This window comes from Heptranchias perlo, chromosome 3 (genome assembly GCF_035084215.1).
Source record: "Heptranchias perlo isolate sHepPer1 chromosome 3, sHepPer1.hap1, whole genome shotgun sequence".
NCBI classification, from domain to species: domain Eukaryota; kingdom Metazoa; phylum Chordata; class Chondrichthyes; order Hexanchiformes; family Hexanchidae; genus Heptranchias; species Heptranchias perlo.
The window spans coordinates 67,665,052-68,241,767 of record NC_090327.1 but is presented as its reverse complement, the minus strand read 5'-3'; the positions used below and the strand labels follow the sequence as shown (position 1 = coordinate 68,241,767).

Below are 576,716 nucleotides of genomic sequence, written 5' to 3'. Positions count from 1 at the left end.
AAAGTTTTTCCTCAGGTCACCTTTGGTTCTTTTGCCAATCATCTTAAATCTATGTCCTCTGGTCTTTGACCCTTCCTTCAATGGGAACAGTTTCTCTCTATCTACTCTGTCTAGACCCTTCATGATTTTGAATACATCTATCAAATCTCCTCGCAACCATCTCTGTTCCAAGGAGAATAACCCAGCTTCTCCAATCTATCCACATAACTAAAGTCCCTCATCCCTGGAACCATTCTAGTAAATCTCTTCTGCACCCTTTCTAAGGCCTTCACATCTTTCCTGAAGTGTGGTGCCAGAACTGGACACAATACTTCAGTTGTGGCCGAACCAGTATTTTATAAAGGTTCATCATGACTTCAATACTTTTGTACTCTATGCCTCTGTTTATAAAGCCCAGGATCCCGTATGCTTTTTTAACCACTTTCTCAACCTGCCCTGCCACCTTCAACGACTTGTGCACATATACCCCCAGATCTTTCTGTTCCTGTACCGCTTTTAGAGTTGTGACCTCTAGTTTATATTGCCTCTCCTCGTTCTTCCTACCAAAATGTATCACTTCACATTTTTCTGCGTTAAATTTCATCTGCCACGTGTCCGCCCATTCCACCAGCCTGTCTATATCCTCTTGAAGTCTATCATTATCTTCCTTACTGTTTACTGCCCTTCCAAGTTTTGTGTCATCTGCAAAATTTGATATTGTGCCCTGTACACCCAAGTCCAAGTCATTAATATATATCAAGAAAAGCAGTGGTGCCAGCACTGACCCCTGGGGAACACCACTGTACACCTTCCTCCAGTCCGAAAAACAGCCGTTCACCACTGTTCTCTGTCCCTTAGCCAATTCTGTATCCATATTGCTACTGCCCCTTTATTCCATGGGCCGCAATCTTGATGATAAGCCTAAGGTGCGGCACTTTATCAAATACCTTTTGAAATATCTGGTTCAGGTCGCAAAGGAGTACTATTGTTACACCCCCATGTTATTCTATCATACAAATAGATATAGGCAGGGTGAGTTAACTGCCATAAAAGTATGGTGTTCAGACCACTTCTAGGAGTGACTGATACCACTGAACCCAAGAAGGTATTTACAGCAGACCTGAATTTGTAACATTGGTTTAACATATTATCTGAAAGACAGTGCGGCACTCCCTTAGTACTGGACTGAAGTATTAGCCTAAATTACTTATGCAACTCCTGGACTACTCCTTAAACCACAACCTTCTGACTGAAAGATGAGAATACTATCAGTGAACCGAGCTGAGACTATTTGTCAAGATTGTCACTAAATAGTATTCCCCTGATTTGCTTTTAGAAATAGGGCTATAGACTTGATGATCAATGGATCGCCCTCCCTTTCTATTCCTGCTATGATACGAGCATTGGTCTTCCTCTCATCTTGGCATGCATTACAAAGCTTTCAGTAATGCCTGTGCAACTGGGTATATCTGGGATATTTTTCTGGTCATTGTTCACGATACTACCCAAGTTCCTGATACTACTATACTGGTAACTGTTGTTGCCACACACTAGCTTCTTAGACGACCTCATATTGGCATGTTCTAGACATTAACTGCAACTCCGTTCTCTATAACTCCAATGAGTTGTTTTGCAGACTTGCAGATATTTTGCTAAATCTAATTCTGTTTTGCCCAGGGATCTGTCCCTTAAATGTGAGCCTCTGATTTTATATTTGATCCTATTTTTGTTCAACGAGTCATACAATTTTCTGAAATTGCAGGTAGCTAACAAAATGTTCAGTTCAGTGACTTTGTTCTCCTGTTGCTTTCCTACTTCTTTTTTGGAAGTAACACATTTGCAGCACTCAACTATATCAATTTGGTTGGGGTTACAGAGCTTAGTGTATTATTTCTGCTGGGTTTAACTGCATAATTCTTTACTACAGTATTATGTAACCCTCTATCTTTGCTTATTATCTACAAAAAATAACTTTTCTATTCTCATCTGTGTCGGGATACTCCAAAGTAACTTGCTTATTTGGTATTGGCCCCCTATTATTTAATTTATTTTCTTCTTTTTGCTATATCCCCACAGCTCTAACACCTCGTTTTACCTCTGGGGTTGATTTAACCATTCAGAGGAGATGTTAGGCTGTATTTTTAACAAACTCTTTATTGACATCACTGTATACTGACTTAGTCACTGCTACCCAGCTTTCACAATGATTGGTGCGATGTGCACACCCATACACAGTACAGGTATTTACTTAGCCTGTACATTAGATGGCTGTGTAGTTAGTCAATGGGGGTTAAATTGGGCTGTGGAGCACCCTTTTTTGAAGCACTACGCGGACACCTAAGACTCGAAAATGGCGTCTGAAATGCGTACGCACGCTTCCAGTGTGATGTGCACAGGACACCATCTTGGTAAAGGCATTTGCGCGCGTGCACCTAACGACCACCGGCAGCATGCAGAGTAGGGAGGTTATGACGGGAATTAGTGTGCAACACTGATTTGAAGCCACCGCTGCCATTTTGGAACTCCATACTCCTGTCTTAACCTCGTGCAGCTGAACACGACATTAAACGGCATGAAGAACCCACCACCAGTGCTATTTAAAGGGATCATGAAGTACTCACAGATTAGTTGCTGGATTATTTCTTCTGGCTGCTGGCGAAATTGTTCGTGTTTTTGGAGGTTTCCTATACTTGGCTGAAGTTTCAGTACCCTACGGGGAGTGTGGTCTGGCTGATCTTGCAGTACTTATTGCATCTTTTAAAATATGGTGGTTAAAAAAGTTGCTTCCAGACATGGGTGGCTTCCTCTGGGAATTGAACATGACTGGGTGACTGAAGAGAGGCCACACAGAGCAGGACAAGCTGCTAGAAGAGGAAGGAGGAGGAGGAGGAGGAGCAGAGCACACAGCAGGAGGACATATCCACGGAGGGTCTTCAGGGAGCAATTCACTTGCCTCAACTTCAGTGACGACCAGTGCATCAGACATCTTCGGTTCACAAAACAGGTCCACAACTGCAGTCTCAAAGCAGGGCAGGACAGCATTGCCTGTGGCTGTCAAGGTGACTGTGGCTCTTAATTTTTATGCCTCTGATTCCTTTCAGGCTGCTGCTGGAGATATAAGCAACATCTCACAGTTTGCAGTGCACTGCTATATAACAGAAGTGACCAAGGCTCTCTTATACAATGAGAAACACATTTATTTCATTCCCTCTCGGCAGAGACAAGCAGGAGGAGCGAGCACGAGGTTTTGATCGGATTGCAGGCTTCCCCATGGTGTCGGGTGCCATTTACTGCAAGCACATTGCGTTGCGTGCTCCTCATCTGAACTGGACCATATTCATGCTAAGTGCCTTGCTCCTCCTTCCTCTTCTAGCAGTTCATCCTGCTCTGCGTGGCCTCTCTTCATTCTCCCAGAAAGGAATTCCACTCCCTCAAAGTGCAGCTGGTGTGCGACTACACGCAGCGCATCATGCAGGTCAGTGCCCGCTACCCTGGCAGCAGTCATGATTCATTCATTCTGCACCAGTCCTCTGTTCCATCTGTATTTGAACCAACATGACAAGTCAAAGGCTGGCTATTGGGCGACAAGGGTTATCCCCTCATGACATGGCTCATGACTCCAGTCAGGAACCTACACACACGTACAAAGCAGGCCTCTAATGAGAGCTATGCTGTCACACAGAACATCATAGAGCACACCAAAGGCATCCTTAAGCAATGCTTCCACTGCCTGGACTGCTCTGGAGGAGCCCTGCAGTACTCAGCTGAGCAGATATCGAGATTTGTGCTGGTACGCTGCATGCTGCACAACCTGGCCATTATGAAGGAACAGCCCTTGCCACTACCTTTCAGGCGAGATCCTGAGGAGCAGGAGCAAGAGGAGGAGGCGGTGGAGGAGGAAGAAGTGGAGGGAGAGGAAGTGGAGGAAGAGGAAGAGGAAGGGAGGCTACAAGGTAGACAGGCTTTGTCTGTCAGGGCTCTGTGTGATCGGATTATTAATGAGCGATACCAGTAACCTCAACGACACCTCCCCATTCACCAACAGTCCCACATTCCTTACCTTTCCTCCCTCATTGACAATCACTTCGTCCTCCTTGTGATTACACATTGCTTCCTCTCTCAGCTCTCCGCAGACATTAAAACCACCACCAAATGCCAATTCAAATTCAAATTTATAAATTCACTCATTAAATAATGCATACGAAATAAGACTAATCACCCTTGTGCTTCCCTTAGTGCCTGTCTTTCATATGTATTTACCTTTCCTAGTGCTTCTACGAGGTGCTTCCCTCACCCAGCGTTCCACCACCCATGGAGCACCATCCAAGGCTGCCGATATTCAATTGAGGAGACTACAGGTGGCCTTGGAGGGCGACCTCAAGCATTTCTGGGCCGAGAGGGCCCGGCTTCAGACTGCACCATCTCAGCCTGGGTTGCAGCAGTCTGGGCCGACTGGCTGACAGGCAACAGCAAAGGTAGTGGTGGAGTGGCAGGGATGGGAGCAGAAACGTTGTCATCATTTCATTTCGTTCACCTGAGGAAGGAGGAAGCCTCCGAAAGCTTGTGAATTTAAAATAAAATTGCTGGACTATAACTTGGTGTTGTAAAATTGTTTACAATTGTCAACCCCAGTCCATCACCGGCATCTCCACATCCTGAGAGAGGACAGCAGGTTCCCCTTCCATGGAGCCACTGCCACTCTCCTGGGACGGCACCTCAGCAATCCTGGTGATCTGCTGGAGAACAAAAAAGGGTGTAAGGATAAACCCAGCAGCTACAGGCTAGTCAGTTTAACCTCGGTGGTGGGGAAACTTTTAGAAATGATAATCTGGGACAGAATTAACAGTCACTTGGACAGGTGTGAATTGATTAGTGAAAGCCAGCAAGGCAAATCGTGTTTAACTAACTTGATAGAGTTTTTTGATGAGGTAACAGAGAGGGTAGATGAGGGCAATGCAGTTGATGAGGTGTAAATGGACTTTCAAAAGGTGTTTGATAAAGTGCCGCACAATAGGCTTGTCATCAAGGTTGACGCCCATGGAATAAAAGGGGCAGTAGCAGCATGGCTACAGAATTGGCTAAGTAACAGGAAACAGAGAGTCGTGGTGAATGGTTGTTTTTTGGACTGGAGGGAGGTGTACAGTGGTGTTCCCCAAGGGTCGGTACTAGGACCACTGCTTTTCTTGATATATATTAATGACTTGGATTTGGTGTACAGGGCACAATTTCAAAATTTGCAGATGACACAAAACTTGGAAGGGTAGTAAACAGTGAGGAAGATAGTGATAGACTTCAAGTGAATATAGACAGGCTGATAGCATGGACAGACACATGGTAGATGAAATTTAATGTAGAAAAATGCGAGGTGATACATTTTGGTAGGAAGAATGAGGCAAGGCAATATAAAATAAATGGTACAATTCTAAAAGGGGTACAGGACACCTGGGGGTATATGTGCATAAATCGTTGAAGATGTCTGGGCAGGTTGAGAAAGCGGTTAAAAAAGCATATGGGATCCTGGGCTTTATAAATAGAGGCATAGAATACAAAAGCAAGAAAGTCACAATGAACCTTTATAAAACACTAGTTCGGCCACAACTGGAGTATTGTGTCCAGTTCTGGGCACTGCATTTAGGAAAGATGTGAAGGCCTTAGACGGAGTGCAGTAGAGATTTACTTGAATGATTCCAGGGATGAGGGACTTCAGTTACATGGATAGACTGGAAAAGCTAGGGTTGTTCTCCTTGAAACAGAGAAGGCTGAGAGGAGATTTGATAGGGATATTCAAAATCATGAAGGTTCTAGACAGAGTAGATAGAGAGAAACTGTTCCCATTGGCAGAAGGGTCAAGAACCAGAGAACATAGATTTAAGGTGATTGGCAAAAGAACCAAAGGTGACATGAAGAAAAACTTTTTTTTAACACAACGAGTGGGTATGATCTGGAATGCACTGCCCGAGGGGATGGCGGAGGCAGATTCAATCACGGCTTTCGAAAGGGAACTGGATAAGTACTTGAAGGGAAAACATTTTCAGGGCTACGGGGATAGGCAAGGGAGTGGGACCAGCTGGTTACTCTTGCATAGAGCCAGCACAGACTCGATGGGCTGAATGGCTTCCTTCTGTGTGTAACCTTTCTGTGATTCTAAATTGCTGGACTGCTGTGGTATCCAGAGCCACGATGGCAGCAGGCTGAGCTTCCAAGGCAGCAGTCAGACCATTAATGAAAGCTATTTGTGCTGCAATGGAAACTGTGACATTGGTCATCAGACACTGCATCATGGTGAGTTCTGCAGGGGTGCTGATGGAGGTGATCACCCATTCCACATTGGAAAGGATGGGCTCCAAACTCAATGCAAAGCCCTGTGCCAATTTGGAGCTGAATTCCTCCATGCTCCTTGACATTGTGCGCAGGCTTTCTGGCAGGCTTTCCAGTGCACCAAGCATTTGGTTGTGTAGACCCATCAGGCTTCTTCTGTAGCCTGGCCTACCGAAGTCATCATCTGAATCCTCTGCAGCAGAACTAGTGTGTGACCTCGCCCTCCGGTGAGCTGGCACCTGTGCTATTTTTTCCCCCCGCCCTGGCTCCTGCACACTTGTGCCCGGTGTCTAACCATGTGCAGATCCCTCCTCTATCCTATCATCTAAAGAACGCGCAGTGTCAGTCTCTGAGTTGGTGGCTGCGAGTGTAAGATCGAGCGACAGTATCTTTTCATCATCACAGTTGTCTTCCTCTGCCTCCTCTGATGGGGAAGGTTCCAGTTCTTGTGTACCTGAAATGAAAAAGGGACAAGGGTTGGATTGTGGTGAGGGGAGAGGAGAAAGTAAGAAGTGTGTGCTTACACCATCTGCAACACGTGAGTCAGAAAGATTGTGGGATGAGGGAGAAGTGGGAAGAGAGAAGGAGGATTTGGTATGCGGAGACCCTCATCATCGATCCCTCCAGCACCGCCAGTGACCACAGCTTCAGTGATGCCCCTTCCCATGATGGCCAGCACTGTCTCCTCCATGGGGGTTAAAACGTGTAGGCGCTTGTCCTCCTCCAGTTGTTCATTGCTGCCTCCTGTTATGCGCCACCTTCTCCTGCAAGAAAGAGGGAAGTGTGTCAGTGAGTGTCCTGCAAGATGTTTGGGTGATGTGGCTATCATTGTTGAATAGCTTCCAGTGTGTGTGTCAGCTCTGAATTGTGGGTGTGAGGCTTGTAACAGTGCCAGATGTGTGAGAGTGAGGTAAATCATATGAATTGATGGGTTGAATATTGATTGATAGAGGTTGTTGGTAGGTGGGTGATGGGGGTATAGTGAATTGAGCAGTGGATGAGGCTAGTGGTGCAGTGAGTAGGATATGCCATTTGAAGATTTAACTCACTCACCTTGACAACTCGTGTCAGATCTTTGAATTTCTTCCTGCACTGCATCCATGTTCTTGAAGCTATATTCCTGGCATTGATCTTTTCCAGTACTTCCTCCCACTGCCTCCTGAACATACGTCTCGAGGGCCTCCTGCCCCTCTGCGGATACAGGATGTCCCTCCTCTCTACCTCTTGCACCAAGGTCTATAGTGAATTATCAGAGAACCTTGGCACGCATTCTCTCGGATGTTGAGCCATTCTTCAATATATATTACAGCACAGATTGACTTCTACCACTTCTTCCAGCCACAATGGACCCCCCCCCCCCTTTAAGAGGTGCAGGCTGCCTTTAAATAGCGATAGCCACTCGCGATATCAGGACCCCTGCTGATGCATGCAGCCATTGAACAGCGCAGGTAAAGCTGGCTGCACATGGCAATCATTTACATCATCAGGCAGCACAAATTTAATGTGCTGCCTGAATCGCTATGAACGAGCGTGGGTTAATCACATGCTGCGTTTCCTGTGCCCATTTTCAGGGTTTTTCCAATTTAACCCCCACTATGTAAGTTAGCTGTAGCTGCTACAAAGCTTTACATTGAGAAACAGTGTGTGCCTAACTTTGTAATGTAGTTAGTCTGAAACTACTAGCCCAGAATTTCCCGGAAAGTTTCGATGTAACTGCGGTGTAAGAGCACAGATGCGTCAATTCTTTCCTGGGAAATCTGCGCGTAACTGATTTACGCTGGTCTTATGCTGATACATCATTACGTGCAAATTTTCTCAATCGTTTACATCTTTTACGAGATACGTCACCCGATAACCTCTGCCGCTCATTTATACAGCTCTAGCCCTATGCAAAACAAAACACAATTCAGTTGAATTTCCTGGATTTTTGCAAATAATGCTCTAAGACAAAATTTTAGATGCAGCATGACCCGAAGGCACCTGATATCGGCGTAACTGAGACTTCTGGCGTTTGATAGCAATTTTCCTCATGATAGTTTTTTGAATTTTTCTTTCTTAGACCTAGCACTATACTTAACCAATGTGCTGTTTGTCTCAGTGCACCCAAAATTTCTCAAATCCCCTTGTTCCCCTTCCTCATGTATTTAGAAGGACTAACCAGCAAGAATGGCCCCTTCCCAATGGACCTGGCTCTGTTCTGCATAATAATAGAAGAGGAAGAGGTGCAGCAGAGGCAAGAGGCTCTGAGACTGAAGTATCATGGCAGTAGACAGCAGGACACTGTCCCATTTGCACTTGTTCAATTTCGGTTTTTACATTCTGGCATAAGCAAATGAGCTCCACAGGAAATTTCAGTGTAAGTTCAGTGTAAGTTCAGTGCAAGATCGGTGTGGAAACTGGAATAAATTTCAGTGTAATTGTGATCCAGAAAATTCTGGGACTCTGTAGTATTTAAATGGTCTTGTTAATTCACTCTCAATAGGCCACTCTACAAGATAGGATCTTTTGGTAATGTGGTGAATTAAGAAATGGCTGAATGCCCGTAGGCAGAAAGTTGTTGTACCAGTGATGTCCCACGGGGATTGGTGTTAGGATCTTTGCTCTTTACTATCTTCATTAACGACCAAGGTGTAGGTGTTGGGGGAATGATTCACAAGTTTGCAGACAATACAAAGCTATGTGCGAGTGTTAGGACTGTAGAGGATGCAGGCAGATCTCGATGTGTTGGGGGAATGGACCAATGTTTGGCAAATGATGTTTAGCTTAGGAAGATGTAGTGTTATGCACATGGCCAGGTCCGATGCTAAATATACATCCACCCGACAGAGAGTAGAATAGAAACCAGTGGTGAAAGAGAAAAGATCTGGGTGTTATGGTGCACCACTCTCTAGAGATTCACGAACAATGCCGTGAAGCTATAACTAAAGCAATTATAATTAAACAGAGAGTTAAAAGCGAGCCGAAGTTTCATCAGGATTCTAAGTTGTATTCACGGGACAATTCCTGGAAATAAAAATCGAGAGATATGTAAAGCGGACTCGCTATCACCCATTTTACACTATCACACAAAGTCATGATCTACCCCAGTGAGTTTAATTGCAAATTGAATCATGTATGGATTTTCCTCTGACTGACCGTAGTGGAAATCTCTCACTTTGGAGTCTCAGTCGGAGAGAAACTCATCTCTTTAACATTGAGTCTCAAACCTGTGAGTCAGTGCAAGACAGAAGTGACCCTAAAGTGCTTTTAGTCTGTACTGCTTGCCTCCAGGCAACAAGAGATGTCAGTGCATATGACAACAACACACTGCTGTCAGTCCTGTGCTCCTGCATGAGTAAATTCAAAAAGATCCAAAGGCTGGAGTAGTGTAAACATTCACAAGTATAAAACCACAATGTCAAAATCTTTCCTAGCTATTACTGGAACTCACAGAAAGGTCTCATAATATCTGACAGACTGAGTCTCAATAGGGAAAAGAAAATTCAGACAACATTCAGAAAAAATATAGTTCCACGATTGTTAGGTTTGAAACATATGGGCCTAGAAATTCTACGGCACTGCGATCGGTTCTCGGGTGCTAAACGGGCACCTAAGCCTCCACTATGGCGGGCAGGAAGCGCACGCTCATTACGGTCTGGAAGTGCGGCGCCCGACACATTGGTATAGGCAAAAAATAAGGTGCCGAGGTCTCCACATCTAAAACAGGTGGTAAGCCCTTTGCATATGCGAATAAAGGGCCTAATGCCTGCTTGAGGCGCCCTCTGCAATATTGGTTTCCCGAGGCAGCAGGCGCCAGCTCCATTCAGGGAAAACAGGTCTACATGCAGCCTAACAGGCGGTCCTTAAAGGGGCCACTACAGGCTGTCACCAAAAAGGTAAATTTGTTAAAAATACTTACCTGAATGTGTAACCAGGAGGAACAGGAGTGCTCCTCCCGATCCCACATTAAAACCGTGGGCTGCTGTTGGCCACCACTCTCCCATCTACCTCCAATTGTGACCTCGATCACCGCTGTGACCACCCCCCCAACCTGATCCCAGCCACTGCTACCCTCCCGATCACCTCCCTCTCCTGATCGTCCTCTCTGCTGGTTGCCCTCCTCTCCTGATCGCCACCTCTCCTGGTCATCCCCCTCTCCCGATCTCCTTTAAGGACTTACATGAGGGCTACTGGTGGTGGCTCAGTGGCCAAATCTTCGTTTTTGGGCGCAAATTAATTTTTACCCCATCATCCTGCAGTCAGCATCAGTATGAAGATTATTGGGGCATTTGATAGAGAAATTAAATGTGGGCTCTGTATCATTTTTTTTTCATTTGAGGCCATGTTGCCATCTTTTTTCCCACACTAGTTTTCTCCCCCAACTCACCCACCCTTGGTCTCAAAGCACATGTAGTCAGGAGGTCAGACAGTTTGTTTTCTCCAAAGTTGTTTTAGGTAACGAGCTGACAGAAGATTTGTAAGAGCTGCTGGAGACCCCCTATCTACTTCCTCCCTCTCTGAGAGATACCTGGCCTTCACTCACCACCTCTCTAAGGTAGCATGGCTTAGATCAGGAACTTAGCCACGTGGACGATTGAACCTCAATCACATTATTCCATATCACCACACACTGGTGCTCCAGGCCATTGCACCATTGTACCACGAGAGGTGTAGCAGTACATCTGTACATGTAGATGAAACTAGTATAATTAATAGGCACCCGGGGAGACCTGTTAACCTTTGTAACCTGTACTGTAAATACCAGCAACTTAGCTGAGGAAAATCCAGCTAATTATGTCACAAGCAGCTTTTTCTCCCTGTTCTTATCTTCTACCACTATAGATGGATACAAGTTGGTTTTCTCACTCCACTGTCTCCGATTACTTATCAAACTGCTATGTGTAATCACTGTAGTGGAAATAACTGTGGAATTCCACTTTTTCATTTTCTTGATGCTACAGATTTATTAGAGGCATTTGAATAAAACAAAAGCTATAATCTTCACAGTCTGTACAGTAGTGTTCAGATCCTCTCCCAGCTTCTGGGGTCTAAGCAGTTTGTTTTTCTCAGACTTATTAATCATGCAGCTCAATCTGCTTAACACACAAAAAGCAATATATATTGATTTTTTTCCCAATTATATTCAAATAATGATAGTAGATTCTCTGTGGCATCGCTGAAGGGTAGTTTGGGGTATGGAGCACAGTGTTCCAGATATGTTACTTGTGCTGAGCTGATGCTGCCACATTCTTTCTCAGTGAGTTGTTGCAGTTGTCCCCTGGGGGCTTTCTTCCAGCATACGTAGAAGGTGGCAGCACTTTGGAGTGGGCTTCAAATCTGTGAGGCTGTAGCTGGTCTGGATCCACTGGTGCTGCCTTGTGCTTTCTACACCTTGAATACTGAAGCCTTTACTGCTGCCATGGCTTATAACGGCAATTGATGCTAGCTCAATTGCTAAATTTAAATCTGAGATAGATAGCTTTTTGGCAACCAAAGGTATTAAGGGATATGGGCCAAAGGCAGGTATATGGAGTTAGAGCACAGATCAGCCATGATCTTATCAAATGGCAGAGCAGGCTCGAGGGGCTGAATGGCCTACTCCTGTTCCTATATTCCTATATCTTGGAGGGGCTCAGTCCACAGAATCTAATCAAGTGTTTGGCATTCCTTTAGAAGAGGTAGTCTGTGCTCCCCTTTCTTTCTCTCTGTTACTTTTGGCATTTCTCTCCATGCTTCCCTGCTCTTCTGATTTTGTATCTGTTACTCTGTCTTTTTCTATCCCTTCACTACTCTTTTCTTGTTCCTTTTTCCATGCGTTACTTTGTCTCCATGTCTCAGTGATTATCACTCTGTGTTCCTGCCTATGTTGCTCTCAGTATTTCTGTTTTCCTCTCTCCTGTACACCAGAGGAATGAGAGGAAATGAGCAGAAGAGTGGAGGGCAGCTGGAGAAGGCACTGAGCAAGAGCAAATGGGAAATCACAGAGCAGCTGGAGGGATGGAGTCATCTGTATGAATATACGTTTGGCCTGGTATATATGCATTTTTTAAAAAATATGACCTTAGGAGCCAAGTAGGGCCGGGCATGGATTACAGGGGTGTGGACAAATATGGTGGTGTCTACTTACAGGAGAGAGTGCACTCAGGGTTGAGGCTGTTGATTTTACACGAAGGAGGAAGGAGGAGATAGGGAGAATCTAGAATAGGATGGGGAAGTTTATAATTTTTCTCTGAGTTACTGAATTTTGTGTGTTAATTATGTGATCTAATTTTTTATGGGTAGATGAGGAAGTGTCATTGCGGCTGTACGCCACAGAATTCTTTTTGATAGAATGCAATTGGTTCAGTCACAAAAATTACCGATCGGAAATGACACTACAAAACCTTTAGATGTATTAAGGCACTATATAAATGCAAGTCTTTTGTTCAGATGGTCTGGGATCTGATTGAGTCAACAGGGTGAAGAAACTGTAATCTTTAAGATCTGATTGGTTAAATTCTGGAATGTGATTGAAGGGACAATTTGTAGTTCTACAATCTGACTAGACCATAAGACCATAAGAGATAGGAGCAGGAGTAGGCCATTCGGCCCCTCGAGCCTGCTCCGCCATTCAATGAGATCATGATTGATCTGATTTTTACCTCAACTCCACTTTCCCGCCCTTTCCCCATATCCTTTGACTCCCTTGCTGATCAAAAATTTGTCTAACTCAGCCTTGAATGTATTCAATGACTCAGCCTTCACAGCTTTTTGGGGTAAAGAATTCCAAAGATTCACGATCCTCTGGGAGAAAAAATTCCTCCTCATTTCCGTCTTAAACGGGCGACCCCTTATTCTGAGACTATGCCCCCTAGTTTTAGATTCCCCCATGAGGGGTAACATCCTCTCAGCATCTACCCTATCGAGTCCCCTCAGAATCTTGTGTGTTTCAATAAGATCTCCTCTCATTCTTCTAAACTCCAATGAGTATAGACCCAACCTGTTCAATCATTGTGTGGAATACTACAACACACCAATTGAAGTAATTATTCTGGGTTTATCCTATATAAAAGTAATATTTTGTATACCTCAGTGACACTCCATCTTTAAGCATCTTCTCTCCAGGTGGTGAAGATTGAGTTTCTCTCATTTTCTTTATAGTTGAGATTATTATTGCTATTCTTCTCTGTACCTTTCCAATTCATGTACATCATTTATGCAGCATAGTGACCAGAACTGAATTCATTACTCCAAGTGCATTGTAAAGCTTTAGCATAATTTTAATTGACTTGAATTCCACTATTGCAACTATATATCCCAGTATTTTATTTGCTTTTTTAAATGGCTCACCATATTTTTACAATGGCATGCCTATTAATACTCGAAGGTCCCTATCAAAGTCTCCTTATACTCATTTTATTTCATTTACTTTTACATTTATATCGCACACTTTTTCATCCAAAGTGCAATACTTTACATTCCTTAGTATTAAATTTCATATCATTTTTCAGACTATGGGCTTCATTTTCGCACCCCCAATCGGGTGCGTTCGTGGCGGGGGGGGGCTGCGAAAATCGGGGATTCCCGGGGCGGGTCCGGAGCCCGGTTCCAACCCGCCCACTTCCAGGTTCCCCAGCAACGCGCTGACATGCGCGCGCAGCCCCCTCATATGGGACTCCCGCCGGCAATTAAAGCCGGCGGGGTGCCACTTAAAGTAATTAACCAGTTACTTCAGGTCATTTACAGACCTGATTGACCTGATATTTTAGGAAGGGTGGGATTTTCAGATCAACTGGGACTGTTTCCCGTACTGGGGGAAACACTCCCAGTTGAAATGGACGTGTTGCAGCCATCAGCCTGTGGCAGCTGCAAAGGTCCATTTGACAGGTGGAGGGGGGGGGGGGGGGGTGGGGAGACCCTCACTCATTGCAGGAGGCCACTCTGTCACTTTGGACAAAGTTTGGCCTCCACCACCCTCCTCCTAACAATAAAATTCACAAACTTGCACACTTACCCCGGTGTCCAGACACATTTACCTACCTTGCGGACCCCCTCAAATGTACATCTTCTGGATGGGGGCCGTCGTAGCTGCAGTCATGACCTCCTCGGAGGACGAACAGCATCACCAGCCTCGTTGGCCACGCCGTCCACCTCTGACACGTGGAGCTCCACAACACAGTGCTGTGACACATCCACCTGCACAGCAGGAGGGAGGGCAATGGCAGAGAGAGATGCGTCGCAGAAGGCACTACCCTCGCCACAGGGTCCACAGACCGAGGCTCAGCTTCCTGGACCTCTCTGAGCAGCAGTGCACACGGAGGCTCAGAGTCACTCGACACGTAGTCATGGATATCTGCAGCCTCCTTCATGCCGAGCTGCTCCCGGCTGGCCTGAGCACCATCTTCTTACCTGTCGTTGTCAAAGTCACCACTGCCCTCAACAACTTCTCCTCCGCATCCTTCCAGGGTGCCACCGGGGACATCGCCGACGTCTCTCAGCTGTCTGCACAAAAGAGCCCTGCAAATACACCTACACCCACTCTGCAGTGACACAATGGGTGGCATCAGTTGTGGGTCTTCATAGTGATCCTCAGGAAAGGGCATTATTGCACAAACCAGACAAGATTTGCAAAGACGTGGCAGTAGTGGTGACAATATAATATGTAATGTGAGTTGATCAGAAATTAAATATAAGTAAAAACCATGACAAGCCTTCAAACACCCTTGTGCATCCCCTTCATGCTCACGACACGTTTGCCTTACGCTTCCTACTACACATATGTGATGCATGCCCTGTGGCTGCAGCACAGGTAGTGGCAGGTTGAGTGAGGCTGGCCGTGAGAGAGATGCACGAGAGGGTGAGAATGAGATAGAGCCATGAGATTGTATGAGGATTGGGTTGAGTGGTAGTGGCGGGATGAGTACTGGCGAGGTGAGTAAGTGCAGGTAAGATGAGGATGAGCTTTGAGTGGGTGTGAGGAGTGATGTGACAGAGTAGTGCTGGCAGTGCAGAAGGAGATGTGGGGTGGGGTCGGTGATGTGGCAGACGAAGTGTAGGGGAATGAGTAAGTGTACTCACTTCGGCTGACCTCCTTAGGTCATTGCAGCGCCTCCTGCACTGAATGCAGGTGGGCGATATGTTGGTGGTGCAGATGACCTCCTCTGCCACCTCGAGCCAGGCCTTCTTGGTGGCAGAGACAGGCCACTTCCTCCTGCCCGACGGGGGGAAGATCTCTGTCCTCCCCCTCCTCCTCACCCCATCCAATAATACCTGGAGTGAGGCATCATTAAACCTGGGAGCAGCCTTCCCCCTGGGCTGCTCCATGCTGTAATTTTTCCTATTTCCTGCAGCATGAGTCACTGGAGGACTGCCCCTTTAAATAGGGCTCCTCCAGCTGACAGCCTATGCTGCGCTACGCAGTCCGCCCACTGCGCAGCTTTCCAGCACGAAACTCGGAAGCCAAGGTAAGTACCTTCAATTGAGCTTCAATCACGTGCGGAGCACCCCGATTTCACTGGGCGCGTTACCCACGCGCCCAGTCGACCCCCCGCTGCCAACCTGCCGCCCTCCTAATATCGGGCCCTATGTATCTAAATCCTCCTGTAAATCATTTGTTGCACCATCTGAATCAAATGTTGTCTCTCTATTTTCATACTCTCTATTTGCTTTCATTATCTAGTTCATTGAACAAATAAGAAATGACACAAATTCAAGGACTGTTCCTTGCAGGACTTCATTCAACACCCTCTCCCAGCACGACTTTACATCTCTCACCAGTGCCTTCTGTTTTCTATTTTTAACCAATTTCTTATACAGTCCCATGATCTATACTGGACTCCCCTGATTTTTAGCTTAATTAGAAATGTTTCATGAGGTACTTTGTCAAAAGCTTTCTGAATGTCCAAAAGATTTATATCATTGGCAGTTCCTTTATCTGCCTTATCCCATGCCATCTTGTAAAAAGTCAAGGATGTTTGTCGGGCATAATCTTCTCCTTCCAAAACTATGCTGACTGTTCCTTATTATATTGTTGCTACAACTAAATAAAAACTATAAAAATGGGAAAACAGAAGATTGGATGAAAAGTAATGAAAGAATAATGGTAATAATATGAAAATATTGAATAGCAACAAAGCATAAACAGCATTGTAGATGTTTTGATCAACAACAACTAGTAGATGTTTTGATCATCATTCCCTTATATCAGGACCTTTTCTACACTGAAGTATGTTGAAATTTAATTTTGAAATAAAAAAGGCCTTAGTAGATATTATTAAACTGAGTGCTAGTTAAAGTAGTTGCCAAGATGTTGAAACAGAGAGACCTTTTATGAGTTGTCACTTTTAATTTTCCAGAGACAAATACGATCCAGTGCTGGAAGATTTTTTCCCCCCGATATTCAGTTTAGTATCAGTGTGATTTAAGTGCTGATGAAATGTAAAAATGATTCTAGAGTCTCCTGTCAATTTGTCTTCATAAAACAGGGGATCTCACTGTCACTGCAGTGCTATCTATCCTTTGGGTCTAAGATCTTTCAAAACACTGTGACATGGAATTGTTGGATGTTAGCTTGAACCTGAGATTCCCTAGTGAGGCAGATTTCCAATGTTGTCACTGAAGAAATGCTCTCATGGGGAAGGAAAATTTTAGAACAAATCACCCTTACCCTTTTTTGCACTTCTTAGCAGCTGATTCATGTGTGTTTGAGAAAACCTGCAATGTAGTAGAGAGATCTAGAAGAGATAAGAATATACTGACATTTAATTAAAGCACAACTGCACTGTTCAGATTTGGTGTTCAGGAGATTTTCTGCTTCGGCAGAATCCCAGTGCATCTTGGTTGGGGTGGGAGTTTTAACACAAAGATGTGCCTGGACGATTTCATAGAGTCAGGTTCTTTAGCACAATTCAGGCTGACCTCTGCAGGGTTCAGAGGCCAGCCACAGCGTAGCCTAGCCAGTATCCTATGCACTGCCTGAAGAATTATTTTAAAAAAAAAATCCCTTAGCTTATGCAATCACTCTGCAATCAATTGAACAGGCTAAGGCAACTCTCTAATTTTTTTAATCCCCCTTGCTGCCCTTAGCAACACTTTATGCAAGAAATGCACTGGTGGTCCTTGCTGATGTGAGGGCACAAATGATGGAAATTAAGTTATAGGATGTTTTTGCGTCATTTGCATAGTATTTGAATACACCCACCCATTTTTGTAATGTAATCTATGAGATCCTATCCATCACTTCTGATGGGAAATGCCTGAAGTGACAGGGTCAAGCGGGAATCCAGTGGGGTGCCTCCCAAAGAATTTCCCACTAAATTCCACAACAGCTAAATCAGGGAGGTGGTCTAACACAAGTAGAAAATCTAGTTGGGTGTGTGCAAATGTTAAGAAAATTCTTACAAATATGATTAGGATTGATTTAGTTTTGGCAATGGTATCAATCGTTGCTCAGGTGGCAGCACTCTTGCCTCTGAGTCAGAGCAAGAGTGGGTTCAAGCCCCACTCCAGGACCTGAACACATATTCAGGCAGACACTCCAGTGCAGTATTGAGATGGTGCTGCACTGTCGGAGGTGCCATCTTTTGGATGAGATTAAACTGGTGAAAGGTCATCGACCTGAAAGGTCAACTCTGTTTCTCTCGCCACAGCTGCTGCCTGATCTGTTGAGTATTTCCAGCATTTTCTGTTCTTATTTCAGATTTACAGCGTCTGCAATATTTTGCTTTTGTTATGGTGATGGAGAAGTTTGGGATGTTGACTGAGATATTATTCTGTTACTTGAATAGTTTGGGATTGGCTGAACCTTGTCCTGGTATTTTTTTTATTCGTTCGTGGGATGTGGGCGTCGCTGGTGAGGCCGGCATTTATTGCCCATCCCTAATTGCCCTTGAGAAGGTGGTGGTGAGCCGCCTTCTTGAACCTGTAGTGTTCTTGATGTTCTGTAGTGGCTGTTTTCCAACAGAATGGCTTGCTAGGGCACTTGAGTGATCACTACAGGTCAACCTCATATTGTCAGACTAGAGTCAGGTTTGGGCTACAGATTAGCTAAGACATTGGTGAACAATTGTTTTTTCACAACAATCTGGAAGATTCTCATGGTGCTAGCTCACAATTCACCAGATTTATTCAATTTAATTTCACAACTTGCAAAGGTGGCATTTGAGTTCATGACCTTTGGGTTGCTAGTCTGGTATTATAGAATCATAGAATGGTTACAGCACAGAAGGAGGCCATTCGGCCCATTGAGTCCGTGCCGGCTTTTTGAAAGAGCAATCCAGTTAGTCCCATTCCCCCGCACTTTCCCCATAGCCCTGCAAATTTTTTCCCTTCAGGTATTTATCCAATTCCTTTTTGAAAGCCACAATTCAATCTGCTTCCACCACCCTATCAGGCAGTGCATTCCAGATCACAACTACTCGCTGCATGGAAAAACTTTTCCTCATGTCACCTTTGGTTCTTTTGCCAATCACCTTATCATAACCGCTAGGCTACTGTAGCATACATATACAGATTCTATTCAACAAAGATATACATCAGATATCACAGTGCCTACCTTAGATAGTTTTTCTATAGCCTGTCAAGGCTAGAGGTTCATGCTTCAATTGTTAAGGGTTCTCTGGAATGTACACTTGATCCATTAAAGCCTGGTGAGAAACCGAGAGAAAATGTGCAACACTGTGGAAAGCAAAATAATAGGTATCAAACCTCATCCTTAATTAACTTGTAATATCAGACATAAAGATCAATTGAAGAGAGCAGCTTAGTTTGCAGAAGAATAAGAGCTTTTTCACAAATCAATGCATTTATACCAGTTTTCCTCAGAAAGCTGTCATGGAGATTGCTGATCAAATGGGCAGTGTAGTCCCTCCAAAGATGATTCTCTTGCCCCCAGAGCAATTTAAAAATGTCTACCATGTGGCGATGGGAGGTAAGAGGACAGGAAGAAAAGGAAATTGTAATAACTCTTCGGTACAGAGACCAATGGACTTTTTTTTTCCTCAGACTGTGGCCTGCAAAATATTTTTGCTTGGTCTGCATCATCTGACAAATGGACTTTAAAGTATTATCTTTGGGAAGGCAAATGAGGAGATTTAATCAATCACTTTATACATCACCACCACTCCTACCATCCCCCACCCCCATTCCTTTTAAGTCATTATATGAGGATTCCAAGGGCCTTCTTGCTGGCATCCCATCTGCCATCCACAAACTCCAACTTGTTCAAAACACAGCTGCCCATAATGTTGTCACACACTAAATCCCACTCACCCATCAGTCCTGTCCTCATTGACCTATATTGGTTTTCTATCCTCAAAAGCATTAAATTTAAACACATCATAAAAACCTTCCACAACCTAACCCCACTTTATCTTTGCAACCTCCTCCAGCCTTAAAGCCCTTCCCACACCCTTTGGTCCTTTAACTTTTGCCTTAAGTGTAACTCCCTTCCTTGCTCCCATCATTGGTAACAATTTTACAACACCAAGTTATAGTCCAGCAATTTTATTTTAAATTCACAAGCTTTCGGAGGCTACCTCCTTCCTCAGGTGAACGATGTGAAAATGAAATCCTCGAAATGAAATCGCATTTATAATTCACAGAACAATGCTTGGTGATTACAGACAGTTTTTTCAACTGCCCGTTGCCAAGGCAATCAGTGTGCAGACAGACAGGTGTTACCTGCAAGGTCTCAGAATATACAAATCACCAAAAAAAAAAAAAAAAACAGAGATAGAGAGGTAGAAACATAGAAAAGACAGCAACTGACCCGTTATATTAAAAACAGATAACATTTGTTCGCTAGTGGGGTAACGTGTAGCGTGACATGAACCCAAGATCCCGGTTGAGGCCGTCCTCATGGGTGCGGAACTTGGCTATCAATTTCTGCTCGACGATTTTGCGTTGTCGTGTGTCTCGAAGGCCGCCTTGGAGTACGCTTACCCGAAGGTCGGTGGATGAATGTCCATGACTGATGAATGTCCATGACTGCTCAATGAGGACAAACACCTCGCTATGGCCATCCCCACACCTCCACTACTCGCCTTTAAACAGCCACCCAACCTCAAACAGACCATCGTTCGCAGCAAATTACCTAGCTTTCAAGAGAACAGCGTCCACGACACCACACAACCCTGCCACGGTAACCTCTGCAAGACATGCCAGATCATCGACACAGATACCACCATCACACGAGAGGACACCACCCACCAGGTGCATGGTTCATACTCCTGTGACTCGGCCAACGTTGTCTACCTCATACGTTGCAGGAAAGGATGCCCCAGAGCATGGTACATTGGCGAGACCATGCAGACGCTGCGACAACGGATGAACGGACACCGCGCAACAATCGCCAAACAGGAGGGTTCCCTCCCAGTCGGGGAACACTTCAGCAGTCATGGACATTCATCCACCGACCTTCGGGTAAGCGTACTCCAAGGCGGCCTTCGAGACACACGACAACGCAAAATCGTCGAGCAGAAATTGATAGCCAAGTTCCGCACCCATGAGGACGGCCTCAACCGGGATCTTGGGTTCATGTCACGCTACACGTTACCCCACCAGCGAACAAATGTTATCTGTTTTTAATATAACGGGTCAGTTGCTGTCTTTTCTATGTTTCTACCTCTCTATCTCTGTTTTTTTTTGTTTGTTGTTTTTTTTGGTGATATGTATATTCTGAGACCTGGCAGGTAACACCTGTCTGTCTGCACACTGATTGCCTTGGCAACGGGCAGTTGAAAAAACTGTCTGTAATCACCAAGCATTGTTCTGTGAATTATAAATGCGATTTCATTTCGAGGATTTCATTTTCACATCGTTCACCTGAGGAAGGAGGAAGCCTCCGAAAGCTTGTGAATTTAAAATAAAATTGCTGGACTATAACTTGGTGTTGTAAAATTGTTTACAATTGTCAACCCCAGTCCATCACCGGCATCTCCACATCATGCCCATCATTGGTGGCAAAGCCTTCAGCCATCTCAGCCCCACTCTCTGACATTCCCTCACAAACCCCTTTATCTCTTCACTTCTTTCTCCTTCTTTAGGAACCTTCTCAAAACCCATATTTTCATCCAACCTTTTGATCCACTCTCCTAATCCCTCCCTCCACTGCTTGACGCCCGTTCCTCTAGCTATTTCCAGATAGGGATTATTTTGACATTAAAAGTGCTATATAAATGCAGGTTGTTGTTTATTCAGGAAAACATCTGATATCAGATTAAGTCAAATCAATTTACAGTGGAGCTAATGTTCAACAGCAGTTAAAAATTTTATCCAACAACAAATTTAAAAAAAATTTGCCCTCTTTTGATGTACTTTGGTTTAGTATACTAAAGGTGAAGCTGTTACAAGTGTAAATCCACAGATGTGGTGTGAATTAGAGGACTGCCAGAGTGTCTTTTCTACCAGTATTTTGATAATGAAGTATCAAATAATCCCAACATCAAAAAGATCCAAAAATCGGCACCACAAAGGCACTCAAACACACATATCAGGGACAATGCCTTAAAGCCAGCATGAACTTTATTCTTTGGCAGCTACGTGGAGGCTATTTAGCTCTGAACAACCTTCATTTTGAAATTGTGTTTTAAAGAACAAATGCAAAGATCTGTTGGTTGCAATTTCTCAAGTAAAATATTTAACCAATGACTTGTTAAACTGCCACTGCTCTTTCCCAGATATTGGTCTGATAATCTGGCACCAATTAGAAGCAAAGCACTACATGGACCAGAAAGAAAAGGATAAATGTTCAACTTAAGGTTACATTTCTGTATCCCTTACCTGTGGGCCATAGAGAGACAATTGACAGAAACCAAGGAGATTACCTCAGTTCTGATGAAGGGTTACAGCTGAAATGTTAACTTATCTTTCTCTTTCAGATGCTGTCAACTTGCTGTATATTCGCAGAATTTTGTTTTTATTTTAAAAATGATAAATCAGTCACAAGTGGAGTTTCTGTGGCCAAGAATGCTACAAAGGTGGCGGGGGGAGGAGAAATACATAAATCTGATTCTAAATCACAATGTTCCCTTGCTGACCCCTGTCTTAGGTGTGGTTTCTATTCCATTAATTAGGATAATAAGGCTAAATTTAATTGCAAACATACCAGGCCAAATTTTGCTGTAAAAATAACATTGAGGCTAACGGCACTCACTGTTATTTATGTGCAAGTCAGACAGCAACTTCCGGCGACCGCACATGCGCAGTTAAACATGGAAATCCAGATGTTGCTGTCTGAGATGCCCTACTACTTCAACAGCTGCGTCAAATCAGCATCTCACCATTTGACTCACCCCATTCAAACGGATTGAACGACATGAAGTTCCTGTATTTACCTCATAGCTACGGACTAAACTCGCCAGAGAGAGTTAGGGCTTGTCCATTCCAGTGTAAGTACACTTTTAACGGTGTGGTAAGTCTTAATTACTGCCAAACAACCTCTCTGGTGTTAAAAATTAACTTTTGCAAGTGTGGAGTCTCATTCCTTCAGCTTTTAATTATTGTTGGGCATTTAAAATTTTATTTTAAATAAAACAATTTTTAAAAAAAACTTTGTCTTTGTCTCTTTTATCTCTGACTTTTAATCCAACCTTTCTTTCCCTCTCTTTATTTCACTTACTGTATTTAACATTGAATTCACTATTCTAAGTTACACTTCCTGGTTCAGACTGCGCTGTTCATTAATGATTCTTCAATCTGATTGGTTAAGGAGATACACAGCTGCTTGCCCTGTTCACACAGGTCGCAGATGCCCTGTAGAGGACGCCGTGCTGTTTGGATCTCCCGTTGACCGCAACTTGCCGTGCAAAACCCCATAGAAAGTATATGGGCAAGTGCAAATCTAGCCGTTCGTTCGCCGCTCGCATCAAAATCTGGCCCATTAGCCCAGAATTTGCTGGGGAATAATGGTGAGATTAATACGCTGGCCATTGGTAGTGTGTAAATCATCCAGCAATTTGTGGCGAGGAAGTGGTACCCCGTAAATTGCGAATCGGCACAAATTGCTGGAAGATCTGCACCACTCCATTGTTAACCTCACTACAACGGCAGCTCTCCCTCAACCTTCCCGTGAATTTCAAGAAATTGCTGCATTTGCACAGTAACTAGAAATTAAACTCACCATAGGATGCTAGGGCTGGTACTTAACAGCATAAGGACCCTTTTAATGTGAGATTTATGTTCCTGCAATGCCACTCAATCTCTCCAGCCCAGAAAGGGAACAATTGAAACTGTGGAGTCTAATCCCTGCAGGCAGTAAATTGTTTTGAGATTTAAAAGATGTTAAATTTTAAATTATTTTCTTACTTTTCCTTTCCGTCTGTTTTTTGTCTCTCTCTTAATCCAATCTTTCTGTATCTGATTTGATTCTAATTCACCCTCCTTCTCCATCGTTCCTCTGTTTCGTTCTCTATCCTTACATCTCATTGGTTAAGGAGATAGAGTTTTGGACCCATCATTCACCAAGATCCCAGATGCCCTGTCGCCCTCACCTGTCATCAACTCGCACTTCCAGCAATTTGAGGCGCAAAACATTTTCGAGCTGAAGGGTGAGGGAAAAAGATTAACTAATGGGGCAGGCCATGAGATAGAGTCTTTCTTAAGAAAGACTGTCACAAAAATCGTTTTACTACTTGTAGTTAGTGTGGGGTTATGTTGATAAAACACTAGTGGAAGAGAATCAACAAGTATTCTATAGCAATATGTAATCAAAAAGGCACAAAATTCCTTAATTCATCTAAATGGATCAATCAACTCTGTTATTCAGTGAAACCCAGAGTCTAGAGTAACTTTCATAGCTTTTAGCTCTCCTACTGTACATGTGATGCAAAGGCCTTTGGAAATACAGCTTCATATGTTCCATATAAGAACATAAGAACATAAGAAATTGGAGCAGGAGTAGGCCAATCGGCCCCTCGAGCCTGCTCCGCCATTCATTAAGATCATGGCTGATCTGATCCCAACCACAAATCTAAAGAACACAAGAAGTCGGAGCAGGACCCGGCCACATAGCCCCTGGGCCCTCTCCGCCACCCACAGGGCATTGACCGATCCGAACTCAGCTTCATGTCCAATTTCCTGCCCGCTCCCCATAACCCCTAATTCCCTTTACTTCTAGGAAACTGTCTATTTCTGTTTTAAATTTATCTAATGATGTAGCTTCCACAGCTTCCTGGGGCAGCAAATTCCACAGACCTACCACCCTCTGAGTGAAGAAGTTTCTCCTCATCTCAGTTTTGAAAGAGCAGCCCCTTATTCTAAGATTATGCCCCCTAGTTCTAGTTTCACCCATCTTTGGGAACATCCTTACTGCATCCACCCGATCAAGACCCTTCACAATCTTATATGTTTCAATAAGATCGCCTCTCATTCTTCTGAACTCCAATGAGTAGAGTCCCAATCTACTCAACCTCTCCTCATATGTCCGCCCCCTCATCCCCGGGATTAACCGAGTGAACCTTCTTTGTACTGCCTCGAGAGCAAGTATGTCTTTTCTTAAGTATGGAGACCAAAACTGTATGCAGTATTCCAGGTGCGGTCTCACCAATACCTTATATAACTGCAGCAATACCTCCTTGTTTTTATATTCTATCCCCCGAGCAATAAAAGCCAACATTCCGTTGGCTTTCTTGATCACCTGCTGCACCTGCATACCAACTTTTTGATTTTCTTGCACGAGGACCCCCAGATCTCTTTGTACTGAAGTACTTTCCAGTCTCTCGCCATTAAGAAAATAACTTGCTCTCTGATTTTTCCTGCCAAAGTGCATAACCTCACATTTTCCAATATTATATTGCATCTGCCAAATCTCCGCCCACTCACCCAGCCTGTCTATATCCCCTTGCAGGTTTTTTATGTCCTCCTCACTCTCTACTTTCCCTCCCATCTTTGTATCATCTGCAAATTTTGATATGTTGCACTCGGTCCCCTCCTCCAAATCGTTAATATAGATTGTAAAGAGTTGGGGACCCAGCACCGACCCCTGTGGAACACCACTGGTTACTGGTTGCCAGTCCGAAAATGAACCATTTATCCCAACTCTCTGCTTCCTGTTTGATAACCAATCCTCCACCCATGCCAGAATATTACCCCCAATCCCGTGATTTTTTATCTTAAGTAATAATCTTTTATGTGGCACCTTGTCGAATGCCTTCTGGAAGTCTAAATACACTACGTCCACTGGTTCCCCTTTATCCACCCTATACGTTATATCCTCGAAGAACTCAAGCAAATTTGTCAGACATGACTTCCCCTTCATAAAGCCATGCTGACTTTGTCCTATTAAATTATGCTTATCTAAATGTTCCGTTACTGTCTCCTTAATAATAGACTCCAAAATTTTACCCACCACAGATGTTAAGCTAACTGGCCTATAATTTCCAGCCTTCTGCCTACTACCCTTTTTAAATAACGGTGTTACATTAGCAGTTTTCCAATCTGCCGGGACCTCTCCTGAGTCCAGGGAATTTTGGAAAACTATTACCAAAGCATCCACAATCCCTACTGCCACTTCCCTCAAGACCCTAGGATGGAAGCCATCAGGTCCAAGTATAGACAAGTGTATAAACATTGTGGAAAGTGTACTGACAGAGTGCACTAAAAGTAGCCCTGGCATCATAAACTTTTAACTTGTAAGTAAGTTACTTCAGGTGGAAACTGCTTGCTTAGCAGGATCTACTTATGGCTGTGGGCTATAATCTTTCAAATGTGTATGAAGCTTAAACTGTAATTTTCATATAAAGTCTTTACGATGGTGTCACTGTAATTCATGGGAAAAAGAATTGCAGGCTCTCAGGCTTCCACAATCTTCTCCCAACTTTATTCAACGCCTCCGTTTCAAAGGATAGGGAGCAAAGGCAGTTAAATGGATTTGAGATACAGAACAGCTGTGATCCAACTGAATGGTGGAACAGGCTTGAGGGGCTGATTGGCCTACTCCTGTTCCTAACTTCTTGACACTTCACTGGGAGGGAGCAGTTGAGCTATCTGTACATTTAGAGCAACATAAACAATCAACAGGGATGCATTAATTAGCAACATTAAAGATTGTGGAAGCCCTAGAGACTGCAGTTCTTTTTTTCCCCCATGAATGATGGTGACATCGCCACAGAGACTTTATGCAAAAAATTATAGTTCAAGCTTCAAAAACATTGAAAAGATTACAGCGAACAGCCACAAGTAGATCCTGCTAAGCAGGCAGTTTTTGTTTGAAGTAATTGGCTTGCAAGCTAAAAATTTATGATGCCAGGGCTACTTTTAGTGCACTCTGTCATTACACTTTCCACAATGTATATAAACTTGCCTATATTAAGGTATATGCAACAAATGATAAGCAAAGACCTTTGAAAATACAGATTTATATCTACAGCAGGGTAGCTAAAAACTATGAAAGTTATTCCAGACTCTGGGTGTTAATGAATAACAATGTTGACTGACCTATTTAGGTGAATTAAAGAAGTTTGTGTCTTTTTCATTACATATTACTATACAATACTTAATTTTCTTCCACTAGTGTTCTATCAACATGACACCACACTAACTATAAATAGTAAAAAGTTTCTTGAACACGAGAGAACAGGATGTAATGTGAATAAACCAATATGAGCAATAAAATATGTACAAAAAAGGAATGAAAGAGATAATATAAGGATCAAAAAAACGAGGTCTGAAATACTTTATGCACCACAAAGACATAAGAACATAGGAAATAGGAGCAGGAGTAGGCCATATGGCCCCTCAAGCCTGCGCCGCCATTCAATAAGATCACGGCTGATCTCCTTCTTCAACTCCACTTTCCCACCTCATCCCTATATCCCTTGATTCCCGTAGAGTGCAAAAATCTATCGATCTCAGTTTTGAACATACTCAACGACTGAGCATCCGCAGTCCTCTGGGGTACAGAATTCCAAAGATTCACAACCCACAGAGTAAAGAAAGTTTTCCTAATCTCAGTCCTAAATGGCCAACCCTTATCCTGAGACTATGGGGCCAATTGGATGGCCAAGCCGGGGCGGGGGAGCTCCTAAAATGGCGGAATCCCGGAGCGGGTTCGGAGCCCGGCTCCAACCCGCTGACTTCCGGGTTCCCCAATAACGTGTTCGGGTGCGTGCGCAGCTCCCGCATGCGGGACTCCCACCGGCAATTAAAGCAGTCAGGATGATAATTTACATTATTATTTAGGTAGTTGAGGTACTTGACAGACCTCATTGACTGGAGATTTTGGCAGGGGTGCAATTTTGAAGGATCCTCAGCGTGTTTCCCGTGCTGTGGGAAACACTCCCTGTTGGAGCAGACGTGTTTCAGCCAGCAGCCAGTGGGAGATGCAAAGGATTTTTTGACAGTCCGAGGAATACCTCATTTATTGCAGCAGGGCACTCTGTCACTTCAGACAAAGTTTCGGCTGCAACACCTTTGTCTTTCCACTCAAAATTATTAATTTATACCTCATGAAAGGGACTTATTACACAAGTCAGTCAAGAATAGCCAAGACGTGGCAGTAGTGGTGACAATAATAATATTTAATGTGCCATTAACAAAAATCAAATATAAATAAAAAACATGACAAACCGTCAAACACCCTTGTGCATCCACTTTGTGCTCACAAAACCTTCTCCTTACACTTAAGAGTACTTCTACGTGGTGCTTCCCCTGTGGCTGCAGCAGAGGTAGTGTCAGGTTGCTCTTGTTCATGCCTTGACCGATTAGATGCTTTGGGCCGATGCCCTCTGGGTTTCGGTGCCCGTGAGGGCTCCTCCAAAGACTGCTCCACCTGCACCTGTGCAGGGGCAGATTCAACCACCTGGAGAGGAGGCAGCATTGCGGGTACTGGTTGAGAGGGGGGCAATGGGTGAGATGTGGGAGCGCTTTGAGTGGCGTCCCCACTTCCATGTTCCCTTTCGCCACCATCCCTCTCCTGGGCCAGGCCCACATCACTCCTACCACTCTGCTGGACAACAGTTTGGAGGACATGTGTGAAGCCTTGTAAGGCCAGTGCTAGTGTTTCTGCCTGCCTGTTTAAGGCGGTAGAAAGTTGCTCACCGAGTCCGAAGGGCCGTTGTTAAGGCCTCAGTGGACTCATTGATGAGCCATGCTTGAAGCTCGATGGAGGCTAGCCTTCCCTCCATCGCAGACATTCCCACACTTATCCGCGACACTATCTCAGAGATGCCCTCACGTCCCTGTGACAGTATCTCAGAGAAGCCCTCCTGGTACCTATGCCACCATTCCACTCATGCAGGAGTTGGACTCCTCCATCCTCTGCGCGATTGTTGAGAGTGCGTGTGGCACTTATTCCAGCACTGCGCAAATGTGCTGCTGCCCCTTGATCATTCTCCTTTTGGCCCCCAGAGTTCAGTATCTGTGTCCAGCTAAGCAGAGCCTGGAGAACAGTGCTCCCACCGACGCGGACTCTCCACAGCTGACCCTGCCACCAGTGTCTGCTTGTGCTCACGTATGTGGTGACTCACCATGTGCAACCGAAAATAACTGAGGACGGGGACCCACCGAGGTGTGTGTATCTGCGCTGGTGGATGGCTTGCTCAGATGTGACGGTGTCCCCTCAGAGGCCGGCAGGTCATCACGGTGGTCGCTGAAGGCCCTATAAGAGAACAGAAGGCAATATTAAGCATGGTGACAGACGTCGAGGTGCTGAAGATGGCAAGGCATGTTAACATAATTTGCTATAGTGAGTGCTGAATGTTGAAGTTCTGTCACCAGCCATTTGTCAGGTGGCAGTCTTGGCGTCCCCGACGGACAGGCACTCGAGGGTGCGGCTCAGTTCAAGAGCCTCCTGCTCCATGTCCATGAGGACGATTGTGAAAGAGATGCATCAGATGATGAGTATGAGACAGAGCCATGACATTGTACGAGGATTGGGTTGAGTGGTAGTGGTGGGATGAGTACTGGAGAGGTGAGTAAGTGCAGGTAAGTTGAGGATGACGTTTGAGTAGGTGTGAGGAGTGATGTAATAGAGTAGTGTTGGCAGTGCAGAAGGAGTTGTGGGGTGGGGGCGGTGATGTGGAAGACGGAGTGTAGGAGAATGAGTAAGTGTACTCACTTTGGTTGACCTAGTTAGGTCATTGAAGTGCTTCCTGCACTGGATCCATGTGCGGGAGATGTTGCTGCTGCTGCTGACCTCCTGTATCACCTCGAGCCAGGCCTTCTTGGTGGCAGAGACAGGCCACTTACTCCCGTCCCCTGGGTAGAAATCTCCCTCCTCCTCCTTACCCCATCCAGTTGGACCTGGAGTGAGGCATCGTTAAATCTGGGAGCAGCCTTTCCCCTGGTCTGCTCCATGCTGTACTTTGGTTGTTTGCTGCAGGAGCAACATTGGAGGACTGCCCCTTTAAATAAAGCACCTCCAGCTGACAGCCTGTGATGCGGGTGCGCAGTCCGCCCGCTGCGCAGGTTGACGATGGGAAACTCAGAAGCCACGGTAAGTAGCTTCAATTTACCCGGGATCACATGGGGAATGGACCAATTTTACTGGGCGGGTTACCCATGTGCCCAGTCGCCCCCCCCCCCCCTCCCCATCCCGCCTCCCTGGTAATATTGGAGCCTATGACCTTTAGTTCTACACTCTCCCTCAAAGGGAAACAGTCTCTCAGCATCTACCATGTCAAGCCCTCAATGAATTTTATACATTTCAATGAGATCACCTCTCATTCTTCTAAACCACAAAAAATATAGTACATTCTACTCAATCTTTCCTCATAGAAAAACCCTCTCATCCCAGGAATCAATCTAGTGAACCTTCATTGCATCCCCTCTAAGGCAAGTATATTCTTCCTTAGGCAAGTAGACCAAAACTGTAGACAGTACTCCAGGTGTGGTCTCGCCAAAGCCCTATATAATTGCAGCAAGACTTCTTTACTCTAAACTCCAAACACCTTGCAATAAAGGCTAACATACCATTTGTCTTCCTAATTGCTTGCTGCATCTGCATGTTAACTTTCTGTGATTCGTGTACAAGGACACCCAAATCCCTCTGAATACCAAACTTTCTTAGTCTCTCATCTTTTAAAAAAATTCTGCTTTTCTATTTTTTCTACTAAAGTGGATAATTTCACATTTCCCCACATTATACTCTATCTGCCACCTTCTTGCCCAATCACTTAACCTGTCTATATCCCTTTGTAGCCTCTTTGCGTCCTCCTCACAACATACTTTTGTGATGTATTTTGGCAGGAAGAATGAGAAGAGGCAATATAAAATAAATGGTACAATTCCAACGGGGGCGCAGGAAGAGAGAGACCTGCGGGTATATGTGCAAAAATCTTTGAAGATGGCAAGGCAGGTTGAGAAAGAGGTTAAAAAAGCATATGGGATCCTGGGCTTTATTATAGAGACAGAGCACAAAAGCAAGGAAGTTAAGTTGAATCTTTATAAAACACTTGTTCGGCCACAACTGGAGTATTGTGTCCAATTCAGGGGCACCGCACTTCAGGAAAGATGTGAAGGCCTTGGAGAGGGTGCAGAGAAGATTTACAAGAATAGTTCCAGGGATGGAGAAGCTGGGGTTGTTCTCCTTAGAGCGGAGAAGGTTAAGAGGAGATTTGATCGAAGTGTTCAAAATCATAAAGGGTTTAGATAAAGTAAATAAAGAGAAACTGTTCCCATTGGCGGAAGGGTCGAGAACCAGAGGACACAGATTTAAGGAGATTGCCAAAAAAAACAAAGGCGACCCGAGGAAAAACTTTTTTATGCAGCGAGTAGTTATGATCTGGAATACATTGCCTCGAAGGGTGGTGGATGCAGATTCAATAGTGGCTTTCAAAAAGGAATTGGATAAATATTTGAAGGGAAAAGATTTGCAGGGCTATGGGGAATGGGACTAAATGGATTGCTCTTACATCGGCACAGGCTCGATGGGCTGAATGGCCTCCTTCTGTGCTGTAACGATTCTATGATTCTACTTTTCCACCTAGTTTTGTATCGTTAGCAAACTTGGATACATTACACTCGGCATAACAGTCATTGATATAGATTGTAAATAGCTGAGGCTCAAGCAGGTCTTGTATAAACAAAAATACAAGTAAAATATTTTACCAAATTCTCTGTACAAGCTGAATTAAATGCCAGAAAGAGGTTGGACAAAGTGTAGATCGATGCTTGGTTGAACACAAACATGCAGTCTGTGCTCCTCCTCAAAGGCAGATTTCATTCTGCAGACATCTCCACAAACTCTGTCAAAGCCATTTGTTGTTTAACTTTCCAGTGGGCATGCCGTTGTGGTATGGGAAAGATTCCTTCCAAAGCAAGACTGGGAATTCAATTCAGTCTCTTTCAATCAAGCAACTCATAGTTACCAAGCCCTGGTGAAATAGTTTCCCCTTGAGTCTTTAATCATTCAGCTTTATAGGTTGTGAAATAAGTTATTTAAGTCTCAGCCTTATTTCCTTCCAATGATGAACTATTTTCTCATTTTCTTTGATTCTTCTTGTTGCATCTGTCTATAGTATTACTTTTCATTCAATATTAAGTGGATTTACTTTTGTTTGGTGGTGATAAGTAGTTAGAAAGAACTTGCATTTATATAGCGCCTTTCATGACCTCAGGACGTCCCAAAGGCTTTACAGCCAACAAAGTACTTTTGAAAAGTAGGAAATGCAGCAGCCAATTTACGCACAGCAAGGTCCCACAAATAGCATTGAGAAAATGATCAAATAATCTGTTTTAGTGATTTTGAATGAGGCATAAATATTGACCAGGACACCAGGGAAAACTCCCTGGCTCTTCTTCAAATAGCACCATGGGAGCTTTGACATCCACTTGAGAGGGCAGACGGGGCTTTGTTTTAACGTCTCACCCAAAAGTCAGCATTCTCCCAGTGCTGCACTGAAGTGTCAGCCTAGACTTTGTGCTCAAGTCCCTAGACTGGGACTTGAATCCACAACCTTCTGGCTCAAAGGCGAGAGTGCTACCTCTGACTCATGGCTGACACCTGGTTGGCTTCAAAATTCAACTTTATTTTTGAAAATTGAACAGTAAATGTAGAAAATGCGCTCTCTCACTCCTTCTGACTCCTCTCTCTCACTGTTTACTATACGTTTTAAAAGTTCATAGAACGCTAAAGATCCAGCACTTATTTTTTCTCTCTCTCTCATACACATGCATTCGCACTTTTTAAAAAAAAAAATCAAATTTTACCTCAGCAAAGCACTTGAAATTTATCTTGTGTTTTTCAAAATTATTTGAACAATAGCTACTGGGCAGAAACTGCTAGGAGGCAAAGAAAAATATCCCATCATTACAGCTGACTAAATGGTGCAAATATATCCTGGAAAATTAGGTACACTGCGCATGCTCAGATGCACAATGCAAATTCAGCTTAGAGTCACAGCTCTGGGCAAACATTTTAGTTCCAAGTCCAGGCTTTTGGAAGGGGCTGAGACCTTCAAGTAAAAACTTTAATGAAGACATTAATAGACAGAGTGGACAATTCAATGGATAAATTTGATCATGTTATTGTGAAATATAAAAGTTCTGGAACTGTTTTTTATTTTGTTTAAACCTTTACTTTTGACAGTAGAAATTTCAGTTACCAAAAGAAAAAAATAGCAGATCAAAAAAAAATCAGAAAGCATTTTAATTGATTTGTGGGAACCCAGTGCAATGTCAGGGTAATATAATATCTGCTATTTAATAGTGATAGTGTGTATCATACAGTGTGACACTTTGAACAATGAAAATACCTATCACAGCAGCACTTATAGGAGCAACAGGTACTGTAGGTACGTTTAATGGTTTTCAATGAAATACTTGTCTGAATGTAATACATAACTAGTTTATCTCCATTGGAATTGTACAAGGGGGAGGGGGACAAGACTAAATGCTGTATTTAGGACAAGCAAGGTTAGATGGCAGGGGAGAATTGGACTCAGGCAGGAATGGGGGGAAGGGGGCAAAGGAAGGGAGAGGGTAAGGAGGAAGAGCTTGAGAGGAGGGGAGGGTTAGTGGAAAAAAGGGAGGGGAAGGGGAGGAGAGGAATGTGAAAGGGTGAGGGTGATGGAAAGTGGAAAGGGTAGAAGACAGAGGAAGGGATAAGAGGAGGGAGAAGGAACAGTGGAAAGGAGGAGGATGCAAAACAGAAAGGGAGCAGAAGCATGGAGGGAGGAAGAAGAGGAGGGGAAGAGGAGAAGGGGAAAGACGAAATGGAGTAGGGGATAGAAGGGAAAAAGTTACAGGATTGGGAAGGGGATGGGATCTGGATCAGAAAGGGAGAACAGGGGGAGAAAAGGCAGGGAAATCTCAGCATGGAGGGGCAGTTCAGATTTTCATTTGGGCAGTTTGAGGTGAGTTAAACTTTGGAGAACTTTGGGGGAGGCTGGAAAGGAAAGGGAAGTCTTCCCTCCTATCAAGTTGAGAAATTCTTCTCCGTGTTTGCTGATGCAGATGAATGAACTAAGATTATTTAACTATTTTACCATAGATTTTCATTGTAGAGAATGAAGTACTGTTTTAAACCCGAACAGTAAAATTACAACTGCTTTGTACGATGCCAGGGTAGGCAAGTGTGTGACTGGCAAGGTGTGACACCCTTGATGCATAACTGTTAATGGTACTACAGAAATTTTAATGGCTTTGCCCATGGAGCAAGATTACCCTGAAAACTTTCAATGAAACACTTACTCCACTTACCAAGGTTAATATATGATAGAGAGAGATAGATAGATACAGAGAGAGATAGATAGATAGATACTTAGAGAGAGAGATGGAGAGAGATAGAGATAGTGGGAGAGCTAGATATAGATAGATCACACATTGTCTTGCAATTATTCTGACAGTATTTTCTATAACCAGCACAATTTGACAGATATTTGATTAGTTAATACAATTTCAATGCTGCCCAATGATTGAAAGACTCAACAGAAAATTTCTGCTGATTTATGCATTACTTAAAACATTAACAAAATAATTTAAAACAGATGTGTAACTGGTTTCAGATTTTGATTACAATCCAAACCACTTTAGTGAAAATTATTTCAACAAAATGAGACCATTTCATGTGATAGACATAAAGAGCAGCCCAAGTCAGATGCAGAGAAGTGTGAAGTGATACATTTTGGCAGGAAGAATGTGGAAAGACAATATAAACAAAAGAGTACAATTCTAAAGGGGGTGCAGGAACAGAGACCCGAGGGTAAACGTGCACAAATCTTTGAAGGTGGCAGGACAGGTTGAGAAAGCGTTTAAAAAAGCATTTGGGATCCTGGGCTTTATAAGTAGAAGCATGGAGTACAAAAGCAAGGAAGTTATGTTGAACCTTTATAAAACACTGGTTCAGCCACAAATGGAGTATTGTGTCCAATACTAGGCACCGCACTTTAGGAAGGATGTGAAGGCCTTAGAGAGGGTGCAGAAAAGATTTACTAGAATGGTTCCAGGGATGAATGACTTCAGTTACATGGATAGACTGAAGAAGCTGGGGTTGATAGAAGAGTTCAAAATCATAAAGGGTTTAGTTAAAGTAAATAAAGAGAAACATTCCCATTGGCGGAAGGAATGAAAACCAGAGGACACAGATTTAAAGTGATTGGCAAAAGAACCAAAGGCGACATGAGGAAAAGCTTTTTTACGCAGTGAGTAGTTATGATCTGGAATGCACAGCCTGAAAGGGTGGTGGAAGCAGATTCAATCATGGCATTCAAAAAAGAATTGGATAACTACTTGAAGGGAAAAAATCTGCAGGGCTACGTGGAAAGAGCAGGGCAATGGGACTAACTGGATTACTCTTATAAAGAGCAGGCACAGGCTCGATGGGCCGAATGGTTACAGCACGGAAGGAGACCATTCAATGATTCTATGATTTGTTTCTTTTCAAAATGCATCAGATTCCAGTCATTTTAAAAGGCATGTGTAGGAAACCTAATACATAAGAACATAAGAAATAGGAGCAGGAGTAGGCCATCCGGCCCCTCGAGCCTGCTCTGCCATCCAACAAGATCATGGCTGATCTTCTACCTAAAAGCCATTTTCCTGCATCATCCCCATATCCCTTGATGCCTTTAATAACTAGAAATCTATCGATCTGTTTTGAATGTACTCAATGACTGAGCCTTCTCAGCCCTCTGGGATAGAGAATTCCAAAGATTCATCACGCTCTGCGTGAAGACATTTCTCCTCATCTCAGTCCTAAATGGCCTATCCTTTATTCGAGATTCCCCAGCCACGGGAAACATCCTCCTTGCATCCACCCTGTCGAGCCCTGTAAGAATTTTGTATGTTTCAATGAGATCACCTCTCATTCTTCTAAACTCTAGAGAATACAGCCTACTCAATCTCTCCTTATATGACAATCCCGCCATCCCAGGAATCAGTATGGTGAACCTTCGATGCACTCCTTCTATGGCAAGTACATCCTTTATTAGGTAAGCAGACCAAAATTATACACAATACTCCAGGTGTCACCTCACCAAGGCCCTATATGCAGTAAGACATCTTTATCCTGTACTCAAATCCTCATGTAATAAAGGCCAACATACCATTTGCCTTCCTAATTGCTTGCTGCACCTGCATGTTAGCTTTCAGTGACTCATGTACATGGACACCCAGGCCCCTTTGAACATCAACATTTCCCAATATCTTACCATTTTAAAAAAATACTCTGCATTTCTGTTTTTCCTACCAAAGTGGATAACTTCACATTTTTCCACATTATGTTCCATCGGTCATGTTCTTGCCCACTTACATAGCCTGTCTATATCCCCTTGAAGCCTCTTTGCATCCTCCTCACATTCCCACCTAGTTTTGTGTCATTTCAAAGTCAAGCACATCAATTTTGAAGTAAGTTCTGTAATAGCCACAAAGGATCAGTTTCTTTGCCAGTTGTTCATCACAGTGACACTCTGGACAGATGAAAAATGGTGAATCGCAAGGTGGTTCACCCAAAATTATTGATGAAACCATGTTTTTATTTCACTCATCCATCAAATACAAGAAAACTTACAAGTTTCTTTAAGTCAAGATGAAGCAAAGAAACAAATCCTTATTTGGCTGCAGTTGTTTGTTTATATATCCATTGAAGGATTTCACCTAAAATTGCAAATGTCTCACCGACAAGAAAATTAATTAAAAGGTTTTTCTAGACCCTCCCACAGCTTATTGGATAAATGCACTCATGGTTCTAGATTTGATTCCCAGTCTGAATCTACTTTTACATTGCTCAGAACCTGCACCAGCATCATTGGGACCTGAAGCAGGGATCTCAAGCAGTGTATAAAGCCTGCTGCCCGGAAGCCCTGCTTTTTAGTGAGTCCAAGCAGTTTAATATTCAGCTTGCAATCAGCTGCATGATACCTGCATTTGCTGGTGACAATAGCTTGAGATAAGGCAGTAGTGGAGCATAATTGGTGTCAGTATCCCCAGGTTAGAGAAGTGAAAAATTAGTGAGTCCCAATTGCTGTTTAATAACTAATGGTAAAAATGTATGTGTGCATGTTGGGTAAGAACACCATCAGTTTCAACTGTGATGTCTCCAGTCAAAACACCTATGGAAATTCACAATCCTGGTTTACATACAAGGAATAGTCATGAGTGAGGTACTGCCCATGGAACCTTGTGGGTATAATTTCCAACCTGAACAGTTCCTGTGCAAATGCTTAAACTGCTCGTACTTAAACCCCTTTTTGTGCTTTAACACAGGCAGTACCTCTTAAAAATAAATTAATACTTGTGTAAAAAGAACAGAGGATTTTGTATGAGCGTGTTCAACTAGAAACTATGGGAACATTGCCAGGCAGAAAATATATGCAAGGGGTCATTTGAGTGCGAATGAAAGGCCAGAAGAATGTGGAGTTCATCCTTGAGGAGCCATTGCACAGGAATTTATTTTTCCCTTAGTAATACTTATGGAAAGTGAGTACAATGAGTTTCATTTTGGCAAGAGTTTGTGCTAGTGGGATTTCAGTTTAACACTGGTTACATTTTTCATGTTAGACCAAAGAGATGACAGTGTGGGGAACCTTTGTGATGTGTGTGGAATGTTTTCTGTGGACCATCATGGATCGTCAGTGTATCCAAGGGCAGCACACTTGCACTAAGTGTTGGAAAATTGAGTCTCTGGAACAGAGGATCTATGTGCTGAAGAGTAACTGACCACAGGGTGAGGGGTTTTCTGGATCATACATTCCAGAAAGTGGTTACCCAAGAGGCAATAGTAGACAGTTCAAGACACAGGCATTATGTAAAAAGAGAAGTGGGTGACCACCTGCAGAGGCAGCAGATGGAGGCTCAACTCACAAGTGCAGGGAACCCGACTTACTGGAACTGTCCAATAGATACATAGTATTGGAGAAGTATGAGGTAGACAGTGACCGCAACTCAGAAGAGGCTGGTTCTGGGCAACAGTGGAGCACCGTGGAGTTAGGGACCCAAGGAGGTGAGAGGCAGTTGGACTGGAATCAAAGATTGGCCAGGAAAACAGTAAATGAGTAATGCAGGCCTTCAAGGTGGAGATAGTTCAGGTACAAACCAAACACAGTCCCATGAGGAAAGATGGGGCATCCAATGCTAGAGCTCCCTGGATGACAAAGGAAATAGAGGTTAAAATAAAACAGAAAAAGGAGATTTATGACAAATGTCAGGTACAGAATACAGTAGAAAACTAGACAGAATACAGAGAGTGCAGGGGGAAATAGAAAAAGTACATAAGAGCAAAGAGAGAGTATGAGAAAAGATTAGTGGGTAAAAGGGAACACAAAAATCTTTCCTAAACATAAAAAGTAAAAGGATAATTAAAGGAATGGTGGGGCTGATTAGGGACAAAAAAGTAAATCATCTTGTGGAAGCAGAGGGCATGATTGAGGTACTAAATGAATACTTTGTATCTGTCTTCACAAAAAAAGGGATGAAGTTAATGTCACAGTAGAGGAGGGGGAGTAGAGATATTGGATAGGATAAAAATGGATAGAAAGGAGGTTCTAAATAGGTTGTCATCACTCAAAGTTAACAAGTCACCCAGTCCAGATGGGATGTATCCTAAGTTGCTGATAGAACCAAGGGTGGAGAGAGCAGAAGCTCTGACCACAATCTTTCAATCCTCCTTGAATATAGGAGTGGTGCCAGAGGACTGGGGGATTGCAAATGTTACACCCCTGTTCAAAAACAGAGACGGGATAAATCTGGTAACTACAGGCCAGTCAGTCTAATGTCAGTAGTGAGAAAACTACAAGAGACCATTGTCAAGGACAAAATTCATTCTCACTTGGAGAAGCATGGGTTCATAAAGGTCAGCCAGCACGGATTTGTTAAAGGCAAATCATGTTTGACTACCCTGATTGAGTTCTTTGATGAAGTAACAGAGAGGGTTGAAGAAGGTAGTACAGTAGATTTTGTATATATGGACTTTCAAAAGGCATTTGATAAAGTACCACATAACTCATTCGGAAAATGGAAGCACATGGGATTAAAGGGTTGGTGGTTACTTGGCTATGAAATTGGCTAAGGGATAGGAGGCAGAGAGTACTAGTGAATGGATGTTTTTCTGACTGGAGAGAAGTTTGCAGTGGGATCCCCCAGGGGTCAGTATTAGGACCAGTCTTTCTTGTTATATATAAATGACCTGAACAATTTTGAAGTTCGCGGATGATACAAAACTTGGCAATGTAGTAAAGAGCGAGCAGGATAGTAGCAAACTTCAGGAGAATATAGACTGGTGAAATGGGCAGACACATAGCAGATGCAATTTAATGCAGATAAGTGTGATGTGCTTTGGGAGGAACAACATGGAGAAGCAGTAAAGTCTAAATGATCCTATTTTGAGTGGGATGCAAGAGCAGAGGGACCTGGGGGTGCATATTCACAAATCTTTGAAGGTGGCAGGGCAAGTTGATAAGGCAGTTAAGGAAGCCTATGGGATTCTTGGCTTTGTAAATAGGGGCATTAAATACAAAAACAAGGAAGTCATGCTAAATCTTCACAAATCACTGGTTAGGCCTCAGCTAGAGTACTGTGTAAAATTCTGGGCACCACACTTCAGGAAGGATGTCAAGGCCTTGGAGAGAGTTCAGAGGAGGTTTACCAGGATGATACCAGGGATGAGGCACTTCAGTTATGTGTAGAGATTGGAGAAGCTGGGATTGTTCTCTTTAAATCAGAGAAGGTTAAGAGGGGAGTTTTGATAGTTTCTGCCTACTTGCTCTGTTTCCTCTGGCAAGTGGATTGGTAACCAGAGGTCAAAGATTTAAAATATTGGCAAAAGCACTAGAAGGGAAATTAGGAGAAATTATTTCACAGTGAGTTGTTAAGATCTGGAATGGACCACCTGAAATAGTAGCGGAAGCAGATTCCATAGGAACTTTCAAAAGGCAATTGGACATGTACTCAGAGGACTAATTTGCAGGGTTATGGGGAAAAAGCTGGGGTGTGGGACTAAATTGGACCGTTCTTTCAAAGAGCTGGCACAAGGTACGATGGGCCAAATGGCCTTCTTCTGTGCTGTAAGATTCTATGATTCTTGTGTCTTCTACTGTGAAGACAGATACAAAATATGTGTAACGTACCTGCCTTTCCTTATTCCCCATTATAATTTCTCCTGTCTCAACCTTTTTACATACTTGTAGAAGCTCATACAATCTGTTTTTATATTTCTTGCTCGTTTACCCTCATATTCTATTTTCCCCTTTAACAATTTTTTGGTCATCCTTTGCTGGTTTCTAAAACCCTCCTAATCCTCAGGCTTTCTACTCTTCTTGGCAACATTATAAGCCTTTTCTTTTAATCTAATACTATCCTTAACTTATTTAGCCACTAACTTCTTCAGAAAGTGGTGGGTGGCAGTGTTCGTGAAAGATTCTATCCCAGAATGTAAGGATGGCCTAGGGGGTTGTTCCAAGACAGATCCATATGGATAGAATTAAGAAATAGGAAAAGAAATGGTACAATTATCAGTGTGAATTACAGGCCACTAAACAGTGGAAATGAGATCGAGGGGGAGATCGGCAGACAGTTCAGAGATGCAAGAACAACAGGGCAACAATATTGGGTGATTTTGATTATCTCAAGATGGACTGGAATAAAGGTAATGCATGTGGTCAAAGAAGGGGTGGCTTTTTAGAATGCATCTAGGACTGCTTGCTAAATCAGTCTCTAGTTCAAAATGGGAGGAAAAAAGCATTTCTTGATTTAGTTTAGTGGGACAAATAACTGATGTGAGTAGAACAACTGGAAATAGCAACCACAGCATAGTTAGGTACAATGTAAGAATAGAAAAGGATAACGAAGAGTCAAGTAAGTGTACTGGACTGCAAAAAGGAAAAATTCAGCAATATAAAAACAGATGTGACTGAAACTAACTGGACAAAAAATGTTAGCAAACAGGTCAACAGATCAGCAGGAAGAAATCTTCAAATATGAGATGCATAAACTACAAAATAAATATATTCCTACAAGGCAAAAATGGGGTGCATCAAAATGTAGAGTTTCATGGATAAATAGATTGAAGTTAAATTGAAACTTAAAAGGGAGGCACATGATAAAGTTAGGGCTAACAATACTAATCGTGAGGAATATATAAAGTGTAGTAGGGAGGTGAAACGGGAGATTAGAAGTGCTAAAAAGGAATATGAAAATAAGACCAGGAGATAATATGAGGAAATAGTAAGGGTTTTTATAAGCATACTAAAAAGTATTAAAAATAGGACCACAGGAATGAAAGGGAGTCTAAACTGTGGAGGACGTAGGCATGGCAGAGGTATTAAACAAATATTTTGTATTGTTTTTACAAATATGGTGGAAGTGAGAATGTTTGTGTACTAGAGGAAGATTATGGAACAGTTGATAAAGCTCACTGTAGAAAAGGGATTGGTTCTGAAAAAAATGACCAGATCTCAAAGCGAGTAAGTTGCCAGGCCTTGATGTCATGTACCCTACTGTGTTCACAGAAGAGTGGAGATAACAGAGGCTCAGGGCACAATTTTTCAATCCTTCATAAATATGGAAATTGTGTTGTGGGATTGGAGAGTAGCCAATGTAATGCAGGTAGATAGACATAAGAAATGCCAATAGAATTTTGGGATTCATAAATAGGGCATGGAGTGCAAGAGTAAAGAAAAAATAATGAATTTATAAAAAATCAGTTAGGTCACAGTTAGAATATTGCATGCAGTTTTGGGTGTCTAATATAGAAAGAGCATTAAAGCCATAGAGTGTACTAGGATAATGCCATGTATGAGAATAATTAGATATTGAAACTTTTTCCACTAAAGCAGAGAAAGCTGAAGAAGAGATTTAATTGTGATTTTTAAAGTTATGAAGAGTATTGACAGAGTGAATAGAGAAAGATTATTTCCTCTGGTGGGGAGTCAGCAATGAGAGCTCATTCAACTTGAAATGATCACTAAGAGGGTGAAGAAAGAAATTAGGAGAATTTTCTGTGTTGTTGGAGCATGGAGGCAGAGAGATTGCATCTTTTAAGGTAAAACTGATAAATATTTAAACAGAGGAGGATACAAGACAACAGAGAGCGCTCAGGGCAATGGGATTAGATTTGAATGGCTCTAGCAAATAGCTGGCATAGATACAATGGATCAAATGGCCTCCGTTTGTGCTGTAAGAATCTATGGTATGCATGCGTTAAGCATTCATATGGGAATAGTGCCAGTTAAAAATATATCCTCATATTCCAGTACGAGTGGCCACGTTCAAAGATCAAGAAACTATCTGTAGTGTTGTTAATAGGTTATATTCACTGCAGTACCACTATTATGCAAAGCAAACAAGGGGAAAGGTGAATGGATTTAGTCCTGTGGGTGGGATGGAATTGCTGAAAAGGAAGAGAGTTCAATTACTTACAAATATTATTAAAAGTGAACATAAAATTCAGGATCTTTTTAATGCAACATACCTTGCCTACTATAATTTAGTTAAAATACTAATACTATCCGATACCATTTCCATTTCTGCTATACAGCCATAGTAGATGACCTTCCTCCTTTTCAAATCTCCAAGGCATGTATGGCCTACGTTATACGTGGCAGTGCTTTTTCAGTGATTTATCATTAACTCTCGTGTCTTCCTCCAGCGTGCTTGTTAGCACAAATGTTTTTATAAGTTTGTTTGAGTGCATGAAATTATTTGCTCTTCTGAACATATTCAAAGAGCAGCATCTGAGCAGGCATTCTCAGTTTAATATTGGGATATTCCTCTGGGACTTCCAATACCACCTTTACCTAAAATATGAAAACTGGACAATAAATTCACATCAATTTTGAGTCATTTCTTAACATGTTTATCCACCAAAAGTTTGTTCAAACACCAAATACAATTGCTGCTTAAATCAATTGCTTTAACTGCTCTTTCATCTTCACACAATTTCATTTTCTGTTTTTCCTTCAGTTTAGGTGATGAAAAATTTAAGGTCAGTTATGAAGAGCAGCTGTATTATATCAATGAATTGATAAAGAATAAATAGTAACTTAAGCTAAAGAGTAAGCCATAAAATAAAGAATCTCTATGATGTCAAGGTTACATTTGTCTGAATTATTACATGTACTCAGGATTTCAATACCTTCCAGCCAAAGATGTCCATTATTTATACATCAGAAACAAAATAATGAGTCTCCCAAGTATAACTGGAGGCTAACTGTAAATTACTGCATGACTTGCATTCAATCTTAGTACATATTACTTTTCCCAAACAAGGGGTATTTAGCCACTTTAGTCATAATGTATTAACAAAATACTGCTGCTGTTTTAATAGATCTTGGTACTAAATTGCAGGGTCTACTTATTTTCAGGTCCATTTCTTTATAAACTGCTATTTGCAACCCATTTTATTTCCCCCCTTGTGCTTGTAGCCAATCCAAATGGCAAAGGAAAGGCAATGCAGAAGTTCGACTTGTTTCTGCAAATGTAATTTAAAAGAATGAGTCACTTTACAAGTCAAAACCTAAAAGGAAACAATCTCACCCCATGGGCATTATACTTGCTCAAAGAAAAAAATATACAAATGTGACTGAATGAACACGGACATCTCATTTGAACTACATGCAGCCAAAGGGGAAAATATTGCACTTTGCCAGCAATCAAACACATTAGTGCCAGAATCACGGTCACAGTTAGCTGCTACTTCAGTAGAAAACGAAGGTAAATTCTGTGCTACTAGACATACAAGTAAATGTGGCAGCACAAAATGAAAAGGTGAAACTTTGCTCTGGGTTGTTATCACTTGGTATTATTATTACTGTTAGCTGTACTGAAATCAGAGCTACTTTCAGCCTAGAGTGCAAAGACACATTCATTTTTTTTATTATTAAAAACTAGTAACAAGAAAGCACCAAGAAGAGCTTACAATTGTTAGTCATCAATTTGTTTTTCCATAGTTCTTTAGAGATGTGGTCAGTAGCATCAGTCCCAAATTCCACAAACTTAATTGTGCTTATAGAACAAGACAATACATGAAGATGATACAATACAAATACAGAAAAATAGTGCACAGGTAAATGTCCGTTAACTTTTGCTTCACAACAGGGTTCAAATATGAAGTGAAAAGTGTTTGAATATTATATCTTATGACAAATACAGAAGCCAAAAAGTTACAAGGACTACCAAACAAAAAAACATTGGTAATCTAAATCATACACACTTATTTTGAACAAAAGCACAACGAAAACACTACAATAAAAACAGAAAATACACAACGGGTGGTCAGTCAGCAGTTGAAAGAGGAAGTTGGGTTAATGTTTTTGAAGAACTGTCAAAGGTTCTCACTTGAAAAATTAATGTCTGAAAGAAAAATATAATTAATTCTTCACATGAGGCCATTTATCAATTTTCCAGAAATGCCCACTGCTTTTCTCCTTCAGCTGCTGCCTAACGACCTCCTGTGCATTTCCTGCAATTTTGGTTTTTACTTCAGATTTCCACCATTCACTTGTTTAATTTTTACATCTACAAGACAGATGTTGCTCCCTTCAGTCTCATTATGCTTCATGTATTACTGCTTTGTAATTTACTGCAGCTCCAATGAAACAGATATGGAATTTAAAATAGCTTATCAGACTTTTGTTGATTGCAAGTGCAGCAATGTGCACGAGATAACCCACCCCATGCATTCAGGCAGAGGATTTGTGAAGCCTTCTTACTTTTTTAAAAAAAGTGTAAAGTACACGGTCATACCGTAAAGATGTCATTTTCAAAAATACAACTACTAATGTGTGAAACAATGTGCCTGTAACCTGAACAATGAGAGTACAGCTGCAAATTAGCATCATGTTTTCGCAGCTAAATAGGATTATGCTGCATGTTTAAAGTATTACAATGCAACATTCTTTGAATCTCACTATAGCCTATAAAGAGATATTGTACTACAGTAGTGAGTATGATAATTAAGAGGTCAACATGTTTCAAGGGTTTGAATACCATGCAATTAGTGTGACATTTTTCTAAAACAGTGCTAAGGCCATCGTTGCATGTTTGCTTGTAGTGTATTAAATCACACCATGAAGCCACAATAAGGGTAAAAAAATGTCACAATATTGTAAACTTTTTTTTGAAATGTCCACTTTAAAACTAAAACAACACTGGCATTATGAATGAAAAAAGGTAAAATCAAGAAAGGTGACGAATGAACTGGAAACTATTTATTAGTATAACAGACTCTTCTTTACAGATCTGATAACACCTTTAAAGTATTTACAAACCCTTACAGCATTTATATAATACAAAAAAAATCTGGTTTCCGCATCAGTTGAGGCACCAGTCTTTTTATGAATTGAAGTGCAGAGGATATTAAAAAGCAACAATGAACTATTTAATGAGGTCACCCGCTGTACTTTTCACTTCTCACCACCACATTACAGCAGACAGTTAGAATGGCAGTTGAAGCAGCTTTGGAAGACATGGATTGTCAGAGCTGTACCGTACTGATGCATAAAACTGGGTAGCTTCATGAGAAATGTTAGACGACTCACTAATATTAGAGGTTACATGGGCTGTAACATGCGTTTCCAGCCCGAGGTGAGCTACACATAACTGCCATGGCAAAGTTTCAGATAGATGAAATGAATTTTTTTTGCCCTGATTACATTTATTTATGAATAGAGGATCTCCAACGATAAAGGCCATTTGTCCTCATATATAATTGTTTGAAATGTATGATAAAATGTGTACATAGTACCTCGTGCTCTTGTTGGTTGATACATATGTATATAGGTATATATCTAATACAGTTGAAGCATCCATGTCCTCATATGTTCTAAAGTAGAGGCCAATTCTGAGCTCAAGTCGATAAGCATGCAATGAGGGAACATACAGCTAGCAACACAGTGGAATTGAGATCTGCAAGAAATATCCCAGTAGACTTCACAACTCTTCACAACTAAAAGGTTCACAGACAAAATAAAAATACAAAAAATATTTGAATCAACCAGACTTTGTGTCCTTTAAACATGAGATATTTTCTGGGATTCCTTAGCTTGTTTGCAACTATACAGCCATTTAATCACCCTAGCATTCCTTTCCACAGCTGAAATACCATATGGGACACGATCATTTGTTTCCTCGTCATCTGTCAGGTCATCATTGCTCCGTCGTGACTGCTCACAGTCTGAACTGATCATGCTCGCACTGCGAAAGTTCAGGGAGATTATGTCCGAATTCGCCCTTGTGAAATTCTCCATTCCAATGTTTTCAAGTTCTTCAGGATCTAGTCCGCAGTAGTTAAAGAATCGCTCCACGTCTGCATTGGCACGAGCATACCGATCACTGAGATCAGACTTGGAGCGGTGGAGCGAGGGTCGCCTGCTTGGATTGGTGGCCAATTCTGGAGTGGTTTGTGTTGGTGACTTAGGTGTATTACAGGTTGAAATATTAGGTTTGGGTAGAACAGGAGGAGCAGAACTACTGCTGGGTATTGGTTTTAGAGGCTTTCCTTCTACAACTCTCCTCACATCTGCTGTACTGTGAGAAATGTGCAGGACTGAATCACTGACTTGGTCTTCAAACAATCTTTTGGTTACGTTCAGGTTGCCTCCCTGTGGACTACTATGGCCTTGATTACTGTACACCTGAATAGATTCTGCGAACGTGCGGCGGTTGATTTCTGTGGAGGCAGGTCTGTGCTGGGGCCAGTTCCGTGTGCTGTGTTTGTGTACTGACCCCGAGGTGGAACTTTCTGAGCTATTGATTATATTCTTCAGAATTTCCAGATTTAAGTTTTCTCTTTTTGCAGTGCTGTCTGCCTTGTGATTATTAGACAGCTTCTGCGATGGGGTACCTGCTGCCCGCCTGACTGCTGGGCAGACTGGCGGCTTTGCCAGCACAGCTGGCTTCACTGGCTCTTGCTTGGCATTAATGACTTCTTGACTCTTCACATATTTCGCTTTATCAGCTTCAAGCCGCTCCACAGCACTGAGTCTTTTAGGGTTAGGCTCTGTCTGCCTTCGAAAATAGTCCGGCCCTTTGTTCAGTATGCGAAGAGGAACAGCTGAAGTAAAGGTGGTCGTCGAACCAACAGGTTTGACCATGCTATCTGCTTGTAGCATTTCTGTAGGCATGCTCGATGGCCTGTCCCCAGCAGCCGTCTTGGAATCTGTGTTGAGCTACTCCAAATACACTGTGTTGAATCATGTATATCAAGCAGGCTGAAGAGAGGAAGAGTCTTGTGCTGCAAGTATTACCAGCAGGGCCTCATCTCATAGCTCATTAAATGTCACTATGTTCTCTTTAAAGCCAGCCTTTGTATAAAGGGCCACTAGATACAAGTCTGTATTAATCTGCTCTGCTGATTCTTTTTTTTAGCTGACTAAGAGACGTGGGAGACTTGTCTGTTCTTTTATGCAGAACTCCAGGCAGTGATCTGAAACACAGAATAACCAACCATGTGTTAGTATGACTGGGTGACATCACAGCTAGTCTACAGCAACGGAACAAAAACAGAAAAAGTGCATAGTATGCAGTATATGGTATGCATTCAGGCACAATACAGCAAATAAATCAGAGGCATGCATATTAAAAATTGCATCACTAATTCTGTGCTATCTATAATCAAATGAGTTAACTGAGATTTAAAAATAATCTCATCATACATGCCAGCGTAGCATCAAAATTTGATACCAATTCATAATTAATAGCTCTTTCTGCTAGGAACTTAGGCCCATCTCAGCCAATGTAACAGTACGCCATTATGATGGGCTGCAGTGACCCTAGGATAGAGAGAAAAAAGAAACAAGATTCCCACTTCCAGTCACAAACCATTCAGTGACCCTTGCTGAAAGTGTGTACATTTGGACTTGGGATAAGGGAAATGTCAACTTGGTTTAGTTGAGTTTGTAGATTTGAGCCCTACATGTCAGACGTAGACTACATTAGCACATTCACTCTCTGGAATACTGAACCCTTTGTCAGTTACACAGGTTAAGTGGCTACTTGGTGCATGAGAAGTATGAAAGCAGCATTATTACATCTGTGATACACTAAGCCAATAGAACAAAGTTGTTTTATAAAATTACCCACAGGAAAATCGTGCTCAGGTATCATTAATATCTGCCAATAAAAATAGCACAATTAACCCTTTTCTCCCCACAAAAGCAGAAAATATATGCTTCTTAATTTTTGTTAGATATTTTAATTTGGTGCTGCAATGCGCCTTTAACAGGTAAAACTTCTACTCAGAATTTTACATCAGTTCTCCTTGATATCACCTTCCATTTTAGCATCTTCTGTGCCCACAAGGCTGTGTAACAGCGCACACATCAAGAGCTCAGTTTGCCTCTGCATTTCCTACATTGCCTGTTTGTGAGCTCGGTACATACTACAAAGGCTTTACCTACCATATATTAAAAGGCTATAGTTCAGGGAGGGAGGGACAGAGGAGAAATAAATGCAAAACAGTCTGCTCCTCCACCTCAACCTGAATATAACCTCCTACCTGTGAGGACAAATGATCATTTGAGTCCTGCATAACACTCCCATAGAGGCACTGAGTGATGCTCAGCTGATGTCACTGAACAGCTGGTCTAAGCAGCAAGGTGCAAGAATGCCAATCTCTGTAAAGAGCAGCCATGTGCTGCTGTCAGCTGAGGGGAATTGGTGCTCATATGGTGCAAATGTTAGTTCTTCAGGCGGCTAGGTTCAAACATTTTTCTTTGGAAGGTTTTTCAAAATCTCATTTTCAGAAATTTTACAATGCAACACACAAATATATTGTAAAGCTATACAAAAAAGCAACATAACTAAACTATATCAATATGATAAATCAATACTCTTAGTTGAGTGTCTGCCACGTATTAAACAAAATGAACAGAAAAAATGGAAACCTAGTAAGTACCGTAACAAACCCTACATCTCAGATATGGATAAAACAAGATTCATGCATGCCAACTGTCAATGTTTGTCACTGACAGTCAGTGTTCTCACAGTTGTGTCAACTTTTTCTGACAGAAATCTATGATCACCCCAGAATGTCCTGTAATTCTGTTCTGCGCATGTGCAATGATGTGTGCCTCATGCTTCTTGGCTCTTCTAACGTTGCCCAGAATGCCCGGCACTTCTTTCCTGTGCATGTGCATGCCAAAGCACATACAAAGGTTGTAGGCAAGGGAGAAAAAACTGTCACAAAGCATGAAATTTGCTGGGCAGTAAAGATATGAATATTTACATTCAGAACTTGAGGGGAAAATGTTGAATTTGGTAGATGCTCTGATAATACCCTCAACAGTAAACCTGCTACTTGACCCCAAGAAGTATCATGCTATGTGGGTCCCACAATGGCTTTTCAAGCAAGGACTCAGAAATGATCAAAGCACTAGGAGCTGTTGGCAGGTACTCTGTTTTAAGGTGTTACTTTCTATTGTTTCAAATATCCAAATTAAAAAGAAATGCCTCTCACATCTTCAGTATGTCAGAGTTCTTCCCTTACTATAACCCGATATTGATTTGAATTTGTCCTGTTGGCCAATGTTGAAAGGTAAAATACTGCTACTCCATCTTTTCTAAGGCAATTGCACATTTCTTTATTTTACAGGCATGGACATAAATCAAAAAGAAGCTTGAGTGGAGAATAATAGAGGTATTGGCAAAAATAGAAATACTGGCAATACATGTCAGAAGTCCTTGTTTCACACAGACAGTCAGCTTTTCTTACATTGTGTCAATGTTTGCTAAATAAAACCAGTGTGTGCTGTGCTGTCTGGCTGCTACGCTGAGTTCGTCCCAGAGTTCTGCAAAACTATCATCTGTGCATGTACAGAACTTGTACACATACAGCAGCCCAATCAGTTGGTTTCCATGCTGGATTGTGATCAAATGACACCCAACGATGCCCAACTACTTCAAGCCTTTGGGGAGAAGTTTGATTGATCACATCAATTGTATTTGAGAGTCCAAGTGATGTAAAAATGCATCAAGGAGGGATATATAGCAGGGACTAATGTAAGGTGTACAGAGAGGTGACACATACCAACAATCAGCGATTGACTGCTGTTCTAAGTGGGTTGGGGAGGGAATGGCAATGTCTCGGAGAACATCTTTGTAGCTGTCTTTGAATAGGAGTTTCTGTTTGAGGTACACATACCCTCAGTGTTCTAGAGTGCAAATGTGGTTTCTATCCACAAGAAGGGAGATCCTATTCAGCCCAAATAATACCATGACTCAGGTTGTCACAGCATGCACATCAGATGCTATGGAGGCCCACAGAGTAATCAGAAAGGGAAAGGCTGGATTCTACTCTCGAGAAACCTATAGAACAGGCTGTGGCATTATACAAGATTACAGAGTATTCGAAGGCTCAGGGGAAAACTACTTCCATTGCTTTTCATTAATCTTTCATTCTAGTGCCTCTTGCAGCCTTCAAAAAGAAGCTGGAAGCCATGGGAATACAAGGCCAAATTTTGGATTTTATCCAGGCTGCGTACTCCAGATCCAAGCTCCATTTATGGGAAACACACTGTGTGCTTTTATCCCCCCTATAATTTGACTGATGGAAAACTGGGTACATGTGCAACTTAAATTACAATCTCCATTCTCAGTGTAACTACTTTTTTTTTTCCACGTAGTATAAGTAAAGCCACTGGGTTTCACAGAAACATGAACTGAATTTCAGAATGCGATGCCATGTAACTAAACTTATTTAGTCACCTTAAAAAAAGTGGCCTTAGTCATATGGGACTACATTCAGAGTTGTTTCAATTGTGGATTGTTTTTTGAGTAGTCAGCTTTTTGAAACTATTTGACTGCTTTTGCGTGTTTGCTAGGTTGGCATGTATGAGGATGTTGGTAAAATAGCACCGTCTCAAGTACAAACTATAGGGCATGCCACCCAAGATGTATCCCATATAAAAATGGATAAAGAGGGTACAAGCAGTTAACATAATCACCCAATTAAGATGGACCAAACATATTATCTGCTCTCATTTTGAGATGGTTCAGGAGAACCTTCTCAATAATCCCAAAATACATAGGCTGTGATTCCATTCCAGTGTAACATTAGGCAATAGCCCCTTTTAAATCTCTACTCCTTCTCTAAAGGTGTTAATTCCTTGCTGATGTCATCTACTGATACGACAGTTCTCATGTAAGCCTAGACAATGCGTGTTGACAAGCTATTCCACCTCAGGGGAGGGAGTCATTACAGCAAAGTCTGATCTTATTGTCACCTAACGCCCACACAGATTTCCTTCTCCCTAATCCAGTAGCGCCAAAGTAATGGTACAGACTTTACTGTCACTCCAGTTGGAAAGTGCTAACATAGCACAGACCATGGATCAAACATATTGGGCCATAATTTGCTGTAGCAGGGCATCTAATGGCGTTTGTCGTTAGTTAGACTTGCCCTTGCACATTTAGGTTTTAAAAATTTTTTCGTGGCAAGTTGCTGAAAGTGTGAGCTGATAACAGCGCAGCGAGGGAAATAGGGTACCCGGGACCTGAGTGAACAGGGCAAGCAACAGGGTATCTCCTTAGTTAGATTGAAGGATTGTGAAATGAGCAGCGCAAGGACTGAGAAGGAAGTGTTATTTAGAGTGGTGAATTCAATGTCAAATCAGGTACAGAAAGAGAAATAAAGAGAGGGAAAGAAAGATTGTATTAAGAGAGAAAAAGAGACAAAGGAAAAGTACAAATTTTTAAAAAAATTACATTTTTAAAATCTCCAACAATTAATACTTGAAGGAATGTGCCTCCACACTAGTTGTTAATTTTCAGTGCCAGAGAGGCTGATTGGCAGTATTTAACACTCATCACATCGTTAAAAGAGTACTTAGAATTGAAATCATAGAATCATAGAAGTTACAACATGGAAACAGGCCCTTCGGCCCAACATGTCCATGTCGCCCAGTTTATACCACTAAGCTAGTCCCAATTTCCTGCACTTGGCCCATATCCCTCTATACCCATCTTACCCATGTGACTGTCCAAATGCTTTTTAAAAGACAAAATTGTACCCGCCTCTACTACTGCCTCTGGCAGCTCGTTCCAGACGAAACTTAACTTTCTGTGGCGAGTATGGTTCATATCTACTGCGCAAATACAGCAACTTCACGACATTCAATGCATTTCAACGGTGAGGCTGGCAGCGAGATGCTGTTTTCGTGAAACTAATGGCGGAGGGATGCACCTCATACAGCAACTTTTGGATATCAGTGTTTAACCGTGCATCTGCCCCTAGCCTGACGTTGCTGTACCATTTGCACATAAATAACGGCAAGCGCCATTAGTCTCACCACTATTTTGACAGCAAATTCTGACCCATGATCTTTTTGGTCTCTGACTCAGCCACTCACTGGAAAAACTCAGTAAACCATCATAATCTAGCACATCAGCTGGCAGATATATCTGGAAGATGTTTGCAATTTCATCGGCGAAGACATGTTAGTTATAAATGATCTTTTACTGGTCCTCGTGGTTCAAAGGAAGCCTTTAAACTGCCACACAAATGTCTTTTCATCCTTTGGATTACAAGAATGTTGCTGCTCCATGTCAATGGAGAAACCTTGGAGCTCACTGGGTCCATAGGTAAAAGAATAACACAGGAGGTGGAAATCACCAAAAGCCCTAGATGGGAAGCATTGCATGCATTCTCTTAACCTCCTTCTAACAGCATCAGCTTAACCTACATTGTAGCTGCCTTGGTCCTCAGTCCTGTCCAGCTACAGCTTTGCCATGATTTCCTGAGAAAAGAAAATCTTAGAGCAAAATTCACCATCTGTGTCAACTTCACATTATCTTTACTTTAAGAGATGATTGGGGGCAATTTTAACCCCAAGAACGGGTGGGAAGTTAAAGTACCAGCTTTTTGGGGCGGGACCGCATTCCGAGTTTAACCCAGGCGTGTTAGGATGCCCGTGCACAACATACACCCGGAAGTCCCGCTGACACTTAAAGCTGGCGTGCCGATATTTAAAGGGCCAAATCAGGTACTTGAAAGACTGAAGGTAATTAACTTTTTGTGGATTCTGAAATAGAATCGAATTTAACTTCTCCTGAACATGTCTCCCGTGGCTTCTGAAACACGCCACAGAAACGGAGGCGAGTTGCACCCGCAGCTCATTTGGCCCTTTAAACCAATGATCGGCACTTCTCAATAAAAGGTGTGGTATTCCAGCAGGGCAATCAGTTCTCTCAGACAAGCCTTTGGCTGGGAGTTCTTTGTGTTTAGACTGAAATTCCTTTGTTGAGACTGATATTTCTTGTGTTCACACAAACTTACCTACATTTTGGAGCCCTTCATACTGACAAGTTCTGGATGGGGGGGGGGCGCAATGGGTGTATTCCACAGTACATCTGAGATGGAGGCACATTACCATCTGTGGCAGTCACAACGTGCAGTTCTGGGGGTTGCAGGTGCACAAGACAGAGGTGCACCACAAGGACCTGGAAAAGAACATTGAGGGGACCAGAGGGGCCCAGGTTGCAGGAGGCACTACCCAATGAGAGGGTCTACAGGCATCTGCAGACTCCTTCATGCAGAGCTGCTCCCAGCTGGGTCTGGTGGACACTCATTGCCTGTTGCAGTTAAAGTCACCACTGCCCTTAATTTTTTTGCCTCCAGATCCTTCCAGGGCACCACCGGTGACATCTCCAGGGTGTCTCAGTCGTCTGCACATAAGTGTATATGGTGACGGATGGCTTGTTTACCAGGGCATCCAACTACGTCCACTTCCCCTGCGACGATATCAGCCAGACTGAGAGGGCAGTAGGTTTCCACTCTCTGGCTTCCAATAGGGCACAATTCATTGCACACACGTAGCAATCCGAGGACCTCCACTTGAGTCAGGACTGTTCATAAACCGAAAGGGATATCACTCCATCAATGCATGGCTGGTGTGCAACCACCGGGGAAGATTTCTGCAGGTGTGTGCCAGATTCCCTGGCAGTTATCATGACTCCTTCACTTTGCGCAAGTCCAACATTCCGGACCTCTTCCACACACAAGACAGGTTTAAGGGCTGGCTGCTTGGAGACAAGGGACACCCCCTGCAGAAGTGGCTCATGACATCTCTGAGAAACCCCACCAACAAAGCACACTAGCAGTACAACCAGAACCACCAGGTTTGTCATTGAACAAGCCATAGGAATGCTAAAGATGCGCTTCAGGTGCCTGGATAGATCTGGGGGAGCCCTTTAGTTCTCACCAGCAAGGATGTGCAGAATAATCGTTGTGCTATGTCCTGCACAACATTGCTCAGCAGAGAGGGTTACAGGCGGAGGAGCTCAAATGCATCCTCATCTGCCGGCAACATTGAAGATGACTATGAGGAGGAGGAAAATGAAGATGGGGAACGCATTGCTAGAGCAGCGGTGCACATAGCTGCCAGGGATTCCCTCATCTCTAACAGGTTCTCATAATGAGATCTGCAAATTGAAGATAGTGAACTACTCAGACCGCCTGAAACAACCACCATCAGCAACCACCCCACCCCCGCTTGTATAAAACAGTCCTTCAACCACACAAGCCACCCATTGCACACGCGCCCAATGAGTGGCATCAAGTCTTGGGTTCACGATGAAGCACATGAAAGGGTGAATTCACAAAAAGGACGCAATAATGGGCAAGGCGTGGCAGTGGTGCATAGAATTATTACATTTAATGTGACATAAACAAAAAAGAAAAAAATTAACATGTCATTTCGTCAAACACCCTTGTGCATACCCTTGGTGAGTTACAATTGCTTAGCCTTTCTCTTTCTAACGCTTCTATGTGATGCATCCCCTGTGGCTTCAGCAGAGGTGGAGGCAGGTTGCTCAGATCCCTGTCCTGACTACTGAGATGCTCTCGGCCTACAACCTCTGGGTTTTGGAACCTGTGAGGGCCTCGCCAAAGACTGCTCCACCTGGACCTGTGCAGGGGCAGACTCGGCCACAGGGAGAGGAGGCATCATTGCGGGTACTGGTTCAGGAGGGGGGCAGCGGATGAGATGTGGGAGCGCTTTGAGTGGCATCCCACTTCCATGTTCCCGTTCACCATCATCCCTCTCCCAGGCCGACACAACATCACTCCCACCACTCTGCTGGCCCAGAGGCTGGTGAACAGATGTGCCACGTTCTAAGACCACGGCTAAAGTTTCTGTCTGCCTATTTGAGGCGGCAGACATGTTGGCATCCAGAGTCTGCACAGCTGTTGTCATGGCCTGCATGGACTTATTAGAGTCCATGCAGGCCATGGACTCTAATGAGTCCATGCTCAATGGAGGATAGTATTCTCTCCATCGTAGATATTCCCGCACTTACCTGCGCCACCACTCCACCAGCAATGGAGCTGGACTCCTCCACCCTCTCTGCTATTGTGGAGAGTGTGCGTGACACGTTCTCCATTACTTCACAAAGGTGCAACTGTACCTCTATCATTCTCAATCTCAACGATGGCCCCCGGGGTTCAGCATCTGCATCCAGCTGAGCACAGCTTGGAGAGGAGTATGCCCCCGACACGGACTCTCCTCAGCAGTCCCTGCCACCAGTGTCTGCCCATGCACACTTGTGAGTGGTGAATCACCAACTATCTGGCTAACAGGACCCACCGAAGTGCCAGTATCTGCGCTGGTGCATGGCTGTTATGTCATGTGACAGTGCATCCTCAGAAGGATTAAGCTCCTCTGAGGAATCGCCTTTTTCCATTGCAGCTGAATGTTGCTAAATCCGTGAAGGCCCTGGAAAATAACAGAAACCGATGCTAATTATTCATCGGAAAAGTGACAATCTTTCCAATGACCATGCTGAGGTCTGGAATAGTTCAATCATTGATAAAATCAATTCATCATGCGTGTGGAAGATGTTAAAGTTCTGTCACCAGCCATCTGCGGGTTGCCAGTCTCTCCATCTCCGATGGACAGGATTTGGGTGAATCAGCAAATGAACTCTCTTTTCCCAACCTGGTTAGGTCATTAAACTGCTTCCTCCTGCTGCTCAGCTCTTCTGCCACCTCCAGCCACACCTTCTTGGTGGCAGAAGCAGATCTCTTCCTCCTGTCAGCTGGGTACAGGATGTCTCTCCTGCTTCTCACACCAGCCAGTAACACCTCAAGGGAAGCATCGCTGAACCTGGGTGTTGCCTTTGCTCTGTGTTGCTCCAATAGCCTCCGCTGTTTACAATATATATCAATAGCTTGGATGAAGGGACCAAGTGTAATGTATCCAAGTTTGCTGATGTTATAAAGCTAGGTTGGAAAGTAAGCTGTGAGGACGACGCAAAGGGATGTAAACAGGTTAAGTGAGTGGGTGAGAAGGTGGCAGATGGAATATAATGTGGAATTATCCACTTTGGTAGGAAGAATAGAAAAGCAGAATTTTTTTTTTAAAAAGGTGAGAGACTAAGAAATGTTGGTATTCAGAGGGATTTGGGTGTCCTTGTACATGAATCACGGAAAGTTAACATGCAGATACAGCCAGCAATTAGGAAGGCAAATGGTATTTTAGCCTTTATTGCAAGGGGGTTGGAGTATGAGTAAGGTGGTCTTACTGCAATTATATAGAACTCTGGTGAAATCATACCTGGAGTACTGTGTACAGTTTTGGTCTCCTTACCTAGGAAGGATATACTTGCCTTAGAGGGGGCGAGACGAAGGTTCACTACATTGATTCCTGGGATGAGAGAGTTGTCCTATGAGGAGAGATTGAGTAGAATGGACTTATATTTTTTAGAGTTTAGAAGAATGAGAAGTGATCTCATTGAAACGGATAAATTTTTTAGAGGGCTCGACAGGGTAGATGCTGAGAGGCTGTTTCCCCTAGCTGGAGAGTCTAGAACTAGGGGTCATAGTCTCAAGATAAGGGGTCAGCCATTTAGGACTGAGATGAGGAAAAGTTTCTTCACTCGGAGGGTTGTGAATCTTCGACATCCACAGCCCTCTGGGGTAGAGAATTCCAGTCATTGAGTATATTCAAAAGACTGAGATCGATAGATTTTGGGACACTAAGGGAATCAAAGGATATGGGGATCGGGCAGATTAGTGGAGTTGAGGTTGAAGGTCAGCCATGATCTTACTGAATGGCGGAGCAGGCTCGAGGGGCCGTGTGGCCTTCTCCTGCTCCTATTTCTTATGTTCTTTTTTCTCTTGTTCCTCCTTTCTCCTTCAAAATCCATCTTGCCATTGGCCCTTTAAATACTCCAGTCCACAGCACATCATGCCGCAGTACACCCACAGCGCAGCTCGGAGACACGAAACCCGGAAGTAAAATTAAGGGCCTTCAATTGAGTGATCGCTCAAACAGACACACTAAAAATATTTCCGTGTTTCCCATGCGACTATTTACCCAACCGCTGAGTTCCTGCCGCCACACTAAAATCATGCCCGATGACTTTTCAACAAACAGGCCACTAATCTCAAGCGATTGAGTAGATGATTGAGGGCCTCCTGAGAGGGGCCAAGCTAATGCTGCTCCCTACACTGCATTTATTCTCTTAACCTTCTTTAAACAGCATCAACTCAATCTAGATCGTAGCGGTCCTGGTCCTCAGTTCTACATCATCTTTCACCTCTTCCATTGTTTTAATAAAAAAAATTGTTCTTCCTTTCCTTTTTTTGGTTTATTTTGAGTTGGGCCCTCATAGGAGGACCAGGAGGCTGCAACATGAAAAGATATTGATTTATACCGGAATAAAATTGTTCCCAGGAAAAAGTTGCAAAAATGTAGAATTTACTCTCATGCAATAATCACTATTAAAGCAGTAAACAACTGTTTACAAATCAGAATGGAATATCGAAGAAAAAGCAAACATGCTTGATGGAGACAACAGTATAAAATTCCTGCTGCTAACAGGAGAAAATAAAAAATTAAGGCAACTCTCCAAGGGAGAATGTAAGGAAAGGTTGGGGGGGGGGGGGGGGAAGATAGGGGCTCAGCTGGCTTCTAAATGGGGCTCACACGTTAATAGTTAGTGTTTACGCTGATATTCAGCATTTCTTCAGCCCTTCCATGTTTTTAGTGGCAGCACTCTAAAATCAATGTTTTGCAACTTTTGCCTCAGAATGCCATTAAATGTTATTGCAAGCGTGAATCTGCCAAGTTCCGTGCATGTGCAAACAGTGACAATTTGTGCACAGGCATGGAGTTCAGTGGATTGGCACAGATGCAAATCAGAATAGTTGTGCAATCAAGGTGAGGGAACACATAGGTCCTGTGCAGGCTGGGTATCTCTGCAGACCAGTAGGGAATTGGACCTTGTTTGTGAAAGGGGTTGAAAATATTAAACTTGCAGTCAGTTACAGAGAACTTTTATATTTTGCTTAAATTTGAGCCATTGTGCATCTCGCTGTTAAAAAAAAGAATGGGTGAAAAGATTTGCGCTAAAGCCTCATCCCCCAAAGACAGCAGGATTTTATATGTGTAATTTCCTCCCCTACCCTGACCCCTACAAGGGTGAGACACCCTCTTTTCAAGACATTTTCTCCCTTTTCTGTTCGGCAAATAAACCAGCATAATTCTTGAAAGGGCTTTTTACTGCTTTCATATTTTCTATTTTCTCCCCTCCCACCTGAAACAATTGACTCTTTGCAGGGATACAATCTGAACTTCCCTCCAGAAAGACACCATCAATTCTGTGTTGTCAACGTTTGGATTTACTCGAGCCTTTCACTTATTTATGGATTTCTCCTCCTGATGTAAGTGAGGAACGCTGCGCTTGAAATCCTGGGGACCAGGGGAAGGAAAAGTGCCAATATCCGGGTAGGTGGGTAGAATTTAGGACAAGGAGCCAGTTATGCTGTGTCCATACCTCTTTTTTCACCCATCAGAAATTCTGAAAGAAGTGGATGCAAAAGCATTTGGACAGCCTTATTATGATGTCACGACCTATTTCCCATCATTTAACCCAAGCAAGGCTTGTCATATGCGGCCCTGGTTTTCAGCATTGCTAAGGATCTTGGAGGGGGAGGAACTAAAATTTAAAATGCTATTTTCCTGACAACAATCCATTGCAGAGCATTCGATTAGAATTGGGGAATTTGGTCTAATGGGAAAGCAGTAGCACTTAAAATTAAAAAAAAAATATGTTGGGCCAGAACTGTGGATCCAATTATCACACGACAAGGTACAATCCCTCCCCTGCCCACCAGTACCGTAAATGATGTGGACTATCACATGCGATATGTAAAGCCCGATCCTGCGATCGGGGTCAGAGGCTCAGCTATGGGCGGAGAAAAGTTTGGTTCACCAAAGATCCACTCCCAAAAGGCCGCTCCGGAATTTCTGGGCTGCTGTGTTTCCCTACAGCTTAATTTACAAAGCCTGGACAATTACTTAGTTTTCAAATGTCAGGGCAGTTCTTGGGTTGTCAGCTTTTTAGGGTCTGTGTCAGCTTTTTTTTTTGAAGCTATTGATTAGCTTTTGCTGGTTTTCTAGCTTAGCATATATAAGGAGGGAACTACTTAAAGGAAGTGTTCCTGGTGCATGACAGGCAATATTCTGCTGCATGTGCAGACTGAATTTTAAACAGATTACAAAGAAAAACGATTGTTATGTAGTAAGTTGAAGTTACATTAATTAACAGGCTAGGTTTTAAAGATTTAACCATTAAATTAATATGGCTTTTGGATCACAAGCTTATAAAGTAAATATAACTGATGGAAGTGCCCTACCTGAGAGTGATTCTACTTTTGGCAAGCGCTCAGAGGAAGTACTTTCACATCACTTGGGCTACACACCAGTTACACTGCAACTACAATGGATGTGGGTTCATCTTTTTAACCTTTACTTAATGACTAGCACTTTTAATGATAAACGACCCTTCATCTCATACACATTTCATGTTACCTGTTCAGATATGTATAATCTTACATTTACTGTATCCAGATTAAAGTGCTTCGCCAGTTTAACAAACAACGGTGCTGTTAAACCAGACATAAATCTACGATAAATACAAAGAGATAAGCAGCATCACTCAATACCTCCACACAGCTTGCCTGACCAGTTTCCCAGGAATTAAATATCTGATTTACTGACACTGCACAGTGTTAGAATGTGCAGCTCCATACATTAGTCAATGATTCTTCTGTAGGCAAACAGGGCAGCCATTCCACACACAGCAAGACCCCACAAACAGCACTGACATGAACAGTTATATATAGAAATACATAGAAGTTACAATACGGAAACAGGTCATTCAGCCCAACTAGTCAGTGTTGCTGTTTACAATCCATGTGAGCAAATAGTCTTAATCATGTTTACTACCCTGTTCCCATATCCCTTCATCTTCATTTACCTATTCAATCTAATATTGAATGTTTACAGTTTCTGCCTAAACCAATAACCCAGGGAGTCAATTCCACAACCTCAAGTGTGTGTGAAGAAGTTTCTCTTGCTATAAATGTTTTACATTTAATCTTTTATCTATGGCCCCTTGTTCTGGTCCCCTCAACTACTGGAAACTGTCTGCTTCTATCTACCTTGTTCCATTTTTCATAATTTTAAACACCATATCACCTTGTAATCTGCATTGCTTCAATGGAAAAAAAAACACCAAATTTTTCAAATCTTTCTATGTATTTGTATTTCTTCAAAACAGGCAGAATCCTAGTGAATCTACATTGTACCCACTCTAAAACCTCAATACCCTTACTATTGTGTGCAGCCCAATATTGCACACAGTGCTCTAACAGGGGTCTCAAGGTTTTATATAGGTTCATCATTACCTCTTGACTTTTATATTGTATACCTCACAATATCATCTAAAATTTTATCAGCTTCCTTTAAGGCCTTATCAACCTGAAGGGCTGCCTTTACTGTTCTATGTACCTGTACCACCCAATCTCTCTGCTCTTCCACAGCACCGAGCCTACTTCTGTTCAGAGTATAATTACTGTTTTTTTAAAACCAAAATGTATCACCTCACACTCACTGACATTGAATTCCACCTGCCACTTTTTAGCCCAATCCCACATCTTATCAAACAGAAACCACAATACTGCAGATGCTGTAAATCTGAAACAAAAACAGAAAATTCGAGGAACACTCAGCAAGTCAGGCACAGCATTTGTGGAGAGAGACAAGTAAACATTTCAGGCATTACCCTCCATCAGAGCCAGAAAATGTTAGAGGAATAGCTTATAAGAAGGAAGCTGTTCATCTGTAATATTTTCTGGTTTTGAAGAAGGGAAATGCCTGAAACATTAACTTTTCACTTCTCTAAACTGAACTTTCTCACTTCAGATGCAATGCCTAACTTGCTGATTGCCCCCATCTTATCAATATCCTTTGCAGCTTTCTTTGGTCTTCTAACGATACTTCCTATTTTAGTATCATCTGCAAATTCAGATACCACTCCCTCCAGACCTATATCCAAATCACTAATGTACACAGTGAGCAGAAGTGGTCCTGGAACTGAACCCTGTGGACCACTACCCACTTCGAACCACTATGAAAACTGCTCCTACAATCTGTGTTCCCCCTTCTAACCAATTTTTAATCCAGTTTGCTATCCTCCTCTGAATTCCATACCCATTAATCTTCTCAGTTAATCTGTTTTGGCCCAGACAGTTGCTCCAAATACTAGGAAGACTCTCTGCGTTTTTCAAATAGCCGCCTTCTTGAATCGCTGCAGTCCGTGTGGTGAAGGCTCTCCCACAGTGCTGTTAGGGAGTTCCAGGATTTTGACCCAGCGACGATGAAGGAACGGCGATATATTTCCAAGTCGGGATGATGTGTGGCTTGGAGAGGAACGTGCAGGTGGTGTTGTTCCCATGTGCCTGCTGCTCTTGTCCTTCTAGGTGGTAGAGGTCGCGGGTTTGGGAGGTGCTGTCAAAGAAGCCTTGGCGAGTTGCTGCAGTGCATCCTGTAGACGGTACACACTGCAGCCACAGTGCGCCGGTGGTGAAGGGAGTGAATGTTTAGGGTGGTGGATGGGGTGCCAATCAAGCGGGCTGCTTTATCTTGGATGGTGTCGAGCTTCTTGAGTGTTGTTGGAGCTGCACTCATCCAGGCAAGTGGAGAGTATTCCATCACACTCCTGACTTGTGCCTTGTAGATGGTGGAAAGGCTTTGGGGAGTCAGGAGGTGAGTCACTCGCCGCAGAATACCCAGCCTCTGACCTGCTCTTGTAGCCACAGTATTTATATGGCTGGTCCAGTTAAGTTTCTGGTCAATGGTGACCCCCAGGATGTTGATGGTGGGGGACTCGGCGATGGTAATGCCATTGAATGTCAAGGGGAGGTGGTTAGACACTCTCTTGTTGGAGATGGTCATTGCCTGGCACTTGTCTGGCACGAATATTACTTGCCACTTATCAGCCCAAGCCTGGATGTTGTCCAGCTCTTGCTGCATGCGGGCACGGACTGCTTCATTATCTGAGGGGTTGCGAATGGAACTGAACACTGTGCAATCATCAGCGAACATCCCCATTTCTGACCTTATGATGGAGGGAAGGTCATTGATGAAGCAGCTGAAGATGGTTGGTCCGAGGATACTGCCCTGAGGAACTCCTGCAGCAATGTCCTGGGGCTGAGATGATTGGCCTCCAACAACCATTACCATCTTCCTTTGTGCTAGGTATGACTCCAGCCACTGGACAGTTTTCCCCGATTCCCATTGACTTCAATTTTACTAGGGCTCCTTGGTGCCACACTCGGTCAAATGCTGCCTTGATGTCAAGGGCAGTCACTCTCACCTCACCTCTGGAATTCAGCTCTTTTGTCCATGTTTGGACCAAGGCTGGAATGAGGTCTGGAGCTGAGTGGTCCTGCGGAACCCAAACTGAGCATCGGTGAGCTGGTTATTGGTGATAGCACTGTTGACGACACCTTCCATCACTTTGCTGATGATTGAGAGTAGACTGATGGGGCGGTAATTGGCCGGATTGGATTTGTTCTGCTTTTTGTGGACATGACATACCTGGGCAATTTTCCACATTGTTGGGTAGATGGCAGTGTTGTTGCTATACTGGAACAGTTTGGGTAGAGGCGCAGCTAGTTCTGGAGCACAAGACTTCAGCACTACAGCCGGGATGTTGTCGGGGCCCATAGCCTTTGCTGTATCCAGTGCACTCAGCCGTTCCTTGATATCAAGTGGAGTGAATCGAATTGCCTGGAGACTGGCATCTGTGATGGTGGCGATATTGGGAGGAGGCCGAGATGGATCATCCACTCGGCCCTTCTGGCTGAAGATGGTTGCAAACGCTTCAGCCTTGTCTTTTGCACTCACGTGCTGGACTCCGCCATCATTGAGGATGAGGATGTTTAGAGCCTCCTCCTCCCATTAGTTGTTTAATTGTCCACCACCATTCATGACTGGATGTGGCAGGGCTGCAGAGCTTTGATCTCATCTGTTGGTTGTGGATTCGCATAGCTCTGTCTATAGCATGTTGCTTCCACTGTTTAGCAGTCCTGAGTTGCAGCTTCACCAGTTTGGCACCTCATTTTTAGGTACGCCTGGTGCTGCTCCTGGCATGCTCATCTACACTCCTCATTGAACCAGGATTGATCCCCTGGCTTGTTGGTAATGGTAGAGTGAGGAATATGCCGGGCCATGAGGTTACAGATTGTGCTGGAATACAATTCTGCTGCTGCTGATGGCTCACAGTGCCTCATGGATGCCTACTTTTGAGCTGCTAGATCTGTCCTGAATCTGTCCCATTTAGCATGGTGATAGTGCCACACAACACGTTGGATGGTGTCCTCAGTGCAAAGACGGGACTTCGTCTCCATGAGGTCTGTGCGGTGGTCACTCCTACCAATACGGTCATAGACAGATGCATTTGCGACAGGTAGATTGGTGAGGACGAGGTCCCTCGTGTTGGTTCGCTCACCACCTGCTGCAGGCCCAGTCTGGCAGCTATGTTTTTCAGGACTCGGCCAGCTTGGTCAGTAGTGGTGTTACCGAGCCACTCATGGTGATGGACATTGAAGTCCCCCACCCAGAGTACATTCTGCTACCCTCAGTGCTTCATCCAAGTGGTGTTCAACATGGAGGAGGACTGATTCATCAGCTGAGGGAGGGCGGTAGGTGGTAATCAGCAGGAGGTTTCCTTGCCCATGTTTGACCTGACGCCACGAGAGTTCATGGGGTCCAGAGTCAAAGTTGAGGACTCCCAGGGTTACTCCCTCTTGACTTTATATCACTGTACCGCCACCTCTGGTGGGTCTATCCTGCCGGTGGCACAGGGCATACCCAGGGATGGTGGTGGAAGATTCTGGGATGTTGGCTGAAAGGTATGATTCTGTGAGTATGGCTATGTCAGGCTGTTGCTTGACTAGTCTGTGGGACAGCTCTCCCAATTTTGGCACAAGTCCCCATATGTTAGTGAGGAGGACTTTGCAGGGTCAACTGGGCTTGATTTGCCTTTGTCGTGTCCGGTGCCTAGTGGTCAGATGCTGGGTGGTCCGTCCGGTTTCATTCTTATTATGACTTTTCGTAGCGAGATTTTACAACTGAGTGGCTTGCTAGGCCATTTCAGAGGGCGATTAAGAATCAATAACATTGCTGTGGGTCTGGAGTCACATATAGGCCAGACCAGGTAAGGACGGTAGGTTTCCTTCCCTAAAGGACATTAGTGAACCAGATGGGTTTTTACAACAATCTGTTAGTTTTATGGCCATCATTACTGATACTAGCATTTTAATTCCAGATTTTATTTAATTAATTGAATTTAAATTCCCCAACTGCCGTGGCAGGATTTGAACTCATGACTCTGGATTATTAGTCCAGGCCTCTGGATTACTAGTCCAATAACACAACCACTATGCTACCGTACCCATTGGTAGATTAAGTAAATCAAAAGTAACATTAGATCATTAAACTAAGACAAATAACTTTACACCAAAATTACTTTTAAGTGGTGCATGTCTTCATAAGAACTAATCGGAGAAGAACCATAAGGCGGCTATTCAGGGCTGATGTTGGCAATGATAGTTTGGATTAGGTCATTGGCATGTATATTTATGAGGGTTCAGAAGGATCAATCCTCCAAAAAGGACAAAATATTTGAGGAAACGGGTGGACATCACATCGAAGGTGGGATAACAAAAGGCTGATGAAGATGACGAAACAAGAACACGAGGAGCATAACCTTTCATGAACTCATGTTGGCTTCCAATATTGCCTTCACTCTAATTAAATGTGGTTTTGCTGGTTCCTTTATAATAGATTTCAGTATTTTTCCTATTACAGATGTTAAGCTAAATGCCTCTGATTTCTAGGATCATGCTTCTGACTTTTAAAAAAATACACAACTGTAACAGGACAATCTTTTATTTAATGATATGAAAAGTTTAAGCCATAACTATCCATGCTTCTACCTCAATTCTGTTGCAGTTTTGGATGGCTGAATAAGTTTCCACCAAAATGAAAATAACAGCTGATTAAATATTGGAGATACTGTAAGCCCCAAAAATTATTTTATTTCATCGGGGCACTGATTGGTGATGCACCTAGTCTTCAATAGGAGCTCAGGTAAGACTGAGGTAAGACTCTAAATTAGTTTTGTTTACAAAATATCATTTTGAAAAATGCAGTAATATGTGAACCTCAGTCATTTGTGATTTTGTTGATTTGTTCTGAGCGACTGACTGCACCACATATAATGTGCATGATATCCCATGGCTGTTCAAAAAGATCTTTGGTTGGATGGGGAACACTTCAATTGCTGGTGGTATGACACATCTCTTTCAAAAAGGTATTACATATTTTTTTCCAAAATAAAATATCTTATTTATACTGTATAACAGTGTAAAGAATGCTATATTAGGAATTGCTAAATCTACCTAGAGGTGCACCTTTCCACCTGGCGTTGCGATAATCATCAAGAAAAACCTTAGAAAACATTGTTGGTTTGGTACCTGCATCAACAATGTAATTGGATTTTCTAGGCTTCAAACCATCAAAAATAAGTCTAATTTCAATTTCAGAACATTAAATACTGTTCCATCACAGACCATCTTCATTGTAACCCAATGGATTTTCAGTAACTGCAAGATGAAAAAATATCAATATTTGGAAAATAATAAATGTTATTTAAGTTTTTAAAAAAAGATTAAAACAGTGCAATATCCAGATGTTTTACTATCCTTGGAATGAAACGGTTGGGGGGGGGGTGGCGGGTAGTGAAAACTCTCCGCTAGTTTCCCACTACTGATCATTACTTTTAAATGTTATTGTGCATATGTACATATACTGAAAGGCGATTAACAAGTGTGAGCTGACCGGTTTCAAAATATAAACTTATAACTTGTTGATCTCAAGAACAGTTCCCATCCACAGCATTCCTTTTCCACCAGCCCTCCTCTCCTCAAGACAGTGATTCATGCTGGGACAGTTCCACAGGAAATAGCAGTTCTCCCAATATCTTGCCTAAATAGCCATTCTTCACGTAAAAGCCCCAACATGAATATGTTAACCGAGACAACTAGGTCCTGAGACATGCCATTAATATATATTTGATTAAACATGCCTGTTCTAGCTTTTGATGTTTTGAAAAGGAATTTTAGTCATGAAGTCACTGAGCTGGTATTTCATTTGTGTTTAAAGAAAGAAATGTATGATGCAGGAACATGTCAATTTATGATGGTTTTAATTAATATTAATAAAAACTTAACAAGAACATGTGTACAAAAGATAGATTATGGAAGCTGGAACAAGGCTAATACCTGCCCAGAAGAGATGGCAAATTCTTGCAATCAAACCAATGTTGAAGAACTGTCAAGTATTACTGCAACAATTAGCTTAATCGTAGCTTGCATTCATATTATAATTTCTTGGCTTCTCTGATCCTGATGCTTCCCCTGAAATGGTTGTTCTGATAAATCCTGTAAATAAAGGAAAAGCTGCCCTACCTACTGTAATCTTTTCCTACTTCCCACTACTTAGATAACCAACTGATTTTGACACACAGGTACACCAGTGTTATCACTAGGTTCTCAGTAATCATAATATATACACACACACACACGTTCACTCAGCAATGTGACCTGACCACATGGCTCTGGGTGACAGTACCACCTGGATTCACAGATAATAGATTAGGCCAGTCTGAAATATTTATATACTCCCTGCATCTTCAAATTCTTTCAAACTTGGGTTTCTTTCTTAGAATACGGGAGCGAGCAGGCACATACTGGTCCCTCCTAAGGCTAGTCAGACTTCCCAAACACTCTTGGGGGCATTTGGATTGGGAGAGAGATGTATACTTTTGCTTCTGGCTGAAGAAAGTTGCAAATCATCTGTGTATGTCCCCAATATTGGCACAATTTGCATATTTTTCATAGAGCACAGTAGGCCACAACTCTTGTGAGCTTAATCTGTAAGTCACTTTGGCCTCTTCAGGTCACTAGCTATATGTGGTTGGTTGACCTTTAGCATCCAACACATGCATTTTCAAACAGATTCCAATCTTTTGTGTTTCTATCCTGTTACAACCTTGTTACTTTCATTGCTAATTTCACTTGATTCATTCCCCTCTATAAACAAAAACAAAAAGTTTGGAAAAAGGACACGGAAAGTCCCATTTAAATTACAGTTGCATTGCAACATAAGAACCTCATACGTTCTGAGAAAAGTTGAACTGGAGATGGTGCAGCTTTCTGCAATACTGCCGTGTCTCTGCAGAAAAGTGTACAATTTTCCCCCAGTTTACGAAGAGGCTGTAGGAAAAACTCAGTTAAACTAATATGCTTTGATGTTTTGAGTCATGCTTCTTGTATGATATTGTGAATTTAACCCCTCAAACTTTTTCCATCATTGTAAACAATTTTACAACACCAAGTTATAGTCCAACGATTTTATTTTTAATCCCACAAGCTTTCGGGGGCTTTCCCCTTCCTCAGGCAGTGTGGAAAAGACAATTTCGAATCCTTTGCATTTTAAGATCACAGAACAAAGCCTGGTGATTACTGCCCGTTGCCAAGGCAATCACAGTGAGCAGACAGAAAGGTGTCACCTAAAAAGGCCACCGAATATACAAACCCCCCCAAAAAAAGAGAGAGAGATAAGGAAGACAGTCAATGACCCGTTATATTAAAAACAGATAACATTTGTTCGCTGGTGGGGTTATGTGTAGTGTGACATGAACCCAAGATCCCGGTTGAGGCCGTCCTCATGGGTGCGGAACTTGGCTATTAATTTCTGCTCGACGATTTTGCGTTGTCGTGTGTCTCGAAGGCCGCCTTGGAGTACGCTTACCCGTCCATCATAACCACTGCTAGAGACAGACATGTTGTGTGCCAGTTTATGGACAGATAAAATATCTTGAAGTTATACAGTGCCTTTAAAATACAAAAAGTTACTAAGGTGCTTTAAATGGGGGGGGGGGGGGGGGGGGGGCGGGGGGAAAGAGAGAAGAAAAAAAGATAAAAGGAATAAAGGAGCAGACAGCGAGCCGTGGTGAGAGATTTAGCAGAGCTGACCAAAAGCTTGGTCTAAAGAACTGATTTTCAGAAGATTTTTTTTTTAAAAAAGGTGCAGAAATGTGTGGAGAAGTTTAGGCAGGCAATATCAAAGAGTAGGGTCAAGATGGCTGAAGGCGCTCCCTCCATTCATCCCAAAGTTGGAGGCAGAGATGGACAAAAGGCCAGAATTGGAGACTGAAAGGGTGCGGCAGCGGATATATGGCTGGAGGAGGCTGCAGATAGGTTGGGGCGAGGCCATGGACAAAACAGAATATAAGTGCAGATAGGGCAGAGATGGGCAATATTATGGAGGTCGAAGTAGGTGGTCTTTATGATTGAGAGGATATGGGGTCGGAAGCTCAGCTCCGGGTCAAATAGGACACCAAGGTTGTACAAGATTAAGGCACTATATAAACAAAATAATATAATGGTCAAGTACCATTATATTTCATAAATCTGATTTTAATGATTTCCTACACAAAGTGGAAACAATTAAGATATACTGTTCGTGATGAGATCAGTTTTATATCCACAATAAAATTGGTGTGTGCTGGGATTCCACATGGAATGCTTTATGAGGTGGAAATTAGTATGGCTGTTAACAATTCATCATTCTGAAAATTGAAGAGTAACATTGGTAAAAGCTACAATTTTCTGTATTCATGCACAGATCTATCAGTATAACAATTTATCAGCAGGGGTTCCTTCATCACAATAGTGGGCAAAGCAGAAGAGAAAAATCCAAAGTTTTTTTTATTTCTGCTTGATTTATTTGAATCATTAAAAAGCTTAGTCCATCTTCTCTCGCATTAACAAAAATTAAAGTGTCATAGTACCTCACTTTGATGAAACACCTGCAGACATCTCTAGCCCCAGCATTAATTTGCCATAATTTTATTATAGAATCAGCAAATGTTTTTAAAACCTGCCTCAGTAACTACCCCAATAAGCAATTGCTTCCTTCTTTCCCCACCCCAAGCAAACAGAAATCTGGCTGCAGAGATGTAGCTGACATACCAGACACGTTACAGACCACAGATGTCCAGCAGAATTAAACTCAGTGAATGAACCAACAACCCACTGCACAGGGCACCAAACTGCTCATCCTCCCATATATTACCAGGTTTTAATTTCTCCAGCTCCTACCTCTCACAGAATGCTTTCTTGCTGTACGGCATCATCTTCAGCAAATTTTCTTCAAGAACAGCTCTTTTCTTCAAGTGTCAGCCTTGGCTCAGTGGTAGCATTTTCGCCTCGGAAGCAGAAGGTTGTGGCTTCAAGTCCCACTCCAAAGATTTGAGCACATAATCTAGGATGACACTCCTAGTGCAGTACTGAGGGAGTGCTGCACTGTCAAAGGTGCCATCTTTCAGATGAACCGTTAAACGGAGGCCCCATCTACACTCTCAGATGGATGTAAAAGATCCTATTCGAAGACGAGCAGGGGAGTCCTGGCCAATATTTATCCCTCAACCAACCCCACCAAAAATAGATTATCTGATCATTTATCTCATTGCTTTTTGTGGGACCTTGCTGTGTGCAAATTGGCTGCTGCGTTTCCTACATTAGAACAGTGACTACACTTCTAAAAGTACTTCATTGGCTGTAAAGCACTTTAGGACATCCTGAGGTGTTTATATAGCACCTTCAACGACAAGTTCTTTCTTTCTTCTTTGATCCAGCTTAAACCAGAAGAAACAAACATTTCCTTTAACATGTGGTGGTAGATTCTCACTAATGAATCCATAAAAGAACTTCACCTCATCTTTTGAGGAGTTATTACACAAATTGACAAGCGCCAACAAGGCATAATTCCAAAGATTTTTGTGCGAGCAGCCTCAATTCCCTAAATCAAGGGTAATCAATATATAAACCATGGTCAACTATGGCCCTTAGTCTGGAAACAAACCAATCCTGCAACTCCTGCCCCACCAACTGTTAAAGAAGTGCAACTGGGCCCTGGCATAAGTGCAATTTCACATTGGTGACGTTTAAGGATTAAAATATAAGGTTTAAGTTAAAAGGGTTCTTCACCTAATTAGCTTGATTGGCATTTTAAGTTCAGGAACAGTAAAAATTTACTGATGTGTTAAACCATTACCAAAAAGCAGGGTGTCGCAGTAATATCACCAAATATGGCATTTCCTCTTGGCAATAGATAGGCAGTAAAATTACTAACACTTTGTCCCTTATTCTTTAAGGTGTTGTGCCTTTCAGGAATGAACTGTAAAATAAAACTTAACACATCAAAATAGTAAGTTTGAAAAAGAAATTTGTTAAGGCTGAAACTCCTCACATTGTCACAATTTTCCATCTTTCTGAGAACAGGAGTCATTAGCAATTTGACAGCTAGAATACATTAATTAACTTTTTGTCTAATTAAATAGACAAAAAAAAATCAAAAACAAGGAAAAAGCCAGTAATCTCGCTATACTTCTGAACTATGAACAATTCTATGTTGCATTAGGAAATAGAGAAAAAAATGCTTGTTCTGGTTAATGCAATGGAAGAAGGAGGAGTCTTGATCAAAGTTTTTTTTAAATCGTAGATACAATAAGTGTTAATCCAGAGCATTTGCAACAATAAACATTTGTAAATTATGTTCCAAGAAACATCAATACACAATGGATGGAATCCCACATAAGAACATAAGAACATAAGAAATTGGAGCAGGAGTAGGCCAATCGGCCCCTCGAGCCTGCTCCGCCATTCAATAAGATCATGGCTGATCTGATCCCAACCACAAATCTAAAGAACACAAGAAGTAGGAGCAGGACCCAGCCACACAGCCCCTGGGCCCGCTCCGCCACCCACAGGGCCTTGACCGATCCGAACTCAGCTTCATGTCCAATTTCCTGCCCGCTCCCCATAACCCCTAATTCCCTTTACTTCTAGAAAACTGTCTATTTCTGTTTTAAATTTATCTAATGATGTAGCTTCCACAGCTTCCTGGGGCAGCAAATTCCACAGACCTACCACCCTCTGAGTGAAGAAGTTTCTCCTCATCTCAGTTTTGAAAGAGCAGCCCCTTATTCTAAGATTATGCCCCCTAGTTCTAGTTTCACCCATCTTTGGGAACATCCTTACTGCATCCACCCGATCAAGACCCTTCACAATCTTATATGTTTCAATAAGATCGCCTCTCATTCTTCTGAACTCCAATGAGTAGAGTCCCAATCTACTCAACCTCTCCTCATATGTCCGCCCCCTCATCCCCGGGATTAACCGAGTGAACCTTCTTTGTACTGCCTCGAGAGCAAGTATGTCTTTTCTTAAGTATGGAGACCAAAACTGTATGCAGTATTCCAGGTGCGGTCTCACCAATACCTTATATAACTGCAGCAATACCTCCCTGTTTTTATATTCTATCCCCCGAGCAATAAAAGCCAACATTCAGTTGGCTTTCTTGATCACCTGCTGCACCTGCATACCAACTTTTTGATTTTCTTGCACTAGGACCCCCAGATCCCTTTGTACTGCAGTACTTTCCAGTCTCTCGCCATTAAGAAAATAACTTGCTCTCTGATTTTTCCTGCCAAAGTGCATAACCTCACATTTTCCAATATTATATTGCATCTGCCAAATCTCCACCCACTCACCCAGCCTGTCTATATCCCCCTGCAGGTTTTTTATGTCCTCCTCACTCTCTACTTTCCCTCCCATCTTTGTATCATCTGCAAATTTTGATATGTTGCACTCGGTCCCCTCCTCCAAATCGTTAATATAGATTGTAAAGAGTTGGGGACCCAGCACCGACCCCTGTGGAACACCACTGGTTACTGGTTGCCAGTCCGAAAATGAACCATTTATCCCAACTCTCTGCTTCCTGTTCGATAACCAATCCTCCACCCATGCCAGAATGTTACCCCCAATCCCGTGATTTTTCATCTTAAGTAATAATCTTTTATGTGGCACCTTGTCGAATGCCTTCTGGAAGTCTAAATACACTATGTCCACTGGTTCCCCTTTATCCACCCTGTACGTTATATCCTCAAAGAACTCAAGCAAATTTGTCAGACATGACTTCCCCTTCATAAAGCCATGCTGACTTTGTCCTATTAAATTATGCTTATCTAAATGTTCCGTTACTGTCTCCTTAATAATAGACTCCAAAATTTTACCCACCACAGATGTTAAGCTAACTGGCCTATAATTTCCAGCCTTCTGCCTACTACCCTTTTTAATTAACGGTGTTACATTAGCAGTTTTCCAATCTGCCGGGACCTCTCCTGAGTCCAGGGAATTTTGGAAAACTATCACCAAAGCATCCACAATCCCTACTGCCACTTCCCTCAAGACCCTAGGATGGAAGCCATCAGGTCCAGGGGATTTATCCGCTTTGAGTCCCATTATTTTACTGAGTACCATCTCCTGAGTGATTTTAATCGTATTTAGCTCCTCCCCCCCCCTAGAGCCCCCTGTTTGTCCAGTGTTGGGATATTCTTAGTGTCCTCTACTGTAAAGACTGAAACAAAATATTTGTTCAGCATTTTTGCCATCTCCATGTTTCCCACCATTAATTTCCCGGTCTCATCCTCTAAGGGACCTACGTTTGCCTTAGCCACCCTTTTTCTTTTTATATAACTATAGAAACTCTTGCTATCTGTTTTTATATTTTTTGCTAATTTCTTTTCATAATCTAACTTCCCTTTCTTAATCAATCCTTTAGTTACTTTTTGCTGTCTTTTGAAGAATTCCCAATCTTCTATCCTCCCACTAAGTTTGGCTACCTTATATGTCCTTGTTTTTAGTCGGATACTATCCTTGATTTCTTTACTTAGCCACGGATGGCTGTCATTTCTTTTACACCCTTTTTTCCTCAGTGGAATATATTTATTTTGAAAGTTGTAAAATAACTCCCTAAATGAACACCACTGCTCATGTACCGTCTTACCCTTTAATCTATTTTCCCAGTCCACTTTAATCAATTCCGCTCTCATACCATCATAGTCTCCTTTATTCAAGCTCAGTACGCTTGTTTGAGAATCAACCTTCTCACCCTCTAATTGGATATGGAATTCAACCATGTTGTGGTCGCTCGTTCCAAGGGGATCCTTAACTAGGACATTATTAATTAATCCTGACTCATTACACAGGACCAGGTCCAAGGTTGCCTGCCCCCTTGTAGGATCAGTTACATACTGCTCAAGAAATCCATCCCTGATGCACTCAATGAACTCGTCCTCAAGGCTGCTCTGCCCAATTTGATTTGTCCAGTTAATATGATAATTAAAATCCCCCATAATTATAGCTGTCCCCTTATTACATGCCCCGACTATTTCCTGATTAATACTTCTTCCAGCAGAGTTGCAACTATTAGGAGGCCTATATACTACGCCCACTAATGTTTTTTTCCCCTTATTATTCCTTATCTCCACCCAAACTGTTTCATTATCTTGATGCTTTGTCCCAATATCATTTATCTGTATTACAGTGATTCCTTCCTTTATTAACATAGCCACCCCACCTCCCCTTCCTTCCTGCCTGTCCTTCCTGATTGTTAAATACCCTGGCATATTTAATTCCCAGTCGTTGTCACCCTGCAGCCATGTTTCTGTAATGGCCACAAGATCATACCCATACGTAGTTATTTGTGCCGTTAACTCGTCCATTTTGCTACGAATGCTACGTGCATTCAGATAAAGAACTTTCAAATCTGTTTTGTGACGCTTAGTTCCTGCTTTTTCCTTTTTTAACACTTTACCTATTACTCCATACCTTCTGTCCCTTCCTGTTACGCTTTCCTCTCTCTCCCTGCTCAGGTTCCCAACCCCCTGCCACTTTAGTTTAAACCCTCCCCAACAGCACTGGCAAACACTCCTCCTAGGACAGCGGTCCCGGCCCTGCCCAGGTGCAGACCGTCCGGTTTGTACTGGTCCCACCTCCCTCAGAACCGTTTCCAGTGTCCCAGGAATTTGAATCCCTCCCCCTTGCACCATTCCTCTAGCCACGTATTCATTTGAAATATCCTCCTATTTCTACTCTGACTAGCACGTGGCACTGGCAGCAATCCTGAGATTACTACCTCCTAACTCCCTATATTCTGCTTTTAGGACCTCATCCCCTTTTTTACCTATATCGTTGGTGCCTATGTGCACCACGACAGCTGGCTGTTCGCCCTCCCCCTCCAAAATGTTCTGTAGCCGCTCCGAGACGTCCTTGATCCTTGCACCAGGGAGGCAACACACCATCCTGGAGTCTCGGTTGCGGCCGCAGAAACGCCTGTCTATTCCCCTTACAATTGAGTCCCCTATCACTATAGCTCTTTCACTCTTTTTCCTCCCAGCCTGTGCAGCAGAGCTACCCGTGGTGCCAGGAAGTTGGCTGCTGCTGCCTTCCCCTGATAAGTCATCCCCCACAACAGCATCCAAAGTGGCATATCTGTTTGAGAGGGGGATGGCCACAGGGGACCCCTGCACTACCTGCCTGCACCTCTTACTCTTCCTGGTGGTCACCCATTCACTTCCTGCCTGTATACCCTTTACCTGCGGTGTGACCAACTCGCTAAACGTGCTATCCACGAGTTTCTCTGCATCGCGGATGCTCCACAGTGAGTCCACCTGCAGCTCCAGCTCCGAGATACGATCGGTCAGTAGCTGCAGGTGGACACACTTCCCGCACACATGGTCGGCAGGGACACTGGTAGTGTCCATGACTTCCCACATCTTTCCTTCTTTGTGCTAAATGTCAAACAAAGATAATGATAATGCCTTTAATATCTGAACACCAAGTTCTTTTGAAAGGGGTAGGATGTACTTTGAGGAAGTACTTTCCTTTTTAAGTCAGCCACATGTAGTTTATTAATCACGCCATGCAGAAGAGATCATTTACAGCACTGGGCTGCACCCATAGGACAGGTAGAAAGAAGCCTTGATTCATGTGTAGCTGATGTCAACTCTGGGTGCAGTCAATGAACATCTGCACTGACTAATGGTGAATAATATCCTTCTCATTTCTGGTTGCCATTCTGAAGCTGGCAATCAACCAACTCGTATTTGACTTCAAACGTTTCAAATCAATGATATCCTGAGCATTTTTCGATCCTTTTTTTTCAAAAATGTCAGATATCAATATCTTACAATGCAGCATAGTAATTTGATTCTGGAATATTGTGAAGGCCACTGAGCATACCCCTGTAAGATTACATGGGCTGGTTACAGTTATTTAGGAAGCAAAAATTTGCATTTATATAGTACCTTATCGCATCCTCAATTTGTCCCAAAGTGCTTTACAACCAATGAATTACTTCGAAAGTGTAGTCACTGTTATGTATGCAAATACAGCAGCCAATTTGGGTACAGTAAGGTCCTAAAAATGGCAAATGAATGCATGACCAGTTAATCTCTCTGAAGGCGGGATGTTGGCCAGCACACTGGGAGAACTTTGCTCTTCTTTGAATAGTACCATGACCTTTTACACCCATCTGTTACAGGCAGACAGGGCTTTGGTATAACGTCTCATTTGAAAGACAGTTCCTCAAACAATACAGCAGTGCCTCAGTGCTGCACTGAAGCTAGCCTTCAGAAAATGGAAACATATAAGTGGTTTGTGATACAAAGGGGACTATTACAAATTTGAGGTGGGAAGGGCGAGTTGCTAAATACCGAGTAGGTAGCTGTGATGCCCATAGCCTAGCAAATTCTGTTCTAACGCAGGAGCTTCTCAACAATGTAATAGCAATAACTTACATCCTCTAGCACCATTAAGAAAACATCCCAAGGTACTTAACATAACTCTAAACCAGGATATTAATACCATAAGTGGAAAAAAAGAACTGTGGAGAGTATAACCAAAGGAAACAAATTTCTTCAGCGTGCTTTCCTGCCTGCTGGTCACGATGTCTAAAATAATATGAATTGACTATTTTACCATTTGAAAACAAATCCACTGTCATCTGCATTGCATTTTCAAGTATATTAAAAGACATTCACAGACTTATAGTTTTGGATATGGGCCCTAATTTATTTTTTCCCCACAACTTGAAACACATTCTTACTATCTAGATCATTCAAGTATTCCTTGAGACTCTACTGTTGGAGAAATGGGGAATAACACAGAACTGCTAGAGTACGACCTTCTACCAGAAACCGCAACACAAATGGAACTTAACCTATGTGGACATTGAGAACAGAATTCAATAGACTTGTCACCTAGTGAGATTGAGTTACATTGGTGCAGAGGAATCATTACAAAAGGTAACTGCAGAAAACACAAAGCTAACTGACACAGCTTACTGCACTTACCTGCTCAACTCTACACTACAGAATAATTGTGTAACAAGTGTAGAGGATATTAAAAATTCATATTATTTTGATAATGAAGGCAGGATTTAAGTGGTGCTGTGAAGAAATAAGGGTCTTGAAATTAAATATTAGTGGCTGATTGTTTAATTTGCTTTTATAAAGTTCTTTGGTATTTCAATGGAAGCGTTACCCTTTTAAAATAAATTAATTTCAGTTGTTACAGTTATGAATTTCTGCTATTTTAAAATCTACGTCTGCTGTAAAAGTTATTCTTGCAGCAATTCAACCAAACAAAAATCGTAATTAAAGCTACCAATGATTCTTTTTGGTGCAAAATGCCAGTAGTGCCATTTTGCCAGATAATATCAACCGTTATCCAAGTCAAATGACTGACTGACTGGGGGAAATTAAATAAAATACATATGCTTTATGATGGTTCACTCAGAGAAAGACTTTCAAACTAGTGACTGATTTCTAGTGAGAAGGCTTTAATGAACGTGTAAAGAGTTGGAGACACAGCGAGAATCCAGCTAACAATTCTAATGAATTCATAGAAAATCTATAGATCGCCTGTGGCACTGCTCACAGGTGATCCAGGAGCTGGAGTGCAGTTTCTGATGTTTATCCTGCTCCTGCTGCAAAGCAAACAAGTGATTCAACCATTGGAATTCAGCAAATTTTTTGCAGCAATATACCACATGGTTGACACAAAGTTAACAATTTGACACAATTCAGTGCTACTGAAAGATACAAGCCTCACAGATGTATGGATGGACCCACCAGTTTACAAAATTTGCTTAAGGTGGAAGTCAATTTCTTTGTTATTCCTTCCCCTATTTGGTTACTTACTTATAATATATTAAAATTTGAGTTTTCCTGTCACAATTTAGTATTTTAATATTCTGTCACAACTGGAGGTAACACCAAGTATAATAGTAATGATTACTTCCATTACGTTTAATAGGTAACACAAACAGCTGATATTCACTCCTCCCAGCACTGTGGTGACTCGCCCAATACCTGCCACCATTTCCTTTCTCTGCTGCCTACCTAAGCACACTTCTGTTCACCACCTCTGCTTACCGCCCCACGACTGATCCCACCGTCTACCTTACCACCCATTTCCACTGACCTCTCCTGCCCACCCCACTACTGCCTCCCTATTGTCCTTTCAAGCCAGCTGCCTGATTCTCTTCGCCTCCCCTGCTGGCCTCCCCACGTTTCCCCAACTGTTCTCTACCTTCTCTGCTGCATCTCAAATATCTTGATGACTGCCTGCCTCTATTTGCCACCTCTTGCAGCTTCTCACCCATCCCCTCATTTATTCGCAGTTAGCCAACTTCTGCTCACCACTGTTCACCACCTCCCTCCATATGCTCCCCTCTCGCAGCCTCTTCCCACGTCCCCAGCCTACCTATACAATGCAACAAGGTGAAGCACTTTCTTTTAAGACTCCTTCTCACTCACCAGAATCAATGTCCAAAAGTAAGCAAAAAAAGGCAATCAATTTTAATAATAGAAAAAGCAGAAAAGCAAAATAAAAGACCCAATGGGCAAAAACAGCATTTTACAGGTATTTAATATGAAAGTAAATTAAAAATAAATTTAGACATAATTAAACAGAAAAATAAAATAGAATCTATGAAACAAATGAAAGGAAAAATTTAAAACATTAGAAAAATTCCAAAGGCAAAAAACCCTTCTCCAATTCAACTCCTCCTGCATAATTACCACACCATGAACAATCCCATGGGGCATTCACTAGTATTATATAAAGCAAATTGTTGCAACGCCCATGGTGGCTTTGCAGTACATTCTTTATTTGTTTGTTCTTTCTTTCTCCCTCTCCAAAACATTTATTCTTTTTCTCAGTTATTTAGATGATGATAGATTTTTTTTCTCCCTAGATCCATTGTGAAAATTAGGGTGTTCTGCATGAAAGCACCTCAAACATCCTTGGTGCACACATTGGATCCCTCAGCAAACCAAAAAAACTCATCTCAAACAACATTTTAACTCAGATTTTTTATTTAATGGCTTAAACTATATGATGCAGCGGAAAGAATAACATCTTTTTATTTCTGATTTGCAAACATCCCATGGCATTGCTCAGTGAGTCAGAGGACACACAGGGGGAAAGAATTTTCAAAATACTATTTTAGTTTCTTTCTGGTTAGCCCCTGCTGTAATCTGCCCAGTTATATCTTAATTTTCAGCCTTGCCCTATGCTGCCTTTATTGGGAACTGACTCTAAAAATGTGTCTCTATTCTTTGAGGCCTTCCAGGGCAGGAAGTTTAGTTGTTTTATTCCTGACTCTTTCTTTGACCAAGGGCTGGTCAGTAGAGCTATCAATTAAGCCTGCTCCTCTCATCACCCCAAACAAAATGTGGGAACCTTGACACCTCTCTCTTGCTATTTTCAGAATAAATGTTCAGAGTTCTCCTGGTGCCCCTGGCCAACATTTATCCCTGAACCAACAACAGAGTCTGGACATTTATCTCATTGCTGTTTGTGGGACCTTACTTTCTGAAAATTTGTTTCCACATTTGCCTACAGTGACTACACTTCAAAAGTACTAAATTGGCTGAGAATCTCTTTGGGACACTCTGAGGTTATGAAAGGTGCTATATAAATGCAAGTTCTTACTTTAGTTTAAAAACAAATCATAATTTAAACACTGTCTGTATGTTGATGCCCACAAAATTCTTCAAGCTGTGTAATAAATTAAGAGAATCTAACAGAATAAAATACCTTTGCTTTTATCAGTTTGGGCAGGAAACACAATAAGTACACAAAATCCCAAATTAAACAAACTCATAAAATAAATACACAATCTCTCTGAGCAAATACTTGCGTCGTTTCCCATTGTACACAAACAGAACACACTTTAGGAAGCTATATTTGGCACTGATCTTACAAAGTCCCTGCATACCAGATCAAAATCAATGCATTAAGCATGGGCTATCAAGTTTCAGCCAGAGCAAAGATTAATAATGCATGTCAGCACTTCCCGGTGTGAAATCTGCTCATGTCACATGTATACATTATGGAAGATTTCAAAAAATAAGCATTTAATATTCAGTATTGTTTGGTTTTGTGCAGACATGCTTATGTAAAGGGCAGATAAAGTGTCCCTGTAAATCTGGCGCTGAAATGAAGAAGCTGATTGAAAATCAGGTACAAGCGAAATAGTAACACCCTGGAGGTCAAATCCCAATTCTCTGATAACATGCATGGTGCAAAGACTGACCTGGACAGACTTCAACATGAAAACAAATACCATCTATATCTTGCAATGTTACTTTCACACTCAAATATCCCATTGGCATGAAGCCTGTTAGTTTAAGAAAAGAATTGCATCTGATTCATATTGTATCAGACAGCACCATAAATGTTACATAGCTTCTTATTATAAATGGGATCTAAATAAAGAATACACCTCTTTCTAGCTTCTGGTTTGTACTGTAGCCTAGATTACACCAACAGTAGCAGCATTATACATGTCTTACTAGAGGCTGATCATCAGTGTCATGACTCGCAGTAAACCACGCATTTGCAACGATCTTTTGCAAACAGTCTATATTAAATGCATTTTTCACGTATGTGGAACAGGTGTTCAGTGGAGCATCTATTTACACTCGTGATATCTGCTTTGATTATTGCTCTGCCTGACAAGGGTGGATAAGAATTTGACTGCTCAGAATGTATCGTCAAAGATTAGTGAAACAAGAATACTTGAGACCAACAAACATTTTAGTGGCACTAGTACAAGTATCAGCAGCTTGAAGCATCCATTTTACAATCTGACACAGTCATACAATTGTTACTCAACCGCCAACCCAGTAAATTGTTAGTTAAATTAGATGCAATCTAACTTCAAATGAAACACTTCTCTGATTGAAGTTACTGGCACTCCAGCAAAGGTCTTTGTACTTCTACACTTTCTGCAGAATGTGACATGGATCTCTTGGAGGGGCAGGACAAAAAATTAAATTTAACACAGCCAGAGTGTTAAGCTCCTTTCTGCAAGAAAGGAAACACTGGTATTAATGAATTGTGAATACAATAAAGAAATCTATTCCAAGTAGATACTGAACTATCTGGGAACCACACTATGTTGTGCGTGTACACCTTTTTAACGCTGATAGAACTCAAGATTAGTACATTAAGTATTTAGTTAGTTAATTAGGTATTAGTGGCTGAACGTTCCTCTGTACATATTAAAAGAACTGTAAATTTACAGGTCAATGGAAGTGCTACGGAAAGTGAAAAATGGTGTGAATGAAGATTGAACTATTCATTTGCTATTGAAAATTAAGTTACACAGCAATAGCGAAAAGCAATTTAAAGATTTACAAGGATGATACCAGAACTGAGAGGGTACAACTATCTGGAAAGACTGAGCAGGCTGGGGCTCTTTTCCCTAGAAAAGAGAAGACGGAGAGGTGACCTGATAGAGGTCTTTAAAATTATGAAGAGGATAGATAGGGCAGGCATTGAGAAGATGTTTCCACTTGTGAGGGGAGTCTAAAACTGGGGCCATAAATATAAGATAGTCACTACTAAATCCAATAAGGAATTCAGGAGAAACTTTTTTACTCAAGAGTGTAGAGAATGTGGAACTTGCTACCACATGGAGTGGTTGAGGCGAATAGTATAGATACATTTAAAAGGGACCTAGATAAGTACACGAGGGAGAAAGGAAATGAAGGATACGTTGATGGGTAGGATGAAGTAAGGTGGAAGGAGGCTCTGTGAAGCATAAACCAGTTGGGCCGAATGGCCTGCTTCTGTGCAGTAAATTCTATGTATGTGCATTACAAACTATTAGGGAAAAAAAAGTTCTGAAAAGTAAAATTAACATTGGTTGCATCAGAAAAGGATCAGCTGTAAATACTGCAGACTTTGAATCTTACCTAAAACTGATGGAAATAACATCAGTTTATTATATCTCACACTGGCAAGAGCCAGTCTCTCAAGAAACACATCTTGGGATTTTGTAATTTTGTTTTGCAGCTACATTCCTACGTGCAAAACTGAAAGAGCTACGCAGCAAATTCAAAAATATTGGAAGCCCTTGCCAATGTTTGCAGGAGACTTTGTCAGGACTCACTCTCTCAATATATTTTTTCTTTAAATAGATTATTTTCCATAAACTAAAGAAAACTACAAAAACAAGCATTAAATAAATGTTAACTTTGCATTGATAGTGACCTTGTCTATTGTGTTATTATATTTACCTTTACGGCTTCAAAGACAATGGAATATTACTGCAAGAAAATAAAACAACATTCCTGAATGTTAAATAAAGTAAAAGAGCATTGTTGATTGAAGCATCTTGCAGAACAGTTTTATTAAGTTTTATAAACAGGGCTGTGCAGAACATAATCATGCCGACCAAAAATAAACACCTTGCAAAGGTTTGTACCAAAGTAGCTGCTGCAGGGGTGACCGTGTCCCATTGGTCAACATATAAAAATTTGAACAGTATTCCTGAACAGCAATTTGCACTGCACAGATAATGCTACTAGGAAATAAAGCCTAGTAATATAATTTGACTTTTATTTCTTCCTTCACAGTACCTTCAGCCGGGAAAGTAGAATGTCTCAGGCTTCTGTGAAAAATTGATGTCTTTTTTGTCTTTTAGGCTCATATCTATATGTAAAATATATATGATAACTCAGATTTAAAAAGGAGGCTGTTAAAATGGTACAATGAAGATGAAAATAGGCAGACTAATTTCATAAAAATTAGTAAAATTAGAGGCTCTTTTTGATCTAGGGGTTACTGGAGAGTGTATGCTTGAGGCTGCAGTTATACTGTGCTCCTCGTTATGACACTACTGGCTGCACGGTGCAATTTGCACTGCTGCTGTAGGAGACAGCATGCTTACTTTGAATGTTCTGAGAATGTGGTGTGGTCATCCACTTTCTCAAACATTAAAAAAACCTCTGTTTGGGTTTATAATGTTCCCAGGAGGTCCAACTTAACCGAGCATTTTTTAAACCCAGCCTGACACTGCTTGAGATGTACTCAAGTAATGTGACAGTACCTCCCCAAACGTGTCATTGCAATTCAGAGTGAGATCGGGACTTGACTCTAGGGTTATACTACTATCCCTTTGCATCACTGTGAAGCAGAAACCACTATGCAGTGATGTAAAAATGGCACTACAGCCAGACCATAAAATACAAATGGAAGCTACAAGTATAAAGCTGTGTGAACTTCACTAAGTGAGCAAACAAAGCTCCATTTGTGAACTGCATTTTCGGATTGGTGGTATTGTCATGATCGATTGGATAATGAGTTTCAAAGCAAAATATGTATAAACTGGAAGATCTGTTTGCTCTGAAACCTTTCTGCTGCAACAAGGACTTTATTTTGATATCTTCATTAAAAACATTCCCATTTATTAAGGACCACTGCAGAACTGAAGGAATGTGAAAAGGGAAAGCTGCTCCCTTACTGGGCACTATCCAGTGTATGTGTGATACTGTATTTTGTAATATATAGTTAATATTTTGCTTCTCTGCATACAAAATAAGTGTCAATAAATTCTATTAACATTTGAAGTCTTTACCAATAGGGTCCAGAGTGTTATTTTTCACATTTGAATTGACAGGCATACTGGTAAACCAATGTAGATTGCAGAGTGCAGTGTTATTGCAAAATAGGACAATTGTTAGCCAGAGACTGCTACGCAACCCAAGACATGCACTTTGGGATTACAAAAGGCACTGGTCACTCATGTGGAGCTTTGTTTCCCTTTAATGGCAAAAGTATGTTTTAAAAATCCTAACCATAACAGCTTCTAATAACTGCAACTGTTCCATGAATGTCACACAGAAATTATAATTCAAACAAGAAGCATGACTAATGGGCCAGCTATTCTGTAGTTTCTATAAAGATTTTACAGTGCACTGGCACACAAAGAGTAGTTTAAATTGTGGTCTGAAATCATCAATTTGAGGCACATTTGACTTTGGCAAGCACTATGATACCACCTCAAGGACCAGTGTAAAGCCATCTTTTTAAGATTTGTGTTCAAAGCTTAAAAAGATCCAGTGGATTGCCTTTACATTTTTAATTTTTTTTTAATGTTGCACCAATATAACAGCACCTGCGTACATATACATAGTGTGCTGCTTTGCCCAAGTGCAGCATGGTGCAGAGGCAGCAGTATAACAGCATTGCTGTACAGCAGGAACAAAATCACTGCTTGCAGTATAAAAGCACCATCGATTCTGACAACCAAAGATGATGTGCTTGTTATATGGTGCTCATTATTGAGCATCACGGCCAAGAACTGGAAATATATAGCTCAGTTAAATTAAGCAAGTGGCAAATTACAGGCAGCCCTCAATTCAGACCTTGTAACTTGAGTGCATTTACACTATACCTGTAAACTGCATTTATTAGTATAAATGAAGCCTAACTCTCAGAGTATGATCTGCTCCTAGAACGAAGAAGAGTGAAACTCCCTGGAGGAAGCAGTCTCGCTCGTTTTCGCTTCAGATCAGTTTGGCCCTTAACACCCAATTTACACTAGATCTATATTCTGCCGATCAGACTCACAGACCTCATGAAAAACTATAACTGTGCTGCCAGGATAAGGGAGCCAGAATTAGTAGTGTAAACACTGGGACAGCTCCCCTCTATCCCATCTCCCGATCCCCATTCCCCAGATTTCATCTCTCCTCTGACCCCCAACCCCGACCTGAATTCCTCACTCCAGCTCTTCCCCCAAGCCCCTATCCCCCTCTTTCCAAACCCCATCCCCACTTCCATTCCCCAGTCCCTTTCACCACAATTCCAGAGCGGTCTCCCTACTCCCTGAACCCCAGTCCGCTGTCACTTTCCTCCCCTTCCCCGTCCAGAGCCCCAAACCCCCAATGCACCCTCCAGCCACCCACTCTTCCATCCCTGATCCCCAATCCCCACACCTCTTCCAGTTCCGTCTGTCTCTCTGTTATCCCCCCCACCCTGATCACCCCCAAGCAGGGGCTGGCTCTCCACAACATCGGGGGATGACATCACCGAGCCAGAGGCTTCTCTGCAGGGGGCGGGGAGATTGCTCTGGCGGGAAATTTAAAGCGTGAAGTTCTCCCAGGCAGCGAGCAACAGTTCATGCTCCATACCGGTGGACTTCCAGGCAAACTGGGAGGCTTGGCAACCTCAGGGGACTAGGGTAAAACCATGGTGTTTTAATTGTGTTGCACACAAACAATTCAAAGTAACATACCTTCAACTCCCAACCAACTCCAATTAGTACCAAGTATCCCATTTCACCATTTGTTTCATCAAATATAAACTGCTTTTTGTTAGACTGACGTGTTAAATGGCTTGGCTCCAGCCAGCTTAACTGCCCATCAATTGTTGGTTTCCTGTTAGTCTGGAGAGCGTGTTGGCTGCAAATTTGTGCAGAGGAACCAGTCTAAAAATGCAACAATCAGTCTGCATTAGAAAACCTATTTTAAAGCCAGTCAAGTTTAAAAGCACTACAATCTCATTGCATACATGTAACAAAACCAGCGAGCATGAGATAGTTGTTTAACTTTGTGTTGCAGGCACAGATGAACCCTCTATTTCTTGGTACAGGACCTAAAACAGAAGTCACAAATCTCAATACTTAGAGGCCAATGAAAATCCTTCAAAATCTTTTGCTGCTTTTAAATATTTATTTTATATGCAGTACATATCTGTCAGTCAGTCATCCTATTAAGTTTTTGCATGCAAGTGTCAAGGCTGAGATTTTTGTGCAGTTATGGACATAAGTTACCAATGAATCAAAACGTTTGTTCCTGTTTGAAATTATTTGAATTCTAATAAGAACCAGTGCTCTGTAATTATTCTACTGTAACATTCCATCTATAAAAGCAAGTTTGATCTATAATTCTTAACTGGACCCAAGGGATTCATCTATAACTAATCCCTTGCCCAATTTCAACAGTGAGATCAGATAATACACAACTATCAATGAAGACATTACAACTTCTGACTTTCTTTTAATCCTAAAGAACAAAAAAATTTTTAGGGAAGTGAAAACAGATTTAAAGGTACATTTATATGCATATGGAAATCACATTAGTAAGGCAAAAGCTAGACTGATATTTTGTGCACCAATATTCAAACTTCCTGCCAGTGAGTGGCACGATTTACTGCAATGAAATGTCAAACACCTTCCAGTGTCAAAATGTATCCGTGCAGTTGTAACCAATAAGGTGTTGTATGCCAATAAATCTGCACATAAAGGTGGATGCATCAATAACCTATATGCTTACTTTTCTCATTTCCACATGGTAGGTTTATTCTTTTTTTTAAAAAAAAAACTTATTACCTCCCATCCTTTTTTTCCTATTTCTTCATTATTGGGGAGTATGGCAGTTATTAAGCAACGAAAATTACTTACTTCTGTAGCAAAGAGAAAGAAATTCCCTCTGCCCGCCTACCAGTTTTCCCACTATGGCTTATCGTAAAATAGTTTGCTAAGTAACAATGCAATACCTCCACATGAATCTTGCTGCAGCTAGTAACTACCACACCACATCAGACTTTTGTTCTGTTCAGCCATGTTTATATTTAAAACAGCCGTTTTAATCCACAGTTAAAAAAGATTCTGTTTTCTTCATTTAAAAAGGATAGTAGACTGGTGTTAATTTATCTGCAGTGCTTTTTCACCTGGTTGTCATGTGATGTAGGTCGTAACCTGCTCCTGTGGAATTATAACATAACGGGCCATAATTTGCTGTAGCAACAAACAGCATCCACTGTTAGTTAGACCTGCCCATTTAATCGTGATGACATTTCGCGTGACAAGTTGCTGAAAGAGCGAGCCGTTAATGTTACTGTGAGGGAAACCAGGCAAGCAATTGCATATCTCCTTAACCAATCAGATTGAAGGATTGTGAAATTAACAGTGCAAGGACTGAGAAGGAAGTGTAAATTAGAGTGCGTGATTTCAATGTCAATCAGGTACAGAAAGAGAAATGAGAGGGAAGGAAAGGTTGGATTAAGAGAGAGAGAAAAAAAAAGACAAAGTAAAAAATATTTTAAAAATTTTAAATGTTACATTTTTAAAATCTCCAACAACAATTAAAACCTGAAGGAAACCTCCACAGTTGTAATAGTTAATTTTCAGTGCCAGAGGGGTTGACTGGTAGTAATTAATACTTATGTCGTTAAAAGGATACTTAGACTGAAATGGAAAAGACTTAACTTTCTGTGGTGAGTTCAGTTCATATCTACAGCAACTTCATGCCATTCAATGCATTTCAATGGTGAGGCAGACAGCTCGATGCCGTTTTTGCGAAGCTAATGGCGAGGCGGAGCAACTTGGACAGCAACTTTTGGATTTTTGAGTTTAACAGCGCATCAGGCCCCATGCCTGAAGTAGTTGTACCATTTGCGAGGGCTATTAGCTTCACTATTATTCTGACAGCAAATTATAGCCCATTATATGCACATACATACATATGTCTCTTACATAAACACAAGAATTTTGTCCACAACAGCTGGAAATCCCCAAGACTCAGGTGAAATTTCCAACTCAAGCTTTAGGAGCTGAACCTAGCTAATTCTCCCATTCCCAATTTAAAGCCACTGAGACCTGATTGTGGCTCTGCTACTGCTGAGATGATCTAACTCAACCCAGATCTCAGCTCTTCCTGGTCTGTAGAGTGCTACCACTCACTGGATAAGCTCCCTGAACCAGCACGGGAGCTACTGGAGCTGGTGTTTTTTAAAAAAAAAGTTAGTCTCAAAAGTTTTTTTTCCTGTGTGAATTGCATTTTTTTTTCCTGTTCTGAATCATTCCAGTTCTCATCCTCTCCTGAGGACAAAGATTCAGTCTGGGATGTGATTTCACAGGCATCAGTTGTCTTCCAGTAAGTCACCTAAATGGCTATTCTTCATTTGTAAGCCAAGAATTGGCTGTTCAACCATGGGTCAGATCCTCTACTTTGTCAAGCACAAGAGATGTGAAACTGTGATTTAGAGTACAGATTTTACCTGTGATATAGGTTCAAATCGGAGTCATTATTTGAAACAAAATTTGTTAGGTATTAAGCCAGGCTTCAGTACTGTAAATTTTAAGGAGAGAGAGAGGGTAGAAGGGAAATGGAAACATCTCAGAGACTAAAGTTCTAGCACCGAAGGCTGGGAATGCAATCTAATGTTAGTTGAAACTACTTTGCCTTGAAGCAATTTATTTGACTAGCATCAAATTTCCAGGAAACCTTATTCCACACTAAATTTAATTTAAATAGTTTGAAATATCAGCTTTAGTCAGTAAAATCTTACTTACATTGCAGAAATGAATCAAGTTTGAATAACCTGAAATCAAATGAACCTTCCTAGTACACACTATAGATACTTGTATGGAAGTATACTGGAGAAAATAAAAGTTCTGTAAATTACTAATGCTGCACTGAATACAAGTGGAATAGAATAAGTGGAACTAAACAATCCAGTTTTTAAAACACTTCTTTTATTAAAAGGTCTAATTCCACCCACCCCCCCAACCTAAATCAGGTTCCCACTGGTGTTATATTTTCTCCTTCAGCTCAGATGACAGTCGATCTGCATAAGAGGCCACTAGCGCTACTGTGAATACTATGTAACAAGCTGAAATACAGCTCTGTGGGACATAAATAGTTTCCAGCTTCTTTTCTGGCTTCCTCATTTCAGATCAAATGCCATACAGTGTACTGTCCAGCAATCAGCTAAGAAATGGTTAAATGCTCCCAATACTCAGTAATCTGAATGGCAATCGAAACTAAGCTTCAAACTATAACCTTTTGGTTAACAAATTCAATGTTTGATTACAAAAGGAACTACACTCCTGAACCACAGTGGAGTGGGACTTTTAAATTCATCAGATTCATTGAATTACTTGCGGAATAAAATTTCACTAGACCTCAGAAGGTTAATTCAATTTACCTCTCTTCAACATGTGTTCTTAAGTCCCAAGATTGATTCAATTTACAAGAACAGTCATGGACTAAAAGAGGCTATTCTGTTTATCCTTCTAGCACTCTGTCTCAGTTTAGCATTCAAAGGGATTGTGAATGTCTTTGGTCTGGGTATTAACTCGGAGCTGGGAAGAGAGCAGGGGGGAGGATTTTCGGATGGGAAACCCGGAAGTAAGGGTTTCCCACACATCGTGACGATTTTGGGGATGAGCAGCTGGAGATCGGTGGGGGGGGGGGGGGGGGGGGGGCGGCGGAGTCGCACATCGTAGGATCTGTAAAGAGGTTAGTTTGGGGAGACCGGAGGAAGCACTCCTGCTCCTCCTGCCTCACAAGCAGTGATATAAATGCACTTACCTCAAGGATCCGCCCCTTCTCGCCTCCTTTAACCTGTCGGGAACCCCGCGGCCCGGGAAACACGGACTTCATGGGTTACAAATTGAAATTTCGCTAAAATGAAGGCACGCAGCCTCCTTAAAGGATTTTACTGACCATCCAGCTTTCAGCAGGCTGGATGGTCAGTAAAATCCTTTAAGGAGGCTGCGTGCCTTCATTTTAGCGAAATTTCAATTTGTAACCCATGCTGAAAGCAGGCTGGTTTCCCGGCCCTCCCAACCTGCCTCCGTTAAAGTAGGAAGTGGCCACGTTGGAGCCGAGTTGCTCTCGCGCTGCAAATTTCTGTTATTTTAACTTCCCATCCGCACCCAACCTACCCGTTCTTGGAGGGTTAAAATTCCCCCCTTGTCTCTCCTACATTGCTTTGGCATTATTCTAAATATTTATTAATGTGAGTAAATTTCATATATGTTTTAAATTTACTTCTCATTAATTTATATTTATAATCCACTAGTCTGACTTACTTTGAAGACATTCCCCATTAATTATTCCCACCCCATTAAATTTCATTTCTATGCAATTTTTCACTCCCACCACTAGTGTGCTACTGGCTCCTACCCAAATCTGCACCGAAGGCTGTGCAAAGAAACCAACTTCAGAAAACTGGGTGCAAACAACACATTTCCCTTTGAGTTTCTTTAAAGCCTGCCAAAAGCCATTTGGGTCTTAATTGTGTCCATGTTGGACAATCTAGGCATCACTGTCTAGGCTCAGATACAAAGAATGGCCGCTCGGGTGAAGTACTAGAAGTCTACCAGTGCCTGTGGAACCATATTCAGTATTAGCTCAATGCCTTCAGGAGAATATGTCAAATAGATTATGAGAGGGGAGAATATTGGGGAAAAATTAAAAAGGGTACAGTATGACCTACGTAGGCTACACCAAAAATAAATCTTACCATAATGCTTTTAATTCTGCTTCAACAGGGATTAATATCAGCATGCTTGACATTCAAGATCAAGGAACCAAAAATGACAAAAGACAAACGATGAACTGAGTATTTATTCCACACCTGTATCTAATTAAAGTTTCAGCATTGTGCTAAAATGAGTTTTGATATATCTTATCCTTTAATTAAAAAGCCCACGATGAGGTAACTCAACTGGTTCGATCTGTGAATTGCACTAAGTCTAATCCCATATTCGTAACCGTGTGATGAAACTCATTTGATAGTTACTCAACACATATATGCAATAATGCAATACATACAATCCCTCCATTGAAAGCAATGCTCATGGCTGGGAATATGTTCCCATTTAATAAAGGTACTTTTGTTTACAAGCTCATGCCTGTGAGTTGAGTCATCATTAGAATTTTTTTTTAGTAAGCTAAGCTTCGTATTCGCTTCGATTACTCACAGAACCTAACTTTAAAAAAAAGATTTAGCTATGCCACTCCTCACTAAAAATGTATTAAATTATGTTCAAGTATTTGTATATTATTGTACATCAACCCATTGAATATACCATGACTATTTCTGTTCCTGAAAGGCATTCTCCCCACCCAATTTTCTCCTCTTCTGATAGCAGCGATTCATGGTAAGATACAGTTCCATACACAACAGTAGATGTCTGGTATCTCACCCAAGTGGTCATTGTTTCATGTCCGTGTCTAGACAGCAAATGTTGGTGGGTTCTTCAATCTTGGGGCATCACAGGTTAACCCAAACCTGACCATGAATGGCCACTTTCCAGTAGAGATCATCAGACAGCAATTAGGAATGGGAACCTTAATTGATTTTTGTTATGCCAGATGAACATTGTAAATTCTCCTAGCTGAGAAAAAAAAAGACTTGCATTTATATAGCTCCTTTCACTAACCCAGGACGTCCTAAAGTGCTCTACAGCCAATGAATTATTTTGAAGTGTAGTCACTGTTGTAATGTAGAGAAACACAGCAGCCAATCTGCACACAACAAAGGCCCACAAACAGCAATGAAATAAATTACCAGATAACCTGTTTTTTTTAAAAAGTGATGTTGAGTGAGGGATGAATATTGGCCAGGACAATGTGGAAAACTCCCCTGCTCTTCTTGCAATGGTGTCATGGATCTTTCACATCCACCTGAGAGAGTAGACAAGGCCTAGGGTTAACGTCTCATCCGAAAGATGGTACCTCCAACAGTGCAGCACTCTCACTGAAGTGTCAGCCCAGATTATGTGCTCAGGTCTCTGGAGTGGGACAAAAACCCATAACTTTCTGACTCAGAGGCGAGGGTTCTACCACTGAGCCACAGCTGACACCTAACTCAATACTGGGCAAGTATCGAACCGTGGAACTTCCTAGTGTGTATGACTCAGTACCACATCGATGCATTTACCTATTAAATAATTGAGAGGTGAGATTTGCCTTTAGAAATTCAAATACTGCTAGTTTTTCTTCCTTAATTCGAACACTGTGAATTATGAAGTGTCTCTGCTTCAGGAAGAAACCAAGCTTCAACATTTCTGCAGCTGGAATTGCCTTTCAACAACTGTGTGCTAAACCTGTGGAAAACTTCATAATTCAAAAAATCATCTAATGACAGCAAAGATCAGTGCCTTTAGTGCGAAAGATCCATGGCAACCAACACAAATTTTAAAGCTAGTAGCTGGTGTCATCTGGCAGTTCCAGCAGAGAATGAACAGCATCGGTCTGATGGAAGTAGGTTGCAACAGTGGAGAAAACGAATGTGAAGGCTTTCAGGCTGAAAGTACAAATTCTAATTTCAAAGCAGCTTTCACTTTATAATGATGGAAAATTTTGATTTGGTTTTATGCACCAAAAAACAATATATAATTAGAAGCTTTCTAGTGTGATCTCCCACGCCAGAGGGAGAACTCTACTGTTGATAAGGAAAGAGAAAGGTCTACGAGTGCCAATGCCAGAATCAAGTCTTTTATTTAGCAATGGGGCAATCACCTGGCCAGCCAGGATGCTGTTTTCTTAAAGGGATGGGGGTAGAAATTTGTCTTGACTAGTAGTGCAAAACAAGCGGTGTCGTATCGGCCACCTGTTATACGCCCGCCCGATATTTAATTCAATCGACTTCAGTAGAAATAAATATCAGGCGAGGCGTATAACGGGCAGCCGTTGCGATATTGTAAGTTTAACGTTATCGACAAGATGGATTTCTACCCCTTGGTGTCTTTGGTGATCTTCCCCCATGGAATTATGGAAGTGTCCTATCTTGTGCATAGAGGTGCACCGATGAGAAAAGATGGGTGTTCCGCTACCATATTCAAAAAAAAAGCCACTCTGGATTTGTATTTAGGTAAATCACTGAGATTAATTAAAATTAATTATAAAGTAGTAATCTAAATCAAAGGCTTGAATGTCATAAATTGAAAACACAAAACTCATTTAGTTTATAACCACCATCTGATCTCAGAAATCAAAGTATAGTTTTGTTTTTAAAATACACCCTATAAATCTGGCAAAAGTGGTTTTATTCAAGCGTTTAGATCTTTCCATGCCAACAGAAGCTGTTAGTATTATCCATAATAATGACATTCATCCCAAAGATAATCATGATATTGATATAGGTTTATAAAGGAAAGAATCTGTAAGTGAGTTCCTACTAAATCTGTGGCCATTATTTATATGTTATCTCTTTCCATTCAAATTTTAGCAGGGTCAAAGTTGGCAAATTCAAACCGGTTTCTATTAACTGCTGATTCCGTTAAGGTTTCCTTTGTCCATTTATCTACAAAAAGAGGTGAACATATAGGACCTATCTGGAGTATAGGTGCTAGCTTCAAAGGATGACCATTCTCTTAATATTAATCACCTGAAGACAGACCTGCATCAGGTTTGGTGAATTGTCATTGCAAGAAAGGGGCAGTGTTATCACGGCAATTGATGTCCCATCAGAGGATATCTTACTAGGGAAGTTGTTATTGTATCAAAATTACATGACATGAAAAATATATTTTGTTGTAAATGGCCTTAAGGTTACTAATCATCTTCAGCTCACTTCACTGTGATAAGAAGAGTCCTGTGATGTCAAGAGCTCAAGTTTTGCATAATTTGATACTCCCTGAAAAGATGGACTCTTAGTATTAGTATTATGGCACTTACTCACCAATAACCTGTTCACCAATGCCCAGTTTGGGTTCCGCCAGGACCACTCAGCTCCAGACCTCATTACAGCCTTGGTCCAATCATGGACATAAGAGCTAAATTCTAGAGGTGAGGTGAGAGTGACTGCCCTTGATATCAAGGCAGCATTTGACCGAGTGTGGCACCAAGGAGCCCTAGTAAAATTCAAGTCAATGGGAATCAGGGGGAAAACTCCCCAGTGGCTGGAGTCATACCTAGCACAAAGGAAGATGGTAGTGGTTGTTGGAGGCCAATCATCTCAGCCCCAGGACATTGCTGCAGGAGTCCCTCAGGGCAGTGTCTTAGGCCCAACCATCTTCAGCTATTTCATCAATGACCTTCCCTCCATCATAAGGTCAGAAATGGGGATATTCGCTGATGATTGCACAGTGTTCAGTTCCATTCACAACCCCTCAGATAATGAAGCAGTCCATGCCCGCAAGCAGTAAGACCTGGACAACATCCAGGCTTGGGCTCATAAGTGGCAAGTAACATTCGTGCCAGACAAGTGCCAGGCAATGACCATCTCCAACAAGAGAGTCTAACCACCTCCCCTTGACAGTCAACGGCATTACCATCGCCAAATCCCCCACCAGTAACATCCTGGGGGTCACCATTGACCAGAAACTTAACTGGACCAGCCATATAAATACTGTGGCTATAAGAGCAGGTCAGAGGCTGGGTATTCTGCGGCGAGTGACTCACCTCCTGACTCCCCAAAGCCTTTCCACCATCTACAAGACACAAGTCAGGAGTGTGATGGAATACTCTCCATTTGCCTGGATGAGTGCAGCTCCAACAACACTCAAGAAGCTTGACACCATCTAGCACAAAGCAGCCCGCTTGATTGGCACCCCATCCACCACCCTAAACATTCACTCCCTTCACCACCGGTGCACCGTGGCTGCAGTGTGTACCATCCACAGGATGCACTGCAGCAACTCGCCAAGGCTTCTTTGACAGCACCTCCCAAACCCGCGACCTCTACCACCTAGAAGGACAAGGGCAGCAAACACGTGGGAACAACACCACCTGCACGTTCCCCTCCAAGTCACACACCATCCCGACTTGGAAATATATCGCCATTCCTTCATCATTGTTGGGTCAAAATCCTGGAACTCCCGACCTAACAGCACTGTGGGAGAACCTTCACCACACGGACTGCAGCGGTTCAAGAAGGCGGCTCACCACCACCTTCTCAAGGGCAATTAGGGATGGGCAATAAATGCTGGCCTTGCCAGCGACACCCACATCCCATGAACGAATAAAGAAAAATCCAAAATGTTTGTAATGATGGACTCAGAAAATCATTTAATATACTGATGAAAGTTAAGTATTGCATTCCTAAATCTACCTGCTGATTTAACTAGCTTTTGCTTATTTATTTCTTGTAATATATAAATCATAGTTCAATCTGAAATATACAGTCTGTCAGCATGGTGCTATTCCACTTAGCCGAGAGGTCAGGAACAGATGGTTGGCAATCCATACTTTATCCAGCATAGCTCAGTGGCAAAAGGCTAGATTATTTGTCCTGAGGCACATTATACACTCCAGGTTGGGTTAATGAGAGGTGTAGGAGTGCATGTTGGATGTGTTTGGGATCAAGCCCAAATTTTAACACTAACACCATTAAAGCTAGTATGTTATGAGACTGTTTCCCTCCAACGTAATTTTTTACCCCTCTCCCAACTCTCCTTACAAGGTATGCACCTCTCACCTTCGACTTATTTCTGGCCCTCCACTTATGTCACTCATGAGCTGACAATTAGGAGTGCAAAATCACTCTAGGTTTTATTATGGATGTTCAAGACAGATCGTACCCTGGAGTTATTACAATCTGTGTAACACTGAATTAAAATATTCTTGTAATTTCGGATAGTAGGAAACTGAAGAGATGTCTTTAGAACACTGGGATTTAGGAGCAAAGGGAAATAAAACCATTTTCCGCATTCTGTTGTATTTTTTTTTTAAGTTCATGGAAGGAAATAAAAATTCCATAAAGGGGTTCTGAACATCCAGTCTTTTACTTTAATACATACAATTATGAACATTCCATTGCATGGCATTAAAGGTTGCAAATTACTTCTTTTTATAGTTGTGGGATGTGAGCAACACTGGCAAGGCAATATTTATTGCCCATCCCTAGTTACCCAGAGGGCATTGAGAGCCAACCAATGCCCTCAGGGTAACTAGGGACTGGAGTTACATGAATGCTAGACTAGGTAGGTGTGGCAGGTCACTTCCCTGAGGGATATTAGTGAACCAGTTGGGTTTTTAAATTTGGCAGCTTTCGTGGTCATTTCACCTGGTGCTGCCTCACAAATTCCCAAATTTATTGAATTCGATTTCCCACCTTATTATGGTGAGATTTGAATTCACTAGTCCAGTACCATAACCACTAGGCTATTGACTGTACCCCATTAAGGACAGGTTCATTATTTATAATTATGGAGGAAGTGAAAGATTGCTTTTGTTGTTGCTTTTATGTGCAAATACACAAAAGCTGATGCACCAGAAACTGTAGGTAATCCATTTACGCTTAAAGACAAAGAATGGAATGGATAAATTGAACTTATTCTTTGCTCAGCTTCCAGAAGTGTATAAAAAATCTCTTTTCTTATCTTTTTTGCACTCACCAAGGTGAATGCTATAGTGCTGGAGGGCACTCCCAAGTCACATATAGCATATTTAGTTCCAGAGTAAAGCCCCCTCTACTCTGCCTGAACAATGTGCCTCAACCTCAACCTGAAACAGCACCCTCCACTGCATCAGAATGACATTTTCCCCATTCTGTACACCAGCCATTTTGTGGGTTAAGTGAGATTTTTTTTTATTCGTTCATGGGATGTGGGCGTCGCTGGCGAGGCCGGCATTTATTGCTCATCCCTAATTGCCCTCGAGAAGGTGGCAGTGAGCCGCCTTCTTGAACCGCTGCAGTCCGTCTGGTGAAGGTTCTCCCACAGTGCTGTTAGGAAAGGAATTCCAGGATTTTGACCCTTGTGTATTCCATCACACTCCTGACTTGTGCCTTGTAGATGGTGGAAAGGCTTAGGGGAGTCAGGAGGTGAGTCACTCGCCACAGAATACCCAGCCTCTGACCTGCTCTTGTAGCCACAGTATTTATATGGCTGGTCCAGTTAAGTTTCTTGTCAATGGTGACCCCAGGATGTTGATGGTGGGGGATTCAGCTATGGTAATGCCGTTGAATGTCAAGGGGAGGTGGTTGGACTCTCTCTTGTTGGAGATGGTCATTGCCTGGCACTTGTCTGGCACGAATGTTACTTGCCACTTATGAGCCCAAGCCTGGATGTTGTCCAGGTCTTGCTGCATGCTAACTTCGTGCCAAATTTGGGACACTCATTTTATAGCCCATAAATTAACCCATGCAGTTGGTTAAAAGAAACATTAATGCAGTGTCATTCACACATTCAACAACTTAAAAGTGAGCACTACCTGCACAGATGCCATTTTAGGTTTTGCTGATCTTTGTAGCTGCTAACACTTATAATACTGTCATTCCCTGAAAGGTCACATTTCTTTGTCATAGCTCTGAGCAAATTGATTTACTTCAAATCGGTTGACATTTAGTATTGTTAATTTTGTTATAATGGAGATGCACAGTTTGGAACCTGTATTTGAGGGCTGAACAAAAGGTTTCCTAAGCCAAGTTAACATTTGTTTCGAAATCTTCAGCAATCTGAATAAACTAATGTGTGTAAAATTTAACATAATCTTGTGTAAAATATGTACCCTTTTTTCCTCCCCTCTATTTTCTCATAAGGACCTCTAAGCAGCCTTATCAGTCTGAATGGCATGGTAACTCAGGTGCAGAATGAAAGCTACGTGCTATCCTACAAGAACAAAGTTTTTTTTAAAAAGTGAGAGTTGACAAAGGACACTCTACACCCAGCAGCTGTTTACAGAATGAATTAACTGGCCATCTATGCCAGTGAATAATGCATGCTGCAGGGAGCCTAGAGCAGGGATTTAAAAAAAGTGATTAAGGAAAGATAAAATGGACAAAAATTCTTCACAGCCACAGCAGTCAAATTCAAGTGTTAGGCTACCAACAGACTGAAATATTATAACCACATTAATGGCTAAAAACAGCTGTTTAATTTGTATGTAAATTCAGACAAATTGGACAATTAGTTCTCCTGCTTTTCCATTAAATCACACTGTTTATATCATAGAATGTTTCTATAATTTAGGAGGATGAAAAAAGCAAATGAATTTTCACTACATCCTGTCCAACAGTAAGAGTACATGGGGTTTGCCAGTGGAGTCCACCTGCCAGCTTACACTGCCTGGACTCCACATGCCTCTGATTGGCCCTGGTCTCAAGCCAACTTTGAGATGAGTGGCATCACACTGGGGGTTTTGAAAACTATCTGGTTTAGCAGGCAACACACGCTAGAGGGACCATTTTATGAGCCCATGCTCCTGGTTTGGAGCCTTGCCCAACATCAGCACTCACTGTCCAATATTTTCTGCAATAACTTAGTAGCCTGAAAATCATGGGCAGCACACCCCTGAATGTTCAATATTTCGGATAAGATTACCTCTAAGATGCCAACACCTTTGTACACACAAATAAGACACTTGTTTTGTACCATAAACAAGTTATTAGCTGTGAAATCAGAGATGTTGTTGCAAGACTAGTAAGCAATCATATAAATTGTCCTTTAAAAATACTAAATTAAGTACGAGTTTTCAGATTCTACCTGACCATGTGATATTATCAGTATTATTCATTATAAAAATACTTAACATGTTTAAAGTTGAATAATTTTTTTTCAAAACTACAAAAGCTACTTCTACCTATCTTTTGCTTACATAACATGGAGGTCACCATTTGGTGAACTGGAATTTCTGTGAACTGGCAGGCTGTCTGAAAAAGGATTCAGCAGTCGTAACTAATATAAGCTTTTCAAAGAGTTCCTTAACAGATCTGAAAGCCCTGTGCACTTTCAGGAAACACAGCTGCTTATGAAATATTCTAAACAAACCTTATTTACTTTTCCACACAGCATACAACCAGGATCTTCCAAGGTCACTAAGTTCACCCATATGTAGAGAACAATATTTTATTGTCTTTCAGCAAGTTAGTTTGAATCCTTATGAAGAAGTGAATATTTATATATAGTAACACCCTAAACACTACAGAACAAAAACAAATAGAACAGGTTGTGTTATTACTATATTCTGCAACATTGGGTGTATCACAGAAGAGCCCAATGTCCACATCCATACATCATGCATCAGGACAGGATGGTTTCCTCTTAAATGGAAAATGGTTTGAATGTAGATTATGTTAACTAGACCAGAGACAAAAACAAGAAAGCAGCACAAAAAATACTGTAACATTATCAAGTTGCTAGAAAGGAATAACCAGTGCTATAGATTGCAGTTTACTAATTTACAAAAACATCTGGTTACACGAAAATAGAGTCATTATTTCTGAACTGACTTCAAAATACCAGAATATAACAGTTTCTGAGTGGGTTTCTTCCAATCACGGTAATACGTAGGACAGAAGAATTTTTCCAGCACATCTCAAGAGAAGATTTCCTCTGTTCACTATTCATAGAAAAATTGTGAACTCTTTCTTCATTTATCATTTTGCTACAAATAGTAAGCTTCCCCCCATTGGGATGAAGGAGGAGCAGTACTTCTGTCTGTAAAACAAATGTCCACAGCTGGACTCTCCCCAGCAGCACAAAGTGAAGTTAATAATTTTTGTTTTGACATTTGGAACTTCAGTTGGTCATTTTTGCTAAACTACATCCTTTGTGTCATTCACTTTTTTCATCTTTAAACAAGACCATAGAGCATTTTTATTTTACCACTTAGTTAATGTTTACTAAATGCTGAACATCTAAACTCAAGCTGTTCACACATGTGCAAAGCACTGTTTTTATTGAGGTTAGTCACTTAACATTCCACTGTCACTTAACATTCCACTGTTCTTCCCTTAGCCAGCTACACCAGAGTCTACAGGATTAAATGTTAAATAACAGACTACAATACAACCTATTGGGGAAATTGAGGCCGCTTGGTGCATCTGCATGACACTACATATCAAGTCCTTTAAAAACTATCCAACTATTTTTAATTGCCTGATTCAGTAGAGGCAGAATCCTACTTTGTTATAGTTTCAGCTACTGCTAGAGGCTAGGCAGGAATTACAGAAAGCCGAAATGACTAGAAATGTAGCTCAAACTTGTTCTTTAGCACCAAACAGAGCAGCAAAAGCTTTTCTCATCTCTCTTCAATGACAGCAAGTCCCAAACTAGCTTAAGCTTGTGGTGTATACCTGAACAGTTATCCTTCACAGTGTGGAGCTCCAGGCATACAATGGTAGGGGCTCCTTTGGCCCATATGAAGCTCTGAGAAGAATTTGTGGCAAGAAGGAGATAATGGTTGCAAGGAGGGGGGCCGCCAGCCTGAACTACCTGTTATTTAGTACCAGGGAGGGGAGTTAGCCCCAAGTCTGCATTGACTGATATCAGATAACATCTAATTGTCCCATTGTCCTCATCCAGTGCTGTGCTTAAATTAAGGCTGAAGATGATTGCATTCACAAACATCAAGTTTTAAATGAAAACCTGCCACTATATAGGTCTAAAAATTTAAAAAAAAGTTACAAAAATAATTTTGTAAGAGAAACAAATCACACTGATCTAAAGAGGTCTGAAGCAATCAAACTCTCTCAATCTCAATCACAGCCTGAGGTTGATTTTCTGCATACTCAGCTTGTTTCTAGCTCTACAGCAGCTGTTGTTACTGAACTGCTGTTTTTTCATTTTAAAAAGCAGTAGTAACATACGGGTTCCTAGAGTGATTACAGTAAACAAAAACTTAACCTTTGCTGGCATTAGCAGTTTATGTGTTGTTAATCCTAGTGAATTCATTACCACTCAAAAGCTTCATTGTCCATTATGGCACCATGCAATTAATTGCTTTAACATATTATTGCTAAATGTGTTTGAGAATAATTTATGTTACTTTGCTTCTCATCTATTGCTCTTTACATGGGTTGAAAAAAAATAAACTTAATGATCATTGTCAAACTTTTGTACAATGCTGAAAAACAAGAGTTTCACAACTGATTCCTGGAATGTGCATTGGATTACAATTTAAATTTTAGTAAACACTAAAAAAAAGGAACATATTAGCCTGGAATTTGCTCCAAAAATAACTGAACAGGTCTCACTGTTAATTAAGGGCAAATGGAAGAGCAACTTCCGGCAAGCGCGCATGCACAGTCAAACGCCCAGATCTGGAAGATGTTCTACGAGATCCCCTGCTCGTTTGAAAGCTGCGCAGGAAGGACAGCGCGCTGGTGAAACGAATGGACCAACACAAAGTTGCTGCACTGCCCAACTGGAAACAAACTAATCTACACAGAAAAAGGTACGCTGGTTTTTTTTAAGGTGTAAACTAATTTTTAGCGGCGTGTAAGTCTTAATGGCTGCCAAACAACCTGCCTGGCACCGAAAATTAACTTTTAAAAATGTGGAGTCTCATTCCTTCCGATTTTAATTGTTGGAGATTTTTTTCAAAAGTTTAATTTTTATTTTATATTTTTGTCTTTCATCTCTGTCTTTTAATTCAATATTTCTTACTGTCTCTTTACTTCAGTTTCTCTAACTGATTTTCTGGTTCTGACTGCGCGGCTGGTCAAGGATGCTTCAATCTGATTGGTTAAGGGGACAGAGAAGTCCTTTCCCGCTCACACAGCTCACAGATGTCCAGGAGAGGACGCTGCACTTTTTGCAGCTCAGCATTAGAGGACGTTCCCGCACTAAAGCCTCTGGATCATTTGTGGGCAAGCTTAAATCTAAAGAGGGGCGGGCGCCATTTGTTCGCCGCTCAGAGCACATTCCGGGGCCATTCATTTTTGACCGTGCATCCTTTTCTAAAATGGTCTGTTTTTTTGCTTCAAGTTATTTTTCTACCCACATTTTTCTTTGACATTCCCAGTCGTATCTCTCATTTCTCATGTTACTTTCTCTACTCATTATGATAATTTAATACATTATCACACTTTGTGGAGATTGTTGTACCAAAATGCAAAGGAGAAATACCCATTCACCATCACCTTTTCCTTAACTGCCTCATCAGAAGCTTTTGAAAGTCTAAACAGAAACGCAGTTGCAAAAATTCAATCTCTGCTCTTCCAGAGGTGAAGCCACTTTTTCACTGCTGCAATTTATACTCAAAGCAGATAAGCAAAAAGATGGCGGTCCTTGCTGCCATTTTACCTCTAGTTTTATTTTTAGCTGCTTTTGGTGGTAACAGAAAGTGAACAAATTGAGAGAGGTGATAAAAAGGAAAAATAATTTCTCCTTTCTTAGACACTCTTTGTCCCACCTTCATTAAGTGCTTAAAACTATTGGTGTAAAAATATGGGAGTCCAGAAACATTGGGAGAGCTTGTTTTGTCAGATGCATAAAAATAGTTCTGATTAAACAGTAGAAATCTGCATTGATGGACATCCTTTACTCCACTGAGGAAAAAGGGGGAATCAGCTAATCTGCAGGTTCTCAGCTTTCCAACAGTATATGAGGACAAAAAGCAATTATCTTGCTGAGTAATATCTACAAATAGCTGTAGCAAGTGCAAAATTTCCTCTTTGAAACTGGTTTTTACTCTGCAGCTAAAACACCTTTGCTGACCTGCCAAATGCAAACTGAAAGCAAGGAGCATGCAGTAAAGCTGTATCATTAAAATGTGTTGATTAATATATATATATTATCCAATTAGTCACAGATCTAGAAAATTTTAAACTAGCCTCATAGCAAACTTGAAAGTGTAGTCATTGTGTTAATGTGCTTAAAACTAGCCCAATGGCTTTCAAAATCAAAGATGTATTTCCATGACAACTGACTGCATGCCGGATCATTATATACACTTTCTGCACCACAGACTTGGCAATTTGTAAAATCCATCTTTTTACTGTCTGCAAATCAGAATTACCCAAGACAATGTTAAATGTTTGGGCTGTCATGAACAGTGAAGAAATCTTCAATAGATTTCCCTTTGAAATAAAGGTAGTTATTACCAGAAGTAATGGCACCAGCATTTCAGTGCGATAAAAAGTATTTTCTTTGACTATATATCAGATCATTTGGTCAACTGCTTCCATCCTCCCTGCCGATTTGGCCAAATGTGCAACATCTGGAACATCTCAAGTGGTTTGTAGTAGCCAGAGTGGATAAATCACATCTCCTGCAGTAGAAGTGCTCCAAACTGGTTTGATGGGAAGCTAGCATATGCACCCTCAGAAGTGACATTATCCAATCCAATGTCATCTATTTTCTGCCTTACAAGCAATGTATTAGATAGGCAGTTGACTTCAGCACATAGCTTCATAATTAACTATATTGGCAAAGTTTGCAAATCAGGTTCTGATGATGCATTTCACTGTGTCCAAGCATTAGAATTCAGATGACAAAATTAAAAGGACAATCTGTAACCTCAGTCTAAAACAGCAGTAATAAATAGGAATAAATACCATGCACTCTCTAGTAATTTATCCAACAATAGACAGTATGCAACATACTTAATTTCCCACGGGAAGTGACTAACCACAAGCAAGACTTCCAAGATGATAAAACTCCTGCTATTCTCTGCCAAATGAGGAATCAGTTCATAGAATCATAGAAAGTTACGGCACAGAAGGAAGCCATTTGGCCCATTGTGTCAGTGCCGGTCGAAAAAGAGCTGTCCAGCTTAAACCCACTTTCCTGCACTTGGTCCGTAGCCCGGTAGGTTACAGCACTTCAAGTGTACATCTAAGTACTTTTTAAATGAGTTGAGGGTTTCTGCCTCTACCATGCTTTCAGGCAGTGAGTTCCAGACCCCCACCACCTTCTGGGTGAAAAAAATTCTCCTCAGCTCCCCTCTAATCCTTCTACCAATGACTTTAAATCTATGCCTCCTGGTCACTGACCCCTCTGCTAACGAAAATAGGTCCTTCCTATCCACTATCTAGGCACCTCATGATTTTATACACCTCAATTAAATCAACCCTCAGCCTCCTCTGTTCCAAGGAAAATAACACCAGCGTATCCAATCTTTCCTCATAGCTAAAATTCTCCAGCCCTGGCAACAACCTCGTAAATCTCCTCTGCACCCTCTCTTGTACAATCACATCTTTCCTGTAATGCGGTGACCAGAACTGTATGCAGTACTCAAAGCTGTGGCCTAACTAGTGTTGTGTACAGTTCTACCTTAACAGGTTAATGTTCTATCCCTCGGCTAATAAAGGAAAATATCCCGTATGCCTTCTTAACCACCTTATCTAGTGTCCTGCTACCTTCAAGGATCTGTGCACATGCACTCCAAGGTCCCTCTGTTCCTCTACACTTCTCAGTATCCTCCCATTTATTGTGTATTCCCTTGCCTTGTTTGCCCTCCCCAAATGCATTACCTCACACTTCTCCAGGATTGAATTCCATTTGCCATTTTTCTGCCCACCTGACCAGTCCATTGATATCTTCCTGCAGTCTACAGCTTTCCTCCACACTGTCAATCACACAGCCAATTTTTGTATCATCTGCAAACTTAATTATGCCCCTTACATTTAGGTCTAAATCATTAATATATATCACAAAAAGCAAGGGACCTAGTATTGAACCTTATGGAACACCACTAGAAACAGCCTTCCAGTCACAAAAACACCCGTCAATCATTACCCTTAGCTGCCCGCCAATGAGCCAATTTTGGATCCAACTTGCCACTTTCCCTTGGATCCCATAGGCTTTTACTTTTCTGATCAGTCCGCCACGTGAGACCTTGTCAAAAGCTTTGCTAAAATCCATGTAGACTACATCAAACGCACTACCCTCATCGACCCACCTTGTTACCTCCTCAAAAAATTCAATCCCCTTTAATATCCCTTTTAAATGCTTCAGTGAAGTTAATATTCACTGTAGTATCACCACTGGCGGGAGGGTATAATTACAGTGTGACAAGTTTGCTTAGGCAATTTCCATTACAAATATGGAGACAGGAATTTACAGTGGAAATACACAGAATGTATGACTTTAAAATGAGGACTGAATTAGGTCTGCACGTCATAGTTCAATTATGTGCAGCCTCTAACCCAACTCTACCTGAAGCACTATACTTGATTTTGATTCCCATGTGCAATGCCACAGGAGATCGACAAGTTAAAATTAATAGACTGAAAATCATGAGCTGCACATCTGCAATTTTCCAATGTACACTCCTGCCAGCAGCAAGCGCATGGAAAATTTACCCTTAAATGTTTAAAGCTGCATCCATCAGCCATCTATGGATGTTAGCTGAGGAAATTATAATAGAGCTCTGCCTATAAATGACCTCTTGGTAGTGAAACGTATGGTACATGCACTTAGTTAACTGAACACTCGATAGCACCCAGATGGGAATAAGTGCATTCTAGCAATTACAGTTCAAGGTATTTCTTGTATTGCTTTTGTTATTCTTTGATGAGAATATTCTAGAGGGTTTGGAAATAAAAGCAGTTAGTTATTATCGCACGAATTTTGAGTGTTGCTTCAGACGTAACAGGTAGGATCAAAAGGTGGCATGCAGTACAGCCCAGCAACGGTATTCAAAATTATTGTTCTTTGCTGTATCTTACACAACTTTACGCTGTAAAGGAGCCTTGACATAGAGCAGACAAGCAGCAGAAACAATCCTGACCAGGAAACCGAAAACATGTCTGCACAAGGAGTCAGTCACTCAGCACAAGTCATAAAACCAGGGTGTAATAGACACACATTTAGTTAATTACCTGAAATACCCAAGGCCCAACAGACTATGCACATGTGATTATTACACTTGCCAAATAAATCAGTGCCTTTATTAGCCCCAGGTGTACATTAAATGCATGAATACAATAGTATTCATTTCCAAATATTTTAATTAGCCTCGTATCGAAAGTACACTTAAGACACATTACAGTATTAGTAAATTCAACTTTTATTAACCCTTACAGTATGTGTTGTGTTTTGCTTTGGTGCCTCCCCTGAGTGAAAGTTTATGACGCATGTCTTCTACTTCCCGAATGTGTGCTCCTTCTAAGTGTTTCCCTAGTGGGAGGAGGAAGGATGTTTATGTATCACCTTTCACATCCTCAGGTGGATGCCTGTTGCACATCAGTGTCCATCTCTAGGACTAGAGGTAGTTCACCACCTTCTTGTGCTGGGTCAACAGGTGGTCCTGCAGCTACAAGTGCCACAGATATTGATCCTGGGCTTGCAGGTGTGCAACACTTCTGTAGTCATTTGAGAGAAAGAGAAGAGGCTTTGCCTTGAGAGTCAAAAGCATAATGTGTGCCAGTTTCTGCCATTTCCTGCTGTTGGGACTCCCTCAGTATGGCTAAAGATCTGTGTGGGAACAGACCGTTGGGCAGCTACAAGACTGTTGAAGCCCTTCATTACCTGGTTCCCCAGCATGGTGAACGCCAAGAGGACAGACTGATTTAGACCAGAGCTCAAGGTCTCTCGAGCTCCAGTCACTGCATTCATTAAGAAAATAAAGGACAAACTTGCATTTACACAGCACCTTTCACAACCTCAGGCTTTAGGCTCAAAATAACAGTTTAAAAGATGCTGTCAAATAATACACCAACTCACCAAAACTACAGTATCTTCTGACTGGTGGTGGATAAGTGCACTTTACCTTTTCTAGGAGGGAACTCCCTCTAAATCTCTCCACCTCTCTCCTCTCCTTTAAGACACTTCTTAAAAACTTCCTCTTTGGCCAAACTTTTGGTTACTTTTCCTAATGTCTCCTTCTTTGGCTTGGTGTCAATTTTTGTTTGAATATACTCCTGTGAAGCACATTGGGACATTTTACTGCATTATGGGCCGAAGGGCCTTTTTCCATGTTATAAACTTCTATGATTCTATTGCAGGCAATTGGGACTAGCTTAGTGGTATAAACTGGGCGACATGGACATGTTGGGCCAAAGGGCCTGTTTCCATGTTGTAAACTTCTATGATTCTAAAAAGGTACTATATAAATGTTGTTCTGTCTCACTGCAATTGATGAGATCCTTAGAAAAGCTAGGATGCAAACAATCCTGAGGTCCCAAAGTACTTCACAGCCAATGAAGTACTTTGTTTTTGAAGTGTAGTCACTGCTATAATGTAAGGAAATATGGCAGCAATTTGCACACAGCAAGGTCCCACAAACAGTACTGAAATAAATGACCAAATAATCTGTTTTGGTGGTGTTGGTTTTGGGATAAATAATAGCCAATACACCATGAGAACTTCTCTTCTTTGCTACAGGCTCTTTTATGTCCAGCTGAGGAGGCATAGAGGGCTCGGTTTACCATCTCATCTTGTAGAAAAAAGCTGGCATTTTAACCTAATTAACATAGCGGCTTCCAAATGTACCTACATGCAATGCAGCCAATCAACGCTAACAGTGAATGTTTCATCAGTATGCTTGCAGTAAATATTTCATCTGGAGATTTAAATCTAAAATAAAAAATTCCTAAATAAGTTTACTAAACTTCTTCACAAAGCTTTGCTTATCGTAGTATTTCACTGTATCACACACTTCAGTTGTATTCATTTTCATGCACGCTACCAGATTACAAAACAAGGCTTTGTCTTCACGTATAGGGGCTTACAAAATAAAGCTGTTATCTTCATGTGTAAGGGCTGAAATTGCAAGACTCTGGTGCAGGCTTCCAGCCTTGTTAGGAATTGGGTCTGCAGTGTTGTAGCTCTATTTCCGACTGTGCTTGGTCCTAGTGAGGCTCTGAGCTGTGGTGAAATCTTGCCATTTCAGCAATACTTTAGCCATTTCAAAGCACATTAAACTGTAATTACTGACAGCACAAAAGGAAAAAAAAGATAAGCAGTTAAGCAACAATTTGAGCATTATTCATTGATGTTACATCCTAATAGGTGTCAGGTGTAAAATTTGGTACGAGTGTAGAAGGCAGCCAGATTAGGAGGGAGTGGGAGGGAAAATTACATGAGAAAATTCTTACAATATCAGACCAAGACAGGTGTGCCTTTAAATCTTTCCTAATTCAACTAAGTGCTGGCAAACAAAACAAATAACTTTAGACTGAAAATAATAGTTTAAAAGATGCTGTCAAATAATACCAACTCACCAAAACGACAGTAACAGACAGGTGGTGGGTAGGTGTACTTTGCCTTCTGTATCTCACTGCAATTGATGAGATCCTTAGAAAAGCTAGGATCTAAACAAAAAAAAATGATGCAAAGAACAGCCATACAAAAATACTGAGGTCCCTTATTTGCATAAAATAGAAGTTGTTACAAATTTGTAGATGATCACACTTCAATATCTATGTACAACCTGTTCAGTCAACAAGATCATTTATAACCCAAAATGTGTGCTTTTTTTTTTAAGAAAAGGTCCTTGATCAAGATCATAGCTTCATCAGCCAGTTAGCATTCAGCTTTTCTCAGAAGTAAACCTAACTTAGTAAAGGGTTATTTAATTTTCTCTAACAAAAAGCTGATTTTACATAAATTCTAATATAATTAAAAGGAGTGATTTAACAAAAAATCTCAAAAGTCTACTACTCTATCCTTGAGGGTTCCAGATAGTCTATACCAGCCTGGATCCCTGATGATGTCAGCAGCCTTCCTGACTGCACTGCAATAATGCCCTATCTGGAGTGGTGTGACTGGGGTTTGCTTGCAACAGTATAGGTTGGCGCCAGAGCACATGATCTGGGATCCTCTCAGAAGATTTGTAAGGCATTTTAAGATAATTTTAAACATAATGAGAAGGAAAGAACTAGATGGTACTGTGATTCAGAACCTATTTTCACTTCTGGTTTGAGAACTAGTTTAGACTAAGGAGACAAAAGTCTGTTTGCATCGCCGGCATTGGACAAGCCCAATCCAGTTTCCAGTAACATCGATTTGACGGCATAAAAGCATGCAGGTACAGCAAGCAATTAGGAAAGCAAATGGCATGTTGGCCTTTATTGCAAGGGGTTTGGAGTACAAAAGTAAGGAAGTCTTACTACAGTTGTATAGGGCTTTGGTGAGACCTCACCTGGAGTACTGTGTACAGTTTTGGTCTCCTTACCTAAGGAAGGATATACTTGCCTTAGAGGAGATGCAATGAAGGTTCACTAGATTAATTCCTGGGATGAGAGGGTTGTCCTATGAGGAGAGGTTGAGTAGAATGGGCCTATACTCTCTAGAGTTTAGAAGAATGAGAGGTGATCTCATTGAAACATATAAGATTTTGAGGGGACTTGACACAGTAGATGCTGAGAGGCTGTTTCTCCTGGCTGGAGAGTCAAGAATTAGGGGGCATAGTCGCAGGATAAGGGGTCGGCCATTTAAGACGGAGATGAGGAGGAATTTCTTCATTCAGAGGGCTGTGGATGCTGAGTCGTTAAATATATTCAAGGCCAAGATAGATTGATTTTTGGACTCTAGGGGGATCAAGGGATATGGGGATCGGGCAGGAAAGTGGAGTTGAAGTTGAAGATCAGCCATGAACTGGCTGAATGGCGGAGCAGGCTCGAGGGGCCATGTGGCCTACTCCAGCTCCTATTTTTTATGTTCTTATGTAAAATAGCCCAGATTTCAGCACTAACCATTAGACTGGCAAACTCACTTGGAGATCTTAAGGATGGAAAATTGAGACAGCAGTTATACTGCTACTTTTGCATCAATGCAAAGCAAGTTTGGATATGCAACAGAAAAGTGACAATATAACTCAAGTGATAACTAAGCACACTAAAGCCAGGAGGATATAGACCCCTCAAGGAGACCTTCTCACATTGGTTTGCATTGGCACAGAATGCAGAATAACTTTTGTTTTAATGCCATATTGGTACAAGTAGAATGCTCTTCGTGGTTCAGAATTTAGACACGTTATTGGGGCAAAATTGAGGTAGTGTTACCATATAACTAAGCAGTGCTTTACCTCACCTGGGAGTATCGGCTCTGGAGATTAGATGCAAATTGTTGAAAAAGTGTTCCATTTCACAGCAATGAAAGCCTACTTCTTAATAATCCCCCTAAAATTAAGATAGTTTAGAATTAAGTTCAAGTTTTCATTAGACAGTTGGTAGCAGAAATCATAGTATTCATGATTCTACATCCTAATGTGGATTGCATTTTGTTCCAAAAAGGGGACATTTCTCTCATTGGAGTTCCTTATCTCAGACTCGTTGCTGTGGGAAAACATCAAGCGAAGACCAAGAGAGGGAAGAGTATTAAAAGTAGAAAGTCATTCCCTTTTTGCACACTTCCAGTTCAGAAGGTTATTGGCAAGGCCTGTGAGCTGGTATGGATGGGTATGGGGAGAGAAAAGTTACTGCCCATAATAAGAATCAAAAAGTGTAATTTGCACTGCTAGTATACTCAGATTGTACAATAATAGATGTACGGTAAAGCCCATGCATTAAAAACAGCCCTGTTAACTTTAAACTATGCAAGAAGATCTAACAAATTTCTGCCCATTTACACAAAATTTTCTTGGAATCATAGAAAGGTTACAGCATGGAAGGAGGCCTTTCGGCCCATCGAGTCCACGCTGGCTCTATGCAAGAGCAATCCAGTTAGTCCCACTCCCCCGCCCTATCCCCGTAGCCCTGCAAATTTTTTCCTTTCAAGTACTTATCCAGTTCCCTTTTGAAGGCCATGATTGAATCTGCCTCCACCACCCCCTCGGACAGTGCATTCCAGATCCTAACCACTCGCTGTGTAAAAAAGCTTTTCCTCATGTCACCTTTTTGATTGTTGGACAATTACAACATTTAAATCAAACAATGTCACAAAATTCACAATCATATGCAAGTGCACTGTCCATCCCTTCTTAAGTTCTATATCAACTTCAAAATATGAAAGGATGTTTTGCTGCAGGCACTCCCAGGTCACTCTGTAAGGGTCGTGATGAGTTCTCAACAACAGGGAGAAAACTGGGTAACTTTAGATGAGCCGTATATAGCTAATATAAATACAAGTCGGAGGCCCGAGATCAGGTGTGGCGGTGGAGCAGAGGAGAGGCCCATAAAAAGGTGGGAGTCGGAGGTCCGAGATCAGGTGAGGCGGTGGGGCAGAGGAGAGGCCCATAAAAAGGTGGGGGTCGGAGGCCCGAGATCAGTGTTTTTTTTAAGTCTTTAGTTTATATTCAGTTAAGTTTAGTTAATAATATAATAAATTGAGGCACCTCACTCCCGTCGAATGTACATCTTGTGTCATGTGGGAACTCCAGGATGCTTCCCGTGTCCTGGACGACCACAGGTGCAGGAAGTGTCATCAGCTGGAGGAGCTCGAGCAGCAGCTGGCATCACTACAGTGCATCTGCGAGGCGGAGAGCTACGTGGATAGCACGTTTCAGGAGGTGGTCACCCCGCAGCTTAAGAAAGTGCAGGCAGAGAGGGACTGGGTGACCGCCAGACAGACAAGGAGAAGCAGGCAGATAAGTGCAGGAGTCCCCTGAGGGTATCTCACTCTCTAACCGGTGAATACTGGTGAGGGAGAGGGTTCTTCTCAGGAGTGCAGCCAGAGCTAAGACCATAGCACCATGGATGGCTCAGCTGTACAGGGGGATGGGGGGGGAGGTGGGAGGAAGGGGAGGAGAAAAGTCAAGAGAGTGATCGTGATAGAGGTTTCCATAGTTAGGGGAGCAGACAGGCATTTCTGTGGCTGCAGACGTGATTCCAGGATGGTATGTTGCCTCCCTGGTGCCAGGGTCAAGGATATCACAGAGCGGCTGCAGAACATTCTAAAGGGGGAGGGTGAACAGCCAGAGGTCGTGGTCCAAATCAATACCAACGACATAGATAGAAAGAGGATGATGTCCTGCAGGCAGATTTTAAGGAGTTAGGAAAGAGATTAAGAAGCAGGACCTCAAAAGGTGGTAATCTCCGGATTATTCCTGATGCCACGCGCTAGTGAGTATAGAAGTAGGAGGATAGAGCAGATGGATGCGTGGCTGGAGAGATGGTTCAGGAGGGAGGGCTTTAGATTCCTGGGCATTGGGACCAGTTCTGGGAGAGATGGGACCTGTATAGGCCAGACAAGTTGCACCTCAACGGAGCTGGGACCAATGTCCTTGCGGGGAGGTTTGCTAGTGCTGTGGGTTGGGGGGGTTTAAAGTATTTTGGCAGGGGGATGGGCACCACGATGTAGCATTGGAAAGGAGAATCAAGGTGCACAAAGGATCGGGAGAGAAAGTTAGCACTAGAACAAGAAATAGTACAGTAGTAGATGAGACCAGACTAAGAGAGAGTACAGAAAGTCTAAGATAGATTTACAGCGCATGTGTATAAATGCACGAAGCTTTGTTAACAAGGTTGGTGAGCTGCAGGCGCAATTAGCCACATGGGAATATGATGATGTGGCGATAACAGAGACTTGGCTAAAAAAAGGGCAGGATTGGGTACTAAATATCCCGGGATACAAGGTGTTCAGGGAAGATAGGGAAGGGAAGAAAGGAGGGGGTGGGGGTGGCAGTATTGATTAAGGAGAATATTGCAGTGCTGGAGAGAGAGGATATCCTAGAGGGGTCACAAAAAGAATCTAATTGGTTAGAGTTAAGAAACAACAGAGGTGCCATTACACTAATGGGTGCATTCTATAGGCCACCAACTAGTGGAAAGGAGACAGAGGAGCATATTTGCAGGGAAATTACAGAGAGGTGCAAAAGCCAGAGTGGTGATAACGGGGGACTTCAACTATCCTAATATAGACTAGAATAGTAATAATATAAGGGGCAAAGGGTGGTGGGAAGAAATTTTTGAAGTGTGTTCAGGAGAACTTTCTTAATCAGTACGTTTCAGGCCCAACGAGGAAGGAGGCATTGCTGGACTTGGTTCTGGGAAATGAGGGGGGCCAAGTGAAGCAAGTGTCAGTGGGGGAACATTTAGGGAACAGCAATCATAGTATCATAAGGTTTAGAATAGCTATTGGAAAAGGACATGGACCACTCTAAAGTAAAAATACTCAATTGGAGGAGGACCAATGTGAGTGGGATGAGAACTGATCTGGCCCGGGTAAATTGGAATCAAAGATTGGCAGGCAAAACTGTAATTGAACAATGGGCGGCCTTTAAGAAAGAGATAGTCCAGGTACAGTCTAGGTACATTCCCACAAGGGAAAGGTAGGGCAATTAAAGCCAGAGCTCCCTGAAGACAAGAGATAGAGAGAGAGATGAAACAGAAAAAAGGGGCATATGTCAGATGTCACTTCTTCACAAGTGAGAACCAGGCTGAACATAGAAAATTCCGAGGGGATGTGAAAAAGGAAATAAGAGGGGCAAAGAGAGAGTATGAGAATAGACTGGTGGCAAACATAAAAGGGAATCCAAAAGTCTTCAAAAGGCATGTAAACAGTAAACGGGTAGTAAGGGGAGGGGTGAGACCGATCAGGGACCAAAAAGATCTACTCACGGAGGCAGAGGGCATGGCTGAGGTACTAAATGAGTACTTTGCATCTGACTTTACCAAGGAAGAAGATACTGCCAGAGTGTCAGGGCTAATAATTGATATAGAGGAGGTACTAGAAAGGCTAGCTGTATTTAAAGTAGATAAGTCACCCGGTCCGGATGGGATGCATCCTAGGTTGCTGAGGGAAGTGTGGAAATTTCAGTGGTACTGGCCATAGTCTTCCAAACATCTTTAGATAAGGGGGGTGGTGCCAGAGAACTGGAGAATTGCAAATGTTGCATCCTTGTTCCAAAAAAGGGTCGATTAGGGCAATGTGGTTGATGTGGTGTATATGGACTTTCAAAAGGCGTTTGAAAAAATGCCGAATAGGTTTGTCATCAAGATTGAAGCCCATGGAATAAAGGAGGCAGTAGCAGCAAGGATACAAAATTGGCTAAGTAACAGGAATCAGAGAGTAGTGGTGAGCGGTTGTTTTTCAGACTGGAGGGAGGTGTACAGTGATGTTCCCCAGGGGTCAGTGCTGGAACCACTGCTCTTCCTGATCGTGTGCTCATCACCACCCAACAAATGTTCCCTGGACCAGCTCAGACACAATATCATAGTAGATACAGCACAGGAGGAGGCAGTTAGGCCCATCGTGCCTGAGCCGGCTCTTTGAAAGAGCTATCCAATTAATCCAATTCCTCCGCTCTTTATTCATAGCCCTGTAAATTTTTTCCCTTCAAGTTTTTATCCAATTCCCTTTTGAAAGTTACTATTGAACGTGCTTCCACCACCCTTTCAGGCAGTGCATTCCAGATAATTACAGCTCGCTGCATTAAAAATAATGTTTGCTCATGTCGCATCTGGATCTTTTGCTGATCACCTTAAATCTGTGTCTTCTAGTTACTGACCATTCTGCCACTGGAAACAGTTTCTCCTTATTTATTCTATCAAAACCGTTCATAATTTTGAACACCTCTATCAAATCTCCCCTTAACCTTCTCTGTTCTAAGGAGAATAACCCCAGCTTCTCCCATCTCTTCACATAACTGAAGTCCCTCTTCCCTGATACCATTCGAGTAAATTTCTTCTGCACCCTCTCTAGGGCCTTGACATTCTTCCAAAAGTGCAGTGCCCAGAATCAAACACAATACTCCAGCTGAGGCCTAACCAGTGTTTTATAAAGGTTTAGCATAACTTCCTTGCTTTTGTACTCTATGCCTCTATTAATAAAGTCCAGGATCCCATATGATTTTTTTTAAACAGCCTTCTCCTGCTGTCAACTTGTCTAGCACCTTCAAAGATTTGTGTATGTGTATCCCCAAGCCTCTCTGTTCCTGCAACCCCTTTAAAATTGTACCATTTAGTTTATATTTCCTCTCCTCATTCTTCCCACCAAAATGTATCACCTCACACTTCTCTGCGTTAAATTTCATCTGCCGTGTATCTGCCCATTTCACTAGTCTATGTCCTCCTGAAGTCTGTTATTACATTTCCGAGTTTCGTGTCATCTGCAAACTTTGAAATTATACCCTCTATACCAAGTCCCGGTAATTAATATATATCAAAAAGTGTAGTGGTCCTATTAGAGACCAAAAAGGTAAACTATGTGTGGAGGTAGAAGATGTGGGTATGGTTCTTAATGAATACTTTGCATCTGTCTTCACAAAGGAGGGATGATTCAGGGATTGAAGTTAAGGAGGAGGAGTGTGAAATATTGGATGGGATAAACAAAGTGAGAGAGGAAGTATAAGGGGATTAGCATCTTTGAAAGTGGATAAATCACCAGGGCCGGATGAAATGTATCCCAGGCTGTTAAAAGAAACAAGGGAGGAAATAGCGGAGGCTTTAACAATCATTTTCCAACTTCACTGGATACAGCCTAACTTCGGTGGTGGGCAAATTATTGGAATCATTTCTGAGGGACAGGATAAACCGTCACTTAGAAAGGCACGGACTAATCAAGGACAGTCAGCACAGATTTGTTAAGGGGAGGTTGCGTCTGACTAACTTGATTGAATTTTTCAAGGAGGTGACAAGGAGGATCGATGAGGGTAGTACAATTGAAGTAGTCTACATGGATTTTAGCAAGGCTTTTGACAAGGTCCCACATGACAGATTGGTCAAAAAAGTAAAGGACCATGGGATCCAAGGGAATGTGGCAAATTGGATCCAAAATTGGCTCAGTGGCAGGAAGCAAAGGGTAATGGTCGACAGGTCATTTTTGCGACTGGAAGGCTGTTTCCAGTGGGGTGCCACAGGGCTCAGTACTAGGTCCTTTGCTTTTTGTGGTATACATTAATGATTTGGACTTAAACGTAGGGGGCATGATTAAGAAATTTGCGGATGACACAAAGATAGGCCGTGTGGTTGATAGTGAGAAGGAAAGCTGTAGACTGCAGGAAGATATCACTGGACTGGTCGGATGGGCAGAAAAGTGGCAAATGGAGTTCAATCTGGAGAAGTGTGAGGTAATGCATTTGGGGAGGGCAAACAAGGCAACGGAATACACAATAAATGGGAGGATACTGAGAGGTGTAGAGGAAGTGAGGGACCTTGGAGTGCATGTCCACAGATCCTTGAAGGTAGCAGGGCAGGTAGATAAGGTGGTTAAGAAGGCATATGGAATGCTTTCCTTTATTAGCTGAGGCATAGAATATAAAAGCAGGGATGTTATGCTGGAACTGTATAAAACATTAGTTAGGCCACAGCTTGAGTACTGTGTACAGTTCTGGTCACCACATTACAGGAAGGATGTAATTGCACTAGAGAGGGTACAGAGGAAATTTTCAAGGATGTTGCCAGGACTGGAGAACTTTAGATATGAGGAAAGATTGGACAGGCTGGGGTTGTTTTCCTTGGAACAGAGGAGGATGAGGGGTGATTTGATTGAGGTGTACAAAATTATGAGGGGCCTAGATAGAGTGGATAGGAAGGACCTATTTCCCTTAGCGGAGGGGTCAATAACCAGGGGGCATAGATTTAAAGTGATTGGTAGAAGGATTAGAACAGAAATGAGGAAATTTTTTTTCACCCAGAGGGTGGCGGGGGTCTGGAACTCACTGCCTGAGAGTGTGGTAGAGGCAGAAACCCTCAACTCATTTAAAAAATACCTGGATGTGCACCTGAAAAGCCGTGACCTGCAGGTTTACTGACCAAATGCGGGAAAGTGGGATTAGGCTGGGTGGCTCGTTTCTCAGCCGGTGTAGACACGGTGGGCCGAATGGCCGTCTTCTGTGCCGTAAATTTTCTTGATTCTATGATTCTATAATGACCCCTGAGGAACATCACTGTATACTTCCTTCCAGTCTGAAAACAACCGTTCACCACTACTCTCTGCTTTCTGTCCCTTAGCCAATTTTGTATCCACGCTGCCACTGTCCCTTTAATCCCATGGGCTTTAATTTTGCCAACAAGTTTATCATGTGGTATTTTACCAAATGCCTTTTGAAAATCCATCTTCACAACATCAATCGCACTACCAGCATCAACCCTCTCTGTTACTTCATCAAAAAAAACTCAACTGACTAGCAGTTTATGAAATGAACACAACTGACTAGCAGTTTATGAAATGGGCATAACAATTTTATCACAGTAAAAATATGTATTTTAATAGGGTGGAGATGGCTGCAAAAGGCTGATATTGAAGAAACAAAAATTCCCATTCAGAGGTTGAGTAAGAATATAGAAGAGGAACAGGAACAAAAATGAAAATATACATCTAAATTTATTTATCTGCATATCTAGTGATGTGGATTAAAGGGGTCAATGGCCATCTTTTTTTAGCCAAGTGCCAAGGATATTATGACAGGATATCCTGCTGGGTAAACTTGTACAGGCAATTAGTTCTTAAAAAGAAACCCAGCACTACCCTTCACATAGAAGTGGCACACATTCATTTACACCACATTATAGCAAATATACATACAACTGCAGATTTTCTGAAAACACCTCATTTAGGTATGCTGGCCTACTGCAGAGAAAAATAGACGTAGCCTTTTTTTGGGTTTAAGGAAAGAAGTCAGATAATTTGTTTTTTGTTTCCTTGAATTGAACACAGTTCAATCAAAATCTTATAACACACACACAACACAATAAGACACATGGAAAAATACTGTCCTTTGAGCTATTTTTTCAGTTATCAATTACATTGCATTCATATCAGAAGTTCTCAAACCACTTTTTGATATTTGCTTTCATCAATATAGCTAATTAAAAAAAAACTCAATTCACTTCTTTGGAGCTGAAAACAATTGTAGAAAATGATGCCAAACAACCCACATTAGTGAAAAAGTTTTTCACTTAGCATCTCTCCAGTGATACCAGCTCTCATCAGTAACACTTTGGCTTGACAGAACCCCTTTTTTTCCCCAACAATTCTGTTGTGCTATTGTGAAAAATATATAAACATCAGTAATTAAAAAAATTAAGATACTCATCAACGTAAAAATCGCATCGACAATCAGCAGAATGCAAACATTTAAATAATAGCTTGAAGATCAAACTGCAGGGACAACTACATTGAATTTGGAGCAGTATTTTTTTTAAACTGAGGCATTGGGAATTGTAACTGCTAAATAATTACGGTCACTAAATTAATAGTAGTTCTGATTGTTATGTTATTAATTGGAAGGTTTTATTTTGTCAGTGCTTCGTAGCCAGTGTCAACATCTAGCACTCCAAGTCAAGCAGAACAGTTAGATGTAGAGTTCAACTTCCTCTACTGTTTCCCAAGCTCAGAAGAAAACTTCTTTACTGCACCAATGTGACATTTTCCTATTTCTTACAACAGTGATTCTGTGACGTCTGCATAAGGTTGGCAATTTAGCACTGATTTACAGGCACCTTTGTGCTGTGAACCTATGCCAGTGGGAACTACATTACAACTGTTCAAACTCATTTCACATAGGACCCTTACTGGCAGGTAGATTAGACTTTCAGCCTATCAGTCTGGGTTGTATTTGAACCTAGGTCCCATGTTATTTTTCCAAACCACTGCATCACCCAGTTCCTTTTTGTGAGAAAGTGGTTGTAAATAAATGAAAAAGGTTTACCAAATACATGTCAAATACAATTTTGTCACATGCGTGGGGTGTCACTATGGCTCTTCTCCCACTTAAAACAAATATACACTTTCATGAAGATTTTCTTTAATGCAACAGAGGGAGAAGGGCTATGCATCAGTTTTATCACAATCTTTTAAAGTAAAAACACAAAACTGTAAAATTTACAAAAAATATACACATTGCCCAAATGTGTTTCTTTTAAAAAGTAAATGCATGATACGGCATGTAACATCTACACAATTCCTTCAATAGCAATGAAATGCTGATTTTTCAATACAGCATCTAAATACAATAAGGATCTGGGCCTAATCCAGTGCTTTGAAAGGATGCTGTGATCTTGTTGAATAGGATTTGCAAAATTGTTGAAGCAAAATGTTGCTTTAAAAATTATTGACATCATTGGAGCAATAAGTTGCCATTTCCACTCTGAAAAATTCATATACAAGACAAACACCACCTCAAAACAAACAGCACCGATAAGAGATCCATTGCCAAACCTTTGAGGCCTTGAGTAATCAAATAATCCTGGAATGTACTTGCAAAATGCAAAGACAGATACAGGCATAACCATTCATAAACATGTTTACAAGAGCAATGTGAACAGAACAAAACAAGGTAATCAAAAACATTGTATGCACTCTGAAGTACAAGCAGTGAGCACACCAATACATCTTTGTGCTCTAGTCATCGGTATAAGCTAATTCCTGCCAAAATAATAATGGGTCACATCTGCTGCTAGTTCCCACTGGAGTACAAATTACATTACATACAGCAATATCAAATTAAATAGCTGCCATGATCAACAGTATTCATTTTAATGCACAAATGTGTTCAGTGGAACACACAAAAAGAAAAAGGTGCTCACCCTGTGTTGAAGATCCTAGCCAGAATTGCCAGTCAGTGCATTAACCTCACTCCAATAAAAACAATACTGAAAGTACACCGCTTATAGTGCTTTGATACCAAGCATTTGTTGCCACATCAATTGTAAGCATATCAGTGACTATTCTCTCCAATGCAGCATGGAGATTACAGCTGCTATGTAAAGCTTTCAACTTGTCCAGTGCTGACGTCAGCCCCTCGTGGAAGAAAGACACCTGCAGTATCCTGCACATGCTCTCTACCATGCTGACACCATCATCTCTGGCAAATGGACTGCTAATCTAATGATATTTGCAATTCACTGTGCTGCAAAACACACACCTACAAGTTAATCTGAATATATTAATTCAAATGTAGATTGTAAGATTTTCCTCAAAGTTTATGTGAATATGACACACCCCACCAAACCGACTTAAGCTCTTATGACCTGTTGCAGATTTACAGGAGTGAATCTGCCACTTCATTTACATAACACCTTCTTAGTTCTACAGTATGCCCAGTTATGCTTGAAAATATGGCATTTGTTAATTTAAGGAGACACATGACCAGTTAACTAGTAAACATGTTTAACTCACCACAAGTATAACTAAACAGGATCACATAGAAAGACCTGCCTCCAGGCAAAAGAGCCCATGAGCAGGAACAGTAGATGAATCAGGGCATCCAGCACATGCGTTTGGCTTCTCCCAGAAACTGCCCTACATCCCCCAGCCCGCCTTCTAGAAGTGACCCAAGAGAGGGACAAGATGGGCTTCTGTAATCAAAATATTTACATGTTCTCTGGCAATATTGCCCAATGCTAGATAAATGTGCAATTGTGTTGCATGGTTTACTGAGTATAGATAGGCCATTTCAGAATATTTTAGTTTCAAAATTGAACAATGAAAGGTTACACAAGCAGTTCTACCCAAAGTACTCTACACATCATTTATCTGTTTTTTGTAGTAGCAAAATATGGAAATATAGAGACAGTTGAAAAACCTACAATTTCAAGCTTTGCATGTTAATAAACAAAGTATTAGAACCAGGGTTTCAGTTACTTGTAATAAATGCTACACAGTACACAAATAAATTGATGCAAAGCATTTTTGCTAATTTTTCATCTGTGATTTGGGAGATGTTTTGGCTGTATGAAAAAGGAACAGAAACCACCTCAAATCATGTGGAACTCTGTCAACAAATTCGACGTGTCTTTGTAGAAAAATACACCAATATAGGAACAGGACACGCCACAAATTAATCGGACGGTGCAACTGTGTGTTCAATTCTTCCTTTTTAGGCAGTTTGAAAGAAAAATGGAACTACTTCAGTGACAGAAAATTTATATTTAAAGAAGACAATTAAAAAAGTACCATTAGTATCCATTTTAAAAGCTAATCATAATTTTTTATTACTAATTTTAACATTCTTTTCAGTTTTGAAATGAGAAAAATCATCGCAGTTCTCTCTTTTGATCACTATCCAATGAAGAAAGGATCGGGCTGAAATGTGATGCCTCCTGTGGTCACACAGCCTGCCAACAATCTTTGTCTGGGCTGGCACGTGAAAAACGACCATTTGGATGAGATATCAAAGAGATGCCAGTACAAATGGAACTGTATTCTAGCAAGAGCAAGTGTCTTCAGGAGAAAAACAGAGAAAATCGGTGTGGAATGTGAAACGTGCCACCACATGGAGTAGTTGAGGCTAGTAGTATAGATGCATTTAAGGTGAAGCTGGATAAGTACAAGAGGGAGAAAGGAATAGACGGAAATATTGATTGGGTGAGATAAAGTAACACGAAAGGAGGCTTGTATGGAGGATAAACACCCATTGGGTTGAATGGCCTGTTGCTGTGCTGTAAAATTCTATGTAATTCTATGTAGCAGTGGTGCCAATTAACAGCATTCTGCTCCTTCATATGTTCAAGTTAAGTAAATCCTTTAAACTAGCTTCTCTGATTAAATCATGTATACTCCCTATTTAAACATAAATATTCAAAAGTATTTTTAAGAGGACAGCGATTGCAAGACTCCCATCTTTAGCACAAGATTAAAAGGAACATGTTTAGATTAATAAGCAAACATGAAAAATGTTGGCATTATGGTGATGGTGTAGCACACAACACAGCTAATGCATACTAAGAGGGTTAAATTGCAGACGATGCCATATTACTGCCAAAATCTTTTAGTAAGCAAGTTTACAGTGCAAGCATTTGCCAATATTTGACTTTGTTTAAATTTACAGTGGCAAGCACTAAAAGCAATTCAGAATAACGTAGGATTATACTGTAAAAATTAAAGTATTTTAAAACCATTGCTGCATATGGTGAAAAATATATGCAATATGTATGTAATAAAAAATTATCTATGAAAGCTTTTACTGAGGCATAATATTAATAGAATATGTTGTCATTAAAGACACATGGAATATATATTCACATATGTGTATATGTGTATACGTGCATAACTGGCTCAAGTATGGAATTGCAAACTAGTAGCAACTGGCAAAGTGATGACTCAATTAAGGTTCAGGTTTTTGAGCCTTGATTAACCACACAAGTTCTTTTGGGACCTGATGACAATTCATAGCGAATTCTCCTTTGAGAAAACATAGACTTTGATGTCCACTGCAAATTTCTTTCATGAAGTATAGAGCAAAATGCTAATACAACACTGGTTTACACTTGTACAGCCATTACAAGGGTCAAATTTGCACTGAGGTCTAGCCATTTTTTTATAATTCGTTCATGGGATGTGGGAGTGCTGGCGAGGCCAGCATTTATTGCCCATCCCTAATTGCCCTAGAGAAGGTGGTGGTGAGCTGCCTTCTTGAACCGCTGCAGTCCGTGTGGTGAAGGTTCTTCCACAGTGCTGTTAGGTAGGGAGTTCCAGGATTTTGACCCAGCGACGATGAAGGAACGGCGATATATTTCCAAGTCGGGATGGCGTGTGACTTGGAGGGGAACGTGCAGGTGGTGTTGTTCCCATGTGCCTGCTGCTCTTGTCCTTCTAGGTGGTAGAGGTCGCAGGTTTGGGAGGTGCTGTCAAAGAAGCCTTGGTGAGTTGCTGCAGTGCATCCTGTAGATGGTACACACTGCAGCCACAGTGCGCTGGTGGTGAAGGGGTTGAACGATTAGGGTGGTGGACGGGGTGCCAATCAAGCGGGCTGCTTTGTCCTGGATGGTGTCGAGCTTCTTGAGTGTTGTTGGAGCTGCACTCATCCAGGCAAGTGGAGATTATTCCATCACACTCCTGACTTGTGCCTTGTAGATGGTGGAAAGGCTTTGGGGAGTCAGGAGGTGAGTCAGTCGCCGCAGAATACCCAGACTCTGACCTGCTCTTGTAGCCACAGTATTTATGTGGCTGGTCCAGTTAAGTTTCTGGTCAATGGTGACCCCCAGGATGTTGATGGTGGGGGATTCGGCGATGGCAATGCCGTTGAATGTCAAGGGGAGGTTATTAGACTCTCTCTTGTTGGAGATAGTCATTGCCTGGCACTTGTCTGGCGCGAATGCTACTTGCCATTTATCAGCCCAAGCCTGAATGTTGTCCAGTTCTTGCTGCATGCGGGCTCGCACTGCTTCATTATTTGAGGGGTTGCGAATGGAACTGAACACTGTGCAATCATCAGCGAACATCCCCATTTCTGACCTTATGATGGAGGGAAGGTCATTGATGAAGCAGCTGAAGATGGTTGGGCCTAGGACACTGCCTTGAGGAACTCCTGCAGCAATGTCCTGGGGCTGAGATGATTGGCCTCCAAAAACCACTACCATCTTCCTTTGTGCTAGGTATGACTCCAGCCACTGGACAGTTTTCCCCGATTCCCATTGACTTCAATTTTACTAGGGCTCCTTGGTGCCACACTCGGTCAAATGCTGCCTTGATATCGAGGACAGTCACTCTCACCTCACCTCTGGAATTCAGCTCTTTTGTCCATGTTTGGACCAAGGCCGTAATGAGGTCTGGAGCCGAAAGGTCCTGGCGGAACCCAAACTGAGCATCGGTGAACAGGTTATTGGTGAGTAAGTGTCGCTTGATAGCACTGTCGACGACACCTTCCATCACTTTGCTGATGATTGAGAGTAGACTGATGGGGCAGTAATTGGCAGGATTGGATTTGTCCTGCTTTTTGTGGACAGGACATACCTGGGCAATTTTCCACATTGTCGGGTAGATGCCAGTGTTGTAGCTGTACTGGAACAGCTTGGCTGGAGGCGCAGCTAATTCTGGAGCACAAGTCGGGATGTTGTCAGGACCCATAGCCCTTGCTGTATCCAGTGCACTCAGCCGTTATTCATCTATGGATAGCAGAAAGTGATCCAGAGAAATTCCCTGATGTCTCTGTAGATAAATGCTCTACATGGCATGGTTCCGAGCCATATAGACTCGAAAGCTAGGTTTGATCTTTGGTTTGTGCTGTTAACTTTAAGTAGGGATGTGAAAAAAAAATCCTCATTTCCCACTCCTGATTGCTATCCAATTAGAGAAGCATTGCATTCAGCTGTGATGGGTCCCACAGTTGAATAATCTGCTGGCACCTTTCAAAATTAGATGAGAAAATTCACTTTTCCTGCCAGCTAGCTGTTTCATAAAACTGTTCTATTTATAATGTAACAATGGTTCCATGAAACGGGAGTGTGAGGAACAGTGATATATATGTTTTGGGGCCTCAACCATTCGCTGTATCTATTAACGACTTAGATGATGAGATAGAGAGCCACATATCCAGGTTTGCCAATGACACAAAGATAAGTAAGCAGTGTAGATGGAAGCATAAAGTTACAGAGAGATATTAATAGATTAAATGAATGTGGCAAATGGATTTCAATGTAGGCAAGTGTGAGGTCATCCACTTTGGACCTAAAAAGGATAGATCAGAGTACTTTCTAAATGGTGAAAAGCTTGAAACAGTGGAGACAAAGAGACTTAGGGGTCCATGTACATAGATCATTAAAATGTCATGGACAGGTACAGAAAATAATCAAAAAGGCTAATGGAATGCTGGCCTTTATATCTGGAGGGCTAGAGTACAAGGGGATAAAGGTTCCGCTACAGCTTTACAAAGCCCTGATAAGACCACACTTGGAGTGCTGTGTTCAGTTCTGGGCACCGCACCTTAGGATGAATACAATGGCCTTGGAGGAAGTGCAGCGTAGATTTACTGGAATGATACCTGGACTCCAAGGGTTAAATTATGAGGCGAGATACACAAACTAGGGTTGTATTCCCTGGAATTTAGAAAATTAAGGGAACATTTGATCGAAGTTTTCAAGATATTAAGGGGAACTGATAGGGTAGAGAGAGAAAAACTATTTCTGCTGGTTGGGGAGTCTAGGACTAGGGGACATAGCCTAAAAATTAGATCCAGGACTTTCAGGAGTGAAATTAGGAAACACTTCTACACACAAAGGGTGGTAGAAGTTTGAAACTCTCTTCTGCAAATGGCAGTTGATGCTAGCTCAGTTGTTAATTTTAAATCTTTTGTAAACAATTTTACAACACCAAGTTATAGTCCAGCAATTTTATTTTAAATTCACAAGCTTTCGGAGGCTTTCTCCTTCCTCAGGTGAATGATGTGGAAATGAAATCCTTGAAATGAAATCGCATTTATAATTCACAGAACAATGCTTGGTGATTACAGACAGTTTTTTCAACTGCCCGTTGCCAAGGCAATCAGTGTGCAGACAGACAGGTGTTACCTGCAAGGTCTCAGAATATACAAATCACCAAAAAAAAAACAACAAACAAAAAAAAAACAAACAGAGATAGAGAGGTAGAAACATAGAAAAGACAGCAACTGACCCGTTATATTAAAAACAGATAACATTTGTTCGCTGGTGGGGTAACGTGTAGTGTGACATGAACCCAAGATCCCGGTTGAGGCCGTCCTCATGGGTGCGGAACTTGGCTATCAATTTCTGCTCGACGATTTTGCGTTGTCGTGTGTCTCGAAGGCCGCCATGTATGTATGTATGTATGTATATACACACACACACACACACACACATACATAAAAATGGTAGAATTCTTTTAAGTAGCTAAGTAGCTGAAATTATCTTTGAGGTTAGGAATAGGAGGTCTCCGAGTGTCAGTATTTGTAAGGGCTCCACTACAGAGACAAATGTGAAAACCACTGTTCTTTGGTGGTAAACTAAAACTGAATATATAGAGGAAAATGCATGCACATGCTCATGGTACAAATCGATTTATTGAGAATTTAAATTTACCATGGTAACTGGAAAGCACCAGACTAGAAAGGCCTTTAATCCATAAAAAACAAATCTACTATGAGGGCGATTCAGCTGCAGAAGGAATTTAGAGGCGCTGTGGCATGTTTGTGGGGCTCGGTGTCAAATTTTGTTTGATAACGCTCCTGTCAAGAGTCTTGGAGTGTTTGACTGCTTTCAAGGCCCTATATAAAATGCAAGTGGTTGTTGTTAAATGGAAGGAAATTGTTACTTTCTCTGGTGATTACACAATTTTGGTCAAGCGCTTGAAATCAGGGGGTAAAAGAGAAATGAGGTGAAACTGGGTGTCACAATGAGTTAGACACTAGCCTTTCACTTGTGGGACCAGATTTCAAATGCAGCCCAGACTAATGGTTCAGAAGTCTCCACAGGCTGTAAAAATCCTACGTGAAAGAAGTTTGGGTAGTTTCAATTCAGTTGCAAGTAGGCAAGGGTCCAACACAAAATGGTCATTAAAATCGCGCTGGGAGTGCCTGATGCTAACATTGGGTGCCTGAAATAGATTTCCCAGCAATAAAACATTCCTTACAAGGTGAAATAAGAAAAACTAACTCCAAATTCTGACAAGGGATTTCTATCCAAAATTTTAACTTGTCCTTTCTCTCTTCAGATGTTGATGGAACTGCCCCAGCATTTTATTTGTACTTGGGATGTGGGCAACAATGACAAGCAGTATTTATTGCCCATCCCAAGTTGTCCTGAGGGCATTATGAGTCAACCACATAGCGTGGGACTGGAGCAACATGTAGGCCAGACTGGGTAGGGGTGTCAGGCTCCCTTCCCTGAAGGACATTAGTGAACCAGCTGGGTTTTTAAACAATCTGGCAGCTTTCATTGTCACTTTCTGGTGCTAGTTTACAAATTACCAGATTTACTGCATTCACTTTCATATCTTGCCAGTGGGATCTAAACTCATGACCTCTGTGTTGCTAGTCTAGTACCAGCTACCATACTTAAGATTTTATTCCCTTACTCTTGAAGTTTATCTGCATTGTTTATGACTCAAAAGCCCAACAAAATTGTTTCCCTCCCTACACGAACTGGCACTTCAATTTATTTTCTACTCTCCATGCAAAAGCAAATTAACTTACTTTTGAAGGGATTTCTTACTAACATTTTTATTGTAAAAACCGAAGATAAATATTTTTCAACATGTCAATTAACTGATTCAAATTGGCTTCAGTATCCTTTTTACACATTTAACAGCAACCCTGATTGAATTTCTATCAATATTTTCAATGGAGTGGTTATTTCTACCACTAAATTATTTGTTCACCTTCTAGGGCAAGAAAACACACTAAAATTAAGGGAAACCTTGCTTTTCTTTGTGGAAAAATACTAGAAGGGTAGTATTATATGTAGTTGGATTATGTGCCATCTTTCATTTATAATCAAAAAACTTTAGTAGTTGGCCACCCATTTGGTATACATGAAGACCATACAAGATTGCTCATGTACGAAATAGAAACATATATAACGTCACAGCACATTATTCTACACTGAAATGTCATTCATTTGCAAGGTTTAGTGTGGAATGGAGTGTTTCACAGACCAATGAACCATTACGTTCAGTTGCAAGGAGAAAATAAACAGTTTGATACCGGGAACAATAAAGATAGTTATTGGCAAAGCTTTCCAAAATTGTTATCTTCACCTGAAGATTCACCTGAAGTCTTTGTAAAGTAAGATTACTCATTTTGTAGGATCTTTGTAAATCTTTGAATTATAGCATCCCTCAACTTTTACAATCTTGATTGGTATTGGGGAAATCACATCTTTTTTTGGGTGGTCTTCACCTGCCTTGCTCCAGCTTTATATAAGGGTGCAGGAGTCGAAGTTCCTTCTGACCTACTTTCCTATAAATCGGGTTCCTTCAAAGTTTTCCAACTTTCAAAAAACAACAGCAACCCCAGCATGATTTGTATGGGAAATTGGCATTCGATGAATGACGAAGCCTCTACGAGATATGCAATCTTACTTTCTTTGGCATTGAGGCATCCCTCACACAATGAAGGAGCTATAACAAAGTCATACCAATTTAAGAGGAAGGAGGTTCTACCTGGGATATCCCAATTCTTGCTGCCAAAACATTATTCTAAGCATCGATATTGATGATAGCATGAGCGGTTCTCCATGTAGCTGCCTTACAGATACAATCAATGGAAACTGGATTAAAAGAAGCCCAAGGCATTGCAATCGAATGAGCAAAATGGACTTAACTGAATCTCTGGGATGTTTACTAACTAATGGTACAGTGGAGTATATTATTTCACTATACCCTCCTTCTTCATTGGATTACCTAAGTTCTTCGTTCCATAATAACACAAATAACTGCCAGGACTTCCTAATGTCCCAAGTTCAGTAAACATAAAAGCAAAGTATTCTGTGGCATTTAACTGTGAAACCTATCATTTTCATTTGATTGATAGAGTGCACGATGAAAGAGTGTACACCATTCGCCTACCTTAAATGAAATTGAGATCTTGGGGAGAAATCTTACTCTAGTCCTAAGAACTACACTATCCTCATGCCAAATCAAAGAGTCAGTCTGCAAGCTCACTAATCCTATCGGTTGAAACTAATAATGTCACCTTCCAAGTAAGAAGCTTCAAATCACATAGTTGAAAAGTTTCAAACAGCAGATCCATAACTTATTAAGAACTATATTAAGGTCCCAGTTAAGAATTAAAGGAGGTCTACATAACTCGCATAAAACTAGACATGAAGGGATGAGAACCTAGCAGGCCTGGGTAACAGTTCATGGAAGGGTATGATGGCCTATACTAAAATATAATTGGTCTTTAGACACAGTTCAGTCACGGAAGATATTCTAAATTATAACTAACCTTGCACACTGCAGAGAAGATGGATCTAGCCACACACCATTCCCCAAATTTGCACCACTTGGCATAGTAAACCCAGACAGTGGAATTTTTCCTGGAAATGAGTAGGGTCTCACCCACCAATGAGGGAAAACATTGATCTTTAAGTCAACACTAGATGAACAGCTGAATCCCTGTATTCTGCTGAAATGTGAACAGCCAAACGTCTACTTTCTTTGCTCCCATTTCCCTTGGAGATGAGGTCCCCCACCAGCCCAATAAAGGGGAGGTGGCTGATGGAGAACCCCCCTAGCAGAACATCACTGCCTTGAGTTCACCACTCACGATCCAGTGCTGATGTCCGGTCCACATGCACCAGTGCAACAGGAAGTTGGTGGGGGCACCATCGCTTAAGCAAATTTAGAAGAAGGGACTTCATAACCAGGTGCACATTGGAAACCACATAAATGGTAGTTTCCATAAGCCCTACAATCGAAAGATAAACCTGGGCTGTGAGATAGATGTCTTCTTATAAAATGACATATTAGGTACGTCAGCACCATAAATCTCGAGCAGAGCAGGAACAAATTGTGCCTGACTATTCAAAACTATACCTCTATAAACACAAGATTCTGTGAAATGTGTGCTTGCTATTTTTTCTGACTGACCAAAAGCCCAACTGCTGGAAGGTAGAGATTGCTTTTTTAACTGTCTGCTTGGCAGAATCCCAGATAGAAGCTCAGACCAGCCAGTTGTCTAGATACAGATATAAGTGAACACGCTAGGTGCACCGTAACTGCTGAAAGGCACTTTTTAAAGACTGGAGTTTGAGAAAGGCAAAAGGATTCTGTACTAGTAGCTTACAACATAAAAATGAAACCTATGAAATTGTCAATAGTAGGTCGGTTTGCTACATGAAAAGAACTATCCTTTAGATCTAGGCTAGTAGCCAATCAAAATGACTTGATTCTTGCATAATGCAAAAGTACGTAACCAAGTTTGACTTCTCTAGCTTCAGGAATTGATTTAATTTCCTGGCCATCAAAAACTCCTTGCCCACCAAATAAATCAATCAGTTTACTGGTGTAACTCCCAAGGCTGGAAAGGAAAGGTACTTGGCATTACAGTGCTCCAAGGTGGCCCTGAAGATGTCAGCTCCCAGAGAATCTCCAGTTTTTGTAAATTTATTTATTGTATGGTGACCAAATGAAAACAGGTAACATACCTACTGAGATTCATTCTTTGAATGGAATTCATTCTCCAAGAAAGAAACTCCTTCCTGGTTTATTCCTGTTTCGCATTCTGACCTGGTGTGACCACTGTATTATACATTGCTTTCTTATTTTAATATAATATTGCTTTAACATTATTAGAAATGGTTTTATATCAATCAGCTGTAATATCCCAGTACTCTTGGCTAGCACTGTAGGTCCCATTATTGGCTTTACTGAGCAGAGTGGTAGCAAATCACCCGACACCCAAGATTTCTTAAAGGGATAATGTCACTTGTAAGCTTCCCAGCGAGCGGACAACCATTTTATTATTGCATGTGAAGGCCGAACTTCATTCAAAAACTGACTCTACTTTCAATACATAATCTACCATTCTGGGCCATATGATGGTTGGAATCTACAAAAAGATGGGCTTACATGACTATTCACACTTATTTATTTAATGAAGATATTATCATGCTGCAAAATATAAAATGGAAATAAAACACTTATTAGGCAAAGATATCAGTCAATGCAAATGTCAAGAGTCACCACGGTACCAGTAAAAATGAAAGATCTGCATTTATATAGTGCCTTTCATGACCTCAGGATGTCCCAAAGTGCTTTACAGCCAATGAAATACTTTTGAAATGTAGCCACTGTTGTAATGTAGGAAACACGACAGCCAATTTGCGCACAGCAAGGTCCCACAAACAGTAACGATAATCTGATTTTAGGTGTGGTTTAAGGGATAAATATTGGCAAGGACACTGGGGAGAACTCCCCTGCTCTTTGAAATAGTGCCATGGGATCTTTTACATCCACCCGAGAGGGCAAATGGGGCCTCGGTTTAATGTCTCATCCAAAAGGTGGCACATCCGACAGCACATATGAATTAAGAGCAGGAGTAGGCCATTCGGCCCCTCGAGCCTGCTCTGGCAGTTGATAAGATCATGGCTGACCTGATTGTGACCTCAACCCTACTTTCCCGTCTACCTACTATAACCTTTGACTCCCTTGTTAATCAGGAATTTATCTAACTCAGCCTTAAAAATATTCAATGACCCTGCCTCCACCACTCTCTGGGGAAGGGAGTTCCACAGACTCACGACCCTCTGAAAGAAAAAATTCTCCTCATCTCCATCTTAAATGGGAGACCCCTTATTTTTAAACTGTGGCCCCTAGTTCTAGTCTCTCCCACAAGGGGAAACATCCTCTCAGCATCTACCCCTTCTAGTCCCCTCAGGATCTCATATGTTTCAATAAGATCACCTCTCATTCTTCTAAACTCAAATATGTACAGGCCCAACTTGTCCAACCTTTCCTCATCCCAGGAATCAGTCAAGTGAACCTTCTCTAAACCGCCTCAAAAGCAATTATGTCCTTTCTTAAATAAGGAGACCAAAACTGCACACAGCATTCTAGATGTGGTCTCACCAATGCCCTGTACAACTGTAGCAAAACATCTCTACTTTTATATTCCATTCTCCTTGCAATAAATGACAACATTCCATTTGCCTTCCTAATCACTTGCTGTACTTGCATACTAACTTCTTGTGATTCATGTACTAGGACACCCAGATCCCTTTGTACCTCAGAGTTCTACAATCTCTCTCCATTTAAATAATATACTGCTTTTCTATTCCTCCTGCCAAAGTGGACAAGTTCACATTTTCCCACAATACTCCATCTGCCAAATTTTTGCCCACTCACTTAACCCATCTATATCCCTTTGCAGACTCCTTATGTCCTCTTCACAACTTACTTTCCTACCTACCTACCTTTATGTCATCAGCAAATTTAGCAACCATACATTCGGTCCCTTCATCCAAGTCATTGATATAGATTGTAAATAGTTGAGGCCTAAGCACTGATCCCTGTGGCAGTCCACTTGCCAACCTGAAAATTACCCATTTATGCCTACTCTATGTTTCCTGTTAGCTAACCAATCCTTTATCCATGCTAATATATGTTACCCCCTACACCATGAGCTCTTATTTTGTGTAGTAGCCTTTGATGTGGCACCTTGTCAAAAGCCTTCTGGAAATCCAAGTACACCACATCCACAGGATCCCCTTTATCCACGTTGCTTGTTACTTCCTCAAAGAACTCTAATAAATTAGTCAAACACGATTTCCCTTTCACAAATACGCGTTGCCTCTGCCTGATTGCATTGAGATTTTCTAAGTGCCCTGATATAATCTCATTAATAATCGATTCTAGCATTTTCCCTATGACAGATGTTAAGCTAACTGGCCTGTAGTTTCCTGTTTTCCCTCTCCCTCCTTTCTTGAACAGAGGAGTTACATTCGCTATTTTCCAATCTGATGGGACCCTTCCAGAATCTAGGGAATTTTGGAAAATTAATACCAATGTATCTACTGTCTCTGCAGCCATTTCTTTTAAGACTCTAGGATGAAGTCCGTCATGACCTGGGCACTTGTCAGCTTTTAGTTCCAATATTTTTTTTCAGAATCCTTTCCCTGGTGATTGTAAATGTTTTAAGTTCCTCCCTCCCTTTCACCTCTTGATTCACAATTATTTCTGACATGTTATTTGTATCCTCTACAGTGTAGACGGCACAAAATATCTGTTCAATTCATTCGCCATTTCCTTATTCTCCATTATTAATTCCCCAGACACACTCTCTAGAGGACCAACGCTCACTTTACTTACTCTTTTCCTTTTTAAATACCTGTAGAAACTCTTACTATCTGTTTTTATATTTCTAGCTAGCTTTCTCTCGTACTCTAATTTCTCCCTCATTATTCTTTTAGTCATTCTTTGCTGTTTTTTATATTCTGTCCAATCTCCTAACCTGCCACTAATCTTCGTGGAATTGTATGCTCTGCCTTCCAATTTGATACTATCTTTAACTTCTTTAGTTAGCCACGGATGGTACATCCTTCCCCTAGAGTCCTTCTTTCTCACTGGAATGTATCTTTGCCGAGTGTTATGAAATATCTCATTAAATGTCTGCCACTGCGTCTCTACTGACCTATCCCTTAACCTAAGTTCCCAGTTCACTTTAGGCAGCCCTGTCTTCATGCCCTCATAATTGCCCTTATTTAAGTTTAAAATACTAGTCTTAAACTTACCCTTCTCTCCCTCAAACTGAATGTGAAATTTAATCATATTGTGATCACTGCTACCTAGAGGTTCCTTTACAATGAGGTCATTAATTAATCCTGTCTCATTATACATTACCAGATCTAGAATAGCCTGGTCTCTGGTTGGCTCTAGAACGTGCTGCTCTAAGAAACTGTCCTGAAAGCACTCTATGAACTCATTTTCCAGGCTACCTTTGCCAATCAGATTCTTCCAATCTATATGTAGATTAAAATCATCCATGATGATTTGTTCCTTTCTTGCAAACCCCCATTATTTCTTCCTGTATACCCTGACCTACAGTGTGGTTACTGTTAGGGGGCCTATAAACTACTCCCACAAGTGACTTCTTGCCTTCACTATTTCCTATCTCTGCCCAAACTGATTCTACATCTTGGTCTTTAGAATGAAGGTCATGTCTCTCTATTATACTCATGTCATCCTTAATTAACAGAGCTACCCCTCCACCTTTTCCTAGCTTCCTGTCCTTCTGAAATGTCAAGTACCCTTGAATATTCAAGTTTCAGCCTTTGTCATCTTACAGCTATGTTCATATGGTCATACTCCCTCAGTACTGCACTGGAGTGTCAGCCTGGATTTTGTGCTCATGTCTCTGGAGTGGGACTTGAACCCACAACCTCTGACTCAGAGGCGAGAGTGCTCCCACTGAGCTACCGATGACACCCTAAATTATAATAATCTAGTACGATTCCCATGGCGTTACTCACAGATAATCCCTCTGCAGTGTGGTTTTAGATATTTACTGCATTTACGACAGTGGTTCATCCATTGCTGCAATACAAATTTACTGAAGCAATATATCGCATGGCTGACTGGAGGTGAACATATTAAATATTTAACTCATATTGAAAGATACAGACTCAACATTTGGTTTTTAAAAAAAAGGTGCAAATGCTGAAAATCAAATACAAACAGAAAATGCTGGAAATGAACAGGTCAGTCTGTATCTGCAGGTTATTACGTTTCAGGTGCGTAACCCTTCATCAGATGATGACTGATGCACCGTGTATTTCCAGCATTTTCCGTTTTTATTTAATATATTTGGCATACTATTTTCCTATTATTGTGCAAAACTCTCAAGTAATTGTCTTTTCTTCCTTCGAGTTATTTATGCGATAAAATATCTTTTTTAGTTTATTTCCCCACTGTGTATTTGCAACATTTGCTTATTGTGCAAATTCTTTATTTATTGGTTTATTTTTCTTTCGCCAAATCCTTACTTTTCCTCAGTTATTTACACATTAAAGATCTGCCTTTTCTCTTCCCCTTACTTCCCATGTGGATTTGTAATCATTGTTGATGTACAACTGTCCAGGGAGGCTTTTCCAACTGTCATTACTAGCATGTGAACAGGTGGTCACTTGCCACAATCCATGCCTGGTTGAATCCAGATGTAATACCAGAGGTCTACATCAGAGTGTCTTGTGAAAATCCATCTCTGGTCTCAGCACAAACATGAATCCTCCCTCAGCAAGTCAAAAAAGTTCAACTCAAACAACACCAATAGTTCAGAATTTTTAAATCACTGGAAATCTTATTTTATTTTTTTTGCTGCAAGCACCTCATAGTTACTGTTTTTACATGTTCTAGCTAGATCACAGTACACTCTGGATATTCGAGTTCCAGAGGAGACAGATGAAAACTCTTAATTCTCAAATGCACACAGAAGTTCTCCACAGGAGCTGAACTCCCCAGTGCTTTTCCAACTGTTGTAAAATGACATGAGTTGTCATGGTGCACTCTGGGTATTGCAGTTCCCAGGGCTACAACTCCCATGATGAATTTCTCGCACACAGAATTTATCCACCCAGTACCTAAGTGCCAGGCTGATTTTCTAACTCAAGCCCTAGGCTGACGACAGAAGTACAGACTTATGTGGAGGAAACTTAAGGCACATATTACTAATGTTAAATAATCAATTTTGAGAATTTTCTTCCCAGATTTTCTTGTATGCTTGTTATAAATGTTATTTCTCACTATGTACAATTATCACATATTTATATAGCATTCATTACACATTTTACAGGGCAGTGAGTGAACATTACTTAGTCAAGGGGTAAAAGTGCAGAGGGTCAACGAGAGGCAAAGGTACAGTCAAAGAGGAGTGGATTTAAGGAGGTTTTTGAAGGCAGGAAGCAAGGTAGTACGGCAAAGATGTGAGGGAGAGAGTGCTGGAGGACAGAGGAAGATGGCTAAAGGAGCAGCGAGTTAAGAGATAGGGGCTAGTGCTAGAGAACCAGAAGGTGGGCATAGATGGACATGCAGCTGGAGGGGATCACTGAGCAAGGGAAATGCGAGACTATGGATGGATTTGAAGGTGAGGAGAAGAATCTTAACAGGGAAATAATCTGCATTTACATGGCACCTTATCAGATCCTCAGGACATCCTAGGGACTTTGCAGCCAACAGATTACTTTTAAAATGCAACAGCTGTTATAAAGGCAATCACAGCAGCAAAGTCCCACAGACAACAAACGAATGAATGACCAGATATGTTTTTGGCAGGGTTGGTTGAGGGAGGAATGATGGCCACGACACTCTGAGAACTTCTGACTCTTCTTTGAATAGTGGCATGCATTATCTTTACATCCACCTATGCATGCTTTAATGTTAGTTTAATGTTTCATCTGATACAGCATTTATGATAATAAAGCTCTAATGCAGTATTTCACAGATATATCAGTGTAGATATGTACCCATCCACAGTGGGGGTAATTGAAAACCCCACAACCTTCTGACTTAAGAGCAAGAGTACTTCCAACGGAGCCAAAGCGACAGAAAGTTGATTCTCCGGGACAGGGAAGCAGTGCGGCTTTGTAAGGAGGGATGGGGAGATGTAGGCTTTAGTACAGGTGAGGAAACAGGTCATGGCACCCTGGATAACTTGTAGTTTGTGAATGGTAGCAGCGTGGAGGTTGGTAAGGAAAGCACTTTCCAGCTGTGCGATGATAAAAGGGTGGATTAGGCTTTTGATTTTGGGAGAGCCAGAGCTGTTATACACTCAGATGAGTGAAGGAGGAAAATGACAGTCAAAGCGAGTGTGAAGAAATTACTTGAACACCTTGATTGGTTGGTTTTGGAAAAATGGAGAGATTTGATTTCTCAGTTTTTTTTTATTACTCATTCCTCATTGATTAAATATGAGTGAAGCAAAACATAACAATCAGACATTTGATTGGTATCAAACCCACTTTCTACTTATCTTTATAACCCTCAATCTTGTTCCTCATCATGTAATCATCAAACTCCTTTTTAGAAGGTGTTAAGTGACATATCATTAACTGGAAATCTAACCCACATAACTTCTATTCTCCGTAAGACAGCTAGAGCAGTGGTGACGTAATCACTTATCCCATCTCACAATACCTTCCTAAAGGCAGCAGGATTTGCAAATGGCAAATAAAGTTTAGAACCTGAATGTTAGGGCACTTACACATAGAAATAAGCTACTAGGCCAAGATTTTCAGCCTCTAAAAGAACTGTTAAAGTCTGACTATGTTACATGCAAAACCTTACTACCATTACCAGACTTTTTCCTTCTTCCTAGCCTCCTCTCCCAAATGTCTTTCATATGCAACATGTTATAATTCTTTTGGAGGGGTGAGGTACAAGTGGAGCAAATGGGAAAGCCCTGGTATTGTCCTTGTACAGTTGATAAAATCTGTAGAAAATATCTCCAATTGTTAAATATATATTTTGTAGATACATGATAGATAAAGTTTTCTTTAAAATAATTTATTTGTGTCTGCAAAATACAATTAGTTTGATGATGTACAGAGTTCCTTTTTCTGCTAAGCAATGAAATATACTGAACCACAGTTGTTTTTTTCTCATTATTTTCATTTATTCTCTAAATAAACTAAAAAGAGGCCTTGAAGATACAATGCTGTTGACATAAATAGACTTGAAGTTATAAGGTTGTAAAATAATTGATGAGGTACTTATTATAACATTTTCGTACCACGGTGAATCTTCCAGATGGTGCCTTTGTGCCCTTGGGGATTTTTTGCATGCAAATTGTGAAATTCCTCATCAATGATTCCCCAAATTTACAAGAGGTTAAATAGTTCTAACATCAACAAATCCAGTCAAGACTCACTTTACGATTACTATCGACCCAGGAAACTGTAAACAGCTTTAATTACAGTTGTGTCTATATTTTTACAATGAGCAATAGTCTAAGATAAACAATTTTGATACACACGCAGCCAAGGAGCTCAGAGCTTGCTGCTATCATTCTAAAAACAACCTGATAAAAGACAGGGGCATGCACCGGAAAGGTCCAGATTTCCTGTTATGAAGACGTTTTACTGGATTTATCATCAAAGCTCTGTTATTTTTCTGCAAGTTCTGTGTTGTACATGTGGTAAATACTATCAAAACAAAAAAAGTGATTAATCTTTTGAGGGCTACAACAAAATTAGAATTGCACCACCTTAATTTCTCAAATAATATGATCAATATTTGATAATTCTAGACATTTAATTTAATCTTACTTCATAATACAGATTAGAAAGTTACTAAAACCTCTCAGAGAAGTTTTAAAAATAAGTTTTACAGAGATGAGGTGATAGATGTGCAAGAGAAAAAAAGAAAATCAGAAAGAAGCAATCTCCAAGCTCAGAACTGCTTTGGAAATCCACTAATGACAATAACACAGATCTTCATGATGAGCGCCTGCAGGTGAGGGCCCTTTTAAATTCTGCTTCCAGTGAGTTTCTGAGGCCAATGCAGTGATGTTTTACTCAGCACGGTTGGTCGCCCAGTTAAAATAGCATCAGGGACCCCGATTTACATTTATTTGAGAGACATCACCTGTTCCCAGTGGGTGCCTTTCAAGCACGTTTCAATTGGCCAGTTAAAATGACTGTCGGCAGCTTCCCTGTAGAAATGGGGTGGTCAATTTTTGATATTTTAACCCCTCAACCGCCCCATTCTCGCCAGGTGGGTTGGGTTAAAACTGGGGCCCAGATTTCGTTAACTGTTTTGCAGCACAGATTTCGATTAGCCGAACACCTGTATAAAACATGCGTTGAAGCCCTGCAAACAGTTTTGTTGGCGAATTCTACCATTCAAAGCTAAGATGCCATATTTGTGAAACCTGCATTCTGTATGTTAATTTTGATTTGAGAAATTGAACATTTGCATTCCTGCTGCCACCAGTTTCCCCCTGCAAGCAGTGCTGACCACGAACATTTCATCGGGCCTGCTACTGGGTGTCCTGGTTCTGGAAGAGGAATTCCAGCAGAGGGAGGAGACACAGGTGTGCTGGCAGAGCAAGTGACTGTCACCCACCCACAAACAGCCCAAGAATTACAACATATGACCCTGAAACTACTACTTGGACACGACAGAAGAGACCTGCCTTCATAATATACAGTTCAGCAGGGAGGCAATCACCGAGTTGTACCATCTACTGGAGGCTGACCTTCAGACGACATGCGGCATAGTAGAACGCACTGCATTGAACTTTTATGCACTAGTGCTTTTCCAGCCCAAACTAGTGACATTTGCCAGATTAGTCAGTCAGTCATCTGTACACCAATACATCAAGCAGGCCGTTGCGGTCTTGTTTGCCAGTGTCACCATGTTTCTCATAGAAAGGGAAAGAACAATTGGAGCGGGCACAACACTTCTATCAGGTGTCTGGGTTCCCAAAAGCCCATGGTGCAACTGATGGCATCCATATTGCTATCAGGGCACTTAACAACCCTGTGGCATCTATGAATCAAGACAGATTACTTTCAATTAAGGTGCAGGTGGTTTCAGAATAAGACAGCTGACTACAAGCAATAGCCACAATGTTTTCACTTTGTGACAGTTGATGGTGCCATAACTATTTGAAGGAGCAGGCCAAATGGACAGATGGCTGTTGGGAGACCAGAGATACCCCTTGATTCCCTGGGTATTCGCCACTCCAGAACCCCAACACCAATGCCTCCAACCAACCCTTAGGGGTATAAACCAACATTTCTGATGTCTGGACAGACCGGGTGGGCTCCTTCAAGAGTGTTTCAGAGATCATTTGCATCTGTTGGGTTCTGCCTAACTGTGCCATTAGATGAGAGGCTCCTAGATACAGGAAGAAAATAAATAACACTTGAGAGACAAGTCACTCCAGCCACATCTCCTAGCACTTAGTTTCATTAACATCGCTGCCAGACCCTTAAACAGTTCATCCATTGTCTTGACCTGGGATGATAATTGGGAGATCCAAGAAATGAGAAAAAGAGATACTGTGAAGAAGGGAAGTCTTCAACACATTATTTTCAATACTGATGCTTGACAAAAAAAATTGAATATTTCATACCACAATGTGAACAAAACAGAGGAAAAATAACAGGTCTCCATTCACATTATATTGAAGAACATGAAAAGTTTAGTCTTCTATTACTGTTGGATGTAGTAAAAGAAAACTTACTCCACCCCAAGTTCTCAGAAATACATCTGACTTTTGATTACTATGCTCCACATGTAGTAGGTTTCACTTAGGTATAAAGTATGTGTCAGAGCAAATTTTATCCCTTAAGCATTTTAAGAAATCACTAAATTGAAGGAATGCCAAAAACAATTTCCCAAATCAGACGCCAACCTTTTGTCTTTTGAACTTTTTCTTAATTTGGCACAGACAGAAGTTCCAACACTGTACTTCTGTAGGAAAGCTGGTCGTTAAGAGTTATCCTGTTGCCTCCTAATGATCTTGTTTTTCCACTAGAAATGAGTATCTACTGATATTCACTGCACACTATCGAAAAAATCCCTCCAAACTCACCCTCCACTGCTTAGGCAAAGAATACAGAATAATTACACAGGAGGAAGAATAAGGAGAGTTAGTTCAGATGTAATGGTAAAACTTTAAAACAAGTAGATGTGCAGCGAGCCCATGGGATTCAGATAGGCAAATCTTTAAAAGTGGCACGACAAGTTGATAATGCTGTAAAAATAAAAGCTTATTCAAATCATTGGTAAGGCTGCAGTTATAATATTGTGTCCAGTTCCGGTGCCTTACTTTAGGAAGGATATCAAGGACATAGTGAATCTATTCTGCATCCTCTCTAAGATGCCAGAGTTGAGAGACTTTAGTTATGAAGAGAGATTAGAGAAACTGGGGCTCATTTCATTAGGACGGGAAGATTACGAGGAGATCTAATTTTAAGCTATAGTGTTTCCACCTTAAAATTCCCAGAAGGCAGCACTTTGTCTTACATGGACTTTTTAAAAGATTACCTTTTAAGTTATCACTTCTCCTCAATAGGGGTGTTCAAAATTATGACAGATTTTAATAAAGTAAATTGGGAAAAACTATTTCAACCTGCTGGTGAGTTGGTAACAAGAAGGAATAAATTTAAGATCACCAAAAGAACGAAGGGAGAGGTTAGAAGAATTCTTTAAGAACATAAGAAATAGGAACAGGAGTAGGCCATCCGGCCCCTAGAGCCTGCTCTGCCATTCAAGAACATGGCTGATCTTCGACCTCAACGCCATTTTCCTGCGCCATCCCCATATCCCTTGATGCCCTTAATATCTAGATTTTCTATGATGAGGACTGTTGGACATAGAATGTACTACCAGAAGCAATGGTGGGAGCAGAATTCATAGTTGCTTTTAAGAAGCAAGTGGATAAATATTTGAAAAAGAAAAATTTAAACTGTTATGGGGAAGGAACAAGGACATCGACAGCTCTTTGAGAGCCGACACACGTGCAACGGGCTGGATGGCCTCCTTCTATGACATAAATTTCCCCGATTCTATGAATTCCCATATTAGGGGTACATTACAGACAACTGAAGTGTGGACAATCAATTGAGGATGAGATTAGTAAGCAATTCAAGAGAAATCTGCTGAAGTAACAGTTGTAATAATGGAGGATTTGAAATATTCTAAGGTGGACTGAGAAAAACATGGTCTAATGGGAAGGGGTCCTTAGAATGCACCCCAGAATGCTTCCTTAAATCAATCTTTGCATGTTCAACAAAAGTGATGCAATGATAGATCTAATTCTAGGCAAAGAAGCAGAACAAGTGGGTAGACCACTTGGTAAAGCGAATATAATCTTAGTAGATTCACACTGAAAAGAGATAAAGAAAAAGGCAGTCAAAGATCGAGGTACTGGACTGGAAAGTAGCTAATTTCAGTCTGATGAAAGGGGACCTAACCAGATTCATTGTTTGGAAAAAATGTCAAGTCAAACAGCAGGCCAAGATTGGAAGATATTTAAATACAAGATGGATTAGGTACATTCTGACTCGGAGCAAAAGATAAAAGGCTGGGGTTCCATGGATTAGAGCAAAAATTAAAGTTTTTTTTAAAAAAAGAGGCAGATCATAAATATGAAATCATAGAATCTTACAGCACAGGAGGTGGCCATTCGGCCCGATGTGCCTGTGCCAGCTCTTTGAAAGAGCTGTTCAATTTAGTCCCAGAACCCTGCAAATTAGTCCTCTTCAAATACATGAACAATTGCCTTTTGAAAGTTCCTACGGAATCTGCCTCCACCATCCTTTCAGGTAGTGCGTTACAGATCTTAACAACCCACTGAGAAAAAATTCTCCTCAATTCCCCTCTAGTTCTTTTGCCAATTATTTTAAATCTTTGATCTCTGGTTACCAACCCACTTGCTAGAGGAAACAGTTTCTCCCTACTTGCTCTATCAAAACCCCTCATAATTTTGTATACCTCTATTAGGTCGCCCCTTAACCTTCTCCGCTCTAAGGAGAACACTCTCAGCTTCTCCAATGAAGTGCCTCATCCCTGGTTACATCCTGGTAAAACTCCTCTGTACCCTCTCCAAGACCTTGACATCCTTCCTGAAGTATAGTGCCCAGAATTGTACACAATACTCTAGCTGAAGCCTAACCAGTGATTTGTAAAGGTTCAGCACGCGACTTCCTTGATGGAATTGTATTCAATTCCCCTATTTATAAAGCTAAGTATCCCATACGCTTTCTTAACCGCCTTATCAACTTGCCCTACCACCTTCAAAGATTTATGAATATGCACCCCTTGCTCTTGCATCCCACTCAATATAGTACCATTTAAATTATACAGCCTCTCCGTGTTGTTCCTCCCAAAGTGCATCACTTCACACTTATCCGCATTAAACTGTTCCTGCCATGTGTCTGCCTATTTCACCGGTCTATGTCTTCCTCTGCTACTATCCTCCTCACTATTTACTACGTTGCCAATTTTTGCATCATCCGCCAACTTCAAAACTGTACTCCCTATACCCAAGTTCAGGTCATTTATATATAACAAAAGCAATGGTCCGAATACCAACCCCTGGGAGAAAGTACAGCAGAAAACTATGAGAAATATTAAAAAGTATAAAAAGGAAGCAAAAAGAAAAATTATGAAAGCTAACAGACTTGCAGTCAACAAAAAGAGACATAGCAAGTGCTTTTAAAAAACATATTAGTAAAAGGATAGCCAAAAAAAGGCAAAGTGGGCTTTCTTGTAACTCAGCAGGAAGGAATGAAAGCATTGCTCACTTAAGCTTCAATTCTGACAAAAGAATATAAAAGTAGGATTGTATTAGTACCTGAGGTTGATGTGGAAAAGACACTACTGGAGACACATATTCAGAACTTTATTGGAAAAGTTACACAGACTGTAAGTAGATGCAGATAGCATGCATCCCAGAATACTGAGGGAGGTTACGGAGGAGATAACGGTAGCACTAATCATGACTTTTCAAAAATTTTTGGAACCAGACATTGTTACGGACTTTTAGGTGGCAAATATTTCACATCCACTCGAGATGGGGGGAAAAGGGATAAAGCAAGAAATTATCGGTCAGTTAGTCTTACCTTGATTGTGTATAAACTGCTAGAGTCCATAACACAGGAAGAGGTTATAGAACATTTAGAAAGGCATGGGCTAATCAGGGCATTCAGTATGGATTTGTTAAAGGACTGATCATACTTGAATGATGTAACTGAATTTTGAGGCAATCATGTCGTGCATAGCCAAATGTAGTTGATGTCGTAAAACTACAAAAATTTATTGCAAAATTGAGACTATGACATTAAAGAGAATGTAGCCATATGGATACAGAAGTGCTTAGTGGACAGAAAGCAAAATAATTCTTTTCAGATTGATGGAATGTGCATGACTGTGTGCCCCAGCGATCTGTGCTGAGACTTTTGTTGTTTTCCATTTATATAACTGATTTGTGAACAAGCGAAAGTTTGGTGTAGGTATCAAATTAAGTGGCCTAATAAACGGTGAGCAAGAATGCAGGAGACTATAGACAATTTAGTGGAATGGGCAGACAGGTAGCAGATGCAGATCAATGAAGAGAAATATGAAGTTGTACAACTTGGGCAAAGAAACAAAAGGAGCATCTCTTAAACAGCAAGGTTCTTCCCAGAATGGAGGAACAGAGAATCAGGGCTGTAGCTATATAGACCTTTAGAGATAGGAGTTCAGGCAAAAAGGGCCATAAGAGCAAATGGGACTTTGGGTTTTGGATAGAGGAAATTAATATGAAATCAAGGACATGATGCATTTGTACAGGCTACAGTTGGAGTACAGCATGCAGCTCTGGGCTCCCCATTGCAGGAAAGAACACTAATGGCATGGAACAGGTACAGCGAAGGTTCATTGAAATGATACCAGGAATAAGAGGTCACACTGAAGGTTAAGGGAGATCTAATAGAAGTTTTCAAAACAATGAAAGGTTTTGATAGGCTAAACAGTGAACGAATAGGTTGCTGAATTGGTAACAATCACGTATACATTCAGGATTATCACAAAGAACGAAGGGGGAAGTTTGAAGAAATGTTTTCACAGAGGGTTATTAGAACATTGAACGCTTTATCACAAATGGCTATTTGAGCTAGTGACTAGTATCATATAATCATTGAGTGATACAGCACAGAAGTAGGCCATTCGGCCCATCGTGCCTGTGCCAGCTCTTTGAAAGAGCTATCCAATTGGTCCCACTTCCCTGCTCTTGCCCCACAGCCTTGCAAATTTTTCCACTTCAAGTATTTCTCCCATTCCCTTTTGAAAGTTATTATGCTTCCACCATCTTTTCAGGAAGTACATTCCAGATCATAACAATTCGCTACGTAAATTTTTTTTTCCTCATGTTGCCTCTGGTTCTTATGCCAATTACCTTAAATCTGTGTCCTCTGATAACTGACTCTTCTGCCACTGGAAACAGTTTCTCCTTATTTACTCTGTCAAAACCCTTCATGATTTTGAACACCTCTATCAAATCTCCCCTTAACCTTCTCTGTTCTAAGGAGAACAACCCCTGTTTCTCTCGTCTTTCCACTTAACTGTTCTCTAGTCTCTCCACATAACTGAAGTCTTTCATCCCTGGTACCATTCTAGTAAATCTCCTCTGCACCCTCTCTAAGGCCTTGACATCCTTCCTAAAGTGTGGTGCCCAGAATTGAACACAATACTCCAGCTGATGTCTAACCAGTGTTTTATAAAGGTTTAGCACAACTTCCTTACTTTTGTACTCTATGCCTCTATTAATAAAGCCCAGGATCCCACATGCTTTTTTTTAAAAAAACAGCCTTCTCAACTTGTCCTGCCATCTTCAAAGATTTGTGCGCTCCAAGGTCTCTCTGTTCCTGCACACCCTTTAAAATTGTACCATTTAGTTTATATTGCCTCTCCTCATTCTTCTTACCAAAATGTATCACTTCACACTTCTCTGCATTAAATTTCATCTGCTATGTGTCTGCCCATTTCACCAGTCTATGTCGCCCTGAAGTCTGTTTACCACATTTCCAAGTTTCCTTTCATCTGCAAACTTTGAAATTATACCCTGTATATCCAAGTCCTGGTCATTAATATATATCAAAAAGAGCAGTGGTCCCAACACCGACTATTGGGGGACACCACTGCACACTTCCCCCCCAGTCTGGAAAACAACCATTCACCACTACTCTTTGCTTTCTGACCCTTAGCCAATTTCATGTCCATTCAGCCACTGCTATTTTAATCCCATGGACTTCAATTTTGATAACACGTCTATTATGTGGTACTTCAAACGCCTTTTGAAAGTCGATAAACACACATCAACCGCACTACCCTCATCAATCCTCTCCGTTACTTCATCAAAGAACTCAATCAAGTTAGGCAAACACGATTTGCCTTTAACAAATCCGTGCTGGCTGTCATTTATAAGCCTATATTTTTCCAAATGCCAATTAATTTTGTCCCAGATTAATGTCTCAAAGTTTCCCCACCAATGACCTTGGGCTGACTGACCTGTAGTTGCCAGGACTATCCCTCTCCCCTTTCTTGAATGGGGTGCCTAAATCTTTAATCATCTAGTTCTAACTTTGGATGCCCTTCCTTTCCCCCTCGTGGGAATGTGTCTAGTCTGTACCCAAACTATCTCTTCTTTGAAGGCCTCCCATTGTTCATTTACTGTTTTACCTTTGATTCCAATCCACCTGGGCCAGATCCCTTTTCAACTCATTGAAATTAGCCCTCCTCCAGTTCAGTCCTTTCATCTTTAATTTTTCCTTGTCTTTTGCCACACTCCGTGCATTTACGCACATGGACTCCAAGCCCATCTTAGTCTGCCTCGTATTTCCCCCCTGTCTGATGGCTATTTCTGAACTACTCGTTATTCTAATACTGTTTGTGTCTTCCAGTCCTCTGTGCAGCTTCATGAAGGGTTTTGAAGCTCTCTAATGCTTCATCCTGGTGCCCCTCCCCAGCCAAATTAGTTTAAACCCTCCTCCACAGCACTAGTTAACCTCCCTGAGAGGACATTGGTCCCAGCCCTGTTGAGGTGCATCTTATACAGGTCCCTCCTGCCCCAGAACTGGTCCCGATGCCCCAGGAATCTGAAGCCCTCCCTCCTGCACCATTTCTCCAGCCACGTGTTAACCTGTCTTATCTTACTGCTCCTATACTCACTAGCACGTGGCACTGGGAGTAAGCCAGAGATTACTACCTTTGAGGTCCTGCTCTTTAACTTTCTCCCTAGCTCCTGAAATTCTGTTGTAGGACATCAAACCTTTTCCTACCTATATCAATGGTTCAAACTGAATTCAAGTTCTCAAACTGCCATGGTGGGATTTGAACTCAAATTCTATGATTATTAGCCTCAGCCTCTGGCTATTAGTCCAGCAACATAACCACTACACCACCATACACCTTAAAAGGGAGTTGGATAAGTATCTGAAAAAGAATATCACAGGATACAGGGAAATAGGATTAGATAGTTCCAGTTTAAGAACTCGTACCAGCGCAGGCACAATGGGCTGAAGTGCCCCTTTCTCTGCTGTCATTTCTGTGATTCTATAACACCACTTTAGTATCAACCACCAGAATATGGGCATCTTAAATATTAAGGTCACAAAACCATCACAATTCACTGACAAAGTCAGATTAAAATTAGGCTGATGTGAACAAGCTGCCCACACAAGTATAGCTTGCAGTTCTTTCTTTTTCCTTCAAGGCATACGTGGGTGGCATAGTAAAGTGGCATGATACCAAATAGAACTACAAGCTGCTTAACCATTCACTACGTCACTGTATTGACTGCAACACTTTTGTTATTAAGTTCATATCTTGCTTGACGTTTACTTTGGTAAATTGGATGATGATCAGTAACTCACAATTATATTAATCACACCAAAGACCATTTGTTTATGCCAAGCAAACTTAAATTTGATTAGCTGCATTACTTATACAAACAGTGCACCTGAATTACACTGGCTGGGATATTTATCTCTAGTGATAATACAATTTACTTTTTCTTTGTGTGGTCAAATTCAAATAGGATTTTTTTGGCCTCATATATAATAAACAGAATATGACAGAACCTATACAGTCAGCAGCCGCAGCATACACTAAGCCATTGATCATCAGGATGCTGGTTTATAACTGTAATTCCGCCAGTCATAGGTTCTTGATTACAGTTATGCTGTCAGCAATTGCTGCCAAGCAGAAGTGAAATGCTTTCCCATGGAGCAGAAAGGCAAGGAGGAGGGAGGGGAACACACATATAACATAATAGGTACTGAAAATCATGATGCACCACTCTAGCATAGTTCCTCATAGTTGGCTCAAGAGCAGTATGGGCAGAGGGCTGATATCAGGTCACGTGCCCACCCCTCATGGTTCCATAACACGTTCCACCCTTACAAAGAATTATTTAAGATGCTGCAAACATCAGAGCTGCATTATTCTTGAAACTTTTCAAAGGTTCACCAATTCCATATTTGCAACAATACCACCAGCTACATTGGTATTACTGATAACATTACAATAATGTGACAAAAATGTTTTTTTACTCACGTACACTGTAATAAAATTCAAATTTTGGAACACTAAAAATACATTGCACTCAAAATAATTATGGATCTAAAAATTCAGACCTGGGTCCCAATGTCACAAGAGACTTAAGCTGACGCAATTCTGCAAGGAACAAATTGAATAATCCCATACTTTGTATTATTTCATCAAACCTACCGAAAACTCAGGAAAGCAGACTGTTTTTTTAATTAATACAATATGTAGGAAGCCATCATTTTTTTTCAGAAGTAAATAATGTTTCCTATTTGCTTACTCAACCACCAAGTAGAACAATTTCAATTCATGACTTAAAAACAGATAGTTACATCTTTAAATTTAGTCAGTTTTAAACACTGACAACAATTAACCGATCAAATGATTAGTCATCTGCCTCTGAAAAAGATGGTGGCAGTTCTAGTCCAGTGGTGCCAGTCACTGATCTTATTACAGTGCACCTGTCGGTATAGTACCATCAATATGTGAAGCTACAGTGCACAAGTGGGTTGGCCTCCCCCTCTCACTGCTGTGGAGTGCGAGATGGCAGAGTTTAATACAGGCGTTCAAAATTATGAGGGGTTTTGATAGAGTAAATAAGGAGAAACTGTTACCACTGGCAGGAGGGTTAGTAACCAGAGGACACAAATTTAAGATAATTGGCTAAAGAACCAGAGGAGAGATGAGGAGAAACTTTCTACACAGCCAGTTGTTAGGATATGGAATGCACTGCCTGAAAGGGTGCTGGATTCAATAGTAACTTTCAAAAGGGAATTGGATATATACTTGAAAAGACAAAATTTGCAGGGCTTTGGAGGAAGAGCAGGCAAGTGGGACTAATCAGATAGCTCTTTCAAAGGGCCGGTACAGGCATGATGGGCCTACTGCCGTTCTGTATTATTCTATGAGCTCTGCACAGATGCAAACATGCACACAAAGCACTGCTCACCAGTCTGTTACTGCACTCAGTTTTCTGTGGGACAGTAAGTCCTTCTGAATGATTCAACAAGTGTTGTACTGGCAACTTTTCAAATCTCTTTCCTTAAAAAAATATAGCAGGTGGGCTTCATGCCAGTTACAGATAAAAAATAAATAAAATGCAGGATCACTTCTTTGTCTCCCATACGCTGATACGAGCCTGCACTGGCAGCGCTATTCTATAATTGATAACAACCTAAAAATATCAGTGCAACATCAATATCGAAGGTCCAATACAACAGACATATTAGACCTACTTATCTCAGTTTTGTGTTGATAGTTCTTGGCCAGAACACATGGTGTCATACTCAAATAACACTCCCACAGAGCAGTATCATGCAGAGTTAGAACCATCGAAAACATACAGCACAGAAGGGGGGCCATTCGGCCCATCGCGCCCGCGCGAAGAACAACCAGGTGCCCATTCTAATCCCACCTTCCCGCACCCGGTCCGTAGCCCTGCAGCTTACAGCACTTTAGGTGCATGTCCAGGTACTTTTTAAAATAGTTGAGGGTCCTTGCCTCTGCCACCAATTTGGGCAGCGAATTCCATACACCCACCACCTCTGGGTAAAAAAGTTTTTCCTCATGTCCCCTCTAATCCTTCTGCCAATCAGCTTAAATCTATGTCCTCTAGTTCTTGAACTCTCCACTAGGGGAAACAGGTACTTCCTGTCGACTCTATCTGGGCCCCTCATAATTTTGTACACCTCAATCAAGTCTCCCCTCAGCCTCCTCTGCTCCAAGGAAAACAACCCCAGCCTACACAATCTCTCCTCGTAGCTGCAATTTTCAAGCCCTGGCAACATTCTTGTAAATCTTCTCTGCACTTTCTCCAGAACAATTACATCCTTCCTGTAATGTGGTGACGAGAACTGCGTACAATACTCCAGCTGTGGCCATCAGTTCCATCATTACATCCCTGCTTTTGTATTCTATACCTCGGCTAATAACGGAGAGCATTCCGTATGCCTTCTTCACAACCTTATCTATCTGTACTGCCACCTTCAGGGACCTGTGCACATGCACTCCAAGGTCTCTCACTTCCTCTATCCCTCTCAATATATTCCCGTTTACTGCATATTCCCTTTTACTGTTTGCCCTCCATAAGTGCATTACCTCACACTTCTCTGGGTTGAACTCCATTTGCCACTTTTCCGCCCACTCCACGAACCTATTGATATCTTCTTGGAGTCTACAGCTATCCTCTTCACTATCAACTACACGGCCAATTTTTGTGTCATCTGCAAATTTGCCAATCGTGCCCCCTACGTTCAAGTCGAAATCATTAATATATACCACAAACAGCAAGGGACCCAACACTGAGCCCTGTAGCACACACTGGAAATGGATTTCCATTCGCAAAGACATCCATCGACTTTTACCCTTTGTTTCCTGTTACTGAGCCAATTTTGGATCCAATTCGCCACATTTCCCTGCATCCCATGGGCTTTTACCTTTCTGACCAGTCTGCCATGTGGGACCTTGTCAAATGCCTTACTAAGATCCATGTAGACAACATCCACTGCACTACCCTCATCAATCCTCCTTGTCACTTCCTCAAAGAATTCAATCAGATTTGTAAGGCATGACCTTCCCTGAACAAATCAATGCTGACGATCCCTGATTAAACCATGACTTTCCAAGTGACAGTTTATCCTATCTCTCAGTATCGATTCTAATAGTTTGCCCACCACTGAGGTAAGACTGACCGGCCTATAATTGTTTGGCCTTTCCCTCGTACCTTTTTTAAACAACGGTACTACGTTTGCAGTCTTCCAGTCCTCCGGTACCTCCCCTGTATCTAGTGAGGATTGGAAAATGATCCTCAGAGCATCTGTTATTTCCTCCCTGGCTTCCTTCAATAGCAAAGGAAACAATCCATCCGGCCCTGGTGACTTATCAACTTTCAAGGATTCCAGTCCCTCTAATACTTCCTCTCTCGTTATATTTACTTTATCCAATATTTCACACCTCTCCTCTTCAACTACTACGTCCGGATCATCCCTTTCCTTTGTGAATACAGAGACAAAATATTCATTTAAAACCCTACCCACATCCTCTGCTTCTACACACAAGTTACTCTTATCATCCCTGATAGGTCCCACCTTTTCCTTAGCTATCCTCTTGTTCTTAATGTACTGATAAAACATCTTTGGGTTTTCTTTAATCTTATTTTCTCATGCCCTCTCTTTGCTTTCCTTATTTTCTTTTTTATGTCATCCCTGTACTTTCTATATTCCTTTAGGCTTTATTCAGTAAGACAACATTTATCAAGGAGTTTGTAGCCCAGCCCATCGTGGGCTACAACCTGAACAATGATATGTGGTGAATCATCTCTGAGGTGAAAGAGAAGAAAAGTGGCAAAATGACCAAATTAGTATGCAGATTAGTATCTATGCTAGACATTCATCTGCTTAAGATACTAAGCTGGAGATCTTGTCTTACATTTTCTGTAAAAAGGTATAGGAATAGAACAAAACACATTGGATCCATTATATTTTACATGAGAACTAGAACCAGACATTTTTTGTTATTCGTTCATGGGATGTGGGCGTCGCTGGCGAGGCCAGCATTTATTGTCCATCCCTAATTGCGCTTGAGAAGGTGGTGGTGAGCCTCCTTCTTGAACGGCTGCAATCAGTGTGGTGAAGGTTCTCCCACAGGGCTGTTAGGAAGGGAGTTCCTGGATTTTGACCCAACGATGATGAAGGAACGGCGATATATTTCCAAGTCAGGATGGTATGTAACTTTGAGGGGAACGTGCAGGTAGTGTTGTTCCCATGTGCCTGCTGCCCTTGTCCTTCCAGGTGGTAGAGGTCGCGGGTTTGGGAGGTGCTGTCGAAGAAGCCTTGGCGAGTTGCTGCAGTGCATCCTGCAGAGGTACACACTGCAGCCACGGTATGCCGGTGGTGAAGGGAGTGAATGTTTAGGGTGGTGGATGGGGTGCCAATCAAGCGGGCTGCTTTGTCCTGGATGGTGTCGAGCTTCTTGAGTGTTGTTGGAGCTGCACTCATCCAGGCAAGTGGAGAGTATTCCATCACACTCCTGACTTGTAGATGATGGAAAGGCTTTGGGGAGTCAGGAGGTGAGTCACTCGCCGCAGAATACCCAGCCTCTGACCTGCTCTTGGAGCCACAGTATTTATATGGCTGGTCCAGTTCAACTTCTGGTCAATGGTGACCCCCAGGATGTTGATGGTGGGGGATTCGGCGATGGTAATGCCGTTGAATGTCAAGGGGACATGGTCAGACTCTCTCTTGTTGGAGATGGTCATTGTCTGGCGCGAATGTTACTTGCCATTTATAAGCCCAAGCCTGGATGTTGTCCAGGTCTTGCTGCATGTGGGCTCGGATTGGAGAGTGAAAACAATTAACTGATAAATATTATCACAATCTTTGGCCCTATATCGCAAACCTATCCTCGGAGAGACACAGAAGGGCTCAATTTTAACATTGAAAAATGGGTGGGTTAGGGGAGGGTGGAGGGGGCATTGAAAATTGCCACCATTTCAGACCCGCCCGCAACCCGACCATTTCCGGTTTTCACCGGGGCGGGTGACCAATCCGCTCCCAGGAGGCGGGTTGGGCCTCAAAACCTTTCAAGGGGGCTTCGGGCCTCCATTTTTCTGGACTTCCCGATTTAAACCCCAGGGGACCGGGATTCCCGGGCCTTCTGGTTTTACGTCTTGTGAAAGGAGGCGAGAAGGCCAGAGATTAACAGGTAAGTGCCTAGAAAGGCACAGCTTGTGGGCCCAGAGGAGCAGGAGTGCTTCTCCCAGGCCCAACAAACCTACCTGCACCGACCACCCAATAATCGCAGACCCCCGATCCCCGATCATGGACCCCCCACCGATCGCGGACCCCTAACCTCCTTCCCCAACCCTCCCCCTCAAGGATCGTGGGCCCCCATGACTGATCCACGATCCCACCCCCCATGACTGACGACCCCCATGCCAACCCATGCCCACCCATACAAACAAAGACTTACCTGAACACGTCCTCTCCCTGGCTGGTTTCCCGTCCGACTGAGACCAGCCTGTCAATCAGCTGGTCAGTCGGACAGGAAATCGACAAAAAAAAAATAAAAGACGTCCTTACGTCAAAATCGTAAGGACTTCCAGGAAACCCGCACTAATGGGTTTTCCGACCTCAATTTGACCCCCCCTGCCCCCTTCCCGGCTCGGTTTTAAAATTGAGCCGGGCCACAGAAAGCTCTGCTCTTTTCATATTTGTGCACAAAAGCTATTTCAAATTCAGCTGTTTGAACATCATGGTTTTGGAGGACTGGAAAAATCCTCTGATTTGTGGGTTTGGACCACTTGTGGAGCACCAAGTTTCGCGGAATCAGCTTTTACCAGTCGTCAGACGTGCGGGGCTTTAAGAACTGAAGTTTCCATGTTTTAAAGCTTCAGGGTGGGGGAGAAAGAGAAAGGGACAGTTCTTATGTCTTATTTTACAGGGGAGGAGGTGAAGAGGTGCATTTTTTGTACATGGGGGGGGGGCGGGAAGAAAAAAAAAATTGCATTTTTGTGGACGGGGGACAGAAATCACAAATCTTGAGCGCGTGGGGGGGGATAAAAAAATCACAAATCTTGAGCGCGTGGGGGGGAAAAAATCACAAATCTTGAGCGTGGTGGGGGGAGGAGTGGGAGGAAAAAGATTCACATTGCTGCAAAATATAATGCCATCAATTTAACAAGTGCATCTAGCATCCAGCATCAAAAATTTGGACATTCCTGTTTCGCTGCATTGTATGGATAAATTACAGTGCAGGCTGGTATCTGTCTATAATTAACTTAACTTCCAGTTTTTTTTTAATTGCATGATCAACAGTGTAAATTCACATTATATTTTATGAAGCCAATGTACATTTTGATTGGGTAAAGCTTTTGGAGGAGAGCATTAATAAATTGAGGCTTCATGACATGACAGCACTCTGGGAGCAATGCAGTTCAAGGAATGTATCAAATTGTTTGGTCTGGTAACAGGGAACTGGGGGGATCCCCGCTAGTAGAAGTCATGTTGGTTGGAGTTATTGTCACTCCTGGTCAGTGGGTGGGTTCTTATTTGAGGTAGATTGTTGTGCTGAACTGGGCCTCCAAGAATAAGCCTCAGGTTTATTATTTCACCAGTTGCAAATGGTTGCTGAACACCACTTGTTCTGATTGGGATATGTCCCACGTGTGCTTTAGTCATGTTTGATCCCAAAGGGGTGATGCACCTTGTTGGTGAGACCCCCCTCCCCAAATAAGGAAGATTAATGGAGGGAAGGTAAGAGAGAAGAGACCAACAAAAATTGGAGAAGGAAGATTTTTTTTCCTCTAGACAGCCAGAGTAGCTACAATTTCTGTACCAGAAACTGAAATCAGTGACCAGTAGCTTTCTGCATGTATTAGCCCTGGGCTAGTAACCAAGCAAATAAAATTTTAACCCTCAGTTCACCATCTGCAATTTTCCATAAGGAAATACAATTCAGCAGATTACACTGGCTTGTTGCTATCCCTCCTCCTTCACGAAACTCCATGTAGCTGTTTTGCCAGGAGCAGACAGAACAGGCCCAACCAAGCAGAGTATGAATTAGTGTGATAGGCTACCCTGAAGCTAAAACATGCAATCTTCTGGTTATGGTTCAAGCCCAGCTTACTAGAACTGCTGCAGTCATGATCTAAAATAATATTTATAGCTAGTGTCTAATGTTTTAGCTCGGTTGTACTGGGGCATCTTAGAATGCTTTTGGGCTTGGCTGCACTGAAAACATTCTCAAATGCTCATGAAGGTTATTAGCAAAATGTTTTCTAATCATCATTGATTATTAAAAGCTCTCATTCATGCAAAATAATTTTCTTACAAGAGTACAAACTGTACTGTGTACTGGTATTACTATTGCCCAATATTCAGTAGCAGCCAAGTGCTACGCTGCATGAAAGGGGAAAGCTAAAATAAGAAATTCGATTTTAAATGCAAAAAATAAACCTTGAAAATTCATGCATCCAAAAGTACACAATAGTTAATTGAAATTAAATCATGTGTGTATGACTTTGTCTCACATATGTTGTAAAATGTTGATTGATTTTACATATATAGTTTGTGTTTGAGAGAATCCTGGGAAGCAAACATTCCCTAGTACAGATTGTCTTCCAGAACAGTATGTACCAAGCAAAACAACAGACACAAAGTGCAATTACACTGAGTAAAGATAATTTCAGTTATAAAGTCAAACAATAACGTTATGAATGGCATCTTGTCACAGTGTAACTTTCAACCTGGTTACACAGTACAGTAGAGACTTGACAACTCAGTCAAAATAAAAAGAAAACATTGCAAATGCTAAAAATCTGAAATAAAAATTAAAAATGTTAGAAATACACAGACCAGTCAGCATCTATAGAGAGGCCAGACAAAACTTAAGTGTATTTTCTGCAGATTTCCAGCATTTTTTGTTTTTATTTCAAAGACTATTTTGGACTTCAAAACGATGAAATAATTTTTAAAATGGTGAAACTTAGTCAGAAAGAAAAAATGAATTGCATTTATATTGTGCCTTTTATTTCATTAGGACATCCCAAAGAGCTTCACAATCAATTAGCTAGTTTTGAGATGTAGTCACATTCTTGTTATGTAGATAAATGCAGCAGGCTGATTTGTACACCGAAAGATCCCATAAACAGTAATGAGATAGATGAAACAATGAATCTGTTTCGGTGTTGGTTGAAGGATGAATGTCAGCTAAGGGATGAATAGTGCCATGTTCCCTTTCACAAACAACTTAACAGGTGAATGGAGCTTTGTTTTAATGTCTCACCTGACAGGCAGCACCTCCGACTCTGTGGTATTCCCTCAGTACTGGACTGAAATGTCTGCCCAGATTATGTGCTCAAGTCCTGAAATGGGGCATGAACCCACAACAATCTGACCCAAAGGCGAGAATGCTATCAGTGAGCCAAGCTGACACTTTGAAAGTCAATTATGTTTTGCAGTACTAAAATCAAAGGGGAATATACATTAAGCACCATCTTCTATGAAAGCTGAGAAAAATACAGCTGTGTTGGAACAATATAAGATCACTAAGTTTAAAGGAGCACTTTTTACGAACATACGACAATGACGGACAGGAAAAGACATTGGTCCATCCAGCCTGTCCCACACAACTGCAATGCCTTGTGCATCACAATATATACACTCCCCACCCCACCCCAGAAAGCTAGGATATCTCCTACAAAAAGGGAGTATGAAAGGAAACTTGCAAGGGATATCAAAATCAACACAAAACATTTTTACAATTATATTAGGAAAAAGAGGGTCATTAAGAGCAACGTGGGCACCTTAAAAACTGATAATGGTGATATTGTAAATGAAAATAAGGAAATGGTGGACATGTTAAATAATTACTTTGCGTCAATATTTACAGTAGAGGAAGAGAATAACATGCCTGACACCCCAAGGAAACTAATTTTGAATCAGGGCCAGGGACTCACCATAATTAACGTAAGCAAATTAACAGTCATGAAGAAAACAATGGCATTAAAGAGTGACAAATCCCCAGGACCAGATGGTTTCCATCCCAGGGTTTTAAAGGAAGTAGGTGAGAACACTGCAGATGCACTAACTATAATCATCCAAAGTTATCTCGATTCAGGAACTGTTCCTTTAGATTGGAAAACTGCACGTTACTCCGCTATTTAAAAAAGGTGAGAGGGAATTATAGACCAGTTAGCCTAACATCTGCTGTCGGGAAATTACTAGAGTCAATAATTAAGGATAGAGTGAATGAACACCTTGAAAATTTTCAGCTGATCAGAGAGAGTCAGCATGGATTGGTAAAAGGTAGGTCATGCCTGACGAACTTGACTGAATGTTTTGAAGAGGTGACTAAAGTAGTGGACAGGGGAATGTTTATGGGTGTTGCTTATATGGACTTCCAGAAGGCATTCGATAAAATCCCTCATAAGAGACTGTTAGCTCAAGTTGAAGCTCATGGAATTGAGGGCTTCATCATCTTATAAGCCTCAATCAAATCATACTCAAATCACACTTCTCTAAAGTGTAGAGTCTCAGCTCTTTGAGCCTATCTTGGCAACTAACATGCTTTAAACTGGGCATTAATCTTGTGGCCCTCTTCTGCACCCTTTCCAAAGCCTCAATATCACCAACCATGTGAGGAGACCAAAACTGGACAGTATTCTAACTGAGGCCTAACCAAGGTCTTCTCATCAAGAGGCTTCAGACACTGAAATCACTTAACAGCAATCTGGAAGCAAATCTCAATTCAATTTCATAGGCATCACTCTTGGGCTAAAGTTGTACTGTAGTGAAATATCGGAGCCTGGTACCTGCCAGTTACAATGAGTGGTCAACAGGCTGGAATTATATTAGAGTGACCGTAGTCTGACCCATAGTGAAGTGCAGTGACAATGAAGTTCTGTGTAAGCATGCTGTGATATGTACCGAATTCCACTCCACAAAAGCTGCTAGTTAACATCTACTTCTCCCAACATTAAAACATTCCACTCAGTGGTTTAAAAGTTTTGAATTGCAGCATTGCTTCAGGTTGAAGTTATACTGCAGTTGGCATAAACCTGAAGCTGGAAGGAGTTTCACATCAGTTAGCTTTAATGCACTCTGCCATTAGTTATATTGCTCTTTTTTGTGTGAATAAGCACCCAAAACTGCTGCACATCAACATGAAGTGATAGTATAACTGCATCATTAAAGTGACAAAATGTAAGTGGTTAAGACATGGTACTCCGATTTCTAAGGCAGCAGTCATAGGAATTGCTAGGAAAGCATTGGAATTGCTAAGCGAAAAAAGACCATGGTCAGTCTTTTTTGACTTCCACCATCCGGCAGTTGCATGATACAATGATAATGGAATTGTTGACTAATAATGGCAATCAATCTCTATCAATTAATCTACAACAGACCCAGACTTGAGGAGAAGAAACTCCCAGTGGTGAAAAGCTATGGGAATCATAGGTCCAAAGTCCATCAAGCATGACAATTCAAACAATACTGGTGAATTTAAAGCAACATATCACTAATGAAATCATGAATGTAAACTCAGTTAATCCTTTGCTTAACACATACTTAAAAGTCCAAATTTTTCACCAGGAGCCTGGCAGGAGAACGACAAAAACATTTGCTTCAATAGTGAAGTATTGCAGTATAAGTAAATTCAGGAGTTTCATGCTATAGTTAAAGCACTGAACCAAGGCCAACCTGGAATAAATAATCTTGAGGGCACAACATCACAGGGAACTAGGTGAGCAAGCAATGCCACTGGAAACAGGTCTCAAAGAATTGTGCCTGGCAATGAAAAATGTATTTTTTTTTTAAAAAGCTTTCTTTTTTGTGATTTTCAATACAAGGGTATCAGTGCTGGGGAATGGTTCCATTGGAACCCTTCCATTTAAGGCACCCAGCATCAAGCACACCCTACATTCTGCCCCAAAAATGCCCACTCCAGAAACCTTAAGTGTGCAACCTAGTGTGACACTTTTTACTTTCCCGCAGCAGCTGACCTGTGGCCTCTGTACAAGATAGCCAATTTAGTGACAAAATTAGAAACAGTTCTGTGCTATAGGCCCATGCCTATGAGGAAGTGGACTGAAACTGGCCAAACTTATTTCACATGGACTCCTTATGATATGGCGGCCAGATTTGAACCCAGTTCCAGGGGCGAAACAAGCGTTTAACCTACTGCATGGATAACAGTCATACTAGATAGCATATCATCATACATCTGTTGAAGATGACTTCCAATGGTAAAATTCCCACATAGACAACTTCTCAACTTCAGCAATGCTGTTTGACATGTGCTGAGCAGATGCCCAGTATTTCTAGCTCAAGAGTTGCAATGGCTGAGAAAGGCCTCATAGCACTTTGTTTGACAAATGATATAGGACATAGCAAGAGAGAAAATAATACAAATAAAACTTAGTTTTAAAAAACTGCAATATAAAATGTTATGAATGTTTATATTTAAAAAAAAATGTCATTATACAGGAAGAGGTTGTTTAGGACTTGTCCCCAGCTAACAAGTTTGCTCCATATTTGTGAATTCAGAAAAAATAACTTAGCCCTACTGTTCTGCATAACTTATTTGATACTAACAGGATAATATTTAAATCTACAGCATAAACTCTTGATATAATTCTCAAAATTTAACAGATTATAATAATCTGAATTATAAAGTATTTTGTGGAAGATCATGAATTTTTACTGTGAAACTCAACCAGTTACCCTTAGTGAGTTTTGAACTGTGCTTTTGTACACAGTTTCAATTTTTAAAAAATTACTTCTCAGTCAGATTAAGTCACATTCTTTTTGATTTATAATATTTAAATTAAAAATCCATGATCAGTGAGGCTTCTCAGGAAAAAAAAGTTTGTTAAAATCCTGATATGGCTTTATTTATAATTGGTGGAATGATGTATGTGCTTTAGCAATTTCTACCAGCTTGATCATGTGATTTAAAAAAAAATTAGACCACACAATTTTAGAAAACACATACTTCATCATCAACCCCATGATTCAGCAAAGGGAGTCAGAAATAAAAAGTATCACCATGCAGCCTTTTCCTCTGCTTTATTCTATTCCCTGAACACATTTTCACAGAGCAGGAGTATTACGTTTTTTTTTATGTCCTTCAGATCTGCATGCCTTTGAACATGTGAACAGTAAGAACTTCAACCGCTTTTCCCCCTGATCCCAATCCATTTTACGTCTGGTAACATCAATCAGTAATACCTTACAACTGTATCAATGCTTTATTCTTCTCAGTACAACTGAACAGATATACATATCATTGAACACTGTTAGCTTAAAAAAAAATCATACTTTAAAATCATTATACAATTTCATATTAAACTGGTCAAGTCAATCAGTGTGTGTGTGTGTGTGAGTGAGTGAGTGAGTGAGTGAGTGTGAGCGAGAGAATACACACATCTTTCCTCCCCCCCCCAAAAATTGACTTGAACAGTAGAGCTAACACAATAGTAACTTACATTTATAAAGTGCCTTTAAAGTAGTAAAACCTCCCAACGCACTTCACAGGAGCATTATCAGACAAAATATGATATCGAGCCATACGAGGAGATATTGGGCACTCTGGCTTGCTGAGTATTTCCAGCATTTTCTGTTTTTATTTCAGATTTCCAGCATCCGTAGTATTTTGCTTTTAATTAAGGAGATATTGGCAAGGGTGACCAAAAGCTTAGTCAAAGAGGTAGGTGTTAAAAGGAGGAAGAAGTAGAAAGGCAGAAAGGTTTAGGGGCAGAATTCCAGAACTGTGCCTAGACAGCTGAAGGTCCATAACACTTACATAACTTGTGCAAATGCATTGCCCATTTAACCTGGGTTAAAATTAATAAAAGAGATGAAGTAAATTAGGAAGTCCTCCTCAACTGACCATACCATTGTCTTCCAACACCTCTCCTCTACTGTCCATCTTTGAGGGACAGTTCTTGCTTGGTTCACTCTTACCTATTCAATTGTGGCCAGAGTATCTTGAGCAATAGCTTCCCTTTCCACCCTGCACCGTCACCACCAAGTCCCCTAAGGATATCTACATACTGCCCCTTGGCAACATCATCTGCAGACATGGGGTCAGCTTCCACATGTACACTGATGACTCTGTACTCGTGATTCTCCACAGTATACAATAAGATGGCATAAAAGTATGAGGAATATCACTGATTCTTAGCCTATTTTTGTAGATGCGATGTGAAAACTATTTGTCTTCTCAAGTTATTATAATCTACCTCAATTCAAATCTTCAACGTCGTTTTAGCACTCATAATAACTGCACAGAACAGGATTTTCCAAGAGCTTAAAGTTGCTCTTTAAAACTGAAGATCTTGTAAAGCAGAATGAAGCTTTCAGTAAATTTGCTAAAAAAGTGGAACCGCTGATTCTAGCTTCATATCAAGTTGCATGGAAGACTGCTGTGCAAAAAAGCCTTGCTCTGGGAGTAATTTTGTGAAAATGTATCTCAATAATATTGCAGATATCCTATGCCCAGGTAATAATCAACTGCAAAAGCTAATTTCATATCTAAACTGTCTTACCACACAATAGAGCACTGGGGACAGATTATCCTCTGGAATTATGCCAAGTCCGATGTAATTCCAGTGGACTGGGTGGAAAATCAAGCAGGCAGCTACGCCGCTAGCTCTTCGCCACAGGCTGCCATTTCTGAGATTTTCCACTGGAAATAACGTTGGCTACACAATATGTCTGTCCAAACATTAGTGAGCATGCCGAGATAATAGGGAAACAATAGGAATGAATCATACAACCTAGCTGCCATCATTTGCACCATAGCAATGCTAGGAATATCAGGAGTTCCTATCATACAGCTTTGATATGGCCGCCCCAGAAATAGCTGCTGGAGTATGCTACTGCAAGTTGCCACGGCCTACAGCAGCAATTTCCCTCCATCATCAGAGGGGGATACCCAACACATGCAAGAATCCCACTGAATTTATTAGAACGAGTCTGACTTGGGAAATCAGCTAGGACAGAAGTCCCAGTAGAAGGGCCTGGGGGAAATTGGCCCTCAAAATTCAGGGAATAGTGCTTAACAGCATTGAGACATGCAGCGATGTGATATTTAAGCCTTGCATTGGATGAGACATGTGATGCTGAGGTCAAACCGCAGGAATGCTTGGGCGTATTTGTTTGATGGTTGTGAAAGAAGCTTGCTTGTCACTAAAAGATCAAAAATGGGGCATGGATATCAAGGAAGCAGTGATAGCCATTATTCAGAAAGCCGAGGTACTATTTCAGAAGCCATTACTGTAGATGGAGCACCAGCAATGTTAGTATCAGTAAGTGGATTAATGGGACTTTGTAAAGCTGATTACAGCTTTCTCAAATACTGGGCATTTCATTGAATCGTTCGTCATGAGCTGCTGATGTCAAAGCACCAAAATTTGAAATAGGTCATGAATTGTTTTGGAAATTGTGAACTAAACCGAAACCCAGCAATTCAGAAATTGAGGAACTCAATGACAGGTCTCCCTTCAGGCCTTGTGCCTCGGTATTCAACCACTGCTTTCTGGTATAAGTGTGATTGCGTAACATTTGAATTGCTCAATTGTACTAAAGTGTTCATGGAAGAAAAGGGAAAAGTATACCCTGATATGATTATCTCAGTAGCTTCTGCTTTTCACCTTTATAGAAAACATATTCTTGCATCTGGATAAATTAAAATCAGGAATTTTTACTATTAGTTGATGGGACTATTGCAAATTTTGGAAACTAATAACATATTATAAAAATGTGATGACTGGACTTTTTGTTATCACAACTCAAATTAAAAACATGTTAGAAGTCACACTGATATACATGCCTGACTATATCTTGTACATGGCAAGGGTATTTTTGTTATAGTTACAGAAAGAGTATCACTGAGCACAGGAGTTGTAATAGTGTGCTCAGTGATACACTTATTGTAATTATAACAAAAATATGTTTGCAACATACAAGGTACAGCTAGTCATGCACATCAATGTAACTTCCAAGTTGCTTTTATTTTGAGTGGTGATAACAAAAAAATCCAGCCATCACATTTTATAATGAAATGTTAATAGTTTCCAAAGAGAAATGATTACATTCTTCTTATTATTGTCCCTGGGATTATTCAAAACTAATAACCTTCTGTTTCCCAAAATTTGATGGCTAGATTTTTGCTGTTCATACATTTAATAAAAATGTATGCCATAGGTTACATTGAAAATATCCATATTTTAATTAAAGGCACTTTTACCCAATGGAGCACCAGGTTCTGCAGGAACTAAATTGAGCTTTCAAAGGATGGTCACTCCTAAACTGCTGCATTGTGGTATTCTAGAACAATGGCAACTATGGAATAGACAACTTCAAGATAACAATTATAATGACAAATCTTTAAATATTAAACTAGCAGATTTTACTTTTTTTTAAATCCTAGTATAATAAATCAGACAGCAAACAAATTAACTTCATCTGCAACAGATCCCCAAAAGATTTGCAACATTTGGTTTATGGGAAGATGATATGAAAGGTAAATATAGCACACAGGAACAGATGTGTATGAATGCCCTGCTAGCCTACTCCAAAAGCCCATCCCTAAATAGAGTGCAAAAGTTCATGCAGACTTGTTTCATTAGTTATATACACTTCTGGCACTTGAAGGTGAAATGAGAACTCAAATTCACTTATACTGGGAATGACCCAAGACATCAGCCTAAAAAAATCCATGGACATTCCAGTTGACTCCTGTCATAACTTTGGAGTCTACCAGAAGCAAGGCTGAGACCGAGATATGCCAGACCCTTCCGAGATCTAATTTTTTTATATTGTAAATATAAACTAACATAGTATAGAGTGCAGATGCATACATGTCACAAGCTTGTATTAGGGCAGTCTATACGAAAACCATACCATATCTTTCTTTCCTGTCAACCCATGGAATAGAAATTGGAGAGGACTAGGCCAAACCATGAGAACCCACTGGCACCATTCACCTGTCTCATATATAATTGAGAAGAGGCACACATTTAAGAAAAATCTAGTGTTCCAGAATGGCCTTTGTAAGAGGGCCACACGAATGTTTCTTCTGGGGGAAGGGGAAAAGAGAGACCCAGCACCTCCTCGCCATATCCCGGACTGGTCAGCTGGATTTTACAACCTGTTTGGTTGGAGGGGGGAGGGGGGGTGGCAGGCCCCAGATGTTGCTCTAGTCCACCAATGGCATGTAAATTGCAGGACCTCCCCATGACCTCGTAAACTGGGGTCATGGGGAGTTCCTGCATTTTACAGCAGGGTCCGTGGCAGAGGTCCAATGCAGGCGTACCACCATACTTACACCAAGATGTATCACCCCATGGATTTGATGCCCAGATTTTTTGGACGTTATTAGCTAAAATCACAATCCCATTGGGTGCAGAAAATGGCTTACTGGATTAATTTTCAGATTAATGGCACCTTGTAAACCTAAAGATTAATATATATTAATTTATTAGTAGCTAAAAACCAAGGTTAGGAACTTAGGTGAGTTAAGAAAATTTACCCGTCAGTACACAATGGTCTATATGCTCACCCATTACACCCAGAACTCTGCATTCCATCAACTCTTGCCTCATGCATCTCTGATTTCCTTCACCCCACAATTGGCACCTGTGTCTTCAGCCGTAAGCTCTGGAATTCTCTCCCTAAACATCTCCACCTCTCTCCTCCTTTAAGATGCTTTTTAAAATCTACTTCTTTGACCAAGCTTTTGGTCGCATATCCTACTGCCTCCTTATTTGGCCCGGTGTCAATTCTTTTTTGTCTGATAATGCTCCCGTGAAGCGCCTTGGGGCGTTTTACTACGTTAAATACGGTATATAAATGCAAGTTGTTGTCGAAAACAGGAACTTCCACCTGCAGAAGAACCGAAGACGTTTCCTAAAAGTGCGTTCATTACTATCAAACAAGTAGGACTGTCCAATACCAAATTCGACAACATCTTTAAGATGAAGACATACATTAATCCAGAAAATTTTCCTACTGATTGCTTAATAAATATTTGCACAAATTCACAGATTCCGTCCAATATTTTGTACTAATTATTCCAAGTTAACTAAGTTAAACAAGCAAACTGTATGTGCATTATGTGGCTTGCAAACTGCACTTCAGGAACTGAAAATGAAACATCAACCATAGGGTACAACAGTGTAGTGGTTATAGTACTGGGCTAACAACCTAGAGGTTAAGAGGCCAAATACCACCACTGCAAGTTGTGAAACTGAATTCAGTAAATCTGGTAGCTAGGATCAAGGGAGTGGGGGGGGGGGGTGCAATTACCATGAAAGTTGCTGGATTATTGCAGAAATCGAACGTCAAAGAAGGAAACCTGCCACTTCAACCCAGTCTGGCTTATATGTGACTCTCCCCCATACCAGTTGACTCTAAATGCCCTCTGAAGGGAGCTAGGCCAAGTAGCTAGGGCAATAGGTTGCCCATATCCCACAAAGAAATCACTTGTATTTATACAGCAGCTTTAACGCAGAAAATGTCTCGAAGTGCCTTATAGAAGGGACAATAAAATAAATAAAGGAAACACAGAAAATAGGAGCAGTAGGAGGCCATTCGGCCCTTCGAGCCTGCTCCACCATTCAATATGATTATGGCTGATCCTCTATCTCAATACCATATTCCCGCTCTCTCCCCATACCCTTTGATGCCTTCTGTGTCTAGAAATCTATCTATCTCCTTCTTAAATATATTCAGTGACTTGGCCTCCACAGCCTTCTGTGGTAGAGAATTCTATAGATTCACCACCCTCTGAGTGAAGAAATTTCTCATCTCAGTCCTAAATGTCCTACCCCATATCCTGAGACTGTGACCCCTCATTCTGGACCCCCCAGCCAGGGGAAACATCCTCCCTGCAAGCAGACTGTCTAGCCCCGTCAGAATTTTATACGGAATAGATCATTATACATTCATACCCGCTCCAGGATAACAAAGGTAAATGTTTGAACATTACAATATACTATTAGTCTTCTCACAGGTGATTGAGATATTAATATCTCAAAAGTGCCAGCATAGTACTTCCACATAATTAAAAACAAAGTAGAAAAATGATTGTGCTCATATAATTTATGATATTACATACTTTAACATTTTTATTTGCTGCAGCAGATCTGAACCTGGAATACACTCCAGCAATAAATCAGGAGATTCATACAGATGCAATGATCAGTACCAGACAGCAGCCAAAGAACCAAGCAGAGTCAAAACTCACACCTACTGCCAGTTCCTTTTCTTTCCAAAGCTGGATCAGATTTCTGATTCGATACGGGATCAAGAAATCTAAGTAGCAAAAAGAAAATCTACCAGCTCGGTAAATGCTGTAGACATTTATCAACAGATCATAGATGAGTGTACCATTTTCCTGTTCACTCAATTGGCTTCCCTCCTACCAGAAGCATTTCAGACAACCAAGTCTGTAGTTATGCAAATTTAATTGAGACTGTCTGACAAAGTAACCAGAGGACAAGAAATTTGGATGACGACTGTGATCTCACCTTACAGGTTGGAATATATGATGCAATATAGGTCAAGCTAGTCTGTTGATAGTCAATGCTCCCCCCACCCCCCGAACTGCCTGCTGAGACTTGCATATTACAGTAAGCACACACTTCCCCATTATTCAGATCCACAGCCACAGTTTTAAAAACAGCATATTCACATTGTGTAATACCATTTTTTTCTTTATCTTTTGTATGGGGGCATTACTACATTTTATTGGAAAAGAAAAGATCAGTAAATTTCTGATTCTAAACTCAAAACAGAATTCAATTGGCTGTTCGTTGTTACAACTCTTAATTATAATGGTATAAATCTGTACAGGCATGAAATCTAAAAGGCTAAAAAATGAGACTTTTCTACATTAAGGCAATTTAGTTAATTATGAGTTTCAGCAAAATGAATGCCTTCTCCCAAAGGGTGTTTCAGCAATGAGGTATTCTTCAGTTAACTATCAAAATAATTGTATCCCACCATATTTGTGCATTGCCAGCGACCTACACAAAAAAAGTTTTTAAAAATGTGGTTTGGATTCCCCACACCGTTAGACCAAAAGGTATAGAGTTACATATATGTTTTTTTTAAATTTGTTCTCGAGATGTGGACAACTCTGGCAAGACCACATTTATTGCCTATTACTAGATGCCCTGAGAAACTTATGGTGGGCCTTCTCCCCAAAATTCTGCAGCCCTTATGGTGATGGTGCTGGGTAGGTAATTCCATGCTATTGACCCAGCGACGATGAAAGAACAGCAATATATATGTCCAAGTCAGGATTGTGTGTGACTTGGAGGCGATGGTGTTCCCACAACATTGCTACTCTTGTCCTCCTTGGTAAAAGAGGTTACAGGAGAGGGAGGTACTGTCGAAGTAAGCTTGGTGAGTTGCTGCAGTGCACCCTATAGTATGTGCATACTGCAGCCAGTGATGGAGGGGGGTGGATATTGAGTCCAGTGGCAGGCACACCAATCAAGTGAACTGCTCCATCCTGGATGGCGTTGAGCTTCATGAGAGTTGCTGTGGCTGCACCCATTCAGGCGAGTGGCAAGTACCCCATCACAATGCTTTGATGATAAGCCTTGCAGATAGTAGAGATTTTCAGGGATCAAGAGATGAGCCACTTATCACAGCATACACAGCCTCTGCCCTGTTCTTGCAGCCATGGTGTTGATATGGCTGTTCAGCTTCTGTCAATGGTGACCCCCGAAATATTGATGGTGGGGGACTCAGCGATTATGAAGCCATTGAAGGTCATGAGGCGATGACTGGGCTTTCCCTTGTTCAAGATGGTCATTACGTGCCACTTGTGTCGTGCAAATGTTATTTGCCACACATCAGCCTAAGGCTGAAGCTTATTCAAGACTTGCTGAAGGCGAGCATAGGCTACTTTGTTATCTGAAGTTGTGAATGAAGCTGAACACTCTGAAATAGTCAGCGAACAGCCCCATTCCTGACCTTATGAGGGAGGGAAGGTCATTGTTAAAGCAGCTGAAGATGTTTGGGCCGAGGACACTTCTATAAAAAAAACTCTTGCAGTAATACCCTTGGGCTGCAATGACTGGCCTCAGACAACCTCAACCATTGCCAATGTATCAGGTATCACTCCAGCCACTGAAGGATTTTTTCTTTGACCCCTCAATGACCTCAGTTTTGCTAGGGCTCCTTGGTGCCATATTCAGTTGAATACGGCTTCGATGGCAAGTGCAGCTACTCTCATCTTTCCTCTGGCATTCAGCTCTTGCTGCGGCTCAAGGCTGTGATGAGGTCTGAAGCTGGACGGCTCTAGTTGAACCCAAATTAAACAGATTTTTGGTGAGTAGGTGCTGCTTGATGGTACCATCGATGACTCCTTCCATCACTTTATTGATGATGGGAGGAGGCTGATAGGGTGATAATTGGCTGGGTTTGATTTATCCTGTTTTTTGTGGATAGGACATACCTAAGCAATCTTCCACATTGTTGGGTAGATGTCAGTGCTAGCTGTACTGGAAGAGCTTGGGAGGGGAGCAGCCAGCTCTGATACACAGGTATTCAGAACTACAGCTGGAATGTTGTCAAGGCCCATAGCCTTTGCTGCATCTAGTACACTCAGCTACCTCTTATATGCACATTATAAATATATACAAATATTAATTACTACAGAACAGCAATATAAAAATTAGGAAGCATTCTATTCAACTGTACCTTGGTTTTGGTGAAAGAGTGAAAAATTGTCATCTGCACTGGAATATCTCATTCTGAACATTAACTGCAGTGGTGCACAGGAAATCATCAGTTAAAACTAACTGGGTACATTATTATTTACAGTCAAACTTTATTACTACAGGGCAACATATATTGACCAAGCAGTTCTCATCAAGGTCAGAGATAGTTTATCAATGAATGAAGCTTTTCTTGATTCTGCAGTAATGAGAGCCCAACACCAACTGAAGATGACCTTGCCACACATGCTGCAGACTGGTATCCTTTCTCACTGCAGGTTGCTTGAAGCACTAGACTTCCCATAAGATGCTCCAAGGTGTTGCACATTTTCACTCCTCCTCTCTTCACCTTCACCCCCCCCCCCAGGTGTCAGACCACAGCACCAGCATTAGACTCATGGGGGCCTCAGGCGGAGGCTAAAGTATGGGCCACGACTGTTCCCTCGCTCCCTCCTCCAACCTGCACTTTGGATGACTTCCACTTTGCAAAACTAAACAATGTCATGAACTAAACTATGCCACTTTAAGATGACATACAAGGTTAAATTTACATTTTTCATTACTCTGTAGATATGACCTAAGTTAGCCGAATGCCCCCCCCTCCTCCTCCTCCTCCACCCTCTATGCCCCCCTCCTCCTCCTCCTCCACCCTCTATGCCCCCCCCTCCTCCTCCACCCTCTATGCCCCCCCTCCTCCTCCTCCTCCACCCTCTATGCCCCTCCTCCTCCACCCTCTATGCCCCTCCTCCTCCTCCTCCTCCTCCACCCTCTATGCCCCCCTCCTCCTCCTCCACCCTCTATGCCCCCCCTCCTCCTCCACCCTCTATGCCCCCCCTCCTCCTCCACCCTCTATGCCCCCCCTCCTCCTCCACCCTCTATGCAACCCCCCCACCCCGTCATGGCCTGGGGCCCTGGTATTATCAGATCTTGTACTTTATCCATGTCGATGTTAAACATCTCTTGAGTTAACACTTTTTCCCCAATGGATGCTTCATGGCCCCTCCATGCTCAAGGATTGTCAAAAACAATTCGAGATTCTGAGGATCAAGGATTCTCGACACTAAAATCAATCTTACCTCTATCGTACAACCAGATTTGTTCCAACCAAATTCCCTATATTTCTGGAGGCTTTACTTGTAATGCAAGATATGCGTTTAAAAAATGTTACCACCTTCAATAAAAAAAAATGAACTCTTGCGTTACTTTAGCTAAAAGAATCAGTAATATTCCTGCTCAGTCACATCCAACTCCCTAAGTTCAGACAGATCCAAATTTTGTTTAGAGGTCGGTTACATTCATTTGAAATAATCTCAAGCAGCCAGACATACAGCTAGGTCCCCCCTTAAAACTTACATTATCCAAGCGATTTTACTTTTATATATAGGAACCCTGGCTTTTACCCCAATGTAAATGCGCTTTAAAGCCAGCAGCCTGGTGTCCCAATGAACAATACGTAACGGCGTTTCACCCTGCTGGCGTTTTGAATAGCTTGCAGTGGCACCTAGAGTTAAACATTTTCATAAACAAATGCCGGTCAGACATGATTCAGAACTTCCTCTTTTTCTTACTCCACTCGTGACCTTTCCACTTCATTCAAAAAAACACAAAAGAGCGACAGGCGACACGAAGCAAGACAAATGGATTTTCCGGGCTCTATGAACTTGAAAAATTACATGAAGCTCCTCAACGTTAAGACGCATTTCTGTCTCTCTTTTCCCACACAATTAGACTGTACAAGGAAGCTTTAGCCACAGCTGGGCTCCACGAACGGCAGCACAGCATGCCAGCCAAACCGCCAAAACTCCTCATTTGTAATTACTACCTATTTTTAAAACATCACTTACCAACAAAAATGTATGTTGGGACCTAACTCTTCCTCCGGTGCGAATGGAGCGGAGCCCGGAGCCGGGAGCCGGGAGCCGGGAGACAATGTATCACTTCGATCAACGCATCGACACTGAGAACTGCTACACTCAGAGAGACTCCGGCAACACCGGCATCCTCAACAACCAACACAGGGGTGACACGTGCATCAAGAAATCTCATCTCACCTCCGTATTTTAACTCAGAGTGGTTACTTCAAAAATATTGGATTGGATTTAAATTAAATACCCGGAAACATTATTCTTCCAATAAATCTATAAGAAGATTAACACGACGAATATGCTTTGTCCGTTTACACCCCTTATTTAATGGTTCAGTCTCCTGAGTCGGGCAAAACGCTTTCTCTTTTTACCAACGAAAATTGGAGGCGTATTGCAGTGGGTGATAATTTAGTGAAAAGACCAAGATTCAAAAGGCAGTGGGCGTCAAAACAACACAAGTATGAATTTCTGTGGTTCTTTAAAAATGCTCAAAAAGCGACGACCATATTTACTCAGTTCTGTGTACATCTTATTTTACATTTTATGCAGGTAAATATACCTATTGTTACAAAATTAAGGCCATTTTCATCCCATGTATAATGGCCAAGTCTAAATATTCTACTGTAAAGGCGATATATGTTTTATTTCTCAAGTTATGTTGATGAGTAAATGACCATTCAAGTTTGTTACGTTTATTCAAAATCAGACAAATTAATGTTACCTAATCTATTACACTGATTGTATTATTTCCCAATTGTAAACTGTACATTATCATTCAATAAATATCACCTAATAATTGTGTAATTGCCAGTATATTTTTACAAATGCTTCAACAATGTTCTGCGATAGTTACATCCTGTCTAGCTGTTACAACAACAATAACGACTTGCATTTATATAGCACCTTTAACATAGTAAAATGTCCCAAGGCATTTCACAGGAGCATAACCAGTCAAAGAGGTAGGCTTTAAGGAGCGTCTTAAAGAAGAAGAGAGATGTGGAGAGGCTTAGCGTGGGAATTCCAGAGCTTAGGGCATAGATGACTGAAGGCACGGATGCCAATTTGGTTGGGGGGGGGGGGCAAAGGTAATGGGGGATGCAGAAGAGGCCAGAGTTGGAGGAACCCAGAGTTGTTGGAGGGTTGTAGGGCAGGGAGAGAATACAGAGATAGGGAGCGATGAGGCAATGGAGGGATTTCAACATGAAGATGAGAATTTTAAAATGAAGGCATTGGACCGGGAGCCAACGTAGGGGGTCAGCGAGCACAGGGGTAATGGTTGAACAGGACTTGGTGCGAGTTAGGATACAGAAGCTGAGTTTTGGATGAGCTCATGTTTATGGAGGGTGGAAGATGGAAGGCTAGTCAGGAGAGCTTTGGAATCGTCAAGTCTGGAGGTAACAAGAGCATGGTTGAGGATTACGTAGGTTATCTAAATGCTTTGCTTAAATGCATAACAAAGTAAAACCAATTGTATTTGGAATAGAAATACAGACTAAAAGATCAAACCTCCACAATTTAAACATTCTGTGCTTTTGCTAATGTGGCTATATAAAAGACACAGACACTACAAATTGTTATACTTGCATTGTAGATTTTACCAACATACATTAACTGTACAAATCACAGGGGCTGTCCTTGTCTGCTGTATCACCTTCCTGCTTTAAAACATAATAAGATCACTCCCATGATCTCCCCAGTATAAGGTAAGAAATGCATAGGAGTAATTTAAAGGTTATAATTATGGCCACTGTTTTACAGTGATTAAACAATAAAGTCAAATTCCATTTTTATTACGTGTCTCAGATTTTTATCACTGTTTTGGAGATCACACACTGCATTTATAATCAGTTGCCGTAAGCAGTGGGTATAATTATAAATGAACGGCATCGCAGAATACAATCCCAAAAATAGTTAAGATTTCAAAAAGTGCCATAAACCAATATAATTAAAATAAAATTTGATTTAATAAGTCAACATAAATCAGTGGAGATACATCAAATTCTGTTGAAATTTTAGTTTCATTACATTGGATTATGGTACTTTCACTAATGTTTTCGGGATAGTATTCTGCAATTTTATCCATTCCATGAAAATGGAAAATCAGTTAAAATCTTGGTCATAATCTTACCTGAATTGGCTTCAGTCTTGGCATAAGTGACATCTGAATCCCTTGGAGAGATCATGGAAATGAAACTAATAGGTCAGTAGTTGCCTGTGTCTGTTTTATCTCCCCTTGAGTTTGACTAGTAGCCTTTCATGTAGGACTTTGCCTTATCATTCTCAGTGTCAAAGAAATATCACTATTTGATATTTATTTATCAAAGAAATAATAGAAAATTATTTCTCCATAAAATTCTGGTGATGACATCACAATGGAAAAAACTGTTAACATAATAAGTGAATCAAACAGATTATCAACATTACAACAGATACAAATGTGCCATATTTTAAATCTGAATTCAGGTTCTTATAAGCCTCAACTAAAATCATATAAATATGGCTGGAGAAAAGGATCACTGAAGTTAGAGACATAACTAGAAAAGTGAGAAAGGAAGCAGCCATGACAAGACCACCAGCTAGTAATTGCCATACCAGTGTAGGGAAGAAAGAAGGAGGTATTTTCTACAAGATTCCAATAGAGTGCACCACCACCTCCCATCTATTAACCTAAGAGTCAAATGAGAACGTTACTTTCAATGTAAGCTAGTTTAAAGAACTCGGGGATGTAATGATATTGGAACATATGGGGGACAAAATTTGACCTCGCTTCAACCATTTTTCTGTCATGAAATGAGTCCACAACCTACCGAACTCTGGTGCAAATCCAGCGGCAGCAAGGACTGCTATACGGGAAAATATAGTGCAAGAGGACCACGCGAAACAGGTCATCTTCCATCATCAGGATGCAACTCGTGTGCTGGGGGTACTAGTCGCGTCCCAAGAGGTTGAAGGGCAGCCATCAGGGACATCGACACCAGGACCAAGGTAAGTTCAGGAGGTGGGCACGAGGAGATCGGGTGGGGGGTAGGGATGGGTGAGCGTGGCCGACTGTGGCCCGCAATTTCAATGTGGAGCTAGGAGGAGCACTTTTTCCATGTCCTCCCCAAACAGAGATAACCAAAGTAAAATCAGTGACTTTGATATAAACGAGATGGAAAGTCATAGACAGGTGGAAAGGGCTCAAAAGAAAAAAATCACCAAGGATAGATGGTTTTTATCCCAGAGTGCTAAAAGAGACTAGCAAGGTAATTTGTAAGACACTGACAACCATATGAGAGAGTCACTGGACATTGGGGGACATTTTTCTACATTAAAAGTGCAATAAAAATACAAATTGTTGTTCTTGTTGTTATCTTGGTTCCATTCAAATAATCCTATGCAGCAACCAACCTACCCTCCAGTCCTGCACATTTCTCTAAAATACTACATAGAATAGAAGAAACACTTTCACTCTTAGTATTATATGAATTGTGAATTATCTTTCTACAATTTTGTTGCTTAATGATCTAAAAGTTTCTTGAAGGACTGCAATTCTACTTTGGAAGAATTTAATTTACCCATGAAATGTAATCTTTTAGTAGAATTATTAATCCCCTTTGGCTTTTCATGTAGTTATGCAGATAACCCTCCCCAAATGGTCATTTTAAAGAAAAATTAAATTCACCAAGCTGCACACCCTACTTAGGCCCCACAACTCTAAAAATCGCACACATTAAGCTAGATCACGAACAAAAGTTGATTTGAATCCCAATAAAACAACTCCATAAAGTTTACAGTATATATTATTAAAAATAATAGATACTCTGGCATAATTTCTAGGCAGCAATTTAATCTTGCAGTTTAGATGTCAGTTATAAAGCGCTCAAGCTTTGCTCTTGTGGTTTATCACAGCAACTGAACTACCTAATTAGATTACTGCCTTGTAATCATTTCCAAGTATCCATTATTCCCTGTCACCGGTTTATTTGGAAAAACAAAGCTTGCCAATATCCCTTAGTGGGTAAATTACAGTAGGCCTTACTTTCTGTAATGTTACTGATCATCAAAATGAATAATGTTGATGCTGGGGAATGGAACTCTTTCCCATTTTAGGCACCCAGTATCTGTATCCAGCACTCCCAGATGAGGACTAACACATAGCTATGAAGTAAAGCTACCAAAGCAGTAGGATTAAATCCCCAATCTCAGAATAGCACCTTCTACTGCATCAATGTGACATTTCCAGTTTCCATACCAGCTGCCATTGTGTTCTCTGAGGAAGATTGTCAATTTCAGTACTGCTAACAGTGCAAAAATCACACGACAATGCTGAAAAATATCAAAAATTCAAGGCAACAAATCACATTTTAGATTTGTCAATTAATCTTTGACGCCACACGTCATTTGCAGTAACCAGGACCTTTTACCATTTGACTTTTGCACTGCTGAATGCCTACATTATAACACTACTTAGTTAACGTTGTAGATGGATCCAGTTCATAAAACAAATAACCAGTAAATTGAACAAAAATGACTATACATTAGTATCGTATCATGTCAGGTAAGAGATTGAACCCTAATAACATAGGACACAATTCCAATTTGCCATCAGAGCATTTTTTTCTAAATATGTATCAAATTATTTAAGAGAAAAAAATCTTTATCTGTACTTACTATCCAAAGGCAGGAGCCAAATTCTTTATCTGTCATTCTAAGGTACTAATGTAACTGATATAATAAAACTTTATTTTAAAATATCTTTTTCCTGATAGTAGCCATATGCTAAGAATGAGACAAGACCTGATTTTTAATAAAGAATTTAAAAAAAATTGGCCTGAAAAATCCACGGGATGGCACATCTTGACCTAAATATCAAGATGTGCTCAGCCCAGACCTCTGCCACTGAACCCGCTAAAGTTCATGATTCCGGTCTAGACCCCCATGTGTTCCCCACATCCATTGATGGGTTGGCCAGTACAGAATCGTAGAACCATAGAAAATTTACAGCACAGAAGGAGGCCATTCGGCCCATCTTGTCCGCACCCAGCCAAAAATGAGCCACCCAGCCTAATCCCACTTTCCAGCACTTGGTCCGTAGCCGTGTAGGTTACGGCACCTCAGGTGCACATCCAGGTACTTCTTAAATGATTTACCACCCTTTCAGGCAGTGAGTTCCAGACCCCCACTATCCTCTGGGTGAGAAAATGTTTCCTCAGCTCCCCTCTAATCCTTCTACCGATCACTTTAAATCTATTCCCCCTGGTTATTGACCTCTCTGCTAAGGGAAATAGGTCCTTCCTATCCACTCTATCTAGGCCCCTCATAATTTTATATACCTCAATTAAATCACCCCTCAGCCTCGTCTGATCCAAGGAAAACAACCGCAGCCTATCCAATCTTTCCTCATAGCTAAAATCCTTCAGTCCTGGCAACATCCTCGTAAATCTCCTCTGTACCCTCTCTAGTGCAATCACATCTTTCCTGTAATGTGGTACACAGAACTCAAGCTATGGCTTAACTAGTATTTTATACAGTTCCAGCATAACCTCCCTGCTCTTATATTCTATGCCTTGGCCAATAAAGGAAAGTATCCCGTATGCCTTCGTAACCACCTTATCTACCTGTCCTGCTACCTTCAGGGATCTGTGGACATACACTCCAAGGTCCCTCACTTCCTCTACACCTCTCAGTATCCTCCCATTTATTGTGTATTCCCTTGCCTTGTTTGCCCTCCCCAAATGCATTACCTCACATTTCACTGGATTGAATTCCATTTGCCACTTTTCTGCCCACCTGACCAGTCCATTGATATTTTCCTACAGTCTACAGCTTTCTTCCTCAGTATCAACCAAATGGACAATTTTTGTATCATCTGCAAACTTCTTAATCTTGCCTCCTACATTTAAGTCCAAATCATTAATATATACCACAAAAAGCAAAGGCCCTAGTACTGAGCCCTGCGCAACTCCACTGGAAACATGCTTCCAGTCACAAAAACACCTGTTGACCATTACCTTTTGCTTCCTGCCACTGAGCCAATTTTGGATCTAACTTGCCACTCTCCCTTGGATCCCATGGGCTTGTACTTTTTTGGCCAATCTGCCATGTGGGACCTTGCCAAAAGTCTTGCTAAAATCTATGTAGACTGCATCAAATACGCCAATCATACGCTGGGTCCTAGTGGAGGCCTGTACCATGAAAACTCCAATGTTTGAAATCCCCATCCCTACACCCTTCCCTTTACACTATTGGCTATGTTTGAGGTGAGCAAGGCTCCACACCTAACAGGCCATCTCTGAAGCTTCAGCACTAGGCTTGGATCCAACATAACTGGGTCCTCACCTAATTTCTAGCCATACTAGCATACTTCTGCTGATGTTACAATGGGAGTACGTGAGAATGGCAGTGGATTTTCAGGGGCAAAGGCTTACCTGATGGCCCAGTGTGGAACTGAGTCATAGTGACCTAGAAGATGCAATCCTTGGTCAGTGCTGAGTTAGCTCATCTCATCCAGTGTGACACTGGGGGCACTACAACTGGATTCAGTGTCCCCATGATATGGAAGGCTGACTGATGTTGCTGATATCCCCTGTGGCAGCCTGGAAGGAGCAGAGGCAAAGAAGTTCAGGGTTGCAGTGACCTTGGCTGCAACGGGCAAAGTTGTGCTAACTGCAGCAGTTGGCTGCAGCTCTTCGTCCAGGATGCGACACAACTCTGTCACTGCCTCTCTAGAGAATCAAAGCTCTCTTATGCAATGCTTCTCAGAGATCTGCAGGTATGTTGTCCTGGACCTATAAACTCTGTTGCAAGGATAGGGATTCCTATGAGCATGTCTTCTTCTATTTCCCTCCTTCAGCTGCAGTTCTGTTTGCTTCTTCCTCCTGCTCCTCCTCCTCCCAGAGTGGGATTTCTAGACTAACTCCTATCAAGAAACACCTGCAATGCCAGAAGCTCCTTAAAAGTTCAGAATCTCCAGTAGCTGCTATTAATACTTTCAAGTCCTTTGAGGTCAAAAAAACCACATGCTACTGCAAGAAAAATGTCTCCAAAAGCTCTTTACAACTTTACCTGAGAGCAGCTGAGAATCCCTTCAAATAGCCTTTGAAATGCATCTTCAAGACTTACAATAGCCATGGTTGGTGGGCAGGAGCACAAAGTTTCATTAGTCTGCTGGTAAGGACGGAAAATGGTGTTGACATTATAATGTCGTCACTTGAACCTGATTTGAAATTATACACCTCTTTCAGACTCTGGGGGCTCTTGCTGCCAGAATTAATGGCCGCCGGAAAATCTGACCAGCTGTAAAAGCAGCGATAAGTGGGTGGGACGAACAACAGTTTCATTTACCACTGTGTTTCTGAGTGCAAACAGGGCCTTGAGGAGATCTCAAAGCAGATCCAATAGAACAGTGCCCCTGAGCTTTGGAAAAGGAATGAGTGAAATGGAATGAGGATTCCTTAGCAACTGAGTCCCACACTGTCACTCTGCTTTGTTTAGTTTAGGTCAGATACTGTTGAAAATCAAATGGCCTTTCTTAATTTGACTCTACAAAATACATGCAGCACCTTTTGCTACTAGATGTTTCACAATTTGAAAATGTTATGCTATGTAAAATTTATTCAATATGAAGCAGCACAAACTTTATTAATTTTCATTATGACAAAGAAACAATTTATACAAGAAATACAAGCAACTGCTATATGAGTTATACAAGAAACAAACCCCAGTGATGAAGTTAATCACTTCATTACATTTTATTCTTACTTCCCTCTCCACTTAATTATGTGAATATTTATCAGCTTTTCTGTATTCCTCTAGACATTATACTGTGTTCATTTATTCAGATCACTTGGGTTGTCATGACATCTTTTCTTCTCCTAAGAATTATTATGGTAAATTATGACATGGTGAGATTGCATTTCCTGTGTATAAAACCCATCCCCAGAAATACCTGAGGAAGGAGACTGATGTATTGGGCTACCACACAGTCTTATCATATTTGGGACCTGATCTTGAACCCAGTCCAATAGATGGGACAAAAGTCTACTCTCTCTGTCAGCTGTAAATGGTTCCAAATGAAATGAGTTGGGCATATTGTCTGATCAACTTCAGAGACTTATTTGAGGAAGAGACATCCCAAATTGAGGGGAGAGGGGAGGAGGCCAAGGCATAATGTTAGGCAAAGATTAGTTAAGGCCAACTTCACCCAAGGTTTTGAATTAAAATAGTAGAAAGCAAATGGCAACAGTCAGATGTGATTTTTTTTAAAAAAACAAACTGATGTATGGCGCAGGGCAGTTCCCCCAAGTTGCACCATTTGCAATGTGGGATGCAGCCTCACATTCAGATGTCCAAGTCCACAAAGAAGGTTTCAATGCCCTTAGTTTAATTCTCACTGCTGGTGCAATTGGGTGGCAATCTCAGACAAATTCCAAATGATATGGCGATATTATCCTGCAGATCCCAGAATGGACAACACCTCCTTCACATCTTTGGGCATTTTCCATTAATGAACCATTTTCACCTTCTCCAAGCTACTACATCCCTTGTATGTCGGTTTTCAGGACGATAAGATGCGGAGGATGTCTGTTGCACCAGGTCTCTGCACTATTTACACATGCCAAGCATTTCCAATGGGGCGGGCAAAGGAAGCACCTGCTTAAAACAAGTGAGACTTTAATCAGAATATTTAAATGACACAGGAATGCCATTCTGTGCCTCTTTTGCCACCATATAACTGGGCACCCAGGGCCGCTAGGTGCTGAGCAACTCTGGTAAGTAGTTTTAAAGGGCCAAAAAAAAACTTGTTTTTACCTTTTTGAGGCCATTTCTGGCTTGTTCTTTTTATAATTTTTTCTTTTTTTCCCCTGACACATAAATTTTTATTAGCTTTTATAAGGTAGGTGTTTTATTAATTTGATTATTAATTTTATTAATTTTGTTTTATTAATTTGTTTATTTCCTGCAATTACGGATATCAATGGTTTTCCCAATGGGAATCTCCTAATGTGAGGTGCTGAGAAGGGATGCAGGTGGGTCAGTTTGCAAAAGAGGTGCACTGTGTCCACCCTCCAATAACTGCACACTGTATCTTTTTTTTTATTTGTTCATGGGATGTGGGTATCGCTGGCTAGGCCAGCATTTATTGCCCATCCCTAAATGCCCTTGAGAAGGTGGTGGTAAGCCACCTTCTTGAACTGCTGCAGTCCGTGTGGTGAAGGTTCTCCCACTGTGCTGTTAGGAAGGGAGTTCCAGGATTTTGACCCAGCGACGATGAAGGAACGGCGATATATTTCCAAGTCGGGATGGTGTGTGACTTGGAGGGGAACGTGCAGGTGGTGTTGTTCCCATGTGCCTGCTGCCCTTGTCCTTCTAGGTGGTAGAGGTTGCGGGTTTGGGAGGTGATCAGACAGAGATCACCAGATCGCACTTTGAAAGACAATTAGTGCACATAGAACCTCCAACTCTTTAGGTTGGTTGTGTTAGTAGGCGTAACGGCACAGATAGGGGTGAAGGCCTGACTAACTATTTTGCTGCATGGCTCTTCAGGAGCACCCAAGTCAGAGAATGTTATGTTTTACGCAGTACTGCATGATAGAAGGCATACTAGGGTGACTTTCAGCCAGCAAGGCAATACTGGTCGGACCCACCAGGATGCTATCACCCACATTTGCAGGAATTGTCGCACCTACCTTACAATGGCCATGGGGAAATGTCTCCACAGAAGAGCCAGATGCCGAGCTATGCCATCTGCTGTAAGGACACCTGCTGTTAACATGCAACATAGAGTGGGCACAGCTAGTGACAGAATCTGTCAGCTGTGGCTTCAAGCCTGCACAAAAGGCTTCCTTTTTGGCTGTCACTTCATAACACCCTGGCCTTTCAGCCTGCTAATGGGTTGAGATGCCTTTTGAGCTTTCCTAAAGCCTTTACGAAATCTTGTTCCACCTATTATGACACTCCCCTTTAATTGTCCCTATTAAAAATACCCCTTTTACTGCCAAGGAAAATCGGACAAGTTGTATAACGGGCAGCCAATCTGCAATGCAGAGTTTAACAACCAGTGGTGAAAGTTAAAATCTACAATATTAAAATTTCACTTGCATGCAATGTTACTCCCCCACCATTAGTGCGCTCCTTACACTTAACCCGGTCTGCTCCTAATGATGCGAATGAGCTTCCTCAAGATATCTGAGTGCTATTCGTACATTACTACACAGGCGGAATTAGCACCAATTCTTAATCTTTTGGACATGACTTGCATCATTAGAGGAAAATCAGCCCCAACATGTCCCAAAAAGTGACCTTTGTCTGCAAAAGTTGACAAAGTTTCAATCCATACAGCTCTAGCTAAGTGAAGTTGTTCCATTTTTTAAATTCATTCTCGGGATGTGGGCATTGATGGCAATGTGAGCATTTATTGACTATCCCTAGTTGCCCAGCGAAGGTGGAGGTGGGCCTTCTTATTGAACTGCTGCAGTCCATGTGTGAAGCTGCTCCTATAATGCTGTTAGGTAGGGACTTCAGGATTTTGACCTAGCAATGATGAAGGAATGGCAATATATGTCCAAGTCAGGATGGTGTGTGACTTGGAGGGAACTTGAAGGTAATGGTGTTCCTATGCACCTGCTGTCCTTGTCCTTATAGGTGGTGGAGATTGCGGGTTAGGGAGGCACTGCCAAAGCAAATGTGGTGATTGAAATCTTCTGAGAAAACCACAATGGCATCAAAGTTCAGCAGCGGGGTCTCAAAGTTTTGCTTTTCTAGGCAGCAGTTCATAAGTCTGTGGAAGATTGATGGGTTGTTGCACAGGCCAACATAATGTTCAATGGAAGTAGTTAATACTGTCTTTCTGCTGTCCATTGGATTCATTTCCACCTGCCAGTAACTGGGGGTCAAGTCAAGAGTGGAGCTAGTGACTCAGTACAGCTGGAGATTCCACAATCTGGGGCAAGGAATATGCAACATAGTGCATTTTTGCAATAAGTTTGCTGTAACCCCCACAAAATCTTAGGGTGCCATACCGCTTGCAAACAAGTAATATTAGGGATTAACTAGGGTGGTGCTATTTCTCAAGTCAGCTTGTTATCTGACATGGACTTTATCAACTGCTTCATCTCCTAGTACAACTTGTAAAGAATCCTTTGGAGTTGTTCCCCACTGGGGCACTGTTCGTGATTGGTGTGGTAATACATATCCTGTGCACATCTGTAGTCATCTGGAAACTGGGCAAATACTTACGAATGTTCTCTCAGGAATGGAACAACCTTAGCATGCTGTTCCGGTGTCAACTGGGCTCTTCTCAAGTGCATCAGTATGGGCAACTATTCCTGGGTGGTTCCACCAGGATTCACCTCCAGCAAGTTAGTGCGATAATTGGACGTCCCCACCTAGACTTCAGAATGTAAAAGGTTGATTTCCTCTATATCTGCATCTGGCTCAGGATTAGCAAGGTAATATTTCACCTGGATTTATCCCGTGGTGTACCAAACACTCTCACTGGTCCAGTTTAGTTAATCTTTCTGGGAACTTTCTTTTAAGCGCTGCATCCAGATTCCAGGCAGTTGTCCCTCATTCTCCGTACCACTCCTATGTCGTCATGCCCACCAGGTCCATGTCTAGTTTTGCTGAACATAAGCATTTCTATCCTGACTGGTACCCTTAAAAGGCATCTGTTAGAAACTTGTATAAACTACACTGGCCAGAGAAGTCTCTGAACACCAGTTCCTTTTTAGCTATTTACAGTTCCCAAGCTCCTCTATCCTTGTCTTTGGGAATGGATGTCTGGTACTGGTCAACATTTTGCTGGTAAAGCTGTTTTCGACAATCTTTAATGATATTCATTCCTAATATATGCCAGGTGCTGATGGGTGCCACATTCCTTTTGCGGATTGACTTCTATCACATCTTGGGAATTTATTTGAGCATTTTTCCACAGAAAGCATTTGGGAATGAATTATGTTTAAATATGTTTTAAAATTAAGTGAGTTCACACAGGTTTAACATCATCCTTAGAGCCATGGAGACAAAGAGGGGCTTGATATGTTAATGGGCCAACTTTCCTTACAGTTTTCTAGAACAACCAGGGTCAATAAGTAATTTGCTTTCTTGCTTCAGCAGGCCATACACTTGAGGTAGTATTCTTAGGTCCCCAGTAAGGAGTTGTTTACTGAGAATATACTCTTGAGAGGGAGGTAACTGGATTAGTTGACAGACATACTATCAAATCCCTGAATGGGGAAGAATATGATGGGACAGATCTCCAACTTTCTGTGAAAACAGGGAGAAAAAGCACAACATGACGTGAAGTCAGTCAGGCAAGTTGGGTCTGGGAAGGGAGCTTGCCTAATGAGGGAAAAATCATTCATCCTAAGTTCACAGCTGGTCTGAACCAGAAGGCTGACCAGGAAATGTTAAATTAGCCCAGTAACATAGGAATTTGAGGTGAAGCTTATTATTTTTATATTCATTAGGTTTGAAGTTAAGTGAAGTAAGTGAGTTTTAATTACAATTGCCACATTCACTTGCTGTCTGTAAAATAAAGCAGCCCACGTCTTACTAAAATGTTGTCAGTCCACCTAGTGAAAGATTGGAGAAGCGCATGTGAGGATACCTGTAAAAGACACAGTAAGGAAAGGACTTGCATTTATGTAGTGCCTTTCATGGCCTTAGAACATCCCAAAGTGCTTTACAACCAATGAAGTACTTTTCAAGTGTAGTACCTGTTGTAATGTAAGTGAACATGGCAGCCAATTTTGCGCACAGCCAGGTCCCACAAACATCAATGAGATACATGATCAGATAATGTATTTTTTAGTGATGTTGGATGAGGGATAAATATTGGCCAGGATACTGGGGGAACTCCCTTGCTCTTCTTTGAAGCTTTGAATAGTGCCATGGGATCTTTTATGTCTATCTCAGAGGGCAAACGGCCTTGGTTAATGTTTCATCCAAAAGACACCACCTCCAACAGTACAGCACTCCCTCAATGCTACACTGAATTGTCAGCCTTGATTTATGTGCTTAAGTATCAGGAATGGGGCTTAAACCCATAACCTTCTGACTCAGAGCTGAGAATGCTACCACTGAGCCACAACTAACACCTATGTCCAGGTCAACTTACAATTGTTACACCCCTCCCCCCATGTTATGATATGCTCTAATTAAATATTAGGTGGTGCAGGCACACTCCCAAATGTAAGAGATGTGGGAACCACTTACAAGAATGAGCTTGCAAAAACTGGTGGATCAATTTCCGGATTATTCAAAAGGTTAATCCCCTGCCCTTGTGGTCCTATTGCCAGCACAGCCAAGGTCTCCATCATCTCCTTGCAGAACTCTTCTAAGTTCTCTTTCATCTCCTGGCTCACATCTTCTCTGGCCCTCTGACACTGCACTGACTAGTGGACTACATCTGCTTCCTCACTCGTGGAGTACTGCTGAAACTTGTTGCTGATAAGTTGCCATCCTCCATAGACTCCACCTTCTTCCTCAAAAATAAGAAAGGATTTGTATTTGCATTGCATCTCTTCCTCAGGATGTGCCAAAGCTCTTCAGAGTCAATGAATTACTTTTGAAGTGTAATTCCTGTTGTTATATAGGCAAATGTAGCAGTTGGTTTTACACACAGCAAAATCCCACAAACAGCAAAATAGCTGTGACCAGTTAATTTTCTGCTCTTCTTCGACTTGTGCCATGAGATCTTTATATCCACCCGAACAAGCAGATGGGCCTCAGGTTAATGTCTCATCTGAAAGACTGCATCTCCTACAATGCAACACTCCCTCAGTACTGCATTGTTGTGCTCCAATCCTTAATTGGGGTTTGTACCTTCTAACTCAGAGGCGAGGGTGCTACCAACTGAGCCATGCTGAAATTTACGTCTAACCCTCATATGTCCTTACCTTCTGTAAGCCCTCTTTCACCTCCCAGTGCACTTTCTTCATGACCTCCTGGACTTGGTGCTGCCATTAGGAATGGAGGCTGGACAGCTGAAACCTGTTAATAGAAAGCTGTCTATCCGTCATAGTTTCCACCTTCTTTTCTTGCTCTGTGCATGGCCTCCTTTTTAGTTACCACAAAGGTAAGTGTGCTTAATTTTTCAGTATTTGGGATAGGTTTTGGACTCTCAGCCCTTCAAGAGTGCACCTTCATCCATTTTCATCTCTGTTGGCTCTCTGGTTATGACAACCTCACAATTCCTGAAGGGTCAGTGCAAACGCTGAGATGATCTCTTGTCACCCTTAAAGAAGGTGGCACATAACATGTCAAGGGACACCTAATTTCCACAAAGTGTTTGAGTTGCCAAAGACAACTTTGATCTTCTGCCATTGGTTTCAGGCATCATCAGTATCTTCCCCTGGGCCTCCTTCCAGGCAAGCAATTGATATTTCTATTTGCAACACCTGGGATACCCAATAGAGTTTTATCATGCTCCTCATCCAAGTCATTTATTCCTCTAGGATAGGCTCACTGAGGCTGTGATGTGGCCCATAGAGTTTTTGGATCCATAATGTTTTGTGACAGCTTCTGTAGTCATGTTACTGTCTAAAGGTAGATAAAAATAGGAATAGTTTTATATATAAGGCAGTTTCAATCTCTACTGGAGATATTCTTTATTCTTGACATTCAGACTGGTTTCATGTGCTAATTGAGTCAGGAAAATCTTGTTTTGGAGATGTGCCATTCTGTGCAACATTCAATTTGGAATTGAGATCGTCAATCTAATCTCTGTCAGGACAGAAATCCAAGGGGCTGAAGCTTCTGGATCATGGGGACATGGGGTGTACTATAGGGTGCACAGAGAAGCTGCTAAAAGAGAGAATAGTTCATTAAAATACCTTAAACACGTTTTACACATTCCAGGAATAGCATGAGAAAACATTCCTGGAACCATCATCTGCTTCTCCTCACTCTGTCTTTCTTCTCCACTAGACATGCCTTTTCCCAAAGTACTTTCTTGCTGCTCTGTGCTAAATGATGTGTTTTTGTCCACTCTGCTTCTATGCCTATCTAGATACCCATTCACTGGCTTTTACTGCTCCTCTTTTTGTTGAGTCTTCACCACACTTCTACAACTGTGCCAAAAGCTGTTAAGTATGCACTATCCTGCTGATTCAAAGAAAAAGCTGTTAGATGAGGAGGTCTATGTACTAGCAATATGGTAAGGGCTAGCTTCACCAAGGTTCTAAATTAAAATGGTGTAATGCAAACAGCATCAGTCAGATGTGGATATTTATTAAAACAACTGAACAAAGTTTACTTACAACAGCAGCAGCAAAGTCCACTGTAACTCACCCTGGGCATTGGGAGGGAGGGCTAAAGGCTCCTCCTTCAGTAGGCCCAGTTATCAAGCTGTCATACAGACTTGCTTCTGTGTGCAAGATAATAAAAGCAGGTTGGTTTCCCACCTAAAAGCCTTGGGGAGGGGGATTTAAACCCTTATGTTTCACTCCTACCAGAGGTCTCTGCAATTGCAAGAGAGGGATCACCATATCCTCCCTCGCTGCCAGTTTGAGCCAATGAAATGATTTCACTGCCCTGGTCAGCAGCCTGTTGTCTAGAGCCTGCTTAGTAGCACTTCCCTTTATAAGGGAGAGGAGAGGGACTACTCTGGTGATGCATACTCAGCTCTGCATGCAACATAACATTGTTTCAAAACAAGCCAACGTTGGCAGGAAGATACTGTTCCAGCCTTAACTGCTCTATACTGTAACATTAATACAATGTACTGTGAAACTCTAAACAAGAACATTCTAACTAAAGAGAGTTGAACTAAATAAGCATTAATAAAAGGGAACCAGCCCAGCCGTACAATATGATTTATTGCATCTAGACACGGAAAGACCTTTGATAAAGTACCACATAAGAGACTCCATTACAAACTAGGGTCAGTGGGTATCAAGGGTAAAACATGCACATGATTTAGTAACTGGTTAAAGGGAAGGATGCAGAAATCAGTCATACCAAGAACTAGTTTGCAGTGGGGAAAGGTAGTGGTTGGGATGCCCCAGAGGTTTGTAGTGCGACTCCTAATGAACCTGTTATATATAAATAACATGGAATCACAGAATTCATGGATGACACCAAGCTAGGACTATGGATTTAGAGGAGGCAGCTAAGATGTTACAAAGAGAGCTGATCACTGGTGGATGAAGTTTAATACATACAAATATAAGGTAATAAATAAAGAAAAAATATTGTTAAATCAGTTGAGTTCCAATCCCCAGAGGTCATGCTGAAGCCATATGTGGTATACTAGGTACAGCTGGGTACAGCTCTGATTCCCACAACTTAAGGGTCCCATTCAGGCCTTATAGGCAATGCAGAGGAGAGTAACAAAGCTGATTTCAGGCTTTAGAGTAATGAGACATTCGGAATCATCTGATAAGCTAAGGTCCCGAAAAGAGACATCTCAGAGGCAATGTTATATAGGTGTACAGGAAACCTAATAGAATAAACCTACAACAATATTTTCAGAGCAGCAGGACAACAGGGTACAAGTTCAGGATTGTGAAGGGCAAATTTAGATCAGATATTAGGAAATGTTTCTTTACATGGAGAGCAACCAACAGCTGGAAATGGTTTCCAGAAAGGGTGGTTAAGGCCAGGACATAGGGCTCAATTAAAAAAACAGCTAGATGCAATAATGGGAAGATGGTAGAGCTGGCATTCTGAAAGGATGAGAGATCAAACTGGCTTGATTTGAACCTACTGTGTGAGTCTAAGCCCACTTTCTAGTAAACATTAGTGAACAACACAAAACTGCCCACAATTTAGCAATAGATTGGCACTAAATTGGCAACCTTAGTCAAAGAGGATATAAGAATGGCCAGTTCTGGAAATGGAAAATTCAAACTGGGTATACCACGAATTGCTCATTTAAGGTTGGATTAAGGTACATTGTTGGAGCAAAGTACTGGGAGCTTCATTCTGCATTTAGTTTGCACTATGATGACCTGGCATCGCTTAGTGCGAACAACAAATACAAAATGTTCTATTCCGCATCACTGACATTCCTCTTTCCGTTCGGCACCAAACAAGACTAGCCAAAAATATATAATAATAATTTTTATAACTACTGAGAAGTGTTGCCAGTTATTTAATTAAGTGAATTTCTTCCCACTGGGGTTTAGTTCCCTTTCAGAACAACATTTTCTCTAGCAAGCAAAAATAAATTTTACGGCTCTACTGCATAAAATTTCACAATATGCTCATCATGAGGAACAAAGATATCAATTACTTAGCTGGTCTAAATAATCATTGTGTAATTTTTTGTTTAAAATTATTATTTTAATTGTTGTTTCTAGAAATTACTATTTCAGAAGAAATTGCCTGTGTTTGACATATGCATTTCCTCTCCCTTTGGAATGTTCAGCATTACAGTTTAATACAGTGTAAAAGAGACATTTTCCTGTTGAAAATTCAGAGGAAGTAAAGTATTCAAGAAGTTACAATTCTGCAGTTATTTTAACAATTTCTGTATTGAGTCAACATGACTCTCAGTCTGGATTACAGTTCATAAAAAATCAGAATAGGAGTTTTTGCTCATTTGGATATAAAAACAGTGAGTGCTTATTTACCGATAAGGGCATATTTACCAATCCTATGCTCCCAGTCGGAAGCCCAATTCAAAGGGAGCACAGGTCAGGGAATCGTCGCAACAGTGTTGTAGCTCTAACTCTGACCCACGCTTCTTTCAAGCACAGCTCCCTATAGGGAGCATGGAATCAATGCATTTACCCTGTCATAATTAAAACTCCATGGACCTCCATGCTTAGCCCTTCTTGTGCACTCCTGCCATAACTCTGGTGGGTGTGAGGCAGAAAGGACTATAATTTAGCTAGGACCTCATACGCCAGATCCTGGCCTACATTGGGAGTTCCTGCTGGGCCTTATAAGGGGTAGGAACTCTGCCTGTCCCATGCAAGGTCAGGGCTGACAAGAGGGTGGACCGGGGGCAGGTTTGGGCTTTGGAACTGCCAGACTGGGAGTTTCTCTGACCCTGGCCTGTCAGATTCCTGGAATAAAACTGGAGGGGAGATGAAGCGGACTGACCTCCAGAAAAGTGCAAGTGGGCTGCACCCGGTCCAGGTAGGGAAGTTGTATGAGGTTTCCAGGAGGGGCTTAGTAATTGTCTTCTTTCCCGCCACCCCCACCACCCAAGTTTCTGGCAGCATGGGCCAGATGGATACCTGATACATTGCCGCACATCAATTCTGTCTTACAGTGTTGACGAAGCTGAATTCTTCTTTAGGTTGCCATGGGGCCACGGACACATCACAAATGAAACTCCAGCTCCCAGCCTATTTGTTAGCAGTGCAACTGAAGATCTATCTGTAATTATTATCATTTGTGTTGGTACTGGAATACCTTTGTATGTAATACCAGCATATCAGAAATACATTCCTCTCTTTAAACTCTAATTTTTCTTGCTTTCATATGTGCCCGATTATACTGTAATGCGTGTTGCAAGAAAATAATAGTGCTTTTAAAATATGTATAATGCTTCAAAAGTCTATCTTACAGCAACAAAAGTTACAGAATCATAGAATAGAACCATAAAGCACAGAAGGAGGCCATTCAACCCTGTGCCAGCTCTTTGAAAGAGCTATCTAATTAGTCCCACTTCCCTGCTCTTTCCCCATAGCTTTGCAATTTTCTCCTGCAAAATTTAAATGCTTTTGATGGAAAAGTGGGCAATAGTCCTGCATCAGATTTTGAATCATGGCCCAGATTTTCCTGCAGTGGCGAGATCAGCAATGTACACCATAAATTTAGCCATCCTGCATGCCGATCTTCCCGTCGATAACTTCCCCGATATTTTCCTGTATTGTAGAATATGCCGCAGCAAGCATGGCGAATTGGAAGCGGTGCAGCCATTTTTTCCAGTGATTCCACGAATACATTCGATCAGCTCGCAGAGCTGGAAGTACTCAGCCTCTGTCAGCAGCCTCTCCTTCTCCTGGAAGTGGTCAGGCAGAACCAACTGCTCGTCTCTGAGATAATTCAAGCACATATTCGAAGAGCAATCTGTCCCGGTCTATAAAATAATGGTCCCTGTTGTCCCTAGGAACCGCCTTGACATTTGTTCCTGGAAAACAGGTTTGTTGGATGAGAATCGGAGACGTTGTCCATGGTGTCCTGTGTTTCCAATTTTTTATGATTTAGTTATTCCAATTTTTAAACTCTTTCTCTCATCCGATTTTGTGATAAACTATGAGTGAAGTGACTATCTGATTTAAAACCTGCAAAAGGCAGCATTTGGCTAGGGATAAACTTCTCCAGGAGCTAATCAAACAGGCTCAGGCCAACTGTTCAAAGATAACTGATCTCAGAGCAATAATTCATGTTGTTGCCAAGTCATTAAAGGCCCATCAGTGCCTTTGGTCCACTGTATTGCATACAAAATGTTTCTTTTCAGCTCATAGCTATTGTGAAGTAGTTTCTGAATTTGAATTTTGTTTTTATTTCAAATTTTAAAATAAAAATAAAAACATGCATCTTTTAAAATCATTTTCCCATCCTTAACTGTTATCTTCTCCATACGAGTGGGAAGTACAAGGTTGTACTCCCACACCACAGTACCCTCCCATGGGGCAGTGTAACCTCTGACTCACCATGAACAATAGCATAGAGGATCTGACAGGCTATATAATTAAAAGGCTGATTCCACAATTAGGTACTGACCTGTGAGCACTGCTCTCTGCTGAGAGTGCCGGATCACAGAATCATCCCTTACAACTCTTGCATGTATCATGTGTTAATATGTTATAGGAAGGTCTCTGTCACACTTCAAAGTAGGACACTTGCAACGTGACCAACGCATTTAAAATTCCAATTGGCTCAAATGTTGGGGGTGAAATTGGATAGCGCCGGCCTGCCAATGTGAATCGGGCGCAGGGAATGATCCCTGTGCCAGAACGGGTAGGCCTTGGACACACGCGATATTGCTCCTGGGAGAGGGCAGTGGGGAGGCAATCGGGAGTGGAAGGAGGTTATCGCGAGGAAAGAAGCTTCGAGAGTAGGGATGTGATCAGGAGGGGGAAGGCAATCTGGAGGGAGCCAGCAACAGTCTTTGGGCCTGCTGTGCAGGAGGGAGGAGCACTGCTGCACCTCCCAACTCCACATTCAGAAAAATGTTTATTAAAAACTTACCTTTTTGGTGGCAGCCAACAGCAGTCCCTTAGGCTGCATGTAGCCTTTGTTATCCTGAACGCAGCAAGCCTGGCGCTTGCTGCATTTAGAGCAGCCCAATTTTGGCAAGTGGTTCTGAAACAGGCGTTAAGATCCCTATTTGTATATGCAAAGTGCTTAATGCCTGTGTTAGGCACGGGCCCTGGATGTTTAATTTCAGCTTTTACCAATAGGGCAGGCAGCGCACTTCTGTCACAGAATGTGCACACGCTGCCACCCACCATTTTGGATGCTTATGTGCTCACTTTATGCCTGTAAAACAGGCACATCATCAATGAATTTCTAGACCATTATATCTACCTATCTATTATTAAGAATTTCGCTTCAGGTGCACGCTGTCCATAATCACAGCACCCAATTTGTGCACAGTAAAGTCCCACAAACAGCAATGAGATAAATGACCAGATAATCTGTTTTTGATGGTATTGGTTGAGGGATAAATGTTTGCCAGGGCACTCACCTGCTCTTCTTTGAATAGTGCCATAGGCTTTTTTATGTCCACCTGAGAGGAAACATGGGGCCTCGGTTTATCATTTCTTCCATAATACAACATCTTCACCAGTGCACCACTCCCTCCCCACTGCACTGAAGTGTCAGCCTAGATTTGGTGCTCAAGTTTCTGGAGTGGGGGTTTGAACCCACAACCTTCCACCACTGAGCCAAGGCTGACACACTGAATATGTTGGACTTGGGGCACACGAAGATTGAGGGTGGGATTTCCTGAGCTTGCCTCTTCCAGAGCAGCTGCTCACTCTTAAAGCTGTCCTGCTATTGAACAGGTGCTGAAGTGGCTGGAGCAAGACAAGAGGCACAACATATCTATTTAATAAAAAGCAAAATACTGCGGATGCTGGAAAACTGAAATAAAAACAGAAAATTCTGGAAATACTCAGCAAGACAGGCAGCATCTGTGGAGAAAGAAACAGAGTTAATAGACCTCACGTCTGACGAAAGGTCATTGACCTGAAACGTTAACTCTGTTTCTTTCTCCATAGTTGCTGCCTCACTTGCTGAATCTTTCCAGCATTTTTTGTTTTTATTATCTGTTTAATGAAGCTGCTTCGGATGTGTTACTACTAAGCATTCTACAAAGAAGGCTGGTCTTTTTTGAAGCAGTGGGTCATCCTCCAATGAATACAGAACTGCACGGACAGAAGTGGCTGACAGTCAACGCTGTGTCAGCTATCCACAGAACCTGGGAACAGGTCAGAAATAAATTTGCTGGTCTCAGGAAATTTTCCAATTAAGCGCACATCCCATTTTGTCTTCTTTCAAAATGTAGTCTTATATTGCACTTCGCTGTAAACTTGTTACTGCACCACAGTAGGACAGTGCATAGCACTTTGCCAACTTCTCATGCACTTTCCAAATGTGCTGGCATGCTCTTTTGCCAGAGTTCTCAGCATTGTTGGTGGAACAAAGCATTTCTCAGTGACCCATTACATGTGGCAAACAACAAACAGTAAGCATGCTGCCCACATCACATACCTGACATATTCACATAATGCAGCTGCTGCTCTGGGTACCCGGGCTGTAGAACTCTTGGCCCTGATATTTATGGGGAAAGAACGGGGGAGCGTGTCTGCAGCCGAGAAACCCGGGAATACCAAGAAGGCGGATTTAGCTAAATTTAACAGCAGGACCTCAGTAGAAATTTTTAATTTCGTTTCCCACCTAGCAGCTGACCAGACTGGCCGGCTGCTGGGTGGAAAAGCCTGTGGTAGAAGGGGGTCGGTTGGGGAGGGGGGGTGGTGGGAGGGCTCGGATTTCGGCAGCGAGGAGGGAGGGAGAGATGGTGGGGTGGGGAGGGGAGACATCACTGGGGGGAGAGATTACAGCGGGAGAGATAGTGGGTCTGAAGATCGTGGGGGGGTGGGGTTTGAAGATTGGCGGCGGTCGGCCGATCGCGGGGAGGGAGAGATCACGGCCAAAGGTTTTCTTGAGAGGCTGGGGGAAGCACTCCTACCACACCTGGCCCACAAGCACTGCTGGAAAAGCAGCTACCTACGGGATCTGGCAGTTCTTGCCTCCCTTCAGCTGCCGAGTTTCCCGACCATTGGGAAACCTGGGAGAACTGAATACAGTACTCAAGGTGCGTTCTAATCAGAGCGCTATGAAGTTTGATCATTACCTCCTCTGACTGTTTTAGCTCTGTAGTTCAACTCCCAATTGGCTTTGTTAATTGCTGCTCTGCATTGGTTGGATATGTTTAGTGTTGAGACTACAAAGACTCCTAGATTAATTTCAGCATCATCACCATTCATGTAGTGTGCATGTCATTTATTTTTCCTTCCTATGTTAACACTTTACACTTGTCTGGAATAAATTTCATCTGTCATTGTTCCACCCGCTTATAAATCTTGCCCAACTCAAGCTGTAATTTCTGAGCTACCTCCTCTGATTCCACTGTCCCTCCTAGTTTGGTATTTTCTGCAAAATGAAGCCATTTATGTGGTTCCAATACCGAGCCCTGAGGCACTACACTCAGTACATCCCCACCCCCACTCTGACATTACTCCTCTAACAAGTACTCATTGTTTTCTACCTTTCAGTCAGTTTCTTATCCATTCCCAGGGTTTACCTTAAATCTCCACTAACTTGGGTTTAATTAATAGTCTTTCATGTAGAACTTTCAACAATTCATGTAGTCCTTTGAAATGCTCAACAGCAGGGAAATGACAGGAGCTGGCACAGCTGGTGACGATGTCTCTCATCCATAACACCCAAATGCCCTGCTCAAATGACTACAGATGTGATGTGGAGATGCCGGTGATGGACTGGGGTTGACAAATGTAAGGAATCTTACAACACCAGGTTATAGTCCAACTGTTTTATTTGAAAATCACAAGCTTTCGGAGGCTTTCTCCTTCGTCAGGTGAGTGAGTGTCACCTGACGAAGGAGAAAGCCTCCGAAAGCTTGTGATTTTCAAATAAAACAGTTGGACTATAACCTGGTGTTGTAAGATTCCTTACATTTGACTACAGATGTGTTAGGTGGCATACAGATACAGGCAGCAACAGCAGTAACAGCAAAAACAACCACCTGCATTTATTTGGCATCTTTAATGTAGAAAAACGTCCCAACAATAACTATGTCATTTGTAATTGCAGGGCTAATCATCTGACTCAGCACCAAGGACATTTCCATTCCTACAGGCAGACACTGATATTCAACTGCCATCCACCTTATTTCCTCCTCCCACTGGGAAAACACTTAGAAGGAGCAAGCATTTAGGAAGTAAAGATGCTCACCATGCACTAAATAGAAGCACTGGGGGAAATACACTGAGCACAGTTGCATTATAAATTGTAGGATGAAGAAAATTTGATCTCAATAGGGTATTTGTGTGTCTGCAAAATTTATTAGAGACAGTAGTGAATATGGTAGGTGTGCAGAAATATGATTACATTCATGGATGCTGATGAAATTCTGTGAACAATGATTGGAATGATTCAGGTGGCTGGGGCAGTGGACATCCATGTACTTGGCTCAACAAATGGAGTGCTCCTCAGGCACATTATGGGTGCTGTCCTAATTGACATCAGTTTTGGAAATCTAATGAGCCTTGTGCACAACAGTGCTCGACAATACAGATCACCAGTATCTGAGGTGCAACAGCACTATGGTCACTGGAGATTGTATCATTGGTCCAACAGTGTTCTACTACATCAAATAACTTCACATACAATGACTTTCTTTGAAGTCCAGCAATTGTTGTCATGCAGGCAAATGCAACACCAATTCTACAATGTTCCACAAAGAGGAGATAAACGAATGACCAGTTAATCAGTTATTGGTGGTTCTGGTTGAGGGAAGAATATTGGCCAGGACTGGGAGAACACTCTGCTCTTCTTCAAATGGTGCCATGGGATTTTTAGTATCTGCCTGAACCACCAGAACAAGCAGACAGAACTTGCTTTATTATTTTCTCCGAAGTACTACACCGGAGTGTCGACCTAGATTATGGAAGAGAGACACAAGTCTTTTTTTGTCCATGAGCAGCACAGCAGTTCCACTAAATGAAATAAATACTATATATTGTGCATTGCATGACATCATGCTCCTGTAATTATAGAACAGTGGTATTCTCTGACCAACTGTGAGAAATGCCACTGCAGACTTGCTACTGTACCCTTAATCTTCTGACTCAGAGGCAGGAATACTGTGGCTACAAGAGCAGGTCAGAGACTAGGTATTCTGCAGCAAGTGATTCAGCTCCTGACTCCCGAAAGCCTTCTGCAAGGCACAAGTCAGGAGTGTGATGGAATACTCTCCACTTGCCTGGATGAGTGCAGCTCCAACAACACTCAGGAAGCTTGACACCATCCAGGACAAAGCAGCCCGCTTGATTGGCACCCCTAAACATTCACCCCCTTCACCACCGGCGTACCATGGCTGCAGTGTGTACCATCTACAGGATGCACTGCAGCAACTCGCCAAGGCTTGTTTGACAGCACCTCCCAAACCCGTGAGCTCTACCACCTAGAAGGACAAGGGGAGCAGGCACATGGAAACAACATCACCTGCACGTTCCCCTCCAAGTCACACACCATTCCGACTTGGAAATATATCGCTGTTCCTTCATCGTCGCTGGGTTAACATCTTTGAACTCCCTTCCTAACAGCACTGTGGGAAAACCTTCACCACACGACTGCAATGGTTTCAGAAGGCAGCTCACCAAAACCTTCTCAAGGGCAATTAGGGATTGGTAATAAATGCTGGCCTTTCCAGCGACACCCACATCCCATGAATGAATAAAAAAAATGCTACTACTAAGCCAAAGGCTCGCTCCCTCTAATACTCCCTCTAATAGTACCAGTCAAGCAACGGAAAAGATATAAGAAAGGATGGAATGAGGAAAGGACATTTGGCCCACAAGCAAAGTCCTTCTACAATGTGTAATCAACCCTATCATTTAATTTATCCCATCTACTTAATCTCTTAGGGAAAGCCCTGAAAGCTGAGAATGTGTTACGTAGAAGAAATCTATTAGGAATTTGATAATGCACTGAGTTGGACATTGGCCGTACATTTTTAGAATTTGGGTTCAAAACTTTTCCAAAATGATGGGATGAAAGTTCCTGCAGAATGAAGATGCTCCTAATTGATCAGTAATTTGCCAACCTCACACAGAGAGGTTACAAGATGGCTGGAGTGGGATATAGAAAAATGGTGCAGTTGGACGTGCTCTTCTGAGGTTTGTTCTGAGGCCCAATGAAGTACTTTTCATTTAACCATGCTACATCTGATCTAAGAGTACATGAAGCTGACACTATGAAATAGAAAGTGCTCCATTCCTCAGCAAAACATCTTTCATCTTGATGAGCACAAAAAAGTTAAAAAGTCTACAGAAATAATACGTAGGGAAGTTTTAAAGATTAAAAATGTCACAATGAAACTTCAGTAAATAATTAATAAAATTATAGGCGTTATGGCTCAGATCAGAGATCCTACCTGCAGTACATAACAGAATCCATTCATTGCACAAAGTAACAGCTTCAGACAGGAGCCAACATCAGTTGCAAGGAGCCATCGGCATCGCAGGCACCCAAGATCCATCAGGTAGTGGAATGCCAGTGACCTCTCCCTCTCTCCATACATTGGGGACTTGCAAACCCCTGAAGGGAGTGAAGGCAGTGACCCACCACTTTAGAACCATTGGATAAGTCATGGTTAGCTGTGACATAGCCTCTTTCGCTTATGAATCTCGAGGGGGTCAGGCCAGCTTTGGGTCCCCTGCTCCAACACTGGGAGCTCGGGTCGGAGTAGCAGGGAAGGATGTACACAATTGCAAACCACAGGGGTGAAACCCTACTTTCCTCCCAGGCTGCTTACAGTAATGCCGGGGAGAATTATCTTCCATTCCAAGAGACACCCAGACAATCCGGGAAGATTGGCAACCCTGTATTCAGATAACTGTAACTTACAAACTCATCTTTTAAAATGCTGTTATGAAATGTAAATATGTAGTGTAAATCAATGTTGAATGTTTTCCAACTTTTCAGGAGGGAGAGGGTAATGGAAAAAGAAGGAATTTGCTCGCAACCTTAGACTGTTAATTTTAAAACAAGAATGAGCAGTATACAATTCATAATGTAGAGGATAATGAGCCCACAGACTTTTCTTAGTCATTTTGCCTACCAGTTGCAGAACTTGCAGGTCGCACTTTTGAAAACAGTTGAATAGGAACCTTCGTGGTTAGCTTGTCCCGCTTTGTCCGCCGCAGTACTTCACTGGAGGTGCTGCTGGACCTCACCTCTGATGGACTTATGGCAGCAGGGCAGAACTACCAGGAAATCCCAGACTGTTCCTTGAAATAGCAGCCAGCTGGCAGCCAAAGATAGACATCTGCAGGTGTAAACTCGAGTGACAGGGAGGTAGATTCCAAGTATGATGGTGGGGGCGGGAAGCGGGAAGGGTTTCAACTTTTGCGCCAGCAGCTCTCACGCAAGACATAGAATAGAATCATAGAATCATAGAAGTTACAACATGGAAACAGGCCCTTCGGCCCAACATGTCCATGTCGCCCAGTTTATACCACTAAGCTAGTCCCAATTGCCTGCACTTGGCCCATATCCCTTGATACCCATCTTCCCCATGTAACTGTCCAAATGCTTTTTAAAAGACAAAATTGTACCCGCCTCTACTACTGCCTCTGGCAGCTCGTTCCAGACACTCACCACCCTTTGAGTGAAAAAAATTGCCCCTCTGGATCCTTTTGTATCTCTCCCCTCTCACCTTAAATCTGTGCCCCCTCGTTATAGACTCCCCTACCTTTGGGAAAAGATTTTGACTATCGACCTTATCTATGCCCCTCATTATTTTATAGACTTCTATAAGATCACCCCTTAACCTCCTACTCTCCAGGGAATAAAGTCCCAGTCTGTCTAACCTCTCCCTGTAAGTCAAACCATCAAGTCCCGGTAGCATCCTAGTAAATCTTTTCTGCACTCTTTCTAGTTTAATAATATCCTTTCTATAATAGGGTGACCAGAACTGTACACAGTACTCCAAGTGTGGCCTCACCAATGCCCTGTACAACTTCAACAAGACATCCCAACTCCTGCATTCAATGTTCTGACCAATGAAACCAAGCATGCTGAATGCCTTCTTCACCACCCTATCCACCTGTGACTCCACTTTCAAGGAGCTATGAATCTGTACTCCTAGATCTCTTTGTTCGATAACTCTCCCCAACGCCCTACCATTAACGGAGTAGGTCCTGGCCCGATTCGATCTACCAAAATGCATCACCTCACATTTATCTAAATTAAACTCCATCTGCCATTCATCGGCCCACTGGCCCAATTTATCAAGATCCCGTTGCAATCCTAGATAACCTTCTTCACTGTCCACAATGCCACCAATCTTGGTGTCATCTGCAAACTTACTAACCATGCCTCCTAAATTCTCATCCAAATCATTAATATAAATAACAAATAACAGCGGACCCAGCACCGATCCCTGAGGCACACCGCTGGACACAGGCATCCAGTTTGAAAAACAACCCTCGACAACCACCCTCTGTCTTCTGTCGTCAAGCCAATTTTGTATCCAATTGGCTACCTCACCTTGGATCCCATGAGATTTAACCTTATGTAACAACCTACCATGCGGTACCTTGTCAAATGCTTTGCTGAAGTCCATGTAGACCACGTCTACTGCACAGCCCTCATCTATCTTCTTGGTTACCCCTTCAAAAAACTCAATCAAATTCGTGAGACATGATTTTCCTCTCACAAAACCATGCTGACTGTTCCTAATTAGTCCCTGCCTCTCCAAATGCCTGTAGATCCTGTCCCTCAGAATACCCTCTAACAACTTACCCACTACAGATGTCAGGCTCACTGGTCTGTAGTTCCCAGGCTTTTCCCTGCCGCCCTTCTTAAACAAAGGCACAACATTTGCTACCCTCCAATCTTCAGGCACCTCACCTGTAGCGGTGGATGATTCAAATATCTCTGCTAGGGGACCCGCAATTTCCTCCCTAACCTCCCATAACGTCCTGGGATACATTTCATCAGGTCCCGGAGATTTATCTACCTTGATGCGCGTTAAGACTTCCAGCACCTCCCTCTCTGTAATATGTATACTCCTCAAGACATCACTATTTATTTCCCCAAGTTCCCTAACATCCATGCCTTTCTCAACCGTAAATACCGATGTGAAATATTCATTCAGGATCTCACCCATCTCTTGTGGTTCCGCACATAGATGACCTTGTTGATCCTTAAGAGGCCCTACTCTCTCCCTAGTTACCCTTTTGCCCTTTATGTATTTGTAGAAGCTCTTTGGATTCACCTTTGCCTGATCTGCCAAAGCAATCTCATATCCCCTTTTTGCCCTCCTGATTTCTCTCTTAACTCTACTCCGGCAATCTCTATACTCTTCAAGGGATCCACTTGATCCCAGCTGCCTATGCATGTCATATGCCTCCTTCTTATTTTTGACTAGTGCCTCAATCTCCCGAGTCATCCAAGGTTCCCTACTTCTACCAGCCTTGCCCTTCACTTTATAAGGAATGTGCTTACCCTGAACCCTGGTTAACACACTTTTGAAAGCCTCCCACTTACCAGACGTCCCTTTGCCTGCCAACAGACTCTCCCAATCAACTTCTGAAAGTTCCTGTCTAATACCATCAAAATTGGCCTTTCCCCAATTTAGAATTTTAACTTTTGGGCCAGACCTATCCTTCTCCATAGCTATCTTAAAACTAATGGAATTATGATCACTGGTCCCAAAGTGATCCCTCACTAACACTTCTGTCACCTGCCCTTCCTTATTTCCCAAGAGGAGGTCAAGTTTTGCCCCCTCTCTAGTCGGGCCATCCACATACTGAATGATAAATTCCTCCTGAATACACTCAACAAATTTCTCTCCATCCAAGCCCCTAATGCTATGGCTGTCCCAGTCAATGTTGGGAAAGTTAAAGTCCCCTACTATTACCACCCTATTTTTTTTGCAGCTGTCTGTAATCTCCTTACATATTTGCTCCTCAATTTCCCGTTGACTATTTGGGGGTCTGTAGTACAATCCTATCAAAGTGATCTCTCCCTTCTTATTTTTCAGTTCTACCCATATGGACTCAGTGGGCGAACCCTCGGATATATCCCCTCTCACTACTGCCGTGATGTTCTCCCTAATCAAGAACGCAACTCCCCCTCCTCTCTTACCTCCTGCTCTATCTTTCCTATAGCATCTGTACCCTGGAACATTGAGCTGCCAGTCCTGCCCCTCCCTTAGCCATGTTTCAGTAATAGCTATAACATCCTAGTCCCATGTACCCATCCATGCCCTGAGTTCATCTGCCTTGCCCATCAGACTTCTTGCATTGAAATAAATGCAGTTTAATCTAGACTTCCCTTGGTCTTTGCCCTGCTTTCTCAGACCATCTGTCCGGTCATGTTCTGTACACTCTCCCTTACTGCCTTTTGTTTCTGTCACCACTTTATTTCCCACTGACTTCCTGCATCGGTTCCCATCCCCCTGCCACATTAGTTTAAACCCTCCCCAACAGCACTGGCAAACACTCCCCCTAGGACATTGGTTCCAGTCCTGCCCAGATGCAGACCGTCCAATTTGTACTGGTCCCACCTCCCCCAGAACCGGTTCCAATGGCCCAGGAATTTGAATCCCTCCAGCTTGCACCATCTCTCAAGCCACGTATTCATCTTAGCTATCCTGTCATTCCTACTCTGACTAACCCGTGGCACTGGTAGCAATCCTGAGATTACTACCTTTGAGGTCCTACTCTTTAGTTTAACTCCTAACTCCCTAAATTCAGCTTGTAGGACCTCATCCTGTTTTTTACCTATATCGTTGGTGCCTATATGCACCACGACAACTGGCTGTTCACCCTCCCCCTCCAGAATGTCCTGCAGCCGCTCCGAGACATCCTTGACCCTTGCACCAGGGAGGCAACATACCATCCTGGAGTCTCGGTTGCGTCCGCAGAAACGCCTGTCTATTCCCCTTACAATCGAGTCCCCTATCACTATAGCTCTGCCACTCTTTTTCCTGCCCTCCTGTGCAGCAGAGCCAGCCACGGTGCCATGAACCTGGCCACTGCCACCTTCCCCTGGTGAGCCATCTCCGCCAACAGTATCCAAAACGGTATACCTGTTTTGGAGGGAGATGACCGCAGGGGACTACTCTTCCTCTGTTCCTGATTTGTGTGCCTCCGTTTCACCCCATATAATGCATTTACCCATGGGGGTACCTGAAGCAGAATTTTAACAACAATTTTTAAAAAAAATCTGTAGAAGCTCTTACAGTGGTTTGTTTTGGACAAGTGTTGTCTTTTTTAGATCCAGTTAGCTGTTAAGAAGTTCATTTGATCCCAAAGTATTGTATTCACGGCCCAAATTGTATACAATTTATGGTATTGATAGCATTGAAGTTAAGAAAAATGTGTTACACATTCAAGACTTGCCCAATTTCCTTAGTCAATGTTCCTCTAGTAAAATACAGTATTTAAGCAAGTTGTCAAGAGGACAGAATATGTATTAGATAGCTTTTGGTGTCTCTGATGGATTACACGTCATCTTTGTTGGCCTTGATCTCAAAGAAGCAGCTACAAGAACCAATTGCATTCTCTCAAAGGCTGATAGAATTCAAAGATTGATAGACACTGTCCACTTTATAAAACTGATACACAATGGGAACAGTTCCATTGCATCCTGGTGTACATTTTTTTATAAGAAACACTGTCTTCAAAAAATTAAGTCAGTGAAACAAATGTTACATTAATCACTCAGGACACTTTTATAGAGCATGCAAGGTAATCTGAAACTTGGTAAACAAATTTCGCAGTAAAATTTTCTCTTGCCATCACAGAAGCTGATATGAAGCAGGCCCAGCCCCATAACTGCTGAAAGAGCTGCTTTTTCTGCTGCATGATGGTAGCAGACTGTCATCAGCTTAAAAGAAGGCTACATCATGTAACACTTCAAATCATCTCCTTCGCTAAGAGTGAAAAAGGAAAACTTATCACATTGCTACCAAACAGCCTTGTTTCTACAAAATCGATGACGTGATTTTCTAGTGGGCGGTGTTGGAATGCTGTGTTTTGACCTCTGCCAAGGCGAGCCATTTTGCATTTAGATCCTCTATAGGTGGTAATGTTTCACCTGCTGGGTAGGTGGATTATGAGTTGAGTTGATAGAATTATCACGTTCTTAACTTTTCTACTGCAATCAAGATAATGGCAAAGGCAAAAAAAGCAGTCATTTGTTATCACACGTAGTATATTAAATGTGCTTTTAAAATGTTTTTTCTCTGGCATTTAACTGGAGTTGAATTCTCATCAAATCAGAAGATAGTAATTGGTGGTGGTGGAGTATTATAATATGATTTTTTTTACTTGGCCATTGTAAAACACTATCAGGGAATCTATTCTTCTTTGTACAGCACACTTGTGGTTATAATTATTTACTGTATTTTAGAAAGTAGTGAAATTCTCTAAGTTGCATGGACTAAAGTATTGTAACACCCAAAAAGTTATTAGGTGATGCTATCTCACCATTTTTGGATGAATCACATTTAATCATTTACTTTTGTACAGAATGATTCCTTTGATAACCATTAAGAACATTCATGCATTTTCAAAGAAGCTTATACCATGGGACCAATAATTAGACAGTGGGCACCCGATAAGCTAAAGTGATTCAGGCTACAGCTCCCCATATTAACAGATGTAGAAGTCCAGGGCGACATGTGTCCAAATGTGCTCAGTTTCTCTCCACGTGGGATCAAAGTGCTGTTGGTGCGCAGAGCCTGCTCAAAGGCTCAATAAATAGAATTACATGGAATGTACAGCACAGAAACAGGCTGGTGTTTATGCTCCATACGAACCTCCTCCCACCCTTCTTCATCTAACCCCATCACATATCTCTCTATTCCTTTCTCCCTCATGCTTTTATCAAGCTTCCTCTTAAATGCATCTATGATAGTCGCCTCAACTACTCCTTATGGTAGCAAGCTCCACATTCTAACCACTCTCTGGGTAAAGAAGTTTCTCCTGAATTCCCTATTGGATTTATTAGTGACTGTCTTATATTTATGGCCCCTAGTTCTGGTCTCCCTCACAAGTGGAAATATCTCAATGTCTACCCTATCAAATCCTTTCATAATCTTAAGGACCTCTATCAGGTCACCCCTCAGTTTTCTCTTTTCTAGAGAGAAGAGCCCCAGCCTGTTCAATCTTTCTTGATAGGTATAACCTCTCAGTTCTAGTAAATCTTTTTCGCACCTTCTCCAGTGCCACTACATCCTTTTTCTAATATGGAGAACAGAACTGTTCACAATACTCCAAGTATGGTCTGATAAGGCATCACAATTCAAACTGAGGTGTCCTCCTAACCACTCAGTTGGAATGAGCACTTCAGAGATGCTTAGGGGGAGGGAATATTGCTGCATGGTGGCCCCCTTCATTACATAGGGCCACTCTTCATTTTTATTATTTTTTTTTCGGCCTTGAACAGTCAGATGCAGAAAGAGGACTTAAGTCTCCTTTGGCTGGTAAAAAGTAAAATAGTGGCAGCAATGATTAGGCAAACAGCAATCCTTCACTGGCTGCTGGCATTCAAAGTTCCATTTTCCAACCCCCGCAACTCCCAGCTATGTGCTGTGTCCAGGAGTGCCAAAAAGAATTAAATGAGCCGACCAAGCTTTATGGGCATTCGTGCGGTGCACAAAAGGGCCTGAACAGCACTGACCCTGGTATGCTGCACAAGGATCCCATTATCAGCCTCTATATATTAAACATTGCTATCTACAATTTGTTGTTCATATATTTTGTAGTCAGGTCCACTTATTATGTAAATGTGTTATCACATAGGCACCATTACCTTGATGTTAACATATGTATTTGATGATTTTAAAATAACATTTTTATCTTGTATCTTTAATCCAACTCCTGAGTTAATCATCCACACTACAGCATGACCTGACTTGTACAAAGCCAATTTACTCATTGTACTGGTACATGATTGACAGCGAACTTGTTAGGAATTGCGCCAGAATAAATATTTTATCAGAACTTACCTCAGGATTGTTGCAGCACACCTCTAAATACATTGTTATTGAGTGTATAAAATCTGTTTCTTCAGAACACTTTAGTACTATTAAAATAAAATATCAACAATGCATTTACAGTTCTTGAAATGGTTGGTTTGATCAGGAAAGTCCCAGCTGTGATTTATGCTGAGGTAGGTGATCTTAGCAGTAGGGATTCTGCAATTGGCCTTAATGGCCTTGGGTTAGGGAGGGGAAAAAATCAACCAGCATTGCCCATGCCTGATTACTATCCAGTGACACCTGCTGTATGAAGCCTACCTTTGGGTGATCTCATTCATACGTATAAAATTCTTAGAGGGCTTGACAGGGTAGATGCTGAGAGGCTGTTTCCCCTGGCTGGAGAGTCTAAAACGGGAGTCATAGTCTCAGGATAAGGGGTTGGACATTTAGGACTGAGATGAGGAAAAGTTTCTTCACTCAGAGGGTTGTGAATCTTGGTATTCTCTACTTCAGAGGGCTGTGGATGCTCAGTCATTGAGTATATTCAACACTGAGATCATAGATTTTTAGACACTAAGGGAATCAAGGGATATGGGGACAGAGCAGGAAGAGGTAGAAGATCAGCCATGATCTTATTGAATGGTGGAGGAGGCTCGAGGGGCTGTATGGCCTACTCCTGCTCCTATTTCTTATGTTCTTAGGGTCAGGCCTAAAAAAAATGTTTTTAATGACCAAAAACTATTAAAATAAGGAGTAATGTAATTCCACATTTTTTAAAAGTTAATTTTTAGTTGTTTGGCCATAATTAAGACTTACCACACTGTTTAAACTTAGTTTAGATCTGGTATATTTAAACGTGGCAATATTAGTTAGTTTCCAGCTGGGCCGAAGAACAACTTGGAGCTGATCCGTTGATTCTGTTGATTGCAGCCGGCAATATCCCTTTAAGGCGAAGCTGACAGATCGCTGGTGAACCAGGAAGAGTACGTTCCATATTTCTGTGTTCGTCTAAGCATGTGCAAATGCTGGAACTTGCTCTTTCATTTGCCACTAACAACGGTGAACGCTGTTGAGCTCACCATACTTTTTAAAGCAACCTCCAGCCCAATAATTAATATGATTCTACTACACGTGTAAGAAAGAAAGAACTTGCATTTGTATAGCACCTTATTACAGTGACAGGACCCCCCAAAGCACATCTTTTGAAGTGGATTCACTTCTGTTATTTAGGGAAATGCAGCAGCCAATTTGCATGATCCTGCAAACAGCAAATTATATGAATGACCAGTTAATTGTTTATGTAAGCGTTGATAAACAGGTTATACTGGGGATGATTTACAACTGTCGTTCACCTGTTTCTTGCCTGAAAACTGGGCGACCAGCAAAGCAAATTCGGATGGGCACTTGGACACTGCTTTGACCGCTCAAGGCCTGCATGATTCAATTTTCAGGCAGGCCTTTAAGTGGGCACCCAGAACTCCCACTCAAAACAGGCAGGAGGCTGATTAAATATGCAAATCCCACTCCTACGCCAGTTGTAGGGACCCGATTGCCATTTTCATGTACAAACGGGTGGAGCGTTTGCCAAACACGCATGTTGTACCAAGCATTGAGCGACCTAACCAGCATTGGCGGCCACTCCAAAAACAGGCTAGGAAACTTTACGGGGGGATTTTTGTTTGGCCCAAAGGAACAGAAGTGCTCCTCAGGGCCCCACAAAACTACAGCAGCCCACTGCCAGCCAATATCCCCCCCCCCCCCAACAGGATCGCCTCCCCTCCCCAACCCCACCCCAACAGACCTGACCTGCCAACTGACTCCGTACATAAGCCAGCCAATTTTCAGCTTTCCAAGCCCAGCGAGCTGCAGCGGAGTTGCCCATTTGGCACCCACAGCTCACTGGTTAAATTCAAATGATGCCTGAACCTGAAAATGGTTCAAGGATCCTGAGGTTGGCATTAGGCAGTCGCCACGGATGCACCAGCCACTCGCACCCAACTTAAAAATGAACCCATTGAATCTTATTTACATCAGAGTTAATGTGTTTATCCACATGCAAATTACCATGAGGTTTGTATAAAAAATGGAGTTGACAAATGTTACTAAAACATTGCAACCAGTTGCAATGCAACTGATAGTATTGAAAAGTAAGAGGTGGTCATTTTGTGGTGGAAATCTTGCAAAATTGAATGGACCTAGGGGTGGTACCAGAAGACAATAATAGTAATAGAAGCTAGCTAATATGAATCCTTTCTTATAAAGTCCGCAAGTGTAATGCTAAGAATCAAAGGCATGACCTGCATGGTGAATAAAAATGTTAGTTTATTAAAAAGAAAACAATTCACGAGCACCTTGCAAGAGTAAGGGCAATAAAAGCGATCTATCATGGTTTTATGAAATACTGGTAATGCCTAATAAATTCCTTGGATTTCTTTGAGGGTGTATCAGAGTTAATGAAGTAGTTATATGATTGATGTGGTAAGTGGAATATTTAAACATGCAGATGATGCCAAAAAGCAACATAGCCTGCGGAGAGCAATACGTAATTCAAAAAGATCTAATGAGATTTAACAACAAAGCAAAAGATAGACAGGCAACATTTAATTAAGAGTATATCATTAACAAAAAAAATGGGTGTTACAGTTGAATTGTTAAAAGCATTTGCGTGTTATATATGATTCATCAGTATGGCAAATGAAATGTGAGTGTCCTTAACACTATTTTTAACAGCACTGCAAGCAGATTACCAGAGTTATATTTACATTACTGATTAGTGAGGGAAGGCAATACCCTATGCATATGTACTGATCACCTGCCTCTTACTGCCAGTGAGATTTCTAATGATTGTAAACAGCTGAACGAACAGTGAGTTCTCTTCGATTGTTAGAAATAAAAAGGAGTTAAAGTTGAAATGAAAAGCACAATGTCAGTGGTGCAAGACCAACTCTTGCAGACTGCCTTGCTGCAAATGCCACACCTTGCACTTCTGTGTTATCAACAGCGCTATACTGTATGTTTGGCACCAGTATGATACAAAAGATTATGGCCCTGAAATTAAGTTATGAGATACAAGTGTATAAATGCTTAACATGGTGATCTGAAATTCCCTTTTCCCCTATTTTATAATGGCATCAACCCGTTTAAAATAAATGGGTTAATGCCGCCACAAAAATAGCAGACAGAAGAATTCCAAACAAATACACTAAGGATTAATGTGCTAATATCTGTAATAAGCTCAAACATTGCACTGATGCTAAACTTGCAGCATAACTGGGATATTGTTGGAAAAAAGATCAATATAGCTCATTTTCATAGGATTCAAGCTTTTAAGATTATGGGGTGACGGTTGCTAGGTTCTTGATACATAATAACAATTTGCACTTTTATAGCACCCATCACTTAATTAAATGTCCCAAGGTGCTTCACAACAGGATTGCAGAACTTGAGTAAAAAGAGTTAGGGCAGGCAGCCAAAAACACAGTTAAGGAGGTAGGTTTACAGGAGGATTTTTATGGTCAGGAGAGAGGTAGCAAGCCTGAAGTATTTAGGGAAAAAAATCCAAAGTATACAGGCATGTTGGCTGAAAAGGGAGATATGTAAGATATGAAAATTGCAACTTAAACAAAATTCAAGAAGTAATTTCTTCACAATTAGGGTTGTTAACTTATAGAACACATTGCTGATTAGTGCAGAAGATAGAGTTAGCTGAAGTATTCAGAAAAATGGACAGATTGCTGATTCAGTAGGAAATAGAGAGACACTGGTAAAATAGATGAAGGAGGTGAAAATGGGTTGTATTCATCCTGAATGCGGTGGTTTGAAAGCTTTGCTGAGCTGAAGTAAGTTCCTCTCTCTCCAAATCTACAAATTCAGACATACATGTTTGTGAAATGAGTTTTTCTTGTATTTGACTGAAAAACAGTAGTCCTGGAATTGCATTCTTTGCAGCTGGCTTAATGTTAATAGTTAAGGGGCTGTTAAGCACATCAGAAGAGTGAACCTACATTATCAGAGGTAAATTGAGATTAGCAAGCTTTCTGGCATTAACACCAATCCTGAAGTGGTGAAAGATTGCTCCCAGCAGAAAGCAACTGGGATTTAATATGTGCAAGGAATCTTACAACACCAGGTTATAGTCCAACTGTTTTATTTGAAAATCACAAGCTTTCGGAGGCTTTCTCCTTCATCAGGTGAGTGTGGGAATCCCTCACTCACCTGACGAAGGAGAAAGCCTCCGAAAGCTTGTGATTTTCAAATAAAACAGTTGGACTATAACCTGGTGTTGTAAGATTCCTTGCATTTGTCAACCCCAGTCCATCACCGGCATCTCCACATCATGGATTTAATATGGAAGAATATGGGCATTAGTAAACCCAAAAAATAGGGATATTTACACACTAAGAAACAAATGTGAAAAACATACCAATGACCTCTTGCCAGTGACCTTTGTTGGAAAGCATGCATGTATGGATATTGGGGAGGATCAGGCTTAGTGTGATACATACATGAATAATGGCTACTTGGACAAGGGACTGGAGGACTGCTGGTACCTTTGGAATAATACCACAGGATGAGAGACTGCTATGAAGAAAGAGGCAAGAAGGGGAGAACATTTGGGGGAAAGTATTGGTAGCATAAAATACCATTTTGAAAGATACTTTTCTTGAGTTCCAGTTCAGATTGCCACCACAGACAACTGAGAGAATGGACCTTAAATATCTGTAATTGTGAGAAGAGAGATATTTTGGGTTAGGTTTATTAAGTCATTGTTAGGGTTGGGTTAGGTTTATTTAGTCCTAGACTTCATGAGGATATAGACAGACTGGTGGCATGGGCAGACACATGGCAGATGAAATTTAACGTAGAAAAATGTGAAGTGATACATTTTGGTAGGAAGAACAAGGAGAGGCAATATCAACTAGAGGGCACAACTCTAAAATGGGTACAGGAACAAAGAGATCTGGGGGTATATGTGCACAAATCATTGAAGGTGGAAGGGCAGGTTGAGAAAGAGGTTAATAACACATACGGGATCCTGGGCTTTATAAATAGAGGCATAGAGTACAAAAGCAAGGAAGTAATGTTGAACCTTTATAAAACACTGGTTCGACCACAACTGGAGTATTGTGTCCAGTTCTGGGCATCGCACTTTAGGAAAGATGTGAAGGCCTTAGAGAGGATGCAGAAGAGATTTACTAGAATGGTTCCAGGGATGAGGGACTTTAGTTACATGGATAGACTGGAGAAGCTGGGGTTGTCCTTCTTGGAACAGAGAAGGTTGTGAGGAGATTTGATAAAGGTATTCAAAATCATGAAGGGTCTAGACAGAGTAGATAGAGAGAAACTGTTCCCAATGGTGGAAGGGTCAAGAACCAGAGGACATAGACTTAAGGTGATTGGCAAAAGAACCAAAGGTGACATGAGGAAAATTTTTTTTACGCAGCGAGTGGTTAGGATCTGGAATGCACTGCCTGAGGGGGTGGTGGAGGCAGATTCAATCATAGCCTTCAAAAGGGAACTGGATAAGTACTTGATAGGAAAAAAATTGCAGGGCTACAGGGATAAGGCGGGGGAGTAGGACTAACTGGATTGCTCTTGCACAGAGCCGGAGCAGACTCAATGGGCCGAATGACCTCCTTCCGTGCTGTAACCTTTCTATGATTCTATGATTGTGATTCTAATTCATTTATAGAAAACATTAACATTAAGTCCCATACAACTTCCTAATTTTATATATTTTTACATGTCTTATTCTCTGTGTAGGTTGTTTGTCTGAAAGTTATTTTGGATTTGTTCAAACACATTTGATACCTCATAATGAAACACTTTTTTTTTACCAAGGAATGGTTTTAAGCAATTAGAGTGCATTCAATTTTCAACTTCCGGTTCATTCATAGAATGTTCAACAAAATGATATTCTATACGGCCTATAAATTATGCAAGTACTGAACACATTCACACGAAATTACTTTTGAAATAAAACCATTTTTAAAATAGTGTACAAAATATTTTCATGTGAACATGTAAATGTTTGTACTTTAATATTGCATTGTGTCATTTCTAATAATGAACTTTATAAAACAGAATTAAATAAATGTAGGATTAGAAAAATGTCAAATTTGGAGAATTTTGTGGAGCCAAGTTACATTTCTTAATTTGCTATTTTCTCAAAATAACCTATTTTTCCTGTTTATTTGTTGCAAAAATGCTAAAAATGCTTAAAAATTTTACAAAAGCAAAATGCTGCAGATGCTGGAAATCTGAAATAAAAGGAGAAAATGCTGGAAATACTCAGCAGGTCAGGCACCATATGCATGATGTGGAGATGCCGGTGATGGACTGGGGTGGACAAATGTAAGGAATCTTACAACACCAGGTTATAGTCCAACAAATTTATTTTAAAATCACAAGCTTTCGGAGATTATCTCCTTCGTCAGATGATTGAATGAAAAGGTTCTCAAATCGCATATCTTATACGATGTTGGGACAGCATCACACCAATCAAAAGGTGTCGTTGTTATTCAAACAGGCCAGTCACGGAGAACAGCACGTCCCAGTACACTCGATATACATTGTGTCTTTTACACAGGCAGGCAGAAAGAAACTTAAAATGGCAGAGAGAGAGAGAGAGAGAATTTTAAAAAACATATAAATTTTTTTTCCCCCCTTTTTGCTGGTGGGGTTACGTGTAGCGTGACATGAACCCAAGATCCCGGTTGAGGCCGTCCTCATGGGTGCGGAACTTGGCTATCAACTTCTGCTCGACGATTTTGCGTTGTCGTGTGTCTCGAAGGCCGCCTTGGAGAACGCTTACCCGAAGATCGGTGGCTGAATGTCCTTGACTGCTAAAGTGTTCCCCGACTGGGAGGGAACCCTCCTGTTTGGCGATTGTTGCGCGGTGTCCGTTCATCCGTTGTCGCAGCGTCTGCATGGTCTCGCCAATGTACCATGCTCCGGGGCATCCTTTCCTGCAACGTATGAGGTAAACAACGTTGGCCGAGTCACAGGAGTATGAACCATGTACCCGGTGGGTGGTGTCCTCTCGTGTGATGGTGGTATCCGTGTCGATGATCTGGCATGTCTTGCAGAGGTTGCCGTGGCAGGGTTGTGTGGTGTCGTGGACGCTGTCGTGGACCATATGCAGAGAGAGAAACAAAGTTAATGTTTCAGTGTTAACTCTGTTTCTCTCTTCACAGATGGGGCCCGATTTTAGCAGGCCTGCGGGTTCTCGGCGGATGGGCTAGCGGGCGCATCTGGAGCAGTTGCCTCTCTCAATGGCCTACTGCCTCTCGAATTAGTGTTGATCGTTGAAAGGAGAGAGAGGGAAACCGGGGAATTATAGACCAGTTAGCCTAACATCTGTTGTGGGGAAAATGCTGGAGTCTATAATTAAAGATAGGGTGACTGAACACCTCGAGAATTTTCAGTTAATCAGAGAGAGCCAGCATGGATTTGTGAAAGGTAGGTCGTGCCTGACAAACCTGATTGAATTTTTTGAAGAGGTGACTAAAGTAGTGGACAGGGGAATGTCAATGGATGTTATTTATATGGACTTCCAGAAGGCATTTGATAAGGTCCCACATAAGAGACTGTTAGCTAAGATAGAAGCCCATGGAATCGAAGGAAAATACGGACTTGATTAGGAAATTGGTTGAGCGAAAGGCGACAGAGAGTAGGGATAATGGGAAGGTACTCACATTGGGAGGATGTGACTAGTGGAGTCCCGCAGGGATCTGTCTTGGGGCCTCAATTATTCACAATATTTATTAACGACTTAGATGAAGGCATAGAAAGTCTCATATCTAAGTTTGCCGATGACACAAAGATTGGTGGCATTGTAAGCAGTGTAGATGAAAACATAAAATTACAAAGCGATATTGATAGATTAGGTGAATGGACAAAACTGTGGCAAATGGAATTCAATGTAGACAAATGTGAGGTCATCCACTTTGGATCAAAAAAGGATGGAACAGGGTACTTTCTAAATGGTAAAAAGTTAAAATCAGTGGATGTCCAAAGGGACTTAGGGGTTCAGGTACACAGTCATTGAAGTGTCATGAACAGGTGCAGAAAATAATCAAGAAGGCTAATGGAATGCTGACCTTTATATCTCGAGGACTAAAGTACAAGGGACCAGAAGTTATGCTGCAGCTATACAAAACCCTGGTTAGACCTCACCTGGAGTACTGTGAGCAGTTCTGGGCACCGCACCTTCGGAAGGACATATTGGCCTTGGAGGGAGTGCAGCGTAGGTTTACTAGAATGATACCCGGACTTCAAGGGTTAAGTTACGAGGAGAGATTACACAAATTGGGGTTGTATTTTCTGGAGTTTTGAAGGTTAAGGGGTGATCTAATTGAAGTTTATAAGATATTAAGGGGAACAGATAGGGTGGATAGAGAGAAACTATTTCCGCTGGTTGGGGATTCTAGGTGTAGGGGGCACAGTCTAAAAATTAGAGCCAGACCTTTCAGCAGCGAGATTAGAAAACATTTCTACACACAAAGGGTTGTAGAAGTTTGGAACTCTCTTCCGCAAACGGCAATTGATACTAGCTCAATTGCTAAATTTAAATCTGAAATAGATAACATTTTGGCAACCAAAGGTATTAAGGGATATGGGCCAAAGGCAGGTATATGGAGCTAGATCACAGATCAGCCATGATCTTATCAAATGGCAGAGCAGGCACGAGGGGCTGAATGGCCTACTCCTGTTCCCATGTTCCTATGTACCTGCTGTAGGTTTTGCATTAAAACAGAGACATGTCTGAAGCAGTAATTCTCCCACATTCCACTGTTGGTGTTGTTGATTCATCTGGTGACCTCTCACCTATCCTTGTATCTTAGGATTTTGGTCAATGGCCAAAGTTTTACATACTTAGGGAAAAGGTGGAATTCCCAGAATTCTTACAGCATGGCACTCTAGTTATGGGAGATGGTGAGATTAATGGTACAATGCAGGTTGCAGGATAGGGAAGGAAGATATTGATGATGAGGAGGGAAGACATTTCTTTTTGGTGGATTATAATGACGATAATGGTGAGGAAGAGGAGGCAAATGATGAGGACCAAGACATGTTCCTGTGTCCCAACCCCCTCCATGTCACCCCCTGAGTCACTTGCTCACTCCCTTCTGGTCAGCAGCTTACTACCCATGTGGAAGTAGATAGTTTAAGTGAAGAATTGACACTGGGTGATTCACAGAACATGAGGAGTGGCAATTGGGTGAGAATGTGCCAGCTTCTAGCGGAGACTGAGGAGAAGGCTGTCTTTGGCTTCAGAGGCATGGGACACAGATTATATGGATGCTCGCCTGAAAAGATGGATATTTGAGCAATATCACTTCTGTGCAAAGGCTCTGAGGTTTATCTCTGAGGTTGTGTGGCAACTGACAAGTGTGATCCAGGAGAGCAGGTGGTGCAGGAGGAGGAAGCCCCTTACTGGAGGCAGTGGGCTCAGATCTCTGTGGCCTTGATTTCAAAAGACAAATGCTTTTGGGGAACGATAGACTGTCGCAGTCCTTGGGCAATGTGCCTAGCAGCTTCTGCAACATGGCAACAACTGTAGAGAAATTCACATCCTGTATATGTGGAGTATTACTGCACAGAATTGAAAACATACATGCAGCTTTGGAGTGAGTGGCAGCTCCAGGGCCATTTGGTGCACAGCTCCTCACAGCAGAAGCCTTATTGTCAGGCTTCGGTTCTCTCATGTATGCTCAAGCCGCTGCAGTACAGATCTTTGGCTGCACTGTGTCCTCCTCAGTTGACAGGCTTACAGAAGAGGGGGTGAATTTTCATGTGTCTGATTCCATCAGGCAGGAGGCATGTAATGGAGCATGCTACCTGCCCGATACTACCAGTGTGAGGCTCAAACCAGTTTCGTGGTCTGGCCTCATTTGAACGATGGGTATTTTTGTGACTGGAAGGCTGTTTCCAGCAGGGTTCCGCAGGGCTCAGTACTAGGTCCCTTGCTTTTTGTGGTATATATCAATGTAAATGTAGGGGGCATGATTAAGAAGTTTGCAGATGATACAAAAAATGGCCGTGTGGTTGATAGTGAGGAGGAAAGCTGTAGACTGCTGGAAGATATCAATGGACTGGTCAGGTAGGCCGAAAAATGGCAAATGGAATTCAATCCGGAGAAGTGTGAGGTAATTAATGCATTTGGGGAGGACAAACAAGGCAAGAGAATACACAATAAATGGTAGGATGCCGAGAAGTGTAGAGGAACAGAGGGACCTTGGAGTGCATGTCCACAGATCCATGAAGGTGGCAGGACAGGTAGATAAGGTGGTTAAGAAGGCATCCGAGATACTTCCCTTTATTAGCTGAGGCATAGAATATAAGAGCAGGGAGGTTATGCTCGAACTGCATAAAATACTAGTTAGGCCACAACTAGAGTACTGTGTATAGTTCTGGTCATCACATTGCAGGAAAGATGTGATTTCACTAGAGAGGGTACAGAGGAGATTTATCAGGATGTTGGCAGGACTGGAGAATTTTAGCTGTGAGGAATGATTGGATAGGCTGGGGTTGTTTTCTTTGGAAGAGGAGGCTGATGGGAGATTTAATTGAGGTATTTCAAATTATGAGGGGCCTAGATAGAGTGGATAGGAAGGATCTATTTCCCTTAGTAGGAGTAATCAATAACCAGGGGGCATAGATTTAAAGTAATTGGTAGAAGGATTAGAGGGGAGTTGAGGAAATTTTTTTTATCCCAGAGGGTGGTGGGGTCTGGAACTCACTGCCTGAAAGGGTGGTAGAGGCAGAAACCCTCATCGCATTTAGAAAGTACATGGATGTGCACCTGAAGTGCCGTAACCTACAAGGCTACAGACCAAGTGCTGGAAAGTGGTATTAGGCTGGATAGCTCTTTTCAGCAGGCACAGACATAATGGGCTGAATGGCCTCCTTCTGTGCTGTAAATTTCTATGATTGATTCTTTGAATAATCTTGGCAAGCTGCTACTCTGAACCAGCGCTGACGGACAGCTCGCTGGCTGGGTGGGGGTTGGGGGGGGGAGGGAATGTGGTGAGGTGGGAAATCCAGTAGCTCTTATGCTTTCAGTCACAGCAGTTTCTACTTTACAGGCATAAGTAAATATTATTGAATTTCTTCCCCATAATCTGTTGCTCTACCTTGTCCTAATTCTTTACTTCAACCTCCCCATTTCAAATCCTAATCTTGACTGATATTTACAGTTGTTTTCTTGAAAAGCTATTGTATTGTTGGTAGTGGTGGTGGCAGCAGTGGTGAAAGTGATGGTGGTAATGGGTGCCTTCCTATACCTCTCAAAAACACCTCCAGGGAGATTTATTCAGATAAAGGAGGTGCCTGTGAGCTTGATGTTCATGGGAAAATGTGGACGCGAACCTTGGGAATGAAAAAAAAAATGACTGAAAATGCCACAAAAATATATTTAAGTACAAAGCAATTTAAAAACGAAAGAGTATCATATCCCAGAAAATTATTTTAAATAGTTTTAATAGAAATTCTATTTCAATACCTTTAACGATGCCAGTTTCCAATCATTTTTTTTGAAATATTAAGCTAATAATCAACAGAAACTAAATGACTGGGTTAAAATGGGAATTGAGAATGTGAGTCAGTTTAATTTACACTGAATTACCATATTAATCAGGAATATTTTCTGTATCAATGCTTTAATTATGACCAAAGGAAAATGCTGGATATAGTAAAACTATAGTGCTGGTTCTGGAAAGTTTATTAAGTCCATCAAATTTACTGAATCATGTTACAAATACATATTTTATAAATGTAATAGTGAAAGGAAACCTACATGTAATAACATCATCTTTAATGTAGAAAACTTCCTAAGACACTTTACAGAGAGTAGGGAATGGATGCTGAGCCACAGAAGGAGAGATTAAGATGGCAACTAAAAACTAGATTGAAAGATGGGTTTTGGAAAGGTGGAAGGGAGGTGCAGAGGTTAAGGGGTTTAGTGAGTTAGTTCCAAAAAACAGGGCCAAGGCAGCTGAAGATTGACGCTGAAGAGTGGTGGGGCAAAGGGAAGGTGGAGATACAAGAGGCAGGAGTCAGGACCACAGAGTGCAAGGGATATTGGTCTGAGGATGTTTGCAAAAATAAGGTAGGATGAGGATTTGAAGATGAGGATGAGGATTATGAATTTAATGCACTGGGGGACAGGGAGACAGAGTAGGTCAGTGAGGACAGGTGAGATGGATGAGTGAGACTTAGTGTGGTACAGAATGAATGGCTGAGTTTTGGACAAGTTGAATTTGTTGCTGTGTTTCCCTGCATTACAACAGTGATTACATTTCAAAAGTATTTAATTGGCTGTGAAGCACTTTGGGAATTCCTGAGGTCATGAAAGGTGCTATATAAATGAAATTTCTTTCTTTTTTTCTTTCTGGAAGATGGGAGTCTGGCAAGGAGAACATTGGGGAAATTGAGTCTAGGGGTAACAAAGGCATGGATAGCAATTTCTGTGACAGAAGAGAGGTCTTAGTGATGGCTAGCACATGGGGATTGAAACTCATAGTCTGGTTCAGTCTAAGCAAATGGATAGGAACAGATATACAATCAATTGCGAGGGAGCAGAGGTTATTGACAAGTCAAATATGATGGCTTCAGTCTTCTTGATGTTCATTTGGAGGAATTTTTGACTCAATCATGGCAGCCTGGCAGGACAGAGGTGATCACTGGGTTGAGAGAAGTGGTAGAGAAGCAAAGCTGGGAGTCGTCCCAATATATAAAAGCTGTCCCCATGTCTGTGAATAATGCCACCACGGGCAGCATGCAGATGAGGAAGGGGAGAGGGCCAAGGAATGATCCTTCGAGGACTTCAGAGGTGACAGTGCAGTAGTGGGAAGAACAACCATTGCTGGAAATGCATTGGCTATGTTCCGATAGGTAAGAGTGGATAACAGAGGGGAGCTGGTGGAGGGGATAGCATAGTTAATCATATCAAATGCTATAGTGAGGTTAAGGACAAGGGGGGATTGGCCAACTATTTAAAATGTGACGCAAGTGTAATATAATTGAAAAGCTGAATGAATCAAATATAAATCATCACCATAATGTCCTATTTTGTAGAACTTGGTAGCAAGACAGCTCTTAATAAGCTTCCTGACTCCTCACACACTCTTCCTCAGATTCTTTGTTTAAGTGAACGCATTGTAATTGCCTGAAATCAATGTAAGCTGCTATCTTTCTTTTTTCAAAATACTTTATTGATAGATATATAAAAGCTTTAATATTATTACATGTAAGAAACCTGACTGAAGTGCTAATTTAGGGGAAGCGATTTAAGGAGATTGACTAATTGGCACCTAGTCCCAAATAGCTTCCAGCCTCCTTAGGTTGCGCAATGTTATATTTCTTCTGCATAAACATCTTATTTGCATATAATTTCAGTTTTAATATATCCATTCAGAACTGTCCCCTACCATAATGCACTACAGGGAGGATTTAAAATACTTGCATTTACATAGCACCTTTCATGAGCTCAGGATGTCCCAAAAAGCTATACAGCCAATTTTACGTACTTTTGAAGTGTAGTCACTGTTGTAATGTAGGGAGTCCAGGCAGCCAATTTGCACACAGCAAGGTCCCACAAACAGCAATGAGATACATGACCAGTTAATCAGTTCAGTGATGTTGATCTATAAGGGGTGATCTGATCGAAGTTTATAAGATATTAAGGGGAACAGATAGGGTGGATAGAGAGAAACTATTTCCGCTGGTTGGGGATTCTAAGAGTAGGGGGCACAGTCTAAAAATTAGAGCCAGACCTTTCAGGAGTGAGATTAGAAAACATTTCTACACACAAAGGATGGTAGAAGTTTGGAACTCTCTTCCGCAAACGGCAGTTGATACTAGCTCAATTGCTAAATTTAAATGTGAGATAGATAGCTTTTTGGCAACCAAAGGTATTAAGGGATATGGGCCAAAGGCAGGTATATAGAGTTAGATCACAGATCAGCCATGATCTTATCAAATGACGGAGCAGGCTCGAGGGGCTAAATGGCCTACTCCTGTTCCTATGTTCCTATGATCTTCGAACAGTGCCATGGGATCTTTCTTGAGAGGCTGAAGCACAGAGCGGGTTGCAAAGAAAATGGATCATGTACCGAGTGGGAACTTGAGAATTTGGTTAGAGTGAGACTCTGTTAAAGTAGTTGGTGAATTGAATTAAAATTTAGTTTAAAATTTAACATAGAACTTTAAAACTTTAAAAGAAACTGCAAGTTAGTTAATGGTTAACAGAAACTGCAAATCAGTGGCAGTTAACAGTCAATCAGCTGTAAGTGATTGCCTGAATAGAGCTTAATTACTATGAGCTGGAAGCTGATGGAGCAGTTGGAACTGCTGTTTTCAAAAGATGGATGAAGTGGAAGGTTATCTGCAGAAGCGCAGAGTGGATCACAAAGAGAGTAGATTGTGAACTGAATGGGAACTTGAGAATTTGATGAGACTGGGATTTAGGTGTAGAGGGGGAAGGAGGTGCTAAATTAAAAAAAACAAAAAAAACAAAACAGATTAAAAAGTAATTCTCTATAAATAGAATCATGGAAAGTTTACAGCATGGAAGGAGGCCATTCGGCCTATTGAGTCCATGCTGGCTCTATGCAAGAGCAATCCAGTTAGTCCCACTCCTGCCCTATCCCTGTAGCCCTGCAATTTTTTTCCTTTCAAGTACTTATCCAGTTTCCTTTTGAAGGCCGTGATTGAATCTGCCTCCACCACCCCCTTTGGCAGTGCATTCCAGATCCTAACCCCTCTCGCTGCGTAAAAAAGTTTTTCCTCATGTCACCTTTGGTTCTTTTGCCAATCACCTTAAATTTATGTCCTCTGGTTCTTGACCCTTCCGCCAATAGGAACAGTTTCTCTCTATCTACTCTGTCTCGGCCCTTCATGATTTTAAATATCTCTATCACATCTCCTCTCAACCTTCTTTGTTCCAAGGAGAACAACCCCAGCTTCTCCAGTCTATCCACGTAACTAAAGTCCCTCATCCCTGGAATCAGTCCAGTAAATCTCTTCTGCACCCTCTCTAAGGCCTCCACATCTTTCCTAAAGTGTGATGCCCAGAACTGGACACAATACTCCAGTTGTGCTCGAACCAATGTTTTATAAAGGTTCATAATGACTTCCTTGCTTTTGTACTCTATGCTTCTATTTATAAAGCCCAGGATCCCGTATGCTTTTTTAACCGCTTTCTCAACCTGCCCTGCCACTTTCAATGATTTGTGCACATACACCCCCAGATCTCCCTGTTCCTGTACCTCTTTTAGAATTATGTGTTCTAGTTTATATTGCCTCTCCTCGTTCTTCCTACTGAAATGTATCACTTTGCATTTTTCTGCATTAAATTTCATCTGCTACGTGTCTGCCCATTTCACCAGCCTGTCTATGTCCTCTTGAAGTCTATCACTATCCTCCTCACTGTTCACCTCACTTCCAAGTTTTGTGTCATCTGCAAATTTGGAAATTGTGCCCTGTACACCCAAGTCCAAGTCATTAATATATATCAAGAAAAGCAGTGATCCTAGGACGGACCCCTGGGGAACACCACTGTACACCTCCCTCCAGTCCGAGAAACAACCATTCACCACTACTCTCTGCTTTCTGTTACTTAGCCAATTTTGTGTCCATGCTGCGACTGCCCTCCTTTATTCCATGGACTTCAATCTTGATGACAAGCCTATTAGCGGCACTTCATCAAATGCCTTTTGAAAGTCCATATACACCACATCAACTGTGTTGCCTTCATCGACCCACTCTGTTACCTCATCAAAAAACTCTATCAATAAATACATTATTTAGTCAAGAGAATCGGCGCTGAGCATCAGGGGAGGAGCCCCATTCACTCAGAACAGATAGATTAACATACCAGTGACATCACAGTGAACAGAGAGGAGGAGCTCTGAGAGACCCGGAATGAAAGGGTAGGTTAATCGGGGTAAGTAAACAGTAAATAAATTAATAATAATCGAGTATCTAAAGGGAGTTTAGAAAAAAAAGGTTTCTAAATATATGGATGGGCAGCTGAGACCCATTGCCTGCAATTCCTGCACCATGTGGGAACTTCGGGACACTTCATGTGTCCTGGAGGGCCACATGTGCAGGAAATGCCTCGAGTTGCTCGAGCTCAAGCTAAGGGTTGAGGGGGGGCTGGAGTCTCTGCCGAGCATAAGGGAGGCTGAAGGTTTCCTGGATCGTATGTTCCAGGTGGTGGTCAGCTCGCAGCCACAGAGAGTTCAGGATAGCAAGTGGGTAGCCATCCAAAAGGATAGGATGAGGCAGGCAGTGCAGGGATCTTCTGGGTGTGTGGCACTCTCAAACCGGTATTCGAGGTCGATGACACCTCGAAGGAGTGCAGTCCTGAGCATGGCACCATGGGGCAAAGTACTTCACAGGGGGGCACAATGAAGTGTAGAAATGCAGTAGTCATTGGGGATTCGATAGTCAGGGGGACAGACAGGAATTTCTGTGACTGCCGACGTGAGTCCTGCATGGTGTGTTGCCTCTCTGGTGGCAGGGTAAAGGACTTCACAGAGAGGGTGCAGATCATTCTGCAGGGGGATGGGGAACAGCCAGAAGTCGTGGTCCATGTGGGTACCAATGACATAGGAAACAAAAGGTATGAGGTCCTTCGGTTAGAGTTTTAGGAGCTAGGGAGGAAGTTAAATAGCAGGACCTCAAAGGTAGGAATCTTTGGATGACTCCAGTGGCTGGAGTCATACCTAGCACAAAGGAAGATGGTAGTGGTTGTTGGAGGCCAATCATCTCAGCCCCAGGACATTGCTGCAGGAATTCCTCAGGGCAGTGTCCTAGGCCCAACCATCTTCAGCTGCTTCATCAATGACCTTCCCTCCATCATAAGGTCAGAAATGGGGATGTTCGCTGATGATTGCACAGTGTTCAGTTCCATTCGCGACCCCTCAGACAATGAAGCAGTCCGTGCCCACATGCAGCAAGACCTGGACAACATCCAGGCTTGGGCTGATAAGTGACAAGTAACATTCGTGCCACACAAGTGCCACAACAAGAGAGAGTGTAACCACCTCCCCTTGACATTCAATGGCATTACCATCGCTGAATCCCCCAACATCAACATCCTGGGGGGTCACCATTGACCAGAAACTTAACTGGACCAGCCACATAAATACCATGGCTAAAAGAGCAGGTCAGAGGCTGGGTATTCTGTGGCAAGTGACTCACCTCCTGACTCCCCAAAGCCTTTCCACCATCCACAAGGCACAAGTCAGGAGTGTGATGGAATACTCTTCACTTGCCTGGATGAGTGCAGCTCCAACAACACTCAAGAAGCTTGGCACCATCCAAGATAAAGCAGCCCGCTTGATTTGCTCCCTATCCACCACCTTAAACATTCACTCCCTCCAACACAGTCGCACAGTGGCTGCAGTGTGTACCATCTACAGGGTGCACTGCAGCAACTCGCCAAGGCTTCTTCGACAGCGCCTCCCAAACCTGTGATCTCTATCACCTAGAAGGACAAGGGCAGCAGGTGCATGGGAACACCATCACCTGCATGTTTCCCTCCAAGTCACACACCATCCTGACTTGGAAATATATCGCCGTTCCTTCATCGTCGCTGGGTCAAAATCCTGGAACTCCCTACCTAACAGCACTGTGGGAGAACCTTCACCACATGGACTGCAGCGGTTCAAGAAGGTGGCTCACCACCACCTTCTCAAGGGCAATTAGTGATGGGCAATAAATGCTGGCCTTGCCAGCGATGCCCACATCCCATGAATGAATTTAAAAAAAATTCTTATCTTTACAAGAAGTTCAGGTATGCAGCATGTAAACATATTAGGGGTATTTCAATTGATGACCTCTTGTTTCTTCCCAGCAATTGAAAATGGGGGGGGGGGGGCGGGTGGTGGGGTCACCTTGGCTACCCCATTAATGATCAAGGCCTGCTTGATGCATATTTTCAGGTAGGCCTGTAAATGGGCGAGCATCCTGCCCACCTGAAACAGGCAGGACACTGCTTAAATATGCATATCAAGGCCCCACGCCAGGTGTAGGACCCTGTTTGCAGTTTGTCAGGTACAAACGCATTGCGCATACTCAACTTATTTGTACCAGGCATTGAATAGCCTACCTAGTGGTCCTTAAAGGGACGGCTCAAAAAAAGGCCCAGGAAACTTTTAATTATTTTTTTTGGTAGGCTCAGGAGGAGCAGGACCGCTGAGCTGCGACGGAGTCCCCACTTGATACCCACAGCTCCCCACCAGCACAATAATGAGTCTGGGCCTCAAAATGGCAAGGGCCTCACATCAGCACCAACCGGTGGATGGCCCAACCACACCTTCAAATTCACACCTGTTTTGCATGTTAATTAAAAATTGCCTCTGTTGTAAACCAAGAAAATTAATTGTAAGTTATTTGAATGTAGAAGAAGCATTGGGTGATACAAATAAGCTGAAAGCTATGATCATTTGGTAGTCCTTAAGACATTATGTACATTCCATTTCAAAAATGAAAGGATTGCAAACATGGTCAGGATCAAATTATTTTATTGTTCTTATGGTTAATTGCTATGTACAACTTAATAGTGATTGAGAAATGAAGTTTTTTGTCAACATACATACAATGGAGTTTTACTTGCATTAAGTTTACATACATTATATTCATATTTTTTGACTGCAATTTTTTTGCTTGGAATATTACAAACATACATGCAAATATTATGAGAAGTTGTACATACACATATTTTGCTAGGTGATTTTGCCATTCTACATCAGATCCTCATCACTACTTCGCAGGGGGCAGTCTGTTGTTAGCAAGAATACCAAATCAATTCACAGAAAAAAAAACAAAGAAAGATTTATCCAAATTTACACAAAGTACAGATGTACTTTGAGATAGCATTGAGCAAATAGTCAATAACGAGAACTATAATGAGGCTTATTTCAAGAACACAGTAAGAATTCCCGAATGTTTCCTTGGCACTGGGATCCTAATAATGGTGAAAGGTCTGTGGCAACAAATTTTACCACAATTTTGTGGTTCACTAAACCATTCAAGTCACTGGGGATTAGTAACGTTCTGACACCAACATGATGCACTACTGCCCTAAGATCATCATTAAAGGGCCACTTTAAGTTTTATGTCTTCATAAAAAAAACTTTGCAATTTTGTTTTGTTTTGGGAGGATGAAAAGTCAGAACAGCTGTCTGTCATTTTAATCATGATGACAGCACAGGTAAATGAGGCAATGATGCTTTTGACATGTGTACCATTATATTGTGTGTTTACCAACAACAACAATTTGCATTTATATAGTGCCTTTAATGTAGTAATATGTCCCAAAGTGCTTCACAGGAGCGTTATCAGTCAAAATTTGATACCAAGCCACATATGGAGGTATTAGGACATGTGACCAAAAGATTGGTCAAAGAGGTAGGTTTTAAGGAGTGTCTTAGAGGAGAAGAGAGCTGGGGAGAGGCAGAGAGGTTTAGGGATTTAATTCCAGAGCTTCGGGCCGAGGCAGCTGAAGATCCGGCCGCCAATGGCGGAGCGGTGAAAATCGGGGATGCACAAGAGGGCAGAAATGGAAGAGCGCAGAGATCCTGCAGGGTTGTAGGGTTGGAGGTTATAGAGATAGGGAGGGCGAGGCCGTGGACAGATTTGAAAACAAGAATGAGAATTTTAAAATCGAGGCGTTGCTGGACCTGGAGCTAATGTAGGTCAGCGAGGGTGATGGATGAACGGGACTTGGTGCGAGTTAGGATATGGGCATCAGGGTTTTGGATAAGCTCAAGTTTATAGAGGATGCAATAAAACAAGCTTGCCACTACTTTTTCATGAAGGCAGTGCACTTTTGAGATAAGATCCTGTGACTTTGTTGCCAATGAGTTTCCCATTAAGGAGCTATTGCACTGTCTGTGTGTTATTGAGACAAAGGCCAGAGTTTCCTGCTTCTCTGCTCACCTGACTGTGATTTTCTGTTCATTAGAGTGGAGAGTGCTTACAGTTTGGCAATTGAGATGCAATTGCATTAATCTTCACAAAGAGTTAGGCTATACATTAGGAAGTTTCTCTTTTCTCAGAATCATCACCCTCTGGAACAGATTATTGCAGCATGTGGTGAGCAGTTCCCACAATCTTTCAAAAGGTTGCTGGAGAAATTCCTAAAAGAGAAGACATTTCCAATTAAAAAGGATAAGTTGCCAGTTAGTTGCAATTAAACGGATTTATGGATTATTGCAGTCTTCTGGAGATTGTTTGATTCCCTTATGGAGTTCTAGAGGAATTTTTCCTAAATTGGCCTCAAGTTTTGTCCTCTCCTATGAGATTGTGTGATTAGGGTGGGTCAGCAGTGTACATGGCTGCACCATGGGGTGGGTTTGAGGGACTGGATGGTCTTTTTCCTGTCCTTCTTTCCATATGTTCAGATGAACTTTAATTCACTGATTTTCAGCCAATCAGAGACTTATATTGAACCTCCAGAATTGATGTGAGATACCCTGTGGCAAAGGAAATAGACACGTAAAATATGTAAATATAAAAGAAATTTGAAAAATGCATAAACAAGTTAGAATAGAGTATATTTAGCAGGAAAAAAGAAAAAGGAACATTGGGATCGATTTTAACCTGGAGCAGGTTTCATGCGGGTAGGGGGTGGGGCAAGTGTGAAATGGCACTTGCAGGCCTAAGTTTCAGGCCTGGGGTATTTTAACTCCCAGGCCTCATTTAAATACCACCAGTCCATTTCCTGCCCAGAATGGCCGCCCGCTGGCTTCCGGATAAGTGGATGGGGGAGGGGGAGGGGTGGGGGGGATTAAGAATGTCTCGTTGGAAGGGGGAGTCTGGGGCAGGGGAGGCCATGACTTTCCTTGTGGGGCCTGGAGGAGTATTGCTGCTCCACCTGGCCCCACAAATACCTGGAGGATCTTTTCATCCTTCCCACCAACTGCCAATCTGCTCCAGCCTGGCGGGAAAGTCACGGTAGCTTCCCCACTCAGGCCTCAGTTAAAATGCCATCAGGGTAGTATTGTCATCATGAGATCCCAATTAACATTAATGCACGAGGGTCCTGCCGGAATCCAGTGGATGCCTCATCCGGCGCCAAAACCAACGGCGTTAAAATTGGAGAGTGGCTGGAAATGAAACTGCTCCATTTTAACTGCTTGCCTGCTCCGTTCCGGACTAGTGGGAAGGGTTAAAACTCCCCCATCATGGGAGGGAGGGAGCAAGTCAGAGTTTGGGGCTTGGGGGTGGGGGGGGAACGCGGGGCTGATCGTGGCAGGGGAGGCTGAAGGCTTCCTTGAGTGGCTGTGGGGAGCACTCCTGCTGCTCCTGGCCCTCAAGGAGTACGGTAAAAGGCACTTAACTTCTTGAGCTGGCAGTTGCCGCCTCCCTTTCGCTGATAGGTTTCCCGAGCCCTGGGAAACCTGCGCGGCAACTGTTAAATTTAAATCAGGCTCCAAATTGCACTGTGGGCACCTGATTTAAATATGTTAATGAAGTGCCCCACCTCTCGAGGGCGGGACACTCACACAACATGAAACCCATCGCTGTAAAAATGGGCCGGGGACACGTTATTTGTTTAAAAAATGTTAACCTACCCCCAACCCTCTCCCGTCCATCTTGGGGTCAGAGATTAATATTGAGGCCAAAGTGTTTTAAAAAATGTATTTTTATTTAAAATTGTTTTTTTTAAATGTTTAGTAAAATGTGGTTAAATGATAAAATAATAAAGTGATTCATGACATAGGATGGGCTTTATTATATTAATGATAGCATTTGTTTCTACATCAGAGTGGGGCTGATAATGCAGTCTCAGTGTTGTGGCAGCAGAGGACTGCTCTCTGGGTGCCTGTAGTGCTTTGAATGACCTTATGTTATAACACAAGCTCATCTCCATTACATAATATTACAGCACTCCTGGCACACAGGAATGATGTTTGTTACCGAGAGCCAGCAGCTCTTAAAGGGCTGCTGGTTGCTTTAAGCTGTACTGCTGCTGAGGAGTAGAACTGGCTGCCAGCAGAACAGTGCACTAAGTAGCACCTTTCCATGCTGCAGGTTTGGAGATTGTGCTGCTGTAAATGCTGGAGAGAAGGATTTGAAGCAGAGAGGCATTCCCTACTAAAAAGTAATACGAGAGCATCTTGGATGGAGGTAGCAGAAAGAGGGAATACTGTTTCACTTGTGGCCAGATCCTGGCAGCAGGAATGTTGCCAAAGTATGTGTGCTCTTACTTAGCTTAATTTTACAATATAAATACAATGCATCTTAAATGCATTGGTAATATTTCATATAGGGAGAATGTACAGCACTTTGGCAACTGTTCGCCTACATTTCAAAAGCACAGACATGCCCTAAAGTTAGTAAGGTATTCTGTATTGCTGTATACTGTGTCTCCTGGACCATGAACCGTGACAAAAAACATATACCAAGCACATAGGCAACATAAGGCACCTACATGCTGCACAGTCACATCCTATACATAAGGTGGCTGCTGGCCATGGTCTTCTTTTGTCACTAGTTGATGCAGCTTCTTCACCTGTTCTATGGTAATAGGCCTTTGTACAATAAGATTATATTAGGTATTATCAGGTCACAATAAACTTGGATATATAGCCCAGCCTCTACTGCTGCCTGTTCAGAACCAGTAGATATAGAGGGATGGCCAGCAGAATTTAGTCAAACCTCAATTACCATTCCCTCAACTAACACCCACATTTCGCAGATTAGGTGCAGCTTTAAGAAGGCGTGAATAACTGCAGTAATGAAATCCAAGGACTCCATGAAATGAACAATGAAATCTTTGGGTAAACATGCAGCTATTTGATGCAACTACCAAGCAGATTCCTATGTAAGGAACAGGAACTGAAATGGCAGAACGGGTCAACCATCTAGCGCCTGCATTATATGGACGCTGAGCTCCAGCAATGCTATTCAGGCACTCAGACCACATTATGGGGCGAGGACCTCATTGTTTTGAGGCCTTAATGAACAACAAGCACTTCCTCACAGCGCTAACCCGTGCTCTTTGCAATGCATGCACGGTGGGCCTTAGGGTCTGATAATACGGATCTCATGCACCGGATGTGTATCAGCACTATGGGCATCAACATTGCATTATCAGTCCCAACTGAAACTTTAAAAAAAGGTCATTCCAGGGGATCCTGGAATTCCCTGAAGCTGTCAGTGCACTAAGGGTAAATAAAATTGTGGTATAGGATATATTGTTTTAGAAATTTGTTTACTGTTGATTTCTCATTTTGTAAATCTTGCACTGTATTCACAACCACCTGATATACCCAAAAGAATAATTAGCTGAACATGTGCCATTTCACACATCAGAAGCTCTTGTGGCTGATTTTCTTCCGAGACTGTTGCTTGGTTACTGGAAAAAAGTTCAAATATAATACAGCTTCATGACGGTTGCAATAATCTCTCGGGGTGGCTTTCCAACTCTGTTTAGAAAAATACATCACTTTTCTGTGTAAAGATGGCTTGTAAAGAACATTATTGTTTAATTATTTAGTGCTCATTAAGCTAAAACTATTCATGTGAGCTATATATTTTGACGAGCATGATCTTTGCTAAGTATTTGCTAATTTTTTTCTCTTTGGGGAGAGAAAACAGACAAAGGAGATGTTTGTTTTAACTCACAACCAAATGATGCCATGTTGCATTTGATCTTTTTTAATAGGTTAGCATCTTGAGTTTGGAAACAAATGAAAAATGTTTTCCCTATACGTTTTTCATGGAGGTCTTTAAGGCCTCTTTTATCCTGTTCTATGCATTAAAATAATCTGCAGCCCTTATTTATTACTCATTACAAAGTGAAAAATGTTGGCCATTGATGAACTCATATTTGAACATGCATATGACACCAATGTAATATTAAATGGAACTAGTTCAGCTGTTTTGGACATAGTTATGTATTTCTTATATTTTATGTTTCAGGTTTCTTCCAAATGCTCACAAAATTGAAGTAGGTAATTAAATGTGGAAAATGTGAAAGGTCTTTTGTCATTTAAACCATTTCAATTGATTATGTGCGTATTCTCAAACTGTTTTATATCATATTTCATTTTGATTTATGATCATATTTCAAAACATCTTCCTGTTCAATTTTATCGGATTTATCCTATTTTCTGGATTACAGCTACTTTATTATCCCACTGCTTCCTTGATCAACCACCTCCACCCCAACTAATGTACAGTAATTCATTTCATATCAAAGGTGTAAATGGTTCATATCATCCATGTGAATACATTAGTTTGTAAATGGGCTTGCACTTTATGTTAATATAATTTGCAACTTTTCTATAATCATCTGTAATTGACTTACGCGACACAACCAGGCTGAAATTGGTCTTCAGCGGTAGTGTGAAATGGGCGATAGTGAATTGGCAGCTCGTTTTACACCACATCTGGCGTGGCGTAAGACTCCAACTGACATCATGTTAAGATGGGCTGCCGATTTAGCACCTGTTTGCGCTACCACTGAAGACCAATTTCATCCCCAACGTATTTACCTGTCTTTTGATTTCCTTTATTTACCATTACTGTTCTTTTTATTTTTAATTGTTTCTACTTTGCTTTACCTGCATTTATTATTTCACTTTAGACTTGGTACTGATTAGGTACATTAATAGCAATCCTCCACTCTAGTATTCTATTTCCAGATCAACTTCCCCTATGAAGGTTTCTGAGTGGATTTGACAAGATTAAGGCTGTCATTGATGTATATTCTTCTGCACCATCAGTCAAACACCAACCAACAGATTTGTCACTTACATGCTTGAAGTTAATGTAATAGAATAATAGAATGTTCTTTAAGGCAAAGCATGTGAAGGACAAGTTTTAAAAAGTGCATGTTGGGTATCCTTCTTATTGGTTTGATCAAAATAAATTATCGTACCAGCTCGTTGGGCTGGAATTTTCTGGATTGCACTTACGTTGAAATTCCACCAAAATTCCCGGCATTCTTGCTGATGACAACTTATGTTGACATTTCCTGAGAATCTTATTAGCATAAAAACTGACATTAAGCATGCGCAAATCAGCAGAAACAATCAGGGAAAGCACAGAATGTAACACCATCTTCCTTCCTTAAGTCCCTCATCTTATTGATATGATGAAATTAAAGTTTAAAGCCATCAAACCATCATTTATGCACACTAAGCACAGGATGTTTAACAAAATACAATTGTGGAAGCTTTTCTCTTTTTAATGTAACAGATTGTGATGCTATAAATAAGCATTCAAACATATAGAAACTGCGGTGCAAGTCTCAGTGAAGAGAAACTACTAAAAAAAATCGTTATAAAACACCAGAAGTAGCGACTTTAGGTTCTGCTGCGCCTAAAATATTGGGCGTAAATTTACATCCATTCAGAACTGGCATAAATACAGGAAACTTGCATTCTCTGTTTTTTTGCCTGGGGGCGGGGCTATGTTAATGAGTTAAGTGGGGTTTCGGTGGAAGTAACTTGGGAGTGGTGCAAATGATCGAAGAAATTTGCACGTAGCGATGTTTCCGTGTAAAACAGGAATAAATTAATTATGCACAAATATCCTCAGGAAAAGATCGTGCAACTCTGTTGATACACCATTATCATGCCAAAAATTTCCAGGAAATTCTTATTTATAGAGTGCAAAGGTATCTTCTTGTTACATATCATATTTACATAATCATTAGCATAAATGGAAAGACTGTAGGCTAATATTTTTTTGTGATGGGCTATGGGCTAACCACTGGCACAATTACTGTCCTGTCACTGCTATTCTGCAGTTACCACTGATTCCAGTAATGAAATAGGTATATCTTATACCAATGATTTCGTTCATTTTAGATCTTAAAATTTCTGAAAACCACTGATGGAAAGAGTTGAGAGGCATTTGCACAGTGTACATGAGTAAAGCACAGTGCACATGAGAAAAAAACATTTTCCTATTTCTATGTAATCTGCATCCTCAATTGCTGTGCCTAGACAGAATGCTCGTCATGGGGAAAGATGAGAACACATTATTTTGCTGTTAATAAGTAGATAATGCAGTGATAAATGCTGCTTTTCCCTTAAAAATAAGGAAACTCAGGAGCAAATGGTAATTCAGGTGACTCCTCTCTGACTATTCCATTCCACCCCCAGGAATTGTAACCCATTACACCCAGAGTGGGCACCATGTCAGACAGGTAAATAGATCACAAAATCAGGCAGTAACTATACCACCCACAAGAAATTCCCAACCCAGCATTGTGTGGATAATCGAATGGTAAGTTGTAATTTGCATTTCGATTATTTTGTTGTGCTCCAGGAAAGAAGTGATGAATTCTGTTTGCGCATATTTTTGAAATGGTGCATAACTAGCACTGTATTTTCCACAAGAATATTTTATTCTCAAAAATGAATTTGTAACACATTGTGTCCTAGATTTTATATGATAAAAAGTAGAATTCAAAAGTCGATTTTATATTTAAAGAATTTCTTGAGTCAGTGTAAGTGATTGCAACACTGGGGAAATGAACATTTTTTCCCACTTTATACTTAGCAGCAGTGTAGAAGAGGGTTAGTTGCAGAATGAAGTTTGCCTTGGGGTTGCTCACACAATGGGCAGAGCTTTCAACCTTGCTGGGGGTGTAAAATGGGCGGTAGTGGTTCGACCACCCATTATACAGCCTGCCCGAATTTCCTTCCCATTGACATCAATCGAATGGAAAATCAGGTGGGGCATATAATGGGCGGCTGACCCACTACCGCCCGTTTTACGCCCCCAACAAAGTTAAACGTTCCGCCCAAAGAATTTTCCTCCATTTGCCAATATCAGCAAAAGAGGTTTTATATGCATGCCTAATTTTTTACTAACAGTGAACTGAGGAAAATATATCCCAACAAATCTCAGAAGAGCACCTCAGTGGATCATTGTGATGTTTCACTTTTCTGTGTAGGCTTCTTTTATTTAGGGGTGATTTTCTTGTTTCTACTACCCTGTTTGTGCCTAAAAACAGAATGGTAATGGGATTAAAATTGTGTGGGAAGCAGAACTGTCAACTTACCGTTAGTTGTCTGCTCATTCTGTTCTACATGCAGACCTCGATTTAGATGGCCAGAGCTCTTACTGGAAACTCGTGAGGGCCAAATGAATAAATGAGACTTGCCGTCAAATGACATAGCAAAAGGATAGGGCTCTGGGATTTGCACAGATTGTAGGATTCCCCCAAATCCAAGGCGTCATTGACTATACCCACATCACCCTGCGGGTTCCTTCACAAGACCCCATGACTGTCATAAATCGCAAGGGCTTCTACTCTATTAATATGCAACTGGTGTATGCTGACCAGCAGCGCATCATGCAGGTTTGTGCCTACTTTCCTGCCAGCTGCCATGACGCTGATATATTGTGGCAATCCTCCATTCTCCACAATCTTTGCCCCTGCACAGCAAGTGAGAGGCTGGCTGCTTGGGGATGAGGGCTATCCGTTGCATACATGGCTCATGACACCTCTCAGGAACACATACTACTCAGCCAAATTACATTACTGTCAGATCCATTGGTCAGTAGATCCCTGATTAAGCAGACCATTGGAGTCCTCAAGCAACAGTTCTGGTGGCTTCCTGCAATACAGCTCAGAAAGAGTGTTTCCTATGATAGTGCTTTGCCGTATGCTGCGTAACTTTGCTCTGCAACAGGGACAGCACATGGAGTCACCATTGGGCAAGGACCCTTTGCATGATGTTGGAGAGAACAATGATGACATAGAAGATGGTGAGGAAGTGGGAGGGGTCCAACAGTTGTCTGCAGCCAGAACTGTTCATTAAAGGACACTTCAGCTGAACAGTCTCTGTTCCTGTGCATTTACAGTCATTCCCAACATTTCTCCCAGTCCTTCCCCATCCCCCCTTAAGCGAACCCAAGATCAACTTTGATATTCATGTTCACTAACATTTCAGGGTCACCAGCTACTACAGGAACACTTTCTCCATAAATATATTTTAAAAAGGATTATAATTTTACTGGCTTACACAAGGTCTACATACTAATTATACCCCAGGTGTGAGCCCCTAGTGCCTGTCTTAAGAGCCCTCTAACCTATTCTAGTGCTTCTACGAAGTGCTTCTCTAGTGGCTGCGACATGGGAGGTGAAAGGCTGCTGTGTCAAGGGCTCCTGAGATGGCAACCTCTAGGAGCTATTGATTGAGGAGATCATAAGGACTCAATGTTCTGTCATCCTGCAAGATGGCAACATGTTCCATTCCCATTGTAGGACTGCCCCTGCTATCAGGCTGCATCTCAGCACTCCTACTGATCTGTGGAAAAGCAGACTGCAGGACATCTGCAATGTGATGGAAGCTCCTATCCATTTGGTCTCCAAGCCTCTCCAAGGAAGGGGAGATGCTTGAGCCCAGAATCTGTACAATATAAGCATCCTTGAGAGATGCTACTACAGATGCCACGGATTCCTGCAGGGAAAGCCCAAGTGCAGTGTCCATTGAGGTGATCACATACTTCATGGTTGACTACAGAGTGTTGATGCCATACATCAGAACCCCTCACAAGTTGGTAGTGGATTCCTCCACACTCTCCGACATCTTGTGGAACCTCCCTGGCAGGCGGTCCAATGCATTGAGCAATTGTTGATACACAGAAATCATCCTTCTTTTAAAAGTTGGGCCCTTAAAGTTTGCACCTTTGTTCTCTTCAGCAAAGCTAGGACACAAGGTTGTCCTCTGATGAGCTGTTTCCTGGACCATCCTTTCCACCTGCACTTGCTCTTGGTCACTCGTGCTCGCTGAATCACCCAGTGTGGACCCCTCTAACTCACTATCGAAATGACACAAGGTGCCGATTTCTGTGCTGGTGATTAGAATAGCGAGAATGAGCAATGTTGCATCTTCAGGAGGTTTCTCCACCTCGGGCTGTGCAGCTGCAAGGCCCAAGTTGTCTGATGTATCTCAAAAAATGGGAGAGGGACAAGTGTTAGCATATAGTGGTGAGGGTACGTAGTATCAGATGAGTGGCAGCGCAATGCAGCACCAGGTTGTCATGCTGTGTGTGTGAGTGAGAGACGGAAGATGCCTAACCACCCTGCTGTGCGTAGCTCCAGCCTGGCCATCTTCAATGTTGTGTGTTCTCTCTTTGCCAATAATGTTGACGGCTGGCTCTTCCATTGGTGTCAGTGTCTATAAGTGGCAGGATCGCCTTCTGTTTTGGACGTCTCCGTCCTGTTGTGTGCCAACTTCTCATGCAAGAAAAGAGGCATTGCATTAGTATGTGTCCTGTTGAAGGGTTTTCAAGGTGCATGAGGCAGCTTACCATAGTGTGCATGATGGCAGGAAGAAGCAGCAAGTGTGGCCAAGTGGGAGAAGTAGCTGGGAGGACTGTAGCTGGTTTTGAGGCTGTGAGTACAAGTAGAAAGAAAATGCAGTGATGTCCCTTTCTGATTGGAGGAGAGGCATGCGAAGAAGAGGAGGTAAGGATTGATAGTGCTGGAGCTGATGTAGTGTGGTGCAAGGCTGTGCAGAGAGTATGAACAATGTGACAGGAGGTTTTATGTTAGCAGTTATATGGTGAGGTCATTACAATTTTTTCCAACACTGCAACTAGGTCCTGGGGACAATGCTTGTGACATTTCACTTTTCTGTCACTTTCCTCCATTGTTGCTGAGAAGTTTGTCCGGCCACCTATCATGCATCGGAGGGGAAAAGGACCTTCTTCCTTCTGTTTACTTGGTCAATGAGCACCTCCACTCCTGCATCCGAGAATCTGGTTGAAGCCACCCTACCTGCTGTTCCAGAACATTGCTGTCGACTGTCTACCATCGAAAAGTGCACCTCCCCTTTAAGGTGATGCAGGCTGCCTCTAAATTGCAATTGCTGCACTGGATTTCCCAAACTCCCAATTGGCAAGTTGCCTATAGGGAGCATGATTAGCGCTGGCAGCCCGTCAATTCCATTTAAATTGGGCCCGTCCATGAAAATGCCCCACCCCCCCGATTTACTCTGCATACCAAAATCGACGGTATAGATTTTCTAAGTCAGGCTACCTAAATGAACACCAATGAAACCCAAAGTTTAGTCATTTTCTCTGTAGCCTTGCATCTGCTGGAACCCAGAGGTGAAATCATTGGTTTTAAATCCAGCTTTTCCCTCAAAATAATTTTTAACTAGAAATATATTTGTTCAACTTTGACGGGTGATGTTACTGAGGTGGAAGTAGGCGGTCTTAATGATGGAGCGGATATGGGGTCAGAAGCTCATCTCAGGGTCAAATAGGATGCCAAGGCTGTGAATGGTCTGGTTCAGCCTCAGACAGTGGCTAAGGAGAGGGAACGGAGTTTGTGGCGGGGACTGAAGACAATGGCTTCGGTCTTTCCAATACTTAGTTGGAGGAAATTTCTGCTCATCCAGTACTGGATGTTGGACAATCAGCGTGATAAATCAGAGGCAGTGGACGGGTCGAGGGAGGTAGAGCTGGGTGTCAACAGCGTACATGTGGAATCTGACGTGTTTTCAGACAATGTCGCCGACGGGCAGCATGTAGATGAGAGACTTTATGATATGTAGACAGGTGCCATTAAAAACGATGCATGTGTTCACTAAAATTATATGGGTGGCAGGAATTAAAATAAACGTGAACTGTAAATCTATTAACAGTGCACTTTTAACTGACATTTGCTTGGTGCCCCTGTCACAGATTATTGAACTAAATGAGGATTTATTTTCTCCTGATCTTTCCACACCTCAATTTTCCTGTTGTTCTAAGCCACTCAGTAGCATATATCCTTCTTAGATTGAGAGGGAAAGGGCAGGCCAGAATTGCAGACATCTTTATATTCATCGTCAATCACAAATTTTGATCATCCAGGAAGAGATGACTTGAGAAGGTGAGTTGCACAAAGTCAGGTTCTCTTTCACCCAAGATGGAACAAATTTCTTCCATTCAATGCTTCATCCAGCAACATGTCCAAGAACCAATAGAACAACATAACGGTGATACTATTTGCTACAGCATGACCTGTAATAGTTAACACAATATTTATATTCCACTCATTTACAGGAAAACAACATAAACACTTGCATGGATGCACACCTCAGCAATATGCAAGAGTTTAATCTGGCATTAAAGATCCTCCCCTATACTATGTACATTCCTAATCAGACATTTGGATTGTGGTTCAGACAGTTTGCTTTGATATGCAATTATTCTGACTGTTCAATAGTTTTCCCTGTTACCACTGTTTAAAGTGGCAACAAAGTAAAGTCTGAAGCATATCTGGTGCGGTCAACTTCCATCCAAAAAGGTACGCTTCCTTCAACCCAACTTTTTAAACTTGCGTCAAATTGTAGCTAATTATTTAGTTTAGTTTTCATTTGCTACTGCTAATGGTTATTAATCCAAAAGCAAAGTGCACCTGCATGGATATTTCTTTTGTTTCTGATAGTAAATAATAGTGAGGTTTCTCGAACATTTTTAGCTGCTAGGTCTTGTCTTGTGAGCTGATCAACTTGTAAGGATCAGCCTTGGACCTTGATCTGATCCATAGACTTGAAACTGGGTCTTTTAACAGTGATACTTAAAAACAAAATCAAAAGATAATTTTCAGACAGTTGGGCATTAAGCCATTTTGGATACTAGTTATGCAGAAATAAAGTACCGTTTAGTTACCACTCAGAGGTGGCACACTACAAATGCCAAGTCACACCATCATAACTTACTGCTGGAAGTAAGTTAAGACACTCAATCAATGCATGGCTACAGTAATCCTAAAGCACCTAAAAGAGTAGTTTTGATCTCTATTAAGTTACGATGCAGTACCACACTGGCATAACTGTTGCAAAATGGTAACGATAGCACCATAAAGTCCAACTTTACAGATCCTGAGATGGTCAGAATTGAGGAAAGGACTGCTTCATTAAGTAGAGGCTTATGATAAATGTCAGGTTCATAATTCAGTAGAGAACCAAATTGAATACAAAAAGCACAGAGGAGAACTGAAAAAGAAAATAAGAGGGGCAAAGAGAGTGCATGAGAATAGATTAGCAGGTAACATAAAAGGGAACCCAAAAGTCTTTTATAAACATATAAACTTGATTGAGTTCTTTGATGAAGTAATGGAGAGGTTTGATGAGGGTAGTGCGGTTGATGTTGTGTAGATGGACTTTCAAAAGGCGTTTGATAAAGTACCACATAATAGACTTGTTAGCAAAATTGAAGCCAATGGGATTAAAGGGGCAGTGGCTGCATGGATATGAAGTTGGCTAAAGGACAGAAAGCAGAGAGTAGTGGTGAACGGTTATTTTTGAGTCTGGAGGGAAGTGTGCAATGGTGTTCCCCAGTAGTTGGGACCACTGCTCTTTTTGATATATATTAATGACCTGGACTTGGGTATGCAGGGCATAATTTCAAAATTTGCAGATGACACGAAACTCGGAAATATAGTAAACAGTAATGAGGATAGTAACAGACTTTAAGTGGAGATAGAGAGACTGGTGAAATGGGCAGACACATGGCAGATGAAATTTAACACAGAGAAGTGTGAAGTGAATCATTTTGGTAGGAAGAATGAGGAGAGGCAATATAAACTAAATTGTACAATTTTAAAGGGGATGCAGGAACAGATCCCTGGGCGTGTATGTACACAAGTCTTTGAAGGTGGCAGGACAAGTTGAGAAGGCTGTTAAAAAGGCATACGGGATCCTGGGCTTTATAAATAGAGGCGTAGAGTACAAGAGCAAGGAATTTATGCTAAACCTTTATAAAACACTGGTTAGGCCCCAGCTGGAGTATTGTGGCCAATTCTGGACACCACATCTTAGGAAGGATGTCAAGGCCTTAGAGGGATTGGAGAGGAGATTTACTAGAATGATAACAGAGATGAAAGACTTCAGTTACGTGGAGAGACTTGAGAAACTGGGGTTGTTTTCCCTAGAGCAGAGAAGTTTAAGGGGAGATTTGATAAAAGTGTTCAAAATCATGAAGGGTTTTGATAGAGTAAATAAGGATTAACTATTTCCAGTGGCAGAAGGATTGGTAACCAGGAGACACAGATTTAAGGTAATTGGCAAAAGAACCAGAGGCTTCATGAGGAAAAAAAAATTTATGCAGCGAGTTGTTATGATCTGGAATGCACTGCCTGAAAAATTTGCAGGGCTATAGGGAAAGAGTAGGGTAGTGGGACTAATTGGATTGCTCTTTCAAAGAGCTGGCGGGAGCACGATGGACTGAATGGCCTCCTTCTGTGCTATGATTCTATGTGAAAATTGCGGCCGTCCAAATATAGGTCCAACGACTTTAAGGTGTTCTCAAGGAAGGTAATCATTTTTCTTTCAACCCAGTTATTATGAGGTAATCCCGTGCCATGTGGGCTACTAAAAGGAATCATTGGGGTAGATATTCATCCACCTGCTGAGCGGTAATCTGGCAGAGCGGATGGAATGAAAATCAGGCGGGTTCTATACTGGACGGGCGATCCACTCTGCCACATTACCACCTACGTGATGAAAATAAAGATCTGCCCTATTAAGATTACATCACTTGCACTGGTCATTATCTCTGATTTGCTGCTGCAGTTAACACAGTAGCAGTTAATATTCAAGAACTCAACAATGTATAAGTAAGAATTTACTCCAACAGATGTTGCTATCTGAGCTGGGTAAATATTCCCTGGTCTATTACCCAGGTATGTGCACAGTATGTAATATTACAATGGTCAGAGCATTGCAAACGGTAAAACACTTTGAAAAAACACTGCAGATTTCAAACCCAATGAAATGAACAGAGCTTTTCTGTAGCAATGAGACATACAGCAAGAGGTTAGAGATTTTTCCAGATACTGAATGTCTCTGAAATTAAGCAATACTTGAAAGGCCTGAGAATATTGTTGATTCATTTTGAGAAGAAAGTTTCTGAAAGAGGGAAGAGCGAGATGGATCTATATGGCTTTTAAAAAGAGTTCTGAGAACTTTGAAGTGGAAGTGTTCCATTCACATATTGGGGAGCTGCAAATATTTGTTGCATTCAAGACCATACCTATCACAAAAGTAAACAAATACATTTTCCACTCTACATTCATTGTTAGAACAGTGAAAGCAAGTATATGGGCTTTCTTCCACATCAGACAGTTTACAAGGGTACACTAATCATTGAAATAAAAACAGAGAATGCTCAGCAGGGGCAGGTGGCAACTGTGGAGAGAGAAACAGAGTTAAGGTTTCAGTTCGATGACCTTTCCATTCTGATGATGGGGTGGAAACCCAGCAAAAACAGGATACACCTCAATGTGCAGCCCTGAGTGAGTACAATTGTCATTCTAGTGCAAAATGAACACTGAAAAAGCAAATTCAGAGTCTGACTATCCAGACTCTCACATGAATAATGGGTGAGTTACTGAAGGGTAACAGGTGCCGATGGAACTGCTCTCCAGAAAAAAATTATACCTTTAGGAAGGAAAGAGGCATGTGCACTGCATTTATGTAGTGCCTTTCACATCCTCAAGATGTCCAGATAAAAATTGTAAAGGTAAATAAATTTATTAACTTAAATAATCATCCAATCTCCCTAACTGAGACAAAACTGTTTTAACTGATTGTTAGAAAGGCTATGAGGAAACAGAAGGATAATCCATATTTATTGGTCTTGTTACTTTATTCAATCATTACATCACTACATCCTTCGGGAGATTCTGCACATCACTCACACCTGTATAAACTCAGACCCTGATCCCACTGGAAAGTTCAGTGGGAAATCTAGTTCATTTCTTTTTGTTCACTTTGTGGTAGAGCATTTTCCTCTTTCCCTCTCCCTCCTCCTCAGAGCACTATTAAGGCTGTGAAATATTGTTATGTCCGAGAAAATGACCTGTTAAAATCTTGAGGACAAGTACTTCCAGATATGTTTCTCTTTTTAGAATAATGCTAATTGTTGATTCTCTGTGACATTTACATATTGACCTCAATTCTAACAGTGCTCAGAATTTGAAATGATAACGCCAAACACTTTGCTTAAGCCTCATTTGATAGAGTGGCCCCAAAGTTCCTCGGGGCCGGGGCATTCTGCTGGCCAGGACAAAGCAGGAAATAGGGTGGGACCCATTAACGGCCCAAGAGAAACAGCAGTGTGGCATCATTCACTGGAAATCCTGCTGGTCCTACCTTCCGTGTCCCCAGCACACTGTACGCCAGCAAGATACAGGCATATACTACATAGGAATGGCAGAAGCAGGGCTTACAAGGGTTAATAGCCTGGTAACACTCCAATTCTGAAGTTCTCGTCCAGTGACATTGGCTCTCTGATCAAGGCGGTGATTTCACATGCTCTCTCCATTTTCCAACCACAGCTACAAGCTGTCCAGCCCTGTGCTTTTCTGCCCCCACCCCTCTGGCTGGTGCCTATGATGTGCTGATACTGGCACAGGTGCCTGCCAACATCATGGAAATAGCCTGACCCTAGGAACTCCATTGGGGTCAGGTACTTGGGTCACCAATGACCCACTCTACCATAGTTATGGCGGTGGAGCGGGATCATTGGTTTTGGGCTCGGTGTACTTAATAATAACCAGTAATAATAGGACAAGTCAGCAACTGTACCAGCAGTTTGCCTTCCATCAATTTATCTCTCTCTTTCTCTCTCCAGTCTTCTGGGTTTTGCTTTATAGATCTAACTTCTCCCTTCTCTTCCCTTGGGTTGAGAGGAACCATAACTTCATCTTTCCACAGCTCAATCCTTCAGGATTGCTACAATAGCATGAAGAGAACAGCATGGAATACGGGAGGAAAATATCTTAAAAACAAATTCCTTGTACAACAAAGATAGAAGTTAAGACAAGCATCATTCTAATTATGTTTTATTTGTTTAGACTTCAACGACCATGCTAGCTTATGGTATGTGGTTTATGGTTCTGTTAGGTCACCGGATGACACTTCTCCCTCAGTGAACACATAGGCCCCAATATTTCATTAGCATTGAAGTTAGATTGATGATGAGTGATGGTGTGCTACAGTAATCAATAGCAAAGCAATTTCAAAATTACTTTTTCCTGATAACATTTCAAGCATAAAAGGTACTATAAACCATGCACGCTTGTTTCATGTCAACTGATTTTAATTTTTTCTTTCAAGCCGCATCATAATTAAAAAGTTGACTACATTATTAAGAAATATTGGACACAGAATCATAGGAATTACAACACAGAAAGCCATTTAGCTAATTATGTCAATGTAGGTGCTAGTTCTTCAAATGGACCTGTTTACTCTAATCCCATTTCCTGCTCTTTTTCAAAAATCTATCCAATTCTATACACAGAGGCAGTATGCAATTCCCTTTTAAATTATGCTATGCTTTGCTTCTCAATGGTTTCTCATGGGGTGAAAAAAATTAACTTCCCTCTACATATCCAATGTCTTGTACAAATTCAACTTTACTTCTTTGCTTTTATCCTTCATGCTCCCAACTCTGCAGACAATTATGCCATGAAGGCACCCACCCGGAACCTTTGCCACTTGCCTCGGTGAACTTTCCAGTTCAGCGCGAAGTACCCTACCTTAAATCTCATTGATGGATGCCCACCCAACTGAGGGTGCATCTGGGACACAGCAATAAAGATAGACAGTCTAGCAAGTGCCAGGTCGGGAGGTACTGGGCTCCCCCCTTCGGAAAGAACCTGTACATTGTGCCTATGACCACCTTACATGGAGGACCGCTTTAATAAATTTAAAAAATTGTGGCTTAAATCCTGGCCTGGACCTCCAGGTGGTCCCCACGTTCACTGGTGGACCAGGAGTTCAAATGGTCTAACTAGGCATACCTCTAGTGACCGTAAGCCAGGTTCCTCTGAAGACCTGGGGCATGAGGATATCCCAGACACTTGGGCGCAAAGCCAGAAGTCATGGTACACATAGGAACCAAAGATATGGGAAAGAGTAGGTTGTAAGTCTTTCAAAAAAGCTTGAAAAGTTAGGTTCTAGATAGGTCTTTCCGGATTACTCCTGCCCAATGCACTGGATGAGTTAGGTTCTAGATAGGTATTTCCGGATTACTCCTGCCCAATGCACTGGATGAGTTAGGGTAGGAACAGATCAGATACATCAATATGTGGCTAGAAAGATATTGTTGATGAGAAGGTTTCAGATTCCTAGGACTTTCGGGCAGGTTCTGGGGCAGATGGAAGCTCTATAGAGGCGATAGCTTCATCTATACTGGACTAGCACCTATGTTCTTGCAGAGATGGCCAATACAGCAATGCAGTAAGATTTGAACCCTTATAACAGAGGAGGGACAGATTTTAGATCATGTAGGAAGGTTAAGAATAAATATAGTGAAGACCAAAAGCAGACTAAAATAGTAAGATCATGGCGGTTGTGGAGAGACACACCTTGGGGCAGATAGGAGAGAGGACAAAGAGAAGAGTGAGTAAAGAATAAGGAAAAAGGGAAAAACAAATTGAGGAGTTTGAATGGATCCGGGGCTGTAGTATTATATGCAAATGAGCAAATAGTTAAAAATAAACTTAAGGAACTAGAGGCATTAATTAGAATATAGGGATATTGAACCATAGAATGTTACAACACAGAAATAGGCAGCTCGCACATTAAGTCTGTTTTTCTACACATGAGCCAGCTAGTCTAATCCCACTCTCCTACTTTGTCCCTACATTCTTTAATATTCCTACTTTTGAGCAAAGAATTTAAAGATTCTGTTTCAAGAACAGTTTGTGGCAGAGAATTCCACATAACCACACTCCATTTAAAGAATTATTTTCTACCCTCCCAACTTCTGAAGTTGGAAAAAAGCCCAACTTCCCAAGTCACTCTACATAACTGTAACCCCATATCTCTGGTAGCATACTACTAAATCTACACTGCACCTTTTCCATTGCTTTTATATCCTTCCTATAATGGGGTGCCCAAAACGGCACACGGTAGGCCTGCAGCTGGGCTCTGCTTTCCTCCTTCTAATGCTAGAAGGCCTTTACTGGAGGCATCTCTGGCAGGGCCTTGTTAATAGCCCTGTACATTAAATTTGGGTGCTGCTCAGGCATAGCACACTTTGGGCATGCTATGCCCAAAGGACAGAGAGGGACAGAAACATTGGCCCAAATTGAAGAAAAAGAGGGAACCAAAGATAGAGGTGTTGGACTGGAATTGAGCTAATTCCATTGGGATAAAAGGGGATATTGCCCCAATTAATTGTTTTAAAAACATGGCAGATCAAATGGCAGACCAGCAATGGGCCATATTTAAACACAAAATGGATAATCTGCAGGTTATGCACAATCTGACTAATGAGGATATGTCAAAGCCTGGAATTCCATGAGAGGCTAAAAAAACTTAAAATGTTTTTAAAACTTTGGAGGTCCTTGCCAAGGCCCAGAGTCTGAGCCTCATTTCTGTCCCGTGGACTTATGGCGGAAGTGTGCTGGAAAGGCCATGGATTTCCAAGCCCCACATTTTTATCCCTTGGACCCAGTACAAAGCTACACACACCAGTGGAATTGATGAAGATGGTCTACCCAATGCTGACGACACTCAGTTCTATCTCACTGCCTCGTTTGTTGACTCAAAGGCCGTTCTGATATCAAGATCTGGATGAGCCAAAACTTCCTCCAGCAGAATGTTGGCATGGCAGAGGCTATCCCTGGACCAGCCACATAAATACTGTGGCTACAAGAGCAGGTCAGAGGCTGGGTATTCTGCGGCGAGTGACTCATCTCCTGACTCCCCAAAGCCTTTCCACCATCCACAAGGCACAAGTCAGGAGTGTGATGGAATACTCTCCAGTTGCCTGGATGAGTGCAGCTCCAACAACACTCAAGAAGCTCTACACCATCTAGGACAAAGCAGCCCGCTTGATTGGCACCCCATCCACCACTGTGGTTGCAGTGTGTACCATCCACAGGATGCACTGCAGCAACTCGCCAAGGCTTCTCCGACAGCACCTCCCAAACCCTCGACCTCTACCACCTAGAAGGACAAGGGCAGCAGGCACATGGGAACAACACCACCTGCACGTTCCCCTCCAAGTCACACACCATCCTGACTTGGAAATATATCGCCGTTCCTTCATCGTCACTGGGTCAAAATCCTGGAACTCCCTTCCTAACAGCACTGTGGGAGAACCTTCACCACATGGACTGCAGCGGTTCAAGAAGGCGGCTCACCACCACCTTCTCAAGGGCAATTAGGGATGGGCAATAAATCCTGGCCTCACCAGTGACGCCCACATCCCATGAACGAATAAGAAAAAAAAATCCCCTTCAGCCTCTGACAGCAGCTATGTGCTTCCGACCTCGCTTCTATCAATCTGTGCTGCTGCCATCTCAAACTGTCAGGGAGTGCATAATCCCCCATATCCATTCTGTTACCAAAGCTACCTTATTCCTTAGTCTATGTTTTATCAACTCAAGGCTTGAACTCTCCAATACCCCACTCTCCGGCCTCCCCACATCAACTCTCCACTGCAACAAGTATCCTCAAATGTACTCCCACCTTTCTAAACTCTTTCCAACTACTTTTCCTCAACCCAGCATGTCAAGTTCAAATTCTTATCCTGGTTTCCAAGTCTTTCCATGGCCTTGCCTCACATTACCTTAGTGATCTCCTCTTGGCTCACATTCCTGCACACCCCTCCACTCCTCTAACACTGGGCTTCATCTTGCACATTTCTCCCTCTACTGCACCATTGGTGGTCACTTATTCCGTCACTATACTGCCTCTGGAATTCTGTACCAAGTTCTCTCCGCCTTGTCACTTCCCTCCCTACTTTCAAAAATCTCCTCAACATTCTCCTCTCCTTCGTTTCCCTATCATAGCTTCTCCATTCCTCTCCCCTTTCCCCATGCTCAATACCCACCGTATCACTTTCCTCTTCTTACAATAAAGTGCTCCAAGATGTCTTCCTGTATGTGAGGAATGCTATATATTTGCAAGTTGTTGATATTGTTGTTATCATGTACAGCATCAGAAAGCTGTGGCTGGATTGCCATTTCTCTACAAGATTATGACTGGATCAAAGAACTGCTCCTGCTTAAGCCAAGCCTTCATGTTTATGTCAGGAAGACAATGACTCAGCATTCCATACCAATTTTAAAATCCATGTAGAGTGCCAATGGCAACATTGCACATATTGCTTTTTCTGCCTGTGAAGCTCTCTCTCTCTCTCTCAGACAATGTTCAAGTCCTTTTTCTGTTTCCAGGAACCACCAGGGTCAATTTTATGAGACACATGTCCTTACAGTTACCTCCTGCTGCAATCTGTTGTCATGCCATCTAACGTATGAAGTAATTATCAGTGCTGTTTTCTTGGTAAACTCTTTAAAATGTCCGCAACATGTTTTTACAAGGCTGCACTGGGTTTCAAATCTTTTTGTCTGGTTTTTCATTAATGAAAAGATGTTTCTCTCTGCCAAAGCTATAATGTAATAAACATTCTAACCTAGAAAAGCAGAGCTGCTTATGCAGTGAAAGTGTTCAGCTTACTTTCATCCCTCTCTATTGGGTTTGCTTGTAGTATGAATTACTTTTGCCTCTTTTTTTTGAAAGCTATTTCCTCCCCTCTTCTCATCACCTATGCCTTTTCCAATCTATAGCCAAAAATTCCATGATCAGTGTTTAATTAAGCATAAGACAGGATCCACAAGGTATCACAACATGCTCAGGAAGTGGAGAAACAGGGTGTTAATTTACACCAAAAAGCTTTGCACCTAATTTATTTCACTATTTTTATTATTACATCTTTCCTTTTTGAAATTTAATTTTACTTCTATTGTGAATTTGGTTCTTACAGTTTAGTTTTCTGGTAACACTGATGCTTTGTAAAGGGTTCAGAAACAGCAGTAAAGATGAAACACTTTGTTATGGTGCTGTTGGAGCCATGGATATGTGATGTATAGAATATAAGGTCAATAATGTAGACTGTTATGTGGGATTGAAATGGAATTTCGGAATATTAACTTCAGGAGTCAGCGAGAATACTTTTACTTTTTGCAAATTTTAAATTTGGCGATCCACCTCTATGAGGAGTGTAAATAAACTGAAGTGAATATATGAACTCCAAATGTACACAGTCTGAAAAAAGGATAAGGCTCAGTGGGGGCGAAATTGGGCCGTGTAGCAACCGTTTTGTAGGCGCTACATGGACACCTAAGCTCAGAAAATGGCATCCAAGATGCGTGCGCACCTAACGACTGCTGGCAACATGTAGAGTCGGGAGATTAAGACGCGAATCAGTGTGCAGCGCCGATTTGAAGCAGCCGGCGACATTTTGAAACTCCACGCTCCCGCCAGCACACAATCTTATCCTCGGAGAGCTGAACAGGGCTTAAATGGCATGGAGAACCCCTCTCCGCCCGCCACCAGCACTATTTAAAAGGATCATGCAGAAGTTACAGATTAGTTGCTGGATTATTTATTCTGGCTGCTGGTGCAATTGTACCTGTTCTTGGAAGTTTCCTCTACTTGGCTAAAGTTGCAATATTCTATGGAGAGTGGTCTGGCTGGTCCTGCAGTACCTTTAGTGGCATTTAAAATAGTGTGCTGGAAAAAGTTGCTTCCAGACATGGATGGCCTGCTTGGACTCCCTCTGGGAATTGAACATGACTGGGAGCATGAAGAGAGGCCACGCAGAGCAGGACAAGCTGCTAGAAGAAGGAGCAGGAGGAGGAGCAGGGCACTCAGCAGGAGGCCATGTCCAAGGAGAGTCTTCAGGGACCAATTCTCTTACCTCAGCTTCAGCGACAACCAGTCCATCAGATGTCTGTGGTTCACTAAAGAGGTCGAGACTAAAATTTGTCAACTGCTGCAGCCACAACTGTAGCCTCAGAGCAGGGCAAGGACAGCATCGCCTGTGACTGTCAAGGTAACCGTGGTGCTTAATATTTACGGCTCTGGCTCCTTTCAGGCTACTGCTGGAGATATGAGGAACACCTCGCAGTTTTGCAGTTCACTGCTGTATAAGGGAGGTCACTGAGGCTCTGTACGCACTCAGAAACAGATTCATCTCATTCCCTCTTGACAGACACAAGCAGCAGAAGCGAGCATGAGGGTTTGCTTGCATTGCAGGCATCCCCATGGTGCAGGGTGCCATTGACTACATGTATATTGCCATGAGTGCTCCACATCTGAATTTGGCCATATTCATGAATAGAAAGGGATTCCACTCCCTCAATGTGCAGCTGGTGTGTGACCACATGCAGCGCATCATGCAGGTCAATGCCCAATATCCTGGCAGTAGTCATGATTCCTTCATCCTGCAGGAGTCCTCTATGTCACCTGTATTTCAACCAGCACGGCAAGTCAAAGGCTGGCTATCAGGCGACAAGGGTTATCCTCTTGAAATGGCTTATGTCTCCGGTTAGGAATGCACGCACGCACATGCCTACAACATGAGCTATGCTGCCACATGGAACATCACAGAGTGCACCATAGGCATCCTCAAGCAACACCTCTGCTGCCTGGACCACTCTGGATGAGCCCTGCAGTACTCAGCTGAGCGGGTATCAAGATTTGTCGTTGTATGCTGCACAACCCCGCCATTATGAGGGAACAGCCCTTGCCATCACCTATCAGGCGAGAGCCTGAGCAAGAGGAATCACAGAATCATAGAATCATAGAAAGGTTACAGCACGGAAGGAGGCCATTCGGCTCATCGAGTCCGTGCCGGCTCTATGCAAGAGCAATCCAGCTAGTCCCACTCCCCCGCCCTATCCCCGTAGCCCTGCAAATTTTTTCTTTCAAGTACTTATCCAGTTCCCTTTTGAAAGCCACGATTGAATCTGTCTCCACCACCCCCTTGGGCAGTGCATTCCAGATCCTAGCCATTCGCTGTGTAAAAAAGTTTTCCTCATGTCACCTTTGGTTCTTTTGCCAATCTGTGTCCTCTGGTACTTGACCCTTCCACCAATGTGAACAGTTTCTCTCTATCTACTCTGTCTAGACCCTTCATGATTTTGAATACCTCTATCAAATCTCCTCTCAACCTTCTCTGTTGCAAGGAGAACAACCCCAGCTTCTCCAGTCTAAAGTAACTAAAGTTTTTTTAACCACTTTCTCAACCTGTCCTACCACTTTCAACGATTTGTCCACATATATCCCCAGATCTCTCTGTTCCTGTACCCCTTTTAGAATTGTGCCCTCTAGTTTATATAGCCTCTCCTCGGTCTTCCTAATGAAATGTATCACTTCGAATTTTTCTGTGTTAAATTTCATCTGTCCATTCCTCCAGCCTGTCTATATAGAAACATAGAAAATAGGAGCAGGAGTAGGCCATTCGGCTCCACGAGCCTGCTCCGCCATTCAATATGATCATGGCTGATCCTCTATCTCAATACCATATTCCTGCTCTCTCCCCATACCCCTTGATGCCTTTTGTGTCTAGAAATCTATCCAGCTCCATCTTAAATATATTCAGTGACTTATCGAAAGGTTACAGCATGGAAGAAGGCCATTCGGCCCATCGAGTCCGTGCCAGCTCTATGCAAGAGCAATCCAGCTAGTCCCACTCCCTGCCCTATCCCCTTAGCCCTGCAATTTTTTTCCTTTCTAGTACTTATCCAGTTCCCTTTTGAAGGCCACTCGGGCAGTGCATTCCAGAAGCTAACCACTGGCAATGTAAAAAAGATTTTCCTCATGTCACATTTGGTTCTTTTGCCAATCACCTTAAATCTATGCCCTCTGGTTCTTGACTCTTCCGCCATTGGGAACAGTTTTTCTCTATCTACTCTGTCTAGACCCTTCATGATTTTGAATACCGCTATCAAATCTCCTCGCAACCTTCTCTGTTCCAAGGAGAAAACCCCAGCTTCTTCAGTCTATCCACGTAACTAAAGTCCCTCATCCCTGGAATACTACAGCCTTCTGTGGTAGAGAATTCCACAGGTTCACCACCCTCTGAGTGAAGAAATTTCTCCTAATCTCAGTCCTAAATGTCCTATCCTGTATCCTGAGACTGTGACCCCTCGATCTGGACCCCCCCAGCCAGGGGAAACATCCTACTGGCATCCAGTCTGTCTAGCCCTGTCAGAATTTTATATGTTTCAATGAGATCTCCTCTCATTCTTCTAAACTCGAGTGAATACAGGCCGAGTCGACCCAATCTCTCCTCATATGACAGTCCTGCCATCCCAAGGATCAGTCTGGTGAACCTTCGCTGCACTCCCTCTATGGCAAGTATATCCTTTCTTAGGTAAGGAGACCAAAACTGCACACAATACTCCAGGTGTGGTCTCACCAAGGCCCTGTATAACTGTAGTAAGACATCCTTGCTCCTGTACTAAAATCCTCTTGCAATGAAGGCCAACACACCATTTGCCTTCCTAACTGCTTGCTGCACCTGCATGTTTGCTTTCAGTGACTGGTGTACAAGGACACCCAGGTCCCTTTGTACATCAACATTTCCCAATCTATCATCATTTAAAGAATACTCTGCCTTTCTGTTTTTCCTTCCGAAGTGGATAACTTCACATTTATTCACATTATACTGCATCTGCCATGTATTTGTCCACTCACTCAACTTGTCTAAATCACCTTGAAGCCTCTTTGCATCCTTCTCACAACTCACAATCCCACCTAGTTTTGTGTTGTCAGCAAACTTGGAAATATTGCATTTGGTTCCCTCATCCAAATCATTGATATATATTGTGAATAGCTGGGGCCCAAGCACTGATCCCTGCAGTACCCCACTAATCACTGCCTGCCACCCAGAAAAGACCCATTTATTCCTACTCTCTGTTTCCTGTCTGTTAACCAATTTTCAATCCACGTAACCAATTTTCAATCCATGACTTCCTCATGGAAGTCTTCCTCAAGACTTCCTCTTGAAGGCTACCAATATCCTCCTCACTGTTCGCTACACTTCCAAGTTTTGTATCATCTGCAAATTTTGAAATTGTACCCTGTACACCCAAGTCCAAGTCAGTAATATATATCAAGAAAAGCAGTGGTCAGAGTACCAACCCCTGGGGAACATCACTATACACCCCTCTCCAGTCCAAAAAACCGTTCACCACTACTCTCTGCTTCCTGTTACTTCACCGATTTTGTATCCATGCTGCTACTGTCCCCATTATTCCATGGGCTTCAATCTTGATGACAAGCCTATTAAGCGGTACTTAATCAAATGCCTTTTGTAAGTTCATATACACCACATACACTGCATTGCCCCTCTCTGTTATCTCATCAAAAAACTCTATGAGGTTTGTTAAACACGACTTGCCTTTAACAAATCTGTGCTGGCTTTCCCTAATCAATCCACACTTGGCCAAGTGACTGTTAATTCTGTCTCGGATTATCGTTTCTAAAAGATTCCCCACCACTGAGGTTAAGCTGACTGACCTGTAATTGCTGGGTTTATCTTTTTTGAACAAGGGTACAACATTTGTAATTCTCCAGTCCTCCGGCACCACCCCTGTATGTTTGGAAGATTATGGCCAGTACCTCCACAATTTCCACCCATACTTCCCTCAGCAACCTAGGATGCATCCCATCTGGACCAGGTGTCTTATCTACTTTAAGTACAGCTAGCCTTTCTAGTACCTCCTCTTTATCAATTTTTAGTCCATCCAGTATCTCAACTACATCTTCCTTTACTGAGACTCTGGCAGCATTTTCTTCCTTGGCAAAGACAGATGCAAAGTACTCATTTAGTACCTCGGCCATGCCCTCTGCCTCCACGAGTATGTCTCCTTTTTGGTCCCTGATTGGCCCCACCTCCCCTCTTACTACCCGTTTACTATTTACATGCCTATAGAAGACTTTTGGATTCCCTTTTATGTTTGCCACCAATCTATTCTCATATTCTCTCTTTGCTTCCCCTCAGAACTTTCTATATTCAGCCTGGTTCTCACTTGTGTTATCAACCTGACATCTGTCATATGCCCCTTTTTTCTGCTTCATCCTACTCTCTATCTCTTTTGTCATCTAGGGAGCTATGGCTTTAATTGCCCTACCTTTCTCCCTCGTGGGAATGTATCTAGACTGTACCTGAACCATCTCCTCCTTAAAGGCCGCCCATTGTTCAATTACAGTTTTGTCTGCCAATCTTTGATTCCAATTTACCCGGGCCAGATCTGTTCTCATCCCACTGAAATTGGCCCTCCTTCAATTGAGTATTTTTACTTTAGAGTGGTCCATGTCCTTTTCCATAGCTATTCCAAAACTTATGACACTATGATCGCTGTTCCCTAAATGTTCCTCCACTGACACTTGCTCCACTTGGCCCGCCTCATTCCCCAGAACCAAGCCCAGCAATGCCTCCTTCCTCGTTGGGCTGTAAATGTACTGGTCAAGAAAATTCTCCTGAACACACTTCAAAAATTCCTCCTCCTCTTTGCTCCTTATATTATTACTATCCCAGTCTATATTAGGAAGAGGCGGAGGAGGAGGAGGAGGAGGAGGAGGAATAGACGGAGGATGAAGTGGAGGAGGAGAAGGAAGAAGTGCAGCAGGAAGTGGAGGAAGAGGCAGGGAGTCTACAAGCTATACCGGTCCTGTCTGTCAGGGCTCTGCTTGTTCAGATTATTGGCAGGAAGCAAAGGGTAATGGTTGATGGGTGTTTTTGCGACTGGAAGGCTGTTTCCAGTGGGGTTCCAAAAGGCTCAGTACTAGGTCCCTTGCTTTTTGTGGTATATAATAATGATTTGGACTTGAATGTGGGTGGTTTGATCAAGAAGTTTGCAAATGATACAAAAATTGGCTGTGTGGTTGATAGTGAGGAGGAAAGCTGTCGCCTGCAGGAAGATATCAATGGACTGGTCAGGTGGGCAGAAAAGTGGCAAATGGAATTCAATCCGGAGAAGTTGAGGTAATGCATTTGGGGAGGGCAAAACAAAATATCTGTTCAATTGCTCTGCCATTTCCTTGTTTTCCATCATTATTTCCCCAGTCTCATTCTCTAAGGGACCAATGTTTACTTTAGCTACCCTCTTCCTTTTTATATACTCATAGAAGCTTTTACTGTCAGTTTTTATATTTCTTGCAAGTTTATTCTCGGTGTCTGACGTGCAGATGCCTCCTCAAACCTAGCCTTTAAATAACCCGCAGTATCAGTCTCTGAGCTGGTAGCTGCAAGTGTAAGACCGAGTGACGGTGTGTCTGCATCATCACTGTCATCTTCTTCTGCCTCCTCTGACTGGGCCGGTTCCAGTTCTTGGGCATCTGAATGACAGGTTGAGTTGTGGTGAGGGGAGAGGAGAAAGTAAGATGTGCGTGCTTGCAACATCTGCAGCACGAGTCATAAAAGATTGTGGGATGAGGGAGAAGTGGGAACCGAGAAAGAGAATTCAGTATGCAGAGACCCTCATCATCGATCCCTCCAGCACCACCAATGGTCATGACCACAGCAATGGCCCTTCCAATGATGGCCAGCACTGTCTCCTCCATGGGAGTTAGGACGTGTAGGTGCGCTTGTCCTCCTCCAGTTCTTTCTTGCTGCCTCCTGTTATGCGCCACCTTCTCCTGCAAGAAAGAGGGAAGTGTGTCAGTGAGTATCCTGCAAGATGTTTGGGTAATGTGGCTGTCATGGTTGAATAGCTGCCAGTGAGCGTGACCCGTGAGTTGTGGGTCTGCGGCTTTCAACAGTGTTAATATGTGAGGGTGAGATGAAGCATCTGATTTGAAGAGTTGAGTACTGATTGAAAGAGTTTGTTGGTAGGTGGGTGATGGTGGATGTAGTGCATTGAACAGTGGATGAGGCTCGTGGTGCAGTTGGTAGGAGATGCCACTTGACAGTTGAACTCACTCATCTTGACCACTCGTGTCAAATCATTGAACTTCTTCCTGTACTGCATCCATGTTCTTGGCGCTATGCTCCAGGTATTGATTTCATCCGCTACTTCCTCCCACTGCCTCTTGAGCATATGTCTGGAGGGTCTCCTGCCTCCCTGCGGATATAGGATGCTCCTCCTTCTGTCCACCTCTTCCACCAAGGCCTCTAGTGCATCATACGAGAACCTCGGTGAATGTTCTCTCGCAGGCGCAGCCATTCTTCAATACATTGCAGCACAGATTCACTTCACAATTGACTTCCACCACTTCTTGCAGCCACAGTGCACCTCCCCTTTAAGAGGTGCAGGCTGCCTTTAAGTACTGCTAGCCACTCCCGATATTGGGGCTCCTTGCTGATGCGTGCAGCCAATCAATAGCGCAGGTAGTGCTGGCTACACACAGCGATCATTGAAATCATCAGGCAGCACGAATGTTGCGTGCTGCTTGCATCACAACCAACGGATGTGGGTTAATCGCACACCGCAATCCCAGTGCCCGTTTTCGGGGGTTAGCCAATATAACTCCAACATATTTTTCTCATTCTATACTTTAGTTTGTTCTCATGTTGTTTCTTACTTGCTTTCCTATTTCCATATCCATTATCTGGCTGGGGTGGAGAACACCTCGTAGAAAAGGTAGGTACTGCGTAAAATTATCAGGACTAGAGTGATCTCCTGGACTAGTTTTGCATGTCATGAATAGACACTGAAAATAATCAAAAAGGATAATGGAATGCTGGTCTTTATATCTAGAGGGCTACAAAAGAAGGGATTGAAGTTATGCCACAGCTATACAAATCACTGGTTTGACCACAACTGGCGTACTCTGTTCAGTTCTGGGCAACACACCTTAGGAAGGATATATTGGCTTCGGAGAGAGTGCAGCATAGATTTACTAGAATGATACCTGAACTCCAAGCGTTAAATTACGAAGAGAGATTACACATTACAGCGTTGTACTCCCTGTAATTTAAAAGATTAAGGGGTGATTGATCGTAGTTTTCAAGATATTAAGGGGAACTGATAGGATAGATAAAGAGAAACTATTTCTGCTGGTTGGGGAGTCTAGGACTAGGGGACATAGCCTAAAAATTAGAGCCAGGACTTTCAGGAGTGAAGTTAGGAAAAACTCCTACATGCAGAGGGTGGTGGAAGTTTGGAACTCTCTTCTGCAAATGGCAGTTGATGCTAGTTCAATTGTTAATTTTAAATATGAGATTGATAGATTTTTGTTAACCAAAGGTATTAAAGGATATGGGGCTAAGGCAGGTATATGGAGTTAGGTAACAGATCAACCCTGATCTCATTGAATGGCGGAACAGGCTCGAGGGGCTAAATGGCCCACTCTTGTTCCTGTGTTCCTATCTGTTAGCCCTGACTAGTGGTCGTTAGAGTTGAGTCAATCACAATTTTTACGATTGCATAGATAAACTCCTGAAGCAGAAAAATATTTCCCCCAGGAAAAGAGTAGAGAAATAAGATTAGAGTTGATAGCTCCGATGGAGAATCTCCCACTGCATTATGGAGCAATGTTCTTCTGATGTGTCAAAATCTTTGTGATTCTAATATCTAAATTTATTTTCTGGCAAATATTCTTATCTTTATAGTATTATTTCATTGAGACGATTCTGTCTGGTTCAAAATCCATGAACCATTTACAGATGCACATTTTTGAAAGTCCTTTCCTTAAAAATATAAAATCATCTGTTGCAATGATTGAGATTGTTCTATTACTCTAATTGGCCAAAAAATACTTCAACTGATACATGGCTCAGACTTTGGGTCTGGCAAATATGGGGGATGATTGTCAACCTGCCGCCCGGGGATAAAACTGCTGTTGAGGATCGGCTGCCTGTTATAGAGACCACCTGATTTTCATTTCCATTGATTTCAATGGAAGCTAGTCAATGGGAGCTAATCTCGCCAAACTCCTTTCCGTTCTGCTCACCCTTTCCACTGTTGATCCACTTGCTAAGCTACTAAAGAGCTATTACTGAGCTGAAATCTTCAAAAATTTGTTAATGTTGCTGTGCACTCCACAGGGCAATTTTGACTTTGTACAATAGTGTAAAACGGGTAATAGTGAATTGGCAGCCCATTTTATTCTTCTTCTGATTATTATGTCTATCAACTTCAATATAAAATGGGCTGCTGATTTGCTATCACTCGTTTTACACTCTCAAAGTTAAAATTAACCCCTATATGTTCTGGTGCTTATCAATTTGATTAGCTCAGCTGGAAATGTGGGAAACCCAATATAGCTGGAAGGCCCTGCATGGTTCCCATTACAGAGACCTGTAATGGGAACCATGCAGCCTGTGTTAAAATGATTGTTTGTAGGAGCCGTCCTTGCTGGTCATTTGATATGGTTTCTCACCAGCTCCAAGATACATATCTGCTGACTCCTGGACTAAGTCATTAATTTTGCAAACTGTGAAATGGAAATCAGATCAGATGCCTCAACAGGAGTCATGAAATTGGAGTGTAAGATTTTACACTGTCACATGGAGAAAAGGCAATTAAAATGTGCCTCTGGCACTTAAAGCCATTGTGAATATTCATGATTTTTGTAAGCTTTTCATTACTTTGTCCTGTAAGCAAAAAAGGGATGAAGTTTTGAACATGTTGTAAAAATTAAATAATATCTGTGTTTGTTTCCTGTTCTTCCGGTATCTTGTGTAGTTATGCGGAATCACAGTTAATAGGACGTGCAAGAGAATGGAAATAAAACTTGTTTTACTGCTTACAACCGGACCTTCCAAATTGTGGATCATTATTCTTCAAGGCGTTTTCAATCATCTGTGTCTCAGTATCACTGCATATCACACGCGGAGAATAGCTTAAAGTAAAGAATATTCTTATTTCCGACATAGCACTTAATGGCACCAAATTTCTTCAGGGCCAGAGGTACATTCCTGGCATCAGTTGGCTGAGAGTGTAGAGTTTAGCTGAGTTTAGTGGAACAAAATCGGATAGGATGTGGATATGCTGGGTCTCATCTAAGCCAGACAATTTCCAATGGGGACTGAGGAATGCAGAACCTCGATGCACTCCAAACATTATGTCTGAGGGGGCGGAACTGAGGGCTGGGAATTTCTAGGCGAGAATGTCCTCATCTCTGAGCTCTCCATCTTCCAGCAACCAGGATGTCAGGATGAACCCGGATACAAACCATTTAAGAGGCGGAAGTGGGGCCAACTGGGGTCTCCAGGCTGAGGTCCTGGCCTGTAAGACTCCAGAAATAGGGAGGAAGATATTAACCCTACCCCCCCCCCCCCCCAGTGGAAACCTGGCGGGTGGGCAGTTAAAATTGTCCAGGTTATTTACCCACCCTGAAGCCGTTGCGAGCTGACCGTTCCCTATTGTAACCTGCTCTAGGGTGCCCCCCTCCTATGTCACCATCCCTTAGATTTCGCTTACACACAGTTTTCATCTCCTACCACTGGTGTCATCCTTAGAACCAACAGTTTGCACTTGGAATTGTGAATCATTATGCAAATAAGGTTAGACACAAAAATGCACTAGCACTATTAGTATTTTGGATTCTAGCTGATCTTAAAGAAATGCAAACTAGAATAGAACTGTTTTACACCCCAGAGTATCCAGAAACAACGGGTCGTATATTTCAACAAAAGCAAAATTCTGCGGATGCTGGAAATCTGAAATATGCTGCACATTTCTATTTGCTGTAGTTTAACTGCCACTTTACATCATGTTGTTAACAGTTGGAACTTTAACACGATCCTTCTCAACAGAAGCAGTCTGCACAAGGGAGAAATACATTTGTTGGGTGATATTTCCACAATGATGTGGCCAAATAGAAGTCTTTGCTGTGGGAGGTACAAGGCTGCAAAACTTTCTGCAAGGTCCCCTTAATTAACCTTTAGCAAGTCCTTAATAGGCTAAACTTCATTTACACTGGGGCATTTTTGTAGCTGTAGTGTTACACTGGTAATCCAGAGGCTTCGATTAATGATCCAGATAATGTTCAAATCCCACCATAGCAGTTTAAGAATTTGAATTCAGTTTAAAAAATCTGGAAATAAAAAACTGGTATCAGTAAAAGTGAACACGAAGCTGCCGGATTGTCATAAAAACCTATTTGGTTCACTTATGCGCTTTAGGGAAGGAAATCTGCCATCCTTACCCAGTGTGGCCTATATGTGACTCCAGTCCCACACCAATGTGGTTGATTCTTAACTGCCCTCTGCAGTGGCCGCTCAGTTGTATTAAAACTGCTATAAATAAAGCAGTTCAAGCAGGCCCACCACTAGTTTCTCAGGGCAACTAGGGATGGGCAATAAATGCTAGCTAAAATAATAAATGTGGAGAAAGGAAATCGAGTCTGAGGCCAACTGATACAGCAATGCAACAGTCCAACTTTTTGTTTGCTGGCTGGTGAAGTGCAGTTAGCGCAGAATGAAGTGGTAGTGAGGAGCGTGTCTCTGCTTGCTATTCCAGGGTGCCGCCCCCAAAGGACACCATAGCAGCAATGATGTAAGGAAGTACAGGAATAGAACTTGAGGATGCAGCTGGCAGTTACTGCCATTGACAGTGTCGGTCCTGTTGTGCGAGTTAGCTAAAGGTGTCCTAGCAGCAGATAAATGGATGGCTGGATGGCTGAGTGCTAATGTTGGGAAGTTATGCTTAACCAGGATCTCATTTTAATCTAATTAACTGCAAACAGGTGAGCACTTCTTGTGTTAGTACAAAATCCAACCAGAAAATTGAATCGGGTGCTAAATGGGTGGAAATTTTGCATAATGGATCTGTACCCATTTTTCTGACCAGCTACAGCCACTTTGCACCCATTAATCAGGGGTAATCTATTGGACAATCTATCCTATTGTGAACAAAGCTTGTCATGTTTGCTGACTGTTAGTACAACGTTAACATTTTCCCCCTTGGAATTAAATAATGTGCAACCAAATCTTTAGCTTTCTGCCTATTTATCTGCCTCTTTTTCTCTCTGACTTCACTATGACAGCTGGAAGTCCATTAGTACCAATAAGCTAGCCAAGTATATTATTCACAACAAACGCTGGCAAGTTTAACCAAATCCCAGCTGTTCGTACAGTCTTCCTCACTAAAACAAAAGGCAGTGAATAATTGCCATCTGTTAGTAAAGTATAACCTTACATGAAGAGCTGCACTGAGCCAAACTGGACTTGGCCCTTGTATTTAACTCATTCTTGGTGTTTAAAAGAAAGAACAAACTTGCACTTATATAGTGCCTTTCATGACCTCAGGACGTCTCAAAGTGCTTTACAACCAATGAAATACTTTTTGAAGTGCAGTCACTGTTGCAAAGTAAGGATACGTGGCAGCCAATTTGCACACAGCAAGGTCCCACAAACAGCAATGAGATAAATGACTTATTAACCTGTTTTAGTAGTGTTGGTTGAGGGAAAAATGTTGGCCAGGACACTGGAAGAACTCCCCTACTCTTCTTCGAATAGTGCCATGGGATCTTTTACATCCACCTGACAGGGCAGACAGTGCCTTGGTATATCATCTCATCCGATAGATGGTAACTCCGACACTGCAGCACTCCCTCAGTATTGCACTGAAGTGTCAGCCTAGATTATGTGCTTAAGTCTATGGGGTGGGACTTGAACCCAAGGCCTTCCAACTCAGTGTGCTATCATGAGCCACAACTGACATCGAAATATAATAGTGGAGTAAAATGTATTTTTCAACCTGCTGGATAATAGATCTGTCAGTGATGTAGATAAGAATATGAGGTAAAAACAGAAAATGCTGGAGAAGCTCAGCAAGTCAGGCAGGGCATCTGTGCAAAAAGAAAGAGTTAACATTTCAGGTCGAAGATCATTCGTCAGAACTGGAAGATGTTAAAAATGGTCAACCTGAAACATTAACTCTGTTTCTTTCTCCACAGATGCTGCCTCACTTGCTGAGCTTTTCCAGCATTTTCTGTTTTATTTCAGATTTCCAGCATCCGCAGTATTTTGCTTTTGATGAAGAATATGAGGTATTCTCTATCAGAAAAAGAATATTGCAGCAGCAGAGAAAATGTGAATGGCTATAGATAGAAAAAAACTATTTGTAGGCAAATATAAAAAAATATTTTATTAAACAGCCCCTTCATTAGAAAAATTATGGACATTAATACCAATAGCATATGACAGATATCAAGCCTATCCTCTCAGAGCATCATGCAAATGACATGTGGATGGCAACACCAGGCAACTCAGGCAGAAGCTCAAGAGACGTTGCTCACCGCAGAACCCTCCCAGGAACAAGCTGCTATGACAGAAGGGCCACCGTGGTCTCATGAGCCTTTTGTAGCATAGCAGCTGCAAACCACCTATTGTGAAACTGGCCTTCAGGTTGCACCGACGAGAAGCACTGGAATATGAGTAGGATGACGAGTACTCACTGATGAAACTGTTGCAAGAAGTGAAAAGGTGCACATATTTCCTGCTCAATTACTCAAAGAGCCTATAAAGACTTGTATGTTCAGATAGGGGCAAAGAGGTCTGAGGTGCTGTGAGGTTCTAGGATGGGTACTGCGTTGAAGGAATTATAATTTCTCAGAAGTAGAGGAAATGAAATAAAAGTGATTACAAGAGATATTATTAAACAGATGAGAACACTTCATGGATATGTTCATTTCAGATGCCTCTGGCACTGAGGAGTTCTCTAAGTAATTATCCTCTTGATGCTCCACTCCATGCTGTATTGCCAAAGCAGCTGGGGGCACCTCCTCAAGAATCTCCCTTCCCAGGCTTTTTTAGATGACAAAGTTATACAGGGCACAGCAAGCTGCAACTATACGGGCTCTGAAGCATATTGCAGAGCCCCTCCTGATCTCCCAAGGCAGAGAAATCATCCCTTGAAGAACTTTATGGATTCTAGCCCAAAATGCATCCCAAAAAATGCTGCTACATGTCTCAAACTCGCTGCAATACACAAGTAAATTCCTGCTTCTCCTGACACCACATTGAAGTAAGTAAAAACTAAGAAATGTACTTGTTTTTCAGTGGCGCCCGCAGTCCCTTTAAGGAACATTAGTTAGGCCGTGGTACACCCAGAAAAACTGAGCAGAACATGCTCCAGCCAGCTTTTAGTGAATTTGGCATCAGGTTTCTAAAACAAAACATTAGGTCCCCGATAAGCATTTGCCAGGAGCTGTATTAGGAGGGCTCCCTAGGCATTTGGATGTTGGCGGCTATCAAATTGGCAGCCAGCGTACTTGCAGGGGGGGGAAATTGGGCGTGGGAGATCACGCTCAGAAATTAGTCCCCCAACTCCTATTATTCACCCAGAAATCGGCTGTGATGGGAACCAATTTCTGCCTTGACTCTTGCTGGGTATGGTTCCATAAGCACCAACTGCTTCCTGGTATCTCAGCACCAGTGTCCAATCTTCATGTGTGAGTTAAGCAGTGAGTGCCAGTAGGCTATTTGATTGTGGAAGACATCACAGTTGAGTCCATTTCTACTTTCAACCAACGTATGCAGTTTGCAGTAGGGGCCATTGGATAGTAATCAGTAGTGTCTGATTTTCTTCCCCCGACTCAGAGACATTGGACTCGATTTTAGGAGGGAGGCGGGTTGGCAGCGGGGGGGTCGACTGGGCACGTGGGTTTCGCGCTGGAAAGCTGCGCAGCGGGCGGACTGTGCAGTCGCATCATAGGCTGTCAGCTGGAGGAGCCCTATTTAAAGGGGCAGTCCTCCACTGACTGATGCTGCAGAAAGGAGCCAAAATTACAGCATGGAGCAGCACAGGGGGAAGGCTGCTTCCAGGTTTAATGATGCCTCACTCCAGGTACTACTTGATGGGGTGAGGAGGAGGAGGATAGAGATCTTCTCCCCGGCGGACGGGAGGAAGTGGCCTGCCTCTGCCACCACGAAGGCCTGGCTCAAGGTGGCAGAGGAGGTCACCTGCACCACCAACATATTGCGCACCTGCATCTAGTGCAGGAGGCGCTGCAATGACCTACGTAGGTCAGCCGAAGTGAGTACACTTACTCATTCCCCTACACTCCGTCTGCCACATCACCGCCCCCACCCCTTACCTGCACTTACTCACCTCACCAATACTCATCCCACCACTACCACTCAACCCAATCCTCATACAATCTCATGGCTCCGTCTCATACTCACCCTCTCATGCATCTCTTTCACGGTCAGCCTCACCCAACCTGTCACTACCTGTGCTGCAGCCACAGGGCATGCAACACATATATGTAGTAGGAAGCGTAAGGCAAACGTGTCGTGAGCATGAAGGGGATGCACAAGGGTGTTTGAGGGTTTGTCATGGTTTTTACTTATATTTGATTTCTGATCAACTCACATTACATATTATATTGGCACCACTATTGCCACGTCTTTGCAAATTTTGTCTGGTTTGTGCAATAATGCCCTTTCCTGAGGATCACAATGAAGACCCACAACTGATGCCACCCATTGTGTCACTGCAGAGTGGGTGTAGGTGTATTTGCAGGGCCCTTTTGTGCAGACGACTGAGAGATGTCGGCGATGTCCCCGGTGGCACCCTGGAAGGATGCGGAGGAGAAGTTGTTGAAGGCAGTGGTGACTTTGACAGCGACAGGTTAGAAGATGGTGCTCAGCCCAGCCGGGAGCAGCTCGGCATGAAGGAGGCTGCAGATGTCCACGACTACATGTCGAGTGACTCTGAGCCTCCATGTACACTGCTGCTCAGAGAGGTCCAGGAAGTTGAGCCTCTGTCTGTAGACCCTGTGGCGAGGGTAGTGCCTTCTGCGACGCATCTCTCTCTGCGGTTGCCCTCTCTCCTGCTTTGCAGGTGGATGTGTCACAGCACTGTGTTGTGGGGCTCCACGTGTCAGAGTTGGACGGCGTGGCCGGCGAGGCTGGTGATGCTGTTCGTCCTCCGAGGAGGTCATGACTGCAGCTACGGCGGCCCCCATCTGGAAGATGTACATTTGAGGGGATCCACAAGGTAGGTACATGTGTCTGGACACCGGGGTAAGTGTGCAAGTTGGTGAATTTTATTGTTAGGAGGAGGGTGGTGGAGGCCAAACTTTGTCCAAAGTGACAGAGTGGCCTCCTGCAATGAGTGAGGGTCTCCCCCCACCCCCCCCCACAACTGTCAAATTGACCACAGGCTGGTGGCTGCAACATGTCCATTTCAACTCGGAGTGTTTCCCCCAGTATGGGAAACATGCTCAGTTGAGTTGAAAATACCACCCCTCCTAAAATATCCTAAAAATTAGGTCTCCTAACAACCTGAACTATCTAATTAATTGCCTTAAGTGGGATCCCGCCGGCTTTAATTGCTGGCGGGAGTCCCGCATGCGGGGGCTGCGCACGCATCTAAGCGCGTCACTGGGGAACCCGGAAGTGGGCGGGTTGGAGCGGGTTCCGGACCCACCCTGGGAATCCCCGATTTTCGGAGCCTCCCCGCCACGAACCCGCCGTCTCAGAAGACCGAAAATCAAGCCCGTTGAGGCTAATCATAATGGACCATTACAAACCTGCCTGAGATCACCTTAATTGGCACAGACTGATTGATTTGTAATGCCCATCCATCATTTTCATTGTGATATATATGTGTTCAATGCAATGACATGTTTTTGGCGCAGTGATCCATTTTAATATTAATTTTGTCATTGCAAAATAGCGTTGGCAAACAGAGTTATAAAACAGGTTTGCCAGACAACTTCCAATAAAAAACGTTCTTCAAGTTTTTCACAAGTACCTGTTTTATTTCATCTGTTGAATTAGTTGTGATTGGGATAAAAATGATTAGAACAGAATTGCAAATTATATTTCAACAAGTTGGAAAATCATGCAGTTTATGAGCATTGCGTTTATAATTTGAAAGTCTTTTCATAAGAGAAGATCAACACTGAACAATACTGCTAAATAAGTTAGCACCATGGTCTACGTTGCAAATAGTATTCAGTTAACCAAGCCATGTATTTTAGTTTCTCCATTAGTAATGGTGCAGAATTTCTGTGCAGTATCAGTAATATTGCATTTAAGCATCACCAACAAAGGTTTTAATGCCTTAAATGGTCACAGATATCAGTACAGTGTTGTTGCTAAGACAAACACATAGGCAATGTACTGCTAATGCCTCAACAACAATCTGTCAATCTGTCTTTTAAATTTACTTGTAACTTTGTCATCTTTCTTTTGATGTCCCTGTGTAATGCATAATCCTGGTCCAGGGGTGAAGGGAAAATTAATCTTCCCTCAGGCCAAGAACCCTTACCATCTATTGTCAGGAGGTACATTTGTCTTAATATGCCTGCGCTGATTCTCTTTGTTGTATTCTATTCTCAAATTATGTTTTCTTCAAGATATATTGGTTGAGAATGTTTCTCTCGTACAGTGTCATTTTATGGCTTGCAGCCAGCAAGACCTTTGTTGAATCGTTGGCCGTCCTTAGCTGTGAGTTGCACTCCTCTTGACTTGAGAGTGCTCTGGGTGTGCACACTTACACTTTCTCAGAACATTAAAAAAATTTGTAAGTCTACAAAGTACCCAGGAGATCCAGCAAATGCCCTGAGAACTTTTTAAATGCAGCTTGACACTACAATGCAGTTATGTTCCACACAGTATCAAGTCCAAGCAATGTAAGACAACCTCCCCAAGGGGGTCTCGCATAGTTCTCTTTTGGTCTCAGATTGGGACCCAACTCTGGAGAGGCAGTGACATAAAAATTACATTATAATTACAACTTAGATTGTCATTTCACTTAGGACTCTTGCAGCAGGCAAACACAGAGGGGTAGATTTTCATTGTCACCGCATGGGTAGTAATCTGGTCGGGTGGGTTGCCCTCCCTTTATAGAACCTGCCAGATTATCCTTGAATGAAAATGAGGCAGATTCTATAATGGTGGACAATTCATCCTGCCAGATTACTGCCGAGAAGATGAAAATCTACCTCGGAATACTTTCACACCCGTCAGTCTGGCCTGGTTTTGAATCCTGATCCTGAAGGTGAAACAATGGTGCTATAATCCAGCACGCTACCCACTACCAATGTCTCTGACTTTTTCACTTCTCTTTTTAGGGGAAGGTTTTACAGATCTGTGCTCCCAGTCTGGAGCTTTGCATGCCAGAAGGGCATATCAGGAATTCAGACAGAAAATCCTGTTGGGACTACTGACCCCCACCCCCCCTCAACCCCCCACGCCTGAATTCTCGATATGTGCTTCCACCATGTGAGGCTTTGAATCCATTTCTTGTCTATTAATTGGCTTTACAAAAAGTACTTTCATATCAAGTCAAAAAATATCAAGATATTCTTTCTGCTTGAGTGTCATTCACCCCCTCACACGAAAATGATGGAGAACACACTCGTGTCAGTACTGGGTCTAAATATGTATTTTCATTTTTCCCTTTTATTGATGGTGCTGTTGTCAAATATTATTTGTAGCAGTAACTAGCAGAAAGTTCAAATTCTGAACAGATGCAATCAGTCTGAGAAAATGCCCCTATTGTGATCCTCAGCCCTTTTCATGTAACATTATCCTGAGCTGCAGTGTTCGTGGTTTGGCAGATTGCACAGATCTTAGGCAACCATCCAATTCTGTTTGGACTGTTTCCGTCCTGGCAGGAATTGTTATTCCTAATTATACTTAGAATTGGTAGACTTTTTTTTAAGAACACATAGCTTCCTTAAACATGAGGGGGTAGAGTTTCTGCTTTGGGCGCAATCGGGAAATTGTGCCCAAAATGCGCCTGCAGTTGCGCTGGTTAGGTTATAGTTCAAGTTTCTGTTAACATGCATTTGCATAATCACCAGTGTAAAATCTTCCATGAGCTAGTGCAATCGGGCAGCATAATGGAATGTAATTGTTTTTTTTCTTTGCATTAAAACATATTCATTAATGTATTTAAGAGTGATAATCTGGTGCAGTTTTATTAGTACAGCTGAAAATGGTTTATCACCAAAAATAAGCATTTTTAATAAGAGTGTCCAGTCCTCCATCTAGGAGTAAACTGATTTTAAACCACTGAAAATGACTTTAAAAAACTACACTCAACCATTTCCTAATTTCCTTAGTGTTACACCAGTCAGTTTCTTAGTGAATTAAATATTTTTGATATGTAAATACTTTTAAAACGTGCCTAAGAAAATGAATGAAATTTGAAGAGCCTTCCTGAACCAACGCAATCGGCAGAAACTGGAATGTCGACCTGGGGGTCAGAGCCAGTTTTGTGAGCGGGGCCTGATTCAGGCAGTTTGAATCTTAAACCAGCATAAAAGATCAGGGAAAACACGAATGTAAGTGGTTTTGGGCGTAACTCACGTTTAAAATTCCCCGATCTTTTGTGCTGGTTCGGCCGGTTCCGCCCTGATTGCGCTGATATTACTGGTGGAAACAAGCGGAAACTCAACCCCCATATAAACCGATGGAAAGACATTGCGTTTAAACTTAATACAACAGTTTCTACAGCTGCCCAATAGTACTGTCTGTATTTGGTAAAGGTATATATGTGCATGGGATGTGTAACAGCTTCTCATGTTATATTCATATTTTAGTTGCATTTACAGTTGAAAATTGCACAAGCTATAGTATTTAGTCAGTGTACTGGCAGTAATTATCCATTTACTACTCAAGCAGCAAGCCTATATTTCTTAAAAGAGTACCTTCAGGCTGTATATTAAGACATACAATCAGAAATGAGTTGCCATTATTTAAATCTATTCCCAATGAGACGCTTTACATATGGCAACCTCTTAAGAACTCTCTTAATAATTGAAAAAATTATCCATGCATGGCTGAGATAAACAGACCCTGGAAGGTCCCAATTTCGATCCTAGGCCTGCATTGAGTTAACTGATCTCAGCTGGGGCAGTAGCAGTGGTAGGGTTGCTAAACTTAGCCTCGAGCCCTTGGTTACGGAGGGGAAAACTGCCCAGAGTCTCTGTTCCTCATTGCCATCCAGCACCCCCTATAGAAAAGCATGCGGATGATGTCTGAAGATGAGAATTGAGGGTTTTTTTTATTCGTTCATGGGATGTGGGCATTGCTGGCAAGGCCAGCATTTATTGCCCATCCCTAATTGCCCTTGAGAAGGTGGTGGTGAGCCGCCTTCATGAACAGCTGCCATCCGTGTGGTGAGGATTCTCCCACAGTGCTGTTAGGAAGGGAGTTCTAGGATTTTGACCCAACGACGATGAAGGAACGGCGATATATTTCCAAGTTGATTGGGATGCCCACTATGTTAAATAGCCTGCTGACATTTATAGTTTAGGCTCACACTTGCAAAATGGTCAGTTGGGCAAACTACTGGATGGAATTTGATATCAGTACTGCAGCAACGAAACACTTTCAGAAGAGGAAGGGAAGGAAGAAAATTGGTAATGGAATTATTTTAATATATTTTAACAAATGCAAATGAAATGGCATCACATGTTCAGATTAAGTCACAAAATGGAATCCAGTAGGAGACAACCATCTTTTTCTCTGAGTCAGAAATATTTATTCTCATCAAACAGTTTCCCAAACACTAAGACACCTTTCTTGGAACATCCACAATGCCAGTTAACATCTAAAGGAAGGCTATACTTCCTTTAGTAAAAAAAAATACTCATTGCCAAAAAAGTAAAATAAAGCTGTCCAACTTCACTGAATATCACAGAATTGTCTGAACATAATCATTGACCTGAGAAGAGATTTCAAAAGAAAAATTGGATTTTAACATCCAAAGGTCAAAATAACATCATTCAGGTGCTATACAATTGAAAAAAAGTCGAACTACCCAGATATCAAATTGCAGAGATACTCAGAATTATTTGAAGGATGAAACATCTATCCCCGAGTCTCAGATCTCTGGTAAATCTCTTCTTTAATACAAACTCCCATGGCGCACAATACTCCTGCTGTGGACTTACCAGTGTTTTATACAGTTCCATCATTACATCCCTGCTTTTGTATTCTATACCTCGGCTAATAATGGAGAGCATTCCGTATGCCTTCTTCACAACCTTATCTACCTATACTGCCACCTTCGGGGGCCTGTGCACATGCACTCCAAGGTCTCTCACTTCCTCTACCCCTCTCAATATATTCCCGTATACTGTGTATTCCCTTTTACTGTTTGCCCTCCCTAAGTGCATTACCTCACACTTCTCCGGGTTGAACTCCATTTGCCACTTTTTCGCCCACTCCACCAACCCATTGATATCTTCTTGGAGTCTACAGCTATCCTCTTCACTATCAACTAAACGGCCAATTTTTGTGTCATCTGCAAATTTGCCAATCATGCCCCCTACATTCAAGTCCAAATCATTAATATATACCACAAACAGCAAGGGACCCAACACTGAGCCCTGTGGCCCACCACTGGAAACGGATTTCCATTCGCAAAGACATCCATCGACTTTTACCCTTTGTTTCCTGTTACTGAGCCAATTTTGGATCCAATTCACTACATATCCCTGTATCCCATGGGCTTTTACCTTTCTGACCAGTCTGCCATGTGGGACCTTGTCAAATGCCTTACTAAAATCCATGTAGACAACATCCACTACCCTCATCAATCCTCCTTGTCACTTCCTCAAAGAATTCAATCAGATTTGTAAGGCATGACCTTCCCTGACTATCCCTGATTAAACCATGACTTTCCAAGTGACAGTTTATCCTATCTCTCATTATTGATTCTAATAGTTTGCCCACCACTGAGGTAAGACTGACCGGCCTATAATTGTTTGGCCTTTCCCTCGTACCCTTTTTAAACAATGGTACAACGTTTGCAGTCTTCCAGTCCTCCGGTACCTCCCCTGTATCTAGTGAGGATTGGAAAATGATCCTCAGTCTGTCCGCTATTTCCTCCCTGGCTTCCTTCAGTAGCCTAGGAAACAATCCATCCGGCCCTGGTGACTTAACAACTTTCAAGGATTCCAGTCCCTCTAGTACTTCCTCTCTCATTATTTTTACCTTATCCAATATTTCACACCTCTCCTCTTTAACTACTACGTTTGGATCATCCCTTTCCTTTGTGAATACGGAGACAAAATATTCATTTAAAACCCTACCTACATCCTCTGCTTCTATGCACAAGTTACCCTTATCATCCCTGATAGATCCCACCTTTTCCTTAGCTATCCTCTTGTTCTTAATGTACTGATAAAACATCTTTGGGTTTTCTTTAATCTTACTAGCTAATATTTTTTCATGCCCTCTCTTTGCTTTCCTTATTTCCTTTTTTATGTCATTCCTGTACTTTCTATACTCCTCTAGACTTTCTGTAGTATTTAGTTTTCTGTGACAGTCATAAGCTTTCTTTTTCTGCTTTATCTTGCCCCGTATACTTCTAGACAACCGGGGGCTCTAAATTTGGCAGTGCCATCCCTTTCCCGTTCTGACGAAAGGCATTTGACCTGAAATGTTAACTTTTCTCCACAGATGCTGCCTCACTTGCTGAACTTCTCCAGCATTTTCTGTTTTTATTTCAGATCTTCAGCACCCGCAGTAGTTTGACTGAGTATCCGTGGCTATCCCCAGTAAAAGATCCTGATACAGACTTATAATTTGTACATTTCATGATACATACATTGGGTAAAAACAATTCCTTGATATTTATTACACTTTTAGCACACACCTGCATAATCTAACACCATGAAAACTAGGAAAAGATGATCAACAGTTCTAAAATAGCTGACACAACCCCAAAAAAGATGGTGGCTCAAAAACAGCCCTTCGTATAGGCCTTATGACACATGAAGATACAGCGACTGAAAATCCTTTAATCCAGGACCACGCCCACTGGTGGCCTCCACCATTATTCCACCCGTATGTTGGAGAGCATCTTAGTTGCAGGAGGCCAGCCAGTTGGACACATCTCAGAAATAGATGGAGTCGAATTGTAAGAAAGCAATTCATCTGAGGAGATAGAATGGGACAAAGATTGTCTTTTGCTGAAAGTTCCAGTGCCTACTGTATTCTGGCAGGTCCAGCTCCCCTTTGAGAAATGTTTTCTCTGAACCCTACAGCCCCCTTCAATTTCCTTACCAAGGAACCTTCCCTCATCTCATTGGGTGTACCAACCTCTATGCTTCTGCTGGATCCCGCTGAGGTCAGAGAAGTAGGAATTCTCAGCCCCTTACAAGACCCTCGTCTATTTCTTGGCCATTCTGCTGGGCTTCCATGGGAGTTATGGCGAAGTAAGTTTAACCCCACCATATGCAAAAGCAGAGTTCACAGCAATGGCAGATTTAGAAATTACTGAAGGAGGTATGAGTGCTGAAGACATGAGATTTCTTTTCTGGGGGGGAACTGAGGGCTTGATCCTGTCTGTGCCCAAAATCTTTTATTTTTTGCACCTGATTTGATGCATTTTCAGGTTTTATGAACCATACTGAGATTCTGACGGTAAATCTTTAATTTTTAAAAAGATTAAGTAAAATGCATTACCATGTCCAACCCTACTTCCCATTTTACTTCGAGACCTTGGAGATTCCACTAGTGCAGCAAGGGAATAAGGCCAGCTAATGTATTCACACCAGGGAACATCATTCTCATCTCAAAAAAGCAGCTGCAACCAGTGTGGAAGAAAATATACCTTCACGTAAGACAACAGCTTGGCATGCCCCAGAAAATTCCTTTGAGGAAAATTAAAAGTTTTTCAAAGCTGCATTTTAGCAGCTTATTTGTTATAGAAAACCTATTTCAGGACAAGCATTAAGTAAGTCACATGTAACTGGTACTCTCAGTTTTTCTGCCTCAAGTTCTGATGGGTCCAACAATGGGAGAAAGTAACGTCTGATTGGGTTCTAACAGCCTCCAGCTCTTCCTTCCAAATGATCTAACCGGTGGATACCGATTGAAAAAAGTTGATTTTTCTTGTGAAACTCTGACAAATTGATACTTCGACTGAAATTCTGACTGTTAGCTTAAACGCAATACAGGGAGAGGAGTCCACAACTAGTGGGTAAGTGGTAGACAGATCTAGTGTACTTTAGTGGATCCTCTGCCAGGTTAGCCTGGAACTAACTTACACATTCGAGAGGTTCTGCGCTGACGTAAGGGACAGATGTCAGTCTGCTCACACCTTTCCCTGACATCCAATGGCCATGCAGAATAGGATATCCACTACCTGAAGTAGATGGACAACTTCCCAATATTGGATTGGGACCACCCAGACATACAATTACATGGTCTGCCTACAAAACGTTACAATTGGGCTAGCAGAACAGAGGGCCTCTCAAGTCAATCTGCTAATCACACTGGTGCACAACCAGCAACTTTTCTCCACATTGCTCTAGAATGTTTAGAGATCCTTAGAAACATCTTAAAGAACTCTGAGGGGAAATAGGGCTTTCGCTGCAACTGTGGGTGAGCTGTAATCTCACCAGTGCTGGGACATCACCCTGTGAAACATCCTTTAATGTAACAGTTCATCCAAAGCCTGGCAGACAATTTTTATGAAATCCAAAAAACAAATGAAAAAGGAAGAACATGATGTATTGTACATGTAGAGGGGGACTCTCCTCTGTGATCCTGCCCAAAATTAGATGGGAGCGCGTTGGAGAATGTGAGAAAATGTGGGTGATGAGTCCTACTGGCACCTCACCCCTTGACCGGGATTTCATAGAATCATAGAATCATAGAAAATTTACGGCACAGGAGGCCATCATGTCCGCGCCGGCCGAAAATGAGCCACCCTAACCCTAACCCTAACCCTAATCCCACTTTCCAGCACTTGGTCCATAGCCTTGTAGGTTACGGCACTTCAGGTGCACATCCAGGTACTTTTTAAATGAGTTGAGGGTTTTTGCCTCTCCCACCCTTTCAGGCAGTGAGTTTCAGATCCCTACCACCCTGTGGGTGAAAACATTTTTCCTCAGCTCCCCTCTAATCCTTCTACCAATCACTTTAAATCTGTGCCCCCTGGTTATTGACCTCTCTGCTAAGTGAAATAGGTCCTTCCTATCCACTCTATCTAGGCCCCTCATAATTTGGTATACATCAATTAAATCACCCCTCAGCCTCCTCTACTCCAAAGAGAACAACCCCAGCCTATCCAATCTTTCCTCATAGCTGAAATTTTCCAGTCCTGGCAACATCTTCATAAATCTCCTCTGTACCCTCTCTAGTGCAATCACATCTTTCCTGTAATGTGACGACCAGAACTGTACACAGTACTCAAGCTGTGGCCTAACCAGTGTTTTATACAGTTCCAGCATAATCTTCCCGCTCTTATATTCTATGCTTCGGTTAATAAAGGAAAGCATTCCATATGCCTTCTTAACCACCTTATCTACCTGTTCTGCTACCTTCAGGGATCTGTAGACATGTACTCCAAGGTCTCTCACTTCCTCTACACCTTTCAGTATTCTCCCATTTATTGTGTACTCCCTGCCTTGTTTGCCCTCCCCAAATATATTACCTCACACTTCTCTGGATTGAATTCTATTTGCCACTTTTCTGCCCACCTGACCAGTCCATTGATATCTTCCTGCAGTCTACAGCTTTCCTCCTCACTATCAACCATATGTCCAATTTTTGTATCATCTGTAAACTTCTTAATCATGCCCCCTACATTTAAGCCTAAATCATTGATATATACCACAAAAAGCAAGGGACCTAGTACTTCACTCCTTCCACCTCCACCAGGACCGCTGCTGCCTCCTTTCCCTTCAGACGGCCTCAGAGATTTACTTGCTGAAGACCTCAATTTTGACTGAGGACTTCAGTGGGAAGCCTTGTTATGATCTTTGGGCACTTTTGCCCCTTTAAATCCTGTCAGGATCCCTTGGTGGCAGGAATCCCGCCGGGAGCATGCTGTGGATCAATAAAGAGCCCTGACCCAGGGAAATGGTTGGGATTGAGGCGGATTCAAAATGGTGGGTGGAAGTCCCACTGGAGCTCTAACCTGATGAGTATAATCCCAGCCATAAAGTTATTCTAGACACTGCAAAACTAGGGATTAGAAAAATATGTTTTCCCTACAAAGAAGTGAATATGAGGAAGAAACTCCCAGCAAAAGGAATTGATGCTGTGTTAATTAACGACTTCAAAAAGAACTATATAAATATCTGATTTGGAAACAAGACTGAAGGCTGTAAAGATAAATGTCATTTGCAATGATCAAATGCTCTGTGGGGTAGGAAATTCTTCTGGGGATGGCAGTTGGCCAGGCTTGAATAATGGAGATATGGGAATGAATAAATATTCTGGAGTGGGCTTTTTTGTTACCTTTGGGCTTAAGAGAACAACTGTACAGAACTTTCAGGGGATGAAATGGATAGGGTAGAATCCAAGTTAGGATTGGTTGTATATAGTCTGTCAAAGGAGTAGATTTAATGAGCTTATTGACCTCTTCTTCCTTTTTCAAAGTTCTGATATTTTTTCAGTGAAGCTCTCAACTGTTTTTTCTACTTTGAAGTTCTAAAAGGTTCAGATCAATTAAGTTTGGAGCACTGGACAGTGCAGATAATTATAGTACTGTACTTTCATTTCCGTAATCTAGTTTGAATCCAGCCCAAACCAATTGCATAAATTCTACACTGCCACTTGGTTGTAATGATCTTAAATGTAATATCTGAGCTGTTTCACCACAGTAGTTACACAGCTTAAAATAACCCATAATTTTTCAAAGAATTGACACCATAATGTTGGTTTTAGCCAGTGCTCTTCAAGGTTGAGATGATGTGTGACCACTGCAAAATTTACACAAGTTCATTTATCAGGGAATGTACATGACTCACACATCTTGAGAGGATGAAGGGGAAGACAGAACGCAAGACCAGCTTGTAAGAGACATGGGTTACCTCCTCCAAACATGACATACGACTCTTCTGCAGAGCCCCAGACCCCAAAAGAAAGGACCTTTGGTGATGCATGTTGATGGAGCAAAAACATGTTTCCAACACTTGGGCTGTTGTGGTGGTTCTTTGCAGTACAAGCTGAAGCTAGTTTGTTAAATAAGTAGAGAATACTGCATCATGCACAGTGTTGTCATTGAAAGAGCCATCTGCATACTTGGTGAAGAAGAGTCCAGGAAGAGTCAAAGGGGGCAGCTGAACCCCTGTAATACCACCCGAAGCTGGACAGGTGTGACAGACAGTGATCAACAAAGCCTTCACACACCACTTTCTGCCACCAGAAGGACACAATGCATAACTTTGGATATTATTTTTTAGTACAAGACTAAATACTTTTTTTTCCTCTACCGTTAATGTGCAAGACTTTTTATTAAACTTTATTTTTACATTTAAAATCCCAACTGCAAACTTTACAGTGCTCAGCATTTGCTTTTATTAAGGAAATATGAACCCCTTTATCACACCACCCAATGCCTGAAGCTGCACTGCTCCTGTATTACAGGAGTTTATATTAAGGTAATATGCTTAACATGATATGCTGTCTTTTTGTGCTTCATGACCCAGTACTTCAAATTCTTTATGCTGTACTACCTGTAAGTGATGCTGTACTGGTAGGAAATCTGTGGATACACGCTAAAAAGTCTCCTGAGGACCTGCTTGTGATTCACTGGCTGCCTACCGTCCGAGCTTCACATGTTCCAGATCCAGATGGTCCTGCTTATGTGTCAAGAAAAGTTTGTCCTACTCTGGCTGTGGAGGCCTGCTTATTTTGGGATGCTTCACCTTTCACTTGCCCAAAGATAGTTACTAGCAGTGGACTGACCGTGACTTGGAAGTCAACCCCCCCATTTCTGTGACTTTGCACTGATGCCACAACTGAGTCTTGAATGTGCTCACTGATATCTGTGTGCAGATATGATTGTGTTGCTGCAAGGCCTATGAATCTCTCATTGATGGCTGCCTCTATATGTTTCCAAGCACATCAAAACCAAACTTTATTGCATCTTGGACTTTGGACCTCAACACTTCGACATTATCAGCCAAAGCATTCCTGACATTGTTCCAACTGTACTTGCCATCTTTCTGACGGTTTTGAGGAATAAATTGAAGTAAAATGGGGTCGCGTGCCTCATTGTCCTCGATATGTCAAAAACAATAATGCTTCTTTTGAGCTATCTCTCAACATAAATTTATCTTCGAAAACTGTTGTTTACTTCTTAAGGGCTGAGACACTACGCTGGATTCAGAATAGTCCAAAACATCATGTAATTTGTAGAAACAGTCAGCTGAATCCAATATTAACCCTGTGTGTATTGGATCCAGCAGCACAGAATTCAAAATTATAATCTAACCCAGACAAAAATATTCCACTTTTGTCATATCACTCCCTCCCCTTTTGAAAACATCCTGTGAGGACTGTGCGCGCTGCACTCGGCTTGTCACCATGCCTAACGGTCCTCCCGGATCTCAGGATTCCACCAGTTGTGTGAAAATCTACCCAACAAATATGGCACTCCCGTTTCTTGGCACTTCTGGTATCTTACTTTTGGCATGGTTTTGTGCCCTGTGCAGCAAAGTCAGTGGGTGACGCCTGGCTGGCATCAAATTGCCTGCGTCGGCCCTTTGGCCAACCAACCTTGCACCACCAGCTCTGAACCACGTCAGGGATTGGACTATGTGCATGGGTTTTGCCATCAGTTGAACCCACTTGTTTGTCCGCTGTCGCACTGAAACAGTGTGCACTTTCCAGCAGGAATCTCCGGATAGTGATCAGGAGCACTAACCCAAGCTGATTTTTCCTTCCATAGCCAAAGAATGCTCAGGCCTGTTATAATGCCCCAACCTATACCTCGAATGCGATCAGCTAACTCAGAAAGGACCCCTTTGACATAAGAACATAAGAAATGGTCACCTCATGAACAGAACAGGCATCAGGCCTGTCCCACTCAGGGTACTTCAGTGGCCGCCAACCAAAGGTAAGTTTTTGAATTAAAAAAAACCTTCCTATGGAGCCAGGAGGAGCAGCAGTGCGATTATAGACCAGATGGGCTGAGTGGCCTGTTCCTGTGCTGTACATTCCACGTAATTCTATGTAATCTGCTTGTCCTGCCATTTCTTGAGTTACCTTCGGGTTGCCTGCAACCAAAGTGCACTTCCCCTTTAAGAGGTGCGAACTGCCTTCAAAATATCTTCAGAAACACTGGACATTCACACTCCCAATTAGACGAGCTGTCAATCAACAGTGAGACTAGTGCTGGCAACCCACCTGTTGCATGATAATGAGGGCTCAGTTCTCACATTATTAGGCACATGCTTCCGGCGCAGCACAGATTCTGGAGCTGGAAACAGGCCCAACACGAATTTCTACCCCAACATCTTCTGTGATATGATAACAACATCACTAGATACATCTCAGGAAAACAAAAACGTACTTAAAAAAATTAGGAGAGCTTCATAATAATTGCATTATAAATCTTTGTGTTGCTCCAAAATGTTGTCTCCCAAACGGAGATTTTGGACAAGGCTGTTCTTGGTTGTTTCAAAAAATTGAACCAGCTGAGAAAATTCCCTGTAAGTGAGGCAATGCCTTTTGAGTTAAATTTAATTTTAATTTATTCCAAGATTTTACTTCAATCAAAATTACGCTATTGTGTAAATATTACGTTAATTCAGAGGATGAGAAACCATGCACCATTTCCATATTTATGTTATTTTTATAACAGCTAGCTAAAATATACCCAGATATTTATTGTGCTGACATTTATAGTGCATCAATTTTTCATATTGTGTCGTGAACATGTATTATTTAAAACAGTCAATTCACTTTCTTTTACTCAGCAAAACTGCTTGAAACATTTCCAATGATAAATAACACATTGCTTTTATTTAAACAAGGTAGTTGAACTTCTGAATACAAATCCTCTAATATTAAATTCATGGGTTTCAAGCATATAAATAAAAATGCTTTTTGAACAGTGAAAACAATATTGGTGATATGACTGGAAAAGAACAGCTGGTCCTAATTGATGCAGACACTGTAGTGTCTTCTGATGGGCAAGATACTGTCCAATTCCGATTGGTATGTAGGACCCTTCCACACACTCAAGGTGTCCCAGCTACCAAAGTCATTTTGCTTATCAGCACATGTGGCAATTTAATCACGGTGCTCCCACATTTATGATTCCTGTATCTATGACCTCAACCACCTAGAACAATTAGGTCAGCAGGTGCGTGGCAATATCATCACCTCCAAGCTCCCCTCCAAGTCACACACAATCCTGATTTGGACAAATATCGCCGTTCCTTTATCATTGCTGGGTCAAATCCTGGAAATCTCTACTTAACAGCACCGTGGGAGCACCTTCACCACATTGACTGCAGAAGTTCAAGAAGGCGGCTCACCAACACTTTCTCAAGGGCAACTAGGGATGGGCAATAAATGATTGTGTAAACGACTCCCACATTCTGAAGAATGATAATAAAAAACTTACAGTATTTATCTGTATACAGATCTGAAAAGGACTATGATGAAAACAAGCAATTTATAATGTATGTGTAGAATTGCTCTCTCACAGCACAGACGTAATATTACCTCCTACAGCTTCAACTCATCTTGCCTGCACAGTCACTTCCAGTATACTCCAAAGCTTAATGTGCACAGTCACTTCCAGTACACTCCAAGGCTTAACATGCACAGTCACTTCCAGTGTACTCCAAAGCTTAATGTGCACAGTCATTTCCAGTATACTCCAAAGCTTAATGTGCACAGTCACTTCCAGTATACTCCAAGGCTTAATGTGCACAGTAACTTCCAGTCTAACCACCTCCCCTTGACATTCAACTGCATTACCATCGCCGAATCCCCCACCATCAACATCCTGGGGGTCACCATTGACCAGAAACTTAACTGGACCAGCCATATAAATACTGTGGCTATGAGAGCAGGTCAGAGGCTGGGTATTCTGCGGCGAGTGACTCACCTCCTGACTCCCCAAAGCCTTTCCACCATCTACAAGGCACAAGTCAGGAGTGTGATGGAATACTCTCCACTTGCCTGGATGAGTGCAGCTCCAACAACACTCAAGAAGCTCGACACCATCCAAGATAAAGCAGCCCGCTTGATTGGCACCCCATCCACCACCCTAAACATTCACTCCCTTCACCACCGGCGCACTGTGGCTGCAGTGTGCACCATCCACAGGATGCACTGCAGCAACTCGCCAAGGCTTCTTCGACAGCACCTCCCAAACCCGCGACCTCTACCACCTAGAAGGACAAGGGCAGCAGGCGCATGGGAACAACACCACCTGCACGTTCCCCTCCAAGTCACACACCATCCCGACTTGGAAATATATCGCCGTTCCTTCATTGTCGCTGGGTCAAAATCCTGGAACTCCCTTCCTAACAGCACTGTGGGAGAACCGTCACCACACGGACTGCAGCGGTTCAAGAAGGCGGCTCACCACCACCTTCTCGAGGGCAATTAGGGATGGGCAATAAATGCCGGCCTTGCCAGCGACGCCCACATCCCGTGAACGAATAAAAAAAAATACTCCAAGGCTTAATGTGCACAGTCACTTCCAGTGTACTCCAAGGCTTAATGTGCACAGTCACTTCCAGTGCACTCCAAGGCTTAATGTGCACAGTCACTTCCCAGTGCACTCCAAGGCTTAATGTGCACAGTCACTTCCAGTGGACTCCAAGGCTTAATGTGCTCAGTCACTTCCAGTGAACTCCAAGGCTTAATGTGCACAGTCACTTCCAGTGCACTCCAAGGCTTAATGTGCACAGTCACTTCCAGTGCACTCCAAGGCTTAATGTGCACAGTCACTTCCAGTGCACTCCAAGGCTTAATGTGCACAGTCACTTCCAGTGGACTCCAAGGCTTAATGTGCTCAGTCACTTCCAGTATACTCCAAGGCTTAATGTGCTCAGTCACTTCCAGTGCACTCCAAGGCTTAATGTGCACAGTCACTTCCAGTGGACTCCAAGGCTTAATGTGCTCAGTCACTTCCAGTATACTCCAAGGCTTAATGTGCTCAGTCACCTCCCTCCACATGGAAAGGCAGTAATTTCCCATCAACAGCAATGTCATTACCAGCAAGCAGAAAGTTAAACCATCCAATCAGAACTTAGCAGATAATCACAGTAACTATTGTGTTCCTCCATTACTTAGCAAAATACTACAGCAATTTTGTTACCCCTAGCTCACATTGTGCTTTCTTATGAGCTGAATGTTTAAATTTACAGGAACAAAATCATAATTCTGAAAAAATGTCAGCAACTTTACAAAAGCAGGGTGTAAAATCTGTAAACTGATCATTTATTTTCTAAAAATGGTTTGGAGCAATTAAAAGTACTGGAAAAATTCAGATCCCTATAAACTATAGTCTTTTGAACTTGTAGATGTGGCTGGGAAGCTGCAGTGCATTTTGAAAAATGATATTGATTAAATCATTTGCGTATGCAAAATTTAATAGCCAAGAGGCCAACTATCTGATGAGTTCATGGAAAGCACTGTTCTCACTGTGTTACTGAATATCAAATGCAGCCTGAAGAAATGATACGAGTTGGACTGATTATACAGAGAAAGATTCAGATGCAAGTCTGAAAGACTATCACAGATTGTAAAACACTACATAGAAGGTATACATTGGGCTCGATTTTACCAGGCCTGCGGGTTTCCGGCGGGTTGGGTTTCGGGAGCGTGGTCAACACGCTTGGTGAAATTAGTGGGTTGCCCGCGCGATCGTAGCAGGCAATCCACTAATGGGATCCAATTACCTGCTCCTCCGGGCTCCGCGCTGCTGGTCTGCGCGTCGGGCAGGCTGCGCATGCGCAGTACGATCTGTCAGCTGGAGGCTCTCTAGTTAAAGGGGTAGTCCTCCACTGACAGATGCTGCAACCAATAGAACACATTACAGCATGGAGCAGCCCAGGGGGAAGGCTGCTCCCAGTTTAATGATGCCTCACCCCAGGTATCACCAGATGGGGTGAGGAGGAGGGGGAGGACAGAGATCTTGCACCCGGCGGGCGGGAGGAAGCGGCCTGCCTCTGCCACCAAGAAGGCCTGGCTTGAGGTGGCAGAGGAGGTCACCTGCACCACCAACATATCGCCCACCTGCACACAGTGCAGGAGGCGCTCCAATGACCGCAGTAGGTCAGCCACAGTGAGAACACGTAGTCTTTCCCCTACACTCCGTCTGCCACAACACTGCCCCCACCCCACATCTCCTTCGGCACCGCCAACACCACTCTGTCACATCACCCCTCATACCCACTCAAACCCCATCCTCATCTTACCTGCACCTACTCACCTCGCCAGTACTCACCCCGCCACTAACACGCAACCCAATCCTCATACAATCTCATGGCTCTATCCCATACTCACCCTCTCGTGCATCTCCCTCACGGCCAGCCTCATTCAACCTGTCACCACCTGTGCTGTAGCCACAGGGCATGCATCACATATGTGCAGTAGGCAGCGTAAGGCAAACGTGTCGTGAGCATGAAGGGGATGCACAAGGGTGTGTGAGGGTTTGTCATGGGTGTTACCTATATTGAATTTCAGAACAACTCACATCACACATTATATTGGCACCACCACTGTCTCCGCGAATCTTGTCTGTTTTGTGCAATAATGCCCGCTCCTGGGTATCACTATGAGGACCCACCACTGATGCCACCCATTGTGTCACTGCAGAGTAGGTGCAAGTGTATTTGCAGGGCTCTTCTGCGCAGACGACTGAGAGACATCGGCGGTGTACCCGGCTGCACCCTGGAAGGATGCGGAGGAGAAGTTGTGGAGGGCAGTGGTGACTTTGGCAGCGACAGGTAAGCAGATGGTCCGAGGGCCAGCCAGGAGCAGCTCGGCATGAAAGAGGCTGCAGATGTCCACGACTACATGTCGAGTGAATCTGCGCCTCCGTGTGCACTGCTGCTCGGAGAGGTCCGGGGAGCTGCGCCTCGGTCTGTGGACCCTGTGGCGAGGGTAGTGCCCTCTGCGACGCGTCTCTCTCTGCGGTAGCCCTCCCTCCTGCTGTACAGGTGGATGTGTCACAGCACTCTGTTGTGGAGCCCCACATGTCAGAGGTGGACGGCGTGGATGGCGAGGCTGGTGATGTTGTTCGCCCTCCGAGGGGGTCATGACTGCAGCTACGACGGCCCCCATCCGCAATATGTAGATCTGAGGGGGTCCGCAAGGTAGGCACATGTCTCCGGACCCCGGGGTGAGTGTGCAGGTTGGTGACTTTGACCGTCCGGAGGGGGGTGGTGGAGGCCACACTTTGTCCCAAGTGACAGAGCGGCCTCCTGCAATGGGTGAGGGTCTCCCCCCCCCACCACCTGTCAAATGGACCTTTGCAGCTGCCACAGGCTGATGGCTGCAACACGTCCAGTTCAACTAGGACTGTTTCCCCCAGTGTGTGAAACAGTCCCATGTTTCTCCAAAATCACACACAGTCCCTTAATCAGGTCAGTTAATGACCTGAACAAGCGAAATAAATACTGTCAAGTGGCATCCCGCTGGCTTTAATTGCCTGCGGGATTCCCACCAGCGGGGGCTACGCACGCACCCCCGCACGTCATCGGGGAACCCGGAAGTGTGCGGGATCGTGGCGCGATCCGGTCACGTGCCTGGGATTTTCGGGGCCCCCCCGCTGGAAATGCACAGGAAACCCGCCGGTAAAATCGAGCCCATTGTGTCAGTTTCAATTTTTACTTAAATGCACCACTAATAACTTCACATTAATATGGTTACCATACCTACAGAATGCCATTTCTTTACGGAAACATTCAAGAAACATGAATCTAGATTTTCTGATTGGGTGAGCCTGATTGGCACTAGGACAAAGTGTGATTGGCACCTGCCCGACATTACGAGCGCTGATTGAGCCATAATTTCTGGGGTCAGCCTCAATAGAATTTTTTGAGCTCACCCATTTGAAGCAGGAAATAGCAAGGTACTGCAGGGTTAAAGGCTTGCAATAATTTACAGAGGCAGGCATCATCATGACTTATCTGTTCTGGGAAGGAAGTTCTGTGAGTCCAGAACTGCTTTCTGGACTGCAAGAGGGAAGAGAGGCCCAGGTAATTTGAAGGGACAGTGGAAATACTGCTGCAGGAAGTGGGGCAGAGGGAGTGATACCGTTTGGCACTGAGTGCTGCAGGGTCCCAAGTGCTGCATTGACAAGAGATGGCCAGGAGAGTGAATGGCACTTCCACCACCTCTTGCTCAGCCAGGCAAAACTTCATTTTTCATTCTAAAATTCCAAACATATATTTTGTGAAGTTGCTCCTTGGTATTTTCCCGAGAATACAATGACATTTTGAGATTGTTGGTACAGTTAAGAGTAAGATGGGAAGCACTAGTTTTGAACTTGTAAAGTATCTGTGGAGTGCAGTAACGTCTCGCATTCTGCTGCAGGCGGTAGTTGTGAAAGTTTGCTCCTGTACCTGTCTCCATTGCTCATCTGCTACCCCACAGCTTCAGTCTAACGCCCAGGCCTTGCTCAGGTTTTCTGTATTGTCTTGGAAATGTAGGCAAAAATGGAGCAAAGGGTAGAGATGTGCATTCAAGGCTATGTTGAGCATTAATGGTATAGTTCTGGGGGGGGGGAGGGGGGGGGGGGGGGAGGTCCACGTTGCTTTTGGAAGCATGGCAGGGTCCTGGAGAAAGTGTTTAGTTTTTTGGTGGTGGTCACGTTTGAGGAGTTGTAATTTGCCCACCAGCTATTGGATTGGATAATCTGGCCTCTCTCAAGGAGTTTGGCCCAGCCTAGTGATGCCACCTTCATTCCAGCTTGGGGATTCACCGATGGTAAATGCATTTGAGAGTTCTCCATTGTGTGTGTTTATGCAGCGGGGCAGTATTTTGCCCATTGATAGGCGATGTGCTCCTGTGGGTCTCCTGGGCAGGATCTTGGCTGGGTTTCTCCAGTTGCTCTCCATCATGCAGTGCCATCATACTCTGTGGGAGTGTTTCCCTTGGCAACTACCATAATATTCACACTGTGCATATCCTTTCCCTGATATTATGTTTGAAATATCTTGCTCACTTCCAATCTATAAGATTACAATTTATCTCCCGCAGGGCAGATCCCATGTCAGAAACTGGACAGAAGTGGAGTTGACGTTCATCTGGTCCCCATCCCTGTGCCAAATCTTCTGTGGCTAGTTAGTTCTAGTGCACACAGGTTCTTAGTATGACTAGCCAGGCTGATGATCTCTCAGCAGTCTGCAGGGGTCTCCGCACAAGCCGTAGAGCCATGTTTCTTCATTCACTCCCCTGCTGGGGCACCGAACGTCTGTTAAAGAGCAAACTGAGGCAGGCGGCTGGGAAAGTCCCATCCCATCTTATTTGCATTCTAACATTAGGCTTGCACCTACTCAACTGACATCAGACGGGGGATGCTGTGGAAATCCTGTCATGGTTCACTGGGGGGTGGGTAAAGACCTAAAGTAATGGGTCTCCACGTCTTTTGCCTCTGTGTTATGCCTGGAAATTGAGCATTTCTCAGGCACTACAATGGAGAAAATATAGTCTCTCTTGGCGGTCCCAGGGGTCAGCTACAGGGGCTGCAGGAGGCAGGGAAATTGGGCCTTCCCACCATCATTTACATGTTGTAAGATGGTTGACCATCTTCTTTGCTGGGGAAGGAGGAGGAAAATTGACAGTGGTGTTAGTGGGGGCAGGGATGCAGCAGTAGGCTTTCCCACCTGAATTCCCTAGATTTTCCGCTGCAATGTCGCACAAAGTCTTAAATAATGCACGCTTTTAACTTCTAGAACAATGCTCACTTTATCACTTAATCACTGGGTCTCTCAATCTAGCCTGTTTTTCCATAAACAGCCTAATTCAGGTCTTCATTTTGAAACTGGGTACAGTCAGTCAGCTTTCACTTAACTCTGGTTATAACAAAATCAGTACAATCTAAAGTACAGAAATTTTGCATCGTAGGATGAAAATCCTGCTTTTTTCACAAATACAATGGACTGAATTCAATACGTGGGCCTTAAGTTGTGCAACTCTGGCCTAATTCCTCTGTGAAGCATATAATTTTACCTTAAAATGTAATAATAATTTCAAATCCAAAGCCCTTCATGAAAAAATATTAGAAATTCTTCACGTCATTAGTCATTGGAAAACTGGCAATTACAATTCAAACTTCCATCAGTATTTTAATATCCATTCTTTAAATTAATTAAGTTTGAAGGAGATTTTTATAAAATCTGTGAATGGTGTCCCAAAAGAATTGTGTGCCCGTGGAAATAAGATCAGAGGTCATTTTAATTGTAGGGCTCTAACTGGAACTCAACCATTATTATAATTGTCATTTGATGGTGATACTTTATATAAAGCACTTATATTTTGCAGTTGATCAGTTTCTGTCAGAAAATGAGACACCGTAACATGATGTGACTCTCATTATTGTTGCTTAAGGTTGATTTGTGGTACAAATTGATAATTTGCCATTTCCTAAGTCAAAAGCACATTATCAAAAGTGCAAAAATTACATTTCTATTTTACGTGTGACCTCCAGCCTCTCTTTCATTCTCTTTTTTTCTCTTTCTCTTTGGAATCATAGAATGGCCACAGCACAGAAGGAGGCCATTTGGCCCATCAAGCCTGTGCCGGCTCTTTGTAAGAGCAATCCAGTTAGTCCCATCCCCCCGCTCTTTTCCCCATAGCCCTGCAAATTTTTTCCCTTCAAGTATTTATCCAATTCCTTTTTGAAAGCCATGATTGAATCTGCTTCCACAGCCCTTTCAGGAAGCACATTCCAGATCATAACTACACACTGCGGAAAAAACTTTTCCCTCAGGTCGCCTCTGGCGCTTTTTCCAATCACTTTAAATCTGTATTCTCTGGTTCTCGACCCAATGGGAACAGTTTCTCTTTATTTACTTTATCTAAACCCTTCATAATTTTTAACACTTTTATCAAATCTCCTCTTAACCTTCTCTGCTCTAAGGAGAACAACCCCAGCTTCTCCAGTCTAGCCACTTAACTGAATTCCCTCATCCCTGGAACCATTCTAGTAAATCTTTTCTGCACCCTCTCGAAGGCCTTCACATTCTTCCTGAAGTGCAGTGCCCAGAATTGGACACAATACTCCAGTTGTGGCCAAACAAGTGTTTTATAAAGGTTCAACATAACATCCTTGCTTTGGTACTTTATGCCTCTATATATAAAGCCCAGGATCCTGTATGCTTTTTTAACCGCTTTCTCAACCTGTCCTGCCACCTTCAAAGATTTGTGCACATATACCCTCAGGTCTTTCTGTTCCTGCACCCTGTTTAGGATTGTACCATTTAGTTTATATTGCCTCTCCTCATTCTTCCTGTCAAAATCTATCAATTTACAGTTCTCTGCATTAATTTTCATCTGCCATGTGTCCGCCCATTCCACCAGCCTGTCTGTACTCTTGAAGTCTATCACTATTCTCCTCGCTATTTACTACATTTCCAAGTTTTGTGTCTTCTGCAAATTTTGAAATTGTGCCCTGTACACCCAAGTCCAAGTCATTAATATATCAAAAAAAGCAGAGATCCTAGTACCGACCCCTGGGGAACACCACTATATATCTTCCTCCAGTCCAAACCAGTACTCTCTGTTCACCAGTACTCTTTGTTTCCTGTCACTTAGCCAATTTCATATAAATGCTGCCACTGCCCCTTTTATTCCATGGGCTTCAATTTTGCTGACAAGTCTTTCTTCTCTTTTTTGCTTCTTTCTCTCTTCTCTCTCTCTTTCTCTTGCTTTTTCTGTTGCTACTTTGTTGGCTCCTGTTTTATGGATACTATCATCAGCTGCTCGGAACTTTTCTCTCTTGTTTTTCCAAACCCGCAGATATGCAATCCTACATGATGTTCCTCCTATTTCCCTTGTTATGTTGAAATTTTTTACATTGTCTTCCACTCTAACTCATGTTTTCCCAGGATATCAAAACTTGGGTGTCTTCTCAATTTTTTTTGACAATATCAATGACAAAACAAATCTTTCATTGAAAGATGTTTAGAGTGTTTGCACTTTAGTCAGTTATGTTAATTTAGCCAGTTACATTTATTAACAGGCTGCCAATGCACCTCAATGTACCCATGCTCGGCAGCTGTCATAGAGGGATAAAGAGGACAGACTTGGTCTCCAAGGAACCAGCCGTACATTTTTCTTTCTGGTTCAAATAATGGGGGCACAATGGATTGCTTTATAATAAAGTCATCATGAGCGCCATGATCCTGTGCAGATGGTCACAGGCAAACTGCACATTAATAAAATGACAACTTTTGCAATTTATGAATGCACAACTATTGTTGCACAGGAGCACATAGGCCAAATGGGCACCAATATTAAGTCACCAGGCTCTGCTGACGTGCACCCTAGGCTATTGAAAGAAGTCAGAGAGGGAACAGCAGAAATGTAACACCTTTGTTCAAGAAGGGGGAGAGGGATAAATCAAGCAATGATAGACCAGTTAGTCTAATGTAAGTTGTGGGAAAACTTTTATAATCCATAATTCAAGATTAAAATTTGTAACCATTTAGAAATGTATGGTTTAATCAAGGACAACCAGCATGGATTGGTTAAAATTAACAGTGTTTTTGAAGAAGTGACTGATTGGATAGATAAAAGGGGAAGGCAGTAGATGTAGCGTACATGGATTTTCAATTGGTGATCGTTAGGTATCTTAGAAGCGGTTTGTTGGAAAAATTCAGTCTTATGGGGGTAAATTTTAACTTCGAGCCGGGAAGGAAGCGAGGGGGTGGGGGTGGGGGTGGGGGGTTGGGGGGAGATGTTCATGTGCAAAACCTGGTAGGTAAGTGGGCGGATCGTGTTCACAGATCAAGACCTTAATGAGGCCAATCAATTTCACTTCCAGGTTTCCTGCCCAGCAGCTAGTCTGATTAACAGGCTGGCTGTCTGTCGGGCAGGAAGCCCTTCTGCAACAGGCTACAGCCAGGGATCGGAGGGAGGGAGGGATCATGGGCCGGGAAGAAGTTCGGGGGGCCGGGGAAGAGATCAGGGGGGGCCAGGGAAGAGATCGGGGGGGGGGGTGCTGAGAAGAGATCGGGGGGCCAGGGAAGAGATCAGTGGGGTCAGGGAAGAGATCGGGGGGGCTGGGAAGAAGATTGAGGGGCCGGGGAAGAAGATTGAGGGGCCGGGGAAGAGGTCGGGTGGGGGGCCGGGAAGAAGATCGAAGGGCCGGGAAGAAGATCGAGGGGCCGGGAAGAAGATCGGAGGTCACTGGAGTTCGGGTGAAGAGTCGGAGGTAGGTGGATATCCACCCCGGAGGGGGTGGGTGGTCCACCATTAATTTATACAAAACATTGGTCAGGCCACTGTTAGAGTGCTGTGTGCAGTTTTTGGATAGCACATTAGAGGAAAGGACATTAGAGCCATGGAAAACATACAGCTTAGATTCATGAGGATTATGCCAAAAATGGGAAAATATAGTTATGAGGAAAGACTTGAGGTACTAGCACTATCTCCACAGGAGCAGTGACAGCTAAGAGGAGGTTTAATAGCAGTTTGTAAAATTATGAAGAGTTTTGACTGAGTGAATAGGGAAAGACTATTTCCTCATATTGGGAAGTCATCGACTTTAAATTATCACTAAGAGAGTGACGAGAGAGATTAGGAGAAATTTCTTTGCACAGAGTTGTTGGAACATGTTAGTAAAGCCAGCAGTTAACTGAGGCATAGAAAACAGAAGGTCTGAGGTTCAGTTCCCAGTGTCTGCTGATCTCAGCTGAACTAGCAATCAGAGCATTATCATTGGTCTCAGGGCAATTCGGTAAGGGGTGGGAAAATTGTCATCCAGTAGCACCTGCTGGAAAAGCTGCATATGTGAGGATAATGGGCAAAGGCAGAATTGGGCTGTGAAACCTGCTATGGGTGAATAGCTTGATTTAAATTGACAACATTATTAGAAAATAAATAGCAATTAAAAAATTATAACAGTATAATAAAAGGAGTGTATTGTTTATTCTATTTCTATTTACATATCCTTAAAAAAAAATGTAACAATAACATAGTGTAAAAATTATTTAGAAAGTATAATAATTTTAATATACTGGTGTACCGTATAAAGTATTTTAGTATTACATATTGCATTTCTGCCTTTGATTTGGGATTGCCATATTGCTGCTATTTATATCTAATGGATAACTAGTAATTTAAAGGAATAGAGCAATCACTCTGTTTTGCTTCATATGCTAGTGTTTGATGTATTGGGCCAGAATTTGCTGTAGCAGGGGATTTAAAGGCATCTTCCGTTAGTTAGACTAGCCCCTGCTCCCCTCAGCTCAAAAATGTTTTGCCCACAAAGTTGTTGAAAGTGTAGGCTGATAATGGCTCAGCGAGGGAAACAGGGCACCTGGGTGCGTTTGAATGCGCGCACGCAGCCGAATCCTGGAAGGTGAGTCCCCAATTACTGCCGGTGGGCGGGTAGTTAGCACGCAAATTTTAAACATATTTTAAACAAATTTAATGTCTCCTGCATGGGTTTCCCGGGGCTCCTGAATCTCGCCAGTAAAACGGAGACGAGATTCAGCTGAAGTTGATTTGGGCTTTTAAACCTGTGATTGACCCATCTCAATAAAAGCTCAGGTATTGCAGCCTGGCCTCTCAGTTCTCTCAGGCAAATGTTTGGCTGTGAGTTCTTGTGTTGAGACTGAGAATTCTTTGTTGAGACATCTCTAGAAAAACTTTGGAGCCTCTCGAACTGACAAAATCAAGATGGGGGTGCAATAGATGTATTCCAGAGGACATCTGAGGAAGAGGAAAATGACCATCCACGCCAGCCACGTCGTGCTGTGTTGGGATCTGCTGGTGCACTAGAGAGAGGTGCACAACAAGGATCTGGAGAACAGCAGAGAGAGGAGCAACAGAGGGGCCGAGGTCGCAGGAGGGACTACCCATGTGAGAGGGTCTACAGGCAGAGGCTGAGCTTCCTGGACCTCCCTGAGGAGCAGTGCCTACGCAGGCTCAGATTGAGTCAGCAGGTGGTCACAGACATCTGTAGTCTCCTTGAATAAGAGCTGCTGCCTGCTGGACCTGGTGGCCACGCATTGCCCGTTGCAGTAAAAGTCACCCCTGCCCTCAATTTCTTTGCCTTTGGATCCTTCCAGGGCCCCACCAGTGACATCTCCAGGGTGTGTCAATGTCCTGCACATAAGTGTACAAGACAGGTGACGGATAGGGTGTTTGCCAGAGCGTCCATTTACATGAATACCCCCTGCGATGACAATAGCCAGAATGAGCAGGCAGTGGGTTTCACCTATATGGCTGGCTTCCCACAGGTGTAGGGCACAATTGATTGCGCACACATGGCAATCCGAGGACCACCATATGAGCCAGGAGTCTTCATAAACCAAATGGGCTATCGCTCCATCAATGTACGGCTGGTGTGTGACCACAGGAAGAGATTTCTGCAGGTGTGGGCCAGATTCCCATTCCCTGACAGCATTCATGATGCCTTCATTTTGCGCCAGTGCAACATTCCAGGCCTCTTCCAATCAAGAGACAGACTTAAGGGCTGGCTCGTTGGAGACAAGGGATACCCCCTGAAAACTTGGCTCATGACACCCGTGAGGAATCCTACCACTGAAGCACAAGAGAGATAAAACCAGAGCCACGTGACCATCAGGCGTGTCATTGAGCAAGATGCACTTCAAGTGCCTGGAAAGGTCTGGAGGTGCCCTTCAGTACTCGCCAGCGAAGCTCTCCAGAATAATCGTGGTGTGCTGCATCCTGCACAACAAAGAGGTTTACAGAAGGAGGAGGACAAAGGTGCTCGTCAATCATCTGTTGGCGACAACATTGAATAAGAAGATGAAGAGGACGAGGAGGAGGAATATGATGATGGTCCACCCATCGTCAGACCAGCCACACACATCATTGCCTGGGATGCCAGGGATTTCCTCATCTCTCACAGGTTCTCTTCATAACAGTGGCAAAAGAGAGACATTGAGATACTCAGGCCAGCTGGAAACACCACCACCACCAACAACCAACCACGCAAACACCCATTTCACATCCGCCCAATGGATACCGTCATATATTGACATTCATCATGAAGCAAATGAAAGGGCGACTTAACAATCGGGACGCAATAATGGCCAAGATGTGCCAATATAAAAAAAAGGAAACTTAATAACGTAACATTTCTTCAAACACCCTTGTGCATACCCTTGGTGAACTACAACTGCTTGAACTTACTCTTCCTACTGCTTCTACGTGATGATCCCCTGTGGCTTCAGCAAAGGTAGAGGTAGGTTGCTCAGATCCCTGCCCTCACTGCTGAGATGCTTTTGACCTATGACCACTAGGTTTTGGAGCCTGTGAGGGCCCCACCAAAGACTGCTCCACCTGCACCTGTGCAGGGGCAGATTTGGCCATTGGGAAAGGAGGCAGCATTTTGCGATCTGATTGCGGCGGGGGTGGGGGGGGGGCGGTGGGAGGACAACGGGTGAGACGTGGGAGCGCTTTGAGTGGAATTCCCACTTTTATGTCCCCTTTCACCATCATCCCTCTCCCGGGTCAATGTCACATCACTTCTACCACTCTGCTGGAGAGCAGCTTGGTGCAGATCACACAGTGACGCATTGTATGGCCACGGATACGGTATCTGTTACCCTGCTTAAGGCCGCAGACATGTTGGCTTCCAAAGTACGCACAGCCCATTCGTACATGTTAAAATTTATATTACAATATGCTCACATATTTTGACATTTGAAGGATTGTCTGCAAATAATGGAATTTAAAGGGGATAGATTGTATTTCTGTTTGACACCAAATCGTGTTCACTTCTGTGATGGAAACATTATTCTGAGGAATGCAAACCAAGCTCTGCATTTCCTCTTGCTTCTTCTATTAGTCAAGAACAGTAAGTGGGTGGCCATCCGGCAGGGTAGGAAGAGGCGGGCAGTGCAGGAATCCTCTGGGACTGTGTTGCTCACTAACCGGTTTTCAGTATTGAATGCCGGTGAGGGTGACGGCACCTCGAAAGAGTGCAGTCTGCAGCATGGCACTGTGGAGCAAAGGACTGCACAGGGGGGCACAGCAAAGTGCAGGAATGCAGTGGTTATAGGGGATTCAATAGTCAGGGGGATAGACAGGCATTTCTGCAACCACTGATGTGAGTCCCGCATGGTGTGTTGCCTCCTCAGTGCCAGGGTAAAGGACATTTTGAGGGGGGAAGGGGAACAGCCAGAAGTCATTGTCCATGTGGGAACCAATGACACAGGAAGGAAAAGGGTTGTAGTCCTGCAGTCAGAGTTTCAGGGCCTGGAGGGGGAGGGGGGAGTTAGAAAGCAGGACCTTAAAGGTAGCAATCTCTGGATTACTCCCAGTGTCGTGCACTAGTGAGTAAAGGAATAGTAGGATAAGACAGGTTAATGCGTGGCTGGAGAAATGGTGCAGGAGGGAGGGCTTCAGATTCCTGGGTCATTGGGACCGGTTCTGGGGCAGGAGGGATCTGTTCAAGATGGACGGGTTGCACCTCAACAGAGCTGAGACCAACGTCCTCATGGGGAGATTAACTAGTGCTGTGGGGGGAGTTTAAACTAATTTGGCATTAGAGAGGAGAAACAAGGTGCACAGAGGACTGGGAGAGACAAATGGCACTCGAGTAAAGACTGGTTCAGAAATAGGAGGGTTCAGACATGGGACAAATGCGAGGCAATCTAAGATGAGTTTGGAACGTATTTGCTTAAATGCACGTAGTGTGGTAAATAAGGTTGGTGAGATGCAAGCACAAGTCCCCACATGGGACTATGATATAATGGCAATAACAGAGATCTGGCTCAAAGAAAGGGAGGATTGGGTACTCAATATTCCTGGCTACAATGTATTCAGGAAAGATAGGGAAGGAAAGAAAGGAGAGGGGCTGGCAGAATTGACCAAAGAAACTATTAAAGCACTGGAAAGGGATGATGTAGTTGAGGGGTCAAAGACAGAATCTATTTGGTTAAAATTAAGGAACAATAGAGAAGCTTTTACACTGCAGGGTGTGTACTGTAAGCCCCTAAATAGTGGGAAGGAGATAGAGGAGCAAATTTGCAGGCAAATTACAGAAAGATGCAAGAACTATAGAGTAGTGATAATGTGGGACATCAATTACCTCAATACAGACTGAGATAGTAACAGTGTAAAGGACAAAGAGGGGGTGGAATTCCTGAAATGGGGAATGAAGTGGGGCAAGTGGAGTGTTTTTTTTATTCGTTCATGGTATGTGGGCATCGCTGGTGAGGCCAGCATTTATTGCCCTTGAGAAGGTGGCGGTGAGCTGTCTTCTTGAACCGCTGATAACTGAGTGGCGTCTCCCTGGGAATTAGAACTATTGTTCTTTTTGATATATAATAATGCCCTGGACTTAGGGTATATAGGGTATAAAGTTAACAGATGACACAAAATTCCAAAATGTATTAAACAATGTGGAGGATAGTGACAGACTTCAGGAGGACATAGACAGACTGGTGAAATGAGCAGGCACGTGGCAGATGAAATTTAACACAGAGAAGTGTGAAGTGATAAGTAATACATTTTGGTAGGAAGATTGAGGAGATGCAATATAAACTAAATAGTACAATTTTAAGGGGGTACACAAAGGGTGTATGTACACAAATCTTTGAAGGTGGCAGGTGACAAGTTGAGAAGGCTGTAAAAAATGCACATGGAATTCTGGGCTTTATTAATAGGGACATAAAGTACAAAAGCAAGGAAGTTATGCTAAACTTTATAAAACATTGGTTAAGCCTCTGCTGGAGTACTGTGTTCAATTTTGGGCACCACACTTTAGGAAAGATGTCAAGGCCTTAGTGAGGGTGCAGAGGAAGTTTCCTAGAATGGTAACAGGGATGAGGGACTTTAGTTTTATGGAGAGACTGGAGAAGCTGGGGTTGTTTGCATTAGAGCAGAGAAGATTAAGAAGAGATTTGATAGTATCATAGTATCATAGTATCATAGTTTGGTACAGCACAGAAGGAGGCCATTCGCCTCCATCGTGCCTGTGCCGGCTCTTTGAAAGAGCTATCCAATTAGTCCCACTCTCCTGCTATATAGAGGTGTTCAAAAGCATGAACAATTTTGATAGAGTAAATAAGGAGAAACTGTTTCCAGTGGCAGAAGGGTCAGTAACCAAAGGACACGGATTTAAGGTGATTGGCAAAAGAACCAGAGGCGGCATGAGGAAACATTTTTTTACTCAGTGAGTTGTTATGATCTGGAATGCATTGCTTGAAAGGATGATTGAAGCAGATTTATTAATAACTTTCAAAAGGAAATTGGATAAATACTTGGAGGGAAAAAATTTACAGGACTATGGGGAAGAACAGGGGAGTGGGACTAACTGGATAGTTCTTTCAAAGGGCCGGACTAGGTACGATGGGCCAAATGGCCTACTTCTGTGCTGTATCATATGATGAAACTATGAAACTAAATGCATATATTTGAAACTTGAACTTATAGAACAGATCTGTACAATACTAGGGACATCTGAGTCAGTATTAATCTAATTCTTAGCTGGTGTGAGGCATTGACCTCAGCTTCTCTGGCTCCCATACCATTATAAAATAAAACTTTATAGACTCCTCACCCTGACACAAAGTTTCCGAATAGCTTCAAGCCCATTTTCAACATGTGTTTTTACTTTTCTCCTGCTCCATTACCAAAGAGGAATTTTGATCTTTAAATTTCCTGAGTAGGAATTTCCTAATGGCACAGTGGATTAATACGTTGTATGGTATTGTACTGAACCATAGTTCAGTCACAATCTATGATGAGTTCATGGATCCTGGTTACGGCAGCGATAAGGCACTACAGTTAACCACAGTATCCTTAGGCAGAGAAGGCAAAAATCATGCAAGGTTCTGGGCTCCTGATTGCTATCCAGTAGCACCTGCTACAATGCTCCCCAATTTGAATGGCACGCTGAAATTCATTGTTTAGCCTCAGGCAGGAAGAATGGATATGATGCCAGAGGGCTGGCAGTGTCCATGGAATTATACCACATCAAGAAATACTGATTTCAAAAGGGGATGAGTGAACAGAGAAAACTGAAGGAAAAACTACTATCTGCACTGTATGAGACCATGCAATAAGCAAATATAAATCCCATCGCCAGTGCCTATAAGTCAGAGGCACATTAAACTAAGATGATTTAGATTTCTTTTCAGAGTAAATTGCACACAATTACATCTTGCATCAGCATTCACCCTGAACCAAGGTGTGCAAATAAAATTTAATCTGAGGTGTTTACATTGCACATTAAAATTAATGGGAAGGGTAGAGAATAAGGTAGTTTGCATGCTAAAAAAAAGCATTAATGTTTCATACAACGTCACTAAAATAATTTAGTGCTATTACAAAGGAAATTAGCTCTAGTGCCTTAAAGTTACAGTTCTTAGGAATTTCAAATGATCAAGGTATATCAACACATTAATTTGATACAATAGGGTAAATATGCTGATTGGGTAAGTCAGTAATGCAAAAGCTGATTAGGTAAACATGGTCAGAGAATAAACAAGTAGGCCATAGGCTTGTTCCTTACCTTATTTGTGCGGCATGTTTGTAAAATGGGCTCTAGGGGGGAAGGCATGTTCAAGCTTTGACAATTGGGTTCTTAAAGGAGAGCTGTACTGTTTCCTATTGGAGTTAAAGAGTTTTCATTAGTACTTTTGGATTCCTTTTGCACATTTCTTTCTGCTTTTGTTTGGCCATTCTTTTTTGCATTTAAAATTTTTTTTCCTCTTGTTTTTCCCCACATAGTATTGCTGCCAATTTAAGTTGCCACAACCAAATATCTGAGGATTGGAGTTCTTGTGAGAATTTGTCTTGCACTCAGAGATTTGGAGATCCCCACCATGGTGATGGTGGGGAGCTTAGCAATGATGGGTATGTTGAAGGTCATGGGGAAATGACTGGACTTTCTCTTGTTTGAGATGGCTATTACCTGGCACTTATGTGGCATGAATCTTACCTGCGACTTGTTAGCACAAGCCTAGATGTTATCCAGGTCCTGTTGTAGGTTGGCATTATTATTGGAGTTGTGAATGTAGCTGAACATATGGAATCGTCAGTAAATAGCCCCACTCCTGACCTTATGATGGAAGGAACATCATTGATGAAGCATCTGAAGATAGATGGACTGAGGACGCCTTCCTGGGAACTCCTGCTGTGACTTCCTGGGGCTGTGAAGACTGGCCTACAACCACAACTACCTCCCTTTGCATTAGGTAAAACACCAGTAAATGGAGGGTTTTCTCTCTGGCCCCCCTTGATCATAGTTTTGCTAGGGCTCCTTGATGCCATACTCAAATGCTGCTTGATGTCAAGGGGAGTTACTCCCACCTCTCAAGCCTCTCATTGATTTTGACTACTACTGCTTTTTGACAGCCACTTTTTTGCCCCAACCATCATTTGTAAAGACTGAAAAGTAGTAATAACTAATTTACCGCTTTTGTAAAAGCTGAAGTTTGTCTTGCCCCACATTTATGGTCATTTACCTTGGAATTTTACCAGCAGCTAATTAGGGCTGCCGACATATAATTTCTTCCCCCCCACCCCTTTGTCAAGCTCCCATCACCAGGCCCAAGTGGGAGTTGGGAGCTTGCTATAGAGATTTGGCAGGGTCAGTGTTCCTCCATTCTGTCAGGGACAACCCTGCTTCGCTCCACTTGTGCTTGTTTTGTGAACATTACAGAGAATTCACCCCACTGTTGGCAACATGCTCAGCCTACACGGCACCTTGTGTGAGTCTATGAAAATGCAACATGCAAGCAGCTTATATTGGCAGTGTGCTTTCAAGGTACAACTTCCAAGATTGATGTGCAATATTAAAAGCACATCAGAATGATACCAGGGCTAAAAGGGTTAAATTATGAGGGCAGGTTGCTTAGACTAGGCTTGTATTACCTTGAATATAGAAGATTAAGGGGTGATCTAATTGAAGCGTTTAAGATGATTAAATGATTTGATAGGGTAGATAGAGAGAAACTATTGTTCTGGTGGGAGAGTCCAGAACAAGGGGGCATAACATTAAAATTAGAGCTAGGCTGTACAGGGGTGATGTCAGGAAGCACTTTTTCACACAAAGGGCAGTGGAAATCTGCAACTCTCTCCCATAAAGCTGTTGAGGGTAGGTGAATTGAAAATTTTAAAACTGAGATTGATAGATTTTTGATAGGTAAGGGTATTAAAGGATATAGAAATAAGGCAAGTAAATGAAGTTAAGATACAGATCAGCCATGATCTAATTGAATGGCAGAACAGGCTCGAGGGGCTGAATGGCCTACTCCTGTTCCTATGTTCCATATTTGAGTACCAATAACAAAGTTTGCCCTGTAGCAATTTGGCATGTGCTTGTATGAAAAACACTAAATAGTTGCCTGGATATATTGTATGCTGTCTCAGTAAGGCTGCACATAGGATGTATCCTATATCATATACTTTTGAGTGGGCACATTCTGAGTAGTCTCACCTCAGTGATTTCCTTGAGGCCTGACAAGGTTTTCCCCATTTACTCCAATGATCTGCATTCATTCACTTTGCCACTTCCACTGAAGTATTTCTCATAGTGCTCCTGATAAGAAAGTGTTCCTTAGGTCCTTGAAGGGCAACACTTCTTTACTAAGAACATAAGAAATAGCAGCAGGAGTAGACAATATGGCCCCTCGAGCCTGCTCCACCATTCAATAAGATTAGGGCTGATCTTCTACCTCAACCTCACTTTCCTGCCCTATCCCCATATCCATTGATTCCCTTAGAGTCCAAAAATCTATCGACCTCAGTCTTGAATATACTCAATGACTGAGCCTCCACAGCCTTCTGGGGTAGAGAATTCCAAAGTTTCACAACCCGAGTGAAAAAATTTTTCCTCATCTCGGTCCTAAATGGCCAACCCCTTATCTTGAGACTATGACCCATGGTTCTAGACTCTCCAGCCAGGGGAAACAGCCTCTCAGCATCTACCCTATCAAGCCCTCTAAGAGGGCTGCCCCTCCTGAAGCAGCACCTCAACAGCAGCATCCTCAGATGGGCCAGTTTTGCTCTGCTGCCGTTTACCCACCATTGCTTAAGACCCAATTTTCTAATTTGGTGCTCTTGAATGCAGCTCCCCTTTAAGTGCAAGCAGCAGCTCTTTAAGAGCAGGTGCTTCACCAGACCTTTTGCACCCCTCCCCTAATCAGCGAGTTCCTTGCACCTGGGTCAATCTCACAAGAAGCGTATTAAAACTCTGCTAACGAGCTGACGATGTAAAATTTTGCTGTCCAGGCAAAATGAGCACAGAATGTATGCAGCGATCCTATTCCAGTGACACTATACCGGGACTAGAATATTTGGTCATATGTCAATGTAAAATGTTTGTTAAGGTCTAAGATGCTAAGAAAAATCTAAACAGTACTTCCTTTAAGGTCCTTTAACAAATACTGACCTTATGTAAACACAACAAAACCTTTGTTTACTTCAAACTATATAGTAAGATATTAGCAGTGTTTGCCAAACTAGCCATAAATTAACCATTGAATTACATCTGAATTATTAGACATCAATGTTTCTTCAGTGTAATCTTGAATACTGTGATATAGAATGTGAGTAGAGGAAACATCAATTCTTGACCCCCATCATTTTAAATAACTGAAGTAAATTGGAATGGCAGCTGTATTACAGTAAACTTCCTTTTAATATTTTTATCCAATATTTATTTTCACACCCAAGGTACTGAGCTCCCTGCATTATCTTGGCTTTTGAGCCTTGTTTGGTGAATTGTTAATTTATGGTATCTTGAATTATTAAATGGAGAATGGCTCAATTATAAAAAAATGTTTTTTGGGGGGTGGGGGCAGGAGGCAAAAATGTCCAGTGTTGTTCCATATCGGCATACCACGTGATTATTCGATTGGGGCATGATTACAACCCTCTAAAGATGAAAACCTGGCAGTAGAGGGCAATAATGAGAGCTTAGTATTCCATCACATTTTACTTTTTTGTATTGAGAAACAAGGCAGAGGGCTGAGGATTGTATTGCAGGGCACCACCAAGGATTAAAAGAGTAGAGTAGAAGAGAAGATGAAATGCATCAGCAAGTGGTGATTAAGTGAGACTGAACTTGGGTTTTAAACACATGAACATGTAGGAGGAAGGAAAAACAGAGGGTGATAAGCATTCCTCTCTGGCCGACTGTCTAAATCCCCAGGATGGATATAGTGACAGTGTGTGTTGTGTGCCTGGCCGAACTGGGGTCCAGCTCTGCTTCCTGTAGCACACTGAGAGAAAGACAAAAGGAAGATAAAGTACAATGGTGACCTTCAGAGCAGCCTTCACATGTTGCTTTCAGTAGAATGATATGGTAAGGGCTTCAGCATATGCTTTGCTACCGGTAAGTGAATGAGATAATAAGGAATGTTTTTTTATTATTCGTTCATGGGATGTGGGCGTCGCTGGCGAGGCCGGCATTTATTGCCCATCCCTAATTGCCCTTGAGAAGGTGGTGGTGAGCCGCCTTCTTGAACCGCTGCAGTCCCTGTGGTGAAGGTTCTCCCACAGTGCTGTTAGGAAGGGAGTTCCAGGATTTTGACCCAGTGATGATGAAGGAACGGCGATATATTTCCAAGTCGGGATGGTGTGTGACTTGGAGGGGAAGGTGCAGGTGGTGTTGTTCCCATGTGCCTGCTGCTCTTGTCCTTCTAGGTGGTAGAGGCCGCGGGTTTGTAGGTGCTGTCAAAGAAGCCTTGGCGAGTTGCTGCAGTGCATCCTGTGGATGGTAAACACTGCAGCCACAGTGCGCCGGTGGAGAAGGGAGTGAATGTTTAGGGTGGTGGATGGGGTGTCAATCAAGCGGGATGCTCTGTCCTGGATGGTGTCGAGCTTCTTAAGTGTTGTTGGAGCTGCACTCATCCAGGCAAGTGGAGAGTATTCCATCACACTCCTGACTTGTGCCTTGTAAATGGTGGAAAGGCTTTGGGGAGTCATTGCCATTGACTTCAATTTTACTAGGGCTCCTTGGTGCCACACTCGATCAAATGCTGCCTTGATGTCAAGGGCACACTCCTGACTTGTGCCTTGTAAATGGTGGAAAGGTTCTGGGGAGTCAGGAGGTGAGCCACTCACTGCAAAATACCCAGCCTCTGACCTGCTCTTGTAGCCACAGTATTTATGTGGCTGGTCCAGTTAAGTTTCTGGTCAATGGTGACCCCCAGGATGTGGATGGTGGGAGATTCAGCGATGGTAATGCCGTTGAATGTCAAGGGGAGGTGGTTAGACTCTCTCTTGTTGGAGATGGTCATTGCCTGGCACTTGTCTGGTGCGAATGTTACTTGCCACTTATCAGCCCAAGCCTGGATGTTGTTCAGGTCTTGCTGCATGCGGGCACGGACTGCTTCATTATCTGAGGGGTTGCGAATGGAACTGATCACTGTGCAATCATCAGCGAACATCCCCATTTCTGACCTTGTGATAGAGGGAAGGTCATTGATGAAGCAGCTGAAGACGGTTGGGTCTAGGACACTGCCCTGAGGAACTCCTGCAGCAATGTCCTGGGGCTGAGATGATTAGCCTCCAACAACCACTACCATCTTCCTTTGTGCTAGGTATGACTCCAGCCACTGGTCAGTTTTCCCCCTGATTCCCATTGACTTCAATTTTACTAGGGCTCCTTGGTGCCACACTCGATCAAATGCTGCCTTGATGTCAAGGGCAGTTACTCTCACCTCACCACTGGAATTCAACTCTTTTGTCCATGTTTGGACCAAGGCTGTAATGAGTTCTGGAGCCGAGTGGTCCTGGCGGAACCCAAACTGAGCATCAGTGAGCAGGTTATTGGTGAGTAAGTGCCGCTTGATAGCACTGTTGAAGACACCTTCCATCACTTTGCTGATGATTGAGAGTAGACTGATGGGGCGGTAATTGGCCGGATTGGATTTGTCCTGCTTTTTGTGGACAGGACATAGCTGGGCAATTTTCCACATTGTCGGGTAGATGCCAGTGTTGTAGCTGTACTGGAACAGCTTGGCTAGAGGCGCAGCTAGTTCTGGAGCACAAATTTTCAGCACTACAGCCGGGATGTTGTTGGGTCTCATAGCCTTTGCTGTATCCAGTGCACTCAACTGATTCTTGATATCACGTGGAGTGAATCGAATTGGCTGAAGACTGGCTTCTATGATGGTGGGGATATCGGGAGGAGGCCGAGATGGATCATCCACTCGGCACTTCTGGCTGAAGATGGTTGCAAACAGAGAAAAAGAGTAGGAGAAAGTTATTAAGAACCCTGAGCTGGCAGCTGCCCTTCTACTTCCTCATCTCCACGACTCCCTGGCCCCTCTCACTAGGATTTGTAGAGCTTCTTCATAAAGGGTTAATGCACGAAGATTAAGAGGTCCCCTACTGTTCTAGTTCTTCCCTTTTGTTATAGGTTGTATTCTCCAGAGTACAAGAAGTGAGAAGTTCCTACTGTCATGATGACATAAAGTGATACCCCGGTGTCACTAAGCAGGCTATAATGGCCATCATAACATGTATATGTATCATGCAGCTACATTTGATGGCATGTATCTTCTGGGTTGGAACTAGTAATACAGACAATAAACAGACCTTGATTAGCCGTAAGAAGTTTGAAACTGGCAAAAATAAATTATTTCCTACTGAAGATTTTAGTTCTAGTTTGGAGCCAATGAAGAAACCAAGCTTCCATTGCAGTGGCATTGGCCACTACCACCTCAACTTTTGATGTTTCTGATGTTTAGGGTCTACAGCACCACTGGTCCAAAATCTCAGCAGAGGAATGAGCTCCAGAGGGGAAGAGTGAGGTATGAGGCTTTCCATGTCAGGTGGAATATTAGTTACTGCACTGGCCCAGATGGAAGGATCAGAAGAATAAAGCAGGAAAGAATTTCAGAACACCTTCCTAGTTGTCTAACTTTTTACAGGAGCAGACTTTCTGGTCCTAGTGGCTCAGCTTGTGGTAGTGCAGTGTCGGCTATGTAGTGCCTAACACAGAGAGCTTGGTGAGTGGGGATGGGGGTAACCTGCATTCATTCACTCTGCCACCTCCACCAGTAGTGGTAGGTGCAGGCAATACGGCTGTCTCTCTAACATACCTGCTTTCATCTTGTAGCCTTTCAACTATCAAATATTCTGATTGTAGCTATTTTAAAAGCAAACCCCATCATTAATTTCACATTGCCAAATGGCACTGGATTTTGTACGGTTGCAGTTAGATGCCCTGTCACTCTCTGAGCCCAAGTGAAAGTTTGATTGGAGCCACTTTGGAGAACCCCTTTTCTTTATGGATCTTTCTGTTCTGCAGGAGTGACTTTTATTTCTAATTGGCTTTCCAGTGATTTTGGAGATAATGGTCTGGAATTTCCTCACATTCAAGCACATAACTGAGGACTCCGTTGCACTTGTGGCGAGTTTACAGTGGCGGAGTCGGAGCAGTTTCGAGGAAATTCTGGGCCAAGTTTTGGGAAATCCTTTGAAGTTGTTCCTGACCTTCCTTTCTATGCAGTACAGTTCTCATATTCTGTGAGTAAGCAACATATGAAGCCATTAAGCCCGATGATAAAATTGCATGTAGTGGGTGTCACAGCAGACCGAGCAAGATAGCAAGACAACTGATTTCGCAGTCCTAGTACACCAAAATTGTGCTGGTGTGAATGATCCTACTGATCAGAAAATCAGCCCCATAGTGCCAAACAGCACAGAATTGCACCCTGCATAGTGCACTGTTTGGCACCCTTCCAGCACCAGATACTGGAGCGCAATAGAGACAATCCAAAATGATGTTTTAGTGGTTAATGAGTTAACAAAACTAATGAAAACAACACAATAGGACCAAAGAAAGCTTAAAACAAAAAGGCATGTAAATGGAATTGCAAGAATGCTTGGCATTTTCATTTTGCATCTTTAAGCAAAATGTTTCATGCTTCACTGCTTCCTATGAATCAGCCACTTTCCTGTTGAGTTTCATTGGGAAATTGCTGTTTGTGATTTGCTGCTAGTGAAGATATATGAAGAGAATGGAGCCAAAATTCTTTGAAGGTTGTGCTGGTCTTCCTCCTTAACTCAAATGGGATACTTATGGAACCCGCTGATTGTGGTGAGGTCTCCACCATTTCCGGGACGTATGGCCTCATCAAACTAAGGGATATCAGTGCTGAATATCTGTCAGAATGATCTCCTAGGTCAGCCGTTCCATAGGCAAGAAGCAGCCTAAACCTGCTTTCATGCTATGCAAGACTTGCATTGGCACTGCTGGTTCTCAATGCACAGGTCTTGCATGGCCAGCTACAACCGAAAATAAATCTGCCTGATTCTCTAAAAAAATGGGTCTTCCAAGCCTTAGTGAATCCTGTAGTACATCAGAAACTGGCTCTACTAGCACACAAAGTATAGAAGAAGCTTCAAACTCTCACCCAACTATGGGCCTGAAATTGAGCTCTGTTGCATTGGTGGCACAAGCACAATTTAAAGGAATGGAAAATCGGAATTTTGATCCCTCTGCCAGTTCTGCACCTGTGCCGGGTTTTGCACAGATTTGGGGCGTGTCCAGGTTTCCAAGGAAATTGCATTCCTTTGTGTCATTGATGCACTGGCATTCTGGAGCACTATACAAAGCTGGAGCAGAGACCAGGCCCGCCAGTGCAGCAGCCACTGGAAACTCTTAAAGGTATACTCCTTACCTTTGTATATAACCTGATTGAGTTTGTTTCTTTTTGCTATTTTTGACTTTTGAGAGTTTGGGAATTTGTATTTACTTCTGTTTAATTTGGAATGGAGCAGTCATTTGTTTGGGAATTTGACTTCCTCACTTAGAAACATCCAACTATCTTGTCGGGCCTAGGCAAGCTGACCTACACCCTAAACATTCCTTTATGGATTTCATTCTCGAGATGGAGGATGAGGAGGAAATGGAGCAGTACTGGAAAGGAAGGGGCCACAGATGATCCAGAATGAGAGGCCACAGAATGTGGACTTGTTGGCAGCCCTTGATTGGCAATACGCTCATGACTTGAGATAAAGATTAGGTCATACTCTGGGAACTGGATAAGTACTTGAAAGGAAAAAATTTGCAGGGCTACGGGGAAAGGGCGGGGGAGTGGGACTAGCTGGATTGCTCTTGCTTAGAGCTGGCGCGGACTCGATGGAATGCATGGCCTCCTTCCGTGCTGTAATCTTTCTATGATTCTATACCCACTTCCCACAAAAGGTCATTGCCCCTTGCAGAAACATTGCTGACTCAGGTTCCCCCTTGCTAGACACACCAACACAATGTATGCTGAACCCCATCAGACTTCGGCCACTATTACTGCACAGCCAGGTATATAATGTAGTATAAAAGTCAGTGCCTTTCTAAGGAAACACAAAAACCACATCTACTTTATTGTGTTTCGTCCATGGTGTGCTCTTTTTTCTTTCATTGGTGCTTCCTCTGACTAATTTCACATAAACTGGGCTGGGGTTCCCTCCAGTTGGCAGGTCAGTAGCAGGGACAGGTAAGTAGGTGGAAGCACCCACCTACGTAACTTCACCACTAACCCACCAGTTTTTCCTCCAGGTTCCTAGTTATGTGTGTGAGGGAGATTAAGAATGGTAATACAGCTGCTGTTTGGTTTACTACTGCTGGAAGGGAGACAAATTTAGTTGTTTAATATGCTGCAGCCAATTAAAGGGCTTCTTTGAGAGCAAGAGCCACAAGTGGAAGAACGTCTGAAGAAGCTGCAACCCTCCCAGATGTCTCTGTGGATTTTTTAGTGGTTGAATTAAGAGCTAGAAGGGAATGACTCCTGAAGATCGAAGGCAGGAAGTCCCATAAGAGGTTGTTTCAGCCCTATGAAGAGGGGTTGCTGAAGTAGTCAGTATAATCTCAAGAACTGCCGCACAGTGCAGCAAAAGGTTCAGTGACCTCACAGGGTGGTCAATGTATGTCAAGGCACTCTTCCCATTGCAAATACTCTACCAATGTGAGAGGCTTCACTCACTGCCTTACCTCTCATGCTGATTCTGCGTCATTACCCGGGTGGTGGGAAACTGATTTATTTAAAGGGGAACCTCTGGAAACACTGAATCACCATTTTAACCCATGACCACTCTGTGAACTCACATTGCTTGCCATGAGGGGTTCTGTTTGTCTTGAAGGACAGTTGATTTAAAGGGATTACACCTGGAGTAGGTGAGATGTCATGGGACACATGCGCTCATATGGAGAAAAAGAAGTGTCCATGCCACTCACATTGCTTTAACATTGTGTTCTTTCCCTGCCAAAAGAAAAGATTGCGCATAACCAGCACCAAGAAAATGCAACTGGGGGAGGAAGATCACTACTGAAAATCCTTCGACTGCACAAAGTGGAAGCTTTGCAGATAATAGGCAGAAAGAGGGGAGAGGCTCTGGGAGACATGGAGGTTGGAGGTGAGGTGGCAAGAGAAAGTTGGTCAAGACTCATCATAGGTAGTGTCAGCTTTATGTACTTTCTGGAAATATTGCAATGCCTTTACTCTGAGCTGGTGTACCTTCAAAAGAAAATGTCACTCTGTGCAAACAAGCTCTTCTGTTTTTGACATAGGAGGTGCCTTGAAGGAACAAGACAGACATTCTGATGACCACCCAGGCACTTACAGATTCACAACTCCTGCCATGTCTTCACCAACCCTGTCATGACATCTCACCTACTCCAATACAGTCCAGAGGAAGTAGTTAGTGAGTCAAAAGAGTTGTCACTGGGTGAAGCACCAAGTACTACTGAATATGAGGACCTGGGCATGGAGAAGGGAAGAATGTTGTTCCTCCATGGAGGGTGGAGAAGCAACCACCCTCAGCTGAGTAGCCTAGGGACCTAGATCATAGGGGCCTGGATATTCAAAAAAAAGCCATATGTGCAGGCAGTGAAGTTTGTTTCCCTCCTTTTAGTGAGACAATGGAGAAGAGGAGTCCTTTACACACATCTGCAACACATTGCAGGAAGTTTCTCATGACATGCAGAACATCTTAGAGGGTGTGACAGTTCAAGAGCCTTCTGCAGCAGCAAGGTACTAGGAGGAGGTAGTAAAGACATAGGGGGGTGGCTTCTGGAGTGGCATCTACCAATGCTTCAGTAGATGCCTGGACAGTCATTCTGAACAACACTATTTCACAGGACTTCTAGTACTCAGTTAGGGGTACTAAATCTGTCATCACACTGACCAACAGCACCTCAGAGCCCATGCCCTGCACCAGTGGGCTGAAAGAAGTGGCCACAGATGTCACTGTCTCTCCAGTAAGAAGTCATGAACCTCCCTCCAACACCTGCACATAACGAAAGTTCAAATGTGGGTCTGGTACCCTTTGATAGTGCAAGAGAAAAGCTGCCAGAAGTTGATTCATCTGGGACAGCTACTTTACTGAGATAAGCGTCACTCTAGGCCTCTAAGGCTCCAGGGTACCTTCCCCCTGCTCAACCTAACTCATTCAGGGACCATCTCGTAAAAGTAGTAGATGAGCTACAGCAACTAAGGGAGCTGGCACAAAGGATTGACACAGTGGTTAGAAATGGTTAAAGATAGAGTGTATAAATTTATTCCCACCTTTTGGTGAATATTGTTCTGGCAAGTAAACATAGTTTGATCGCATGAAGTTCAGAGCTAATTTCTGCTTAGTTTTTGGAGTTGGATAATAGTATGTGAAATTTGAGCTCTTATTTTAACCCTCAAGCCCGACAAGAACAGGGCGTGCATGGGTTTAACTATAGGCAGTGTGGCATTCACCGGATCCATGCCCCTTGCCATTTTAACAAACATGTTTCGGGCAGTGTGTGAGGCCCTCGCTTCAGGCAGGCAACAACTTAAAGCCCAGACAACTGAAGGCACAGCTGCCAATGGTGGGGTGAAGCAAGTCATAAATGCACAAAAGGCCAGAATTGGAGGAATGCAGAGATCTCGGTGGGTTGTAGGGCTGGAGGAGATTACAGAGATAGGGAGGGGTGAGGTTATGGAGGGATTTGAAAACAAGGATGAGAATTTTAAATTTGAGGTGTTCAGGGACCGGGAGCCAATGTAGGTCAGTGAGCACAGAGGTGATTGGTGAACAGGGCTTGGTGTGAGTTAGGATACGAGTTTTGGATGAGCTTAAGTTTATGGAGGATGGAACAGGGGAGGCCAACCAGGAGAGCATTAGAATAGTCGAGTCTGGAGGTAAAAAAGGCATGGATGAGGGTTTCAGTAGCAGATGAGCTAAGGCAGGGGCGGAGACGGGTGATATTACAGAGGTTGAAGTAGGCAGTCTTAGTGGTGGAGTGGATATGGGGTCGGAAGCTCAGCTCAGGGTCAAATAAGACTCCAATGTCACAAACAGTCTGTTTAACCTGAGACAGTGGCCAGGGAGGGGGATGGAATCGATGGCTAAGGAACGGAGTTTGTGGCAGGGGCAGAAGACAATAGTGTCGGTCTTCCCAACGTTTAATTGGAGGAAATATTTCCTCACCCAGTACTGGATATCGTGCAAGCAGCCTGACAGCATAGACGTAGTGGAGGGGTCGAGAGAGGTGGTGGTGAGGTAGAGCTGGGTGTCATCAGCGTACACGTGGAACCTGCCGTGTGTTTTAGGGTGATGTAACCTTATTGAGATTCAGAAGTCGGGGTCTGATGAAGACGTTCGAACCGCCACAACATTTTACCTTGTAGCACTAAGGTCAATGCCTGGTGTCGGCCTCACCAGGGAAACCCGCAGCCGAGGAGAAGCAGGTCCAGAAGAGGGCCGAAAAGATAAGTTAACTTGATTTTTTAAAACTTTCCTTGCAGGTGAGGAGGAGCAGGAACGACCCCGGGTTCAGGCAGGAGTTGGGCCTCGTCTATTTAAATAAGGCCCGTGTGTTAAAATGGCCTGGGCCTCACCTCGGTGAGCCGGGATGAACCCGATGCTCACCAGGCCGGCCCCACACTCGCCCTAAGTTAAAATGGGGCTTTAGACTATTGTCTTATGAAAAAAATAGGCAGAAGTCTTTGACAGTGAAAGACTCCGTGGGGACAGGGGGTGGTGGGAAGAAAAGACAGGAGTGACGACTTTATTTGGTGTGTCATTTTTTATTCATTGAAAGCACAGGGCTATAATTTGTCTCTTCCTTTCTCTAGCTGCTGGTCCATGAATTTTTTGTGCCGCATCCTCTCTTTCCTGTGCATCCCACTCTTCTTCATCCCCTTCGACTAGAAGCAGCAAGCCTTTCTTCATTGCTATATCATGTAGGATGTAACAATGTACATTGATTCTGGAGACTCTCACCAGGCTACACCGCAGGGCCCCACTAAATTTATTCAGGCACATAAAACAAGATTTCAGAATGCATATAATCCGCTCTATCATATGTTTTATAATCCCAAAGGACCTCATTATATCTGTTAATCTGTTAGCCGCCGTTGTCTACAGTAGCCTTACTGGAGTCATAAGCAATGCCTGAAAGTTATCTTTTCTGTTCTCTCCTCCCTGATGCTAACTGACCTGTTGGGCGCTTCCAGTATTTTCTGTTTTTGTTTCAAATTTCCAGCATTAGCAGTTGTTAAAAATGTTTATTTATAGCAAAATGGTTTAAGCATTTGCATTTCTTGTTGTCTTGATCTGATCAGACTTGTTTAGAGCATTGAAAATCTGTGGTATTGTAAAGATTGGGACCTGATACAGACTATTTTACTCTTATCAATACCACTAATTTTAATGGCTATAGACTGCAGTGAGTCCAAAAGTAGGAGGTTTTTTCTTGCATTCTGCAGAGAGCTACAATATTGTATTACTTGATGGATAACGACTTTATAGCACACTGAAGTTACCAGCTGTGACAATCTTCAGTACCAAAGATAACACACCGTGGGGTAGAAATTGGTATGTATTGCGCTTGTTTATCGTGTGTAAAATGGGCACAAAGCACACCAATTTAGCATGGAAAGGCCTGCGCCCAATCTGTGCAGGCGTTTGTCCCAATGCTAAATTCGTGGGGGCCTTTTTTCAGATGACCTGTTGAAGGAGTTAGCCCCCTAATTTACATATTTAAGAAATCAAGAAATTAGTCGCTGATTGGTGTTGGGTGTTGGGCCTGCCCCACTTAGGATTCTTCAGCGACCTCCAACGAGAAGTAAGTTTAAAAAAAATTCCTGTGGAGCCAGGAGGAGTAGGAGTGCTCCTCCGACTCTACAGGAGTCATGATCAGCTCCCCCTGCCCTGTAGCCTGCTTCAATACCCCCTCTCAGGGCTTACCTGAGGGCCGCTGCCGGTGAGGCAGGTGGCTCGGCATTGAAGTTGTCTCTCGGGTGAGCTGCCTGTGGAGGTGCGACCAGTGCTGGTAGCTCATGTTGAGTATATTGATGAGGCCCAAGGAGCAATTTCCATCGATCCTAGAGTCTCTCGGTTCGGGTGCGCGCTGGTCGCATGGTGCCAGCGCCAAGTCTGAACACAAAGATGGGTCCAGAATAATTTCTACCACATTGTTCCCATTATGTACATACCAGCTTCGCCAAACATGTCTCAGTGGTGCTAATGCCCATTTAAGTGAATTAATTTTGTGTGATAATTCCTAATTTTTATGAAAAAACTATTTCTTGGTATTAACCATTTTCAATTAAAGTCAATGCATAAGAGTTAAAAATGAAATACATGTTCTATTTTTAGTTTAAAAATTGGAATTGGTTTCTTGCATACACCGTAACTGATCACAGCACTGTGCAAAACCCTATAATATATTTATTATGGGAAAGAAAATCTTCCTTTGTTGACTAAATATAAGAACAGAAATCACTGTTAGCAATGTTATGTTAGCACTCAATAGAAGAAGAGGAACTTACATTTATATAGCTATATGTGTGCACAAATCCACTGCAGCATTTCCTATGTTACAACAGTGACCACACTTCAAAAGTACTTCATTGGCTGCAAAGGACATTGGGCCATACTGTTGTCGTGAAAGGTGCTATATAAATGCAAGCTCTTTCTTTCTTTCAAGTCTCGGAGTTTCCATTTCAGATATATGATGGACATCTGCCTTCAACATGTTGGATGGACCTACACAGAGCAACTTGTGACACGCAGGCCATCACCATTTTGATGTTCTAGACATCCACTGCTGCGTACCAGCCTTACGCACCATGAGCTGATTAATCCAGGTCCTCATGGGAGGGACTTTGGCAAAGAGGCACGGCCAACATGAGGCTAGTTCCTTCTCCATGGTATTCAGTCATAGAGGGTCGGTAAAAGCTTGGGCCTACCTCGCTGCAAATAGCATATTTTCACCTCACAGTTCAGTACCAGAACTCGCACATGGTCAATGGAAGACCTTTTGCTGCATACCTAGGAGTTCTGATCTAAACTCATTGTTTGCTGTGCACAAACTTGAGATAGAGAAACTTACAATGAGGTGTTAGTTTCGGAGCGTCCCATTTACATATGTATTTCTTTAGTGTCACTACCTAAATAAGATTATATATATATAATGCTGTTTCCAAATACTTTTTAGTTACCTCAGAAGGAACTCTCTGGGATAGCCTGGCTGCTACCATATGTGAAGGTTTATTTCTTTAATACTGGTTAGAGCTGCTTTTTGAGATAAGGTGAAATTCTCTGGTGTGACTGCATTAACTGGCTTTTTTTGACAGTCACTGTGCTTTGGAATCACCAAGCTTTGGAAATAAAATAGTGAATTGGATTGGAGTAATCATGCATTTTACCTGATTAAAAACTTTATAGTGAAAATTACAGTAGATTTCAAAATGCCAATAAATGCAATAAACCAGGTGTCAAAATCAAAATAGTCTGGGGTGGCATGCCTCCAGCACTCGTATCCACCCCCCAGTAATTTCTAAATAATCACTGCCGCTGACTGTGCTTTTGTGTAATGTAATAAAAGTGATGGAATGTTGGGTAAGCCTGCAGTGAAGGTTCTGACGAGCCCATGTTCCACTGCACTCTCAATCTAACTCTTCTTCCTCATGTGTCATTGGTCTATTTTTAGAGCTGTTTTTGAGCTCCCAGGTTTTTTGCCCTATGTCAGCTTTTCTGAAACTGTTAGAAACTCAGTTTTTCTAATCTATTCTAGGTAAATACTTTTCCAGGTCTGACATTTCCCAGTGATATTGAACAATGCAATTGGAAAGCCAATGTCACTCCATTATTTAAGAAGGCTAGGAGAGGTAAACTAGGAAATTATAGGCTATTAGTCTAACATCAGTTGTGGGGAAGTTACTAGAATCTGTTATTAGGGTCAAAGTGACTGAGCATTTGGATAAATATGAGCTAATCCAAGAGAACCAGTGTGGATTTGTAAAGGGTAAGTCGTGTCTAATGAAACTAGTTAAATTTTTTGAGGCGGTAACTAACGTGGTAGATATGGGAGTGTCTATGGATGTTATTTATATGGACTTCCAGAAGGAAAATGACAAGGTTCCAATCAAAGGCTATTAACAAAAATGAGAGTGCAAGGAATTGGAAGCAACCTATTGGCTTGGATAGGGAATTGGTTAGGAGGTAGGAGACAGAGAGTAGGGATAATGGGTATGGACTCAAATTCGCAGGATGTGACTAGTGATGTCCCCCAGGGATCTGTACTGGGGCCACAGCTTTTCACTATATTTATAAATGGCTTGAATGAAGGAATAGAGAGCTGTATATCTAAGTTTGCTGACAATACTAGGTCAGGTGGCACAGTAAATAGTATTGATGGGAGCAGAAAGTTGCAAAGGAACATTAATAGATTATGTGAGTGGGCAAAACTGTGGCAGATGGAGTTCAATGTGGGAAAGTGTGAGGTCATCTACTTTGGACCTAAGAAAAATAGATCAAAGCGTTTTCTAAATGGTGAGAAGCTAGGAACTGTGGAGGTGTCCAGGTGCAGAAATCATTAAAAGCTAGTGGACAGGTACAAAAAATAAGTTAAAAGACTAATGGAATGTTAGCCTTTATCTCAAGGGAGTTGTAATACAAAGGGGTAGAAGTTATGCTATAGTTGTATAAAGCTCTGGTGAGACCCCACCTGGAGTACTGCATTCGGTTCTGGGGGCACCGCACATCAGGAAGGATATATTGGTCTTGGAGGGTGTGCAGCACAGATTCACCAGAATGATATCGGGGCTAAAAGTGTTAAACTATGAGGACAGGTTGCATAGGCTAGACTTGTATTCCCTTGAATATAGAAGATTAAGGGGTGATCCAATTGAAGTGTTTAAGATGAATGAAGGATTTGATAGGATAGAGAGAAACTATTTCCTCTGGTGGGGGAGTCCAGAATGAGGGGGCATAACTTTAAAATTAGAGCTAGGCTGTTCAGGAGTGATACTAGAAAGCACTTCTTCACACAAAGAAGTGAAAATCTTTCCCAAGAAGCTGTTGAGGGTAGGTCAATTGAAAATTTCAAAATTGAGATTGATAGATTTTTGTTAGGCAAGGGCATTAAGAGTTATGGAACCAAGGCAGGTAGATGGAGTTAAGATACAGATCAGCCATGATCTAATTGAACAGCGTAACAGGCTTGAGGGGCTGAATGGCCTACTCGTGTTCCTATGTGCCACTCTATTCCCAACTACAAGATCACTTGCTGTGCCTCCCTGAATCCCCTACTGCTGCCTTGTAATTGGTAAATCTGGAAAGGAAGCAAAGATCACTGCTGCCAAATGGATATGCATCACATCTGAAGCTACATTCCTGAGATTTTCCAGTCAGCCATAAGAAACAATGGACAATTAGGAAACCAATGTGTGAAGAAATCTAGTAATGTATCTACAGTCTTGAGGGTGCTCCAGTGCTCAACATCATGTTTCTGAGGAAAGTATATGGATCCTACAAATCAAGGCCTAGACAAAATCTGTTGGAATCTTACCCTGACTGAGCATTTGGGGAAGAACTTCATTTCTGGGCCATGACAGTGAAAGGACCACAATTGACCAGTTTCCCCTGAAACCAAATTAGTAGCTAAAAGCAGGTTGTTACTATTGAAATATCACTCTTTTTTAATTGTAAACAATTTTACAACACCAAGTTATAGTCCAACGATTTTATTTTTAATCCCACAAGCTTTCGGGGGCTTTCCCCTTCCTCACCGCCTGAGGAAGGGGAAAGCCCCCGAAAGCTTGTGGGATTAAAAATAAAATCGTTGGACTATAACTTGGTGTTGTAAAATTGTTTACAATTGTTAACCCCAGTCCATCACCGGCATCTCCACATCACTCTTTTTTAAGTGATAGTTGAATGTATGTAAGTTTTCTTTAATTGTGATAGAACTTGAGAATTGCTATTGCCCATTGAAATTGTATAGGGGGGTCTTCCGGTCTTCTGCTGTGACGCAAGAGAGAGAGAGTTCCGGCGCCGCCCCCCGCCCCAACAAATGACAAAAACTCAGCGTAAATGGGACTCCAACACTTTTGTGGGTGTTTTGATAGTCTCCCGCTGGACTTACAGCAGGAGACCCCCTGTGGAATTTCAGGGCCATTATACCCAATGTATTTTACACTGCAGTGTTAAAATTCTGAATAAGTGACCCAATCCCAAGCCTGTCACATTCTTCTTTATTCTTATGTAACTACTGTTGCAGGGTCACTCAACCCTCATGACCTTACTTCTAAACTTACCTCAATGCATCAAGCACCTTCATTCTAGCTGAACTTTTTTAAACTGGCTACATTTCGATCAGCTTTTTTTTTGTGTTCTGGTGCACAGCTATAAATAATTATATATCCACTTGGTATCATTCAAGTGTCTACAAAAATCATTGTAGGATTCTATTTCTCTGTTCAATGGTGCATCAACTACCCTTATTGTTGAGCTATTCATCATATAAAATTTCTTACTGAGCATGAGCTAAAAAAGACCTAAGAAATCAATTATGAGGATACAGCTTCTTAAAGGTAGACTAGTTTTGTGCTGTTCATATTTGTTGTCCATTATTTTATTAAATACATATCTTTAAGTTCTGTTATAAGATCATAAAACCGTAGAGTTTCAAAGTATGTACAACAGAGGAAATCTGAAGAAGAACGGTGGGATACGATTTATATTCTACAGGGCCAATAATGTGGCCCCTGCTGGCACTAACACAGACACTGCCATTGGCACTGGGCTTGTTCAGCTGCTCCTTAAGTCTATGCAGGAATGAGCAGATCTCACTTAATAATGCAAAATTAGCTCATTTAAGTATTCTCTGGTGCTCTGAGTTTGTTGCTGATTACATGCTGGGAGTACTGGAGGGATGTGGCTTAGAATTTTAAGCACCAGTAGTCAGTCAAGGGCTGAGATGGCATGAGGCTGGGGTGACAGAAAAGCAGACAGAGTAGGGTGGCAAGGGTGGCAGAGGCCAATGGACAAGGGATTTTGTAATTCCAAACAGTCGCTATTTGGCTAAAGCATTGCTCAGATGCTCCAGTTGCATTTTGGGAGGCCTCTTAATTTAAATTTTCTATGTGGCCTTAATGAGCCTTGTTCACACTTTGTATACAGGCACTGTGTACCCTTTGTTCTAGGCAGCTGCATTCAGGCATATTGCAGACCTCAGACCTTCACTCTTAATAATATGGCACTGAAATGAATCAGGCACCTGCCGTCAGATTATCAGTCCAGTCTCACAGGTAATAAAGTACAAAATGCTGATCAGGCTGTTATTGTATAGTGAAGGTTTAGAACATTTATACACTGAACACTCTCCACAAATGAATTTTCAAAAGAAAGATAATTTCAGTGATTAGCTGCTTCATCAATGACCTTCCCTCCATCATAAGGTCAGAAATGGGGATGTTCGCTGATGATTGCACAGTGTTCAGTTCCATTCGCAACACCTCAAATAATGAAGCAATCCGAGCCCACATGCAGCAAGACCTGGACAACATCCAGGCTTGGGCTCATAAGTGGCAAGTAACATTCGCGCCAGACAAGTGCCAGGCAATGATCATCTCCAACAAGAGAGAATCTAATCACCTCCCCTTGACATTTAACGGCATTACCATCGCTGAATCCCCCAACATCAACATCCTGGGGGTCACCATTGACCAGAAACTTAACTGGACCAGCCATATAAATACTGTGGCTACAAGAGCAGGTCAGAGGCTGGGTATTCTGCGGCGAGTGACTCACCTCCTGACTCCCCAAAGCCTTTCCACCATCTACAAGGCACAAGTCAGGAGTGTGATGGAATACTCTCCACTTGCCTGGATAAGTGCAACTCCAACAACACTCAGGAAGCTCGACACCATCCAGGACAAAGCAGCCCGCTTGATTGGCACCCCATCCACCACCCTAAACATTCACTCCCTTCACCACCGGCGCACAGTGGCTGCAGTGTATACCATCCACAGGATGCACTGCAGCAACTCGCCAAGGCTTCTTCGACGGCACCTCCAAACCCGCGATCGCTACCACCTAGAAGGACAAGAGCAGCAGGCACATGGGAACAACACCACCTGCACGTTCCCCTCCGAGTCACACACCATCCCGACTTGGAAATATATCGCTGTTCCTTCATCGTCGCTGGGTCAAAATCCTGGAACTCCCTTCCTAACAGCACTGTGGGAGAACCTTCACCACACGGACTGCAGCGGTTCAAGAAGACGGCTCACCACCACCTTCTCAAGGGCAATTAGGGATGGGCAATAAATGCTGGCCTTGCCAGCGACGCCCACATCCCATAAACAAATAAAAAAATGTTATGTACTATATTTCATACTTTATTACATAACCAGGCAGATTCTACCATGAATGGGCGATCCGCTCTGCCAGATAATCGCCCAGGCAAGGAAGGTGAAAATTACCCCGATGGTATAAATCTACCACCTCCACTTGTCACTGTGTCTCTCAACTACATACATGTATGCAGTGCTCTCTACTATTGTTGAACACACTCCCTGGGGCCGATTTTAGGATGGCCGAGCGGGTGCGCTGGGGGCGGGGGGGGCTCCTAAAATGGCGGAATCCTGGAGAGGGTTCGGAGCCCGGCTCCAACCCGCTGACTTCCGGATTCCTCAGTGACGCGTTCGGGTGTGCGCGGAGCTCCCGAGTGCGGGACTCCCACCGGCAATTAAAGCCGGCGAGATGCTGCTTTAGATAGTTAAGTAGATAGTTGAGGTACTTGAGGGACCTCATTGAGTGGAGATTTTGGCAGGGGTGCAATATTGAAGGATCCTCAGTGTGTTTCCCATGCTGTGGGAAACACTCCCTGTTGGAGCAGACGTGTTTCAGCCAGCAGCCAGTGGGAGATGCAATGGATTATTTGACAGGTGGAGGGAAAACCTCATTTATTGCAGCAGGGCACTCTGTCACTTCAGACAAAGTTTTGGCTGCAACACCTTTGTCTTTCCACTCAAAATTCTTAATTTATACCCTAAACTCTGCTGTGCAAACACATTTACCTACTTTGTGGACCCCCTCAAACTCACACCGTCAGGATGGGGGGCGCCATAGCTGCATTCATCACTTTATCCGAGGACGAGCAACATCACCAGCCTCGCCAGGCACGCCGTCCAGCTCCGCCACGTGGAGCTCCACAACACAGTACTGCGCCACAGGCATCTGCACAACTGCACGGAGGGCAACAACAGAGAGAGCGACGTCGCAGGAGGCACTACCCTTGCCACAGGGTCTGCAATCAAGGCTCAGCTTCCTGGACCTCTGAGGAGCAGTGCATACGGAGGCTCTGAGTCAGTCGCCAGGTAGTCGAAGACATCTGCAGCCTCCTCCATGCCGAGCTGCTCCCGGCTGGCCCGAGCAGCATCTTCTTACCTGTCGCTGTCAAATTCACCACTGCCCTCAACTTCTTCGCCTCCGGATCATTCCAGGGTGCCACTGGGGACATCGCCGGGGTCTCTCAGTCATCTGCACATAGTGCATAAGGCAGGTCACCGACGGCTTGTTTCGCAGGGCCTCGCCCTATGTCAGCTTCCTCATGGATGACGTCAGCCAGACGGAGAGGGCACTGGGATTCCACGCTGTGGCTGGCTTCCCACGGGTGCAGGGTGTAATCGATTGCACCCATATAGCAATATGAGCACCTCCACACGAGCCAGGACTGTTCATCAACAGGAAGGGCTATCGCTCCATCAACGCTCAGCTCATCTGTGACCACCGCAAGAGATTCCTTCACATGTGCGCCTGATACCCTGGCAGCTGCCAAGATTCCTTCATCCTCCGGGAGTCCAACATCCCGCCCCTCTTCCACGCACTGAACACCCGCAAGGACTGGCTCCTCGGCGACAAGGAATAGCCCCTGCACACGTGGCTCATGACACCTCTGAGGAACCCCACCACCGAGCAACAGCGTCGATATAACGACAGGCACATCGCTACCAGGTCTATAAGTTAAGCATGCTATAGGGCTGCTCAAGATGCACTTCAGGTGCCCTGATCATTCTGGGGGAGCGCTTCAATATGCACCAGACAGACTGGGATGCATTACGGTCGTCTGTTGTGCTCTGCACAACATGGCACCACAGAGAGGGGCGCTGCTGGAGGAGGCCCCAATCCACATCTGACACCCATTTTGAGGAGGAGGAGGAGGAGGAGGAAGCGGAAGAGGAGAAGGAGGACAAGGATGAGGAGGAGGAGCAACCCATGGGCAGAACAGCGGCTCACCTGGTTGCTCGTGAGGCCAGGGAGTCACTGATGTGTGAACGGTTCTCCTAACATCAGACAGTGTGAAGAGTCCAGTCCTCACCACCTGGACAGAGCAGCGGCCACACCAGCCCCCTCCCCCCGCCCCCTGCACAAAATAGTCCTGCAACTACACATACACCCACTGTAGAGTGACCCAACGGGTGGCATCACGAGTGGGTGTTCGTGGTGAACCTCATGAAAGGGACTTATTACACAAGCCATTCAAGAATGGCCAAGACGTGGCAGCAGTGGTGACAATAATAATATTTAATGTGCCATTAACAAAAATCAAATATAAATAAAAAACATGACAAACCGTCAAACACCCTTGTGCATCCACTTTGCGCTCACAAAACCTTCGCCTTACGCTTACGAGTACTCCTACATGGTGCTTCCCCTGTGGCTGCAGCAGAGGTAGTGTCAGGTTGCTCTTGTTCAAGCCCTGACTGATTAGATGCTTTGGGCCTACGCCCTCTGGGTTTCGGTGCCCATGAGGGCCCCTCAAAAGACTGCTCCACCTGCACCTGTGCAGGGGCAGACTTGGCCACCTGGAGAGGAGGCAGCATTGCAGGTATTGGTTGAGAGGTGGGGCAATGGGTGAGACGTGGGGGCGCTTTGAGTGGCGTCCCCACTTCCATGTCCACTTTTGCCATCTTTCCTCCCCTGGGCCAGACCCACATCACTCCTACCACTCTGCTGGACAACAGTTTGGAGGACATGTGTGAAACCTTGTAAGGCCAGTGCTAGTGTATCTGCCTGCCTGTTTAAGGTAGCAGAATGTTGCTCACCCTGAGTCCGAAGGGCCATTATCAGGGCCTCAATGGACTCATTGGTGAGCCGTGCTTGAAGCTCCACGGAGGCTAGCCTTCCCTCCATCGCACACATTCCCACACTTACCCGCGACAATATCTCAAAGATGCCCTCACGTCCCTATGACAGTATCTCAGAGATTCCCTTCTGTACCTGTGCCACCATTCCACTCATGCAGGAGTTGGACTCCTCCATCCTCTGCGCGATTGTGGAGAGTGCGCGTGGCACCTGTTCCAGCACCTCGCAAATGTGCTACTGCCCCTCGGTCATTCTCTTTTTCATGGATGGCCCCCAGTGTTCAGCATCTGTGTCCAGCTGAGCAGAGCCTGGAGAAGAGTGCTCCCACCGAAGCGGACTCTCCACAGCTGCCCCTGCCACCAGTGTCTGCTCGTGCTACCATGTGCGACTCCAACTAAGTGAGGACGGGAACTGTCCGAGGTTTGTGTATCTGCGCTGGTGGATGGCTCGCTCAGATGTGATAGTGCCTCCTCAGAGGCCGGCAGGTCCTCTAAGGAATCTGCTGAATGCCCTGTAAGAGAACAGAAGGCAATATTAAGCATGATGACAGATGTTGAGGTACTGAAGATGGCAAGGCATGTTAACATCAATTGCTATTGTGGGTGCTGAATGTTAAAGTTCTGTCACTAGCTGTTTGTCGGGTGGCAGTCTCGGCGTCCCCGACGGGCAGGCACTCGAGGGTACGGCTCAGTTGCAAAGCCTCTTGCTCCACGTCTGTGAGGACGACCAGATGTTACGGACCCCACTCTGGTCTTCGCCCTCTCCCATGCATTCTGGGCTCTCTTCTCCGATAAAGGGAGAAAGTATAGAGGCGTGAATGAGTGATGATGATGTAGCCAACCGCTGAATGCATTGGTTTGGGTGAGGCTGACCGTGAAAGAGATGCATCAGATGATGAGTATGAGACAGAGCCATGACATTGTATGAGGATTGGGTTGGGTAGTAGTGGTGGAATGAGTACTGGGGAGGCGAGGAAATGCAGGTAAGTTGAGGGTGAGGTTTGAGTGGGTGTGAGGAGTGATGTGATAGAGTAGTGTTGGCAGTGCAGAAGGAGTTGTGAGGTGGGGGCAGTGATGTGGAAGACCTAGTTAGGTCATTAAAGCACTTCCTGCACTGTATCCACGTGCGGGAGATGTTGCTGCTGTTGGTGACCTCTTCTGCCACCTCAAGCCAGGCGTTCTTGGTGGCAGAGACAGGCCACTTCCTCCCGTCCGCCGGGTAGAAAATATCCCTCCTCCTCCTCAACCCATCCAGTAGGACCTGGAGTGAGGCAACAGTAAATCTGGGAGCAGCCTTTCCCCTGTTCTGCTCCATTCTATAATTTTGGCTGTTTGCTCCAGGAGCAGCATTGGAGGACTGCCCCTTTAAATAGGGCTCCTCCAGCTGACAGCCTGTGATGCGGATGCGCAGTCCACCCGCTGCGCAATTTGACAACGGGAAACCCGGAAGCCACGGTAAGTGGCTTCAATTTACCCCCGATCGCGTGGGGAACGGACGGATTTTACTGGGCAGGTTACCCACGCGCCCAGTCACCCCCCTGCTGCCATCCCGCCTCCCTGGTAATATCGGGGCCCTTGCTTTTGTGCAGTCTCAATATCTTATTCACATTCACTTCAGGCTTATGACGAGTAACCTTGAAAACATCACAGCAAATATACTCACACTGTAGGCATAAGGCTGAATGCCAAGCTCTTTGTTCTATATCAGTTCTTGATAAAATATTCATCATATCTGAAATGTAGGATCTATCTCTATCTGCAGATATATCCTGTTCTACAATATGAACGAAAGTGCTGCAGTAGGAGGTTGCAGCAATTTTCTTCTGTGAAGCTGATTAAATAATAATATTTAAATCACTATGACCTATGGGTGAGTAAAGTGTAGCAAATGGGTAATAAGGATAAGTACCCATAGAGATGATTCAATGGTGTGTGGAACATGATGGGAGCAAGATACTGCCATTCTATTGAAGGCACCAATTCAAGCTTGAATGATGTAGGATGTATTACCCGAGCCATGTGCTATAATTGGCGTAAGGACAAACAGATCAGGAAGGTGAATGGTTGGCTAAAGGAGTGGGGTGGGAAGAAGGGGTTCCATTTCATGGGACACTGGCACCAGTACTGGGACAGGAAGGAGCTTCACCGTTGTAAAAAGGACTTTAAACTAATAAACATGGGGGGGGGGGGGGAGTCTCAGTCAGAAACAATAGTAAAAGTGATAGTTTAAAGATTAAAAAAAGGGATAAGAGCAAAGTTCTGGTCACAAACAGATATATATATATATAGATACTCCAAGAGAAGGGAATACTAAAATAACTAAAGTAGTTATAGCAGGAGCATCAAATAAGAAACATGTTAAGTTAAACGGTATGAGAAAGACAGCATCAGGGAAGAAGGACAGGTTAGGGTCTCTTGCCCAAATAAGAGTTTTATTTACTAATGCACGGAGTATAAGAAATAAATGGAGTGAATTAAAGACTCAAATACAGCTTAGAGGGTATGACATGTTGGCCATTACTGAGATATGGCTGCAAGCTGGTCATGATTGGGAGTTAAATATTCCAGGTTATAAGGTCTTTATAAAGGATGGGGGTAGCCTTATTAATTAAATATACTCTTACAACATTAGTAAGGGAGGATATAGGCAAGGGAAAGCAATCAGTGGAGGCTCTATGGTTAGAATTGAGGAATAAGAGAGGACTTAAAACTATAATGGGAGTTATCGACAGGCCTCCCGATAGCAGCAATGAAGTGGCAGAATGTATTAATTCAGAGATTAGAGAGGCTTGTAGCAAAAGCAGAGTTATTTTAATGGGAGACTTTAATTTTCATATAGATTGGGAAGAGCAGAGTAGCTCAAGTCAGAAAGGTGATGAATTTCTTGAGTGCATTCAAGATAATTTTCTGGAGCAACATGTTCTAGAACCAACAAGAGGGCAGGCCATACTAGATTTATAAATGAATAATGAGCTAGATTTAGTTAATAATCTCACAGCAAGGGAACATTTATCTAACAGTGATCATAACATGATCGAATTCAATGTTAGGTTTGAAAAGGGGAAACTTAAATCAATTACTAAGATTTTAGATTTTGGTACGACTAACTTTAAAGGGATGAGACAGGGACTGACGACAGCAAACTGGTCAAAACTGTTATCAGGTAAAACTACAGATGAACAGTGAGAGGTGTTCAAAAAAGAATTTAGCTTAATACAGGACCAATATATATCCATACCAAATAAAACAGCCATGGTCGACAAAAGAGGTGAGAGATAACAAAAAAACAAAGGAAAGAGCATACGAAAGTGTAAAGCATAGTGTAGATCCAGGGGACTGGGAGAGATATAAAGAACAGCAAAGGAAGACAAAAAAGATAGTAAGAGCTACAAAAAGGGAATATGAAAAGAAACTAGCGAGGGGTAGCAAGATTAACACAAAAATTTTTTTACAATTATAGTAGAAGAAAAAGGGTAGTGAAGGATAATGTGGGCCATTTAAAAACAGATGCAAGTAATATTGCAAATGAAAATAAGAAAATGGCAGACTTGTTGAATAATTACTTTGTGCCAGTCTTCACAGTAAAGGAAGAGGATAATATACCTGACATTCCAGGGAAACTAATAATGAATCAAAGACTGGAACTCACTAAAGTTAATGTCAGCAAGAAAACAGTATTAGAAAAAATAATGGCTCTAAAGACTGACAAATCCCCAGGACCTGATGGTTTCCACCCCAGGGTTTTAAAGGAAGTAGGTGAGGAAATTACAGATGCTTTCACCATAATCTTCCAAAGCTCTCTTGATTCAGGAATTGTCCCTTTAGATTGGAGAATTGCAAATGTAACTCCATTATTTAAGAAAGGTGAGACAGAGAAACCAGAAAATTATAGACCTGTTAGTCTAACATTTGCTGTGGGAAAGTTATTGGAATCTATAATTAAGGACAATGTGACTGAGCACTTAGAGAAATTTGAACTGATTAGAGAGAGCCAACATGGATTTGTAAAGGGCGGGTCATGTCTAATGAACATAATTGAATTTTTTGAGGAAGTAACTAAACTAGTAGTCAGGGGAATGTCTATGGATATAGTATATATGGACTTCCAGAAGGCATTTGATAAGATTCCACATAAGAGACCATTAGCTAAAATTAAAGCTCATGGAAGTGAAGGTAAATTATTGACCTGGTTAGGCGGTAGAAGAAAGAGAGTAGGGATAATGGGTATGTACTCGAATTGGAAGGAAGTGACTAGTGGTGTCCCACAAGGATCTGTGCTGGGGCCTCAACTATTCACTATATTTATTAATGACTTAGAAAACACAATAGAGAGCCATATATCCAAGTCTGCCAATGATACAAAGATTGATGGCATAGTAAATAGTGTAGATGGGAGAATAAAATTACAAAGAGACATCAATAGATTAAATGAGTGGGCAAAACTGTGGCAGATAGATTTCAACACAGGTAAGTTTGAGGTCATCCATTTTGGACCAAAAAAGATAGATCTGAGTATTTTTAAATGGTGAAATGCTAGGAACAGTCGCGGTCCAAAGAGATGAAGGGGTCCATGTACACAGATCACTAAAATGTAGTAGTCAGGTTCCAAAAAATAATTTAAAAGCTAATGGAATGTTAGCCTTTATATCTAGAGGGCTAGAATATAAAGGGGAGGAAGTTTTGCTACATCTGTACAAAGCCCTGGTTAGACCACATCTGGAATACTGTGTACAGTTCTGGGCCTTGTACCTTAGAAAGGATATATTGGTCTTGGAAGGAGTGCAGCGCAGATTCACCAGAATATTACCAGGGCTCCAAGGGTTAGGTTATGAGGAGAAATTACATAAACTAGGCCTGTATTCCCTGGAATATAGAAGGTTAAGGGGTGATTTGATTGAGGTTTTTAAGATTTTGAAAGGAACTGATAGGATAGATAGAGAACTTTTTCCGCTGGTGGGGGTGTCTAAGACAAGGGGATATAACCTTAAAATCAGAACCAGGCCATTCAGGAGAGAAGTTAGGAAATACTTCTTCATGCAAAGGGTGGTAGAAGTGTAGAATGTTCTCCCACAAAAAACAGTAGATGGTAGCTCAATTAATAATGTTAAATCTGAGATTGAAAGATGCTTGCTCGCCAAGGGTATTAAGGGATATTGAGCAAAGGCAGGTGAATGTCAGAACAGGCTCAAGGAGCTGAATGGCCTACTCCTGGTCCTATGTAGAGTTGGTTAGATTTCCTGCAGTTTGCTCCATTTGTCTTTGAGAGGCTTGGCAAAACTTTGCAGAACCTATCTGTAGAAAGTTAGATTAGTTGGATAAGAAATTAAATTATAGATGGTATATCAAGGAAAGACAACTGATGGTCTGAATGGTCTTTTATTTTTATATCTATGTAAATATTAAAAATGATAGGTGGGTCACAATATTCCATTTCAAAATTAGTATGTCAACTGTCTTTATGGCATGTTTACATTAAATTTAACTGCAATACCTGTTACCACCCCCTCCTGTTCCCCTCCTCTGTCACCCTCCCCTTCCCCTCAGCTTCTCTCCTCTTTTTCACTCTCTCCTCCTCTTTCCTCTCCTCTCTCCCCAGCCCCTTCTCTTCCTTTCTTACTCTGCACTCTCTCTCTAGCCCACTCTCCCTCTCCTTCCACCCTTCTCTTTCCCTCTCACCTTCTCTCATATCTCTCCCTCTCCTCCTCTTAGTCTCATCCTCTTCTCCCTCTGTACTGTCTCCTCTCCTGTTTTCCCCTGTCCCATCTCCTCCTCTCTCTCTGCCGTCTACCTCTACTGCTCTTATCTTCCCTTATCTTTCTCTCTCCCCTCCCCATATCTCTTCTCCTTCTCTTCATCCTATCTTTCTCTCTCCCTCTTCCCACTCTCCTCTCACCTTCCGTCCTCCCTCCTCCTCTTCCCCCCTTGATCCAATTATCCCTTTGCCCTCTAACCCTGTTGGCCTGAATACTGCACTTGGTCTCGATTCCCCATGGGCAATGCCATGGGAGATCAACTTTTGATACATTGCAAAGCCTACAGAATAAATATGTATGCTAAAAAGCATTCCCATTAGCTGCCCATATGGTTCTGTGGGTCGATGTACTGTATGGTTTGCACTGAATCACACAGACCAGGAAAGCTGCTGGTTTGATTGCTAATCCTTATTAAATTGACAAGTTTCAACTGATGGTTGATCAGAACATTATGATTGGCCTCAGGATCCCCAGGCTAGGAAGAGGAAAAATAGGAATTCTGATGAAGACATATATTCAAATCTTAACCTAGCCTTCTTATCAGATCTGCTTGTTAAAAAGTATTAATAAAATGGACTACAATTAAGCTGCTTTGCTCTAGTGACATGCACATTTGGATCAGAGAAGCCTCTGTAGATCATCGTGTCCTTCTGTTTTTATTTGCATAGACGCAGTAATCTTATATTATGCACTGGCTTCTTTCAATCTGCTCAGGCCAAGAGAAATTTGAGTTTGTGTATATTCCACAGTCAAGGTAATTTGAGATGGCATGGAGTTGAAAGCTACTGTAATCACCTTGAAGACAACTTCGTACACAATGACAAAATGGACTGGAATGGACAGGATTTCTCTCCTGAGTTACGCCGGTTTTCTGACATTACTTGGGCAGGCAATGGGGGAAAATTAGTCGGGGATCTGTTCCATCAAATCCCCTCTCGTTTTTGCAGCCTTAAAGATTTTCTGTCGTCTTTTCCGCCGGACACCCGAAGCATCCACCCATGGGAGAAGGAAGAAGAAATGAGGCTGTAATGAGGGAGTGACACCTTGGGCCCGATATTACCATGGCGGCGGGTTCGCGGCGGGGGGTCTATTGGGCGCGTGGGTAACGCGCCCGGTGAAATCAGTCTGCCCCGCGCGCGATCGCAGGCTAATTGGATCCACTTACCTCTTGTTCCGGGTTCCCCACTGCTGATCTGTGCGGCGGGCGGACTGCACATGGGCAGTAAGGTCTGTCAGCTGGAGGAGCTCTATTTAAAGGGGCAGTCCTCCACTGATTGATGCTGCAAGAAATAGGAAAAATTACAGCATGGAGCAGCCCAGGGGGAAGGCTGCTCCCAGGTTTAATGATGCCTCATTCTAGGTATCATTGGATGAGGTGAGGAGGAGGGGGAGGACAGAGATCTTCCCCATGGTGGGCGGGAGGAAGCGGCCTGCCTCTGCCACCAGGAAGGCCTGGCTCAAGGTGGCAGAGGAGGTCACCAGCACCACCAACATATCGCGCACCTGCATACAGTGCAGGATGCGCTGCAATGACCTAAGCAGGTCAGCCAAAGTGAGTACACTTACTCATTCCCCACACTCCGTCTGCCACATCACCGCCCCCACCCCACATCTCCTTCTGCACTGCCAACACTACTCTGTCACATCACCCCTCACATGCACTCAAAGCTCATCCTCATCTTACCTGCACTTACTCACCTCGCCAGTACTCATCCCGCCACTACCACTCAACCCAATCCTCATACAATCTCATGGCTCTATCTCATACTCACCCTCTCGTGCATCTCTTTCATAGTCAGCCTCACTCAACCTGCCACTACCTGTGCTGCAGCCACAGGGCATGCATCACATATGTGCAGTAGGAAGCATAAGGCAAACGTGTTGTGAGCATGAAGGGGATGCACAAGGGTGTTTGAGGGTTTGTCATGGTTTTTACTTATATTTAATTTCAGATCAACTCACATTACATATTATATTGTCACCACTACTGCCACGTCTTTGCGAATCTTGTCTGGTTTGTGTAATAATGCCCTTTCCTGAGGATCACAATGAAGACCCACAACTGATGCCACCCATTGTGTCACTGAAGAGTGGGTGTAGGTGTATTTGCAGGGATCTTTTGTGCAGACGACTGAGAGACGTCGCCAATGTCCCCGGTGGCACCCTGGAAGGATGCGGAGGAGAAGTTGTTGAGGGCAGTGGTGACTTTGACAGCGACAAGTAAGAAGATGGTGCTCGGGCCAGCTGGGAGCAGCTCGGCATGAAGGAGGCTGCAGATGTCCACGACTACATGTCGAGTGACTCTGAGCTTCCGTGTGCACTGCTGCTCAGAGAGGACAAGGAAGCTGAGCCTCGGTCTGTGGACCCTGTGGCGAGGGTAGTGCCCTCTGCGACGCATCTCTCTCTGCCTTTGCCCTCCCTCCTGCTGTGCAGGTGGATGTGTCACAGCACTGTGTTTTGGAGCTTCACGTGTCAGAGGTGGACGGTGTGGCTGGCGAGGCTGGTGATGCTGTTCGCCCTCCGAGGAGGTCATGACTGCAGCTACGGCGGCCCCCATCCGGAAGATGTACATCTGAGGGGGTCCGCAAGGTAGGTACATGTCTGTGGACCCCGGGGTAAGTGTGCAAGTTGGTGAATTTGATTGTTAGGAGGAGGGTGATGGAGGCCAAACTTTGTCCAAAGTGACAGAGTGGCCTCCTGCAATGAGTGAATGTCTCCCCCCCCACTGGTCAAATGGACCTTTGCAGCTGCCACAGGCTGATGGCTGCAACACGTCCATTTGAATTGGGAGCGTTTCCCCCAGTATGGGAAACAGTCCCAGTTGTTTGTAAAATCCCAACCCTCCTAAAATATCTCATTAATCAGGTCTGTAAACGACCTGAAATACCAAAATAAATACCTTAAGTGGCACCCCGCCGGCTTTAATTGCCGGCGGGAGTCCCACATGCGGGGGCTGTGCGGGCATGTCAGCGCGTCAGTAGAAAACCCGGAAGTGGGCGGGTTGGAGCCGGGCTCCCGACCCGCCCCGGGAATCGCCGATTTTCGTGGTCCCCCCACCAGGAACGCACCCGATCGCGGGTGCTAAAATCGACCCCCATGTGTCACATTTTCTGTCATTAAAGCCCTAGTTGCCAGTAACACCAGAATGTCATAAGCTGCACTGGGCTTTAACACACCAAATACTTTGATTGCACAAAGTAGGGAGTTGAATTGATGATGGGATCATCAGTGAAGACTTGCACATCAGTAAAAATAAAAATAGAAATACACAGGTCAGTCAGTATCTGTAAAGAGAAAAGACAGGTTATGACGTTTTGGGGGTGAATCCTTTACCAGTAGATTTTGGAAAGTTTCTTCAAATTTTTTTAAAGCTGTTCAGGCTGCCTAACCCCTTAAGTTACTGCAAGCATCCACTTCCTGGAGCAGCAGCTAGAGGAACCTACAAAAATATTTAAATAAGGCTGACTGCAGAAACGTTAGTGAAGTGGCAGGTCACTCAGGCAGATTGAAATCCTACCCTGTCACATTTCTGGTGGTATTACTCCTGGAGAGGAAAATCCCAATTAATGCATCTCAACATAATATAGTGGAAAATTACACTAAGGTACAATGGGGCCAAAAATACTCAGTCCTGCTCCACTAGTAGAAATGCAGTGGAGCAGGTGTCGATGACCTCCACTTCTGGTTACGTTGGAGCATGCGGGGTCAGGACGGGGTCGCTTGATTGCAATGCAGCTGCCGGGCACCTTCAGCACTATGGGGGCATCTTAGGCTCTCACATGAAGGGGACAGTAAATATGGCGCTGGATGGCCGCTTCGGCGGACTGCTGGAAACCAAGAAATGTTACAGATTTGCATGCTGATAAAATTGGCAATGCAAAGATGTCATTGATTTGATCATGTTATTGCACTCTCCAGTGTATAAACATGGTAAGCTGACATCACCTGACAATTTACAGCATTCCTGCTAACTTAAAGGAGTCTGGTCCTGAACATACTTTTGTGGGCCTTTGAGTCTTTTGCACAGTTTGGGAGTTGCAGAGCACATTGGTCAAGTGGTGGGCCCCAGGCCCCCATGCTCACCATCACATTATTGGCCTCTAAATATCTAAAAGGAAATGATGATAGTCTAAATTCAAAGATGAGGAAGTTGTCAGTGAGTTAGTGATAATAAGCAAAACGATTGAGCCATTGGACATACAATCCAAAGGAAACAAAAACTATCCATCAATCCCATGGACAGTGTTTGTCAATCAATATCATGGACATGTCAGGTATTTATCTTGTGCAATAAATGTGTTGTTGGTGTTTTGCACACACATAAGACCTTAGAATCAACCAGCAATATCTGTGAACTCTAGTTTTATAATGAAGGGGCTTCATACAAAATTTCTAATATTTTTAATGTTGTTTGCAACCAGTGAGGACTAGGATCATAATACTGCTTCTAATAATCCTAACATTCTATGTTTCGAATTCGATTCTCTGTATCTACTTCCGAAACACCAGTTCACTGTTGGCCTCATGCAATTGAACCCAATTGACATGGATCATCAGTCTCATCTAATATACTGGCATATTTCATTCTCATTCCCTATGAAAAAAGATTCTTCATTTCTGCAGATTTCTACACAGTGCCTCATTGCTCGCTCTTGTTGCCATTACATCAAATAATGGTAGCTGCATGAATCACTTGACAAAAAAAGGACCAGACTCCTTCAGACTGGCAGGAATGCTGTAAATTGTCTTAAAGAGGTGATGTCAGCTTACCATGTTTATACACTGGAGAGTGCAATAACATGATCAAATCAATGACATCTTTGCATTGCCAATTTTATCAGCATGCAAAATTTTTCAATACGCAAAAATAATCTGATGTTCATTTAGAAATGTATCATTTTTATCTTCATTTTCATAAAAATGAACATCAGAATATTTTTACTGTAATGAAAATTGTTGCATGCTAATTTGCCCTGACACACAACATGCATTTATTTTCTGTAGAGAAGGCTTTGGGGCAGGCTGTGTCAGCAGCCAAGGCTGCCTGAAAACTCCCTAATGTGGCGACATTAAATATAAATGTGGAGCACGTTTCAACTTTCAGATGAAGGACATTAAGACCTGGCAGGACTGTGTGGTAATTTTAACCTAATTCGTACGGCAAGAAAGTGACAGGATCGGATTTGGTGCCTGTTTTACACCCAACGGATTTTACTTTCCATTGAAATTGCTGGGCGGTTAGGTTAAAATTACCCCCTATAAATCTGGAGAGCTCCACTTTCCAGTTACACTATGGTTATTTTAAGACATGGAAAAAATTGCCATGACTCATTATATCCTATTTTTGAGAGTTACAGGTGAACATTGTTTTGAAAATAACAGACAGGGGTAGAGATACATTAGATTTGCAAAGAAATACCTTGGAGAATTGAAAATAAACTTCACTGAGGGCTCTGTTGCACAGTTTGGAAAATTATGCATGTTTATATTGAAAATACAACTCTACCACAAACCCATTATATATTACAAATGTGATGGAAATGCAAGGTACAAATATTTTGAAAGTCAAGCCCTTAGTAAACATAAGTAGTTTTGACAAATACAAAGTAAATTGCACAGCATGTTTTAATGCATACTTCTTTCTAACTTTTTGAGAACTTGATTTCCAATGTTACTAACTCAGTCAGCTTTAAGGTACTGGGTGCAGTGAGGTAGACACTAGCTTTTCACCACTGGAGTCTATATACAAGTTCAAACCCAAAGTGATGGGATGAAAGTCTCTTCTGTTGCTGACTCTAAATGTGAAATGAGGTTGGTGTTTTAATCCACTCCCTAATGAAAAAAGCCCACAGTACAAATGCTCCTTTTTAGCACTTAAGTAGTAAAATTTCCACTTAAAGTAATGGATGGAATATTGGGCGGGCTGCATAATGGGCTTGCGATCCTCTGCGCCTAATATTCCAGTATGTGCTCCCAGCGTACGCTGTCTGTGTCAGGAGTGCTAAATCGGAAAGTTACCTCTTACATCGACAGTCTCACTCAGAAAAGACAGCTCAGTTGAGGTTGGGGCTGAAGCATAGTGTTGGGGCAGCCTTCTGTATCTAATTGACCTTTGAATTCTTGTTGCTGATGTTGCCTGAACTGGAAAGTGTTTAACTCCCCAGCACTGAAGTCCCTCACCTTACGGAGCACAAGTTTCATATAAAACGTCAATTCATATTACAGTAGAATGTTAAAATATACAGTGGGGTTTAACTTAATTGTCAGACTCATATTCTACTTTGAAGCTCTCCAAAAATGGAAAGTCAATCAGAATCTTAAGACTGGGGAACTTCTCTGCATGATGAGTAGATTATGTTGCTGAGAAAATTATGAGCTGCTTGTGTTTTTGCCCTATTTCAATAGGTGCTGGGAGAAGAATCATGGGCACAGACCTGCTGTCTCGACTAACAACTAATTTTGTATTTGTCTGAAAATATAAATGTCTTTGTACAGCTCAATTACGGAACAAGCCTATTCTAATATCTAAATCTGTCTATAGTTCTAGTATGTATTTTTAAAGAGGCTTATTTTTAATGTTTTGCAAACTGCAAGAGCTTCTCTATAATAACATTTTAGCTTTCTATAATAACGTTTTTAAGTAACAAGATTTGTTTTTGCATTTTTCAATACCATTAGAAAATGTTTTATTGTTGCATATGTGATTTTATTTAATTTTATTTAGAATTGAACAGAAAATCCTCGATCATAGCATAGTTTGTTATATGGAAACTATGTATATCGTCATTTTGCCTATCATAATTTTGACTTCAGAATTGCATGCACCTAGGAATAGTTTGAAACTAGTTTAATAATTTTTTTCTGTCATAAGAAAATCTGTCATCATAACTCCAGGCCTGAAAATTCTTTAGGGGAAAGAATTGTGAGGATGGACTGAGTGGACATACACCCACCATGAGGCTGCATGCCCTCTCCCCACTGATTGTTAAGAATCAAATGAATGCATACCCACTACAAAACTGACCATCCCATAACATCCCCATTGAACAACTAGGTGTTGAACCGACACATATCCCCTGTGAAACTCCGTACACTCTCCCCATTATACTACCTGTCATCAGTTGAATACTACCTGTTATCAGTGAGGATGTTCCCAAGGATGGGTGAAACTAGAACTAGGGGGCATAATCTTAGAATAAGGGGCTGCTCCTTCAAAACTGAGATGAGGGGAAACTTCTTCACTCAGAGGGTGGTAGGTCTGTGGAATTTGCTGCCCCAGGAAGCTGTGGAAGCTACATCATTGAATAAATTTAAAACAGAAATAAACAGTTTCCTAGAAGTAAAGGGAATTAGGGGTTACGGGGAGCGGGCAGGAAATTGGACATGAATTTAGATTTGAGGTTAGGATCAGATCAGCCATGATCTTATTGAATGGCGGAGCAGGCTCGAGGGGCCGATTGGCCTACTCCTGCTCCTATTTCTTATGTTCTTATGAATACATAGCCACCACCAGACTGGGTATTCTTTCCCCATTACACTGCTAGGCATTAGGTGATCACATGCCCTCCATGAAGCTGAATTTCCCCTCACCCATCCCATATCCCCAGGGATAAAATCCTAAATAACCAACTGAAAATTTCCTCCAACCACAAACAGCAGCCACTCAGCCAACAGTTGACAAATCTGGGAAGGGAACATATGCCAAATGATGGAAGATAATGATATCAATGTGACCTTTTTACACTTGAGTGACTCTGTCTTTTTAAGTATTTAGGTAATCACCGAAGAACCCAAATTGGCATACACTGAAGAACAACCATACTTTTTAAAGACTTATTCATGAATGCACATGGCATAACAAGTATGTTGTGTAAGAAGTAGGATAGCCAGGTGGTGAAGGAATAAATACTTGAGCCCAATCTTCAGTTGTTTCCAAGCCTTTATTCTTAGAGATCCCATTACACACCGTCCACCCCCTAGATAAGCTCCCTCCTATGAAAGGATACAAGTGAATCCCCAAATGACACCCACCATCTGAATACAATTAACACTAATTGATATAAATTGCATGGATACAATTAACATGCAATGTGTCATGTAAATGAAATATTTGTTAGATCTAAAACTATTTGGATACAGAATGCCATTAGTAGCTTTTGAAAAAAAATTACCTATTTTTGATATAACATACTATGGAAAGAGGATTTTCTGTTCAATTGTAAATAAAATCAAATATGCAACAATAAAACTTTTTCTAATGTTATTGGAAAATGCATTAAAAATCTTGTTACTTAAAAATGTTAATATAAAAAGCTAAATTGTTATTGTAGAGAAGTTTATGCAGTCTGCAAAACATTTAAAATAAGTCTTTAAAAATACATATTAGGGCTATAAACAGATTTAAAAATTAGAATAGGCTTGTTTAGTAATTGAGCAATGCAAAGACCTTTATATTTTCTGACAAATAGAAAACTAGTTGTAAGTCGAGACAGCAGGTCTGTGCCAATTCTCCTCCCAGCACCTATTGAAATAGGGCAATAACACAAGCAGCTCATAATCTTCTCAGCAGGATTGAATTCATTTCACATAGGTAGTATGCTTACTAGGATTACAGCAGGACTGAGTCATCATAAGTGCAATATGATTATGGATTTCTCTAACCAAATGTTCCAGCTGATTTTTAAAATTATCGACAATGTTAGACGAAAATCCCTTTTAGGAAATGCCAAAAGCATGTTGTAAGGTAAAGTTAAGAAGATTTCTTTTTCAGTCTCTCTGTAATTCTAAATATAATCCCAAATATAATTGTATTTGAATCAAGTAAACCACACAATCCCTCAGTTACACCAGCAGCAAGAAGCTCAAGGGGATGCAAGGATCCCTAAAGCCAAGCTTTACCCAATGTTGTGGCATGTGATTTTAGGAAATTAATTTTTCCACATTTATTTCACCAATCACCCATTCCCATTAGCTACCCACAACCAAATTGTCAGCCATGCCCTGATGCTGAATTGAAGAATTTCTACAGTAAAATATTCATGCTGGTTAATATTTGACAATTTCTTTGAATTTCATAAATATATTTTGAATTAAGAACTTAAAATTTATACTGTTTATAAAATTACAGTCTGTTAAAGTTGGCATTTAAAATTATTTAGCAATTTGTACCTAATTCAGTCAACTGATACACACAGACTATAATAAAACATAAGATTTACAGGAAGTGAACAGCTTAATATACACACAGCTTAAGGTATGTGTGAAAAGAATTAAGGCAATGGAATTCAGTCATATGAGGTGAACAGTTTAGAGTTTCACATATTGTGGCATTTTAAGACCTCAAGTTACCATGGTGAACTATGTCTGAATTTTGCAGGATCTCAAGCATCAGTCTTTGGTGATCAGTGGCTGCTGTCACCCATTTGTGTTCTAAATCAGGACCAAACTTTAGGCCGTGAGCCATATGTGGTTGGTGAACCCTGACAATCTGGTCCATAAAAGACCAAAATGGCTCAGTTCTATTTGCATTTATATATCTTCCTAGTTGGTTTGTCTTGTTTTGATATCCTGGGTCCGAAGGTTTGAAATGGGCTGTTAACAGTTTAAAGTTCTTTGCATTGCTCAATTGCTGTTTTCTCATTGGATAAATTCTAACTCAGAATACCAAGATCTGTTTAGAGGCAGCTTGAGATATACACAGATTAATGGGAACATTGGCTCAATCCGACTCTAAACTGGGCAGGTGGGCAGTTAAAATGGCCTGGGTTACTTACCCACCCTCAAGCCGCTCGGATCCCACTCAGGCTTTTTTACTCATGCTTCTGGATTGGTGGCTAAGCCGCCTGCCCAAGGCCAGCAGGGTCCTTCATTAAATATGCAGATCAGGGTCCGATGATGTCATCAGCCCCGAATGCAATTTTAACTCAGACCTGAGCAGCAAAATCACCACAGCTTTCCCATCAGGCTGAAGAGAGTCAGGATCTGCCAGGAAGAGGCTCAAGTAGGTAAGTTTTTTAATTTCCTTTGTGGGGCCAGGAAGAGCAGGAGTGCTTCCTTCTTATGCGACCCTCCCGAAATCCCTTTCCCCACAAATACCTTCATGCCAGGAGGTGGCCATTCCTGAGGCTGGCAGCTGCTGCCTGCTCACTTTGTGCTCACTTCCTGCCTGTTCCAGGCAGGAAGGATACTGGCGGCATGTTAATGAGACTTGGGAGTTAAAATAATCTGGGTCTCAAATTTTCTCCGACGCCTGCACCCGCGCTCACCTGAAACCCGCCTGGAGTCAAAATCAACCCCATTGATTTAAACTGTGTGTGGCCAGTGAGGTTCCATGGTATGTACCTACGTAGCCCACAAGAGCAAAAAGCTTGGACACTCCCCTTCTAAAGGAATGGTAGGAATAGTAGTAGTAGATGACAGAAGAGAGTAAGTCAGAATGAAATCAAATTATTTTTTATAGGAGTGCAAGGATTGTTAGGTCTTGATTTTTCAGATTATCTAAATGTGTATTTGAAAACGCAGTGTTGGCCCCAGAGCTGAGAGCGAGAGGCAGGATTTATAGATTAATGATTGTATAACTGATTCACTGATGAAAAAAAAAATCTACAGGATCATTTGCCAAGTTTGCATTCATTATTGCAGTTGGTCAACTAAAACGTAAATAAACATGTTCAAAATGACAATTAAGTTATGGTTAAAAACTATAGCCTAGAAATTCATGCAGTGCCAGTGCACCCCCGGGAGTGCGACAGTGCAGGATTCCTGCCCACCCAGCTGGCCTCACTGTGACCCATCCTAAATCTGAGGGATAGAGTCATTTGAATGTTAAGGGTGGGTGTTCGCAACACTCTCATTACTACTGGGGAGCCTGCTCTGCCTGACAAGCAGAATTGTGGAGGAACATCTTGTCATTCTATCTGGGAGGGGAGGGGATATGACACTGGCCATTGCATTCTTATCAGAACACTTGAGACAGCAAGAGGAGGCTAAAGAGATTATTTCCTCAACCCCATTGCATTTGATCCACTCGGAGCATCTCTCACCTTCATCTAAAATGCCTCTCGCCAGCACCATGACCAATCACAGGCCAGCTGTGTCCATAGGGCACCATGACAGGGCAGCAAGTTGCCAAGGGGCTGTGCGTTTTTTGCAAGAAGACCTGCAAGCTCTCTTGGAAGAGGTCTAAGGCAGGGGGGACAGACTCTTTGCTGTGCGAGGCAGCAAGCCATCCAGGAGTGTCGGCCTTGCCGCCTGGATGGGGGTGGCCCAGGCACTCAATGCCAACTCCCTCACCTTGAGGGCTATACAGCAATGATAGAAGAAGTTCAACGGCTTGACCAGGGTAGGCAAAGCACTTCGTCCCTTTATTCCGTGCCAGCCCTGGGCACTCTTGACCCTCTTAGAGCATCACCCCCACTACTAACCATTCACATTCCACAGGAATGGGCACCAACAACTCCCTATCCCATACTATGGCCAAACACCTCCCCTAACACAGAACAACTACTTTGTACAAACACAAAACCTTCCTCCACTCAGACATACTCAAACCCACCCCTCTCTCACCTCACAAGGGTTGTACTTGGTGGGCTTCTGATCTCAGCTACGCTGCCTGACTCTCCTGGCCTGGACATGCTGCAGTTGTAATTCCTCCTTCACTATGATGGCATAGAGCGGTATGCCCACATAATGCCACATAAACAGCATTACACACTGAAACGCTAATTTCCTCAATGTTTTCAGCACTATAGTGGTGTAACTACGGCGTTACTGCCAAAGAGTGTGAAGAAGTTCACCCCCATCTTTTTTGAACAATGCCATAGGGAAGGAACCATTCTGTGTTAAAGATCAATGCATTACGCAGCTCTATGCAATGGGAGAGGCAATGGAGAGTTTACCTCCAACTGTGCAATATCTTGACTTTAAAAAGTACTGACTTTTTTTTAACAAATCCCTTTGGACTTATGTACACAGTGAATCAAGCCTTGCGGTAAAATCGGTGTTTTAAAATCAGGTTCTCTGACGCTGACATGCTTCATTAGTCTCACAGGCAAATTAAAATGAAACGTCTGGACAGCATTGGGTCCTTATTATGTTAAAAGTGTTTTTTAAAATTAATTCCCTTTCAATTTGTCACAATATGTTTAAGCCATTGTCTTATGGCAGGAAATTCTGCAGCGTATGTTGCTTCATCTCAGCAATGTGCAAAAACGGAATCCCGCTGAAATACACATCATCATCCAGAGAGGATTTTAGTGTGTAATGTGCCCCTCATACACTACACCACCCCAACCCCCCACCTCACGTCCCATTACCGGGCACAAATCAGGCAGAGTGCACCTAAAGTGCGCTCCACTTGACATGAGCTTAATCTGCATGACATTCTGGGTTCAGATCATTAACCTAGGCCAGATGCTCCTCTGGCACAAGCCCACCCATCTGGCAGGGCCTCACACCTTGAAGTAGTGGTGGAATCTAATTGCTGCTGCATCTTCTTTCTCCAGACTGTATCTTTTCACCTGCAAATTCTCTGATCTGAGCAGGGTTGGCCGCAGGGCCTAAGGTATACTTCTGGGAACTGCTCAAAATAGGTGCCCGCCTGGTGGTGGGGGAAGAATGGAAGGTGGGAGGGCCAGTTACATACCTTCCCACCTTCTTGGAGTATAACCGCTCCTCGCTCCCCTCAGGATAACTCCAGGAAATCTCTGGATAATGTAAAGAGGGTGGACATCTGGTATAACTTTTCTCCCCTCTTTTTGGCTTTCATGGCCTTTCTGCTTGCCCCCTTAGATCCTCTGATTTAATTATGTTCCACCATTGTGAACCAACACTTCTTCACTGTGGGATAAAGGTGTTATAGCATGAATATGTTATAAGCTAATGGCATTAAATCTTGATCAGTACATTACTAACAACATACACACGTTTGTATGACAAGAGTCACATAGAGGTTCAAAGCTCAAACAATATCAGTATGGTGCTTTACATAATGATGTCCAAATTGTCAACGTGCTTTCATAAAATACTTATCTGAGGGAAAATAAATCCATGAATCCACATACGCTTACCATAAATGCACTGCAGGTACTAGTGGTATGTGATTGCACTCTGAGAGCCAGATAAATCACTTGCGAGCTGAAATTGCTGATTGCATCATTACCCAATTGCTCAACAAACTCTATAGCAGTAAGCTTATGCGGTATATTGTCACATCCGTTTCTTTTAGTGACAAATTAAAATCATATGAAGCCAAAGAATTCAGTGTAATAAACAAATCAATTGTTCAGTATTGGAAACTTCAAATTCAGCAGATCAACATTGAAAAGTAACTACTTTACTGTTGCAGCTGAATTTATTGAATGCAGGGAACGCAGATGCAAAGACTTTGCCTTCCAGGCTACACCCAAAAAGTTTTAGTGCAAAGAGAAATGTACATCCTTGAAAAGCAATTTCAAATAACTGACCACAATTGATAAGGCTGTAATATTCAAGCTTGCTAACTCTGAAATAGTTAATGTATAAGGAGAATAAAGCGGGGGCGTTTATAAGGGACAGATATCCTAGAAATATCAGTTACCTTGGCTGAGTATAAATCGTGTATTGCACCACATTTGGAGGAGCATAGGAAAAGGAGTAGGCCATTTAGTTCCTCGAGCCTGTCCCGTCATTCGGTGAGATCATGGCTGATCTGTGACCTAACTCCATATGTATCCCACCTTAGCCCCATATCCCTTAATACCTTTGGTTAACAAAAATCTATCAATCTCAGATTTAAAATTAACAATTGAGCTAGCATCAACTGCTGTTTGCAGAAGAGAGTTCCGAACTTCTACCACCCTTCACATGTGAAAGTGTTTCCTAACTTCATTCCTGAAAGACTTGGCTCTAATTTTTAGGCCATGTCTCCCAGTCCTAGACTCCCCAACCAGTGGACATAGTTTCCCTCTATCTATCCTATCAGTTCCCCTTAATATCTTGAAAACTTTGATCAATTCACCCCTTGATCTTTTAAATTCCAAGAAATACAACCCTAGTTTGTGTAATCTCTCCTCATAATTTAACCCTTAGAGTCCAGGTATCATTCTAGTAAATTTACACTGCACTCCCTCCAAGGTCAATATATTCTTCCGAAGGTGCGGTGCCCAGAACTGAACACAGTGCTCCAGGTGTGATCTAACCAGGGCTTTGTACAGCTGTAGCATAACTTAGGAACATAGGAACAGGAGTAGGCCATTCAGCCCCTCGTGCCTGCTCCGCCATTTGATAAGATCATGGCTGATCTGTGATCTAACTCCATGTACTTGCCTTTGGCCCATATCCCTTAATACCTTTGGTTGCCAAAAAACTATCTATCTCACATTTGAATTTAGCAAGTGAGCTATTATCAATTGCCGTTTGCGGAAGAGAGTTCCAAACTTCTACCACCCTTTGTGTGTAGAAATGTTTTCTAATCTCACTCCTGAAAGGTCTGGCTCTAATTTTGAGACTGTGCCCCCTACTCCTAGAATCCCCAATCAGCGGAAATAGTTTCTCTCTATCCACCCTATCCGTTCCCCTTAATATCTTATAAACTTCGATCAAATCACCCCTTAACCTTCGAAACTCTAGAGAATACAACCCCAATTTGTGTAATCTCTCCTTGTAACTTAATCCTTGAAGTCCGGGTATCATTCTAGTAAACCTACGCTGCACTCCCTCCAAGGCCAATATGTCCTTCCGAAGGTGCGGTGCCCAGAACTGCTCACAGTACTCCAGGTGCAGTCTAACCAGGGTTTTGTATAGCTGCAGCATAACTTCTGGTCCCTTGTACTCTAGTCCTCTAGATATAAAGGCCAGCATTTCATTAGCCTTCTTGATTATTTTCTGCACCTGTTCATGACACTTCAATGATCTATGTACCTGAACCCCTAAGTCCCTTTGGACAGCCACTGTTTTTAACTTTTTACCATTTAGAAAGTACCCTGTTCTATCCTTTTTTGATCCAAAGTGGATGACTTCACATTTGTCTACATTGAATTCCATTTGCCACAGTTTTGCCCATTCACCTAATCTATCAATATCGCTTTGTAATTTTATGTTTTCATCTACACTGCTTACAATGCCACCAATCTTTGTGTCATCGGCAAACTTAGATATGAGACTTTCTATGCCTTCATCTAAGTCGTTTATAAATATTGTGAATAATTGAGGCCCCAAGACAGATCCCTGCGGGACTCCACTAGTCACATCCTGCCAATGTGAATACTTACCCATTATCCCTACTCTCTGTCGCCTTTCGCTCAGCCAATTTCCTAACCAAGTTCGTACTTTTCCCTCGATTCCATGGGCTTCTAACTTAGCTAACAGTCTCTTATGTGGGACCTTATCAAATGCCTTCTGGAAGTCCATATAAATAACATCCATTGACATTCCCCTGTCCACTTCTTTAGTCACCTCTTCAAAAAATTCAATCAGGTTTGTCAGGCACGACCTACCTTTCACAAATCCATGCTGGCTCTCCCTGATTAACTGAAAATTCTCGAGGTGTTCATTCATCCTATCCTTAATTATGGACTCCAGCAATTTCCCCACAACAGATGTTAGGCTAACTGGTCTATAATTCCCTGGTTTCCTTCTCTCTCCTTTCTTAAAAAGCGGAGTGACATGTGCAATTTTCCATTCTAGAGGGACAGTTCCTGAATCTAGAGGACTTTGAAAGATTATAGTTAGGGCATCTGCAATCTGCTCACCTACTTCCTTTAAAACCCTGGGATGGAAACCATCTGGTCCTGGGGATTTGCAACTCTTTAGTGCCATTATTTTCTTCATCACTGTTGCTTTACTTATATTAATTTTATCGAGTCCCTGTCCCCGATTCAATATTAGTTTTCTTGGGATTTCCGGCATGCTATCCTCTTTTTCTACTGTAAATACTGACGCAAAGTAATTGTTCAACATGTCCGCCATTTCCCCATTGTCAATGACAATATCCCCACTTTCAGTTTTTAAGGGGCCAACACTGCTCCTGACCACCCTCTTTTTCCTAATATAACTATAAAAGTTCTTGGTATTGGTTTTGATATCCCTTGCAAGTTTCTTTTCATACTCTCTTTTTGTAGCTCTTACCCCCTTGTATTCTAGTCCTCCAGATATAAAGGCCAACATTCCATTAGCCTTTTTGATTATTTTCTGTACCTGTCCATGACATTTTAATAATCTATGTACATGGACCCCTAAGTCTCTTTGGACCTCCACTGTTTTGAGCTTTTCACCATTTAGAAAGTATTCTGATCGACCCTTTTTAGGTCCAAAGCGGATGACCTCACACTTGTCTACTTGAAATCCATTTGCCACAGTTTAGCCCATTCACTTAATCTATTAATATCTCTCTGTAATTTTATGATTCTATCTTTACTTCCATTCCTCGCTATTGAAATCGTAGATCAGGAATATATATCAGCAAATAATAATTAAAAATGTCATGGAAATTTTAGATTGTATAGTTAATTTTAATCATTGCCAACCTGCAAAAGTCATATTCTACAAAATGATAACACCGAATACTGTGTAAAGGCAAAGGAAATAGAAAATCTTTTACCGAATGTAGTTAATACTGCACCGTCAACAGTTAGCGTGAAACAGATGGAATAAAATATGCCATATCAGAACGTTGCATTAGAATATTTGTAGAATTATCCAGGTCAATCTTTCGCAGCGAGTTGTTATGAGACTAGAGAAACTGGGGTTGTTCTCCTTAGAGCAGAGAAGGTTAAGGGGAGATTTAATCGAGGCATTCAAAATCATGAAGGGTTTTGAGAGAGTAAATAAGGAGAAACTGTTTCCAATGGCAGACTGGTCAGCAACCAGAGGACACAGATTTAAGGTAATTGGCAAAAGAATTAGAGGTGACATGAGGAAAGAAAATTTTTTGCAGCGAGTTGTTATGATCTGGAATTCTCTGCCTGAAAGGGTTGTGGAAGCAGATTAAATAATAACTTTCAAAAGGGAATTGGATAAATACTTGAAGGAAGAAAATTTACAGAGCTATGAGGAAAGAGCAGGGGAGGAGGATTAATTGGATAGCTCTTTCAAAGAGATGGCACAGGCCACAATGGGCTGAATGGCCTTGTTCTGTGCTGTCTCATTCTATGACTCTAACTCCCTGGTCCATAAATTTAGTTGCACTTCGCTGCGTCCTCTCCAATACCATTTGAATGTATTAGCCTGTTCCTGTTGTTTGCAGTCCCTTCTAGTTTGGGATCATTTGTAAACTTGGAGAGCTTTTTGTCCTCATTTACAAGTCATTTATGTACATTATAAACAGCAATGACCCCAGAAGTACCCCAGGTTACAACCACCCTTTGACCCCTCCGCTTCAGCCAATTTTCTAACCATTTCAGAACCATTCCACTTGACCTATGCTTTCCAACCTTGTGGACCAATTGTCTATGTGGCAATGTATCAAATGGTTTACTGAAATCTAAATAAACAATGTCCACTGATTCTTCTGTGCACATCAGTCATAATCTCCCTCCCATAAAGCCATGGTGGTTTCCTCTTATAGCTACATATTTCTTCAGGTGTTTTATCATTTTTTCTTTCAGAATGACCTCAGGTACTATCCCAACAATTACCATCCTGTAGTTCCCTGGGTTATCTCTTTGCCCCTTTTATAGATTGGCATCACATTCCCTTCTCTCTAATCCTGAGGCACAGTCTCCATTTCCAAAGATTCCCTAAAGATACCCACTAAAATAACAATTTTGATCAATCCCTCACATACTTCCCTTATTTGAGTATAAAGTTTTAGGTCTAATGTTGCTTCTTAACCGGGTGGCTTGTCACAAATTCCAATTATTAATTTCTTTCCTTTGATATTATCTAATTCAATCCACAATGCTTCCTTCTTGTCTATATCCAATCCTGATTTGTCTAATTCTTTAACATAAAGAGCCACCCTCTCCTAGTTTATTCTTTCTATCCCTGCAGAGTAATCTATAACCCTGCAAATTTAACCCCAGCTCCCAGTCTGCATCATTATTTAGCCAAGACTCTGCGATGCCCATAATATCATAACCCTCTTGTTAGCAGATTTTGAAACGTCCATTTTTTTTCTGAGATTCCTGACATTTGCATACAGAATTTTGAGGACTCCCTTACCCCCACACCCGCACTGTGCTCAGCTAAGTCTAGGTCCCACTCCCCTTGCTGCTCATGGTCTAATTTTTGATACTTTGCTTCATTTCTCCCAGCTTGTAGTAGATTCTTTAGATAAACGTTAACTCTTTATGATATACAGTGTATACTACTTCAGATGACTAAGGTAATGCTGTCATTTTAGTTTAAATGCTTAAGCACTAATAACGACAAGCTGTATCCACTATTATGTTTTCATCTTTCATTATGGTCCTTGATTTATTTAACACTTCCATTTATATACTGCCTCATCAAAGTACTTTGAACATCTCAAAGGGTTTTAAAGCAAATTACTTTTGGAGTGCAGACTTGTATTGCTTTCAAAATTGGAACATTAGTAATTTTATTCATATATTATAAAAAATCTCTCATATCTAAAAATATAGGGGTTGAAATTCAACGTTGGCAGGGGTGCAAAACGTAGCGGATGGGCTGCTCACTATACACTCTTTCCGATTTTCCTATCCATTGGTTTTAATCAGGTGAGATAGATAATACACTACTATCCATTCTGTGCCTCCGCCATAGTTGAATTTCATCCCCATAGGGTTTCAATCTTGATTTATTTTTTTCTCTTACATTTTAATTTTTTCCCCCTCATTTGCAGAAGATAGGAGAAATACAAAGAATCTCTAAATGACTAATAGGGGATTAAACACTATTCTTGGGAGCACCTCCTATTTGCCATTTATTTTTAATGAAGGTTTTTTTAGTAAAACAAAATACTATTTTTTTTAAAAAGGTAGGTTTTAAAGAGAAAAATTCTTTTAGTATTTTCTGCTTTTTAACACCTTGTGAAAACCAAATGACAAGGAGGGGATCTGACCACTCTTTACAATTGTAAAATTGTAACAAATTCTAGCACTAAAGGAATTCTGTGTTGTTTTAAATAGTGATCTACTGATACCTGTTGTAGAGATGAACCCCTGAAGCCGGCAGGAGAGCTGGAAGAGCGAGATGAACTGTACAAGGGCAGCAACAAGATGTGCAAGAGTGGCAATTAGCCAAACGATAGCTGGGAGAACAGCCATCAGCTGCAAGAGATAGCAGCCATTATGAAAGAATAAATGGCAACGAAATGCCTTCTCCTCTCTACTCACCTGTTGTCAGGGTTCCTTAAAGCAGTAAATCAACTGTTGCAGCAGAAGCTGATCAGCTCTCACAACAACAACAACTTGCATTTATATAACAACTTTAATGTAGTAAAATGCCCGAAGGCGATTCACAGGAGCCTTATGAAACAAAATTTGACACCGAGCCACATTAGGAGATATTAGGACAGGTGAGGTAGGCTTTAAGTAGCATCTTAAAGGAGGAGAGCGAGGTCGAGAGGCGGAAAGGTTATGGGAGGGAATTCCAGAGCTTAGGGCCTTGGCAGCTGAAGGTATGGCCGCCAATGGTGGAGTGATTAAAATCAGGGATGCGCAACAGGCCAGAATTGGAGGTGCGCAGAGATCTTGGAGGGTTGTAGGGCTGGAGGAGGTTACAGAGATAGGGAGAGGCAAGGCCATGGAGGGATTTGAAAACAAGGATGAAAATTTTAAAATTGAGGCAATAACTGATTTGCCAACCTGCAGGAATATCAAGAAACTGTATTATAAAGTACCCAGTGAGGCAATAACCGGAACGGCGTAACAAACTCTTCCAGCCTACCTGAAATACCATTTCTACCTGCTGTAGAGAGTCAAGATTCAGATGACAGATTTTTAAAACATTGTTCTCAGGATGTGGCAACAATGGCAAGGCCACATTTATTGCCCGTGCATAGCTGCCCTGAGAAGGTGGTAGTGGGCCTTCTCCTTGAACCCGTGCAATCCGTGTGCTGATGGTGCTCCCACAATGGTGTTAGGTAGGGAATTCCAGGATACTGGCCCAGCGACATCAGGATACTGTGTGACTTGGAAGGGAACTTGGGGGTGATGGTATTCCCACGACATTGCTTCATTGCTAAAGGAGCAGAAGAATGTGGATTTGACATTGAGGCAGGAGAGAGATGAAAACTTTCTGTGCGGGCCTGAAAAGAAAACTGTAAAAAATGATAGATGGGATGGACATTTTTTTTCTTGTTTATACTTTATATTGCTATTTCCTGTTCTTTAATCTCTGCTACATACAGGGAATGGGGAACAATGGTTGGCAGTACTATGAATAGGATTGTTAAACTAGAGCCAGGGGGAGGAATGCAGAGATCTACACAGTCATCCAGTAACCGGACAGTAACCCAAGGAATAAGGAAAGAGGTAATGGGAAGCATGAGCAAGGAAGCAGTGTGAGAAACAAGGAACGAGAGAAAACACACAGAAGTTCATGCCTCATTTATAGGAAACATTTAGAAAATGATCAGGTTCTCCTGCATGTTTAATGGTGGCATTTAGTTCCTAGAAAAACCAGATCAACATGCCAGATGTAGTATTTATGCAGACAGATGCTACTTAATAACAGTAATTACATTGTGGACGTTTTGACTTATCATACTCTCACTTTATCTTGCTGGATTAGACAAGCATAATAATCAAAGTTGCAGTCTCAATTTTCTATATCCTACATGGGTCCATTTTTCCAGCCAAAGGGCAAATTTTATTGTTGGTTGCTTGCTTAGCCCCAGCAGGATGGGGTGGGGCATCGGGCAGAGCTCCATATCAAGGGATCCTTGCCCGAATTACGCAGTACTGATTCTTCTGACTAGTCTTTTCTGTGCAAGAGCTTTAATTTATTATAATGTGTGCTAATTATATTGAAAGGAGGCTGAGCATCATTCCAAAATGTTCTTGTGGAATATGCACCGCATACTCAACATGCACAGATAAAATGGGTGGTGAAGGAGAGGCACATTCTGGGCTGTCCAATTCCTCTCTATTTAAGTTTTTGGAGATGGAAGAATAAAGTGAAAATGGTAATGATAAGCAGGTTTGCTTGTACCAGGGTATGATAGCCTATTGGTTATAGTACTAGTCTAGCAATCCAGAGGTTAGGAATTACATTTGTTTCCATGTTGTAACTTCTATGATTCTATTGCAGGCAACTGGGACTAGCTTTGTGGTATAAACTGGGCGACATGGACATGTTGGGCCGAAGGGCCTGTTTCCATGTTGTAACTTCTATGATTCTATGAATTCAAATTCTGCTTCTCCAAGCTGTGAAACTGAATTAAAAAACCTGGTAATTTCAGGCTAACACCAGAAAAAGACCTTGGAGATAATTCTGACTTTATGCGACAGTGTAAAACAGGTGATAGCAAATTGGCAGCCTGTTTCACACTATCGCACAAAGTCAAAATTGCCCCCAATGAAAGCTGACAGGTTGTTGTAAAAACCCAGCTGTTGTTCAGGAATGGGAACCTGGTCTGGCCTTCATTTGACTCCAGTCCCACACTATATGGTTGACTGTTAATGCTCTTAGGACAACTACGTAACAAGAACAAATCAAAAACAAAGGCAGACTATCTTAACTGATACAGCCATGTCTACAGGCTAAGGTACATCTACTTGGGAATTTCTGAGGAAACTCCTTTAGCAGGTTCTGTTGCATTACAACAGGTGAGAACCAGGCTGACTATAGAAAGTACAAATGAGAAGTGAAAAAGGAAATAAGAGGGGCAAAGAGAGAGTATGAGTATAGACTGGCAGCTGACATAAAAGGGAATCCAAAAGTCTTCTATAGGCATATAAATAGTAAACAGGTAGCAAGAGGAGGGGTGGGACTGATTAGGGACCAAAAAGGAGATCTACACATAGAGGCAGAGGGCATGGCGGAGGTACAAAATGAATACTTTGCATCTGTCTTTACCAAGGAAGAAGATGCTGCCCAAGTCATAGTAAAAGAGGAGGAAGGTGAGATACTGGATGGGGTGAAAATTGATAAAGAGGAGGTGCTAGAAAGGCTGGCTATGCTTAAAGTAGATAAGTCACCCAGTCTGGATAGGATGGATCATAGGTTGCTGAGGGAAGTATGGGTGGAAATTGCAGAGGTGCTGGCCATAATCTTTCAATCCTCCTTAGATACAGGGGTGGTTCCAGAGGACTGGAGAATTGCAAATGTTGAACCCTTGTTCAATAAAGGGTGTAAGGATAAACCCAGCAACTATAGGCCAGTCAGTTTACCCTTGGTGGTGGGGAAGCTTTTAGAACGATTATCAGTGACAAAATTAAGTCACTTGGACAAGTGTGGTTTAATAAAGGCAGCACAGATTTGTTAAAGGTAAATTGTGCTAAACTAACTTGATTGAGTCTTTTGATGAGGTAACAGAGAGGGTTGATGAGGGCAACGCGGTTGATGTTGTGTATATGGACTTTCAAAAAGCGTTTGATAAAGTGCCATATAACAGGCTTGTCAGCAAAACTGAAGCCCATGGAATAAAAGGGGCGGTGGCAGCACGGATACGAAATTAGCTAAGTGACAGGAAGCAGAGAGTATTGGTGAACTGTTGTTTTTCGGATAGGAGGAAGGTGTACAGTGGTGTTCCCCAGGGGTCAGTACTAGGATTGTTGCTTTTTTGATATATATAAATGACTTGGACTTGGGTGTACAGGATATAATTTCCAAATTTGCAGATGACAGAAAACTTGGGAGTGTAGTAAACAGTGAGGAGGATAGTAATAGACTTCAAGAGGACATAAAGAGGCTGGTGGAATGGGCGGATACATGGCAGATGAAATTTAATGCAGAGAAGTGCGAAGTGATACACTTTGGCAGGAAGAAGGAGGAGAGGGAATATAAACCAAATGGTACAATTCTAAAGGGGGTGCAAAAACAGAGAGATCTGGGGGTATATGTGCACAAATCTTTGAAGGTGGCAGGACAGGTTGAGAAAATGGTTAAAAAAGCATACGGGATCCTGGGCTTTGTAAATCGAGGCATAGAGTGCAAAAACAAAGATGTTATGTTGAACCTTTATAAAACACTGGTTCAGCCACAACTGGAATATTGTGTCCAATTCTAGGTACTGCACTTTAGGAAGGATGTGTAGGCCTTAGAGAGGGTGCAGAAGAGATTTACTAGCATAGTTCTAGGGATGAGGGACTTCAGTTACGTGGATAAATTGGAGAAACTGGGATTGTTCTCCTTAGAGCAGAGAAGGTTGAGAGGAGATTTGATCGAAGTGTTAAAAATCATGAAGGGTTTAGATAAATTAAATAAAGAGAAACTGTTCCCATTGGCAGAAGGGTCGAGAACCAGAGGACACAGATTTTGATTGGCAAAAGAGCAAAAGGAGACATGAGGAAAAACTTTTTTACGCCTCGAGTAGTTATGATCTGGAATGCATTGTCTGAATGGATGTGGATGCTTATTTAATTGTGGCTTTCAAAAAGGAATTGGATAAATATTTGAAGAGAAAAAATTTGCAGGGCTACGGGGAAAGAGCGGGGGAATGGGACTAACTGGACTGATCTTACAAAGAGCTGGCACAGGTTCGGTGGGCTGAATGGCCTCCTTCTGTGCTGTAACGATTCTATGGTTCTATGATTAGAGAGGTAGTGGATGGCAATACCAGCGACAGTCAGTATCACCACCTTTATGCCTCAGGCTCATTGCTTCTCCTTTAGGATCCTCTTTAAAACCTACCTTTTTGACCAAGCTTTTGGTCACCCCTCATAATATCTCCTCTTTGGCTCAGCATTCATTTTTTGTTTCTAAGATTAAAGGTGCCATATAAATGCAAGTTGGTATTGTTGCAAAAAGAACCATCACTTTCTGAGCATCAGGAAGAAGGAGAATGGAAGTTGATGGGAAAGGTGCCTGGCTCCCTATGTCAAGGGGATGTTTCTGGGGGAGTTCTAGGGCTATCCTGAAATTTCCTCCAATTAATTTCCCATTAATCTCAACAGAACTCTCATTAGTTGAGGTACGACTGATATCATGTAGAACTTCCAATGCAGTCCTAAGAAAGACTTGGGGCCCGATTTTAGCACCCGCTATCGGGTGCGTTCTCGGCGGGGGGGGGGGCCCTCGAAAATCGTGAAACGCAGGATCCCGACCGGATCCCGCCTCGATCCCGCCCACTTCCGGGTTCCCCGCTGACGCGCCAGCGTGCGCGCACAGCCCCCGCTGGTGGGAATCCCACAGGCAATTAAAGCCAGCGGGATGCCATTTGAGAGTATTTATTTAGCTATTTCAGGTCATTAACTGACCTGATTAAGGGACTGTGTGTTATTTTGGATCAACATGGGACTGTTTCCCACACTGGGGGAAACATTCCCAGATCGAATGGACATGTTGCAGCTGTCAGCCTGTGGCAGCTGCAAAGGTCCATTTGACAGGTGGGGGGGTGGGGGGGGGGAAGACCCTCACCCATTGCAGGAGGCCACTCTGTCACTTGGGACAAAGTTTGGCCTCGACCACCCTCCTCCTGACGGTCAAAGTCACCAACCTGCATACTTACCCCGGGGTCCGGAGACATGTACCTACCTTGCGGACCCCCTCAGATGTACATCTTGCGGATGGGGGCCGCCGTAGCTGCAGTCATGACCTCCTCGGAGGGCGAACAGCATCACCAGCCTCGCCATCCACGCCGTCCACCTCTGACACGTGGAGCTCCACAACAGAGTGCTGTGACACATCCACCTGTACAGCAGGAGGGAGGGCTACCACAGAGAGAGATGCGTCACAGAGGGCACTACCCTCGCCACAGGGTCCACAGACCGAGGCTCAGCCTCCTGGACCTCTCTGAGCAGCAGTGCACACGGAGGCTCAGAGTCAGTCGACATGTAGCCATGGACATCTGCAGCCTCTTTCATACCGAGCTGCTCCTGGCTGGCCCGTGCACCATCTTCCTACCTGTCGCTGTCAAAGTCACCACTGCCCTCCCGAACCTCTCCTCCACAGCCTTCCAGGGTGCAACCGGGGACATCGCCGATGTCTCTCAGTCGTCTGCGCAGAAGAGCCCTGCAAATACACCTACACCCACTATGCAGTGACACAATGGGTGGCATCAGTGGTGGGTCCTCATAGTGATACCCATGAGCGGGCATTATTGCACAAACCGGACAGGATTCGCGAAGACATGGCAGTAGTGGTGCCAATATAATGTGTGATGTGAGTTGTTCTGAAATTCAATAGAAGTAACAACCATGACAAACCCTCCAACACCCTTGTGCATCCCCTTCATGCTCACGACACGTTTGCCTTACGCTGCCTACTGCACATATGTGATGCATGCCCTGTGGCTGCAGCACAGGTGGTGGCAGGTTGAGTGAGGCTGGCCGTGAGAGAGATGCACGAGAGGGTGAGTATGGGATAGAGCCATGAGATTGTATGAGGATTGGGTTGCGTGGTAGTGGCGGGGTGAGTAGGTGCAGGTAAGATGAGGATGGGGTTTGAGTGGGTATGAGGGGTGATGTGACAGAGTAGTATTGGCAGTGCCGAAGGAGATGTGGGGTGGGGTGGGGGCAGTGATGTGGCAGACGGAGTGTAGGGGAAAGACTACGTGCACTCACTTTGGCTGACCTACTGAGGTCATTGGAGCGCCTCCTGCACTGTGTGCAGGTGGGCGATATGTTGGTGGCGCAGGTGACCCCCTCTGCCACCTCGAGCCAGGCCTTCCTGGTGGCGGAGGCGGGCCGCTTCCTCCCGCCCGCCGGGTGGAAGATCTCTGTCCTCCCCCTCCTCCTCACGCCATGTATTGATACCTGGGGTGAGGCATCATTAAACTGGGAACAGCCTTCCCCCTGGGCTGCTCCATGCAGTCATCTTTGCTATTGGTTGCAGCATCTGTCAGTGGAGGACTGCCCCTTTAAATAGAGCGCCTCCAGCTGACAGATCTTACTGCGCATGCGCAGCCCGACCCGGAGGAGCAGGTAAGTGGATCCAATTAGTGGGTTGCCTGCTACGATCGCACGGGAAACCCACTAATTTCACCGGGCGCGTGGCCCACCCGCCGAGAACCCACACCCCTGCTAAAATCGGGCCCTTGGACTCTGGAGACAAGTTGACTTTCAAGATGTAGTGAACATACATGTGATTCCAAGCAAGCAAGTATGTCTATTACACTCACAAGTAGGATATCCATCGAGAGGGTCACCAATCTAGGTCAATTCTTGATCAGAAGTACCTCCAGAAGATACATTGCATTCGACATTCATATTTTTATTACAATACAACTTTTATCATAGGATATGATGTGACTCTGGTTATGTGCTATCCCTTTGTCTGAAACTGATCATATGACTGGCTTAGGCATGAAACTGTTAGCAGTTACATGAGGCCCCAGTTCTTATCTCTTCTCAAGGTTACCTCTTGTTTTTCTTACAACGTTCTGCTTGAGCTTCTCCCAGTACTTTTCAACTATACTTGTCTGTTTCATGGTAAACCTCCCCCCACATTTGACTATTTTGACTGAGACAGTACTAAAGTCATGTGATACAAGTTGCATTTAAGATTCTATTGTCTAAACCCAGTTTTACAGGAATACAATTAATTACATATACACCAGTTGCATTTGATACTGCTTCCATGCCTTAACTTGCTCAGCTTGAAGGTCGTCCTCAATTTTCCTGTCAGTATACATGCTGTACTGCACATTCTGTCTCGGCCTCTCTCTATACTCTCACTGTAGCTCCCTATACTAATTAACCCATGATGCTCTTTATCTATACCAAGAGGTTAACCTATTATATTACACATTATCCTACATTCCCCTTCCTGGAACACTGGGAAATACCTTTTCAATAGTTCCACACTAACTATCCCTCTCACAGTTCCCGGTGAACATTGCCCAGACGGTTCCACTCCATAGGCACTACTGATTCCAATTCATGAGAGCAATCACTTCCATCGAAGTGGGGCCCACTTGTGAATCTAGGTTTGAGTCATGACCCGAACCCCAAAGACAGCAGGTAAGCTTTTTTGACATTGGCTGCTGGTAGCTGCTTCTGCTGCAATGTGAAATGTCTTGGGGCAGGCAGGCCCCTGAGATGCTCCCCTAGTTGTGCGCTTGCCCATCCAAGGCATTTAAATGAAGGGACCTCTATTTGAGCTCATGAACATTGGCAAGGTCAGCTCTAGAGGTCCTGAGCTGGCTCATCCCGGCACTTATGCCGCGACATCGGGCTTGCATATTTTCAGCCCCAGAAACATTATGCCTGATGAAAGAGCTAAATGTATAATTCATTACATATAGCTTCTGTTTTTAATGTATTCACTCCTACTCCGCAGCCAAAATGGATACCTGCCACAAAATACAAGAAAGCCCATTAACTGTAATTATTCAACATCTTCTGATAAGTACGGTCCCATCTGTGGATAAGTTTCAGACAATGTGTTTTTGGCAGTCAGGATTTTGCAATACATTTATTATTCTGGAAAGCATAATTTGTTCTAATGACTCCAACATTCTGCAGTAAATGTGGTCTGTCAGAGATTGCTTACTGCAAATTCTGAGAACTAACAAGAAGATAGTATTGTGCGTAGCTCATAATAATTTAAATTATTTAATTCTGTCACTCAGGTTTAAAAAGTAACCATGCAGTGTAAATTATGTACAGGAATATGTACTTGGCTTTTACTAATCACTGAAAGGAGCAGGAAGAAGAACAAACCAATGAGCTTATTCTTCTAAGCTCCTTAAAACCTACCTCAAGTTTTTGGACACCTGTCCTAATATCTCCTTATGTGGCTCAGTGTCAAATTTTGTTTGATAACGCTCCTGTGAAGCGCCTTGGGACGTTTGACTACGTTAAAGATGCTAAATAAATGCAAGTTGTTGTTGTAATCACCTTAAACTATCATTCAAAATCAACCAACCAGTGATCCTGTTGACTAGTTAGCCACCAGCAAATACTTTACTACAATGAATAGTAAATAACATGAAATAGCAAACGGAAAGGGGATTTTGGTACAGGTGTAGTTGGGTTAGTGCCTTTACCATGTTGTGTATTTAGATCAAGATTCTTTTTGATGCAGTTTATTTACAGCAGCTCCCTCATACATATGTGTGACATCATAAGAACATCAGATGAGTAAAGGATACTCGCCTATCGAGTTCATCCCTCCAGTACTGCAGGACATTCTGGAGGGGGAGGGTGAACAGCCAGTTGTCATGGTGCATATAGGCACCAACAATATAGGTAAAAAACAGGATGAGGTCCTACAAGCTGAATTTAGGGAGTTAGGAGTTAAACTAAAGAGTAGGACCTCAAAGGTAGTAATCTCAGGATTGCTACCAGTGCCACGGGTTAGTCAGAGTAGGAATGACAGGATAGCTAAGATGAATACGTGGCTTGAGAGATGGTGCAAGATGGAGGGATTCAAATTCCTGGGCCATTGGAACCGGTTCTGGGGGAGGTGGGACCAGTACAAATTGGACGGTCTGCATCTGGGCAGGACTGGAACCAATGTCCTAGGGGGAGTGTTTGCCAGTGCTGTTGGGGAGGGTTTAAACTAATGTGGCAGGGGGATGGGAACCGATGCAGGAAGTCAGTGGGAAATAAAGTGGTGACAGAAACAAAAAGCAGTAAGGGAGAGTGTACAGAACATGACCGGACAGATGGTCTGAGAAAGCAGGGCAAAGACCAAGGGAAGTCTAGATTAAACTGCATTTATTTCAATGCAAGAAGTCTGATGGGCAAGGCAGATGAACTCAGGGCATGGATGGGTACATGGGACTGGGATGTTATAGCTATTACTGAAACATGGCTAAGGGAGGGGCAGGACTGGCAGCTCAATGTTCCAGGGTACAGATGCTATAGGAAAGATAGAGCAGGAGGTAAGAGAGGAGGGGGAGTTGCGTTCTTGATTAGGGAGAACATCACGGCAGTAGTGAGAGGGGATATATCCGAGGGTTCGCCCACTGAGTCCATATGGGTAGAACTGAAAAATAAGAAGGGAGAGATCACTTTGATAGGATTGTACTACAGACCCCCAAATAGTCAACGGGAAATTGAGGAGCAAATATGTAAGGAGATTACAGACAGCTGCAAGAAAAATAGGGTGGTAATAGTAGGGGACTTTAACTTTCCCAACATTGACTGGGACAGCCATAGCATTAGGGGCTTGGATGGAGAGAAATTTGTTGAGTGTATTCAGGAGGAATTTCTCATTCAGTATGTGGATGGCCCGACTAGAGAGGGGGCAAAACTTGACCTCCTCTTGGGAAATAAGGAAGGGCAGGTGACAGAAGTGTTAGTGAGGGATCACTTTGGGACCAGTGATCATAATTCCATTAGTTTTAAGATAGCTATGGAGAAGGATAGGTCTGGCCCAAAAGTTAAAATTCTAAATTGGGGAAAGGCCAATTTTGATGGTATTAGACAGGAACTTTCAGAAGTTGATTGGGAGAGTCTGTTGGCAGGCAAAGGGATGTCTGGTAAGTGGGAGGCTTTCAAAAGTGTGTTAACCAGGGTTCAGGGTAAGCACATTCCTTATAAAGTGAAGGGCAAGGCTGGTAGAAGTAGGGAACCTTGGATGACTCGGGAGATTGAGGCACTAGTCAAAAAGAAGAAGGAGGCATATGACATGCATAGGCAGCTGGGATCAAGTGGATCCCTTGAAGAGTATAGAGATTGCCGGAGTAGAGTTAAGAGAGAAATCAGGAGGGCAAAAAGGGGATATGAGATTGCTTTGGCAGATCAGGCAAAGGTGAATCCAAAGAGCTTCTACAAATACATAAAGGGCAAAAGGGTAACTAGGGAGAGAGTAGGGCCTCTTAAGGATCAACAAGGTCATCTATGTGCGGAACCACAAGAGATGGGTGAGATCCTGAATGAATATTTCACATCGGTATTTACGGTTGAGAAAGGCATGGATGTTAGGGAACTTGGGGAAATAAATAGTGATGTCTTGAGGAGTGTACATATTACAGAGAGGGAGGTGCTGGAAGTCTTAACGCGCATCAAGGTAGATAAATCTCCAGGACCTGATGAAATGTATCCCAGGACGTTATGGGAGGTTAGGGAGGAAATTGCGGGTCCCCTAGCAGAGATATTTGAATCATCCACCGCTACAGGTGAGGTGCCTGAAGATTGGAGGGTAGCAAATGTTGTGCCTTTGTTTAAGAAGGGCGGCAGGGAAAAGCCTGGGAACTACAGACCAGTGAGCCTGACATCTGTTGTGGGTAAGTTGTTAGAGGGTATTCTGAGGGACAGGATCTACAGGCATTTGGAGAGGCAGGGACTAATTAGGAACAGTCAGCATGGTTTTGTGAGAGGAAAATCATGTCTCACGAATTTGATTGAGTTTTTTGAAGGGGTAACCAAGAAGATAGATGAGGGCTGTGCAGTAGACGTGGTCTACATGGACTTCAGCAAAGCATTTGACAAGGTACCGCATGGTAGGTTGTTACATAAGGTTAAATCTCATGGGATCCAAGGTGAGGTAGCCAATTGGATACAAAATTGGCTTGACGACAGAAGACAGAGGGTGGTTGTCGAGGGTTGTTTTTCAAACTGGATGCCTGTGTCCAGCGGTGTGCCTCAGGGATCGGTGCTGGGTCCGCTATTATTTGTTATTTATATTAATGATTTGGATGAGAATTTAGGAGGCATGGTTAGTAAGTTTGCAGATGACACCAAGATTGGTGGCATTGTGGACAGTGAAGAAGGTTATCTAGGATTGCAACGGGATCTTGATAAATTGGGCCAGTGGGCCGATGAATGGCAGATGGAGTTTAATTTAGATAAATGTGAGGTGATGCATTTTGGTAGATCGAATCGGGCCAGGACCTACTCCGTTAATGGTAGGGCGTTGGGGAGAGTTATAGAACAAAGAGATCTAGGAGTACAGATTCATAGCTCCTTGAAAGTGGAGTCACAGGTGGATAGGGTGATGAAGAAGGCATTCAGCATGCTTGGTTTCATTGGTCAGAACATTGAATGCAGGAGTTGGGATGTCTTGTTGAAGTTGTACAGGGCATTGGTGAGGCCACACTTGGAGTACTGTGTACAGTTCTGGTCACCCTATTATAGAAAGGATATTATTAAACTAGAAAGAGTGCAGAAAAGATTTACTAGGATGCTACCGGGACTTGATGGTTTGACTTACAGGGAGAGGTTAGACAGACTGGGACTTTTTTCCCTGGAGAGTAGGAGGTTAAGGGGTGATCTTATAGAAGTCTATAAAATAATGAGGGGCATAGATAAGGTCGATAGTCAAAATCTTTTCCCAAAGGTAGGGGAGTCTATAACGAGGGGGCACAGATTTAAGGTGAGAGGGGAGAGATACAAAAGGATCCAGAGGGGCAATTTTTTCACTCAAAGGGTGGTGAGTGTCTGGAACGAGCTGCCAGAGGCAGTAGTAGAGGCGGGTACAATTTTGTCTTTTAAAAAGCATTTGGACAGTTACATGGGGAAGATGGGTATCGAGGGATATGGGCCAAGTGCAGGCAATTGGGACTAGCTTAGTGGTATAAACTGGGCGACATGGACATGTTGGGCCGAAGGGCCTGTTTCCATGTTGTAACTTCTATGATTCTATGATTCACATGGAAAGAATTAAAACAGTTCCCTTTTACACACAATTGTATTTTGATCTGTTCCCTTTTACATGTGGTGAATTGTGGCAACTTGTTACATGTGATGTGTTTAAATTACTACCATTTAACACAACTGGAGTTCAACATTGGGGGAGCAGAGCAGAGCCTGGTGTGCATATGCAGCCAGACCAAACACCACTCACAGATCGGCCTGCGTGGAAGTGACATTTTTTTTTCCAAAAATATACTTTATTCATAAAATTTGTAACAATACAGCTGTCATATCACATTTCAAACGTATACAATACAGGTTATACAATTTGCAAGGTACATAAAGTACAGTTCAAATATGATTTCAACAATACAGTTACACATCGTACATAATTACAGTTCATGACACTATAGGGTGCCTCATTTTATTACAATCAATACAGTTTTTTGATTACAGATTCATTGCAGGTACATTAACATAAATTTGTATTTTACATTCTGCCCGAGGGCGCTTTTCCCTGATTCCAGCCCCTCGGTATACAATGGTGGGAAGGCTCTAATCAGTAGCCTTTCCCCACAGAGCTTTTGCGGCGGCCGCACCCAGCTTCAGTGAGTCCATGAGCACGTAGTCCTGGACCTTGGAATGTGCCAGTCTGCAACACTCGGTCAAGGACAGCTCCTTGCACTGGAAGACCAGCAAGTTTTGGGCAGACCAAAGGGTGTCTTTCACCGAAATGATGGTGGAAGTGACATATAGTCAAAGACTAGCCATAGGCAATTGTAATTAGTTTCCTCAAAGCTAGAAGTCTTTTGTTTCAGATTACTGGGGAGAATTGCACCATTATAATAATATTGGGGGAGTGGTTGCTCCCTCTGCTCCCATTTTTTGGTACAGTTGCAGTGCCAAAAGTAGAAAAATATAGTGGAGAGTCTTAGCACTGAAACTCTGCTGTTCCTTCATTGTCGTTGGGTAAAAATCCTGAAACTCCCTACTTAACAGCATCGTGGGAGTACCTTCACCATATGGACTGCAGCGGTTCAAGAAGAAGTCCCACCACCTTCTCAGGGCAACCAGGGTTGAGCAATAGATGCCGGGCTTGCCAGCGACGTCCACATCCCAAGAATGAAAAGAAAAGTTGGGAGGTGAGGGTGATGTAAACGGCTAATGCCAATGACGGTTTCTAAAGAAATTGGAAATTTTAAACCTCAGTTATTTATGTTGAGAGATCGCAGTTGTGCGGCAGGAGCTGATGAGGCCTTACATGGGGACTTTTCTGATCAACCTGCAGCTTCCACGTACGATCTATTTCTCCACTTCCTACAGACTCCACTGTTTATCTGCCCAGAAACTCCAGAGCTTTATCCTTGAAGGGAGTAAATGTCTGCCTTGGGGTGGCATTCCTTTCTCTTGACTTGTATGCAGTCTTCTTCTAGTATGAATGCACCTTGCCTGCCATTTGCTAGGTGTCAGTGATTAGTGTGGCAGAGTACCCAGACTCAGCTCTGCCCCAAACAACATTTGGAACAAGTGTTGGAACTCAAAACAGATGAATAAAGTTTTAGTTGCCATGCAAGTTCCAGTTTATTATTTTTCAACATTTCTTCTAGCCTTGCAAGTTGTTTGAGAAGTAAAACAACAGTTTGGGCATTTTTGACATATAAATTTTGAAAAAAAACCTGAAAGGACTAGAATGAAAACATGAAAAGCAAATACAAAATTTTTGATGAAATCTGACTATAATTTGGAAACAAACGAAGAGACTAAAATTAGGGCTAAATTTCTTAATGGAGACCATGGGGCAAATTTTGTCAGTATGCACCAGCAGTGGGTAAACTGGTCTGCCACCAATGCACATCAGAAAATCACAGATCATTCTCTGTGATTTCCCCGTATGGCCAGTGGTGGGTAAGGTTGCTCACTGCCTATACATACTTGGAAAATTTGGCTTTCAACTAAAATTTGATACAAGGAGATCAAACTAAAACTAAAATTGTTTCTGGGACTAAAACCACAGTGCTTTTTATAAAGATACAACTATGATTATTGAGGGTGTGCCCTGATTTAGTGTTTTAACTTACCGTAGGTGGTAATTTCAACTGGTCTTTATTGAAAACTGCAACTTTCTTATAAGAGTAGTAATCATAAGTAATTACCACAGGAAATGTGCCTACAGGGCCTATACACCTGAAGTCAAAACCTTAGCCTGGTGTGGTGTGTTTAGAACACTGTCCTTATAGGGCTGCTCTAAACATTCTTGGTGCATACGGGCACTAATTATGTGTGTGTTTGGAATACTACCTTTCACATACAGTATGTTTAAAAGAGTATTGTTTGATGCTATGCTCTTCTACTCGCACTGTGGTATTTGTAAGAAGAGGCTGTTGTAAATATCATGTCAGAAAAAAATGCTCTAAAGAAAGAAGCGCTTGCATTCATGTAACATGTTATCACAGCTCTCAGAAATATCTCAAAGTGCTTCATGTACAAATAATCTCTTTTAAGTGTGGTGGCAAAGGCAACAACTTTTTTGGGCACAGCAAAATCCCACAAAATAGCAATGAGATAAATGGCCATTTAATCTGTTTTTGGATCTTTTTCTACATTAAAGGTGTGATATAAACCCACATTGCTGTTGTTTTGGTGGCATGGAATGTTGGCCATGACATTGGCAGAACTCCTTGTTTCTCTTCAAGTAGTGCTGCGCTTCAACACAAATGAGAGGTTGGTTTAACACCTCCTCTGAAGTTTTTCAAAAATAGTGCTAACCCTCAATACCACACTGAAGTATCAGCCTAGATAATGTGCTCAGGTTCTGGAGTGGAGCCTGAACTCACAGCCTTCTGTCTTAGAGGTAAGAGTGCTACCAACTGAGGAAAGCTAACATAGTCTCAATATATGCATCCTAAAGATCACTCTTCTGAACATGGTGCAAGGTAAACAATACTGTTCTAAATACTAGTGTGCAAAAGGGTAGTGTTCTAAACTCACTGCTATAAATGGTACTGTGTGTATATCTGTGAATGTACACGGATCAAAACAGACTTTTTTTCTCTTCCTGATTGCATGATATAAGGAAATGCACCTGCATTGTTTCTTTTATAATAGGTAGGATTCTAGCAAAACTTGTTTTTCAAGCCCAGTCAAAGTATCCGAGATAGTTTTTAGATAGCTTTGACTTCTATTTCTAAGTGCGTCCCAGTGTAAATCATGCTCAGTATTTGACATGCATTGAATTTATTAATATTCTTTTCAACAGCCAAATTATTGGCTCTTCAAACAACTTAGACCCCGAAACACCATTCTCATATCCCCGTGTGGAATTTACTGAAACGTATAAATGAAAGTCGCAGCAATATCCCTTTGACTTCCTGCAGCTGAATGGAGCCATGATTATCTGATGGGAGGGGAGCAGCAGCACCCCATTGCTAATCTGAACAGCTCCAGAGGCCATATGCTGCTCAAACAAGCCTCATATACACCCACTGAACCAGTGGTCTCTCAATGCCAACCTCCCCTCCAACCAACCTAATCCTCCAACTCTGTTAACGTGTAGCAGTAATCAAAGGTGCAGAACTGTACAAGACCCTCAATGTATATAACTGCAGATAGCTATAAACTTAAAAATGATTCACGACAGTTTGAGGGAAAAAAAGACAATGGGCTGAATCTTGCTGCAAAAATAACGGCGTGTTAACAACACGCGCAACTCGGCCAGCAAGTTAAGGGGATTAAGAGATACGTTGCGAATATCCAGAACTTGCTGGTCGATTTTCATCGCTCCGCCCTTTGCTTCACACAAACAGCATCTCGCCCTTAGCCTCCCCATTATTTTTAAGAACTTGCTGGATTTGCACATTAATTGCTCATTAAACTTGCCGCAGAAAGTTAAGTCTGGCAATTAAAAGCATAAGTACCCTTTTAATGATGTGTTAATTGTAAATGCAATGCCAATCATCCTCTCTGGCCCAGAAAGGGAACAATTTAAAGTGTTCAATCTCATTCCTGCATGTAGTAAATTGTTGTTGCAGATTTTAAATTTTTAAATTTTTTTCTTACTTTTCCTTTCTGTCTCTCTCTTCTTTCCCTCCTAATCTAATCTTTCTTTCCCTCTTTTTATTTCTGTTTCTATACGTGATTTGACTCTAATTCACCCTCCTTCTCCGTCGTTCCTCTGTTTCTTTCTCAATCCTTAAATCTCGTTTGTTAAGGAGATACACCGTTGGTTCCAGCGTTCACAGAGGGCCCAGGTGCCTCATTGTCCTCGCTGTGCTATTATCAGCTCACACTTCCTATAAGTTACAGCCCAAATAATTTTGAACTGAAGGTTGCAGGAAAAGTCTAAATAATGACATACATCATGAGATGTTCCCTCCAGCAAGATTTGAACCAAGAACATAAGTAAGTGATCTTATATTTTTAAATGGAGATTTAAAAGTGGAAACATTCATGTGCTGGTCAATTTTAACAAACTTTTTTTGTGTCAAATCAATATTCACTATCATTCATTCAATTATTTTATCTGAAACACTGGCAGCCTAATCACACCTGGATGACGTAACTTACCTATAATTAACCAAGGATATTTCTCTTTCAACTAGAATTATGTAAAATGTTATTTATTAACCTAGGGTTTAATCTACTAAGGTAGGGTTTATGCAGGATTGAAACTTGTTTTTTTATAAACTATTATGTACTGATTATTTACTGCTAACACATCAGTGACTTTACCTATATCTTGCATGGTAAAAATCAGGAAATTTTCGATTTGTAGAGAAATATAAATATTTTATTAATAATATTTGCACCAGACAAGTGCCAGGCAATGACCATCTCCAACAAGACAGAGTCTAACCACCTCCCCTTGACATTCAACGGCATTACCGTCGCCGAATCCCCCACCATCAACATCTTGGGGGTCACCATTGACCAGAAACTTAACTGGACCAGCCACATAAATACTGTGGCTACAAGAGCAGGTCAGAGGCTGGGTATTCTGTGGTGAGTGACTCACCTCCTGACTCCCCAAAGCCGTTCCACCATCTACAAGGCACAAGTCAGGAGTGTGATGGAATACTCTCCACTTGCCTGGATGAGTGCAGCTCCAACAACACTCAAGAAGCTCGACACCATCCAGGACAAAGCAGCCCGCTTGATTTTCACCCCATCCACAACCCTAAACATTCACTCCCTTCACCACCGGCGCACTGTGGCTACAGTGTGTACCATCTACAGGATGCACTGCAGCAACTTGCCAAGGCTTCTTCAACAGCACCTCCAAACCCGCGCGCTCTACCGCCTAGAAGGACAAGGGCAGCAGGCACATGGGAACACCACCACCAGCATGTTCCCCCCAAGTCACACACCATTCCGACTTGGAAATATATCGCTGTTCCTTCATCATCGCTGGGTCAAAATTCTGGAACTCCCTAACTAACAGCACTGTGGGAGAACCTTCACCACACGGACTGCAGCGGTTCAAGAAGGCGGCTCATCACCACCTTCTCAAGGGCAATTAGGGATGGGCAATAAATGCTGGCCTTGCCAGCGTCGCCCACATCCCATGAACGAATGAAAAAAAATATTTAAATAGGTAAATTGAGTATAATTAGCATAACCACTCTCCCTAACAGTCACCTCATACATTTTAGAAGTAGAATGTGGGAGTTCTGAATGAAATGATTTACCTTGATGCTCAATCAGTTGCCCTTCAACTCCTACTGTTTAATCTTGTTTCTGTTACATAAATAAAAATTGAAGTTCACATCCAAAATGCGGATACAGTAATGCCGCACCAGACAAGGTTTGAGCTGTTTGTAAAGTATGACTGTTACAGATATCTTCTGTCCTCTAGAGGCAGGAAAGATGAAAACTTCAACGAAATTTCCAGCTCGTTATGATCTCAACTACATGCACAGAAATGATCAGCTAGTGTATCACTAGATCACAAGTTAAATACGCATGAGGAAGGCCACTTGATCTATCTTAATTCATCCATCCAGATTACTACTCTACATTGGTTGAGCACGTTGAGCAATGAGTCTACCAGGACTTCCAGATCTCTCTCAATTTCATCCTTGATGATTTTAACAAACTCACGGAGTACCTGTGTTACCCAGTTTTCTTCCTATGTGTACATTGATCTGTATTAAATTTTATCTCCCACTTACGTACATTGTCTATCACCTTTTTTGTTTCTGAGCTGTCTTTTCTAATTCTACTTCCTGTATCATCTGCAGGTTTGACCAATTTGCATTGTTTCTGTATCCAAGTCCATAGACGTAAATTAGAAACAGTAGTGGTCCCAATACCAATCCCTAGGGCACCCCACTCAGAAGTTCTTCCACTCCAAAATAACTCCTCTGACAACACTATTATTGTTATTTACCCTTTATCCAATTTCTTATCCTTTCTGAAGATTTCAGCAGCCCAGCATCCAAATTCCTGTGTTGCCAATAAGTTAGGTTGCTGAGTTTAGGGCATCCAAGTTTGGCCAGAATAATAACGGTGACATGCTGCTTCCAATGATGCAACCAGGTCAGACATCAATGTTCTGGTACTCAATTTGAGCCTTTGGAATCAGATTTCATCTTCTCAGAGCCAATGTGGGAAGATATGGGCTCCAGATCTAGAACTGGCAGTGGGCCACCGAGGCACAGGAGAAAATGTAAGTTCAGTATTTTTGAACATAAACAAAGTGATATAAAAACTAAATAAACACAATAGATAAGAAATAATGAGATACAGTAAAATTTAAGATACAGAATAAAGAAAGATCGAAGAGGGAAGACTGAGAAAATACAGAACAAAAAATCAGACGGGTAGAGCAGAGGTAAAGGGGGAGAAATTGATCTTTGGTGGAAATGCAAACTGGGCAACAGCGAATTCACAGCCCGTTTGTCACCCTGCCTGATTTATTTTTCATTGAATTCAATGAAATTGAATTGAGTACCACCCCAAACTCTAACTTCTTTTCATTATCTACATGCTGCCTCTTGATGATAGAGGCATGAGGTTAGCTTTCACATGTATACTGGTGACACCTAGCTTTAGCTCTCCACCACCAGTCTTGATTCCACGGCCACCATTGTGCTGTTTGACTGTTGAGCCTTTATCAAATCCTAGATGAGCAAGAATTTTTTCAGCTCAACATCAGCAAGGTTAAAGCTATCTTGTTTGGCTCCCACTTAAGCTTCGTACCTTAGCACCTGACTCTCTCTGGCAGTTCTCTCAGGCTGAGTCTAATTGTGCAGAATAGTGTTTCTCTGTTTATGCTGAGCTTCAAACTCCACAACCTTTCTTTCACCAAGACAACCTATTTCCACCCCCTCACCCCCCACTGCCTCTGAAACACTTATCCATGCCTTTGTCACTGCCAGAATTGATTACTCTAAAGCTCTCCTTGCTGGTCTCTGATTTCTGCCCTTCAAAAATTGCAATTTGTCCAATCTCTGTCACCCATATCCAATCCTGCACTAATTCCATTTACCTGTTTGCTAACCTTCATTGGCTCCCTTATCTATTGATCAGTTTCAAAATCTTTGTCCTTGCCTACAAATCTCTCCATGGCCTCAACCCTCCCTACCTCTGGAGCCTCATTCAGCCCTATGTTTCTGTACACACAGTCTGCTCTTCTGATTCTGGCATCACTTGCATCCCCTTTGCTCTCTGCTCCACTGGTAGCTACGGAACCTTTAACCGTTTCAGCCCCACACTCTAACATTCTCCCTAAACACCTCAACCTAACTACCTCTCTACCTCCTTCAAAAGTCTGATCAAACCTACCCATTTTTCTTACTTTCAATTACCATGCCAATCCTTCGCCTTCCATTTCTCAATACAGATAGCTTTACGTTTGTGAAGCATCTTGGGATGCTTTATTATATTAAAGATATATATGCAAGTTGTGATGTTGGGAATGGAGGATAATACACTGTGGTCACAGTCACAAAGGACATTATTTTGTGACTTTGGCCAAGACCATCTCAGTATTGTGAACAGGGCAAAAGCTGATTCAGACTACTGAATTAGTAGGGATTCAGAAAGAGAGTTTTGGGAATGGTGGTTATGGAGTTAGGAGGCAAAAGTAAGTTTTAGGACCTTAAAGAAGGAAAGGAAGTTAGAAATGGGGCCATTGTTGGAGAGGACAAATGTGTCAAGACTGGGCTTTTTGAGATGTAGAATGATGATGACAGTTTTGACAGGCAGAACAATGGACTCATTAACATTGTTGGCAAGCATGTGGGCCAGGAGAGGAAATTGAGTGGTCAGGGAGGGGATGGAGGGAGCTGGAGGTGGGTCTTGTGGAATAAGTGAGATTGATCAGGGCAGGAGAGGATATCAGAGAGAAACTAGACAGCGATAGGGGATTGGAGATAGCGTGAGGTTAAAAGACCATTAGGTCCCTGTTGACATAAAAGGAAACAATTTGCATTAAGATGAGTCCCCCATGTGATTTAGGTAGGAGCCTCATCTGCCACCAAAAATAATGGCTTCAAAATCCCTATAGTGTCGGAAAGGAACAGGTAATTGACTGATTTTAACTGATCCCCAGTCTGGTTTCTGCCGGCTATGGGGGAGTTGAAATTCCCTCCTTTGTCAGAACATTTTACAAGAGGTGGTTAATGTGATGGCACTCCAATGTACTACACACATAGTGAGTTCTTGACCTCAGTCTTGTCAAGGTGGGGATGCACTGAACAGAAGCCAGATGCTTCTCCACGGGAAGAAATGAAACAATAAGTGGGAAGTTACCTTAAAATGCTCTTACTCACCACCTGGTGTTCAGTCATAGAACTGCACTGGCACTGCACAGTAGTTTTTACAATCATTTATTGCCTGCTCTATTTCCAAACTTTAAATACCCCATTACTATCAACAATTCATTTCCTATCAGTATTTAAATCATTCATACATAATTATTAATCATTGAAACATGCTAGTTACATGCTGCCTAATGGCTTAGTGGATTAATACAGTGGATTATGTGATGCTGAGTCAGTAAGATGCCAGGTTCAATCTTTAGCCCTTACAGAGTTAACTCATCTTAGCTCAGGTGGCATTGCGAGTGCTGCAACTGACCTCAAAATCTAGACCAAGGAGAGGGAAAAAAAAAAATCGACTCACGATGCTGTTTGCCCTCTGGTGATAACTGTTGGAAAAAGCGCATGGCAGCAATGACTTGTATTAATATAGCACCTCTCATATAGAAGAATATCTTAGAGCATTGTTTGGAGAGCCCACCAACACTCACTATCTGAGGTCACAGATGGTAAGCTTACCTTGATGAGGTACTGAAGTGGAGATGCCGGTGATGGACTGGGGTTGACAATTGTAAACAATTTTACAACACCAAGTTATAGTCCAGCAATTTTATTTTAAATTCACAAGCTTTCGGAGGCTTCCTCCTTCATCGTTCACCTGAAGAAGGAGGAAGCCTCCGAAAGCTTGTGAATTTAAAATAAAATTGCTGGACTATAACTTGGTGTTGTAAAATTGTTTACAAGAGGTACTGAAGGGCTAAGGTCCCAGTATCCAGCATGTGTCTCTGCCTTCAGGAAAGGCGTGAGGGAAGGAAAAATATCAGATGGAGGAGAAACATCCCTGTGACTAAAACTAGTTATCAACACTCACTGTCATTTTCCTATGTTTTACTGCTGCTGTTGTACTTATTGGGCTATAAATTGGGATGCATAGCGCCCATTTTGTAGGCGCTACGTGGCCTCCTAAGGACCCAAAATGGTGTTCGGAATGCGCGCACACACTTATAGCATGACGTGCACCGGATGCCATCTTGGTAAAGGCGTTTGCACACGAGCAATGTGGTAGGAGAATATGTGGTAGTTCAGTGTGCAACAATGATTTAAAGGGACAGATGTGATTTTGGAACTCAACGATCCAGCCAACGCACTGTCTTAACCTCGCACAGCTGAACAGGTCGTAAACAGCATGGAGGACCCCCCCACCAGCGCTATTTAAAGGGATCATGCATGAGTTACAGGTTAGTTGCAGGATTATTGCTTCTGGCTGCTGACGCATTTGTACCTGTTTTTGGAGGTTTCCTACTTGAATTCTAGGACTAGGGGACATAGCCTAAAAATTAGAGCCAAGACTTGCAGGAGTGAAGTTAGAAAACACTTCTACACGCGAAGGATAGTCGAAGTTGAAACACTCTTCTGCAAACGGCAGTTGATGCTAGCTCAATTGTTAATTTTAAATCTGAGATTGATAGATTTTTGTTAACCAAAGGTATTAATGGATATGGGACTAAGGCGGATATATGGAATTAGGTCACAGATCAACCATGATCTCACTGAATGGCGGAACAGGCTCGAGAGGCTAAATGGCCTACTCCTGTCCCTATGTTCCTATAATAAAGTTTCAATACTCTACAGAGAGTGGGCTGGCTAGCTGACAGGCAACAGCAAGGGCACTGGCAGAGGTGGGACAGGAATGCTGGCATCCTGAGACAGGACATCAGGTTCATGTTCCATGGAGCCACTGCCACTTGCTGCCTTCTGTTATGTGTCATCATCTCCTGCAAGAAAGTGGGACATGTGTCAGTGAGTGTCCTGCAAGATGTTTGGGTGATGTCATGCCAGTGTGTGTGACCTGTGAGTTGTGGGTGTGCAGCTTGCAACAGTGATAATGTGAGGGTGAGAGGAAGCATCTTATTGGAAGAGTTGAGTACTGGTATGTGGGTGATGGTGTGGGGGGGGGGGGGGGGGGATGTAGTATGTGGAGCAGTGGATGCAGCTAGTGGTGCAGTTGGTAGTTGACCTCACTCACCATGACCACTTGTGTCAAAGCATTGAACTTCTTCCTGCACTGCATCCATGTTAGTGGTGCTATGTGCCTGGCATCGATTGCGTCCCTTACTGCCTTCCACTTTTGAGCATATGTCTGGAGGGCTTCTTGCTCCCCTGTGAAAATAGGATGTCCCTCCTTCTGTCCACCTCTTGCACCAAGGCCTCTAGTGCATCATCAGAGAACCTTGGTGCACGCTCCCTCCCAGGCCTGGTACAAACTCAAATCAGCAGATTAGTGAGGTCTGGTTTGCAGATTGGAGGATGTGGGACTTAGTAGTGCGCAACCTTTATTCAATGTTTTAACATAACTCAACAATTTGTAAACATAGGGACGGGACCTGCATCTGTGTTTTACGTGTGCAATGTCTGATCTCCGTTCAGACTTTGTGCAGACCAGTATCTTATATTTTGCAAATAAGAGGTGTAGGCTGCCTTTAAGTGGTGCTAGCCACTCACGATATCAGGGCTCCCCTGCTGCTGAGCAGCCGCTCAACAGCGCAGCTAGGCCTGGCTGCTCTCAAAAATCAGATAAATCACCAGGCAGCACAAATGTTACGTACTGTCTGCATCTCAACGACCAGGCGCAGGTTAATCACACACCGCGTCCCCCATGCCCGGTTTTGGGGGTTATCCAATATAATCCCCACTATTTCTCCAATGTGATATTTGATTACAAAATTAAGAATCACATTGATACTGATCTTGCTGATAGTGCTCTGTGTTAGGAGCAGAAAATTGGCCATACAATTTTTTTATTCATTAGTAATGCCACAGGAGATCAATTATATTACAATACACTGTGTGCTAGCATATATCGTGCTCCCATTATTATAACATAGAATATCCTCTAATCACCATAAGCAATACCACAGGAGATTCACTAATATATATTTATATGATGATCACACTTGAAATGGTCAAACACAATTTTTACAGAATTCACAGCATGTTTTTTTCTCATCACATCACTGGTTGGATGAGGTTTTGCATCATAAAATTAATGGACAGAAAATCTTAAGGGGCTTGCTGACCTCTCTGCTCAGATTCCTGATGTGTCTAGATTTCTGATGCATGCTTCCAGCTCACAAAGTTCCACACTGGGAAAGTGAATTCATAAAATCTATCCTTTTGCGTTCTTTTTTCCAGGTTCCTGCCGATACAGTTTACACAGATCTGATTGTGACAGCAGATAAAGCTAGCAGGGAGGGAAAAAACGATGCAGACTATTTGGAAGAAAAATTGGAAGTTGACTGTAGTAAAGCAATGGCTGTTCTACATATGTCAGCAACATTTATTTATAAATTATCTGCCGAATTATATGGCCATGACCTTGCAGTGATGAGTGAGCAAAAGAGTAAACTGAATAGGGCAGACGGAACAGGAAATAAATAAGTAGTCTGATTGGAATATGATCCACTGAAATGCTAGTCAGGAATATTGGAACATTTTCACAAAATAAGCCCTTAGCATATTGAAGCCGATTTTAACTTTTGGCGAACAACGGGCGGTCAGACCAGAGAGGCCCAGGCCATTTTGAGGCCCGGGCCTCATTTGCATGCAGCTGGTAAGCTACATGTGCCAGACCAGTTCTCTGAGGCAGCTTGCTGGTTGTGAAGGGCATGAAATTGGTTGGTTCCTGCACAGAGCCGGCCAAAAGTCAGAGCTGGGGCGAAGGAGGGTGGGGGGGGGGGGGAGGGAAGAGGGAGGAGGTGATCCTTTTTTTATTCATTCATGGGATGTGGGCATCGCTGGCAAGGCCAGCATTTATTGCCCATCCCTAACTGTCCTTGAGAAGGTGGTGATGAGCCGCCTTCTTGAACCGCTGCAGTCCGTGTGGTGAAGGTTCTCCCACAGTGCTGTTAGGAAGGGAGTTCCAGGATTTTGACCCAGCGACGATGAAGGAACGGCGATATATTTCCAAGTCAGGATGATGTGTTACTTGGAGGGGAACATGCAGGTGGTGGTGTTCTCATGCATCTGCTACTCTTGTCCTTCTAGGTGGTAGAGGTCGCGGGTTTGGGAGGTGCTGTCAAAGAATCCTGTGGGGGCCCCTCACGTGTTGGCAGTGGGACAGAGTAGGATTGCTCCTCCTGGCCCCATAAAAGTAAAAGTTAAAAATATCTTCTGGGTGTTTTTTTTGTGTGGCATCCAGCGGTCCCTTTGAGGACCACTGGATAGGCCACTCAGCACCGGTACAGATGGACAGAGCCTGCACATTATAGGATCGTAATTTGCATTTTAAAAGTGGCTTCCCACTTGAAACAGGTGGGCGTTCCGGCTGCCCTTCTCAGGACCTAAGATGACAGTGACCAGAGCGCCAACATAAATGAGTCAGTAGGTGACCCAACACCATTTTCAGGCCACTACCGCCCTATTTGCGCCAGGCAGAGGCAGTTAAAACCGGCCCCCATTGAAGATACATGAAATTGGTCAAATATTTGCACTAGTGAATTGCATAATATTAGATGTACATATAGACTCTTATATGTATTAGCTTTTGCTTTTAAATGCAACTTTTTCAAATTGAGAACCTTAGATACAGAGTTAAGGCTCAAAAATGAGGGCACCATTAAGGTTTAAAAGAGTAGGACAAAAGACTAGGTAAATCAAGATGTAGTGGTTAGGTTTGAAACCTGGGTTTGAAAAAACTTGTAGATTGTAGGAGCAATGGATGATTCAGGAAAACAAGGAGTTCCACAATTGGTAGACCCTGAGAAAGAAACAGTTAGAGGAGGAGATGGTGCAATGTGTATTGCTTTCAACACACTGAAGATGTAGAGAAGAATAAGACAGTGTAGGATGGTTCATCCCATCTCGTTCCTCTTAAGTGTTGGAAGTTCAGAGGAGCAGTGACTATACTTATATCAATAAAGAGAAGAATCATAGAATTTTACAGCACAAAATGAGGCTATTCAGTCCATTGGACCTGTGGTGGCTCTCTGAAAGAGCCACATAGTCCCATTCCTTTTCTCTTTCACTCTACCCTTTTATTTTTTCTTTACAAGTATTTATCCATTTCCCTTTTAAAAGCTATTATGAATTCAGCTTCCACCGTTATTTCTGGTGGGGCATTTAATGTCCTAACAACTCTCGAGATAAAAAAAATCTCCTAACTTCTCCTTATGTGCTCTAGTTACTGACTCACTGACCAGTGGAAATATTTTTTCCCAATTTATCTTATCAAAAACCTTCATAATTCTGAACATCACTATCAGGTCTCCTCTTAAACTTCCCTTTTCTAATGAAAAGAGCCCTAATTTCTTTAGTCTTTCCTCATAATAAAAGACTCTCATCATGTGATGGAGAGGCAGAGGTTGGAATTTGGAAGTGAGAAAAAGATTGTTGTTAAGGAAACATAGAAATTGTCTCTCTTTTCATCAACAACCTTCAGTGTTGTTCCATTAAATGTATATTCACATTCTTTGTTTTTCTCCCAAAATGTCTCAAACCTATCACCTGTTTGCCCATACTGCTAATCTGTCTATGTCTTCCTGAAATCCTTCACACGTTTTCCAATCCTCCTACTTTTGTGTCATCGACAAATTTCAAGATTATGTTCCATATACACGAGTCCAAATCATCTATATATACTCAAAACAAAAGTAGATCCAGCAATGACCTCTTCTCTAGTCCCAGCAACATTCACTCACTCTAACTCTTTATTTCCTGTCTGTCAACCAACTTTCTAGCTATGCTGCTACATTTCCTCTTATACTATATGCCTGAATTTTTATAACAAGCATCTTACGAGACACTTTATTGAACACCTTCCGAAATGCCGTATAAATTGCATCCAATGCATTCCCTTTATTTGTAAAATTATCACTTCTTCAAAAAGCTCTCCTAAATTTGCCAAACACAACTTGCATTTAACAATTCTGTGCTGGCTGTCTTTGATTAACCCATGCATTTATAAATTTTATCTCAAATTATGCATTCTAAGAGTTTACCCATAACTGACATTAGACTAACTGGCCTGCAATTACACAGTTTATCCTTCTCTCCCTTCTTGAACAAGGTTATTATATTGACTATTTTCCAGTCCCACGGGACAATTTGCATATTTAAGGAGGAATCCAGCAGTAGTCTTCCCCGTTCTATTTTCCCTCCTTCTCCACCATTAAATCACCTGATTTTTGGCGGTTCAGCGGAAGAAAATTCAGTCCTTCATATCTTCGGCACTGCTTGGGCACATTGCTCCAAAACAGGAACAGCTTCTGACAAAGAGCAACAGGGAGTCACAGTCCTGCTCCTGTACTACACCAGAGTGGATCCACATCTTCAGTACCAACCTTACCTAAAGGAGTAACCTGGCTGAGAAGTGGGAGCAGGAGCAGATAAAACTGGAGCTGTAGAGACAGTATAAAATGTGACAGAGACCAGCAAGGGTTGGAAGGGGGTGGGACAAAACCACCTCAGGTCTCATTGTAGCTTCCAGTTCACATTAATAGCCCACCTCTTCTATGTAGCACTCTGTAGCATCCATTGAGCCCTACTCTGGAATCCTTGGCCAAAACTCAGACTACATTTTTAATGTTCCTGGGCTCACTTCTAGAAAGGAGAGATTTCTACTGGGTGCAGTAAATATGCTCCCCTTCATCTCATTCCACACTTTCCCCTTCTCTCGGTCTCCAGCCCTCTATCTCCTTCCCACCCCCCCCCCCACACCTGCCCTTCCCACTCCACCAGACCCTGGAGCTCCCCTCAAAATACTAGTAGACCCTGAGACCCAATCCCAATACTTCCAGACTCTGAGGCTTCTTCCCACTGCTCCCAAGTCCCAGAGCCGTCTCCAGTGCTAATTAAGTCATGGTAATACTTGATCACGGTAATATTTCTTGGCATAACACCAACGTTCTTATAAAACCTCTAACTCCCTGTGAACAGGGAGATCTGCTAATTAATTTGTAAAACTGACTACAGAAATGACTGAGCTTATTTTAAGCAAACTTGTACAACAGGATTGGGGTTTAAAACTTGTAGGAATATCAATTGCTCCTTCAGATTAGATAACAAAGAGCATTTTGTTGGTTGCCAGGATATTAGAATTATGAGGTTATGGAACAGGTGTAGGTTAGAATAATTTTACATACATAGTATTACATACATAAAATCAGCAGCACAGAAACAGGCCATTTGGCCCAAATGGTTTATGCCTGTGTTTATACTCCACACAAGCTTCCTCCCACTCAAATCACCTCTTCCCACCTTGCCCCCCAATCCTTCTATTCCCCTTTCCCTCATGTATTTTTTTTTATTTGTTCATGGGATGTGGGCGTCGCTGGCTAGGCCAGCATTTATTGCCCATCCCTAATTGCCCTTGAGAAGGTGGTGGTGAGCCGCCTTCTTGAACCGCTGCAGTCCGTGTGGTGAAGTTTCTCCCACAGTGCTGTTAGGTAGGGAGTTCCAGGATTTTGACCCAGCGACGATGAAGGAACAGCAATATTTCCAAGTCGGGATGGTGTGTGACTTGGAGGGGAACGTGCAGGTGGTGTTGTTCCCATGTACCTGCTGCTCTTGTCCTTCTAGGTGGTAGAGGTCGCGGGTTTGGGAGGTGCTGTCGAAGAAGCCTTGGCGAGTTGCTGCATGAATCAAGCCTTCCTTTAAAAGTGTAATTAATTAGATTTATTGTGTCATAATAACCCTGTTTAGGACAATGACAGAAGAGACTGTTCCTTGTTGTTCCAGGGACTGTTCTTCCTCAAAACGTTAACAACGTGACATTGACCCTTTAAAGAATAGTTTGTAGTCTCCCCTGTAATTGCTCAGCGATTGCGCTGTAGTTACACTTTGAATTTATGCTTGGTCAATTACAGTTAATTTGAAACAGGTAATTGTGTCTGAAATCAAAAGATAATAAAAGTCTTTTGAGCAATGAAAGGGTTTTGCACATGGAGCTACATCCAAATGTAGAGAAAAGCAATGTGTCATTTTATTGAATAGTTTATCCAAGATTAATGGGAGGATTCTCATTTAGTGGTGGCTTTTTATTAAACAGCTACAGGGAATGTTTGAAAAAAGGCCCTATCACACTGTACTGATTTAAGTATTGTGGGCAGAAGGACCGCAAACACTAATACAAGAGATATTGAAAAAACTGCTTGGTTATCCATGGTACATGGGAAGTGTTTGCATGAGTGACTTATTACATGAGTGGCCTTCACTCATAATGCATAAATGATGAAGCTGCAAGTGCATTATGTCGGTCAAGCCGCAGCTGAAATTATGGACCAGAAATCGCGCAGAGCGGCAAGGCAGCATTCACCGCAGCTCCTGCAAATTAAATTAACAAAAATACTTACTGTGGGCTCTCTGGCGTCGAATTGCTTGAATTTGACTATTAAAACAAAATGTGGCCATCAACCCAGCCTCTGAGCAGCGCGAGTTGCCACGTGGCTGGAAAAGTCTGCGAGAGAGGACACGCCCATAAAATCTGCCACGAAGAGAAGTCACGCTCACAGATTCAGGCTGCATTGTTCCAGCATGCAAGCAGACTTCATTTGTTTAAAATTACATTCTGTATGTAATTGTGAATAAAAAATTCTTTTACTAAAAAGCCAAAGAAATAATTGAATTAAATTAAAGAGACAGAAGGGAAAAGTAAAAAAAATTTAAATTTTTTACTTTCTAAAATTTTTTTTAAAAATGACCAACAACTATTAAAAATAAGGTGTAATATGAGACCCCACATTTTTAAAAGTTAATTTTTAGTTGTTTGGCAGTCAAGATTAACTGCGCTGTTAAAACTTAGTTTAGATCTGGTATTTTTAAGCTTACCTCTTTGGTGGTGTAATTAGTTACTTTCCAGCTGGGCAGATAAGCAAGTTGGCGCTTTTTCAATGATTTCTCTGATTGCGGCGTGCGATGGCCCTTTAATTCGAAGCTGTCATATCACCGGTGAACGACTGGGAGCAAGTTCCGGATTTCCGTGTTTCACTGCGCATGAACAAACGCAGGAACTTGCTCCTTCAATTCACCACAAAAAGAGAATGCTGATTAGCTCCTCCATTATTTCAGGAGCGATTTCTGGCCCAGTGTTTATATAACAATAATAATCATGCAACATCCTATTTATTCAAGTCAGTGCTGGGAAATACAGATATAGTGGGCATTTTATTTATTGTTTTGGGCCACTTGTTTAATATTTTACACCTTTTTTGCTGAATTTATACTCATCATAGGAACATAGGACATGGGAATATAGGAACAGGAGTAGGCCATTCAGCCCCTCGTGCCTGCTCCGCCATTTGATAAGATCATGACTGATCTGTGATCTAACTCCATATACCTGCCTTTGGCCGATATCCCTTAATGCCAAAAAGCTATCTATCTCACATTTAAATTTAGCAATTGAGCTAGCATCAATTGCCGTTTGTAGAAGAGCTCCAAACTTCTACCACCCTTTGTGTGTAGAAATGTTTTCTAATCTCACTCCTGAAAGGTCTGGCTCTAATTTTTAAGACTGTACCCCCTACTCCTAGAATCCCCAACCAGCGGAAATATCTTATAAACTTTGATCAGATCACCCCTTAACCTTCGAAACTCCAGAGAATACAACCCCAATTTGTGTAATCTCTCTCTGTAACTTAACCCTTGAAGTCCGGGTATCATTCTAGTAAACCTACGCTGCACTCCCTCCAAGGCCAATATGTCCTTCCGAAGGTGCGGTGCCCAGAACTGCTCACAGTACTCCAGGTGCGGTCTAACCAGGGTTTTGTATAGCTGCAGCATAACTTCTGCCCCCTTGTACTCTAGTCCTCTAGATATAAAGGCCAGCATTCCATTTGCCTTCTCGATTATTTTCTGCACCTGTTCATGACACTTCAATGATCTATGCACCTGAACCCCTAAGTCCCTTTGGACAGCCACTGTTTTTAACTTTTTACCATTTAGAAAGTACCCTGTTCTATCCTTTTTTGGTCCAAAGTGGATGACCTCACATTTGTCTACATTGAATTCCATTTGCCCCAGTTTTGCCCATTCACCTAATCTATCAATATCCCTTTGTAATTTTATGTTTTCATCTACACTGATTACAATGCCACCAATCTTTGTGTCATCGGCAAACTTAGATATGAGACTTTCTATGCCTTCATCTAAGTAGTTAATAAATATTGTGAATAATTGAGGCCCCAAGACAGATCCCTGCGGGACTCCACTAGTCACATCCTACCAATGTGAGTACCTACCCATTATCCCTACTCTCTGTCGCCTTTCGCTCAGCCAACTTCCGAACCAAATCCGTACTTTTCCCTCGATTCCATGGGTTTCTATCTTAGCTAACAGTCTCTTATGTGGGACTTTATCAAATGCCTTCTGGAAGTCCATATAAATAACATCCATTGACATTCCCCTTTCCACTACTTTAGTCAACTCTTCAAAAAATTCAATCAGGTTTGTCAGGCACGACCTATCTTTCACAAATCCATGCTGGCTCTCCCTGATTAACTGAAAATTCTCGAGGTGTTCAGTCACCCTATCCTTAATTATAGACTCCAGCATTTTCCCCACAACAGATGTTAAGCTAACTGGTCTATAATTCCCTGGTTTCCCTCTCTCTCCTTTCTTAAAAAGCAGAGTGACATGTGCAATTTTCCAATCTAGAGGGACAGTTCCTGAATCTAGAGAACTTTGAAAGATTATAGTTAGGGCATCTGCAATCTGCTCACCTACTTCCTTTAAAACCCTGGGATGGAAACCATCTGGTCCTGGGGATTTGTCACTCTTTAGTGTTATTATTTTCTTCATTACTGCTGTGTTACTTATGTTAATTTTATTGAGTCCCTGTCCCCGATTCAATATTAGTTTTCGTGGGATTTCCGGCATGCTATCCTCTTTTTCTACTGTAAATAATGACGCAAAGTAATTATTCAACATATCCACCATTTTCCCATTGTCAATGACAATATCCCCACTTTCAGTTTTTAAGGGGCCAACACTGCTCCTGACCACCCTCTTTTTCCTAATATAACTATAAAAGTTCTTGGTATTGGTTTTGATATCCCTTGCAAGGTTAGGGATGCCAGTGCTGGAAAATGAAACAGTTTCCTATTTGAGGCACTCTGTGTCATTATCAAGGATTCCTGGATCAAGTACAGCACAGTTAGATACCGAGTAAAGCTCCCTCTATTCTGCCCCAACAACATGCCTCGGTCACATTTTCAGAAGTGTACCTTCTGCTGCACCTCCGAGAGGAAATTTAGCATGGCGCAAAAAATAATGGGATTATGAGACCAAAATAGATCTGACATACATGAATGTTTGAGTTGGTAGGTCTGCATTGGTATCAGATGATCTGATAAAATATGCAATTAATGTGGCATGTTGCTGGGCACCAACCTCTCCCCAAAGACAAATACAATTAGACTGAATATTTTAAAATGTCTTTAGCTTTGAATTAGAGGAACTTCATTATAGAGATAGGGAGGGGCAAGGCCATGGAGGGATTTGAAAACAAGGATACGATTGGTGTCAGACCAAATTATAGCACTGAAATACGACAGGATGAGGATCCACTGTGTGGCTTTAAATGAATAGTGGAGCATACAAAGTACTAAAAGTACTTTTAATATCTAAATTGAATTATCTCACTTGATGGCAGTTGGTTGCTAAAGGTACTGCACTCCATGTATCTGCCCTGTAATATCCTATGTATTAAACTGCGTGCCTCCACAGTCTCGCTCAAACTATTTTTAATTATGATTAGTCCCTGCTTTCTATTATCAGTTTTCTTTCCAATTTGTTAGTTTATTGTTAATCTTACCTTTGCTGTGGCTTTTCAGAGGCACCTTGTCAAATGCCATTTGAAAATCAAGACATGCTAATTTAATCACATTTTCTTCATCCTTAATACGTTACATCAAATATATTACTTACATTCTTTCTTTCATAAAGCTACACTGACTATTGCTGCTTACCATTGTCCTGCCTACATAATCTAAACTTCTTTTAGAATAATTTCCAGGATCTTACCCATTGTTAATATTGCATTAACTAGCTCATAATTCAAGAGTTCCTACCTTGACTTTTCCTGAAGGTTGGATCTTATCAATTGTTTTCATTCTTTGTGTCATTAACCACATTTCCAAGAAATTTTGAACAAATTCAATTAGTGTTTTCTAATTCATCTTCCAGTTCATTAAGTACTCTGCAGTGCATTCCAGAAAGTGCAGGCGCTTTAATAAATCTTTAATTTCTGCACATTTTTATAACCATTTCTTTGCCATTTTCTAATTCTATAAAATACTTTGATGAACCCCAGATAGTTTGGCTACTGAACTACTGCAATCTTTTCCCTGTGAGTACTGATGAGAAGAAATTATTTAAAAGTGCCATTATTTGGATGAGATGTTAAACTGAGGCCCCATCTGCCCTCTCAGGTGGATGCATAAGTTCCCATTTGAAGATGAGCTGGAGATTCTCCTGGTGTCCTGGCCAACATTTACCCCTCAGCCAACACCAGTAAGACATCTGGTCATTTCTCCCATCGCTATTTGTGAGACCTTGTTGCGCGCAAATTCGCTGCTGTGTTTCCCTATATTACAACAGTGACCATATAAGTTCTTTCTTTTGTCTCTAACTTTCTTTCTGGTCCCTTATCTCCTTTTCCATTTCAAGAGGAACAGTTAATTCCTCATGCTTTGTCAATATGGGACAGAATCAAAGAATCTTTTATTATCAATTATGCATCAATGGACTTAGTCTTGTGCCACCATGCAAGCCAAATTATTTACAAATAAAAACATCCTGACCTGGGATTGTGTTACAGTCATCATAGCACTTACTTTTTGTGTCAAAGTAAGAATTTATCAAGCTAGCATATGAGACTATATTGCTGAACATAGCAATGCTCAAATGTAGCAGAATGCAAAGATAAACCAGGCTTCTCTTCTCCACTACAAATCGTCTTCTTAGACCCCTCTCCCCTGCCTCCTCCAACAAGTGCGAAAAGCTCATGGACTTCTTTGTCACTAAGATTGAGACCATCCATTCAGCTGCCTCTGCCGATTCCCTCCCTTCCCCTAGCCCACTAAGCCAAACTTCCCCTACAGTTCCCCCCTGCCCTAGGCTTGAACTCGCATCTTTCTCTAATTTCTCTCCTATCTCCCCCCATGCCCTCTTCGAGCTCACGTGGCCATGAGACCCACCTCCTGCTCCCTCGACTATTCCCACTAAGCTGCTGACCACCCAACTTCCCTTGCTGGCCACCATGTTAGCTGATATCATTAATGGTTCCCTCTCCTCAGATACTGTCCCCCTCCCCTTCAAATCTGCCATCATTACCCCCCTCCTCAAAAAACCCACCCTTGACCTCTCTGGAGAGGAAAAGGAGGTTGGAGATGGAGCAGTAGTTTGCAAGGACAAAGTCCATGAACGTGTTGTTGCCTCCCAAATCCTATCCATATTTCCTTTAACTCCATGTTTGAAACCCTCCAATCAGGTTTCCTCCCCGCCACAGTACTCTACTTGCCAAAAAAAACAGCCATGGACAACTAAAGAGGTAAGGGACAGTATAAGACATAAGGAAAGGGCATACAAAAAGGCAAAAAATGGCACAGATCCTAGCGAATGGGAAAGATACAAAGATCAACAAAGGGTCACAAAACAGATAGTAAGAGCTACAAAAAGAGTGTATGAAAAGAAACTTGCAAGGGATAGCAAAACCAATACAAAGAACTTTTATAGTTATATTAGGAAAAAGAGGGTGGTCAGGAGCAGTGTTGGCCCCTTAAAAACTGAAAGTGGGGATATTGTCATTGACAATGGGGAAATGGCGGATATGTTGAATAATTACTTTGCGTCATTATTTACAGTAGAAAAAGAGGATAGCATGCCGGAAATCCCAAGAAAACTAATATTGAATCGGGGACAGGGACTCGATAAAATTAACATAAGTAAAGCAACAGTAATAAAGAAAATAATAGCACTAAAGACAAATCCCAAGGACCAGATGGTTTCTATCCCAGGGTTTTGAAGGAAGTAGGTGAGCACATTGCAGATGCCCTAACTATAATCTTTCAAAGTTCTCTAGATTCAGGAACTGTCCCTCTAGATTGGAAAATTGCACATGTTACTCCGCTTTTTAAGAAAGGAGAGAGAGGGAAACCGGGGAATTATAGACCAGTTAGCCTAACATCTGTTGTGGGGAAATTGCTGGAGTCTATAATTAAGGATAGGGTGACTGAACACCTTGAGAATTTTCAGTTAATCAGGAAGAGCCAGCATGGATTTGCGAAAGGTAGGTCGTGCCTGACAAGCCTGATTGAATTTTTTGAAGAGTTGACTAAAGTAGTGGACAGGGGAATGTCAATGGATGTTATTTATATGGACTTCCAGAAGGCATTTGATAAAGTCCCACATAAGAGACTGTTAGCTAAGTTAGAAGCCCATGGAATCGAGGGAAAAGTACGGACTTGGTTAGGCAATTGGCTGAGCGAAAGGCGACAGAGAGTAGGGATAATGGGTAAGTATTCACATTGGCAGGATGTGACTAGTGGAGTCCAGCAGGGATCTGTCTTGGGGCCTCAATTATTCACAATATTTATTAACGACTCAGATGAAGGCATAGAAAGTCTCATATCTAAGTTTGCCGATGACACAAAGATTGGTGGCATTGTAAGCAGTGTAGATGAAAACATAAAATTACAAAGTGATATTGATAGATTAGGTGAATGGGCAAAACTGTGGCAGATGGAATTCAATGTAGACAAATGTGAGGTCATCCACTTTGGATCAAAAAAGGATAGAACAGGGTACTTTCTAAATGGTAAAAAGTTAAAAACAGTGGATGTCCAAAGGGACTTAGGGGTTCAGGTACAGAGATCATTGAAGTGTCATGAACAGGTGCAGAAAATAATCAATAAGGCTAATGGAATGCTGGCCTTTATATCTCGAGGACTAAAGTACAAGGGGGCAGAAGTTATGCTGCAGCTATACAAAACCCTGGTTAGACTGCACCTGGAGTACTGTGAGCAGTTCTGGGCACCGCACCTTCGGAAGGACATATTGGCCTTGGAGGGAGTGCAGCGTAGGTTTACTAGAATGATACTCGGACTTCAAGGATTAAGTTACGAGGAGAGATTACACAAATTGGGGTTGTATTCTCTAGAGTTTAGAAGGTTAAGGGGTGATCTGATCGAAGTTTATAAGATATTAAGGGGAACGGATAGGGTGGATAGAGAGAAACTATTTCCACTGGTTGGGGATTCTAGGAGTAGGGGGCACAGTCTAAAAATTAGAGCCAGACCTTTCAGGAGTGAGATTAGAAAACATTTCTACACACAAAGGGTGGTAGAAGTTTGGAACTCTCTTCCGCAAACGGCAATTGATACCAGCTCAATTGCTAAATTTAAATGTGAGATAGATAGCTTTTTGGCAACCAAAGGTATTAAGGGAATTGCCCAAAGGCAGGTATATGGAGTTAGATCACAGATCAGCCATGATCTTATCAAATGGCGGAGCAGGCACGAGGGGCTGAATGGCCTACTCCTGTTCCTATGTTCCTAGTACTGAAACGGACCTTATCAAAGTCACAAATGATATCCTATGTGATTGTGACCATGGTAAACTCATCTTTCTCAACTTGTCTACAGCCTTTGACATGGTTGACCACACCATCCTCCTCCAACGCCTCTCCAGCGTCGTCCAGCTGGGTGGGACTGCGCTCACCTATATATTCAGTTGTTGCCAGAGAATCACCTACAATGGCTTCTTGTCCCATTCTCGCACCATTGCCTCTGAAGTCCCCCAAGGATCTATCCTTGGCCCCCTCCTATTTTTCATCTACATGATGCCTCTCAGAGACTTCATCTGAAAACACATCAGGTTCCACATGTACGCTGATGCCACCCAGCTCTACCTCACAACCACCTCCCTCGACCCTTCCATTGTCTTTCATTTGTCACACTGTTTGTCCGACATCCAGTACTGGACAAGCAAAAATTTCCTCCAACTAAACATTGGGAAGACTGAAGCCATTGTCTTTGGACCCTGCTGCAAACACCATTCCCTAACCACCGACTCCATCCCTCTTCCTGGCCACTGTCTGAGGCTGAACCAGACCATTCACAACCTTGGCATCTATTTGACCCTGAGGTGCGTTTCTGACCACATTTCCACTCCATCATCAAGACCATCTATTTCCACCTCCGTTACATCGCCTGTCTCTGTCCCTGCCTCAGCTCATCTGCTGCTGAAACCCTCATCCATGCCTTTGTTACCTCTGGACTCAACTATTCCAATGCTCTCCTTGCCGGCCTCCCATCTTCCACCCTCCGTAAACTTGAGCTCATCTAAAACTCTGCTGCCAATTTCCTAACTCGCACCAAGTCCTGTTCACCCATCACCCCTATGCTCGCTCATCTAAATTGGCTCCCGGTCTGGGAATACCTCGATTTTAAAATTCTCATTCATATTTTCAAATCCCTCCATGGCCTTGTCCCTCCCCATCTCTGTAACCTCCTCCAACCCTACAACCCTCTGAGATCTCTGCACTCCTCGAATTCTGGTCTCTTGTGCATCCGCAATTTTAAGCGCTCCACCATTGGTGGCTGTGCCTTCAGCTGCCTAGGCCCTAAGCTCTGGAATTCCCTCCCTCAACCTCTCCGCCTCTCTACCTCTCTCTCCTCCTTTAAAATGCTCCTTAAAACCTATCTCGGTCACCTGTCCTAATATCTCCTTATGTGGCTTGGCGTCAAATTTTGTTTGATAACGCTCGTGAAGTGCCTTGGGACGTCTTACTACATTAAAGACGCTATATAAATGCAAGTTGTTGTTGTTGCATTAAGAATTTTTAAAAAAGGAGCATTTGGAGGCCTACTTTTAGTTCAAGGTACTATCTCAATGTCTATGCTGTAGTGCCCAGTCATAGTTTCATTTCTTAGGATTGGGTGGCTTCCCTGCTGGTTCAAAGTTGCAGCCCCCATTAATATGAAGAGTCCAGTACACATATGGCAGCTCTTCATCAGTGACATCATTGAAGTGGCTCTGAAGGGAATAAAACCTGAAATGGTGGATTTCATCCAGGCAAGAAATTTGTTGTTTTTTGTAAGTTAATAATTATCTTAGTAACTTTTTTTTTAACATTTCAGATTGGAATAGACTGCTGGTAGAAAATACTCACACAGACTTTGTGTTAAATTTTGTCATAACAACATAAAGCATGAAAAAAATTGATATCAAAGGATTGATGCAGAAAAAGAAATCCATCGGCAGATAACATGGAGTCAGATAGAAACCAGTACACTAATAGGTAATTTTTTGAAGTCTCACACAACAGGACTGCGGATCTGAGAATAGAGTTCGGAGGTCATCTGGATCTCAACCTTAAAGTGGTCTTCTCTGTGATTTAACAATAGTAGGCAGAGTTTTTTCAAATAAAAACTTCCTTAAATAAACAATGTCTTGTTTGTCCCAGAATTTCAGTGGTTCAGATCTCTTTCATGTGGATGTATTGGTTATAAACAAATGTGACTGGAGGAGTAGCTTCTTTCAGCAGCTAATTCTTTCATTTTTTTGACCATGCATTTAGACAACTCTCCTAATTCTTTAATTACCACTTGGTTCATTTCCCCCTATGTGAAGCACCTTGGAATGTTTTATTATATTAAAGGGATTATATAAAAATGTAGGTTGTTGTATCTGCATTGCTTTCAGTCAAACAACTGTGTCACTTGCCACACTTAACCCAGTATACATCAAGTCTGTAGTACCATAGTGTAGAAATTGTTGTAATGATATATGCAGTGGCAATCATGCAGTTAGGAGCATCAATTTGGCAATGTTGCTAAATTTTTTCACTTTCCATTTACGGAACACAGTTCTGCCTACTATTGCTAAATCGCAGGGTAGGTGGGTGGTATGTTTTCTGGCACAAACTGTGTATTCAGCTAATTATTAAGGTAAGTATGCTGATGAATGCTACTAATATTGCTTTCTCCACACATTGCCCAGTGCGCTAATCTCATCCATTTCAAAGGGGTGTTAGAGACCAGCAAAGTTCTAACATATCAAGATCTAAAACCTTACAACAGCAGTGTTAATTTGTTGTTGCTAAGACACCTCTATGTTTAATTTCTTCCCTGCCATCAGACTAAATGGAGGAGGATGAAAAGGAATAAAGAAAGGTTGCCAGGGATGTCAGATAGTGCCATAGGTGGACTACCGGCATCTGCCAATAAGTCATCTGAAAGATACATCTACCGAGCAATGATTGAGAAGCACTGGAATTAGGTCACAGATCAGCCATGATTCTCATTGAATGGCAGAACAGGCTCGAGGGGCTAAATGGCCTACTCCTGTTCATATGTTCCTACTGTCTTTACAGGCTCAGGTTCAGCTGGGAGACAATTACAGAGCTGTTTCAAAAAGACCTGCAGCCAACCTCTACAATAGGGATGCCACTGTTAGTGGCAGTCAAGGTGTTCATGACTTTCTATTTTTATGGCACTGGCTCCTTTCAGAGGGCATCTTGAGTATCAGCCAATTAGCCATTCACATGTGTATCAAATAAGTTACTGGCATGTTGTTCAGCAGGACCAACAGCTTCATCCTGTTTCTCATTGATCAACAACAGCATGACAGGGCTGCCCAGTTTCAGGCTGCTGGATAATGCAAAGTACATTGGGTCATTAATGGCACCCATGTGGCCATCTGGGATGCTAGGCACAATGTAGTGGTCTGCTGGAACAGAAAGAGATCCTATTCCATTAACATGCAGCCAGTCAGTGATCACCAGCCATGCAAGTCAATGTCTGCTTCCCAGGAAACACCCACAATGTTTTCATATTAAGACAACCATCTGTGGTAAGTTATTTGAAGTTGAAGTGAGAATGGAAGTTTGTTTCTTTGGAGGCCAAATCTACCCTCTTCATCCTTAGCTAATGCGACACTTACACCAGCCATGGACAGAGACAGGGCACAGATACAATGAGGCCCAGACAACTACCAAGATCACTGTTGAGTATACTACTGGCATCTTTAAGCAGCGATTCTAATGTCTTGATAGATCAGGGGAACAAAACAGTATTTTCCTCCTAGGATTTTCAAGATCATCATCACCTGCTGCAATGTCTACGACTTTGCTATACAAAGAGGCCTAACCACACAGAAGGAGGAGACCAGACCAAAATCAAGGATTGAGCAGGACTTTAAAATAAAGATGTTGCTTCATTACACTCTCTGTGCAAGGCTCAAGCCATACAGGGAGTACATTAACTCATTTTAAAAAGATGACCTCACCAAATCTAGCTTCTCACTCCACCAGTGCCATTGTGCACGTGTGCTGCAATCGTGGTTACATTTTCCCCACATTCTTCCATTTAAGTACACCAAAAGACCTGATTGATCACAACCTGATCGAGCCATGGACCTCGTGTTTCGCAACTCAGCCCTGGCTTTTGGGTTTGGGCACAGGATACATAAATAATGCGTACCTTGTGTATGGTAGCACACAGGAAGTAGAATCAATATGGGTGGAAATTAGAAATAACAAGAGGCAGAAAACACTGGAGAGAGTAGTTTATAGACCCCTTAATAGTAGCAATACTGTTGGACAGAGTAGTAATCATGAAATAATGGAAGCCTGTAACAAAGGAACTTCAGTCATCATGGGGGACCTTAATCTGCATATAGACTGGGCAAATCAAATTGGCAAAGGTAGTTTGGAAGACAAGTTCATGGAATGTATTCAAGATGGTTTCCTAGAGCAATACATCATGGAACCAACTAGGGAACAGGCTATTTTAGATCTTGTATTATGTAATGAGATGGGGTTAATTAGTAATCTTGCAGTAAAAGAACCTCTGGGGAGGAGTGATCATAATGTGATGGAATTTCATATTGGAGTTTGAAAGTAATGTTCTTAAGTCAGAAACTAGAGTCTTAAATAAAGCCAATTACATAGGTATGAGGGGTGAGTTGTCAATGGTAGATTGGGAAATTAAATTAAAGGGTTTGACAGTTGAAAAGCAATGGCAAACATTTAAAGAACTATTTCAATATTCTCAACAAGTATACATTCCATTGAGAAATAAAAACTCCATGGGAAAAGTGATCCACCCGTGGCTAACTAAAGAAGTTATGGACAGTATTAGATTGAAAGAGGCGGCCTATAATGTTGCCAAGAAGAGTAATAAGCCTGGGGATTGGGAGAGTTTTGGAAACCAACAAAGGACGACCAAAAAATTGATAAAAAGGGAGAAAACAGAATATGAAAGTGAACTAGCAAGAAATATAAAAACGGATTATGAGAGCTTCTACAAGTATGTGAAGAGAGTAGCAAAAATAAACATTGGTCCCTTAGAGGCTGAGACAGGAGAAATTATAGTGGGGAATCAGGAAATGGCAAATGCGTTAAACAAATATTTTGTATCTGTCTTCACAGTAGAAGACACAAAAAGTAGTGGGGAACCACGGGGTAAATGAAAGTGAGGAACTTAAAACAATTAATATCACTAGAGAAAAAGTATTGGATAAACTAATGGGACTAAAAGCCGACAAATCCCCTGGTCCTGATGGCCTACATCAGAGGGTTCTAAAAGGGGTGGCTGCAGAGCTAGTGGATGCATTGGTTAAGATCTTCCAAAATTCTCTAGATTCTGGAACGGTCCCAGTGGACTGGAAGGTAGCAAATGTTACCCTGCTATTCAAGAAGGGAAGGAGAGAAAAAACAAGGAACTTCAGGCCAGTTAGCCTGACATCAGTACTCTGGGAAATGCTGGAATCCATTATTAAGGAAGTGGTAACAGGGCACTTAGAAAATCATAATATGATTAGGCAGAGTCAACGTGGTTTTAAGAAATGAAAATCATTTTTGACCAGTTTATTAGAGTTTTTTGAGGACATAACTAGCAGGGTAGATAAAGGGGAACCAATGGATATAGCATATTTGGATTTTCAAAAGGCATTCGATAAGGTGCCACATAAAAGGTTGTTACACAAGGTATGGACTCATGGGGTTGGGCGTAATATATTAGAATGGATAGAGATTGGTTAAAGGACAGAAAACAGAGAGTAGGAATAAACGGGTCATTCTCAGGTTGGCAGGCTGTAACTAGTGGGGTGCTGCAAGGATCAGTGCTTGGGCCTCAGCTATCTACAATCTATATTAATGACTTAGATGAAGGGACCGACCGTAATATATCCAAGTTTGCTGACGATACAAAGCTAGGTGGGAAAGTAAGCTGTGAGGAGTACACAAAGAGTCTGCAAAGGGATATAGACAGGTTAAGTGAGCGGGCAAGAAGGTAGCAGATGGTGTATAATGTGAGGAAATGTGTGGTTATTCACTTTGGTAGGAAGAATAGAAAAACAGAATATTTTTTAAATGATGAGAAACTATTAAATGTTGGTGTTCAGAGCGACTTGGGTGTCCTTGTACAAGAAACACGAAATATTAGTATGCAGGTACAGCAGTTAATTAGGAAAGCAAATGGCATGTTGGCCTTTATTGCAAGGGGGTTGGAGTAAAAGGGTAAGGCAGTCTTACTACAGTTGTACAGGGCATTGGTGAGACCTCACCTGGAATACTGCGTACAGTTTTAGTCTCCTTATCTAAGGAAGGAAAAACTTGCCTTGGAGGTGGTACAATGAAGGTTCACTAGATTAATTCCTGGGTTAAGAGGGTTTCCTATGAGGAAAGGTTGAATAGAATGGGCCTATTCTCTCTGGAGTTTGGAAGAATGAGAGGTGATCTAATTGAAACATATAAGATTATGAGGGGGCTTGACAGGGTAGATGCTGAGAGATTATTTCCCTGGCTAGAGATTCTAGAACTAGGGGGCATAGTCGCAGGGTAAGGGGTCGGGCATTTAAGACTGAGATGAGGAGGAATTTCTTCAGGCAAAGGGTTATGAATCTTTGGAATTCTCTACCCCAGGTGGCTGTAGATGCTGAGTCATTGAATATATTCATGGCTGAGATGGATAGATTTTTGGATTCTAGGGGAATCAAGGGATATGGGGATTGGGTGGGAAAGTAGACTTGAGGTTGAAGATCAGCCATGATCTTATTGAATGGCGGAGCAGGCTCGAGGGGTCGTATGGCCTACTCCTGCTCCTATTTCTTATTTTCTTACACATACAATATAAATGACATGCCACTGCGAAGCATAGGCACATACCTCCACATGTACACCCTGAACCTAAGGAAATCGTGCAGTTGTTTGCAATTGTGACAATACTTAATAGGTGAGGAATTTTAACAAACAGAGGCTTGGTCAATAAGTCTATTAATAAATAATATAATGGTACTTGCTTATATACATGGACTTTGTTTCATGCTGTACTGAAAATTGTTTTACACAATGCTTTGAAGCAAGTGCTTTAAATTAACAATACATTTCTCATTAGTTTCAATTATAGTCAGAGCAACATAGCTGCCTCTGTTTTCCACAAGAATCAATATATCGGCACAAAACAATTTGCTGAGTTTGTTATACCATTGAAATATGCATATTTAAAAGTTATTGATTCCAATTAGCTGCCTCAGTGAGCTGGGTCCATATTTACATACACTGCCATATTGAAAGAAAGCTTCAAATTTAAGCCTTCAGACCACTGTTTGTCTTTACGTACAATATTAAAACTAAATAACACTGATGCTAATTTCAATGGGAATCTACTCTATCTGCACTACAACCACAGCAACAACCTGAATTTATATTGTGCTTCCCGCATGCAGGAAGATGTCTCAGATTACTTTACAATAAGGAGGAAAGTGATATAGTAGGTACTGAGCATGGGGAAATGGGAGATAAATGGAGAGGCTAGGGTGAGGACCTACTAGCACATTTGAACAGGAAGGTTTCCAGAAGGTCTTTGAAAGCAGGAAGAGGGGTGGCAAGGCTGAGGGAACTGGATAGAGAGTTCCACAGGACAGGAGCATTTTTGTTAAATGAACGGCCAGCAACGGTGGAGTGAACGGAATGAGAAGTGGAGGGTACTTAAGGTAAGGGAATGAGGCCATGGAAAGTGTCATGGCCTCTATTCATTTTGAGAATAACAGGTGATGTTGGGGGTGAAATTGGTCTACGCCAGCAGCGCAAAATGGGCTTAAAGCAAACCAGCAGCCCGTCTTACAATGTGCCTGATTTTCTTTTCAGAACAGGAGTGCTCCCCCGGCCCCTCAAGCAAACCTTCGGACTCCCTTCTGCCGATCACGGCCTCTCTGCACTGCCACGATTGGTGGCCCCTCCCCCTCCAATCCTCAATCTCCGGCCTGCTCCATGGTCGGTGACCCCTCCTCCTCCAACCCTCAATCTTCAGCCTGCCCCGCGATCGGTGACCCCTCCCCCTCCAACCTTCAATCTCCAGCCTGCCCCGCGATCGATGACCCCTCCCCCTCCAATCCTCAATCTCCGGCCTGCCCCACGGTCGGTGACCCCTCCCCCTCCAATCCTCAATCTCCAGCCTGCCCCACGGTCGGTGACCCCTTCCCCTCCAATCCTCAATCTCCGGCCTACCCCACGGTCGGTGACCCCTCCCCCTCCAATCCTCAATCTCCGGCCTGCCCCGCGATCGATGACACCCCCCCCTCCAATCCTCAATCTCCGGCCTGCCCCGCGATCGATGACCCCTCCCCCTCCAACCCTCAATCTTCCGCGATTGTCTGACACCCCCCCTCCAACCCCCGTTCTCTGGCCTGCCCTGCGATTGGCTAACCCACTCCCCCCGACCAAGCCTCGATCTTTCCCTCCCTCCCGATTGCCTGGCTCTGAACCTCCCTCACCGAGTCCCGATCTTTTCAGATTGCCGGTGACCGTCCCCAACTGCAGCCTCCTGCCACTGACTTTCCCGCCAGGTAACTGGGCAGCCTGTCAATCTGGCCGACTGCCGGACAGGAAACAGAAGAAAAAATGATAATGAAGTTTTGCAATTAAATTTGGCAGGACCTCCACGTCCCCGGGATTTCCAGGTCCCCCCCCCTCCACACTACCATGCTTCCCCGCTCCCTCCTCGTAAATATCGGGCCCCTTTATAGCTGACAAGTTAACAGCTTTAGGTAGTAAGTTTATTGGATATATTAAAAGTCTAAATAGTTCAGCATATTACTGATTGATATGCTTGCAGCTTTAGCAATGATTCCAGAAAATTACATGACCTCATCCTTCTAAGTTCGTACCGTTGAGTTAGAATCATAGAAGTTTACAACATGGAAACAGGCCCTTCGGCCCAACATGTCCATTTCACCCAGTTTATACCACTAAGCTAGTCCCAATTGCCTGCACTTGGCCCATATCCCTCTATACCCATCTTACCCATGTAACTGTCCAAATACTTTTTAAAAGACAAAATTGTATCCGCCTCTACTACTGCCTCTGGCAACTTGTTCCAGACACTCACCACCCTTTGAGTGAAAAAATTGCCCCTCTGGACCCTTTTGTATCTCTCCCCTCTCACCTTAAATCTATGCCCCCTCGTTGCCTGAGTTGGTTGCCTTGTCGTCCTCGGAGATGCTGGGTCTGTCTCCTGGGACGTCAGTGTCAGTCTCCTGAAATGTCGGGGTGGCAAACCTCCATCTGTAGATGCGGTATCCAATTCCTCCTGGATCCTCTATTTCCTGAGTAGATCTATCATATGTGTCCGTTGTTATATTTGGAATAGGTCAATCTTGCTTCCCTTATTTTCAGGGAAACTTTTTATACGTCCAAGGCACAACTTAATGAAGACAATTTTAACCTAACCCGTCCGTTGGGAAACTGATGGGATCGGATGCAATGCTGATTTACACCCCACCCAATTTTACTCTCCATTGAAGTTGGGTGTAAAACCAGCATTGCATCCGATCCCATCAGTTCCCCGCCCAGAGAGTTAGGTTAAAACTTCCCCCAATGTCTACCTGTATGTGACACATGCATATTTGTGTGTCAACAGCAACACCTTTTATATCTTTGATTCTCAAAAAAAATCCTTGATTTTACCGTTAACCAATCCCAGTGAAACGTGTATTGCAAGCGTTCAACCCTATAGGAGCCAATCACCTTAACAGATATATCAAAAAGAATTAGAATGACCTCGGGTTAACTATGACAGAAAAAAAATGACATGACAGGTGGCAGATTTGCTCCCATAACTTCTCAGCCTTCTATAAAACAGAGATGACATAACTCCAGATAAAAGTTGCTTTTTTTTAGTCCATTGACGTGCTCGACTGGAAATTTTGGGAGGGTTCTCCAGCGGGAGACCAGCAGAACTCCCGGAGAGATGATATTAACAGCTATAAACGTCCATTTCTCTGGGGAACTCCCGCTGAAGTCAAGGTGGGAGACTAGGAGAACCATGCAGAATTTTGGAACCAATATCTCTTAAGATATGACCTTGACAACACAGGCCTACCAATGCATCCATGTTTTTTAGCAATAGCTATTTCTTCTTCCTAAAATTCTGACTGATTTCAAACTGGGGTTTTTAGCATAGACCTAAAGGCACTTTCTAGGCATTTTCACTAGAATCATAGAATCTTACAGCACAGAAGGAGGCCATTCGGCCCATCATGCTGCGCCGGCTCTTTGAAAGAGCTGTCTAATTTAATCCCACTCCCCAGCTTTTTTCCCATAATCCTGAAAATGTGTCCTCTTCAAGTACATGTCCAATTACCTTTTGAAATTTCCAATGTAATCTGCTCCTACCACCCTTTCAGGTAGTGTGTTCCAGATCTTAACAATCCTCTGTGTGAAAAATTCCTCCTCACTTCCCCTCTAGTTCTTTTGCCAATTATTTTATATCTATGACCTCTGGTTACTGACCCACTTGCCAGTGGAAACAGTTTATCCCTACTTGCTCTATCAAAACCCCCCATTATTTTGAATACCTCTATTAGGTCTCCCCTTAACCTTCTCTGCTCCAAGGAGAACAATCCCAGTTTCTCCAATCTCTCCACATAACTGACGTCCCTCATCCCTGGTATCATCCTGGTAAACCTCCTCTGTACTCTCTCTAAGGCCTTGACATCCTACCTAAAGTGTGGTGCCCAGAATTGTACACAATACTCCAGCTGAGGCCTAACCAGTGATTTGTAAAGATTTAGCATGACTTCCTTGTTTTTGTATTCAATGCCCCTATTTACAAGCCAAGTATTCCTTATGCTTTCTTAACAACTTATCAACTTGCCCTGCCACTTTCAAAGATTTGTGAATATGAATCCCCAGGTCCTCTGCTCTCCTATCCCCCTTCTCTTCAGTCAGAAAAATATCCATTCACCACTAATCTCTGACTCCTATCCCATAGCCAATTATGTAAACAGGTTACCACCGTCCCTTTAATCCCATGTGTTTCTATTTTCCGAATAACACCACTACAAAGGTGTTGCCCCTTGCATAAGCTTCAGAGACACTGGAAAAACATTTCCACCATTTTCCAGGGTCTCCATGGCTCTTCCAGCAAGGTTATGGCAGACAAGTGGGAGAACCCTCATGGAAATTCCCCTCCATAGGGCCTGATTTTAGCAGGCCTGCGGGTTTCCGGTGGGTTGGGTTTCGGGAGCGTGGTCAACACGCTCGGAGAAATTAGTGGGTTGCCCGCGCGATCGTAGCAGGCAACACACTAATAGGAATCAATTACCTGCTCCTCCGGGGTCCACGGCGCTGGCCTGCGCGTCGGGCGGGCTGCGCATGCGCAGTACGATCTGTCAGCTGGAGGCTCTCTAGTTAAAGGGGCAGTCCTCCACTGACAGATGCTGCAACCAATGGAACAAATTGCAGCATGGAGCAGCCCAGGGGGGAAGGCTGCTCCCAGTTTAATGATGCCTCACCCCAGGTATCATCAGATGGGGTGAGGAGGAGGGGGAGGACACAGATCTTCCACCCGGCGGTCGGGAGGAAGCGGCCTGCCTCTGCCACCAAGAAGGCCTGGCTCGAGGTGGCAGAGGGGGTCACCTACGCCACCAACATATGGCCCACCTGCATACAGTGCAGGAGGCGCTGCAATGACCGCAGTAGGTCAGCCACAGTGAGAACACGAAGTCTTTCCCCTACACTCCGTCTGCCACATCACTGCCCCCACCCCACATCTCCTTCGGCACCGCCAACACTACTCTGTCACATCACCCTTCATACCCACTCAAACCCCATCCTCATCTTACCTCCACCTACTCACCTCGCCAGTACTCATCCTGCCACTAAGACGCAACCCAATCCTCATACAATCTCATTGCTCCATCCCATACTCACCCTCTCGTGCATCTCCCTCACGGCCAGCCTCACTCAACCTGCCACCACCTGTGCTGCAGCCACAGGGCATGCATCACATATGTGCAGTAGGCAGCGTAAGGCAAACGTGTCGTGAGCATGAAGGGGGTGCACAAGGGTGTCTGAGGGTTTGTCATGGGTGTTACCTATATTGAATTTCAGAGCAACAAACAGCACACATTATATTGACACCACCACTGCCACGTCTCCGCGAATCCTGTCCGCTGTGTCCAATAATGCCCGCTCCTGGGTATCACTATGAGGACCCACCACTGATGCCACCCATCGTGTTACTGCAGAGTAGGTGCAGGTGTATTTGCAGGGCTCGTCCGCGCAGACGACTGAGAGACATCGGCGGTGTAGCCGGCTGCACCCTGGAAGGATGCGGAGAAGGTGTGGAGGGCAGTGGTGACTTTGACAGCGACAGGTAAGCAGTTGGTGCTGGGGCCAGCCAGGAGCAGCTCGGCATGAAAGAGGCTGCAGATCTCCACGACTACATGTCGAGCGAATCTGCGCCTCCCTGTGCACTGCTGCTCGGAGAGGTCCGGGGAGCTGCGCCTCGGTCTGTGGACCCTGTGGCGAGGGTAGTGCCCTCTGCGATGCGTCTCTCTCTGCGGTAGCCCTCCCTCCTGCTGTGCAGGTGGGCGTGCAACAACACCGTGTTGGGGGGCTCCACGTCTCTGCGGCGGACGGCGTGGACTGCGAGGCTGCTGGGGCTGGTCATTTTGTTCGTCCTCCGAGGGTGTCCACACACCACCCATCTGGCAGGTGTTGGTCTGAGGGGTTGTGCAGGGTAGGTGGGTGGTTCCTCGGACTGGGGCTGCGGTTTCGTGTTGGTCTGTCCTCTGGCTTGGCGGGGGGTGGTGGGGGGCAGGGGTTGCCCTATGTGACGCGGTGGCCTCCTGCGTGGGTGAGGGCTCTCCCCCGTGGAGTGCACCTTGGCACCTGCCACAGGCTGCTGGCTACAACACGCCTGGTTGGAGAGAGACTGTTTCACCCAGTGTGGGAAACTCACTGCCTTGAACCTAAAATCCCACACTTCCTCTTTTGACAGCTGATTCAGCTCATTAACTGACCTCAACAAGCAAGGTAAGTACTCTCAAGTGGAACCCCGCTGGCTTTAATTGCCTGCGGGATTCCCACCAGCGGGGCTTGCGCGCGCAGCCCCGCACGTCAGCGCGGTACCCGGAAGTGGCCGGGATTTCGTCGCGATCCGGTCACGTGACCGGATATTGGGATTTTCGGGGCCCCCCCGCTGGAAACCCGCCGGAAACCCGACGCCAAAATCGAGCCCATAGTGTTTTTCACTTGTTTGATACATATGTACACTGCAGACTGCCTGATGTAGTAGATGCTTCCTAGGATGGCTTAGAAAGCTTCATGCTGTGGTAACCGTTGAAAGTTGTTTCTGATCCAAATTTATGTTCGTCATTTTGCAGCATATGGCACAACTCTATGGCAGCTTATTTTGACGGCAAGGACAGGACTCCTTGGACATGACCAAATTCCTTGGATTAACATCTCATCCGAAAGATGGCACCTGTGATAGTGCAGCATGCTCTCAGTACTGCACTAAGTGTCAACCTACATTTTGTGCTCAAGTCTCTGGAGTGGGACTTGAACCCACAACCTTCTGACTCAGAGGCAAGAATGCTACCACTGAGCTATGATTGACCCCTACATGGTTCCTATGCTGTTGGGATATGTAAGTTTGAATAATGAAGGTATATGTGTAGATAGATGTTAGAACACAAGAAAGAATGGAACACAAAAAGGTAATTTGATCCAACTCGCATGCCTTTCCACAGAGTATTATCCACTCTACCATGGATCCTCCCCCAATCTTCTGAGGGAAAACTCTGCAGAATTTCTCCCCGAACCTCAAAGTGGGATCGTTGAGCAATCCATGGTAGAACAGATTTGGGCCAGATTGCTTTTCTTATTCTATATTTTCTTATGTTCTCCCCAAAGAATGTATTATATATTCAAAATCAGGATGGGCACAAGTCAAATTACAATGCAAACCTCTCTTCATATTAGCTCAACAATATACTACCTGGCCATCTGTTTTCCACATATACATTTCCATAGTCCCACCTGGAATGTTAACCTGTTCTTTTTTTTCCCCAGATGTTGATGGACTTGCTGTGTATTGCCAGCATTTTCTGTTGTTCCTTCAGATTTCCAGCATTCACAATTTTTCTTTTTATCAATACATTTCCCACTCTCCCCCAAACAAAACTTGAGTCAAGTCACAATGTAAAGCTCTCTTTACGTTAACTCAAACACACTTCACTAGTGCTCTCTATAGAGTACTGGTATTGATCTAGAATGCAGTTCACTTGTTGCATACTTTCCATTTTTATAGAAACTCAAAACAAAGTTTGTGATATTGAAAAAGTCCTTACCCATGTTATAGTATCAGTTAAGATTTTAAATTAAATTGTTTCTTGGCCTACATGTTATATTGTCACAAAAATTATTGTTCTAGCATTAACCTAAGCAATATAATTGAAAGTCTGATTATACATTTTTTATAGTGTTGAAAATCCTGTCATGATGTTTGAAATGAGGACTTCATTAAAATAACATAATACTTGATGTGTAATGTGGGTATGAATTTCAAGTACTGAATGAAAGCACACAGAACAAGTATTGGCGAATCTGTGTTTATAAATAGTGATTGAACGATTCATAGTGTACTGATGCCTTTAGACTGTAGAATTATGATTGGAGGTGAATAAGCAGTGAAAGTATAAGGTGGCATTGTTAATGTCTATGAAGACAATGTCAGCATAATTACCAGCAATTACATTAATGATGGGATTGATAATATGACTCAGAAGATGATGATCTTGAGTCAATTATACCAAAGATAACTAGAATGACAACAGTGGATGGGTATTTTGAGTTGGTGATGATGGACAGGTCCTCTAATTAGTACTAGTACTACAAGAAGTTTAACGGCGAGTGACTCAAACAATTTCAGTCTCTGCTGTAATCAGAAATGTCAATAACATGGGACTGAATAGAAAATGAAAAACTCACAGTTTGACAAATTTTAGAATCAGTATTCTTAGCAGGCATGCAACTACCTGCCTTTTCTCAATATGTCACATGACATTGTGCCCTCATGTGACTAGGATAAGAGCCAAAACACATTTAAATGAATTATTTCAGTTGTTTATTCACAGATCTCAGATGTTTGAAACCTTTACTGTGTTTTTTTTTTGGGAGGGAAGGGGAAAGTTCCCCATATTATACACGGGTTGGGGGATTTTAAACTGCCGGCTGCCCATTTCTTGTCTGAAAAACAGGTGACTGGTAGAGGAAAATCTGGTGGGCACCTTGGACACCCATTTGCCCATCTGAATCAATTTCCAGGCAGATCTTTAAATGGTCACCCAGCATTCCACCCAAAACAGGCGGGTGGCTGTTTAAAAAGGCAAATTGGGCCCCTACTCTGGTCACAGGACCCGATTGCAATTTTAATGTATAAATGGGAGAGCGATTTACACTAGGCCCAGTTGCGCCAGGCGTGGGGGGGCCTAACTAGTGGTTTCTAAAGGGACCACTGGAGGCTGTTCAGGAAAAGGTACGTTTTTTTAAAAGATTTTGTACGGCCAAGAGGAGCATGCTGCCGGTCTATTCTTGACCCCTCGTGGTATACAATCCCTCCCCGCCACCCCCCCCCCCCCCCGCAAGCTGTGCAGAAGCTGGACGATTTTCCGTTGTCCAAAACCAGCGAGCTGCAGTGGAGCGTCTGTTCGATGCCCGCGGCTACCCGATAAAATTTCAAATGAGGTCTCAGGCAAGCATTATGCGGGCATCACCAACTTTTTGCCTGTTTAGGGCCAAAGTTAAAAATCCCTCCCCACTATCTCCAAATAACAGGTTGCATATCTCATCCATTTCTTACATTTGATCCACTTGGTTATGAAATTGGCCATTAGGAGGTACACAAGAGAAGCCAGAAATGATTCTCCATCCTTATCTGCAGTGCAATGCCACATTTCTTGTTCAAAGTTTTCCAGAGCAGCACAACTAAGGTCAGGAAGTTAGCATGTGGAGAAATCTACATCTGACCCAGTGCCCTCTCACTCACGCTGGAATCCAATGCAATGCTTCACCGCCCATCATCATCATCATCATCATCAGTTGACTATCGTCGGAGATATCTGTAACTGTCCTCCACACCTCTTCATTCATCATGCATGATGGTAATTCTTCTATAGGAATTTCTGAATCCCATACAAGTTGAGTATTGTATTTAATTCTAGGCTGACCTCTCATTTTGTTCCGTGGTTTGGTCCCTAGAATAATAATTCTGAAACTGGTTCCTCTTTTGCTTTGAAGAAATGATCAGCAATTATCAGCCTACTATGCTCAGGTACTGTCCCTCTCCCCTTCAAATCTGCCGTCATCAACCCCCTCCTCAAAAAACCCGACCCTTCTGTCCTTGCAAACTACTGCCCCCATCTCCAACCTCCCTTTCCTCTCCAAAGTCCTTGAATGTGTTGTTGCCTCCAAAATCGGTGCCCATCTTTCCCGCAACTCCATGTTCGAAACCCTCCAATCAGGTTTCTGCCTCTGCCACAGTACTGAAACAGCCCTTATCAAAGTCACAAGTGACATCCTATGTGACTGTGACCGTGGTAAACTATCTCTCATCATCCTTCTCGACCTGTCTGCACCCTTTGAAAAGGTTGACCACACCATCCTCGACTCTCCTTTGTTCAACTGGGTGAGACTACACTCACCTGGTTCCATTCTTATCTATCCAGTCGTTGCCAGAGAATCACCAGCAATGGCTTTGCTTCCCGCTCTAGCACTGTTACCTCTGGAGTCGCCCAAGGATCTATCCTTGACCTCCTCCTATTTCTCATCCAAATGCTGTCCCTCGACGACATCATCCAAAGATACATGTATGCTGACGACATCCGGCTTTACCTCACCGCCACCTCTCTTGACCCCGCCACTGCCTCTTACTGTCTCTCATTTGTCACACTGCTTGTCCGACTGGATGAGCAAATATTTCCTCCAACTAAATATTGGGAAGACCGAAGCCATTGTCTTTGGACCCCGCTGCAAACTCCATTCCCTTGCCACTGACTCCATCCCACTCCCTGGCCACTGTTGGAGGCTGAACCAGACTGTTCGCACCCTTGGCATTGAATTTGACTGAGGTGAGCTTCCTAACACATATCCGCTCCATCACCATGACCGCCTACTTCCACCTCCGTAACATCGCCTGTCTCCGCCCCTGCCTCAGCTCATCTGCTGCTGAAACCTTCATCCATGCCTTTGTTACCTCTAGACTCGGCTATTCCAATGCTCTTCTGGCTGGCTTCTCATCTGTCACCCTCCATAAACTTGAGCTCATCCAAAACTCTGCTGCCCGTATCCTAACGAGCACCAAGTCCCGTTCACCCATCACCCCTTGCTCGGTGAACTACATTGGCTCCCTGTCCAGGAGTGCCTTGATTTTAAAATTCTCATCCTTGTTTTCAAATCTCTCCAAGACCTCTCCCCTCCCTATGTCTGTGGCTTCCTCCAGCCCTACAACCCTCCGAGATCTCTGCGCTCCTCCAATTCTTGCCTCTCGCACAGCCCCGATTTTAATCACTCCAATGGCGATTGTGCCTTCAGATGCATAGGCCCTAAGCTCTGGAGTTCCATCCCTAAACCTCTCCATCTCTCTCCTCCTTTAAGATGCTCTTTAAAGGCACAAGTCAGGAGTGTGATGGAATACTCTCCACTTGCCTGGATGAGTGCAGCTCCAACAACACTCAAGAAGCTCGACACCATTCAGGACAAAGCAACCCGCTTGATTGGCACCCCATCCACCACCCTAAACATTCACTCCCTTCACCAATGGCGCACCGTGGCTGCAGTGTATACCATTTACAAGATGCACTGCAGCAACTCACCAAGGCTTCCTCGACAGCAACTCTCACACCCACGACCTCTACCATCTAGAAGGACATGGGCAGCAGGTGCATGGGAACAATACTACCTGCACGTTCCCCTCCAAGTCTCACACCATCCTGATTTGGAAATAAAACGCCGTTCCTTCATCATCGATGGGTCAAAATCCTGGAACTCCCTACCAGCACTGTGGGAATAGTTTCACCACATGGACTGCAGTGGTTCAAGAAGGCAGCTCATCACCACCTACTCCAGGGCAATTAGAGATGGGCAATAAATGCTGGCCTTGCCAGTGATGCCCACATCCCATGAATGAATGGGAAAAAAATCCTACCTTTTTGACCAAGCATTTGGTTACCTGTACTTATATCTCCTTATGTAGCTCGGTGTCAAATTTTGTTTGATAACGCTCCTATGAAGTGCCTAGGGATGTTTTACTACCTTAAAGGTGCTCTATAAATGCAAGTTGTTGTTTTGTCTTGAAGAACTCTGGCAAAGATAATGTTACAATAGAACAAGCAAGAAGAGAGTTGAAAACTGCATTTGACCAAGCTGAAGCCGGCTACTACCGTAGACAGTTTGATAGCTACAAAGATAGGTCATGGAGATAAGCAACCAGGAGAGAAGGAGTGATAATCTAGAAAGTAAGACTAAGGATTGAGTCTGAATGCACAGGTTAGGAAGGTTGCCAAATATCATCTGTAAGCTTACTGAGTTGCTTTAGTTTGCTGACAAGGGCCAAAATAATGACAGGTGATGTGCATTAATGATAAGTCGCTGTACAATTCAGCCATTATTTGTCACAATCTTTTAAAAAAAACCTAAGTAAACTCAGATTCAATCTCTTTTCCTTAACGCTCAAAAACCATTATGACTTTACTGGAATGGAACTTACCATTACAGAAGGTTAATGAATACGCTGTCATTCACAGTTGATGTACTATAATGTAGTTATATATGAGTTGGTGACTTTATCGTTGAGCAGCAGAAAATAATTCTCAAAGTTTTTAATTTTTCTTTGATTATAATGTTAGTCTTCAAAAAGTGAATATGTAGTAACAACCAAATAATTGTAACTGACATAAACTTCAGCATGATAAAGGATAATCTATCAAAGCTGCTGTCATTTGGTAAAGCATAATATGATCCATTATATATATATATTTCCACAAATAATAATAATCTTTTGAATTCTGAAATTGTACGACGTATCAGTTTCACTACCAATATTCAATCAATAAGTGTGATACAAATTAAAAATTCTGACCCAGCAATAGAATCTTTGGTGAAATCAAGACCTAGAAAGGAAAAGAGGTAGTAACAAGAGATGGAGACAAAGCAACCAGGAATGAATTGAAAGTTAGTATGCAGGTACAGCAAGCAATTAGGAAGGCAAATAGTATGTTGGCCTTTATTGCAAGGGGGTTGGAGTACAAGAGTAAGGAAGTCTTACTACAATTGTACAGGGCTTTGGTGAGACCTCATCTGGAGTACTGTGTACAGTTTTGGTCTCCTTATCTAAGGAAGGATGTACTTGCCTTAGAGGCGGTGCAACAAAGGTTCACTAGATTAATTCTTGGGATGAGAGGGTTGTCCTATGGGCGAGATTGAGTAGAATGGGCCTATACACTTTGGAGTTTGGAAGAATGAGAGGTGATCTCAATGAAACATATAAGATTATTAGGGGGCTTGACAGGATAGATGCTGAGAGGTTGTTTCCCCTGGCTAAAGAGTCTAGAACTAGAGGTCATAGTTACAGGATAAGGGGTCGGCCATTTAAGACTGAGATGAGGAGGAATTTCTTCACTCAGAGGGTTGTGAATCTTTGGAATTGTTTACCCGAGGGCTGTGGATGCTGAGTCATTGAATATATTCAAGGCTGAGATCGATAGATTTTTGGACTCTAGGGGAATCAAGGGATATTGGGATCGGGCGGGAAAGTGGAGTTGAGGTTGAAGATCAGCCACGATCTTATTGAATGCCGGAGCAGGCTCGAGGGGCTGTATGGCCTACTCCTGCTCCTATTTTTTATGTTCTTATGCTATGGGCACAGATTGGTTATGGAACAAGGGTCTAGGATTGGGAGTTTTTGGAGGTGAGTGGAAGTAGGAATGGGAAGTATGGCAACATCATGGAGAGTAGAATCTCACAACAGTCAAAATGCAATAGAATTAAACTCATATTATTAGTTAATGTCTACTATTGAGTTGCATCACTTCTGAACTCTTATCGCCTGGATTTTTCTCTGAGCGGCGAACGAACGTGCCCGCCGCTTGTTACACTTGCATTTGCCCATAAACTTTTCCTGTTTTTTTTTGACGACAAGTTCTTCTCATCAGGCACTGAATCCAAAATGGCGCCCTCTGCAATGCTGGTGGGACCTGTGTGAACGGGGCAAGCGACTGTAGGTCCCCTTAACCAATCAGATTAAAGCATCTGATGAGCAGCGAAGAGTTTGAACCAGGAAGTGTAAGTTAGAATAGTGAATTCAATATCAGATCAGGTACAGAAAGTGAAATAAAGAGGGGGTAAGAAATATTCAATTAAGAGACAGAGATAAAAGAGACAGAAAAAGAAATATTTCTTTTTAAATGTCCAACAATTAAAATATGAAGGAATGAGACTCCACAATTGTACAAGTTAATTTTCAGTGCCAGAGAGGTTGTTTGGCAGTAATTAAGACTTACCACACCGTTAAAAGGGTGCTTAGGTTTAAATGACTTGATGTACCTTTTTTTTTGGTGAGATTAGTTTGTATCCATCAGGGCAGTGCAGGAACTTCACGCAGTTCCATTCATTTAAACGGTGAGTCAGCCAGCGAGATGCCGTTTCGGTGAAGCTTACAGAAGAGCAGGGCATCTGGTAGAGCAACTTCCGGATTTCCGCATGTGACTGCGCATGTGCGGTCGCCAGAAGTCGCTCTACCATTTGCACTGAAATAACGGTGAGCACTATTAGGCTCGCCATTATTTTTGCAGCAAAATCCAGCCCAATGTACCATTGTATTCTTTTCTTATATTAGTCATTATTATCTCTGATTTTGTGGCTAACAATTAATATCCCTAGAGGATTTTTAAATTAAGTTACGGGCCAGAAATTATATTTAAAAACACATTTGAATTGACATTTTTATTCAGCAGCTGTGACTTTTTATGGCCCTTGTGGCTATGTTGTCTGTTTCTATGGAAATCATACTGTTTCCCTATGGAAAATGGAATTAGGCACAGCTCTTAAAAGGGCATTGTCTTCAGGAAAGTGTTTGGCAAATCATTTTTTAAAAAATCTGTTTGCACAACATAAATGTGTATTATGCTGAAACGTGTCATCACATCACTTGTAGGTGACATAACGGTGAAAAGTAACATACTTTTTCTCTGGTTCTTTTTTCCCTAAAAAACAAAAGTTCACCAAATATGTTTTTTATGAAAACAGTGCACTTTTAAAAATGATACAAAAGGCTTGACTAACTATGGAAGAAGATTCCTACAGAATAGGTTTATTCAGTAGCATATTAAGAGAAAAATCAGAATAACTGCTCAGGTCAGCAATATTATCACTATGAGAATGTTAAAAAGTGTATTTTTTTTTATAACTTTCCAATTTTTCTTCTTTTCAGAGATTCATCAGTGGCACATATTTGGCTATTGATCAACAGCTGCAAAAACAAAACAAATCTAACTTTATGCTCTTTTTTCTCATATATGTGTGTGTGGCTGTGTGAGCTTAAGGTACTATTCTGCAAAACAGGAAGGTTTACTTCAACTTGGGGGCAAATTCTAAACTTTCCTACCTGAGCTGAATTAGCCCAGTTGAAGTATTGCTTTATTGATATCTGTGCAGTATTATCTAAGAAATTTCTTCTGGATGCAAAGTTTACAAAGGATGGCAGCGTTTTTTTTAATAGAATCCTGGACATTAGAAAGAGGGACATAGGCTAAAACTGGTGAAAGGACAATTTACGATAGATGTCAAGAAGAACTCCACCCAGTGATCAACATTTAAAATGGTTTTCTGGGTAGGGCAGTGGAAGCAAAAACTTTAGCTGCATTCAGGATTCAGTTATGTGATGTGTTGAGAGAAAAGGTAAGTTTTTTTTTTCTGGGTGGATAAGTTAAAACAGAGTGAGTGACCTCCCTCTATTGTATTTATCTTGTGATCTTATTTCCCCTATTTTCATTTTATCTGATTCTTGGGTAACAGGGACATCTGGTGGTTGGATGAGGCACTCACATTTAAAGCAGCAAAAATTATCAGTAATGTTCCTAAATTTAAGTTCTGTTCTACTGCATAATATTTATTAAATTAGTTCACAGGACTATAGGTGAAATGTGTTGAAAAATTTGGTGATATATAAAGCCATCCCTAATTTAAAATATTAGGACATATTTTCCGTTTGGTGGGATCTGTCCAATCTGCACGGGATATCTGAGAGGACCGGGAGATTGGGTGGGGATCCCTTTTGCTGGATACCTGCTCCATTAAGATAGCATGCAGTCATCCAGTCTTTTATCTAGATCTTAAAAACTCTTGCACAAAATATAAGACAACTTCATTTACATAGAGCAATATGTTTTGAATGATGTTAATGGTACCTAGCAAGGCTTGCTATCTGTTTAGGATGGGATCACACTGTGCACTCTGCTTGCTTCCAAACATTGGTGTGATAATGGCACATTAAGGAAAAAGAACATGTTAGAATGCAGGCTCCAAGCACATCTTCACACAGAGCTTGCATTGCAAGCTAATGTATGTGATGCTTTTGTGGCTGTGTATATACCTTTGTGTCAGTGAATGAGAAAGCGGAAAAGATATAACAAGCACAGGAAGGTACTAGCTTGGGGAAAGCCTATGGCTTCACTTCCCCTACTTCCTGCAAGAAGTGACAGACATGCCCAACCTGCAGCTCATCTTGTGTGTCATTAGCTGACCATGCATTTTGCAGATAGGAGTATGAATGATTTGCTGCATGAAACCCTTTTAAGATGTCAATATGCCAATGGTTTCAGCTGGACATTGCAGCTGGAATTTGAGCCCGCTTTATAAGCAATGAAAGAGCTACAAGGTTGCCTTTGGGCTAGTAAAATGGAGCTGCTGCTGCTGCATGAGGTGGGCGTGAGTTTGGTACTCCAGAAAACCTGGTCTAGAGGACAGCAATGCAGCGTGCTTGGCAGGAGGTACCACGTACCTGGGGAAATTTACACCGAAATTTCCTGCCAATGTATTAGCATATGTCAGAACCTAAAAACTGGCGTAAACAAGCAGAAATTGAGTATGGTAGCATATTGGTTATGTTACTGGACTAGTGATCTAGAGGCCTGAACTAATAATCCAGAGACACAAGTTCAAATCCCACCATGGCAGTTTGAAAATTTGAATTCAGTTTAAAAAAAACTAGAAATAAAAAGCTGTTGCATTGTTGTTAAAAACCCAACTGGTTCACCAGTGTCTTTTAGGGAAGGAAACCTGTCATCCTTATCCAGTCTGGTCTACAGGTGACTCCAATCCCACACCACCATGGTTGACTCTTAATTGGCCACTGAAGTGGTCTAGCATGCCACTCTATTGTATAAAACTGCTATTCATGAGTTCAAGAAAAAGGGCCACTACCATCTTCTCACTGCAACTAGGATGGGCAATAAATGCTGGTCTTGCCAGCGATGCTCACAACCCGAGAATGAATAAAACAAAAGTGTAAATAATCAAGGCTCAAGTAAAGCGCAGAGCTTACACCATATTCCGTAAGGCCCCCTTTATGTACGAAAAGTAAAGTTTGAAGCCATCAAATGATCATTTATGCACATTAGGCACAGCAGGGTAGAGATTGGGCCTTGTTGCATCCATCTTACAGACGTAAATAGGGTGCAACTAAAGCCAATTTCGGGGACCAAGGTTCTGTGCCTCAAGGAATCCTACTAAACACCTAAAGCTGGTGTATGTAAATGAGGGGCCTAGTGCCTGTTTGAGGACCCCTCAGGAAACTGGTGTCCTAAGGAGTGGAGCAGACGCCAGGCCTGCTCTGCTCAGCTTCACCTAGCGTGGAGCAGCCGAGGAACCAACTGCCGAAAAGGTGAGTTTGAGTAGTGGGGCCAGGAGTGTTTCCTCCTCTGTAGTAGGGAAACAGGTGTTTGTGGGTCAGATTTCAAGGCAAATAACTTTTGCAGCTGTCAAGTGGACTTGTAGTCATTTCCCCTTGTTTGCCCTCAAATAAGCCATATTGCAGGTGGCACAGTACTGAACACAGTCTCCATCACAAAGCGTAAAGGAAGAACAGCATTCTGCAACACGTACAGAAGCAGCAAAATCATTTTTTATTCAAAAAAAAACAAAAACTAAACACCTTTTCTTGCAATACTACCCTGTTCTTTAAGACAGATAGCGCCTAAATGGCAGCTCTGGAATCAGTAGCACCAGGTTTTTCTGGGAGTTGACTGACCCTGAACTTCGATTTGAGGAGGTTTAAGTGCAGTGGTCTGTAGCATTCATTTGCATGAAACTTACAATGCTGTATCTTCAGCAGTCAGATGCAGACATCACAAAAGCCGCAGATGAGGTCTGTATGTAGTGCTACTGAGGAGCAAAATACGAGCAAAGGATTAGCACCCATTTTTAACTTTATCATCATGTCCTCCCACTTTAAAGATTTGTGCATCTGAATGTCTAAGTCTCTTTGCTCCTCTACGGCTTTTGAAGTTTCACAATTAGTGTATATTCCTTTTCTTATTCTTCCTCCCAAAATGTATCACCTAACAGTTTTATGCATTACATTTCATCTGACATCTATCTGCCCAATGTACTAAATTCTCCACATCCTTCTGAAATTGTTTACAGCCATTTTCAGTTAACAATGCTAGCTATTTTTATGCCTTCTGCAAATGTTGATATTGTGCCCCCTAACACCCAAGTCCAGAGCATTTATATATATTAAGAAGAGCAATAGTCTCAACACTGACCACTAGGGGACACCACTGTTTAATTCCCTCCAGTCTGGCAAACATCCATTAATCATTAATCTCTTTTTTCTATTCTTTGACCAATTTCATACCCATGGTGATGCATTTCTTTTACTACCATGTGCCTTAACTTTTATCAACAAGCCTCCTATGTGGCACTTTACCAAATGCCATTTGAAAATCCATATACACAACTTCCACTGCATTTCCTTTATCAATACGTTCCATTATTTCCTCAGATTTCAACCATTTATTGTTTTCATAGAATCATAGATTCATAGAAGGTTACAGCACGGAAGGAGGCCATTTGGCCCATCGAGTCTTCACCAGCTCAATGCATGAGCAATCCAGCTAGTCCCACTGCCCCGCCCTATCCCCGTAGCCCTGCACATTTTTTCATTTCAAGTATTTATCCAGTTCCCTTTTGAAAGCCGTGATTGAATTTGCTTCCACCACTCCCTCGAGCAGTGCATTCCAGATCCTAACCACTCACTGTGTAAAAATGTTTTTCCTCATTTCACCTTTGGTTCTTTTGCCAATCACCTTAAATCTATGCCCTCTGGTCCTTGATTCTTCTGCCAATGGGAACAGTTTCTCTCTATCTACTCTGCCTAGACCCTTCATGATTTTGAATACCTCTATCAAATCTCCTCTCAACTTTCTCTGTTCCAAGGAGAACAATCCATTTGAAGAGCTAATTAGTATGATATCCACTGTAAATATTTATTATATTATATATTTGCTTATTTGTCTATTGTTTAATAAAATTGCTTGTTTAGTTAAAGGCTGAAATGAAGTCTGGGGTTGTGATGCTCTACTGCTTTTCAAAGAAGTGAGAAATATCCTGTGGAGGCACAAGATAGGTCCAGTAGCTAAAGGAATTTACAGAAAAGTTTCTGTTCATTATCAAGAACTTACCTTGATATCAGGGCTAGTGAAGATACTCTAAAGACTGTAAGGAGCTAAGACTCACTTAAGAAGTTAATTTAAAACACAGAAGTCAAAGTATCGAGAATAAGAAGGGCAGAAAAGACCAAAAAATTAACATATCCTTCATTAAACATTTATAATTAACTGTAATAATAAAAATATGAAACAAAAAAGTTCGTGATTGTCTATCTGTTCTGCTAAAATTGCTTTTAAAATTTGTTTTGCTATAATCCCCTCATCATTAAAATATTTTATTTTCTATTCTTTCTAATGATCTAATGAGAGAAAAATGTATTGTTACAGCCTGATCTACACACAAATCTCACCAGTTTCATCACATCTGAGAAATGTTTACCTTCATTTTTATGGGTTGGGACTTTGGAGGTTGGTTGCAGTAAAATTTCCCACTATTGATTTACTTTATTTTACCATACACAAATTCCATTTAAAACATGCAATTTTGCACTTTAAAAAAAAAACTCTCCTGGCCTTAAAATTAAAGGGCGGGATAGTAGCATATGGTATGAAATTCTTTCTTCTGTTACTTTAATGGAGGCATTAGCCTATTTGAAATAAAATATCAAGAGGAAGAAATTTCAAACAAACATTTTAACTATTCATACACCATCACCACATGGAGTCATTTCAAAGCCTCTGAGTTTGGAGAAACAGAAGAAAATGGTCAACTATTCAAGTGAAAAATATATATTTTTTTAAAAAGTCAAAATAGCACACTTTAAAAAAAATTCATTCTCAGGATCTGTGCATCGCTCACAAGGCTGGCATTTATTGCTTATCCCTAGTTGCCCTGAGAAGGTGGTAGTGGACCTTTTTGTTTCTAAGAGACAACTGAGTGGCTTGCTAGGCCACTTCAGAGGTCAGCTAAGACTGGAGGTGCGGGACTGGAGTCACATATAGGCCAGACCGGGTAAGGATGGCTGGTTTCCATCCCTAAAGGACATAAGTGAACCGGTTGGGTTTTTACGATAACCTGACAGCTTCTTGGTCACTTTTACTGATGCTGGCTTTTTTTTATTTCAAGATTTTGCCAAGACCTCTGGATTACCAGTCCAGTAACATAACCAGTACACCACCATACCTATGTAAGGCTTTGTCTTGCACTGAATGCTCAATTCTAATTTTCAATATGTGGTCATCAATTTTTAAATGGAAATGAAAGGAATTTTTTTCCAAGTAGGGAAGTGAATTTTGCAAATGTGACTATTTTATTATTGAACTGATTACTTACTTATTTTAAACAATTAATTCCTTTCTGCAGCACATATAATACTGTCACACAGGCAAGTGGTAGTAGTTCCCTAGCAACAGACCTTATAATCTCCCTTTCAATGTAGTCCTTCTTTAAAGTGGAAGTGAAGATGCAAGCTTTAACTGTCAGTGTTTTTTTCCCAATCTCAGTCACTGTTTATTGCTTCTTTGGGGATTCTCTTTGGCACCAGAATTGTGGGTGTATTCACTGATCCCACATTCCCTATGAGGAACTGTGGTCAAAGGGAGAGCTGGTTAGAGGATCAGTGCTACAATGTTTTGCCCAATTTCTAATCCATGCTTCTTTTGTGCATAGTTCCCAGCTGAGAGTGCAGGATCGGTGAATTTACCCATTGTTTTTTCTTCCATGAATGTTAATCTCAGACCCTGGATTTCTTCAGTAATTCCCAACAACAATCAGCTGTCTCAGACTCACCACTCAAAAACTAAACTGGTCGATTGCACTACTTTTATTGAATATATTTTTCAACCTTCTGTTGCATCGGGGAAAAAAAATATTTAATAAAAAAAGTGGTTAATAAAGTTCCAGTTATGAACATAAAAACATAAGAAATAGGAACAGGAGTAGGCCATACGGCCCCTCAAGCCTGCTCCACCATTCAATAAGATCATGGCTGATTTTCGACCTCAATTCCACTTTCCAGCCCAATCCCCTCCCATAGTGTCCAAAAATCTATCGATCTTAGTCTTGAATATACTCAACAACTGAGCATCCACAGCCCTCTGGAGTAGAGAATTCCAAAGATTCACAAACCTCAGAGTGATGAAATTCTTCCTCATCTCGGTCCTAAATGGCTGACCCCTTATTTTGAGACTATGACCATAGTTCTAGACTCTCCAGATAGAGGAAACAGGCTCTCAGCAACTAACCTGTCAAGCCCTCTAAGAATTTTATACGTTTCATTGAGATCTCCTCTCATTCTTCTAAACTCCAGTGAATGTAGACCCATTCTCCCCAATCTCTCCTCACAGGGCAACCCTCTCATCCCAAGAATCAACCTTGTGAACCTTCTTTGCACCCCCTCTAAGGATATCCTTCCTTAGATGAGGAGACCAAAACTGTACACAGTACTCTAGGTGTGGTTTCACCAGAGCCCTATATAATTGTAGTAAGACCTCCTTCCTCTATCCTCCAACCCCCTTGCAATAAAGGCTGACATACCATTTGCTTTCCTAATTGCTTGATGTATCTGCATGTTAACTTCCTGTGATTCATGTACAAGGACACCCAAATCCCTCTGACTACCAACATGTCTTAGCCTCTCACCTTTTAAGAGATATCCTGCTTTTCTGTTCTTACCAAAGTGAATAACCTCACATTTCCCCACATTATACTCCATCTGCCACCTTCTTGACCACTCACTTAACCTGTCTATATCCCTTTGCAGCCTCTTTGCATCCTCCTCACTTACTTTCCCACTTATCATCAGCAAACTTGAATACATTACACTCGGTCCCTTCATCTAAGTCATTGATATATATTGTAAACAGCTGAGGCCCAAGCACTGATCCTTGCGGCACCTCATTAGTTACAACCTGCCAACCCAAAAATGACACGTTTATTGCTACTCTCTTTTTTCTGTCCGTTAACCAACCTCCATCCATGCTAATATATTATCCCCAACCCCATGAGCCCTAACCTTGTATAACAACCTCCCGTGTGGCACCTTATCGAATGCTTTTTGAAAATCCAAATATACTACATCTACTGGTTCCCCCTTATCTATCTTGCTAGTTACAACCTCAAAAAACTCTCATAGATTTATCAAACATGATTTCCCTTTCATAAAACCGTGTTGACTCTGGCTAATCATACTATGATTTTTTAAGTGCCCTGTTACTACGTCCTTAATAATAGATTCTAGCATTTTCTTATTACTGATGTCAGGCTAACTGGTCTATAGTTCCCTGTTTTCTTTCTCCCTCCTTTCTTGAATAGCAGGGTTACATTTGCTACCTTCCAATCCATGGGGATCGTTCTGGAATCCAGGGAATTCTGGAAGATCAAAAATAATGCATCACTATCTCTGCAGCCACCTCTTTTAAAACCCTCGGATGTAGGCCATCAGGTCCAGGGGATTTGTTGGCTTTTAGTCCTATTAATTTCTCCAGTATTTTTTCTTTACTAATCTTAAATTACTTTATGTTTCTCACTCTCATTAGACCCTTGGTTCCCCACTATTTCCGCTATTTTTTTTGTGTCTTCTACTGTGAAGATAGATACAAAATATTTGTTTAACGTCTCTGCCGTTTCCTTATTCACCGTTATAATTTCTCCTGTCTCTGCCTCTAAAGGACCAACGTTTACTTTTGCTAATCTCTTCCTTTTTATTTACTTGTAGAAGCTCTTACAATCTGTTTTTATATTTTTTGCTAGTTTACTCTCATAATAAATTTTCTCCCTCTTTATCAATTTCTTGATCATCCTTTGCTGATTTCTAAAACCCTCCCAATCCTCAGGGTTACTACTCTTTTTGGCAACAATGTAAGCCTGTTCTTTTAATCTAATACTATCCTTAACTTCTCTAATTAGCCAAGATTGGAACATTTTTCCTGTGGCGTTTCTATTCCTCAAGGGAATGTATATTCGTTGAGAATTATGAATTTATTTCTTTAAATGTTCACCATTGCTTATCTACCATCATATCTTTTAATCTAATTTCCCAATCAACCTTAGCCAACTCGCCCCTCATACCCATGTAATTAACTTTGTTTAAATTTAAGACCCTAGTTTTGGGCTGAACTACATCACTCTCATACTCAATATGAAATTCTATCATATTATGATCACTCTACCCCAGAGGATCCTTAACTATAAGATTATAATTAACCCCGTCTCTTCACACCATACTAGATCTAAAATAGCCTGTTCCCTACTTGGTTCCTCGACATATTGTTCTAGAAAGCTGTCTCGAATGCATTCCACGAATTCGTCCTCCAAACTACTTTTGCCAATTTGATTTGCCCAGTCTATATGAAGATTAAAGTCCCCCATGATTATTGCATTACGCTTGTTACATGCTTCTCTAATTTCCTGATTAATACTCTGTCCAATGGTATAGCTATGGTTAGGGGACCGATAAAACTATTCCCACCCGTGTTTTCTGCCCCTTGTTATTTCTTAGTTCCGCCCATATTGATTCTACATCCTGATTTTCTGAGTGAAGATCCTTTCTCACTACTGCCCTTATCTCATAAAAGAGAGACAAGGATAATTTTAGGACCTAAGACTCTAAGTTATGAAGTTAGAGTTACAGAGTCAAATTTGTTTTTACTAAAAAGATTGAAGGGCTGGACGATATAGATGTAAGCAAGCTATTGTCTTGGTCTAGAACAGAAGTAAAATTCCTGGGCGTGGGAGGGCGTATTAGGGCGCATACTGGATAGGCCGGGGGGGGGGGTGGAGTCTAAGGAGACACCCAATTCTGCCTGATCTCTGCCCCATTCTGCCCGCAATCTAAAATGCCAACGGGAGGAGTAGCTTCTGTCCCGATGCCACTGAACGAGGTGGAACTGGCGAGATGATATTAGCTGTTGGATTTCAGTGGCAGCCAGTTGGGATTCAGGTGCACTGGAACTACCTTGAGATGGCTCTGCAACTGCTTCAGTCACATCTGCTGCTGCCCACTTTCTGGCACATTTACCATCACTTGCACAGGGATGCTGGATAGGTCTGATGTGACATTTTCCTGAGAGACAGCAGCCTCCTCCATGTCTACTCCAGTCATACCCCTGTTGCTGGACAATCCTTCAGCATGTTTGCTGATCTGTGTGGCAGCAGGCTCAAGGACAGCAATGACATCTGTAAATTCATGCTGCAAAGTTCTCTTCCTGTGATTCCCCCAACATGTTGAAGCTAGACAAAATAACCGTTTGTAGATTGGAGCCCAATGTCTCTATAGCAGCAATCTGAGCATCCATGAAATACTTTGACTAGACTTGGGACCTGAGCCATTGAGGCAGATGCCTCTGAAATTGCAATGTACTTCATGGTAGACTGCAGTGCAGACAACCACTTATCCTTGACTGCAAAAATGCGTCTCCTCCATACTCCTAGGCAGACCCAGCAGGATATTTTCAACATATTTAACAATCTTCTTTTATTTGAAGATCTTTGTGAGGGCTGAATCTCTAGGCAATACAACTGAGGAAGGAACTGAGCTTCTAGGCAGCAGTGGCCTGCTCCTCCTCCACTACCACCACTTGATCCTCTTAACCTGAGCACTCTGACCCACTCCTCAGTCTTACTTTCTAGATTATCCCTCTCACCATCCTGATTGCTCCCCTTCAAGACCTAACTGAGGGCCGTTGCCTGCGATGCAGCGGCCTGAATTTCAAGTTGTCTTCGCTGGCGAGCAGCCTGGGGACGCCCAGCAGGCGTCTGCAGCTCCCTAGTCTGATGCAAATAAGGCCCGAGGCCCAATATTTAGTGGGCCTTGGGCCTAACTGTACCGGAACAGGGACTGTTCCCTGCACTAGCCTACCAATTTGTAGGCTGTAGTGTCTGGGCCCTCCTCCAGTTAGGGTCTGTCCACTTTTTATCATAGGAGTAATTCCGTGATCCGCCAGTGTTTGCAGGGCGTGCATCTTGGACAATTGTGGCCAATTAGGGTTTTTTGTACTAAAGTTTTGCCCCCGAAAATATTCAGTTCCCCCTCTTAAAAAAGCTACCATCTCTGAATGTTTTTCTTCAATACATAAAGAAGGCTGGGCAATGTAAACAGAGGAGTTCTTTCTTTCTTTCTTGCTGCCTTCCAGCCTCTTGCCTCCTTCTAAAAATGTAAAATTTAAATCATGTTGTTGCCTGCTCCTACTGGCCTCCTCTTAACCCCCTCCTGGGTCCTCTAGGCTGCTCTTTGTAAACTTATTTTAACCTTCAATATATAAAAATATATTATAGTGCCCACATGGCAGTGATTTAATGTATAGTAATATTATTTAAGGCACCACACGGCTGCTGTCGGTTTGCCCATATCTCCTGCCCTGATAGTTGTGCCTGGCTTCCCCAGCTCCTGACGTGGTCATCCCGTCTGTGACTCTGGCCCACAGTGTGTCTACCCCCCTGTCAGATACTCACTGGTTCTGCTCAGTTGTTAAAAATATAAAACTGGCTTAGTTTTGTTTTTAAAAAATTTATAAAGAGTGGCCCTGCTCCGTTTAAAAAGAAAGGAACAATTCTGCTCCATTTTGTATAGGATACACAGCTACTGGCTGCACTCCCTTTAAAGGATTATGTGGAGTAGACCATTCAGTTTTTAAAGACCAGCTCCAATGTATTTTTAAAAGTTATTAAACGTTTCACTGATCAGCGTTTTAAAAATACGTAAGACTGAGGCCACCACCATCTCAAGCAGCGTTCTTGCTGATATCTCCTGTTCCGGCCTTCAGTGTGATGTTCCTGTCTAACACACACCAGCCCTGCCTGCCGATGCAGCTTTTCCAGTCAATATTTGACAGCCCCCTCCCCTGTTTACATTAGCCCAGCCAATATTCAGATGGTGGTTTTTGTAAGAGGATTGTAAACAATTTTACAACACCAAGTTATAGTCCAACAAATTTATTTTAAATTCCACAAGCTTTCGGAGGCTTCCTCCTTCCTCAGGTGACAGGTGACTCTCACTTTGTAAGAGGAGGAACAGATTTATTTTTGTGTGGAGCAGTACTTTTGTGTTCATATGGTGATTTAGGGCTTTCTTTCCCACACCCCTCCTCCATCTTCCTCCCTCTGTCTCTGCTTTTCCTACCTTTTCCTTTACACTCTTCTTCCTTCTACCCTCTCCACCCTCACTCCTACTCTCTCCATCTCGCTCCCTCCCTTCTTCCTCCCCTCCCCCCTCACTGCTCCTGCCCCTCGCACATTCTTGCAGTTCTCGTTCAGCTCGGGCCCAGATATCCCCCACCATTTAACCCAGCTTCGCCTGAAGACTACATTTGATTTTGACTCCACATGCGCAACACCACAGAAGATTGACCAGTAAGAAACTAAAAATCTTATGACTACATGTGCTTCCTGTCAACTTGTTCTATTATAAATGTCCACATTTATAATAGAAAATGCAATGTAAACTCATCACTCACTGATTGTGAAATCTGGCCACTGGAATCACACAATTATCTCAATGCTTTTTCAACTTTTTCATCCACAAATTTTTCTTTCAGTGACTGAAATTAAAGGTTTAACCAAAAGAAAATGTTTAAGAATTACATATTTCACAAAAACATGATTAAATGTATCTCGATTGTTTTTTAATGCCTTCATTAAAGCCTTTACTTGAAGGCCTCAGCTTCTCCCAAAAGCCTGGGCTTGGATTTGATATGTGTCCAGAACTTGTAACACTATAAGCTGAATTTGGATTGCGCATTCTGAGGACATGCAATGTGCAGAAATTTCTAGGATGCAGCAGTACCATTCAGTCAGCTGTAAAGATGGCATATTTTTCTAAAACTTCTAGCAGTTTCAGCTCAAAAGGCTGTGAATCTTTGGAATTCTCCACCCGAGAGGGCTGTGAATGCTCAGTCGTTGAGCATATTCAAGACTGAGATCAATAGATTTTTGGACACTAAGGGAATCAAGGGATATGGGGATAGGACGGGGAAGTGAAGTTGAAGTAGAAGATCAGCCATGATCTTATTGAATGGCGGAGCAGGCTTGAGGGGCAGTATGGCCTACTCCTGCTCCTATTATGTTCTTTAAAGTTCTTTTTAAATTATTTGAATGAAAAGCTAGAGGAAAAATTTCAAAAGTGTTAGTGGTAAAATTCATAGTGTTTTTTAATATTAAAGAGCAGGGTGTGTATGAGAGAGGAATGGTTGTTTTGATTACACATCTGCTGTAATGTATATACTACATTATGTACATATACACATACATATTAAAGGAATGTTTTTGTCCACTCTAGCCTCAAGTCTGCTGTGGCCTGCCTCCACCTTCCCCGATCTGGCCTTTTTCTTGCCTTCTTCCCTCCCGGGTCTCGGATGCCTCACCTGCTGTCTACCCGTCACTTTGTTGATGACAATCTTATCTTCCAACACACTGTGAGCAATACCATGGGAGATTGCATAGTTTTGAAGTAAACTTTGCTGTTACCAACCAGAATAGCAAGGCTTCAATATATTGAGATTTGACATTCTCAATTTTGCACATATGTAGAAACCACTGCATTTATCATTCTTTGTCAATTTTAATATTTTCAATTGTTCCTTTTTAGTTTGAGTATTTATTTTCTTTTGTATTTGTTCTGACATCTGGAAGCATTTTCTCTTGAATTAAATCAGGATGAATGGCGGTGTGAAAGTGATTGAATAGTGCATTACTGTAGTACGTGTGTTTTTGATCGGAGAAATGGGTGATATACTCAAGTGTGGAAATGCTTTGCACAAATATTAGTTAGTAAACATTAGTTGTGGTAAATAACTGGTACCACATCTGGTACTCTTTTCGTTTAACCAATAAGGGGCCAGTGTCAACAACCCAAATAAATTAACAAAAGTGCCCTCTTTTTAGAGGTGCACAAACAATAAACACCCAAATCATTAAAAAAGGACATTTATCAATTAAATATTATTATTGGCGGTGTCAACAATACACTTGTCCCTGTGGTGCCCACCAGTTGCGGAAGGCCTCAAGCGTACCAGCGGACACGGCATGTTCCTTCTCCAGGGCCACCCGGGCACAGAAAAAGCTGCAGGAGAGGTCGGCAGTCAGAGCGACCGCCCCCATGGGCCGCGTCCAACCTGGACCTGTGGGTGATTACCTTGGCCAGGCCCAGGAGCTGACCCACGAGGTGGTCCTCCATCTTGCCCACCCCCCTCCGCACCGGGTGGCCAAAGATCAGGAGTGTGGGACTGAAGTGCAGCCAGAAGTGGAAGAGCAGCCCCTTCAAGTAGTGGAAGAGGGACTGTAACCTCTCACACTCCATATATACATGAAATAAGGGCTCATCTAGGCCGCAATAGTCCACATCTGGTACTTTTGTCTGGGTAGTGTTTTTCTGCTGAGGTTGTATGGTGTCAAACAAAAACACTAACACAACTTACTGTAATAAAAGTTACATATTTATTTTCTTCCTGTGCACTCGCGATGTCATATTAGTTGGAGCTTTAATTCTGTTGATTTAAAGAATGACGTCTTTATTGTTAAACATATATAATGCCGGCAAAAATATATCATACTCTTCCCTATCAAAAGTATAAAAAATAATTTATACTTTAGCACAAAAAAGTGACGATATTCCTCTTATTAAAAATAAATTCGCTTCACCTATTTAGTTTTGCAAGAAATACCACTTCTACCGCAGTCAGTAACCAGCCACACACAGGCCTTCCTAACTGCATACTCACACCAATTCCTATTGAAACACTTGGAGGAGGAATGTATGAGTTTCCACACTTGTGGACAACATCGTTCATTCCAAAGTAAAAAAGAGTTTTCGCCTGACCCAGAAACACTCACGTTACCTTTACCCTCTGACCTGTCGGGGACGTGGGCACGAAGCGCGACTGCGGAGTGTTAGCAGCAGAGTTGATGATTGACACTTACTGTGTGACCACTTTCCGAACGTACGAAGACGGTGAACAATAGGAGCTGGAATCCGCAGGGCCCTGAAGTTCGAGGAGAAGAATCCTCCCCTGGGAACGGACGCAATCCCCGGGAATCGGCAGCAGCTGCGAGGAGCCGCGAGCTACCCGGGCTGCTCAGATTGCATCGCAGCAGCTCCTTGACGGCCATGGCTCCCATGGGTATACGCCTGTCGCCGCTCGGTGTAGCCGTGTTTGCCTTGCTGGCTGTCGGAGTCCTCTATCATTTCTATTCGGGTTTTCTGGCCGGTAGGATCGCCATCTTCAGAAAACTGCCCGGGACGGATAGGATCGACCTGACAGAACTGCTGGCGTTATCGGTCGAAGCTGCCGTACGGGGAGGGGAGGAGGTGAAGCGAGTGATGGAAGGGGGAGAGCTCAACGGGAAAAGCAAAGGGAAAACCAAGGAAGGGGTAGATGAGATGCTCACCACTGGAGACTTGCTGTCACATCAGAAGATGTATCATTTAATTAAAAATACATTCCCAACCATACAGGTGAGCTCAGGAGCATTAACAACGACCATGAAAGGCAATGCGGCAGAAACGACGAAATGAGGGGGGAGGGGTTACAATCAGTGTCTCATTTGGCAGTGTGGGTTTCTTTTTGAGATCTTGTGGTGCATTGAGGTTTAAAACGCTTTCCTCCGTTTTGATGTAAGCAATTAGAGCATCCTACTTCCTTAAGGAGGTGAGTAATTATGATGGGAGCAACTTAAAACATTTAAATTGTTGCCGGTAGTAATGGTAACAACTAATCACGGATGTGTTTTTTAAAAGAGTTTTTCTAACACTGATTTTAAACAACGTAAGTTTCTGGTTTAAAATAGCATCGTCCTGAACAAGTTGGGTAGTTCTGAAGAGGTGGTTTATTCCCCCAGGAATGCTCTAAATTAACAGTGTAGATATTCACTGTTAGCCATTGGTGCTCCAGAGTCGTGATTTTTTGGCTAATATACAACACATTCCAGGCTACATTCATCGCTGGTCATGTCCCTGTATCTCCCATTTCATTGTCAGAGTGCAGTGTTTTGGATAAGATGTTAAACCAACATAATACCTGTTCTCATGGCACCTGGTCATTCATCTTATTTACTAAATTTGAGACTTTTCTGTGTGCAAATTGGCTGCTGAGTTTGCTTATGTCACTGTGATTACATTTCAAAAGTAATTCATTGATTGTGAAGTGCTTTGAGATATTCAGAAACATAAGGTGCTATTTGGATGCAACTTCTTTCTTTCATTAAATGTACAAATGGGTTTCTTCACACAAATGGTAAAGTTTGTTGCTGTAAATCAGAGTTGGGGCCCAACCTGACTGCAGAACGAAGTGGGATAGATTTATTTTTTGCAGGAATCACTCCTGCCAACCTTGTAACATGAATGCAACCTTACATTACCAGCTTAGTGCAAAATAAATCTTAACTCACATACACAAAATTACTTCCGTTTTAAAAAAAATATTAGACTGGATTCTATTCCTTTATCAGTTGGGGATCATTTTTCAACCCAAGGTTTCGAAAGCAGAAAAGTAAACTATATTCTGCTTAATATCTAACTTCTAAATTTTTAAAAATAGAGTTAGAAAGAGAGAACTTGCATTTACAACCTTAAGGTGATGCAAAGTGCTTTACAGCCAATGAAATATATTTGAAGTGTAGTCACATAAAATTACAAAGCGATATTGATAGATTAGGTAAATGGGCAAAACTGTGGCAAATGGAATTCAATGTAGACAAATGTGAGGTCATCACTTTGGACCAAAAAAGGATAGAACAGGGTACTTTCTAAATGGTAAAAAGTTAAAAACAGTGGCTGTCCAAAGGGACTTAGGGGTTCAGGTACATAGATCATTGAAGTGTCATGAACAGGTGCAGAAAATAATCAAGAAGGCTAATGGAATGTTGGCCTTTATATCTAGAGGACTAGAGTACAAGGGGGCAGAAGTTATGCTGCAGCTACACAAAACCCTGGTTAGACCGCACCTGGAGTACTGTGAGCAGTTCTGGGCACCACACCTTCGGAAGGACATATTGGCCTTGGAGGGAGTGCAGCGTAGGTTTACTAGAATGATACCCGGACTTCAAGGGTTAAGTTACGAGGAGAGATTACACAAATTGGGGTTGTATTCTCTGGAGTTTAGAAGGTTAAGGGGTGATCTGATCGCAGTTTATAAGATATTAAGGGGAACGAATAGGGTGGATAGAGAGAAACTATTTCCGCTGGTTGGGGATTTTAGGAGTAGGGGGCACAGTCTAAAAATTAGAGCCAGACCTTTCAGGAGTGAGATTAGAAAACATTTCTACACACAAAGGGTTGTAGAAGTTTGGGACTCTCTTCCGCAAATGGCAATTGATACTAGCTCAATTGCTAAATTTAAATCTGAGATGGATAGCTTTTTGGCAACCAAAGGTATTAAGAGATATGGGCCAAAGGCAGGTATATGGAGTTAGATCACAGATCAGCCATGATCTTATCAAATGGTGGAGCAGGCACGAGGGGCTGAATGGCCTACTCCTGTTCCTATGTTCCTACTGTTGTAATGCCGGAAAACACAGCAGCCAATTTGCAGACAGCAAGATCCCACAAACAGGAATGCAATCATGACTAGGTAATCTCATTTTAGTGATGTTGATTGAGGGATAATAATTTGGCCAGAACACCGGGACAACTCGACAACTCACCTGCCCTTCTTTGAAGTAGTGTTATAGGATCTTTTATGTCCATCTGAGATGGCAGACAGGACTTCGGTTTAATATCTCATCTGAAAGATGGCATCTCCTGACAGTGCAGCGCTCTCTCAGTACTACACTGAAGTGTCAGTCTGAATTATGTGCTCAAATCTCTGGAGCGGGACTTGAACCTACAACCATCTGACTCGGAGGTGAGAATGCTACTACTGAGCCAATGATGAGTCCTTTCAGTTTTTAAAACTTTCATTTTCAAAAACATTAATGACATAGAGGAGCTGTTTACTATATTTTCAGTTTTAAAAGTTCCCGCACAGTGTTCTGTTAGGGCTTACCATTTAAACAGCTTGATAACGGTTTCTGAACAGAAATGGGGAGGCTTTTACTTTCTGCCACACCGAGTTACATTAACCCAGGTGTAAAAATTAATATCATATTGGAGATTGGTGCTTTTTGGGGGTTTTCCTGCAGATATTTTTCTTGGATTCATCATCTCAGACTATTCTAGTAAGCGATTCTTCGTTCTCAATGGCTCAGGGCTTGCCTTTACCTGCTAAATAGGTAATCTGTAACAAGCTCAGGCATCAAACAGAAAATCCTTGTTACTGTCTTTCGGTTTACTTGTTATATCGCGTGTCCTCACGTGATCTTCTTCAACTTTAAAGGGCAGTTGAATAAACACTGCACTAGTATGTATCTTAGGCTATAAACTGCCACGCAGTAAATGGACAATTGAACAGAAGCAATAGCACATTGTAGATACACAATAGCTATCCCACCTGGACCAGGCTGAAATCCATGAATATTACCGTTTATCTGGTGGCTCAGTGTAAACTGTCCAGAGTCTTTCTGCTATCTATATCTTTCTCTGATTGCTTTAGATGGTATATCCAAATTGAACAAGGGAGATCAAGAAATACTTCCTAAAATTTGACAGGGACACAGGAAATTTAAATCTATATCTCTTAAATTCAAATATAGTTGCAAATCAAACGTGCAATCCAACAAAACCCACAGGATGTTTGTATTTGAATTTGAATGGCTTTGCCCCTCCAGTACGTGGCTAAACATAACGGGACAGATTTTCCTATCTAGAGTTTGGACGGAAAGCAATGCCCCAGTAGAGTGCTAAGAGGAAAATCAGGTGGGGGGGGAATCACATATGTAACACAACTTGCCATTGATTTAAATGGACGGGTACGATTCTCCCTGCCTGAGTTTTCCTATTTCTAAGCACTAAAGGGGAAAATCTACCCCAACATCTGTATTCTGGTGCTTTTATGTATCAAAACAAGCTGGGCTATCTTCTAAACATAATCTAGACCGTAAGTGTTTCTACTAGTTCTAGAATTAAATTAACATAAATAAATGGCCGTGCGGGCTGTGTGTCGGGACTGTGGTATGTGGGAGTCTGTTGACAGCAAGACTGTCCCAGATTGCTGCGTCTGCAGGAAGTGTCTGTGCCTTGAGACACTCCAGCTCGGAGTCCTTGAGCTGGAGTGAGAGTTAGAGACACATTGACACATCAGTTAGCAGGGTAAGGGGAACCAAGGGGAGGTAGAGAAGGAGGTGCCGCAGACACTGGTCCTATCCAACAGGTACAATGTACTTGGTATCTGGGTGGATAAGGATGTAGGCTGCGGGGTAGACAGCCAGAATGCTAACCATGGCACCGGGAAGCAGGAGGCTGTCCTAGGGGGGCGGAGCTGGAGCACAATAGAAAAGTTGTAGTCATGGGGGATTCGACAATGGGGGATAGACAGTATGCTCTGCTGTTGCGACTGAGAGTCCAGGAGGGTGTGTTGCCTACCTGGTGCAAGGGTGAAGGATATCTTGGAGCAACTGGAGAGGAACTTGGAAAGGGAGGGGGAAGATCCAGTTGTCATGGTGCATGTTGGGACCAATGACGGGGGAATAAAAGGGAGGAGGTGCTGCTAAGAGAATATCAGAGTTAGGAACTAAATTTAAAGAAAAAACAGGACCTCATGGGTGGTAATCTCGGGATTACTACTCAAGCCACATGCTAATTGGGATAGACAGATCAGGAAGACTGATGTGGGAAGGAGGGGTTCCATTTCATGGGACACTGACACCAGTACTGGGACAAGAAGGAGCTGTACCATTGGGACGGGCTCCACCTGAACTGGAATGGGGACCAGTGACCTAGCGGAAAGGATAAATAGGGCTATTGATAGGACTTTAAACTAGTGAGAAGGGGGGAGGAATCTGGTGAGGATATCATATGTCTGAAGATAAAGGAACTAGGAAATGAGAGTAAAGGTCAGACCAAGGTAAGGAATAAGGGTAATATATACAGTTATAGAACATATGTACAAAATGACTTAACAATAAAGTAAGGGGAACAATTATTAAAAACAAATTAAATTGCCTCTACAGCAATATGCACAACATCCAAAACAAAACTGGGGAACTGAAGGCAATAATTCATAGCGAGGAGCCAGATGTGGTAGGGATAACCGAAACATGGCTACGTAACGAACATGACTGACAGTTAAATATTGCAGGATATAACACATTTAGAAAGGATAGAGAAGGAAGAAGGTGGGGGGGGGAGGTGGGGTAGCTGTACTAATTAGGGCCAACATAATGGCAACAGAAAAAAGGGACATAAGTAACATTTAAGACAGAAACAGAATCCATATGGATTGAGACAAAGGATAAGAAGGGATGGATAATATTAATAGGTATATTCTACAGACCACCTAATAGTGGACGGGAAGTTTTTTTTTATTCGTTTACGGGATGTGGATTTCGCTGGCGAGGCCAGCATTTATTGCCCATCCCTAATTGCCCTCGAGAAGGTGGTGGTGAGCCGCCGCCTTGAACCGCTGCAGTCCGTGTGGTGACGGTTCTCCTACAGTGCTGTTAGGAAGGGAGTTCCAGGATTTTGACCCAGCGATAATGAAGGAACGGCAATATACTTCCAAGTAGGGATGGTGTGTGACTTGGAGGGGAACGTGCAGGTGGTGTTGTTCCCATGTACCTGCTGCTCTTGTCCTTCTAGGTGGTAGAGGTCGCGGGTTTGGGAGGTGCTGTCGAAGAAGCCTTGGCGAGTTGCTGCAGTGCATCCTGTGGATGGTACACACTGCAGCCACAGTGCGCCGGTGGTGAAGGGAGTGAATGTTTAGGGTGGTGGATGGGGTGCCAATCAAGCGGGCTGCTTTATCTTGGATGGTGTCGAGCTTCTTGAGTGTTGTTGGAGCTGCACTCATCCAAGCAAGTGGAGAATATTCCATCACACTCCTGACTTGTGCCTTGTAGATGGTGGAAAGGCTTTGTGGAGTCAGGAGGTGAGTCACTCGCCGCAGAATACCCAGCCTCTGACCTGCTTTCGTAGCCACAGTATTTATATGGCTGGTCCAGTTAAGTTTCTGGTCAATAGTGACCCCCAGGATGTTGATGGTGGGGAATTCGGTGATGGTAATGCCGTTGAATGTCAAGGGGAGGTGGTTAGACTCTCTCTTGTTGGAGATGGTCATTGCCTGGCACTTATCTGGCATGAATGTTACTTGCCACTTATGAGCCCAAGCCTGGATGTTGTTGATGGTTGGGCCTCGGACACTGCCCTGAGGAACTCCTGCAGCAATGTCCTGGGGCCTCCAACAACCACTACCATCTTCCTTTGTGCTAGGTATGACTTCAACCACTGGAGAGTTTTCCCCCTGATTCCCATTGACTTCAATTTTACTAGGGCTCCTTGGTGCCACACTCGGTCAAATGCTGCCTTGATGTCAAGGGCAGTCACTCTCACCTCACCTCTGGAATTCAGCTCTTTTGTCCATGTTTGGGCCAAGGCCGTAATGAGGTCTGGAGCCGAGTGGTCCTGGCAGAACCCAAACTGAGCATCGGTGAGCAGGTTATTGGTGAGTAAGTGCCGCTTGATACCACTGTGGACGACACCTTCCATCACTTTGCTGATGATTGAGAGTAGAATGATGGGGCGGTAATTGGCCGGATTGGATTTGTCCTGCTTTTTGTGGACAGGACATACCTGGGCAATTTTCCACATTGTCGGGTAGATGCCAGTGTTGTAGCTGTACTGGAACAGCTTGGCTAGAGGCGCAGCTAGTTCTGGAGCACAAGTCTTCAGCACTACAGCTGGGATGTTGTCGGGGCCCATAGCCTTTGCTGTATCCAGTGCACTCAGCCGTTTCTTGATATCACGTGGAGTGAATCGAATTGGCCGAAGACTGGCTTCCGTGATGGTGGGGATATCGGGAGGAGGCCGAGATGGATCGTCCACTCGGCACTTCTGGCTGAAGATGGTTGCAAACGCTTCAGCCTTGTCTTTTGCACTCACGTGCTGGACTCCGCCATCATTGAGGATGGGGATGTTTATAGAGCCTCCTCCTCCCATTAGTTGTTTAATTGTCCACCACCATTCACGACTGGATGTGGCAGGACTGCAGAGCTTTGATCTGATCCGTTGGTTGTGGAATCGCTTAGCTCTGTCTATAGCATGTTGCTTCCGCACTTTAGCATGCATGTAGTCCTGAGTTGCAGCTTCACCAAGTTGGCACCTCATTTTTAGGTACACCTGGTGCTGCTCCTGGCATGCTCTTCTACACTCCTCATTGAACCAGGGTTGATCCCCTGGCTTGTTGGTAATGGTAGAGTGAGGAATATGCCGGGCCATGAGGTTACAGATTGTGGTGGAATACAATTCTGCTGCTGATGGCCCACAGTGCTCATGGATGCCCAGTTTTGAGCTGCTAGATCTGTTCTGAATCTATCCCATTTAGCACGGTGGTAGTGCCACACAACACGTTGGATGGTGTCCTCAGTGCGAAGACATCTCCACGAGGACTGTGCGGTGGTCGCTCCTACCAATACTGTCATGGACAGATGCATTTGCGACAGGTAGATTGGTGAGGACGAGGTCAAGTAAGTTTTTCCCTCGTGTTGTGTTCGCTCACCACCTGCCGCAGGACCAGTCTGGCAGCTATGTCCTTCAGGACTCGGCCAGCTCGGTCAGTAGTGGTGCTACCGAGCCACTCTTGGTGATGGACATTGAAGTCCCCCACCCAGAGTACATTTTGTGCCCTTGCTACCCTCAGTGCTTCCTCCAAGTGGTGCTCAACATGGAGGAGGACTGATTCATCAGCTGAGGGAGGGCGGTAGGTGGTAATCAGCAGGAGGTTTCCTTGTCCATGTTTGACCTGATGCCATGAAGTCTGGAGTCAATGTTGAGGATTCCCAGGGCCACTCCCTCCTGACTGTATATCACTGTACCGCCACCTCTGGTGGGTCTGTCCTGCCGGTGGGACAGGACAGGACATACCCAGGGATGGTGATGGAAGAGTCTGGGACATTGGCTGAAAGGTATGATTCTGTGAGTATGGCTATGTCAGGCTGTTGCTTGACTAGTCAATGGTGACAGCTCTCCCAATTTTGGCACAAGTCCCCAGATGTTAGTAAGGAGGACCTTGTAGGGTCGTGTCTGGTGCCTAGTGGTCCGATGCCGGGTGGTCCGTCCGGTTTTATTCTTATTATGACTTTTCGTAGCGAGATTTTACAACTGAGTGGCTTGGTAGGCCATTTCAGAGGGCAATTAAGAATCAACCACATTGCTGTGGGTCTGGAGTCACATATAGGCCAGACCGGGTAAGGACGGCAGGTTTCCTTCCCTAAAGGGCATTAGTGAACCAGGTGGCTTTTTACGACAATCCAGTAGTTTCATGGCCATCATTGCTGATACTAGTATTTTAATTCCAGATTTTTATTTAATTAATTGAATTTAAATTCGCCAGCTGCCGTGGCGGGATTTGAACTCATGACTCTGGATTTTAGTCCAGGCCTCTGGATTACTAGTCCAGTAACATAACCACTATGCTACCGTACCCTTTTATAGTGAAGGAAGAAACATGTAGGCAAATCTATGAAATGAGTAAAAAACATTGAATAATAACCATGGGAGATTTCAACCACACCCTAATAAACTGGCAAGAAGAGGTAGGGAAAGGGGAATGGGGAATAAAGTTTTTAGTGTGTACATGACTCCTTTCTTACCCAGTATGTAAGAAACCCAATAAGAGAGGAATCACTGCTGGATCTAATAATGGGAAATGAACTGGAGTAGATAAGAGAACTAAGCATAGGGGAACATCTCGGCAATGGCAACCTTAGCATAATAATAAGGTTTAAAATAATGATTGAGAACAACATACATAAGTCAAAGACCAAAGTAATAGATTGGAAAAAAGTTAATTTTGAGGGGATGAGAATGGAACTAGAAGGTAAACTGGAAAACAACTTTGACAGACAGAGATAGAACAGCAATGGGAAATATTTAAAATGGTGATTGAGAGTTCAGGAGAAATATATTCCTCTTTAAAAAAACAAGACCAAACTAGCCAATAATGAAACACCATGAATGAATAAAGAGATATGGGTAAAATTTGAAACTAAAGAAAAAGACATACTCCAAGTAGATAGACAATAAAGGAGAGGATGACAAAAAGGAATATGGAGAGGTTAGGAATGAAGTAAAAAAAACAATTAGGAAAGCAAAATTAAATTATCAAGGGATATAAAAAGAAGTAGCAAAGTATTCTACAGACACATTAAAAAAAATCAGGATAGGGATAGGGCCACTAAGGGATGCACAAGATAAATTCACAGGTAATGATGGTGAAATGGCAGAAATATTGAATAGTTACTTTGCCTCAGTATTTACCAGGGAGACTAACGAGGTGGCTTTGAAATTAGAATAAGAGATCAATATAAGAACATAAGAAAAAGGAGCAGGAGTAGGCCATCAAAAAAGATATAAAGACATTTAAGGTAGAAAGGAGGGAGATAATTGATAAACTAATCAAACTTAAGAAAGGATAAAACCCTGGTCCGGATTGATTGAATCCACCCATATTAAAAGAAGTTAAGGAAGAGATAGCAGAGGCACTATTACAGATATATAAAAATTAATTAGAAAAGGAAATAATGTTATAGGACTGGCAGACAGCTAATGTTATTCTTGTATTTAAAAAGGGAGATAGACCAAGTCCAGGGAACTATAGACCAGTTAGCTTAACGTCGGTGGTAGGAAAAGTAATGGAATCTTTACTCAAAGATGCAGTAGAAAAACATCTAGAAAACAAAAATACATTAAAGAATAGTCAGCACGGATTTCAGAAGGGAAATTCATGCTTGACCAACCTTATTGAATTCTTTGACGAACTAACAGAAAGAGTGGACAAGGGTAATTTAGTAGATGTAATCTGTTTGGATTTTGTAGAGGCCTTCGATAAGGTACCGCGTTGTAGACTCATGACTAAGGTCAGAGCATGTGGAGTCGGGACAGGTTACAGAATGGATAGCAAGCTGGCTACAAAACAGAAAACAGAGAGTAGGGGTTAAGGGTAGCTACTCAGACTGGCAAAAGGTGGGAAGTGGTTTTCCACAGGGTGCTGGGACCACTGTTGTGAACAATTTACATTAACAATTTGGACTCGGGAATCGGAAGTACAATTTCAAAATTTGCAGACAACACCAAATTGGAGGTTGTAGTTAATACAAAGGAAGAATGTGTCAAAATGTAAGAAGACATTAACAAACTTGCAGAATGGGCATGTAATTGACAAATTAATTTCAATATAGAAAAGTGTGAGGTGTTGCATTTTGGTAGGAAGAATAAGGAGGCCACGTACTGCTTGGATAATAAGAGTCTAAATGGGATAGAGGAGCAAAGGGATCTGGGGGTACAGATACACAAATCACTAAAAGTAGCTTCGCAGGTTAATACGGCCATAAAAAAGGCAAACCAAGTACAGGGTTTAATTTCTAGACGGATAGAATTGAAAAGCAGAGCAGATATGTTAAATTTGTATAGAACTTTGATTAGATCATACTTGGAGTATTGTGCGTAGTTCTGGTCTCTATATTATAAAAAGAATATGGGGCGTTGGAGAAGGTACAAGCATGATACCAGAACTGAGAGGATATACTTATCAGGAAAGGCTGAACAGGCTCGGGCTCTTTTTCCTCGGAAAGAGAAGGCTCAGGGGTGACCTGATAGAGGTCTTTAAGATAATGAAAGGGTTTGATAGATTAGACACAGAGAAAATGTTTCCTCTTGTCGGGGAGTCCAAAATTAGAGGTCATAAATATAAGATAGTCACTAATAAATCCAATAGGGAATTCGGGAGAAGCTTCTTTACCCAAAGAGTGGTAAGAATGTGGATTGTAATCTTCCAGAATTCACTAGACTCTGGAAAGATCCTAGCGGATTGGAAAACCGCCAACGTACCACCACCCTTATTCAAGAAGGGAGTGAGACAGAAAGCAGGTAACTATAGACCAGTTAGCCTAACATCTGTCTTTGGGAAAATGCTAGAATCCATTATTAAGGAAATAGTAGCAGGACATTTGGAGACTCAAAATACAATCAAGGAGAGTCAACATAGTTTTATGAAGGGGAAATAGTGTCTGACAAATTTATGAGAGTTCTTTGAGGAAGTAACGAGCAGGGTGGATAAAGGGGAACCAATGGATGCAGGAAATTTGGATTTCCAAAAGGCATTCGATAAGGTGCCACATAAAAGGTTACTGCACAAGATGGTGTTGGAGGTAATATACTGGTATGGATAGAAGATTGACTAACTAACAGAAAACAAAGAGTCTGGATAAAAGGGTCTTTTTCAAAATGGCAATCTGTAACTAGTGGGGTGCCGCAGGGATCAGTGCTGGAGCCTCAACTATTTACAATATATATCAATTGGATGAAGGAACAGAGTGTTTTGTAGCCAAATTTGCTGATGATACAAAGAAAGGTGGAAAAATAAGTTGCGAGGAGGACACAAAGTGTCTGCAAAGGGATATTGACAGGTTAAGCAAATGGGCAAAAATTTGGCAGATGAAATATAATGTGGGAAAATGTGAATTCATCCACTTTGGGAGGAAAAATAAAAAAAGCAAAATATTATTTGAATGGAGAAGTACTACAAAATGCTGCTATACAGAAGGATCTGGGTGTCCTCATACATGAAACATAAACAGTCAACATCCAGGTGCAGCAGGTAATCTGGAAGGCAAATGGAATATTGGCCTTTATTTCTAGGGGGATGGAGTATAAAAGCAGAGAAGTCATGCTACAACTGTACAGGGTGCTAGTGAGACCACACCTGGAGTACTGCGTATAGTTCTGGTGCTCTTATTTAAGAAAGGATATACTTGCGTTGGAGGCAGTTCAGAGAAGGTTCACTAGGTTGATTCCGGGTATGGAAGGGTTGTCTTATGAGGAAAGATTGAACAGGTTGGGTCTATACTCATTGGAGTTTAGAAGAATGAGAGGTGATCTTATTGAAACATACAAGATTCTGAGGGGACTCGATGGGGTAGATGCTGAGAGGATATTACCCCTCATGAGGGAATCTAAAACTAGGGGGAATAGTCTCAGAATAAGGGGTCACCCGTTTAAGACGAAAATGAGGAGGAATTTCTTCTCCCAGGGAGTCGTGAATCTTTGGAATTCTTTACCTCAAAAAGCTGTGGAGGCTGAGTCATTGAATACATTCAAGGCTGAGTTGGACAAATTTTTGATCAGCAAGGGAGTCAAAGGATACGGGGAAAGAGTGGGAAAATGGAGTTGAGGTAAAAATCAGATCAGCCATGATCTCATTGAATGGTGGAGCAGGCTCAAGTGGCCGAATGGCCTACTCCTACTCCTACCTCTTATGGTCTTACAGTCTAATGCGCTACCACAAGAAGTAGTTAAGGCAAATAGCATAGATGCATTTAAAGGGAAGCTAGATAAGCACGTAAGAGAGAAAGGAATAGAAGGGTATGCTGATAGAGTTTGATGAAGAAGGGAGGGAGGAGGCCCTTGTGGAGCATTAACGGCAATATAGACCAGTTGGGCTGAATGGCCTGTTTCTGGGCTGTAGACTCGATGTAACTCAATGAAATACCCATGGAGTTCCAAGCATCTGTTTGGCCTCTATGCCGGAACTGCAGACCACTGAAAAATTCTTATGTCTATACTGTTTAAGTCTCTTGAGGACTGTTGTCAATCAGTCATGATCAAAAGAACAATCACTCAGACGTTTGCAGCATCAAATCACAATGAAGTGTAGAAACTGTCACAAAAAGCTAATGAGAAGTTAACAAAATATTATCTAGGATCTAAATACCCAACACCTCCCATAACTCCTATTGTATAAATTCAATTCACGCTTAGATTGAAGCACCTTTATGCAAATTAATTCCTGGTCAAAAAGAATCTTCCCTGTTCTCATACCCTGACTGTTTCATCTTCCATTTTGAAACCAAGTTAGCTTTGGATTATATATTAATTGTGTCTACTGCATGTTGGGAGAAGTGTCCTATGCCCTTACAGTGCTGATTGGTCACTATACTACCTCGGACCAATCAAACATAAATTGACTCAAATTCAAATATAAATTAAAACATGTTATCTGTGAAATAAAAGTTCTAAGATTAATCTGCCCCTAGAACCACCTTTGGAATGTGAAAAATAACACTTGCAGGAAGGAGAAAATATTTGGAAGGAGTGTATAATTTTAAATTTGCTATCTGCACCCCTACTTGCAGCAAGATGAATGCTCCAACTATGGCGCAACCCAAACACCTTCGACTACAATCATAGGCTAAACACCTGTTGGACATACATGGGCTAGAGCTGGAAAAGCACAGAGTGTGTGAGTCCCTGCTGGCAGGTTCACTCCATCCCTCTGTCCTGCCCTTCCTCCTCTACCCTCCCATCCCAGGAAGGTCAAAAGTCACAGGAAAATACTTTGAAGGTAATGTATTGTTTGGGGAAAATGTTTATTAGTTACCTTATTGGTAAAGTTAAATCTGTTTTTTCAATCATTCACTGTAAATCTGCTGGATAACTTCTATGTCGCAAGTCAAAGCTGAAAGGGATGCTGAGTTGAAATATAGTTGATATGTGATAGGTGTCATCTTGTGTACTTTTCCTAAATTGCAGCACAATTGATGTTTTGGAAACATAGAAACATAGAAAATAGAAGCAGGATTAGGCCATTCCGCCCTTCGAGCTTGCTCTGCCATTCAGTATAATCATGGCTGATCCTCTATCTCAATACCATATTCCCGCTCTCTCTCCGTGCCCCTTGATGCCTTTTGTGTCTAGAAATCTATCTAGCTCCTTCTTAAATATATTCAGTGACTTGGCCTCCACAGCCTTCTGTGGTAGAGAATTCCACAGGTTCACCACCCTCTGAGTGAAGAAATTTCTCCTCATCTCAGTCCTAAATGTCCTATCCAGTATTCTGAGACTGTGACCCCCCAGCCAGGGGAAACATCCTCCCTGTATCCAGTCTGACTAGCCTTGTCAGAATTTTATATGTTTCAATGAGATCTCCTCTCATTCTTCTAAACTCGAGTGAATGCAGGCCAAGTCGACCCAATCTCTCCTCATGTGACAGTCCTGCCATCCCAGGGATCAGTCTGGTGAACCTTTGCTGCACTCCCTGTAAGGCAAGTATATCGTTTCTTAAGTAATGATGTGGAGATGCCGGTGATGGACTGGGGTTGACAATTGTAAACAATTTTACAACACCAAGTTATAGTCCAACAAATTGCGGTAGAGTGAGGTGCTGAGGTGCCCGTCTTTGATGGAGATTCGTGTGACCTCCAACCAACACTATACACCAGATACATCGACGACATTTTCTTTCTATGGACCCACGGTGAGGAATCACTAAAGAGACTACACGATAACATCAACAAGTTCCATCCCACCATCAAGCTCACCATGGACTACTCCTCAGAATCAGTTTCTTTCTTGGACACACGAATCTCCATCAAAGACGGGCACCTCAGCACCTCACTCTACCGCAAGCCCACGGACAACCTCACGATGCTCCACTTTTCCAGCTTCCACCCTAACCACGTCAAAGAGGCCATCCCCTATGGACAGGCCCTGCGAATACACAGGGTCTGCTCAGACGAGGAGGAACGCGATGGACACCTACAGACGCTGAAAGACGCCCTAGTAAGAACAGGATATGATGCTCGACTCATCGATCGACAGTTCCGACGGACCACAGCGAAAAATCGCGTAGACCTCCTCAGAAGACTAACACGGGACGCAACCAACAGAGTACCCTTTGTCGTCCAGTACTTCCCCGGAGCGGAGAAACTACGCCATGTTCTCCGCAGCCTTCAACATGTCATCAATGATGACGAACACCTCGCTATGGCCATCCCCACACCTCCACTACTCGCCTTTAAACAGCCACCCAACCTCAAACAAACCATCGTTCGCAGCAAATTACCCAGCTTTCAGGAGAACAGCGTCCACGACACCACACAACCCTGCCACGGTAACCTCTGCAAGACATGCCAGATCATCGACACAGATACCACCATCACACGAGAGGACACCACCCACCAGGTGCACGGTTCATACTCCTGTGACTCGGCCAACGTTGTCTACCTCATACGTTGCAGGAAAGGATGCCCCAGAGCATGGTACATTGGCGAGACCATGCAGACGCTGCGACAACTGATGAACGGACACCGCGCAACAATCGCCAAACAGGAGGGTTCTCTCCCTGTCGGGGAACACTTCAGCAGTCATGGACATTCATCCACCGACCTTCGGGTAAGCATACTCCAAGGCGGCCTTCGAGACACACGACAACGCAAAATCGTCGAGCAGAAATTAATAGCCAAGTTCCGCACCCATGAGGACGGCCTCAACCGGGATCTTGGGTTCATGTCACACTACACGTAACCCCACCAGCGAACAAATGTTATCTGTTTTTAATATAACGGGTCATTGACTGTCTTCCTTCTCTCTCTCTCTTTTTTTTGGGGGGTTGTATATTCAGTGGCCTTTTAGATGACACCTTTCTGTCTGCTCACTGTGATTGCCTTGGAAACAGGCAGTAATCACCAGGCATTGTTCTATGTTTTTCAAATGCGAAGGATTCAAAAATATCATTTCCACCATCCGCCCGACGAAGGAGGAAGCCTCCGAAAGCTTGTGGAATTTAATTTAAAATAAATTTGTTGGACTATAACTTGGTGTTGTAAAATTGTTTAAAATTTCTTAAGTAAGGAGACCAAAACTGAACACAGTGCTCCAGGCGTGGACTCACCAAGGCCCTGTATAACTGCAGTAAGACATCCTTACTCCTGTACTCAAATCCTCTTGCAATGAAGGCCAACACACCATTTACCTTCCTAACTGCTTGCTGCACCTGCATGTTTGCTTTCAGTGACTGGTGTACAAGGACACCCTTTGTACATCAACATGCCCCAATCTATCACAATTTAAATAATACTCTGCCTTTTTGTTTTTCCTTCCAAAGTGGATAACTTCACATTTATTCACATTATACTGCATCTGCCATGTATTTGCCCACGCACTCAACTTGTCCAAATCATCTTGAAGCCTCTTAGCATCCTCCTCACAACTCACGATCCCACCTAGTTTTGTGTCATCAGCAAACTTGGAAATATCACTTTTGGTTCCCTCATCCAAATCATTGGTATATATTGTGAATAGCTGGGGCCCAAGCACTGATCCCTGCGGCACCCCACTAGTCACTGCTTGCCACTCCGAAAAAGACCCATTTATTCCTACTCTCTGTTTCCTGTCTGTTAACCAATTTTCAATCCATGCCAGTATATTACCCCCAATCCCATGTGCTTTAATTTTGCACACTAACCTCTTATGTGGAACTTTATCAAAGGCCTTCTGAAAATCCAAATGAACCACATCCACCGGTTCTCCCTTATCTATTCTACCAGTTACATCCTCAAAAAAAACTCCAGTAGGTTTGTCAAACATGATTTCCCTTTAATAAATCCATGTTGACTTTGTCTAATCCCGTTGATATTTTCTAAATGCCCTGTTATCACATCCTTTATAATAGGCTCTATCATTTTCCCTACTACTGATGTTAGGCTAACCGGTCTGTAGTTCCCTGTTTTCTCTTCCTCCTTTTTTAAATAGTGGGGTTACATTTGCCACTCTCTAATCTGCAGGAACTGTTCCATAATCTATAGAATTTTGGAAGATGACAACTAATGCATCCACTATTTCCATGGCTACCTCTTTTGGTACTCTGGGATGCAGATTATCAGGCCCTGGGGATTTATCGGTTTTTGGTCCCATTAATTTCTCCAGCACTTTTTTTTACTAATACTAATTTCCTTTAATTCCTCCTTCTCACTAGTCCCTTGGTTCTCTAGCATTTCTGAGAAGTTATTTGTGTCCTCTTCCATGAAGACAGAACCAAAGTATTTGTTTAATTGCTCTGCCATTTCCCTGTTCCCCATTATAAATTCTCCTGTTTCTGACTGTAAGGGACCTACATTTGTCTTCACTAATCTTTTTCTTTTTACATACTTGTAGAAGCTTTTACAGTCCAAGTTTACTCTCCTGCTGTATTTTTCCCCTCTTAATCAATCTCTTGGTCCTTTTTTGCTGAATTCTAAACTGCTCCCAATCCTCAGGCTTGCTACTTTTTCTGGCAACTTTATATGACTCCTCTTTGGATCTAATACTATCCTTTATTTCTTTTCTTAGCCATGGTCGGGCCCCATTTCCTTTTGTGTTTTTGCGCCAGAAAGGAATGTATAATTGTTGCAATTCATGCATTCGTTCCTTAAATGTTAGCCATTGCCTATCCACCGTCATGCCTTTTAATGAAGCTTCCCAATCTGTCATCGCCAACTCACTCCTCATATCTTCATAGTTTTCTTTGTTTAGATTTAAGACCCTAGTTTCGGATTGGACTACTTCACTTTCCATCTTAATGAAGAATTCTATCATGTTATCGTCGCTCTTCCCTAAAGGACCCCGCACAACAAGATTATTAACTAACCCCTTCTCATTGCACAATACCCAAACTAGGATAGCCTTTCCCTGGCTGGCTCCTCAACGTACTGGTCTAAAAAACCATCTTGCACACACTCCAGGAATTCATCCTCCACAGTATTATTGCTAATTTGGTTTGGCCAATCTATATGCAGATTAAAGTCACCCATGATTACTGTAGTGCCCTTGTTACACGCATCTTAATTTCCTACTACTGTTTGGAGGCCGAAAGACAACTCCCACCAGTGTTTTCTGCCCCTTGGTGCTTCTTAACTCCACCCAGACTGATTCTACATCTTGATTTTCTGAGCCAATATCCTTTCTCACGATGGCTCTGATTTCATCCTTTACTCACAACGCCACCCCACCTCCTTTTCCTTTTTGCCTGTCCTTCCTAATATCGAATACCCTTTGGATATTCAGCTCCCAGCCTTGGTCACCCTGCAGCCATGTCTCTGTAATTGCTATTCTATCATATCAGTTTACTCTATTTGCACTGTTAATTTATCTACCTTATTACGAATGCTTTGTGCATTCAGATACAGTGCCTTTAGATTTGTCTTTGTTTACATTTTTAGACAACTTAACATTTTTTGTACTATGGCCCCATTTGTCTTATTACCTTTTTTTCTTACCCGGACCCGAGTTGTTGTCTTTTGTTTCTTCGCTCTGTCCTTTCCTGACACAATCTGGTTATTCTTACCCCAATCACTTTCCTGCACTGCTTCTTTGTCTTTTCTCTTCAGCATTCTAGATTTCTCTGCACCGGGACTCTTTCTCCACCCCCCCCCCCCCCCCCTTATTTAGTTTAAAGCCCTATCTACCTCCCTAGTTATTCAATTTGCTCGAACTCTAGTCCCAGCATGGTTTAGGTGTAGTCCGTCCCAACGGAACAGCTCTCTCTTTCCCCAGTACTGGTGCTAGTGCCCCACGAGTCGAAACCCATTTCTCCCACACCAATCTTTAAGCCACGCATTCATCTCCCTGATCCTATTGACCCCATGCCAATTTGCTCGTGGCTCAGGTAATAATCTTTAATTTTTAATTTAGTTCCTAGCTGCTCAAACTCTCTCAGCAGAACCTTTTTCTCAGTCCTACCTATGTCATTGGCACCTACGTGGACCACGACAACTGGATCCTCCCCCTCCCACTCCAAGTTCTTCTCCAGCCTAGAGGAGATGTCCTTAACCCTGGCACCAGGTAGGCAACATAGCCTTTGGGACTAATTTTCCTGGCTGCAGAGAACAGTGTCTATCCCCCCAACTATATTGTCGCCTACTACAACCACCTTCCTTTTTACTCCCCCCACTTGAACGGCTTCCTGTACCACGGTGCCGTGGTCAGTTTGCTCGTTCTACCCACAGTCCCCGCACTTGTCCACAAGGGTTGCAAGAACCTCAAATCTGTTGGACAAGCGCAGGGACTGATGCTCATGCAATACTACCTCCTGGATCCCTGTACCTGCCTCACTCGCAGTCACACCCTCCTGTCCCTGACCATGTGTCAATTCTAAAATATTTAATCGAAGAGATGTGGCTGCCTCCTGGATCCCGGCTTCAACCCGCCCACTTCCGGGTTCCTCAGTGATGTGCTGACATGCACGCGCAGCCCCAGCATGTGGGACTCCCACCGGTAATTAAAGCCGGCGAGATGCCACTTGAAGCAATTAAACAGGTACTTCAGGTCGTTTACAGACCCGATTGACCTGATATTTTAGGAGGGATGGGATTTTGAAATGAACTGAGACTGTTTCCCGTACTGGGGGAAACACTCCCAATTCAAATGGACGTGTTACAGCCATCAGCCTGTGGCAGCTGCAAAGGTCCATTTGACAGGTTGGGGGGGGGGGGAGACCCTCACTCATTGCAGGAGGCCACTCTGTCACTTTTGGACAAAGTTTGGCCTCCACCACCCTCCTAACAATAAAATTCACAAACTTGCACACTTACCCCGGTGTCCAGACACATTTAGCTACCTTGCGGACCCCCTCAAACTTCCGGATGGGGGCCGCCATAGCTGCAGTCATAACCTCCTCAGAGGGCGAACAGCATCACCGGCCACACCGTCCACCTCTGACACGTGGAGCTCCACAACACAGTGCTGTGACACATCCACCTGTACAGCAGGAGGGAGGGCAACTGCAGAAAGAGATGCGTCGCAGAGGGCACTACCCTCGCCACAGGGTCTACAGACCGAGGCTCAGCTTCCTTTCAGGAGCGAGATTAGAAAACATTTTACACACAAAGGGTGATAGAAGTTTGGAACTCTCTTCCGCAAGCGGCAATTGATACTAGCTCGATTGCTAAATTTAAATCTGAGATAGATAGCTTTTTGGCAACCAAAGGTATTAAGGGATATGGGCCAAAGGCAGGTATATGGAGTTAGATCACAGATCAGCCATGATCTTATCAAATGGCGGAGCAGGCACGAGGGGCTGAATGGCCTACTCCTGTTCCTATGTTCCTGGACCTCACTGAGCAGCAGTGCACATGGAGGCTCAGAGTCACTCGACATGTAGTCGTGGACATCTGCAGCCTCCTTCATGCCGAGCTGCTCCAGGCTGGCCCGAGCACCATCTTCTTACCTGTCGCTGTCAAAGTCACCACTGCCCTCAACAACTTCTCCTCCGCATCCTTCCAGGGTGCCACCGGGGACATCGCCGACGTCTCTCAGTCGTCTGCACAAAAGAGCCCTCCAAATACACCTACACCCACTCTGCAGTGACACAATGGGTGGCATCAAGTGTGCGTGTTCATGGTGCACCCCGTGAAAGGGACCTATTCCACAAGCCAGTCAAGAATGGGCAAGATGTGGCAGTAGTGGTGATAAGATTTATTGTGCATGTGAAATAAAACAAATATAAATAAAAAACATGACAAATCGTCAGACATCCTTGTGCATTCCCTTTGTGCTCACAAAACCTTCGCCGTGCGTTTCCGGGAACCCCTACGTGGTGCTACCCCTGTGGCTTCAGCAGAAGTAGTGGTAGGTTGCTCTTGTCCATGCCCTGACTGATGAGATGCTTTGGGTCTACGCCCTCTGGGTTTGGGTGCCCGTGAGGGCCCCTCCAAAGACTGCTCCACCTGCACCTGTGCAGGGGCAGACTCGGCCACCTGGAGAGGGTACTGGTTGAAAGGGGGGGGCAACGGGTGAGATGTGGGAGCGCTTTGAGTGATGTCCCCACTTCCATTTCCCCTTTCACCATCATCCCTCTCGTGGCCCAGGCCCACATCACTCCTTCCACCCTGCTGGACGGCAGTTTGGAGGACTTGTATGATGCCTTGGAAGCCCACTTGTAAAGTATCTGTCAGCCTGTTCAAGGTGGCAGAATGTTGTTCACCCTGAATCCGAACGGCTGTTGTCAGGGCCTGAATGGACTCATTGTTGAGCCGTGCTTGACGCTCGATGGAGCTAGTCTTTCCTCCATCGCAGACATTCCCGCACCTACCCGCGACACTATCTCAGAGATGCCTTCACGTCCCTGCGACACTATCTCGGAGATACCCTCCTGTACCTGTGCCACCATTCCCCTCATGCAGGAGTTGGACTCCTCCATCCTCTGCGCAATTGTGGAGAGTGCGCGTGGCACCTGTTCCAGCACCTCGGCAACGTGCTGCTGCCCCTCGACGACTCTCCTTTTCACGGCTGGCCCCCAGGGTTCAGCATCTGGGTCCAGCTGAGCAGAGCCTGGAGAAGAGTGCTTCCAACGACGCGGACTCTCCACGGCTGCCCCTGCCACCAGGGTCTGCTCGTGCTCACATGTGCGTGGTGACTCGCCATGTGCAAGCCCAACTAAGTGAGAACGGGAACCCACCGAGGTGTATGTATCTGTGCTGGTGGATGCATGGCTCAGATGTGACGATGGACCCTCAGAGGCCGGCAGGTCCTCTGAGGAATCGCCCTCCACGGTCACGGCGCTCGCAGATGGCCCTGCAAGAGAACAGAAAGCAATATTAGGCATGTGGATACATGTTGAGGTACTGCAGATGCAAAGTGATGCTAAGATCATTCGCTATCATGAGTGCTGAGTGTTAGCTTTCTGTCACCAGCCGCTTGTGCAGTCCCAGCCTCGGCATCCGCCACGGACAGGCACTCCGACGTGCGGCTGATGTCCAATGCCTGCTGCTCCACGTCCGTTAGGACCACCTGGTGTGGCGGGCCCCCTCCGGTCCGTGCCCTCTCCCGGGTGTTCTGGCATCTCTTCTCCTATCAAGGCAAAACACAGAGGCGTGATTGAGTGATGGTTGCATGGTGACCCGCTGCATGCATTGGTGTGGGTGGGGTTGAGCGTGAGGTAGATGCATGGGAGGGTGCGTGTGCAACATAGCCATGATATTGTATGAGGATTGGGTTGCGTGGTAGTGTTGGAATGGGGACAGGGGTGGTGAGTATGTGCAGGCAAGGTGAGGATGATAGTTGAGTGGATGTGAGGAGTGATGCGAGAGCGTTGTGGTGGCAGTGCAGAAGGAGTTGTGTGGTGGTGGAGGTGATGTGGAAGACAGAGCATGGGAGAATGCGTAAGTATACTCACTTTGCCTGACCTGGTTAGGTCATTAAATCTCTTCCTGCACTGGACCCAAGTTCGTGGCACATTGCGTCATTAAATCTCTTCCTGCACTGGACCCAAGTTCGTGGCACATTGCCGCAGCTGGTGACCTCCTCGGCCACCTCCAGCCAGGCCTTCTTCGTGGTGGAGGGAGGGCACTTCCTCCCATCAGACGGGAAAAAGATTTCCCTCCTCCTCCTCACCCCATCCAGCAGCAGCTGGAGTGAGGAGTCTGAAAATCTTGGGGCAGCCTTCCCTCTGGCCTGCTTCATGGTTCAGCATTAGTTGTTTGCTGCAGAAGGAGCATTGGTGGACTGCCCCTTTAAATAGGGCTCCTCCAGCTGACAGACCTTGCTGTGCATGCGTAGTCCACCCGCCGCACAGCTTACCAGCGGGAAACCCGGAAGCAAAGGTAAGTGGCTCCAATTAGCCTGCGATTGCGTGCGGAGCACACTGATTTCACTGGGCGTGTTACCCAAATCGGAATGGTGTGTGAGCTGGAGGGAACTTGGAGGTGGTGGTGCTCTGTTACATTGCTGCTCTTATCCTCCTTATGGTCCTTATTGCACCTCCGGTGCTTGGCTTTTTGCATCATCCTTACCCTCTAATAAATTTGGGGGTGAATTTTTTTACTGCTGCTCCATCAATGCCCCATTTATGTGCATAAACAGGGTTTCTGATGAACTTCCACAGAAGTTACTATGGCGCAACAGGAGAAGCCCTAAGGAAATTCACTCCCATGTGTTAAATAGCCTAGTCAGACTATCCCTTGTCAACTTCAGGCAGGTGTTCACGTGCACACTTTTAAAAAAGTTTTCCATTACCATACTTTTTTCACGCCTCTTTCCAAATTCTTGATCTCCCATTCCACTTCCTGCACCTACCGGAACCAAGGTGGGTAGATGGAATTAAACTACAGATCAGTCATGAACTAATTGAATGGCGGAACAGTCTTGAGGGGCTGAATGGGCTACTCCTGTTCTTGACTAGAGTTGGCAGAAGGAGGGAGTTGGAGTGAGGAAGGCTTATAATCTTACAATCAGAATATAAACCCAAATTGTTTACTTTAGCATTTACTCACAGCCACCAGTGTGGGTTGGTTATAGCCTTTCTCCTTCCCTACCCTACTAATTTTTACTTAAGACTTAAGGGGAAGGATGAGAGAAAAACTGGAACATAACAAGGGGTTGGGGCTCGAATGGTTGGGTGACTGGGGGAGGCTTGTAATGGAGGGGGAGTAAGCAGCAGAAGCAGCTGCATAGGTGGTCTCAATCTTAGAGACAAAAAATGTCATAAGCTCCTCACATTTGGTGTTGGAGGTAAGGGTGGAGGAGGCAGAAGGAGTTTATACCATCCAGGTATGTATGTCTGTGCCATTGCCGATGCATAAATTAATTATGTCGGGCATATAATTACATTTCATAGTAGTATCGTAGTAGGTACAACACAGGAGGAGGCCATTCGGCCTATCGTGCCCGTGCCGGCTCTTTGAAAGAGCTATCCAATTAGTACACTTTTGTGTAAATATATACATCAGTGTTTCTACATATCTGCCTGCTGTTATACTTTTTTTAATTAGATATGTAAATTTAGTTTTGAATAGAATCACTGCCATTGTGAACAGCTGCTTGGGACAATGGCTTGTACACTTAGAGGTACAGTCACTCTGCTATTCCTGCAATCCCGTTGGCTGGGGTGCGTGACGTTTTTAAGAGCCAATTATTTTTGAAGTAAAGTTACATTGAACCTTGTTCCTTGCATAGATGACCTTTATTAAGGCTACTGAAGATGCATTTTGTCACAGGTACTGATTCAAATGCAGCATCATTTCTGTAATCATTTCAAGGTGAGAACTTGCACCAAGTAGGTTGATAATTAATGCATGAATAGAAACTTCAAGTAGATGCAAAAAAAAATGTGTTTCTCAAACTTCCAATTTTTAGCAGAAAAAAATATCTGAATTGTATTTGATGGGTAGCTCAGCATTGTGTCTGGTGCTGCATTTACCCATTCAGCCAAAGGGGAATTTTGTTTACATTTTAGTAACGTCTCCTGCATTTGAATAATGTGACTTGAACTGAAGTACCATAGATATGAATGTGATGATATTAGGTTTTACTTTGTTACATGCCATAATGGAATAGCAGACTTGTCAAGGCATTTGAGATTGACCGACAAATCAATCTGTTGGAAATTACTGTGACTTTTGCATTAGGTAATCTCCGAAGAACGGGATGTTGGTGCCACACCAGAGATTGCCTCATGGGATCATGCAATTCCAAAGGAAATCCTGGACACGACAACCACAACTCAAGAAGTCTCTTCCGACAGCATTACAGTCTGGATTGATCCACTTGATGCCACCCAGGAATATACAGGTATGACATCTATTATTGAATTTGGTGTGACTGTGCCTGGAAAGTAAATATGATGATGTACACTAATAAAGTAGTGATTGTTGATCACAGTTATTTAAGTTTGTAGTATTCAGACTCTTACAATGTGTGATTTAGGTTTTACATTTATTTTTTTAACTTGTGGATCATAAGAACATAAGAAGTAGGAGCAGGAATGGCCATTTGGTCCCTTGAGCCTGCTCCAACGTTCAATCAGATCATGGCTAATCTTCGTCCTCAAGCTGGGATCAAGTGGATCCCTTGAAGAGTATAGAGATTGCCGGAGTAGAGTTAAGAGAGAAATCAGGAGGGCAAAAAGGGGACATGAGATTGCTTTGGCAGATAAGGCAAAGGTGAATCCAAAGAGCTTCTACAAATACATAAAGGGCAAAAGAGTAACTAGGGAGAAAGTAGGGCCTCTGAAGGATCAACAAGGTCATCTATGTGCGGAACCACAAGAGATGGGTGAGATCCTAAATGAATATTTCGCATCGGTATTTACGGTTGAGAAAGGCATGGATGTTAGGGAACTTGGGGAAATAAATAGTGATGTCTTGAGGAGTGTACATATTACAGAGAGGGAGGTGCTGGAAGTCTTAACGCGCATCAAGGTAGATAAATCTCCGGGACCTGATGAAATGTATCCCAGGACGTTATGGGAGGTTAGGGAGGAAATTGCGGGTCCCCTAGCAGAGATATTTGAATCATCCACCGCTACAGGTGAGGTGCCTGAAGATTGGAGGGTAGCAAATGTTGTGCCTTTGTTTAAGAAGGGCGGCAGGGAAAAGCCTGGGAACTACAGACCGGTGAGCCTGACATCTGTAGTGGGTAAGTTGTTAGAGGGTATTCTGAGAGACAGGATCTACGGGCATTTGGAGAGGCAGGGACTGATTAGGAACAGTCAGCATGGTTTTGTGAGAGGAAAATCATGTCTCACGAATTTGATTGAGTTTTTTGAAGGGGTAACCAAGAAGATAGATGAGGGCTGTGCAGTAGACGTGGTCTAAGTGGACTTTATCAAAGCCTTTGACAAGGTACCGCATGGTAGGTTGTTACATAAGGTTAAATCTCACGGGATCCAAGGTGAGGTAGCCAATTGGATACAACATTGGCTTGACGACAGAAGACAGAGGGTGGGTGTAGAGGGTTGTTTTTCAAATTGGAGGCCTGTGACCAGCGGTGTGCCTCAGGGATCGGTGCTGGGTCCGCTGTTATTTGTTATTTATATTAATGATTTGGATGAGAATTTAGGAGGCATGGTTAGTAAGTTTGCAGATGACACCAAGATTGGTGGCATTGTGGACAGCGAAGAAGGTTATCTAGGATTGCAACGGGATCTTGATAAATTGGGCCAGTGGGCCGATGAATGGCAGATGGAGTTTAATTTAGATAAATGTGAGGTGATGCATTTTGGTAGATCGAATCGGGCCAGGACCTACTCCGTTAATGGTAGGGCGTTGGGGAGAGTTATAGAACAAAGAGATCTAGGAGTACAGGTTCATAGCTCCTTGAAAGTGGAGTCACAGGTGGATAGGGTGGTGAAGAAGGCATTCAGCTTGCTTGGTTTCATTGGTCAGAACATTGAATACAGGAGTTGGGATGTCTTGTTGAAGTTGTACAAGACATTAGTTAGGCCACACTTGGAATACTGTGTACAGTTCTGGTCACACTATTATAGAAAGGATATTATTAAACTAGAAAGAGTGCAGAAAAGATTTACTAGGATGCTGCCGGGTCTTGATGGTTTGACTTATAGGGAGAGGTTAGACAGACTAGGACTTTTTTCCCTGGAGAGTAGGAGGTTGAGGGGTGATCTTATACAAGTCTATAAAATAATAAGGGGCATAGATAAGGTAGATAGTCAAAATCTTTTCCCAAAGGTAGGGGAGTCTATAACGAGGGGACATAGATTTAAGGTGAGAGGGGAGAGATACAAAAGGGTCCAGAGGGGCAGTTTTTTCACTCAAAGGGTGGTGAGTGTCTGGAACGAGCTGCCAGAGGCAGTAGTAGAGGCGGGTACAATTTTGTCTTTTAAAAAGCATTTGGACAGTTACATGGGTAAGATGGGTATAGAGGGATATGGGCCAAGTGCAGGCAATTGGGACTAGCTTAGTGGTATAAACTGGGCGACATGGACATGTTGGGCCGAAGGGCCTGTTTCCATGTTGTAAACTTCTATGATTCTATGATTCTAACTCCACTTTCCCGCTCGATCCTTATATCCCTTGATTCGCGTGGAGTCTAAAAATCTATCCATCTCAGCCTTGAATATATTCAATGACTCAGCATCCACAGCGCTCTGAGTGAAGAAATTCCTCCTCATCTCAATCTTAAATGACCGACCCCTTATCCTGAGACTATGCCTCCTGGTTCTCGACTCGCCAGCCAGGGGAAGCAATCTCTCAACATCTACCCTGTCAAGCCCCCTTAGAATCTTATATGTTTCAATGAGATCGCCTCTCATTCTTCTAAACTCGAAAGTATAGGCCCAGTCTACTTAATCTCTCCTCAAAGGGACAACCCTCTCATCCCAGGAATCAATCTAGTGAACCTTCGTTGCACTGCCTCCAAGGCAAGTATATCCTTCCTAAGATAAGGAGACCAAAACTGTACATAGTACTCCAGGTGAGGTCTCACCAAAGCCCTGTACAATCGTAGCAAGACTTCCTTACTCTTGTACTCCAACCCCCTTGCAATAAAGGACAACATGCAATTTGCCTTCCTAATTGCTTGCTGTATCTGCATTCTAACTTTCTCTGTTTCTTGTACGAACACACCCAGATCTCTCTCAACACCAACATTTAATAGTTTCTCACCAATTAAAAAATATTCTGCTTTTCTATTGCTACCAAAGTGAATAACCTCACATTTCCCCACATTATACTCCATCTGCCACCAACAGTGTAGTGACTTGGGTAAAGATAAGCAGAGTATGGCAGGAAGGGACAGTGAGTTTACCGATAATAGAGCATCAACAAATAAGGTCAAAGCAGGAAAAAAATAGTTAAAAAGTCAAAATTAAAGGCACTTTATCTGAATGCACGGAGCATTTGTAACAAGATAGATGAATTAATTGCACAAATAGAGATAAATGGGTTTGACCTAATAGCCATTACAGCGATGTGGTTGCAAAATGACCAAAGTTGGGAACTAAATATTCCAGGGTACGTGACATTTGGAAAAGACAGGCAGAATTGAAAAGGAGGGGATGTAGCCCTAATAATAAAGGATAACATAAGGACAGTAGTGAGAAAGGAACAGGAAGTAGAATCAGTATGGGTGGAAATAAGAAATAATAAGGGGCAGAAAACACTGGTGGGAGTAGTTTATAGGGTCCCTAATAGTAGCTATACCTTTGGACAGAGTATCAGTCATGAAATAATAGGAGCTTGTAACAAAGGTAATGCAGTAATCATGGGGGACTTTAATCTGCATATAGACTGGGCAAATCAAATTGGCAAAGGTAGTTTGGAAGACGAGTTCATGGAATGTATTGGAGATGGTTTCCTAGAGCAATATGTCATGGAACCAGGGACCAGGCTATTTTAGATCTTGTATTATCTGATGAGATAGGGTTAATTAGTAATCTCACAGTAAAAGAACCTCTGGGGAAGAGCGATCATAATATGATAGAATTTCACATTGAGTTCGAAAGTAACATACTTAAGTCAGAAACTAGAGTCTTAAACTTAAATAAAGCCAATTACATAGGTATGAGGAGTGAGTTGTCAATGGTAGATTGGGAAATTAGATTAAAGGGTCTGACAGGTAAAAAGCAATGGCAAAGATTTAAAGAAATATTTCAATATTCTCAACAAATACATTCCGTTGAGAAATAAAAACTCCATGGGATGCATCCATGGCTAGCTAAAGAAGTTAAGGAGAATATTAAATTGAAAGAAGAGGCCTATGATGTTGCCAAGAAGTGTAATAAGCTTGGGGATTGGGAGAGTTTTAGAAACCAACAAAGGATGACCAAAAAATTGATAAAAAGAGAGAAAATAGAAGATGAAAGTAAACTTGCAAGAAATATAAAATAAGAGCATCTACAAGTATGTGAAGACAGTATCAAAAGTAAATGTTGGTCCCTTAGAGGCTGAGACAGGAGAAATTATAATGGGGAATCAGGAAATGGCAGATGTGTTAAACAAATATTTTATATCTGTCTTCACAGTAGAAGACACAAAAAGCATACCAGAAATAGTGCAGAACCAAGGGGTAAATGAGAGTGAGGAACTTAAAACAATTAATATCACTAGAGAAAAAGTGCTAGACAAATTAAAAGTCGACAAATCCCCTGGACCCAAGGGTTCTAAAACAGGTGGCTACGGAGATAGTGGATGCATTGGTTATGATCTTCCAAAATTCTCTAGATTCTGTAACGGTCCAGTGGATTGGAAGGTAGCAAACGTTGCCCCGCTATTCATGAAGGGATTGAGAGAGAAAACAGGGAACTACAGGCCAGTTAGCCTGACATTGGTTGTCCGGAAAATGCTGGAACCCATTATTGAGGAAGTGGTAACAGGGCACTTAGAAAATCATAATATGATTAGGCAGAGTCAACATGGTTTTACGAAAGGGAAATCGTGTTTCACAAATTTATTAGAGATTTTTGAGGATGCAACTATCAGTGTAGATAAAGGGAACCAGTGGATGTAGTATATTTGGATTTTCAAAAGGCATTCGATAAGGTGCCACAGAAAAGGTCGTTACACAAAGTAAGGGCTCATGGGGTTGGGGGTAATATATTATCACAGATAGAGGATTGTTTAAAGGACAGAAAACAGAGTAGGGATAAACGGGTCATTTTCAGGTTGGCAGGCTGTAACTAGTGGGGTGCCGCAAAGATCAGTGCTTGGGCCTCAGCTATTTACAATCAATATTAATGACTTAGATGAAGGGTCCGAGTGTAATGTATCCAAGTTTGCTGACAATACAAAGCTAGGTGGTAAAGTAAGCTGTGAGGAGGACACAGAGTCTGCAACGGGATATAGACAGGTTAAGTGAGTGGGCAAGGAGGTGGCAGATGGTGTATAATGTGGGGAAATGTGAGGTTATTCAGTTTGGTAGGAAGAATAGAAAAACATTTTTTTTTAAATGGCGAGAAACTATTAAATGTTGGTGTTCAGAGAGATTTGGGTGTTCTAGTACAAGAAACACAAAAGGTTAGTATGCAGGTACAGCAAGTAATTAGAAAGGCAAATGGCATTTGTTGGCCTTTATTGCAAGGGGGTTGGAGTATAAGAGTAAGGAAGTCTTGCTACAGTTGTACAGGGCTTTGGTGAGACCTCACCTGGAGTACTGCATACGGTTTTGGTCTCGTTATCAAAGGAAGGATACACTTGCCTTAGAGGCGGTGCAACAAAGGTTCACTAGATTGATTCCTGGGATGAGAGTGTTGTCTTATGAAGAAAGGTTGAGTAGGTTGTGCCTATACTCTCTGGAGGTTAGAAGAATGAGAGGTGATCTCATTGAAACATGTAAAATTCTGAGGGGGCTTGACAGAGTGTATGCTGAGAGTCTAGAACTAGGAGGCATAGTCTCGGGATAAGGGGTCGGACATTTAAGACTGAGATAAGGAGGAATTTCTTCACACAGAGAGTTGTGAATCTTTGGAATTCTCTCCCCCAAAGGGCTGTGGATGCTGAGTCATTGAATATATTCAAGGCTGTGATCGGTAGATTTTTGGACTCTGGGGAATCAAGCAAAATGGGGATCGGGCGGGAAAGTGGAGTTGAGGTCGAAGATCAGCCATGATCTTATTGAATGGCGGAGCAGGCTCGAGGGGCCGTATGGCCTACTCCTGCTCCTATTTCTTATGTTCTTGCCCAATCACTTAACCTGTCTATATCCCTTTGCAGACCATTTGTATCCTCCTCGCAGCTTACTTTTCCACCTACCCTTGTATCGTCAGCAAAATTGGATACATTACACTCGGTCCCTTCATCTAAGTCATTAATATAGATTGTAAATAGCTGAGGCCCCAGCACTGATCCTTGTGGCACCCCACTAATTACAGACTGCCAACCTGATCCCTACTCTCTGTTTTCTGTCTGTTAACCAATCCTCTATCCATACCAATAAATTACCCCTAATGCCATGAGCCCTTAGCTTGCGTAGCAACTTTTATGTGGCACCTTATCGAATGCCGTTTGGAAATCCAAATATACTACATCCACTGGCTCCCTTTTATCTACCCTGCTAGTTACATCCTCAAAGAACTCTAATAAATTTGTTAAACACTATTTCCCTTTCATAAAACCATGTTGACTCTGCCTAATCATATTATGATTTTCTAAGTGCCCTGTTACTACTTCCTTAATAATGGACTCCAACATTTTCCCGACGACTGATGTCAGGCTAACTGGCCTGTAGTTCGCTGTTTTCTCTCCCCCCTCCTTTCTTGTAGTGGTGTTACATTTGCTACCTTCCAATCCTCTAGGACCGTTATGGAATCTATGGAATTTTGGAAGATCACAACCTCTGCAGCCACCTCTTTTAGAACCCTGGGATATAGGCCATCAGGCCCAGGAGATTTGTTGGCTTTTAGTCCCATTAATTTGTCCAGTACTTTTTCTCTGGTGATATTAACTGTTTTAAGTTCCCCATTCTCATTTGCCCTGTGGTTCCCCATTATTTCTGGTCTGCTTTTTGTGTCTTCTCCTGTGAAGATAGATACAAAATATTTGTTTAATGTCTCTGCCATTTCCTTATTCCCCATTATAATTTCTCCTGTCTCAGCCTCTGAGGGACCCATGTTAACCTTTGCTACTGTCTTCCTTTTTACATACTGTAGAAGCTCTTACAATCTTTTTATATTTTTTGCTAGTTTACTCTCTTATTCTAATTTCTCCTTCTATCAATTTTTTGGTCATCCTTTGCTGGTTTCTAAATGTCTCCCAATCCTCAGGCTTACAACTATTCTTCACAACATTATAAGCCTCTTTTAATCTAATTTTATGCTTAACTTCTTTAGTTAGCTACGGTTGGATCGCTTTTCCCGTGGGGTTTTTATTTCTCAATGGAATGTATATTCGTTGAGAATTTTGAAATATTTCTTTAAATGTTTGCCACTGCTTATCTACCGTCATACTTTTTAATCTAATTTCCCAATCAACATTAGTCACCTCGCCCCTCAATTGGCTTTATTTAAGTTTAAGTTTAAGACTCTAGTATCGGACTTAAGTACATCACTCTCAAACTCAATGTGAAATTCTATCATTATTATGATCACTTTTCCCCAGAGGATCCTTTACTATGAGATTACTAATTTATCCTGTCTCATTACACAGTACAAGAACTAAAATAGCCTATTCTCTGTTTAGTTCCATGATGTATTGTTCTAGGAAACTGTCGTGAATGCATTCCATGAACTCGTCCTCCAGTCTACCATTGCCAATTTGATTTGCCCAGCCTATGTGAAAATTAAAGTCCACCATGATTATTGCATTGCCTTTGTTACAAGCTCCTATTATTTCTTGATTAATACTTTGTCCAATGGTATAGCTACTTTTAGGGGGCCTATAAACTACTCCCACCAGAGTTTTCTGCCCCTCGTTATTTCTTATCTCCACCCGTACAGATTCTCCATCCTGATCTTTTGAATCAAGATCCTTTCTCACTACTGTCCTTATGTTATCCTTTATTATCAGGGCTACCCCCCTCCTTTTCCATTCTGCCTGTCTTTCAGAAATGTCAAGTACCCTGGAATATTTAGTTCAACTGTGGCATTGCTCATAGTCAGTCAGAGGAAACATTCTGTCTAGCCCCTCTCTACCATCCTCATGTTGAATTTCTTTCTGTGCCTACTTCTGTTTCTCTCTCTCTGTTCCCCTCCATCTCACCTTCTGTATGTTTTTCTTCTCTTATGGTTCTCTATCTTTCTGTTCATTTTTTTTTCATGTCATCTTTTGTTTGTCTTTCTGTCTTTTAAGGTGGGAGATGTTGGGTTTGTATCAGGGAAGGAAGTATTTTGAGTTGTAGGGCATCAGGTGGGCAGGGATCTTGATCGTGCTGTGAGCTGTTGGTTGTGGGTGTCTTTTGGGTTTCAGGTACTGATAGGAGGGATCGTGGGCACAGGACAGATTTTCTGGTGGTGAATGTGTAATGCTGGTTGGAAAGGGGTCCAGTTAGAGGTGGGAAGAAATGGGCAGTTGGGTTGGGAATTGATAAGAGAGAAAGGGTGAGGGGGTGAGGAGGAATGGGCGGTTTGCGAGTTTAGGGTATTGCATGGTAGGAGGGATAGGGAAAGAGTTAGGGTAGGTGTTGACGGTTTGTGGGGTGGGAGTTGGTGAGCTTAGTGTTGGGAAATGAGGAGTAGAGCTGGGTCTGAGCCAAGATAGTAGCAGAGGTTGAGGGCGATGATAGCCTGGAACCTGAGCTGAAGATAAGTGTGGGATGGGATTGAAGTTGGGGCAGAGCCTTACAGCTCTATTCCACTCATAGCATGTTTTTAAAGCTGGTTCCTAGTACTAAGCTAGGAAGCAGTAATTTGTGGTTAAAGTGGTTATAGAGCCATAAATAAATGATAATGCTATGGGTCCTTTGAAAATTAATTGCTGCTTGTTGGTATAGTGCTGGGAAGCAGAAAAGAGGAGGTGAAGTCTAGGACAGGAGCCAATGTAGTGTATGCTTCATGGCAAGGCTGCAAAGGAAGAAAAGGGAGTGATATTGTGCAGCGACCAGAAGACAGATAAGAAGCCTCGGGACAGAAGCGCATGCTAAGCAGCAAGACCGCGAAGAAAAGAGGAAGCCAGTGGGAAGTCAGGCAGTTGGAATGATCGAGATCTTGGCAGTGGCATGGGGGAGACCAGTGGGGTAAAGAGGAACTGAAAGGTGGAAGATGGCTGCACACTCCAGGAGGGGGGCAAAGAGGAAGAGAGCAGGAATAAATCAAATTACATTTAAGAAAGAAAAATAGAAAGAAAGAGATAAAATTTAAAGCAATAACTTACCTGTGAAAAGGAAAGTGGCATCCAGAACAACTTGGAAATACGCAGGTAGAATTTCTGAAGGGGTTCCCCCAATTGTCCTTCGTAATTTCATTGGAAACCCCAGAGGAACAGCAGCCATTTCTCTGGGGTTTCTGCTGATCTTCCATTGAAATTACCGCAGATGAACAGGGGAACCCCCAAGGAAATTCCAGGTGACAAATCGGAGACCTGAACCTTCGAGCCATCTAGTGGCCAGGGTCTGCAACTACATTATGATGGACAACAGTTTACATATAAAAATTGCCATTCTAAATGCTGACATACAATTTTTAGATTGTAACTTATGACCAAAAATTGTGACTGCAGGATGTAAAGCTTGTGGACAGGAAGTGGCTGCCATATACACTATTTTTAATTATAGATCTCCCATGGCGCTCGCTATTCATGGGAGTTGGAGGACACGCTGTTTTAAAGCAATATGGATTTTGTGAGAATTGTTCCTTTCAGCTTGGTAAAAGACTTAAGAGTCTTATGAAGCAGAATGGGGTTCTTAAAAAATAGTGGAAGAAAAAAATGCACAGAATGGGCTTAACAAAAAAAGAGAGCACGGAGAAATCATTGGAGAATAGAGTTAGTAAAAATGAAAGGAAAAAGCAGATTGGGACCTTATTTTTTTTTAAAAAGAGGTGCTGTCTGTCACCCTCTGGCCTGTGCAGAATGTAAAATGAAATTTATTTTGCCTGTATACTTGGCAGCTTGCTAAACTAGCCCGGCATTGGACTGAGGTCTGCTGCGTGTAATTTGCCAGCCCCAGCTTGTCTGTCATGTTTGTGGTTCCTGCCATGATCATGTTCTTCCACTGCGCATCAACTGCCATCTTCACTGATGAACAAGCACTTAAGTTCTGACGGATCTGAGGCAGAAGAGCAAGGCGGGGGTTCAGGAAAAGATTATTTTATTTAAATTGGGAGAATAAGACTGAAAGCAAAGTTGAGGGCAGAAGAAGATTTTTTTTCCCAGGATATTCTGGCTAGAGCTGAGGCTTTTGTGTGGGGCTGGGCAAGGCCAGAAGATCTTTTTAAATTATGACTGTTGCCCTGTGGTACTCTACCATCAGGCTGAGGTCTACCACATCTTATTTGGCAGTCCTGGCCTTCCTGTGATTGATTTGCGACTGTCTCATGCCCTCTGGTGTTATGTTGATGCTCCCCTCACTTGCTCACGTCCAGCTCTCATGGCATCCAATGAAGATAAAAGGTTCTGAGGGATTTTCAAGGAGGTACAGATCTCATTTCAGGACAGCATTGTTATTGTTATGGGGCATTTCTGAGAATTGTGGGGCTGAGACCCTTAGCAGTAGTATCTGAAACCAGTAGAGGAGGCAGGGGGACACATTCTTTTTTGTGTTCACCCTCCCCTGGAGCAATATGGATAGGTTGTTCCATCTGTCAATATCTACATGTATGCTGACCAAGATGCGGAGTGGTGGTGGAGGGGTTCTTTTTACAGGGTGGTGCGTTTGGGGGGGTCGGGGGGGGGGTTGTTACAATTAGACCATGATATTTGAAGCCTGACTCTGACCATGCAAAGGGGTAGGGCTCATGGATGTATGAGGGCATGGCCTGCGTGAGGGACAAGCCTTCTGTTAGAGCAGTTAAGCTTGGTTCCTGAAAGTTGGATGTACTCCTTGGTCGTTTACAAGATGTTAGAGAGTGACATGGTGGGGTTAATTACATATAGTAGGATGTCATCACAAGCAGTAATATTTTGTGCTTATTCCTCTAGTCTCAACTCTGAATGTCTGTGCTTGCTCTGATGCTTGGTGCCAGGGACTCTATAGCTAAAGCAAAGAGAATGGGAGATGAGAAGTGTCTGTGTCTTTTTTCTGGTGGAAAGAGAATGCTGGAGATCAGGGGGCATTTGTGTAAATAGCAGATATGGGGCATGAGTGTAGAATTTTCATCCACTTCCTGACTGCAAGTCTAAAAGCCATTCATCTAAATGCAATTCACAAGAATTCCCACTCCATCTAGTCAAAGCCTTCTCTGTCTGGTGAGAGCACTAGGGCAAGAGTATTGGTGCAGTTGCAGTGGTGCAATACATGACTTGGGTGTCTGATGTCGCCTGAGTGACATATGAACCCTATTTGGGCGGCATGAACTTTGTCTGGTGACTACGACTGTAGTATTTTGTAGTCCATCCTGAACAGTAATATGAATCCAAAATGAGCAGATGGTTGGGTCTTTGATGCTTTTGTGCATTAATGTGGCAGTCTTGAAAGAAGCTGCTTGTTACTTCAATGTGATTAAATCATTTCAGCAAGAGGAGTGTCAGCTCGGGGAGTAGAATTCCCTGCTGGCTGGGTAACCATCAAGGCCAGAGGCCTTGCCAGATTGGGGGCTTGATATTGCTGCTTGGTTGAGTTCTGCGAAGGAAAGCTTGGCAAGGTGGTATGATGTTTCCTGTGCAGTGAGGTGTATAGTTAGGCATAAAAGTCTGTTGTTCTCGGCGGGTTCAGAGGTTAGCTTGCCCTCCGCTTTTCCCTTGCTGTACTGTTGTGCTGGTTTTTTCAGGATGTGTACTTGGAGTTTTCCTGGCTCATCACTTTGCTCATAGTTCATCGCCCTAGTGCGTCAGTGATTTTCTCCCGCTACTGATGATAGGCTGTTTAATTGATCTCTGGCTTGAATAAGGGCTTGCTCGTTTCTCTCTGGTTGATGCCATTCTATGGTAGGCCTGTAGTTCTACCATCTTTTGCTCCAGATCTTTCTGGCTTGACTATGCTCCAGGCTTCTTGGCAGAGGAGAAAGCAATAATGTGACTTCTGATATACAGTGGGCAAGTTGCACAACAGGGAGAATATAAACTTTGGGTATAAGCAATGTCAGGGTCGGGTGATGGTTCAGTGAGGGAGAGTTGGAGATTGACTGGGGCATGGACATAGATGGCAGTTGGCCCCATTTAACAGCTCTTCACTTGATGTGGGTGTGATTGCTTCCAGAAGATAGTATATTTTATGCAGGTTTGAATAAAAAGTGATTCCCTTCCCAAGTGTCTAACAGATATTGTTACATTGGTCCCGAAATTCCTGCGAGTGGAGAGGGTGTATCAGTTTTGTCTGGATGGGGGTGGGGACGGATGAGATCAGAAAATGGGAAGGATCTTGACTCTGCCACATTTTGACCAAACCTTTAAAGTCAGGGGAGCCATGGGGAGGCCGTCTGTGGGAAATTCCTTCCTTGAAAGGCCTCATCAGAACTCTCACCAGTGTAAACATAGTGTAAGTCCCTTGCAGTATCTTAAAACCCCCAAACCTTTACTAAAGTAAGGCAATCCATCCTGGAGGGGATTGATCACCTTCTCTAGTCAGAGTGGCTCCAGTGGGGGCTGAAGAATTTTTTAAAAAATTCTTTGGTCCATTTGGGTCCGTGGAGGACTCTGCCTTGGAGTGAAGGATCAGCCACCACTGACGTGCCCTTACAGGCACTGGCAACGCAAGTGACCCTGTCCCCGGAGTTTGGGATTCGTTCTCCGGCCTTGGGTGAGTGTTCCGCTCTGCTGCACTTATTCCAGCGGAGCGGAGCCGTAGGAATTTCCAGGCCGTTTGATTGTTCTGGCTGTTTGTCCTAAGCAGCTCATGTCCACTGAAAACCTGTGCAACTGAGAGTGGAGGATACAGTTAGGTCTCCTCTTTATCACTGTGGCCTTCACTGTGTGAATGAGAAGAATGTTGCTGTGGGGGAGTTCACATTGGGGACATATACATTGAGCATTATATTCAGTTCTCCTGTTATTCGACCCTTTATCAGAATGGAGTTGCAGTTTTCGCCTGAGGTGCTCATCTCAAGGAGGGAGGGGGCACTTGTAAATCTGTAAGGTCGCTTCCCTGCTTTTGGGTGTGTAGGAAGCAGTCCCTCATGAGCTTGCCATTTTCTGAGGGGGTGAGATGGGTCTCCCACAGAAATAGAAGATTTTGAGCCAGGGAGCAAGTGTTTAGCCAAGAGAGGAAGTGAGAACTGTCATGGCAGTTCTTTGCTGCAGAAAATCCTTTGGTGAAATGTGGTTGTTTGAGCACAAAAATAACTAATCTGAAATGACAGTATTGGCATGTTTCATGCATCTAATTGGTTCCTGGTTACATGATTTTGATATCTGATTATTTTAAGTTAATCTGATCATCCTGGTGAAAGTCAATGATGTTCTACATGACTACGACTATGAAAATTATACTTCCCGGTCTTCCTCCAGCTCTCTGCAGCTTTCAACATTGTTGATCACACCATTCTTCTGCACAACCCCTTTTGCATTCGACTTCCATGGCATTGCCCTGCAATGGTTCCACTTCGACCTGTCCCAACATAGCCAGCACATCTTCTGGAATGGTTTCTCCTTCCATACTTGCACGGTCACCTCCACCATGTATCAAAGCTTCATCCTTGATTATTTCCTATTCTCTGAGTACATACCGCACCTTATTGATGCCATCTGTAAACACGGGATCAGCTCTGACCCGTTGAAAGCTACAATAAGGACACACCTTCAAATTATTTATTTGCACCATAATATGCAGAAGACAGTGAAATAATTCCCCATGCAACCTCGCATCTAAATGTGTTATGTACCACCTCCGGCTTAATCATATGGGAACTATCTATCGCAGTCTGTTATGCAGACCACCAGCAAAAGCAAAGCAAAATCAATATTCCATATGTGGAAAGAAGATAGGAACCATTAATTTCTACATGTTACTGTATACTGAATAACACACTGGAAGACTGCATCCAGTTTATGTTAAAAATACAATTTCTGAAATTGGACTTATTTTTATGATGTCACAGTAGCTTCTGTTCTGCAGAACACAAGAGGTTTCAGTGCCTGACTGAAACAGTACATCTATCATAGGCTTTACAACAGTTCATAATCAAATGGAACCTTCCTTCAGACATTCACCTAATCAAATTCATTAATTACATAAGATTTTCAATCTACTGCTTCTTGAATAAGTCAGATATTTCTGCTGCTGCTTTCCAGGTTTCCAAGTTTTTAAAGGACTGAGAAAGTACAGTATGAATTTGTGTGTTAGGTTCAGAAAGGAGTTTGGTTGCTTTATGTGGAAAATAATTAGGCAGTTTTGGGCTCCAGTTGTCGTGAAATTCACGTGAACTTTATTAGATTTTTCTGGAATCCAGTGCTGCATTTGTAATCCATGAAGTGGCTTTTGTTTAAGAACTAATTTGAATATTTCCAGCATTGCCTTTAAAAGAAAGTGGAAAATTAACAGGCAATTACTAGAACAAAATTGGAATTCAAAATTAAAATGCATTGCAGCACAAAAGAAAAATGAGGGTAACTTACATTAAATAACTTTCCTTTTCATCTTTTGTGCAGAAAAGCTTTTACATTATGTCACCACTATGGTGTGCGTAGCCGTGAATGGAAAACCAGTGATTGGAGTAATTCATAAGCCATTTGCTGATTTTACAGGTATGGAAAGCAATTATATCTCAAAAATCAGTCTAGAAGAGTTAATTGCTTGTTATTTTAATATCCTTTTTTGCTGTCTTCCCATTATTCATTTTTTCTTCTTTTCCTTGCTTTTGCTACTGTAATTTCTTCAAATTAGTCTTGTTTATATATTCTTTGTTCATTTATTTATTGGCTTTTCTCACTGCTCCCTTTCCTATCATAATAAAAACAAAATGTTTGAAATCACAGAAGGTTGATCAGCATCTGAGAGAATAAGATGAGTTAAGATTTCAGGAGTGACCTTAATCAAACAATCCTCAGATCTGATATGGAGTCACACTTGAAACATTTTTTTTTCTCTCTCGCTCAATTTACTGTATACTTTTTTTCAATTTTTCTATTTTTAATTTTATCCCTGCCTATCGTATTTGTAGAATTGTAAGTACCATTCCCAGATTACAATGATGCTCAGAACTCTGCTCTCAGTGGGTAGATTAAATATTTTAAGCATGCCAGCTACTTAATAAAATGCCCAGGAGGTGAGCATATATGTGCAATTAAGTCAACAATTTATTTTTCATTTCTGAATATTTAAAAATCCATTACCCAACAAAATAGAAAATACCTCTTTGTTGTTACAGTGATAATGGTTTAAGAATTACATTGTTGTCTTAATGGTATTTTTCTGTCTGACAGCATGGGCAATGGTACATGGCGGATCAAATGTGAGCATGCGTAAATCATACAATGAGAAGAATCTCAAAATTATAATTTCCCGGTCACATACAGGCACAGGGAAAGCATTTGCCCAAAAAGCATTTGGAAATGACAGTGACATTAGAGAAGCCGGAGGGGCAGGTAAGGTTTAAAATACATTTTTTTAGTCTTTATTTTGCACAGTTTATTGTAATTCAATAAAATAGTCTGGGACTAAAATTTCTCGCATATTCACTCCATAGATGTCTACAAGTGATAATTCATTTAGTGGAAAGTTATTAATGAAAACGGGAGATAAGTGGTTTTGTTCTTGTAGTTGCATTGTCCAAAGATGACAATAGTCTTCAGACCCTTCACTAGCACCACAAATCTGAGTATACTCCACAAGCATGATGAGTTCAACGTGATCACGCTGTACACTGTTAGTTAGCAGTGGTCCCCAGGAACTCTGACAACCAAGTGTAAACACTGCATTTGAAGTACATCACTGCTTCATCCCTCAACATCCTATTCATTTTGACCTTTTTCGGGAGGTTGCTGGTGACTTTTGAATACCGTTTTGTATAATTCTTATTAATTGTAATATAAAAGCTGTGCAAATACAGATATAGTTATGATCTAATGTTGATGTATGTGATCCAGAACTTGGAGATATGGACAGCATACTGGACAAATGTTCAAAACTACTGGCCCAATAGAAAATGAAGCAAAATCCAAACCATTGAGAATTGGGGCCATTTTATTACACTTTTTTGAATTTCTTGAGTTCATTTAAACTTACGTGCGAAAGAAAATTTACTAATGTCTTGTATTTTTGTAGGTTATAAAGTGCTATCTCTGCTGGATATACCTGATGATAAACAGCCTGACCATGCTGATGTGTACCTTCATGTAACTAATATCAAGAAGTGGGACATCTGTGCTGGCAATGCCCTTTTGGAAGCACTTGGTGGTCAAATGACTACTCTCCAAGGAAAGGCTATTGATTATACTGATACTGAGTTGAATGAAGGTGGAATTGTTGCTAGTATTGGTGTCGCCCACAAAATGCTGCTTGAGAAGTTGCCAGATTTGAAATCCTTTAAAGCTTAGTAGAGATTCCCAACTAGTGGCTTCAATGTAAAAGCAAAAAAAGTGTTCATAATAGGTGTGAATTAACCTTTATCTCCGTGCTCTTGGAATCATTATGCTGATTTATGTGTGTGAAGACAAGAGTTTAGGTTTGGATGGCATAGTAGAGCAAGAAATTAATTTTCAGTAGGACCCAATCCTGATTTTAAAATTGCAGGTTTGGGCTGGTAAACAGTATTATTTGTTTCTAAGAACTTTAGCCAAATTTAATGTACTAATGTGAATGTTTATAAAATGTTTAAGTTAATAACTTATGGTTGCAGAATTGTGGAATCTATAATTCCAAGTACCATTACATTCAGCTGATAGTCTAATCTACTGTTTAAGAACTAGATTTTTTTCCCCCTCCTAACTCAGATAGGACAAAGTGTACTGTTAAAATAAAAACTGAAATTTTTTTTTAAATGAAAGTAACCATATAGAGAATTAATTTCTTTATGGTACTACAACACATGCCCCATAGCTTTGTGTAAATGAGTAAAGGCTCATTAAGGCTTCAATTGCTGAACTTTTCCCTAATGTACTTTTTCTTTCAATTTCTCAATTCTAGGATAAAATTGTGAATATTCGTATTTGAATTGAACCTGCCATATGTATTATAGCGCTACTGCTTTATTTAAAGATTATTGAACATTTTACAAGTTCTAGCTAGGCAATAATGAATGATTAAACATGTGAGTACATCGGGTAGGATGACCTCACCATACGGAGGATTTTTCTGTGTTCCCCCTACCCCCCATTCGCCTGAACTCGCTGACTCGTGCTGTTTTATGGTTGATTCCACAAGCATTGACAGCCCTCAGGTACCTTGCACAAATGGCCACTCTTTGTGGCTGAGCCTTGACAGTGAATGGCGGACTATTCAACACTTTCAGCGGGGACCATTGGGTAGTGAATAGGAGCAGGAATCCTACCTGAGCATTGAAGCCAGCTGTAAAATCCCTACCACTGCCCCACCTGAAATCAGCCAACTCAGCACAGACTGGGGATTGAACCTTGTACCTCTTGCTATATATGGCTCAGTACCATATTAGATGGTGCATTACCCACTAAGCCACCGTGGGCATTCACCAGGGATTGTTGTAAAACTAGATTTAAAAACTGAGTCCTACGGTAATTGTTTTTTTTAAAAATCCAATATTGATGCACTTTGCAGTTCAAGCACAATTTTTTGTCTTTGTGAATAGTTGTTAAAAGTAAACATTGAAGGAACAACTGCAAGAAACGGTGCAAAGCTGGCAGAATTGGAATTTGAATCAAGATGCATGCAGATCTATAATGACTGATCCCAACATTCTACTAGTAATAGTGTAGTCTTCTAGCTTAATCCAGCAAATCTTGTTTTTTGACTTTGTTACTGCTTTGATTGTATTCTTACTCATTCTGTTTGTGTTCCTGACTATATGTTGTTGGAATTTTCAGACAAAGCTACACAATTATTCACTGGTCTAGTTCTTCTATGTAGATGGAAGTATTTGTGGCATTTGAAGTAATGCTTTCATTTTCTGTGTTATTGCTGTAAAATTTAACACTTAAGTGAGTTCATGCTTTTTTTTAAGGCCTCATATAAAATATTTATTTTCATTTGTTCTTAAGAGTTCTAACTTTGTGTTCTGATACAGCTTAAGAACTCAAATAGAAAGTGCTTAAATTTGCAGTGCCTCCTATTTGCATTGGTTGCATTGTGTCATACTGATTTTTATTAATATCTGAACAAGTTCTCTACATTTTGAAAATAATGTTTCTTGTCAAGTTTATATAACAGACTTGAATACTTTTGGTTCTACTGTATGTCATTGATGAAAGTTGTTCACATCTAAGGGTGACTCAAAACTTATTCAGTGAGATATCCAGACCTGAAGGTCCCAGGTGTGTTCCCCTGTCTGTACTGAGTTACCTGATTCCAGGTAGACCAGCGGTGAGGACATTGCAATTGGCCTTAATGGCTCTGCGTTCGGGAAGGGACATTGTCTGGTTTCACACTCCCAATCACCATCCAGTGCCCCCTGCTGGAAGTGTGCATAGGTGGCAAATCATGAGGACAGCATCAGATTTGGCTGTTATGCACCAGTGGTAGTATAGCCTGTGGATACTTTGCCACGGCTCACAGGAATAATAGTTATTTGTGGAACTGTATCCGAGGAAGGACAATGCCAGGTTGAGAATTGGGGGAGAAAAAAAGAGTAGTGAAATTGGAGATGGGGAAATTGTTCTCCACTTCTAAAAGGCAATTTCCTGATTGTAGATGGAAAAAGGGGAAATAATTAGTGACTGGAACGTCTAATGACTATTGGCTTAAATAGGAATGGAGTCGGAAGGAGCCCACCCACTTTCACCAATACAGACTTGTTTATTTCTTCGTTCTAGTGAGTGTGAGTACTTAACTTAAAATGGTTTGGTTGAGTTTGCTGACCCCTAATATCTCTATTGTAAATATAAATATAGTTTCCTTTTAGGCACTGAGCGCTACAGGAAACACCTTGCAATTTCATCAACACAGATGTCAGTTGTTGAAAGGGTAGCACGTGCCTTTCTTCAACTAAGTAGCTGCTAAAGGAATTTGTGCAAAAATGTTAAGTGTTTGTACACTTGTTACAAATTTCGGGTCTGTACAAGGTATTCTCTTGGGTTCAGTATCACTGGTCTGTCCCAAAAAAAGACCCTGCATCCCCTACACCCAGGAATTTACCTTTATTGCCCAATATCTAGTCATAGGATAGTATGACTCAGGGGATCGTAACACTAAAGCCCCATGTAATTGTAGCGAGAACAACTCCAGCTTCAATTATGTGTTGAGACTGGAGAAGCTGGGGTTATTCTCCTTAGAACAGAGAAGGTTAAGAGGAGATTTGATAGAAGTGTTCAAAATTATGACTGGTTTTGATAGAGTAAATACGGAGAAACTGTTTCCAAGTGGCAGAAGGGTTGGTAACCAGAGGACACAGATTTCAGATGATCGGCAAAAGAACCAGAGGCGACATGAGGAAACATTTTTTTATGCAGCAAGTTGTGATCTGTAATGCACTGCCTGAAAGGGTGGTGGAAGCAGATTCAATAGTAACTTTCAAAAGGGAATTGGATAAATACTTGAAGGGATAAAATTACAGGGTTATGGGGAAAGAGCAGGGGCATGGAACTAATTGAATAGCTCTTTCAAAGAGCCGGCACGTGCATGGTGGGCCGAATTGCCTCCTGTGCTGTATCTACTATGACATGCTATTCTAATGAAATAAAGATTATAACAAAACTTAGATGTAACTAATAACTTTCAAACAATTTTTTTAAATGACTACTAATTTTCTTCAGCCTTATTTTGTGGTTTAGTGCTGGAAAAAGTGATCAGAAACCCAGTTTTTAAAATAAATTTTATCTCATGAAACCAACCAGTACAAATTCAAACAAAAAGAAACATTTAACAGTCAAACTGTACACAAAGATAAAGATTATACACTGGTTTACCTATTTGTGTAGTTGTAGCATATTTTCTTAACATGGCTTTTATGAGAGAATGCATTAGTTGCACAGTTGTAAATATTTATACAGTAGTTTTACACACAAGGGTTTGGGCAGCTACATATGAGGTTAATAGGTGGACATAGGTGCACAGAAGCTATCCTATCTTTTCTGGGGCATTATCGTGTTTGGTCACTTGTGTAGCTCCCATTTGCAAGAGAGGAGGAAAACTTGGGAACAAACCCAACTACCATTTGCAGTAAAATGTGTGGGGGGACCAACTCAATCTCGTACACCATTATCTTGTGCATTAGCTTTATTGATTTACCTCTCCCTTTCTGATGAATGCTGGAGAGGATGCAGCCAAACTGGCATACTCCTTCACATTATCTGGTCAGGCCTCAGATCCAACCATTCTGGCCAGCAATCCAGAATACCACAAGGGCAGTAACTAACACTGAGGGACATGGATGAGTGCTGTCTAAGATACTCAGACTGGCACAGTTCTCACCACTAGCGATGACCAGGTGCATCAAATGCTATGACAAAATCCTTTCCCAAATCCCAACACCTCCACAACATGGATTAAGCATCTATATGACAGTCATTGCACTTGATGTACAGCTTCCATCTAAAATAGGGGAAGTACCATACAGTCTGGATCCCCTTGCTGAATGTGCACAGGTTTTCTATTTTTTTAAATTAACATACTAGTTGTGTTTACATAAAGATAACATCTGTCACTGCTAATGTTAGCTTTCAATCTTTAAAATAAATCTTAATTCAGTATTAATGAAATAATAAAATGTTTTTTAAATAATCAAAAAAATTAAACATTGCTTTGTTGAAGAAAATACTTGAAACATGTTGAGCAAACACTGGAAATGCATTAGAGGTTGATCACTGATATGTACAGATGAACAAGGCCATCCTTCCGTAGAAACCTATGATTCCCCTCCCCTTTCACAGCATATAACTGCCTATTGAATGATTCCAGAATTTTTCCTCCATAATTTACCCATAAAACCATTGCAGGTATTAATCACTCTTTACATGAAGAAATGCTTCCTCATATCAGTCCTGCACTTGTCTTTTACTAGTTTGTACCTATTCCCCAATGTTCTACAGTTATGATTTACCTTTTCTATTCTGTTTAGTATCTTGTACATCTCTCATAAGGTCCCCTCTCTTGCCTTCTTTCAAGAGTCTTGAGTTCTGAGTAGTGATCAGCATCTGACATTCAAAATACTGTTAATAGACCATTTATGACAACGGAAATGGCTGAATTTTCAGGATTTGTTTCAGGAAAGTGATTTGAAATAAAGACCTTTACGATCAGAAACACTGCATATTGCACTTGAATACTTTATTGTGCATTCTGCAGTAGCTAGTCAACTTTTCAGATCTATAAGAATTATCAAGTAGTTGTAATTCTTAATAGATATTACTCGTTAATATTAGAATCATTGCATTATTTTATAATCAGAGTGAGGAAACTCATACTGAAAAGTTGTCCTATGTATAATTATATAAATATTTTGATCTATCTTGTGTTAGGTCACTTCCCCCATGGAAATACAGGGGAATAAGCAGTCTTGTTAGTATTGTGACATTAAGGTTTTTTATGAATGTTTTAAGAGAGACATAGATGAAAGTTGGCTTTCACCATTGTATGGAATACGTCTGTATTTCACTGTGATGCTTTTCATACTTAGAGGTTGTTTTGCAACCTAGCCTTTGTGAAATGTGTATCAGCAAAACCCCCCTCTCCTGATAAGTATACATATATTATACATAAATTATAATTATTACAATCAAACAAAAAAATCCTTGTAACTGCTATGACGACTAAATCTGATCAGCATTTATTCAACAGTTTTTCAGTTCTTCCCTGCTACAGAAAAAAACGTAATTAGATCTATTCATTGTTGCATTAATATAACAGAACCCATAAATTGCACACACAACATACTATTGGTGCTAAACAGTCTTGATGAAGAATAAAAGCAGTACTTATTCAATATCCATCTAAGTGTAGAGAGTACAACCCTTTCAACTGGCTATGAGTCAGTTAACAGCCGAGTTTGTGTATTTATATAAAAACTAAGCATTAAGACAAAAAAGCATCTTGAGAAATAAAGTGGAATTTAAGCTCCCTAAAAGCAGGATGTGAACTGTACAAAGATGACAGGAGGTTTAGTGGGTTTTCATTTCTCACTATGGCATTTGTATAACTACATGAAACTAAGTTTTGAAATCGCTGTGTTCTGTTGCGTGCTGCCATTAAGTAGAGTGCGGGAAGAAGTCTTGTATCCTAACTTACTGTTATGAAGGACTATGAACATGGCTTTACACATTAGAATAAGGTTTTATTTGTGAAGAAAATATGTTTAGAAGCATTTATAGGAACATGGAAAAATGTTGCCTCAGAAGTTATATTAAAAAATTTTCTTACTGCATTCACAGAATCAGAATGGCATAGTTAGGTGCTGTTATTATAGATATTGCCCAAATAACTATTTGATTTATTGTAAAATGATACAATTCGAAGAGTTTTGCCCTACCAAATTTTCATCAATTAAACTTTTTTAAAAATCACAAATTATTTACCCAAATGTGTGAAGTCAGAGTTGTTATAAATACCATATTGGCTGAATGTTGCTTTTTTAAACTGTATCTGTATTTTTATCTCACTAAGACATTTGCAAGCAGTCTTGATACTCCACAATTAAAGATTTGGAATTCACTGTGACTGGATATACTGCCTGCATCTGTGCAGAATCAACAAAATCTAATTTTAGGTGCAGTGTGTTGCCATAAATGACAAATGCAACCTATGGAAATAGTCTATTCAATGTTTTTGTAACAAAAAATAAGTTTTTAATAAAATATCCTATTACAGATTATTTGAACAGCATTTTTGTAGTTTGTGCAGCATAAATGTAAATCACTTTGAAAGGAAGTGGCTTGAAGATGATGACTGGACTCTGATGTTTTATGTATTACATGTATTGTTCAAGTACTTTGCAAAAAAAAGTCCTGCAACATTGACATAGATGTATTGGGAAATGCACCATCATAAGCCTTATTGTGTGATGTAATAATAACAACTTGCATTTATATGATGCCAAGCCAAAGAAGGGAGATTAGAAGGGATGATCAAAAGTTTGGTTAAAGAAGTTTTTCTTTATTCATTCAGGGATGTGGGCGTCACTGGCAAGACCAGCATTTATTGCCCATCCCTAATTGCCCTTGAGAAGGTGGTGGTGAGCCGACTTCTTGAACTGCTGCATTCTGTGAAGGTTCTCCCACAGTGCTGTTAGGAAGGGAGTTCCAGGATTTTGATCCAGCGATGATGAAGCAACGGCAATATGTGTCCAAGTCGGGATGGTGTGTGATTTGGAGGGGAACGTGCAGGTGGTGTTGTTCCCATGTGCCTGCTGCCCTTGTCCTTCTAGGTGGTAGAGGTCGCAGGTTTGGGAGGTGCTGTTGCAGAAGCCTTGACGAGTTGCTGCAGTGCATCCTGTAGATGATACACACTGCAGCCACAGTGTGCCGGTGGTGAAGGGAGTGAATGTTTAGGGTGGTGGATGGGGTGCCAATCAAGCAGGCTGCTTTGTCCTGGATGGTGTCGAGCTTCTTGAGTGTTGTTGGAGCTGCACTCATCCAGGCACGTGGAGAGTATTCCATCACACTCCTGACTTGTGCCTTGTGCCTTGTAGAAGGTGGAAAGGCTTTGGGGAGTCAGGAGGTGAGTCACTCGTCGCAGAATACCCAGCCTCTGACTTGTTCTTATAGCCACAGTATTTATGTAGCTGGTCCAGTTAAGTTTCTGTTCATTGGTGACCCCCAGGATGTTGATGGGGGATTCGGCGAAGGTAATGCCGTTGAATGTCAAGGGGAGGTGGTTAGACTGTCTTGTTAGACTCTCTTGTTGGAAATGGTCATTGCCAGGCACTTGTTTGGCGTGAATGTTACTTGCCACTTATCAGCCCAAGCCTGGATGTTGTCCAGGCCTTGCTGCATGCGGGAGAGTTATAGAACAAAGAGATCTAGGAGTACAGGTTCATAGCTCCTTGAAAGTGGAGTCACAGGTGGATAGGGGCATAGATAAGGTAGATAGTCAAAATCTTTTCCCAAAGGTAGGGGAGTCTATAACGAGGGGACATAGATTTAAGGTGAGAGGGGAGAGATACAAAAGGGTCCAGAGGGACAATTTTTTCACTCAAAGGGTGGTGAGTGTCTGGAACGAGCTGCCAGAAGCAGTAGTAGAGGCGGGTACAATTTTGTCTTTTAAAAAGCATTTGGACAGTTACATGGGTAAGATGGGTATAGAGGGATATGGGCCAAGTGCAGGCAATTGGGACTAGCTTAGTGGTATAAACTGGGCGACATGGACATGTTGGGCCGAAGGGCCTGTTTCCATGTTGTAACTTCTATGATTCTATGAGAAATTGTTAGAAGGTAAAGAAAAATATTCCACAGCTGGCTGGTAGTGATGCATTCTGGCTAATTAGGCACACTGCACTTGATCAGACTGCACTTCAGCTCAGAGCCACAGCACTGAGCAAAAATATCAAATCCAATCTCAGGCTTTTGGGATAGACTGAGGCCTTCAAGTAAAAACTTTAATGAAGGCATTAAAGGAGAATTAGATGAATACATTTTATCATGATATTGTGAAATAAGTAATTTTTAGAATTTTTTAAAATCCTGATTTTTGGGCATTAGAAATTTTAGTTCCTAAGCAAATATAACGGATGAAAAATCTTTAGAAAGCATTTAACATTGAAAATACCCATCCAAATACCACCTACAGGAGAAACAGGTATTTCAGATATTTCAAATGAATTTTCAATGAAACATACCTCTCCCCGCCCCCAACACCTGAATTTAATATTGATAATCGATGGGTGGAGGAAAATTAGCTGACACAGGAGAATAATGCATTATCTTTTCACTTCTAGGATCTGGATTTGAAATTAGATATATTAATGCACTGAAAGTCTCTGTTGCTAGGACAAGAAAAAGCCATCAGGTCCACACGCACTCGCATATGGACCTGAGTTTTGCTTGCCTCATCCGCATGTACCTATCCTTCCTCTCCCCACCACCCCCAATGAGAGGCAATAAAAACAGACCCAAACAAATTCAGGAATTCTTTATCACAAATTCATCTCCAACCTCTAAATGATAAACTCCAGGAGGCCCCATTATGCTATGCTCACATTATTTCTCAAAAATGTGCCTAATTTTTGTGTGAAGGATTAGAGTCTCTCCTTCCATCTCCAGAATCCTATCCGACAGTTCAATCACCCTCTGAGGGAAAAAAACTTCCAAAAATGTAACCTCACTTCCAACTTTCTCAATTTATATGGTGGCCTCATCACCTCAAGCAATCTACTTGTATGTTATTGATCCCTATAATAATTTTAAATATCTGAATCAAATCCCCTCAGGTACTGCAGAGCTAATCACTCCTATAAGGGGTCTTAGCTTGTTATGTTTTGGGGGGTGCCAGTCCTGTCCAATATCCAACTATGTGATAGCTTAACCCAGGTCTTCTGAGGTAGACTAATCAATTACTCATTAGTTGCAGCCTATGGGGAAACAACATCAAAGCTAGCTCATTAACATCTTAAATACCTAGGGGGTGAATCTCTGAAAAAATAGACAAAAGATCCTGAAATGTGCCACATGGGTTAATGAAAGATATCCAACCTGGATTTATTATAGGCAAGTCACATTGACTAACTTAATGGAATTTTTTGAAGAAGTAACTGGCCAAATGAAGGGAATGCAGTAGATGTAGTTTATATGGATTTTCAAAAGGCGTTTAAGAAGGTGTTTCACAGGAGACTTGTTAGACAAAATCAGGCATACAATATAAGAGGAAACGTCGAGGAATGAATTGAAAGTTGGTTGATAGACAGAAAACAGAGCGATAGGGAAGTGGAAATTGCTTAGATTGGAGAAGGGTTTGAAGTGGTTCAGTTCTGGGTCCATTTTTGTCCTTAATATCTATACATGATTTAGACTTGGATATAGGGAACACAATCTCAAAATTTGCTGACAACACAAAAGTAGAAGGTTTGGCAATCAGTAAGGAGGATTATAAAATTCTTTGGGAAGACACTGCAGAATGCAAAAATAGGAAGATGGAATTTAGTGTGGATAAGTGTGAGGTAATACATTTTTCGATGAAAATTGAGGAATGGGAGTATACACTCAATGAAAAGATACTGAAGGGTGTGGATGAAAAGAGAGACGCAGTAGTTCAAATGTATTATTTCCTAACAATGTGAGTGATGGTGGATAAAGCCATAAAAAAGGCTAACAACATTTTGGGTTTTACAAATAAGGGCACAGAGTATAAGTGTAAAGAAATAATGATAAATTTGTACAAAAACATTGAATAAGCCACAGTTAGATTACTGTGCGATGTTTTGGGCACCCAATTTATAGAAAGGACATTAAAGCCGTGGAGAGCACACTGCGTAGATTCACCAGGGATTTGCCAGGAATGAGAAACTATGAGGAAAGACCTGAGCAATTGAGACTATTTCCAATGGAGCTGAGAAGACGGAGATTTAGTAGAGGTTTTTAAAATTTTAAAGTGTTTTGATAGTGAATAGGAAAAGACAATGGGCGCTAAATTGGGCCGTGTAGCGCCCACTGTTTCAGTGCTACACGGTCTCTCCGACATCCAAGATGGCGTCTTGGATGCGCACGCACGTTTCCTGCATGACGTGCGCCAGACGCCATCTTGGTATACAAGTTTACGCAGGCGCAGATAAGGAACGAGAATCATGTAAAGTAGGGAGAAAATGGCTTCAGAGTGCAATGCTGATTTAAAGCGATAAAACTATTTTGGGACTTAACTCAACGCACAGTCTTAACCCCGACCATCTGAACGTGTCTTAGAATGCCTGGAGGACCCCCCAGCAGTGCTATTTAAAGGGACCATGCAGGATTTACAGATTAGTGGCTGGATTTTTGCCTCTGGCTGCCGAGACATTTGTAACTGTTTTTGGAGGTCTCCTAGACTTCGATATGAGGATGCAGGGACATAGCCTAACATATAGAGCCAGGACGTGCAGGAATGAAGTTAGGAAATGCTTCTACATGCAAAGGGTGGGAGATGTTTGGAACGCTCTTCTACAGACAGCAGTTGATGCTAGCTCATTTGTGAATGTTAAATCTGAGATTGATAGATTTCTGTGAACCAAGGCTATTAAGGGATATGGGGCTAAGACGGGTATATGGAGTTAGGTCACAGGTCCACCATGATCTCACTGAATGGTGGAACAAGCTTGAACACGGCCACTTGCTGCCTCTTGATATGCGCCACCTTCTCCTGCAAGAAAGCGGGATGTGTGCCTGGGTGATGTGCTTGTCATGGTTAAATAGCTGCCAGTGTGTGTGGCCTGTGAGTTGTGGGTGGGTGGCTTGAAACAGTGGTAATGTGGAAGGGTGAGAGGAAGCATCTGATTGGAAGAGTTGAATACTGATGGAAAGAGTTTATTGGTATGTGGGTGATGAGGGATGTAGTGTGTGGTGCAGTTAGTAGGAGACCCCACTTGACAGTTGACCTCACTTACCTTGACCACTCAAGCCAAAGAATTGAACTTCTTCCTGCACTGCATCCATGTTCATGATGCTGTGTGCCTAGCATTGGCTTTGTCCCCCGCTGTCTCCCACTATCTTTTGAGTATATGTCTGGAGGACCTCTTGCCCCCCCCCCCCCCCGCGGATATAGAATGCCCCTCCTTCTGTCCACCTCTTGCACCCAAGGTCTCTAGTGCATCAGCAGAGAACCTTAGTACATGCACTCTCGCAGGAGTGGTACGAACTCAGATCGGCAGGTTGGTGAGGTCTGGTGTGCAGATTGGAGGATGTGGGATTTAGTAGTGCGCAACCTTTATTCAATGTTTTAACATAACTCATCAGTGTGTAAACAGAGGGATGGGACCTGCATCTGTGTTTTACGTGTGCGATGCCGATCTCTGTTCAGACTCCATGCAGACAGTAGACTGTTATTTTCATCAAATAACATGTACCGGCTACCTTTAAGAGATTACTAAGAAACATCCTCCCTTCAAGATGGTCTGAGAAAGCAGGGCAAAGACCAAGGGAAGTCTAGATTAAACTGCATTTATTTCAATGCAAGAAGTCTGATGGGCAAGGCAGAAGAACTCAGGGCATGGATGGGTACATGGGACTGGGATGTTATAGCTATTACTGAAACATGGCTAAGGGAGGGGCAGGACTGGCAGCTCAATGTTCCAGGGTACAGATGCTATAGGAAAGATAGAGCAGGAGGTAAGAGAGGAGGGGGAGTTGCATTCTTGATTAGGGAGAACATCACGGCAGTAGTGAGAGGGGACATATCCGAGGGTTCGCCCACTGAGTCTATATGGGTAGAACTGAAAAATAAGAAGGGAGAGATCACTTTGATAGGATTGTACTACAGACCCCCAAATAGTCAACGGGAAATTGAGGAGCAAATACGTAAGGAGATTACAGACAGCTGCAAGAAAAATAGGGTGGTAATAGTAGGGGACTTTAACTTTCCCAACATTGACTGGGACAGCCATAGCATTAGGGGCTTGGATGGAGAGAAATTTGTTGAGTGTATTCAGGAGGAATTTCTCATTCAGTATGTGGATGGCCCGACTAGAGAGGGGGCAAAACTTGACCTCCTCTTGGGAAATAAGGAAGGGCAGGTGACAGAAGTGTTAGTGAGGGATCACTTTGGGACCAGTGATCATAATTCCATTAGTTTTAGGATAGCTATGGAGAAGGATAGGTCTGGCCCAAAAGTTAAAATTCTAAATTGGAGAAAGGCCAATTTTGATGGTATTAGACAGGAACTTTCAGAAGTTGATTGGGAGAGTCTGTTGGCAGGCAAAGGGACGTCTGGTAAGTGGGAGGCTTTCAAAAGTGTGTTAACCAGGGTTCAGGGTGAGCACATTCCTTATAAAGTGAAGGGCAAGGCTGGTAGAAGTAGGGAACCTTGGATGACTCGGGAGATTGAGGCCCTAGTCAAAAAGAAGAAGGAGGCATATGACATGCATAGGCAGCTGGGATCAAGTGGATCCCTTGAAGAGTATTGAGATTGCCAGAGTAGAGTTAAGAGAGAAATCAGGAGGGCAAAAAGGGGACATGAGATTGCTTTGGCAGATAAGGCAAAGGATGATCCAAAGAGCTTCTACAAATACATAAAGGGCAAAAGAGTAACCAGGGAGAGAGTGGGGCCTCTTAAGGATCAACAAGGTCATCTATGTGCGGAACCACAAGAGATGGGTGAGATCCTAAAGGAATATTTCACATCGGTAATTACGGTTGAGAAAGGCATGGATGTTAGGGAACTTGGGGAAATAAATAGTGATGTCTTGAGGAATGTACATATTACAGAGAGGGAGGTGCTGGAAGTCTTAACGCGCATCAAGGTAGATAAATCTCCGGGACCTGATGAAATGTATCCCAGGATGTTATGGGAGGTTAGGGAGGAAATTGCGGGTCCCCTAGCAGAGATATTTGAATCATCGACAGCTACAGGTGAGGTGCCTGAAGATTGGAGGGTAGCAAATGTTGTGCCTTTGTTTAAGAAGGGCGGCAGGGAAAAGCCTGGGAACTACAGACCGGTGAGCCTGACATCTGTAGTGGGTAAGTTGTTAGAGGGTATTCTGAGAGACAGGATCTACAGGCATTTGGAGAGGCAGGGACTGATTAGGAACAGTCAGCATGGTTTTGTGAGAGGAAAATCATATCTCACAAATTTGATTGAGTTTTTTGAAGGGGTAACCAAGAAGATAGATGAGGGCTGTGCAGTAGACGTGGTCTAAGTGGACTTTATCAAAGCCTTTGACAAGGTACCGCATGGTAGGTTGTTACATAAGGTTAAATCTCACGGGATCCAAGGTGAGGTAGCCAATTGGATACGAAATTGGCTTGACGACAGAAGACAGAGGGTGGTTGTAGAGGGTTGTTTTTCAAACTGGAGGCCTGTGACCAGCGGTGTGCCTCAGGGATCGGTGCTGGGTCCGCTGTTATTTGTTATTTATATTAATGATTTGGATGAGAATTTAGGAGGCATGGTTAGTAAGTTTGCAGATGACACCAAGATTGGTGGCATTGTGGACAGTGAAGAAGGTTATCTAGGATTGCAACGGGATCTTGATAAATTGGGCCAGTGGGCCGATGAATGGCAGATGGAGTTTAATTTAGATAAATGTGAGGTGATGCATTTTGGTAGATCGAATCGGGCCAGGACCTACTCCGTTAATGGTAGGGCGTTGGGGAGAGTTATAGAACAAAGAGATCTAGGAGTACAGGTTCATAGCTCCTTGAAAGTGGAGTCACAGGTGGATAGGGTGGTGAAGAAGGCATTCAGCATGCTTGGTTTCATTGGTCAGAATATTGAATACAGGAGTTGGGATGTCTTGTTGAAGTTGTACAAGACATTAGTAAGGCCACACTTGGAATACTGTGTACAGTTCTGGTCACCCTATTATAGAAAGGATATTATTAAACTAGAAAGAGTGCAGAAAAGATTTACTAGGATGCTACCGGGACTTGATGGTTTGACTTATAGGGAGAGGTTGGATAGACTGAGACTTTTTTCCCTGGAGAGTAGGAGGTTTAAGGGTGATCTTATAGAAGTCTATAAAATAATGAGGGGCATAGATAAGGCAGATAGTCAAAATCTTTTCCCAAAGGTAGGGGAGTCTATAACGAGGGGGCATAGATTTAAGGTGAGAGGGGAGAGATACAAAAGGGTCCAGAGGGGCAATTTTTTCACTCGAAGGGTGGTGAGTGTCTGGAACGAGCTGCCAGAAGCAGTAGTAGAGGCGGGTACAATTTTGTCTTTTAAAAAGCATTTGGACAGTTACATGGGTAAGATGGGTATAGAGGGATATGGGCCAAGTGCAGGCAATTGGGACTAGCTTAGTGGTATAAACTGGGCGACATGGACATGTTGGGCCGAACGGCCTGTTTCCATGTTGTAAACTTCTTTGATTCTAAGAGATGGAGCTCCCTCTGGTGGTGGAAATTGCGAATTGCATTGATTCCACATGCAAGGCCCGGAAAGGAACGTGGGTTGCAGGTAAATGCTCCCTTGGGACCAAACTGGCGTCTCGCCTGCCCAGGGTCCGTTGGGTGTGGGGTGTTAGTGGATCACGCTACCATCACCCAGAACAGACTTTTATCCAATTTTTCCCCCAATTTGCTCTGACTGGAGAGTCAGTGACAAGCGGTCATCAATTTAAAATCAGTAAGAGAGGAGAGAGGATTGTTGGAGTTGGAATGTTTTTGGGAGTAGTTGAGGCAGAGGCCATTTTACCTTTTTAGGAAAAATTGGATAGACATTTGAAGCAGAGAAAGATACAGGGCTATGGGGAAAGTGGGGCAGTGGTATTGGTTTCAGATTGCTCCAGCATACAGCTGGCACAGAAACAATGGACTGAATGGCTGCCTTCATAGAATCATAGAATGGTTACAGCAAAGAAGGAACCATTTGGCCCATCAAGCCTGTGCTGGCTCTATGTAAGAACAATCCAGTTAGTCCCATTGCCCCATTTTTTTTTATTCGTTCATGGGATGTGGACGTCGCTGGGGAGGCCACCATTTATTGCCCATCCCCAATTGCCCTTGAGAAGGTGGCGGTGAGCCGCCTTCTTGAACCGCTGCAGTCCGTGTGGTGAAGGTTCTCCCACAGTGCTGTTAGAAACGGAGTTCCAGGATTTTGCTCTTTCCCTGTAGCCCTGCAAATTTTTTCCCTTCAAGTATTTATCCAATTCCCTTTTGAAAGCCACGATAGAATCTGCTTCCACCACCCTCCCAGGCAGCGCATTCTAGATCATAACTATGTGCTACTTAAAAAAAAAATTCCGCATGTCGCCTTTGGTTCTTTTGACAATCACCTTAAATCTGTCTCTTCTGGTTCTTGACCCTTCCGTCAATTGGAACAGTTTCTCTTTATTTACCTTATGTAAACCCTTCATGATTTTGAACATTTCTATCAAATCTCCACTTAAACTTCTCTGCTCTGAGGAGAACAACCCCAACTTCTCCAGTCTATCGACATAACTGAAGTCCCTCATCCCTGGAACCATTCTAGTAAATCTTTTCTGCACCCTCTCTAAGGCCTTCACAGCCTTCCTAAAGTCGACACTATACTCCAGTTGTGGCCAAACCAGTGTTTTATAAAGGTTCAACATAACTTCCTTGCTTTTGTACCCTCTGCCTCTATTTTTAAAGCCCAGGATTCCGTATGCTTTTTTAACCGCTTTCTCAACCTGTCCTGCCACCTTCAAAGATTTGTGCACGTACACCCACAGTGTTCAGTGATGTAAACTTTTATGTTTCTATGCCCATATAAATGGCCATCCAGCATTGTTAGGGATTAATTAGAATTTAAAGATCCACAGTAGGTACTGTAAATAGTCTTGTAAAATCCTTACTTTTTAAAAGTTCATTTTTTCCCCCAGTTTTTTTCCCATTAACTTCAAAATGTGCCTTTGTGCCTTTTGGTGTGGTGCTTACTTTTTTCATCCCTTCCCCATTCTAAAGAGGAAGTTCAAACATCACAGGCACCCATCTGCCTGTTCCCCCACTCCAGAATATAGAGACCAAGGTGATCCTGCCTTCAGCTGATGTAGGAGCACTGTTTGCTGAGGCTGCACTTGACAAGGGAAACTACAAATAAATAATACCATATGCTGACCACCAGTAGCTGAATTTTTATGCTACGGGGTCACTCCAGAAGGCCTCTGGAGACATCAGTAACCTTAGTCAATCAGCAAATGTGTCCATCACCTACTTTATGAACAACCAGTGACAGTATGACAAGGCACTGCAATATTCCTGAGTGGCAGAATTCTCCACAGTACAAGGAGTCCTAAATTGATCCATGAGGCCATACGTGGCCCCTTGATCAGTTCCATCTACTTGAAAAGGCAAAGATTCCACTTGCTCAGTATCCAACTTGTTTATGACCAGTATCATTGCATCATGCAAGTAAATGCTCAGGAGTTGCTGCAACTCCTTCATTTTAAGGCAGCCCTCTGTGCCAGCACTCTTTCACCCAAACAGGAAAGAGTCAGAATGGATTCCGGCAGACCAAAGCCACCCTCTAGAGCCATGGCTGATGACCCCAGTGCACATTCCCAAGACAGCAGATGAGCACCACATAACAAGATCCATTCTGCCAGTATCGTAGGCCACACCACCAGAATTCTGAAGACCTGCTTCAGTGCCTGAACTGGTCTGGGTGGGCTCTGCGATATGGTCTGGCTAAAGTTTTGAGGATCATGATGTCATGTAAGCTCTGTTACTTTGCCTTGCAAAGAGGCCTCTGAGGAGAAAAATATCCAAGGGCAGTAGAGGGATCAGCCAAAGAAGCAGCAGTAACCTGAAAAGGATGTGGAGGACAACCCAATGTTGTCAGCAAGAGACATTTGTGCCCAAGTGATACTGTAGATGTCTTAACTACCAAATCTATCCACTGCAGGATCAGCCCTGTCAGATTCAATCATGTCAGACACTTCTCTGCAAACATCGACTCACATGGATCTCATTCTTGCCATCTCATTAAAGCCACTTCCAAATCTAAATGTTTGCTTGACCATCATCTTTAGTGCAACCATAATTTTAATGAAAACAGTGTGTGTGCGTGCGTGCACGCAGTGTTCCTTTCCACTGTGTTAGTGTGTGATCAGTGACTTCAACCTAGCTTTTTACTTCTTCTAGGTGATACCTGAATGGTAGGAGTTTGTGAGGTGGCTGGCCAGGCATCACGGTGCTGCAGATGTAGGAAGTGGACTCCTCCAAATGACTTATCATTTGCTGCACATTCTTAGAGACTGTCCCCAATATCACCTACTTTAGAGAATACCATGTCTACCCCCTTGTGCTTTAGCTCTTAGTCTACTACTTCTACGAGGTGCTCCCTGAGGTTAGGTTGAACAGTGGGTGGCTGGATTGCTTCCCCTCAAGCCTTCAAGGCCTAAGATGACTCTCGTCTCAGTGAAGCAGATGTCACAGAAGCACAAGTTTCTGGTAGCCTTTCTTTTGCAGTGTCAAGAGGGGCTGGGGCCATGTGTGAAGCCTGTTAAAAATTGCAACAGCATTGTATTTCCCTTCCTCCCAGCGACGGTAACCCCATTAGCAGCTCCTATCCTGCCATTCACCGCTAATAAGGACCTTGGGTGGAAAGTTCAGGGGGTTAGCGGCAGAGTCATGTGGGCGGGCAGAAGTCTGGCCCCACCGCTAACCCTCGAACAGGAGGTGAACTCAGTCCTTTATGTGTGGAGTATAAGATCAATTGGAACTTCAAAATAAATCAAGTCAATATCAAACAAATAACATTTAAAAGGCATCAACTTCATGAAAAACTGGCAAATCTTGTTGCATTTGTTTATATACATAATAGAATAACAAAACGTCAAAATACATCAGTGTCACTTGTACATGATGGCATCTTGATCACAAGATAGATTCAGATAAGAAAGGCCATTCAGGCTATCTTAGCTCATCCATGCAAAAATACTCTATTGTATCCCCATTATAGCATCTAAGTATTAGGAACATAGGAACAGGAGTAGGCCATTCAGCCCCTCGTGCCTGCTCCACCATTTGATAAGATCATGGCTGATCTGTGGTCTAACTCCATACACCCGCCTTTGGCCCATATCCCTTAATACCTTTGATTAAGTTATTGCTTCAGTTATTTTTATATTGGGTTTATTGATGTTAGTGTTGCCAGCACTTGACCAGTGGTCTCATGCAGCCAACAAGCTGGAAGTAGATGTGTTGCTAAGGCTGATGGCTGAGAAGATCTGGTAATGATACTGGCTGCTTGAGGCTTGTGAATTGGGGGTCACCATTAAATCCAATATAAAACCAATTCAGGTGATTATACGGTTTTTACCCAGAAATCGGTTCCATGTGAAAATGAGTTCAGTAGGGATAAGATACAGTAGGTTAATCACTGGCCTTTCACTTCTGGGACCTGTGTTGAAATCCAGCCCATGCCGATGGAATAGAAGTTTCCTCTTCTGGGTATAAGGGTTGTCCATTTTCTATCAGGATGTGACAACAAAAACTGTCACTCTTCCTTGGTGATGATGTGGAGATGCCGGTGATGGACTGGGGTTGACAATTGTAAACAATTTTACAACACCAAGTTATAGTCCAGCAATTTTATTTTAAATTCACAAGCTTTCGGAGGCTACCTCCTTCCTCAGGTGAACGATGTGGAAAAAAAATCCACATCGTTCACCTGAGGAAGGAGGTAGCCTCCGAAAGCTTGTGAATTTAAAATAAAATTGCTGGACTATAACTTGGTGAGATTACTGGTGGCTGGTGTAGGAGATGGAAAGATGTTACAGTCGTCCAGTAGAAGCTGCTATTCTGAGGTTGGGCTTGAAACATTGTTGGAGCGGAATACAGGGAACTTTACATCTAACCCGGCTATACCTATCCTGAGAGTGCTTGAAGCTGACACTTGGTGCTCAAGATGCAAGGTGCTCTATTCCCCAACATTAACAAGCCAGGGATTTTTGGAATGACATTGCCCCTGAATTTCTGAAGTTGAATTTTAATCATAATTCAGTGTAGGCAAATTTTATGCTAAGATAATATTATATCAACATTAAAATGTGTATGGTTCCCTGATTTAAATTGAATAAAGTATATATTTTTCTTAAATTCAAGAATGTATGAAAGGAATGCTTACTCTCAGATAGATGATGGATACTAATTAACTTTGTTAAAATGTGTTTCTGGAAAGAAAAGGGCTTGAGGGACATGCAAGAAGGTGAGGTTAATCTATGAAAAAGGCATGAGCTCTCTGGGTATAGTGACCTTTTCCTATTCCTGAAAATGTTTTAAACTGCATGACTCCCTGCTGCAGTTCCAAATAAAGTCACAGAGAGGCAGCAAGCTTTCATAAAGTATTGACCAAGAAGAGTTTTGTCCAGTAACCCTGCCTTTACACAATACTACACTGACACCATGCTGAAGAATGATGCTTAATCAGTTTATAAGTGCTAGTTTACATATGCACTCATGCCACCCAGCTCTACCTCTTCACCTTTTTTGAACTCTCCACTGCATCTGTGCTGTTAAACTATTTGTCTGATATCCAGTCTTAGATGAGCTGCACTGTCCTCCAACTAAACATTGAGAAGACCAAAACCATCATCTTTGGCTTCCGCCACAAACTCCATCCCCCTCCCCAGCCACTGTCTCAGGCTGAACCAGACTGTTTGCAACATTTACCTGACGAAGGAGGAAGCCTCCGAAAGCTTGTGAATTTAAAATAAAATTGCTGGACTATAACTTGGTGTTGTAAAATTGTTTACAATTGTCAACCCCAGTCCATCACCGGCATCTCCACATCAATACTACACTATTCATTCTTCAATATCATTTCTAGGGAATGGGAAAAAAGAACGATCTTGATTTCTGGGATAGCAAAACTAAATGCATTACATCCATTAAAGAAAATTAATGAACAGATTTCTGTTAATTACATGTATTTTTGAGATTAATTTGGTTTAATTTTGAAAAATTATTTTGCTTAACTGACAATAACAATCTGTCATAAAATAATTCAAAATTTATTTTTTCTGAAGTCTGATCATTCATTGAGTGGAAAATACAGTGTGTAATTACATTGACAACCATAACAAACCACTCACACTTACATAAACTAGCTGCTATGTGTCTGTCCTTGAAAGATAAAATCAAATATTCTTTCACTTGTCAACTGAGGTGAAAGACAAAACTGGTCTATTGTCAAAGTAGAAGTTAAAGAATTCAAAGAACACCATGCTGAAGAATGATGCTTAATCAGTTTATAAGTGCTAGTTTACATATGCACTCATGCCACCCAGCTCTACCTCTTCACCTTTTTTGAACTCTCCACTGCATCTGTGCTGTTAAACTATTTGTCTGATATCCAGTCTTAGATGAGCTGCACTGTCCTCCAACTAAACATTGAGAAGACCAAAACCATCATCTTTGGCTTCCGCCACAAACTCCATCCCCCTCCCCAGCCACTGTCTCAGGCTGAACCAGACTGTTTGCAATCTCAGCATCCTATTCGACCGAGCTATGCTTTTGACCCTATATCATCTCCATCACAAAGATTGCCTATTTTCATCCTCTGCCTCAATCACTTCTGATCTGCTGCCAAAACTCTCATCCACGCCTTTGCCATCTCCAGATTCAACTATTCCAATGCTCTCCTGGCCAGCCTCCTATTCTCCACCCTCTAAACTTCAGTTCATCCAGAACTCTGCTGCCTATATCCTGCCCACTTCAAGTCCTGCTCAGCCATCATCCCTGTCCTCACTGACCTGCATTGGTTCTAGGTCCTCAAATGCGGTAAATCTTTCCATGATTTTGTCCCTCCCTAGCTCTGTAACCTCTTCCAGTGCTACAATCTCTCCTCCAAACACTCGATTTCACTAAATCTGGTCTATTGTGCATACCCTGCCCTTCACCCCACCATTGGCGCCCATGTCATTAGTCGCCTTGGATCCACACTCTAGAATCTCCTCCCTTAACCCCGCTGCCTTTCCACTTCCCTCTCTTCCTTTAAGATCCTCCTTATAAAGCCACCTCTTTGACCAAGCTTCTAGTCACCCCTTCTAATATCTTTTTCTTTCGCTAGGCATCCATTTTTTATTATTATGCCTCTACATTTTTCTACATTAAAGGCGCTATCTAAATCCAAGCTGTTGTTATTCAAAATGGACTCGTGTAGATGTGCACATCAGGGCTGCTGTTGGTTATATTATCCCATACCTTTAATTTTTTGGGGAGCTTGATCCACCAAAAAGTTCCCATAGCCTCTCACACCCACCTAATTAAGGATACCAGTATTGGTAAGGCAGCAAAGAGAAGTCTCTTTCTCCTGTCCTTCACTTCTGCTTCTGGCACTCATTCACTATGCTCCTTCACTCTGTTTGTTTCTCTCTTCACTGTATCTTTCTCTCTGCTCCTTTCTTTTGGTTTATCTTCCACCCTGCCTTCATTTCTATTTATGAATATGAACTGTTAACATTGAATGATTATTGTGAAACATAAAAAAATATTTCTTGTGGATATAATAAAGGAACAGTTAAAATACACAGTTGCCAACTGTCTATTGTTCAGCTTCTCCTGCATCCGTTCACGGTGTTGCCACAGGGGCTGGGAAACCAGCTGATTGCGAGTAAGCTGAAATGGCGACTCAATCATGATGTTCCCTTTCTGCGTATGCATTAAAACATCGTACATATGCATTTTGAAGTGGCTTGCAAACAGGAGCTGGAAAAGGTCGGCATGTGCTCCAGGTCAGGTTTAAATCTGCCGATAGCCCTCAGTGCCCAGTACAGTAGAATCACAGCACATTACTACAATTTGGGTCTTTACCTTATTTTTTTCATACTCTTTGCAGCTTTTAATGGTGATTGTCCAGGTAACAAACTCCTGACATACTGAAGCATATGATTATTTTGCACACCATCAAGTTACAGCACTTCAGCAACATAACCAAAGGTATTAAGGGATATGGGCCAAAGGCGTTAGATCACAGATCAGCCATGATCTTATCAAACGGCGGAGCAGGCACAAGGGGCTGAATGGCCTACTCCTGTTCCGATGTTCCTATTCTCAGTGGGACCTGGCTGTCCTTGGTTGAGTTTGAATGTACACTAGTTCACTCTATTCTGTACTTTCCAGCACTGATTGAGTCGCCATTGCACAATAGTTGGGTCCCAAGGGTATTACGTAGTGTCTTTAATGACATGATAAAAGCCCGCCTTTGTTCTTTATTGTAGAAGTGTTACAAATTTCAGATCGGCACTAGATTTCCTCTCGGGTTCAGCATTACCAGTCTCTCCCGCAAATAGACCCCATGTCCTTCATGGTCAGGAGCTTACCTTTATCTAATATCTAGTCATACAATAGTGTGACCTGGGATTGTAACAATACTACATAAATTGGATATTGTAGTCTCACAAATGCCCCAACATGCATTTTCCTTATCTTCCAAAAGGTGGACTGATGAACACTTTAGTGAGACGAGGTTGCTTATAAACCGACAGGCTCATTTATTTGATAGAGAATATGTGAAAGGACAGAGTAATGTTTACAATGAATTCTAATCTATTTTGTAATTGTCATAACATGCTGAGATGAGTGAAAAGGAGTCTTTCTGATATTACATGGTAGATTTTTGACTTCACCGCCTCAGCAGTAATCTGGCAGAGATCGGCTGCCCTCTATAAAACTCACCTAATTTTCATTCCAGATTATCGTTCAGGCAATGAAGACAAAAATTTACCCCTACATGTGCAGATATCACTAGGAAGTTTTGGAATGTGTTAATGACCTATCGTCTCAAACTGATATGGTAGCCTAGTGGTTATGGTACTGGACTAAAAAACCAGAGGTCATTATGTTCACATCCCACCATAGTAAATTGCGAAACTGAATTCGATAAACTGGTCACTTGTATGCTAACACCAGAATAATGATTATGAAAGTTGCAAACATCCAACAAGTTCGCTAAAGTCCTTCGGGGAAGTAAACCTACCATCCCATATATTTGGCCTAACCACAACTCCAGTCCCATAATATGTGGTTGACCCATAACGTCACCACAAAACAGTATGAGAAATATCAGACAGACCTAATGGCCTGGAAATTGCTCATGAAATAACAGTGAGGCTAACAGGGATCTCCATTATTTCAGGGCAAATGGAAAAGCAAGTTCTAGCAAATGCGCACGCGCAGTCAAACGCAGAAATCTGGAAATTGCTCTACTGTTTGTCCTGCTCATTTGAAAGCTGCGCGGGAAGGACAACCCACCGGCTGAATGAATGGGCCAGCGCAAACTTGCTGCACTGCCCAGCTGGAAGTGAACTAATCGCTCCATATAAAAGGTACGCTGGGTTTTTTAGCTCTAAACTAACTTTTTTTTTTATTCTCTCATGGGATGTGGGCATCGCTGACGAGGCCAGCATTTATTGCCCATCCCGAATGGCCCTTGAGAAGGTGGTGGTGAGCCGCATTCTTGAACTGCTGCAGTCTGTGTGATGAAGGTTCTTCCACAGTGCTGTTAGGAAGGGAGATCCAGTATTTTGACCCAGCGACGATGAAGGAATGGCTATATATTTCCAAGTCGGGATGGTGTGTGACTTGGAGGGGAACGTGCAGGTGGTGTTGTTCCCATGTACCTGCTGCCTTTGTCCTTCTAGGTGGTAGAGGTCGCGGATTTGGGAGGTGCTGTCGAAGAAGCCTTGGCGAGTTGCTGCAGTGCATCCTGTGGATGGTACACACTGCAGCCACAGTGCGCCGGTGGTGAAGGGAGTGAATGTTTAGGGTGGTGGATGGGGTGCCAATCAAGCGGGCTGCTTTTTCCTGGTTGGTGTCGAGCTTCTTGAGTGTTGTTGGAGCTACACTCATCCAGGCAAGTGGAGAATATTCCATCACACTCCTGACTTGTGCCTTGTAGATGGTGGAAAGGCTTTGTGGAATCAGGAGGTGAGTCACTCGTCACAGAATACCCAGCCTCTGACCTGCTCTTGCAGCCCAGTATTTATATGGCTGGTCCAGTTAAGTTTCTGGTCAATGGTGACCCCCAGGATGTTGATTGTGGGGGATTCGGCGATGGTAATGCCGTTGAATGTCAAGGGGAGGTGGTTAGACTCTCTCTTGTTGGAGATGGTCATTGCCTGGCACTTGTCTGGTGCGAATGTTACTTGCCACTTATTGGCCCAAGCCTGGATGTTGTCCAGGTCTTGCTGCATGCGGGCACGGACTTCTTCATTATCTGAGGGGTTGCACATGGAACTGAACACTGTGCAGTCATCAGCGAACATCCCCATTTCTGACCTTATGATGGAGAGAAGGTCATTGATGAAGCAGCTGAAGATGGTTGGGCCAAGGACCCTGCCCTGAGGAACTCCTGCAGCAATGTCCTGGGGCTGAGATGATTGGCCTCCAACAACCATTACCATCTTCCTTTGTGCTAGGTATGACTCCAGCCACTGGACAGTTTTCCCCGATTCCCATTGACTTCAATTTTACTAGGGCTCCTTGGTGCCACACTCGATCAAATGCCGCTTGATAGCACTGTCGACGACACCTTCCATCACTTTGCTGATGATTGAGAGTAGACTGATGGGGTGGTAATTGGCCGGATTGGATTTGTCCTGTTTTTTGTGGACAGGTCATATCTGGGCAATTTTCCACATTGTCGGGTAGATGCCACTGTTGTAGCTGTATTGGAACAATTTGGATAGAGGCGCAGCTAGTTCTGGAGCACAAGTCTTCAGCACTACAGCAGGGATGTTGTCGGGGCCCATAGCCTTTGCTGTGTCCAGTGCACTCAGCCGTTTCTTGATATCACGTGGAGTGAATCGAATTGGCTGAAGACTGGTTTCTGTGATGGTGGGGATATCAGGAGGAGGCAGAGTTGGATCATCCACTCGGCACTTCTGGCTGAAGATGGTTGCAAACGTTTCAGCCTTGTCTTTTGCACTCACGTGCTGGACTCCGCCATCATTGAGGATGGGGATGTTTATAGAGCCTCCTCCTCCCGTTAGTTGTTTAATTGTCCACCACCATTCACAACTGGATGTGGCAGGACTGCAGAGCTTTGATCTGATCCGTTGGTTGTGGACTCGCTTAGCTCTGTCTATAGCATGTTGCTTCAGCTGTTTAGCATGCATGTAGTCCTGAGTTGTAGCTTCACCAGGTTGGCACCTCATTTTTAGGTACGCCTGCTGCTGCTCTTCTACACTCCTCATTGAACCAGGGTTGATCCCCTGGCTTGTTGGTAATGGTAGATTGAGGAATATGTCAGGCCATGATGTTACAGATTGTGTTGGAATAGAAGTCTGCTGCTGCTGATGGCCCACAGCGCCTCATGGATGCCCAGTTTTGAGCTGCTAGCTCTGTTCTGAATCTATCCCATTTAGCACGGTGGTAGTGCCACACAACACGTTGGATGGTGTCCTCAGTGTGAAGACAGGACTTCGCCTCCACGAGGACTGTGCGGTGGTCACTCTCACCAATACTGTCATGGACAGATGCATTTGTGACAGGTAGATTGGTGAGGACGAGGTCAAGTAAGTTTTATCCTTCGTGTTGGTTCGCTCACCATCTAACGCATGCCCAGTCTGGCAGCTGTGTCCTTCAGGACTCGGCCAGTAGTGGTGCTACCGAGCCACTCTTGGTGATGGACATTGAAGTCCCCCACCCAGACTACATTCTGTGCCGTTGCTACCCTCAGTGCTTCCTCCAAGTGGTGCTCAACATGGATGAGGACTGATTCGTCAGCTGAGGGAGGGCGGTAGTTAGTAAACAGCAGGAGGTTTCCTTGCCTATGTTTGACCTGATGCCATGAGATTACATGGGGTCCAGAGTCAATGTTGAGGACTCCCAGGACCACTCCCTCCTTACTGTATATCACTATACCGCCACTTCTGGTCGGTCTGTCCTGCCGGTGGGACAGGACATACCCAGGGATGGTGATGGAAGAGTCTGGGACATTGGCTGAAAGGTATGATTCAGTGAGTATGGCTATGTCAGGCTGTTGCTTGACCAGTTTATTGGACAGCTCTCCCAATTTTGGTACAAGTCTCCAGATGTTAGTGAGGAGGACTTTGCAGGGTCGACTGGGCTTGGTTTGCCTTTGTCATGTCTGGTGGTCGGTCTGGTTTTATTCTTATGACCTTTTGTTTCGAGATTTTACAACTGAGTGGCTTGCTAGGCCATTTCAGAGGGCAATTAAGAATCAACCACATTGCTGTGGGTCTGGAGTCATATGTAGGCCAGACCAGGTGAGGCCGGCAGGTTTCCTTCCCTAAAGGACATTAGTGAACCAGATGGGTTTTTACGACAATCCGGTAGTTTCATAGCCAACAATTCCTGATTGAATTTAAATTCCCCAGCTGCTGTGGTGGGATTTGAACTCATGACTCCAGATTATTAGTCCAGGCCTCTAGATTACTAGTCCAGTAACATAACTACTATACTACCATACCCTTTAACGGCATGGTAAGTGTTATTGACTGCCATACAACCTCTCTGCCACTGAAAATTAACTTTTAAAAATGTGGAGTCTCATTCCTCCTGATATTTTTTAAAATGTTGAACAACAATTAATATTATATTTAACTTTTTAATTTTTTTATTTATTCTTTCTGTCTCTTTTATCTGTCTTTTAATCTTAGCTTCTCTTTATTTCGCTTTCTCTAACTGATTTTATAGTGAATTTACTAATCTATCTGACACTTCCTCATTCTTGGTCTGCTCAGTTTGTCAAGGATGCTGCAAGCTGATTGGTTGAGGGGAAAGAGAGATCCTTTCCCTGCTCTCACAGCTCGTCGAAGCATGGGAAAGAATGCTGCACTTGATTAAGCTCACCATTGAAGGAACTTACCACCGGAAAGCCTGCAGATACTTGGTGGGTGAAATTTAAATTTAATGAGCGGCAGGTACAGTTGGTTCACTGTTCAGAACAATTTCCAGGCCATTAGCAACAAATCAGGCATCAGATCAGGACAAGTCTCAGGTATCTTCACCAATATCTGGGAACTGGTGTCCAGGTTGGGAAAACTATCCCACAGATTAGTCAAACAACAACCTGATGTAGTTGTACTCACAGAATCATATCTATCAGCCAACATCTCAGATGCCTCCAATGGCATCACTTGATACAAGCCTGTCCCACTGGCACAATAGACCCACCAGTGTTGGGGACTCAGTGGTATACAGTCAGGCGTCTGTGGCCATGGGAATCTTCAACAATTTTGATGGCTGGTCCATCTCCTTTTGGGAGAGCTCATTGAAATAAGTACCCCCCCCCTCCGCCCTCCCCACCTACCTTTGTTGCAGCAATTTTTATCTGTGAAGTTAAATAAAAGATGCTAGGCCTTTGGGAATTCATCCTTAAATACTAAATCTGAATTCATATCAAAGACATATTAAATGGGCTGGATTTTCCTCTGATTCACGGATTAGTAGCAGGGTGGGTTTACTCCCTGTTCATATAACTACACTGCTAACCTGCTGGTTTCTCCTCCCAGGCCCTCATTTGCTATGCAGTGCGCGTTTGGAACATTAATATTGCTCCACCTAAGTTTACCGCTACTGTACATGAGGGAAATTTAGTGTTGTGCCTTTTAAAATGCTACAGCAACTGATTTTGCAGACAGAAGTGGTCAATATGTCAGAGAGCAGCAGTAGCCTTGGGGGTGTCAGCAGCTGGAAGGCCCCCAGATTTTCAAATGCATCTGTGGAGGTCCTTTTGACAGAAGTGAACCTTCACTCACCTCATTACCTAGAATGCTCTTCTGTGTCAGTGCCTAGGTGTCAGGGAGATTCTCTTATGCAAAGCACAACCTCTGCAAACACTCAAGCACCATATTTACTCAAAACAATTTTATCAATTCACGTTGCCTGCCACAAAGGGTTCTTCTATTCTTTAAGGACACTTCATTTAAAGCGACAATGCACCTGCACCTTTATCATCAAGGGATGCCTGTGCTCAAATGGGAGAAATATCCATGCATTTTCTCACCCTCCAAAGAGAAAACTACTCATAACCATTGTCAGAGAAATATAACTGGGGAGAAGCACTGGCACTAAAATCCCTGAATCTGCATGAAGAGGAGGTGTTAGATATCATAGACAGACAGACAGACAGAAGAGGCTGTGAGTGACAGCGATGTTGGAGGCAAGGTGACAAAATAAAACTGATAAAAGCTGAGAAATGCTTATCATAGGTAGTGTCAGCTTCATGCACTTTCCCAAAGCATTGCGATGGCCTTACACTCAGCCACTATTTCTTCAAGGGCGAGTATCACAGTGTGCACAACTAAACAGGCTTTTTAATTTTCATATCATAGAGAATGTCCTGCAGGAAGAGGTTAGTCCACTCAGATTCAAATCTGCTGGCATGCCCAGAGACGACAACTGCTGGCCCATCATCACCAACTCCATCACTGCAGTTCAGCTACTCGAGCACAAACCCAGAGACTCCCACTTGAGAGGACATAGTTTGAGAGTTGGAAGAGTTTTTACTGGGTGAAGCACAGAGCAGTAGCAAGCATGAACATGTGGGAATAGAAGAGGGAAAGAGTACCATTCCTAAACAGAAGGTGCTGAAATGACTGCCCTTGGCTGCAGAATCTGGGGACCCAAATGTCAGGGACTCAGACTTCAAAAGAGCTATGATTACAGAGCATCGATCTCATGTGGAGGCATTGGAGACAGTTTCCATGCATATGGTTAAGATGATGGACAAGTGGGAGGAGTCCACTACCCAGATCTGCAACACACTGTATGACGTGTCTCACTATCTGCAGGATACCCTGGAGAGTGAGACAGTCTGGGAGACTTCTATGACATCAAGATGCCTGGAAAAATTTTTAAGGACATTGGTGACTTCTGGAATTCCTGAGTCATCAAGGCTGGTAGGGTATATTGTTGCAAGATGAAAGCGTTATGGCAGCTTCCTGGGTATCAGGCATTCACATGCAGAATGAGGTGATTGGTATCGCACACAAGTTCCACATTAATGGAAATGACAGGCTTTCCTGTTCATGAAATTAAGGGCATTGTCATATGGGGCTTTGCCACATGCATTCTGTCAATTGCTCCTTGACTTGTGGGAACCCTGCCAGTCTGGAGTCTGCAGAGTTTTGCTCCTGGGTTGGAAACCTCAAGAATACTATAATTATTTGAAGGCTAGATCTGGAACTGTATCATCTTCTTTGTAGTAGAGATGGTTGTAGAAAGGAAAGTTCTTGCTCAGGCCCTTTCCATGAGCAGAAATTTCTGACTGAAAAGAATCCCTTCTTGGGTTTTCCATTTATGCCATCTCCACTTTTTTTTTACAATTTCTCTTCTCCTCTTTTAACAATGGTGACTCATATTTGATACAATTCCATGTGTGCCAGCAGTCTTCTCGTGCCTTACTCGAACGGCTAATCTTCATGAGTGAATCTAGACTATGAATGTTAGCCCGATCCTACCTTTGCATGATATCAACATGTGTGCACATTCCAGTAGGAGTCATTGGATAGCCAACAGTCACAGGAGTTTTGGCTGATTTGTTTCCCTCCCCTAGTGCAGTGATACCATCGATTGTAGCACCTCCACTATTGCCTTAGTTGACACCAAGTAACTCAGCGTTGACCAGGGGGTCAAACTTGGGATCTTCCTAGTCCGCATGGGTCAGTATTGGACCACTTGGGTCATTGGACAGCAGTCTTTCTTAGGTTTACTTGGAAGAAGAAAGATTTTCAGAGCTGCTGTTTCCCACTGAGACACCGTGATATTTGAAAAAAAAAGTGCAGACTTGCTTTGGTCATCAAAAAATTAGTCTGTTTACAATTTCTAGCAGCATTAACCTTACGCAACTGAGCAGAAATATGTCCATAACAGTAAATGTTCATTCAACTCACTTGTGATATTAATTATTGTTCGGTTCCCTTTTAATGAAAAAGTATATACACTCTGGGTGTACATTATGAGAAAGTGCACTTAAACAGCAAAATAAATTTTTAGGCTGTCTACTCCCAAAACATACATCTGTTGTGTCATCTATTTTGGCGTAGAACCAATACCATGGTAACATCTTAGATTTTTCCTAATTGCCACAGATAATTAGTTTGAGTTGCAAATTGCTCAATTTGTTGATGTACCATTTCACTCAGTGCTATTCATATCAGCTAATTTAGGACATGTTGACTGAATTTATACAGTAAAAGCTTTGTTTAAACAGCAGCCATTTCCTTTCATGTGCTTTTTTCCATGGAATATAAGTCAGTGACCAGAATTAACTCTGCAGAGCAACATTAGGGGTGAATATCCATGGGGCTTCTTTCACTCGTAACAAGAACCGCAGAAAACCCACAGAAATTCATCTCCATTATCTTTTGCAAATTGCATTATTAAATAAATAATGTTTTAATATTGTATTCATAGTTCCCTAATATTACTGAGCCACAGAGATAAGGAAAGCACCACGTTGGATCCCTGGTCTCTATTGAGTTAGCTGGATCAGCAATGGGACACTAAAAATGATCTCAGTAATCTACGGCTGTGGATTTGCTGTCTTGCTGGATAGCACACGTGTGAAGACATGACAGCCTGCTAATAGCTTATGTCTGAAGAATGAGCAGGGTAGGGTACTGGAAGGCTGTTAGTAGTATGGAAACAATACGAGAGTCTACCTTTAAGAGAGGAGAAAGATTTGGAAAAAAGAAAGTTTGATTTTCCATGAAATGTTATTCCAAAGCTAAAAAACATAAAACTAAATGCTTAAGTGTTTCAGAAAGAGAAAATTATATATATATATTAATGGTTGCTTCACCACCAGTGCCACTCCTGACGTTTAACTGCAGTTTCAGGCCTAGTATAATATAAGAATCCGGGGAACTGATCGAAATCATATCACAGCATCATGAGGTGCAGTCTGTCTATTTACTGGAATGCCTCCAAAACCCCTTTTGCTGGTAGACTCATGCCAGTAAATACATTTCAGTCTGTGTCACTGAGTGAAGATGGTCGTGTACATTTCCAGTTTTCTCCAAAACAGCTTTTGTGCACTGACACAGTAAACACTTGTGAATGCATAATGGATACTTCAAATTTTTGGAGTAAATAACAGAGATACCACCATAGAGAATTATAACCTTACCGTCCTAAAGGTGTGAATGAGGAGGTATATAATGCAGCATACTCAGACCAGCACCATCACTGATGTCCATTGCAAGCATTGACAGCAGCACTGATTTGCTGTTTACAAAAAAACATAATTAGTGCTGTACAAATGACAGCATCCAAGCTGCGCTGAAATTTGTCAACAGATTTATTCTCTACACTCAAAATTTTCCATCAATAGGACGTTCAAGCAAATCAATAACTCATATGTTCCCACAAGTAGTGCAAAGAAAATTGAATGGGTACCAGGCATAAGAATTGCATGTCTGAACTCCTCCAATCAGGTTTCTGCCCCTGCCACAGTGCTGAAATGGCCCTTATCAAAGTCACAAATGATATCCTATGTGACTGTAACCGTGGTAAACTATCCCACCTCATCCTTCTCGACCTGTCTGCAGCTTTTGACACAGTTGACCACATCATCCTCCTCCAACACCTCTCCTCCGTCGTCTAGCTGGGTGGGTCTGCCCTCGCCTGGTTCCATTCTTATCAGTCCAGTCGTAGCGAGAGAAACACCTGCAATGTCTTCTCTTCCCGTTACCACACTGTTACATCTGGAGTCTCCCAAGGATCCATCCTTGGCCCCCTCCTATTTCTCATCTACATGCTGCCCCTCGGTGACATCATCCGAAAACACAATGTCAGGTTCCAGTTCTACCTCACCATCACCTTTCTTGACCCCTCCACTACCTCTGATTTGTCACTCTGTTTGTCTGACATCCAGATGAGCAAAAATTTCCTACAACTAAATATTGGAAAGACCGAAGCCATTATCTTTGGTCTCTGCCACAAGCTCCGTTCCCTAGCCACCGACTCCATCCCACTCCCTGGCTACTGGCTGAGGCTGAACCAGACCATTCGCAACCTTGTCATCCTATTTGACCCCGAGGTGAGCTTCCAACAACATATCTGCTCCATCATCAAGACTGCCTACTTCCACCTCTATAACATCGCCTGTCTTCACTCCTGCCTCAGCTCATCTGCTGCTGAAACCCTCATCCATGCCTTTGTTACCTTTAGACTTGGCTATTCCAATGCTCCCCTGGCCGGCCTCCCATCTTGCACTCTCCGTAAACTTGAGCTCATCCAAAACTCTGCTGCCCGTATCCTAACTTGCACCAAGTCCTATTCACCCATCACCTCTGTGCTCGCTGACTTACATTGGCTCCTGGTCGAGCAGTGCCTCGATTTTAAAATTCTCATCCTTGTTTTCAAATCCCTCCATGGCCCTGCTCCCTCCGTATCTCTGTAACTATCCTCCAGCCCTACAACCCTCAGATCTCTGCACTCCTCCAATTCAGGCCTATTGCGCATTCCCGATTTTAATCGCTCCACAATTGGCAGCCGTGACTTCAGCTGCCTAGGCCCTAAGCTCCGGAATTCCCTCACTAAACCTCGCTGCCTCGCTCTTCTCTTTTAAGACGCTCCTTAAAACCTAACTCTTTGACCACCTCTCCGAATACCTCCTTATGTGGCTCAGTGTCAAATTTTGTTTGATAATGCTCCTGTGAAGCGCCTTGGGACATTTTATTATATTAAAGGCGCTATATAGAGTCATAGAGTTATACAGCACGGATAGAGGCCCTTCGGCCCATCGTGTCCGCGCCGGCCATCAGCCCTGTCTACTCTAATCCCATATTCCAGCATTTGGTCCGTAGCCTTGTATGCTATGGCATTTCAAGTGCTCATCCAAATGCTTCTTGAATGTTGTGAGGGTTCCTGCCTCCACAACACTTTCAGGCAGTGAGTTCCAGACTCCAACCACCCTCTGGGTGAAAAAGTTCTTTCTCAAATCCCCTCTAAACCTCCCGCCTTTTACCTTGAATCTATGTCCCCTTGTTATAGTACCCTCAACGAAGGGAAAAAGCTCCTTAGTATCCATCCTATCTGTGCCCCTCATAATTTTGTACACCTCAATCATGTCCCCCCTCAGCCTCCTCTGCTCCAAGGAAAACAATGCAAGTTGTTGTTGTTGCTGCTGCTGCTGCTGCATTCTTCATTTATATGTCAGGCTATAACAGCAGCCATGTTTAGCAGTCAAAGCACGACTTTCTGGTTTTCTTTTAGATGGATGGTATCTTTCCCTAATGATCATTCTTCATGCTTGGGTGCTGGTGGGCTATTGAATCATGGAGGTATGATTGCCAAGCCTGATCTTGTGTTCTCCTAATAACATTCACATTTGGTAGCATGGATCACAAGTTGCCATACGACAGTTGGAATGGAAACCCAATGGATTTTTCCTCTCATTATACTTGGGACACTTAAGGTCAATTGTAGTTGTCCATCATGACTGCTACCCACGTTGTATCAATTAATTTAGCATAGGCTGGAGGTATGATTTAGGACCTTTCCGATCTGTATTGCTTAGCACAACACCAGAGGGTGCATTTACTTATGAAATCATTGCAAAGTTATTCTTTCAAGCTGTACTTTCATTGAACAATTATCAGAGAGATACTCCAAATCAATTAACTGAAGGAACTAACTGTAAATATTATGCTTTTTCATGTTTTATCCATCAAGTATTGCAGCTAAAGTCAGCATATTAATGTGGGAAATTATTAGAGATATGTCTCTTTAAAACGTTTCCAGTTAGAAAGTGATTTTTGTAAACCTTGGTGACCATAATGACCTTAGTCCAGTACCATAATACTAAGGCTACTGTATACATTTTTCCTTAATGTAAAAATCATATATCACTTACAAATCCTAAAACATTTCTATGGTTATATCACAGTAATAGTTTTTTGAAGTAAAATATTTCCATAAGTTGCAGCACCTTCACTTTTGGCAAAAGCTTTATGACAGTTTATACCTGAACATTTATCTTGCAAAGAGCAGGATGTTCAAATGGGCTATAACAGCAGCCATATTTAGCAGACAAAAAGTGAGGCAAGAGTAATTTCACTTTTTGATGCTTTCGGCCCATAACTTATTGGTTTAATTGCTTATTATGTACTTCTGTGGTGATGTTTTTAAGTAATAGCAATCAATAGGAATTAGCAGTAATCAGAGCCAAAGTGAATTACAGTAACAATTTTCCACTAACTGTAATAGTATACAAGCATTTGTAACACAAAAAGGAAGAAATTAAAATAGTATTTTCAAAAATAAAAGAACACACTAGAGACTTTATGCTCCTAAACATTGTGATGTTATTTCTAATATTCAATTCAAGTGATTTGATTTCAAAGCTTTTTGATCGGGCAAATCTGAGTGTCAATGCAGAGTCTGCAAAAGACACAGAGTGGTTGAGCCATTAAAAAGAAGTGCCTATTACACTTCTTCTCAGTGGGCAATCAAGTGGAAAAGGGCATCATTTACTAAAGTCAGAGGTGAATAAAGACTGACAATTTCATTTACTGGAACTGTCACAAGAATATATCCATGCTTCACATTGCCAGAAAATTGCCTTCAGGTTTGAGAAGGTGATTGTTCAAGCTAGAAAAAAAACCATAGAACCAGTCAACAAAATATTCATTACTGCTCCCAACTGATTTTCCCCTGGATGACAGGGGTCATTTTAGACTCTGAGTTTAAAGATAGCACATATAGATTCAGTATTTCAAGCAAGCAGACAGTTGAGATAAAGAGTAATTGTAGCATTTAAAATCTCACTTTGATAAGAATGGGAACCTGAGGTAATCAAATACACAATTTTTCTCTTAAATTGTAAAATTAATACTCAACCCTAAAAGTCATATATAACACAAATTATCCTGTCAAAAGCACGAGATGAAAAATAGTCAGCGATTATAGCTTTCTAAATAGCTTTATGTGTCATTTTAGTTTTCTGGGATCCTACAATGAATAATGAATGGCCAGTCAGGGAAAATTCTAACAAAGTATATAGTCCTGACTTGGTTTTGAGGCTAAACATCACATTTATGAATGTCATACCATTTCAAAGCGACAAAGATTTATACACCTTATTAATTCATCAGAACTGGGTGTTTTATTTTCTATAAAATTATTGTAGCTTCTGAAAATTATGTCTTTTTAAAATTTCACATGTACAATTATTTATCTGTATATTTTGCACTGACAAAAACAAATCTAACTGTTGAGTCACATTTATGGTTTCTCATTGTGTATGGCCTTCTCATTCACACTAAGTGCAACCTGACATGGCACAGGACATTTTTTAATCTAAGAGATAGAAAGTATACTGTACAAAATAAATGTGAGAAGATAAAATATAGATTGTATGGGTCCATCACATGGCTTGTGCGATCTAGGCCAACAACACCAGAATGTGAAATTCAGAGGTAGTATAAATGTGAATATATACTATTTATTTTATTTTAATTATCTGCCATTCTTGAGCTCAAAGAACCCAAAATTACCATTGTAGTCAGGGGAAAGTAGCAATAAATGACGCATTTACTTCTTGTATGTTTTATCCAGCTTAAGTTATCACCTGTGTTAAATAGTACAAAGAGAAATTTGGTACAATGCAGTGAGCATTTATGAGATAAAAACAGAAAATGCTGGACAAGCTCAGCAAGTGAGGCAGCATCTGTGGAGAAAGAAACAGAGTTAAAAGGCATGACGGTGGATAGGCAATGGCTAACATTTAAGGAACGAATGCATGAATTGCAACAATTATACATTCCTTTCTGGCGCAAAAACACAAAAGGAAATGGGGCCCGACCATGGCTAAGAAAAGAAATTAAGGATAGTATTAGATCCAAAGAGGAGTCATATAAAGTTGCCAGAAAAAGTAGCAAGCCTGAGGATTGGGAGCAGTTTAGAATTCAGCAAAAAAGGACCAAGAGATTAATTAAAAGGGGTAAAAATGAGCATGAGAGTAAACGTGCAAGGAACATAAAAATGGACTGTAAAAGCTTCTACAAGTATGTAAAAAGAAAAAGATTAGTGAAGACAAATGTAGGTCCCTTACAGTCAGAAATGAAAGAATTTATAACGGGGATCAAGGAAATGGCAGAGCAATTAAACAAATACTTTGGTTCTGTCTTCATGGAAGAGGACACAAATAACTTCTCAGAAATGCTAGAGAACCAAGGGACTAGTGAGAAGGAGGAATTAAAGGAAATTAGTATTTGTAAAAAAAGTGCTGGAGAAATTAATGGGACCGAAAGCCGATAAATCCCCAGGTCCTGATAATCTGCACCCCAGAGTACTAAAAGAGGTAGCCATGGAAATAGTGGATGCATCAGTTGTCATCTTCCAAAATTCTATAGATTATGGAACAGTTCCTGCAGATTGGAGGGTGGCAAATGTAACCCCACTATTTAAAAAAGGAGGGAGAAAACAGGGAACTACAGACCGCTTAGCCTAACATCAGTAGTAGGGAAAATGATAGACTCAATTATAAAGGATGTGATAACAGGACACTTAGAAAATATCAAGGGAATTAAACAAAGTCAACATGGATTTATGAAAGGGAAATCATGTTTGACAAACCTACTGGAGTTTTGTGAGGATGTAACTGGTAGAATAGATAAGGGGGAACCGGTGGATGTGGTTTATTTGGATTTTCAGAAGGCCTTTGATAAAGTCCCACATAAGAGGTTAGTGTGCAAAATTAAAGCACATGGGATTGGGGGTAATATACTGGCATGGATTGAAAATTGGTTAACAGACAGGAAACAGAGAGTAGGAATAAATGGATCTATTTCAGGGTGGCAGGTAGTGACTAGTGGGGTACCGCAGGGATCAGTGCTTGGGCCCCAGCTATTCACAATATATATCAATGATTTGGATGAGGGAACTAAATGTAATATTTCCAAGTTTGCTGACAACACAAAATTAGGTGGGATCATGAGTTGTGAGGAGGATGCAAAGAGGCTTCAAGGTGATTTAGACAAGTTGAATGAGTGAACAAATACATGGCAGATGCAGTATAATGTGGATAAATGTGACGTTATCCACTTCGGAAGGAAAAACAGAAAGGCAGAGTATTATTTAAATGGTAATAGATTGGGAAATGTTGATGTACAAAGAGACCTGGGTGTCTTTGTACACTAGTCACTGAAAGCAAATATGCAGGTGCAGCAAGCAGTTAGGAAGGCAAATGGTATGTTGGCCTTCATTGCAAGAGGATTTGAGTACAGGAGCAAGGATGTCTTACTGCAGTTATACAGGGCCTTGGTGAGACCACACCTGGAATATTGTGTGCAGATTTGGTCTCCTTACCTAAGAAAGGATATACTTGCCGTAGAGGGAGTGCAGCAAAGGTTCACCAGACTGATTCCTGGGATGGCAGGACTGTTGTATGAGGAGAGATTGGGTCGACTCGGCCTGTATTCACTTGAGTTTAGAAGAATGAGAGGGGATCTCATTGAAACATATAAAATTCTGACAGGGCGAGATGCAGGGAGGATGTTTCCCCTGGCTGGGGGATCCAGAACGAGGAGTCACAGTCTCAAGATACGGGGTAGGACATTTAGGACTGCGATGAGGTGAAATTTCCTCTCTCAGAGCGTGGTGAACCTGTGGAATTCTCTACCACAGAAAGCTGTGGAGGCCAAGTCACTGAATATATTTAAGAAGGAGCTAGATAGATTTCTAGACACAAAAAGCATCAAGGGGTATGGGGAGAGAGCGGGAATATGGTATTGAGATAGAGGATCAGCCACAATCATTTTGAATGGCGGAGCAGGCTCGAAGGGCCGAATGGCCTACTTCTGCTCCTATTTTCTATGTTTCTATGTTAATGTTTCAAGTTATTGAAATCAATGTTGAGTCGGAAGGATGTAATGTGCCTAAACGAAAGATGAACACCTCCGCTCTGTCGACAAGCATGACCCTGACCTGCCGGTCACTTGCCATTTTAATTCCCCATCCCACCCTCACTCTGACCTCTCTGTCCTCGACCTCTTACACTGTTCCAATGAAGCTCAAGGAACAGCACCTCATCTTTCGTTTAAGCACTTTACAACCATCTGGACTCAACATTGATTAATTGTTTCAATAACTTTAGACCATAACCACTACTCCCATTTATATATATTTATTTATTGGACTGCAGCTGCTGGTGCCACTTACAGCTACTCTAGACCGATCTTTTGTTTCTTAACTTGTCCCATTACCACCCTCCTTGCCTTACACCATCATCCCTTTTGTCATTTAATCACTCTTGCCCTCTACCCTATCACAGACCTTCCCTTTTGTTCTTTCCTCCCCTGCCCACCCTCCCCCACTTTCTCTGGCTCTATATTTGCTTAAAAACTTTAACTCTTAAACATCTTCCAGTTCTGATGAAAGGTCTTCAACCTGAAACATTAACTCTGTTTCTTTCTCCACAGATGCTGCCTGACTTGCTGAGCTTTTCCAGCATTTTCTGTTTTTATTTCAGATTTCCAGCAACTGCAGTATTTTGCTTTTGATTAACCATTTATATCAGAATGCCCCGATGGTAATTTCTACCTTTAGATTTTGAATCCACAACATTCATGGTTATTTTAGGTAATTAGATAGATGAATACCGGGTATCCAGTGCAACAAGTGAACTGTAACTTGAATGTATGCATACAAGTGACAGAGTTGCTAATTACTTTTGCTTACCTCCTAGTAACACTGGATGCACATTTTATAGAGACATAGAACATTATAGCACAGAAGAATGCCATTCAACCCATCGTACCTGTGCCAGCTCTTTGCTAGAGTAATCCAAAACTAATCCCGTGGCTCTGTGCTCTCACTATAGCCTTGCAGCTTTCTCTGCTTGAAATATTTATCCAATTTCTCCTTAAAAGATGCAGTGGTCCCTGCCTCAACTATTCTCTGTGACAAAGCATTCCATTTTTCAACAACCCTCGCTATAAAGACATTTCTTAAAACTTCAATCCTCACCCCTTAGTGACAGTTTTAACCCATTCAAACTCTCTCACTGACTCCACAACCAAAGGAAATTGTCTTTCCCTAGTCATAAGAACATAAGAAATAGGAGCAGGAGTGGGCCATGCAGCCCGTCGAGCCAGCTCTGCCATTCAATAAGATCATGGCTGATCTTCAACCTCAACTCTACTTTCCTGCCCAATCCCCAATTCCTTGATTCCCCTAGAATCCAAAAATCTATCGATCTCAGCCTTGAACATATTCGATGACTTAGCATCCACAGCCCTCTGGGGTAGAGAATTCCAAAGATTCCCAACCCTCAGTGAAGAAATTCCTCCTCATCTCAGTCTTAAATGGCCGACCCCTTATCCTGAGACTATGCCCCCTTGTTCTAGATTCGCTAGCCAAATGAAACAACCTCTCAGCATCTACCCTGTCAAGCCCCCTCAGAACCTTGTATGTATCAATGAGATCACCTCTCATTCTTCTAAACTTGAGAGAGGAGCCCTTATCTTGCATAACAACCATTTAAGTGGAACCTTATTGAATGCCTTTTGGAATTTCAAATATACTACATCCACTGGTTCCTTCATCTACCCTGCTAGTTACATCCTCAAAAAAAACTCTAATAAATTTGTCAAACACGATTTCCCTTTCATAAAATTATGTTGACTCTGTCTGATCATATTGTGATTTTCTAAGTGCCCTGTTACCACTTCCTTAACAATGGATTCCAACATTTTCCCAATGACTGATGTCAGGCTAACTGGTCTGTAGTTTCCTGTTTTCTCTCTCCCTCCTTTCTTGAATAGCGGGGTTACATTTGCCACCTTCCAATCCGCTGGGACCGTTCTAGAATCAAAGGAATTTTGGAAGATCACAACCAATGCATCCACTATCTCTGCAGCCACCTTTTTTAGAACCCACGGATGTAGGCAATCAGGTTCAGGGGACTTATCGGCTTTTAGTCCCATTAGTTTCTCCAGTACTTTTTCTTTACTGATAATAATTACTTTAAGTTTCTCACTCTCATTAGCCTCTTGGTTCCCCACTATTTCTGGTATGCTTTTTGTGTCTTCTACTGTGAAGACAGATACAAAACATTTGTTTAACATCTCTGCCATTTCCTTATTCCCCATTATAATTTCTCCTGTCTCAGCCTCTAAGGGACCAATGTTTACTTTTGCTGCTCTCTTCCTTTTTACATACTTGTGGAAGCTCTTACAATCTGTTTTTTTATTTCTTGCTAGTTTACTTTCATATTCTATTTTCTCCCTTTTTATTAATTTTTTGGTCATCCTTTGCTGGTTTCTAAAACTCTCCCAATCCTCAAGCTTACTACTATTCTTCACAACATCATAAGCCTCTTCTTTTAATCTAATACTATTCTTAACTTTTTTAGTTAGCCATGGGTGGATCACTTTTCCCATGGAGTTTTTATTTTGCAATGGAATGTATATTCGTTGAGAATATTGAAATATTTCTTTAAGTGTTTACCATTGCTTATCTACCATCATACCTTTGAATCTAATTTCCCAACTATCGTAACCAACTCATCCCTCATACCTATGTAATTGGCTTTATTTAAGTTAAGTCTCTAGTTTCTGACTTAATTATGTCAGACTTAAGTATGTCACTCTCAAATTCAATGTGAAATTCTATCATATTATGATCACTCTTCCCCAGAGGATCCATTACTGAGAGATTACTAATTAACCCTGTCTCATTACACAATACAAGATCTAAAATAGCCTGTTCCCTGGAAATGGGGCGTGCACAGCGCACGTCATCAGCAGCCTGCATTACTTAACGGTGCAGGCACATTTCCAATGGCAGATACACAGCCAAGTAGGAGAAGGGAGAATGGCATAGCAAGTAGCTGCACCAGCAAGAGAACAGGCTTCAAGATTCTCGGACGATGCTCTGGAGGCCCTGGTGGAAGGCATGGACCAAAGGAGGGCAGGCATGTACCCACAGGGTGGCCGGAGGCCCTCTAGACTACAGCTGCGTAGGCATTGGCAGGCTGTGGCGCAGGAGGTGAATGCCAGGAGCATTGCACCACGCACGTGGGTGCAGTGCTGGAAAAAATTTAATGATTTGACACGAGTGGTCAAGGTGAGTGAATGCAAGTGTCAAGTGGCACATCCCACCAACTCCATGCATGACACCTCCTGTCACCCACCCACCAACAAACATTGCCCATCCATACGCAATGCTGCATCTCACCCGCACATAGTGCCACACTTGCAGGCCACACAACCACTCAAGTCACACAAAGTGGCAGCTATTCGACCATGACAGGCACATCACCCAGACACCTTGCAGGACACTCACTGACACACTGTCCTCTGCCTTGCAGGAGAAGGTGCGCATATAACACCCGCCAGCAGGAGGGACCTGAGGCTGGACGGGCACGTCTACACATCCTCACCCCCCAGAGGAGACTGTGCTGTGGATCATTGGGCGGGCCATCGCTGCAGCTCTCACAACGTGCCGCGCTGGAGGTCCCGGTCAAGGGGGTCTCTGCATATCTAATGTTCCTTCCCCTTTTCCACATCTCCCTCCTCCCATAATCTTTTCTGACTCATGTGCTGCAGATGCTGTCAGCACACACCTCTTACTTGCTCCTCTCCCCACTCCACAACTCAACTTGTTTCCCTTTGTCATTGCAGATACCCAAGAACACGTGACAGCACCGGAGGAGGAGGAGGAGGAGGACACTGAAGTCACACTGTCACTTGATCTAACACTTGCTTCCACCAGCTCAGAGACTGACACTGCGCGTCCTTTAGAGGTTAAGTCAGAGGAGGGATCTGCACGTGGTGAGACACCGGGCACAAGTGCGCAGGAGCCGGGGCGGAGGGAACGGGTACCACCGGTGCCAGCTCGCCAGATGGCAAGGTCGCTCACTAGTTCTGCTGCAGTGGAGTCAGATGAGGACTTCGATGGGCCAGGCTACAGAAGATGGCTGATGGGCAAATGCTTGGGGCACTGGAAAGCCTGCCAGAAAGTCTGCGCACCATGAGAAGGGGCATGAAGGAGTCCAGCTCCAACTTGGCGCAGGGCTTTGCGCAGATCTTGGAGCCCATCCTTTCCAACATGGAACGGGTGGTCACCTCCATCAGCGCACCTGTGGAACCCACCATGATGCAGCGTCTGATGACTGATGTCACAACATCCATTGCAGCACAAACGTCTGCCATCCAAGGTCTGACTGCTACATTTGAAGCTCAGACTGCTGCCTTGGAAGCTCAGACTGCTGCTATCATGGCTCTGGGGACCACTGTGGAACGGGGCTTCCAGGACATCACAGCACTCCAGCAATCTGTTCTTCAGCCAATCACCAGGATTGCTGAGACGCCGCCCCGGGAGATTGGCAGTGGCGCCATGGCAGTTGGACCTGCTGTCCTCTCTCAGGACGACAGCATTCCTGCTCCCACCCCTGCCACTCCATCAGCGCCCCTGTTGTTGCCTCTTGGCCGGCCAGGCCAGACTGCACTGCTGCAGCCCATGCTGAGATGGTACTGTCTGAAGCCGGGCCCTCCAGGTCCAGAGCTGCTCGAGGTCATCCTCCAAGGCCATCTGCACGTTCCTCCATTGGAAGCTAGCAGACTTCCACTACCTATGCTCCAGCGAATGGGGAAGCACCTCGTGGAGCACTAGGATAGGTAAAGGCACATGAACAACAGGCACTAAGTGAATGCACAAGGGTGAATAGTTCTGTTATGTTTGCATAATTTCATTTATTAATCCATAAATGAGAGTTTGATTTTGCATTTAGTGGTGGTTTTTATTCATGCAATGAGCTGAGAGGTAGGGAGGGGCGATGGAGAGATTTGGAGATGAGGAAAAGGATTTTAAATTGATGCACTGGTAATAAAGGAGCCACTGAAGGTTAGTGAACACAGGAGTAAAAGGAGAATAGGACTTAGTGTGGAATAGGAGAAAGGCAGCAGAGTTTTGGATGATTTGCAATTTATGTAGGGCAGAAATCAAGAGGATGGCAAGCAGAGCATTGGAATAATTGAGTTGGGAGGTGAAGGCATGGATAAGTGTTCCAGTGGCAGTGGTTAAAAAAATATGGATATGGAAATAGGCAGTCTTGGTGTAAGTAAGGATGAGGGGGTTGAAGATCAGCTTAGAGTCAAAGAGGACACTGAGGTTGCACACTATCGGGCCTAGTCTGATGGAGGTATCAGAGAGAGGGAGGGGGTCAGGTGCTATGGTGAAGAGTTTTAGGTGGGCATTGAACAGGATGCCTGTCTTTGAATTTGCTGATGTTAGGTTAAAGGAGATTCTTGCTCATCCAGCACTGGGTGTTGTCAGCATACATGCAAAAGTGACCACATGCCTGATTTCCCATGACATTGTTCTTAGATGGTGCTGGGTGGAGAATACAAGCTGGCATAAGAACTATTGGGATGGGAGCTTTGTACAACGATGAATAGATGGAGGTGGATGGTGGTAAAAGCTAGTAAGTCGAGAATGGATTGGGGTGCCAGAATATGTTGAATGTGAGCAAGTGAGTGGAATGGGAATATAGGGTTGAATGAAGCTGCAGAGGTAGGGAAGGGCGACACCATGGAGAGATTTGGAGATGAGGAATAAGATTTTAAATTGACGCAAAAGGTAGAATGGGAGCCACTGAAGGTTAGTGAACACAGGAGTGAAAGGAGAATAGGACTTAGTGTGGAATAGGATATAGGCAGCAGAGTTGAGGATGGGTTGGGAAAATGAGATATTTCAAAAGTGGATTGGGGGACTGTGATATTATAAGTGTGCGGGTTTGCAACTGGTAGGTGGTGAGGTGATAATAAGCTTTGGAAATAAATTAATTAAACTTCATCTTCGCTTGCAAAAAATGTCATATGGTAAGATCATAACAATGATGTTGGATATGAAGCCGACTTCTAGTGCTGGTGAAATAAAGGTATTTAATGTTGAAGAAATGATATGAGCTGGAAGCAAGAGAGGGTAGGGCACGGAGAGAGAAGGGGAGGGGGTTGTAGAGGGTAGTGAGGCAGCTTGTGGATCCCGAGAATAAGAAAGAACTAGCAGATGGCCAAAATGCTTCCTTGTGTTCGAAGAGGATGATGGGATTGGATAGGAGTTGGTGGGCAGGGCCAGGCTGTGCATTATTGTTAAAAATGTGTAAAATGAACGCAAAGGAATCTGGAAACCACATCTGCAGTAGAATAAATGAGGATCAATTCTAAATCGAACACACTTCATCCCTGTTACATTTCAGGATTTTTAACCTGTATTATTCTTCATGGAAAGCATTTTTGGATTGAGCTATGTTTAAATGTTAGATTTTAAATTTTTTTTTAAAAAGCCACATTGGCTTTGCTTTGGCAGGTATTGAAGATATGTCTTCAAACCAGAATGATCAGTTTGTGAAATGTCACAGCTTAAAGTCTACTTCATACTGATACAGCAAGGGTCAATTGTCTCATCCCAGGTCCATTAGGCAGGATGGCTCTGATTGATTTTGAAAGTAGCAGGGGGCATTTACCTGAAACCCACACCTCAAGTGAGAGGTAGCTGTATCTATTGACAGGCTTATTGGCGAACCACTAATGGGGAGGAATTCAGCATCACAGCCCTCCCCCAGGCTGGGGACATACTTGAGAGAAAAGGGACTGCGAGACAGTCATCGGTCCAGAGCTGGGAGCTAAATGCAGGTCCAAGTTCTGTAATTAGGAGTTGCCTAGAAAGAAAGGCATAACAACAACAATTTGCATTTATGTAGCGCCTTTAACATAGAAAAGAAAAGTCCCAAGGTGCTTTATAGGGGCAGAAGGATAAAATGAAATGTCAAAAACAGCAAGTCAGCCTATGAAAGGGTAAGGGCACATAGTTTATTATTTCCCCCATTTTTCAAGGAAAGAAGTGCGATCGAGTTAAATAAGTGAAATTTGCTTCGACTCTTACTCTGTACATTCACTTCTGTCTGTGAAATAAAGCAGCTTAATGATTCGTATCTGGCCTCATCTCACCAAGTGTTTCTCAGTCCACTGATTGGAGGAGCACGCGAGAGCATGTGCGAAACACAAGGGGCCAGAATTTTCTGGGAAATCCTCCTGCTCCGCCGCTGTAACCATTGGAAGTGTGGTGGAAACACTGTCTGTGCATGGATATCTAGCTCAGACCAAAAAGGGGGTCCTATTGTTACACCCCTGGGTTACACTATTATATAATTAGAAATTGGACAGTAGGTCCACACTTCTGAATGTAAGATACTCAGAGCACTTCTGGGAGTGAACAATACCACTGTACCCAAGAGAATATCTAAGGCAGACATAAACTTGTAACAGTAACCTTCTCCACATAGCTTAATGATTCAGCCCCTCCCTGTTGAATGAATGCTGGAGAGATGTGGTCAGACTGGAATGATCAAGCACACCTATTGATCCTGCCCCCAAATCCAACCATTTTGGGAAGTGATTTGGGATGGCACAAGGGCTGTGACCGGCGTTTGTCCCCTCAAATCCACTCTCCTGTCTGCTAGGCCTGTCCCCAGGGATGCAAGATCCTCCTCCAATGCATAAATTGGCACAAATCTCTTGTTGGGGACAAGAAAAAAGGAGAAATTTGCATGGCTATGGGGCAAGAGCAGGGGAGTAGGACCAATTGGATAGCTCTTTCAAAGAGCTGGCACCGGCACGATGGGCTGAATGGCCTCCTTCTGTACTGTATGTTTCTGTGATTTCAAGACGGTGCACCCCTCCACAATGCTGAATCCCTCCTCCCAACAAAAACATAGATTAGGCTCCCATAGGACATGTGTCAGTGGGCTAGAAATATCAATTGTAAACAATTTTACAACACCAAGTTATAGTCCAGCAATTTTATTTTAAATTCACAAGCTTTCGGAGGCTTCCTCCTTCGTCAGGTGAACGAAGGAGGAAGCCTCCGAAAGCTTGTGAATTTAAAATAAAATTGCTGGACTATAACTTGGTGTTGTAAAATTGTTTACAATTGTCAACCCCAGTCCATCACCGGCATCTCCACATCTAGAAATATCAAGCAGTGTGGACCTCCTGAAGAACTGTACAAACAGCACCCTTCTCATAAATCACATAACACACCTCTGCAGAGGGAGGACAGATTAATGCTGATGAGAAAACACACCACCATTGAACACCAGCTGTACAGAAAAAGCAAAACAACCCAAAAACACCATAGAAGGAGTAGGAGGATAACTCCTGTGTATCCTTGTCCGACTGTGTTGCTCCCACCATATATCCACCTAAACCTGAAGTCAAATTAGTCTACAAATATATGTATAACTAGGCAGTCAATATACCACCCTACAAATGCTGCGTTGAAAATATACACCAGCACAGTATGAAATTTAGTGTATGATTTGTTTCTTTTGTTAAAACATTTTTTGAAAGTATTTAAGTGTGACAGATACGTGCTAGACAAGTCTGCCATAGGAAGTGTAAAATGGTGTCTGGAAATGTCTCTCTCTTAATTAAAAAGTTGCACTGGAAAATAGTTTTCTTGTCAAAAATTATTTTGAAATGTTCTGAAATTCATGCTACATCTCGTTTTGAAATAATTTGGAAAAACAAAAACTCATCATTACTGTCATAGCCTGAGGAACGACATGCTTTGAGAAGTCGCAGGGATTACTAGAGAGAATTAAACTTTTGCATATTGAGAAACAAACATGCTCAGACGGTAACATACTGAGAATTGGAGACACAAGTGTAGTTGTGAATTCTCTTTAACTGATTGAGTGATAGCTTGTGAAGAATATTAGCTAAAACCCCAGGCTTTTCAGGGTGGCTGAGGTCTCTAAGTAAAACATTAGGTATGTTTGATGAAAGGTCAATGACCTGAAACGTTAACTCTGTTTCTCTCTCCTCAGATGCTGCCTGACCTGCTGAGTGTTTCCAGCATTTTCTGTATTTATTTTATAATAGGTATGTTTAATCATTTTAGAGAAATATGTATTCTTTATGTCTTGATTATGTTATAAACCTTAACCAGATTTTTTTTTTAACCCTATGCAGTGGTCTCCCTACGTAAAAAAGTGGCCAAAAAAATGTTCCTTATGAACAGGAGTAGGTCTTTCAGCCCTTCAAGTCTATTCAGACCTTCAAGTCTATTCAGACATTCGATTAGATCATGGCTGATCTGAATCTCAACTCCATCTACCTGTCTTTGCTCCAATTCCCTTGATGCCCTTACCCAACAAAAATCTATCGATCTCAGACTTGAATATGTCAAGTGAACAAGCATCCACAGCCTTTTGGGAGAGAGAATTCCACTACCCTTTGCATTAAAAATGTGCTACCTAATTAGTTCCTGGGTTAAAGCTGGAAATTTGGTACTATGGCAGTTTTTCAGGATGGGGGAGGTGGCAAGAGAAGTGAGTGGCAGGAGTTGGTGCAGTTCAGGTTGGGTGACAGGCCTGATTCACAGAAAAAGCCATCTGGAAGGCAGATTGAGTTGAATAAGAGGCTTGTTCACAGGCTGGAGGTGGGTGGAGCTGCTGGCAATAGTGCCACTTGAAGCTGGGAGATACAAGTCTAGAGTTGGTTGGCAAGAGGGGAGAAATCAGTTATGTGGGCAGAATGAACCAGAGGTAAGAAGAAGAAATATAGAAAAGCACGACAGAAAACAGTGATTAAAAAATTGTGACGATAAAAGAATGATAGGAAAGTGTTACAGTTAGAAATTGCTACATTTGCAGGAAACGATTGCTCTGCTCAGGACTTTCAATATTAAAGATTGGTGGAGAGAAAGAATGTTCTATAAGGAAAGGGGTGTTGCACTGTTTAGCGGGAGATCAGTCAGTACTTAATTGCTCTTCAAGCCACTGCTCAGAGCTCAGGACAGAACGCTGGAGTTTCTTTCTTTATATCAGTGTAATTACTACACAGGAGACAGAATGATGCCGTTAAATAAATTAAGAATCAAGCTGCAAGATAGATATATGCTGGGTGGAATATGTGAGGCCACGAGAGTTTGATTCCCAATTCTGAACAGTTTTTTTCTTGTTCTGCTGCAGTTGGTTATAAGTGTTAGCCATGTACTTTAATTAAACATTTGGAAATTAAAAATACAATATGAGCAAAAATTATATCTCAATTTCTGTTTGCAGCTATTATATTGCAGACGAATGGCATGAATTTCCTCGGAGCTGCTCACGCTCTGCTGCCGGAACTTTGCCGGAACTATTACGAGCATTACAGTGGCAGAGCAGGAACAGCTCCAAGGAAAAACAGATGCGGGTATATTAGGTTTATAAAAGTCAAAAATCGTAAGACATTAGAAAACTGACATGGCTTTTATATCATCCACAGTCACCCATTCAGAGATTAGAGGAGCTTGTAGCAAAAGCAGAGTTGTTTTAATGGGAGACTTTAATTTTCATATAGATTGGGAAGAGCAGATTAGCTCAAGTCAGAAAGGAGCACTATGTTCTAGAACCAACAAGAGGGTAAACCATACTAGATTTAGTAATGAGCCAGACTTAGTTAATAATCTAACAGTAAAGGAACATTTAGCGAACAGTGATCATAATATGATTGAATTAAATGTTACGTTTGAAAAGGAGAAACGTAAATTAGTTACAAAGATTCTAGATTTTGGTATGGCTAACTTTAATGGGATGAGACAGAGACCGACGACAGCAAACTGGTCAAAACTGTTAATGGGTAAAACAGATGTTCAAAGAAGAATTTAGCTTAATACAGGACCAGTATATAACCCTAAGGTGCAAGAGCTCTACTTACCAAATAAAACAGCCATGGTCGACAAAAGAGGTGAGAGGTAACAAAATTAAAGGAAAGAGTATACAAAAGTGTATGCTCAAATGTATGCAACAAATTGTGTAAATACAGGGAACTGGGAGAGATATAGAGAGCAGCAAAGGAAGACAAACATGATAGTGAGAGTTGCGAAAAGGAATATGAAAAGAAACTTGTGAGGGATATCAAGATTAATACAAAACATTTTTACAATTATATTCGAAGAAAATTGGTTGTCAGGGGTAATGTAGGCGATTTAAAAACAGATGCGGGTAATATTGCAAATGAAAATAAAGAAATAGCAGACTTGTTGAATAATTACTTTGTGCCAGTCTTCACTGTAGAGGAAGAGGATAATATACCCGACATTCCATGGAAACTAATAATGAATCAAGGACTGGAACTCACTAAAGATAAAGTAAGTAAGAAAACAGTATTAGAAAAAATAATGGCACTAAAGACTGACAAATCCCCAGGACCTGATGGTTTCCACCCCAGTGCTTTAAAGGAAGTAGGTGAGGAAATTACAGATGCTTTAGTCATAATCTTCCAAAGCTCCCTCGATTCAGGAATTGGCCCTTTCGATTGGAAAATTGCAAATGGAACTCCATTATTTAAGAAAGGTGAGAGAGAGAAACCAGGAAATTATAAACCTGTTAGTATAGCATCTATTGTGGGAAAGTTATTGGAATCTATAATTAAGGACAAAGTAACTGAGCACTTAGAGAAATTTGAGCTGATCAGAGAGAGCCAACATGGATTTGTAAAGGGTGGGTCATGTCTAACTAACTTAACTGAATTTTTGAGGAAGTTACTAAAGCAGAAGGCAGCGCAATGTCTATGGATGTAGCTTATATGCATTTCCATGGATAAGGTTCCACATAAGAGACTGTTAACTAAAATTAAAGCTCATGGAATTGAAGGCAAATTATTGACCTGGTTAGGAGATTGGTTAGGCGGTAGAAGAAAGCGAGAAGGGATAATGGATATGTACTCGAATTGGAAGGAAGTGACTAGTGGTGTCCCACAAGGATTTGTGCTAGGGCCTCAACTATTCACTGTATATATGTAGGGGTACAGTAGCATAGTGGTTATGTTACTGGACTAATAATCTGGAATCATTAGTTCAAATCCCACCACGGCAGCTGGGGAATTTAAATTCAATTAATAAAATCTGGAATTAAAAAAAAACTAGTATCAGTAATGGTGGCCATGAAACTACCGGAATGTCATAAAAAATGTCCTTTAGGGAAGGGAATTTGCCGTCCTTACCCGATCTGGTCTATATGTGATTTCAGACCCATAGCAATGTGGTTGATTCTTAATCGCCCTCTGAAATGGCAAGCCACTTGTTGTGGGAAATCATCACTCGAAGTCAGACTTAAAGATTCAACATGCAGTTTATTGGACAAAGCTTTGGGAGAAGCGCTTGGCACTCCGCAGTGCTCGAAGTCACCTTCTCAATTTTAAAATGGTCGTTGAGCTTCTTTTATACATTACAAGTACAGACATTCAGCAGTTATTACATTATTAGCCTTGGTTAGTTACACGTTGGCCAATTAGGCCTCGACAGCAACAATTGACCTCCAATCACATTAAAACAACTGTTATCAACTTAAGACAGTCTGGTCTTCGTCTGTTCCGTAGTTTTTATCAGTTCGTTGTGAAATGTCTGTCTAAATCAGTACATTTTAATGTCCTTTCACAGAGTCCATTTTGTTTAGCAATACACTAACTTGTTAATCATCTTAAGCTTTTAATTATGGTTCGTGCAAGGCGCAGCTCAGTGTGGTTTTGGGGTAGTGACCGCAGCCACGCACACACTAGTCGCCTAAGGGCATCTTTGACTTTAACCCAACAGCTTCAATTTTACTTCAACACACTCAATTGTACAATCTCTCGACAAAAAGTCATAATAAGAATAAAACCTGATGGACCACCTGGCATCAGACAACTAGGCACCAGACACGACAAAGGCAAACCAAGTCCAGTGAATCCTGCAAAGTCCTTCTCTCGATATCCCAATCATCACAGAAGCCAGTCTTCAGCCAATTTGATTCATTCCATGTGATATCAAGAAGCAGCTGATTGTACTGGATACAACAAAGGCTATGGGCCCCGACAACATCCTGGTTGTAGTGCTGAAGACTTGTGCTCCAGAACCAGCCGCACCTCTAGCCAAATTGTTCCAGTACAGCGACAACACTGGCATCCACCCAACAATGTGGGAAAATTGCTCAGGTATGTCCTGTCCATAAAAAGCTGGATAAATCCAAACCTGCCAATTATCGCCCTCATCAGTCTACTCTCAATCATCAGCAAAGTGATGGAAGATGTCGTCGACAGTGATATCCAGATGGACCACCTGGCATCGGACCACCAATAACCTGCTCACTGATGCTCAGTTTGACCAGGACCACTCGGCTCGAGAACTCATTACAGCCTTGGTCCAAACATGGACAAAAGAGCTGAATTCCAGAGGTGAGAGTGACTGCCCTTGACATCAAGGAGCCCTAGTAAAATTGAAGTCAATGAGAATCAGGGGCAAAACTCTCCAGTGGCTGGAGCCATACCTAGCACAAAGGAAGATGGTAGTGGTTGTTGGAGGCCAATCATCTCAGCCCCTGGACATTGCTGCAGGGAGTTCCTCAGGGCAGTGTCCTAGGCCCAACCATCTTCAGCTGCTTCATCAATGACCTTCCCTCCATCATAAGGTCAGAAATGGGGATGTTCGCTGATGATTGCACAGTGTTCAGTTCCATTCGCAACACCTCAGATAATGAAGCAGTCCGTGTCCGCATGCAGCAAGACCTGGACAACATCCAGGCTTGGGCTGATAAGTGGCAAGTAACATTTGCGCTAGGCAACAACGATTTGCAACAACTGAGAGTCTAACCACCTTCCCTTGACATTCAACGGCATTACCATCGCCGAATCCACCACCATCAACATCCTGGGGGGTCACCACTGACCAGAAACTTAACTGGACCAGCCACAAATACTGTGGCTACAAAAGCGGGTCAGAGGCTGGGTATTCTGTGGCGAGTGACTCACCTCCTGACTCCCCAAAGCCTTTCCACCATCGACAAAGCACAAGTCAGGAGTGTAATGGAATACTCTCCACTTGCCTGGATGAGTGCAACTCCAACAACACTCAAGAAGCTCGACACCATCCAGGACAAAGCACTCTGCTTGACTGGCACCCCATCCACCACCCTAAACATTCACTCCCTTCACCACCGGCGCACCGTGGCTGCAGTTGTACCATCTTTTTTTTTTATTATTCGTTCACGGGATGTGGGCGTCGCTGGCAAGGCCGGCATTTATTGCCCATCCCTAATTGCCCTCGAGAAGGTGGTGGTGAGCCGCCTTCTTGAACCGCTGCAGTCCGTGTGGTGACGGTTCTCCCACAGTGCTGTTAGGAAGGGAGTTCCAGGATTTTGACCCAGCGACAATGAAGGAACGGCGATATATTTCCAAGTCGGGATGGTGTGTGACTTGGAGGGGAACGTGCAGGTGGTGTTGTTCCCATGCGCCTGCTGCCCTTGTCCTTCTAGGTGGTAGAGGTCGCGGGTTTGGGAGGTGCTGTAGAATAAACCTTGGCGAGTTGCTGCAGTGCATCCTGTGGATGGTACACACTGCAGCCACAGTGCGCCGGTGGTGAAGGGAGTGAATGTTTAGGGTGGTGGATGGGGTGCCAATCAAGCGGGCTGCTTTATCTTGGATGGTGTCGAGCTTCTTGAGTGTTGTTGGAGCTGCACTCATCCAGGCAAGTGGAGAATATTCCATCACACTCCTGACTTGTGCCTTGTAGATGGTGGAAAGGCTTTGGTGAGTCAGGAGGTGAGTCACTCGCCGCAGAATACCCAGCCTCTGACCTGCTCTCGTAGCCACAGTATTTATATGGCTGGTCCAGTTAAGTTTCTGGTCAATGGTGACCCCCAGGATGTTGATGGTGGGGGATTCGGCGATGGTAATGCCGTTGAATGTCAAGGGGAGGTGGTTAGACTCTCTCTTGTTGGAGATGGTCATTGCCTGGCACTTATCTGGCGCGAATGTTACTTGCCACTTATGAGCCCAAGCCTGGATGTTGTCCAGGTCTTGCTGCATGCAGGCTCCGACTGCTTCATTATCTGAGGGGTTGCGAATGGAACTGAACACTGTGCAGTCATCAGCGAACATCCCCATTTCTGACCTTATGATGGAGGGAAGGTCATTGATGAAGCAGCTGAAGATGGTTGGGCCTTGGACACTGCCCTGAGGAACTCCTGCAGCAATGTCCTGGGGCTGAGATGATTGGCCTCCAATAACCACTACCATCTTCCTTTGTGCTAGGTATGACTCCAGCCACTGGAGACTTTTCCCCCTGATTCCCATTGACTTCAATTTTACTCGGGCTCCTTGGTGCCACACTCGGTCAAATGCTGCCTTGATGTCAAGGGCAGTCACTCTCACCTCACCTCTGGAATTCAGCTCTTTTGTCCATGTTTGGACCAAGGCCGTAATGAGGTCTGGAGCCGAGTGGTCCTGGCGGAACCCAAACTGAGCATCGGTGAGCAGGTTATTGGTGAGTAAGTGCCGCTTGATAGCACTGTCGACGACACCTTCCATCACTTTGCTGATGATTGAGAGTAGACTGATGGGGCGGTAATTGGCCGGATTGGATTTGTCCTGCTTTTTGTGGACAGGACATACCTGGGCAATTTTCCACATTGTCGGGTGGATGCCAGTGTTGTAGCTGTACTGGAACAGCTTGGCTAGAGGCGCAGCTAGTTCTGGAGCACAATTCTTCAGCATTACAGCTGGGATGTTGTCGGGGCCCATAGCCTTTGCTGTATCCAGTGCACTCAGCCGTTTCTTGATATCACGTGGAGTGAATCGAATTGGCCGAAGACTGGCTTCCGTGATGGTGGGGATATCGGGTGGAGGCCGAGATGGATTATCCACTCGGCACTTCTGGCTGAAGATGGTTGCAAACGCTTCAGCCTTGTCTTTTGCACTCACGTGCTGGACTCCGCCATCATTGAGAATGGGGATGTTTGCAGAGCCTCCTCCTCCCGTTAGTTGTTTAATTGTCCACCACCATTCACGACTGGATGTGGCAGGACTGCAGAGCTTTGATCTGATCCGTTGGTTGTGGAATCGCTTAGCTCTGTCTATAGCATGTTGCTTCCGCTGTTTAGCATGCATGTAGTCCTGAGTTGTAGCTTCACCAGGTTGGCACCTCATTTTTAGGTACGTCTGGTGCTGCTCCTGGCATGCTCTCCTACACTCCTCATTGAACCAGGGTTGATCCCCTGGCTTGTTGGTAATGGTAGAGTGAGGAATATGCCGGGCCATGAGGTTACAGATTGTGCTGGAATACAATTCTGCTGCTGCTGATGGCCCACAGCGCCTCATGGATGCCCAGTTTTGAGCTGCTAGATCTGTTCTGAATCTATCCCATTTAGCACGGTGGTAGTGCCACACAACACGTTGGATGGTGTCCTCAGTGCGAAGACGGGATTTCATCTCCACGAGGTCTGTGCGGTGGTCACTCCTACCAATACTGTCATGGACAGATGCATTTGCGACAGGTAGATTGGTGAGGACGAGGTCAAGTAAGTTTTTCCCTCGTGTTGGTTCGCTCACCACCTGCCGCAGGCCCAGTCTAGCAGCTATGTCCTTTAGGACTCGGCCAGCTCGGTCAGTAGTGGTGCTACCGAGCCACTCTTGGTGATGGACATTGAAGTCCCCCACCCAGAGTATATTTTGTGCCATTGCTACCCTCAGTGCTTCCTCCAAGTGGTGTTCAACATGGAGGAGGACTGATTCATCAGCTGAGGGAGGACGGTAGGTGGTAATCAGCAGGAGGTTTCCTTGCCCATTTTTGACCGGATGCCATGAGATTTCATGGGGTCCAGAGTCAATGTTGAGGACTCCCAGGGCCACTCCCTCCTGACTGTATATCACTGTACCGCCACCTCTGGTGGGTCTGTCCTGCCGATGGAAGAGTCTGGGACGTTGGCTGAAAGATATGATTCTGTGAGTATGGCTATGTCAGGCTGTTGCTTGACTAGTCTGTGGGACAGCTCTCCCAATTTTGGCACAAGTCCCCAGATGTTAGTAAGGAGGACCTTGCAGGGTCGACTGGGCTTGGTGTTTTGCCGTTGTCGTGTCCGGTGCCTAGTGGTCCGATGCTGGGTGGTCCGTCCGGTTTTATTCTTATGACGACTTTTCGTAGCGAGATTTTTACAACTGAGTGGCTTGCTAGGCCATTTCAGAGGGCAATTAAGAATCAACCACATTGCTGTGGGTCTGGAGTCACATATCGGCCAGACCGGGTAAGGGCGGCAGGCTTCCTTCCCTAAAGGACATTAGTGAACCAGATGGGTTTTTACGACAATCCGGTAGTTTCATGGCCATCATTACTGATACTAGTATTTTAATTCCAGATTTTTATTTAATTAATTGAATTTTTAAAAATTAATTAATTGAATTTAAATTCGCCAGCTGCCGTGGCGGGATTTGAACTCATGACTCTGGATTTTAGTCCAGGCCTCTGGATTACTAGCCCAGTAACATAACCACTATGCTACCGTACAGGATGTACTGCAGCAACTTGCCAAGGCTTCTTCGACAGCACCTTCCAAACCCACGACCTCTACCACCTGGAAGGACAAGGGCAGCAGGCATTTGGGAACACCACCACCTGTAGTTCCCCGCCAAGTCACACACCATCCCGACTTGGAAATATATCGCCATTCCTTCATCATGGCTGGGTCAAAATCCTGGAATTCCTTTCCTAACAGCACTGTGGGAGAACCTTCACCACACGGATTGCAGCGGTTCAAGAAGGCGTCTCGCCACCATCTTCTCAAGGGACGGTCAATAAATGCTGACCTCGCCAGCGATGCCCACATCCCATGAACGCATGAAAAAACCTACCCTTGGCTAGCAAAAATCTATTAATTTCAGATTTAACATTATTAATTGAGCTAACATTTACTGCTGTTTGTTGGAGAAAGTTCCACACTTATAGAATCATAGAAAGGTTACAGCAAGGAGAGAGGCCATTTGGCCCATCGAGTCCACGCGGGGTCCCTGCAAGCGTAATCCAGCTGGTCCCACTCCCCCGCCCTTTCCCCGTAGCCCTGCAAATTTTTTCCTTACATGTACTTATCCAGTTCCCTTTTGAAGCCATGATTGAATCTGCCTCCACCACATCCTCAGGCAGTGCATTCCAGGTCCTAACCAATCACACTCGTAAAAAAGTTTTTCCTCATGTCACGCTTGGTTCTTTTGCCAATCACCTTAAATCTATGTCCTCTGGTCCATGACCCTTCCGCCAATGGGAAAAGTTTCTCTCTATCCACTCTGTCTGGACCCTTCATGATTTTGAATAACTATCAAATCTCTTCGCAACCATCTCTGTTCCAAGGAGAACAACCCAGCTTCTCCAGTCTATCCACGTAACTAAAGTCCCTCATCTCTGGAATCATTCCAGTAAATCTCTTCTGAACCCTTTCTAAGGCCTTCATATCTTTCCTGAAGTGCGGTGCCCAGAACTGGACACAATACTCCAGTTCTGACCAAACCAGTGTTTGATAAAGGTTCATCATGATTTCCATACTTTTGTACTCTATGCCTCTATTTATAAAGCCCGGGATCCTGTATGCTTTTTTAACCACTTTCTCAACCTGTCCTGCCACCTTCAATAATTTGTGCACATAGACATTCAGATCTCTCTGTTCCTATACCCCTTTTAGAGTTTGCCCTCTAGTTTATATTGCCTCTCCTCGTTCTTCCTACCGAAATGTATCACTTCGCATTTTTCTGCATTAAATTTCATCTGCCATGTGTCCACCCATGCCACCAGCCTGTCTATATCCTCTTGAAGTCGATCACTATCCTCCTCACTTTTTACTACCCTTCCAAGTTTTGTGTCATCTGCAAATTATGAAATTGTGTCCTGTACACCCAAGTCCAAGTCATTAATATATATCAAGAAAAGCAGTGGTTCCAGCACTGACCCCTGGGGAACACCACTGTACACCTTCTTCCAGTCCGAAAGACAACCATTCACCCCACTGCTCTCTTTCCTGTCCCTTAGCCAATTCTGTATCCATGTTGCTACTGCCCCCTTTATTCCAAGGGCCGCAATCTTGATGATAAGCCTACCATGCGGCACTTTATCAAACGCCTTTTGAAAGTCCATACACACCACATCAACTGCATTGCCGTCATCTACCCTCTCTGTTATCTCATCAAAAAACTCTATCAGATTAGTTAAACATGATTTGCCTTTTACAAATTCTGGCTTTCCCAGTCAATCCACCCTCATCCAAGTGACTGTTAATTCTGTCCTGGATTATTGTTTCTAAAAGTTTCCCCACCACAGAGGTTAAACTGACTGGCCGATAGTTGCTGGGTTTATCCTTACACCCTTTTTTGAACAAGGGTGTAACATTTGCAATTCTCCATACCTCTGGCACCACCCCCATATCTACGGATGTTTGGAAGATTATGGCCTGTACCACCATAATTTCCACCCTTACTTCCCTCAGCAACCTAGGATGCATCCTATCTGGACCGGGTGACTTATCTACTTTAAGTACTGCTAGCCTTTCAATATCTCTTCTCTGTCAATTTTTAGCCCATCCAGTATCTTAACTATATCTTCCTTTACCGAGACTCTGGCAGCATCTTCTTCCTTGGTAAAGACAGATGCAAAGTACTCATTTAGTACTTTGGCCATGCCCTCTGCCTCCATGAGTTGATCTCCTTTATGGCCCCTAATCGGCCCCACCCCTCGTCTTACTACCCGTTTACATGTCTGCTCGGTGGTCACTCCTACCAATACTGTCATGGACAGATGCATCTGGTAGATTGGTGAGGACTAGATCAAGTAGGTTTTTCCCTTGTGTTGGTTTGTTCACCACCTGTCGCAGGACCAATCTGGCAGCTGTGTCCTTCAGGACTCGGCCAGTAATGGTGCTACCGAGCCACTCTTGGTGATGGACATTGAAGTTCCCCACCCAGAGTACATTCTGTGCCCTTGTTACCCTCAGTGCTTCCATCCATCCAACATGGAGGAGGACTGATTCATCATCTGAGGGAGGGCAGTAGGTGGTAATCAGCAGGAGGTTTCCTTACCCATATTTGACCTGATGCCATGAGATTTCATGGGGTCTGGAGTCAATGTTGAGGACTCTCAGGGCCACTCCCTCCTGACTGTATATCACTGTACTGACACCTCTGGTGGATCTGTCCTGCCAGTAGGAGAGGACATACCCAGGGATGGTGATGGAAGAGTCTGGGACATTGGCTGAAAGGTATGATTCTGTGAGCATGGCTCTGTCAGGCCGTTGCTTGATGGTGATTAAGAATCAATCGCATTGCTGTGGGTCTGGAGTCACATATAGGCCAGACTGGGTAAGGACGGCAGGTTTCCTTCCCTTAAAGGACATTAGTGAACCAGATGGGTTTTTACGACAATCCTGTAGTTTCCATGGCCACCATTACTGAAACTAGTTTTTTTTTTTCCAGATTTTATTTAATTAATTGAATTTAAATTCCCCAGCTGCCATGGCGAGATTTGAACTCATGACTCGGGGTTACTAGTCCAGTATCATAACCACTATGCTACTGTACTCATTTAAGGGACATGGAGCCAAGGTGGGTAAATGGAGTTAGGGTACATATCAGCCATGATCTCATTGAATGGCAGAACTGGCTCAAGGGGCTGAATGGCCTACTCCTGTTCCTATGTTCCCATAGCACCGGAGACCATTCTGATCAATCACTAAAAATATCCTGTGTGACTGTGACTAAGGTGTGCTAACCTTTCTCCACATGTCTGAAGATTTTATGATAGTTGATCAGACTATCTTCCTCCACTGCCTTCCCCGTGATGCACCCTGTGGCATTATCCATTCATGATTCCATTTTTACCTGTCCCAACATAACCAGTGCCCCTCCTATACTTGCTTCTCCGCCTGTACCCTCAAAGATCTAACCTTTTTCCTTATCTACATACAGCCTCGTGGCCACATTATCTGTAAATAAGGGGCTAGCTTCTATTTGTACGCTGATGACACACAGCTTTACCTCTCTTACACCACTCTCAACTGCATGACTACTGCTGTGCTGTCCATTTGCCCATCTGATATCAAATGATAAGGTCAGAGTTATTTTTAGCTAAATATTGGTAAGACCTATGGTTTGATTCCTGCCAGAAACTTTACACCACAGCCCCAGATTTTATCCCCCTTCTCAGCCCTATCTGCACCCTTTATTCTGACTCTAATCTCCTTTGCACCTCCCCCATCCTCTGCTCCATCATCAGTACCAACGCATTCAACTATCTCACCCCTTGTACTCAAAAATTCTCTTTCTAAACCTCTCTGCTTTGTTCCACCTTTTCCCAACTTCAAAAACTTCCTGAAAACCTACTTGCTTGGTTCACAGCTTCAATCAATTGCTCCACCTTTTCACTCAGTTCCTGTTCAGTGTCCGATTCCCTTCATGTGAGCTATTTTAAGAACATAAGAAATAGGAGCAGGAGTAGGCAATACGGCCCCTCGAGCCTGCTCCACCATTCAATAAGATCATTGCTGATCTTTGACCTCCATTTTCCCGCCCGATCCTCATATCCCTTGATTCCCTTAGAGTCCAAAAATCTATTGATCTCAGTCTTGAATATACTCAACGACTGAGCATCCTCAACCCTCTGGGATAGAGAATTCCAAAGATCCACAATCCTGAGTGTAGAAATGGCCAACCCCTTATCCTGAGACCATGCTCCCTAGTTCTAGACTCTCCAGCCAGGGGATTTTGGGACGTTTCACTACATTGAAGGTATTATATAGTGTAAATTGATGTTACCTCGCATCAATATATATGAAATATTTTATAATCATCATAATTAAGGTCAAAACATAGGTTTCCTTCAGTGGCTAATGTTTGGTATTTTAACTCATGCACTGGATGAGAACAAATTTGTATTTTAGAAAATTGCACTGCTCTAATTTTTGAAGGACTATAATTGTGAGGAGGAAGACAAAAATTGATTCTGAGTTTTGTTTTTAATTTGATGCCATCATCCGCAATTGGGACACACGCGCATTACAGAATCAAATACGTATTTATACTCAGACCATTCAATTGGAAAAGCTGCCTTTGGCTTTATCCCACTCAGCGTGAAAATGATTAACTAAATGATGATTGTGGAGCAATTGTGATATGAAAAGATTCACATCCAATCAAAAGATCTGCCTTTGTAGAGCATCCTGAGCCTTTGAATATTTTGCTCATAGACGTCTTGTAACAAAAGATAAAATTAAATAAAGGATTCCTTTCATTTGAATGGAAAATCCAGTTGCTAGTCTTATCCCCGTTCAGATTTTTTGTTAGAAAAACAAGAACAGATGGCTTTTGTGACAAAGCAAAAAAAAATGATTCTCTAGTAAATGCCATAGAGTGTCTTAATGGAATTGAAAATCTAGAAAAAAGAATGGTACATGTGGGCAAACAGCACTTGTGTCAGGTTTTTTCTTCGGTGATAAAATAAGTTCTTCCACCCTCCATAAACTTCAGCTCAGCCAAAACTCTGCTGCCCATATCCTAACTCGCATCAAATCCCGTTCACTCATCACTCCTGTGCTCGCTGACCTACATTGGCTTCTGGTCCACCAAAGCCTCAATTTTAGAATTGTCACCCTTGTATTCAAATTCCTCCATGGCCTCACCTCTTCCTATCTCTGTACCCTTCTCCAGCCCTACATCCCTCCGAGAACTGGGATATTGGTGGGATTGTGTGAGTTGGTAGTGCTGGGAGTATTTGAGTCTAGGAGAACTAAGGGGGAAATGGAATGTGGGAGTTTTGGGAGGGACAGCCTTGGTATTTGGGAACACTGGGAAGGGAGTACCAGAGTCTGATAGAAGTAAGATAGAAGTGTCAGAGTATGGCAGAACTGGGGGAAACTGGGGTGGTATTTGTTGGGTGGGGGGGGGGGAATGGACTTAGGGTGCGACAGCACTGGGTTACCATTCCTGGAGTGTGGGAGCATTGGGTGGGCGGGGGTGGGTGGGGGTGGAGGTCGGGTGATGTCGCTGTCAGCAACAACAACTTATATTTATATAGTGCCTTTAGCTTAGAAAAATGCCCCGGTTTACTTCATGGAGGCTTAAAGAAAACTAAATCCAAGCCAAAGGACAAAACTTCTAAAGGATTGGTCAAAGAGGTAGGTTTTAATGCAGTGGAAAGGTTATGGGGGGGAATTTCAGAGCATGGGACCTGAATAGCATGGCTGCCAGTGGTAGGGTAAAGGGAGGAGGGATGTACAAGAGGAATGGACAGATTGTGGGGGTGGGGGTTGTACTACTGGCAGAGGTTACAGAGCTAGAAAGGGGCAAGGCAGTGGAGGACTTTAAACACAAGGATGAAAATTTTAAATTTGAGGTGTTGAGGAACTGGGAGCCAAAGGAGGCCAGTGAAGACAGGGTGAGCGGATTTGTTGCAAAATAGGATAGGGCATCAGAGTGTAAATCTCAGGATCTGGGAGCAGCAGAGTGTTGGAGGTTTGGGAGCATTGAGGAAGGGATCTTACATCTGGATGTACCGTGAGGGGGTGCTAGTGGGGTCTGAAGATAGAATGAGCAGGGTGCAAGAATCTGCGAGAATTAGGAGGGGGTTCCAGGATCTGTGAGGAGTGGGGTGGTTTGGGCTGTGGGAGTATTGAGAAAGGGGTCAGTGGGAGACAGGGGGGGGGGTGAGATCTTGTACTATTGAGGGGATCTGGAATGTGGAACTGTGGGGGAGGTCTATGCTCTGGCAGTATATAAAGGGGAAAGGGTTTTTTGGGATTGAAATGGACAGAGTTCTGGAGAATACACTCCTTCCTCCCCTTTCCTTGAGTTTGATTTGAGATCTGGCTGGGGCAGCAGGAGAAAATATGGTGGTGGGGTGAGGGGGGGGGGGGGGGTGCAGGGGAGGGGTTGGTGCTCAGTCACAGTGAGGGGATTAGCATGAGTTACATAGAAGAGTTTGCCCAGTAAAATCGGTGCAGCTGTTTTCCCAGGTGACTGCTGAGCACCCATGCCTTTGCCTACATTGCTATCTTGCCCCCGGGAAGACCCCAATTACTGCGCATTGGGACCAATAAGCCATTGGCTTCAGTTGCCACTAGAAACTCTATACCTTCGCCACCGTCTTCACCCTCTCACTAGAAAATGTCTCAGGCTGTTCGCAATCTTAATATCCTATTTGACCCTGAGCTGACCTTCCAACCCCTTAGCTTCTCCATCACAAAGACCGCCTACTTCCACATCCGTAACATGACCCACCTCCGCCTCTGTTGCTGAAACTTTCATCTATACCTTTGTCACCTCCAGACATAACTATTCCAATGGTCTCCTCGGCGGCCTCTCATCCTCCACGGTCTGTAAATCTCAGTTCCATATTCCAGATTTCCCTCAATAGTACAAGATCTCACCACCCCCCCCACCCCAGTTCTCCCACAGACCCCTTTCTTCAATGCTGTCATACTCCTCTTTCTCAATATTCCCGCATCCCAATACCGCCCCACTCCTCCCAGATCCTGGAACCCCTCTCCTAATTCTCGCAGGTTCTTGCATTCAGCTCATGCTATTTCCAGAACCCACTATCATCCCCTCATGGTACACCCAGATGTGAGAGTCCTTCCTCAATACTCCCAAACCTCAGCAACACCCTGCTGCTCTCAGATCCTGATTCCCCATTCCCAGTGCCCCCAAATCCTTGGACCATCTCCTCTTCACATTCATGACCACCATCCCACCATTACCAGAGCCCCAAAACACCACTCCTGTATACCATGACCACAGCTCCCTCCTCAATGTTCTCAAAATCCCTCCGATAATGAAGCAGTCCGTGCCCGCATGCAGCAAGACCTGGACAACATCCAGGCTTGGGCTGATAAGTGGCAAGTAACATTCGCGCCAGACAAGTGTCAGACAATGACCATCTCCAACAAGAGAGTGTCTAACCACCTCCCCTTGACATTCAATGGCATTACCATCACTGAATCCCCCACCATCAACATACTGGGGGTCACCATTGACCAGAAACTTAACTGGACCAGCCATATAAATACAGTGGCTACAAGAGCTGGTCAGAGGCTGGGTATTCTGTGGCGAGTGACTCACCTCCTGACTCCCCAAAGCCATTCCACCATCTACAAGGCACAAGTCAGGAGTGTGATGGAATATTCTCCACTTGCCTGGATGAGTGCAGCTCCAACAATAATCAAGAAGCTCGACACCATCCAGGACAAAGCAGCCCGCTTGATTGGCACGCCATCCACCACCTTAAACATTCACTCCCTCCACCACTGACGCACCATGGCTGCAGTGTGTACCATCCACAGGATGCACTGCAGCAACTCACCAAGGCTTCTTCGACAGCACCTTCCAAACCCGCGACCTCTACCACCTGGAAGGACAATGGCAGTAGGCACATGGGAACAACACCACCTTCACGTTCCCCTCCAAGTCACACACCATCCCGACTTGGAAATATATTGCTGTTCCTTCAAAATCCTGGAACTCCCTTCCTAACAGCACACGGACTGCAGCGGTTCAAGGCAGCAGCTCACCACCACCAGGGCAATTAGGGATGGGCAATAAATGCTGGCCTTGCCAGCGACGTCCACATCCCATGAATGAATTTTTTTTAAATGAAGGCGCCCCTTAATCAGTTCTCCCAGGACTATAGATCATCCTCCCACCCCTTCTATTCCCCAGAACCCCCCACACACTACTAGACCTCTGAAACCCCACATCTCCAACACACTGAAACTCCTCTCAGTAATCTCAGACCGAGAGACTTCCATCCCCAATACTTCCAGACTCTTGCATCCATTCGACTACTTTTAGACCCCAGCACTCTACTCCCAGGACCGCTCTCTCAGCACTGTCACACCAAAGTACCTCTCCAGCAATGCCAGACCCCAGGCAACGAGTCCCAAAGTTCCTAAACTCCAAATCGCTCTTACAGTACTCCCATATCTCACAATCCCCTCCCAATGCTCACATACCCCACAAACAATTTCTTTGTTATTTCTAGATCTATGCACCACTCTTCCAAATCCTCACACACTCTACCATCCCCAATGCCCCAAACCACAAAGCCAACCTTCCCAGTGCTCCCAAAGGATCTGGAATGCACTGCTGGGGGTGGGTGGTGTAGGTAGATTCAATCGTAGCTTTCAAAAGGGAACTGGATAAGTGCTTTAAAGGAAAAAAATTGCAGGGCTGCAGGGATAGGGCGGAGGAATGGGACTAGCTGGATGGCTTCCTTCCTTGCTGTAACCTTTCTATGATTCTAAATCCCAGAAACTCCCTCTCACTCCTACCACATTCCAGTAACCATCCCCAATATTTCCACTCCATCTATCACACCCAGCATCTCCCACAAAACAACAACAACTTGCATTTATATAGCGCCTTTAACATAGTAAAACGTCCCAAGACGCTGCACAGGAGTGATCAAACAAAATTTGACACCGAACCACATAGGGAGATATCAGGACAAGTGACAGAAAGCTTTGTTGAAGAGGTAGATTTTAAGGAGCATCTTAAAGAAGGAGAGAGAGGTAGAGAGCCGAAGAGGTTTAGGGAGGGAATTTGGGAGCTTAGGGCCCAGGCAGCTGAAGGCACGGCCGCCAATGGTGGAGCGCTTAAAATCGGGGACGTGCAAGAGGCAAGAATTGGAGGAGCGCAGAGATCTTGGAGGATTGTAGGGATGGAGGAGGTTACAGAGATAGGGAGGGGCGAGGCCATGGAGGGATTTGAAAACAAGGAGAAGAATTTTAAAATCAAGACATTATCGGACTGGGAGCCAATATAGGTTTGGGAGCACAGGGCGAACAGGACTTGGTACGAGTTAGGATACGGGCAGCAGATTTTGGATGAGCTCAAGTTTTGGAGGATGGAAGATGGGAGGCCGGCCAGGAATGCATCGAAAAAGTCAAGTCTAGAGGTAACAAAGGCATGGATGAGGGTTTCAGCAGATGAGCTGAGGCAGGGGCGGAGACGAGCGATGTTACAGAGGTGGAAGTCTTGTGATGGAGTGAATATGTGGTCGGAAGCTCATCTCAGGGTCATATAGGACGCCAAGGTTGTGAATGGTCTGGTTCAGCCTCAGACAGTGGCCAGGGAGCGGGATCGAGTCGGTGGCTAGGGAACGGAATTTGTGGCAAGGACCGAAGACAATGGCTTTGGTCTTTCTGACATTTAATTGGAGGAAATGTTTGCTCATCCAATACTGGATGTCGGACAAGAAATGTGACAAATCAGACAGTGGAGGGGTTGAGGAAGGTGGTGATGAGGTATTAACCTCCACTCCTATTGTCTCCTACAGTCCCCTTACCACCACCGTGACCACACCCTAACACTTTTCCTCAATGTTTCAAATTCAAACAATTCCACCCCTCCCCCAGACCTGATTCCAGATATCTCCCAATCCTGAAAAATCTTAATACCCTGCCATGGTAGTGCCAAGTTCCATCACCCTCACTTAGGTCTACCAAATCCAGCACCACAATCCTTGACTTCCTAAGCCGTGGACCCCCCCACTGTTGCCAAACCATACAAACGCCCTTGTTCCCCTCTTCTGCTACACCTTCTGCCTATCTGCAGTTTAAACACCTTCCCTACCACCTTACCATTTCTCCTAGGCTTTAAAAATTTCTACGTGAATATTCACACACTTTAAAAATCAGAGGCCAAAAACATTAAACAATCAGAATAAAATTTCACTTAGTCATCATAAATCAGTGTCCCTGTTAATAATGTATTCTAAGTAACATTACATAAAGAGTTGGAGTTCTCCAACTCACTAAAACATAATGCCACATGCCATCCACTTCCTTCTAAGAATCCAGTTCCTCTGCCTTCCCCTGAGCAGCACTACAAGAAATCAACTACAGTAATAAAAAAGGTTTCTGTAATCATAGCAATTAGACTATTTTCTTTATATAACTGACACTGTCTTTTGGAAGTTAGAACAGGGGATCCTGGGAGTGTGTCAATTTTAATAAGGGGTCCCTTCACACAGAAAAGTTTGACAACCACTGCTGTAGATTTAAAGCAGGTGATTACCTTTTGTTCTTTGTACTGAGTAATTGTCAGTTGCTGTATTTGTTGTATATCTAGCAGGACAGATAGTGCTTGAGGCAGTTCACTGCATTTAATAGGTAAACAATTAAAGTGTTCAATTTGAGTTTAATTCCTTAAGGGAGAGCCAATGAAATTGGAGGGTAGATTTATCTAATCTGGAATTACACATTTCATTCACTGCCCTCAAGTGACATTTTTCCATTTCACTACACTGCCAGTTAAAAGGTTAGCTTAGCTGTCATTATATTACCCTATAGCTAACTCTATTCCTCAAATGCTTCAACAGGAAAGCAGATCAGGAAACTTTCCACAAATACTCCAATTTTAAATTACATGAGCAATTGAATGATAAGAGCTGTAGCTCAGCGAACAGAAATGTGTTTCTGAATTAAGGTTCAGGAATTACTTCTGCTATCAGACATTTACATTCATTACATTTGTGATGATTATCCACTAGAAAAAATGTCATATTTTGTACAGAATTCTCTTTCAACACTTGCTATTTTTGAACTAGCTTCTATGTGTAGTTTTTGGTATTCAAATGCAATTATCTAGTGAGAATACAATAGTGTAGAAAAAGATAAAGTTTAAGATTGTAACAAATAATACATTTTAACATGGTGGAGTTTATCAGTATGGTAAAGCAATGTTTGAATTTCATCTCTGGGAAAAGAGAACCTACTAGAGTACCATTAGTAGGTTCTGAAGGAACCTACTAATGGTACAAAATAACCAGGTTTGCAGATGAAATCCCAAATAATAAGATATTAAATAATCAGTAAGCAGGATACCCAAACAAAGCAGAAACCCTGTATTTTTTTTCAAAAAATATACTTTATTCATAAAATTTGCAGCAATACATACAATACAGTTGTCATCACATTCCAAACGTACACAATACAGATTATACAATTTGCAGGTTGCGTCAAGTGCAGTTCAAATATGATTCCAACAATACAGTTACACATTGTACATAATTACAGTTTATAACACTCTGGGGTGCCTCATTGCATCATAGTCAATACAGATGATTGATTACAGGGACATCACATCAATTTGAATGTTACATTCTGCCCGAGGGGGTTTTTCCCTGATTGCAGCCCCTTGGTATACAATGACGGGAAGGCTCTAAATGGTTACCTTTCCCCACAGAGTCTTTGCGGCGGTCACACCCAGCTTCAGTGCATCCCTGAGTATGCAGTACTGGACCTTGGAATGTACCAGTCTGCAACACTCGGTCGAGGACAGCTCCTGGCACTGGAAGACCAGCAAGTTTCGGGCAGACCAAGGGACGTCTTTCACCAAGTTGATGGCCTTCCAGCAGCAGTGGACGTCTGTCACGGTGTGCGTCCCCGGGAACAGCCCGTCGAGCACAGAGTCCTGTGTTACGGAACTGCTCGGGACGAACCTGGACAGATACCACTGCATCTCTCTCCAGGCCTTCTTTGCAAAGGCACATTCCAGAAGGAGGTGGGTGACAGTCTCGTCCCCACCGCAGCCTCCTCGGGGACAGCGCGCGGTGGCGCTGAGACTCCGGGAATGCATGAAGGAACTGACAGGAACGGCCCTTCTCACCACCAGCCAAGCTAGGACTTGGTGCTTGTTTGACAGCTCTGGTGATGAGGTGTTCTGCCAAATGACATTGGCAGTCTGCTCGGGGTACCAACAGACAGGATCCACCATCTCCTATTCCCGCAGGGTCTCGAGGACGTTACGTGCGGACCACTTGCTGATCGCCTTGTGGTCAAAGGTGTTTTCCTGCACAAACTTTTCCACAAAAGGACAGGTGGGGCTTGGCAATGCAGACCATAAGCACTTTTATGTTGCTCTTTGACTACAGGATCCCTTAATGCGGGTCTTCTGCAGTCGGCACCACATCAAGGTCAATCGCTGTAATTTTTCTGACCGGTGGCGAGGAACACCTCGCTGTACGTTTTGATAACGGTGTCATGATGTACTAACGTTAACCTTGCAGTGATAGCATGATAGAAATCAGTATAACACTTCTGTGCATGCAGCTAGCCAAAAAGTCACAGCCAGTCACATGAACAGAATGTCACCTCCCCCCCCAACAATGTAATGAGCTCCCTCCCCGAGATCCAATATGACAGCAGATTCATGATCCAGTTAGAGATCTGGGTTTTGATGAAATATTAACCAATCTTTCCTCTTTGTAGACAACTTGACAATCATGATCAAATATCAACATGGCAAATTTTGAAACCGAACTTAATAAATCTGTTAATTTGTAGGCTGATACCAGAAAAATCATGAAAACCTTTAGATTGTTGTAAAAAAAAACAATTGGTTCACTAACGTCCCTCAGGGAAGGGAGCCTGCCACCCTTACGTGGTCTGGCCTACATGTAACTCGAGTCCCATATTACATGATTAATTCTTAGTGCCCTCTGAAGTGACCTATCAAGACCCCCCACCCCCCATCAGTTGTAAACAATTGCTGCAAAGTTAAATCCCTGTCTAACACCATTGTGGGAGTACCATCACCACCAGGACTGCAGCTGGTACAAGAATTTCCACATTACTTTCTCAGCGCAATTAGGGATGGGCAATAAATGTGGCCTTGTCAGTATTACTCACATCCCAAAAACAAATTAAATAAAGATTCTGATGCACTTGCCTTGTATTTCCAGAAGTTTCTGTTTTTATCCCAATTGCTGGCAGCATCTTAATTCATATGATCTGTGGCTATATTATTTCTGAGCTTCTTTTCCTTCCATTATCATATGAATGGATTTTGGGAGAAGTAGGATTGGGGGAAGGAATATCAACTTTGGAGGGCTGTCCCGGAAAAGTAACATCTTATGAGTGAGCCCAAGAATTATTATTAGACTGGAATTTGAAAAGACTTTCCCTTTGCTTTTATATTCAACATGCAAGCTTCTCATTCTAACGTTTTCTTTCCTCTGGCTGGCACCAGCTTTGATGGAACTATGCATATTGATATCAGTCTCCTTGTAGTTCTTCTGTAGCAAGCAGTGTGCCTTCAATCAATTTAAGATATATGGCAGGCAATGCTCGTTTCACTACCACTCTATCTTACAGTTTGAACAAGGTGGTAGCGAGAAGAACTTATTGCCTGAGGCCTGTTCGATGTGATTTTCAAGTGGGCCTCAAAATAAGCGGCTATCACTCCTGCCTGAAGCACCTGGGAGCCTTCTTAAAATATTTGTACTGGGGCCCTAGACAGCATTCAGGACCCCGATGCAATTTTGGTCTTCAACTGGACTCTACCAAGTGCAACTGAGTGCTGCATGAACGTTCCTCCTGGCCGCACAGAAATAATCCTGCCTGTTGTCAATTCCTGTGTGTCCCCACCCCCGGAATCGCCTCCCCCCTGCATTAATGGCCCACTTCTGGCCCGGCTCTGTAGAGGAGCCACTGGATTTCCATCCAACCCCAATCAGCTAGCTGCCTGTCAGTGTTCGTTCAGAACTGGCAGCTCACCGATATTATTCTAATGAGGCCTGAGCACAAATATGGTTCGGATTTCTGGCGAGCTTCATCGGGCGGGCGTTGCAATCGCTTCACCTATCGCCTGGCTGAAGAATGGCGAAAATGAAAATCGCCTCCATGTGCATTAACTAAAAGTATGTATTTGATTCTAGTTGGCCTTCCTCAGCTGTGCATAGAATGAGGCTTGGTAAAATAGGTCTAATGATGTTGTATAGTCTCATTCCAGCATATCATGGCTGTATTTTTATTTAATTTTATTGGGAAATCAAGGTGAATGGGAGAGGCCTAAAATACAGAATATCAGCAGGTTTGAAATTGGAAGAGGGGACAATGTGAAGCCAAACTTGCATTTTAAAAGCCTGTAGATTGTAGAAGGATGGAAGAACTGAGGGAGTTAAGGACTTCCATAATTTTGAAGTCTTGGGAAAGAAGGAATTTAAATAGAAGATTGTGCAATGAGTCTTGATCTCAATAGCGAGGACATATGGAGAAGGAAGACTGTGAAGAATGACATATTTACACCTTAGGAAGAAAGGAACCAATCTTGCACTGTATTTCATAGAATCATAGAATGGTTACAGTACAGAAGGAGGCCATTCAGCCCATGCCGGTTCTCTGCACGAGCAATCCAGCATGTTAACCAACCCCACGTTTCGATGTTTCAGCTGCTTTGGATTTATCTGTGTTTGAAAATTAATTCAAACTGAGTAACAAAAAGGAGGTAAGGATCTGCCCTGAGCGAGGGTCCCATTGCAAGAACACACAAGAGGAACATTAATATTCTTACAATAAAGAGAGTACCTGGTGTGAAAAAATAACTTGGGATAATACAGAGCATACTTGGTGGAAACATACGTTAAAACATATTAATCACTGATTGAGACTGGCTTCAGTTCATGAATGACAGATGAGTTATTAGACCTGCCACATAAATATAATAAATATGGTTTTTTAAGCAGTGCATCAAGAATCCCCTTCATGCATTGCAATGTATTTTGTGTGGAAGGGCAATGTTCATAAGCAATCCACAGCGAAGAGCAAATTTCAGAGGATTAGCTGATCTTTTGTGACATTGCTTATAGTCAAAAAAAGGACTCGGACTCTCTCTTTCATTCTCTCCCCCCACCACCTCCCACTTCCTCAACACTTGGGGCTCAGATCCTCTAATTAGATGAAGGGGCTTAAAGCAAATAAATCTCCAGGGCTATTTGGTTTTGATCCCAAGTTGTTGGGAGAGACTAGCAGAGAGATTTGTGAGGCACCAATGAACATTATGAGGGAGTCAGTGGATACTGAGAAGGAAAAAGTCTGATATGATACCCATATTCAAAGGGTGAAAAACAGGCACAAGCAACTACAGACCCATTAGTCTTAGAATCATAGAAGTTTACAACATGGAAACAGGCCCTTCGGCCCAACATGTCCATGTCGCCCAGTTTATACCACTAAGCTAGTCCCAATTGCCTGCACTTGGCCCATATCCCTCTATACCCATCTTACCCATGTAACTGTCCAAATGCTTTTTAAAAGACAAAATTGTACCCGCCTCTACTACTGCCTCTGACAGCTCGTTCCAGACACTCACCACCCTTTGAGAGAAAAAATTGCCCCTCTGGACCCTTTTGTATCTCTCCCCTCACTTTAAATCTATGCCCCCTCGTTATAGACTCCCCTACCTTTGGGAAAAGATTTTGACTATCTGCCTTATCTATGCCCCTCATTATTTTATAGACTTCTATAAGATCACCCCTTAACCTCCTACTCTCCAGGGAAAAAAGTCTCAGTCTATCCAACCTCTCCCTATAAGTCAAACCATCAAGTCCCGGTAGCATCCTAGTAAATCTTTTCTGCACTCTTTCTAGTTTAATAATATCCTTTCTATAATAGGGTGACCAGAACTGTACACAGTATTCAAATTGTGGCCTTACTAATGTCTTGTACAACTTCAACAAGACATCCCAACTCCTGTATTCAATGTTCTGACCAATGAAACCAAGCATGCTGAATGCCTTCTTCACCACCCTATCCACCTGTGACTCCACTTTCAAGGAGCTATGAACCTGTACTCCTAGATCTCTGTTCTATAACTCTCCCCAACGCCCTACCATTAACGGAGTAGGTCCTGGCCCGATTCGATCTACCAAAATGAATCACCTCACATTTATCTAAATTAAACTCCATCTGCCATTCATCGGCCCACTGGCCCAATTTAATCAAGATCCCGTTGCAATCCCAGATAACCTTCTTCACTGTCCACAATGCCACCAATCTTGGTGTCATCTGCAAACTTACTAACCATGCCTCCTAAATTCTCATCCAAATCATTAACATAAATAACAAACAACAGCAGACCCAGCACCGATCCCTGAGGCACACCGCTGGTCACAGGCCTCCAGTCTGAAAAACAACCTTCTACAACCACCCTCTGTCTTCTGTCGTCAAGCCAATTTTGTATCCAATTGGCTAACTCACCTTGGATCCCGTGAGATTTAACCTTATGTAACAACCTACCATGCGGTACCTTGTCAAAGGCTTTGCTAAAGTCCATGTAGACCACGTCTACTGCACAGCCCTCATCTATCTTCTTGGTTACCCCTTCAAAAAACTCAATCAAATTCGTGAGACATGATTTTCCTCTCACAAAACCATGCTGACTGTTCCTAATCAGTCCCTGCCTCTCCAAATGCCTGTAGATCCTGTCCCTCAGAATACCCTCTAACAACTTACCCACTACAGATGTCAGGCTCACCGGTCTGTAGTTCCCAGGCTTTTCCCTGCCGCCCTTCTTAAACAAAGGCACAACATTTGCTACCCTCCAATCTTCAGGCACCTCACCTGTAGATGTCAATGATTCAAATAACTCTGCTAGGGGACCCGCAATTTCCTCCCTAACCTCAAACCCGTATAAGATAATGGAATCAATTATCAGAAGTAAATTTAAGAACTGCCTATACAACAGTAACATAGTAAACAACAGTCAAAGTGGCTTTAGAGGGGAAAGATGTTGCCTTACCAACTCCTTGATTTCTTTGAGGAAGTGACAATCCAGGTTGACTGTGGTAAACTCTACCATGTTGTGTATTTAGGTTTCCAAATAGCATTTGGTAAAGTTCCATATAAAAAAATATTAATTAAACTCAAAGCTGTGGGGATTCAGGGCAAAACTTGTATTTTTTTTACAAAATTGGCTATAAAGGTAGAAAATAACACATACTAGTTACAGGGTTAATGTTCGGGTTGGGGAAAGTAATGAGTGAGGTGCCCAGCGACTATAGTTTCTAATTTACATCAATGATTTGAATTGAGAAATCCAATGCACACTGCTCAAATTTGCAGATGATACCAAACTTTGAGGCAGTGGAACATAGGAACAGGAGTTCAGCCCCTCGAGCCTGTTCCATGGTGGAATCAAAAGGGGCAGCTCAGAAATTACAGAATGAAATAAACAAAATATGTGTGTGGACCAAACAATAACAGATCAAAATTTAGTACAGACAAGTGTAAAGTATTGCATGTAACAAGGTAAAGTGGGCAACACACATATTTCATGAATGATGTTGAAAATAAGGCCTAGGAGCCTTACCTTTAGTAGACTCAATGGGATAGATTTTCAACTTGTTACCCAGGTGTAGAACTGTGTTGTGGATTGGCTGTCTGTTATAGAAACTGTTCGATTTTCCTTTCCACTGAAATCAATGGAAATTAAATTCAGGTGGTTACTTTAATGGGCAGCCAATCCACAACACCAGTTTTACACCCAGGTGGCAAGTTGAAAAGGTACTCCAACATATCCAGCCATTGCAGAGCAACAATCAACAAAGCCAATGAAATGTTGAACTACAAAATCAAAATACAAGTCATCTCAGCCCCAGGCCATTGCTGCAGGAATTCCTCAGAGCAGCATCTTACACACAACTATCTTCAGCTGCTTCATCAATAACCTTCCCTCCATCATGAGGTCAGAGGTGGAGCTGTTTGCTAATGGTTGCACAGTGTTCCATTCCTTTCACAATTCTTCAGATAATGAAGTAGTCCGAGCCCGCATGCAGCAAGACCTGCACAACATCCAGACTTAGGCTGAAAAGTGGCAAGTAACATTTGCACCACACAAGTGCCAGGCAATGCCCATATCCAACAAGAGAGCCTAACCACCTCCTCTTAACATTCAATGGCATTACCATTGCTGAGTCCCAAGGCTGGGTATTCTGTGGCAATTGGTTCACTTCCTGATTCCCCAAAACCTTTCCACCATCTGGAAGGCACAAGTCGAGAGTGTGATGGAATACTTTCCACTTCCCTGGATGTGTGCCGCTGCAGCAACACTCAAGAAGCTCAGGACAAAAAAGTCCACTTGATCGGCACTTCATCCATTAGCCTAAACATCCATTCCCTCATTACTGGCGCACTGTGGCTGTAGTGTACACTATCTACAGGATGCACTGCAGCACTCGCCAGGACTTCTTCAACAGCACCTCCCAAACTCATAACGTCCACCATCTAGAAAGACAAGGGCAGCAGGTGCATGGGAACACATCACCTCCGAGTTCCTCCACAAGTCACACACCATCCTGACTTGGAAATATATCACCGTTCCTTCATCATTGCAGGGTCAAAATTCTGGAACTCCCTACTTAACAGCATTGTGGGTCCACTTTCATCACATGGACTGCAGCGTTTCAAAAAGAAGGCCCACCACCACCTTCTCAGGGCAACAAGGGATGGGCAATAAATGCCAGCCTTGCCAGCGAGGCTCACATCCCAAGAATGAATTTTTAAAAAAGAATGGGTGGGAATGAAACTGTGAGCTGGGATGTGAAAGTCTGGGACCTGGGCCGTGATTTTAGCATGACGGCGGGAAGTCAGCGGGTGGGTGGATTTGCATGTGGGGAACCTGGAGGCAAAGTGTGTGCATTTAAATCTACAACTGCAACTCAATTGCAGGCAATTATCTTTGCTTCTGGGTTTCGTGTCTCCAAGCTGCGCAGCGGGCCTACTGCATACCTGAATGATGCGTGTATAAAATTATGAGGGGCCTAGATAGAATGGATAGGAAGGACCTATTTCCCTTAGCAGAGGGGTCAATAACCAGGGGGGCATAGATTTAAATTAATTGGTAGAAGGATTAGAGGGGAGTTGAGGAGAAATGTTTTCACCCAGAGGGTGGTGGGGGTCTGGAACTCCCTGCCTGAAAGGGTAGAAGAGGTAGAAACCCTCATCACATTTAAGAAGTACTTGGATATTCACTTGAAGTGCCTTAACCTACAAGGCTACGGACCAAGAGCTGGAAAGTAGGATTAGGCTGGATAGCTCCTTATCTGCTGGCAGAGACACGATGGGCCGAATGGCCTCCTTCTGTGCCGTAAATTTCTATGATTTAAAGCCCCTATTTAAAGGGTCAGTCCAAGAATGGATTTTGAAGGAGAAAGGAGAAATGGAGTCCAGGAAAGCAAAGGCTACCCCTACATTTAATGATACCTCCCTGGATGTACTGCTGGCTGCAGTAAGAGCCAGGAGGGAGGTAATGTTTCCAATGGATGGCAGGAAGAAACTTGGCTCTGTAACCAAAAATGCTTGGTTGGAGGTGGCAGAAGAGGTGAGCAATAGGAGCACGGTACCCAGGTCTTGGGTTTTAATGACCTAACCAGGTCGGGAAAAGTGAGTACAGTTGCTGATTCACCCACATCTTGTGTTGTTCAACACCACCACCGCCCCCCCCCCACCCCCAGCCCGGCGTCACTCTGTATTGACACGCCTACCCCAAACCAGTACTCCTCACACTCACTTAAGTGTCAGCAGTAGCAACCATCCTTCACTTTCTATGCACTTCCTCAACTGCCCATTTATTCACTCACCACTGCCAGTCACCCCAATCCTGATGCAATGTGATGTCTCTGTCTGATAGTCACCCTCTGATGCATCAGTTTCATGGTCAGCTTCACCCAAAGCAATGCATTCATCGGGTTTCAGTCACTCACAGTTCTGTTCTTTCTTCCCTTGTAGGAGAAGAGAGCACAAAACACAAGGGAGAGGAGCAGAACTGGAGGTGGCCCACCACGTAGTGGAGGTGACAGGTGTGGAGGAGGAGGCAATGGAAATAAGTCGGACTGTCGCATGCCTATCCATCAGAAACGGAGAGACTGGCAACCTTCAAATGACTGGTGACAGAACTTTAACATCTTTCACACACTTGATGAATTGATTTTATCAATGATTGAACTGTTCCAGACCTCAGCATGGTCATTGGAAAGATTATCACTTTTGCGATGAATAATTAATATTGCTTTCTGTTGTCTTCCAGGGCCTTCACACCTTCACGGCAAATCAGCAGAAATAGAAGAAAGTGATTCCTTATAGGAGCTAATTCCTTCTGAGGGTGCACCGTCACAGGACATCCAGCCATGCACCAGTGCAGATACTCACACTTCGGAGGGCCCTGTTAGCCAGTTAGTTGGGTTGTCACCTGGTGATTCACCACTCACAAGTGAGTATGAGCAGATACTGGTGGCAGGGGCAGCTGTGGACAGTCCGCGTCGGGGGGGCGCACTCCTCTCCAAGCTCCGCTCAACTGGACACAGATGCTGAACCCTGGAGGTTGAGAATGAGAATGATAGAGGTGCAGCAGCAACTTTGCGAGGTACTGGAAAACGTGCCACACACGCTCTGCACAACAGTGGAGAGGATGGAGGAGTCCAACTCCATCACTAGTGGATTGGTGGTGCAGGTAAGTGCGGGAATGTCTGCAATGGAGAGAATGGCAGCCTCCATTGAGCTTCAAACACGGCTCTTAAATGAGTCCATGCAGGCCATGACAAGGACCATGCGGACTCTGAATGCCAACATGTCTGCTGCTTTAAACAGGCTGACAGATACTTTATCCGTGACCTTACAATGCCACACATCTGCCCACCAGCCTGCTGTCCAGCAGAGTGTTGGGAGTGATGTTGCGCTGGCCCAGGAGAAGGATGATGGTGAAAGGGGATATGGAAGTGGGAACTCCACCCAAAACCCTCCCACATCTCACCCATGCCCCCCTCCTCAACTAGTACTCACAATGCTGCCTCCTCTCCCGATGGCTAAGTCTGCCCCTGCACAGGTACAGGTGGAGCAGTCTTTGGCCGGGCCCTTACGGGCTCCAAAATCCAGAGGCCATAGGCCGAGAGCATCTCAGCAGTCAGGGCAAGGATTCGAGTAGCCTGCCACTCCCTCTGCTGAAGCCACAGGAGATGCACCACATAGAAGCTGTAGAAAGAGAAAGGCTAAGTAATTGTAATTCACCAAGGGTATGCACAAGGGTGTTTGACGAGCTGTCATGTTGTTAATTTATGTATTATTTTGGTTATGGCACATTAAATTTAATCATTATCACCACCACTGCCACGTCATGGCCATTATTGAGCCCTTTTCTGAATTCGCCCTTTTGTGTGCTTCATCGTGAATGCCAAGACATGATGCCACCCAATGGGCGTGTGTGCAATGGGTGTACGCATGGTTGAAGGACTGTTTTGTGCAAAGCGGGGGCGGTGGGGGGGCGGTGATGGTTGCTGGTGGTTGTTCCAGCCGGCCTGAGTATTTCAAAGACTTCAATTTGCACATCTCATTATGAGAACCTGTTAGAAATGAGGGCATCACGGGCAGCAATGTGCACCACTGCTCTGGAGATGGGTTCCCATCTTCATTTTCCTCTTCCTCAGATGTACTGTAGAATAGATCCATTCTGATCTTGTCAGTTTGAGGGGCTCCAAGATGTTGGTAAATTTATCTGAACACAAGAATTCTCAGTCTCGACAAAGAACTCTCAGTCTAAACACAAAGAACTCCCAACCAAAGGTTTGTCTGAGAGAACTGAGTGCCCAGCTGCAATACCTCACCTTTTATCGAGATGTGTCAATCATTGGTTTAAAGGGCAAAATGAACTCCGGCTGCAACTCGCCTCCGTTTCTATGGAGTGCTTCAGAAGCCATGGGAGACATGTTCAGAAGTAGTTAAATCTGTTTCTGTTGCACAATCCACAAAAAGCTAAATACCTAAAGTGTTTCAACTACCTGAATTGGCCCTTTAAATTTTGGCCCGCCGGCTTTAAGTGAGGACGGGACTTCCGGGTTTCGTTTGTGCGCGTGCATCCTAATGCGCCTGGATTAAACCCAGAAGTGGGCGCGTTCGAGCCAGGATGTGGTCCCACTCCAAAAAGCTGCTACTTTAACCTGCCACCCGCCCCCAACCCACCCACTCTTGGAGCTTAACATTAACTCCCTGGGCTCGGCTGAGCTAGAAGGGAGATGAGCAGGTCAGAACAGAGCAGAGGCAGGAAAATGGAACACGGTTAGGCCAGGAGCACAGCAGAGCAGAAAGCAGGAATCAGAACATGGGTGGGCCCAGGGAATAGGACACAGATGCACAGGGGAGCAGAGCAGAGGCTGGAGAGTGCAGCACTTACATCTGATGGGTCCTTGAAAACCAATCTTGTGATTAACATGGACAAAATGAAATGGCTGAAAACAGATGGACTGACAAACATAATTTTTTATGTGAGAAAGTAAGATGGAGAGACTGCTCCCTATTCAGGACATCACTTTCTACGTAATGATGGCAACGAATTCCAAATAGTCACTTTGTAGAGAAAGCCCTTCAGTAAGATTATGAAGTTCTATCCTATTATATAAGATTGTAAGAAGACTTACTAGCTGGCAGCCATTGTAGTGATTCATCAATAATAAAGTCGCAGCACGATCATATTACCACAGGCAAAGCAGGGCATCTATTAAAGCCATATTGGGTCACTGTCCTGAAGTTTTAAAAATATTCAAAGAAATGATCTAAATTGGACATCAGTCAGTGAGCGTTCCTGATTTTAAACTCACAGCGTAAATCATGTCAAAATACATCAGCATACTATTTGTGCACAACTTCATTTCAATTAAAAATGCACTCTTCATTTTACATCCTCCACACATTGCGGGAATGTAGCCTAACTTTATAGATTCTAGGGAAATCATGTGCTGAGTGCACATATAAAAGTGCCATTGTGACATTGCAGATAGCTGATGCCGCATGTGTTGTCGTCTTCCTGAGTCATATGAACACTGTGCCAGTTTGTTTTTCTCCAACTAAAATGAACGGCTCTTTACTCCTTTTGTTTTGGACAAAGTTTCCAGTATCTCTACAAGGATTAGGTTAGATTAGCCAAACATTAGTGACGTGCTCCCTGCAAACACCTGCACTCCCTACTCTTAAAGGGAATCCTTTAATAGAAAGCAAATAAATCAAACAAAAACAAATAAACAGAAACATTAGCGCTCAAGGGATTCAGTCACAAATGGAATCTTAACACTCAGCACAGTATGCTCTTCAGCACTGTCCCATGCAACATGTTGTCTGCATCAAAACAAACGAAAGAACATAAGAACATAAGAAATAGGAGCAGGGGTAGGCCATACGACCCCTTGAGCCTGCTCCGCCATTCAATATGATCATGGCTGATCTTCAACCTCAACTCCACTTTCCCACCCTATCCCCATATCTCTTGATTCCCATGGAGCCCAAAAATCTATCTATCTCAGCCTTGAATATACTCAACTACTCAGCATCCATAGCCCCCTTCTGGGGTAGAGAATTCCAAAGATTCACCACCCTCTGAGTGAAGAAATTCCTCTTCATCTCAGTCTTAAATGGCTGACCCCTTATCCTGCCAATATGCCCTCTAGTTCTAGACTCTCCAGCCAGGGGAAATAACCTCTCAGCATCTACCCTGTCAAGCCCCATCAGAATCTTATATGTTTCAATGAGATCACCTCTCATTCTTCTAAACTCCAGAGAGTTTAGGCCCATTCTACTCAACCTTTCCTCACAGGACAACCCTCTCATCCCAGGAATTAATCCTGGACCAATTTTAACCCCCCCATGCCCATAGAGAATGGGGTGTGTGGGAGATACAATAGAGGCAGCGTCCTGCCCTCTGACATGACACCACATTCATGCCAGCCAGTATTTTAAGTCCTGGGGTTCGTGAGGAACGCAGAGCCCTCTCCACAGGCAGGCCCTCCTCAAGCTCCAATGGCTTCCCATTGTTGATTTCAAAATTCTCATCCTTGTTTTCACAGCTCTTCATTGCTTTGTCCCATCCTACCTTAGTTATCTCCTCCTGCCTGACAACCCTGCACACACCCTGCATCCCTCTTATATCACCCTTCTCCTAGCTCCCCGCTTCCTGTGCTCAACCATTTGGGGATGCTTGTCCAGCCATTCCGCTCCTGCCTTCTGGAACTCTCTACTCAGTTCCTCATGCTGTACTACATCCTTCCCTGTTTTAAAAACCTTCTTAAAACCCTCCTCTTCCAACTGTGCCTTTGGTTCCCCATCCCATGAGCTTCATTTCCCCCCTTTCCACCATATTCTTTCCCTCTTCATTGTAAAGCACCAAGATGTTTTCATGCACATGAGAACTGCTTTATAAAAGTAAGCTGTTGTGATCCATGGGCCCATTTTACAATGTCTCTATTTACTTATGTAAGGAATCTTACAACACCAGGTTATAGTCCAACAACCTGGTGTTGTAAGATTCCTTACATTTGTCCACCCCAGTCCATCACCGGCATCTCCACATCATGGCTTCTATTTACTTATAAGTAACTGGGAACAGGGCTAGTTGAGGAGCAAGAAGAAAATATCTGTGAATTGCTTGAGGGCGTATTATTAGCTACAGCTCCAAATACAAAGAGGTCTTTAACGTGACATTCACCCAAAGCCTCAACTGGCTCCAGAAATATCTGAGGCTGTAGTGGAACCCTTCCTTCAGATCCTGTATAGACCACAGAAGGCAGTTATTACAGGGTAACTTATAGCTTAGCCCTATGAACCATGGTCTCAAAAGTCTGGGCAAATTATTCATCTAACTCTAAAATAGACCAACGTACAAAATCGACCTTGATTAAAAGTATACCAGTCACAGAGTTGATTGCATGGAAAGTCCACCTCGAAAGAGATGAACACTGAGTCTTCTGACCACGAGTCCAAGTGAATGGATTCACTCAGCCATTGAACTTAGTACCAACAGTCTAATTAGGCTAGGATAGAATGCTACTAAGTCTAATGGGTAGGATTTGTTCAATAAAAGGCCATATATCTCTAGGTAGCTGCTAAAACAGATTGAAGCATTTTCAAAATCTGTTGCTGCACTAATTGAAGGTGAAGTGCAAGCTGTTACTCTGTAATACAAAACACCCTAGACTCAACAAGATCTATAGCTTTTGACACATTGCTCCACAGACTGGCATGGCTGTGTTTAGTGTGACTCTCATGAGAGGTACAGCAGTAGCTATTATGACTACCCTATTGATGGGAAAGATTTGAAGAGAAAAATGGAGTAGATTTGTTAGGAGCTCCCTCTTAGGAGCTCCCTCACTCAACCAATAAATTTTGCCAAAGCCCAGCTTATCCAAAGTCTTTTCATATCACTCCCCATGGTTCTCAGGTATTATAGCCTTGAGTGCCTCATGCTCTCAAGCAATAGCAATCCTCACAGGCTCCCATTGCAGGATCTTCCTGTGGATGTGGGCTGCATTAATGTTTCACAGATATTCCCAATCCTAAGGCCCCGGCTGTGGGGCTGGCTGCAAGGAAGAACTGCAACATGGAGAAGTGTTCCTACGGTTGTAAAGACTATAAGAGAGGGTTACCACACAGGATGATCATATCAGACCATCTGCAGGATGCTATCATGGTCAGCCAAGATAGACAAACTACTAACATCAGGGTCAAAGAGTGTACCCTGATCAGGAAAGGACAGATTTCTATTCCAGGTATTTCCTAGTACCAAAAATAACAAATGCCCCTTACTAGACCACATATCCTTAACCAATTTCTAAAACAGGAGAAATTCAGGATGGTCGCACTACCGAAGATTATCCAGGCATTATGCCCAGGGGACTGGTTAGCTACCATAGGACTAAAAGATACATATTTCCATGTCAACAAATGGGAACACCATCAGAAGTTTCTCAACTTCAATTTCAAGGAGCAAAGTTATTAGTACAAGGTTCTTCCCTTTAGCCTTTTGTCAGCATCCAGGGTTTTCACAAAGTGCCTTTCAGTAGACGCATCATCTCCAAGTAGATCTGTACCTAAATGTCTGAGCCTTGTTCTTGAGATTTTCCACCTTAGCTTTATGACAAACACTCAATACAATACAAAGACTTGGATTTACCATCAATTAAGAGAAGTCCCAGCTACAACCCAAATAGGATCTGATATTCTCCCACTGCCCCACACGACCCAGTGAAAAGTGTTCCTGCCATCAAATCAGTTTGCAGTACTTACTGACCTGACATCCCTCTTAAAGGAAAGGATCTTACTGAAAGGTTATTTAAGGTTTTTATATATAACGACAGCAGCTATCTTTGTAGTTCCCAAAGTCAAACTTTTTCATGAGACCGCTTAGAATGAATCTTCTCAGCCAGTGGTTCCCTGAAGAGTCTCCATTTCTCAACCAGGTCTTAGCCCTGGACCTCACATGGGTGGTCATAAGAGGACAATGCACCTTTGACAGCCTCCCCTAATGTTGAAGTTGGTAACAGATGTGTCCCTAATACAATGCAGAGCCCATCTGCAGGAATCTTTTTAGGAGTTGATGTGTCCAGAGTTAGACATGTTCCATCCCTCTCCTTATTAAACCCACCAGCTTTTATGTTTCTTCTTGAGGACAAAGGCCACATCAGCTTGGAAACTTGACTGTCTCTCCTATTCCTGGAAATGAAGATTTTGTATGTGTCACCTCTATTTTCTATGATTTCACTGATTGTTCAACCCATACCACTAACCATTTATTGGGTCACAAACCATGGTTCTCAGGCATCATGACAATGAGATGGGATCCCACTGCCTCACAAGAGGGACCTCCTGAAGAATGGGTTTCCCAGAAGTCCTTACGATTTTGTCGTAAGGAGGTCTTTTTTTTTGGACAGTTTCCCGCCCGACAGGCAGGCTTGATTGACAGGCTGGTCTTAGTCGGACGGGAGAAGAAGAAGGAAAGGAACGTGCTCAGGTAAGTGTTAGATGAGGGGGGGGGAGTCATTGGGGGAGTCAGGGGTCACCGGGGGCTCAGTCATCGGAGGTCATCGGGAGGGGGGTCAGGGGTCAGTCGTCGGGGGGGAGGATCAGTCATCAGAAGGGAGGTCAGTCAATGGAGGGGGGGGCTCAGTCACCGGTATGGGGGAGGGTTCAGTCATCGGGGGGAGGGTCAGTCATCGGAGGGGGGATCAGTCATCGGGGAGTCTGGGTCGGGGTCGAGGGGGTGTCAGTCATCGACGGTGGTCAGTCATCGGAGGGGGGGTCAGTCAACGGGGGTCGGGGGTCATCGCGGGGGGTGTTGATCACATTTGTAGGATTGCTGCAGGTAGGCTTGTTGGGTCTGGAGGAAGCACTCCTGCTCCTCCAGGCCCACAAGCAGTGCGATAAAGGCACTTCACTGCAGTTTCGGGCCTCCTTGCCGCCTCTCTTGTGGCGCGAATCAGAAGGCCCAGGAATTCCAGTCTCCAGGGATTCAATACAAAAAAACTGTCAAAATGGAGGCCCGCAGCCTCCTTGAAAACTTTTACTGACCGACCCGCCTTCTGAGAGTGGGTTGGTCGCCTGCCCCTCATCCCACCTCTGTGAAAACCGGAAGTGGGCGGAATGGAGGCAGGGTGGGGGCGGGCTTTAGATTTTAAAAATTTTTACTGCCCCCCTGCCCTCAACCCACGCATTTTCCCCATAAACTCATGCCCAAAGTGTCACTTTGAAAGGCACTAGTGCCTCTTTCTCTCTCACATTCTTTCCAGCCTGCATGGTTATGGGATTTGTACTACTCAAAACTACTGCAACGGCAAGATAAACTAACATGGAGAAAACCAGTGAAATGTCATTAATTCAATATTAAATTCAATTAAATTTAAATTACACAAGAATTTGTTAATGTAACATCCTTAAGATAAATATATGGAAGATATCATTCTATTGATTTATCGTATCTGTTCATCAATATTAATTCCTTTTCAGGTTTGTTAAGGGTCAAATATTAAGAATACGTATGTCTATTAAGCATATTTAAATCAATTCTTATTTAGGTATCTCACAGCGTTTATAACAATTAGATACATGCTTTTCCAATTTCTCAGCCTAGCCATTGAAGTATTAATTTCATGAACAGCTCATTAATGTTTTCGTTCTTAACTCACTGTTAGAAGGTACATGAAGTTCCTTCTTGATTTCTGGGGAAATGGCTTGCCACTACTTTGTGCCTGGTCCAAACAGAAATCAGGCATTCACTGTGTAAGGAACTGGAAGTACAGCCAATGTCCCACCACTCGGTTACACAACACTGGTGCATAGTACAAGTGGAGCGTGTGGCTTGACCTTTCCTTTGTTTTTTTTTCCCTCTCTCGACTTTTCTGCCTTCCTCTCCTGGCTGAAACTGGGATATAGTTCCATGGCTTTTGACCACCCACTGATGCCTCAGTCAAGCAGCCATAAGTGATGGTTGGCTATTTTATCATGGTGGAAATCATAGCCAGGCCTCACCTGACTTCCATTCATGCACACTGTATAGTTATCAGGAGTTGGGCCCTTTGATAATTTTTCTCCTCCCTAGGCTAGGACCACTCAGTTCCAAGTTTAGCACTTATACTGCCATCCCAGCTGAGATTAGCTAATTCAGCACAACTGGGGAAGCATCAGACATTACTATGGGGATAATTTTAACCCCCAAAAACGGTGGGTTGGGGACAGGTGGGAGGTTAAAATAATAACTTTTTGGAGAGGGACCACATCCCGACTCCAACACGCCCACTTCTGTGTTTGTCTGTGTGCGCACAACAGACACTAGGAAGTCCCAGCCCCACTTAAAGTCAACAGGCCAATACTTAAAAGAACAATGTACCTTACTGAGATATTTGAGGTACTTAATACTTGTGTATTACAAAAGTTAAATGAATTTAACCTTTCCTATTCCGGTTTCCCATCACTTCCGATTCACGTCAGGTGAAAGCAGGCGGGAAAGGCTGGATCCATGAGGTGAGTGCTTTTATTGCATTGCTTGTGGGCCCGGAGGAGCAGGAGTGCTTCATCCAAGCCCAACAAGCTCACCTGGCCGACAGGAACCCCACGACTGGCTGCCCCCCCCACCCCGCCGGTGATAGACCCCCCCACAATGGTGGACTCCCCCTCTGATGCTGCACACCACCCCACCCCGATGCTGGCTGACCCCCCGATCCCCACTGCTGGCTGACTCCCCTCTCGATATTGTTGCTGGCTGATCCCCCTGATCCCCGATGCTGGCTGACACCCTCTCCCGATCTCCGATACTGGCTGACCCCCCCCCCCCCCCCCACCCCGATCCCCAATGCTGGCTGACCCCCTCGAATCCCATTGCTGGCTGACCATCCCGATCCCCGATGCTGATTGGACTCTCCGATGTCGTCCATGTCCCCCCACCTCCTCTCCCCCCACCCCCCCACACCTCCGATTTTTTCCAGTGCTGATGATCTCTCTCTTTCCCTTCCGCCCCCTCTCTGATTTGCAGCTCCTTTCACTGCTGACAGGCAGCTAGCCTGTGAATCTGGCTGCCTGACATGTGGGAAACCTGGAAACACAAATACTCACCTTCAATCCAGTTGCGATTGCAGATTGCGACGCACTCAATTCGTTTCTGGGTTCCCCACGCGGATGCCAGGGTACCGGCTCCAAGTGAAAATCATGCCCATGACTCAGTTCTACCAGGGGCAGCGCATTTACTAACTGGCCCACTGAGACAGCTTTTGGTTTGGCAGTTTACTTAAATTCAATCTTATCAAATCCACTACAAGAATGAATACAGGGCTGAATTTACTCAGCTGTTCCGGTAGACTTCATCCGTAACTCCAGTGGGACTCTGACAGAATAGCCAGAAACTGTACCAGGTCCCAGCTTTAAACAGCAGTTAACAGTGGCCTTGCTTAGGCCTGGAGTCTCCACCTGCCCCAAATAAGGCCACTGATGTGGAGAGAGACAGGACTCGCTACGATAGGAGTTCCTGCTTCCTTGCCCCTAATCAAACCCAGTTTGGAGACTGGTACGTTGAGTTAGATGAGACATACCAGCCTCCAGAAGGATGCAAGTGTGCCTTACTGAGGGAATACAGGCCAGGGAAGCAGCCTGGACACTCAAAGTAAGGCAGCACAAAAAATATTTCTCTTGGGATAAGAGACTGCCACCTCACCCGGATGTGAGCCAGGTGCCAGAGTTTGCAACAGTGTGGGGCTGGTGGGCACCCATGATGTGCCCACCCACACATTGGTTCCATTCAAATGAGGAGCCACCCCACTGACCCTGCACACTCTGCCAGGGTCAGTACTGGAGGGCACCAGCTTGTGTGATCCCAGTATAACTGCTGGGATTGCAGCTTGAGGATTTTTGGGGCCTGTGTAATACAGCACCATGAATAAATTAGAAAGTGACCATTTTAACAAATATTTCATTGATTGTAATCAATGACAGGGTTTTATAGAATAGGAGGACAAAATGCTTCTAAAATGATGACAGGATAACAATTAAGAAACAAGGTTGTAAATTGTTTTTGAAAAAGCACGGATCTCACAAATCTCAAAGGATGAGGTTTTGAATAAATATTGACAAGAGACTGCAATATGAATTTTAAAAATTTAAGAACTACTTTGAGAATCAATAAAGACAGATGTAAATCAAATGAACCTCTTATAAAAGCACACAAATAATAAACAAACTTGACGCCAGATGGCATTTTAACAGCATAACAGAAATGAGAAAGTCCATTTGTGTTAATCTTAATACAATTTATATTAATACAGATCTGTAGCTAACATTTAAACACTGTTGTTAGACGTTGGAAAGGATTAAGTAATCGAAAAATACATTTCTTTTATTCGAGGACATCATAATAAAAGGTACATTGATTAGAAAAGGGAGTACTTTTGTAATTAATTCTTTAGATGTAGATATAACAAAGTTTTCTTAGCTATACTCAGAATCCACAGATATAGTGAATGTCAGATTAAAAGCCGCCTAGTTGATTTTGCTTTCAAGCTATTTTTGTTGGTTACAGGAATTACATAGAGGGTTGCCAACTTCACCCCAAATCCATTCTGTATTATCTTTAGAAACATGCAGCTCATTAATTCAGAACTGAATCCACTTCTTAGGATTATATTGTGATCTAGCCAACTTCCTCCTCTTTAGTTAAACATTCATTTAAAAAAAATAATTGAGCATACATGTTTCGTGTCAGCTTTTTAACCCATGTATCAGCTTGTTTGTGTTTTACGTGAAAAGTCAGCTTTTTCATTGGGATTAGAAATTGTCAGTATCAACCACATTGGTTGAATGTTGGGATGGGAAGCTTTTAGAAATAATCAGATGTGAGTTTCTCTCACTGTTAGTTGTGCAAGAACTTAAGACAAAAATGTTTTCAGATGAGCTGATGGTTTCTGAGAGTTGCAATTGCAGGTGTGTTCATTGTTTGTCTCTGAACAAGTTATGTATAACAAGTGAGCTGTTAAATGCAGCATTTATAAAATATAATTTTCCTCAAAGCAATTTCCTAATGCATGCCCAGCAACTGTTTCATGCGATATATGATGCAGAGTTAACCTGTTTACAGTGATTGTAGAAGATGGTTATGCTCTGTAACTTTAAAAGCAGTTTTCAGTATGCTTACATGCTCGTGATGGAGGTCCCTTTGTTAGAGGAAATGAACCCACAGCATCCGTTTTAGAGTGGTCACCATCAATGGTGAAACGTGAGGCGTGACATTAGAATCAATAAGAGTATAATAGATTGAAAACCTCACACTGGAGTTGGTCAGTTATATGAGTGCACAAAATTGAGCACCCATTTCTGCAAACCATGTTTTTGTGTATTTTAGTTTTTAAAAATGATTGATTATAGTGTGTAATGGTTTTTATTTCCAACACAAGAAAATAAATCTTTTTGACATAGGCCAGAAGTTTCTGTTGAAGGCATGAATCTATTTTTTAAAAATAGGTTACCCTCTCTGTTAAAATAGTGAACAGAGGAGAGTCATACACGCATGTTAAGCTTTTGTCCATTATTAGCATCAACAGTAATTTCTAGCTGTGTGTTATAAAATGTTTGAATGGCACTGCAAGGTGATCAGCATCTAAAAGAGGAAAAGGCAGGTTAATGTTTGGGTGTGACCCTTCATCAGAATTTGTTTCTATGGTTTTGTTTCAATGATATTGACTCACCCTAGTTCCTCCTTAAGCCAATTTAAAAATAAAAATTGTTTATTTAAAATAGCGGCATTCCCTCAATTCACATACACCATGCTTACTCTGGGCAGCCACGGAGATAGGAACACAAACAGATGTGCAGATATGATAGTCGAACAGTTTTGTTTTCTGCATGTAGACTGCATTGCTGCTTGGGATTATTGTAGGTGTGTATCGAAATGATTTCAGTTCACAAATTAACGTGATGTACCTGGGGTCAGATTTACTGGATTCTTGAGGTTGTATTGATGTCCCCACAACTACTTTTATTGTCATATTTAAAATATCTAACATTTCCAGCAGAAATTATTGTTGGCTTGAAAGGTAAAATTACAGCAGTTTCCAAAATATCAGAAAATTCACCAAAGTGAAAATTTTCTGGAGATGCCCCCAAATCCCCCTGAAAAATAAATCTCACAACTTCATCATTCACCTCTCGCTGCAAACGGCTGAGTGCACTGGATACAGCAAAGGCTATGGGCCCCGACAACATCCCAGCTGTAGTGCTGAAGACTTGTGCTCCAGAACTAGCTGTGCCTCTAGCCAAGCTGTTCCAGTACAGCTACAAAACTGGCATCTACCCGACAATGTGGAAAATTGTCCAGGTATGTCCTGTCCACAAAAAGCAGGACAAATCCAATCCGGCCAGTTACCACCCCATCAGTCTACTCTCAATCATCAGCAAAGTGATGGAAGGTGTCGTCCACAGTGCTATCAAGCGGCACTTACTCACCAATAACCTGCTCACCGATGCTCAGTTTGGGTTCCGCCAGGACCACTCGGCTCCAGACCTCATTACAGCCTTGGTCCAAACGTGGACAATAGAGCTGAATTCCAGAGGTGAGGTGAGAGTGACTGCCCTTGACATCAAGGCAGCATTTGACCGAATGTGGCACCAAGGAGCCCTCGTAAAATTGAAGTCAATGGGTATCAGGGGGAAAACTCTCCAGTGGCTGGAGTCATACCTGGCACAAAGGAAGATGGTAGTGGTTGTTGGAGGCCAATCATCTCAGCCCCAGGACATTGCTGCAGGAGTTCCTCAAGGCAGTGTCCTAGGCCCAACCATCTTCAGCTGCTTCATCAATGACCTTCCCTCCATCATAAGGTCAGAAATGGGGATGTTCGCTGATGATTGCACAGTGTTCAGTTCCATTCGCAACCTCTCAGATAATGAAGCAGTCCGAGCTCGCATGCAGCAAGACCTGGACAACATCCAGGCTTGGGCTCATAAGTGGCAAGTAACATTCGAGCCAGACAAGTGCCAGGCAATGACCATCTCCAACAAGAGAGAGTCTAACCACCTCCCCTTGACATTCAATGGCATTACCATCGCTGAATCCCCCACCATCAACATCCTGGGGGTCACCATTGACCAGAAACTTAACTGGACCAGCCATATAAATTCTGTGGCCACAAGAGCTGGCCAGAGGCTGGGTATTCTGCGGTGAGTGACTCACCTCCTGACTCCCCAAAGCCTTTCCACCATCTACAAGGCACAAGTCAGGAGTGTGATGGAATAATCTTCACTTGCCTGGATGAGTGCAGCTCCAACAACACTCAAAAAGCTCAACACCATCCAGGACAAAGCAGCCCGCTTGATTGGCACCCCATCCACCACCCTAAACATTCACTCCCTTCATCACCGGCGCACAGTGCCTGCAGTGTGTACCATCCACAGGATGCACTGCAGCAACTCACCAAGGCTTCTTCGACAGCACCTCCCAAACCCGCGACCTCTACCACCTAGAAGGACAAGAGCAGCAGGTAAATGGGAACAACACCACCTGCACGTTCCCCTCCAAGTCACACACCATCCCGACTTGGAAATATATCGCCGTTCCTTCATTGTCGCTGGGTCAAAATCCTGGAACTCCCTTCCTAACAGCACTGTGGGAGAACCTTCACCACACGGACTGCAGCGGTTCAAGAAGGCGGCTCATCACCACCTTCTCAAAGGCAATTAGGGATGGGCAATAAATGCCGGCCTTGCCAGCGACGTCCACATCCCATGAACGAATAAAACAAAAGGATGGAATGCTGGCAAGGAGAGCAATGGAATAGTTGAGTCAGCAAATATAATCGTTAAATAATACTCAATGAGAGGCAGTAAGTTTAGAAAAAAATTGCAACAAAGTTACCTGATTGCCAGGAGCTTTGTTGTGTTCAGCATGTTTCCTCAACCCCTTAGTACTGCCTCGTCTGCCTCCAGAGAAACTTACTAAAATAGCTTTTAACCATGCAGGCGTGTGGTGTCACTAGAGTACTACTCCTCATTCTGACTCTTATGGGGGTGTACTACCTTTTTAAAATATGTCAAATCCATGTATCAGTAATGAGTGGGTCTCATATGACTAAGCCCCTATAGAGTCAGTCAGAATCACGATTAGCCTACTCAGGCTTAGCAACCCTGGGTGAGCCTCGATTACAACCAGCTCTCCCACTTCCAACACAGATCCACACTGAATGAGGCAATGCTGTTAATAAAAAGCACTCATTCCAGAAATACCTGCTGGCAGATACAGCTATGTGCTGGTGGGGAATGAAACACACAGATATTGCTGCTGATATCAAAATATATCTGCATCCTGGGGGATCACCCCGAGTCGATAAACTCCCCTCAGCAAGTTCATCCCAGTAGTCTCTCTTCTTCAAATAAATTCTCACCTATAACAAAATAAAATTCCTATTCAAAATAAGGTCATCCTAATCCTAAACTTAAGAAAGAATTCCAATTTATGTAGCACCTTTCATGGCCTCAGGATGTCCCACAGGGCTTCACAGCCAATTAATTATTTTGTAGAGTAGTCACTGTTATGTAGGCAAATGCAACAGCTAATTTGCACACAGCGAGGTCCCTCAGATAGGAAATGAGATAAATGATTAGTTAACCTGATTTTTTGTTGATGTTAGTTGAGGCATAAATGTTGGCCGGGACACTAGAAGCATGATTTGAAAAATTCGGACTGTTTTCATTAAAACAGAGGAGATTATGGAGTGATTTGAAAGAGGCATTTAAATTATTAAGTGATGGGACAGAGTGGGTAGAAAGAGACAGAATCTAAATTCGTTATGGCCCATTTTCGGGCACATAGCTTTTTGGCAACCAAAGGTATTAAGGGATATGGGCCAAAGGCAGGTATATGGAGCTAGATCACAGATCAGCTATGATCTTATCAAATGGCGGTGCAGGCACGAGTGGCTGAATGGCCTACTCCTGTTCCTATGTTCCTATGTGTTTCCAGTGTGTGCCTGAATCAGGAGGCCTGAGGCTCAACAGAAGTTGGGCCTCGTGTAATAATCGGGGTGAGCTGCTGGTGCCTGTTGCGCCTCTAGAGACAGCTTGCATGAGTGGCTGGATCAAATTTGGGCTACTTGCCTCACCGGCAGTGGTCCTCGGCTATGTCCTGGGGGGGGGGGTGAGAACAGATGGTGGTGATCACAGGCCGTCAGTGGCCTGTAGTATTACTATGGAGTGGGAGGAGAACTCCTGCTCATCCTGGCTCCACATTATAGCATTTTTTTTAAATTACCTGTTTGCGACGCAAACTCTTGAAAACCTGAATGGAGCAGGCCCAGTATCTGCCCTGCTCACCGCTGATGAATTTCTCAACAAGCACAACAACTGGGTTTCCGTTCGAACTGTCGTCTAACAACTTGTGATCCATGCTACCAAATGTGAGTGTTGTTAGGAGAAGACACGATCAGGCTTGGCAATCATACCTCCATGATTCAATAGCCCACCAGCACCCAGACATGAAGAATGGTCATTAGGGAAAGATACCAAAGGGCTGCTACCATCCATCTAAGAGAGAGACAGAAAGTAATGTTTTGATTTTCTTCCTCCTGACATACAAATGAAGAATACCACCACCACCACCACAACAACAACAACAACAACAACAACAGCAGCAGCAACAACGTGCATTTATTTAGCATCTTTAACGTAGTAAAACGTCCCAAGGCACTTCACGGGAGCGTTATCAAACAAAATTTGACACCGAGCCACAAAAGGAGATATTAGGACAGGTGGTCAAAAAGGGGGGTTTTAAGGAGCATCTTAAAGGAGGAGGGAGAGGTAGGGAGGTGGAGAGGTTTAGTGAGGGAATTCCAGAGCTCAGGGCCTAGGCAGATCATTAACATAATTTAAGGGGCCTAATGCCTGTTTAAGGCAGCCACCAGAGCCTCCTAAAAAAGTCCGTGATAAATTTAGCAGTCACATGAACCGTAAAATGGGACGTGGCAATGTTGAATTTTCCCCCTATTGTTTCTAGTGATTGAGGGGTATAGAATTAGGGAATATAAGTATGAGATTGGATGTGAGAGATTTAGGACAGAGAGCGGTTGTGAGGCTGTAGAATGCACAAGTGGAGTTGGTGATTGAAGCAGAGACCACATCAACATTCCAGAATAGATTAGATAGATGGTTGATAAAGAGGGATAAATGGAGTTGAGAACAAGATGGGCAATTGGATTAGGACTACTGCTTATATGGAGGATAAACACCAACATGGACTAGTTGGGCCAAACCGCCTTTATCCATGTTGTAATTTCCACATAACCTCCCTTGCTCCTTTTTGAGTAGTGCCTGGGATCCCTTACATCCCCCTGAACAGGCAGATTGGTTTAATGTCTCACCTGAAAGACATCACCTCCCTCAGTACTGCACTCAACCCTAACCCAGGGAGATTTATTGAAATAAAATTGCTGGGGGCAGTTCTATGGATGGGGAGGTTTATTTTTGACAACAGCTCTCTCAGCAGAAGCTGTGTCTCATCCCAGCAGCTCTGCTCTTGACCACCGGTCAGGACCGGTCAAGGTGCTCGAGTGTTTGGAAAGTTTGCCCTTTGCAGAAGTGAGTTTCCCTGATACACAGCTGCTGAGAGAGAAAGATAATGATAGGTAAAGAGGTGAATGAAGCTGTATGAGTGGTACAGGATGTGTATTAGCACCAGAAACTTGACTTATCTTGGCCACCCTTATGAGGACATTGAACCTCTTCCCGCATTGTTCTTGGGGTGGTGGAGGTTGCACTGACTGCCTCTGCCACCTCCCTCCAGTCTGCCTGCACCACTCTCCTATGGGGCTTCCTGCCATCAGATTGTTCCTGGCCCTTGGTTCTGTCAGCAGCACCTCCCTTGACTCATCGGAAAATCTTGTGGCCCTTTCAGCTGTTGACATCTCTGAGGTTGCTGCTCCTTCTGCCATCTTACTCAGAAGTTATGTTGTACTTTAACTGGTTTTCCTACTATCCCAGCAGTGATAAGCCAATGGAGAGTGGTTTACTGGCCTCCAAACCATACTATGTGGCTAATGAGGGTTCGGAGAGGAAATTGTAGCAGGTTAGCAATGGTTTCACATTGGCGGGTTTTAGGACTGCAAAGCTGCCAATGGAAGGAGAATTCAAGCCATAGTATCCTCTACAAAAACCATAGCTGCTTGGCTATGGAAAAAATTCTAATTTTAAAGCAAGTTAATTTCAAACAAACCAAGATAATGTGGTGACACCAGAGGTGCTTTAAGGTTCAAATAAAACTACTTGCAAATAAACCCATCTTCAGGACAGACGTGCTTCATCATTTCAATACTATATTCAGGACATGAATCATTGAAAGACTTGATTATTGGTCAAAATAGGGTAAATAATTACATTTTCTTAACTGATTTATAAATCATAGCTGAACAATCAGCCAATCAGTGACAGCAACTTAATTGCATGTAGTGAAATTAAAAACTGACTGCCTTGTCAAATTTTAATGGATTATATATGAAAAGAATGTGCACTGAATAACAAAGAGATGGTGGTTTATACCTTCAGTGTGGAAATCCTGCTTATCTCTCCCAGTTTAGAATTGAATAGTGGTGTGACAAATTAAATTAATTATTCAATTCCATGAAAGCACCAATATAGAACAGTGAATTCAAATCCATATGTGCATTATTCTAATAAGCATTTATAATGTGTAATGTTCAATGCATTTGCTTACTATCTTGTGCAGTTCAATCAAGCGTCATTGTAAATACCTCAAAATGCAATGACAATAGTGAAAGTAACTTTTGGTGTCAGTGGTGGTACTTTTGCCTTCGAGTCAGAAAGTCATGGATTCAAGCCCCACTCCAGAGATTTGAACACATAACCTAGGATGAGACTTCAGTGTAATACTGAGAGAGTTTTGCATTTTGGAGATGCCATCTTTCAAATGAGATGCTAAAGTGAGGTCATGTCCACTACTAATACAGATCATTTGGACATTTATCGCATTGCTGTTTGTAGGACCTTGCTGTGCATAAATTAACTGTCATATTTGCCTATATGGCTGGAGAGTCTAGAACTTGGGGTCATAGTCTCAAGATAAGGGGTTGGCCATTTAGGGCTGAGATGAAGAAAAATTTCTTCATTCATAGGGCTGTGAATCTTTGGAATTCTCTACCACAGGGGGCTGTGAATGCTCAGTTGTTAAGTATATTCAAGATGTGGAGATGCCGGTGATGGACTGGGGTTGACAAATGTAAGGAATCTTACAACACCAGGTTATAGTCCAACTGTTTTATTTGAAAATCACAAGCTTTCGGAGGCTTTCTCCTTCGTCAGGTGAGCGAGTGTGGGATTCCATGGAAGGTTACCGAATTTATAGTCCGAGAACAATACCTGGTGATTACAGATAATCTTTCCAACTGCCCGTTGTCAAGGCAATCAAAGTGTTCAGACAGAGTGATGTTACCTACAGGACCACCAAATACACAAACGGCCAGAACAAAAGACAGACAGAGAGAGAGAGAGAGAGAGAAACATCTGAAAGGAAGAGAAAGACAGAGAATGACCCGTTGTGTTAAAAACAGATAACTTTTTTTCGCTGGTGAGGTTACGTGTAGCGTGACATGAACCCAAGGTCCCGGTTGAGGCCGTCCTCATGGGTGCGGAACTTGGCTATCCATTTCTGTTCGACGATTTTGCGTTGTCGTGTGTCTCGAAGGCCGCCTTGGAGAACGCTTACCCGAAGATCGGTGGCTGAATGTCCTTGACTGCTGAAGTGTTCCCCGACTAGGAGGGAACCCTCCTGTCTGGTGATTGTTGCGCGGTGTCCGTTCATCCGTTGTCGCAGTGTCTGCATGGTCTCGCCAATGTACCATGCTCCGGGGCATCCTTTCCTGCAACGTATGAGGTAGACAACGTTGGCCGAGTCACAGGAGTATGAACCATGTACCTGGTGTGTGGTGTCCTCTCGTGTGATGGTGGTGTCTGTGTCGATGATCTGGCATGTCTTGCAGAGGTTACCGTGGCAGGGTTGTGTGGTGTCGTGGACGCTGTTCTCCTGAAAGCTGGGTAATTTGCTGCGAATGAAGGTCTGTTTGAGGTTAGGTGGCTGTTTGAAGGCGAGCAGTGGAGGTGTGGGGATGGCCTTAGCGAGGTGTTCGTCGTCATCGATGACATGTTGAAGGCTGCGGAGAACATGGCGTAGTTTCTCCGCTCTGGGGAAGTACTGGACGACGAAGGGTACTCTGTTGGTTGCGTCCCGTGTTAGTCTTCTGAGGAGGTCTATCCGATTTTTCGCTGTGGCCCGTCGGAACTGTCGATCAACGAGTCGAGCGTCATATCCCGTTCTTACGAGGGCGTCTTTCAGCGTCTGTAGGTGTCCATCGCGTTCCTCCTCGTCTGAGCAGATCCTGTGTATTCGCAGGGCCTGTCCATAGGGGATGGCCTCTTTGACGTGGTTAGGGTGGGAGCTGGAAAAGTGGAGCATCGTGAGGTTGTCCGTGGGCTTGCGGTAGAGTGAGGTGCTGAGGTGCCCGTCTTTGATGGAGATTCGTGTGTCCAAGAAAGAAACCGATTCTGAGGAGTAGTCCATGGTGAGCTTGATGGTGGGATGGAACTTGTTAATGTTATCGTGTAGTCTCTTTAGTGATTCCTCACCGTGGGTCCATAGGAAGAAAATGTCGTCGATGTATCTGGTGTATAGCGTTGGTTGGAGGTCCTGTGCAGTGAAGAAGTCCTGCTCGAACTTGTGCATGAAAATGTTGGCGTATTGGGGTGCGAATTTGGTCCCCATGGCTGTTCCGTGTGTTTGGGTAAAGAACTGGTTGTCGAAGGTGAAGACATTGTGATCCAGGATGAAGCGGATGAGTTGTAGGATGGCGTCTGGAGATTGGCTGTTGTTGGTGTTGAGTATTGATGCTGTTGCAGCGATGCCGTCATCGTGGGGGATACTGGTGTAGAGTGCCGAGACGTCCATCGTGGTGAGAAGTGTTCCTGGTTCAACTGGTCCGTGGGTGCTGAGTTTTTGTAGGAAGTCTGTAGTGTCGCGACAGAAGCTGGTGGTTCCCTGTACGATGGGTTTCAGGATGCCCTCGACGTATCCAGAGAGGTTCTCACACAGGGTTCCGTTGCCTGATACGATAGGACGTCCGGGTGTGTTGGCTTTGTGTATCTTTGGAGGCAGTAGAAGTCTCCCACGCGGGAGAGTACGTGGGATGAGAGCGCGTAGGATGTTTTGAAGGTCTGGATCGAAGGTCTTGATCAGTTTGTTGAGCTGGTGGGTGTGTTCCACGTCAAAGAGGCCATCCCCTATGGACAGGCCCTGCGAATACACAGGATCTGCTCAGACGAGGAGGAACGCGATGGACACCTACAGACGCTGAAAGACGCCCTCGTAAGAACGGGATATGACACTCGACTCGTCGATCGATAGTTTCGACGGGCCACAGCGAAAAATCGCATAGACCCCCTCAGAAGACTAACACGGGACGCAACCAACAGAGTACCCTTCGTCGTCCAGTACTTCCCCGGAGCGGAGAAACTACGCCATGTTCTCCGCAGCCTTCAACATGTCATCAATGACGACGAACACCTCGCTAAGGCCATCCCCACACCTCCACTACTCGCCTTCAAACAGCCACCCAACCTCAAACAGACTATCGTTCGCAGCAAATTACCCAGCTTTCAGGAGAACAGCGTCCACGACACCACACAACCCTGCCACGGCAACCTCTGCAAGACATGCCAGATCATCGACACAGACACCACCATCACACGAGAGGACACCACACACCAGGTACATGGTTCATACTCCTGTGACTCGGCCAACGTTGTCTACCTCATACGTTGCAGGAAAGGATGCCCCGGAGCATGGTACATTGGTGAGACCATGCAGACACTGCGACAACGGATGAATGGACACCGCGCAACAATCGCCAGACAGGAGGGTTCCCTCCCAGTCCGGGAACACTTCAGCAGTCAAGGACATTCAGCCACCGATCTTCGGGTAAGCGTTCTCCAAGGCGGCCTTCGAGACACACGACAACGCAAAATCGTCGAACAGAAATGGATAGCCAAGTTCCGCACCCATGAGGATGGCCTCAACCGGGATCTTGGGTTCATGTCACGCTACACGTAACCCCACCAGCGAAAAAAGTTATCTGTTTTTAACACAACGGGTCATTCTCTGTCTTTCTCTTCCTTTCGGATGTTTCTCTCTCTATCTCTGTCTGTCTTTTGTTCTGGCTGTTTGTGTATTCGGTGATCCTGTAGGTAACATCACTCTGTCTGAACACTTTGATTGCCTTGACAACGGGCAGTTGGAAAGATTATCTGTAATCACCAGGTATTGTTCTCAGACTATAAATGCGGTAACCTTCCATGGAATCCCACACTCGCTCACCTGACGAAGGAGAAAGCCTCCGAAAGCTTGTGATTTTCAAATAAAACAGTTGGACTATAACCTGGTGTTGTAAGATTCCTTACATTTGTCAACCCGAGTCCATCACCGGCATCTCCACATCAAGTATATTCAAGACTGAGATCGATAGAATTTTGGACACTAAGGAAATCAATGAATATGGGGATATGGTGGGAAAGTAGAGCTGAAGTAGAAGATCAGTGATGATTTTATTGAATGATGGAGCAGGCTCGAGGGGCCGTATGGCCTACTCCCGCTCCTATTTTTTATGTTCTTATGTTATTACACCAGGGATTACACTTCAAAAGCATTGTAAAGTGCTTTGCCACATCCTATGGGTGTGAAAGGCGCTATATAAGTGCAAGTTGTTTCTTTCTGGTTTTTCAATAAAAAGAATCCCATAAATTGATACTTGCACCTGGCTAAACATCTTCTCTAAAGCCATGACATTTAGAACACAGAGGATGGGTCATTTTGACTTTGGGCGATATTGTGAAACAGGTGATAGCGATTTAGCCATCCATTATACATCTCTCCCGATTTTTATTTCCACAATGGACATGAAAACCGGGAGAGATGTATAATGGATGACTGAATCGAAATTGCCCGTTTTACACTATCACCCAAAGTCAAAATTACCTCCAGGGTATCTGCATAGGAACTTAGGCACAAGAAATTTTCAATGTGTTTTCATAATTTTCCAAGTTAATTAAAAAAGACTTTATGAAAATTGCTTTCAAAGTACTTTCACTCTATTTATGCATTTCACATTTACTTAATAAATCTGAGTGTGAAATGGTGCAGTTTCCCTCAATGAGTCGAAGGATGTAGTTTCCAATCATTTTTTTGACCAACTGAATCTTTTGTTCTGGGCTTCACAGGTTCTTTTGTCTGAAGTGAACCATTGTTAACAACAACAGCAACAACAATTTGCATTTATTTGGTGTCTTTAATGTATAAAAACGTCCCAAGGTGCTTCACAGAAGCGTAATTGGGCAATAAAGTGCACCAAACCAAAGAAGGAGAGATTAGGAGGGGTAATCAATACCTTGGTCAAAGAAGTGGGTTTTCAGAAGGGTATTAAAGGAAGAGAGAGAGGTGGAGATGCTGAGGGGTTTGGGAGGGAATTGGAGACCATGGTGCCTAGATGTCAAAAGGCACAGCCATCAATGGTGGGGGATATTTTTAATTCTGGGCATTCTTTGAGGTCATTGATATGTGTTCAGCAATTTTGTACAAATTATGAAATTTGTAAAACAGTTACATTACAAGCCAAATTTTGCAAGTCTTTATTCTACAATGGAGCCTCACTTGACAAGCACGGATTGGAGAATTAGACACAGAGGTCAGTAGTATTGATTCGGGGTATTCCTGATTTTCTAATGATTAATTTTAAAATTTACCCTTATGTCACCTGTCTCACCATAAATCTCCGGGACGTGATGAAATGTATCCCAGGATGTTATGGGAGGTTAGGGAGGAAATTGCGGGTCCCCTAGCAGAGATATTTGAATCATCGACAGCTACAGGTGAGGTGCCTGAAGATTGGAGGGTAGCAAATGTTTAAGAAGGGCGGCAGGGAAAAGCCTGGGAACTACAGACCGGTGAGCCTGACATCTGTAGTGGGTAAGTTGTTAGAGGGTATTCTGAGAGACAGGATCTACAGGCATTTGGAGAGGCAGGGACTGATTAGGAACAGTCAGCATGGTTTTGTGAGGGGAAAATCATGTCTCACGAATTTGATTGAATTTTTTGAAGGCGTAACCAAGAAGATAGATGAGGGCTGTGCAGTAGATGTGGTCTACATGGACTTTAGCAAAGCCTTTGACAAGGTACCGCATGGTAGGTTGTTACATAAGGTTAAATCTCACGGGATCCACGGTGAGGTAGCCAATTGGATACAAAATTGGATTGACGACAGGAGACAGAGGGTGGTTGTGGAGGGTTGTTTTTCGGACTGGAGGCCTGTGACCAGCGGTGTGCCTCAGGGATCGGTGCTGGGTCCGCTGTTATTTGTTATTTATATTAATGATTTGGATGAGAATTTAGGAGGCATGGTTAGTAAGTTTGCAGATGACACCAAGATTGGTGGCATCGTGGACAGTGAAGAAGGTTATCTAGGATTGCAACGGGATCTTGATAAATTGGGCCAGTGGGCCGATGAATGGCAGATGGAGTTTAATTTAGATAAATGTGAGGTGATGCATTTTGGTAGATCGAATCGGGCCAGGACCTACTCCGTTAATGGTAGGGCGTTGGGGAGAGTTATAGAACAAAGAGATCTAGGAGTACAGGTTCATAGCTCCTTGAAAGTGGAGTCACAGGTGGATAGGGTGGTGAAGAAGGCATTCAGCATGCTTGGTTTCATTGGTCAGAACATTGAATACAGGAGTTGGGATGTCTTGTTGAAGTTGTACAAGACATTAGTAAGGCCACACTTGGAATACTGTGTACAGTTCTGGTCACCCTATTATAGAAAGGATATTATTAAACTAGAAAGAGTGCAGAAAAGATTTACTAGGATGCTACCGGGACTTGATGGTTTGACTTATAGGGAGAGGTTGGATAGACTGAGACTTTTTTCCCTGGAGAGTAGGAGGTTTAGGGGTGATCTTATAGAAGTCTATAAAATAATGAGGGGCATAGATAAGGCAGATAGTCAAAATCTTTTCCCAAAGGTAGGGGAGTCTATAACGAGGGGGCATAGATTTAAGGTGAGAGGGGAGAGATACAAAAGGGTCCAGAGGGACAATTTTTTCACTCAAAGGGTGGTGAGTGTCTGGAACGAGCTGCCAGAAGCAGTAGTAGAGGCGGGTACAATTTTGTCTTTTAAAAAGCATTTGGACAGTTACATGGGTAAGATGGGTATAGAGGGATATGGGCCAAGTGCAGGCAATTGGGACTAGCTTAGTGGTATAAACTGGGCGACATGGACATGTTGGGCCGAAGGGCCTGTTTCCATGTTGTAAACTTCTATGATTCTATGTCCTAATGCCTCCTTCTTTGGCTTGGTGTCAATTTTTGTCCGATTACGCCCCTTTGAAGTGCCTTGTGATGTTTTACTACGTTAAAGGTGCTATATAAATGCAAGTTGTTGTTGTTATGTGCTTTCATGGACCGAGTGCTCCTACACCTTGTGGTTGGTAAAGACATTTTTATGCTGAAAAAGAGCAAATATATTTACTTGATTATTTGACTTGGTTTTGCAGAAGTGAAAGTTCAGCTTCTGACCACTTTGTGCTTTTGCTTTGCTTGCCACTTTCCTGCCTTTAACATCACTGGCATATGAGATCACATTCATTTGCATAGGTCAACGACTTTGCTCATATTTACTGAGGTGGCAAATTTGAATATCAAGCAATGTCTGATGAAGTTACCACCGACAGTAAGTTATGACATGTAAATGCAACCACTTTTAGCACTGCAAAACGTCCTTAGGTGCCTTAACGCTCACTAGTCCAAAATAGGGCTTTTAATGCTTTAAATTGGAAACAGTCAATCTGCTCTTTAAGTTTTCCTTTTTGGTGTTTCTGCCAGTTTCTTATGTAAAGTTCATTACTTCAGTACAATGTTGTAGAATTCAACATTATCCTTCTGAGTCATACTTAATTTGTAAAAAACCTGAGGCAAAAATAATTCAACTGCAAAATTACTTGGTATTAGCTCCCTAGAGTTGTCACAATGTCCTGCCTCATTGCTAATTACTGTGTTTACACTACACTATTTTTCCATAGTTAGTTATTAATGACTAAATGATTTTTGTGTTGTAACTAGGGCTCTTCAACCTCTCATTATTTTGGGGTATGGATCAAGGTACCTTTTCCAAAGTGTCTACTCCATATCATATCACTATATTTTTCAATACAGATGATGAGGAGGCACTGTTCATATTGGTGAGAGTTCAGGAGAACAGCTTCTGCCATGACATAAGCCTGGTAGAGCTATAGTCAGCAGTAAAATTATAAATGATTTTCCCCGAATAGACATTTTTGAAGTTTCACAATCGTTATACAGCAGTATCACCAGCCTACATACACTGGACAAAAATTTCTTTTTGCTGGCCATAAACATCTGAATTTGGGCTGTCCCAATTCAGTTCCTACAGGGTGCAGTCCCACTGTATGAAACTGCCTAGAAATTCAGCATACATTAGCACTGTCACAGTCAATCAAGCCCTTGTTACACTAACTTGAATGGCACAAATAAGGTGCATTAACTAATGGCACCTTGGCCACACTGGCTGATTGCAATGTATATACATAAGAACATAAGAACATAAGAAATAGGAGCAGGAGTAGGCCAATCGGCCCCTCGAGCCTGCTCCGCTATTCAATAAGATCATGGCTGATCTGGTCCTAACCTCAAATCTAAATTCATGTCCAATTTCCTGCCCGCTCCCCGTAACCCCTAATTCCCTTCACTTCTAGGAAACTGTCTATTTCTGTTTTAAATTTATTTAATGATGTAGCTTCCACAGCTTCCTGGGGCAGCAAATTCCACAGACCTACTATCCTCTGAGTGAAGAAGTTTCTCCTCATCTCAGTTTTGAAAGAGCAGCCCCTTATTCTAAGATTATGCCCCCTAGTTCTAGTTTCACCCATCCTTGGGAACATCCTTACCGCATCCACCCGATCAAGCCCCTTCACAATCTTATATGTTTCAATAAGATCGCCTCTCATTCTTCTGAACTCCAATGAGTAGAGTCCCAACCTACTCAACCTCTCCTCATATGTCCACCCCCTCATCCCCGGGATTAACCGAGTGAACCTTCTTTGTACTGCCTCGAGAGCAAGTATGTCTTTTCTTAAGTATGGAGACCAAAACTGTATGCAGTAAATAGGGGCATAGAGAACAGTAGCCTGAATTTTCGAGCAAGCCGCAGATCCCAATCTGTGTGGCTCATAGATTTTGACAACACATATTACTCCTACTTATTGACTTATCAGTGACACATTCATCCATATGTCAATAAAGATGAAGGAAAAATCTGTAAAATTAAAGCTGGCAGAAGTCCAGTTAAATTAAAGAGTTGTGCAGTAGCACAGTACTAAATTATGTGATCTCATATAAGCTAAAATAGTGACCATTGGAAAATGGTCACACGCAAGATTATAATAGCTGTTTGTCCAGTTTTTGAAATAACTGGGGATCAAAAAAGAAATATTAAAAGAAAGTGCCCATGTTAAATTCAATTTTAACTTGTCGTAATTAAAGTTTTACAGCCACGAGAGAAAATAAAGAGAAGTATCTATGAAACCTGAGGGGAAAGATTTCCTCTGCTCACTGTTGCAAAATCCTAAGTGCATGTAGTTGGAACGGATTTCGATACAAATTGCGAACATAAAAAACCTCCTCCCTTCCCCTGCCTCATGTTGAACATTGCCTACACACAGTAGATTCCTATTCAATTTGCATCCTTAGCCCTTATAACTATGCAAGTAAATAAACGTCCACAAACATAGCAAGGTGTCAGATCACTTCATTTTTTCTATTACTCTGTGTTAAAATGTTAAGTTCACTTTAAAGCACGGATACATCACAATACAATGTTTTAACATCTCTGTGGAACACATGAATTCAATGACCATCTCAAATTAAATGTTACTGATTGTTACAGTCTAAGAATGATTTCAAACGTTATTTCACAATTATACAGCGTTCACTGTTACCAATATATTTGTTCCAGCTGTAAAAATGTGGTGAATGATGTTATTCAGTGTTCTTGTAATTGGTTAATGTAAGGAATGGCATGCAACCTTTAGAAGTTACCTTAATATATTTGAAGAGAAATGTTCACAAGATTTGGCAGTAAAGAGGATTTACAGAAAAGCACAAATCAATCACCCCCTGAGCACAGAGTGCGATTGCGCATGTGCATCACATGCAGGACTCGCAAATCATTTCAGAGCCCACAACCGTTCTTCCATGCTGCAGGCATCATGTTTCACGGTAAACCGCCAATGGATTAGTAGTTATAAAGGAATTTCAAATTAGACACGTCTGAATTTGAATGCTGATGAAATGATGCATACAAATGATATTACAGTGTTTTACACAATGGACCAAAAGTCCCCTTAATCCTTCAAATTGAATAACGGTTTTCAGTAATACAGAATATGTTTTCCTATTTGACTACTTTAAATGCAGTCAATCATCTAATATAATACAGCAAATTAGTGCTCTTTGTATCAGAAGAGAATTGCTCAGAAAGGCAGCACTGGGCTTACAAAGCACTGAATAAAAACATCTACAATTATGGATATGTGGGAGTGAGTAATAAGACTGTAGCCTTATCAGAGGGTTCATGATTTAATAAAATCTAAGTGTCATCTGTACTCTGCATTATTATTCTTGCTATCTGTTGTCTGCTATTTTCTATAATATATAGTGTTGGGGAATAGGAGCTGTCCCTATTATAAACATTAGGATCATTTATACCACAGTTATGGACAGTGAACTGATGGCTCATTCTCTTTTTTCAATTTTTCTCTACTTATCCCTCCTCTGTTCTTGGTGGTAACTCATGCTAGATATGGGAATTGCAAACCATGATGCCTTGCTCAGGTGGCCATTCTTCACAAGCCAGCCTGGACAGTGAGGGGATCACACCACCTGCATAGAATTTGTCAGATTTTCATTGCATTGAAATCATTAATGCCCAGGCGGTGAAGTTGAAACTACCCCCTGAGTGTCAGTAAGCCATTTGACTGTGAGAGGTATCACATGCTCAATCTTGTCCTTACCTGATTTGCACGTAACATACACAACTTTCAGGAAGGGTCACATCACTATGATGGCTTGTTTATACAGATTCATGCAGGTGCTGAAAAAAAAAAGGTTTAGGACAGTTCAAGGGGTTTAAACAATGCACAAATTATAATGTGATAAACTGTTTAAGATGCAATAAAGAGATTTTGCAGAAGAAACAACTAATTTTCTTGTGACTCTTGTGTAAGAGTACATTGAATGTGGAGTGCACCGTATGTGCGCTCTGCTGGATTGCACCAGAACCCACCCCTACTTCCACATTCGGGTGTTTTGCTTGCAGTGTTGTGCCCTGTCAGTGGGCATGTGCCTATAATGGGGAACAACTTCTGATGCTGCTGCAGGCCACCTGCAACAGCCTAAAGGCCTTTTTTGAGGCTGCCAGATTTTGCCATTTTTTTTCTTCACTGTACTACTGCCTGCCTTTAGAATTGTTTGTATTTTTCGGCTCTGCCTTCAATTATCATTGTATCTTTTACTTTGGGGCTGCCTGCATTTGTTAGATTATTTTTCCTGGGGAATGTCTGGCAACACTGAGGGAAAAAGCACAGTCCCCTGTTCTGATGAAGAGGCCATCAAGACCTGGATACAGGAAGTAGATTAGCGAAAGGAAATATTATTCCTCTGCTATACCACAAGGTTACCAAATGTATGGGTGAAGAACTTGGCAGGAGATCGCTGATATGCTGAATGCCAACAGCAATGTGCAAAGGACATGGCTGCAGTGTAGAAAGAAATTCAACGACCTGACCAGGAGAGGCAAGGTAGACAAGGTACACATCTCTTAATTATGCTGTGCACCCAATACTACTAGCATAATGTCTTACTTCCTACCCTACATTCTTTCACTTTTTCTTTATCTTCCTGTAGGCACCTATGAGGTTCCACTGGGAACTTATCACCACCTCCCTTGTCCAGTACCATCTCCGTCTGCACAAACATGCCCAGGACAACCCGTTGTCAAGTCATGCCCTGACCTGCATCCACATGCTACATATATTTCACAAACCCTTCTGAGTGCACCTTCACACATGGGGGAAGGTACTGTCCCTGCAGAGGTTATCACCTTACCTATCCGTCTTTTGTAGGAGAAAGGAGCACAGAACAGAAGGCAGATGTCTGCAACTGGAGGGCAGCAGCTGTATTCCACAAACCTACCCCATTTGTGGAGTGGGCCGTGCAGATTCATTGCTGGGACTTGTAGCAGAAGATAGGAGTTTAAGAAGCAGGAGGCCTGGCCCCAGCTCAGGATTTGAATGACAACAAGCCTTCCTTCACACCCTACCCTAAATACTCCCATAAGTACTGATACATAAGCGGACACACATCAGCAGCACCATGCCAGATGCTTGGCATTGGCAGCTTTCCAAAAAATTGTTCTGAAGATGTTCTAACAGTTTCCTCTTCTGCCTCAATAGGTATGGCAGAAGGAGCTATGGTGGAGCCATTACACCAGGAGTCACCCAGCACCACAACTGGCACCATGTCATCCCATCTCAATCTGGTAAGTACCAGCACAGAACTATCCACTCCAGAGATTTAGAAAGTCAGTTAGAGTGCAGCACACTGGGTGATGCACAAAGCAGAAATGACCAGGGGCAGGTAGAGATGGTGGAGGAGGATCAGGAAGCACCTTGCTGGAGGGTGAGATTAGCTTCATCCACAGTTGGTGAGGCAAGCCCAGCCTTTAAAAGAATGCTTTCTCAGCATGAGAAATTGTTGGAGTCACTGGAGGATGTGCTTAGCAGCTTCTGAGAAATGACAGCAAGTCTGGAGGATTCTGCAACCCACCTATATTGGAGTGCTCATGCAACATATCGAAAATATGCTGGCAGTCTTGGAAAGAGTGGCATCTCCAGAACTATCTGCAGAGCAGCCCCTTACTGCAAAAGCCTGCATGCTAGTCTGAGCATCTCTCACAAATGCTCAGACTGCAGCTTTACAGGCCTAATGTTGCATTCTGACCTCCTTGGGCAGGATAGCCGAAGAGCTTGGCCAAATGCAGGGAGAGATGTGTGCAGGTTTCTGTGATGTCTTCACTACGATGGAGTCTGCTCGCACGCAGATCAGCAGGGGCAGTGATATGGAGGCTTCCAGCAGGGGCTGGCCAGAGCTGACAATGGACAATGTCACGACTCTCCTGATGGCAGGACATCAATATCAATCCAACCTACCCTGCCCCAATGACTTCACAGAAGCCATAACAAGGCAAGACCAGGCTGCCCTCAGGTCAGCAGAAGTGCCATAGACTGAAGCAGGCCCATCAAAGTGCTATGCCAACAGGGAGTTTACTGTGAAGAAGCATCAGAATAGATAGTTGAGCTTGGTGCATATTAATTGATAGGAAGGGGAACCACTTCAATCCCAGATGCCTCTCCTAGCCACTCAGCTGGCAGCCACCACTCAGGATCCAGCCTCAGGGAGTTTACTGTGAAGAAGCATCAGAATAGACAGTTGAGCTTGGAGCACATTAACTGATAGGAAGGGGAACCATCTTGGTAGCAGGCACTAGATACAGAGACACGTCACATATTGGAAAATAAATGATTTGGTCCCAGCAGTTGGTGCATTGATAGAGTTTAATTTGACAAATGTACAGAGAAGAGGAATGACAATAATGGAAGAGAGGTAAGATGAACTGGTAAATCTTGAGGAATCCTCATTTATTGATGAGATGGGGAATATGGTACTTGGAATGAGAAGGCGAGGATTCTTGGTGTGTTTATGAAAAAGTGTCCAGAATTAAGTATGCTGAATGTCTCTAGCAGTTGATAAAGGACCTTCTGCTGCTGCCTCCTCGGCTTCTTCAACCTCCCGGGTCTCGTTCTCAAGCCGCTCTTCTGAAGGTCCCTGCTGCAACTCCTCCAAAGGGAGACCCTTTTCTATGGCAGTGTTGTAGAGAATGCAGCAAGCCATGATGCTCTGGGAAACTTTGGAGACATTGTACTGCAGGGCGCCCTTATTACATCGATGATCGGCTAGTGTGTTGAGATGTCACAGAGGGATTATGAGCCAAGGCAGCAGTGCGTAACTTTAATCCCCAAAGAGCCAGCCCTTCACTTGTTGGAGATCTGCAAAGACAGCTGGTGTGGTGGACTGATGCAAAATTAAGGAATCATGAATATTGCCTGGGAATTTGGCAGTGACCTGCATGATGTGGTGTAGATGATCACACAAAAGCTGAATCTTGATGGAGCAGAAAATGTGGCAGTTCATGTAGGGGGCACTCCTGCCAGCAGGAGCATTAAGGAGTGCTGAAGGTGATGGTGCACTCCCAAAACTCCCAAGGTTCTGCCTCCTAAATTTGGTAAATAGTACACCCTTGTGCTGCAACAAAGTTAATTAATTCTAGTCAGACCTTGACCCAAAAACCAAATTGCATTTGTGTGCAAAGTTCCAGACTCACTTTAACTGATTCCAGCATTCATGACACAGTGCCTAGAAATAGGACCGTGCCTGAATAGGAGTCTAAAGGGGCCCGAAACAGATGTTAGTTTCAGGTGTGTGCCCTGGACGCCTACAGAGAAGCCCTAACCAATGGATGACCACGAAGAAAGATGGGCCAGAAATACCTGGAGAGGGGTGTGGGGGGGAAGGATAAAGTGAGGGGACAGGGGTGTCATACTGAGTCTGCGGGGTGAAGAATGGGAAAGAGGATGCCTCTATAAAATAGCAGAGAGAGGAATTTCAGACAAATCCATCAAGTGTTCGTGTAATTATATCCCACGGTAATTTCAGGGCCATTATTTTGTTATTTTTTTTATATATATAGTGATTGATTTCAACATAATTGAAGAAACTGGCCTCAAAGAGTTACTGAACCTAACAATATGAAGAGGTTGAACTGATGTGTGCAGAGATAATCATTATCCTAGGGTGCTTTCACCAATCACACCATTTCAACTATGTTGTGTTAATTCCGTTCCCTTGTACTGTCAGACTTTATAACAGCTTCAAGCTAACCCCCAATAATGCCATCAGCACTTACTGAGTTCACACAAAAATATTTTGTAAAATTAAGATTCTTAACACTTTGCATTAGCCAAACAAAGCTATGTTGATTGTTTCCTGATATTTGTATGAGGGGATGTGTTAAAGCAGGCTCTGCATCAAAAGTGTTTAATTTCATCATATTTTTATGGCCTTTTATCTGCTGAATATCATTTATATTTTCCTCCAATTTTCCCTCTGATTTTTTGGGTCTTTTGCTTCCTCCTCTCCTGAGGGCAGGAACTAATTTGGGGCACAGTCCCATGTCCAACGGCAGCCTTCCAATACCCAACTTAAACACCCATCCTTTATATGTGAGCTCAGACCGTGAATGTTGATAGTGTATTCAACAGTGGTGGGGGGGTCGGGGGGTGGGGGGGTAGATATCACAGCCAAGCCTGATCCTGGCCTCACCCAAAAAATGGGGGATTTTAACCGGGAGTGGGTTTTGGTCATTCAGGTGGGGTGGAGGGGTGAGCGTCAAACCTTCCTAATGTCATCAGTTTGAGGCCCGGGTCTCCTTTGCACCCCATCAATCTGCTGCCCACCCGAAATGGATGAAACAAGGCAGCTGGAAGGCTTACGCTAGGTCAAAATCACAGGGCCCTAAAGCCATCCACCAGCACTGAGGTAAGTTGCAGGGAGGGTTTGGAACTATTTTGTGGGTGGGAAGGAAGGGTGAGCTCATGACAGCAGAGGCCCAGACTTTCCTTATTGGGCCAGGAGGAGAACTCCTGCTCCTCCTGGCCCTGCTAAGGAAAGTTTTTGACTTACCATAGAAGGCCACTTTTTCTTCCCGGCCAGGATTTACTGAGTGGGGCGCCCGTGGTGAATGCCTTGCTCAGTAGGCCATTAAAATGCCATCAGGGTCCTAATGACAACATAGGACCCTGATTTGGATGTATTAATGAGACATCCTCCTGATTCAGGTAGCTCCCTTAAAAAAAGGGCCCAGTTAAGATGGCAGGAAGAAATCAAGCGGAAATGGGGCAGTAAGTCTTTGCACTGCTATTTTAACTGAGCACCCGTCCCGTTTCCGCCGAGCGTGGTGGGTTAAAATTCCCCTAGTTGACTGATGCTTGCCATCCCTAGTTCATAGGTGCCGAGGTTCATTAAAGCACTTAATAACCCTACCACCACTTTGGAGGTGAATATTTTTAAGAACTGTTCTTCAAAGAGTATAACATACAGTCGAAAGACGAAATACTTTTCAGTAGCATAAAGACTCCATTACTTGAGTAAGCAAATATCTGGCATTCTATAAAGCTGCTTTAGGGCACAAAAGTACGGGACAGATTTATATTATCAGTATTAACGCTGGTGCTGGTGCTATTGATAATCTTAATCTCATGTGCACTGATGTTAAAACAATACTTTATTTGATGGAGTATATTATGCATTACTCATTAGCTTTTTGACAAGCTTTCAACTACCAATACCATTATAGTGCTGAAGCATGACAAACAAATGGCTGCACTCCCTGATCTTGAGAAATTTGAAGAGCTACATATGCCACATATGCCATGAGGAATATTTGTTCAGTTGAAGACAGGTGTCTTTATGGTTATTTTTCACTCAACCAATAAATATTGTAAATGGCAGCATTGTGCTACCACACAATCAGGGATGGGCAGCACCAAGGTGGTCTCGGCAACAAAGCTGTGTGACATGAAATAAAGATGAGCTGAGTTACACTAGTGATGGCGTTTCATGTGAATGTGGATTGCATTTCCCAATCTCCTTCTTGTGTTAATGTAGAGTTAAAGTGCTGGACTTTCCTCTTCTCACTGGACTAGCAGCAGGGCGAGATCGGACTTCTACCATCCGTCTGTGGCTCCGCCCTAATTTCCCTGCATTATGGCTCATTACAGCCACCAGGGCGGACGGAGCCCAGTGCTGATGAAGAAGAAACTGTTGAGAGTTGATGGGATCATCCCCCAATGATCTATCCTTGGCCCCTCCTCTTCCTAATAGAGACCAATGTAAGGAGTCGTACAACACCAGGTTATAGTCCAACAGCTTTATTTGAAATCACAAGCTTTCGGAGCTTTGCTCCTTCGTCCGGTGAGTGAAGGATTCCATAAAGGCACAGCATATATAGTCAGAGAACAATGCCTGGTGATTACAGATATTTTTAATACAACTGGTCATTCTCTCTCTCTCTCTGCCTTTCGGGTCTCTGTCTCTCTCTCTCTCTCTGTCTTTGTGATCTGACCCCTTGTGTATTCAGTATTCTTGGATGTAATGTGTCCCTGACTAACCTGTCTGAACACCATCCACTCCTTTGATTGCTGTGATTATCTCTCTGCCGAGGTGTGATAACGGGCAGTTGGAAAGATTATCTGTAATCACCAGGCATTGTTCTCTGACTATATATGCTGTGCCTTTATGGAACCCTTCACTCACCTGACGAAGGAGCAAAGCTCCGAAAGCTTGTGATTTCAAATAAAGCTGTTGGACTATAACCTGGTGTTGTACAACTCCTTACATTTGTCCACCCCAGCCCATCACCGGCATCTCCACATAATAGAGACCACATCTGGAGTATTGTGTGCAGTTTTGGTCTCCTTATCTGAGGAAGGATGTCCTTGCCATGGAGGGAGTGCAACGAAGGTTTACCAGACTGATTCCTGGGATGGCAGGCCTCGACGTATGAGGAGAGATTAGGTCGACTAGGCCTATATTCACTAGCGTTTAGAAGCTTGAGAGGTGATTTAATCGAAACATGTAAAATTCTAACAGGACTAGACAGACTAGATGCAGGGAGGATGTTCCCGATGGCTGGGGAGTCCAGAACCAGGGGTCACAGTCTCCGGATATGGGGTATGCCATTTAGAACCGAGATGAGGAGAAATTTCTTCACTCAGAGGGTGGTGAACCTGTGGAATTCTCTCCCACAGAAGGCAGTGGAGGCCAAGTCATTAAATATATTCAAGAAGGAGACAAATATATTTCTTAATGCTAAAGGGATCAAAGGATATGGGGAAAAAGCGGGAACTGAGTTAGACGATCAGCCATGATCATTTTGAATGGCGGAGCAGGCCCGAAGGGCCGAATGGCCTACTCTTGCTCCTATTTTCTATGTTTCTATGTTTCTATGTAATCCAAAGACACGGGGTTAACTTCTACTTGTACGCCGATGACATCCATCTCTACCTCTCCATTTGCTCTATATAGGGTTTTCTTTATTTATTGTGCCAATCACTGGTTTTGATAGCCATTTTTGTTACCAAAACAATCTTTGCAATGGCTAAAATATACATTTAAAATGTAAACAGGCTTTCTAAAGGTTACCAACATTTTATCCTCTTATGCACCTCTTCCCTTTATGTGGCTGCATCCATTTAAGTTACCCTTTAAAGGCTGCTTACACACCACGTCCCATTCCTGCTTGATGAGCTCCAAACATCAAGCCCAGTATGGGCTAAGAGTTCACCCACAGTATGTAAATGAAGCTTACCTCACAAAATTGGGAAGGTCACCAGACTAATAGTAGACCGAGTGCTAATAATGTACCACTCGACTAATGACTGAATGGAGAAAATCTACCTCACAGACAAGTTAGTGGAGTGGGCAGATAGGTGGCAGATGCAGTTTGGTGCAAAGAAATCTGACGTAGTATATTTTAAGAACAAGAAAAATGAAAGGAAATATACACTAAACAGTAAAACTCTTAACAGAGTGGAGGAACTGTGAGATCTAGGAATAGAGGTACATTGATCTTTAAAGATGGGACCGCAGGTATAAACGGTCATAAAAAGGCAAATGGGATTCTGGATTTTATACGATGGAGCATTGAATGTATAATGCTCGGCCTCCTCCCGATATCCCCACCATCACAGAAGCCAGTCTTCAGCCAATTTGATTCACTCCACATGATATCAAGAAACGGCTGAGTACACTGGATACAGCAAAGGCTATGGGCCCCGACAACATCCCTGCTGTAGTGCTGAAGGCTTGTGCTCCAGAACCAGCTGCACCTCTAGCCAATCTGTTCCAATACAGCTACAACACTGGCATCTACCCAACAATGTGGAAAATTGCCCAGGTATGCCCTGTCCACAAAACGCAGGACAAATCCAATCCGGCCAATTATCGCCCCATCAGTCTACATTCAATCATCAGCAAAGTGATGGAAGGTGTCGTCGACAGTGCTATCAAGCGGCACTTACTCACCAATAACCTGCTCACTGATGCTCAGTTTGGGTTCCGCCAGGACCACTCGGCTCCAGACCTCATTACAGCCTTGGTCCAAACTTGGACAAAAGAGCTGAATTCCAGAGGTGAGGTGAGAGTGACTGCCCTTGTCGTCAAGGTAGCATTTGACCGAATGTGGCATCAAGGAGCCCTAGTAAAATTGAAGTCAATTGAAATCAGACAGAAAACTCTCCAGTGGCTGGACTCATACTGAACACAAAGGAAGATAGTAGTGGTTGTTGGAGGCCAATCATCTCAGCCCCAGGACATTGCTGCAGGAGTTCCTCAGGGCAATGTCCTAGGCTCAACCATCTTCAGCTGCTTCATCAATGACCTTCCCTCCATCATAAGGTCAAAAATGGGGATGTTCGCTGATGATTGCACAGTGTTCAGTTCCATTCACAACCCCTCAGGTAGTGAAGCAGTCCATGCCTGCATGCAGCAAGATCTGGACAACATCCAGGCTTGGGCTCATAAGTGGCAAGTAACATTCGCGCCAGACAACTGCCAGGCAATGATCATCTCCAACAAGAGAGAGTCTAACCACCTCCCCATGACATTTAACGGCATTCCCATCGCTGAATCCCCCACCATCAACATCCTGGGGGTCACCATTGACCAGAAATTTAACTGGACCAGCCACATAAATACTGTGGCTACAAGAGCAGGTCAGAGGCTGGGTATTCTGTGGTGAGTGACTCACCTCCTGACTCCCCAAAGCCTTTTCACCATCTACAACGCACAAGTCAGGAGTGTGATGGAATACTCTCCACTTGCCTGGATGAGTGCAACTCCAACAACACTCAAGAAGCTTGACACCATCCAGGAAAAAGCAGCCCACTTGATTGGCATCCCATCCACCACCCTAAACATGCACTCCCTTCACCACCGGTGCACCGTGGCTGCAGTGTGTACCATCTACAGAATGCACTGCAGCAACTCGCCAAGGCATCTTCGACAGCACCTCCCAAACCTGCGACCTCTACCACCTAGAAGGACAAGAGCAGCAGGCACATGGGAACAACACCAACACCACCTGCACATTCCCCTCCAAGTCACACACCATCCCGACTTGGAAATATACCGCTGTTCCTTCATTGTCGCTGAGTCAAAATCCTGGAACTCCCTTCCTAACAGCACTGTGGGAGAACCTTCACCACACGGATCTCAGCGGTTCAAAAAGGCGGCTCACCACCACCTTCTCAAGGGCAATTAGGGATGGGCAATAAATGCTGGCCTTGCCAGCGACGCCCACATCCCACGAATGAATAAAAAAAATGATACTGAAATGATACAAGATGTAGTTCGAGGTAGCCGATTATAAGAATGATATTAGAGCTATGGAAAGGGTAAGTGAAGATTCACTGAAATGATACTAAGGATGACCGTTCTCATTATCAAGGGAAACTTTAAAAATGTTGTCTTTTTTCTACTGGAACAGGGAAGGTTATAGGGAGGATCTCGGAGAAACTTTCAAAATTCTGAAAGGTTTTGCGAGGGTAAATAGTGAAAGATTGTTGAATGGGAATTTGATAACTATGTGAAAAGGAAGAAAATAAAAGGATACTGGGAAAAATGAGATCAGATAGACAGCTCCATTTGCTACCCAGAGTACCAAAAATAGAAATGTTGCATTCTCAAGCCTTCCTGATGTCCATGAGCGCCAAGATGTATAAAAATAACAAAATCCTCAATTTTTGATTTGTTTGTTCTACTGCTGAATTCTGCATGATTTAAAAGCCTTAACATGGAAAAAAACAGACTTATTTCTAATTTTTTGCTAATCATTAATTCATTTTCTCGGGTAGGAATCCTTAGAGCAGTGTTATATGTGAAGAACAGTCCATTAATGCTTTCTACCCATATTGCACCACTTTCTACCCACATTTCACCACTTTTTACTGTGTATTTCCCCCTAAATTTATCAGAGAGGAATGTCAATACATTATATTAGAACTTGAATTGATACAAGGGTCGTTCTTATATCAATTGATACATGAATTCACCGTTTTTCATATAATATACAGGAATAGCTGAAGTGAGGACTTCTGATGATGACCAAATGCAAAAACTCAAATGGATTTTTATCATCAGAACCCCAGGAATCAATTACTCTTTATAGTTATTATTAAAGCCTGGTTTTGGCTGTCTACAGATTGACTATTTTTTCCCAAATGACATTGATCAAGGATAGAATCATCGAATGATACAGCATAGAAGGAGGCCATTCGGCCCATAGTGCCTGTGCCGGTTATGATGTCCAACCTTTTGGAGCAGAGGGTCGGAAAGAGTGCCACAGTCAGTGAATGATTTGCATTACACAGTGATCTGGTGCACAAAAATGCAAGACTCCCATGGATACAAAAAAGAAACTCCCACAAATGAGATTCCACACACAAAAGAGCAAGAATCTCATAAACACAAAGGGAGACACCAGACATTGAGATCCTTATACATACACTAATAAATGAGACAACCCTATCTACAAAAGGGCTAGAGGATTGGTAAAGGCTGCTCCTTGATTAGTCAAAATCTACCATTCGGGGAGCAGCCTTTACCAGTCCTTCAGATCTGGGAAAATTAAAGAGTTGTGCCCTGAAATTCTATGGTGGTTCTCTCAGTCTTCTACATAGCTCTGGCAGGAGACAAGGAACCCCCTGAGAAATGGTGTAAACGGAGTTATGGCAGGAGACTGGTGGAAGCTCATGGAATTTAAGGACCTTGAAGTTCAAAGTTGCTGAAGTCAGGTTTGCACACAAGCTCAAAGAAAAGAGATATGGATCACATCAGAGGAGCTTGTGGGCCGCATTTGGCCTAGGGGGCCATGACTTGGACATCCCCGACAGAAATTATATCTTGTTTGTATTGCCTAAGGCTGAATATATAAGTACCATGTTAAAGGGTATGACAGTAACTTGTGTTAACATCTGTGAAAAATAGTCATGGTTCTTATGAACCTTTTAATTTCTTTCACACTCATGCTAGGGGACAATTTTACAACCCTGACAGAAGTGTCATTATTTCCTGGCTGGGGAGGGCATCTCAGGAAATCCAACAAGACAGCAGTTCTTAAAGCACTGCTGCTTGCAGTTATAGGGAACAATTATTGGTGGGAAATTAAAAGGAAAGCAGTGAGAGGAAGGGCACTTTGCTATGAGAGTGGCTGTATCAAGTGCTTGGCTGGAGGTGGAAGAAAATTGTATCCCACATTTTATATAGTATGTGATCAAATGCAAAAGAACTTTTCTAGTATTGAAAGTGCCAAGGTAAGGCTACCTGGATTTTGGACTTTCCCCATAGAATGCCAGAAATACTGCATTCTTAACTTGTGCGATTCCAGCGAGGCAGCATGTGAAACACAGGGAGACCCTTTCTGTTCTTTTACACATGCTTCCATGTCCATATTACTACAGGTCAAACTGTGTGCTTGGCACTGAATTAGCTTGTGATGATACACAACAATTTTGTTCAATGTGCTCCTAAATAACAATAAAGCTACATGCATGTTGCATTCTAAAGGACTTGAACAAGGAGAGCTAGGGCTGGGTACAGAGGTGGTTTCATCTCTGCTCTTCTAAAGTCCAATATCTGTATATTTTATTTGTGATTACAGAAGTAGACTGTTCATGATTTTGACTGGGTGAATCCATTTTAAAGAAAGTTCCCTCCAAATGTTTGGCATGGAGGTCACAGAAGGAGTTAGGGAGAGTTGAGCTTGGCAGCTTGGTTCTACAGCACACCAAGGGCACTAAATTGGGCCGTGTAGCGCCCGTTGTTTTGGCGCTATACGGCCTCTCGAGCATCCATGATGGCGTCTTGGCTGCACACGCACGTTTCTAGTGTGACATGTGCCGGATGCCATCTTGGTATAGGAGATAGCGCATGCGTAAATACAGAACACCGGATGCATGTAAAGTAGGGAGAAAATGCGTACAATCAGTGTGCAACATCGATTTAAAGTGATAGGCACTAGTTTGGATATTAACGCTTAACTCAACGCACAGTCTTAACCTCAACCATCTGAATGTGTCTTACAGTGCCCGGAGGACCCCCCCCCCCCCCATCACCAGCACTATTTAAAGGGACCATGCAGGATTTACAGGTTAGTTGCTGGATTATTCCCTCTGGTTGCCGATGGAATAGGAAGTGGGTTTTGAAGCTCCCTCTACTTACTGACAGTTCCTAGAGTACATTTGAGAGTGGTTTGGCAGATACTGCCTTAAGGTTTGGAAAGTTAGAACCGTGGTTGAATAACATTCCTGACAACTATCGGCTCTCCTGCTGGGCATTGAGCACAACTGGGAGCATGCAGAGAGGCCACGCACAGCAGGTCAAGCTGCGAGGGGAGGGAGGATGAGGAGGCGCAGGGCAGTGAGCAGGAGGCCGTATCCAATGAGGGCCTTCCAGGACCAATTCTCTTACCTCAACATCACTGAGGAGGATTGCATCCAACGCCTGAGGTTCACCAAGGACGCTGTGACCGAGATCTGTCAACTGGTGCGGCCACAACTGTACCCCAGAGCAGGGCGAGGACAGCATTGCCTGTGGCTGTGAAGGTCACCGTGGCGCTGAATTTCTACGGCTCAGGATCATTTCAGGCCTCTGCTGGCGACATGTGCAACATCTCGCAGTATGCAGTGCACTGCTGCATAAGGGAGGTCACATATGCACTATATGAGACAAGCAGAATGAGCAAGCATGGGGATTCGCTCGAATTGCTGGCTTCCCCATGGTGCAGGGTGCCATTAACTGCACACACATTGCCCTGTGAACCCCTCATATCAACTCAGCTGTCATCGTCAGCCAAAAGGGCTTCCACTCCCTCAACGTGCAGCTGGTGTGCGACCACACGCATCAAATCATGGAGGTCGATGCCCGCTACTCTGGGAGCAGTCACTACCCCTTCGTCATGCGGCAGTCCAACATGCCAACTATCTTTCACCACCTCGTCAAGTCAAAGGCTGGCTACTGGACGACAAAGGCTATCCCCTCACGCCGTGGCTCATGACTCCGGTCAGGAATCCATGCACACGTGCACAGCAGGCCTATAATGAGAGCCATGCTGCCACGTGCAACATCGTGGAGCACACCGTAGGCCTCTTCAAACAACGCTGCGGCAGTCTGGACCGGTCTGGAGGAGCCCTGCAGTACTCCGCTGAGCGGCTGGGCAGATTCGTGGTGGTCTGCTGCATACAACCTCGCCATCATGAGGGACCAGCCTTTACCACTAATGATCGGAGAAAACCCTGAGTCAGAGGTAGAGGAGGAGGAGGCTGAGGAGGAAGAAGCTGAGGAGGAGGAGGAGGAAGAGGCTGAGGAGGAGGAGGAGGAGGGGCAGGGGGAGGAGTCGAAAGAGGAAGTGAAGGAAGACTCAAGGGTGTAACAAGGACCGCACGCCTTGTCTGCAAGGGCTCTGCGTGCTCGCCTGATCAATAATGCCAACTCACCAACAGTCCTACACTCCCCACCTTTCTGCTCCCACAAGACGATCAAATCACCCTCCATCTGATTGGAAATTGGTTTCCCCCTCAGCTCATTGCACGAATAAAAACCACCACCAAATGCAAATTCAAAGTCACATTTATCAATGAATAAATGAAATTATGGGAACAGAACAGAACTATTCACCCTTGTACGTTCCCTTAGCGCCTGTTCTCTGTGTGCCTTTACCTATCCTAGTGCTCCTATGAGGTGCTTCCCCAATGGCTGGAGCGTGGGTGGTGGGAGGCTTCTGGCCTTCAACGGAGGAGCGTGCAGATGGCCTTGGAGGATGACCTCAAGCAGCTCTGGGCCGGGAGGGCCTGGCTTCAGACTGCACCGTCTCAGCATGGGCAGCAGCAGTCTGGCCTGGCCGGCTGATAGGCAACAACAGGGGCACGGGAGGAGTGGCAGGGGTGGGAGCAAGAAGGCTGTCGTCCTGAGAGAGGACAGCAGGTCCGACTGCCACAGCGCCACTGCCACTCTCATGGGGTGGCGCTGTGGCAGTCCTGGTGATCAGCTGGAGAAGGAATTGCTGGAGTGCTGTGATGCCCTGGAAGCCCTGTTCCACAGTGGACCCCAGACCCACGATAGCAGCAGTCTGAGCTTCCATTACAGCAGTCTGAGCTTCCATTGCAGCAGTGTGATCTTCCATTGCAGCAGTGTGAGCGTCCATTGCAGCAATCTGAGCTTCCATTACAGCAATCTGAGCTTCCATTGCAGCAGTGTGATCTTCCATTGCAGCAGTGTGAGCTTCCATTGCAGCAATCTGAGCTTCCATTACAGCAATCTGAGCTTCCATTGCAGCAGTGTGAGCTTCCATTGCAGCAGTGTGAGCTTCCATTGCAGCAGTCTGAGCTTCCATTACAGCAGTGTGAGCTTCCATTGCAGCAATCTGAGCTTCCATTGCAGCAGTGTGAGCTTCCATTGCAGCAGTCTGAGCTTCCATTGCAGCGGTGTGAGCTTCCATTACAGCAGTGTGAGCTTCCATTGCAGCAATCTGAGCTTCCATTGCAGCGGTGTGATCTTCCATTGCAGCGGTGTGAGCTTCCATTACAGCAGTGTGAGCTTCCATTGCAGCAGTCTGAGCTTCCATTGCAGCAGTGTGAGCTTCCATTGCAGCAATCTGAGCTTCCATTGCAGCAGTGTGAGCTTCCATTGCAGCAGTCTGAGCTTCCATTGCAGCAGTGTGAGCTTCCATTGCAGCAATCTGAGCTTCCATTGCAGCGGTGTGATCTTCCATTGCAGTGGTGTGAGCTTCCATTACAGCAGTGTGAGCTTCCATTGCAGCAGTCTGAGCTTCCATTGCAGCAGTGTGAGCTTCCATTGCAGCAATCTGAGCTTCCATTACAGCAATCTGAGCTTCCATTGCAGCAGTGTGAGCTTCCATTGCAGCAGTGTGAGCTTCCATTGCAGCAGTGTGAGCTTCCATTGCAGCAGTGTGAGCTTCCATTGCAGCAATCTGAGCTTCCATTGCAGCAGTGTGAGCTTCCATTGCAGCAGTCTGAGCTTCCATTGCAGCGGTGTGATCTTCCATTGCAGCGGTGTGAGCTTCCATTGCAGCGGTGTGATCTTCCATTGCAGCAGTGTGAGCTTCCATTGCAGCAATCTGAGCTTCCATTGCAGCGGTGTGATCTTCCATTGCAGCGGTGTGATCTTCCATTGCAGGGGTGTGATCTTCCATTGCAGCGGTGTGATCTTCCATTGCAGCGGTGTGAGCTTCCATTACAGCAGTGTGAGCTTCCATTGCAGCAGTCTGAGCTTCCATTGCAGCAGTGTGAGCAGCAACCGTAGCTTGCAGACCTTTGATGACATCGGTTTGTGCTGCAATGGAAGCCGCGATATCGGCCATCAGACACTGCATCATGGTGGGTTCCACAGGTGTGCTGATGGAGGTGACCACCCGTTCCATGTTGGAAATGATGGGCTCCAAACTCTGTGCAAAGCCCTGTCCCAAGTTGGAGCTGGACTCCTCCATGCTCATAGTGAGCAGCGTTTCTGGCAGGGTTTCCAGTGCCTCAAGCATTTGGTGTTGTAAGCCCATCAGCCGCCTGCTATAGCCTGACCCATCGAAGTCCTCATCCAACTCCTCTGCAGCAGAACTAGTGAGTGACCTCACCCTCCGGCGAGCTGGCACCTGCGGTACCCGTTCCCCCCCGCCTGCTCCTGCGTACTTGTGCCCGGTGTCTCACCACTTGCAGCTCCCTCCTCTAACCTAACCTCTAAACGATGCACAGTGTCAGTCTCTGAGCTGGTGGCTGCGAGTGTAAGATCGAGTGACAGTGTGGCTTCAGTGTCCCCCTCCACTCCTCCTCCTCCTCCTCTTCCTCGGACAGTGCAGTTACGTGTTCTTGGGTATCTGCAATGACAAAGGGAAACAGGTTGAGTTGTGGAGTGGGGAGAGGAGCAATTATTTTGTGTGTGCTGACAGCATCTGCAGCACGTGAGTCGGAAAAGATTATGGGAGGAGGGAGATGTGGGGAATGAGAAGGAGCATTAGCTATGCAGAGACCCACTTCATCGGGACCTCCAGTGCGGCATGTTGCAGCGATGGCCCGCCCAATGATCTGAAGCACTGCCTCCTCTGGGGGGGGGGTTAGGACATGTAAGCATCCCCCTCCACCCTCAGGACTCTTCTGCTGTTGGCTGTTATGTGCCACCTTCTCCTGCAAGACAGAGGACAGTGTGTCAGTGAGTATCCTGCAACGTGTGTGGGTGATGTGCCTGTTGTGGTCGAATAGCTGCCAGTGTGTGTGACCTGTGAGTGGTGGTTGTGTGGCCTGCAAGTGTGGTACTCTGTGCAGTGAGATGCAGCATATCAAGTGCAGCATTGCGTATGGATGGGCAGTGTTTGTTGGTGGGTGGGTGACGGGATTGTGATGCGTGAAGCAGTGGTGCAGTTGGTAGGATGTGCCACTTGACACTTGCATTCACTCACCTTGACCACTCGTGTCAAATCATTGAACTTCTTTTGGCACTGCACCCACGTGCGTGGTGCAATGCTCCGGGCATGTTCACTTCCTGGGCCACAGCCTGCCAATGCCTGCGGAGCTGCAGTCTGGAGGGTCTCCTGCCACCCTGTGGGTACATGGCTCACCACCACCTTCTCAAGGGCAATTAGGGATGGGCAATAAATGCTGGCCTTGCCAACGACGCCCACATCCCATGAACGAGTAAAAGAAAGTAATAAAAACAAAGTTTGAACCAGCTCTAGAAACTGTAACAATTGAAACAGTCATACACCCATTATATTTTGGTTAGTAATCCATTGGGAGAGGAGGGATCTATTACCACTTGTTTGCATGGTATTGGGAAATATAATGAGGCTTCCGCTGAATGGCAGCATGGGCTCAAAAAATCTTTTTCCAGAAATCAGGAGTGCCATGAATCAGGCATGGGAGCTCTGCACCCAACTCAATGATCCGCACTTCCATTCTGCAAGGCTCTAAACCATTAGCAGATTAGAATTGGCAGAATAGAAGTCTGGACTATTGAACTGGGTGCAGGGCAAAATGACCCCTGTATAACCTAAGTCCCAGTGGCTCAGTGGGTAAATACGTTGTGTGGCTTGGGAATGAGGTAAGAAAATCTTAGGTTATGTTCTCAGGATGTGCTGAGTTTGCAGCTCCAGCCATTGTGGCCGTGGGATATGTAACAAATTGAATCAATCTCCCTGGCTTAGGAAGTGGAAAGATCAACTCGTTCCACTCCTGATTTTTATCCAGTTACCTCATATTGGGAGTGCATATATGTCAACAGTTTAGGAGGGAATCAGTTCTGCTATGAAGGCCTATCAGAAGTTATATCCTAGAATGAGTTACTGGCTCCGAGAAAAAAAATCAGAGGGACAAAAGAGATATACCCTGCAACTCCTATATAATACAATACATCATGCATATCATCTTATTGACATTTTGTTGCTGCAATCATTAGCAGTATCAAATGATCCTTAAAACAAATGTAGTTTATGATAAATTGCATTGCTATGAAATGGGAAATTGAATATAAACAATGGAACAAGGATGCAAGCATATAGAATCATAGAAGTTACAACATGGAAACAGGCCCTTCGGCCCAACATGTCCATGTCGCCCAGTTTATACCACTAAGCTAGTCCCAATTGCCTGCACTTGGCCCATATCCCTCTATACCCATCTTACCCATGTAACTGCCACTGTGTTTTATATTAATGAGCAAACCTTTTGAGGGTGACCCGACTTGTTTTTGCACTTTCAACTTTCATATGTTTGTGGTTAACACATAGCTGTTACGTGAAGTGTTGTTCCCTCTGGATTAAGGACCATTGAAATATTGGGGATGAAATTGGCCTACACCAGTAGCACAAAACATGCTCTTAGTTAATCAGTAGCCCGTTTTACACAGCACCAGTGTTTCCTTTCCACGAAGGGTGAGATTTCAGTCAGAAGGGACAGTGTATAATAGATACATCTGAAAGTACCTTCTTCTACAATGTTTATAAAAGGTGTAAATACTTGGGTCTCAGAAGGGACCTTTTCAAGCCTCCATCAGTCACTGTCCTTGCAGACAGGGTTTTATTCAATTATCACCACTTTCTTCTTGCATCTGTCAAACCAGTCTTCCAGCCAACGATTTTTCTATTAATCCTGTGAGCTTTAATCTTCTTTAATGGCTTCATAGGGGCAACTTATCAAATGCCATAAACAATGGCAATGCATTTGTAAAGCATGACCTATTGCTGACCTCTTACTGTGGTCCTTATGGTCTTTTAATGAATATCATTCGCACCCAATTAGATCCTTCATCTGTATGGATGTTGGGGTAAATGGACTGAGTAAATCCAGGGTGCATTGTTCAAGTCCCAAATGACCTGTCACTTGAATCTGCCTACCTCAATAGTGTGGACTTTATACATTCCGATCAGCCTGATTAAGTAATGTATGGAAAGGAGGCACTACATCTTAGCAGGAGAGGAAACAGCCATGGTCAGTCTTACCCTGCTCTAGCCAAGAATCCTGCTATCCAACACCGTCCACTTCCCCCATCCCCCATTAATCAGTAATGGAGAAGCCGAGGCTCAATTCATCCTGTTCTCCTAACTGGAATAAAAGCCAGAGCGGAAGAAGAAAGAAAAAGTTAAAAACATGTACTTTATTAAACATAAAATACAATGAAATTGCAATCCTAAACAATTACTGAGGCTCTATTTAAAATGCATAATCCAGTTACAGTAGCCGACAAGGTCTGGTAATGCAATGGAGCCTGTAGGAGTTCCAGTGTTCTCATGAGGAACACCATGAGTATTGATGGCTTTAAATCTTCCACGTAATGAGTATAAAAATGAAAAATGACACAAATGATTGACATTTCAGGGTGCTCATGTAAGGCTATTTTGTTAGTAGCTGAGTCTTGCACAAATAAAATAATTCCCAATCTTTTCCTTAATGACTTGGTTTCTAGGTGATGTATGTTCATGTCATTACAGGTTTAATACAGGTTCCAAAGCTTTATAGTATAGCCCCATATAAAATTTGCTTCCAAGCTTAATGATACAGTATTGAATGAATGGCTTCTAAGATAGACAAGGCTGAGAGATGATAAGACTCTAACCCTGATTTAATGCCTTTAGTTCATTAAAACTGGTGAGCAAACAATCAGCACTCCATATATCATGGTTTGACTTTTTCTGTACAATGCACCCTGTCATCTTGCATTTCCATTGTGTTTTCTGATGTATTTCCCTGTGTATACATTAGAACCTTCACACCAGGAAAAAGTGTTTAAATCTCTTCATGGCCTCATCCTACCCTTTCTCCGTAACCTCCTCCATTATTATTATTAGTATTATCAATGGAAATCCATAACTTCTATTAGCTATTATTGTTATAGGATTGGCATGGGTATGGAAGGAAGTGGTGTTGATTACTTTCCAGCACTTTCACAGTCGGTCAGAAGGTAAAGGATTCAAATTGCATGGTATGAAGATTATACTGAAGTATCTGCTTGTGGTACTTTAAGCATCCAGCCATTATTTAAGGTTGGGATATGTGAAGCTTTGGGGAGTTCATATAGTTCACACACAATACAATGTTTTCTTGTATATAATGTGAATGGAAGTGAGTTCCTACTGGCATTCTCACATAAAAGATAGGCAAACAAACAGAAAAGATAGGTGAGACATTTCATCAATGTGCATCTGAAATGACACTGCCTCGGGATAATCCACTCAGACTGAAGTGAGTGTATTATACAGACTGATGACAAAATTGTTTACCAGCGCCTGGGTCATCCAGAAAGCAAGTCTCACAGGAGACTTAATTTATATGTCTGGTTTTTACAGTATTATTTGAAAAGCTGGTACATTCATGTTTATATTACTTAGTTCCTTCAGGAACTGAAGTTAGTTTAATGCAGAAACAGGGCAGGTCATCCTTGAATTGGCATTAATAGAAAACTGGAAACCAATCACAGAAGAGAAGATAATGCTTGAAAACTAACATTAAGCATCACAAAATCATAATGTTGCAGCACAGAAACACATCATTCAGCCCATCATGTCTGCGCCAGTGTTTTTCTCTACTTAAGCGATCTAGTCTAATCCCACTCTCCTATTTGTTTTCCATACCTAACCCTAACCCTAGCCCTTTTAATAATGTTTTTTTAATGCAACTATCTAATTCCTATTTGCAAGAATTTCTTGGCTATGTTTCAACAATTTATGGCAGAGAATTCCATATCCTAATATGTGTGTAAATAAAAATTCTGACCTCCCCTTTAATTCTCTTCATAATTAACTTCAATTTATGCCCCTTCTTTCAGATGAGACATTAAACCAAAGTCTCATCTGCCATCTCAGATCATAGAAATGTTACAGCACAGAAGGAGGCCGTTCAGCCCATCGAGTCCGTGTCGGCTCTATGCAAGAGCAATCCAGCTAGTCCCGCTCCCCTGCCTTATCCCCGTAGCCCTGCAATTTTTTTCCTTTCAAGTACTGACGTCGGGAGGCCCAAACCATATTTGGGTTCAGGTCTCATTTAAGTGCTGCCAGCTAGCTGTGGACACCAAGCAGGCACCCCATAGACCTGCAGATTTTTTCCTTTCAAGTACTTATCCAATTCCCTTTTGAAAACCACGATTGAATCTGCCTCCACCATCCCCTCAGGCAGTGCCTTCCAGATCCTAACCACTCACTGTGTAAAAAAGTTTTTCCTCATGTCACCTTTGGTTCTTTTACCAATCACCTTAAACCTAAGTCCTTTGGTTCTTAACTCTTCTGCCAATGGGAACAGTTTCTCTCTATCTACTCTGTCTAGACACTGCATGATTTTCAATACCTCTATCGATTCTCCTCTCAACCTTCTCTGTTCCAAGAAAAACAACCGCAGCTTCTCCAGTCTATCACGTAACTAAAGTCCTTCATCCCTGGAATCATTCTAGTAAACCTCTTCTGCACCTTCTCTAAGGCCTTCACATCCTTCCTAAAGTGTGGTGCCCAGAACTGGACACAATACTCTAGTTGTGGCTGAACCAGTGTTTCATAAAGGTTCATCATAAATTCCTTGCTTTTGTACTCTACGTCTCTATTTATAAAGCCCAGAATCCCGTATGCTTTTGTAGGATTTAAACCACTACTTTCAGGATTATAATCTAATCCAATCTAAGGACTGGTTCGTGACAATAACAAGACCACCACGGTACTGGTATTATGGTTAAAGGCAAAACAGATTTATTAAGCACAACACAATTAATACAAAAAGGTGATACTTAACAAAGAGAAATAGTCACAGTCTGTTCCTTGAAACCTTGGAAGTATCCCTCCAAGTGACTGCAGCGCGGTCTCTCTCTCTCTCTCTTGCTGTGTTCTGTTGACTGAAGAGTTCTTTTCTTCCTTGCCAGAATCTTGCACACCTTCCTTCGCTTTTGTGGTCTTTTCTTATACCCTTTTTCAGTTTATGTGGCAGTTCACTATCACATCCACATCTCTCAGCCTTACCATTAGTCATATGTTTGTTCACAATTGTTCTCTGACTATAAATGCGAAACGTTCAAGGAGTCCCACGCTCACCTGACGAAGGAGATAATCTCCGAAAGCTTGTGATTTTCAAATAAAATTGTTGGACTATAACCTGGTGTTGTAAGATTTTTTACATCCGCAAATTGGAGGTGGTGGAGCGAGGCAGAGAGAGATTGTGGGTCCTGGAAGAAATCGGAGGGGTGGGGGAAGGTGGGGAGATGTGAACAACATCAGGTGGGTCCAGCATCATCGGGGGTGGGGTCCAGCATTAGGGGATCCAGCATCGTCGGGGGGGAGGGGTTTAGCACAGGGAATGGTCCAGAGTCGGGGGGCCAGTTCAGTATCGGTGGGGGGGGGTCCAGCATCGGGGTTGGGGGGGGTGTGAATCGACTGATCACAGGTCATGTAAGCTTGTTGGGCTCGGTTGAAACACCCCTGCTCCTCCTGGCTCACAAGCAGTGCAATAAAGGCTCACCTCATGGTTCCGGCCCTTCCCGCCCGCTGTCACCTGACGTGAATCAGAAGCGATGGGAAACCTAAACAGGTACGGTTAAAATTGTTTTACTTTTGTAATACACAAAATATTATGTACCTCAACTATCGCAATGAGGTACATTGCCCCTTTAAGTATCGGTCCGAGTGGGGGCGGGACTTCTGGGTGTCTGTTGCGCGCGCGCAAGCAAACACACCTGGGTCAAACCCGGATGTGGGTACGTTGGAGCCGGGTGGCGGTCCCACTCCAAAAATCTACTATTTTAACGATCCACCTTCCCCCAACCCACCCCACGTTCATGGAGGTTAAAATTACCCCCATTGTCTTCGGTCCCCACCACAAACTCCGTTCCCTCGCTACTAATTCCAACTCCCTCCCTGGCCATTGTCTCAGGCTGAAACAAACTGTTTGCAACTACGTCATCCTAATTGACCCTGAGCTGAGCTTCCAACCCCATATCCTCTCCATCACAAAGACCACCTACTTCGACCTCCACAATATTGCTCGTCTCAGCCCCAGCCTCAGCCCATCTGCTTCTAAAAGCCTCATCCATGCCTTTGTTACCTCCAGACTTGACAATTCCAATGCTCTCCTGGCCGGCCTCCCATCTTCCACCCTCAATATACTTGAGCTCAAAACCCTGCTGCACATCTCCTAACTCCCAGCAAGCTACGTTCACCCATTACCCCTGTGCTCGCTGACCTAAATTGGCTCCCAGTCCAGCAAAACCTTGAACTTAAAATTCTCATCCTCATTTTGAAATCCCTCTATGGCCTCACACCTTCCTATCTCAACTCAGTAGTGTTAGCGCTGTGCGTTCTCTGAACTCGGGAGTGTCAGCGCTGTGCATTCTCTGAACTCGATACTGTCAGCGCTGTGCGTTCTC

At 42.9% G+C, this 576,716-nt stretch overlaps 2 protein-coding genes and 1 long non-coding RNA gene across 4 annotated transcripts; 1 reads left to right on the top strand and 2 right to left on the bottom strand.

Moving 5' to 3' along the window:
• Nucleotides 1–44,753: 44,753 nt before the first annotated feature.
• Nucleotides 44,754–167,900, bottom strand: fam110b (family with sequence similarity 110 member B). 2 transcript variants are annotated; one of them, XM_067975695.1, is made up of 4 exons: nucleotides 167,754–167,900; nucleotides 108,621–108,709; nucleotides 106,811–106,900; nucleotides 44,754–47,047 (listed from the first exon to the last, which is right to left on the bottom strand). In XM_067975695.1, the coding sequence occupies exon 4, from the start codon at nucleotides 46,743–46,745 to the stop codon at nucleotides 45,633–45,635; it is 1,113 nt and encodes a 370-aa protein (XP_067831796.1). In that variant the 5' UTR covers nucleotides 46,746–47,047; nucleotides 106,811–106,900; nucleotides 108,621–108,709; nucleotides 167,754–167,900; the 3' UTR covers nucleotides 44,754–45,632. The 2 variants fall into 2 exon arrangements, with proteins under 2 accessions (XP_067831796.1, XP_067831786.1); XM_067975685.1 differs by lacking the exons at nucleotides 106,811–106,900; nucleotides 108,621–108,709.
• A 51,613-nt stretch (nucleotides 167,901–219,513) lies between these two features.
• Nucleotides 219,514–409,402, bottom strand: LOC137315315 (uncharacterized). The gene is made up of 3 exons (XR_010961368.1): nucleotides 408,847–409,402; nucleotides 289,049–289,143; nucleotides 219,514–221,120 (listed from the first exon to the last, which is right to left on the bottom strand). It is a non-coding gene; the product is annotated as an uncharacterized lncRNA (long non-coding RNA).
• LOC137315298 (Golgi-resident adenosine 3',5'-bisphosphate 3'-phosphatase-like) lies at nucleotides 408,772–455,954 on the top strand. The gene is made up of 5 exons (XM_067980099.1): nucleotides 408,772–409,381; nucleotides 433,168–433,330; nucleotides 447,670–447,765; nucleotides 448,444–448,605; nucleotides 449,285–455,954. Exons 1-5 carry the CDS (start codon nucleotides 409,034–409,036, stop codon nucleotides 449,554–449,556), a joined length of 1,041 nt encoding a protein of 346 aa, XP_067836200.1. The 5' UTR covers nucleotides 408,772–409,033; the 3' UTR covers nucleotides 449,557–455,954.
• The last annotated feature ends 120,762 nt before the right edge of the window (nucleotides 455,955–576,716 follow it).

Coding starts and splice junctions, on each gene's coding strand:
- fam110b (XM_067975695.1), bottom strand. CDS start 46,745: ATGCCTACAGAAATGCTACAAGCAGATAGCATGGTCAAACCTGTTGGT.
- LOC137315298 (XM_067980099.1), top strand. CDS start 409,034: ATGGCTCCCATGGGTATACGCCTGTCGCCGCTCGGTGTAGCCGTGTTT. Junction 433,331..447,669: donor TGCCACCCAGGAATATACAG/GTATGACATCTA, acceptor TCTTTTGTGCAG/AAAAGCTTTTACATTATGTC. Junction 448,606..449,284: donor TAGAGAAGCCGGAGGGGCAG/GTAAGGTTTAAA, acceptor GTATTTTTGTAG/GTTATAAAGTGCTATCTCTG.